We start from the raw sequence: 540,879 nt of genomic DNA on the forward strand, positions 1-540,879 counted from the left end.
GGTTACAAAAATATTTTTCTGTTTTCTTCTATAAGCTCTATAATGTTATCATTTATGCATAGGTCTTTGATTCATTCTGAAATATTTTTGTGTGCGTATGATATGAGGTAGGGAATAATGTTTATATTTTTCATATAGATATCCAGGTGTTCCTGATGATTTTCATTATAGAGCCCATTATGTCAATCTTTGAGAGTTATATATTTCAATTTGATGCATGAATAAATGTGCATACAAATTTTAAAACATCACATAGGAAAGATAATATTAAGTATTTGCTATAATGAATTGTTCAATAAACTTTTATGTGGTTTGTTTACATAACTAAATTTTAAATTTTTGAACATATTTATACTCTAATATTTCTCCACCATTCCCTAAATACTTAGTAAATACTTATTGATCGAATGATTGACTAATTAAGGTGGAGGACCAATGAACATTTATTAGTCTGTTCTTTTCTATTTACCATAGGTCTGTCTGGTCCATTTAAATAGTTTCACATGATTGGTAATTCAATGTAGTGATTCAGTGGAAAAAAAAGAGTCGAGAGGGGGAACTGTTAAATCTGAATTGTGGAAATTGTATAGAATAAATTATGTGATTTCTTTAAAAAATGAGTAAAAAAAAAGCAGCAAGGGGGGAGTGTTATAGATAGATTAAAAGAGTTATTATATACATATCAACATTATCAGCCAAATGCAATGTCTGGCTTTTTTTTTTTTTGAAGGGGTTGAGGTTATTTCTGGTTTAAAATAGGTATTTGATGATATTAAGAAATTAGTAACACTGTAATATGTGATAATGGTATTAGGAAATGTTATAGAAATAATATTTGCTATAAATGATATATTTAAAGGGTAAACTGGTAAAGAGTTATTAAGTGTGAGATTTCGCTTTAAAATATTCATAAATCCAAGTGAGATAGAGATAGATGAGAAAAGATTGGCAAACTTAATAAATGTTAAAACTTAGTGGTGGTATACTAACTGTTCTACTTTTGTATGTGTTTTAAATTAATTTTCCACAATAAAAAGTAAAAAAAAGAAGAAATAAAAATGATGAAACATATATTTTCAAATTTTCTTTCAGATGTAAAACTGAATCATGAAGGAATCATTAACTCTTTTTAATATGTATTATGGCATTTGTGCATAATGAAGTATAATTTTAACTACTTTTTAAGATATTAAAGAATAAATGGATTTTGAAAACTCACACTGACTAACCTATAAGAGCTACTATTTCCACCACATGTAGTTTGACACCTGAATTAGCTTTGCTGAATTAATTTGTCAGGACTCTTCTATCAGGAAGTTAAATACCCTGGATTCAGAAAAGTTCTTTAGTTCTACTCACTGATTTTTTTGGAGTCTAAAATTTTAACACACATCTGAACTAGAAATAGGAGATAAAAGGATTGCAGAAACCATGGTGAGCAAATTTTTTAAAAAATGTATTTTATTGACTTTTTACAGAAAGGAAGGGAGAGGGTTAGTTAGAAACATCGATCAGCTGCCTCCTGCCAACCCCCCACTGGGGATGTGCCTATAGCCAAGGTATAAACCCTTGATCGGAATCGAACCCGGGACCCTTTAGTCCGCAGGCCGACGCTCTATCCACTGAGCCAAACTGGTCAGGGCAGATGGTGAGCAAATTTGTGAGATGTATCACTTATGCTCTTGGGAACAAAGTAGAAAATTATTTTACATCTGATTCTAGTCCTCAGGAACAAAATAAAGTGATTAATAATAAATAAATAAAGGATGGCTTTTTCCTTAAAGAGCCTTAATATTTATACTCAGCTGCTATGTACATTTTTTTATCTTTTCCAAGTGATTTCCAAATCAAAGGAAACAATAAAACAAGCTTGTTTATTTTTTTCTAACTTGCAAATTTCATAAACCATAAATAGTTTTGACTGAAAGAAGTAGGCCATTTATTGCCATAGTGACCTGTGCTGGGCCAGCACAGCCAAGGGTCAGCCCGAGGCTTAACCCTATAGCCGCTCCCTACAGTGACCAATGATAATTGGAAGAAAGATGGTCAACAAGTACTTAAAACTTGCTTTTTTGGTCAAGTTTATGGTCGGTTACCTTGTCATAGTAATAGAGCCCATGATGATTTAACATGAGTCTTGACAATGATGCTTTAACTCTGTTTATTCATGTATCACTCTGATTGCTCAAGGAGCTGATCACTTCATTCCACATTAGCCACCACTGCCAAGTCTACTAGTCAAAACAATTTCACAATTGAACATTAATGGACTCAAGAACATTAGCAGAAGCAAATATAAGTAGGATACCATAGTAACCCAGGCAGTCTGGGGAAATGGCATTCGATTAGCGGGTAAGATAGTGTCACAATATAAGGCTTTACACAAACAGATTGGCTTCTCATATTTTTATTAAATCAATGGGGACAGAGAGATAATATTACTTTACATAAAGGTAGCAACAGGCAAATAAGTCAATATGATTTTAGATTCAGCACTAATAGAAATGTTACTGAGCTCACCCATAAAGACACATAGGAAGCACATCTTGCATTCTCTTTTTTCTCATCTTTTTACTTATATTGGCCAATCACTGCTCTGCAAATAAACATTTATTACAGTGGATTTCAAACTTCCATGTTTGAGACAAACTCTTTAACACTAGAACTTTGGGAGTCACCCTTGAAAGGATTTTTAAAAAGTCAAAATAGCACTACACATAGAAGGAATAATCATATTTTCTAGAGGAATTCCTCTCAGTGCATATTCCTATAAAACTACAACTTCACAGGATTTATGTCATCACCTTCAACAGTGTGTCACTGAATGTAACATAGTGTCAGACTAACATGTCTTAGTACTTCGGAGGCAAATTCCTGCACATGACAGCTACTTCAGCATTTTTCAACATTTGGTTTCACATCTATGAAGAATATGGTAAATAGCAGAGGTGAGAACCACTGATGAGTACAAAATCCTGTAGTAAGTTTCACGCACTCTTTTAATGTATTAGTTTGAGGACAATTACATAAAGGACAATACAAAATAAGGAATAGATTTATACACAAGGATACTAGCAAGTAGATATTTGTATCTATGGCCAATCAAAAGGATTCTGGGATATTTTTAATGTTGAGAGACAAAGGCAAGTCTTAACAATGTTAATACTGTCATTGTAGGCCCAAGACACTGGCAAGAGAAAGCAGGGAGTAAGGAGAAGATTTCAGAGTAAATGAAAAGGAAAAACAGAGTGTAGGAGGAGCCAGTGACTTATAACCAAGAATTAATTTAGGGACGTGCATTGCCATTAGTTGTATAATGTTTCCATTTTGTGATTGAGAAGCTGGTTTAGTGCAATTTGATTCTCCTTGGTTTATAATATTTAATGTATTTATACTAAGCTAAGTTAAATGTAGAGGATTCAAAGTCAAGCCAGCAGAGGCATGATCTGAAGAAATGAAGTTGTGTTCAATTTCATGAAATCAGGAGAAAAAGCTATAGAATAAATCATCAGTTATTTTGAAGAACAGATTGTAATGGAGGAATCATATATATTCACTGCGATCCATTCATGGATGATTACACATGCTTATTGTTTGGCATCGTCTCAGTTCACACCTGTCCCTCCATAATGTCCTGTTTCACTCTCACAAGTGTTCTGGTTTGCGTGATTAAAGAATGTAAACATCCTACTCATAAACTTAAGTTATAGCAACATAGATTTTTATTCAAAATTAGGAAGAACTTTTCATGAGTTAAAATTTTCCAATAATGGAAGTAATTGCCTTAAGAGCCAACAGAAATAGAAGTCCTCAAGCAGATGTTAACAAATTATTACGTATGAGTTTGTTTTTTTTGGGGGGGGGGGGGCTAAACCAATAATGGTTAGAACAGCAGACCTATCAATTTTAATTATAAAATTGTCAATATTTGGCTATTTCAGAGTTACAAAAATGTCAGTTTCATATGGTTCAATCTAATACAACAATGTCCACCATTACTCTAGAGCAGCCGTGGGCAAACTACGGCCCGCGGTCCGGATCCGGCCCGTTTGAAATGAATAAAACTAAAAAAAAAAAAAGACCGTACCCTTTTATGTAATGATGTTTACTTTGAATTTATATTAGTTCACACAAACACTCCATCCATGCTTTTGTTCCGGCCCTCCGGTCCAGTTTAAGAACCCATTGTGGCCCTCGAGTCAAAAAGTTTGCCCACCCCTGCTCTAGAGTCTGTTTTATGTTTAGAGTGCTATAAAAGTTATACTTATATTTGAAAAGTAACCTACAAGTTGTTTTATTTTAAAATCTTCAAAGTTCATTAGGAAGGATAACAATTAAAATACCTTTTTATTTTATACAATATTAACAAAAGATTCATGAGCATAAGTCAGAAGGATAGCACTGAAAGTCTAGAGACAAGTTGGATGTATTTTGATGCCAAACTTTCATGAAATGTCAGAGCTATACACTAGAACTTCCTGTCAGGGATATGATTTCCAGAAAAGAATTTAGAGTACGTTTTTTTAAAAACAAAGTGTTTTAATAAAGTCTGAGAATGCTATAAAAGCCATGTTGAATTAACTGTGATTGATAGCAGTTAAGATTAGTGAAAAGCTTTCAAAAGTAGACTACTATTTATTGATTTGGAAGATTGCATTGTAACCATATTTTCCAAACAATAACATTCTCAGGACCCATGTGGAAAATTACACTGATGCAATGGCAGCTTCCAAGCATACTAACTGACAGACATTCCCAGGATTCAAAGGACAGAATTCTAGACTCAGTCCTAAAGTAAGGTGCTTGAATCACATGGTTATTGAACAAATGCAAAAGCACAGCAAGAAGCCAGGGGAAAAGAGTTGAGGATAGGTTAACATACTCAGGATAGGTATCAGAGGGGTGGAGGGACTAACTCATCTGAATCCTGAATTGCATAACCTTGGTTATGTCCTGTCTCTCTTTCTGCCTCTCTGCCATATCAGCCTTTCTTACTGAAGATGTGGTTATAAGTTGCAATGAATAAGAGGGCTCAGGGAAGGACATTACCTGGAGCCAACACATTCTTATTCTGTTAGAGGCATTTAGGGGCAGGACCTGGCCAATTGCTATCATTTTCACATGACCTTCTAAATAGCCTTGCCTTTACTCTGCACATGTGGGGCAGAACATACATGGGACCAAAATAGAACTGTTATGCATGTCACAAGTGGATGGCTGACTTAGTAATGATGTACCTTTCAACCTGGTGGAGGCATGATTTATATCTCGTGACTTGTTCTTTCCATATGTTTCAGTCTACAAGCAATACTCCTGTTTATTCCATTCTCTTTATGATATATTCATTTATTATATCTATAGGATAGATAGATATCTATATCTTTCAAGTTACTAATTTATTTTCTATCACACTTCTTTTGAATTATACTGTTTCACAAATCCATTTTTACTTCTTCTGAGTTTTATCCTTTCCATTTCTTTGTCTTGTTTTCCATATAGCAAAATTGGATATTCATAAATACTATGGCAAATGTACATTGCAGATCCACGGGAGGAAGGTAGGAGAGAAAAATAAGGCTAAAAGGCTGAGTGTCCCCATTTCAACTTCAATTTGAATAGTTATGATTTGTACTTTTACTATTTTACACACTGAGTGGTCAGATTATTATGACCACCTGACGTTTGTAGGCAAATTAGCTATAATTTCACGCTGAAGTTGCTAGAGGGCCAGACCATTATAAATAGGGAAGCAGGTTGTTTACCATGACAGTAGAAGTGATTTTTTTTTCCTGAAGATATGGGTAAACAATGCGATTTAACAGCCTTTGAAGGTGGGATATGAGAGCTTGAATAACAAGTATCTTCCATGGGTCCTAATAAAAGAATCTGAAAGCCAGTGCTGCAGACGGTTATTTAATTTATTATTTCATACTTAGGTTTGATTAGTAATTCCATAATTGTAAATGAAATTTTAAACATATAATTACAACATTGTTGAGGGTTGAAGGGAACATTGCTACAGAAATTGAAGAAAATATATGAGCCTATTATTTCAAACTCTGTTACATAGGCATCCACTCCTGATGAAAATGCTAGTGGTGAAATTTGCTGAAAATCAAACTTCATGTTTAAAGTGAATGATAGCTAAATAAAAGTATCTTCACAGATGAAAAACCTGTGGTTTAAATAAATTAAGTTGCCCAAGATTATGTCCATTATTTTATTCATTCATTAAACTATCCATTCTTTCATCATTCTAAGAAGAATTACTTAAATGCCAGACAAGGTTCTAAGAGCTAGTGATACAAAGATGAATCGACCTCAGCTCAAACAATTCAGCCTGGTAGGGAAGACAGAGAAGTAAAGCATCTGTTAAAATCCAATATAACTCTTCTGAAGGGGTCACCTTTGGAGACCCAGAAAAGCAGGGTGGAGAGGCACAGTGAAAGAAACTTCATAGAGGAGTTCAAGACTGAGCAAGAATTAATGGAGGTGAGGGAATAATTGGGATGAGGATAGGAGAGACACACTAATTGTAGACAGAAGAAAATAGCATTATTGAGGGCCTAAACGGGAAAACAGATGTGGAATCCACATGGAGAATTACCAGGAAATGAGACCTAGACAAATCTGTTTATGAATGACTTTTATGCTACAAAATGAAGATTAGCTTTTAATCTGAAGTTGAAGAAGAGAGGCCTGAAGAATTTTAAGTAATAGAATGGCATGTTCATGTGATCATGTGTGCAATTTGAAAGATAATTTTGGAAAAGAGGTGTGGCAAGGACGAGACTAGATTGATTAATAGCCATGAGAATAGCCTAATTAGGAAGGAGAGTGGTGTAGGGAGTGGAGGAGATTCTCAAGGTATCTAGCGAGCTGCTGAGATTAGATCACATCTGCAGAATTCTAAATAGCATAGTACAGTTTCTAGGTCTTCAATACCGCCACTGTCACAGACCAAGTACTGGCTAATACCACACACCTCTGTTAATTATGTTTTGGCTTACACTTCAGTTCTGGAACTTGTGTGTTAACTGTTTAACCATTTCACTTGTTACATCAGAAATGTTTTCCCCAAGCTTAGCTTTCTGCTATGAATTTTAAGACACATTTGTGAAATATTATTAGTTTTCTTTATTAATATCACTGTTGCCTCTTACTAAGACATAAAGCAAATTATTAGCAAATATGAAGTGCTATGTCTGTTATATAGACTAGTTATTTTTCAAAGTAATTTTTATCTGTGTTCATTTTTAAACATAAAGGACTGACTATTTTCCCTCAACCTACAAAACTCCTGAAATGTGTATCATAGTTCCCACACATGCTAATCGGAAGATAGGAGGTTTCAAAACTCCTCTCTGTAGTATGTGGTAAACATCTTTTACTGAGGCCATTGCCTTCTTGGTCTCTACAGGCATTCATTTTTGTTCCTCCTGACAAAACCACTCTATGGTGTATGTTATTTTAAATGGTGTTAGCAGTCCAACTCTTTGCCTGCTCGACATTTCATGTTGCAGCTAAATCAGCTTGGAGAATTGGAGTTTCCTTTCTGGGTTCTTCTCTTCCTGTTCTGCATGGCCCACACAGGAGTTTCCCTCTTCCTCAAATACATCAAGCCTGCCTCTTGCTCAGACTCTTCTTTTGTGTTGTTTCCCTGTCCAGAAACATACTTCACACCAATAATTCACATGGCTCAATCTTTTACCTCCCTTAAGTCCACGTTCAACTGTCCCCTTCTCAGTGAGGCTTTCCCTGGACAGTCTACTTAAAGTTGGTGCCCTGGATCAATCTTATTTTTTTCAATAACACTTAAAATTTTCTAACAGATTTTATACTTCATTTATATCTTGTGTTTATTTTTTAACCTCTCTTCCCCATTAGAGAATAATGTCTTTGAGGTAGGGATTTTTTATCTTGATTTCTTTCCTCTGTTCTATATAGGGAAGTGTATGCATGTATCTGTATGGTTATTAAATATTAACAAGCACATACTCTATAGACAAAATTGAACATGAAAGGAAGGTAAACATGTAAGTTGAAAATTTTAAAAAAATCAACATCTGTGGCATCTCGTTCTGGTGTGCTGGGCACTTTTTCAGTTTTAACCCTGAAAATCCTGTGTCTTGGGAACCCTCTAGGCCTTGGGCAAACTGGGACAGTTGGTCAACTTTTATTTCTGTCTCTATGTGAGATGGCCATGCTACTGCTGACACTATTATGTTTTCAATAATTATTAATAAGATTGTGGGTGTTTACCCCACGCAAAGGCCTGAAGGCTTCCACCTTTAACTGATAAGTTTAGAAATGTGCCATTTCTTTGATGTTCTGTCATGATTTGCAGAACATGTGTTTCTGTCACTAATACTTTTCATGTTATTATGAAGGAAGTACAACACTAACTGATTCTAACTGATTCTGACACTAATCTGCTCAAGTCTTTTCACCAACGTGGCCTCAGTTTATTCTTCCATAAAATGAGGAGAGAACAGATGTTAAGCCTCATTCTTTCCACTACTAACATTCTAGGGCTCTTTTCTATGGGATTTCTTCTGACTTGCCATTGAAATTGTTTCTTTAGCTTTGGAGATGGCTTAGCCACTGCTACCCCATCAACTGGATAATTTGTCACCTGGGGAAAAAGCAGAAAACTTCTCCAACCACAGAAGGTTGGAAGAATTTTAGTTCCTTTATCTCCTCTGTGTTAGGGCCTTTCTTATCCTGTCCCAACTGAGATTTCAAAATGAAGAAAAGACTGATATGGCTCTGAAACATTTTGCTTCTAAAGTGGTGTTTCCTGCTGAATTAATTTGTTTTTTTTTTTTAAAGTACCTAATGCCTTTTGAACAATTTAAAATTTAATTTGAATTTAATAATTTACCAGCAATTTTCTCATAATACATACATGTGCATGACTAAAATTATATATATATATATATGAGACTGTGAACTGTGTATGTCTTTGTGTGCCTAGATTAAAGAAAACCTGACAGTTCCTTACGTATTTTCCTTATCTCCCAAATACTTATGTTACCTTTTCATTAGTTTAAACCTAGGAGATAAATAGGTAGTTTTATCTACATACAGCTCTTATATTTGGATCAAAAAGTGTTTTGAGGAAAAAATGTTAGCAAAAGGAAATGTCACCATTTGCAACTAAACACTTTACAGATAAATGATTCTTAGGTATTGGGAAATCTCTTCCTTTGACTTCTGATCCCCACAGCGGCTCAGGAAAGAGAACAGGTGTTCAAATCAGATTGGATTCAGTTTTTTGCTCTACTGCTCACTAATTACTGGGGGAATCAGGTTAGCCCTCTGATCCTCGGGTTAGGCAGATGTCTGCAGTGTCTGCTTCATTCAGCTCAAGCCTTTTCCAAGTTGTTGTAGGACTAAATAAGGTCATGCTTGTAACATACCTAGAAGAATGCCAAGTACATAGACCATTATTATTATGTTGGGAAGATAAAATTTCTCCTCTGCCCTCTGGGTCCTCCTGGCTGGTCTAAGAATTAAATTGACTTGAGACAGTTTAACAGGAGAAAATAAAATTTAATTTCATATGTACAGGGGCTCCATCAGACTGTGAAGCTCCCGGGAAGTCAGGCAATCAAGGTTTATAGGCTATTCTGAGCTAAGGAGAAGCAGGTCATGGGACCATGGGAAACAAATGTTTGGTAAACAAATGTTTGTTGTGTCCGGCAAAGACAATGGGACACAAACAGAACTTTGAACAAGCAGGGCTTGCTAAGTATGCCCCTCACCCAGGCTGTCACCCCTCACTCATATTCTCTGTATTATCTAAATTCTTTTAGGCAGATAAGGGGGAGGTAAAAGCTCTTGTAGAGTCTTTTGGGCTCCAGTTGTTTTCAGCTTAAAATAATCTGCAGGCCGGTAGATGAGTGGATTAAAAAACTGTGGTACATTTATACCAAGGAATACTATGCAGCAGTGCAAAAAGAAGAATCTCTTACCCTTTGAGACAGCATGGAGGGACCTGGAGAACATCATACTAAGTGAAATAAGTCCATCAGAGAAAGACAAGTATCACATGATCTCACTCATATGTGGAATCTAAGTAACAAAATAAACTGATAAACAGAGTGGATCCAGAGACATGAAAGCATGGAACAGAGTGCAGAATCTTGGAGGGAAGGTTGGAAGGGTGGGTGGGTGGGAGGCAATCAACCAAGGAACTTGTATGCATATATGCATGGCCCATGGACACAAACAATGGGGTGATGAGGGCCTGAGGCGAGGGGCAGGGGTGAACTGGAGGGGGTCAATGGGAGGAAAGAGAGACATATGTAATGCTTTAAACAATAAATGATTATTTTTTAAAATAATAATTACCTATAGGCCACATGGCACATTCTGGGGAGACTCATTCTGAACCCCTAGAATTATTAGGCCTGTTTATAGGTAACGAAACCAAAGGTAGAGAAGGTTAACTGATTTGTGCAGCTGACAAAACTGTAACCTGTGGAGCCAGGACTTTCTTGAGCCTTTGGCATTTTGCCTTCATTGGCCCCTTTTGCCAAAGGGGGAAAAACCCAATGGGCTTCATTATGACATATGCCTTACTGTTATATATTCAGTTTTTGTTCATATTTCGAAGGAAATGAAGATTAGAACATTTCCGTGGACCTAAACTTATCATGGGCTCTAGGTACTGTGCCCACCGTGTCTAATGATTAAATCAACCTTACGTTAGAAAAAAACTGCTTCCTATGAGACAAACAATAAAAATTATGGATCCTTCTATCTCTATGTTTGGTCTTGCAATTCAAAAACTGTTCTAGTGAGGTCTTCCAGCTACCCCCACAGTGCCTCTCAAAAGGTACTATAGTTAGCTTCTCAACCAAATTAGATAAAACCGGGACACCTGCCAACTCCTATTGCCTCACTCTCTGTGAGTGATGGATAGGATTGTACAAATTTAAAAGTTCATGATAAAAAAGTTAATATTTTAAACGTAAAATACAATAACTCTTCTACGTCAGATAATAAGATCTAAGATTAATTGCAAACAAATGAGTACTAGAAAATGTTGTGGTAGTTCATCATGTCTTCTCCAGAAGTGGTATCTATGTTGAGTGTTCCCAAACAGTATCACAGTTGGTGCCTGGAATAAACATAATCAGGAGAGAAAGGGAGCCCAGAGTCGTGCATTTTTAAACCTGGAGGCTTCATGTAGTCATTCCTGTGAGAAAGAGGAAGTCTGTAGCAGTTCCTTCATGGTATTTGGGTTCCAATCTGAAGACGCCGTAGAATATAGGAATTCAAAGCTTGAACTATATAAATCACTGGATCATCCTCAAGAAACAAGCTAAATAAACATGACAATCTCAGGATAAGTGACCCTTCTTTGCTGGGTAATTCTTGTGTGGCGTGACCCACTGAGTTTCCTCGGACAGGAAGGTTTATGGATGCGGGGAATAAAAGCTCATGGGAAAATGCCTTCTGTAACCTTTTCCCTGTTACTTTTCTTGACTGCTGGGAGCTTTATTCTCAGCAGCGTAAGTGTGTCTATGACATACAATCCGATACAGATTTTAACTACTCAATTATACGAACATGGACCTCAAACAAATAATCCACTTCATTAAAACAACATCAATAATCTTTCTGATGCATAAAAATGATATTTCAGACTGAGAGAAATGTATTAGTACAGACGTAAGCTTAGGCATCTGAATCCTTAGACCCAGAAACTGATTTCAAATTGAAGGTCATTTACATTAATCATTGACATGTCAGCTCAGAACTTGTAAATTTGTCAGCTCTAAAAGCAGTTCTACGTTATAAAGTTGCTCAGTAAAACCCTCCAAATGTAGGATGGAGGCGTTTATTGCCATTCATTATTATGCTCATTTGGGGTTTGCCTTTTTAAAAATCAATTAAATGAGTTAGTGTGCTCTGAAAGGGTGTACTTAATTCTGCTTCAAATAGATCCTGATTATTATCAGTTTGAAACTAAGGAAACAAATGTTTATTATAATTTAACTTAGATTTATTTAACTTTTAAAAATATTTTTTTATTAATTTCAGAGAGGTGGGGAGATGGAGAGAGAGATAGAAATACCAACGATGAGAGAGAACCATGCCACAACTTGGGCATGTACTCTGACTAGGAATTGAATCTACTGGCCTGGCTGATTTATTAAACTTTTTAAGAGTTTGTTTGGGAAGACTATGACGCCTTTCCTCAAGATCTACTCAGGCGTGTTCAAACAAGTTAATTTGCTTTGGAAACATGCACAGCTACATGTTAGGAACCATAATAAGCACTGAACAGTCCAAACAACAACAGCAGAAACACACCAGAAAGCAAGCAAGCAAGGAAGAATGTAAAGAAAGAGCGAGCAGAAGACAGTGTGGGAATTGTTTAAGAACAAGGGTTATGGAATCAGGTGGCCTGAGTCTGAATACTTTCTCTCCCAATAACAAGAAACAAAGGCATGAGAAAATGACTTAACTTCTCTCTGCCTTAGTGTCCTCATCTTACAAGTAAACATTGGGTGATAATGGTCCAACCTCGTAGGGCTGTTAAGAAGATCAAATTGGTTTATTCATGTTAAGTGCTTAGAATCATGCCTGGCACTTCCTAAACCCTCTATAACTGAATAGCCCTGCTGCCAAGGAACTCAGTGTATCAGGAAAACAGCAAACTCCAAACACAGATACATGGCCACATGGTGCAATAAATACTACGATATAAATCTGAGCAAAGTGCTAGAAGAGGCACAGAGTTGATACCAGATGGAAAAATACTGTGGTGATTAGGAAATGGAGGTGATGAGGGATTAAAAACATCACTGCAGGATAAAATAAAGAGGGAGAGATTTATACCGAGAAACTAAGAAAGACCAAATTTCAAAGAAGAGGTTACCTGGAAGCATATTAAAATTTTAGAAAGCGTGCAGGTAAAAGAGCATGAGCAAAGGATTGGGGATATGAAAATATAACATAGATAAAAAAATGGTGATTGGTTAGGTGTTCTCCAGGCAGGGAGTGGCTCATTCCAGGGATATAAGTCTGGAAAAAATGGTTGGGATCAGGCTGTCAATATCTTCTCATGAACATAATGCTCGCTAGGAAGCCATTAAAGGATTTGCATGCAAAGGTGACATCATTGCATCTGTCCTTGAAAAGATAACTCTGAATAGAGTTATGTGCACCAAAAACATGGGAGAGTCAAGTAATTGCAAGGAAAAGGGAGGTGGCTAAGAACTGGTGAGAGGCAACCAACAAACTTCCCTCCACTAGAAGTAAGAATTCCAACACTGTTCATCACAATCAGAGTGCCCACTGCATACCCCACTTCTGTCTCCTTTGATCCAGAATTCTAGAGCTCAGGCTCGGTGGGGCCGAATGCTGCTGTGGGAGAACTGCTTAGAAATCTAATATATGTCATTTTACGATATTATAATAGTCCATGTATTTCTTTGATGAATGTACTTAATTCAATGGAGCTATCTTTGAAATGCATAGTGGAGCAATTTAAGTTAAAGTGAAGTCTGGAACCTAACATTACTTAGATAAAACAGTGTTAGTTATAAAGATAGTTTCTTCCAGACTCTAAAACTATTTAGTAATTACAATACAAAATGGACACTGTAATAATGCATTCTTACTCTCAGGGGTTATATTTTTGCTTTGACTTAGTAAAGCATTACTCTGAGGCTCTATTGAAGAGAGTAATCTTTGTGGTCTATTTAAGTACATATCATCTCTTCAAATCTCAAGTGGAAGCTCATAGTGTAGAAACATGTTAAAGACTCTGACAGCTTTTCTTTGAAGAAAGTGTCTTGAGTAGTTATTGGGTATTTAATATGAATTTAATATATATATATTATCTTTTTAATTTGAATTATTTCAATTTCAGAAAGTACTAAGAGCTATTTGTACAAGCATTCAAATTTCTCAGAAGTCTTTTCACTTGGGTGTTATTAATGTTAATTATTTCTGCTGCGATTTGATATATATGAAGTGGTGATATTCTCATTCAAATTCATAGTGATCCTAATAGCCAAAAAGGGAGGGGGGTGAGGGTGGGGGAGGACATGAACTTTCTGCAATGCTCAAAAACTTGTTGGCAATATAATTCTTTAGTGTTTTCATATTGTAGGTTGACTTCCTAGTCTAAAGAAAGGCCAGTGAATTTGTGATGATTCATGTAGTGTTGTTCTTTAAGCATTTCCCCTATATATATTAAGATTATTTAAAGCAATGAATGGATTTCAGAGATGATTCCAAGTATTGATGTCATCTAAGTATTTAGACTGCTAGTTCTGTTCTCTCTTGTTTCCAGTCTTTTCTCATTTTTTCCCCTCCCTCTCTCCCTTTCTGTATATCTTTTTAATTTCCCCCTGGCTCTCTCTCTCTCTCTCTCCTTTCTAAGTAGCTCAGAGAGCTATCATTTCATAAGAACCATCTATACTAATAAAAGGGTAATATGCTAATTAGACTGGACATCCTTCTGGACAAAGCCAGGGTGATGGGGGCCAAGGCAGAGGCAGTTAGGGGCCGCCAGCCAGCAGGGGAGGGCAGTTAGGGGTGACCAGGCAGGTGGGCAGAGTGGTTAGGGATGATCAGGCAGGCAGGCAGGTAAGCGGTTAGGAGCCAGTGGTTCTGCATTACGAGAGGGATGTCCGACTGCTGGTTTAGGCCTGATCCCATAGTCAGATATCCCCTGAGGGGTCCCAGAATGGAGAGGGTGCAGGCTGGGCTGAGGGAACCACCCCCCGCCCCTGTGCACAAATTTTGTGTACCAGGCCTCTAGTTTATCATAAAGATGATTGGATCATAAGAAATAGGTGAGAAGTTTCTATTTTAGTATTAATAAACTAATAATTATAAATTAGTATTAACAAAAATCTTCAAGATATTTTTCCTTTTCAAACAGATGCAAGAATGTATTTAGCATAGGATATATATCTCTAAGGGAATATATGCTATCTCTTGTTTTGTTTAGTTTTTGCCATGTAGCCTATTTTGCTACAAAATCATTCCTTTGCTACAATTAAATTCTTCTGTTTCTGGAATTTCAGCAATTTTGTAAAATATTTTTGTATTTTTTTAAGGTTCAATTGTTTCTTAATATCAACACTCTGCAGGGTATTTTAAAAACTTTTGTTCCAATCAAACTGACCTTTAGTTGTTTTCAAATTGTGCAACTCTTACATGTTAGATATTTATCCCACTCAGGCTTTCCTATCCTGGAATATGAACAACTCTTCATAAAGTTGTTGGTAAACTTAGTATTTCTCCAAACTCCTATAACTCAATGCAACTTGAAAATATTGCAAACAAATAATTTTAAGGAGGAGAATCATTTGAAATCAAAATAAAATTTTATTAAATGTTTTCTCAATTTTTTTACTTTAAATATTACATTAAAGGAACTTCACTGAAATCATGAGTTGTCATAGAAACAGCATTGCTCCTAAACACTGCCTTAAATAAAACCTTTTTCAAAAAAAAAATAAACTATAAAATTATTTTTGAGAAATAAATGCCTTAGGCAATTTGAATTTGATAGTAATGATTTTAATATCAGTGAATACATGTAAAATTCAGATGAGGATGATTAATGCTTTTAATAAAAGCCACATAAAACATGTAGACATGAAACCTAGCCATTCAGAAGTGATTGAAATACTTTTCAATGTTTCTAAGTTTTACAATTTTAGTTTAAAAGCTGGATTTATTTTATGAGAACAAGAAAAATCAGAATAAAATTTATTTTTTTAAATGACAATCATTTTGGCCTAAAGTTTTATGACATACAAAATATACTTATATGTATCATCTTCCCTGTACTATGAGTATCAAGACAAATTCAGAAATTGATTCTTTTTAGCTGTTGATATGGATATATTGCTGTCTTAAAAGATTGGAATAACTATTTATTTTAGTGTAACTCAGCTATTGATATATCTTGCAATAGAATATTCACATATATACATTTAATTGGCATTAAATTATGTTTTTTTGTGTGTATGAGAAATACTGGCTCATATTAAATATTCATGTGACTTAAAACACAAGGCCTCTACTTATCCATTTTGTTTTCCAAATTTGATTTGTGTATTTATTTTACCAAGTGCATTGGCAAGTTAGTAAACTGTATTTTTTATGTATACTTCAGAAAAGCAAGAATTAGAACATATATATTCTAATATAGAGCAATCAGTAAGTGAGTCTACATTTATTTGCATTCCATAAGTATATTTGATTTACATAGTATGTATTTCACACCAAATAATTCTGGATTTATAAAATACAATTAGGCTTCTAGCATTGATAAATACTGACAGTTTAAATAATTAACTGATTAATTTTTAGAAAACAGGTGAAATAGAAGCATAACTGAACTCAATGTGCCTTCTATGCCATAAGCCAGCTTTTATTTTTAGCTTTCAGTGTAAAATACATATCACTTTCCCATATGTAATTGTGAGAGTAGTTGTCAAAGCGCATTTTTGCCTCTTCAAGTGTTCATATTTAACTACCATTACTTTATAGTTATCTCATTGCAACTCTTAGGCCCAGACAAATGAAATGTTCTGTTCAAGTATTAAGTTTTGATTAATTTATACCTCACGTATTTGAAATACACTAGGTTAAACTGCCGACTTTTAAGAACGATTTTAAAGTTCTCACTTTAGATTTGGCTAATGGTTTCCTTGACTTAAGATGAAATATATATACTATTTAACTAAATGTAGCAGCTATGTGTTTCTTACAAAATCTTATCTAAAATAAATTCTTTCTGCCATATCTCAAGCCAACTCTTACAGGCAACTTCTCTAGTCCAGCTGGCAATTGGGTAGAATACATATGCAATTAAAAGGAAAGCTAACCATTTTAAGGCGGTGATTATTACTTTAATATTCAACAATAAGTTGAATGTCCTTGTCTTAATGTCTATGAAATAGTTTATTTCCTACTTTCCTCAGTTTATTTCCCTGTTTCCATTTTCCTTGGAAATGAAACATGAAGTTTGACTATCTGGGTATCTCATTTTAATTTTGTTTCAGTATTTTATATTTGAGTCCCTTTGTCTTGGAATAGATTCAACTCTAATTACAGCCTAATTAATTAGCCTACCACTGCTTCATAGATGCAGGCAGAGACATGAAACTCCTGAGTCAGAGCAAAAAGCTTAATCACTCAGGGCCCTGCGTGCAGCACAAGGATAGCCTGTGCATCTGCTACCCTTGCCCTCAAGTCCCATGGAAGCAATACAACGGTGGACTGAGACGGACACTGCCCATGCAGTGACTTTGCATCACAGCTGAGGAACCCTGAGCTTGGGGAACCCACATTTCTATGGCAGATAATAGGCAAGCCTGCCCTTTGTCCCCAACAGAGACATTACCTCATCTCTCAAGGTTGTTTACTTCAAACACCACCTGAGAAATAGCCTGGGTTAAAAACCTCCTAGGTCCTGCAGTCTTGGCATACCCAGTAGGACACATTGGAGTACTAGAGACCTGAAGGGGCCTCTATCACATGACATATGTGCAGATATTGTAAATATTTTGACATGCATACCCTATTTTAGGTAGGTCTGTGTGCACATTTCTTAACTTTTTTTGGTATATGACTAATTGAATGTGTATATGACAAACTCGGTACTTACCAGTCCACTTCCCTAATCCAGATTATTTCATAGAACGTTAGCATCAAGTAAAGTATTAACATCAATTGATTAATGTTCAGATTCATTGCCTTAAAAATAAACTCATAAAGCTCAGTAAAGTTTATATGCAGGGATGACAGGGTCTTGGCTGTGACTTTATATGCAGAGTGAGAGTAGATGGCGGTGACTGATTATACAATGTCAGTGTAAGGCTGATACTTGAAACACCTCAAATGAAATGATTCATTTGTAGCATGCATGCGTGGAAAAGCATGCCAAATTTGCAAAGAAAAAAGACTTATTCTTTGATACCACTCTGTTAGATATTTCCATCTCCTTTTCACTCTCTTCTGTAGTTTTCATACTCCAAACTGGTATCAATTTTCCCATCAGTTGATAATCAGGCCCTCAAAGATAGCTTCTAAATGTGGCCAATCACCCAACTTTCAGTTATTATCTAAGAAATTGGATTTAATCAGTTTGAGACATTTAGAGAAAAACAAATGTCTAGAAACTGCTCCTATTTGTGGCCATTGTTAAAGGGTTAGAATATTTAAGCCCTTATCTCCATTTACAGATACTAGAAAAAGAAGAAAAATTTGATGATCACTTTGAGAAACAGCAGGTTAGATTGTAGAAGCAGTGATTAAGATGGCACAAATTATCTCAAGTGGTGCTGAGAGATGTCAGAGTTTAATGGAATCATTTCTAGAGTCTCCAGAAGACAGGATCTACATGTTTCCAGTGCATTTTCCCCCCCTTCAGATGATCCCAGGAAGAACGTGTTATGTTGTTAACTGCTTTTTATTAATATTGCTGGAAAAAGCAAAAGCAAAATGGCCATCCTTCACTACAAACCAAACTTAAATTTGTCATAATTTATAAGACCAAAAAGAAGCTATTTAAATTACAGGGTGGGAACAACCAGAACAATTTCTTGGATTTAAAAAAGTCAGGTTCGCCCAGCCGGCATGTCTCAGTGATTGAGTGTCAACGTATGAACTAGGAGGACATGGTTTGATCTGGTCAGGCCACATGCCCGGGTTGCAGGCTTGACCCCCAGTAGGGGGCGTGCAGGAGGCAGCAAGTCAATGATTCTCTGTCATCATTGATGTTTCTATCTTTCTCCCTCTCCCTTCCTCTCTGAAATCAATAAAAATATATTTAAAAAATCAGGATCAGATTATTGTAGGGTAGGGAGTAAAGACAGGTGGGTGAGTCAGCTGGTCAGGGTAATACTGGTGGTAGTGGGGGTAGCAGTAATGTTCTTACAGCTGTTTACGGGGGGCCTTTACCCTGGTCTCTGGTCTGGCCTTTTTCTGCCCATGCCCATCTCACAGACTGAGGAGTTAACTGGAAATTTCCTCTTAGAGCCTGTGCATGACTTTCTTCTTGACCACACTGGAAAAACCAGGAATGCCAGGATTCCACGCCCAAGTGAATTAGAATCTGCTTCTAGACCCGACATGAGTTTTCCCCCCAGCTGTATCTTCCTGAGGTAGACTGGCCTGTTGGTGATAGCCTATAATTTACTTCCTCTGCCTTGATACATTTTCCTTCTCATATATTTTACTTCAATTAGTCCTCATGTGATCTCAGAATTTCTCCCTGAGGAAGAGGCTGATTTCACGTCCACATCTTAAAACTTTGCAGCTGTAGTTCATATCTGTAGGTCTAATTTCACCTACCCCAAATCACCAAGCTCTGTGATTGCAAGTGGCCTCAAATGAGAACTCACCACACTTACTTTTGAGTGTTTTTCTTGGCTGACTTTCTGACTTGTAGAACTTCAGTTTACAACCATCACGTATTGTGTGTTTTCTAAGGACATGCTTGACTTCCAAGAGCTCTGGAACTTTCCTGCCCCTTCCTATCTTAGCTGATCTCCTTGAACTTGACTTCGTCCTTACTTTGGCTATTTTTCGTCTCTCTCCTTTTTAAAGAAGTTCCTGTCCTAGTCTCTTTCTGGTCAAGCCATGGTACTTTCTCTTTCCTTTCACTGCCTTAAAATGCTCTCTGGATATTGTCTTTTACAATGTCTTCTCCTTTTTTCACCTCAAAGATGCTTTTGTTTCTGATGTTAGTATTTGAATATAATTCTAAATGTTGTTGTGGGATGTAAAAAGATACAAGGGATCTACCATAAGCATTCTTTTTTATAGGTGTCCCCTTGTGGCCATTTGCCATTTTTGTGTGTGCCTCGTGAGAGTTTCGTGGTTGCGCAACCTGTGTAGTCACACAAGGCTCTGGGGTAAAAAGGACCTCACACTTGATCTAAAGCTCTGCTGTTGACATCGTAACAGTCTTACAAAATGTACCTTCAACTCCCCTTTTGTATGTGAAGCTCCATGGGACAATGGCACATGTGCAGGGGCCTGCGGCCTGGGCTCATTCATGACGATGCCTAGCTCCACCCTCCTTTCATTCCCTGGGGTCCGGGTCCTACCTGGTCTTCCCCTTCCCTCTCCCTGCTCTGCCCTACAACACTGTTGCCTTCTGGAGGGTGGATGGAGACCATCTGTTTTGTCTACTGAGTCGGGGTAAAAAGAAAGAGAGGCCCAAGTTTCGCTGATGGCCTCCAACACTAGCAGAGATCTGGACACAGGCACAGGGGTAGGGAGGATTGGAGTCTGGTACTGGAGAAGTTTTGGAGTGGGATGTGGTAGCAACTGTCTCCACCATGGGTTGGCAGCAGCACAGCCCATTTGAAAAGACCCCTGCGGGGAAGGTCACCTGTTTGCTGCAGGTTGGGGCAATGGACTCACGAAAGGGGAGATGTCTGCCTTAATTTCCCAGAGCCCACCTGTAGCTGGGCCTGGAGTGTCGCTCCAGCAGCTAGTGGGAGGAGGAAGCTGGCCTTCTTCAGACTTGAGTGCGTACCTGACCTCGCTGTGAGGTGGCGTCCTTGCTTACTTGCGAGGCCGTGAACTCAGCTGAGAATCTTGTGCTCCAGAGAGAGTTTCCTGAGCCAGCTCTGTCCCTGGGGCGCCCTCTCTTCCTTTTCCAGCCTTCCTTAGTCAGGATTGTGTTGGTTCTGGCCAGTTCAAGGCACCCTCTAAAATAAGAATTATGCAATTTTGGTGATTCTGCACATAAACTGAATGCTCTTATAATTGCATTTAAAACTGACATTGCATAACGTTGATATAAACAATAAAATTCATGCTAAAATGTTTAACTTTTAAAAATTTTCTTTACTTAGAATCTGATTATATAGCGTATAAAAATGATGTCAAGTCAAGAAAGAAAAAAGTAAAAAAATGTTATACCTATAATTATACTTTTTTCCTGCTTTTTCAAGAAGGAGGCCTGTATTTTTATTTGTATTGTGTTCTGTAACTTATGTAGCAGGCCTTGTATGTAGCCACTTCTGCTTACCCTCAAATAAAGATACAACAGCCAGCACACTGAAGCAGAAACATAAGCATCTGTATAAACCCAGCAATTCAACTCCTAGGGAGATAAGCAATAGGAATGCACACATATATTTATTTGAAAACATGTACAAGAATGTTCATAGAACCACTACCTCTCGTAGCTCTAATCTGAAAGCTATCCAAATGCCAAATAAATTGTGGAAACGGATTACACCTCAAGCAACAATATAAGTGAATCTCACAAAGATGATGCTGAATGTATATAAATTCAAAAACAAGCAAGACTAATCCATGGTATTAGAAGTCATATAATGGTTACTCTTGTTGGTGGGTTAAGTGGTGAGGGAAGGAATAATATTCCATTTCTTGATCTTGATGCTGGTGACCATGATGTGTTCATTTATGAAAATGTATCAAGTTGTAACTTAACATTTGTGCACTTTTCTACATTTATGTTATACTACAATACAAAGTTGAAAATAGACTAGCACGAAAAATCCTTCATTCTTCTGTTCACCGCTACTATCAAGTAAGACCTGATTCTATTAAAGTAAATTTCAGTGCAAAAAATGATATAGCAAAATAAATTCCTTTTTTTTATGCTAGAGTTATAGACTCTGCGGCTAAAGAAGAAGAAGAAATGATTGTTTTGACCCAAATTTTGTAAATATGGAAAGAGTAAGAAGAGGCTAAATATATTGCTATTACAAGAATCCTCCTAGATAGGGACAAATTCTTGGACAGGGTTACAGAGATGTTCTGTTCAGGAATTAGAACCATCCTCGGTAATGTTAAAGCTGTGTGTTTTTGTAGGTAAAATTCCATTGGGCCTGTAAGAAGAATGTACTCCTGTTGATATAGTGCAGTTATGTTTTTTTCCTTCTTTTCTTTTACTTGTCAATATTGACTAATAGGAAATCTGTTGGAACAGTTTTCAAATATTCTCAGTTTCCTCATAGGAGCAGTGTAACCATTGTATAAACTTTGAAAAATTGGTAAAGGCCAGCCAAAAGCAATTTCCTACAACATGTAATAATTATAGAATATTTAACATAACTTTTATTCTCTATATTCCCATAATTTGGCAAATCTACAAAGTATGGAAAACTAGAAAAATTAATGTTCAATGATAGAATATGTAATTAACTTATTATCATCTATCCCAACTATATTAGCAGATTCCTATATGGTTTTTCTGCCAGTAGTTTCCTTGGAATGATTCAGCTTTTTTTCTATCAAGCGATAATTTTCTAACAACCAAATATGAAAATATTACATTACTGAACTTAAATGTCTCAGCTGACTCCCTATTACCCATCGAATAAGGCCCAGTGTACTTAATCGGGTCTATAACGCCCTTCACAATTTGCTCCTCATCTCGTCTGAGCCTGTATCGCTCACCTTGTCTTCTGCCATTTCTCTGACTTTCCTTAGCTTTATTAACCTGGACATAGCGTGGTTTCAAAATTATGCCATGACTTCGCGTATGTCTACTGCCGTACTTTGTTTAGAAGGCCTTTACTTCCTCTTGAATTCTATCCCCATCAAGAGTTAATTATCCTGCCTTGGTGTGTGTGTGTGTGTGTGTGTGTGTGTGTGTGTGTGTGTGTTAATTTTTGAATTAAGCACCTTGTCTAGAATTCTGTGGCTTTGGAAAGTAATGCAGTTTGACACATCTTAGTCTTCGTAATCAGAAGATTGATGGTTTACAGAAATTTCAAGTGCCTTTCAATGTCAGAAACACTGTGAAAAAATTCCACCAGCCTGGTCTCTGACCAAGAACAACAAAAAACATGACAGAAAATCTAAACAAAATTTCCATTCAACTTGTTGTAGTTTAGCTACCCAGGACTCAATGGCCATATGACTTTGCTGACCTGCACTGGCTTGGTTGGAGGTCAGTATGTTTTTTTGGCAAAGAGAAATGGAAAGTGTGTCTTTTTCAGACAGATGCTATGTTTATCCTGTTTACTTGCGATATTTTAAAAAATTAAATTGCTCACCCTCAGAGGCTTCCCTTTTCCTCAGTGAACTCCATTTTGTAATCTGGACGTTGGTGTATTGAAATACTGCTCCTGGCATCCACAGCAAAGAACTTCTGACTAAATAAACTTAGCAGTCAAAGGTCTGGTCTACACTCACTTGGGTTATTTTCAATTCTCCCGAGACTGAGATCACCATAGCAATGACATTTTACTCTACCTAGCTCCTTATTGGAGATGCCTATTAATACACCATTTATCAGAACAGATTATTTTGGTGTTACAATAATACTTTTTACAGAAATTCAAACTGTCCTACCTCCCTTGCATAGCCCTTTCTGCCTTGAACTTTTTTCTCTTTTTACAGACAAAATCATTTAGCACAAGCTAATTTAGTAGGGGAAAATATAGAACAGCCTGAACTCAAAATTGAGAATAAGGTTTAATAACCCTCCCAGGCATGTAGTGGCCCAAAGTTCTGGCACAGATTAGATGTTGAGATCCAGGCTACAACGAGGAGTGTAGCTTGACGTGGAGCTAAGGTGAAGGACTGTGTGCAAGGACTAAGGACTGCCTTTAGAATGAAATAAATGGAATGAAATGGATGGAATAATGTGGAGTCCTAAGAGTCAGTTGGATAGATGTGATTCATGCACCTACGTAAAATGTGCAAGAGAGAGGAATAATGAAACATGTGAGAAGAATGAGGAGGAACTCCCTGAGCACGTGGGAACACAGGAGGAAACGTTTTCTAGGGAATCTGTGGTCCTACTTACTGTTAGGTGGTCTGAGCAAATTCGTACAGGTAATGGATACTCCCCGAAGCCAGAGGGCACAGAATACTGAAGTGGGCTGAACTTGTTCATTGGTCTCAACCGCCTTTCCTCTCGTCTACTGCTTTCCTCTTGATTCTCATCATTTCCCCTCTTTACTAAGAGAATCTGACAATATGCCCAAGTTCCTCAAGAGTCTTATCAACATACACAGAATAGAGAAATGATCCTTTCCTGCCTTTGTATACTTCCCTTTGCCTGTACTGGCTTTTTTGAGGTTATTTATATAAAATCAGTTTATAATTTAACATACACTATTTTTCTTAAAGATTTGGAATAGTAGATTTTAAAGTGGATCCCAAACAAATGACAAACATACTGTTTGGCTTCACATCAGCATAGCGTGGGGTAGGTTGTGTTTAATAGATTTCCAGGAGTGGCAATCAACTCAAACGTATCATTTGTGGCTGGCATTAAAAATTATTTCCCCATAAATGTACTTGTTGCTTTCTTTAAAGATCACCATATACCACCACAACTCTGTGATTTTCTTATAATTTTTCCATCATCTAGCAAAAACATTTTTTAAAATCTCAGCTTTCAGGTAACTTCATTTCTGATCCTTCCTTTCTGTTTTCAGTGTGCTTTGCTTATACCTCTTTGTTAATGGATTTGCATTGTAATTATTCTGTGCATCCCTTTCTTTTCCACCAAATGGTAATCTCTTTAAGAATGAAGAACATGCCCTATTCATTCTTATTGCACAGTGTGTAACATGGCGTCTGTCTTAAAATAGGCAGTTGGTATGTACTGGAGAGAGAGTTTCATTACATTATGAATAAAAAGCAATTTTCCAAGGGCTGAATTCATGCTACAGTTAACAAGGTTTCAATCCATGATTGTACCAGAGGCAAAGGAAATAATAAGTTATTAATGATACCATGAGGGAACATAATTTTAACAAAATGAAATGGATATCTAAGTGCATTAATATTGAAATTGAATATATGAATTATACAGAAGCATAGCCCAAATTGGCTACCAGATTGCAGACTCCAAAGGTTTTAGTATTAATTTCTGAGTTTACAACTTCAAATTAGATTAATTTGCAGTGAGGCAAATTGCTTTCTTTGTAGCGGAGTCTGTGTAAACTCCCTTCCCCTTGGGCTATTAATATGAGACAGGGCCTATTAAAATTAAAAAGTTTCTTATCAGTATTTCAAATGGCTTTTATATTTAGGCCAGAGGGAAAAGCAAAATTCAGCTTCTTGCTATCTTCTTTTCTTTCTCACATGAATGAGGACTTAACCAGTAACAGTCAGCTCTGACTTTACAAAACCTTTATCTCAGATTTTGTTTTCAAAAAAATTTTCTGGAAAATAACAGAGTGTCCAAATCGCTAATTAACTAGCTGCCAAATGAAGGAAAAGTGCTTCTATGGAGCACAAGTTCATTTTTTTTTTAGCAGTTTTGAGTGAAATACTTGATTTTTTTTGTGTGGTCTTTAGAATCCAGACCAACAGGAACTCTAATGCCAGATCTGCCATTGATTCTCCAAGCGATCCTGACATTGTCACTTCAAGTCTGAGTTGATTTTCTAATTTTTAAAATTGGGATTATCATGACTATTTTAAAGATATGTCAAGTGCACATATGCATACATTTCTTTGTGCACAGGTCACTTCCAGAAGGCTATCGGAGGAACAGCTGCAGTCTGTCCCTCCAGGTGGAAGGCCTGGGTGCCTCCTCGCTATCAGGTTTGGAAGATAGACTTACTCTTTATGGTATACCCTTTTACACCGTTAGAATATTGTACCATCACATGTATTACCCTTTTAAAGGTAAATTGCTCAATTAAAAAATAAAACACCATAAAATATGAAATACAGTTTCCAACACAGTTCCTGACACGATATTTAATAAATACTGTTAACTCTACCTTCGATTTTATCTTCTAACTACCCTCTCTTATCTGGTACCCACAGGAAAATATACTCACTCTTATGAAAATTTAGCTTCTATTATATTTTATCTCAATCCATCCTTGTGTTTTACTCAAGAAGTTTTAGGCTTTAATTCTTCACTTGTTTGTGACCATTAAATAAGTTTAAATGCATGATTCATTTGAAAAAGTGCAAAGTTTGTTTGTTTTGTTTTTACTTCTTTGTGGGTAGGGCTAATCTATTTTAGAAAGTTAAATCTTCTAGATTATTAACAGTTAAAATGGAAAATGCTAAAGATATTGATGTTTTTGGAAAATCCAAACTGTGATGACTTAGCTTGTCATCCTGTTGTGTAAGACATACATCTAAAAACCTAATGATAGCACATTCATTCCTCTAAGAAATGTTTATATTGTCTGCTGTGTGTGTCAGACACTGTTCTAGACCCATGAGCAAGGCAGACAAATATTCTTGCAGAGGATGCACTGCAGGAGGCACATAATAAGCAATAAACGTGATGTGTAAGGAAATTATTTAGCACATTGGAAGGTGGAGTATGCCACGGAAATAAGTCAAAGATTGAGGTAAGGAGAAATGAGAGGCTAGAATGGTGGTGACTTTGGTGGTCAGAATGGCCTCACTGAGAAAGACTTGAGCCAAGAGTTGGGGAGGACGAGAGATTAAAACCACACAGATATCTGCGGGAAGAGCATTCCAGGCAGAGGAAACAACCATTTTAGACTCTAACCAGAACTGTGTGTTAGAGTTCTTGAACTGTGTGTTCAAGCAGGAGGTGTGAGCAAGAAAGGTGTGGTAGGAGCGGAGACCTGGGGTAAACCGGTTTAGGATCATGTAGGGTCTTGTAAGCCTGTTAAGGAGGTCAGCTCTTCCCCTGAGTGAGATAAGGATACCTTGAGGGTTTGGGGCAGAGAAGTGACGTGCTCTGACTTCTTTTCTTTAAAAGGATCACTCTGGCTATTCTATTCAGAACAGATTATAGGAAGGCAAGAGAGAAAGCAAGAGATTGTATTTGTCAGCGTAATATAGGCAAGAAATTGTGTCCAGTGTGGTAGCACTGGGTTTGCTGAGATGTGAGTGAAAGACAAGGCCAAGGATAACTTGAAGCTGTGTGGGCTGAGCACCTGGAAAAACGCCATCTCCGTGAACTGAGATGGGGACAACTGAGAGAGAATCAGAGAAGGAGAGGACTATGCCGGCCATTCATTTTGAATATATTAAGCATGAGATGTCTATTAAATACCTGAGTGAATATGGCGATGAGGCAGAGAGGTCCAAGGTGAAGATATAAATGTGTGCTCATCAGTCTAGATGGAGATTTTAAAATTAGTCACTTACTTTTAGTCTAGGAAAAAGATGAGAGATCTACCTCCCTGTATATACAATGGTGTGCGTTTGAGGACCCTTATTTTTACTAAAACCATGTCTCCTTTATAAAGGAGCTAGTTGTAAATTATTGATTTATCTCACTTATGTTTTTGGTTGTTAGCAGAGGTTAGGTTGATATTAAAACATGAACTTGGTTGTGTTGTGGGACTTCTATAGGAAAGTTTGCTGGCCACATTCTGGCCATTGAGGTCACTGAGTGAGCGGAGCGACCACCCAGGCAAGTATCAGAGGCCCAGAACAGCAGCGGGTGAGCTGCAGTGGGTCGCCTGAAGGAAGCAACAAAACAATGCTCGTTCAGAACTGGGCAGGTCATGTGTTTACTGCTGAGGCTTCCAGATGCACTTAGGGATGGAGGAAACACCAGAAGGAGGTTGGAGATAACCACAGCTCCTTATGTGGAGGTCGGAACTAGTAGAATGTTGGCATACGTATGAATATGATTTCATTCATACACTCAGGTGAAGTCTGGAGACAATTAAATTACATATAATTAAGTTATAATAGCTAGGAAGATTGACGTCAGTTTGCCGTCTTTGCTAAGAATACTAAAAGTAAGCATGAGATGCATTTGTGTGTGCCAAACTTCTTGTTTTCGTAAGCTTTGTCCTTTTTGTTTTTGTAAATATTTTATTGCATATTTGAAGGCTTCCTTATATTCATGTTTTTAAAAATATTCATGTTTTTTGTATCATGATTCAAGATGTAGATAACATTTTCTATTAAATTTTAATAATGGCATCAAAAACATTAAGTGACTACTATGCCCTACATGTTGTAATATAATTTGGGGGAAATATAAAATATAGTCTGTATGCTCTGCTCAAAGGTGACATTTAATATTTTAATTTCTAAAAATGTGAAATCATAAATGGTAGTATGCTAATTCTTTCACTCTGATACTCAATTTGATCATGATGATTTTCATAAGTCTATTACAAAAACACTTTGATAGTCTGGAGGTGTAGATCTGTGTAAAATGTCAGCCTCATCAATTAGACTGCAAAGATTTTTTAAGAGCAATAGTTTTTAAAGGTTGGCGCAACTTTAATGATAAATTCTCTAGCTTTTTATCTTAGAACAAGCATGCTGCACTACAATTTCTGTAAGGATAAAGTTATAAAGATATCTTAGTTTGGTCTGCTGCCTATCCTCCCATATAATAAAAGGCTAATATGCAAATTGACTCCTCGGGAGGTCCACCGGGAGACGCTGAGTTCGATCACTCACTATGATGTGTGCTGACCACCAGGGGGTTGTGCAGAATATGGTGGGTGACCAGTGGTGAGGAGGGGTGCTGAGGAAGCGAGGGGAGGAAGAGGCGGGGAGGCTGGGAGGCGGGGAATCTGATTGGCCCTGATTGCTGGCCAGGCCTAGGGACCTTACCTGTGCACCAATTTTGTGCATGGGGCCTCTAGTAGCATTATATTGAACAAAATTCCCAGCAGAAAACTGTTGAAGGTGGTCATGTGACTTACTGGGACCCCAGCCATAGTAGACCTGTGATTTTAACTTTTGTTTTCTTACCCATGTGAACTTCAACTTCCTAGCTACCTTTTTATGTCAGAAAATGCTTCTGACGTAAAAGTCCTATTTTATGAGAATGAGCCCACGTCTCTGAATTCCATCCTGTCCCAGATCTTGATCCTATAATTTTTTTTTACTATCTTATTATGTACATCTTGATTTTAAGAAGGTTTTAAAATTTTCTTTAGGAGCAGTGTTAACCTGAATTACCTCGTCTTTCATTAGAGGAAGCAGAAGTGATGAACAACAGTTAATATATTCACATTTATATCTCTACTCACTGTTATACTAAAGAGAAGCATTTTAAAGCTATAGGGCCTTTTTTCTCTTTGGAAAATTTTATGTTTAGTTACAGCAAAATGTGAGGTCCAAGAGAGTTTCCTGTCCTGCTCTCACTTTTGTTCTCCACACACCTCCACCGGCAGTCTCCAGCCCATTTCTGAATTCCTTATCCTACTGTCTTTCCATTCACTCAACATGTGATCATTCATTCAAAAATAAACTGACTTTAATATGCAGATCATTCTAATGTTCAGTCCTTGAGGCTTAAGATCTACTTTGACAAAATAAAAATGTACTTATGAATCATATTTAAAGATAAAGAAAATATCATGAGTGCTGTTTATGGGCTGCATGATAGATCAGCATCACTTTGAGAGAGCATAGTTGGTTGTAATTATTAGATTGTATTTGATACAAGGTTGAGAATTAAGAGTCACAGGGATTATGATTTAAATAAATTGTTTATATCAGTCAAGATTGCAAGTTGACCAGGGAATATATAGGTATGTATTAACTCTAATATGTAGAAAATATGCAGAAGTTAGAGCTCCCTCTTTAATGTTAAATGCCTCCCAAAATACCAAGACAAAACAACCTTGAGCTGTGACTATACCTGAGTTAACTGTGTCTTGGCAGGGAGTGACATTACAAATAAGTATTATGGGCCTATTTGTTTCTAAAACAATGTGTCACTCTCATAACCTAGTTGTAAAAAAAATATACTTGCATTTATTCTTTATATGTAATGTATATGTGTACACACACAGACATATACGTATGATATATACTCACCTTGTCCTGTGTAAGATTCTAAAGAACAGAGATTGTGTCATTTTTCTAGAGCACTTAATTCCTCCTAAACCTGACACATGGGGCTCTCTAGTTATAGGTACTAAGAAGACTGTTAATTTTTTACTAACGCAAGAATATTTCTTACAAAGTTATGTCATATAATGTGGTTCAATTTCAATAATAATTACTCAGTATAAATCCACTTAGTGTTAAAGTGATCTTTGTATTCCTGAATCTTCCTAATTTGGCTACCCAGTCTGGTCCAGGTGTAGTAAGAGAGAAGAGAAATGTTCTCAGCCAAACCATAAAAGCTTATTTAATAGTTATAAAATGAACATTACACACCAAATTCCCTGTGGCAAACTTGAGCAAATTCTGCTGATGTATAGAAGACAATTAAAAACTGTACCAAATTTGGAGTTTCTTTAAAAAAAGTGTCTCATATAAACATAATGAAAACTATAATAAGATTTTTTTTCCTATTGTTCATTCAGTGAGGCTACCAATTTTTTTTTCAGAGGTAAGTAATTACGCTATGTCTGGATAATGGCTAAGCTAAAAATTGCACCATGGGTTATTTCTGCTAAAAGAAAATATAATCTTTATGGTATTCCAACTGATTTCTAAATTAGAGGTAAAAAAAATTATTACAATTAACCCAGTTGACATGTAAAATTTTATATTCATCATCATGAAATTATTTTCAATACCCAAGTTTTAGTTATTTCCTCCTGTTTTAACATCAGGACTACAGAAAAGCTAGCTATTATCCTTAACATTCTAGCTTTTTTAACGACATGTAGCAACCATACAGTTTTTAGGGCCAACTCTTCCTTAACCACTTTTTCTGATTGAATATCTGAAGTGCTAGATTTTGTTAAAGGGTAGCTTTTTTTTGTATTCTGTTTCTAATTTTGACATTTTCATTTTTGCTGCTCTGTGAAGTAAGTTTTAGAAAGTCTGAGGTATTTTATGAAGTAAGTTTTATGAGACAAGATGCTTTTTGCTTAGATTAATGACCAGAAAAGAGGGAGAGAGTGGGGACCAAAATAGTTAGAAATTTTGTTCTTCAGAATTCACTCAACTTTAATTCTCTCTGCAAGTTTTGACAGCAAGCTACTCTTCAATGATGAGAGCAGACATTAGCCATGTAGAAGTTATGGCGGTTCATTTGTATTGGACACACTTTCTGAAGAATAACATTTAAATGTGGTGTAATTTGCCTGAAAGCAAATGGAAACACAAGTTATATATTTTACAAATGGCCTTAAAAGCATCCATTTGCTTATTTTGAAACTCCTTTCGACAATTCTATAAATCCTGCAGACTGCATATCCTTCATTTTGCTATTTACCTTGGCCTTATCATGATTCAACAATCCCCATAAATTTTTCTTCAATAAAAGTTGCAATTTATAGTAGATCTATGCCCGAAACAGGAGGTTGCTTTACATGGGCCATTTAGAGGTAGGTTTATATCTCCAAATAAAGTAGTGTAATAAATGTATGATTATCACCCCCTTTATCCCACGTTAATTGGGGTCAGGACTTTACAAAATGAAAACTCCTTTTCTTCTTTCACAAAATTTCATTATAAATCCCATTATGAAATCAACATAAAGTAGACCTGCTCAATCAAAATCTCATGGAGTATGAATATTTTTAAAACATTCTGAAGGTAATTATGATTCAATTGTTTGGGGAAGCTCAGCCATAAATGGAAGTAGAATATTTACTTTTTACTGGAAGAAAGATTAGATTTATAATTCCTAGTTGTTAAGATTTAGAAATGCATGAGATTCACAGAACTCTCAGAACTCAGGGCATTTCTATGTGAGCATTCTGACCCAGAATTGGGTTGAATCACTTTTGAAAGCAATTATGTTCTGATGATTATTCAGGATACACATTATTAATGAAAACATCATATTCAGATTAAATAAACTTAGTTCTTATTGAAACTAGATTGTGTTTGAATTTTATAACTCTTTTAAAAGTGCTTTTCAAAGACTAGTTTTTTTATTGCCATACTCTCATTTGTAAAATGAAAATTCATGGATATTTCGTGGGTAAAAGCAACTAGTTTATACTAAATATTTACATAGGTGACTTGAGAATCCAAAAGCCAATATAAATGCGTCTTTTAGAAATAAAAATTACATAGAAAGTTTTCACAATCTATTAAGTAAGTAGAAAAGGCTTTGTTTCTTGTGTCTCTTTTAGTTTTACCAAAGAAGGCCTTCTTCACACACCTTATAAAATTTTCTTTTGTGTAATGATTCAAAGGAAAGGAAATGTGTCTTTGATGTTAGAGCAAGATTACAAACTTTCATAGACATATGGAAAACAATACTGTTCAGCACAGATCCATTAAGCAAACTTTAATTAAAATTTATGTTCTTCAACAAGGCACTAATAATAAGCAAGTAAAAACGAGACTAAGGGTTTCAAACAGCTCATTAAATGCAGTGTAGTTACCACTGAAATATTGGTTACTGCCATTGGTGAAGTCATGAAAGAGAAAACAGATGACTTCGCTGCCTGTCAGCTCAGACTCGTGCTTCCTGGTTACAAATAAAATCATGTGCTTAGCAGAGGAGGGTTGGTGACAGGGACTGTTGTGATGAGTCAAGTGGTTTTGATTGCATAGGTGCTTATGCCAATTAACATACTTAGTGCTGACTTACCAAGAAGGGGAGTCTCATGTCAGTTTAAGTAAATGAACTAACATTTATTGAAGTTATTTTCCATGCTGATTTTATTAACCCTTGTGAGGTAAGTGGTGTTAAACCCATTGTAAAGATGAGGAAACTGAGGCCCCAAGAAGCCGAAGTAACCTCACATCAAATAGTGAGTCATAGAATTAGAGTTTCAAGTGCAAGTATTTCTGGCTCTAGCACCGTCAGTTCTACTTTGACCCCATTAAGACAAAAAGAGCAATGTCACTGGATCCAGAATGTCATCCGTCTTTGAATGATGGTCTCATGTCTGCAGCCTTATTTTTGAAATATGGTATAAGAATACCTCAATCAGTCCGAATGGTGCTGACAGTGTATTGCTGAAAGACAACTAAATGTGGAATCCAGTAAGAAAAATGTAACTAAAAGTCAAATATGATAGAGACATAAAGGACCTATAACTTTAAATAACAGGTAGCTCTTTGAGGACCAAAATTGACAAGGAAGGTTTCAGTTGGTGTGTGATATTCTATCACAGACATTACCAACAATAGTGGGACACCACATTTTCCTTTATTTGAGCAGAAACCTATATTTATCTTTAGCACACTGAGGTGAATCCTCCTACTTTTTGTCCAAAAGGCAGCAGCATGCATTTAGTCCAGTTTAACAAAACTCTACCCTATGATAGTCATTAGAATAGGGGACCTTTGTAAATTAGGAATGAAAGCCCACTGGCCATGTATGGGCATACGAAATCAATAGCTCTTTTTGATTAGCTCTGTTTATTCCCAAGTGCCTGGACATCTGAACTTAAAAACAAAACCATTCCTCAGTATATGTGGAACCACTGCTCAAAGCTAATTTCCAGACTCCAGGGACTAATTTTTAAAGTTGAGGAGATAAAGTTATATGTTATTTACCAAAAGCTCTAGGTAACTAATAATTTTATGACTTGAAAAATGACAATTATTCATTATTCTGTCAGATTTCACACATACTCCACTTAGATAGTATATTTAATGTAACTCACTCTTATGATATGGTAAACTAAATATATTTCAAAAACTTTAAAACTAACTATAAAACCCTAACATGTAGGAGATTTTTTTCTTTCCATTTAATGTACTATTGTTCTTTTTTGTGTTTCTTTCACGTAGACTTTCTGTCTTCCTTCGCTCAAATTTTCCCCCTGCATTTGAGGTTTGCACTGTATAACATGTAATGTAAAGGGAACAGATACAAACCCCAGGCAAAGTAACACCTAACATGTACTTGCTACGTACTCTGTACCAGGTACTTGTCTATGTACCTTATCCACATTCCATTTTAATTCTCACAGACAACTTGTGACATAGGGACTGTTTCCTATCCCCTTTTGAGGGAACTGAAGCACAGAAAAGCAAAGTAGCTTGCCCAGTTCCAAGATTCCGATTTGGAACTGTGATGCTTCTGCTCAGAGGCTTCAAACTGAGAGATCTCAACTAAGGTGCTAAGCCTCTGTGCCTCCATCTGCTCCTCTGTAAGGGAGTGCAGTGGGGATACCAAATAAACAGATAAGCTTCAAGTTGTTGACAGTCCTCTTGGTAGAGATGTTCCGTGAGCAGATAAAAAAATGTGACTCTGGAATTCAAGAAGCAAGGTCAACCGAGATCTAGGAACTAGTTCATCCTGGAGAGGAAGAACATGTTGAATGAGATTACCTAAGGCGGGATTCTATGGGGCAGAGGAAAGGGGCAGAATGATGGGTATGAGTGATGAAAAGGAGGCTGTGGGAGAGAAACTAGAGAGGCTGGAGAAGCACTGAGATATGATGCTAGAGAAGTCAAAAAACAGACCCACAAGGCCAAACATAACTTTATATTGTGAGGACTAAACCTATGTCTTTATGTTTGGTGATGAGGTCATCACTGACCTTTGAGAGACAACTTCCTAGAGCTGCTTCTGTGGAATGAGGTTGCAGCAGACTCTGGGGTGGGAGGACTAGAGGTGGAGGTGGGGTGGAGAGGGACTGTCCTAGCAGTTTGGCACGAAGATTGCAGCCAGAGAGAAAGCAGTGCTGAGAGAAGGGTGGGGAATAGAAGACGTCTAAGTGTGTTTCTACACAATATTTAAGAATCAGAAGAAGAACAGGGAGAAATTGATAAGGGGAGGAATGGTAAAATAAAATATAGAAGAAATAGGCCTATAGCCCTTCTGAAAACATTTGCACTTTATGATTTCTTTTGTGCTGCTACCAAAAAAAGTAGCATGATAATTTGAGATTTATTTAACAACTAATATTTATTAAGTGGTCACTATATGTCAGACACCACTTTAAGTGCTAGGAATACAACAGTAGCAACAACAAAACAGGCAAAATTTCTGCTCTTGTGGCACTTTCATTGTAAAGTCTACCTAAAATGAGCAATAAACATGCAAATGAATGCATAAAGAAAACCAACTTGGATTAAGGAGGCTGGGGTGGTCCCTGGCGGGGTGGTGGTACTGTTGTAGATGGGGGTTAGGAAGTCCTATTTGATAAAGAGACTGAGTGGAGACCAAAGCAATGAAAGGCTGAATTTTATGAATAAACTAGAGGCCCGGTGCACAAAATTTGTGCACTCAGGGTGGGTCCCTAAGCCTGGCCTGTGCCCTCTCGCAGTCCAGGAGCCCTGGGTCGGGGGAGGGATGTCTGACTGCTGTGGAGGCAGGAGAGGCTCCCTCCACTGCTGCTGTGCTTGCCAGCCATGAGCCCGGCTCAGGGCTTCTGGCTGAGCGGTGCTCCTCCTGTGGGAGTGCACTGACCACCAGGGGGCAGCTCTGCGTTGAGTGTCTGTCCCCTGGTGGTCAGTATGCATCATAGTGACTGGTCGTTCCACCATTCGGTCTATTTGCATATTAGCCTTTTATTATATAGGATGATGAGAAAATGTTTAGGCAGATGAAAAGTGAATGAAACAGCTTACAAGTGCAAAAGTTTTGGAAGATTCAAGGAAAAGCTAAGAGGCCACTGTGGCTGGAGTGGAATGAACAAGGCTGGGGTATGGGAGCGTGGCAACTTAAATTGTACAATCATATAAACAGTAGTCTGCTCTTTTTATAGGTAAAGTGAACTCTAGGAATGGATTACATTTGAATTATTTTTATTATGTATAGTTTTTTATGCCTTAGTAATAATTTTTATATCTTGGGATATTAGACCATTTTGAGAACCTGATGAAAGCCATGGATTCTCAGGAAAAAAAGCACATATTTACCCAAAGACAAGAAGTTTCTTATTTCAGAGAGTTCTGGGAACTCTACAATTCCTCCCATAGACCACAGGTTGAAGTTCTTGCTTTGGAGGATGAGATGCTTTCCAACATTGTTCTTCAAGGTTAACTTTGACTCTAAATAATGCAGAGACTCACTGTCCTTGAAGAATTTATCATCTGAATCACTGTCTCTCCAGTCATATTTCATAGTGGTTCCTCAAAGAACCCTCGCATCTCAGCTCCTTGGTCTTATTCCAGTCATTCTCCCTGATCCTTTAACCACCTGCTCCCCTGGTCATACTCTAGACCTAAAAACTGTACTCCTTTGACAATCTGTTTCTAGAATCTCAGTCTGTGACCACTGTGTCCTGTCTTTCCACTTCATTCCCTCTCAACGCCCAAAGTTCTTGATCCAAATAGATCTGACTGTCCAATAACCCTGCTGCCTTTTTACCATGCCCCTGTCTCTGAATTGTTTCCTTATTTCTCTCCCCACACAGCTCACATGCAATGATCGGTCACTGCATTAGTGACCTTCCTTACACTCTCAATGTCCTTGTCCCATTGCTTCCTATACTATTCTGGCAAAACCCTAACAGTGTTAAATTCAACTTACACACCATTCACACCACCAATTGGGCAATGTGGCTGAATAAAAACAGAGATATGCTTAATATTCTGTGTTTAAATTCATGATCAAAATCCTCAAATAATCCTTAATGCCTCCTGGCAATTACATCATTTCCCTACTGCTTCAGGCTCAAACATATTCCTCAGAACTGTTTCACACCTTCTTGGTCTCTCCTCCCATATCACCTAAGACTCATTCTAAGATGGAGCCTTTCTGAGTCTGTTCCCTATTTCACTGAGAAAATGAAAGAAATCAGAAGAGAACTTGCCACATTGCTAGCACATCCACCCACCTAACTGCACTCATGCTGTCATAGTCTACTTTCACTGCTATAAGTATAGATGAGCCTGCCTATCAAAGCCATCACTTCTACTAAATCACATTTCTTCTCACATTCTGAAAGACTTTGGCTATTGCTCCATCTCTCCACTAGATCAGTTTGACCTATTGCATCAATGCATTTGGTATAAAAATATTATTTTATTTTTTCCATTTAGAAAAACCCTCCTTCCACCCACATTTCTCTCCAGTTTTTCCCCATTCCTTTTTTTTTTTTTTATCATTTATGGCAAACTCTTAATGTATTATCTGTATGTCACTATCTACTTCCTCTTCTTCCATATTTCTTAGACCCACTTGAATTAGACTTTGTCCCCATATCTCCACTAAAACAGTTCTTTGCAATCTTCAGTGACCTTATGTTGCTACACTCAATGTCACATTTCAGTCTGCTTAGGGGTACTATCAGCAGCATTTGAGATAACTAAATGCTCCCTATTTCTTGAGATAACTTCTTCACTTGGTTCTACCCCCATTTCATTACCCACTCCATCTCAATGGTCTTTGTTCATCCTCATCTCCTTACCTTTAAAATATGGAGTATTTTTTTTTAAAAAAAACCCTCTTCTCCATTCATACTGACCTCCATACTCTTTCTTGAACATCAGTTCTGTGAATTGCCTTTTCAATCTGCTGATGGTGTTCTTTGATGTATAAAAATTTAAATTTTGATCAAGTTTTTCTATTCTAATGTTGCCTATACTTTTGGTGTCATATCTAAGAAATTATTGACAACTCAATGTCATAAAGCTTTTCCTTATGTTTTCCTCTAAGAATTTTATTTTTTTTAAAAAAATATATTTTATTGATTTTTTACAGAGAGGAAGGAAGAGAGATAGAGAGTTAGAAACATCGATGAGAGAGAGAGACATCGATCAGCTGCCTCCTGCACATCTCCCACTGGGGATGTGCCCGCAACCCAGGTACATGCCCTTGACCAGAATCGAACCTGGGACCTTTCAGTCCACAGGCCGACGCTCTATCCACTGAGCCAAACCGGTTTTGGCATCCTCTAAGAATTTTATAGTTTTAGCTCTTACATTAGGTCTTTGATCCATTTTGAGTTAGGGTTAGTTTTTGTATATACTATAAGGAAAAGGTACACCTATACTTTCTAGTCCCATTGGTGTCATAGGTTGGCAAAACATATATGCATCACTAAATTAATTACTAAATGAAGAGTCTAAATTTGGCAATTACTATTATACTTGAGATTTATATCTTTCTAATTACTCTTCATGATCTTCATTTATTCTACTTTTTGTTCTGTTTGACTTGTCATGTATTCATTCATAACCTGAGATTTTAGCTAGGATATGTTGTTGGTGTGGGAAAAAGAGCAATGAATTCAAAGTCCAAAGCTTGGACTGAATCCCAACAATAACTAGTTATATGACTTTGAGCAAGTCATTAAACCTTTCAGAGCTGCAGTGGTATTAATACCTACCTTAGAGTTTGTTGTGATAACCTCTGTGAAAGCTACTAGCACATAATAAACACTTTAACGTTTGCTGAATTTATTACTCAAGCCTGAACCACTGATGATTTCTGAATGACTACTCTCAGCTGACTTGGTGTTGTGTCTAGTGCAGTCGACCATTCAGTAGGTAGAGGGTAGGAAGGGCAAACCTCCCATGATGGGGAAAAAAAGGACAAGTACCCACATATCATAGAGGATTACAGATGTGGAGTGGCAGGTACCCACAGAGCAGTGGTTTTGTTTCCTTATTATTTTGGAGCAAAATATGCCACTTCAAGAAAAAGCTATGGCAATAACAAAATTTATCTCTAAAATACAGTATTGTTGGTATTAGGTAGGAAGGCTAAAATGCTTGAAAATTGGGAAGAAAATCTTTTAAGATTACATTGGAACCCTCTGATTTCCATCTGTTTTGAATTTTCCACATACATCTAATTATGACAAGTTGTTATATTTTGAAATATCCTATATTTAAGCAATAGAATTATCTTATCCATATCATTTTTTATATTTAGCATAATTATAATTAAAAAATATGCCCCAAATTGTATATATTGAGTTTCTTATATGCATGATCCCAAAATGGGAGTTTTAGTGGATGAATGTGAAGGAGTCAAGATTCTGGTAAGAGAATTATGGTGGGTCAGATACTGTTCCCTGTCCCCTAACCACTGAAACACTGAACTTTTAGTGCTATTCCCTCCTCAATAAAACAAAAATATTTATTGTCCTCTCTCCCTCACAGTAATAGCATGAGGTCAAATAAAATGAAGCATATAAACTTGCAATGAGTATTTTCTCCAAGCAGCAGTCTAGAGAATGGACAGTAAAAATTAATAGCATCGTTCATGTTTATGGCTCTGTCTTCCACTCCTCTCAGTGTCTCAAAACAGGATATCTGCTCTCCTGGCTGTGGTGAGTCTCTGATTAACTCCCTGGCCCACTAAGAAAATATAGACTGTACCTGAAAAAAATTGTTTGCTGCTCAGGTAATTTGTCTAGTGTCACTACAATGCAAGGTCTGGTAGCTGTGCCTAGGGTGATGGGCTACTCACTGGCCTATACCACAGGATGGAGAAGTGTCTGGAAGCTGGTAGCCTCTTACTTCTGAAAAAAATAAGGGGCCTCAGACAAATGCTCTAAGAGCTCCTGTGTTGCCGCATTTGTGATATCCTCCTCCTTGTGGTCCATGGGTGCCTTCTGGTCCTGATAACAGGTAACTGTTGGACCTACCTCTCAGGCATTCTAGGCAAGGACCCTTGAAGCAGTACTCACATTGGAGATGGGATTTTCTAGTGCTCCTCTGACATGCACTTAGGTCTTTTAAAGAATTCCCTGTTCCCTAGTAAAATCAAAAGAAATACTTAGCTGCAACTACTGGACATTGGGACAGGGGTAGAGATGTTGTTGTTGTTTTTAAAAAAACACACATATATTGGCCTGGCTCCAGCCTGTATTTAATGTTTAACTTCCTAATTGTCTGTATCTTTCTTCTAAGATAAATTCTCATTATTTAAGTTATTGCTTCCCTAGTTGTAGAAAACTTTTTATAACTTTTGTGACTTTTCTACCAAAGAGAGAAATAGCTAATGTCTTATTTGGGAGGGAAATGGGGGTTTTTTCCTCCCCCATGAAATTATAAGATATACTAACCAGCATTGACAATAAATGAATATTTTAATTGGTTCCAAGGAAGGGAGACATGGAGTGTGTTTTCCTTTTCTTTCCTTAGACATACATATCTCTTGGAATATTCTTATTTCCCACTGCTTTAACTTGTTTGAAAATCTGAAGGCTTTTACAAAGCTGTTTGTTTTAAATTTGTTTGTTAAAACTCATCAGGTTAAAATAATATTTGCTTGATTTTATAATAAACTAGAGGCCCATTGCACGAAGATTCGCGCAATAGGCCTTCCTTCCCCTGGCTGCCAGCACCGGTTTTCCTCCGGCACCCGGGACCCAGGCCTTTGGTCTGGCCACAGCGGAGAAGCCAAGCCATGAGGCTAGGATTCTCTGTTCTGGCCACAGCAGCGAGGCTTGGCTTCTCCACTCTGGCCGCAGTGGAGAAGCCAAGCCTCTTCAGTCTTCAGTTGTCTTCAGTCTTCACTCCGTGCCTGTGTGTGCAAATTAACCCGCCATCTTTGTTGGGTTAATTTGCATACTCATCCTGATTGGCTGGTGGGTGTAGCGGAGTGATGACCAGTTTACATATTTCTCTTTTATTAGTGTAGATTAGAAAAGACTCTCAACTTCTTTACATTTGGGTCTTACAAAATATAACAATAGCAGTATTACATATAACACTCAGAATATTGAGCACTCTTGGTCATTCAACTAGAATTCATTTTGTAGAAACTAAATGTAGTTTAAAATTTTGCTAACTCATATTGTTATGATATTATTTTTATAGAACATAGTCTTTGCTTTGATTTCTGGGTCTAAAAGTAGTTATTTATTGATTTCTAAGAAGCCATTTAATTTATCTACTTTATTATTTACCTTCTAATATAAAATATGGTAAAATATAGTTTCACGTATTTACTTAACTGGATGTTCTAAACTTTATAAAATACTCTGCATGTCTCAAATGAAAATTTCATCAAGGTGAAAATGAAACTTTTTGGTGAATCACAGTTTTTTACTTGTGTAACTGAGATTCTGCATAATGAAACATGAATTCAGCTTCCAATATTCAGGAAGCTGTGGAAGTCTAGAATGGATTCTGTGATGTACTGTGTGCCCAGCATGATACAATAATGAATTTAATCCTAGTGATGTAGATCTTAATCTCCTTTTATAAAAGAGCACAGAGTTTAGAAAGAAAACCTAAACTGCCCAAGATCACACAGCTTGCAAGTGGTAGGGAGAGATTCAAAGTGCAATGTGACTTGGGAGCTATCATTTCCAATGATTATTGACAGATCAGGAAACTTATCTTCTGAAAATAATATTTCGAGATTATAAAACCAGAGTAAAACTTCAATTACTAGAATCTTTGAATGGTAAAACTGGAAGAGAACTTAAAAAGTTTATCTAGCCTAGTGCCTTATAAATCAGTTCTTATTCTTCAAATTTGTTTCAATAAAAGTTGTGTTTGCTTGTTCTTATTTTTATTGAATTTATTCGTGTTACAAAACTATATAGGTTTCAAATGTACAATTCTATAATATATCATCTGTATATTGTATTGTGTGTTCACCACCCATAGTTTGGTCTCCTTCCGTCACCATCTGCAGCTTAAATATGTAAACCATGCACGTTTGGAGAGCCCTGTTGAAGAGAGTAGGGCAGAGGTAGCCTTGTGCAATTCTCCGTTTGAGGTACTTTCTAAGGGAGTCCCAAAGAATCCTCCCAGAATCAAGTCCTAAGGGAGTAATTTGAAAAACCACTGTAAAGTCCAACATATTCATTTCATAAAGGAAAATACATCTTTTCAGTAATGTAGTTTAAAAGAAATACTATCAAAGTAGTAAAGATGCCCTTCTTTATGCCTTTTCTCTCTCACTGTAGATCCATTCTACACTGACAACATTTTTTTCTTCTGCTTGCACTGAGACCCATTATTAGCAGAGCGCCTGGCACTTAATAGAAACTCAACACTGTGTGTGAATGAATTAAAGAATTAATGCACAAGCTAACTTTCTTTAAAATATTTGGGGTGTGTGTGTGTGTGTGTGTGTGTGTGTGTGTCTACACTAAGATTTGGGAAGGAAAAACAATTTTTATAGCCACATGTTGATTTGTAACTAAAATCTTCAGGCTCACTCCAACATATTGCCTTAGGGAGATTTTGTGAACTATTAAAAATGGGACACCATGTCCCTTCACAAAGAAATCAGCAAGAAGTGGAGAAGTATGCCAGTTGGAACTGCAGGAGAGCTCAGAAGTTCTGGCTGTGATCTTATGAATTGGAGTCCAGTCAGAGGGCATTCATAAACGCTCTTTCTGGAAAATGCCATTACTGCTGCTTTTTATGACCGTGTTGGTTTTATATCTCACTCACCATGCAAAACATCTATCTGCTTTAAATCAATGGTCACACAGAAGTCACCAGCAGTGATTTGCCCTAAATACTTGTTTCTCCTTCTCATTGAAACCACATTTATTTTACTCAGAGCACTTTATGACAACCTCTTGCAAGAGATGGAATGTGTAAATGTTTAATTAATGAGATTGTACAGATTGTATGCTTGCTAGTGATACAGAATAAAATAGTTTGCAGATATGTAATAATTTACATGTGGATTATATTTGGTTTAGGGTAGTACCTTGGAATCCATGTAGACAAAGGAGTCACAAAATCAGAAATAGTATATATGCTGCTATAAACCATCAAATGATATGTATAACATTATGTTTCACAGAAGTCTTTTGCAATAAGTAGCCCATTTTCAAATTATTCAACTGAAGTTAGCTAAGAACATAGAAAAGGAGATTTGACACTAAAGGTAACAGTCACATTTTTAAAAGCTAATTGTATTGAGTCCCAAAAATAGTGAATTCAAAGCAAATTTGTACGTATGGTTAATAATACCTACTTAATGATGTAACAAAGATAACTATAAATTTAAAAAAATGTTTCGTTAATTCCAGAAGATATTGTTCTTTTGTTCTTATTTAGATTCATAATACAGTTTTAAAAGATGATAGTTATTTGAAATATTTATTTGGCCTGAGTAAAGATGTATTTGTCTTTCAAGTTTCCTTTTTCCAATTTCCTCCTGCTCAATGTGACCTGCATGAAGACAGAAATCTTGTGTCCCTGCACCTCACAGAGAATCTGGGATATTACAGTTGTTAACTGCTGCATAAGTACTACAACCTGTGGTTTGCACATCACCTCATCTATTCCGACCACCTGGTCAACCAGCCAAGGATATTCTTGACTCTCAGCATATAATAACAAAGAAAATAGAAGCCTCCCAAACTGATCTTAGGTTGTCAACAATATTGATATCAATTCATGACTTTGAATATTTACTAATTAGGCGATTCCTATATTGTCTTCACTGTGAGCCAGCACAACTTGCATATCTTCCAGCTGGCCCTTATTATACAGACCTGGTAAATGAAAGGCACTGAACATAGAGAATACAGAGCCTGCACTTGTTAAGTCCACCAAGAGAATGCAGACCATAGTATAATATACATACTTATACAGAGGAATAAATTTGAAAGTGGAAAGCTGCTTCTTGATTTGACACAGCCTCAGAATCCAGTAGAGACTGAATAAATATTCAGAATCTTAAGGTCTAACTAACATTGAAGAAAATAACCTCATTGCATGCCAGTGAAACATTGTGCATCATATTTATTCTCTTTGTCATGACAGTTTCCAGAGAAGCTACATCGTTTTGTATTCCTTGGTGGGTTTCCGTGCTTGTCAGCAGGAGCTGAAGTCATTTTGGCAGATTCTAAAGAACAGCTGTACGGAGCTGGATGACTCCGTAAGAAACGAAGGAAGAGGGCTGTCTCGTACTTCTCACTTCTCACGTTATCCCTTTGAGCCTCAGAAAATCTGCCTGGGGAAAATTATCCCTTAGATTGGTTGTCAATAGAATAAATGACGTCTGTATGACAGCACCCTTTTAGTGCATTTTATGCTGATTGCTTTGATACAGAAGTATAAGAGTAAGTAAAGGTACAACTACTAGTAGATATGAAAAGATTTAAATGCAAAATTAAGGGCAGGATCCAAGTGAGTATTTTTAAATTTATAAGCCTAACAAAGAAAATGTTAAACTAGGATTCAAGAGCAAGTCATTGTAGAACCTTTAAAAAAAAACACCTCCTTTCATAACTAACATTTTTATCATCAATGTGATAAAGTGTTTATTTAATATTATCAATAAAAACCTGGTATAATATGTTTAGTTTATGTTAGGTATTGTCAGTTTTTCTTCCCACTCCCTATTGTTCCGTTGAGATTTTGAAATCCCCCCAGCAGATCTCCTTATAGAAACAAAAAAAAGATAATTTTGTACTGGGGTAAGAAACATTTTGCATAATTATTTTTGTGTATGTGCAAACCCCAACTTATTAAAAAAGGAATATCAATACATGATAAACAATAACCTTGTACTTTCAGGATATAAAGGCAAAAGGATAAAACAAGAGAGGGGATGATAAAGTGGAAGAAAATATTCATTCTTAAGGGCAATTCTCTCTTGTTTTTGGTAAGCTTCTTTATTAGATAAAAAAGTTAAGCATGCTCAGAGCAAAACCTGCAAATAATACAAGAGGGCACATAATGAAAGTTCATCTTCCCTCACTTCTCTTGATTCTTCTCTCCAGAGGCAACCATTGTGAGGTTTCTTAGGTGTTCTGTGAATTTTATCTATATCTATATATATATATAAAAAGCCAGTGACTGGAACGCCGGAATGACTGGTAGCTATGATGCCCACTGTGGCCAGCAAACCAGCCCGATTGGGGGTGGGGCCAGCTGGTCAACCTCCCATGGCCCCTCCCGCAGGCATCTGGCCCCTGATTGGCTCCCTCCACCCCATTTGGGGGTGGGCCCACCCAGCCCTCTACCCATAGGCCCTCCTCAGGCCAGCCCCACCCCCAATCAGCCCCCCCCAAAATGGGGGCGGGGCCTGCCAGCCAACCACCCATGCTCCCTCCCCCCAGCCAGCCTGGCCTTAATAGGGCCAGGCCGGCTGGACCCCACCGGTGCACAAATTCGTGCACTGGGCCTCTAGTATGTAAATATAGCATGTGTCTGTGTGGTATATGCCCCCCCCCCCCCCACACACACAAATGATAGAACTTGTCTTATTCTGTATCCTGCTTTTCTTCCTAATCATTTATTTTGGAGGTTGTTCCATATAAGTACATATAGTTTATCTCATTTTTCATTTAACTGATTTTTAGTTAAAAAAATAACACATGCATATGGTAAAAATTCAGAGTACCAAAGGATATAAATAATGAAGAGTCCCTCTTTCACTCATAGCAATACCCCCTCAACAGAAATTATCACTGTTCACAGCTTCATGTGTATCCTCCCCAAAATATTTTATGCACAAATAAAAGCAAGCACATTTAGCATGTGTGTATTCACACACATGAGCACACACACACACAGAAACAAACTGTACAATGTTTGCTCAAAGGAAGTTCTTAACATGTTTATATATATATATGGCAAGAGTGACTAAGAAAATGGGATAACAGATAATTTATGCTGAGAATGCTAAGACACAATTGAAATACATATGGGTTGAATAGAGTGTTCTTAAAGATTATAAAAATGAAGGATCTACAGAAGAGCCCATGGAATTGGGGGTGGCTCCAGAGAAAATTAGGACCACTAGTGTTCTACAAAATTGTAGAGGCCACAGAGACTTACCATGTTGCTATAAAGATTTCACCTCTCCCCCGCACCCTCCCCCCACCCCCCCCACCCCACCCCCCACCCCGCTCCGCTGGAGTCTTTATGTCACTGAAGTGAGCATTTGGCAGCAGCCTCAGTCCTGTGGGCGAAGTCCTTTTCATTTACATTATTATCATGTGAGCCTCAATGTGAGAGCACCAGGGAGGGTGTGAAACCAGCTTGCTGCTCCTGCAGCATTTAATTTTCTGAAAAAGAGCCTTTCTATACCTTATCAATGCCTTTCTTGAAAACTTGTTTCCTGAAAATATTGCTTTTTGTATATAATATTATCAGTCCTTGAAATAGATACTAAAATTGGCAAACGGTTGAGATCATTCTCTACGTGAAGCAATATTAAGACATGTTAGGCCAAGGGACAGCTTGGTGTGGTGTAGTGATTTTCAGTAGGGGACTACTGGCATAGGGGAGTGCGTGTAGGTGGAAAAACACAGTTGGCATTGTAATTTTATATTTGGAAATAAAAATAATTTATTTATGTTAAAAGCACAGGGATTTAAAATCCTTGGCTATTGAGAATATACAGATTATAGTGATTTATATTGAGGGGCCTTATTAGGTCATCTGGGGGTCGGATTTTCATGTTTGTGAAAGGCAGAAAGAGGTTTTAAAAGTTTAAAAACCTGCCCTGGTGGGGTAGCTCAGTTAGTTGGAGCATCATCCCATATACCAAAAAGGTTATGGGTTCAATTCCCAAGTCAGGGCACATTCCTAGGTTTCGGGCTTTATCCTCCATTGGGTGAGTATGGCAGGCAACGATTCTATGTCTCTCTCTCTCTCTCTCTCTCTCTCTCTCTCTCTTCCTTTCTCTAAAACTCAACAGAAACATATCCTTTAAAAGAAGTTTGGAAAACTGGTATAATTAAAAGAAAATGCATATTGTAGCCAGAAATCCTATATTTGACTCTCAGCCCGCATGCTATGGGGCCTGGAGCACCTGCTTTAAACTCTCTTAGTCTTATTTCATCGATCCACAAATTGGAGATAATAATATCTCCACTAGACAATCATATCTGTATATTAAAATAAAAAAAATAAATGTTAGAGTATTTAAGGTGCCTGGCACAGGAGCTTACCAAATGGTAATTCAAGCTCTCTCCCTCTCTCTTTCTCTTTCTCTCACTTTGACTCTTCCCTTTCTAGATCCCCATCTCTATCTCCCCCGCTCCCCTGCACCCCATCCAGCATATAAGCACACTCAAGAATTAATTAAAAACTAAAAAAAAAACCACCTCTATTGTTCTTAGGTTCCCACCTTGTTACTACAATGGTTCTTTTCCTCCATCCTTGGTCCACATTCACTGCCTCCACCTCCCATTATCCAATCAAGCCTCCACAGTTTGGTCTCCTTTGGTCTACTGTAACTGGTCTCATTGACATCCCCCCAGTTATCAAATTCAATCAGTTTTCAGGATTTTCTTTCTGGACCTGATCTTTAGGTCAGGTTATAATTATTCTCTTTCCTTGATGTATTCTCCCTCAGCTTCCTCACTGCTAGTTCTTTCACTCTGTCCTTACAATGTTCATTTTGTTTTGCCTGTCCTTTAAATATTGTCACTTTTCATGGTTGCATCTTTAATGTCTTTTCCTTCTCTTTACAAAGTGTTCCGGAGATATTTATCTACGTCAATAGCTTCAACTATTCTTTATTTATTACTGCACATGTGGTCTCTCATCAACCTGCTTTGGAGTCACTAATGAACACTCAGTAGAAGAGCAGATCTGGGGCTTGACTTTAAACTCCCTGCCTGCATTCTGACAAATTTCAATCATGTGTCACAGCCTCAAATTTCTCTTTTGAGTGCCAGACCAAGTGTCCTACTTCCTTTGGGCATTTTTGCTTGGCTGTCCCATGAACACCACATCTTTGGGCTGCAAATAACTAAACCTATTATTTCTCATGGCCCACCCTGCCATGGCCGCTATCACGGTGAGGCTCACTAATTTCCCCTGTTCCTAAGCCCAAGCATCTTCTCTTTCCCTACCAGTCATCAAAACCCTCCTTTCTACCCTCACTTAGTTCTTGTGTTCTTCACTTTGGGTAACAAAATAACCTCAATTTCCTTGCAGTAGTCCCATCAGTCTCAGATTTGTCCTCCATTATACTGCAATGCTGTAGGAGTGGTATTCCCTCCTCTGAATAAATTTCTAACTTCTTAATGGTGCCTATGGCCCCCTCCCTGCCTTCTAGGATCATCAGCTGCCATACCTCCCTTGTCTCTAATGATTAGCAATTTCCTTCAGGCTTCATGCTCTTGACTGCCTCAACCCTTTGGACTTGTTCTTTTTTATGTTTAGAGTTCATTCTATACCTGACTAACTCCTATTATAGCTTCAGGACTTATTTCAAGGATAAACCCCAACAGTCCCCTCAGGAATCTCTCCACCTCCTCTCTATTGAAAGAGCCACCTGCTCGATTTTGTTTGTTTTTCATAGCAGTCTGTGCTTCCCTTTGTCGTAGCACTGATCATCTTCCATGGTCCCAGAACACCTTCTGTCTGAACTTGTTGTCTGTGAGAATGAGAACTGCACGTTTCCTTTTATCTGGCACACCACGCACTGTACCTAGCACATAGTAGGTATTCAGTATGTTTGTTAACATATTGGCTGGTGAACGAATAGTTCTTTCGGGTGGATGATGGGAGCATAGTGAGTGGAGAGAAAGATACAACTTAAAATGTCTTAGCCCAATAAATCATGGTTTTATCTAATAATACTCTTATTTTTAAATAATGTTTGTGAGACATGTTTAAAGAGCATCTGTTTTCTTAAAAAAAATTAAGCATAAATATTTAAAACTCAACTCTGGAGACATATCACTACAAGTGTAACAAGGCATAAATGCATGAGAGTGTTAACATCTGGTTAGCTGGGAAATATGTTTAAGTGTGGGTATTAACATGCGTGGCTTAACTAAACTTGTCCAAAGTCCAAACCAGAAATTTGTTATTTGGAGGCAAGATAAAACCAAAACACAGGACTTTTAAACCTAAACACAGGCTGGTCAGAGGAAGGACAATGAAAACATGTCTATCTTTAATGTCTTGCACAAGGATATAAGTAATTTTTCACATTTTAAAATAAGTGCTGCAATCCAACAACAATTTGGCAGATTTTACTCACTTAATATTCAGCTAACGTGTGTCAGAAATGAAACATCCATGTTTTTACCTCTGATTTTAAACAATAATACCAAATTCAGATAACTTTGAAATGTTTTAATGTATGTAGAGTGTTCAGTCTATATAATATTTATTGGAAAATAAAAGGACAATATATAATGATAGATTGAAATAAAGTTTAAAAAGAGAATAAAAATTAAAAATAAACACTGCATTTCTGATTCTCTGAATATCCTCTTTTCAATCCCCAACCCAAAATGAAGACTCTGGAAATCTTTTTACAAATATGTTAGCTATTTGTAAAACTGGTATTTTGCAAATCCGTCCTTTATGTGATGAGCTTATTAATAGAATGGAAAGAATTTTAAATTAGAATTCAAAAGACTCAGCCTGTCAGGGCCACTTACCAAATGTGTGCTTTGACAAATCTCTCATCCCTTTTGAATCTTAGTTCACTCCTTTATAAAATAGAAATAATTCCTGTTTGCTTAACAGTTATTTATTTAATCGAATGATAAAAATATATGAATGCTCTTTGTGAAACTTTAAACGTATATAAACTAATACATCGGTATATAATGTAACTTTAGAAAACATTACATTTTTTCAAAGTTTGACCACATACATTACCTCGTTTTTATGAGTGTCATCTGTTATCCTATTCTTCATGAGGATGAATTAGGATCATGTGACATCACATCTTTATTTCTTAATGACCTGTGTGTAATATCACTGACTCTTAGATGCACCTGCCTAGCACAGGTTCTCCAGCTACAGGTAGAACCTCACTCAGTGCTGAGAAACACCACGGGGAGAAGGAAAAAGTTTGGTGAGTACATAGTGGACATGTGACAGTGAGATGTGCAGACATGGAGTGTTGAGGAGTCTGTTTGGATGTGGGAGGCTGGTAAAATTTGTCAGGGAATGTGGGAGGAACTAGAGGAGGACAGTGAGCACCAAGATTAAGGAGTTCATATTGTCTCCAGGGCAATCGCTGGCCAAAGATACCTTTGTAAAATAGGATGCAACTCACCTGCTACTCAAAGGTGTGCTGAGGATGGAACAAGGTGATACACTAAAGCTGTCTTTCAAGGTCTATAAAGCACTTTGTGAGTATGACATATTTTGTATTAATTTGAGGTTACTACATTTTTAAAGCAGGTTTTTTTTTTTCCTGTTCAATGACTTGGCCTGGAAAGTTCAGTTTTTCCACGACTTTTGAACTTTGCCAGTTATTCCCTCCATTCCACCCTCCTCCCCTCCAAAGGAACAGTTGTTTCCTTTGCCTGTCTGTTCCTCTCTGAGGAGAAGATATTAAGAAGTTGTTAACTATCAAGGAAAGAAAACCACAGGACTTCTTAGAACAGTTCTCTTCATTGCAATCCTGCTGTGTTGTGGCAAAGATATAGCATTACCATCTGTGCTAATAAAAATAACAGTAATGTGCACACATAATATTGAAGTGTAGAAGGATAGAGTATTATTTTTTAAAAGATCCTGTTTCATTCCTTCTTTGCACAGATTTCATTTTTGCCTCAGCTATTTCTTTTTCTTAACATTAGCATGTATGATGTCTTGCCTCAATTACTAGGACTCTGATAACTCTGCTTCTCTCCTTAGGGCTGTCTTCCAGCAGATTACTTCTGAAACCAATTTTCTTCATTATATTGGCATTCTCTGTCTTTTTCTTTTTAAATCAAGTTCTCAGTGACTTTGAATTGAATTTTAACTATTTTATTGAGTTACAGGACAATTTTTCCACCATTCCTAAGCTATTCACATCCATCATATGTAGTTATTTCACCTCTCCATATCTTCATGTGAGAATCACTCTTAAAATAGTCCTTTTGATATTTTCTCCAACTATATTTTCATGTATATTTTTTGTCTGATTGCATATATCTGCAAAATAAGTTTTTCTTCTTCAATTTACTCATGCTCATTTTTTCTAATGAGATTTTAACTGAAATGACTTGAATACACTTATCCTTTTTTTATCTTTGATATTTTCTGATCAGAGTCCACCAAACATGGATACAGTAGTAAATGTTTTATAATCTTAGAGGATAATTGTGATTCCATACTGGGAAGCTGTCCCTCTATCTTTCTCCTATCACTTTGGGTACATATTGGTTTTTATACTTTCTATGCCCCGCAATTCATTATGAAAAAATGGACATGTTTAAAATTTTGGTTAGATGTACAAGCAATAAATTATCTTTCATCGTGACTACCTATAATTATGGAGTTATAATAAAGGTATTATATTCAATATTATTCTCTACACAACAAAATCTCAATGTAAACATAAACATAAAATACTCATTTTTCTATATCTGATTTTACAACATTCGAAGAGAAAACATGGTTATATAAAATAAAGAGATAGTTCTTTGGCCCAACCCATGTGGCTTAGTGGTTGAGTGTTCACCCATGCACCAAGAAGTCACAGGTTGATTCTTGGTAGGGGTTAAGGGCTCAATCCCCAGTAGGGGGCATGCAGGAGGCAGCCCATCAATGTTGATGTTTCTCTCTCATCGATGTTTCTATTTTTCTCTCCCTCTCCCCTCCTCTCTCTCTAAAATCAATTAAACATATTTATGAGAAAGAGAGAGAGAGAGAGAGAGAGAGAGTTAGTTCTTCGGTCTTGTCTCTTCTCAGAATGAACAGAAAAGTTAGTCTTTTAAATAAATATAAAAACATATCCAACTTTTTACCTGAAAGGAAAACCTAGATTTCATGAAGTTCTTATAGATTAATTTGCAAACTCTTTTTTTTCCTATGTAAACCACATTGCCACTTGTTTTTCTAAAAAACAGTATTAATGCCTATAAGTTTAGTAAAGACAAAGTAAACAAATTTCATTTCATTTATTTATTTGTTAATCCTCACCCAAGGATATTTTCCCATTGATTACTCTTAGAGGGAGTGGAAGGGAAGGGGAGAGATCGAGAGAGAAATTTCAGTGTGAGACAGACATATTGATTGGTTGCCTTCCACACACACCCTGGTTGAGGCCAGGGATTGAGTTTGCAAACCAGGTAGGTGCCTTTTACTGGAATCAAACCCAAAACCTTCAGTCTGAGGGCTGACACTTTATCCACTGAGCCAAACCAATTAGGGCAATAATATTTCATTGTAAAAAGGAAAAAACAAACATGGTAGATTGTAAGTTGTAGCACTAATCTGAAATTTAATAAATTCTAATAGTTTTATGGAACACACTAGAGGCCTGGTGCACAAAATTCTGCACGGGGATGTGGGGGTCCCCTCAGCCTGGCCTGCACACTCTCACAATCTGGGACCCCTCAGGGGGTGATCCCAGGGATCGGGCCTAAACCGGCAGTCAGACATCCCTCTCGCAATCTGGGACCACTGGCTTCTAACTGCTCACCTGCCTACCTGATTGCCCCTAACCGCTCTGCCTGCCTGCCTGATCACCCCTAACCGCTCTCCTGACTGCCTGATTGACCCTAACTGCTGCCTACCTGCCTGCTCAGTGTGTGTCATAGTGACTGGTCGTTCTGCCATTCAGTCGATTTGCACATTACCCTTTTATTATATAGGATACTATCCTATATAATAAAACCCTAATATATAAATTGATTGAATAGAGGAATGACCAGTTGCTATAATGTGCACTTACCACCAGGGAGCAGATGCTCAACGCAGGAGCTGCCCCCTGGTGGTCAGTGTACTCCCACAAGGGGACCGCCACTCAGCCAGAAGCCAGGCTCATAACCTCTACTGCCTCTGAGGCAGCACTAAAGAGCAGCAAGTGAGCCTAAGCCGGCAGGCGGACATCCCCTGAGGGGTCCCAGACTGTAAGAGGGCTCAGGCCAGGCTGAGGGACCCCCCTCCCCAGTGCACAAATGTTGTGCACCGGGCCTCTAGTACTTTATAACTATAGAAAAATGCATACACTTTGCCTCCAACTGAATAAAAGAAGTTACTTTATAATATAACTCATGCTGTATCTGAAAAACATAAACATACAATTGGATTAAAGTGACAATTTTTTGTTGAACACTTTATGAATGTAGGGAGAAAGGAGGCAGTAACCATGTGTTTTCACTCCATCAGTTAATCACATTTACATTATAAGTATTGTTTAATTAAAGCTATGCTTGATCAAATTTTGCTTTTTAATACAATTGTTCATTTGTTTCTTAGCTATTTCTTTTAATTTCTACATTGTCTATTTTATTTCATCCTTTAAAATATTCTACCTGTATAAAAATGAAAATGGAAGAAAAACTATATTCCTAGGGATTGAGTTAATTTAAAATTTCTTATTATGCAGAAATTTGCTTTTTAAAGTTCTCAATGGCTTTGTGTACATTTTAGGTGCTCTGTTTAAAGATTTATAACAATGTATTTTATTTAGTACTTCAATCTTTAATTTAGTTTTAGCAATTTATAAGTGATGATTTGCATAAACCACATCCATCTTTATTGAAGTCATGCAAGTTCTCTTTATTACTATGTAATTGATTTAGTTTTAGCATTAGGCTCTAAACAACAGCCTTGTCGTGTGGTAATTCTTACTGTGTGCTCTAAGCTGGAAGTGATTTTATTCTGATGTAGGCTATCATTATTAAATTTATGCAGAATAATATTGTCAACAGGGCCTGCCAGCTGAGAAAAAGAATCATTTCCCCAGTGGACATTATTTTTCAAAGTGAATTTTCAATATAACTGTCAGTTCCTTAATGCTAAATGTTAAAACATATTCACATTTATTAGATATAGTCTAAATTATTATAAATACATTGTTTTTACTAGTAGAGGACTGATTCAAAATACTAAATTTTAGCAATAATTTTAGATTATTTATGCTTTTACAGCATTTCAATCTCTTCTTAGAGTTATTGATAATCTCTTGGGCTTGAAGGATGTTCCAAAGTGTTTACTGAATATAGAGGCCCACAATACAAAATTGTAGGAACCTTAGAAATATTTTAGAGCAGGGATCAGCTATGGCAACCTTTGGACTAAATCTGGCCAGCAGTCTCTTTTTGTAAATAAAGTTTTATTGGAACACATCCACTCCTGTATAGTAGCATACTTCTAACCCACATCCTAGGAATCATTATCTCTTATACAACAGAGCTGAAAGTTGAATATAGAAAGCACAAATCATGGCAGACCAATTGGATCTGGAAGATAGTAAAAGGGACCATTTCTAGTTTTACTGTCGGCTCTCAGAGCCATGTATGTATTCTAGCTGTTAGAGGCACAGCATCATAAATAGCTACTGGCATTTAAAGGTAGTACCCCGATCCCACAGCGTAACAGTGTCATCTACAAACTAGTGGTTTACTTGTGCATCATTCTGCAAGCAACACAAGTGCCCAACAGATGAATTGATTAAAAAAAGAACTTGTGGTACATATATACAATGGAATATTACTTGGCCATAAAAAAGAAATGAAATCTTGCCCCGGTCAGTGTTGCTAAGTAGTTAGAGCATCAGTTGGCACATGGGAGGATCTTGGGTTTGATTCCTGGGGGAGGGCACATACCTGGGTTGCAGGTTCAATCCCTGGCCCTGGTTGTGGCACATGTAGGAGGCAACCCATTGATGTGTCTCTCTCACATTGATGAATTTTCTTTCTCTCTCTCTCCCCCTTCCTTCCTCCCTTCCACTCTCTAAAAATCAATGGAAAAAAAATATTCTTGGGTGAGGATTAACAACAGCAACAACAAAAACAACAAAAGAAAGAAATCTTACCATTTGCAACAGCATGGATGGACCTAGAAAGTATTATGCTAAATGAAATAAGTGAATTAGGAGAAAGACAAATACTACATCATTTCATTTATATGTGTAATCTAAAGAACAAAATAAATGAACAAATAAACTTGAGACAGGCTCATGGACACAGAGAAAAGACTGATAGTTGCCAGAAGGGAGGGAGTTTGGGGGAATGAGTGAAAAAGGTGAAGGGATTAAGAAGTACAAATTGGTAGTTACAAAATAGTCACCGGGGCCCTAGTTAGTTTTGCTAGTGGTTATAGCAAAGGCCCGCAGACCGAAGGGTCGCGGGTTTAGTTCATGATCCAGGGCACGTAGGCTCCATCCCCGGCACATGTGCAAAGCAACCAATCAATGTGTCTCTCTCACATGGATGTCTCTCTCTCCCCCTTCTTTCTCCCTCCCACTCTCTCTAAAAATCAATGAAAAAATATCCTCAGGTGAGAATTTAAAAAAAATAAGTCACAGGGATGCGAAGTACAGCATAGGGAATATAATCAATAATATTGTAATAACTATGTATGGCACCAGTTGGTTACCAGAAAAATCAGAGGGAACACTTTGTAAAGTATATGATTGTTTAACCACCATGCTGTACACCTGAAACTAATACATAATAATAATGAGTGTAAACTGCAATTTTTAAAAAAAGCCATTATTTTTCTCAAAAAATAGATTAATCCAACATTCTTTCCAGCCAGCAGATTTGGGTTAATGAAATAGATTGTAAAATGAATGATATCTCACATTCAGGTACCTTCGTCACCTTTCCTATGCTGTTATATGGGTCCTTTCATTCAGGAAGATTCCCCTGATGATAAACCTCCCAGTCTTTAAGCCCTTAGGTAGAATTGCTGGATTAGACACTTAGGCAGAAAAACCAAATCCATACCAAAATAATCTTCAATCCTAGCAATAACAAATTACTGCCCTTTCTATAAAGGAACGTGTCAGATAGTACCAGCTTGCAACCAATGACTGGTTGGTTTTCTTAAGGGATTGTATCATATAAAGTGATCAGTGTTGGTCTTTGATTATGACAAATCAGTCATTCAACAGAGGTAGTAGCTACATCAGCCTCATAGGAGAGAGCCCATGTGTAGCCTACATCCATGCCACAGTTAACTACTGCTCCCATGGGGCATCACACAGTAAGTGTAGTAGCCAAGGAACAGCGGGGAAGGGATGGAGAGCTGGTTGCATTAGACAGGTAAGTTTATCCATTTGGTTGTTGTGGTCTTTACTTTAGAGGACATTTGTACAAGAAGCAAAGGTCTACATACTTTATGCCCACGCCTATAAATACTTTTGCTATTTCTTCTCTGGACACTATTATCTCCGGTCTTCCAATCCTATTCTCTCCAAAGCCCCTAACCCAGCGGTTCTCAACCTGTGGGTCGCGACCCCTTTGGCGGTCGAACTACCCTTTCACAGGGGTCGCCTAAGACCATCCTGCATATCAGATATTTACATTACGATTCATAACAGTAGCAACATTACAGTTATGAAGTAGCAACGAAAATAATTTTATGGTTGGGTCACAACATGAGGAACTGTATTTAAAGGGCCAGAAGGTTGAGAACCACTGTGAGTAACCACACAGTGAAGTCATTTCCCACTGCTCAGTATTTCATATATAGCTTTACTTGCGCTGAGTCTCCCTTCACACAGTTGATGGCCAGGTATACTGCTTAAAGCCCTGTCCATTGGGAGGAGTTCCCTGTATTATTATCTTCAGGGCTATCACTAAGGATGTCGTGTGGCATTTTCAGCTCCCAACCATTTATTGCAACAGCTCATCAGTGAACCAAACTCATATTTTTGTCAAGCTCCATCAGCTGGAGGACTCCCCTGGAAGGCACTGGTGTGAGCGGAGAGAGAGGTGTCACTGCAACATGGAGCTGGAGATTAGCCTGCTCCTCCAATTCACTTATTCCTTTATAATATACTCAGGATATTAGACTTCATCCCAATGTAACATTCCCAAATGTGGTCTGAACTACATGTCCTCAAATCTAAAGAGGCCATTACATACTGTGCTTCTTTCTCAGTGCTGGAGGAACAAAGTCCAACAACCTGTTCTTTACCTTGGAGCATATATTCTGGCATGTTCCAGGCAACTCGACTCCTACAAGCTTCACCAGTACGGAACACCCTTGAGTCACTATAGGAGTTGTCTCCCACCCTCTGTCAGACATATGTCCCATGTGTGTTTCCTTATCACTTGCTGTGGCTCAGGTTTGAGTAGCATCCTGTCACCAATACAGTGGGCTGGTGTGATGGTCTGCAAAATGTCTATATGACCAAAGTATCCTCACACGATACGGTGGCAGAGAGCAGAGACCTAACCGTCCTGGGGCGTGACCATGAACACATGCTGCTATCCAACCACATGAATCTGAGCTGCTTCTGATCCTCGTTTCTCATGGGTATTGAAATGAAAATATTTACCAGTTCAATAGTTGCATACTGTGTGTCAGAGGCTTTTAAATAGGCTCTAGAAGAGACTAACACACTTAGCTCAGCAACTGCACATGGAGCTATTACTTAACCTTTGCAGTTAGTAGATGGACAGAGGGGAGGCAGCAGTTTTATGGACCCGCACTGGATCTTTCCAACCATAATGGTATAATATCATTATGTAGAATGGGAGAATATATATGCTGGAGTACCATATGCTAAGATTTGGATATCAATTCACCTTTCTTTCAGTTGCTAGGCATATCCAGGTTCTTTATTCAGGGACTGAGGAAATAATCACAGGACAGATCAGTGGACACAATGGACCCACCATGAGATAGACATGATCCAGGACGCCATTATTATCTGGCATTTAAAAATGTCAGTTCTTGATAGTACTTGAGGGTCTTTGGTATTCAACACACTTCGAAAGATATAGTTTTCCCACAATACAGAAATTCTTGGGGAAATATGACATATAATATAATAAGATAACAACATAGAGAACTGCTATTAATATATTTACTATACTGTTGTGATGGTTTTAGATCTAAATTGGTGCTGCCCTGGAAACTGGCTGGTTTTAAATTTTCATTATAGTAGCAATTATCAGCCTTCTGCTCATCTGATCTTGATCCTTTTTTGAGTGTGTATCCAACTTTATATTCCACTCCTTATATTTCAGCCCTTACATTCTAGTATCCGCAAGACAAATCTCAGGCATGCTTCCCCAGTTTTTGCGGGAACATAATATCAAGCTCCTACAGCTTTTTGGTGAGTAATCCCTTTCCTCTTATAGAGGCACTGCTGAGACATGAGCTTGGTTTTTTGTCTGGAAGTAGTGAGGTAAAGTGGGGGAAGATCAACTTGTGAGACATCTGCTTTAGGTGAGGAGTTAGCATAGTTTCCGGGGAAGGAACGGCTGCGATTCTTTAACAAGGGAAGTGAGCCACCTCTGTTAGGGTTCAAGGGAATTTGAGAGTTCGTTGTTACCAAGTGCATGTACCCCCATCTTCCCCATCCTGCATCTCATGATCACATTTCTTTCATAATGGGGCCTTATTTTTGCATAAGGGACTTTTCGTTTGGTTCTGTTTTCTAGTCTTTCTCACAATAAGATCCTGGGATTGATTTATCTACTCTCGTTATAGGAGATAAATGCCTATTTAAATTCTGCCATGAGAACTTTCTGTCACTAATATCCTCCCAAGTTGAAAGGGGGCTCAACTGACACTGTCATTTTTTTTCCTTTAAGCATCGCAGTGGTACTTAATAGCCATGCAACTTAATAGTTCCTATAATTGGCATTGCCCCATACCTCTCCAATGCTATGCATAAGTACCCATCTGTATTTTATCCCAGTTCTTTACAAGTGAACTAGTGATTGTGGTGCTGGACCCCACCAAGGGTTATCATCACTGTAGTTACAGCCAGAAATGGGATTTTTCTTTCCATCTGACCGGCGAGTTATCCAATTCCACTGGCTTGTGTATCTGCTTTTTAATATTGCAAAATACTTTGTTTATACTGTCCCCAAAGCAGACCAGCTGATCTCTGGAAGTGTTGGTAAGGATATGGAGAAGTGATACATGGAAGAATGTATTACCAAGCAGTTATCAGTGTGGGAAACTGGAGCTTACTGAGGAATTCTGGGAAATAATACGGAACACATGCCTGTGAGTGATGCCATGTGAGGTGTGAGGAAGATAGGGTATTATTATAGCGACACGTATTTTTGTCACTGACTGGTTGAGGCCGATTCCAGAGTCAGGCATAGCACAGAGTGGGCACTGGCATCCAGGTAAAAAGAGTAGGTGCGTTATTAGAAATGGGGGAGGCATGGGCTTAAGGGGTAAAGCCGGAATAGATAGAGGCAGGGCACTGGTAGCATCCGCTATAAGTGACTGGCCTAACCTCCCAGGGCCTACAAATGGTAGAATAGAAACAAGCGTATGGGTTCTCTGACTCCTATTCTAGTGACCACAAACTAAGTTGATTCTCTCACATTTATCCTCCAAGAATGTTGTCAGGTTTATTTACACTTGTGAGTGGCATGTATATAAATGACTTCCAATCCAATTTAATGACCAAACATCCTCTTTGTTGCCAGCCCAGAGAAGAAAGAAAATAGCTCTTGTCTTTTTTACTTTGAACTCAGGAAATGGAGTTTGCTAAGTGAGCACAATGCTCTTATGTGAGAGGGAGGAGGGAAGAGGAAAGGAGGATAAGTAGCTTCCCCCCCACTAATGGAAGAGAGCAAAACAAACAAGAAAGTGGAAGCTTTGTGCAATGGGAACAGTTTTTGTAATCCCAGGGAGAGCCAAGAGTTAGTTTACAGTTAACCAAGGGTGTGGCAGAATATAAATCCTAATATGCCCACTGGCTAGCAGATTAGATTTTAGAGCTTCCAAAGGTACTTTTGCCAGGTATTCCTTATTGAAGGTGAGTGTCCTCTTCATTACTTGGCCTCATGTCTCTTGGGCAAGTGGTCCTGGCCTTTAGGGAAAGGACAGATAGATATAGGAAGGTTTTCCCAAGAGCAGCCACACGCACTGACATGTCCACATGCTTGAAAAACTAAGGTGCTTTCTCTCTTCGTGCACCTTTGTTGATAAAGCAAGCACATTTGTGTCTTAACGTCACCTACATCTCCTTACATGTATGACAGTGGGGGGTGCGGGGGGAGGACCAAGAGTAAGAGAAAGACAATGAAAAGTTATATGATGGGATTGGGACACAGCAGCCCAGAGAGCCTATATGTTCCAAAAAACCCCAAAGCTCAAGTGAAGGCAGTTTACTTTGAGGTAGTAATTTTTGGCCCCATTCTATGGACTTGGATGCATCTCATATACTTAATTTCAGTTCACCATGGATATGTTTTTAGTTTCTGTATACGAACTGGTATTGAAGTTGAAACATTAAAAGCATTTCCTTGCTTAAAATAAAATCAGAGTTTTATGTCTTGCCTAATTCACCAAACTTAAGTTAATTAATTAGTAAGAGAAGTTTGTTTGACTAGACTATGGTGGGTTTCTTGCTAACACATAGCAACATTGCATGAATGGCACAAATCCCAATTTCTTTTCCTTATAAAAAGTCATTAATTAGCAGAACCCAGGATTCTGCATTTTGTGGTACTTATTGAATAATGTTAAGTCACATTTTTCTCCATACTTACATGTCTATTAGAAATAAGTTTTTAGCAAATTTTAAATGAGGACAAATTTGAACAGTTTTAAGTTCCCTTAAAAGTAGACATTTTGGTCCTCAATGTGGATGACATCAGAAAAATATTGGGAAACTTACTGAAAATTCTGAAACCAAGCCATAGCTGTAGCCCTAGAGGTTATGATCCAGTAGGTCCCAGGGAGGGCCTGGAAATCTGTATTTTGAAACATCTCCAGATGATTTGATGATCTTCCAGGTTTAAGAAACAATGGTGAAGTCACTCCATGTGGCTTAAAAGGTTTGGTCTCCAGTACCAACTAAAATGCTTTATGGCCATGTGATAGTAGATATGTCACTTTTTAAAAAACTTTTGTTACTCAATTTACAAAGTAGGGATATATATACCTATTATTTTGATTGGTATCCTTTGGTTCTAATAAACAGACTTACCCAAGTTATCTGAGGAAACCTGGGTAGTTCTAGGAACTGACTATCTATACCCTTCTCTTTTTCTCATGGGTCTTTCTTTTTTTCTCTCTTTTATGGCATTTCTATTTCCCTCTGCTCCCTCATAATTTTGATTTACCATGATTCCTTATGATCTTGATTGCACCTCATGCCCTTTTAATTATACCTTCCATTATTAACTGCTTGATTCTTGCTATTTCCCAATTCACACTTTTAAAAATATATTTTAATTTTATTGATGAGAGAGAGAGAGAGAGAGAGGGAAAGGGAGAGAAAGGAAGGGGGAAGAGACATTAACTTGTTCCACTTATTTATACATTCATTGGTTATGTCTTATATGTGCCCTGACCGAGGAGCAAACCCACAACCTTGGCGTATCAGGATGACACTCTAACCAACTGAGCTACCTGGCCAGGGCAAATTCACACTTTTAACAGAGAGAATCTAATGGTCCCAGTTTAACTTTTTGTGCCAGGCTACATTGTATAATGCTAGATACCCTATAAACTGCCTGTTCTTGGATCAGAGCTCACCTTTTGCCCAATAAGTTGGTGCCAAAAGGCACAGAGCTATGTGATATTAAATATCACACCCTAAAGTGTATCCTATAAAAGAAACTTAGGACTTACCCTTAAACAAGATGTGTGAGCAACATTCTCAATGTCACACATATTTTGCAAGGATGATCTCATGCTTAAATGAGATTATGTATATGAAATTACCTTGTAAATTATAAAATCATATTCACATGAGCTATTAATCCCATTATTATTAAAAATATAATCATGACATTGAAATATTAGTGTTCTATTCTAATATATAAACCAAAATTAAATGAAAAAGTACTTTATGTTAATTGAAGCACTTTTGAAAAATTCACATTTAATGAACCTAGATGATTACTCTCTGTCTAGTTTACATTTACCTATCATGTTTGTTTATATTGTATTATTCATACCCTCACAGTTTAAGTGCATGTGGAATAAAATAAGAGACGCAAGGATAAAACACTGGGCAACACTAACACTTAAGCAACAGGAAGAGAAAGGAAATAGGAAAAGGCTATAAGGAGGACCAGATTGGAGCAAAAGGAGAAGTCAGTGAGTGTCATAGAAGTCATGGGAACACAGGATTTCAAAGGGAACATGTTGAGGGTCCTTAAGGCAGGCAAGGAAGGCTAGACTCTTTATTCTTTATAAATAGGATAAAGACTCACCTGGCATAGTTTTTTCAGGGTTAAAATTGAATCAAACTTACTAGTAACACTACCCTTGTTTCTCTTGTTTTACCCCTCGTCACTGTTGCTAGACAGAAATCTTAAGCTTTGGAGAAATTAGTAAACATCCAGTTAAACACTTTTGAATTAAATTAATTTTTCCACCAAGGGATTTAGAGATTATTAAACATTTTATTTTGTTTTAAATGTTGAATATGCTGGATACTCACTTCATTAAAAAAAGAAAGCTTATAGCAACAGGATGCACACAAACATACTACATATGTATTGCATACATATCCTATGTACTTTTTTCTACAGTTTTGGCATTAATGTAGTTTAAAAGTAATAACAGAATCAGAAGTAAAGGTTCGAATTTTAGAGTTAAGTGTATTTGCCTTTAGTAGACGTAAGGCAGTGATAAATTTTAGGTGTGGAAATCCAGTAAGGAAACTGAACAAATTGTTCCATTTGAAAAAAATAACTAGACAATGTTCTTATTGTTAAATGTTAAAATGGCTCCTCTTGAAATCTGCTTCTTCTTGAAAAAGAGAGAACTAAACAAAGAATCTTTTGTGATTAGAGAAAAGAGATAAATATTAAAACACAGGGAGTGATGTCTATCTCTAGTTTAAATATTTACACACATGTTTATTTAGCTTATTCTAGTTGTTATGTTATCATTGCTTCTTTGCCTCTGTGTCCTTCTATATGAAGCTGGCTATGTGCCCTTAAGTGATTTGAGGGGTTCTGAAAAATAACTGCCCCAAATATCTTTCCTTTTGTTCTATTATATTCCCTAAATTTTCAATAATTAGAAAATTTGAAAGTTATGTTTCTAAATAAATAAAAATCTTAAGAGAAAGAAGTATTTCAGGCTTTAGTCTCCATTAATATATGCATTAGAATTTACTTTTCTTATATCTAAGCAAATAGAACGAGAGCACTGAGAATAAGGGTAATAGGATAGGTAAATGTTGATGTTGTAATGGGGGTGGGAGAGTAATACAGAAGCAAGAGTAATAAAAGCAGAGAAGGAAGCAGGCACAGTAAGTGTTGGGAATTACATAGGGAAATAATACCATTGGGAATTACGTAAGTCCAAGGAATCTTAAGGAGTAATGGACAACCAGAAAAGTAAGATGAGGAAGTATGGTATGGCAGAAAGACCATGGATCCGGGAGCAGAAGTTGGAGTTCTGTTCTTTACTATCTCTAATGGTAAACTTCTTTGAACTGATCTGATTCATTGGCAAAAAGAAAGATCTTAAGCCAGATTTCTGTACAAAATCCTTCAAAATATGGCTGCTACATGTATTGGAAGTGCCCAGGAGAAGCCTAACTGTGAAGCAAGACAGACTGCTCCTAATGCTTGGTCTTGGGCCTTTTATTGATAGGTAGGGGGCATGCTGTTGCCAGCTGCTGTTTGTTTGAGAGATTTTAGGGAAGCCCGAATGTTCTAAAGAAGAAGAGCTGGTACAATGACTCTAGGAAGGAATTTTTTGGATTGTCAAGGAACAGAAAGAAAATCAATGTGAGTAGACCACAGTGCATGCTGAAGAAATTGGCATGAGACAAGATTAGAAAGGTAAAGCAAAGGCAAGATTATGAAGGAGTGAAGGTAAGCAGTTTGGGTTTTCGTCAATGTACTATTGAAATAGATTGGAGAATTTAAACACAGGAGTCAGATGATCCAATTTATGTTATATAAAATGCCAGGAATTGGGTTGTAGGGGGACCAGTGTTGGAAGTATGGAGGCCGGTAAGGGACCTGGGGCAGTGTATGGCTACCTGCTCACCATACCTATTACCGGTTTCCTTGGCACTTAGTTGAATTGGCTTTCCCAGCCTCCCTTAAAGTCAGATGTAATCATATTTCTGATTTCTCCTCAATGTAAAATGAATAAAAATAATGAGCACCACTTTTACTTCTCACCCACAAATCCTTTTACGGTACATGTAGCAATCTGTGCCCCTTTTCACTCAACTGGCTTGATGTGAGTCCAGTGATGATGGAAGTCATGTGTTGAAAATAGTGGCAACATATAAAGGAAGAAACTTAGCTCCTAAATTATTTACTAACCAGGAACTCACAACTTGGCCTTTTTATGAGTGAGAAGTAAACATTGATTGTGTTAAGATGCTGGGGTTTAGAGTTTTATCTCTTAAAGTAGTTAGAAGAACCTTAACTCAAATAGGAACAATGTAGTAAAATAAGTGAATTAAGGTGTCAGCAATAAGGAGAGAAAGTGATGGATAAGTGGCATAAATAAAATAGAAAAAACAAACCTAACAAAAAGTACTTTCATGACCATTTCCTAAAATCACTCATGTAGTATAAGGCCTAGAGTCCTCAAACTAGAATTTAAAATCCTAGACAATCCTTCTTGTACACAGCACTTCCCTGTGTTATTCCATAGAAGCCATCTCCTTACCTTACTTACTCCCAAATTTCTATGCATGCCTGCAATAGGACAGGTTAGGGCTATCAGGTCACTAGCTGCTTAGAAGCTGGGACCTAATTCAGTTGTTGCAGGGAGAAATACGGGTATGTACTTGATCGTAACTTTTACTTTTACAGAACCACCTCCTTGAGCTTCTAATGCCCAAGTAATCCTAAGTGGCATTAGGTCTCAGATGTCCTTGACATTTTGCACCATCCTTAGAATAAGATGTTAAAATGGGATTTGATCATGTACAGTCTTTTAAGAGACATGATGCATTTCACAAGTGTGGGTGTGTTGCCATGGAGTTGTAGCTAACCACTAATTTAATCAAAATCATTCTCCCTTTCTGAATTTCACTTTATAATCTTTTTGTCAAAAAATACCAACTTACAGTGATGCTCCTTTGTGTCTTTTGTTTTGAGGTCCAAGTTCCTGAGAATGATTTATTTTTTTCTGGATGGAAGTGGTTTTTGTTTCCTTCTAGAAAAACTTCAGATCTCTATCATTCCTTGTTATACTAATGGTCACTAATGATTTCTTTTGACTTAACATTGACAAGTTTTAAAAAGAAAACAGTTTCAGAAATAAAATCAAAAGCCCAAACAGAGCCCTGTATCATTTTTCGAATCTATAAATTGTATTGTATAGCATTTAATTAAGACCACCACTGAGTTAGAAAGTGTTTGCATGTGTAAAACTTGGGTATTCTACATACCAAAACCATGTTCTCATATTGACAAGGTAGACTCTTCAAAAGATAAGAGTTGAAGTGATATGTTGTATTATGCTTGAAAAGATTTGGTAGTTGAAAAAAATACATCAGACTCACTGTGAAAGCATGCCATATAGGTAAACCATTCACTCCTAAGTGTAGGGTTTAGCTGGTTGTACCTAAGTGGACATTCAATAAATGTTCAGTATTATTTACTGAACATGGGAATGTTTATATCAAAAGTTGACAGTTTAAGAATTTGAGAGGAAAAAGCATGGATCTCTGAGTAATATAGACTTTTTTTTAGATATGTCTCTTCTACTATTTGTCAGTATAGATGTAGATAGGCTAGTTAAAACTCAAAACTTCAGTGTCAGCTCCTAAGACAATGGAAACTACGAAAAAAAATGGGACTACATCACAATAAAAAGCTCTGCACAGAAGAAACCATATCAAAACAACAAGAGGACCCACCGCATGGAAGAACATATTTGCCAATGTTATCTCTGATAAGGGTTTAATCTCCAAAATTTACAGGGAACTCATACAACTTAACAAAAGGGAGATAAACAATCCAATCAAAAAATGGGCAAAGAACCTAAATAGATACTTTTCAAAAGAGGACCTACAGAAGGCCAAGAGACATATGAACATGCTCAAAGTCACTAATCATCTGAGAGAAGCAAATCAAAATGACAATGCAGTACCACCTCACACCTATTAGATGGCTATCATCAACAAATTAACAAACGCAAGTGCTGGCGAGAATGTGGAGAAAAAGGAACCCTCTTGCACTTCTGGTGGGAATGCAGACTGGTGCAACCACTGTGGAGAACAGTATGGAGTTTCCTCAAAAAATTAAAAATGGAACTCCCATTTGACCCTGTAATCCCACTTCTAGGAATATATCCCAAGAAACCAGAAACACTACTCAGAAAGGATATATGCACCCCTATTTTCATAGCAGCACAGCCTAAGTGCCCATCAGCAGATGAGTGGATTAAAAAACTGTGGTACATCTATACAATGGAATACTATGCTGCTGTAAAAAAGAAGGAACTCTTACTATTTGCAACATTATGGATGGACCTGGAGAGCATTATGCTAAGTGAAATAAGCCAGTTGAGAAAGATAAATATCACATGATTTCACTCATTTGTAGAATATAATGAACAACATAAACTGATGAGCCAAAATAGAGGCAGAGAAAAAAAATATTTTAGAATATAATAGAAGTAATCCTGTTATTTTCAGATTTTTAATATTCCCTACAACTTTTGTGATATTATGTTAGTATAGTTTTAGTAATATCATTATATTTAAACTATTTTTTCTTGAAATATTAATTTTTATTGCATGTAACATTATTATACTTAAAATAATTTTTCTTGAAATAATAAAATAAAATACAAAAAACCACACACCTCAGTGTCCTCATTTTAAAATTGAGACTATTTTATTAGTCTCTTTTTGAGGAATAAATAAGTTTTATGATCTTTAGATAGATCTTAAATAGTTGATTGAATGAATGGGATTGCCAATGACAATTTAGGACTAAGATTTATTATGCCACAATACATGAATTTGGACTACATATTCATATATTTGGTTAAACATTTATAAATTACAAAAATTTTAATTAAGTTCTAGGTATATTGTAGGGAAATAAAGCCAATTTTTGGACCCATTAGTGTTTACAAATATACATATACACACAGCTAACACATAACTTCAATATTACAATATCAGATATAATATGGGTATATGGGGTCATCAATATTGAGATCCTTAGGTGTGTTGCAGGTAATGGAACCAAGAGCTAAAATTTAGTGAGAATTAATGCTTTTGTGCTCAGCTTCATGTAATCTTGAGTTAAGGTTGTTGCAAGCTGGATATAACAGTAACAAGGACACCGATGAACCTAATTAGTTCATTGGGGTAAATTTCATTCACATAGTTTTTCTTAGGGAAGATGATTGATAGCTGAAGTTAAGGCAGGAGATTGGAGGAAAGGTTACCAACTTGACAAGTATATCAAGGCAACAGATAACAATAGTGAATTGCATACTTAGAATTGGCTAAGAGGATATACTATCTTAAAATAAATCTCACATTCCCCCCTCCCACACATAACACAGATGGCAATTATGTAGAAGTGATGGATAAGCTATTTAGCTTGACTGTGGTGATATTTTCACAATGCATGCAGATATTAAAACATTAAGCAGCATGCCTTAAACACGTAAAATTTTATATGTCAAAGATATCTCACTAAAGTTGTGTTTTCCTTTGACAGTGGTCATCTCCCCTTGGAGCAGAGGAATAGCCTAGCTAAGCATGGGCAATGGAGGAGGATTTACATAGCGGGGAATGATTGGAGGAGAGGGCTCAAGAGCAAGAGGATATGAAGGGCAAGTTAGGGGAAGAGTGGTAGTGAGGTTAAAGTTATAGTTAAAGATCTCTATGAGGTGAATGAGTTGAACCACGGGAGTTAACTGGATGACCCTACTCCCATTTCAAGGTTAAGCTAAGTGGTACTAGCATGCTGTCTGCAATAACAGCGTCATTGTATTGAGTGTGACATTGTTCCAGATGACAGGACACAGCTACTAGGGGAATGATCCAAGTGGTCAATAATAAACAGACAGAACTGTGTTAATAATGTTTTGGTTTCTTTTCTTCAACATTTTAGTCTAAGGTTTATTTCTCTAAAATTTCTTAACTGCAGTTAATATTGAATTCAGACACATTTAGCTGTAGTTTTAGAAGCTGAACTGAGCATTGGCTTGTTCACTGCATTAAAAAATATTTTCTTCTTTTAGTCAATACTTACTTGCTAAATCAGATTGAGTGTACAAGTCTAAGCAGCCATTGAGAGACTTAAAAAAATATTTTCACAACCTCATTTCTTTGAACATACTGATGTTTGTCACATTCCACTGCGTTCCTTAGTTGTTTTTTTCTAGCTGTAAAAGTACATGTGACTACATAGTACATTGAGTATGCATAGTTACTTTCCTTTTCTTAGCAGCAGTAGCAGCAACATCTGCTCAATACCTGGCTCTTTCATGGGGCAGTTACTGGAGTTCTGATCAAGTCTTCTAGTGTATATGGCTAGCATTCAGATAGGTTTCTTAATACTACTTTCCTATTTTTTCCCCTATTTTATTTTATTTTTTTAAATTTTGTTTTATTGCTTAAAATATTACAAAGTGTAGTACATATGTCTCCTTTTTATTCCCCCCCTTGACCTTCCCCCGGCCTCCCCTACCCCCCAGTGTCTTGTGTCCATTGGTTATGCTTATATGCATGCATACAAGTCCTTCGGTTGATCTCTTACCCCCACCTCCAACCCTCTCCGGCCTTCCTACTGTAGTTTGACAGTCTGTTTGATGCTGCTCTGCCTCTGTATCTATTTTTGTTCATCAGTTTATAATGGTCTTTATTATCCATAAAGGAGTGAGATCATGTGGTATTTTTCTTTCATTGTCTGGCTTATTTTACTTAGCATAATGCTCTCAAACTGTGGTACATCTACACAATGGAATACTATACTGCTGTAAAAAAAGAAGGAATTCTTACCATTTGCAACAGCATGGATAGAACTGGAGAGCATTACTTTCCTATTTTATTGGAATCATTTTAAAGTTCATCAGGGTTGTTTTAAGTAGTTTCTTTGAAAAAAACATTTTTATTTTTGGGGGGAGGGGAGGAGTTTATACTTATGCTAAATTATTTGTTATTTATTTATTTTTAAAAAACTTGATTGTTGAAAGTATTACATATGTGCCCTTTCTCCCCCCATTGACTCCTTCTAACCTGCCCCTGGCCCTGACCCCAGGCCTTCACTATCCTATTATCTATTTCCATGGGTTATGCATATTATTCATACAAGTTCTTTGGTTGATCTTTTCCCACCCATCCACTGAAAAAACATTTCTTTAAAAGCAATGTTCTTTTAAATACCACTAAGACAAAACACTCATTATGACATTCTTCAGCATGATTTCTTTTCCTGGGACATTTATTTTAAAACCAAGTTGCAGTGGAAAACCAGCATCTGTGTTATAGAACTTGAGAGCATATCACACCTTCAAATGAAAATGCTAAAGCGATGAAGACAAAAAATTAGTGCTAAAATTAACAAATGAAAATGACTCATGCATTTTAGATACACAGACTCCTTTAGAACATGTCTCTTTGAGCCTTTATAGTTACAGTCATGGGGGCGGATGGGAGTAATGAAATGGAAAAACTATGGACTTGCATACAAATCAAGAGACAGTTCTCAGTTTCTAGATCAAACTCGATTCTGCCTACTATCTAAATGGGCTTTCAGCTATAACTTACTGTGCTTTGTATCCCAGTCATTCTTTCTGCCCCAGAAAAAGACAGATTTTCTTCTATTTGTGATAAATGCTCTACAATTTTTATCAATACCAAATAGCTAATAACCATTTGCACCAACCCTGTAAATTTCCTGCTTCATCATTATTATTTTGTTCAGTTATTTTGATACTTCATCAAAAAGAACTTTTCATTGTGGCTGTACCCTATCTTCTTTTTTGCTGATTTAATTAGGCAGCAAGAAAACAAAATTCTTATTTTTTGAATAAAGATTGTGGGTTGTCACATATATTTATTATTTTCCTACTCAAGGCCCTCCCTAAAATGACAGAGGAGTAAAATTTTATAAACCCACACAATCAAAGAGAGAAAAAAAGAGAGAAGGTGATAAAAAATAGGATATATTTTAATGAATTTTTGAAATATGTAAGCAGGAGGAATAGTGTTAATTATCAGAGCAGAACAGTGGCCAAGCACATGACTTCCCTTAGAGAAGAAATGAAACCTTACTAGTGGGTGAAGGTCACTGCTTTTTCTTCATCAGAACACATATACGTACATTTATATAAAAATATATTTACTATATAAAAATAAGTATATTTTATAAATAAATATATTTAAATTTATTATATATTTCATATATTTAAATGTGTCTAAATATATATGTATAGTATTTCAGAGGCACATAGGATTAGTTCCCTCTTTAGAGTCAATATGCTCTTTTGCTTCCAATGAGGAAACAATTGGTCTTGAAAGCATTTCAGTGTTTGTATCTCTGTTCTTAAAAGGAATTCTTTAACATGCTGGGAATTATGCAATGCCCATTTCTATAATAAAACATTGTGATAAATGGTTTACCTACATTGTGATTTGGGGAGAAGAGAGAAAACAATTATATACTCCTTTGTGCTCAAAAATACTTTTCCATTATATGTTCTTCATCTCCATGAGAGTTTTTTTGTTCTTTTAAATGTACAATGTAAATCTATATCAAAAGCTAATAATATTTGCTACACAATTGTTCCCATATTTTAATGATACCAATTGTTTTGGGAATTATTTATGCTATAAAATGAAGGTGTTAAGGAGTTTTACAATGACAACCTTTGCCTGTGTGAAAGAAAAATGTCTTTAAAAGACTTTACATCTATAAGCTTTGCTTCTTAGATTGAGGTTAGGATTTAATTTCCTAAGAATTGACCTGCGGAGTGGATAGGACAATTTAATCACTTACTGACATCATTTTTTATCATGCTCGGGTCAGAGACAAGCAGAACTTACGGAAAGTGACAGAGCTTCTTGTTCTGGATGTCCCCCTTTGTGTGTTTTGGGGCACTCCTATGTATGGCCATATTTTCATGTTAATATCTGCTATAGATATTCTTTTAGCTTCACCTTTTCTACTTTTTATTACAGCATTCTGACAACCACACCTTCTCACTTTTGTATTTCAATCAGGTCACAAATGGTGATATTGTTAGGAATATAATGATTTTTATCTTTTAAGTCTCACTTATTAGTTTACTAGAGGCCTGGTGCACAAAATCTGTGCACTCAGGGAGGGAAAGGGGGGGTCCCTCAGCCCAGCCTGTGCCCTCTCACAGTCTGGGACCCCTCGGGAGATAACGACCTGCTGGCTTAGGCCTGCTCCCAGGTGGCAGAGGGCAGGCCCAATCCCTAGGTGCAGCCCCTGGTCAGGCTCAGAGCAGGGCCGATTGGGGAGTTGGGGCGCTGCCCCCTGTCATGCACAGAGCAGGGAGGATCGGGAGGTTGTGATGCCACCCTCAGTCACGCTCAGGGTAGGGCCGATTGGGGGGTTGGGGCACCACCCCCTGTCACACTCAAGGCAGGGTCGATAGGGAGGTTGTGGCGCCACCCCCTGTCATGCACAGAGCAGGGCCAATCAGGGGGTTGGGCGCTGCCCCCTGTCATGCACAGAGCAGGGCCCATCAGGGGGTTGGGGAGCTCCCCCCTGTCACTCACAGAGTAGGGCCGATAGGGGAGTTAGGGCACTGCACCCTGTCACACACAGAGCAGGGCGGATCAGGGGGTTGGGGTGCCGCCCTCTATCACCCACAGAGCAGGGCCGATCAGGGGGTTGGGGCGCCGCCACTGTCACACTCAGGGCAGGACCAATGGGAAGGTTATGGCTCTACCCCATCACACACAGAGCAGGGCCCGTGGTTGGGGGGGTTGGGGCACTGCCCTCTATCACCCACAGAGCAGGGCCGATCAGGGGGTTGGGGCGCCGCCACTGTCACACTCAGGGCAAGGCCGATGGGGAGGTTATGGCTCTACCCTGTCACACACAGAGCAGGGCCTGTGGGGGGTGGGGGGCTGGGGCGCCGCACCCTGTCACACACAGAGCAGGGCCAATCGGGGTTGGGACGCCACACCCTGTCACACACAGAGTCGCAGGGCGATCAGGGGGTTTGGGCGCTGCCCCCTGTCACGCTGATCCAGTGCCAGGAGGCCTTGCGGCTCCACTGATCCCAGAGCTGGGAGGCATATTACCCTTTTACTATATAGGATAGAGGCCTGGGGGCAGGCTGGTTTGCCCTGAAGGGTGTCCTGGATCAGGGTGGGGGTCCCCACTGGGATGCCTGGCCAGTCTGGGTGAGGGGCTGAGGGCTGCCTTCAGGGTGGCCATTGACTGAAGCTCCCAACTGCTCCTTTTTTTCTTTTTTCTTTTTTTTAATTCTGGGCCAGCTTTAGCTCTGGCTCTAGCTCTGAGGCCTGGGCTGCTGAAAGCTGATATCTGGTTTGTTTGCGTTCTATAATCGAAACAATGTATAACTCCAGCTCTGAGATCCCGGCTGCTGAGGGCTGGTTTCTGGGGTTTTGTTTAGCTTCTATATTTGTTACAAAGTTTCAAACTGCCAGCTCAGAGGCCGGCAAGGCAGGCGGGGAACGTTGGAGTCCTCCTTCACTGAAGCAAGCAAACCTCATGTTCGCTTCCAGCTGCCTGGCTGCCGGCCGCCATCTTGGCTGACAGTTAATTTGCATATACTCACTGATTAGCCAATGAAAAGGGTAGCGGTCGTACGCTAATTGCCATGTTTCTCTTTTATTAGTGTAGATTATTCATGGTCGATAGCATTAGAGATAACCTGGGCATTTTATATCCTAGAATTTAATAAAGATATGCACAGATCACAAGATATTTTAGTATGAGAATATTCTTAGTTATGTAGGTGGTCTTTTTGCAAGATTGGGTCAAGTAGCCATATCTTACAAAGTAACCTTAGAGTATTTGCAGTATTTGATTATGAAAACTACATCGTTTTATATTGAGTATTTTTTCATTTGAAGAAGTGACAGTTCTATATTTGGATAAAAAAATACTCAATCATTTTCTACAGCTCAGTACTCTTTGTTCAAAGGTAGAAATTATGTCTCCTCTGCAACTGCTTGATTGAATTACAGAGCCACTCATTTATTTTCAAAGATTGTGTTTCTATTTTCATTTCTGTCTTTTTTTTTTTTTTAAGTGTTCTGATCATTAGAAGGGGAGGAAGTCTCTCCAAAAAGCTAAGATCAAAGACTCTTCTGTTCATAATATTCAGGCTGGTTTTAAAAGTGTTATGAATTATCAAAGATTACTGTCATTCTCTTCGAGAAAAGATCATTCAAAGTTGAATGCTGCTTTAGATTGTTTCAAGTCTTTGATAGTATATATTAGAATTTTAAGTATTTTGATAAAACGAAAAATTCGGATATGTAACAGAAGCATCTATTTAGCATATAGCTTTTTTCTATCTCAAATTAATGATTTCACATTTCAGTTTGTAATTTATAATTTGATGAAGGTGGACATGTGTATATACCTATGAAACCATCTCACAATCAAGAAAATTTTCCATTACCCTAAAAAGTTTCCTGAAGCTCCTTGGTAATCCTTCCCTTTCTCCTCCCTGATCCCCTCTTCCCCTCTTCCCAGCAACCAGGGATCTGCTTCCTGTCACTATAAGGATAGTTTACATTTTCTAAAATGTTATGTAATTGGAATCATACAATATGCTCATGTTTCATTTCACTCAATATAATTAAGATTCACTCATGTCATTGTGTGTATCAATGTTTTATTGCTGAGTACAACTCCTTTGGATGGTTATGCCCTAGTTTGTTTTTTCATTTACCTGTAGATGAACATTTGGGTTGTTTCATAAAGCTGCTGTGAACATTAATGTACAAGTCTTTGTAAGGACATATATTTCTTTTTCTCTCCACCAAAGAATAAAATAGCTAAGTTATATATTAGGTAAAAAATTAGCTTTTTAGGGAACTGTTTTCTAAAGGGATTGTACATATTTACATTCCCAATAGCAGTGTATGGTAGTTTCAGTCTCTCCACATCTTTGCCAGTATTTGGTATGATCAGTTATTTTAATTTTCTCCATTCTAATAGGTGTTTGATTGTTTCACATTATTGTTGTAATTTGAATTTTTTCTAATAAGTAATAATTTTGAGCATCTTTTCATGTTTGCCATGAATATATCATTTTGGTGAAGAGTCTGTTCAAATTGTTTGCAAGATTTTTGTATTGGGTTTTTTGTCTTGTTATTATGGAGTTTTGCAAGTTTTTACATGTTTTGGATACAAACCTTTTATCAATATGATTTGCAAATGTTTCCTCCTGGTCTGTGGTTTGTCTTTTTATTTTTTAAGCAATGCTTTCAAAGAAAAGAAGTTCTTAATATTGATTAAGTTCAAGCTATTTTTTTTTTCATAGTTAGTACTTTAGGTGTTGCATCTAAGATAATCTGTGACTGACTCAGATCACAAAGATTTTCTCCTATATTTTCTTGTAGATTTATAATTTGGGGATATATATTTAAATTTGTGATGCATGTATGACTTTAAGCTCCTTTTATACACAGATATTTCTTTTGATCCAGCACTGTCTTATAAATGCTGTCTTTTTTCCACCATATATTATCTTTACAAGTTTTCCTAAAATCAATTGACAATGTATTTGTGGGTCTCTTCCTAGACTCTATATTTTGTTCCATTGACATACTTGCCTGTCTTGGTGGTAATAATGTAGCATACTATGCCATTTATTAATGTAGCTGATTAATGTAGCTCTAAAATAAATCCCAGAACTTTGTCCTTTTTGTTAAATTTGTTTTGACTATAGTAAGTCGATTGCATGTCTATATGAATTTTACAATCAGCATGACAATATGTACAACTGAAAAGCCTGCTGGGATATTTATTGGGGTTGCATTGAATCTAGAGATCAAGTTGGGGAGAAAAGACATGTTAACAATATTGAGTCTTTCAATCTCTGAACATGGTGTAGCTCTTCCTTCATTTAGGCCTACTTTGGTTTGTTTTTGCTGTTCTGTAGTTTACAGTAACACTTGCACATATTTTGTCAGACTTAAGTCTAAGAATTTCACATTTGGGGTACTATTGTAAATGATATTGCTTTTTAAAAAATTTCTATTACATAGAAATGATGTTTTTTTGTATATGGCAAACTTGTTAAAACATTTATTACTTTGAATAACTTTTTTGGTATATTTCATCAGATTTTCTATTTACACAATCATGTTTGTGAACAAAAACTGTTTTGCTACTTACTTTCCAATCTGGTTGGCCTTTACCCTTGCCTTAATGCATTGCTAAAAGATCCAGTACAATGATAAATAGCTGTGTTGAGAGTGAAGCCTTATACCTTATGTTTGGAGAAAAGCATTTAGACATTTAACTTTACTTATGACATTAGCTATATATTTTATGGACTTTATCAGGTGAGGAAGTTCCCCTCTGTTTCTAATATGGTTAGAGTTTCAATAAGCATTTGATGTTGGATTTTGTCAGATGCTTTTTAAGTATTTATTGAGATGATCATATGGCTTTTCTTATTTAGTCTCTTACTATTGATAGATTTGATTTCCTAAAATGTTAAGAATTTTTTATATGTATGTATGATCATTTGAAAATGATTCATGAAGATGTTTTGGCCTTATATTATCTATAAAGAAATGAAATAATAGCCTAAATAAGATTGCTTGGAATTATTATATTCATAAATTGATTAAAAAGTGAATTTATTATTGGAATGATAATTATATAAGTTATTCATTAATCTGCTGTTATAATTATAAGTAATCTTTTTTTAATACAAAGGTTTTTTAGGGCTACTTTGATTTCTTTCAGCAGTTCTGTAGTTTACAATAACACTTGCACATATTTTGTCAGTCTTATGTCTAAGAATTTCACCATTGTAAATGATATTGCTTTTTATTTTAATTTCAGATTGCCCATTTCTATCACATAGAAATGATGTAAATAGAAATATGTACTCACTAAAGGGAATTTGATGCAGACAAAGGAGATAAAAAAGAAAGACATTTTAGTAGCCCCAAAATACATATTTTCTTCCAGTACTTTTGGGTTGACATAGTTAGCTTAGGGGTTGGGGGTGTACGAACCCAGACGTGCTTGCTTCTGTGTGTGCACGTGTGTTTGAGTGGTCAAGATTTTACAGAATTATGATCATGTCTAACTAGATTTTCTAATGAGGTGGTATTGGAGTATTTCTTTTCAGAGTAGTTTCTTATGTCGGATTATAGTCATATACCCCTATTGATATATAACAATTCATAATATTTACTATCTTTAAGCTACTTCAAGTTGTCTCCATGAAAGAGCATGTTCATTGTGCAAGTACTAGGCCTCTTGAAGTCACAGGTTTCATCAGGTGTGATGTGCTGCTCTGATGATGATCTGACGATTTCCCTGGGAGTACCTACAGGCTGCCATGAGTTAGGAAGTGCACTTATGGATAGCTCCCCAGGTTGTCCCTCTCATTTTATATGACAACTAGAGGCTCAGTGCACAAAATTCATGCACTTAGGGGAGGGGGTCCCTCAGCCTGGCATGCACCCTCTCGCAGTCCGGGAGCCCTCGGGGGGTGTCCACTGGCCAGCTTAGGCCCACTTCCTGCGGGGAATGGGCCTAAGCCAGCAGTTGGACATCCTTAGCGCTGCCTCGGAGGCAGGAGAGGCTCCACCACCTCCACTGCACTCGCCAGCAGTGAGCCTGGCTTCTGACCACTATGGGGTAGCTCCTGTGTTGAGCGGGATCAGGCTGAAACTGGCTCTCCGACATGCCCTGAGGGGTCCTGGATTGCTATAGGGCACAGGCCAGGCCAAGGGACCCCACTGGTGCATGATTGGGGCCGGGGAGGGACTCAGGAAGTTGGCCAGCCAGGAAGGGACCCTGGGTGGGCTCCAGGGTGTGTTCAGTCCATCTTGCTCAGTCCCAATCATCTGGACCCCAGCAGTAAGCTAACCTAACGATCAGAGTGTCTACCCACTGGTGGTCAGTGCACATCATAGTGACTGATCAACTGGTTGACTGCCTGCCTCCTGGTGGTCAGTGCACGTCATAGTGACTGGTTGTTCGGTTGTTTGGTTCTGCCGTTCGGTCTATTTGCATATTAGCCTTTTATTATATTGGATTCCTCTTTTCTTGAGTTCTTTATTGTGAGTCATTTCTTATTAATTTGATTTATCAGTTAAGATTGGGTTCAGCTGTAAATAAAAGAAATCTGAACATAATAGTGGCTTAAACAAAATATTTTTTAATTTTTATTTTATGGGGAATAAGTCCAGAGGTAGGTAATTTCATTCAGGTGGTTCACAGCATGGGGTCAAGGCCACTTCCATCTTCCTTCTCTGTCATTCTTGGTGGGAGGCTTTCCTCTGCCAGGTCTCTTTATGGTCCTAGATGGCTGCTGACCATTGGGTCAGTTCCACTGCATTCCAGGCAGTGGAAACAGCAAGGGATAGAAGAGAACCCCTTCCAGCTGAGCTTGCCCTCCTCCAAATAATTGTTCTGAAACTCTTAACTTCCATTCATTCTCCTTGGCCAGAACGCAATCTCATGGCATACCTAGCTTCAGGAGAGCCTGGGAAATGTGGTTTCTAAGTGGAGAAAATGTCAACTCAAATAAAATTCAAGTTCATTTATTCAGAAAGAAAGGGAGGCAACCATCTGAAGTACTTTTTGTCTTTAAAACCACTTCATGCAACCAACTACAACCAAGCTGTACCAAGTAATTTTCACAAGAAAGATACACAAATGATATATTTTTAAGCCATCGCAGAACTATGAAACTCTTTTTTCCAATTTCCCACATAAAAGGTAATTTCCCCAAGTATAATGTGATTGGGTCATAAACATTACAAAGATCTCGGAACACCTTATCATCACATTCAGTGTTTTAGTCAGACTTAATTTTTCCTAAGTAACCTGTTCTGGTTGTTATTTTGTTTTGTTTTATTTTGCTGTCTCTGTATAAATAAGACTTACTTATTGGCATATAACATTGATTTTGAAATGATATGGTCTGCTAATATTTTGTCACATAGAAGTATATGGCTGTTATTTGTAGCTTCCTAAATAAGAAGTTTTCATCTAGATGTGACTTTTTCCCTGTGGAGAAATAAAGTGTTTCTTATGGATGGAGGAATGTCAAATACCCTTGCTAAAATTTTTAACTTGTCTTTATACCTTAGCCTTGATACTAGGAATCATCCAAAGCAGATTTTCAGAAAACCTACTATACTGTCTCTAAGACAATGCCTAAAAGTAGATGCATTTCTCTCTGAAATACTTTGGGTCAGGTGTAGAATTAAATTCTGTCTATTGACTTAGGAAAATCAATAAATTGTCTTTACATTGGTTATCTACAGTATATATAGAGTAAAAAGTATGTTTTCTTTTTCTGCTTGTATAGAGCAGTATCTTCAGAAACACTTGGTTTATAATTAATGCATAAAGTTTCTAAAAGATTTAGAAAGTGATTGAGGTAATTTGTATGATCTTATTCCAAGAGATATCTATTGCTGCACAAAAAGTTATCCCAAAACTTTAGTCACTTAAAATAATAACATTCATTATCATAGTTTCTATGAGTCAGAAATCCAGACATGCTTAGCTGATCCTTATGTCTTAAGAGTTGGGACATATCCTAGGACAAACATAAGGGAAAATATACCGTAGCTCTGTCTCAGGTGAAAAACCATTGCAGTAAAAACACCAAGCATGCACACATATATTGTTTTCTCATCTTGCTTATATTTGCTTGGAAATGTTGCCTTTCTTTTTTGTTTTTGTTGCTATATACCAGGGGTCCTCAAACTACGGCATGCAAATACAAATATTGTATTTGTTCCTATTTTGTTTTTTTACTTCAAAATAAGATATGTGCAGTGTGCATAGGAATTTGTTCATAGTTTTTTTTAAAACTATAGTCCGGCCCTCCAATGGTCTGAGGGACAGTGAACTGGCCCCCCGTTTAAAAAGTTTGAGGACCCCTGCTATATACAGTGAATAATTGCTACAGAAGTGATCAAAGGAGTACCCTTTAAAAATTATCTTACTGCCAGCTCTGAAGAAACAGAACAGCCATAGAATGGTTTCTAAGTTAGGGATACACTTTCATGAAAGTATCTGTATTGTCTTGAATTTTCAGAAAAACTACCCTTGAAATATGATACTTAAACTAGGAACCTAGAGCCCTTATATTATTGAGAGGTGAATAGAATTTCTCATAGTTGTTTAAGTAATAAAGATTGATCTTAGCTATACCCCAAAATATATAATACAATATTTCTATTTGATGACTTAGAAAGATGTGTTAAATGTTTCATTTGATTTGTGTATTTAATATTGAACTATTTCCCATATAGTTATAATTAATCTCTCTTTATTTCTCGCTCTCTTTGGCTACTTTGTGAAACAGACTCAGATGCTTGGTGAAGCAGCTGGAAAAAGGTGATGTGAACATTGTAGACCTAAAGAAGAATATTGAATATGCAGCATCTGTGTTGGAAGCAGTTTATATTGATGAAACAAGGTACGTTTTAACCTCCTCCTCTCTCTTTTATCTTCTCTACCTCTTTTCCCTCTTTCTGGATGTTCCTTTATCTCAAACATGAATTTAGCATATATTAGTCATGAAATTAAAATAAAATCTTATTTAAATTTAAGAGGTTCATCACTGAACTTAACTGTGATGTTTTCTTTTAAAAGTGCACATTTTAATCCAAATGTTTGAATATCAAGAAGTAATCAAATAATAAAGTCATAAAATGAATAAATTAAAGTCTCTTTTCCCCCTTCCCTCACTGTCTTAAGCCCAGATTTTTAAGTGTCAGAAGCAGATATAGGCTTATACTAATTTTCACTGATGTAAGGATTTTCCTATTATTTTAAGACTTCAGAGTTCCTTCTGAGAAAATGGGTGTCACATGCACACACTTTCTCTGTGCAGGACTTACTAAGGGGCAGTCCCAAATGTGTATTTGATCATCACCTAAACCTCATCAACTAGCCTCCTGATTATCAGAGTGGTGCAGAGATTAGGAAATAAGGATTTCTTTGAAGGGAGTTGTAAGCCTAGTGCTGTGGCTCTCAACCAGGCTATTTGCCTTCCAGAGGCCATTTGGCAATGTCTGAAGACCGCGGTTTGGTTGATGGGAGTGTGCTACTGTCATGTGATGGGTAGAAGCTAGGGATGCTGCTAAACATCCTGCAATGCACAGGAAAATCCCCTGGCCCCCGACAAAGGACTATCCAGCCCCAAGTGTTAATTGTATGGTTATGAAAAAACCCGGCCTAACAGGAGAACCATGCAGTTTCTCTTTCTTCTCCAAGTGGGTACTTACCCTGACCTGCTGTCATGAGAGGGGGTCCTGGGGACCCCGGTGCTAAGGGAAGACTCAGTAAAGTCTGACACGACAGTTCTTGAGAGATTTGCCCAGTGTCTTTTGGAGTTCAGAGATTTCTGAGGCTGGCTCCTAACTCTCATCTCAAAAAAGATAAAGGTGACAGGCTTATCAGGACTACATTGAATTCACGGTTAAGAGGGGCCTGTGGAGGGGGAGACATGCACTTCCAGCGTTTAGCCTGGAAAAGGCCCTGAGTCTTTTCAACGTCATGAGGCAGGTGGAGCAGAAGTCTTTTGAAAGGAGTAACCAAAGACACTGACTTCAGATAGTAAAAAAGAGGCTGCATGGGGTGATTGTTGATATAAGAGCCAGGATAGAAATCATAAAAATTCAGCGCAAATATTAGAGAATATATAATATTCAAGGTACTCTCTTGGTTTAGTGAATTGTCTCTGAAGGACCCACAAAGTTTCCCCAGGAGAAAAAATTACCAGCATTTAGCCATTTATCATTTAGATGATGACAAATACGAGTCTTGTAAGACCCTTTAACCTCTACAATTTACTGCCTCCGCCCCCACCACCACCACATTTTGAACAATGAAAAATAGCAGAGTGAGTGGGACAGGAGACGGGACAGGGAGAGTGAAGGCATCTATCAGATCCTTTCCCTTCTGCAAGTGCCCCTGCCTGAGTCAGGCCTGAGCTTGGGAAGCTGAGAAACGTTAAACCAGAAGTGAGATGAGATGGAAGATTTTATATATTAATGTGTACTGGGCTTAAACACACACACACACACACACACACACACACACACACACACACAATGTTGTTTAATAGGTAATAAATTCACATGACTAAAAAAATCAAAGTAGCCCAGCTAGTGAGGCTCAGGGATTGAGCATCGACCTATGAACCAGGAAGGAGGTCATGGTTCAATTCCAGGTCAGGGCACACGCCCAGGTTGTGGGCTGGATCCCTGGTTGGGGGGAGGGGGGCATGCAGCAGGAAGCCAATCAGTGATTCTCTTTCATCATTGATGTTTCTATTTCTCTCTCCTTTTCCCGTCTTCTCTGAAATCAATAAAAATATATTTTTTAAAAATCAAAATAATGTAAAGAAGTGCCTCATGAAAGTCGTGCTTCTACCCTTGACCTAATCTACTCAAATCCCCAAATTATAAATGTCCTATGTATATTATCAATAATTTATTACAAATATTTATTTCATATTTTTATCTTCTTTTATGCAAAGTTACACACTATACACAGTTTTTCACTTTACTATCCCTGCCCTCCAATAAGGGAACTTGGAGATCTTCCTATATCACATGCTGAACTTTTAAAAAATATGTATTTTTATTCATTTCGGAAAGGAAGGGAGAGGGAAAGAGAGATAAAAACATCAGTAAAGAGAGAGAATCATTGACTGGCTGCCTCCTGCATGCCCCCTACAGGGGATCGAACTGGAAACCTGGGCTTGTGCCCTAACAAGAAATCAAACCTTGACCTCCTGGTTCATAGGTGGATGCTCAACTATTGAGCCACACCAGCTGGGTCTGAACTTTTTAATATCAATGAGAATTTTCACTAATAATGGACAGAAAATGGCATGGTGAAGGCATTGCTGCACAGGTAATTTTTTCTTTGTTCTCAGAAAGGAAGTCCTCTGTTAAAGCATGGTTTATAGTCATAAATTAAGAAAAAAATGTCATAGGCACATTTTTAGATTACAAACTCTATGCAGAATTGTGTTCTTAGTTAACTTTCACTGAATATATATAAATGAATATGATTCCTCTAAAGAGAATTCAAAGTGTAAGTTTTAAAAATCTTACGTTGTTCCTATAACTTCCTTGCACCTTCATTTTCCTGTGAACTCTTTATTCTTCACAAGTTTACTGAACTTAGCATGTTTAAGGTTTCTCCAATCTGTCCTTGACATTTTTTACATTTACTTATACAACTAAAGAATTTTACCTTTAAGAATGATTTGGATATTTACATTATTCATCTTATAAAGGCATAATACTGACCATCTGGTATACCTGAGTGTTTCATCTTCCATTTGATAGATTATTACATGCAATATTTATTAATTTTCTAGTTTTATGTGCTTCCCCAGGAAGTTATAATTTCATAGATATTCTATGAACTTAGTTCCCCATTATCCTTAATTCATTTAAACATGTGTTACATTCCAAAGTACAGTTCCTTTTATTTGAAAATTGTTCTTTTGTGGGAAGAAAAATGCTTAACGGCTTCATGGTAAAACTGTGGGTGTTTTCTCCTTACTCAAATGACTTAGAACTTTTCACTATCTTATTTTAATGCTTCTGTGCTTCCATGGCATCTTGATTTCTAAATTGGATTAATAATAATACCCCTCATTTGTGGCACCTTCCAAGGGCTCTGAGTTTCATTATCTCATATTAGTCTCACCACAATCCCATGCATTTGACAGGGTGGTTGTTATTTTCTGCACTTTCCTAATAAGAGAACTAAAGCACTCAGAAGTAATGTGGTTTGCCAAAGGTCACAGAACTAGGCATTGCAAACCTGGACTAGAAACTAAGGGATGACTTATTTATTGCTCTTCCCTTTCTAACTGGCTCCTCTCAGAGTATTGCTATGAAGCTGGATGGTTTTCAATGATCTCTGGAAGAGTTAGATGACATAGTGTAAAACTTTCTGATAGTTGGAATTGTAAACTCTAGAAAAACAATGCCTAACATGTATTACTAATAGCCTATTATTATGTCTTGGTAGGTGCCAAAAGTGCTTTTAAGAATTTTAATGCACTATTTCATTTAATCATCACAGCAGTCCTATGAGATAGAAACTTTATTCGTTACTATTTTACATATGAGGAGAGTCCCAGAAAAGTTATGGTTCTTACCCAAATGACACAGAGTAATTTAAAGAATAGAGTTAGGGTCTTGGCAGCCCAGCTCTAAGGCTTGGGCTATTAAACACAATTCTCATCTGTGTGCTTCAGTAATTCTGCCCAAAAAGCGATTTCAGAGACTTACTGGAAGTTTTGATGAAAGCTCACATGCCATCAGTGGTTGCATCTCTTCCCAACTCTGCCTTCAGGGATGTCACAATAGGAGTATTTACACTATGGACATTGGAAAAAGCTGCAAATCAGGATTTTTTCCCCTGGAAAGCCTATGGTTAAACATTTACCATCATGTCACTGATTAGACCTAAGATCACATCATATGTATCTTCAAGGCTGTAACTTCAAGATTAAAATACCAGCTCAAGAAATTTTGTAGCGAAATACTTGATGTGATTTGATTTCCTATACACTTAGTGGTACACCCAGCAGTAAACAGGCTGTTTTTGTTAAGACGTGTATGCAATTATTAAATTGCAATAGCCTTAGGAGTATTAGTAAAATAGTCCATTTAGGAGGAGGAATGAAGAAGCATTTAGTTGCTTTTAAACTTTTAGTTATGAACCTGCTGACTTCTGAGATGTTTTTAATGGGAAATTCTCTTTCTAGAAAAAGAATGTCTCAATGAGTATTCCAGAGAAGCATTTTTTGTTTGAGATTTGGATTGGGCTGCATTTAAAGGTTGACACCTAATAAAGCGGGAAGAAACACAAATTATGAATTGAATTAAAACCCAGAAGCTCGAGCGCGCGTGCACACACACACACACACACACACACACATTTTCCTTGGTGACTTGTTGACTGTAGGGTTTCAGTTAAGAAAACAAAGCAAAACAAAAATCTCTCTTGAAAGATGATTTCAGTCAGAAAAATAAAAAGAGATTCTGACAATTTGAATTCTGACCTTCTCTGAGGGAGTATAGCACAATTCCCTAATGAATACCACTGTTTGTTGGTTTTTTAACAAGACATTTCAAATGCAAATGCCAATATTTTATGAGCGCTGCTTTCAGATGTGTCCCTAGAGGCTATTGTTTTTCAAAGCTGCTCAGTTGCCTAAAAAAAAATTCTGTTTGGTTGTCCTTATTTGAATTGGGATACTGCCAGGCAAAGGAGCATCCTTGGCCTCATGAATTGCTAATTCCTGAAGGTACGCGGCTGACTGGGAGGTATACTTTCAGGGGTAGATATTATGCTTACTAATCCTGCCTCACAATACAATTTGCAACTTCATTTTCTTAGTGTGAAACCACCCAAGTCCTATGGTTACCGTAGTAAGAGCACAGACTCCAGATTCAGAAAGAGTGGGCTGTTCAAAGCCTGGATCCTTCACTTGATACTCTCTTGCTTTAAGAAAGTTACTTAACTTCTGTATTTCCTAACGTTATTATCTGTAAAATAAGAATAATTATGCTGATCCCACAAGGTTCATCTGAGGATTAAATGTACAATATCTGTACAAGTAAAAGTTAAATTATAACCACTCTTTTTTGCGTGCTAACAAAAAGCAGACACTTCTGGGTACAGAACACATTAAGATATACAATACCTCCTAGTGAAAATATCAATTTATTTATTGAGAGCAGTTTTGATCATGAAAAAATAAAGACAAGGTGAACTCAAGTTACCAGGAAATGAAAGCAAAGTGCAAACTGATGGAAAGATATCTAATGGGATACACATCTTTGATAAAAACATTCTTAATTGACTTCTGTGTCTTACTCAGTGTTAAAGGTCCTTACTTTTGATGAGATTACCTGGGATGAGAATGCGTGGATGCAAATCAATACTTCAAGGGAGTCTGGTGGAAATTGAATGAAGTCCATGGACTTCACTACCACCTTCACATCATGATGGCTAAGTCCCTTCAAATCCTCAAATAGCTCTACAGGGATTGACTAAAACATATTTACTGGTGAATTAAGTATTTATGAAGTTCCTGAAATGAACACCAGGCACAGTGGTCATCAGAATCCGGGGGATAACTGTGCAGATAGATAGTGGAGAGAAATGATTGCCAAGAGCCGGGAAGGTAAACCCAAGCAAGAGGACCAGTGCTGCAAACAAGAAGCAGGGAGGTTCGGAGTTCCAGAAAGAAGCTCAAGCACTGGGCAGACGGCGGGAAGAAACACTAAGTAGTAAAGGGAGTGACATGAATAAGATTGCAAACCAGGCAGGATTAATCGTGCAATTATGGCTTTAATGTTAATGAGTTTTACTTAAAGAAAGATCAGGTCGAGAAGTTATCCTTTGGAAGTTATCTAGGAAAAGAGACTAATAGCCAAACACAGATGGAAAATGTAGATGAAGATGGAGCCAACTAGTGCACAGCCAGGGGCCTTCAAAGAAGCAAAACATGAGTAGCCCTGTAAAATCAGAACGATTAGTTACCATTTATTTTAAACCCAGTTGCTCAGCGTGGGTAAGAGTGCTACAAGAATTAGGACTAAAATAGAGACGATGGGCTGTAAAACACAGGGATCAAAGTAACATGGAGAAGAAGCCCTTTGTGGCTAATCACTACCACCTGCACATCATGACGGCATCGACTCGTGTACTTCTTGGAGCTGGAGCAGGGAGGAAGGAAAAGAGAAAGGAGCTGGACTAATGAACACCTATCATAATTATTTCAATTGTGACTGGAAACCCAACCAAACCAGCTTCAACAAATTCTGACAAAATATCCATGTCTGGTGACTTGAAGCATAGGTGATTTGAGCAAACATGATGTCAAAGGACTAGCCTCCCTGTTTTGCTTGCTGTGGAATGGCCTCTTTCTGATGCTTTGAGTAGTAGCAAGACAAGGCAGTGGCAGTATTTCCAAGCTTTACATCCTCACACCTTCAAATGCAGCACGAATGAGAAAGAGTTGGCTCTAGTTGGTAAGATGCTTATCCCTGACACAATCATGCCCAGGGGAACGGAATATACAATCCAGTAGTCAAGCATCTCATGAAGCAGGTAAGAGGTCAATTTTATTTAAATCACCAGCCTAAGAATTGGGAATGGAAGAAAGTGCTTTTAAAACTAAACCACAGTTTCCTCTCTAGAGTGAAAATTAAATTATGCAAGGGGACCTGAATCAGGGTGTGAGGAGGATGTTGAACTACTTCTATCCTGGCTTTGCTCTTACTAATGATACATCTGTGGGCAAGCATTGTTTGTTTTCCTCCCAGTCATTGGTTTCCTTACATGGAGATAAAGTCTCCAGTTCCTTTCTTTTCTGGAATTCTGAGGTTATATCTACAGTTCCAAAGGCCCTCACAAAGACCTGCTCATGCCTAAATTACCCTGGCAACCAGGAGGGTGACAAGAGAAGACTGGTTAGCTTACTGGGTGAGCTTACTGCTTACTGGGGGAGCATTTATAAATATGGGCACTTGTGTTTTTTTGAGTGTGAGCATTTGGAAATTAATTTCAGGGTATGTGCTAAGACATTGCTGGAGCTCAGTGAAAAATCAAAGAGCAAATTATGACTTTTATGAATTCTATTTTTATGGTGTGTTATAGGGAGGGGTGGCTGTTTGTAGTGCTGTGTTTGTAGGCTCTTCTCACCATGTAGATGGGGTATGAAAAAGTTGCGATACATTTTGGTTGATTTTCATATTTTCTGTGCATCTGTGGTATGTTACTTTCTACAAACTTTCAAAAAACAAGACTCACTAGTGAAAAAGGAAACAAGATATTTTGAGAGATAACTGATCAAAAAGCTCCACATATTATATAATATCTCACTGTTGTGATATATTGGGTCAATAAAATATAAACAAATATTTTCTGGATTAAAAAAAATATAATTTTGGATATATTATTTTCTAACTAGATGCCTGGTGCATGAAAATTCATGCACTGGAGGGGGGGGTCCCTCAGCCCAGCTTGCCCCCTCTCACAGTCTGGAAGCCCTCAAGGACGGGAGGTGACCCGGCAATCAGGGGAAGGCGATGCCCCCATCAGACCTCTGCTGCTGCCATTGCCAGCAGCTCAAGCCTTGGCCAGCCCTGGTTACCTGACCCTTGGGCAGCCATGGGTGGCTGGGCAGCCGCCATCTGAGGCTTGCCTGTGCCTCGGGCCAGCCCTGGGAGGCTGGGGGGCTGAGGGGACTGGGGGACTCCGGAGGCAGGTGTGCAGCAAGGCCAGGCATCTGCCACCCCAGTGGGGCTGAGGCAGTGGTTCTCAACCTTCCTAATGCCACGACCCTTTAATACAGTTTCTCATGTTGTGGTGACCCCCCAACCATAAAATTATTTTCGTTGCTACTTCATAACTGTAATTTTGCTACTGTTATGAGTCATAAGGTAAATATCTGATATGCAGGATGTATTTTCATTGTTACAAATTGAACATAATTAAAGCATAGTGATTAATCACAAAAACAATATGTAATTATATATGTGTTTTCTGATGGTCTTAGGCGACCCCTGTGAAAGGGTCGTTCAACCCCCAAAGGGGTTGCGACCCACAGGTTGGTGACCCACAGGTTGAGAACTGCTGGGCTGAGGGGACTGGGCACCGCCATCTTGTGGCTGTGGGTGTCCCATCTTTAAGGGCAGGGGAGACATTTAGCATATTCCCTCTTTATTGGTTGTTGGCGCCACCATCTTTGAGGGTGGGCAGTCAATTAGCATATTCCCTCTTTATTAGATAGGATAATGATAGCAATAAGAATTAAGACGGACAATTATATCCAAGGCAATTTACACATATAATTCTATGTAAGTCTCAAAAACCCTATGCCATATATATTTACATTATTTTCACTATAAAGTTAAAAATTTGAGGCATAAAGAAAGTAATTTACTTCCTTAAAGATCATATAACTATTAAGTGTCAGAGACAGGTTCAATCTTAAATGGAGCATGCCCAATACCCATTCTTCCTTCTTGCTAATAGAACACCCCTTTTTCCAATTATTTAATCTCCTCTACAAAGCCAAGTGATTCCAGCGAGACCAATCCCAGACCCAGGCTCAATATGGGTGAATCCTAGTTGATTTAAACCAGTAATTAATCTCCATTTTTCTAACCAGTGAGTTTGGACATGGTCATGTGATGTAATTCAGGCCAATGAGACTAATGAGGGTGTTGGCAAATATTTCCTCTCATAGAAAAGGAGTCCTATGCCACTGGGTGTTGGATCTGGGTACAATACTTGAAACTGATACAGCTATAAGTATAGAGTAACACCTCACACTAAATCTGGCAGTATAGAAAGATGTAGGAAACCTGTGTTCTTGATGATATTGTTGACCTGCTGACTTTAAATAATCCCTACTGGCGCCAACCTACCTTTAGCTTTGATGATAAGGAAAATAATAAATTTCTCCGTTATTTAAGTGCCTTTGGGTTAGGGTTGATGTCACTTCATCCATACAGCCACATAGGTCTGCCTCGCTCTAAAGTCCATGTCCTTAATCTCTAAACCTTCCAGGGATCACCATCCTACATAATAAAAGCGTAATATGAAATTGACCGAATGGAGGAACAACTGGTTGGCGGGGGCAGGGCCGGCGAGCAGGTGGCACCAGGCCAGCCAAGGCACGTGCCAGCAGGCAGAGGACAGAGACAGCAATGGGGGAGGCGGTGGAGGGGTGATGGGGGGCAGGGCCGCCGCTCACCATCCCCTGATCAGCAGCCCAGTTGCCTCCCGCACCACTAGGGATGCTATTATTATCGTCTCTGTTCTATTATTACTATGAAGATCTCTGTTTTATTGACAAAGAAACTGAGATTCAGACAGAGGAAGTATTTTTTTCCAAGACCACACAGCTAAAAGGTGATGGAGCCAAGACTCTGACTCCAGAGGCAGTTCTCCTAATCAAAAAGGATGCTCATTGATTAAAAAAAAAAAATAGCAATTAGTGGAATGTCAGGCTTTGTGCCTAATGGAATATTTTCAAAGATATTTTTGAACCAAGAGGACTTCCTGGTAGGAAGTCAAGCGTCATCAGCAAGGCCTAGGGCAGTTTTCTGCTTCGCCCATTCCTTCATTTCCATCTCGGGACTGACTCCAAAAATACAGTCTTGATCCTCAGTTTCCAAGCAACTTGATTCCTTCTCAGAGTCCTCCCCTGCATTTCCGCCAGCCATTGCTGCCTGTCCTGGGGGATGGGGTCCTCTGCCCGGGCTCTGCTTCCTGTGGCGGGTACAGAGGAGGCACAGAGCCCGCCTTAGGCCTTAACTTGGAGAAAGCCACAGCTAACTTTAGCAGTCTCCTCAACTGACCTCATTTTAGCCAAGATTTGCCTCTTGAGAATTGAGCTAAGGTCACCATAACTGAGTTGTCGATCCAAATGTTTCGTCTTTATAGTCACTCAGATATAATGCTCGTCTTCTCACAGTTTTTTTAAAAAAAAGACCAATAAAACCAAAAAAAACATTGAGCAAAGCTACCAGGTAGACAGAAAAAAGAAAGAAAACTGCCAAAATAAATAAATAAATAGGAATAAAAACAAAACACACAGAACAAAGCAAAACAAAAGAAAAAACTGTTGAAAGAAATTTGAAAGCCTGCTATTTTAAGTCTCCTATGGAACAAGACAAGGAATAAATAATAAATAAACAAATGGTGGTGGTCTGGAAAATTAACTCAGATGTATTTAGCACTGAGGAAGTAGGGTACTGAGAGTCAATATGGCATTTCAAATGTATTTTACTATCCTGGCATTTAATTTATTTGTATTTCAAAATACCCTAAAATTCTACCATACAGATGTATTTTTCCATGAGAACATAATGCAACATACCAGCTGTAGGAAATAAATTTAAACTTCCTTCAACTGAAAATTCCCTGGTGGGCCAAACTCATTTAAGACTTTTTTAAATCAAATTTTTAACCCTAAATTTCAAGGTAGAGATGGGATAGGGAATAGTGATTACTGATATGTATAGTGTCTGAACGAGAAGGTAGTCTGGGTACTTAGTAAGAAAAACATGAATTTAAGGTGAAGGATAGCTCCGCAGTTAAAAACTCAGATTCTGAAATTTGATAGACTTGAGGTCAAAAAGTGTCATGGCCACTCCTTGTATGATTATCAGCAAATTACTTAAGGCATCTGTGCCTCAAGTTTATTCATCAGCAAAATAGGGATAGGGATAGTAATTGTGTTCCTTGTGATGATATTATGAGGATTAAATGGGGTAAAGCTTGGTTGTGGGCCTGATTCATAGTAAGTAAGCAACAAAGTCAGCTGGCATTATCATCTATACCTGTGATGGCGAACCTTTTGAGCTCGGCGTGTCAGCATTTTGAAAAACCCTAACTTAACTTTGGTGTTGTGTCACATATAGAAATTTTTTGATATTTGCAACCATAGTAAAACAAAGACTTATGTTTTTGATATTTATTTTATATATTTAAATGCCATTTAACAAAGAAAAATCAACCAAAAAAACGAGTTCGTGTGTCATCTCTGACACGCGTGTCCTAGGTTCGCCATCACTGATCTACATCTATCTTAAGATAGTTCCTAAGTCTAAGTGAAGCTTTATGATTGCCCTTAGAGTGTTGTTTTTTTTGGGGGGTCGGGGTGGGGTGGGTACATAGTCAGCTCAGAGCTGATATGTGTTAATCAAAGAAATAATACTAATAAACTTGCCTACCAGGGAACCACTTACCCCAAAAGAATAACCATATGGCAGAAAGATCAACCTTTCTTAATCCCCCCAGCCATCCAGGAAGGACTCACCTGGAAGATGTTTACTACATAGGAATTCAATACCAACCTTAGCCCAGGGTCAGTAGAAACACTTACCTGACACTGCCCCCATTTTAGGGTGCTCAACAATAACCCTCTTTTTGTGTGCCCCTCCCCAAGGTAATAGGTCTCCAAGGCCAAGAACAATCTGAAGCCCATGACCCTCTCCCTCTTCCAGGCACTTGGACCCTGGAATCCCATGCCCTGCGCAATGTGCCCTCTACCATATTCTGGACACTAACACCCCAGAATTCTCTGCTCAAAGCTCCCCTAGCCTGTCTTTTAAGCCTTTATAGGCTTCCTTCTTAGGTCTTTCCCCCTGAGGGGACACAGGACGCTGTTGCTGTGTATACCCCCCTGACCCCTAAAGAGTGGCCAAAAAGCAGCTGCTTTCGAGGCTGGCCAGGTGGATGACGATTGTACTAGGAGGCTGCAGTGTCCACCTGCTTCTGTATTGAGGGCCTGAGCAGAAGGTTAGGTAAGTGCAGAGGGGCAGCCACAGGTGGGCCTACTCTGTCACTCAGGAGTTGAGAATTCTCAATTGAAACTCAAGTTGTCAGGCTTTCATGAAACTTATTCAAAGGTAGGAGGATTGCCTGGCCGGTGTGGCTCAGGAGTTGAGCATCGACCCATGAATCAAGAGGTCATGTTTGATTCCTGGTCAGGGCACATGTCCGGGTTTTGGGCTTGATCCCCAGTAGGGGCGTGCAGGAGGCAGCTGATCGATGTTTCTTTCTCATAGATGTTTCTATTTCTTTATCCCTCTCCCTTATTCTCTCTCTCAAATCAATAAAAACATATTTAAAAGAATAAAAGGTAGAAGGATAAAACATAAATAATTTATTCACTTGATATATAACTTTAATTATATGGTATTTTGGAGAAATGTGCTCCTGTCCTGGGCCCAGCAAATGTTAGGGGCAGAATTAAATGACTTAGTTGCTTGCTGAAATGTGTTCTTTATAGTAATAGTAAAACAGGAAGAAGAAAATTTCAAACTTGAGAGGTTAGTTTCTCGTACTTGCATTCAGCACTTGAATTTTAATACGTAATAGGTGTGTGTATGGGCACCAATTGCCTGGAAATAGCCATGTGGATACAGGGGTAATCATTTTCCAAGAGTCCACTGTGAAAAGAAATATTTTCACTGTTATAATTGTAAGAGTCAAAATCCCATGACCTCTCCTTCCGTGGCTGCCTCCTTTATTCCCTTCCCCTACAAACTTTCTAGTTCAAAATATAAGCCCTTTGGGAGTTGTGTCATCTGATTTCGAGAGAAAATTTGGAATATAAATATCTCCCAAGAATCAGCTGAGTGCTGATTGGATGCAGGGTCAGTTTTCACAGCTTGCCACTCCCCCCGCCCCCATCAACACACAGTTCATATTTAGGGACCCCTCACTTTATGCTGTATTGACTCCATTGGGACTAAAACAAAAAGTTACATCAAACACCAGTAGAAGCGTTTTTCCAAGGTCAACGGTGATAACATTTTATACATATACTCCTTATTATACTTTTCTATGTAGTGCATTTTAAGAATTCCCAGGGAAAATGCACCAATGATTCTTTTATGTTGTTAATTTCTTAAACACACAGTCTTCAATTTTTTAAGAGCACTGCAGTGTAAAGAATTATGCTCACTCTGCCATCTAACACTATTATATTGGATGAAGGGCAATAAAGGCTTTGGATGTCTTGAAAGCAAAATTCATTGTAGTATTTGATGTCACATTTTATCAAGCTTTGCACAAATTTATTCCAAAAATAAAATAAGGGCAGACTATATAGTCTTACGAGTTTCACATGTAACATAATCTTATTTAAGTATTCAGATATTTTTCACATCTTAGATAAATGTAGATGAAAATTATTAATGATAATTCTCTAACTAAAGCCAGGATTACTATTTTATATCACTCTATAGTTTTTGTTCCTGCCCTATCTGACACGGTCTAATGAAATTTGAAGAGTATCTTGTGCTCAGAGGAAGGAAGACAAAGTGTAGAAGGCAGGTACCAGGGAAAGGGAAAACAAGGAAGAAGAAAGAGGTGGAGGAGAAATGCACCACTAGGTGTACTGGTTTATTTTTTAATTTAAATTTAGGTTTTATCCACTTGTCTTTCAACTTTCTTCCTGCTAAACTGGAATGATTATTTAAATCTGCTACATCTTATTTATGCCTTCGTAAGGAATTTCTTACCATACTCGATATATGAGCATAAAAGAGTTATTATTTAACAGAAATACTGAGGTCCTTGGCTAAAGGCATGGAAACGGTACATGCTATTTTTAAAATTCCTGTACCTTTAATTCAAAAAGCTATAAAAATGTTTAATATATTTTCCATGCCAAATATATGTTCCCCCATAACTTGCTTCAAAAACTGTAAAGGGACTGTTCAAGGGCACATTCAGTGAAAGGCAATGAAGAGATGATTGCCAAATGTGAACTGCTCCCAGCATGCTGCTGCTTATCAATCAAATAGCAGGGCATTCTCAACACTAAAGCTTCTTCTACCATCTCCATCCGCACTCCACTCCCTAAAGCTCATTCCTTGTAATCGTTCAGTGCAAATATTTTCAGACACTTTCTAGCCACTTAGTAGGTATACGTTGGTCCCACAATCTCTGCCACGCACTGTTGTAGCTGCTGATGATGCAGCAATGCACAAAAACAGAACAACTCTCTGTTCTCAAGGTTTTTATAGTCAGTGGATGAAACATAACATGAATAAACAAACTAATACGCATATGACATGACTTCAAATAATGGTAAGTGCTTTGGATAAAAAGGAATAAGGGTGTTTACTATTTGAGTAGGGGGTTCAGGGAAGACTTCTTTACCTGAAAGCAGTGGGGAAATGATCCCCAAAAAATTCCGTAAGAGATTCTAAGCAGAGGGAGCAGCAAGTGCAAAGCCCTGAAGCAGAAGCAAACTTGGCAGGTTTGCATGCAGCAAGGAGGTCAGCGTTGCTTGGGCAAAATGACTAACGGGGAACTGGTTAGGAGATGAAGGAGGAGACAGAGCTTGTTGATGAGCTATGTAGGATTTCGTGGGTCAGGTATTAGCACGGTCTGATTTATACTTTAAAAGAGTTATACTGGCTGCAGAGGAAAGAAGAAACTGAAGGGTGTCAGGACAAGAGCTGAGAGACCAGTGAGGATGCCCCTGCAGGGGGCCAACAAGAGATGAGGATGGCTTGGCCACTCTCTCTCTCATTTATTGCTGGTGGAAATGCAAAATGGTACAGCCACTTTAGGAGAGAGTTTGGAAGTTTCTTAAAAAACTAAACACCATAAGTTCCAACCATTGTGCTCCTTGGTATTTTCTCAAATGAGTTGAAAAAACTGCACACAAATGTTTATAACAGCTTTAATTCATAATTGCCAAAACATGAAAGCAACCGAGATGCCCTTTAATAGTTGAATGTATAAACAAAATATAGTAGTTCCATACAATAGAATATTATCCTATATAATAAAAGGGCTAATATGCAAATCGACTGAATGGCGGAACAACCAGTTGCTATGACACACACTGGCCACCAGGGGGAAGACGCTCAATACAGGAGCTGCCCCCTGGTGGTCAGTGCCACTCCCACAGGGGGAGCGCTGCTCAGCCAGGAGCTGGGCTCACGGCTGGCAAGCACAGTGGCAGTGGTGGAAGCCTCTCCCGCCTCCCCAGCAGTGCTAAGGATGTCAGACTGCCGGTTTAGGCCTGCTCTCCCCTTCCTGCCTGCGAGTGCACAAATTTCGTGCACCTGGCCTCTAGTTTAGCAGTAAAAAGAAATGAGCTATTAAGCCATCAAAAGACAGTATGAAGTTTAGATCCATAACAGTTAAAAAAACATTTTAGTTTCTTGCAAATGATATTTTTATCATTTAAAACCAGAATTAGGATTGATATGCTTTATTAAATAAATATTAATGTAATACAAAGCTGTGCCTTTATTTCCTATCTGATTTATAACCCATGCTGATGTTTACCACATAGTGTTCATGAAGGTTGAAACTTTCTTTCTTCATCTACATAGGTAGGTAGGTAGGTAGATAGATAGATAGATCTTTAGTCTTTATTTTATATAAAACTAGAGGCCCGGTGCACAAAAATTTGTGCACTCGGGGGCGGGCGGGGGGGGGGGGGTCCCCCAGCCCCGCCTGTGCCCTCTCACAGTCTGGGACCCCTCGGGAGATAACGACCTGCTGGCTTAGGCCTGCTCCTGGGTGGCAGAGGACAGGCCCAATCCCTAAGTGCAGCCCCTGGTCAGGCTCAGAGCAGGGCCGATTGGGGAGTTGGGGCGCCGCCCCGTCATGCACAGAGCAGGGCAGATCGGGAGGTTGCAATGCCACCCTCGGTCACGCTCAGGGTAGACTGATTGGGGGGTTGGGGCACCGCCCCCTGTTACACTCAAGGCAGGGCCGATCAGGGGGTTGGGGCGCTGCCCCCTGTCACTCACAGAGCAGGGCCGATCAGGGGGTTGAGGCGCTGCTCCCTGTCACTCACAGAGCAGGGCCGATCAGGGGGTTGGGGCGCTGCCCTCTGTCACTAACAGAGCAGGGTCCATCATGGGGGTTGGGGCGCTGCCCTCTGTCACTAACAGAGCAGGGTCCATCAGGGGGTTGAGGAGCTCCCCCCTGTCACTCACAGAGTAGGGCCGATAGGGGAGCTGGGGCACCACCCCCTGTCACACACAGAGCAGGGCGGATCAAGGGGTTGGGGCACTGCACCCTATCACACTCAGGGCAGGGCCAATGGGGAGGTTATGGCTCTACCCTGTCACACACAGAGCAGGGTCCGTGGGGGGGGGTTGGGGCGCCACCCTCTATCACCCACAGAGCAGGGCCGATCAGGGGGTTGAGGAGCTCCCCCCTGTCACTCTCAGAGTAGGGCCGATAGGGGAGCTGGGGCACCACCCCCTGTCACACACAGAGCAGGGCGGATCAAGGGGTTGGGGCACTGCACCCTATCACACTCAGGGCAGGGCCAATGGGGAGGTTATGGCTCTACCCTGTCACACACAGAGCAGGGTCCGTGGGGGGGGGTTGGGGCGCCACCCTCTATCACCCACAGAGCAGGGCCGATCAGGGGGTTGAGGAGCTCCCCCCTGTCACTCACAGAGTAGGGCCGATAGGGGAGCTGGGGCACCACCCCCTGTCACACACAGAGCAGGGCGGATCAAGGGGTTGGGGCGCTGCACCCTATCACACTCAGGGCAGGGCCGATGGAGAGGTTATGGCTCTACCCTGTCACACACAGAGCAGGGCCCGTGGGGGCAGGGGGTTGGGGTGCCACACCCTGTCACACACAGAGCCACAGGGCAATCGGGGGTTTGGGAAGCTCCCCCCCTATCAGGCACAGAGCAGGGCTGATCAGGGGGTTGGGGCGCCTTCCCTTGTCACAAACAGAGCAGGGCGGATAGGGAGGTTGTGGCCCCGCCCCCTGTCACACACAGAGCCACAGGGCGATCAGGGGGTTTGGGTGCTGCCCCCTGTCACGCTGATCCCGGTGCTGGGAGGCATATTACTCTTTTACTATATAGGATAGAGGCCTGGTGCACGGGTGGGGGCCGGCTGGTTTGCCCTGAAGGGTGTCCTGGATCAGGGTGGGGGTCCCCACTGGGGTGCCTGGCCAGCCTGGCTGAGGGGCTAAGGGCTGTTTTCCCGCTGGCAGTTGACTAAAAGCTCCCAACCGCTCCTTGTTTTCTTTTTTTTTATTCTGGGCCAGCTTTAGCTCTGAGGCCTCGCTGCTGAAAACATGGATACAATGTTGCGGTCCGGGGCTGACTGAAAGCCGGTTTTGTTTAGCTTCGTATTTGCAACATAGTAATAGTTGCTTAGAGTTGCAGTTGAGAGGCCGGCAAGTGAGGCGGGGAACGTTGGAGCCTGCAGTCCCTGGAGGAAGCAAACCTCCCTGCTCACTTCAGTGCATGGCTGCCGGCCGCCATCTTGGCTGACAGTTAATTTGCATAAGGATACGCTGATTAGCCAATGGGAAGGGTAGCGGTCGTATGCCAATTACCATGTTTCTCTTTTATTAGTGTAGATATGTATAATATTATATTAACCTAAAGGCTCTGAAGAGGAGGAGCGAAATTTATTTTAAAGAATTGGCTCGTGTGACTGTGGGGGGCTGGCAAGGTGGAAATCTGCAGGGCAGGCCGACACTGGCTGGACATTCTGGCAGGAGTAATGTTGCAATATTGAGTCAGAAAGCATTCTGGAGCCAGAATTTCTTCCTCTTTGGGGGACCTCCCTCTTATCTCTTAAATCTTAAGGCCTTCATGTGATTGAATAAGGCCCACTCACATTATGGAGGGTCAGCTGCTTTACTCAAAGTCTATAATTTAAATCTTAATCACATCTAAACTATATCTCACAGGAACATTTGACTGCCATTTGACCAAACAACTGGGGCCTATAACCTAGCCATGTTAACATGTAAACTGGCCATCACAGAGCTATTGCTTGCTTTTTCAAGATTTGCCTTTTTAGTTATAAAATAGCATATTCCATGTTTTTCTCTTTGCACACAGTCTTCCTGTATCCCCATATCCACTAATTAACCCCCTTCACTCGTTCCCCCTGAGATTATAGGCTCTTCCCTTCTCAGTGCATGACATCATGCCTCATGACTAAGGATTGCCAGACCCCTGAGCACCACATCCTTATGTGAACTCTCACTTCCATATGCTGATTGTTGCCAAGTTTGCCCGTCTGGCTGGAACAATTTATGAGTTTAGGACACGTAGCCATAAAGTAATCAATGTCAAAGGAGTAATTGACAGCCTTACTATGTGTCTGTCACTCAATAGTGGATAAAACAAGGCAGCAATAGAATTCTTGGAGCACGGTGACATCACAGTATTACAGTACAATGGTCCTCATTCCATATGCTCTGCTCGGTGGTTTCATGTGATCACTGCATAAGAAATAATAGAAATGGCATAAGCCCTGAAATTTTCAAGCCATGCTGTGTACTATCTTGCTTCAAGTGGCTAAGGAATCTAATTTAAAATGGGCAGAAGGAGAAAAGAAAAATGTTCCTTTGAATTACAATGTCAGTGTACTAAGGCTAAGTCAAAATCATCCAAACTTAAGGCCCGAAAGAAAATTGAAAATGACATACAGTAAGTATTAACCAGTATTAACTTCCAACTATGTAAATCTTCTTATTTTCATATGTATACATGCAGTTTTGTAACTCCCACATGTAAATCGGGTATATTTTTCATATGTTATTTCATAAATGCTTTCATGATTAATACCATGAGAAATGAATATTGGCAAATGACGGTCCTCTGAGAGTTTTTAGAAAATGGCAACACATCGAGAAGGTGACATTATCTTTTGAGCTTCTTTTTGGTAGTGGTAGGTGGACTTCCTTCTCTTCTGCTCTTGCCTTGGTCCCTGTCCTCGCAAGATGATGTGTGACTTGTTCTGGATAATTTCGTGCACGCTGTCATTTCTGGCTACCTTCCTTCCACCGACTCATAATCTTTAGTCCTCACTCTGTGCAAAGAGATTTACCAAAGCAAATAGAACCCAAAGGTCAAATCTAACATGTGCCCAAAATAGCTCTAGGTTATTAAATTGGTGCACTGACAAGGAAATAACCGAATCAAGTGGCAGGCAGAGCTGGCCTGTGTTCTTCCTGGAGGCAAAGCCCGGTTGCTCTGCAAAGCTGGTTTTATATTTTGTGGGGAGCCTGTCACACACTCTTGCTGGTTGAGATATTTAGGAAGTTCTGGGTCACTGGAGCTGACCAGCCTTATTGACAGCTGTATGAGTCTAGGACATATGGCCAGAAAGTTATTGCAGCATCAGTCTGGTCAATATGGTGCATCTGGAACTTATATCAGAGAGGGCAATGCTTTCAGTCCTGTTCACCTCCTCCCTCACTCAGGGGGCATTCTCAGCCAGCAGTTCTAAATCCCTCAGAGCTCCACCCTCCACAAGCATTTGCTCACAGCTGGAGTAGTTTCTCTTCCACTTCCACTGGTTCCGTCATCTAAAATGAGTTTTTAAATAATTTGTTTTTACTTTTTCACTTTTTAAATCTGTGATGTTGCTATTGAATTAATATCTTTCAGAGGACTTATTATTTTCCTAAAATTTAAAGATACCTAAAGCAAATGAAATAGCACACGTGAATGACATTCATAAACTCAAAGGCCATTATTGAAATAGTATGTACCATCTGTACTGTATGTATTAAATATAAGGCGACTTTGATGGCTTCTACCCCTCTTTTTTTTCCATTCCAGTTCCTTCCTTTACTAGTAGACACCTGTTTAAAGCCTTTCTTTCCGATCTTATCTTAATTTTACTCACCATTAGAATATTAATATTAGCAGGCTGGTATCTCCAGACTGGTATCATTGCTCTTAAATGATTGGGAATTTGGAAATGCTCCAGTCCATTAGTTTTACCTTCAGAAAATTACCAATTTGAGAAATTCAGAGCTTTCCAAATATTAACCCAATCATTTTTCTTGTTTTAGGTAGTTCATATTAAGGAATGATCGGAAAGGGATTTGCGTATTTAAATCCTATTGCCATGCTTATTTTATTGTTACTTTCTCAAATGTTCCTAAAGTTTTCATCTGTATACATTTTTGTAGGAGACTGCTGGATACTGACGATGAGCTCAGTGACATTCAGTCAGATTCAGTCCCCCTGGAAGTCCGGGACTGGCTGGCTTCTACCTTTACGCGAAAAATGGGGATGATGAAAAAGAAATCCGAGGAAAAGCCCAAGTTTCGGAGCATTGTGCATGCTGTTCAAGCTGGAATTTTTGTGGAAAGGTATGTGAAATTTCTGGTATCGCAAGACAAAATTCAAAAGGCAGAAACTATACCTACACTTTCAAAGTTATGGGAGCCTATATATTACTTACTGAGGAAAACCGCAATCATAAGTATCCCTACAATGAACAGACTTAGGACTTACGATGAACTTACCTATACCAAAATTTTCCTATCCTGGATTATTCTTTTTATTCATTTTAAATTGACATAAAGACTAAAGGCAAAGGCTTTTGAATGAACTTTTGTGAATAACTGTTTAAAAACAATTATAACACATTCATATGCCACACAACTAATTTTACCTGAATAAATTGTAACACCTCATGCAATAAATTCTACACTACACACCAACACCAAGCAGGTCTCTCTCTGCACGAAAGAGAGAAGACTATTCTGTTCCCGTTATAGGAGGAAAGCTCTCCCTGTCCACCTTGGAAGAATTTTGTGTATTTTTTTTAACATTTCTGTCACTGAAGCAAGGAATACGTGATGGCTCCTAGAAGTACTGAATCAAATCACCAGTTTCTCACGTGGAATACATGTTAATATGACCCCATGTTACATTCTGTTAGCCCTTAAAAACACAACGTACTTTTCTGTCTGGGAAACAAGATGTTTCAACACTAAAAGTACGAAAAGACTTGAAATAAACATGTTACGACTAACCATGTTGAAAACTAGTGCTTAGAAATTCTTTAGAATAAAAAACAATTGCATTGTTTTAATTTCTATATAAAAAGTTTATTTTAACCGTTTTGAGACAAATAAAACCGAGGCACAGAGAAATTTGTTTGTCAATGTACTTAAAATTAAATTTAAGGGAAATAATATCATTTTAAATGTTCTGACATCTCTAGCCATTACCTCTAATGAACAGTATAAACTTTAATTTTCTTCTATTAAGGGAAGAATGGGAAATAGACTTGGGCTTCTAAAAATGAAAATGAGAATGCATTGCAAAGAATATTCAACGTGTCACCTGAAACTAATACAAAATAATACTGAATATAAACTGCAATTGAAAAATAATTTTTTAAAAAGGAAGTATTCAATGTGACTTAAAAATATATTGTAACTATGCACGTAAAGTTTCTAGGATCTTGGCTTGTGCCTGTGTTACCCATAATAAAAACCACTCAGTGACTACTCAAATTATTTTGAGTATTTCTTAATCATATCTAATTGGCTTTGATAAAATAATCATCATAATGAGCAATTTGATTAGTCTGGTGAGGTGACCCCCCCCCCCCCCCCGCCACACACACACACACACACACACACACACACACACATGCACACACCCTTCGCACATAAACTGGTCCCAACCCTGCCTCGGTGGGACCAGACTCTGAAACAGGGAGACAGGGCTGGAGAGAAAGAATTTCTATAACAATATTCCTCATTTTAAAACAACTAAGGCAAGTGTGTGATAGTTATTGATTTTTTTTCATAACATCAAATTCAAAATAAATAGTAGTTCAGAAAGTCAGTGAGAGAATCACAGACTGTTTTGATTTACTGAAGCAATGCATATTTTGTCTTTTTTAAGAAAATGTTACAGAACTTGGCAAACTGAAAAGAAATACAAACTGTGAATGTAAATCAAATAAATTTCCATTTCCATTCAGTAGAAGATTAAAAAGAATTCTATAAAATATATTGACATGCTAAATTTTTTGTGCTATTCAAAATATTTTATCGCCTATGGAAATATTAAAGTGTACTTAAGATCACTACATTAGTAAGCAGTCTTGAAGAAAGCAATGTGCTACAAACATTTGGAAATAAAATCTTTTTTATTACCCTTGAATTCCCACTAGTAAATGCATAAAAATAGTGGGATCTGCTTATCTTGAGTTTTCAAAAATAATCATCTTTGATCTTGAAAGTTAGAAAGTCTTCTTGAGCCTTCTCTCAAGCATCTTCCCCAAAATTCAGTGTCTCCACAAGTCCTGGCAATTCACTTACCCACATGTACCCCGAGTCTGCTCACTGTCTCATCTCCACTCCCGCATCTCCAACATGAGCCTTAGTTACCTGCCATCAGAAGTATGGCAATAGCTTCTGAACTGGGCCCCCCTCTTCCTCACTTGCCTTCTCCAAATAAGTCATCCTACTGTGCTGTTTTAGAATATAAATTAGTTCCTGTCCCTCTTAACCTTAATATTACCTGTGGGTTTTCCTTTTCACTTGGTGTTAGAGAATTTTTGTATGATGGCTTTGCAGGATTAGCACCCCCCCGCCCCCCAATTCTTTTTTACCTGCTTGACTGAGTATCTATACCAGTCTGGTTTCAACTCCATGAACATCCCTAAACTCCTTTCTTCCCTGAGGCCCTTAATCCTGATATTTCCTCTTTCAGAAATGATTTCCCCACACTTTTACCGTTTTCGCTGGCCCTTTTTATCCTTCCAGATCACTCTGTGTGCTGTTCATTACCTTCTCTGCCCCAACCCATGGTTTACCTCATAGCACTTCCCGCTGTAATTATATATTGTTTGTGATTCATTTTTCCTCTCCACCACTGACTAAATCTCATGAAAGTAGCAAATATATTTTTCTTATTCGCCACTAAAAAATCTGGGGCCTAGCACAGTGTCTGGCATAAATAGTTGTGTTTTTAAGTTTTGAATTATATTTTGTAACTATAGTCAAAACTTTCAAAAATAATCCACTAGATTTCCAACTGGACTTTTGTCACTTGTAAGAGCCCAGGAAATTCATTATTCTTTTTCAGCAACTTGCAATATATAAACTACTTACTCAAGTGTGAGGCAACTGCATCCATCTTCTCCCACACTCATTCTGATTCCAGGATGAGTTATCTTGATTTCCTATTTCTCATTTTTTATCTCAACATTTTCTTTTCAATTATAGGGTTAGAAAATGATAATGGGGAATTTTCTCTATCAATTTGGAGGGGGGAGTCCTTGCTTCGAGAATGACCATCACATTGTGCCACACACTGGAAATATGCTGCATTTATCTTCAGTTAAGATCAGAAATAAAAATGCTCTTTCTTTTAAAAAAAAAAAATTTGGAGGGGGGGATCCTCATTTTTGTATCCTTTACATTCCATATAATGAGAATATATACTGATATTTATTTCTTAACCTATTGTAAGTCTAAGAAACGTAATAGCACCAGAGTTCCCACTGAGCCCAGGGAGCCCTAAAGAATGTTAAGCATTAGAATCAAGGGTATTTGCTGCAGAATAACAATATTAATAATAATAATGACTTTTTTATTTCGAGTACTTATTATATTATGCTAGGCATTTATAGTATGTACTCTTCACAGAAATCTTATAGTTATTCTCATTTTACAGGTGAGTGACATTAAATAGTTTTCCAAAGGCACACAGCTAGTGAGTGGCTAACAAGCTATTCAAAGCGTGTGTTCTCTTTGCTACATCATGCTGCCTTTTATGCCATTAGGTCAAACTGTTTTGATGTTACTTAATTTGTAAAACTTCTTATTCCTATTGATTTTTATATTGACCTTTTTTTTTTCCTGGTCTATCACCTTTTCATTTCTCCTGTACTTTAACTTTTTTTTTTTTAAATGATGACTAGAAAAATAGATAGAAAAAAATATTTGTTTCTTTAGGAAAAAAAAACCCTCATAAATATTATTGACAATAATTATTTTCTGGCTCTTTTATAGTGTGTAGTTAGTAGTTTCCTTGCCCTGCAAGATTTGAATAATTATCCCTGCTTAATGGAGTAATTAGTGTAAGTATTTTTATTTATAAACTATTCTGAAATCTCCCAACAGAATAGAGTATACAGATAATATTTTTATTATAACTAATCACCTACATTCAAAAATTAGTTAAAGTCATTTACAATAAATGTAACTTGAAAATAAGGTAACATCTCTGTCATGAAATGCAGGTTGCTTTATCAAGAAAGCCTAGGGTAGATAGATATAAATATAAACAATATTTTAATTCTGATATTCAAGAAGTCAAGATTTAAAAGGAAAACATGACAAATGACTTGGCTTTTATGATCTTTTCAAAAAGATAGCTTTTACATAGAAAATGGGTAATATGTGTTAAGGATTTTTAATATAATGTAAGTTAAATAAGAAGATTGATATTTTCCATAGTGGTTTTATAGAAGATGCAGAATATTTTCTTTTTCAAATTACTTTTTCTTATATTGAACCCTAATATAAATTAATGATATAATTATTAAATTATGGTTTTGTCTAATTTGGTTTTTGATGGACATCTTGGTTGCCCAATGAAAGATGGAAAATCCAACAAATTACTGATTAATAAAAATATTTTTATTATTTATACTATTATAAAAATAGAAATAACTTTGTTCTTTCTGGATAATTTTTGTAAATGATGTTAAATGACAATTTGAACAACCTTAAGCAATTTCTGTCAATATTGTTTCCCCCGATATTCTAAACTTAAAAAAAAAAGAAATCTGTGCAAATTTTTATGATACTACACATTCCATTCTATAATTTCCATTTTGTGGAAAAAAATATATGAGCTATTTTAATGACATTCAACCTCCACACTGAAGTTTTTGGTACATAAATGGACATAAAACAAGAATATCCTGCTGTCAGTGATATGGTGACATGCTAGAAAGTGTTATTGTTGCATACCCAAAAGACAGTCTCTTTTAATAAGATGAAGTTAAGGCAAAGATATCTTTACCTGGAAACTAAAATCAATAGGACTTCAGATTGTGGTTGTAAGTAAACAAAATAGTATTAGCATCTGTCACATTGTAGAGCTTAATAAAGGATGACTGTAGTTATTTCATTGTTGTCACAAAGGCAGCCTGTAACTAACAATAAAAGACGAACTAGTTGAAAGTAATCTTTCCCCTTATATTTATATTGAGTAAGTGATACATATGTGTATATACATACTTATTTTTCTTTTTTAGGATGTACAGAAAGTCCTATCACATGGTTGGTTTGGCATATCCAGAAGCTGTCATAGTAACATTAAAGGTGAAATAATTTCAATTATTTTAGTTTTCCAAATAGTTATGTTTTTAAATCTTCTTAAAATTGTCAGAGGAAATGAAAATAGGTCTTTGTTGCAGCTTACGTATTGGTATGTAAAAAATATTTTAACCATTTTACAGAATGTCATGTGTTCCAAATTACGACTCATTTTAGACTTAATTGAGGATTGATTTTCACTAACAAACTATATCAATGCATATGCACGTGTGAGCACACATGTGTGATTTTTTTCCTATGCTTTATTTACATGGATCTTGAATTCAATTTTGACAGCACCAGGACTTGTCAGAATATACAAATTTGGTTTTGTATATGTTATAGAAAAGTTGAATGCATTATAAAAAGATGTTTCGGTCAAAAAATGTATATGGAATAAAATTGTCCAGAATTTTAGGTCTGAAAAAATTTATAAAAAGTAAGAAAATTAAGAAAGAAAACAACAACAACAACAACAAACTATCTTTCTTGTTTCTTTTTTTCCTATGGCTGCCCTAGTCTGAGACCCAATTGCAGTATTAGAATATTTAATGTGTTAGAAATACTAATGTGTCAAAACTCTGAAGAGGAAAGGTTTTGGCTCATTTACTTCTCTCCAGTGTGTGTGTGTGTGTGTGTGTGTGTGTGTTTGTGTGTGTGTGTATGTGTACTGTTCCTAGCCATTATTTCTACAGAAGCATTTTTAAAGCTCATAATTCAACATTCCTTACTTTTTTCTATCACTTAATTTGGGTGGAAGAATTTCAACTTTGTCTTCTCTAAGTCTTACGGTGGTTTTCCTGTACTAACCAAGAATTAAAAGATGTATTAAACTACTTTACTAGCTTAAATTTTTATTGCTTTCTTTTGTCATTTGATTTCCTTTTCTGTAACCCCTTGCATTTGGTTTTCCTTTGCTACATATTAGATTTTAATCTTATTAATTTAAAAAGATAGCTTGTTTTTCTTAGATGCTTTTTTATCTTTATGTTTCTGAATCTGATATAGCAATTATTGTGTAGCTGAAATGTCACATTATAGGATATTAATTACTCAGCTCTTGAGAGATTTTTATTTCCTCAACTATGGGAAAGTAAATTATTTATTTTAAGAACCTTTGCTTAGAAACCAACTCACAAAATATTTAAGTATGAGAGAATGTAAATGTTTTTCTAAAATATACTATAGAAAAAACATAGGAACTATTAAAGAATATTTTTCTTAAATAATTATTATTTCCTGAAATACCTCCTTATTTTCTGTGTTCTCAATCTGACAAGTCAAAGCCAAGCATCTGCATTAGTTTACAAAGGTAATCATCATTGTTGATGAAAATCCCCAAGAAATGGAGAACTAACCTTTTACCCAGTGGGAAACCCCTAATGGGAACTGTAAACAGCAGCCTTGTAACAGTCTGAACTAATTCTTCTGTGTTGGCTTTGGAATTTGATAAAAGATTTGTTGGCCTCCTTTGAGCTTTACTGATGGTAAAATGCCTTCTAATAGAACTTTTAGAGACTTGCAACTGACAAACAGATAAAGCAAGTGTTTAGGGATCAACTTAGGGCCAAATGCAAGGAATTTAACAAAGGTACACAAGCAGTTCAGTAAATATTTCATTGGTGTTTCCAAGTGATTCAAAAGACCATTTGAAGTTATTGTTATGTTTCAAAAGAAGTAAGTTTAAAGGAGACTGTGTGAATGCTTTTTATCAGATGTTTTAGATTAGTTTCAGCGTGTGAGATGCAGCACACAGTTGGCCTCCATAAAATGTGGTAGGTGAGTGAAGCTCTAAACATCGCCTGCTCAAATTCAAAACTGATGCATAGATTTAAGGTTGTCCGTTTACTTACTAATATTAACCCTGCAGTGTATGTAATCAGACCTTCTTGGCTAATAGTTTCTGATAATCATTAGAACTGACTTTGCTGCATTTCTTTAGGTTTCTTAATTTTAGTGATTTATTTAAAGTTTGAGCTTCGGTGCTGGAGCTCAAACTTTACATTGAAAGTTCCCTCAGGATGTATGGGACTGATATCACCTGCTACAAGGCCATTTCAAGTTTTTTTTGCCCTGGAATTACCTTAAGCAAAACCATGCAGCAGCAAGAGGTGCTTTCCTAGAATACCTCTTTCCCTCTTCCTTCCTGAGGGAATTGCCTGAAATGCCAAAATTACCATCCTCCTCCTCAATCAAAAGACCCACTTCCTTTATCTTCCCATCTTTCCCTGGAGGAAAGTATAAATGAATCCGCCAAGGTTAGAGTGAGTAATAAGGTAGCATATACTTGCATTTGAAAAGAAGATATAAAAATATCAAAGATTTAAACCAAATTACTAAATCCTATGGTGGAATTTCAAGCAACGTAGCAGGTAGGTGGGTGGGAAAGAGAAATTTGAGCTGTCTTCCTTTTACCCCTCAATTAACATCACCTACATAAGGCCCACTCTGGGGAAATTAATTTAGGCATAAATTTGGAGCAAGATTTAGGATCAGAGAAGTATTAAAGTGTCCTCAGGCTTATTGCACCTTTTGATTACCTTGGGATTAAGGAGACAATCTTACCCCTACATTAAGCCTTATGGCCTCACTTTTGTGAACCACAGACACTAAGTGGTCTTGTCATATCAGACACTGGTTAAAATATAGTCTAATGTGCTGATTTGAAATCTGGCTGGCTGGATGTATAATGCCTGATCTTTCCTATAATTTTTCATAGAAAGAAACAAAACTGTATGAATTTGCCACCTGAAGTACTTACTCTTTTTTTTCTACAGGAAGTTGACAAATGGTCTTTTGATGTATTTGCCTTAAATGAAGCAAGTGGAGAACATAGCCTGAAGTTTATGATTTATGAACTGTTTACCAGATACGATCTTATCAACCGTTTCAAGGTCAGAAACATGGAATAAAAGGGAAATGCTCAGAATTAGTTACTTGAATAACTGTGAAAATGCAGAACGTTGAATCATTTAACCAGTGCAGTCTACCGTGTTTCTAGTTGACAGGTCACAGAGCTAGGGGGAGGAGTTCATCACCGGAGCTACCATCCTCCCCTACTCACTGACATAACTATATATCCACTTGGATATCATGAATCCATTATAATCTCATTCCAATGACATACCAACATCCTCCAGAATCACTCACAGGCAGCCATGTAGAGATTGAAAGCTATGTTTTAAAGAAATATGATCTTCTGTGATCCTGAGACACAGAAAGAACCTTTATTGTCAACCTTTCCTCAACTAAAACGAAAGGGCTTCTAATTTACTTCATTTAGAGCCATTTAAACAACAGGTTTGATCAGATTTCTGAGCATTCTGCTGTACCTTTCATCATTACCTATGGAATCATGGTATTTTTAGAGCTGGAAGGTACTGGGAGGACATTTATTTTAATGTCTTGTTTTGCCATCGATGGGGTGCTCTTGTGTACCCACCTGCTACTGGTGGAAGTGGAGTTCTTGGGGTGCCATGGGAAAAGGAATTTTCTGAGGCCCCTATGGGAAATTGAGGTATTATGGAAAGCTTTATTGATGATATAAAATTAAAGGGGTTCCCTTCCAAGATCCCATCTTCCTCTGTCTCGCCATGGAAAAAGTCCAATCTTGGCTTCAGTGGAGCTGGGATTAAAGCCACTGCCCAGAGGTTCCACTCCATATGAAAGCACAGTCCAGTTTAGCATCTGGCTAGCTTAGCTTGTGTTCTCAGCTGCAGTCCATTGCGTGTGGGGTCCACATGGCCAATGCAGCTGTTGAAGGCCACATGGCGGGTGAGTGCAGGTCAAGGAGCAAGAGAGTGCAGGGAGCAGGAACAAAGCAAGAGAGAGAGAATTCTTTTTCTGGGGATTATAACTGGGAGTTTAACCAATTAACCCAGATTTCACATGCTTGCAGTAGCTCTGCCCCCTAGCTAATTATCTATTTCTCAGGTTAGACTGACAGGCAAATACCTCTCCTCTGGCAACCCAACTTTACCGCTCATGTCCTATGTCCCCCAGGAGGGGGGAAGGGAGGGGTGTTAATCCCCTTGGAGCAGCAGTTCTCAACTTGTGGGTCGCAACCCCTTTGGGGGTCAAACGACCCTTTCACAGGGGTCGCCTAAGACCATCGGAAAACACATATATAGTTATATATTGTTTTTGTGATTAATCACTATGCTTTAATTATGTTCAATTTGTAACAATGAAATTGGGGGTCACCACAACATGAGGAACTATATTAAAGGGTCACAGCATTAGGAAGGTTGAGAACCACTGCCTTGGAGGGAGAATGCTCTGATTCTGTGGGGTGTGAAGCTGTAGCTTCCCAGTGACCATGTTTATAATATCTGGCCTCCCCTTTGCTCTTTTTCTATCATTAATGTTAATAAACTAGCTAATTATGTTGAGACAGTATTACAGATGGAAAAACTAGACTTCACCAATTCTAATAGGTAAATTCTACCCTTTTAAGAACTAGCTTTCTGACTTGACACTGGAAGATGTAAACATTTAAAGACAGCAGTATGGGTAAGACTGCCATTTCATCTACCTTAGTTAAACACTTGGGGGGTTACAATCCTTCTTAGGATTGAAAGCCAACAGGTTGATGAAGTGGTTTTTCAGAATAGTCCACATTGAACTTTAAGAATCTAACTCCCTAATGTGTCCTCTCCCTAAAATTGTTGTGTTCATGTTGATTTAGAGCTGCTCTTTTGGTAAAATATAATCATAATTATTACTTTCCACAGATTCCTGTTTCTTGCCTAATTGCCTTTGCAGAAGCTTTAGAGGTTGGTTACAGCAAGTACAAAAATCCTTATCACAATCTGATCCACGCAGCTGATGTGACTCAAACTGTGCATTGCATAATGCTTCATACAGGTATCATGGTAAGAACGGCTTTGTAACTGAAGTTTGTTGGTTTAATGAGTAATCCATAACATTCATTTTTCAAAAAGTATTTTAACTTAGTGAAAAAAAGATACCCAGAGGCAAATGAAAATATACTGTGAGTTTTCCAAAATTTGGGCTATTGAACATTTTTGTTTGTAAATTCATTTTCCCATAGTAATCAATAAAAAAAAGTGACCTAAAGAAAGTCTTTGGAATTAAAGTTAGTTACAGTGCTCTTCCCTTATATCATTGTGTCCTTCTAAACTGCCTCGGCAGCCTTTTCTCTTTTACATACATTGCTAATCACAATCAAATCCTAATGAGTATTTGGGAAATTATTCATGTGAATTTTCCCAAAATATCCTTCCTCTTCTTTGCAACTGAATGAATCAATAGATAAGTAAATAAATGACTCAGCAATGCAAATTTTGGGTCAACAAGGAGTAGATGATAGGAACCAGGAGATTGCCTGGAGTTTCTATAATGTCTCAGAGTTTAAGCTGCGTCCCAGGTGAAAAGAGAGAAGCAGCTCTTCTGAAGGTTTCAAATTGAGTGGGTTCAAAGGGGTGTAGGCCATGTGAAATCCCCAAATCTTAGTACCTTCTTGATTCCATGTGCATTAACCAAGGCTGAAGTGGTGTCAAAAAGCACGTAAGGAGAATTTTCCACCAAACCTCAGGACATGATTGTCTACCTCTTTAGAATTCAGAAGTTGTACCATTTCTATTGGCAAGGGTCACTGGCACTCAGATCTATGTAACTAGTACTCTTTGGGGGCCTAGAGAACCTCAATACTCATCTTTCTCCACCAGAGACTGTGTTCCTAACTTGGTGCCATGCAGAGCCCCTAGAACCACACACAGTAGGTTGGCCTGGAGATCTTAAAAACATATAACAGTTACATAATTCTCCAAGTTTATTGTATACAGAAAATTTTCATTATTATTTCATTTTCACCCAAGAAACTATAGGGTGTTGTTTAATACACATATTCATTTGCTATGGTTTATCCAATAGTGTCTCGTGTGATGACTAAAATATTGTCTCTTCTTTTTCATCTTCCTTTGCCTCCAAAATGCTGCAAATCCATCAATGCCTTGGGCTCAGATACCACTCCTGCCCCATGTTCCAATGATCTGTTGCTCCATAACAAATTGCTCCAAATTTAGTGGCTTAAAACAATAACTTTTAGTACATCTCAAGGGTCTGTGGTTAGAAGGGTCCCAACTAGAAGGCTATCACTTGGAGTCTCTCCTGTGATTTCAACCAGCTAGCTAGCAACTATGACTGGACATGTGAGGACATTACTAGGCAAGACATCCATGATGGTTCACTCACATAACTGGCAGTTGATAATGGCTTATGTCTGGGAGCTCAGCTGGGCTCTTAATAAAGCATTTTCTTGAAGTCTCACCAGCAATTCAATAGAAATATGCATTTTATGACAAGACTAGGGGCCCAGTACATGAATTTGTGCACCTTGAAAGGAATTATGGGCCACAAGGCTGCAATAGGCACAGGGGCAGGTCTTGGCCCAGCCTCCATGCCCCCACCCAGCCCCTCCTGCCGTGGCCCCAGGTCCCCTGTCTACTGGCAGCCCCACGCCTGCCACTGCCACTCCCACGCATGATGGCGCCGGCCCCACTCGCACCCTCTGATGGCGTGGAGCGATTGGGGCCAGCACCAGGCACTGGCAGTGGGTGTGAGCGGTGGCTCTGGTGCTGGCTGCAGGTGTGAGTGGGGCTGGCACTGGCAGTGGGTGCAAGCGCCAGGTGGGACCATGGCACTCGGAAGCAAAGAATTTTCAGTAACCACCAGAGGCTCGCCCCGATAACAGCAACTACCTTGGTCTGGCACCCCCGCTCACCTGCTCTACCATCCTGCCACGGCCAATGCCCACCATGTTCTGCACATGCCCCCTGTTGGTCAGCACACATCATAGCAACCAGTTGTTCTGTTGTTCTACTGTTTGGTCTATTTGCATATTAGCTTTTTATTATATAGGATTACAAAGTAATATAACCTGATTTGGAGTTGAGTTCTATTTGGAGGGAGGTAGAAATCTCAAAAGCCTTCATTGATAGTGTAGCATGAGCCTCTTGTGACCTTCTAGGCTGAACTATGTCAACCTCATACTTTGTGTTTTTCTGATTTAAGTTATATATGGGAGCATCACTGAATTAAGGTGTATTGTGCACATTGGGCTAGATCAAACGTAGTCATGGTGGGAGGTGGTCCCTGGTTGAGTTACCATTCATTCCAGGAGTATGATTGACATTTAAAGGGAGGAAAAGTTACCAATAATAAGTAGAAACTCAAACATTCAAAGATATAACTTTAAAATAGTGTAAGTTTTTTCAAAGTAGTCTGTGTAACCTTCTTCATACCTGTTTGTCTTTCTAGCATGTGTGCATGTGCACACACACACAAACATACTCACACACATAGACATACTTTAAAAGCTCTTTTGATTTCAAAGGCTTCATGGTCATGGCTGTTTCCTGCACTCTTTGCTTTCACCTGGTCTGATGTGCATGGCAATTAATGTGATAAGCAAAGTGTCCCTGACAGCTGTCAAAGCTGCTGCACTCGCCGAAATTGCTTTAACATCTTCTTGGTTTGACCTGCTTACTTGTTCCTTTCTAAGGCCTTGCTCTTGACACTGATAGTGAGGTGGCACACGTTTCAAGTATTTGGCATTTCCTTTTTTTCTGAATTCTGTGGCTTTGAAAAAGTAAACTGAAAAATTGAATATTTAAGATTTACTCTTTAATGAAAACTGAACTGATTGAACTTCCTCAGAACAAGATAGAATAGAAAATAATGCCTACTTTGGTATGATAAAATATCTGCTGAATTTTGAAGTATAATGCAAAGATCTATGCTATTTAAGCTGGGGGTATAATCAGAATTTTAAAAATATGATTTTGCTTAAGTCCTTTTTTTGTCACAAATGTAAAGGGAGATAAAAAAGAGTGTCCTATTTCACCTCCAGGACAGAGGTTCTGAAGATGAGACTGAAAAGCTGAGGAAGGTTGTATTAGTGGGGAAATAGGGAGATTCAAATACACAGTGTGACTGTACCCTCAGACTTGCAAAGAAGACTCATTCCAGGTTACAACAAGACATTCCAACTTCTCTGGAAGGCTGAGGAAATCTGGCCCCCCCGGGCACAGCTCCTACGAAGTAGACGTCAGTAAAGATGACACAGTCACTTTTTGAGACAACAGTGACTTACTAACTGTAAATATAACTCCACTCTAGCAAGTTTTGAAAACTTGTTTATGACTTTAATCATCCTTTAACAAAAAAAAGAAAATATATCAGTGGGTTCTTTGCTTATCCCTTACTTTGGTCATTAAAAAAATTAAAAAATAAAAATAATCTGGCGGGAGACTGTCAGTATTGTCCTGGATCTGGAAAGTACATTTGAACTAGAGGGAGTAAGGAGAAATGTTATGTTGGATGGTGAAAGGAAAGGCAAAATAAATTTACAAATTTATTGACTATTTTGTCAAAACTAGGTGACACTACCAGCTTGACTGTTTTTGGAAAGTTATTTTAAAAGGCTTTTCTTTAGATGAAAAAAGTAATGATAGGTGGATGTTAGTTTCCATCCACATAAAAATATCACTTCAGTGTTTTGGTTGATGTGCTGCTGTTTCCGAATGGTCTTATCAGTGTGACATTTAAGGACCACTCCAGGAGCAGCCCAACAGTGTCAGGTGACAAGTGCAGCCTGTCACTTGCCAAGTGTTCAGGGGACCATTGCTTGAAAGGGACTGTGGTTGTCCTTCAGTTTGTTAATGTCATGTGGACACCCTGGGAGTAGGCAGTGCAGAGGAGAGCCCATGCTAGTACACTCTCTGTCTCCAACTCTCTTTTGTCCTTTGGTTGACTTGTAGCCCTGAGCCACAGGGACCTTGGTATGGGTAGCTCAGTCCATTTGCTGAAGAGCAAATGCTTCACTGAGGGCTGCCACGCCACCTCCAAATGTCTCTGAGTATGAAATCATCGGGGCCTTGGCAGGGGAACGCTTGCCTTTGATGGCTCCTGGCATTGTGTTCTCGATAACACTAAGAGTAGAAGAAAAAGACATGACTTGAAATCTATTTCCTTTGGAAACTGTAGTCCATTTACTACACCCAGAAATAGCCTCCCACACACTGAAATTACTCAGTTTTCCTCCAAGCAATCTACAGAAAACTTGCCATTATGTTTCTATTCTACAAACTCTGTGGAAATTCTGATCTCAGAAATGGCTTCCCAGACAGCACTGTTTGGAAGAGTGAAAAGAGTGTAGGCTTTTGAGGCTGTCAGACATGGGCTTGAAACACTAGTCCATGACTTCCTAGCTTGTTTGCTCTCTACTTTGGTTCCCTTGTCACTAAAGTGCAGTTAGTAATACTGAGCACCTTATAGTATGACAATGAGGAGTCAATGATATCATATGTGTAAAGCACCTAACCTAGTTCCTGAAATATAGCTATTAGCACATACAGTAATATTAGTAAAAATCATTAATTTATTATTATTATTATTATTATTATTATTATATAATTGCTTGCTATACTGGGTAAATTATAGCAAATTGTCTCAGTCTATTCAAAGGCATAGAGAAAAAAAAGTGCTCAGCCCTATAATTTATGATAAAAGAGTTGTTAATTATGGTCTTTGGTCACAGCAGGAATTAATAGGTCAATGTGATTTTCTGATGTGAAATTCTCCCATCCCTAGACATACGTACTGTCTCTCTCTCTCTCTCTCTCTCTCTCTCTCTCTCTCTCTCCCTCCCTCTCTCATGGAATAATTCAACTATGAAAATTAACATTATGCATCTTAAATCAAAGCTCTGTTAACTTTTACTCATCAATATATCTGTTTAAATTGTCTAGAAATTCTGCTTTTGAAACTTTAAAAGAATATATTCAGTACTAGAGGCCTGGTACACGAATTTCATGCATGGGGGGGGGGGGTTGGTGTCCCTCAGCCCAGCCTGAACCCTCTCCAATCTGGGACATCCCTCTCACAATCCAGGACTGCTGGCTCCCAACTGCTCACCTGCCTGCCAGCCTGATCACCCCCTAACCACTCCCCTGCCAGCCTGGTTGCTCTTAACTGCCCTCTTCTGCTGGCCTGGGCACTCCTAACTGTCCTCCCCTATAGGCCTGGTCGCCCCCAACTTCCCTCCCATGGTGGCCCAGTCACCCCTAACTGCCCTCCCCTGCAGGCCTAATTGCCCCAAACTTCCCTCCTTTGCAGGCCTGGTTGCCCCCAACTGCCCTCCCCTCCTGGCCATCTGTGGCGGCCATCTATGACCACATGGGAGTGGCCATCTTGTGTGTTGGAGTGATGGCCAATTTGCATATTACCTCTTTATTATATAGGATATTGCCTCCCTTAAGTAAAGAATGCTGTTGTCATTCATAGAAAAAATATTGTAATTTGTGGAAGGAACAGAAACCAGAACTGGACAGATTTTGATTTGAATTCCTGCTTTGCCACTTAAGAACTAGGTGATCTCGGGAAGTTTAGGATTCAGCTTTGTTATCTGCCAAATAGGGATAAATATATTTACTTACTAAATGGTCTATATAGGGTGGTTATAAAAATTAAATGATGCCATCTAATTAAAAATTCAATTAATATTAATAATCCTTTCTCTTCCCTTCTGTCATCATTGTGTATGCAATTAATGGCATTCGTATCTCCCTATAACATAATATGAGGACTTTCTATTTTGGAGCAAAGCCACCTGAGCATTTCGCTAGGCAAAATGCAACCTGCAGTGTGGATGAAGCACAGTCTTGTATTGCTTATTACTCATCAGGAATCAGAAGAACCTAGGTTATGTACTGACCACCATTCTAGTTGGGAAGAGTGATATGATTCAGCCTCATTTTCTCTGGCTTTGTCCTCGTGAATCATTTACAAAATCCATAATTTTAAGCATTCACTTTCTGAGTTAGAATTCTCATTTGATGCCAGTGTAAAGTGAATCGGCAACTAAGAAGCTAAAAATAAGCTCAAAATTCCACTTTTGCTAATACAAAATAGATGTATTTTAATTAAACAGTAAAGCTCGTGTTTCTCTCTTCCCAAATTATCTTATAATGTAAACTTTATTAGTAAGACTAGCGGCCCAGTGCATAAAATTCATGCATGGGTAGGGCCCCTAAACCTGGCCGGTGATCAGGGCTGATCAGCTTCCTGCCTCCCTGCCTCCCCACCTCCTCCTTCCCTCGCTCCCTCAGCACCCCACCACCACCACTGGCCTCCCACCATGTTCCGCACCGCCCCCTGGTGGTCAGCGCACGTCATATAGAGGGATCGAACTTCCGGTCTCCTGGTCAAGGGGACAATTTACATATTAGCCTTTTATTATATAGGATTATAGTGTGGCAATACATAAGAGGATTCAAGGAGGAAATACTATTAATAAGAGGCAGAGATTAATGAGACTAAAAACAAGAAACACGTGTAGAGTAATTTTGACAGCTAGGAAGATAATTTTAAATACTTATGAGATAATCTATGATTAACATCTATTTTCTATTTACCTTTTTACAATTTTAGCTTCATAGTCTATATTATTATAGTAAATATTGGATGTTGCTTTTTAAAAAAATCACAGTTAAATATGTAAATCTTATATATAAGAAATACTTAAGAAAGTGTGTGATTTTTTTCTAGGAAAAATTTCCTTTAATAAAACAGTGGGTTTCTGGTAGTACAAAAACTGGTTTAATTTCAATTCCTATTCATTTCATGGTGCTTAATTCCACATTCTCACTGGGGACATTGGAAGCTCAGTCCCAGTTCAGCCTATAATACAGGCCTTTAATAAGGTCATTTTCTTTCTTTTAATGGCTCACAATTAAATGCACCTATAAACACAGAGCAGTTAGTTAAATCAACTCCTTTTGATTCTGAAAATAATTTCTGCTTCAGTCATCCATGTGTGAAGCAGTTATTCTTGAATTGCAATCACTAAAGATACATTAGCTCACTATTATTTTTCAGATTGAATGACTTAAACAGTGCATTTAAGGTAATAAGCTTAGTAGAATGCCACTTATTCTGTATTTTACTATGTGGCAAGACTTGCAATAGGCACAGTGCATACATTGACTATAAACTTCTTGTAAAAGTCACGGGGGGATGATCACTAATTCTATTGTCATAGGAACTGTGGCTGGAAGGGAAAAGAACTTATTTGTCTAAGGATTAACAAAGATTTAAAACCAGGATTGTCTGATTTCATATCTTCACCAACTACTCCTTACTACTTCCTCAAAATACAACACTGGTCCAATTCAATTCAACGGACAAATATTAAGTTCCCACTACACGCCAAATGCCACGCTAGCTTACGTGAAAGATACAAAGATTAATAAGAGCATGCCTTTGGCAACTATGAGACACAACAGTTGTCAGCTCCTTCATTTGTGGCCTCATGGACCTACAGTGGGTTCCTCTTGCCTTTTATACTAGATTCTAATTCCTCAGCACTAATCATTACAATCTATCAACTCTTTCCTATGCGCTGCACTATTTCCAATCTTACTCCGCCTGACTCTCCAACACAACTGTACTATGAGGACTTCAGTTTTCATATAGACTTCTACAGTGTCATTCAACATTTGCTCTTTTTATTTAGAATCTCTCTGTTCCCAACCTTACATTTAGCTGCCAGTCTTTGTCCATATTAATTCCAAAAATCCACTGCCACAAAATAGACATTCTATCTGCCCTTCTGTTGCACCGTTATATTGTGACCGTTATTCAAGTATTCATGTAGTTTATGTTATATTTTTCTGTTGCTCTGTGCAAGGTCTTTAATTATTTGAAGTGTATGGAATAAGACCACTAAGACCAAGCTTTATGTCATTGTAGATCCTCCATTCCTACCACTGAATCTCAGTGTTGTCCAATGGGACTTTCTGTGATGACGAAAATACTTTGTATCTTCACTGTTCTGTATGGCAACCACCTGCCACATGTGACTATTGAGCAGCTGAAACGTGGCTACTGTGACAACAAAATGGAACTTAATTTTGTTTAATTATATTTATTTTTAATTTAAGTAGTCACACGTGGTTATATTAGAGCAGTAAGAGTGTTATACAAAATGTGAGTGATAAACTATTGAATTATTTAAGTGGATTTATATCAGTATGTACTGAAATTTTGGTAAACCGTCCAATTGATAACAAAAAGGTCAATGTATATGAAGCAGGTGATCTGGAACTTACGTGAAAGCATTAGTTTTTAATTGTTAAGTTTAATTGCATAGTCATAGAATATATGTGCTATGAATCGTAAATTTGGTAAATCCTTAGAAATGCCTCTGTCTTTAAATATAAAAACTAAGTTCAGTTTCTCTAATGGAAAATTTTCTCATAGTAAGGTTTTCTATAAAAGTTGAGGTCAGAGACATTTTATTGATATATGAGCTGTATGTTAAAATTCACTTACCTGTAATTGATTTCATGAGAACCCAAATTGGTAAGGCTATGAATTCAAAATCCAGTCAGGGTTTAACCATTTAAATAATAAAAAATTACTTTCTTTCCAATTAGCAAGGAAAATTAGATTGTATGGATTTTGAACTTATAAGACATGAAATAATCTTTGACCTCATGAAGAATTCATTATTATGCACAATTAATGGAGGTGAAATAGAAAGAAAACTGTATTTAAAATAAAACAATCATGTGATTAATTATACTGCGTGCACTGGAAATCTTTTTTTGTGAAATGACAACATTGTCTCTGCTTTCTAAAACTATTGGAATCTTTCTTAATTTACTAGCACTGGCTGACTGAACTGGAAATTTTAGCAATGGTCTTTGCCGCTGCCATTCATGACTATGAGCATACAGGAACCACAAACAACTTTCATATTCAGACAAGGTAAGCTACAAATAGTATTAAATTTTCTAAGGTAAAACTTGAAATTTATTTTTCTTCATATGACTTTTTTTAAGAGGATTTAAAAATAATGAAGATATTTAATAAGAATAGGTTTAATAAATTTTAGCAAAATGTCTTAAGCTTTAAACACTTCAATCAATTAGATATTATTATTTTTTTTTAAATATATTTTATTGATTTTTTACAGAGAGGAAAGGAGAGAGATAGAGAGTTAGAAACATCGATGGGAGAGAAACATCGACCAGCTGCCTCCTGCACATCTCCCACGGGGGATGTGCCCGCAACCCAGGTACATGCCCTTGACCGGAATCGAACCCGGGACCTTTCAGTCCGCAGGCCGACGCTCTATCCACTGAGCCAAACCGGTTTTGGCCAATTAGATATTATTTATCAAGAATTTTGAGGCATATTCAGCAATTTAAAGAACCTAAAGATGTGTAATATAATTTTTCTCTCCCCAAAATTTACACTTTGAAGTGTTATACGAGCCAGACACTTATTTATTGAGACAAACCTTGCAACTTGTTGTCTAAGGCAGTGGTCGGCAAACTGCGGCTCACGAGCCACATGCGGCTCTTTGGCCCCTTGAGTGTGGCTCTTCCACAAAATACCGACTTCTGCGCATGGGCCACGAAGTTTCAATCGCACTGTACGTGTGCGCCCGCACGTGGTATTTTGTGGAAGAGCCACACTCAAGGGGCCAAAGAGCCGCATGTGGCTCACGAGCCGCGGTTTGCCAACCACTGGTCTAAGGCATCAGTTTGGTGTTATTATGTATTTGAAAGTAATAACACAGCACTTCTGAAAAAAAACAAATCTAAAAATCAAAGAAATCTAACTTCCAGGTGAGCACAAAGTGTTAAATTTTAAATAACTGGAAAATGTGATTTTAAAACAAATGGTGATAATACCAGTTGCTAGATTCAAAATACCAGAGTGGAAGTGTATTAGTCTGTCAGGTCTGCCATTCCAAAAATGCCACAAATTGGGTGGTTTAAGGAACAGAAAGTTTCTCCCAGCTCTGGAGACTAGCTGTCCAAGATCAAAGAACAGCAGGTTTTGTTTCTTCTGAGGCCTCTCTGTGTGGTTTGCAGATGGTCACCATGTCCTCACGTGGTCATTTGTCTGTGTTGGAGCATCCCTGGTGTCTCTTTTATAAGAAGACCAGTGTTACTAGATAAGGGCCTCACTCTTATGACCTCATTTGATCTCAATTATCTCTTTAAAGGCCCTATCTCCAAACTCAGTTATATTCTGGGGGGTTAGAACTTCAACATGCAAATCTGGGGGGAATGCAAGTCAGTCCATAAGAGGAAGGTGCTCTATGTTGTTGTTGTTTGTTGTTGTTGCACAGAGCTCTCCCTTCCTTGGAGGCAGAATTTGGTTGAGGACCCAGCAGGATCCAACTTACTTTATATGCATGTAATCCTGAAATGCCTGTCTTTCGCTAGTCAGATATGCTCAAGGTGGAGATGTAAGTTGACAGACAGATGTGGTTTGGGGACTACTATAAAACTCCCTATTATTGTTGAGGAAAATCTAAACCTATTTTTATTTGTTCATTTTTTTTTAATTAATGGAATTTATTTCATAGAGCAGATTTAGGCTTACAGAAAAATTGAACTGGAAGCACAGAGTTCCCATATGCTCCCTCCCTCAACCCACAGTATCCCCTGTTGTTAACATCTTGCACCGCTGTGCTACATTTGTCACAATGGATGAACCATTGTTGATATATCATTAGTAACTGAAGTGTCCATAGTGTGCATTAGGATTTGTTTTTGTGTGTTATACATTGCATGGATATTACAAATGTTTAATGCCATGTATCCACCATATAGCAACACACACGATAGTTTCACTGCCCTAATTGTCCCCTTGCTTCACATTTTAATTCTATCCCACTCCCCCTCCCCTTTTGCCCATGGTAACTACTGATCTTGTTAATGTCTCTAGAGCAGTGGTTCTCAACCTTCCTAATGCCGCGACCCTTTAATACAGTTCCTCATGTTGTGGTGACCCCCAACCATAAAATTATTTTCGTTGCTACTTCATAACTGTAATTTTGCTACAGTTATGAATCGTAATGTAAAAATCTGATATGCAGGATGTATTTAGGCGACCCCTGTGCAAGGGTCGTTCGACCCCCATAAGGGTCGCGACCCACAGGTTGAGAACCGCTGCTCTAGAGTGTTGCCTTTTCCAAACTGTCATATAGTTGAAGTCATGCAATAGGAAGCCTTTTCAGACTGGCTTCTTTCACGTAGCAATATGCACTTAAGGCTCCTATATGTGTTGTTATGACTAGACAGCTCATTTGTTTTTATTGCTGAATAATATTCCATTGTCTGGATGTATCAGAGTTCATTTACTTATTCGCCTATTGAAGGATATCTAGGTTGCTTCCAAATCTTGGCACTTATGAATAAAGCTGCTATAAACATTCATGTGCAGGTTTTATGTGGTCTGTTCATTTGTTTTATAATAATTTCTAACAACTGATTTTCCAGTTATAGGAAGTTACTGATGTGGAGAACATAGAAACATTTAAAAAATATTAGACATTTTAGAGCTTCAAGGGACCCAAAAGGGGCTGAGATCCACATTATGGATCACCTGGTCGTAGAAGAAAATGCAAAGATCTGAAGAGGTGAAATGACCAATTTATATGCACACAGTCAGCTGATGGCAGTAGCACAATTGAGAAGGACACTCACTCTCAAACCAGGCTATTTACACAACTCTGCTCCCATGGCCAGAGACGGACATAGGATGGTCCCAGAACTTTGTAGCCTGAAAGGGATGGACTTGGAAGTCATGGCCCCTTGATGGAGACAGAAAAAGAGTTGAAATTCAAACAATGAAATATTGGGGAAGGTATTCTGTCTTTCCCCAGACTGACAGAGCATGAAGGGGAAAGGGAGACACGGAGACTGACGCGGAGGGAGTGTTTGCAGAGTATAGGCAATTGTTTGTTTTTATTTGTGTTTAACAGCAAAGGAAAGGCAGTGCATGCAATTATCATTTTCCTTTTCAAAGGCTCTTCTATAGCCACTAAATCTCACAGTGAGTGGGATTTTAATTAAAGACAGCTCATTATGGAGCTGGGTCCTGCATCAGAAAATAGTTTGGGGAGTTGGAGAAGGGAGCAAATGATTTGGTCTCCATGAATACTTCTTGCTTTTTTCTACTTTGAAAAGGAAAGGCAATGGACTGGCCTTCTCCAGTTGCAGTGTTAGATGCTTCTAGCCTTCTCATTTGACCGTTCATTTACAACTGAAGGAAGAGTCCTAATTCCCTTGTACTTTGGACTGCACAGAAGGAGAGTGAGGTCGGAAAAAGAAGGGAGAGAAAGAGGAGGAAGAAAAATCCTTTATTTTCTATTTTTATATTAAAAACTATAAAAGGGGGGAAGTTATAGTATTTTACTGTTTTCTTAAAAATTATCTACTAGGATCAATTATTTAATGGGTTAATTTTATAAGAACTTGAAAATTCTATGAACAAAATGTTTTAGTGACCAAAATGCAACCAAATAACATGCTTTTTAAAATTCTTGCTATCACCTTCACATTTTGTCTAAGGAGAAATAGGTCTTATGTTATTGCATCATGCAAAATTATTGAAAAATAATTTAAAAAACAGTGCAAGGCTAGTTTTAAGTTTAATATAGACATAATTCATGAAATCCTCACAAGTGTAAATAAATGAAAATAATTTATTCCATGGGAAAAGAATGCTGAGCTACATGTTACCATGGATACTGGATGTTGCTTAAAGTCTTGTTCTTTTCTTAGCAAAGACCACCTCAAACATTAAGACTATTCTGTGTTCTCAGCATCCTGCTCTATTTATAAGACAAAATTATACCTACTTTGCTACAATTAAATCTAGTTCAAAAACCCATATTTTCTTGTTGATGAAAGGTAAAAAGAGGGTTTTTAAATGTCTTTCCATAACCCTGGCAAAACTGCCATGAGTAGATTGGAGGCCATACAGATGATATTTGATTGCACATTATAGTTTTTTCCCAATGTTGGCAGCTTTGAGAACAGTGCCAGGTGTTAGTTAGGCTGTGGGGGTCAGACCGGACCTGGCTTTAGCAACCTCACTTCTTTTTTTTTTTTTTTAATTTATTTTTTATTTTTTATTTTTCGCTTAAAGTATTACAAAGGGTATTACATAAGTGTCCTTTTTCCCCCCCCGCCCTTGACAAACCCCTACCCTCCCTTACCCCCCAGTGTCTTATGTCCATTAGTTATGCTTATATGCATGCATACAAGTCCTTCGGTTGATCTCTTACTCCCCTCCCTCCTGCCCCCCAACTCTCTCTGGCCTTCCCACTGCAGTTTGACAATCAGTTTGAGGCAGCTCTGCCTCTGTATCTATTATTGTTCAAAAGTTTGTAATGGTCTTTATTACCCATGAATGAGTGAGATCATGTGGTATTTTTCCTTCATTGACTGGCTTGTTTCACTTAGCATAATGCTCTCCAGTTCCATCCATGATGTTGCAAATGGTAGGAGTTCCTTCTTTTTAACAGCAGCATAGTATTCCATCGTGTAGATGTACCACAGTTTTCTAATCCATTCATCTACTGATGGGCACTTAGGCTGTTTCCAGATCTTAGCTATGGTGAATTGTGCTGCTATGAACATCTGGGTGCATATATCCTTTCTGATTGGTGTTTCTGGTTTCTTGGGATATATTCCTAGAAGTGGGATCACAGGGTCAAATGGGAGTTCCATTTCCAATTTTTTGAGGAACCTCCATACTGCCTTCCATAGTGGCTGCACCAGTCTGCATTCCCACCAGCAGTGCACAAGTGTTCCTTTTTCTCCACATCCTCTCCAGCACTTGTCGTTTGTTGATTTGTTGATGATGGCCATTCTGACAGGTGTGAGATGGTACCTCATTGTTGTTTTGATTTGCATCTCTCGGATGATTAGTGACTTTGAGCATGTTTTCATATGTCTCTTGGCTTTCTGAATGTCCTCTTTTGAAAGGTGTCTATTTAGATCCTTTGCCCATTTTTTGATTGGATTGTTTATCTACTTTTTGTTAAGTTGTATGAGTTCCCTATAAATTTTGGAGATTAAGCCCTTATCAGATATGACGTTGGCAAATATGTTTTCCCACGAGGTGGGTTTTCTTGTTGTTTTGTTGATGGTTTCTTTTGCTGTGCAGAAGCTTTTTATTTTGATGTAGTCCCATTTGTTCAGTTTCTCTTTAGTTTCAACTGCCCTAGGAGCTGTATCAGTGAAGAAATTGTTTTGGCATATGTCTGAGATTTTGTTGCCTTTGTATTCTTCTAGAATTTTTATGGTTTCCTGTCGTACATTTAAGTCCTTTATCCATTTTGAGTTTATTCTTGTGTATGGTGTAAGTTGGTGCTCTAGTTTCATTTTCTTGCATATGTCTGTCCAATTTTCCCAACACCATTTATTGAAGAGACTATCTTGGCTCCATTGTATGTTCATGCCTCCTTTGTCAAAAATTAATTGAGCATATTGGTTCGGGCTAATTTCTGGACTCTCTATTCTATTCCACTGATCTATATGTCTGTTCTTGTGCCAGTACCAGGCAGTTTTGAGAACAGTGGCTTTGTAATACAGCTTGATATCTGGCATTGAGATCCCACCTACTTTGTTCTTTCTCAGGATCGTTGCAGCTATTCGGGGTCTTTTTTTATTCCAGATGAATTTTTGGAGAGTTCGTTCTAGATCTTTGAAGAAGGCCATTGGTATTTTAATGGGAAGTGCGTTGAATGTATAGATTGCTTTGGGTAGTATGGACATTTTAATGATGTTGATTCTACCAATCCAAGAACATGGTATGTTCTTCCATCTGTTTATGTCTTCCTCTATCTCTTTTTTCAACGTCCTGTAGTTTTCTGAGTAGAGGTCTTTAACCTCTTTAGTTAAGTTTATTCCTAGGTATCTTAATTTTTTTGGTGCAATGGTAAATGGGATTGTTTTTCTGATCTCCCTTTCTGAAAGTTCACTATTGGTGTATAGAAATGCCTCAGATTTCTTGGGGTTAATTTTGTATCCTGCTACATTGCCAAATTCATGTATTAAGTCTAGTAGCTTTTTGATGGAGTCTCTAGGGTTTTGTATGTATAATATCATGTCATCTGCAAATAAGGACAGTTTTACTTCCTCTTTTCCCATTTGGATGCCTTTTATTTCTTCTTCTTGCCTAATTGCAATGGCTAATACTTCCAGTACTATGTTGAACAGGAGTGGTGAGAGTGGGCATCCCTGTCTTGTTCCTGTTCTTAGGGGAAATGGTGTTAGTTTTTGTCCATTGAGTATGATGTTGGCTGTGGGCCTGTCATATATGGCTTTTATTATGTTGAGGTATGATCCTTCTATTCCCACCTTTCTGAGAGTTTTTATCAAAAATGGGTGTTGGATTTTGTCGAATGCTTTTTTCTGCATCAATTGATATGACCATGTGGTTTTTTTCTTTCAATTTGTTTATGTGATGTATCACATTTATTGATTTACGGATGTTGTACCATCCTTGCATCTCTGGGATAAATCCTACTTGGTCATGGTGTATGATCCTTCTGATGTACTGCTGGATCCGATTTGCTAAGATTTTGTTGAGGATTTTGGCATCTATGTTCATGAGGGATATTGGCCTGTAATTCTCTTTCATTGTGATGTCTTTACCTGGTTTTGGTATTAGGGTGATGCTGGCTTCATAGAATGAGCTTGGAAGTGTTCCTTCCTCTTGAATTTTTTGTAGTAGTCTGAGGAGGGTAGGTTTTAGTTCTTCCTTGAATGTTTGGTAGAACTCCCCTGTGAAGCCGTCTGGCCCTGGGCTTTTGTTTGCTGGAAGCTTTCTGATGACTGCTTCAATTTCTTCCATAGTTATTGGCCTATTGAGGTTTTTAGATTCTTCCTGATTGAGTTTTGGAATGTTGTATTTTTCTAGGAATTTGTCCATTTCCTCCAGGTTGTCTAGTTTGTTGGAGTAGAGTTGCCCGTAGTATTGTTTAACAATCATTTGTATTTCTGTGGGGTCTGTTGTTATTTCGCCTCTATCATTTCTGATTTGGTTTATTTGGGACCTCTCTCTTTGCTTCTTGGTGAGCCTGGCTAGGGGTTTGTCAATCTTGTTTATCCTTTCAAAGAACCAGCTCTTGGTTTCATTGATTTTCTGTATTGTTTTTTTGGTCTCTATTTCATTGATTTCTGCTCTAATCTTTATTATCTCCTTCCTTCTGCTCACTCTGGGGTTTTCTTGTTGCTCTCTTTCTAATTCTTTGAGTTGTAGAGTTAGATGATTAACTACCATTTTTTCTTGTTTTTTGAGATAGGCCTGTAGAGCTATAAACTTTCCTCTCAGGACTGCTTTCATTGTGTCCCAGAGGTTTTGGATTGTTGTGTTTTCATTGTCATTAGTGTCCAGGATGTTTTTAATTTCTTTTTTGATGTCATCAGTAACCCAATCAATATTTAATAACATGCTATTCAGCTTCCAAGTGTTTGAGTATTTTGGGTTGTTTTTATTGTAGTTTATTTCTAACATTATGCCATCGTGGTCTGCGAAGAAGCTTTTTATGATTTCAATCTTCTTGAATTTGTGGAGACTTTGCTTGTGACCCAATATGTGGTCTATTTTTGAATATGTCCCATGAGCACCTGAGAGAAATGTATATTCCGCAGCTGTGGGGTGAAGTGTTCTGAAGATGTCAATTAAGTCCATCTGATCTAGTGAGTCATTTAGGATTGCTGTTTCTTTGCTGAGTTTTTGTCTAGCAGATTTATCCAGTGATGTCAGTGGTGTATTAAAGTCCCCTACTATGATTGTATTGTTGTCGATCTCTCCCCTGATATCTTCCAGAAGTTTTCTTATGTATGTGGGTGCTCCTGCATTGGGTGCATATATGTTTACCAGGGTTATATCTTCTTGTTGTATTGATCCCTTTAGTATTATGAAGTGGCCTTCCTTATCTCCGGTTATGGCCTTCACTTTGAGATGTATTTTGTCAGATATAAGTATTGCTACCCCAGCTTTCTTTTCCTTTCCATTTGCGTGAAAGATATTTTTCCATCCCTTCACTTTCAGTCTGTGTGAGTCCCTTCTAATGAGGTGGGTCTCTTGTAGACAGCAGATGTATGGGTCATGTTTTTTTTATCCATTCAGCCACTCGATGTCTTTTGGTTGGAGCATTTAGTCCATTTACATTTAAAGTTATTATTGAAAGGTACTTGTTTGTAGTCATTTCTTTTTTTGTGTGTGTGTGTGGCTGTTTTCTTTCTGAGCTTGATATTTCTTCTTTTTACACCAGTCCCTTTAGCATTTCTTGCATGGCTGGCTTGGTGGTGATAAACTCCCTTAGCCCTTTTTTGTCTGTGAAGCTTCTTATTTCCCCTTCAATTTTGAATGATAGCCTTGCTGGATAGAGTATTCTTGGATTCAGTCCTTTGCTTTGCATCACTTTGTAGATTTCCGTCCATTCTTTTCTGGCCTGATGTGTTTCTGTTGAGAAATCATTTGATAATCTAATGGGAGATCCCTTGTATGTTACTTTCCGTCTCTCTCTTGCAGCCTGTAAGATTCTCTCTTTATCCTGAACATTTGCCATGGTAATTATGATGTGTCTTGGTGTGGGTCTTTTCGGGTTCACCTTGTTTGGGACTCTCTGGTGGGCTTGTGTGACTTTTTTCTTCCCCACCTCAGGGAAGTTTTCTGATATTATTTCTTCGAATAGGTTTTCTAATCCATGTTCATCTTTCTGTTGTTCTGGCACCCCTATTATTCGTATGTTGTTTCGTTTCATGTTGTCCCAAAGCTCCCTTAGGCTCTCCTCCTGTCTTTTAATTTTTTTCTCCATTTGCCGTACAGTTTGAGTGTGTTTTGCTTCCTTGTCTTCTAATTCACTAATTCGGTCCTCCGCTTCTCCCAGTCTACTGTTGATACTTTCAATGGAGTTTTTTATTGAAGCTATGTCACTCTTCATTTCTTCTTGGGACTTACTTAAGTTGTTGATTTTTTCATCTGTTTCTTCTAGCTTCTTGCATAAGTAGTTGAGTTTTTCATCTGTTTCTTCTTGCTTCTTGAACATCTGGTGCATGTACTCTAGGAACCTTATTCTGAATTCTTTTTCCGTCATGTTGCATATCTCTGTCTCACTTAGCTGCTTTTCTGGCGAGTCCTCCTTTTCTTTCCTTTGGGGGTTTCTTTGCCTACCCATGTTTGATCTCGCTGACATATGTAGATGTTGAGATGTTCAGTGGCTGCTCCCTGGGTGGCAGGGGCTCCTTGGGTTGTGGTTGCTGCTCAGACGGTTGCGGTAGCAGCTGCTTTCCAGTTGGCAGCAGCTCCTCTGGTGGGTGTTGTTCACAGCTGTGTTGGCTCTTCTGGCTGGTGGGGGGAGGCTTCACGTACAGCTGCTGTTCCACAGACAGAGGGTGTGGTGATCAGGAGGCTGTGGTGATCAGGAGGCTGCGGTGATCAGGGGGCTGCTGTTGCTTGGATCGGTCTGGGAAACGCTCCTCTCTTACCAGCACTGCATGGTCTGGGAAACGCTCCTCTCTTATGGGCACTGCATGGTCTGATCAGTTCCTCAGGATGCCCCCTTTAGTCTCAGTTCTCCGCAATCACAAAATCCAAATCTCAAATCTCCTGGCGCCAGCAAACCCGCGGAACTCCTTACCCCGGTCAGGGTCTGTGTCTGTCCCAAGAGACTCGGCTGTCTGCCATGCGGTCTCCCTCCGGCCCTCTGGGCTCAGGTCTGGCAAACTTTCCTGCCCAGATCCCTGGTTTTTAACCTTTCCAGGGGAGGTCTGCCCTTCCCGGCTGCAAACCGTCTCACCAGCTGAGTAAATTTGCCAATTCGGGGTGGGTGTTATTAGTTTCAGCTGCCTACTCCGTTTGCTCCGGGACAAGACCTGGGACGCGTCTGCCTATATCGCCACCATCTTGCTTCAGCAACCTCACTTCTTGAGTTCTGCCTAGGAAAGAATTCAGAGCTAAGACTCAAACTCTAAGAGAACCTTTATTTAGGAAATCATAGAGGTAGAAGAAGTAATTCACAGAAGAAATGGGCTTAGGAAATAAGTTATAGAGGCAAAAAAAAGGACCGTTGGAGCTTGGGAGTGAGGAAGGTCGTCATGGTAATGCAGGGGGGTAGAGGGGGGAAAGGCATGGGCATGCTGCCAGGAGGGAGAATGCTCTGGGTCCTCTTTCCTAAGGGCTTTAAGGATGAATATTACAGGTGAGGTCCCAAGGCAAGATCTCAAAAGAACATTCAGGAGCTTTCCAGGTGTGTCCTTTAAGGGTCAGGTTCTCCACTGATTGGTTGATGCCAGGATAGGGGTCATTATCCGAGGTAGCTGGTCCTGAAGTTAGTCTTGGTGATGTTGCTTATCTGGTTTTGCTGCTTTTCTGGGCCTGGAACTGAAATACAACTGAGGTCTAGATGTTATCTCTAAAGAGGAAAGGTCAGAGGGTTGAAACCACATGACCAGCAATATGCTAGGGCAGGAAAGGTCACCCAGGGATGAGGTCCCGCCCTACAATTGTCCATGGATAGGCACCCAGTTTCCACCCTGGTGACTTTCTGTACCTGGCCCTCTGCTCATGTCTGTCTAACTGCCTGCCACACCATGACCTCAGCAAACTTCTGGAGACACTTGGACAAGATCTATTGAATTCTCTCTTAAGTAAGGATCACATGTGTGCTTTGTTAGTTCAGTTTTCTTTGTACTGAGCTATGACTATTGGCTAAGTAATTTTTAGGCCACAGCTGAAATTATTAAAAAAAAATGTATTTAGGAAGCATGTACTATTAGCTAACTACATGTTATTCTACTTTTATAAAGCTCTAGAAACAGAAGGGGAAGTAAGTATTCTACTGCCCAATAGGTCACTTCCCCTATCTTGGAGTAATAATAAAGCTTGGTTTATCTCAATTACGTTGCTTGCAACAGGAGCCAGGTTTCTTTAGTTCTTTGTTTTGTTTGTCCTTGCCTACTCGTAAACATTCAGTGATAGGGCGAGTATAAGGTGATAACCTAGGCTCTACTCCCTGAAAAGCCTAAAGCAGTAAGTCTTAAGGAGGCAATTTTAGGGCTGACAGAGTATTGATCTCACAGGAGGGAGGAGACCTGAGAGGAGCCTGGTGTTGGCAAAACATTTCTAAAGGTTTCACCTTGACTTTCCTTTGGCTATTTTTGCTGCCTAACTCCAACTTGCCAACTTAAGGAGTGAGTTCACGTTTTAATAACATTGAACACAGTGGCTCTGCTTCCATCCCACACCTTGAAAATGATTAGCAACCTAAGAGGATAAGGAAGAAGAAGCAAGGGCTCCGTTATAGGGACATGGGAATGCTTGGGACATTTCACACTCTGTGCTGGAATGCTACATTTAACAATGCAACTTGAAGTGGCTTATTTGATGATCAAATGATATGAGATACAGACTGTTGAGAAATAAAAGGTTTCCCTTGATCAATTCATCACTTAGAAATATAATACCCGTTATAAATTGGTGATAAAACATACATTTTAAGTTTGTGTAAAAATGGTTTTGCTAGTTTAATTTAATGCAAGGGAATATAATGTTTAAATTGAATCATAACATTATAAGGAAAAAAAATTAGAATCATAAATAGACCAAATGATTTTCATCATTCCCCTCTGCCCTTTGCCCAAAGTAATTTCAGTTCCAGAGGACAGGGGTGGTAATCAACTCTCTGGAAGGAGTACAAAGAAGTTGATTTATTCACTGAGTGAATGAGAATGTTAGGTAATTTTTTTTTCTCTCTTCAGCATAGCTAGATGATCTCACAGGTATCTGGATTACAAGTAGAAAGGAGAATCTATAAATGCATTTAAACTATGTTGTTTCGTACCAAGATCAAGTGAGTTTTATCCCAAGTTCAATATATGAAAATTAATTAAGGTAATCTATCATATCAATAGGCTAAAAGAGAAAAGTCACATGACCATGGCAATAGATGAGGGAAAGGATTTAACAAAACTCAACACTCACTCGTGATAAGAATGCTCAATAAACTGGGACTAAAGAGGAAGTTCATCCACTTGAAAAAGAACAACTACAAAAAAAACCCTCTAGCTAACGTCATCCTTAATAGTGAGGAACTTGAAGCTTTCCCACTAAGATCAGGAATAAGGCAAATATTTCCCCTATCATTTGGTGCTTTTCAACATTATACTGGGAGTCCCAACTAATTCAATAACACACACACACACACACACACACACGCACACACACACAGAAACAAGAAGTATAGAGATACATGTCATAATATATTTATCTAAACCCATAGAATATACAATATCAAGAGTGAACCCTAATATAAAACTATGAACTCTGGGTGACAATGATGGGCCATTGTAGATTCATCAGTTATAACAAATGCACCACTTTGGTGGGGAATGTTGGTAATGGGTTAGGTTATGCACATGTGGGACAGGGAGTATATGGCAGATCCCTGTATCTTCTGCTTCATTTTGCTGTGGACTTAAAATTGCTAAAAACAAAGTTTATTTTTTAAAAAATTGTCATGTTTTTTTAAAAGGGAACTAAGACTTCCATAAATTTACATATTTAATTGTAGGGTTTTTACTGATGAGATGTCTTGTGACTTGAGTATTTTTATTAGTCACTCATGAAGTCTAAAGAAATCCTCTAGTAGGCATTTTCTTTGTCATTCTTAGGTCAGATGTTGCCATTTTGTATAACGACCGATCCGTCCTTGAAAATCACCATGTGAGTGCAGCTTATCGACTTATGCAAGAAGAGGAAATGAATGTCTTGATAAATTTATCCAAAGATGACTGGAGGTGAGTTTAAGAGGAAACGTAGAGGAAATTTAATTACAGGAAAAAGTTAAGTTGTGTGACTTAAGGTGAAGAAAACAGATGAAAGTGAATCCCTCATTCAGACAATCTTCCCAATGGCCTTCCGGACAAAGCCACAGTGGCGGGGGGGGGGGGGGGGGGGGGGGGCGGTTGGCCAAGGCAGAGGCGGTTAGGGGTGATCGCTGGCAGGGGAGGGAAGTTAGGGGCAATCAGGCCAACAGGGGAAGGCAGTTAGGGGCAATCACGCTGGGAGAGGAGGGCAGTTAGGGTCAATCAGGCCAGCAGGAGAGGGCAGTTAGGGGCAATCAGGCCGGCAGGCAGAGGTGGTTAGGGGTGATCAGGCAGGCAGGCAGGCGAGCAGTTAGGAGCCAGTGGTCCTGGATCAGGCCTAAACTAGCAGTTGGACATCCCCCAAGGGGCCCTGGATTGGAGAGGGTGCAGGCTGGGGTGAGCGACCCCCCCCCCCCCCCGCACCCCCCCCCCCCCACACACACTGTGCACGAATTTCTTGCACCGGGCCTCTGTAACTTTTATAAGAACATTTACATTAAAAAGGTAGCTTCTTTTGTGCTTATATCCATTAAGAAAAATAAATGTGATCAGTGATGTTTAAGAAAATGTTCCTCTTCAGAACAGTAAAGGGCCAAATGAACATTTTCCTTTTGATGACTCCACAGGGATCTTCGGAACCTAGTGATTGAAATGGTTTTGTCTACAGACATGTCTGGTCACTTCCAGCAAATTAAAAATATAAGAAACAGTTTGCAGCAGCCTGAAGGGTAGGTAATTTTCTTTTGTGATGTTACAGTTCCATGGGCTTGTACTTAGAAAGAACTGTAATTGGTTATTTTGTTCTGATAATTTGAATATGTCTTTGGTTTGACAGGACCGACAGAGCCAAGACCATGTCCCTGATTCTCCATGCAGCAGACATCAGCCACCCGGCCAAATGCTGGCAGCTACACCACCGGTGGACCATGGCCCTGATGGAGGAGTTTTTCCGACAGGTACTTCTTTCACACTCTGTGCAAATGTTTTTGGAAATAGTGACTGTGCATATTGATGTGCTCATTTTTTCACATAAAAGGTGACTTATTAACTGGCTACAATACTATTTTGGGACCCTGGGCAAAGTATTAATCTTTCAGATAAATGTATTGAAAATTTCTACATGGTAAAAACAAACAAACAAACAAACAAAAACTTATAGAAAGTCAAGACTTGAATCTCAGATGTCACTCTCAAGGAAGAAAGAAAAAAGGGAAGGAAGGAAGGAAGGAAGGAAGGAAGGAAGGAAGGAAGGAAGGAAGGGAGGGAAAAATTAGAGTTGTTTTTGGCTATTAAGAGGTAAATGATAGAGACAGAAAAAAACTTTCATAGTAAAAAAGGGAGAGGGAGAATATATGACACTTCTGGATACATCTTGGTTAGAATTTAGTCTTGTATGCATAGCTGCAAGGGAGGCTGACAAATACAGTTTTTAGCTGTGTGGATCCAGGCCTACATTTAAAAAACGTCTATTGCTATGTGCAAAAGCAAGCCTGGATGTCGCTTCAAGGAATGTCTAGTGGTCTCTGCTACTAGTATGCATTTTTTCCTGTAGTGTTTCTGTTCTGTTTCCACCCCCACCTGGGATGCTAACCATCTGGATTTGGCATCAGATCCCACAAGTTAAGAGCTCAGTGGTCCACAAGACTGGCTGTACTTCAGATGCCATCCCCGTGTGGGGCCCCAGAGAATATTGTTGAGAAAAAAATGTTAAAGACCCATATAAATTGAGAGATATGTTAATGGATTGAAAGATTAAATATTGCTAAAAAATCAATTCTACTAAAATTGATTAATAAACTTAGCATAATCCTTATAAAAATTATAATAGGTTCCCTTGTTGAAAGAAAAGCTAATGCTAAAATCTACATGGAAATGTAAGAATCTAAAAATAGTTCAAACAATTTTGAAAAAGACTAAGAAAGTTGGAGGACCTACACTTCCTTGTTATAAGATATAATATAAAGCCACAGTAACCAAAGCAGTGTGTTGTTGACATAAGACCAATAGGCAAATAGACCAATACAATAGAATAGTGTTTCCAGAAATAGTCTCATAATTATATGGTCATTTGATTTTCTACAAAAACATCAAAATATTTAATTGGGAAAAGGAAGTTTCTTAAATGGCAATGAAACAACACTTATTAAATATATTGGAGAAAAGGAACCTGTAACTTATCTATACCATTTATAAAATTAATTCAAGAATGACTGACCACAGGCTTAAACCTAAAACTATAAAGTTTCTAGAGAGAACTCAGGAGAATCTTCCTCTAATCTTGAAGGTAGGATATATTTCTTAGATAAGACACATAAAACCCTATATATGAAAGAAAAATATGGTAAAGTGGACAAAAGCACAATTTAAAACTTCTGCTCTTTAAAAAATACGATTAGAAGAGGCAAGCCATAGAATGAGAAAAACATATTTATACTACAAATGCCTGTCCAAGAACTTGTTTCCTGATTGTATAAAGAATACCCACAAATCAATTATAAAAAGAAAATCGGCCCTATTTGATTAGATACCTCATAAAAGAAAATACACAAATGGGTAATAAGTATATATACAAGTATGCTCATTATCATTACTTATCAAAGAATTACACATTAAAACCATGATGAGATACCAGTACATCCCCACTGGAATGGCTAAAATTAAAAGGACTGACAATATTAAGTACTATTTAAGTGGAAAAACTGCAAGTGTCAGGCGTTGCTGGTGGGTATATAAATCGTTACAACCTGTCTGGACCACTACTGGTTAGCATCTACTAAAGACAAACTTAATATCCCCTGTGACCCAGCATGTCCACTCATAGGTGTATAACCCAGATAAATTAATGCTTACATCCATCAAATGTCTTATATAGGACTAGTCATAACATAGTAGTTATGACAGCCCAATACTAGAAACAGCCCAAATGTGCATCAAAGATATAAATGGGTAAATACATTATGGTATAGTCATATAATGGAATATGATACAACAATAAAAATGTACTACATACAAAAAACAATAAATCTCAAAAATGCATATTGTATGATTCCATTTATATAATTTTTAAGAACTGGTAAAATTAAACTGCTTATTGAAATCTGAACAATGGGTGCTTTTATGGAGTAGGATTTACTGGAAGATATTAAAGGAACTTTCTGGGGGTGGTGAAAATGTTTTATATCTTTATTGGGTGTTATTTATACAAGTGTGTTCATAATTTATACAGTTAAGAGTTGAACATTTTTTCCCCTTAGTTTAGAAAACAGTATATCAGGTTAAGGATGCTTCATCAATTACTTAAAGAACACTAAAAACAAAACAAAACAAAATTACCGTGTTAAAAAAAATAGCTCTGCCCTGGCCTATTTTCTCAGTGGTTGTTAGAGCCTCGGCCCTCAGACTGAAGGGTCGTGGGTTTGATTCCAGTCAAGGGCACATACCTCAGTTGCAGGCTTGATCCCCGACCCCCGTCGGGGCATGTGGGAGGCAATCAATCAATATGTCTCTCACATTGATGTTTCATTCTCTCTAACTATCCCCCTCCCTACCACTCTCTCTAAAAATTAATGGGAAAAATATCCTTGAATGAGGATTAAAACCCCCTCATCCCAAAATATTAGCTCTACTAAATCCCAGAGACTCTTGAAAATTACTGATAGGTCTCCCAATAAAACCATGATTTGTATTGTCCATGTCTTTTATTGATTTCAAGCCAGACAAAGAATAACTGACAGAATCATGAGAATAATGAATTCAATGGAATTGAGTGCAGATGTTTTTAAAGTTCATCTTATTTTGAATTTTCTAGAAAGATGACTGATACTACTAATGAAGCTTCCAGCATGCAGTGATTTCTGACATCTGAATTTCAGGGCAGAGGGAAATGTTCTATGAGGCTACTTAGCTACTTTTTCATTCTCAGTGCTTAATAAACAGTGACTCAGATATCTGAATATTAATGTTTAAGATATACCCAACACAAAAGGTCAAGTTTTAGAATAGTTATAACATCATACTTGGTTTTGTAATCTGCATTTTTCAGGCTGTGTTACCTAAAGGAAGAGGGCATCAGGTTTTTGTTTTGTTTTGACAGGACCCTTGGTAGACTAAGATAGATATTTGTGTAACCCCCAAATATCCAGAAATGACAGTGTTTGCTTCAATGGCTTTAATGAATAGCCCTAAGGAGAGTAAAGTGTATATGTTAACGTGGACTATTAGAAAATCAAACTATCTCTGCTAGCATTGCCTCTTTCCTTCAACTACAACAAAATCCTCTCAGATCATAATGAGTTGACTTAGGACTTTAGATTTAACCCTGGAATCTTATAGTTCTCTGTCTCTGGGTTTTTTTAAAGTAAGTGATGTTCAAGTCCCCTTCAGAAACATACATAGCAAAACAGGAGAATGTGGAGTTAAAGGTCAAAATGAGTGAGTTTATACTGCCAACAAACATGTTTCACAAGCAAAACACGTTTATAAGACTTGTGCTAAAATATGACCTTGACTCCAACAGGTAAAATGCTTTCATGCATTCAGTTAACTAAGTGAGCCTCCCAGTTCCTGCATATTCTTAGCCATGCCACGCCATTTAGCCCTTCGGAGGTAGATACAGCAATGAATCTGAAAGTCTTCAGTGTATGCTTTGCTCATGAGCTATTTAACTGGGTCTGTGTATCTATGCAGAGGTCCCAGCCATTGGCAGGACTGCAATGGTTCTCCCATGATTTTTCTCATTCTTGCGCATCCTCATATCACCACCCGTGAAACTACCCCATTGTAGAACCCACAGGGCTGAGAGATCCCTTCTCCCTAGTTAGCCAAGTGACTGGGGCTTTTCATCTCACACAGTCCAAATTGCACTTTTATAAAAAATTTGAAAATATATTCCTTCATTCCTTTGGAATGTACTAAAAATCTAAATACTGTGTCATGTGAGCCACTGTCTGTACTAGAGAATTTGAGGCAAATCAGCCAAGATCTGCCCAGAACCCAGCATGGCCCTCAGCGGCAGTGTAAATGCAATCATTGTGTGTGTCTTGTCAAAGAAAGTGTTTTATGTATATTGGGCAAGCATAAGAAGTCTGATAATGCAAAGTGAGAGATAACTCGATGTGGCTTCAGAACACCTAAGTGTAAGCTCTAGCTTTCTACCTGTCCAGTAGGGAAAATATGAGTCTTCACCTTCTTACCTATAAGATGGTGTTAATTCCACTTTGCCTCCTGCTAGGATGGTTGTGAGGAACAAAATGATAGAATAAATGTGAGAGGTTATAGAGATCATTCAGTTAACTAAATATAATGAGGAATTGGTATTATTTATTATTTTCCCAGTTATTTTAAGTTTTATATTTTTCCAAAGCAAAGTATTAGGAAGCCATTGATATTTTGTTATTTGATAGTTATTTAAAGCCAAACTTTGAAGGATGTGGCTGCAATAAAAAACACACACATTCCCAACCCAGCCATGGTTTAAAAATTAGTTGGTTAATAGAAATACTGTATTTTATTTTTGCTCTGCAAAATATAGCACTAGACTTGAAATTCAAAATTAGACACTGGATATCAATTTAAAAAAATAAAAAAAACTACTCAAGATAAGGAACTGATTTTTAAAATCAACAGCAACAAGAAAATTTATGTGTGCATGTGTGCACACATAAACACACACACATTTAAAAAAATCTCACCTGAAGATATGCTAATTGGTTTTAGAGAGAAGAAGGGAAGGAGAGAAAGAGAGAGAAAAAAAAATCTATGTGAGAGAGAACATGAATTGGTTGCCTTCCGTATGCACCCTGACCCAGGACCGAACCCACAATATGCATGCACACACATTCTTATATGTATATATGTATGTGCATACATATACATATGTATGAATTAATGTTTCAGAAAAGCCTAGAGGAGTTTGGGGATCAATTTCTTATTAATTTGTCTACCAAGTTTATCTTATCTAACAAAAGGGCTTAAATAGACATTAACAATTTTTAACACCATGCATTTTTGGAAGACAGAAGTGTAGACCAAGCTGCTTGCATCATCCTTCAAAATCCCATCATTGTTACTCTGATCCTTGGTGTAAATATTTAGGTATACATTCTAGAATCAAGGCAAATGACAGCAGGGAGAGACCAGAATTGTATCCAGAATTTGCAGTCTTGAGGAACTCTTATTTCTGACTCTTGAGTAAGCAGCTGATGGTAAAGGAGATAAAGCAGGTCCTTATCTCCAGGGCATCTTTGGCAGCTCACCTGCGAGTGAGTCATCAGCATAGCAGTGCCCTCTCCGAGTGTCCATGCAGGTCAGCACAGTGGCCTCTGCCCTCTGACTGTAATGGGTGTACTTGGAAAGTGCTCCATTTATTTCACCTATGTCCAATATTACTGAGAGATCAGAGGTGGAGGTACCAGCCAGGAAAATAACCATTAATAAAAGAAGACATATTCTCTTCTTGAACAGACATATTAGGTTGGCAAGATAACAAGAAGTGAATATAGTTAAAGTTAAGAATATATATAATCACTGCTATTAAAAATTGTGCATACTTCATACTAAATGAACCTGATGACTAAGTGAAGTTTTTCTCTTTTTCAAATAGTTGCTTTGTGACACATGAAAAAAACACACACAGAGATATATGTGTGAAGCCTACCTGGTACTACCCTGTCAGCCAAGGAGAAATGAAGAACTAGAAATGCAAATTATTTAAGAAGGAAGGTCAAAATGATTGTTTTATCCTAAGTAGTATACAGTCCGGCCCCTTTATTTTCTTCAGTGTTGCTAGAAGTAGTATCAAGTGTTATTTAAAAATAAATTATATTTCCCAAAACAATAAAAATATATTGAGTTAGTGAATGCTCAATGGAGGATCTGATATCACAAATTTAGAGACACAACCAAAACATGTTCATAAAGAACTGTAGCTATGCGCCAGGAAATAACTCAAAATTTAAAAAGCAAAGCTTATAGTTTTAAGAGGCATGAAAGTGGAAACATCAATTACACAGGGCATATTAATGTTCTGTAAAATATAACACTCAAAAAAATACAATTATATAAATTTTGCTGAAACCAAATGTTAGCTATAATAATCATTTAACATTCAAACAGTTTTGGTGACTTTTATAGAATTTAGAAAGGCATTTTTAGGAGGAAGGCAGGAAGGTAATTAGGTGGCCTAAATTCCTTAAATAAGTTGTCCAAAGAAGGCTAAACTATTACACCTACTCCTCATTTTAAATCTCAATTAATTCCCCTATTGAAATAGAGGTCCCTCAATTACTACTTTTGGCCTCACAGTGGCCCCAAAATCTGTGGCCAGAGGCTGGCTACATGTTTGTTGTTGCTGTTGCATCTGTGACTAAAACTTGGTTTCGGTACAAAGAGGTTTCTCAAGACTTCATACTTTACTTTTTCCTACCTTTTGCATTTTTTTTAGAACTATAGAAACTGTTTGACTTCAGAGAAAAGAGAAAAAAAATATGCCATTAAGTCACTGGATTTGACATCTTGTTGACAGCCATCAGAGCATTTCATGCTGTTAGGAAAGCATAAAAACAATTATTAGATCTCTGTCATGGCCTTGCAAAGAAGAAATCTCCACAGCCTCCAAGGGAATTGCTAAGACAGGCATAGCCGTCAGGCGTAGCACCTCAGGCTGCCTTGTGCTTCCATGTCAATGGGGCCTCTCCCTCCACCTCCACACCTGCGGGTTCCTCCCAGGAACAGGTGCGGACAGCCAGCGGGATAATTGAGTGGTGCTGGTTAATTAATCTTCATGGCCCTATAATTTTGCTCCAATCATTTGTATGAGTCAGTACCTCAGAACATATGTGTATTCAGTAAGTATTGCTCTTTAAAGGGCCCCCAAAAGACAGCACAGTCAAATGACAGCACAACCTCCCTGGAGAACAAGGTGACATATCCAGTGCCTGTGGCTTTGACCCCGATTTCATCTTGATGGAAAGTAAATGTTCACTATTCAGGGACAGAATAAGGAAAATTATAAAGTTTGTCAAATTTATACTCTGGGGTCCTAACTTTCTCTTTGCATATCTTTTCTTCTCCCTTAGTCTCCAACTTGTCCTATTGGTGCCTGCATAGTCTGGCTGCAGACCCCCTACTAATCTTGTGCTCATAGCCTCTATTTGCCCTAAAGAATAAATAACACTTTGAAATATTTATAAGTAAATTAAATAATCAGTGAATTTTAATATTCAGTGTGCCTTCACACTGGAAATTTTATATTCAAAATCAATTATAGAGTACAAGAAGCAAAGAGAGTATAAAATCTCTCACTTCATCTGTAGAAGGTCGACCCTGTATGTATCTATCAATTGCCATCCAGCATTCTATAAAATTTAGCTCATGGAAGGTAAGTCATCACAATGCCTTTAACAGGCCCAAATTTTCGTTGTTAGGTCAAACAAATAACATATATAGTATATAGTATGAAAATAGATCTGTTAAAATATCAGATAGCTACTCCTTCACCAATAAATCAGTTGTATCACATATATCAAATAAGTGTCCCCAATATCACATTTCCCCTGAGGTTTATTTCTATTTTAACAATAGTAATATCATTATTTATATTTTAACAAGCTATTAATGATATTATTCTTATACCTTATTCTCAACATGTTAACAATCAAATCCATAGTAACCTTCACATCTACCCCTCACACAGGTTGTCTTATGTATATTCTGGCACCAAAGACTCCTTTTCCTTCAGATTGGAAGCTCAAGAGTCAATCTCAATTCATTTCAAGCCATCCTTTCCACTGCTGACAAATTAATCTTTCAAAAGTCCAACCTTGTCATGTCAATTCCTTGGTAGAAAAAAGACAGGGTGGAAAGCCAATGCCTCTCCATTACATTAAATAACTACTAACCCCTTTCCTGTGCTTTAACGCCCTCCAGATATGCACTAAGCATCATAAATACTTTTAATTTTCACAGTTCTATACTTTTGCTGTTCTTATTAGCTAACATTTAATTACTATTTACTAAATATTAGGCCCTGTCCTTAGGCTTCCCATTCATTATCTCAATAACCTCAGGGAAATTCTATTTGGTAAATACTATTATATCTTTATTCCTAAAATGAGTCAACCAAAATTATCAACTTAGGTAACAGATGAGATTTGCAGAGAGAGCTGGCTGAACAGTGACTCCATACTGTGTCTGTGATTCCAAGGCTAATGGTCCTAATAATTCCCTTTCATCTGTCCTGTAAGCTGGGTATAAATATTAATACCACATGTTGTGGATGTTGTTATTCTCTAAGGGAATGAGGGCAGTTGCTGGAAGAGGTCACAGAAATTATAGTACCTGTTTGCTTTAGGTCCTGACATGGTAAAACATTCCTGTGTGTAGCTACTTCTTCGGTGACTATATCTAAATTTTCCTGAACAATTCTGGTTTCAATATAATGAGGCATGGTTTAGAGGAAATACACCAGAAAACATTAAAGCCCATAAAACATATTGACATGATGCTGTAAAGATCATGATGAAAAGTTGTTAGAGGAGCAGAGTGAGTGGAAGCTATGAAGTCCTCAGACACACGTTCCATCGTTACAAGTGAAAGGCCCCCGCCCTTTTGTCTCCTGATTTCAGAACCTGACCCTGTATCTCAACTTGTGGCCGGATGCAAGGCCAGTGTCCCCCTTGAAGGTGTGCAACCAATAGCTTAGGAGGAAATAGATCCTAAAGCTTTCTTTCAAATGGCCAGACAATCAAAGGGAACAGGCACAAGTGAAGTATTCTCTCTGTTTCTTTTGTAAGCACGTCCCCTCAAATGCAAGGGAAGCACTAATATTTGATGAACCTTGTGATAATAAAGTTTTACCCAGGGGAGCCATCTTTATTTTAGGAGATGAAAATCTAATTAGCTCTTCTGATGCTAAACCCAAACTTTTAAATGGAGTTCTTTAAGATAGGCACTAAGTTAATCTACTATAGATAAAGTAAAAAAAAAAAAAACAAAAAAAAAAAACACAACCATTGACATTTAAATTTTCTCTGAGAAAATATTAAAATTATGCCTACTGAATTTAAGAATGTTAAAGATATTCTTTGTTACTTGCTGTGGGGGATTCAAATAAAATTGGGTAATAAGTAGAAAGATATTTAAAAATGCTCATATACTTTTAATTTCAAAAAGCAGTCTAATTAAGAATTCTTGATACTGACGATCTGCTGATATATTTGGCACGGGACACACACAAAAAGAGCAGAAAAATTCCTTAGCTGGGTTGTTAATTAAATGCCAAATAACACACTAAGATGACTATTTTATGGTGACTTCAGAAAATGCCAAAGAGCAAGGTGTCTCTTTATAATCAAGGGGTTGTAATAACACAGCAGGGTCTCCAAATGCTGAAAATACTCATTTCTTTTTTTCCCTTTTCAATGTGTTCCTAAAGCAGACCATCCGAGTAGAATTATACAAACTTAGACTATGCTTTGGCTTTATCAAAATCATAAACACACAGTGCCAATTAAAAACGGAAAGATGTGGCTTTTGGCTTTGTATCTAGACTGCTTGTTATTTCAGCTTCTCCAGACCATGTCTGTACTAATGAGCCTTCCTTTCTGCAGGGAGATAAAGAAGCTGAATTAGGGCTTCCATTTTCCCCACTTTGTGATCGGAAGTCAACGATGGTGGCCCAGTCACAAATAGGTAATGCTGAAGATCGGGGGTCACGGGGAGCTGGGCGTGTGCTTGTCGGTTTTCAGATGGACACACCACGTTGTCCAAAGGGGCAACATCCATGAAGACCTCGTCCCATAGTCATGACAGCTCGTTCCTTAGACCTAAGTATTGGTGCTGAATCATAGGAAATATTAAAACATTCTCACAAAATGAATTCAATGAAGCAGTCTTCGTAAATGTAATTATGTAATTGTTATTCTGTTGGTAATGCTTTTACAGAAAGGAGGAAACTTTAATCTCGGGGAAGAGACAGGTTTTTTTTGTTATTTTTGGCTGATTATTGGTTTCTGTAATTTAATCTTTTGAATATAGGACAAGTCAATGAAAATAGTAATATAGCTGTTCTGTTATCACTGTTTGCATAATATGCTTAATATACTAGCTTATATTCTTTTGAAACAAATTTTATACGAATAGATAAGCCAACAATAAGTTTGAAAAATGATACTGCTCCCAACCATATCCATTCTCTTCATCTGTATTTGTGTTTGAGACTTCAAGTCCTACCCATTATTAAAATGTATCATTGCTATGCTGCATAGTTCAAATATTTGTACTAGTTATTCCCTGAGCCAGCCTTTGTACCACTTCATAACTGCTAGATGGCTGCCTTACCTCTCCAGCTGCTCCTGCGCCACCTCCTACAAAGCCAGAGTCAGCTGTAAGACAGCTTGTTGCTCTGACCTTTCCCCCTTCCCACCCAAGTTCTAACAGCCGTTTTTTCTAGATACCATAACACAGGTGCCTATAATGCAGGGGTGAGGGTGGCAGGCTAAGGACCTCCTCAGGCAACCTGGGAAGAGTGGAAGTTTCTGAGACTTGTTTCTGCAATATAAATTGCTGCTACGTTAGTACAGGTGACCTCTTAGTTGACAGTCTCCATATCCCAGGCATTTAAAACCTTAGCCAATGTTCATTGGGTGGCCAATTAACATTGCTTTGACCCAAAGGCAAGATTAAAGCACAAAACTGTTGAAGGTGTTTTTTTTTTAATTAAAAATGTACCTTCATGTATTCTATGACTAATCCAGTTATTTGACGTTCGAATTACTTTTATCCAAGTATCTGGTGGATGGGCTCCTCTTCAGATATAGATATTGCTTGGGACACTATTACCTCTAAAACCTCCCTCTGATTACTGTCCTATATTCAGATGCTGGCCCCACTCCCAGGTGTGTTTCAGGCAACAAGCACTAGATGTCCAGCACCACCCCAGTCCGGGGACTTTGGGGTGTTGAATGTACACAATGCTTACTAGTAGAATAGGTTTCCTTCTCTCCCACCTAGACACTGGGAGGCAAGTGCCCTGTTCTCTCTCTGTGTCATCATCTGTCTCAATGAGGACTTTAAATGTAAAAGTCTTTATTCATTCTGACACCTCCATGTGGCGACATTAATGTTGTCTCCCAGAGATGATTTGACAGAACTCACCCACACACTGTGAACTAACACTTTACATCCAGAGAATAATAAACAGCAATCTGAAATATTAGCATACTGGCAGAAAGCTCTGACTAATATAGTAAGAGGGGCGAAAGTGGTTGCCTTTCTGTTGTGTGAGAAAATAATTTCATTTCTTTGAAGCTTACTAGTAGATATTATTTCTTGTTGGGGAATAATGAAATTTAACAATCCAGAGAAGACCTTCCAGAAAGGGTAATGATGACTCTCATTGTGAAAGGAAAATGTATTAATTCTGGTTAGATCTGAACTTACTGTTAACAATAGTAGGAGGCTGAATATTAAGTAGGAAAGCCAATAGACTTGAGTTAGCAAGCTTAAGTTGTATCACTTCCTCTGCCTGAGAGAATATTTTACCCAGCTGTTAGACCATCCCTATAGATTGTGTTATTGGATTAAAAGTCATTGCAAAAAAGAAATCATTGCAAGGGTTAAGCAAATCAATATTATAGTTGATACTTGTGATAAGGAGCACCAGAGACTGTTCATGATTACTAATTTTAGAATTCAGTAAACTGTAACATTTGAAATTTCTCTTTTGCAGGTTTTATTGATTTCATAGTAGAGCCAACATTTTCTCTTCTGACGGACACAACAGAGAAAATTATTATTCCTCTCATAGAGGAAGACTCAAAAACAGAAAATTCTTATGGAGCAAGCAGGTTTGATATTTTATTTTTTGTATCATTTTTTTCATATTAGTGATGTTTCATAACCTTTTCATTATGATTATCTTGATTATTTCTTACATAGGCAGGAAAATCCTTACAAGAATTATTGGACATTATTGCCACCTGGTGGCTGTGTATTATATTGCCTATGCCTTTGAAATAACTTGATGTCTGTTACAAAAAAATATCCAAGTATTAAGGAGTATATTAGAATAGTATTCAATATCAAGGAGAATAAAATTATTTGAATTTTTACTGAGGATATATGTATTGCATCCTGGGGATCTAACACATCTAATTGTGTTAGTTTAATCAATCACAGCCCACTTGTATATCTTGAAAGATGCTTTTATCAAAGTTAGCCTTTTAAATGACATGAATGCAATGAATCTATGTAACGTGCTACAGTAAAGTCCGTTATATATACAACTTACATTATTTCAAACTAGATTTTTTTCATCGATAAATCTGTTAAGGCATATTATTTAAAACTTCCAGTTGCAGAAAAATCATACTAAATTCTTACCCATCTGAACACACAACTTTTCCTAATAGCACACCAGCGGGCTGCCTAAAAGTTGCCCCAAGGAGGAAACTGAGGGAATGTTCTACCTGAGAAAGAGTCAGGTTAACCTGAAGACTAACTGGTGGAGGGAGAGCAGGTGCCATTGTGCACTTTGGGCTCCAGGATTGTGATGCCCCTTTGGTGATGTTTATCAGTGGACTCACTACTAAGTCAGCTCACCCCACGTTTCTGCTGCCCTCATCAGCCTCTCCACCTGTAATACTGAGCACCCCCACTGCTGCTCTGGGAATCCCTGACAGAGTCTCTGGCCCTCTCCAGGGTATGAGGAGAGGCGGGAGGCGAGCATCACTAACAGGTGCTCAGCACTGGGCCGAGCACCTGCCATCCTGCTTCTCCAGTTGGTTTTGTCAAGTGTTTCAGGCTTTGCTCCCCCATCCCATATCCCAACCTCCGTATATTCTGGTTTCTTTGCTTGTACGGTTAGCTTACGCACCTTTATGTGTTTACACGCTGCTGATTCCTTTAGACGATCAAATAAGAAAGGCACCGTGAACGATGGATCCTGTTCCCCGGACTACTCTCTTGCATGCGTGGACCTGAAGAGCTTCAAAAACAACCTGGTGGACATCATCCAACAGAACAAGGAGAGATGGAAAGAGTTAGCTGCTCAAGGTACAGTTGTTCATGAAGCCTTACCGCCACCTCTCTCTGTCTTACCTCCTCTGAGATTTTGGATTTTTCCCTCCTGGTTTTATTCTTTTATAAAATATGCAAGCCCATGGTGGTATTTGGAATTTAGCTACCCTTTGATTATTCTTAAGAAAGTTGGTTAATCTATTAAAGAAAAAGAGACTCTGCTCTGTTGATGCCACATGGGCTGCAGAAGTATGTCAGTGAGGTCAGTGAAGTGGATATAAAGAACGGGCCAATAAAAAGCTGACAAAACTTTACGGGGCTCGGTAGCCTCCTGTTCATTTTAGAGGCTTTTATGTTGCCTTAGGAATGTAACACCTAGTGTCAGAGATTTGGTATCTGGTTCATTTTTCTTCTTTCAATTTTACTGTTACTTTTTTGTCTGACAGTTTTACTCGGGAGTTGGAAAAGTCATTTGTAATTTATGAGCTGAGAAACAAATATGGAGCTAGCTCTAGTTATTTCTGACTCAAATAAATTAGTCCGTTTCATTTACAGAGTACGTGAATTAGTATCCATCATTAACTTTAATGCAGGAAATTAGCTTTCAAATTCCAGATCTGGCCCCTGCCTTCTCTCACCGCCCCCCCCCCCCCCCCCCGCAATGGTTCTGTCTGGCCCCTGCCTTCTCTCCCTCCCTTCCCCCCCCCATGGTTCTGTCTGGCCCCTGCCTTCTCTCAAACCCCCCCCCCCCCCATGGTTCTGTCTGGCCCCTGCCTTCTCTCCCTCCCCTTCCCCCCATGGTTCTGTCTGGCCCCTGCCTTCTCTTACACCCCCTCCCATGGTTGTCTGGCCCATGTTCTATACTCCCTGCACAGTGCACTCTGGCAGTTTTTTAAAACACCCAGGGTGTTTGCAATGTTTGCTTCTGCAGCCAGGAAATCTCTTGGATCTCTCTGCAAAACTGAGTCATTCTTGATTGGCAGGTCTGTTTTAACTTGTAACTTGAAAAACACAACATTTAATAACCCATTTAACAATTCTCATATAGAGTTATATACTATTACTATTTTACAGATAAGGAAACAAGAGCAGAAGACAGTTTTTTGTCTTGCTCCAAATCTCACAATTAGTAAGTGCAGGAGCTAGAATTCATTCTTTCCAAATGCAGGGCCCTAAAACCCCAAAGAGACCTCCCCCCTTGACTACTATTCTATTTTTCCCCATTAGAGCCCAGTTTAGTCACTTCACAGTGATAGCACTAATCCATAATCCATACTTTCATATTCCCTTCCTTATTTATCGTCTCTTCCACATGGGAATGTACAGTCCACAAAAGTCCATGATCTACTGTTTTCTCCAGTGTATCTTCAGCGACTAGCACAGCGTTAAGCATAGAATAGGTGCTCAGCAAATATTTGCTTAATTAAATAGTTAATTAATCCTGGATGATGCCATATATTCCTCCACCTCTGCTATTAAAAAGTAAAAGAAATACTGATCTAATGCCTTTATCTGAATCTGTAACTCACAGTTCCCCAGCTATGGAAGTCTGATTAGTTAGAACATTTTAAATGCATAAGCAACAGTAGTACCTTTCCACCAAATAACACAAACACTGTAGAAAACTTTGTCTTTGATATTCCCCAAAAAAGTTAGAAAATACTTTATATTTAACAAAAATTTAAAATTCGCCCTTGAAACTCAAGAATAGGAGAATGGCTGCTTTTTAACAGTGTTTTGCAAAACCAACCTAGTTGCGGAAGACTCTTTCAGAGCATCTTCCACGTCTGTGCAATTTCTCAGTCAGCCAGAGATGTGTGGAGGGCTGTCTCAGCCCTCTTATGGCCTCTAATTGCTAGGATCTTTCTGTGAAACCCTGCTGGTCTACCACTTATCCCAAACTGGGACCACAACCTCACGCTGGAAAACCTGTGAGTTTTCCCCATTTTCTTCAAAGCGAAATCCCTCATTTCCTGTAAGAGAAACCAGGGATTATTGCGCTCTCCTCCCATTCCAAACTGAGTCTACCCCCTTGGGCAGCAAAGCTGGTTGCTGCAGCCATTTCCAAGTGGGGGTTGGCAGAAGGGAGCTCGGGAGTAGTTAGCTCCAGGCCAGAAGGTCATAGCTTCCTGCTGTTCTTACTTGAATATCCAGCAAATTTTCATAAGTAAATGCTTCTCAAATTGTTGTGTTACCTTGGTTGATTTCCAATTGATGGAATAGTTAATATTTTCCAATTTTATACTGTTTTCTCTGGAGAGGAAACACTCGAACTCTCTACATCACTGGAACAGGAAGTCCTCTTTCTCCACATTGGTTTTTGAGAGAATTAAATGAGTTGATGTATGTAATCTGCTTAGAAGTTCTTAGAATAGTAGCACTACATGAGTTGCTGTTCTTACTGTAGTTCAAGCATGTCAAACTCAAAGGCTAACACGGGCCAAATAAACAAGGTTTAAGTTTATGTGGGACACACACACACAAAAGCTTCAATTTTCATAGAAACGTAGGTTTATTTCAATAGAGACATGCTGAATAAAAAGGGCTGAAATAAATGAGTAACAAAATAATGGAACATTTTCATAAAAATTAATATTTTTTCTTGAACAGTAACTTACCAGACATTGAATAACTGCACACATTAATAAGCATAACACAAATAAACCTATTTTTCTTGGTCTCCAAAGCAAAATATTTCCTGTTGCGCACACCAAACAAGTCAGCCCAAGACTAATGATGTGGCCATCGGCTGCTAAAATATTTGCTGCTAGTATTAGTGGAGAGAAATGGTGTGCCTGCACGTAAGGGAAATGAATGCAACACGATTATAGTAATCAGTCATTAGTGAACATTGTAGTTCGTTATTAATAATTATGTATAACAGGATGTTGTAAAAATCAAGTTATGAAATTTTTATTAAAATGTTTCTTACATACTGTTATGTTGGCTGGGCCGCAAAAATATTCGTTGTAGGCCATATGTAGCCCGTGGGCCGTGAGTTTGACATACTTACTGTAGTTATTATTTACTGTCCTTCTGTTAGTATTTTAGGAATTAGGGATATGATAGGAAACAAAAGAGACAATGACTCCTGTCCTCATGAAAGAGGGAGTGGAAGCAAGGAGCAGGAGTGAAATTTTTTAATAAGGAGGCCAGGAAAGACTTCACTGAGAAAGGGATAATTTAAGTAAATACATGAAGAAAGTTAGAAAGAACCCCGGGGAGATCTGGGTAAAGGATGGGAAATGCATTGTCAGACAGAGCAAATAACCAGCAAAACACCTGGGAGGTCAAACTTGCCTGTCCTGAAAAAATAACAGGAGGCCAATGAAGTTGAAGGAATAACAGGAGGCAAATGAAGCTGAACCCATGGGATAACATAGGTGGTGTGGTAAATGGGTAACATGGCACATCACTGGTTTTTGGCCAAAGAGAGATAGGTAGCCAAATTTGTAGAATTTTGCAGAAGAAAAATAAAGTGGTCTGAATTGAAGTTTTAGAAGGATTACTCCGGCTACAGAATGGAAGATATTCTTCTCTTTGGGAGGCAAAATGAAAACAAGGGGGCCAGAAAGGAGGGTGTTTGCTCATAACCCAAGAGAAAGAAGAGGGTTAGATCAGGTGGCAGTGGGGAGGGCAAAGTGTGTCAACTCTGGGTACATAGAGATGGCGGCTTAAGGCAGTATGTGTGAGTAGGAGAGAGAGGAGAAAGAGATTGGAATCTGCCAGGCCTGCGTGGCTCAGGAGCATTCAGCTATGAACCAGGAGGTCGTGGTTTGATTCTCGGTCAGGACACAAGCCTGGGTTGCAGGCTTGATCCTCAGTAGTGGGCATGCAGGAGGCAGCCAATTGATAAATCCCTCTTATCACTGATGTTTCTCTCTCCCCCTCTCCTTCCTCTCTGAAATCAATTAAAAAATATCTATAATAATAAAACTGTAATATGCTAATTAGACTGGACGTCCTTCCAGATGACCTTCCAGTTGAAGCCAGGGCTGCGAGGGAAGCCTGGGCCCCAGGTGCCAGAGGGAAGCTAGTGCCGGCAGCCGGGGGAAGGAAGGCCTACTCTTGCACTAAATTCGTGCATCAGGCCTCTAGTATATATATATATACACACACATTTAAAGAGATTGGATTCTGGATATATTTTGAAAGCAGAACTGATAAGATTTGTTAGCAGATTAGATGTGGAGTATGAAATCAAGAGTCAAAAAGGATGTCAGGACTTTTGGTTTTCTTACACATTAATTGAGTATATGTAAATTTATATATAATTATTTTGCAGAACAGGTTGGCATCTCTGGCAAAACTGAAGATGTACATGCCATATTTCCCAATAATTTCACTTTCATATTTTTACCCTAGATAAACTTTTGCTCATGTGCATCAGAAGATATGAGCAAAATGTTCATAGCAGCATTGTGTATGAGTGTAAAATACCTGAAAAAAAAAAAAGTGAATTGAATTCATAATCTGTGGTATATTCACACTATGGAATAGCATACTACTGCTCGGATAAATGAATTTTAGCTGTGAGCATCACAAACTTAGAAAATCACAAACAATGTTGAGAAAAATATACAAGCTGCTAAAATGTAGAAAGATACTATTTATAGAACATTTTAAAAATTTTACAAGCTAAATAATAGGTTTAAGAATAATAGGTTTTTTATCTTTACATGATAAAAGTAAAGAATGATGGAGGAAACATTCAGAATCTAGGAAGAAGATTGAGAGATTTATTTAGAAATTAGTAATATTTTATTTCTTAGGTTAGGTGCCAAACACACAAATATTTATTTTATGATATGGTTTTACCTACCATATATGCTTTGTATATGTACATACATACAATCCAGTTGTGTGATTTTCTACATACAAATATATGTATATATTTGCTTAAATACACTGAAGATGAAAGTTTATGATAATTGCATGAGATGAGAATAAGCAGGTCATCTGATGCTTAGAGCTTTGGAATATTAATTCAATTTTGAGGCTCTGAACAGAATCCTGAATAGTTGGCCATCATCATATTAGCCTTGCAACTATATTTTGGGATATCTCAAAAATATCCCACAATCCTTGAGCCGTGGAAAGTGTGACTGCTTGGGCTCCAAAGAATATAGCTCCTGGGTCATCAGTTTTAAGAAAACAAAACACTTTTTTAAACAGTGATTTCATTCACCAAGCCTTCTATTAAGGATCTGGGAACATCCATCTAAGAATGTTGTATGGAAACCCATTCTTTTTTGACATGGGGCCTTTTCAAAAACTAAAAAAAAAACAAAACAAAAAAAATGCTTTTCTCCATCCAGAACGTGTTACCTTTTTAGTTAAATCTTATAGAATGAGGAAGGTGCTTTCATAACCTACTCAGTGTCCCTCAGCATCTTAAGTCTTTGCCCAATCCGAACCTTTTCCTGTGTGATTTGAGACCAGACAGGAAGTGTTAGGAAGGGGTGTGTGTGTGTGCCTCTCCTTCTAGTGAGGCAGTTGGAGGGAAATAGTGAGAAAAGTCACTCTTCTATTTCTACCTATGAAATCTCAGGCAAATCATAGCCTCAAAAATTGTGGCTATTGGGAACACAATCTCTGTGGGAATGTAATAGAGATTCCCGTAAATCCTGGCCCTCTCTCCAGTTTCACTGCAGAGTCGTGAAGATCTATGATGCAGCTTTGGGAGCAAGGCACCTAAGGAAGTGAGAAAAAAAGAAAAAGCACGTTTGCCTAAACTGGTGGCAAATGGGTGATAGATGCCTAATTAACAACCAAGGAGATCACATACAGAAAAGAAAAGTATGCATTTAAAGTGCCATGTAAATGTGGCTCGTTTTCATTGGTGGTCCCATCCTCATAGGTCACGAGGAACATTTTCTGAGGCTGTGATGGGTGGGCGGAGTAAGTGCATGCTAATGAACTGTGAAAGAAGCATGTCTATTTAGAGCAGCCCCTGAATGGCAAACACAACTATCTGTTCTTTCTCACAGCAAAAGCATTACTTTTGTAAGCCCCCTGAGAATTTGGTTCACCGTTAGATGCAAGAATTCCAAATTGAATCAGGCCCACCAAATTCACCTTGACAGGAGCAAAAGCTACCCACCAACCCCAGGTCTGCTTTCTGTCCCATCTTTTCAAGGAGAATGTGTTCTTGAGAAGCTCTAGTTATGTCCCAGAATGGAATCTGGGGGCTCAGCCTAGAATGGAATGCAATATGTTTCTCACTGTGCTGGGTACTTTTCTGATTTATTTGATATTGATTCAAATCCCAAAATACTAGGCTCGAAGAAGAGAAGATGTGAGAAAAGGAGGCAACGTGGGAACTGAGATGCCACCGGATTTGCATTGTGCACGAATCACAGCTGTTTAGAACCAGCAGGAAACCTAGAGCTAGCTGAAGGCAAGCTTGACATTTGAGAATATGTATTAAAATTTTCAAACACACAAGTACTTTCTAGTTTCTTTTTGTAACTTATTTCCTACATAATGGCTTAAAGTCATAGAATATGTTCAGTATGATATCATCCATTTGAACTTTTTGAGACCTGGTTTTGGCTTAAGTAGCTCATATGTGCCACCCTAAAAGGAAAAAAAAAATAAGTTACTATTTTTGAGTAGACTTACTTTTATATAAATTTGGGGAATATTGTCATCTTTATGAGATTTTCTTCCTATTCATACATATCTCATCATTCATAGGTCTTTTTTCATGTTGCTCCAAAAATTTATTTTTCCTTAATAATAATAAAAATAGTGATAAAAAATTCTTATTAGTGTTATTAGATGTTAGGTATTGTAGTAAACATATACTGCATGGGGCAAAAGTAGGTTTATGATTGTGAGTACATGGAACACAGTTTATTCTTGTATTATTATTTATTAGTTATTGTATTATTTTTCATATGAAAAACTGTAAACCTACTTTTGCCCCATCCTGAACTATATTATGTAATCACTTAATATTTAAACTTTGGGTATACTTTGTTGGAATTCCCATCAGTATTTTATATTTTTTGTTGCTTTTTTAAATGGCTATTTCTTGCAGGTATGTAGAAATACATTTGCTTTTGAATACTGCTTTTTTGTAAATAATGGCAGTTTCTTTTCTTTCCCAAATGTATACCCTTTATGATTGTTTTCCTTGAGTCCCCATCACTAGCAAGCTTATCCAGAACATTCTGAAATGGTAGTAGTTTTGACATTCAGCTTGTCTCTGAATTTAAAGAGATGTTTAATGTTTCAGCATTAAGAGTGATATTTCTTAATTTCTTTGATCTCTTTATGAGGTTAATTATATTCCCATCAATAAGTAATTTGTTAAGAAAATGTATTACCTTTTCTGTAGCTTTAAAAATAATTCACATGACTTTTTTTTTCAATTGGTTCATGTAGTGAATTATATTAATAGATGTTTTAATGTTGAACCACCTTGTATTCTTTGGGTAAACCCATATGAATTTTGATGTATTAACTTTTAAAAATTATTTTTGCTGACTTTTAAAAAAATCTGTATTTATGAGTGAGATTAACCTGTCATTTCACTTTCTCATATTGACCTTGTCTTGTTCTGGGTTGAGGTTATACTCACTTCATAAAATGAGTTGGAATTTTAAAATTCTGCCACCTCTCAGAATTCCAGAAAAGGGAACATGACAAAGGTCTCTTCTACTTCTGGATCCCCGAGTTATTTCCAAAACCTTTCACACTTTTCACTCAAAATGTGACAGGACTAGCAAAGCCAGGGTCCTGTGTCAGAGGCTATAAGTATCTAGCCATCTTTTATCATCCAACTCTTCTCTCTTCTGTCTTCCTTTGGGTTCTAAAAGTTAGAAAAAATATTGCCACTAGACCAATAAGAAATTAAACCTCTCTCACCACCAACCTGAATTATCCCCTTATCCTAATTGCTTCTCTTGGAGAAAACTTCAGTTCATAGCCAGTGAATCAGAAACCTAGATATCTTCTGGAGGTGTGGGTGGGAAGATAGAGTTTGACTAAGTATTTTCCAAGAAACTTTGTTCCATACACAGACATGGCTTTTGAATCTGGTAATTAAGACTGTATCCTTTTGTTTCCCGGTACTTCCGTGATGACACCTATGTCTACTTGTTCAAATGAGTGTGGGCCACGGTAACAAACAGTGAGAGTAAAACCAGACTAGTTAATAGTTCACAGTATCAGCTCATCAACAAAGCAAACAGCCTTTGTAGTCCTTTCAGAAGAGAAATTAAAATAATACGATTATTCAATTAATATTATTTAAAACAATATTACTAGATTAACATTTATTACTTGTCACCATTTTAAAGGAAGAAGATTATAACTTTCTTTTAATTTGAATAATTTGAAATAATATATGCAACCCTGTGTTCATAGCAGTGTTATTTACAATAGGCAAGATTTGGAAACAGCCCAAGTGCCCATCAGTAGATGAGCAGATAAAAAACACTGTGGGACATTTACACAATGGAATACTACTCAGCCATAAACATGGAGGAAATCTTACCCTGTGTGACAGCATGGATGGACCTGGAGAGTATTATACTAAGCGAAATAAGCCAGTAATAGAAAGACAAGTACTATATGATTTCACTATATGTGGAATCTAATGAACAAAATAAACTAACAAACAAAATAGGAACAGACTCATAGATACAGACAATAGACTGATAGCTGTCAGAGGAGAGAGGGTTGGGGACTGGTTAAGAAGGGTGAAGGGATTAAGCAAAGAAAGAAACTCATGGCCACAGACCACAGTATGGTGATTGCCAGAGGGAAGCCAATGGGAGAGTGGCTCATTATCCTGTGCACCGAAAGGCTGCCAGGTTCATGTCCCCATGAGGGCACACGCCTGAGCTTCAGGCAGGTTGGGGTGCAAGTGGAGGGCAGCCAATGCATTACTTTATTTTTTTCAAGTTCAACATAGTTTATCTGCAGTTCACAAAGATAGGTCAAAATAGAACACTTCTGTGCATTCAAATGAATGCAGCAAGACCCAGAGAGGGAGAGCAGGGAATTTCATCAGCTCACGGTCAAGCACAGATTAGAATCTGACCAGTGCCACCGAGGCAAGCTGTACCAGGAAACAACAGCATGTCCCTTGGTAATGATGTTCCTTACATTTCTGTCTTGGGTCATACAGCTCTTCCCTGAAATGTTTGCCTTCCACTCCTAGGAAAGTCAGTGGACTTTCTATCTTTATCCTGTTCTTTCCTCCTCGGGGGATGCAATTCTTGGATTCTTGGGATCCCCTCCTCCACTCTACTCATTAAAATTCTACCAAGGATTTTCATTAAGATGCCTTATCTAAGAAGCCTATCACTTCTTTATATAAGCCTAGATATCTTATTCATATTACAGTGTGAGTACTTATATTCTGCCTTGCATTCTCAAAATAGTAAAAAAATAAATAAATAAAAAAGGCTTTCAAGAGAAACCTACCAAAAATCAGTGGTAAAATACAAGTGGGAGTGGAGAAGAGGAGATTCAGATGTTTGCCATTCCACATGCCTGATAGAGATTCTGACATCCCCCTTTGGAGGTCCGGACCATCTCTCCACCCAGCCACGGAGTCATATGAAATAATTGGTTGGAGTGTGTTGTACAGTCAAAACTGCAGAGCCTGACAAGAAGTTGAGAACTAGTAATGAGATTATTCCAACACTGTTTACGGAGGCCTACTATGTGCAAAACAAATACCTGCAGGTTTTTTTCAGAGGCTACAAATATCCTATAAACTCTTGCCATATTTACTCGTATTGCAAAGTAAAATTAGAACAAGGAACTAGGTTTAGAGTGTCAGAAAACAGCAAGTACAGATGTTGAGCAAGAAGAGGATTTGGGGGGGAATATCCCTTATACTTAGTTTTCTCATTAGCCATTTATCATTTGTTTGTTTTTTAGATCCTTTGGCTAATAAAGAAAAGTAATTACAACATAGTGGGTAATACCATTTAATTTATACGGACTCACTGTTACAATCAGATTTCCAAAGTGGAGAGTCAATTCTCCTCTATGGAACACTGACTGAGTTCTTACTTGTGCCCTGACCAAAGATGGAACCTACAACCTTGGCATATGGGGATGACACTTTAACCAGCTGAGCTACCCAGCCAGGGCAGAAAATGCTCTCAAGAAAAGAGATTTTAGTTAATCCAGCAAACTTGGTTCATGGCAACTTATTTCTTTCCTTGTGATTTAATGCATTAATAGGGAAGCACATATATTATTATATTCACACCACTAGGATAATTTAAATATGTCATAATAATATTTTAATGTAAGTAGAATCCTTTGTATTCCTTTTTACTTATTTATACATTTTATTTTGAGAAAGCCATAGTTTCACCAAACTAAAAGAGGTGACCATGATTGAAAATATTTGAAACCTTGAACTATGTGGATGTTTCTTAAAGCATTTTACAGAGATAACCCTTGAGCCAAAATGATCTTTAGTGGATTAAATAATGTAAATCATTTATTCTTCTCTGGCAGAATCTTAGGTCAAAATGATATGAATCTCTTTTTTATGAAAGTCTGAGGGTTACTTCCACATAGTATTATCCAAGTTAATTGTAAAGGATTCTACAACTAAAGAATTATTAAGTAAAAGCAATGTGAGTAGGATTTGCTGAGGATCTGGCTGCCAAGCGATCTGGCTGCCATGCTTGGCAAAGTTGTGTATGTGCTCCTGAAAACATCTGGAATTTTACATTTTTTTAAGGAAAGCACTGTGTTTTCAGTGCTGCAAAATTCTTGAGTTGCTCACAGTTTTTACTTGCTGCTGTTCTAATTACATGTATAGAATTACTCTTGGATGTAATCTGTGTATCATTTTGGTATTTTACTTTTTGTAATTACTGCATTGTAAGCGTTTGATAATTTTGTTCCTTGTCCACTCTTCCGTTACTGGTAAGCTCATTATCCACTAGATATAAGAGCATTTGGCAGTACATAGGCCTCAGTGTCCTTTGCCCGTTGTAAAAAGTGTCTGAAATTTTTTTTAGAATCAGAGAATTAATTACTTGTATTCCTTTCTTTTAATTCTGTGTATTCTTCCCACTCTGTTTTGTTCTTTCTAGTTTATTTTGTGTGTGTTTTTTTTTCTAATCTAGTCATAAGGAACAGGATAATAAAGCAGAAGTTTGAGCCAAGACTCTGCTATAATAAATGTCAGAAACAAACTGTTGGGAGGAACAAACATTTCAAAGTAGTTTCAGAAGCTAATTGTAGGATGCTTATAGCCTCACCCAACTCAAACAGTGAAAGGGCCAGGTTGATAGTTGGATAAGGATTTATGAGGCAGGTTTCTTGAATGGGCTCTCTGCTATTGGGAAAGATGTAGACATGCTTCTCTCTTCATCTCAAATCAAGAGAAGAGAGCTTCACCAGAACCACAGGGGAGCTAGAAGGTAAGGAGATTTGAGGAATGGAGTCCAGTTCTTACATGAGAAATGTAAAGAGTTAGATGACCACAGATGAGCCAAAGTAGACTCCAGCCTTTCCTCAAGTACCTAATGGAAACATTTGCCTCACCAGTGTTTCATGTGAACCAAATATGTCCCTCCCATATTCAGAAGGTGATAGTACCTCAGCAGACAGAAGCTGGAAAGGTGCCAACACATTTCCAGAGGCTGTGGACATTGAAAAGGAACCAGCGTTCCAGGTGCCCATACCAAGGGGGTAAAAGTCTCTCGCCATCGTCCTTGGCAAGAAGTCCCTGAAGAGCCCCTGGATGTGCTCACAGAAGAATGAGCTCTAAACGCCCGACAGTGGTACACGTCAGGGAGAAACTTTGCTGCCCCTCTCAGCCCTCTTCTCTTCTTTCTCCTGCTCAGGAGGCAACGTAGCCACCATTTGCAGGAGGGTAAAAGAAACATCAACCATGCCCCACCCCCACACTATTTCCGGGCTCTCCAACAAACCCAAAATTGGAAAGAAATTTTTTCTCTGCTTTAAGATTGATGTGTATTTATGTGATCAGACCTTCTAATGTCTGAGTTCAGATTTTGGCAACTTAACGTGACCACACGATTTTTTATTATCTAAGAATGACCCGAAAAATCTTGATACTACCTGAAATGTTTATCCTGGTACAAAAGATAAGTTGTCCCCATTGAATATATTTTTAAAGTAGGAGACAAAATAAATTTGCTTTGTAATAACACCTCATGAGTTTATATGTTTACTAATTTTATAACTTCAATAGAATATCTGTTGCCATTGAAATAATGCAGTCTTACAATATATGTTGAAGGAATTCTCTCAAAGTTAATTGGTGCAAAGTTTAACTGTTAATATATTTTTCAATCAAATGTCAGACAGAAAGAGCAGTTGCTTACGTACGACTATTTCCTGAAATATCCAGAGAGTTTGAGTAATTGACTCAATAATTAATTTCTGCGACTTTTGTTTGCTTTCTTATAAGCTCTTTTAACTGTATATTTTGCTTCATATTTCTGGTTTTGATAGATTCTTTGCAACCTTTCTTGAAATGTTGGAACAGTTTTCATGCAAATGTTTTTCTTCTTCTTGAAGGTTTATATGGAAGCCAAGTGATTCTACGATTATAAATTCCATTACTTTGTTTTGGCAGATTATTTTATTACTATTCTCTTAGGCTCATTTGTTTTAAATTCATAACAACTAAGCAATGTGTGCTAAAAGACACTGATCGTTAGAGGATGTGTTTAAAAGAATTTGTTTCAATTAAAAATATTCAAGAAAAACATACATAATTTTTACATTTGATCTAATAGATGTTTAAACATGTCTCATCTGTTTCGTTTCTGCATTCCCAGATTAAATTGCAACTTCACAAAGTTGTGTAATGGCCAGAAGACGACTTGTTATACCCTGTAAATCCCACAGGCTGGAAAGAAAATGTTTGCTATCTTTGGAGAAATGTGCCACGAAATCCGTTGTATAATACTCTTCACCATTTTACGAATTGCTTGTTTCCTGACCTTACTCATTTTTTTCACAGGCCTATTTTGATTTTGTTTGCTTGTTTTCTAGGTGAACCTGATCTTCATAAGAACTCAGAAGGTCAAGTAAATGCTGAAGAAAAACGTGCTGATACACATTCATAGGTTTGAAATACAATAACGGCTTCTGTCATTTTAAACACGAGAGGTAAGTATTATTTTTAGATTAGAAATGAATGGTTTGTAGAATATCCCTAGAGACAAAGTTATTTTATTTAAATGGCCTCCTGGATTCTTTTTAGAAAAATTTCTGTCTCCTATCTTCTGAGGCAGTATCTTAAATATTTACCTTTTCAAAGAGTTCTCAATTTGCTTTTCAATATAAATTATACTTACTGAGACATTTTAGCCCTTCAAAAATAATAGGCTATAGTCAATGGGGAGGTTTAATCCTGATTTCTTTTTCTACTTCATGTAGAAAATGTAAATGTTTACAACAAGTGGTAATAACAAAGCAAGTACATATTATGAAGGAAACATCAGTATTTGCTAAAATCCTTGGACATGTGCCTCAATGGTTCTTTTAAAAATTCAGCTTCTAGGGCTTGCCTTCAGTCTACCAAATTGCTAGGTCTGGGAGTGATGCCTTGGAAGTCTGAGTTTTTAATAAACCCACCTACTGATATTTCTGTACACTAAAGTTGAGAACCACTGTGTTGGGACTTCAAAGGAGGTGCAGGTAGTTAGAAGGGAAGGATGTGTATTTATAGTGGAGATGCCTTCGTGTCTCCTTAAATAAGTAAGAACCTAAGCTCAAGTCTTATAATTCATCTTGCTGTTGGGATGATGGTGGGGGCAAGAAATGCTGAGAGTTTTAGATGTTATCATAGCTCCTCAAATGTTGCTTAAGATATGGAAGAGTTAGAATGTGATTAGTTTTTAAGATGATTAATTTCTCAGTATTCTGCACTTGGTTATAAAACTGATTGATAATAATAGTTTCATTAAATAGCAACTTTCAAGTGTAAGGCACTGTGGGGCATATCTTACACATATTATCTCACTCAACAATTCCAGAGTTAGCGATTGTGATTCCTATTTTATGTATGAAGGTTGGGTAGAAATCAAGCCACAAAGTGGCTGTTCAGCAACTAAAACCCATGTTTATATTCACCCATTTTAATACATTGTCCTATATTAGCTACAGCAACATCTCTCCTTTCCCTTCATCCAAACTATAAATGTATTACCTTTAGAGCTCACAGCTCTTTTTAGGAGAGTCCTTGGGTTCTGATGATACAGAAGCCCTCAAAGTATATTTTAGGGAAAACTAATCCAGTGGAATATTTATAGATGTTTAAGTACAAAAGGTTTTGTTGTCAAATAAATGCCATTAGAAAACTGATTAAACAAAATTAAGCAAGATTCTTCCTACCCAATGCCTCCAAGCCAGTGTATACTTTATGGCTTTAAAAAATGTTTAAGATCAGCCTTCTCTATGCACTTATAATATCAAGCTGGATATTTATAAATATTTTCCAAAAGTTACGTATCGGAAACACAGGTTTCAAATATGTTTGTTAAAATGACGAGTATGAAACTGTCTAAGGCAAAAAAAAGAAAATTATGTGTAAGATTCTGGCATCTCATTAGTAAAAGATTTCGATAGGATTCCTTTGGCAGTTAATGAAGTCCCTCTCTCTCTCTCTCTTTTTTTTTGAACTAAAAAAAACCCAAAGCTGGAAAAGTTTGAGACCCAATCAAACTAAACAGCAATATTCAAACCCCAGCAGCCAGCAGACCATGAGACAACTGTTTTTTTTTTTTTCATCAGGACCTAAGTTCATTAGCTTTCTTTTCAGTTTGAGAAAGCCCTGCTTTTAATGCACAATCTTCCAGGAATCAAGTACAGTGGGGCCTTGACTTACGAGTGTCCCAACTAACGAGTTTTTCAAGATATGAGCCGTCTCTCAGCCGATTTTTTGCTTTGAGTTGCGAGCTAAAATACGGGTTACGAGCCAGCTTCAGATACCCCACCGCTAGTTGGAGCAGCGAACGTCACAGTGAACATCACATCAGCCCAGCATCACGTGTCTCACTCATTCACTTTTGATTTGACATACGAGTAATTTGAGTTACGAGCTCTGTCACGGAACAAATTAAACTCGTAAGTCAAGGCCCCACTGTAGGTGAAATTCGCATGCCTTCAAGGAATAGGCAGGTCTCTTAAAAGAGGGAAGAGGGTGAAGTTGGAAAACAGCAGGGGTGATGATTGGCAGCTGTGACCTGGGTGTAGTGCCTGGTCAGCCTTGGAAACAGAGAGGACACGGCACACCCCTCCGGGGGGCTGCACCCACCCACCCTTTAGTTCTGGCAGATTTTCACCAGGTAAGAGTGAGGGCCCAGTGTTTCCAAGTGTTCCTATTGGTTAAGAGATTTTTTTTGGTAAAATCTTCCAATTTTTAATGTTGGCTCAACGTTTTTTAAAACACTGCATAGACCAAACAAATTATGTTTGAGGGTCATATTTGGCCTGCAGGCTCTTCCTAGTTAACCCAAGAAGAGGTGTGTGGGCTGGATGTAGCCTGGGCATTTGCATTATTTGACTTCCACACTGATTTAAAATATCTTTTTTAACATCTTAACACTTGGAGTGGGGGAAACGAGTTAAGTCGGCTCGCGTGAATTGCGCGTACTCCGCGGGAGCCGTCTTAACTCGGTTCATATAGATTTGCGGTGGAGTGCGGGAAACGTGTAAACTCGGGCCGATTGTAACTGCGTATTACCAAATATTTGTTTGTTTGCCGTTCACAAAGATACCTACCTGCGTATGCGAACCGTTTCATACCCATTGGGGTAATAGGTATCATAAAAATCCCTGATTTTGCGCGGGAAACCTAAATAATTGCCCGCGCCATCTTATATTTTGGCAGGAAATTCACCCCACACCGGAGTGTTAAGAGCTTCTGCTCTTTACTTCACTATAGTCCTTGTGACTCTACTTGTTTTACACTTACACGGGCCCACTTACCTCATGTCTATTACTTGCCAGGCCTGTACAGCTATTTAATTGTGTTACTTCTGATACAAAGGATCAAAATTTTTACTGGGATCAAGACATACACACACACACACACACACACACACACACACACACACACGAGAAATAGAAGGATGAATTCCAACTGATATAAAATCAATAGCATATACTGAGAAATTGCTTATTTTTGACAAGGTATATAAAGTCTAGAGGGAAATTGCAACACAGTAATTAATGTCTGTATATGACTAAGACATGATCTTCATATTCACTTGAATTTTATTTCAGGATAATGAGAACAGTACTAAAACTTAACTCCGCAACTTCCTGCAGAACTATATTCTCTTTCACCACACACTTGGATCGGGCCATTTTTTATGGACTCCTGTGTAAGGAATGAATAAGAAGAACATAAATTCTGTGCTAGTAACTCTGGCCAAATAAATGACACTCAAATTTGCTATCGGGGTTTTTCGCCAGTGCTTCTGCCATCATTTTTCCTCCACAATTTGGTGTTCTTCAATCAATCTGGAGAAATTTTTAAGACAAAAGTTGGACAGTTTGAACCAGGTATAGCATAGGTGACCTTGCAATACATGTGCAGAAGAGGTATTTTAAAATTTTACTTTCTTCCATTGTTTTATACAGAGTGCTATAACTACAAATTTTTAAGGTCTCAAGTAAAAGGAAAGCAAAAAACAAACAAACAAACAAACATAAATTGTGGAAACATATTTTTTACAGCTCTGAGGAGCAGGCCATTTAGATCGACCTTGTTATTTTAAATGCACGGGAACAAACTGAGAGGCAGGACTATTCCGAAGCTGTGGTTGAAGTCCTAGAACAACAATGGAGCATCACAACCTTGGCCCTGTGATCTGACGAACATGTCATCATGCCTCGCAAGCTGGGAATCCACCGTGCAACCCGTCCTGGAAAGCAGTGGACCAGCCTGCACCCGTCCCTGGGGCTTCAGAATCCTAACGCAGCCCCGACAGGGGCGCCAGCACCACGGAAGTCACACATTCCCTACAACCCTGGATACCGAGAACCTCCACTGTTGTTGGAGACAGACACAAGAACGGAGAGTGGGATTTTGCCTTCTGGGGTGTTGATCCCATTAGAATGTGTGTGTGTGTGTGTGTGTGTGTGTGTGTGTGTGTGTGTGTGATGTGTATTCAAAAATATCTATGAGAATGGAAGCCCATGCTTTTCTGTACAGATAACATTATTTGATGTGACTTGACGTTTTCCTGCACAGAAACAAGCCACCACCCTTGGAGACTCTGCTTCCTTGTCATGTTTTGCCTGAGCATGTGCAGAGCCTTTTCCTTGCTCCAAACTGAAGAACTACCTGTATTTGTTATTAGCTGACAAGAAAGTCAAGCGCAGTTAGGTGTTGTAACTTTTCACTGTAAACACTTCAACGTCTGTGAGACTAAGTGACTTTGTTTTTGTAAAAGGCAGGAACTGGATGGGAAAAACCAAGAGTAGCCATCAATTACAGTGAGGGAGGGTGTGTGGGTCCTCAAGACTTTTCTGTTGCACCTGCTTCTTTTCTGGGTCCTACCATGCTAAGCAATATTTTAGAAAGGGATACAACCAGAAGCTTTTCAGCCTCAAGAGTGGGGTTTTTATAACTCACAACTTAGATCTCTTTTAATGTGTAAGCCATATTCTATATGCATATTAGGTATGCATCCTTCTAACTTAAGATATATTTGTGTATAGACTGTGTATAAAGCGCTTTTAAATGTTCTGTGAATAAGGTTCCTAGCTGTTGTTTCACCTGAATCTTGTGTAGAAGACAGCTATATAATTGAATTGTATCATAGACATCGTATTGCAGTTGATATTTTAAAAGTAAGCAGTAAAGATTGATCTATAATGATGTATTGGGGGGAAATATAGATATGTACATCATGGTGACATTTTGTCCTTTTAAAAGGGTATTTTATTTTTATTTATGGAGACACTATAACTACTTTCAATGTCTTTTCTTTAGCTACTTACCAGCTTGAAAACATTCTGCATTTAAAATAGAATCCGCCTCTGGGAATTCTACTAACTTTCGTTCCTGTTTGAGCAGGTTGTCTTTCCTAAAGCTATGGGGCCTCCTGGGGGAGAAGCCCATTGAAAACTCCTACTCCATCGTCCTAGGAAACATGCCCGCTTTGTTCCTATTAGTACCTTACAATCTATGGACTTTGTTACTAAAGGACATGGAGGCATATAAGGAATTTATCCTTTTCTGTCTGTGGGCTGTAACCTACTTTTCCAGGTTGCACGACACAGAGGACGGTGGCTGAACTTCCAGAGGGAGTGGGGAAAACCTGCTCCATCTCTTCAGAAGACTTGTCTTTCCTAACCTCCCTCCCCTGGCTCCTTCTCTCCCTTTTTACTTCCTTGTTTCTTCCTTCCTTCTCTCCCTAAGACAGCTACCAGCAACCACTAGTGCTAATGAGGGGGTCACAGCAGGGTTACCAGTGCCTCCCTTCTTGGAACATCAGCGCTGAGTGGCCCTGGAGAAAGAGATGGGTGGGTTAGGCTGCTGCACCATGAGCGTTCTGCTTTGAGCTTTTATCCTCAGCTACCCAACATATCGCTAACATTTTCATATGCCTTTTCATGTAACCAGCACCTCTCATTGCATTGTAACATGACAAGCTACAATTCCTGTGTTTTATTCTGCTGTAATTCTCTTTCATATATATGACTGTTAAATAAATCGTACTTGAGGGAATATATTGTGAAACAGTTGGTGTCTTCTGTAATGCAATTTGATGGGGCACTGAAAAGTCGGAGAAATCAGGAAATACCAGAAGTGCAGCAACTTAAACATTGATTTGAGTCCTGTCCAAAGGTGACATTTGCTCTATTAAAGAATTATTCACTCAACAGTCATTATTGCACCTGTTATTTGCAAGCTCCTGGCCAGGTGCATGGTGCACATAAAAATCTGGAAATCTAAATTTTTCCTCTAGAGCAGCGGTTCTCAACCTGTGGGTCGCGACCCCTTTAGGGGTCGAATGACCCTTTCACAGGGGTCGCCTAAGACCATCGGAAAACACACATATAATTACATATTGTTTTTATGACTAATCAATATGCTTTAATTATGTTCAATTTGTAACAATGAAAATACATCCTGCATATCAGATATTTACATTATGATTCATAACAGTAGCAAAATTACAGTTATGAAGTAGCAACGAAAATAATTTTATGGTTTGGGGGTCACCACAACATGAGGAACTGTATTAAAGGGTCGCGGCATTAGGAAGGTTGAGAACCACTGCTGTAGAGATTTCATACCCACAGAGGGCATGATCTGTACATCCAATAATTAAAACGCCACATATAGAAGTGCCGATAGATGCATCTCCTGATAATAAGGAGGTAGAAATTGCTTCCTTCATCAGGGCTTCCAAGAATGCCGCTGAGAATAGGTGGCACACACATTGACACTTCAGTAATAACTAATCACAAAGGCCCATGTTCATTGCTTATTTTCTGGGTACAGCTTCCATAGACTCTTAACAAACATCATCTCTAATCCGCAATAATCCAGCAGCGTGGGCATCGACGTGAGTCAGGAAACCAAGTCTCAGAGGAAGAGCCTTCTCTGAGGCCATGCAGGTCCCAGGTGGTGGAGGCCACGCTGGGATTGGGTCCCAGGTCTCTCTGGCACCGAAGACCTGTTTTTCTTTCTACTACATCTCTGCAGGGTGGGGCAGAGGCGCAGTGGGAAGGAAGCGCTGTGAAGGGCAGTGTGAGTGAGGTGACACCAGAGAAGAACACAGAAGCAGAGAGTTTCAAGTCCAGGCGTAGACCTCGAGACTTTCCATTAAGTGAAGTAAGAGCAATCGGCACAATGATGTCACCTCTCCGGCTGCGTCTCCAAGGTGCTAAAGCATTCGTGATGAAGATGTAAAATGCATCTTGTCACCAGATACAGGACACTTAACTGAAATTTTACTTCAAATGTCATTCCATGATAAATTTCCACCTAATATCAGGAAGCTTTCAAAGGCCTTACTTTAATTTAGAAATACAATTTAGACATAAAACACCTATGTCCTTTGGAAGCTATATTAAAGGACATATAGCTTCTGTCCTCCATCTAATTGCTTCTCTAAACATTGCAATGCTTAGCCACCATTTAGTGCAAGCCTTAAAACTATAAAGACTGTATATATTTTAGTCAAAAAGCAAACTCCTAATAATGTCCCACGTTACATACATGTCATTTCTTTGGAGGGAATTCTAAATATTTAAAGTACAAATCCCATACATGGAACAACATGTATATTCACATAGTTATTTGGGGCTATTTACCCTTTAGTAACATTAATAAATTTCTAGGTCATTTTCTTAATACTTATGACGGTTGGAGAGTTTCCTTTGCATCTCAAGCTGATACATTTCTATCTCTTATCATTAAAGATTATAATTATTTAGTGTTTATTATAGTTTATTATAGTCTCACTACTGCATTACATTATTTTCTTATTTAAAAATATATTTTTATTTTTTCAGAAAGGAAGAGAGAGAGAGAAACATCAATAATGAGAAAGAATCACTGGTTGGCTGTCTCCTGCATGCCCCCTACTGGGGCTTGAACCCTCAACCTGAGCATGTGCCCTGACCGGGAATTGAACCATGACCTCCTGGTTCATAGATCAACGCTCAACCACCAAGCAACACTGGCCAGATTGCATTACACTATTTTACAGCCTGTAACTACTCTTTGAGGAATTGTTATCCCCATCTATGGAGGAGGAACTGTGACCAAAAACAAACAAACGGTAATCTGTGTAAGATCATGCAGCTAGTAAGTGGAAGAACCGGATTTGAGGTCTGAAGGAGTGTGACTCCCCAAACTATTAGGTAGACTGCCTCTGGCCATGGTGGGAAGATCTGCAAGATCTTCTCCACCCATCATTTCCATTACTTCTCATTCTGCCCTTTATCCCATCCTACCCTTTATTCCATATCCAAGCACGTGTCCCTAAACACTACTCCTCTGATAGGGCAGAATTTCCAGTGACCAATAGCAAAGGCAGGTGTGCTTTGGTGACCAATTACATCACGTCTTATAGCAGATGTCTGTGGGTGGAGGAATTATTTCCCATGCTTAATATGTGACCTTAAATTTTTGCTTTTCAAATAATCACTGGTTTAAGTCTAGACTTTGCTACTTAAAGTGTGGTTCCTACCTGGGAACTTATAAATGAAGACCCTCAAGCCCATCCGGACCCACTAAGCTGTATTTGGCATTTTAAGAAGATAACTTGGATATTTCTATGCACATCATTTCTAGGGAATAATTAAATATGGAGTTAATTCTAAACCCCAGCTATGCATTTAAACATGAGGTTCCCCCCCCCCCCCCCCCCCGACACACACACTAAATAAGAGGCTTCTGTGCTCTCAAAACTGTACTACTCTCTGAAAACTAAAGCAAACCAAATCCCAAGAGATTGCAGAACTGGATGTAGTCTGCGATTTCTTCAATTGTTGTGAACCTTACTATGAAATAGTGTTTGAGTCAACAAAGTTAAATCATATTATTTCTATAAACATTATCGACCAATTTCTTCTTTCTATTCAAAGAACATTGCATTGTTTAGGTCTTTACCATCTCACTTGTCTTCATTATTTGGCTTCTCTGCTTCCAGCTCCTTTCACTTTTTCTTTTCTGCACACTGTTATTAAATGTCCTTAATTCATTCTTTGGACCTATTGTGCTTCTCAAAAACAGTTTCTCCTTGTCGCCACCAGAGGTCAGCAAACTTTTCCTGTGAAGGACCAGAGTAAATATTTTAGACTTTGCAAGCTACTTTCCATTACAGGGTCCCCACTCCTCCTGTTCTTTCTTTCTTTCTTTTTTTCTCTCCTCCTCCTCCTCCTCCTTCTTCACTTTTTTCTTCTTCTCCTCCTCTTCCTTTTCTTCTTTAACAATCCTTTAAAGATGTAAAAGCCACTCTTAGCTTAGGGTAATGCGGTTGCACACATACACAGACCACGTGGCAGATTTGGCCCAGGCCACCCACAGGACCGGGAAGCAGTATCTCCATTACACGTGTCATCCATTCACTGCACACATAGCGGTTTGGGGGGGCTGGCTACAACACTGGTTCTCAACCTTCAGCATGCATCAGCCCCCCTACCTTGAGAGTCTCATTGAGTATGTATGTCTGGGGTAGGGCCTGAGGTGATGCAAACCACTGGCCTGCAGGTAAACCTTAACTCCTTAGTTTAGTGTTCAAGGCCCTTCACAGTCTAACCCAGCCTATGTTGTTAGCCATAGCACTCGCTGCACCGTTCACTGTTCCTGGACCTCCTCCCTGCCTCTGCACCGAGTGGATCTTGCTGCTCTCTTTGCCTTCTTTACCTGTCACTGTTCCCCCTTCCTCCAAGGGTCTGAGCATATGCCGGTTCTCCCAGAAAGCCTCTTCTCATCACTCTGGTCCGAACTTTCAGACCCTCTCCTCTGGATGAACAGAGATCTCTATCCCTCTGTGCTGGGAAGTTATAGCTCTCCATGTCATATGCTTGCTGCCAGACTTTAATTTAAAGAAATATCCTTACACATAGTAGGTGCTCAGTAAATATTTGTTGAATAAATGAATATGCATAAATGAATGAAGGAAGAAAGAAAATGTTTATTCTTGTTTGTCCTAAGTGTTTGATATATGATTGAGTTAATCCCTTTTAGATAACATCCCTGGTAAGTCAAAATGAGACTCACTTTTCAAGCACTCTAGATCCACACAATCTCAAAAGGCCATTTGTGTTTTTTCTCAGAGCAGGCAAATGGGGAGTGCATTAATTCTTAATAGCACACTAAAAGCAAACCTGAATTATACAAGAGAAACATTCAGATCTCCGCCTGTGTCTCCTCTCTACCCTTGGGGGGATGGGTCTGCAGGTGCAGTGATATATTAATTGCAGCTAATCTTACCAACTTTGCTAAGGAGAAAAGCCCACATGTCTAGGTGATTTCCTATAGTGGGAGCCATATGAGCTTGGAGCAAGGATGAACTCCATCATGTATGTCTTTGGTGTCTGGTGGCTGTAGACCTTAACATTTTCTCATCTCTCACTGTGAAGACTTTGATAGAATGGAAAAATGATAATGAAGATTATTTAAAAGATCTAGACCAGCGGTTCTCAACCTGTGGGTTGAGACCCCTTTGGCGGTCGAACAACCCTTTCATAGGGGTCGCTTAAGACCATCCTGCATATCAGATATTTACATTAAGATTCATAACAGTAGCAACATTACAGTTATGAAGTAGCAACGAAAATAATTTTATGGTTGGGTCACAATGTGAGGAACTGTATTTAAAGGGCCAGAAGGTTGAGAACCACTGATCTAGACAGTACCTGACACATTGTTGGTTCTCAATTAGCCTAAACTAATATTATTATTTTGTATTTATCCAGATGCTATTATTTCTTGTTGAATTTTTGTGGAACACCTAAGGCAAGAAATATCTCATCCAAGGACCAAGTTTGGCTCTCATCCAATTTTAGACTTGTTACATATGGTCTCTGTGATCTTAGGCCTCTATGAAATGGAGATAGTAAAAGTACCTATTTTATAGGATTGTTGGAATGATTAAGTGAAATGGTTTGTGTAAGGTGCTGAGGCTATTTACTGACACATAAGAAAAAGCTGAAATGGTACAAGATAAAAATAAGAATCTACCAGGAACTTCATCCTCTTCCTTTAAAATTAATCCAGGCTCATCATTTCAGGACCATAGCATGGCCTTAGCTTCAGTAGCAATATCCTGAAGGTCCCCATGATGGGGAGGCTATTCCATGTGAAGAGAAGGCCATCCATTCTATAGCAAAGATCATAATGTCATTGCTTTCAGCATTTATGTCCTTGCTTGAGGAGTGGAAAGGCAAAGTTACACATATAGATACGGGTAGATCGAGACATGCACTGATATATGGGCATCTATACAGATGGCTCAAGACCGACGCATATTGATATCTATGTTAATATATGTCATGTAGGCACTGGATTGTAGGGGACAATTTTCATGGAAATATTAAAGAGAAAGGTGTCAGCATAAAAATAAAATAAACTTTAGACTTCCTAGAAGGCTTTGTTAATTAAAACACATTATTAGACATGCAAGTACCCCGTGAAGCAACAATAGTAGGTTCACAAAAAAACAAAAAGCTACAGGCACATGCCCCAGCAAACTCCACCAGTTTCACAGAATCTTCAATAGCAAGATAAGGAAGGTTTTCTTTGAAGAAAATGAAAACAAGAAGAGGAGAGGATCCTTCATAATGTGGAAACTGCCCTTGTGAGAAGAACAGACTCATCCACTAAATGTGGTAAGTCCAATGCAATCTAGAAGCCAAGTGGCTCAACATTGAAACCATAATTTCTAAACCCACCAGAGAAAAAATGGGCTGCTGGACACAGCCATGGTGCAGAAGACACATTCTGACGGGATGGCTTGGCAGGGTGGGCAGGGACTTACTAAGAGCGAGTTGTGTGGCCGGGACAGGGAGGAGCAGGAGCTGGTCTGGCCTCTCGGGGAGGCTCTCCTCAGGCTGCCTTTCTCTTCCCACCTCGCCCTGTGCCACAGCTCTTCATCCCTTTGTAGGACGTCCTCACATTCTCCCCTTTGTCTAGTTTATTCTGGGCATCTGCCTCCATTCTCACCTAGCTTTCCCTAATAGAAGATAATTTGGATGTAATAGCTTAGGGAAGTATTCATTTAACCAAGTTTTAATTCTTTGTGCTTAATTAAATAGCAAATGGGTTAAATTTATTCTCTCTCTTTAAAGAAGTTTTCTTTTTTATTTCAGCATCAGTACACTTATGTATATATATGCACACATTTGTATACATCTATCTATTTTCTATACATATGTAGATATACATGTATGCACATATATATTCTATACACACACATATATATTTCTCAATCTGAAAAATAGTTCAACTCCACATTACACAATGAAAGAAAAATTAATAAAGTTAACATATTAATAGAAAAAGCATACAAATTTATTTGTGATTTAAATATAAATTTATTAAATTTTGGCAATTTTCCCGCCAAGTTGCATTAAATTATTTTATATCATTACAGCTTTTTATAGTTTAGAATGACAATGTCTAATTTTTAATGTTATTCTGCCCCTACCAGAAAGTTATTTTTTAAATTTTATTTAGATAGCAACCAGTTCCACTGAACTACTTCCTATGACAATTTCTTTTACTGGCAGCGCAGATGTGTAGCTTAAGCTTGGTATCACAGAGAAGCGCAGGACTGCGTAGTGTAATTCCTATTTTAGTCATCACTGACTTTATGTCAAGCTTGAATTTTTAGCATACTGGGTGTTTTCAAAAGCAAATAAAGACCCAAATGATGTTTAAAATGCTTGACAAGTATAACAAATAAGTAAACACTTCAAAATGGGAATCTATGTCTTATTAGGGCAAAAGAAGAAAGACGAAAGCAACATCTGGGAATACAATTAGGGAAACATCCACATAATTCATGCTGCAGGGGCGATGTAATGGGAAACCTGCCTTGCCTTGACAAATGCGAGTCTCTTTTATAAAATAAAGAAGAGAGGATAAACTCCTGCCATTACTAAAGAGATGTTGAACCAGCCATCTTCAAGCTATTTGGCTTTCTTTTAAGTTCTTACTGTTTCCTTGCTTTGGTTTATAGAAACCTTTGCTACTGCAGGGAAAGAAAGTTTTCCTCCACTCTCCGAGGGTTCCTGGCTGGGTCTGAAAATTAAACTGACAAAGACAGATTAATAGGGGGGGGAAAGCATACAAATTTATTTAATATAAGTTTACATGACATGGGAGGCTTCAAAAGAAAATGAAGGTCAGAAGAGATCGTTAGACTGGCGTATTTTTATGCTAGGAACGATAAAAAAAAATGGCTGAGATAGTTCAGTAGCTGAGCATCGACCTATGAACCAGGAGGTCATGGTTCAGTTCCTGGTCAGGGCACATGCCTGGGTTGCGGGCTCGATCCCCATTAGGGGGCATTGATGTTTCTATCTCTCTCTCTCCCCCTTCCTGTCTCTGAAATCAGTTTTAAAAAAACAACTTGAAAAAGATAAAGAACGGACAGTGTGGGGCAATATGCTAGTTTAAGGAGCACCAGGTCAGCATGGTCACCTGGGGGAACTTAACAAGGCCTGTTGTCTCAGATTCTTCTCCGAATCTCCTTGTCTTCAGAGACAAGGCTGCTGCTCTCCTTCAGGTGCCGGGAGGGCACCTCTCTCATGAGGGCTTTGTGGTCTGTTTCAGGGGGAAAGCAGGGGAGGTCAGAGTGACCTTCCTCCTCCTACCATTTTCTCAAATTCCTCCGGTGTAAAACACTCAGTGTGCCAAGGTGCCATCTTTGGAAGTAGTATGTCTTGATCCCTATCACCGCTTTTGAGAAAAATGGTGTTTTGAAATTCCAATGAAAATCATTCCTCAGTTAGCCTGAGAAGAGCAGCAGTTAGAACATTCTCTGTGGTTCCTTGTTAAGTAGCATATTGTTTTTTTAATGCCATCATATGTATAGTGTATTCCACTGTTATGTATTTAGGTCTGGGGTAATTATGCTTGCTTATATTATTTTCAAGTCTTTAGCAATACAAAGTCTGAGTGAAAATGACCATCTTTCAAATACAAGGGCCAGGGAGCCATGGAGAAGGGGAAAGAAAAAATAGCAATTATGAAATTATTTTCATTTTATAATTTTTTTTAGAAATTAAGAAAATAAAACTACTTAAAAAGATTGATGCCTTATTCTTTAAAGATTGTACTTCAGATTGTCATAAACTTAGCAATTTTATTTTGTACAATATCAAAGGTTATTTTTTTTTTTAAGTTTAGATTTAAACATAGAAACTTTTTTTTTAATCCTCATGAGGATATTTTTAGAGGGAGTTAGAGAGACACCTCCATTGGTTTCCTCCTGCACGTGCCCAGACCAGGGCCGTGGATCAAGCCTGCAACCCAGGTAAGTGCCCTTGACTGGGAATCCAGTCCCTTCAGTGCACAGGCCTGTGCTCTATCCACTGAACCACACCAGCCAGAGGCTATCGAAACTATTTTTAAAGGAGCCAAATACTTTAAAAAGAGTTTCAATTTGCTTCTTTTATTGGTAATAGGTCATTTAATTTGAAGTTCATGCCAAACAATTAAAGTAGAACTCCGGTCCTTCTTCCCACTCCAGCCTTATTTTAGCAAAATAATTCCTGATGCCTTATTTCTGAAACAGAATGTTTAGTTTCAGGTCAATATGTAAGATACTATAAAAAAAAACATAAAAGCCTATGGTTCCTAGGGAGGGTGGTTTTTTGCATCCTAAAAACTCTCACAACTTCTCCAGCAGATCATAAGCTACGGAAAGGGCTTGCTAGATGATTGGTCCATGTAGCACCACTAATGCTCTGGGGACTCTAGTTTTCTGATCTATAAAGTAAGTCCTTCCCGCCAGACATATTCATTGTAATTATTAAAGGCTTGGATTCCAAAATTAGAAAACTAAAAATAAATTAGCAAAATGTACCCAAATTCAAGATCTTCCTTTTAGCCATATAGAAAAAATAAATCCAAAATGAGGAACTTAGCAAAGAGTGTAGAGTGAATGATTAAAAATATATACAAAATAAAGGAATGATTTCTAAAAAATATGTCAATATTTATGTATAAAATATCTACAGTGCTTCAGAAAGCGATCCCGGAGAGAAAAAATAACACTTCAGACGGAGTTGGCGGTGGGGGTGGGGTGGTGTTTGTTTTGTGTTGGGGCTTTTCCAAGCTCCAGTAGGAGCGCAAGTGCTGACGGGCCAGCTTCTGGTGGTTGTCAACCCATTTTGCACCTGGAGGAGAAAAAGAAAATAACTAACTCTCCAGAGCCCAGTGGAAATGTTCCGGAGAGTGTAACGTCATGTCACGTAAATCTCGGTGAAGGGGAAAATCTGGTATGTGGCACTTCATAGCAGCAAAGCGTGTGTGCTAGGACCCAGTACATGATCCAATTAGTGATTGGTGGGAGGACGTTTTTGCTGGAAGGACTTTTCAACCTTTAAAAAACAAACAAAAACTCATCACTTTTAAAGATCATTTTCTAAAGAGAAGCTTTAAAAGACAGAGAATATAACTGGTTACAGTGCTATTGTTACTACACGCACACATACTGAGAGGCGCCAATATAATCAGGTCAGAGAGGTCAAGGAACAAACGGCATCAGAGCGTTACCAGAGTGTTACATTTTACGGCACCAGGGCAATCAGGAAGGTCAGTAGGGGGGGGGGGGGAGATGTAACAATCAACTTTTATGGGAGACAGCTGCAGCAGGGAGGGTACGGGAGATGGCCGCAGCCCGGGAGTAAACTGAAAAACAAGCAACTTGATAAGAAACTAGACAGGCATTAATTCACAACGGCGCCAAGATTCCCAGAAGAGTGACCCCGTTTGCTTCCCCCTTGCTCCCCCCGTTTGCTTCCCCCGTTTGCTAGAGGGGTATATAACCTGTACTTAGACTCTTAGTCAGGGCTGACAGCCGCTGCTCTGCTGCGCTCAGAGTAAGCTGGAAGCCCCAACATGTTGGTAGCTAAATAAACCCTTTGCCTTTTGCATAAGGAGCGTCTCTTGGTTCTTTGTGACAGCGGCTTGCGTCCCGGGCTTTACATACATACGTGTGCGTATTTCTAACTCAAACAATTGTGTTCTGTTGGCTGTCATACAAGCACACAGCACACCCCCTTTCTCTTCGCATCCCACCTCCCCTTACTACTGCGGTTTTCTGTCTGTTCCCATCTTTTCTTTTCTCCTTTGTTTCTTGCCTGCCATTCCTGAAAGAGAATCAGAGGAGAGAAACAGATCTTAAAGTTTAAAGGAGTCTCACAGTGTTATCTGGGGAAACCCTACCCCCGTATTTTTCTCTACATGTTACTGATCAGAAAACTGAGTCCCAGAGTGATGAAAGGGCTTGCCCAATGTCACACAGCTACAAAACAGGAGCTGCCGCCCTCTGCCATATCACCTTGTTTTATTTTCTTCCAGGAACGTTTCACTATCTGAAATGACCTCATTCATTTATTAGTTTATGTATATATTGATAGTCTTCAAACACTAGTAATACATCCATGGATTTAAGGGCCTTAACTGTGTTGTTAATTCCTGAATCCTCACCACTTAAGCAAAGTCCAGCATGCCTTAGGGTTTCATGCATATTTATTGAAGAATGAGCTATAATAGTGGTCTCTTGTTTCTAAAGTAGACTTTTAAAAACTGTACCAAATTATGCCATGAAAAAAATAGTATAGAATAATTAAGGATATCTGAATTGTTCTATCCAGCTTCAGGTCTATCATAAATATTACCAAAATGTATGCATTTTAAGGAGCAAAAATACCTAGTGAGCCCTAGTCGGTTTGGCTAGGTGGAGAGAGCATCAGCCCACAGACTGAAGGGTCCCAGGTTAGATTCCAGTTAAGGGCACGTACCTTGGTTGCAGGTTCCCCAGCCCTGGTTGGGGTGTGTGCAGGCAGCAGCCAATTAATGCGTCTCTCTCACATCGATATTTCTCTCTGTCTCTCCCTCTCCCTTCTACTCTCTCTAAAAATTAATGGAAAAAATATCCTCTGGTGAGGATTAACCAAAAAAAAATATCTAGTGAGAATTAATGTTTTTAACTCCTTGAGATGTCTAAATAGCCTGTGCTTCCTTTAGATGCCCCAGGGAAAAGTCCCTGAATTCTGTTCACCTGGAAAGTAGGTGACTGCTGACTGCTCAACTGATAATCAGGGTCACTTTAGACCAGCGGTTCTCAACCTGTGGGTCACGACCCCTTTGGGGGTCGAACGACCCTTTCACATCGGAAAACACATATATAATTACATATTGTTTTTGTGATTAATCACTATGCTTTAATTATGTTCAATTTGTAACAATGAAAATACATCCTGCATACCAGATATTTACATTATGATTCATAACCATAGCAAAATTACGGTTATGAAGTAGCAATGAAAATGATTTGATGGTTGGGGGTCACCACAACATGAGGAACTGTATTAAAGGGTCGAGGCATTAGGAAGGTTGAGAACCACTGCTTTAGACCTTCCAAAGGGTCCCTTAATTTAGTTGGAAGGTAGCAAGGAACCTGGTTAGAAATATTGACTTTCTCCAACTCCTTTGCATCAAGGGGTGGTCTTGGGACACAGTTCTGGTAAATGGGACATTAGTACGGGCTCAGGAATGTCTTTGCGTCTCTGCTCTGCATCCTTTCCCTTTCTCTGCCCACTAGTCTTTTTGCTTGGAACAGACCAGAAGCCCGGAGCAGCAGCTCTCTTGAAACCATAAAGTAATAAGTTTGAGAAGTTTAAGAAAAATGAAAAATATCTGGATGCCTATTAGCATGTTGAGGCATACGTGGACATTGCATTGTGTGACATAAACAAACCTCTATGCCATCATTTGCTGGGTTCTCTATTTTTTGCTGCCAAATGCTTGCTCTGGATAATAATGGAAAATCATTTGCTGAGCATACTCTAATATTCTGTCACTTTTAGGGTTTTTTCATGCTAGTGTAATATACTCCTGGGGTTCATTGTGCTCACTCCCTCACATTTGCCTCATTGTTACTGACGTCAAAGAAAAGGGGAAGATGATGTCACATTTGTAGAATGAAAAACAAAAATGAAGATGAGTCCAATACCATTGCAATATCCTTTCTCAGTTTCTTCATCAAGTTTCCAGAATTGCATTCTCTCCTTCACCTACTTTTCTCCCTAATCCACCGCCATGTACATCTTCGCTCTATAGACCACGTCTCCGCTATCTGCATAAGCGAAGTATGAAATGCAATGAGGACAGTGGCTGCACCTACGTCTGTCCACAGAATGAAGGCGCCCCATAATATAACTGTGAAGGGAGGCGCTATAGTTGAGTGGTAGCCTCTTTACAAAATGCAATCAGACACGTGCACTCATGTCGATTATTCTATTTAATTTGAAGAGCAATGCCCAGGGAAAAGTAGAAACACCCCCCCCCCCCGCCCCCTTTCTGGGTGAATTATATGGGATATTTGCAAACATCCCATAAGGATGTTCACACCTTAAGTACTTACAATGTCATTTAAAACCACAAGGCCAGCCATCATTTTCTGAAATGCTTCTTCCTCTGATATTTAGTTCTTCAGAATGTTATAGTGTTATGAAATACAGTAATTTACTTTCTTTAACAGAGTTCACATTTCAGCAACATAAGAATGTTTAATAATTAATATGCCTGCTGGAGCTTTGAAGACTGGTTTGTAAAATCAAGGACTTAGAAAAGTAAAGATATTTCTTCCTCCATCCTCCTTCTTCAGAAAAAGCAAGTGTTCAAAATTATATGTAAGCATGAACATTTCCAAGTAGCTAGGTATGCTTTTTCTATTCAGTTTGCATTCGCACTGCTAATAATTGCTGCCTATTGTTATTATTAGAGTGAGTCTATCTATCCAAACTTTACACTGCTTTTAGATATGGGCGAAGAAATAGAATTTTTAAATTAATGCAATATTGTGGTTTATTTGTAAATTCATAAATTCATATTATAATTAAATGAACTCTGAAATACTTACACTTAAGTTATTTGCTATGACAATACCCCAAACCAGGGTTTCCAAAATTTCATTCAATTACATATCACTTTTATGATTTTTAATATTTTTAAATATTTTCCCTTAAATTGATTTAAAATATACTCACATTTTAAGCTTGTCTCATCCTAAGCAACAATAGCTATAAAATTATAAATTTGGGGTTGCTGATTATGTATCTTTTGTAACATATATTATAATAGTATTTATAAAAATAAAGATATTTTGTCCCTGACCAACCTAAAATAATCTGCTTCCATAATGTAGAAAATATTGGCATAATTGAATAAAAAATGGATGGTGAAGCCCTGGCTGGCATGCTCAGTGGTTAGTGTCAGCCTGCATCTTGGGTTTGATTCTTTGTCAAGGGCACGTACGTGGCTTGCAGGTTCAATCCCCGGCCCCGGTTGGGTACAGGAGGCAACCAATTGATGTGTCTCTCTCCCATCATCACATTGATGTTTCTTTCTCTCTTTCCCTCTCCTTTTCCCCCTCCCTTCCATTCTCTCTAAAAATCAATGGAAAAAATATCCTTGGATGAGGATTAACAACGACAAAAATAAGGACGGTGAAAACCTTTTTGAGAAAATAAAGTCGTGTGAGAAGTTGGATTTTATAAAGACACATACCCTGGACAACTCTGGGAAGAAAAGAGGGTCACCAAATTATTTTCTAATAGAAAGACTCTAGCCTAGAATCCTACTCTGCTCAGCCACACTCTATGCTTCAGTTTCTCGGGTTTCGGGGCTAAAAAAAAAAACAAACTGAACTTATCCACCGGACATAACCTTTCTTAGATTCAGTTTACACAATGGAATAGGATCTAAAAGCTGGTGGCCAAGATGACGAGAAAGGTTTGGGAGGAACTGGTGATGTTTAATCACAGAGATGAGGTCCCTTAGGAGATGACAATCAGAGTGTTCTTCAGTATCTAAGTGGCTGTGATATAGAAAAGGAGGTAAAGTGTAGGAGAAAGAGACAGTTTAACACAGAGAAGGAAAATTAGAGCTCTTTGGCTTGTTTGGGGTTTAGTTGGAGTTATTCAAGAACAAGTGAGAAGCCTGGCCAGCATGGCTCAGTGATTGAACATCGACCTATGAACCGGGAGGTCATGGTTCGATTTCTGGTCAGGGCACGTGCCCGGGTTCCAGGCTCAATCCCCAGTGTGGGACACACAGGAGGTAGCCGATCAATGATTCTCGTCATTGATGTTTCTATCTCTCTCTCTCCTTCTCCCTTCCTCTCTGAAATCAATAATATATATATATATATATATTTAAAAAGAATAAGTGAGGAGACTCATCACTTGTCTGTAATGTTGAAGAGGATCATGTATGAGGCTTGGATAGATAGCCTCAGGTCCTTTCTCACTCTAATAATAATAACAACAGCCACCAATTAGTAAATGCTCACTAAGGTGTGCTAAGCATTTTATAGGTCTTACCTCCTTTAATTTTCACAAAATCCCCATAGGGTTAGAAATAATTGCATCCATTTTACAAATAGAGAAACTGAGTAAAACATTTGGCAGAGGTTTAACTTGAACCCAAGTCAGAGTGACTCAGAGTCCCCTCTACTAACCATTATGTTCTAGTATAAATGTGGTCTGGGAAAGATAAAGTTATTGTTTTATTTTGTTTTGGTTAGAAAGTTTCTTTGCCCATTCAGTCAAACTGAAGCCAAGTTATCTTCTTGAAAAAAAAAAAAATTGTTGTAAACTGTAAGTACTGTGTGAAAAGGAAACTGGAAAGCCATTATCTCAGCTGGTTTCCTTCAAATTTCTGAGAAAACCAACACATTTCCCAAGGACAACGTATGCTTTTAGTTGTGATCTCTGTGTTTTGAGAGTAGAGAACAGACTAGAAGAAAGCAACATTTTTAAGGAAAATTTATGCTTTTAATTTTGATCTCTTTGTGTTTTTAAGAATGGAAGACAGAATAGAAGAATCCAGAAGCCATGCTGTTTATTTCCCAAATGATGTTACAAAATCAGCAAATGCTTTGGGTTCTTTTGTTTGTCTGAATCCTCTTAAAAAAACATTTATGAAAGTGTCTGTTAAAGGAAAGGGAAGGGCAGTTTTATTTTTTAGCACCTCAGGGTGCTCAAATAATCTCAAGAGGTCTGGGGATGTTTTTCAAATATAAATAATTCAAAATCACTTAAAGCAAATATGTGACTTGATCAGGTTTTAAGTAAAGTGAAATTTAGAAAATCAAACAGTCACAGCAGGTGATCTAGAAACTCCAGGAAGTTTTGGGTGAAACTGACTTAAAAAAGAAAAAAAAAAAAAAAAGGACAAGGGGAGGGGAAGAGGAGAGGAAGGAAGAGAGGGAGGAAGGAAGGAAGGAAGGAAGGAAGGAAGGAAGGAAGGAAGGAAAGAAGGAAGGGAGGGAGGGAGTGGGGAGGGAGGAAGAGAGGAGGCAAGGAATGGAGGAAGAAGGAAGGAAAGAAGGAAGGAAGGAGAGTACTCATTCAAACTTGAGATACTACTTATCAGTGTATTTTGCATTTATTTTCTTGTAGAAAATATACTAAGGAAAATGATCATTTCTACTATATCATCTTATAAATTCACACATTTTCTCTTAATCTTTATAAGTATCACATTCAAAATTTTTAAAATATAGTTTTACATCTTTGAATCTTGATATTAATATCCCACAATGGAGGTCACATTTGATTTTTTTTTTCTTTCTGTCCTAATTTCTCTCTTTACTGACTTTTGAGAAATCTTTTCATTATTTTTATCCATGAAACATTTGAACCTCACTAATATCATCAATGTGGGAACAAAACTTGCCATTCCTCCATAGCCACTAAATTTTTACATTGAAATGCCATAAATAATTAACATTGTTCAGGAGGCCATAACTTTGAATTATCAAAAGCCATCCTATCTAATAAAAGAGTAATATGCAAATTAACCATCACTCCATCACAAAGATGGCGGTGGCCAAGGAGCTGGAGAGAGCAGGAGGCTTGGGTTGCCCCTGGTGATGGAGGAAGCCAAGCTTCCCGCCTGCCCTGGCCAGCACTGGGCTCCGCTCAAGGATACAAAGTTTCAATAATAGAAGATAAATAAATCCCAGATACCTGCTGAAAAAAAAAAGAAAGAAAAAAGGAGAGGCTGGGAGCTTGGGTGGCTGGGGGGCGTGATCAGCCTGAAAATGGCCATCAGCCCCTCATCCAGGCTGGCCAGGCACCCATCAGGGACCTCCACCCTGATATGGGACACCCTTCAGGGCAAACCAGCCGGCCCCCATTCATGCACCAGGCCTTTATCCTATATAATAAAAGGGTAATATGCAAATTGACCCTAACAGCAGAAAGACTGGGAATGACTGGTCACTATGACACACACTGACCACCAGGGGGCAGACACTCAATGCAGGAGCTTCCCCCTGATGGTCAGTGTGCTCCCACAGGGGAAGCTCTGCTCAGCCACAAGCCAGGTTGATGGCTGCCAGCACAGCAGTGGTGGCGGGAGCCTCTCCTGCCTCCTCAGCAGCGCTAAGGATGTCTGACTGCAGCTTAGGCCTGCTCCCTGCTGGCAAGTGGACATCCCCTGAGGGCTCCCAGGCTGCCAGAGGGATGTCTGACTGCCAGCTTAGGCCCTATCCCCTGGGGAGCAGGCCTAAGCCAGCAGGTGGATATCCCCGAGGGGTCCCAGACTGTGAGAGGGCACAGGCCAGCCTGAGGGACCCCCCCGAGTGCACAAATTTTTGTGCATCAGGCCTCTAGTCTTATGTAATAAAAGCCAAATATGCAAATCGACTGAATGGCAAAACAACAGGTGGAATGACCAGTCACTATGACATGCACTGACCATCAGGGGGCAGACGCTCAACACAGGAGCTGCCCCCAGACCGCTGGCCCCAGGCCAGCTAAGGCAGGTTCCAGCAGCGGCCCCCCAATCACCCAGCCAGTCACCCCACAGATTGTCCCTGATTGCTGGCGAGGCCTCAAGACCCTATCCATGCACAAATTTCGTGCACTGGGCCTCTAGTATTTAATAAATAATACTGTCTTAGAAAACCTTGCTTTATACTACTGCTTTATCTTCTCTGCCAGTTTTATAGGAAAGAAATTATTTTTCCTTTATTTTCATAACCCTCAGCAAAGTGCCTTACTAGAGATAAACTGGTTAAAAAAATAATTGTTGAATTAATCAATGACTTCAGGCATGAACTAATGGAATTTCTTATTTATGATAATAGAAGATTTATAGAATGCTAATAATTAATTAAAATGCAGTAGGGAATATTTTCAAATAATAACAAAAAAAACATTGCAGGGCAGATTTTGCATATTTTATTTTAGATTTAGCATTTTTCTTTTTTAATAACTAAAGACTAATATATGGTGGTATTTTGAATCAAGAAATCTGGCATTTCTTCATCACTTTGAAATAAATATTATGTACAGATCAACTTAAAAGTTAACAAAAATATTACATATTGATATTCATGAAATATTCTTCTATAAGTTAAACCCAGACATACATTCATGTCTAAATGTATTTAATATTTACTTTTTACTCTTAAATTGCTGCTATTTACATTTGACCTTAGAAGGCAAACTATGTCAGTAGGACATCAGCAATTAAGCTCAGCAGTATTAAAGTTAGAACACTCCCGTGTTTGCAAATGTCAATGTCATGAAAGAGAAAAACCCCTGTAAAATAAGTGCTTGTTCTTTACGTGTAAGTGATATGGAACAATCTGTACTTAGTTCTCAAGTTCAATCAAGGAGGGCTTCCGAGGAGGTGTACTACTATGGTATGAGTGTGGAGAGCACAGGTGGAGAATGTTTCTGGAAGTCAAGCAGTAGCGTCCGTGGGTTATTCAGAAAAGTTAATAGTTCGTACTCCCAAGAAGCCCTCTTGCTGCAGACCCGTAATTAATGGTCCCATTGCTTTTCTCTTTCGTTGACACCTTCTTCTTCTTCAGGGAATGCTGATTCACTCTGACCTTTCAGGTGTTTAACCCCTGAAATGATACAAATGAATTTCAGTGAAATTTATCCTGACAGATACACTGCTTTGCTGCTAGAGATAAAGAAAATGAGTGGAAAGTTTTCGCTGGGGTATATGTGTTTTCTCCAAAAATCTCAACAATCTAATCCTATGCAAACCTTTTAATTTACCAAGGAATAAAGACATATCCAACTAAATTTCCATGAGAGGCGGCCAATCTTTTATAATGTAATCTTCTCCATTAAGAATTGCATCACAGCCTGTTAAAAACCTGTTAACCGAAAAATCTGCTCACAGGCTCTTATTGTAATCCTGATATATCATTTTAGTTCAAATATTTCTTTTGGCATCTCTGGACTCTATTACAACGAGAACCACTGAAACCCCTAGGAACAAAGGGGCTGCTGTTTGCCATTTCATTGTAACGTGTAAACAACAAAAGAATCATAATATTGTTATTGGGAATAGGAACATACTTATAATTATGAAACCTCAGTACTCAAAGTTCTTCAGTAACTTCCCCTACCTCCTACAGAGAGAAAAAACATTGGCATACCTTTGCCTGCTGTACAGACTTATGTGATCTGGCCTCTCCCTACTGATTTGGCCTCATTTCTCACCGGCCCTTCCTGCTTTCGCCTTTCACAGTAACTTACTCTTTAACAATACAACCTACTCTTCCCTATTCCCTGATCAGACCAGGTTCCGTCAAGCCTCCATGCTTTCCTTGTTCTAGTCTCTGACAAATGGCTTCTTCCTACTCACCCACCTGGTAATCTCCCGCTCATCCTTCTGGTCGCAGCTTGCCTCCTCTGTGAAGGCTCCCTAATTCCCAAGTGGAATGACCTTTCTCATATGCCCCCACTGCTCTTGGGCCACTTGCTCTTGTACCAATCACCCAATAGAACTGTATTTGTTTATCTATCTTTCTCATAGAACAAACTTCTTGATGTCAGGATTATGTAGTTTCACTGTGGGGTCCTAGACGCAGTGCCTGGCAAATAGTAGGTGCTCATTAATATTTATTGCATAAATGGTTGGTAGAATTCATGAAGAAACGAACAATTTGGTATATGTTTTTGGCCATTCCACACTAATGTATATTCGGATTTTTTTCAAAATTAATTCAAAGTTGGAATATCAATCAGAAGACAACCACGACAGCCAGATCCATCTACAAAATTATCTTTATGCTAGCTGACACTCTGTGCATATGGGAAATTTTAGACATAGTTTTTATTTTAGAAAAGTGGTTTACGAGATTTTTATAAGTACTACTGAAAAACATACCAGTTAGAACTGATAAATGAGAGGACGTTGCCGCTCATGCTTGCTATGAAACAAAAAAACTGGGGGAAACAAGTGTGGTTTTTCATGTGCTGCAGTGAGCAAGCTTCAGAGTGCTGTTTGGCAACGAATGACATCCTTGGGCTTGGTGGATTATCTTGCAAAAATATTTGATCAGTTGTAATAATATTTAAATACTTTGATTTGATCCACAAACACAGATCACTCCCAATTCCTGTTGACTCAAGACGGTAGAGAGACGTTTGTTATTAACAAATGGAATTTTTTTCATATTATTGCAAATTACATGGGTAAAAAAAACACAAAAGTCTAAATGCTAAGGAGAAGGGAAGAACGTTTAAAAAGCATCCAGTTAATTACTGCTAGAGTCTTACATACCTGAGTCACTGACCTCACAACAACCCCATAAGATAAATACCTGGATGGTGAAATTTAGATTCTAAGAAGATAAAATTTGTTCAAGATGATAAGGGTAGTATAGTTATAAGAGAAGGTCTGACACATCATAGTCCTTCAGGGTAGAGCGACTGGCTGGCTGACTGAGTGACTGAGGCATAAAATTCCACTCTCAGAGACTCCAACTTATTTTCACCTTTAGCTTTTTGGACACTGACCTAGATTTTCCTAACATCCTCTAGGACTTATCAGGGATATAGTATCTATTAACCCGGCTTAGATGATCTCAGGATTCCTTCCAAAATATTAAAGCGCAGTCATCATTCAGCTGTCTGCCACTCTCTCTCCTGCACTGAACTTGTCTGGACATCTCTGGGTTTGCAAAGGTCCTATTGCCTCTAAGCTCATCCCTTTCATCTGCAAGGTGACCAGCTACAGAGTAATAAAGCTGTGTTTAAGACAATTTTCTTTAAATTAGGGTTAATAACTTAATGTCAACATTAATTTGTCTATATTAGGGGGGGTTAAACATTTTTTAAAAATCAGTAACCAAAATACCCAACTTATAAAACCACTAATCAACTATTAATTAATTTTCCATACTTGAGTATAGATCTACTTGCTTACCTTGATCCATACTTAATTCATTTTACAATATTAATGGTCACAAAATTATAAAAGTAAGTCTTTTTAAAAGTAAAAAGGCTTACTTATATAACTCACTTGGGCAAACCTTAGAAGGGCCTTTCTTAGGCTAATTTGAGTGTGACACTAACTGTTTCTAGGTAAAAGGTTTTGATGAGGCAAGAGTTGGTGACATCACAGAGATGTTCTGTCGAACATTTCTACAAAACCACACACATTTTGGCTCCCAAAGTAGTTTTCACTAATGTCATCTTTCCATTAGATAATGGATCATTGGTAAATTTGTGTTTTGAATCTTTTTTTCCCATCAGCAATATGTATTTGGTTACAGGTACAACAATGCTGATATTAAAGTGTAAAGTCTGTGAGGGCTAATAAATCTTTCTCCTCACCAGCCTCCTCCCATCTCCAAACACACATACACTTAGTGTTTAAATTTTCTTTAAGCCCTCATTTGACATGTGAGTAATTCTGGAGGTGGAAGGAAATCACTTGGTTTGGGGTGTTGATGAGATTCTCAGCCTCCTCCTCTGCCAAGTGCTGATGCTCAAGTAGGAAAACACCTCACCCGCCCAGGGGCTGACTCAGCATAGGCAAAGGGCCTCCTGGCGCCAGCACAGACTCGGCCAGCCCTGCACCGGGCAGAAGTCAAAGGGCTCCCCAAAAAACACAAGGTAGGTTCTTTCCTCCATAGCAAAATGCACACATGGGAAAGAGGGCCACATATAAGAGTGGGATATGCAGTATGAATACATGAAGGAATGAAAAAAAAATAGAGTTTGAGGAAGGAAAGTAGACTAAGTAAAAGTTAAAGGAAAATAAATAAGCATTGCCTCCAAACAGAACATAATACTCATGCTCTTCTCCATCCTGTAGATCAGGAGGTTAAACGTGAGTTGGATGAGGTTGTGAAGAAGTGGCTGAGTGAAGAATTATGAATAATGAATCCATAGAAGGAGGCTTGTACTTGGCAAACCACAGGTCAATATGATTACCAATAAATTTGGAGGGGGGAAAAGTCAGGTTTATTACATTTGTAGATGGCACAAAACATGGGAGATAAGATGACATAATGAATGACAATACAAAGAGTATTCCAAAAGGTTTTAATTACTGAATAGATGGCTTAAGCAATTATGGTAGAGGTCAACAGGGAGTTTTGTTTTTAGAAAGATAATTTTCAACCTAAAATATAGAGAATGAGGGCCACCTAGGGTGATTATAGCTAGGGGTTTCAGGTGACCACAATTTCACAATGACCCAGTAGAGTCACCTGTTCCTAGGAACAGAGCTCTTGGAGGTGTTGGTGGCATTCCTAACAGCAGAGTCAGCAGTTTAAGAGAGGGAATCACTCTCTAATCATGTGTTAGTCAGAAATTTTCTGGATCATGCCGCCTAACTCCTTTTTTAAAACTATGTTTTCATTGATTTTTTACTAGTAAGAGAGAGAGGAAGGGAGATGGAGAGAGAGATAGAAACATCAATGAGAGAGGAACATCATCAGTTGGCTGCCTCCTGCACATCCCCCACTGCGGTCAAGCCCGAAACCCAGGCATGTACTCTGACCCAGAATCAAACTGTCAACCTCCTGGTTCATGGTCTGACGCTCGACCGCTGTACCACACCAGCTGAGCCATGCTGCTTAATTCTTGACTCTGAATTTTCATTGAAGAAGATAATTGGGATTAAAAGTAATCTTATGGAGTGGGGGGTGGGGATGGAGGGGTAATGGGGTGATAAGGACACATATGTAATACCTTAATCGATTAAAAAAAATTTAAAAAATAAAAGTAATCTTATGAAATCACTTTTCTAGAAGAATTAAATATGAAACTAGAATTTTTAGCAGAGAGAGAATTAAGAGAAGACAAAAGAGGCTGCCACTGAATTCCTAAAAGACTGGAGGAAGAAATACAATTTATTTATGTAGCTCCTGAACAGAAATAGGGTCAATGGCTGAAATTTATGTGGTGACGGCCGATTATAGCCCAATATAAAGAAAAAAATTGGAGAAACCAAGATGGCGGCATAGGTAAACGCCGGAAATTGCTGCCTCCCACAACAACTTCAAAAATACAATGAAAAGACAAAACAGACATCATCCAGAACTACAGGAAGGCTGGCTGAGTGGAAATTCTACAACTAGAAGGAAAGAGAAAAGCACACTGAGACTCAGAGGAGCTGTGGAAGTAAAGTGCAGAGGTACAGAGGCTAGAGCGGGTGCGAAAAGGGGCTGGCACCTGAGGATGTGGCTGTCTTTTTGAATCAGGAGGGAGTCACAAGCTCCCGACTGCTCTGAACTCCAGTTCCAGGAAGTCTCTGGGGACCCAGGACTCATACGGGGAGAAACTGGACTGTCTGGCAGCAGGCAGAACTCGAACTTGAGGGCAGCTTTCCCTCAGAGGTGCTTGCAGCAATTACCTGGACACTGAGACTCGGGGCCCCTTAGGGCAGGGCTGAGAATCAGCCATAGCTGCTTGCTCCGCCCTGTTGATTCCCTGAGACCCCGCCCTTCCCAAACTGTGGCAGAGGCTTTTGCATATGAATGCCCTGGCCCTTTGCAATCTGAAAATTACCTAACAAACTGCAGCTGGGCCAGACAGACCCAGAACTTCCAAGAGAAGGCCCAAGCCCCACAGCAGCTTGCATTGCTTCACAGCTGGGCCTCATCTGGGCACCTCCAAACCCCAAAAAAGGAAGGGGAAACTGCAGATCTCTTCGTAGCTCCTGCTGGGTAACCCCAGGCAAAGGCTAGATTAGCACCTCCTTTGATCCAAGAGCCAGTGTACCCAGTGGTCAGAATGGAACCATCCAGATTACAACTCCTCAGACCCATAAGGGACACACTCAGGGGGCAGACTCAGTGAGCACCAAAGCCCCACTGAAGCAAGTCTTGCCCCAGAAGGGTGTCTTCAGCACAGATGTCCTCCCACTGCAGACACAGCTGATTCTCACAGCCAATTGGCCTGGAGGTCAATTCCTCCCAGTGATACCTACAACAATCAAGGCTTAACTACAATAAGACTACAACAAGACTGTGCACAAAGCCCACAAAGGGGTGCACCAAGAGTGTCCACCTCAGGTAATAGGGGAGGCTGAGCCACTGGGCCCTATAGGACACCTAGCACACAAAGCCACTCTACCAATACAGGGAAGCATAAAAAATGTGGAGACAAAGAAACAGGTCACAAATGACAGAAATGGAGGAAAGCAAATGACTGGATATAGAGTTCAAAACCATGGTTATAAGGTTTTGCAAGAATTTTCTGAAAACCGCCGATAAATTTAGTGAGACCCTGGAAGATATGAAAAAAGACCAACTAGAAATTAAGCATACACTGACTGAAATAAAGAATAATATACAGAGATCCAACAGCAGACAAGAGGATCCCAAGAATCAAGTCAAAGATTTGAAATACGAAGAAACAAAAAATACCAAACCGGAAAAGCAAAAAGAAAAAAGAATCTAAAAATATGAAGATAGTGTAAGGAGCCTCTGGGACAACTTCAAGCGTACCAACATCAGAATTATAGGGGTGCCAGAAGAAGAGAGAGGGCAAGACATTGAAAACCTATTTGAAGAAATAATGACAGAAAATTTCCCCTACCTGGTGAAAGAAATAGACTTACAAGTCCAGGAATCGCAAAGAACCCCAAACAAAAGGAATCCAAAGAGGACCACACCAAGACACATCATAATTAAAATGCCAAGAGCAAAAGACAAAGAGAGAATCTTAAAAGCAGCAAGAGAAAAAAAGTCAGTTACCTATAAGGGAGTACCCATATGACTGTCAGCTGATTTCTCAACAGAAACTATGCAGGCCAGAAGAGAGTGGTAAGAAATATTCAAAGTGATGAATAGCAAGAACCTACAACCAAGATTACTTTATCCAGCAAAGCTATCATTCAGAATTGATGGTCAGATAAAGAGCTTCACAGATAAGGAAAAGCTAAAGGAGTTCATCACCACTAAACCAGTATTATACAAAATGCTGAAAGGTATCCTTTAAGAAGAGGAAGAAGAAAAAGGTACAGATACAAATTATGAACAACAAATACACTTCTATCAACAAGTGAATCTAAAAATCAACTGAATAAAAAATCTGATGAACAGAGTAAACTGGTGAATATAATAGAACCAGGGGCATGGAAAGGGAGTGGACTGACAATTCTTGGGGGGAAAGGGGTGTGAGGGTGCAGGAAGAGACTGGACAAAAATCGTACACCTATGGATGAGGACCGTGGGAGGGGTAAGGGCAGAGGGTGGAGTGGGAACTGGGTGGAGGAGAGCTATGGGGGGAAAAAAGAGGAACAACAGTAATAATCTGAACAATAAAGATTTAATTTAAAAAAAAAGAAAAAAATCCTAAACTCTTTATGTTTGCCTAGCAATAAACATGTGAGTAAGCTCCCCATCACTGTGTGTGTTCAAGTCAAAGCTACATTTTGATCTCTGAGGCAAGTTATAGAAGGAACCCTGCATTGAGTAGCAGGGTAAACTAGCAACTACACTGACCCTGCGATGTTATTAATTCACAAAGGAGATTTTTTTTTTTTTAACTGAAAAATAGCTCTGCTGTGAGTACTCTAAGTTACAAAAAGTAATTATAACAGCAAAAGTTACAAAAAGTAATTATAACATCAAAAGACATAACTGGCCCAAATCTCTATATTTTAAAACTAATTCACATCGGGAGTAGCACATGTAAATGGATTCATTTTTTAAACCACATACTTTAGATCTTAGAAATCATCTGAAAGCCCTCTAATGAATCTGTGGGTGGGTTATAGAAAGCCTCTGACCCCTCTTAGAATTATATTTATAGTTGCATTTGTGCCTTTTTAGGGAAGAAGGTGCACAGTTTTAAAATTGTGACTATGAATCCTAGTCTAATCTCTGCAATTTAAAGATGAAGGAAGAAATTCAGATAGCAAAATGACTTGCTTAACTTCACAGAGCAATCATTGGCTGAGTTGGGACACAAACCAGGGTCTTTAATTCCTATTGGGGGCTGTTCATCTGAGTCGCCAGGACTCAATCTTCCACTGTCATTGATCTTTTTTGAAGTTAAAACCAGAAGGGAAATTTGATTCGCAGGATCATGAGACCCTTCTTATTGTCAAGCTCTTTCAAAGGCCGTTACACGGCTGAGAGATTAGATGTAATGTTTCAGTCTTTGCTGTTGTCATTGTTTTGAATAGAATTCAGGAAATATAAAATTTTACCTTCCGGGAATGTTTCCAGGATCGAACCCAGTTACAAATAACGTTCAGGTTACTAGAAAGAAGCAGCCTTTCTCTCTGCCCTGCTCAGATCTGGGACTAGATTCTGGGTGGCACAGAAATTATATCATGACTTGGTCTGGGCGATGAGACATAGTAGCCATCAAGCAATATGAGTTCATATAAAAAAGCACACCCCTCCCCACTGTGTGTTGAGCATGAGCGAGACACAACTACAGATCGGATCGTAATGTAGGTCAAGGGATGACGGTGTGGGCATCAGTGAAGTTAATTCATTGAAGAGATGTTATGAACCAGTAGGACAAATAATGCATTTGTAAATCCTGATATGGTAAAGAAGGTTTCCAACTCGGAATATAATTTGAAAAGCCATTTATTGAGCAGTGCGCTGGCTGGAGTAAAGGAAAGAGCAAATCTGATTTCCATATGAGAAAACTATGTGCAAAACACATTAGTTTTCTAAAAGCCTGCCATATACAAAAGAGTGATTTCAGTGGCCTTAGGAAAACAGTTTTCTAATGGTTCCTTGTGTTTTGACACCAAATTTTATCAAAATAACCATGCTAGGTAAACGTGAAATATATTTAACCTATAATATGGTATGGCAAACTCCTCAGGAAAGCCCATCATCTCTCAGATTAAAAATGTGCTTTACTTTTCTCAAAATGCTTTCACATATAGTTTATTTAATCTTCTCGTCATTAACTTACAATGAATAGCTATACATTAACTCACCAAGGATCACAGACATCAAAGGACATTGATATCATTCCAAAGCCAAACACATATATTCTGGACTCACCTTAAATCGATCTCTTTCTACTTTATTTGAAGCAAACTACATATACACAGCACAGTTAATCTCTGTTCTAATATGGTGACTGGTCAGTTAAGACAAACTGTAAATAAACACACAGGGAAGCATTTTTCTATAGGTGAATCAACTTGTAATATGCTTCTCTCTTCATAATATATAGAAATAGAAACAGCATGTTTATTTGATGTTTATAAGTATTATATATCATGTATATGTTTATCTATCATATATTTTACTAACGCCAGTGCCCAAGAGCCTTAGTGAAAGATTTAGCAGTAAATACTGAGGAGGTACACTTATATACTATTATTAAAAGTGTGGATTCAAGTAAAATCTTTGGAGAGCAATCTAGTCTCACTTATCAAAATGTAAAGTGCCCATGTCTTTATCAGTAAGTCTGAGGTTGGGGCCAGGCAAGAATTTATATAAATTTATATAAATTTTTCGAGGATCCTGCTACTCGACCTAGAGAGTCACTTTGCTAGACTGAGTGCCTCTTTTGCCCTCCACAGTCAAGTGCCTCTCATACCCCCTTTTTCTTCTTAGCTAATGCGTTCCCCATGAACTCAGAAGTAGAGTTAAATTTTTAAGCCTACACATAATGGAGCTAAACTGTGTTGGGCAATGTCACTTTAGAAAGAGACAGAACGGCTCCCTAGTCTATGAGACTTGACTGCCATTGATTGGACACAATAGTATATCTAAAATAAAGACCGCATCAATCAGCAAAAGTCAGTGGTTAGCCTTGAAAGCACTAAAAATTAAATAATGAAAGGAGGGTTGCATTTATAGCTACAAAAGTAAATGCTGTCTGTTTCTTAAGTGTGTTTACAGGAGGGTGTCCTGTGTTGGTATGCTTGAAGGCTGTCTTTCAGGCAGGGTACTTTCTGATGGAAGCCATGGTACCTACAGGGTACCATAGGCTATTGCCAGTATATGCCCAGCCACATAACCAAGTGATCCAGTTTTGATTCTAAGTTCATGAGAAATCTTCCGGTAACAGCAGAGCCTGCTGGCAAGAATAGACCCTGACTAGACTTACTGGGAAAAGACCACCCCAAGCAGCTGGAACAAGAATTGCAAAGGCTTTAAGTTTGGAGCATGCCTGCCATGGTCAAAGAACAGCAGTGAGCCTGGAGTGTCAGAAATGAGGTGAATGATGGAGAGTAGAAGAAGGTCAGCTTAGCGAGATGAAAGCAGGCAGGGAGGAGGAGCAGCCTGCCCAGGTAGTAGGACCCTATGGGACATTATAAGAGTTTTGGCTGTTATTACAGGGAGCCACTGGCAGGTGGGTTTATTTTTATTTGTATTTTTTTAGTAGAGGAGCAACATGATCTGATCTACATTTACAAAGAATCATTCTGGGTCTGGGATGTAAGGAACTTAGAAGTCACCACTCTGTTATAACAAGTAAAAAAGCTTAACATGCCCTAACCGGTTTGGCTCAGTGGATAGAGCGTCGGCCTGCAGACTGAAGGGTCCCCGGTTCGATTCTGGTCAAGGGCATGTACCTTGGTTGTGGGCACATCCCCAGAAGGGAGTGTGCAGGAGGCGGCTGATCGATGTTTCTCTCTCATTGATGTTTCTAACTCTCTATCCCTCCCCCTTCCTCTCTGTAAAAAATCAATAAAATATCTTTTTAAAAAAAAATAAATAAAAGCTTAACAAACTGGAATAAAAAAGCAAACACAAACAATTCTTAGATCCGTTTGAGAAGTAAGGTCACAGGGCAAATCCCTGCCAAAATATGGAGAGACAGACACGTGAATACAGACAAACACAAGTTACTGGGGCAGAAGCTTAGGTAGGAACCGGTGCCAGGGTAGAAAAACCTAAGGTGCAATTGCTGAATGGCTGGAGGCTCGGTGTGAACAGGCTGAGAGATTAAAAACTCTGGGTGGGGTGAGAAGTGGGGGGCCAGAAGGGGACCTCACACTTTTGTCAATTTTACCTCTGGGAGTTCTATTCGTTTCCTGCAATAAAAGTCAAAGAAAAAGCTCATGCTTCTGACAGGAAAGGGGACAGTGGACATTTTCAGAAAAGGGGAACTCTGTTCTTCTTTACAAGGTCTCTCCCCAGGGAAAATGTTTCACCACAGCCCAACCTCCGGAGGTTCTATCAGAGACTAACCTACCTGGGGGAAGGAGATGCCGATTCCACTCCCCTGTAGTCTTACGTGTCACCTAATGGGGGAGGGAGGCTGAGGAGCACCCGCGAAGGTCATAGTCCAGAGGCACAGGTTCCCACAATTCTTGCATATACTGTTTTGTATTTTAACTCTTTGCTTTTCTGTTTGGGGAGTTTCTATTGTTATATCTTTAAGCTCAAATGTACTTTCCTCATCCACATCCAATCCACTGAAGATCTGAGACTGGATATAACTATCAACTCACAGAACTAGCACTTTCCAGTTAAAAAACTATTCTTTTAAAAAATAATAAGAAAAGTTAAAGTTTTAATTTTAACTTGACTTATTCCTTTAATGATGCTCTTCCTTTCTTTAGGTAGATCCAAGTTTCTGATCTTTACAATGTTTCTTCTATCTAAAGAACTTCTTTCATCATTTCTGTCAGGGCAGGTCTACGAGCAACAAATTTCCTCCATTTGGGCATAGTGCGGATTCTGCTTCTATAAACTGCCCTGGAAAAAAAAATATACCACTACTGGTATTGATTCTGTATATTCACAGATCCAAATCCTTTACAAGTCAATTTTCATAACACAATCCATTTTTAGAATTGGAGGCTGTGTGTTCTGGGGATTCACCAACAGCGCTGCCAGATTATCATTAGAAAGGCCAGAAATAAGAGGTATAAGGTTCTCAGGAACGTTTGTTAATTTCTCAACAGGTAACATTATCTCCCAGGCGTTCCTGATTCCTGATTTGTTCTTTATGAGTATTTCTTGTTTAGTCTTTTTGGGCAATACTCTCTCCTTTCCCCTTGTTGGGGTGAAAGACTATTCTCCCACTCACCTTCTTCCAGGAACCACTCTCTCCACACTCTGATCATGGGAGGACAAGGCCAGGCAGACCTGACCTGTGCTGCGCCAGTCATAATCCTTCCTCCATGATCTTGCTGTCAGAAACCAAGTCATCAGGAGAGAGTTTTTAAATTATAGATAGTACAGAATATTAAAGTTGTTTGCTCTTGATAACCATGTCTCCTCCTTAAGGAGAGAATTGGTCTGCAGGCGACTGTGGTGAGGATCAATTTGACAGGCAAAATGAATGAAATAGAAGAGATGGCAGCCTCATTTGTTTCTCTTTGTTTTCTGAGGCTCACTGCTGCTCTAGTAGTTTAATTTCCCTAATAACATGAAGTAACCAAGTAAACTTTCCATAGATTTCCCTTTGCCTAAGCTAAGTAGGTATAGTTTTTAAAATGTGAAACCCAAAATGTCCTGCATAGTCTTTTCTCTCTCTTATATCTTTCCTGGCATCTCCTTTTGGGATGGGAGACAGAAGGGTATTCATTTTTCTTTTTCTTCTTTTTGTTTTTGTTGTCGTTTGTTGCCATATCTCCAGCTTTGAGTGAAACTTACGCTGAGCTGACCAGACAAAGGTGGGAAATGTTTCATTGTGTCTCGGGAGTATCTTTCAAGTTACTTCTAAACCTTAGATTCATTACTGAAATTAAAATAATAGAGAAAATTTAGGACAGTTTTTTCACAAAATCATTAATTGTCTCCCTACAGGCAAGGCGTCTTTGGAAGGCTAAGTATCATAAACTAGCAGACCAGAGGTCAAAATTACCACCACTCAGTTCATGCTCTCCTTGGTCCCGAGGCAGTAATTTTATTACTACAAAACCCTGAGCATTTATCGTTAGTTCTAGTCGTGTGGATTTTAAAATAACCAGATAAAACTATTTGAGTGATTCTAAAAGAAGTGTTTTACCCAGAAGTGTGCCAACCTAGGTTTATAATTTGTCAGTTTTCTCAGGTTAAATATTTACTTAAACAATTATGGAGATGACATAACCAGATAGTGACACTAACGACTCTAAGAAAATATAGCAAAAGTACTTTTTAAAATCCTCTATTATATTAGCTCATGCTTCAACCTTATCATTATTTCAATTTGGCTTTGAATATACAAGTAAACAGAATCTGTATTCTTTTTTAAAAATATTTTTATTGCTTTCAGAGAGGAAGAGAGAGAGAGAGAGAGAGAGAGAGAGAGAGAGACATCAATGGTGAGAATCATTGATCGGCTGCCTCCTGCACGCCCCCTACTGGGGATCAAGCCCGAAACCCTGGCATATGCCCTTGACCAGAATCGAACCTAGGACCCTGCAGTCCGAAGGCCGACACTCTATCCACTGAGCCAAACTAGCTAGGGCCAGAATCTATATTCTTGATGCCATAATGATTTTTGTTCATATATATTTTTTTCCCACTCAAATGATCATAACAGGCAATTCTAGGTAAAAGTGAAGTTCAGTTTAAGCATAATTTATCCCAACTGCCCCATGGGCATCCAATCCATCTTAGAGTGTAGGATTGTTTTAGAAGCTTGGTCCTCTTTCCTTCCTTTGCATCGTCATTCTACATTATCAATATTTATAGTTATCACTAGCTAACCTGAAATGAGGCTCCCTCTACCACCCATTTTATTTTCCTGATCTTAATTCTATCATCCTGTTTAATAATACCTTATATTTTTATAGCACTTTTCAATTTTTTAAAGAAAAGAATGCATGTCATTCTATCCTTAGCATAACACTGTAAAGTCAGAAAGGCTACTTCTATGATCCACATTCTGCATTTCACAAAAATGAAATGAGTCACCCAAGGAGCCTTGTCAAGTCAATACCAAAAACAGCATCAGGACTCAAAGTTCCTGACTTCTAATCTAGTTCTTCTCCCACTATGGAATTTAATTTCTCATTCCCTTTAGGCCAAGATAGCATTCTTCTAGTCACAGACTATTCCTAATTAAACCTCCTCCTTCCTGCCTTGCAATATAATAGGGTGAACATTTTAACATCTTTTTCCTGAGGAATATACATTTCTTTATCATATCTCCAAAGAAAGGTTCAAGTAATGGCAATTTTAATCCAGATACCAAGAACGACCACCCCAGGTGGAGATGTTTCAGGAAATTAGGACTTTGTACTGTTCCTTACCTCATAATATTTAGATCAGTCCCTATTCTCTGCCTCCAGTAGGAATGATTCTACTTAGAAATAAGGAAGATAGTAATTTCAAATATTCTGAAGTGCTTTCCTCATAAATTATGAAAATGTCCTAGGAATTCCAACGTCTCCAAAATGACTTCCTGCACCAATATCATTGCAGCATTACAAATGACCTTTGTCCTGATTTTTCCCTAGAAATTATGATCACCAACAGAATGTAGAGACACATCTCATCTGTTGATGAGTCAGTTACTAGAATCAAATTTTTCATCTGTTTTTTTTTCCCCAACGAAGTTATTTTAGGGAGCTTATTATGATCTCCAATTATTTTTAGATATTTATTCTTAGGATCATACTCTCTGTACACAAATAACTGTAGATTAGTGTGTGCTGAGACAGTACAGCTTGTACCTTTTTGTTATAGACCAGATACCATCATAAAAAGCCACATCCATTATATTTGACAAAAATCCAAAAATTTGTTTTGTGCTTTTGCAAGAATACTTTATTATTTATTATATAAAAATAGTATGTGACCTTTGTTGGAAACCCAGAAAAGTACAAAGTGGACAATAGATCATCCATGATCCCTCTATTTAGTGAAAAATGCTATTAACATTTTACCATTTCCCCTCACGTTAGAGCAAAATACCATATCTTTCTTACTTTCTCCATTTAATAGCATATCATAAAATTTTCTTCTTAATATAATATGGTGAATCATTAAGACATTTTATAAATAAACATATTTTAATGGTTTTGTAGAATATTCTTGTTTGAATGTACTGTATTTTATTTTTTAGGTTCTTTGAAAATTTAGTTTGTTTTTAATTGAATTTATTGGGGTGACATTGGTTAATAAAATTATATAGGTTTCTGGTGGACAATTCTATACTACATCATCTGCATATTGTATTGTGTTTTCAGCATCCTAAGTCAAGTCTCTTTCCATCTCCATTTATCCCCCCTTTACCTTCTTCTACATCCCCTCACAACCTTTTCCCTCTGGTAATCACTATACTGATGTCTGTGTCTAAAGTTCTTCTGTTTTGCTTTGCTTAATCCCTTCACCTTCTTCACTCAGTTCCCCAAAACCTTCCCCTCTGACAGCTGCCAGTCTGTTCTCTGGATCTATGAGTCAGTTTCTATTTTGTTTGCTAGTTTATTTTGTTCATTAGATTCCACACATAAGTGAAATCATATGGTATTTGTATTTCTTTGACTGGCATAGTTCACTTAGCAAAATACTCTTCAGGTCCATTCATGCTGTCGCAAAAGGTAAGATTTCCTTCTCTTTTTTTATGGCAGAGGAGTATTTCATTGTGTAAATGTACCACAGATTTTTTTTTTAGCCACTCAACTACTGATAGACACTTGGGCTGCTTCTAAATCTTGGCTATCATAAATAATGCTGCAATGAACATAGGTGTGCATACATTCTTTCAAATTAGTATTTCAAATATATTCGCAGAAGTAGAATCGATGGGTCATAAGACAGTTCCATTTTTAACTTTTTGTGGTAACTCCATACTGCTTTCCACAATGGCTGCATAAATCTGCATTCCCACCAACAGTGCATGAAGGTTCCCTTTTCTCCACATCCTCGCCAGCACTTGTTTATTTATTTATTGATGCTAGCCATTCTGACAGGTGTGAAGTGATATCGCATTGTGGTTTGCCCAAGGAGATGTATCAGAAAAAATATTGCTACAAAAAATGTCTGAGATTTTACAGCCTATGTTTTCTTTCTGGGAAGAACACATTTAAATCTTTCATTTATTTTGAGTTTACCCCCGTGTGTCATAAGAAGCTGCATCCATCATACGTGACAAAAATCCAAAATTAATGAGCATGTTTTTCTATGTCCATTACTCAAAAACTCTCCAAATTAAGGAGGGATTGTGTTTCAAAAACATATTTGTAAGGTTTTTGGAACTCAATCTATTTTTCTAGAAGAACACATGTAACAATGTGGGAAGTTTAGTTTTATTTTTCTAGGCTGTTAACATACAAATCCTCCAGAGGAAAAGACCTACATTTGCTGGTTTGATAAACGCACTAATAGTAAATGCTGGGGCTTTGGGGCCTATGCTGAGATTCAGAGTAAATGGTAAGGTTATTAAGCATGTAAACGGAGAGAAATACTTGTGCTTTTGGGAGGGAATGGGATCAGCAGGAGCGGGGGAGCTTCTGAAGGAAGGGAAGCGGAAGAGAGGACATCCGTTGGATCACGTGTGAGGAAGAAGACACCCGGAAGAAGAGTATGTCTCATGACAAAGTTAAGAGAGTTGACGCTGGAATATCTGACACGAAACCCTCTCCTCAGTTTATCTTGTGAAATTCAGTAAATTCTACGTTGCTGCTTACACATGTATGAAATGAATTTTTCTGGAAGAGCAGGAAGAGAAAAGGGATGGGACCTAATTTGTGTTTTATGATAATTATTGAGGGAAGCCTGCGACGCCTATTTAACCCATAAAGATCCAGAAATGCAAAGCCAACAGCTCCATTTTAAGCCAAACCAAGACTGCTTTGTTTCTGTGACCAAATACATTTCAAGTTAGAGTGGGAGGTGCCAGACACAATTTCTTCAAATTCCATCTGAACCATGGAAAGAGTAAAGGGGTGAACCAGGCATTCTTTGTCCCTGTAGCAAACTAACTGTTTAGTCTCATGTCAATTCACTCAAAATTGGTATGGGGGCCGGGGGGGGGGGGGGGGTGTGAAAAGTGCGGACAGGATTCTCAGTTATTTATTCTATATATGAGTGATTCCCTAATTGTTATGTTTGCCTATGATTTACTTTAAAACACATCAGAAAAGAGAATATGATATGTGTGAGTACATGTGTATAGGAGTGAGTGTGTTAATTTTATCTACTTCTTAGGGATGGTTGATTAATATTTCAAGTACACTAATAAGGCTAATACTCAGGGAATAGTTTGTAAGCATTTGAAGGATTCTAATAGAAAAATCTACATCAGAGGAGCACCATTTTTAACTCCAATCAATATCAGAAAGTTTATTAATTAGCATATGGTGTGCTAGAAATAATTTTTATTCAGGAAAATGAGTGGTGTTCAAGATATGTCTATTGGCTAGATACACTGAAAGAATAACCTTGCACTTGCATGTAGAGGGCTTTAAGATCTAATAACAGAAGAGCATATATTTTTCAAAGTGGACCATAGTCTTGTGATTCCAATTTGTTCCGTGTGCAGTCTTTGTCACCTGGTTCTTACTCGGAGTTTCAATTAATTCAGCCACTAGGAAATTGTCTCCTTTCCCTTGGGTAAGCCTTAAATTGAAGGGCCTAGTTGGAGAACTTGAAAGGACAGAGGGCTAAAATGCACTGAGATTTCAGAACATCGTGTCTAATAAATGTTTGCATGTGTGGTAAAATTAAGAGCCTGCCATGGTGATTATCTAAAAGAAAGAAATTGTAGTAAAGGAAACTGAAAATAGACGGTGTCCCCAAAAATATATACACATTTTAACAGCTGATAGCTCAATTTTGAAAATGAAATGTATTTTAATAGACACTGCCTTTATGATTATTCAAAGTGCATGTATATGTTTTTATGGGACACCCTATATAAAGGCATAGAGGCTGTGGGGAGCTTGACATACTTAAGAAAAAGGAAGAGGGCATTGAAGACTGAAAATAGGAGTACATTTAAAGCCAAGTGGAGAGTTGTGAAGGCGGGTCAGAGGACAGGAGCAGACAGGTTCTGTGCAGCCTGATTAGCCATGCTGAGGAGTTTAATCGACAGACAATCCCAAAGATATGGTGGGTTCGGTTCCAGACCACTGCAATAAAGTGTGTATTGCAATAAAAAGAGTCAGAATCTTTTTCCTGGTAGAGGAGCTTGCCTTCAATTTGTAAAAAAAAAAAAATTAACATCTGAGAAGCATAATGAAATGAAGTTCAATAAAATGAGATAGGCATGTGTTTCTAAGGATATCAGAAAACCCAATTGGAACACAAATTATTTGTTAGTCGAATATTATCAATATCACGGATTGCAATGACATCTGACTAAAGAGGCCAGTCAGATAACATAAGTGGGTAAAACAGCCGTACTATAAAAAAACACACACACACAAAAGCTCAAGTTCAATAATAAACCACAATTGACAATAGACCTAAGAGTATGGCTACTATATTGACTGGTGAGGACTTTGGCAAATGAAGATCCTGTGCTTCATCTTGTGAGCCTATGTGCTTGTGGGAGGTGGTGGGGGGTCAGCCTCAAATCAGATCCAGGCAATTGTTGTCCTGCAGAGATGTGAGTCCAGTGTTGCCCCTCTCCTTGCTTTCCAAGACAAGCCATACATCTGAACCTTCGCATTAAATCTATGTTTAAATGATGACAGCTAATAATAAAGAAAAATTATTATATGGGATAAACAAAACAGGGTTCATGGCTTCCACGAATAACCTCTGATCTACATAGTGAATGTTTAACTTTCAGCAGGTATGTAATCTCTCTTCCATCTACCTTTCTTAAAAATTGCAGATTATTATTTCAATTTGTAAAAAATTAAATATTTCAAGCTAATCCATCTTTTGCTCTACATTCCAATATTTTTTCATTCAACTAGCATTTATGGAGTACCCACCATGTTCTAGGTACTTGAAACATATGAATGAATAAAAGGTAAACATCTCTTCCCCTGTGAACTTTACAAAACGCTGGGAGGATACTTGCATTTAAAGGATAAGAGGGAATGGTAGGAAACGGAAAGCTCACAGGAGAGATGAAGGGTGGGGAGGTGGAGAAGACAAGTGATAAATATAATAAATACATGATTATTTAGTATCATAGAAGGTAATCAATGCTATAGAGAAAAAATACAGAGCAGGTAAGGGGGATTTGGAAGGCTGATGATCTTGGGAGGATTTCTACATACATCCCCAATTCCAGTCTCTTTGGGGCTCTGCCTCTGCCCTCTCTCTAGAACTTCATTCTCTCATCTCTCTACTGCCTTCTCCCCTTAGTGTATAACATAAATGCATGCATCTTCTATCCTAAAAACAAGTGAGCGAACAAAAACCTACTTTAACCATGCACATTCTTGCTCTGCCTCATCTTTTAAGAAAGGTGCTATCTACTACGCTGCTGGTCCCACTTTCTTCCCTCCTTTTTACTCAACCACCAACTCCGATATGACTTGCACTCCAATTTCTTTACCAAAACTGTTTGTAGATGACCTTTGATTGACTTAACCCAACTGGCTGTTATTAAGCTTTATTATTTCATCATTTCTCAGCCTTTGCCATTATTAAATAGGACCCAGTTCAAAGGATTCAACTTCTCTTGCCTTCTGAGATATAATTCTACTGGTGGTTTCCCTACTACATTTATTAATTTCCTCTGTCTCCTTTGTTTTCTACTTTTCTGCTTGTACTACCTTCTTAAATGTAAGTATTTCGCAGGGTCATTTATTACTTAAGATTAGAAAAAAGCTCTTCACGATATACAGGTACCATCAACTCAACATATCCAAAACTATACACTCATTTATTCTCTTTTAAGCCTGATTATGGTTAACTGCTTTGAGTATTTGTTTCTGAGAAGGAAAGGTAAAACTTTCATCTGACCTTGGAAACAGACTGCCTACTATTATTTTCAAATTTTTAAGTTTTTATTTTTTCAATAATAGTTTATATTCTCATGTAATTGTGAACACAGTGCGTATATGAATAGTGAATTTGAGTATTAAATATTTAGTTTGCAACTTTACATGTTATGGGAAACTTACTGATTACCATCTAAAAGCATTTGACTTTCAAAACCTGGCATATTGCCTAATTTTATTCGTAGAGAAATTAAGATATATTGTCATGTCAGGAAGGGTACACTTGGGGTGTTTTCATCTTTTCATCCTAGACTATCTTTTCAAATAAGATCCAGTTTAAATATTAAGTACAGCATTTAAAGAAACTGAGTTTATCTAGTAATCAGAGGTTAGAGCAGAAAGAAATTCTTGTCTTGTTTTTATCTGCTATAAATAGCAAATGTCACATAATTTATCACTTGTTTAAGGTTGAAAAAACATCCTTCACCAACGAACTCTCTGCAGCCTTATTTTAAGAAGGTATATTAACTACATAGCTTCATCTCACATACATGCACAAACACAGTTTTATAGTTCAAGAGAATTGCTTTTTAGTAATGTGACATAATATCAGGTGGCAAAATGAATTTTGGCTATGGTTCCAAACTGCTACCCAATCAGAATTAGCATATATCTTTATACAAAATATTTTATTGGGTAGGTTTAAGTTTCCATAGACAAGAATGTCCAAATGAAACATACAGCACATATACTAAAAGAAAATAAATACATTTCTTCTTGCGAGACTAAATATTTATGCTTGAAAGAATTTGCTGTTGGTCAGGTGTTCAAACAAAAACACATTCAAATGTATAATTTATAAATATGTGCATATTGAGAGAATATACTATAAGTGTGTGTACAAATGGCAGTATGATTCATACTAATTTTATATTTATTAATTTAGATTAAATAAATATAAATTGTTTTAAAATATTTTTGCAATTAGAAGATAATTCTGGACACACAAAAAACTCAGGAAATTATTTACCTAGAGTAGAAATTATTCAATCTAAATTTCAGAGATTGATATGTACTATTATTCATTTTAGTAGTAGGAAAGTGTATGATTGCTAAGATAGATGACTACCAAATTTCACAGCAATATAGTGATGGCTATTGTCAAAGGAACATGTTATTCTCTGAATATTTGTGTATGCTTTAAATAATACATGCTTTATGCTGTGTAATGAAAATGAGACTTTGCATACAGAAATTTCTATACTTGCTTACATTTATAAAAAGGCAAAAAAAGCTGAATGTGAGACAAAATACACAATCCATAAAAAATTATGGTACATGAAACATTTATCTCAAATTTGGCAAAATTTAAAATTTCCTGGAAAAAGGCTAGCTTCTCCAACTTGGAAACATGCATATCTAGCACATGTTCATGCTTATGCTTGGAACAATTTAAGATACCAAGAGACTTGTGGTAGTTGGGCCAGTCAAAACCACAAGTAAGAATTAATCTCTTCCTCTTACTACCCTTCCAAGCTACTGCTGAGTGGGAGTGGTCTTTAAGGATTTGGCTTTCTATCTACCTAACACTTCGAACCAGAAGTTACTACCGATAGCCCTTCCCATGGCAGTGTTTAGTTGTTCTTGGGTCGAAATAATCTAAACAGCTGGGATCTGTTTCAGAGTTGTCTGGCTCCAGCTGGACATACTTTGAAAAAAAACAAAAAAAAACTCTTGTTCGGAGCAGGATTTTCACTGTAATCATAGAATTTAGTTTACAAAACTGAGACATAAATGATGTTTCTGCACAGAACTGGTTTGACCTGGTTGTCCAGATAGAAGAAAGCCTAACTGCTTATTCTTTTCTCCAGCATTTAAAATTGTCTCATTTTATTACAAGGGCCCAGAGACCTAAGTCCTATTGGTATTTTGCTAAAATAGTGTAAATTAATTCAAATAAGAAATGTTGCATGCACCAAGGAATAATTGATGCATTTAAATATAGCATGTTTATAGCATGCTTGCTAGTAGCAACTCTATTAGCAAATTTGTTTGTCTTAGTCTTGATTATATTAAACTAAACATGTAGAGCAAAGAAAAGAACACATTACTAAGAAGCAGAGACAAAAATATAATCAATGTAGTTGAAATATCCACACAGGTTTTCAGGGCAAGAGGAATAGAGTGATAAGAAAACTGCCAAACCCTCAGTCAGCCTTGGCCTGATTGCCAGTCACAGCCTAGTCAGGGGAAATCCCATATCTGTGATTAGAGCCTCACTTGATGTTCCCATCACCTTGATGTTACCCATGAACTTTATGACCAAGCAGGCAGATAAATACTACTTATGGGGTTGCTATGTATGACTATCAACAACCCTCCCCCAAATGTTATCAAACTATGGTTTCCAGTTTAGTGGCAGTTTAGAAGTCTCTTGAAACTTAATCGTGGACTAGAAAATTTCTATGGGAAGAATCCCCAAAACATGTGGGAAGTATCTGTTTTTAATAGTATAAATCCTGGTGATCAGAATCTACTAAAGGTAAAGTCCCCAAATAGGAAATGGGGAATTGTTACAAGGTGTGCTTGCATTCTTACTGGTTACCCCAGGGACCCACAGAGAAACAAATGCTTAAGGCAGTTGTCTAAGATATCTATCTGTAAAACTTTAAATCTTCCATGTGATCTCTATCTATAATTAGGGAAATCATATCGATTTTTAAATTTCCAAAATAAAAGTGACGGGGGGCAACCCACAAAAGTTTAAAGCAACTACTGAGAACTACTAGAAAAAAAATTACATCACTTAAAAAAAAGCCAACAAGAGGCCACCCTTCTCCTCCAGGTGTTAGCATTTGGACCAGGTCATTTTAATGGTAACATTTGCAGCCAGGTGCTTGCCACTGCTCCATTTCCTAGTCTATTGTTATGTCTGTGGGGGCTCATTAAATGCTTATGAACTTTGTGTGTAATCTTTTCAACTTTGTAAGCATTTCCAGTTTTGAGCAATAAAGACAAATACGTTATCATAAACTATGAACGTGTGACCAAAAGTTGTATCATGATTGATAAATCCACTTCACATTCTCATTCATTCAGCAAATCTTTTTTTAAAAATATATTTTATTGATTTTTTACAGAGAAGAAGGGAGAGAGATAGAGAGCTAGAAACATCGATGAGAGAGAAACATCGATCAGCTGCCTCCTGTACATCTCCTACTGGAGATGTGCCCGCAACCCAGGTACATGCCCTTGACCGGAATCAAACCCGGGACCCTTCAGTCCGCAGGCCGACGCTCTATCCACTGAGCCAAACTGGTTTTGGCCATTCAGCAAATCTTTATTTAGAACACTAAATGCTATTTGGCATACTAAGTGTTCAATATAGTAATGTCTAAGTTAATTCTATCTAAACTTGCCTCAAAGAGGAAGAGAGAGATTCTTTATATAATTTTTGTATCACTATAGACTGTTCAAATTGTTTGAAGAAGACTGTATTTTTTATCAGACAAGAAAAATAGAAGAAAAATGTACTCCCTAAATACCACCCCATCCACATAAATTATGTTTATCATTTAGTAGATTTTACATAGATAGTTGCTATACTAACTAATGAGTTTATGTTTGTAGAATATTGTTGAGATATAGAGAGAGACATAGGCATAGATATGTTCATTTATATAGTATACATATGTAGAGCTTTATTGTTTTAATTTTTCATTTCCTATCTTGATTTAAAACAGTCTCTCATACTGGTAACCATTGTAATTCTTGTATTCTCCTCCATTTTAACTAAAAAATTGGGATAAAACAACTATCATTGCAAATCCAGCTTCTTTCCTTTAATGTTTGATGATGGTTATTTTCCCCATGTTATATTTATAAAACTTTCATAAGCACAGAATTCTGTAATAAGAGGTTTGAACATTTTTCTGTGCCTTGATAACGTGGTACCAATTTATATTCCAATGACAATGTATGAATGTTTATTTTCTCATATCTCCCAAAGTTTGAATGTTATATTTTTAAAAGGAATTGTAAATGTATAGGTTGTTTTATTTTTATTTCTTCAATTATAAAAGAGATTTAGCTTTTTTGTCTGTTCAGGGTCACTAATGTTTTTCTAAAAAATGTTCACATCTTTAATTCATTTTTTTAAAAGTAATTTTTTAAAAAGTAATTTCCCCCTTGATTTATGAGAGCTCTTAATATAATGATAACATTTTGTCTGCCATTTTTTCCAGTCAGCCAGTTATTTCTCAATGATGTTTTTGTTTTCAAAATATTTTTTCTATTCATTTCTATAGTCTTCTTTCTCACTTTTTTTTTGGGGGGGGGGTGCGTAAATTCTTAACTTTTCATTTGTGTCTTAGACATATTTTGTAAATGTATTTCATATGTATCCACATGATCTTGTAGTTTATTTTATACCATCATTCCTTGTTTTTTTTTATTCTATGATTTTTTGAGTTTATTTTAATGTATTTATCAATGCACTTTCATCAGATCAAAACACTAACATATACTGGAGGGCAAAGTAGACCAAACGTGCATGTTATGTGATCAGCTTTCTTTTCTGTCCCTTTTCTATTTTAAAACAGTTTTTCTTGAGGCGTGTTGCAGTTTAGTTTATTCATGGAAGGAATACCAAATATTTGAACTTCAACAAATATAACCGAAGTTGATTCTGTCAGAGAGCACAGACGGTTGCCTTGGGCAGCAAATTCTGTAGGAATCGTTTTGAGTGTGAGAAGCTAACGGCAATAAGATACAAGACATTTCCCATTTTATCTAAAGTGAATTGAACCAGAATTCAATTATCTCTTAGAAGTATCATGTTTGGCACCCACATTCTTGTTTATATTCCTTTGGGGGCCGGAGGGTAAAGCTATATAAATTACTGATGGACATTTTAGAAAACAATTTTTTTGTAACTACCCATTTCCTACAATGAAGGACAAATATTCAGAATGTTTTACTTTTATTGTATAGAGATACCTGTGTTTATGTTTATGGAGATGAGTGCGCGTAAGAGAAAACTTGCAAAATAAAATGGATAAGGAAAATTGAATTTTTATCTTTAATCTAGTTATTCAACTCTGTCGATTAGAAGACTCAAGCCAAAAACCTGTAAACAATTGGAAATATGAAATTTTAATTTTTCTTTTTCCTAAACTTGAGCAACATGAGAAACTAAGGGAATCTTAAAAGCATAATACATGCTTCAAATCTCTTTGACTCTTGAACCTAAGTAAGGCCTCTTTCAAAATCCACTCTGCCCTGGTCCTGTCCCAAGGCGCTCAGGACTTTTCAGGGTGTAAGGATGTAACCAACCGTGTTCACACCTAAGTGCATTGATTCTGTCCTAACAGGTACCGTGGTCTCCCACTGGGTGTCACCAGATTCCACTCAGTGGAGCAGCTTCCCATCAGGTACATCTTTGCTTCATAAAATGTTATCAACTAAGGTTCTCCTGACACCAAGGCAGAGAATTGTCTGGGGCAAAGTAGGGAAGAATGTCCCTTTTCCTTTCATGTTGCAGTTGACTAGAGTGTCCCCCCCACCCCCAGTAATATTGCATAGAAGAAGGGGGGGGAGATAAAAAATATGAACAATAAAATGGTAATAAATACATATCTTTCAACAATTGAATCTAAAAATCAAAATAAAAGAACAAGGAATCTAATGAACAAAATAAACTGATGAATAAAATAGAACCAGAGGCATGAAAATATGGGACAGACTGATAAATCTCAGAAGGAAGGGGCCACGCACGTGAGTGTGTGTGTGTGTGTGTGTGTGTGTGTGTGTGTGTGTGTGTGTGGTGGGGCGGGGGGTAGGGGTGGAAAGAGATTAACCAAAGAACTTATATGCATTACCTATGGACACAAACAATAGAGTGGTGAAGGTCTGAGGTGGGGTGGGAACCAGTTGGAGGGGCAATGAAGGTAAAAAGAAAAAAACCGGGGACATCCATAACACTCTCAACAATAAAGATTTTATTTTTTTTTTTTAAAGACCTTCAATTGTCCAATAGTGCCTTTACTGAAACAACTCTTTCAATCTCTTAGTTTCTCTTTCATGTACCTTAGTCTCTTGTATTTTTTCTAATGCTAGCAGGGCCAGCATATATTCTCCTAGCCCATATTCTTCTAGGACTCAGGCACAGGCCAATAAGGAGAGCCGGAAACAAGTGTGCTCAGAATCAGTCTCTCAATGACTAAGGTCTTACCAGGCCAAGCAGAATCTCGGGGAGCCAGATTCCTTTGTCCTTCAGAGGAACTGTACAACTGTGTTTTCTAGGCCAAACACATGAAAACGTTCTTTAGAGACAACGCATCGTGGTTTTGTCAGATGTAATGTGGGACATTCTTAAAAACCTAGTGAGACCTTGGCTACACAATATTGTCATCACGGCACTCCCTCTGATCACCTCTCTAAGTGCTATCACTTTAAAAGCAAGCGACTCCCAATATCCCGGGCACGCATTCATCTGTTGCTTTATGAGTGTGTTTCTGTCCTTTGTATGGGTGCAGTGAGAATTCCTAAGCAGCTCATGAGCTTCTTATGAGCAAAAAATGTCAGAGTGGTAGTTAAAGGGCAATATATAACCCTGTGCAAATCTCAATATGTTCATATCTGCTTTGTCAAAGTAATAGCTCTGTGTTTATGTCTTTAAGCTGCTAAAAAGGAGCATTTTTAAAAGGATGTGTGTGTATGTGGTTAGAGCTTTTCTGGTATTTATTTTCCCATTAACTACAAAGTTTCAACACATGAAGCTTCTCTCCTAGGCATTTATGACAATAAGTGGGATATTGGGAACATGCAGAATAAAATATGCAGTTATGGCAAGATGAGCATGGCCGTACACAGGATATGAGGTGTATGTGTAGAGCTGTCTGAGTGGCTTTTCAACCACACACATGAGACCCAGTTAATGCAATTGCTTCCAAGAACAGTTGTTACTGATGGCACAATATTTTTAAAGGAAGCTATCCACGTAGTTTTTAAAAATAAGCTGCATGAAAGCTCACCTCTATTTTATCCCTGCTAATTGTATCTCAGAATTCAGGCTCTCTCATTCACTTTATTGAGTGATCACTTTCATCTGATCCAACATTCTTCAGAATCTCAGCTTGCAATAGGTGCTGAATATATGTGGGTTATTCCAGCATTAGAACTATAAGGATTTCAAGAGTTTCTATCCCAATACTCAAATGTTTTCTGTCCAGATACCTCATGTAACCTCTGCACCATTATGGATTGCACCCACTGATACATAAAATCTGAGACCGGAAAAAACATATAATACTGATATCCACCATTTATGGAGTTAGTAATGTCTCAAGAATTGGGGAACCTAGTGGTTCTCATTGGGAGTGAAAATGTAAGCAACTTTAAATGGCTTGAACTCAAAATACAGTGGGCCATCAGGGAAAGCTATCTAGTGGATATTCACAACTGGGCACCTGAACTATATACAATTTTCGCAGTCACCTTAGCTACAACACCTGTGACAGGCATTGTTCTATGCTTTAATTCCAGTAATTCATTTAATCCTCAAAACTACCCTCTGAGGGGTTGAATTGTGACCCCCTAATATTCATGTACACTTGAAACCTTAGAATGTGACCTTATGTTACAAAGAAATAGGGTCTTTGCAGATGTAATGAATATGAGGCCATAGGTATTCAGTATCTTCTGTTCAATGATTGGTGTCCTCACAGGAATAGGAGAGGACACACAGCGACACAGTGGGCGGGCCATGTGAAGATGGAGGCAGTGTGACACCTGCCAAGGAACCTTGGGGCCACCAGAGCCGGGAAAGGCATGAAGGGCTTTCCCCCAGAGCTTTTGAGGAGAGCATGGCCCTTCAGATAACTTGACTTCAGACTTCTGGCCTTCCAAACAGGGAGAAAATGAATTTCTCATTTTAAGCCATCAAGTTTGTGGTCATTCAGTAAGGGGGTCCTAGGAAGCTGATAAAAGTGTACTTTTATAGCATTGTTTTGTAAGTGAAGAAAGTGAAGCACAGATGCGGTATTCCATGTACTCTCTCAAGGTCAGACAGTCAAGAGAGTTAGAATTCAAACCCAGATGTTCTGGCTTCAGCTGTTTGCACTTAGCCACTATTATACTGTCTCCATTATTTTTTTTATTACCTGATAATAAAGAGTGAGCTAGACTGTGTACATAGAACTAGAGACAGCAAGACATTCCCTGGAGGCAAACTGTCCCTCAAATACATAAACATTAGGCTCAAACCACTTTTCCCTATCTAGCTATTTGATTATAAAACCATTGTTTACTGTGTTATAAAACCCTAATAAACTAAAATTACTGTGATAATCTATAACAACATAATAATCTATAACAACATCTACAACGCACTATCCAAATCCTTCTCATCAGAATATATTGTTTACCTTGTCTCTTTGACAATTTTGCCGGGTCAACTATATATTTGATTTTGTCTCCATATCATATGACTGGATTGTAGATTGTGTAACTATGGTGAAGTCAAATCATAGTAATTTCTTTCAATAAAAACTATATGTTTTATATGATTGAACATGTGCTACACTTTCAGAATTTTGAGAAGGAAGTTGTTTCTCCTTGATACTCTTTAGCTCACTTGGTTGGCGTGAGCAGAAACCCAGATTCCTCAAGAACAGTGTTAACTACAACTAATACCCAACTGCCACAGGCCAGGCCTTACACATACACTGCTTTACTTAACCTTCACAACTCTGAGGGCTTTATGTCCAAATTGTAAATGTGAACAAGGGAAGAACAGAGAAGATAAATAACTTGAAGAAGGTTATGCAGGTGTTTGTCAGAGCTGAAATTCGAGGCCATTTCTCTGACTCCTGTCCTCTTTTTCAGCGACCCTGGCTATACCCAGTGAAGATGGTCACTAATGCCATAAAGATGAGATGCGCAGGATTTTCATTGGTCAGTTTGAAAAAAACATTCTCTTCTTTATATCTTTCATTTGCCACCCCCCCGCCCCCCTTGTAGATGGAGTGCAGGTAAGCTGATGCCCTTATGAATAATGCCCTGCCTTATGGAGCTGGTAGAATCATGAAACTTATTTTGGTTGAAGTTGTTCAGAAAAATTCCCCGCTCATTGTTCTAGCACCTGCTTTTTATTGTAAAAAATAAGACAATACAGGCATACATAACGGTAAAATGGTTGAAGGCAATGAGTAAGGTGGCTCACAACTTAAGAAACATTAAAATAGAAGCCTCTCTGTTGCGTATGTCTTTAGCTTCTCCTCATTGCATATCTAAAATGACACATTTTTCTCCTAAGAGGCCCTAGTTCGTGAACATTTCCACTTACACGCTTTTAACTTTGTGAACCAGCAGAGGGAGCTACATGGCCACAGGCAATCTGCTTGTTTTAAAATGATGTAATAAGCACTGAATGTGCAGCTCTTATTTCTGGTTTCACTGCCAACGAAGAAAATACAACACCCTCATCTCCTCGTGCATAGTGTGTTTATTTAAAGGATCAGAACGCTCCTGGCGGGGGGTCTACTGGCCAATTCCCGGGGGTAGAATGGGACATGTTTACACAGAGCACAGTGGAGTGGCTCCATGGGATCTGCTCTAGTCTACTGCCTAATTATATAATTCAGTGGAAAATATATTTATCTCAGCGATTGGAGCAGATTAAAATGCTTGTCTGGAAAACAAGGGATGCTGATATATGTAAAGAATTAGGATGAGTAAGATTGATACAAAGGACAACATTATCCAATAGGCTAAGAATCTTTGACAAACAAATCTCCCATATTTCTCCATGCTAAGATTTACAGGTTCGTTATTTAAAATCCAATTGAATAACTTAATAGTAGAAAAAAATGTAACATTGAAGAAAATAGCCTAAGCAAGATACTACAAGTATACATAATTGGAAAAGATCAATAGAAAAATATTTTGGAGAAAAATCATACACATACTAATTAATTTATTGTTTAGAGGAGAAATTCTGTGAAGGAGGAATGGTACGGTTAGGAGGTTTGGGAGAATTCTGATCAACTTTGTTAATCATCAGAGCTTAACTATGCAAGGGGAACAGCATAGGTAATCTCAGATCCAATATTTCTTTCCTCCATTCCCCTGACCTAATTTTTACATATATTACTAATTCTGTAACATCAAAGGTAGGTTCAGGTACCTTTTCCTTGTGATTTAAAGAAACATGAACAGATGGTAGGAGAGGACTCCTCCTCTTGATCTGTTCTTCTAGAGCAGGGGTCCTCAAACTTTTTAAACAGGGGGCCAGTTCACTGTCCCTCACACCATTGGAGGGCCGGACTATAGTTTAAAAAAAAACTATGAACAAATTCCTATGCACACTGCACATATCTTATTTTAAAGTAAAAAAAAAAAACGGGAACAAATACAATATTTGTATGTGGCCCGCGGGCAGTAGTTTGAGGACCCCTGTTCTAGAAGTTCAAAATACTTGAACTTTTCAAAGAACTATCTCAAAATATCCAGAATAATACCCACAGTAATAGGATAAAGCTTTTGTGGCAAACATCAAAATAATAAATAGTGGAATTAAAATTAAAACTTAAAAATAAAATAACACTCATTATATATATATATACATATATACATTAAAAGTAAAATACATTTTAAAAATATTTTTTTATTGACTTCAGAGAGGAAGGGAGAGGGAGAGAGAGATGGAAACATCAATGATAAGAGAGAATCATTGATTGGCTGCCTCCTACATGCCCCACACTGGGGATTGAGCCTGCAACCTGGGCATGAGCCCTGACTGGGAATTGAACCATGACCTCCTGGTTCATAAGTCGATGCTCAACCACTGAGCCACGCTGGTTGAGCGTAAAATACATTTTAAATCGCTTTTCAAAACTTTTTTTTTTTGCCATACAAAAATCTATATTGAGACCTATTGTTAACACAACATAAGCATGATTAGCCCGTGGTAATTTTCAATACAGGAAATATATTTACTTTTCACTGACCTACTACTGTAAGTTAAGAGGCAAAACTAATAATATAAAAATCATCAAATACACGCATCAAATCTGAACTAGGATGCTTAGACTTCATAATTTCAATTAAATGTACATAGAATCTTTCATGGGGTCAACAGTCAACAAGATTTTTAAATTAAGTGAAATATTTTGTAAATAACATAGTATGGAAGAATGATTTATTATTCCAATTATTCATTGATTTCAATGTGGTTATCTATGACAATGAATCACTGTGATATTGGCAATTTGGCTCAAGATTCACCACTCCAAAAGAAAAAGAAAGCCCTCTATTGTTTCAGGGTGATCCTTTCAACTTTTCAGATGAAATGCTTTGGGAAGAATGGAAGTTAGTCTTTAACTTTTTGTTTCTGAGAAATATTTTAACTGAAATGTGTCTTGCATTTAGGAGGTGACATGTTGACCTAGGCAAAATTGCTAAGTAGGTCAAGTTTGTTTGCATAGCCTTCCTAATGTCCCGGAATGACTAGAACACCCGATTATGAGCTACTGAGCTCAAGACCTCTGTTGATTTGCTGTCGTTTCTCACCCTCACTGAGTGGCCATTGTAGGTCATAAGAGTGTGCATCAAGGCCTCAGAAAAAAAAAAAGAACTTGAGGCCATGAGCACTTGTATTTTCATGTAATGTACAATACATACCACCCTGAGTAGAAGCTCTTTTTAAAAAGTGGGATTGTACATGTTTTATTCTATATTCTCACTTTCCTGCCTTTTAAAATACATATTATAATAAAAATAGTACTGGACAACATTTTTTCTGAGTAAGTCGGGTCATTGTTTTGATTATCTTTTGTGTAAACAATGTGTAGCACAAATTCGTAGTGTTTCTGCTCCTTCCCTCAGCCAGCCAGCTCTCACATCTCCTGCAGTCATTTTACTTGTTACTTCCACTGCTTATTCCTTTTTGTCATTTGCCTCTGGACTGCCAGGGTCTAGGAGGACCAATAAGCTTTTAAGAATTAAATATTCATTAGTAGACGGAGCTATGGCCTCCGATTCAGAAGAGGCAAGATGACACCATTTCCAGCTCTCTAACCTGTGTCCATTTTAGTCCTGCTGTATCTAAAGCTTCAAGTGTCTTTGGTTGTTACAATGATGGACACGTGAAAACCTTGTCCTAAGACAACTTGTTGGAAGTCAATGAGATAATTTTCAGTTTCATTTTGAGAAAAATATTTTAGCAAGTTGTTCAAGTGTGAAGTGAATACAATTTCTGTTAAAAAAAAAAAAAAAGAAAGAAAAGAAAAGGTAGCTTCAGCATAGTTGTGAGGGATAAGGAAAGCATAGATGGCTTCCCTTGGTAATAACAGCAAAAAGAAAGGGATGTAGAATACAGACTATAAATGTAATGCTTAGCATGTAATTTTTATCTTGGGGGCCTAGTAATTTCTTGAAGTGAATATTTGGACACTCTTAATTCTACGTGGTATTTTGTCTTTTTATGAAAAAAAAAAAAAACACAACACACACACACAAAAAAAATTTGTAAACCTTCCTCAAATTTGACCTAGGGTGTTTTAGAACTTGATAGTTCATTGTGTAAAATAACAACAGCTCAGAGCTTTGCCCAGAGTTTGAGTTTAATAAATATTTGTATATCTATTGACAGCAGTGCTGACACCTTTATTATCCCATAATAAACACGCCACAGAAAGAGGGCAGCCTGTTCTGGAAACAGAAATGTGGGGTATTTTGTCATGAGGACCTACTGAGACAGCACTTAATGAAACTGTTCTTAAAATGTCCTGTAAATCAGACTTTATTTTGAGGTTCAGACAAGAAGATAAGGTTTTAAAAGGGAAAATATTTAGAAAAGTTTTATAGACCAAAACAAGTTTGCAAAGAATGTAATCCTATCTTAAATTTGTCTCACTGAAAACCAATTTCTCAATTTATCTTGACATTTATATATTGTAACACATTTCTAATTGGATTTCCTTTCATTTAATTTGGAAGATAATATGATGAATATTTCAACTTCTCCTAAGTCATAAATATTACTTAGAAAGTCCAAACGTTTTAAAGGAAAAAAAATGAGGTTGGCACTAGCAGTTATTCTTTTACGAATAAGAGCATTGGAAACAGGCAAATGAAATGAGGCAAATACAATCCAAGGTAGAATAATCTTTAAAAACTAACTCTGGGAATCAACTTATTTGTCCCTTTTCCATACCCCATATTTATGAATCATTCAAGAGGACACTGTAGCATATAAAGTCATCTTAAAATTGCCCAAAAGTGCTCTGATAAAATCCTGAATACTAAGCACACGACACACAGGACGGTTGACGAGTCCCCAGTATCTGTTCAGTGTTCTCTCCCTACAGGCTCTCCCACCAGCTTCGCCATGTTCCGGATTCACGTGCCCTTTCACAGTCTGCATCTCTGCATCTGCTCAGCTCTCTTCACTTGCAATTCACCCTTCAGCCTTCTCCGAAAATCTAACTCATCCTTCAACTGGCAGGTGCTTATTTCTTCTGTAATGTCTTCACTATCTGTGACAAGGAGAGCTAGTGATTTCCATCTCTGCATTCAAATATCCTTGTCTATGCTAATCGTATACTTTTTTACACAACTTTCTTTTTCATTTGACTACAATTTTCCTATGGACAAAGACTGCATTTTATCTCATCTTAAACTAAAAGAGTCTAATACATGACCTGGCAGATAGTAAGCATTTTACAAATATTTGTAGAATGAGTGAGTGAGTGATTGATTGATTGATTGAGTGAGTGAGTGAGTGAGTGAGTAAGAAATTATATAGATTTTTTCAATATGGCTAAAACTAAGCCATTAAATCTACATTTTTAAATCAGAAAGATTATTCACTCATTGATTCAGGATTTACTAAGAGACTTCTGCAATACAAATGGAAAATAAGAAAACTCCTCGAAGACAAATGAGACATTGGCCCTGTCTTCTAGGAGTCCAGTCTATCTAGAGGGGATTACAGATACGCACTCAGGAGTGGGGGAAGCAGAGTTTTCCACACCAAAATATGACTTTTAGGATATTGATTATTTTAAGCAAGTTATTTTCAAGACATGAAAGACTCAGGAAAAACCCTTGACCTTCCCCCTAACTGCCTAAGAGAAGTTAGATAGAGGACCTGCTCTAGGAAGGGAGATATCATCAGAGTTAACTACGGTTTAATAGGAACCTAGCAAGGCCCATTGGATCAAGGTCCTCTCTGTGTCCCGTTATTAAGATGGCCCAGGAAACATCTGCCTGTAAACTGCCCTCCTCCTTTTTGAAGTTCCAAACCACAGCCCACCCACCCCCTTCTCCTTAGCTCAAGGTGGCATATACGCCCCAACTGCCAGACTCGTTCTAAGGCTCCCATGTACATATATAATAAATTTAGTTATTTTCTTCTGTTAATCTGTCTCCTGTTAACTTGATTAAGTTAGGCCAGCCAGGTGAATTTAAAAGGGTAGAAGGAAAATTACTTACCTCCCTTACAACACAAATAGGAATGTATAATACATTCTGAATCTCAAAGTGGCACAGCTCAAAGGACTTAGAATTAAGATGGACAAAGAAAGGACATCTCTGTGAATAAAGCTATAGGAAAAATGCGCAGGCTAGAAAACAAGTGTTATTTTCAACCGAACACAGTTCGGCATTGCCACATCAGGACATAGAAAGAGGCTGCGGCAGGAGGTAGGGCGGGACAGGTTTGAGGGGCCTGATTGTGAACAGCCTTGCACATTGTTTCCAGAGCCATATTCTGAAGGAATCGGTGCCTGTGGGGAGTGCTGTCAAACAAAAAGACACAGGGTCAGATTTGTGTGCTCAGCTGTCAGGGTAGTGGGAAGGTGGTTAGAGAGAGAGAGAAGATTAAAGTCAAGCTTGGATTGGGTACAAAATTGTTATTACATATGGACCTATCATGTCAGTTTAATATACAAAAATGATTAGAAACAAAGGTGCTAAGCATTTTGTAGGACCTTTGGTATAAAATATCTTGTAAAACCTTTCCATGAAGTTATAAGGTTAAAGGATCTCTGGATTTTAAAGGGCAAACAGCATAGAAGGGTAAATAGGAAAAAAATGAAACCTATTGCTATTCCAATAGAAAAGCAAAGGAAGGCTCATGTGAAAATGTAGCCTTGTAAAGAACAGCGACGTTTAACATGGGAACTCTGCTTTTCTTGAGCCTCAATGTCCTCTAAAATAAAAATATCCCATTTAACTTTAAATGGTTTTCTGTCAAAAAAAAAAAAAAAAGTACACAAAATACACTGCATATGTTGAAGCACTACACAAGTATAAGGTGTTATAAACATTACTTTTTCTAATCCCTGATTTAAGTAAAGCAAACAGCCAATCTCCAAGAAGGCTGCATACCTATTACTAATTCTCCATCTATAAAGAGGCAAAACAAATCTCATCCCAGAAATCATCAGGGAACACTGTATTAAAGATAGGAAGGCAAGCCCATAAAGACAACATCTGCCTATTTTGCTATTAGCCATTGTTTTTTCTTCCTGGAACTCCATTAGCATTGATGAGAGTGGAGTGTGTACATCTTAGCATGCTAATAGTGTAGCATTGACCTTCCTAAGCACTAATGGATATGATGCACTTACATTTCTGCAGAGCAAGAGATAGATTTTTCTATTTTAAGGAACTATATGCTGATGTAAACATATATTTTACAGTAAACTGACTCACAGAGAAGTTAAAATTGTAATTTGAAGGCCCCTTGAAGAAATGGCTGAGTCTAAGATTGGGACAGGAAATATGCAAATGAGCCTTAGTGCCATAAAGGATATGCTAAAACAAATAAACAAAAAACCGGTAATAATGGATTTATCAAAGGGACATAGGAATCAATAGAAAAAGCTCCCAATGGCCAAAGCTGGAACTATTTGAGCAACGAAATAAAGTAGCATTGAGTTAAAACCCAAAGTGTAAAATAAATATCCATGAGTCTAAACTAATAAAAGTAAATGATTGAATAAATCAATGTGCAGAATTCCAAATAATTTTTGTAGATACATATCCTTGGAGGAGGGGGAGCACAATTCCTCCCCCTTAAGCGAGAGTGACACATGGTGAGTTCCTTCCTAAGAGCACAGCATGGGAAGGGGCAGAAAAGAGTAACCTCATCACAGAGAAACCTGACAGACACCACCTCAGCCAGGCGATCAACATCAGTGGTAATAAGTCATGTGACAGTACGTGCCCTTCATATCCTGCGATGGGAAGGTCACTTTATCGCTAGTCTTTCTCTCCAAAACCCATAACCTCAGTCTGATTATGAAAAAAGCATCAGACAAACGCAAACACAGGAAAATTCTAGAAAATACCTGCCCAGCACTACACACAACTGTCAAGTTCATCAAAAATAAGGAAAGAGGAGAAACTGCACAGTCAAGAGGAGCCTGAGGAGACATGATGCTAAGTGTGACGTGGTGCCCTGGATGGGGTTCTAAAACAGAAAAAGGCAGAAGCTAAACAAACAGGGCCAAGCTATGGACTTTAGTTAATAATGAGATAGCCATCTCAGTCTCTTAATTGTGGCAAATGTGCCATCCTCAGGAGACTCCCAGGAGAAACTGGCTGCAGGGTGTGTGGGAACTCTCTGTACCATCATCGTTATTTTTCTGTAAACCTAAAACTGTTCTAGAGTGTATATCGTTTCTTTTTTAAAAGTATAACATGAGCTGTTTTAAAAGTAATGTGATTAACAGCAAAGACAAAGCTGCGAACCAGAACTTTTAAAATGTCATCAAATGCACAAGGACTTGCAAATCCTTTGCAAAGTGCTGTCCGCCTGGTCCATTAGTGGGGCCTGTTTAGACTTTGCCTGGCAGCAGAGGCCTCTGCGATGACTCACGCAGGACTTGACTGTCTACATTACGGTGTCATCTGAAGTGCCTTGCACGTTACGGTGAGCTGGAGGCTGGAAGATGGAGAGCCGAGCTCCCCCCTTTTCCACGACCTGGTTTATTGTGCTCTGCGGACACATGTGCAAACATGGCTGCCCCCTCTGTGATCTGAGAGTGGCCTCACCCTCCCGTCCCCCAGGGCTAGTGTGTCTCCTCACATCCCTGGTAACTCTGCCGCATCCTTATTCGAGGGTTCATGGCGCGCGCTCCCTGTCTGTTTGAGTGTTGCGTCTCCTAGGCGGGTCTCCCAGGGGGCAGGGGCTCTGCTCTTCGCCTCTGCGGCCACACCCCTCCAATGCAGCACTTGACACACCATGGAGGCTCATATGTGATTTGTGGCAGATTACTATTCGTGCTTACACAACTGGATTTTACCATGTGCATATCTGGGAAAGGCCTAAAGACGCTGTTTAAACCCAATGCAGAAGTTCATCTCTTTCCCTGCTTCTAAGGCAGGAAGCAATTTTCAAAGGTGTGTACTATTTATACAGAGGGCTGAAAATTTAAAAGATTAATTTTGAAATAAGTAAATATATAGAGACACGGGAATGGAACTATATTAACAAAGCGTGGTCTCCTTGTCAAAATGTAAATGGCACTACAGGAAATTAAGTTTCTTGTCCCAAATTTGAAGTTTGCAATTTCATTCATCTTCAGATTCTTTAGACCTTCCAGCCTAAGAATCTATGAAAACGATATTAAAATATAGTGTCCACTCAGACCTGGCATTTTCCTCTTGCTTCACTCTCAGTGCGGATCTCCCGATAAAAGGACATCTTAGTGATTTTCAAGAAGGTGCATTCGCAGATCAGGTCTCCAGACTGACCCTGCCCTCTGCATTCAAAGATAGGAGGAAAGACGAACATAAAATTCAGTGGAAGAAATTGGACAGAAGTGAAAGAAGTAGATCTGGAAATAGAAGCATATTTGGTTTTAAAAAAATAAACAAGACTTGTATATATTTAGAATGTTCCTTGTTATCTAGAAATCTGTTAAAACGTGTCTCTAGTTGCATAAATAAGCCCCACCCTACCCAGTAAATAGACGGAGCCAGCACAAACAAAACAGCATGATTCAGAAAGGCAACTGTGATGAATTCTTGGAGAACACCCACAGGGGGACAGAGGCGTTTAAAAAAGAAATGCAGGGCGGACAAGCTCAAAGATGTCGCCGCCTTCTCTCCCTGCCTTCGATGTTTAATGTGCAGGGAGTGATGAGAGCAGGCTGGTCTATTCCTTTTGAATACTTTTTAAGTCACAATTATAAGAGACTTGAAATCAGAAAATGAAATGGTCACAACTTGATATCATTATCATTAATCTACTTACATTGCTCCATTATAAGCTGAATTTATATGATGTGATTCCCTGCTCACCCCTCTGGCTAGAAGTATTTGTTGTATGATCTTCTTTAGCACCCCCAAATTCATCACTAACCATCAGTGTGTTCTTAAGCTTTTTTTGAAATACAGGATTTATTTATTTAACTATCAACACCTCTGAGCGGGCTATTAGTTCACTGAGAAGTAAGGGACACCATGTCTGAGAGGAAGTGAAAGGTAAAAGATGAAATCCACAAATCCACCTGAGACACGCAAAGAAGAGTGGAGTGCATGTGGCCAGGCTTGGTAATCCACGTGCTTCTTAGGACCAGGCACTCTAACCCTGACTTCTCAGTTCCCACTGAGATGAGAGCAAAGCTCCATCAGGTATTTCATTCTCCTCCAAGTCCTTTCATCCCTCCTTCATCGCTTCCCCAGGCTCCTCCCTCCATTCTGCCGGGCTCAGTGGAAATGGAGGAGGGGTGTGCCGGGCCCAATCGTTCCAAAATTATATCCCACATAGTGCAGGCCTGTTCTAAGCATTCTCTTCTCACATACTGCTTCATTATGTCCCCACGGCAGTGGTAGGTATCATCTCCTTTTCACTGATGAGAGAAGAGAGGCATGTGAAACTCACTGACTTGCTAAAGCAGAACAGTTAATAAGTTGGTGGTGCTGAGGTTCGAACCCTGATCACTTGTCCCCCAAAGTCCATGTCCTTTTATGTCGGGTCCCATGAAATTATTATGATCTACAGCCTTCCTGATTTGAAGACTACCCTTCAGTTAACGTCACAGCTCACGTCCTTGCCCCAGTCAACTTCTTATTGGACCAGTTTGACTTTTTCCCCCTGCATGGGCTACTATTTCTTCTTCCCATTTATTGCTTTATTATGAAAAGATGCTAAATGGAGATTAAAAATATTAAGATCACAACCATCCTTGAAGAAAAAAATGTAGAAATTGCAATGCCACAAGCATTCTAAGAACAACCTCTGGACACTGAAGTAGCTGAACTATTATTCTATGAGAGAAATTATGAAGAATGAGAGGAGGAAAATATTTTTCAGAAGTGCAAGAAAAAAAAGCTGACTTGCTATGCATTAACAGTGGTAATGCAATATGAAGAGGCCCTGCTATACAAAGCCATTTTCAGTCTGCTGCTTTGATTCATGTTCAGATTTTCTTTTAAATCAATAGCACTTGCTCTGCTTGCCTCAATTTGAAGGCAATTGCATTCCAGTAAGACACACATAAACATGGAATGGGGGTGGAAATGAGTCAGTTATTTCCTGTCCCAAGATTAAAACCTACTTTGCTTTTCTGAAAACATGGCTCAAGCCATCCAACAATAATTGAATTGGCTGTTCTGTAAATTACAGGGCTGAGCACCACATAAACACCAGAGAAGTGCACATGGGTAGCCAGTAGTCAGCTATCATTTTTCTGATAATCTTCAGAACTTTCTACTTATATAATTATAAAGCCCTCTAATGGAAAAGTGAGTGATGGAGAAGTGAGTCATTTTCTATGCAAACTTCAACTTCTGTCATTGCTTATGTAACATGCATTAGACATTTATGACTCATCCCTATAGATGAAAAATGTGGTCAGCGAAAGGTATCTGAAATACGGCAACGTATCTACTAAGAGTGTCACAATATCCTCTGGTTTTAAGGGATGGGATTTCTAGATGACTTAATAGAGAAAAGATCTTTCTGACAGATTAGAGACAAGGTGCTTTTCCTAAGGAAATGACTCATTTGCCAACAGTAGTGTTAGTATGTTTTTAAAAACTCATTTAAAAGTCTATTTGTAAACATGGCTGTGTCTCAAGCATATGTAATCTCTGCAGATAGAGGACAAAATAGACACTGCCACTGCTGCCACATAGATCACTCAGAGAGGTCACTTCCGGTCTAGCTGGGGAGACAGACACTAAATAAAAAATTTCACACTGTGATTCCTTGCAATGGAAGAACTCAAGGGAATTGTAACTACTGATAGAGAAGCATAGACTTTAGAGTGGAGGGTTAAGGAACGCTCCTTTCGGGAACTGGCCTTTAAGGACAGGGCTTGAATAATGAGTAGGAGTTAGCCACCTGAGGAATGGTGACAAGGAGTAGACAGGGGTGAATATTCTAGGTGAAGGGAGAAATGTGAAAGTCTTTCCTGAATGAGCAAAGAGCTTGGTGCATTCAGCAGCTGGGAAAATGCCCATATAGCTGTGATCTAGTGTGTGTGTGTGTGTGTGTGTGTGTGTGTGTGTGTTTGGGGGTGGAGGCAGTAAGCTTTGAAAACTTTGCTCTGGAACAGGGATTTTACCTAATGGCAATGGGGAGCTATTGAAAAATTTTAACTGGAAAGTAGCCTAAGCACTTCTGTGTGTTAAAAGCTCATTTTGGCTGTGGCCTGGTGGCTCAGTGGATTGGAGCATCATCCCATGCACCAAAAGGTTATGTGTTTGATTCTGATCAGGGTACATACCTAGGTTGGGGATTTGATCACTGGTCGGGGCATGTCCAGGTAACCAGTGATATTTATCTCCCATATTGATCTCTCTCTCTCTCTCTCTCTTTCTCTCTCTCTCTAATAAATAAAACGTCCTTGGGTGAGGATTTTTTAAAAGTTCACGTTGGCTACAGTGTAGAAAATGAATGGGAGGCAAAAAGAGAAAGACTAGATAGAGAGTAACCAATTACATCCTGGCAAAGAGATGATTGTGACTTGAAATATGGTGGTTGCCCTGGGGATAAAAGAAGAGGAAAGATGAAGAGATACTAATGGGGTGCAATCCACAAAACCTTGGAGAGAGTCACTGGAACCCCCAGACCCAGGAATATACCTAGGAAGGTGAAAACTCCACTTCCTGAGAAGGCGAACAGTGGAGGACAAAACAATTTGTCTTAGAGAAGATCAAAAGTTCAGTTTTGAACATGTTAATTTTGATCTTATGATCTCTTTGATCTCAATGGGATATCTATGTCTGACACAAGAAACACATGTTAAGTAGGTGATTGGATATATGAGTTCCATCAATCTTTAGATTTGTTGCTGCAGTATCACTTTAAACATTTGATTATCTGACTCCACCCCAGGACTAATATATTAGAATCTTCAAGAGAGATAGCCAATTTAATATCCCAAGGTTAAATGTGGTGAAAATATTCAGTTATCACTAAATAGTTGCACTAGTTAAACTTTAAGCTTTCTGACAACCTTGAGTGCCTACAAATTTATGACTAGGAAGATGGCCAGACTGAATATTAAACCTGTTATTACTTTCTAGGAGTGAATGTGCTACACAAACCATGAAACACCTTGGAAAAGGAAAGCTATATCTGGATCCTTCTATTTACATTTCCATGTTTGTATCATATTATGCTGCCACCTTGGCCATTAACTAATTGATCCAGGAACCAGGTCCTAGCCAAAGGCAACCACATGATTGTCCCAGTGGTCTGTAAGATGATCTTTCTTAAGAATCCAGCCCAATGTTGCATCATTTTGGAGGGTAACTAATTTACCAAATCAGATTTTATCCTGACCAGAGGAAAGGGGAGTGGGAGAAAGTATACCAGGAAAAACAAAAGCATATGGATAAGGAGAAACACAGAAGTTAAGGGAGAATCAGGCAGGGAGAGAAGCAAGGAGAAACAGAAGCAGAGTCACAGGTGTGACAATTAGTAGGACAAGGGTCAAGAGACACCTGCTTCTGATCAGATGACAATGTGGCTAGATTCCCCAGTTCATTGCAGCTTATTTATTCAACAAGTATTTATTGAATACCTACTATGTGCCTGGCACTGTTCTAGGTACTAGGCATATTTAAATGAACAAAACCATTGTCATAGACATCTCATTCTAGGTACATCAAATTGAGTGCAATGGGGAAAAAATAAGGCAGTATGTAAATATGTAAGGACATAGATAGTGATGGTAGAAGGGGCAATTTTCAGGAAAGGAAGGCCTCTCTGAGAAGGTAACATTAGCTGAGCCACAATAGATAAAGAGCATTTCAGGACGAAAAAATGAGAAGCACAAATGCTTTTAAATGCAAGTCTGTTGAAATGTTTCACAGCAAAATAGTCCATAATGTTGGACACCAACAAACAAGGAAGAGTGGGAAAGAAGATGAGGTCAAAGAGGCAGGCCACTGCAACTCATTCAGGGACTTGTAAGCCATGGTTGAAGGCTTAACTTTATTCTGAATGTAACAGGAAGCCATTGAGGATTTTGATCAAGGGGATGATGGCATGATCACATTTGTGAGTTAGAGGAATTACTCCGGCTTCTATTGGGAGGTGGTAGAGGAGCAAGAGAGAAGTCAGGGAGACCAGTAAGAACGCTACTCCAGAAGCCCAGGCAAGAAAGAATGGTGCCTTGCACAGAGTAGAAGCATTAGAAAATATAGAAAGCAGTCAGGTAAGGAATGCGTTATGAAATTAGAGCTAACAAGTGTAGACAATGGGTTGGATAAAGGAATGGAGTCAAGGCTTACACAAAGGTTTTGATTCTCAGCAGCCAAATACAATTTATTGAGCAGGGGAAAAACAAAAAAAAAAAAGAGCCAATGACTTTGGTTTTGGACATATTAAATTTGAGAAACTTAATAACATTCAAATGGAGAAATTTGGTAGCTAGTTGGAAATGGGGGTCTGAAGTTGAGGAAATATGTCAGGATTGCAAATATAAATTTGGGAGTCATCAGCATATCAGTCCTGAGAGTGTGCCTGTTAAAATGATTTCCTCTGCTCTACTTCCCTCCTCCCCCCTGCTGTACCTTCATATGAAACTCTAATTATAGGAGGTAGCCTGGCCAGGTCTGTTTCCTGAAACCTGGTGGAGCCACAAGTAACATAGCAACTAAAAAAATAAAAAAATGAATGCAAGAGCTAGAAGACTAGCTTGTGCATGCTTTACTTGAAATTGTGCATAGGTGGGATTAGTAGTATCCCTCTCCTGCTTCCACTTTGGCATCTGTACCCAGTAACTTTTTTATTATTATTGATTTCAGAGAGGAAGGGAGAGGAAGAGAGAGATAGGAACATCAATGATGAGAGAGAATCGTTGATCGGCTGCCTCCCACATGCCCCCAACTGGGGATCGAGCCTGCAACCCGGGCATGTGCCCTTGACTGGAATCAAACCCGGGACCCCTGAGTCCACAGGTCGATGCTCTATCCACTGAGCCAAACTAGCCAGGGCCCCAGTAACTCTTCATAACCTAATAAGAGAGGAGGATAAAGGAGTCTTGCTATTTGTTTTTGTTTTGTTTTACTAAGAAGCTCACTCACTGAGTCCTTCATGAAGCCCCAGTTGGCCTTTTTCAGAACTCTTCATCATATCTGTTGCTTCTTTGCTCTCCCAGAAAATGCTTTTACCCTCGATAATTGCATGTTCCAATGCAATTTGAAGAATTATACACTTCAGGGCAATTGTACTATTGTATTTATCATCTCAATAACATTTCCTTTGCTAATTCATCTTTCTTATTAAAGTTTCTTATTGCTTAATTCTATCTTGGAATATTTATTTCTAGTTCTTAGGGACAGGTAGACTGAATAAAACATGTAGATTTAGCTTTCTCTTTTCTTTTATCAGAAGCAGGAAACTTACCTAGGTATTTACTAGTTATAAATGAGGATCTAGCTAAGTGGTTTGTAATAACACCCTCATAATCTCTTAAAAGAATTACGGTGCTTTCTCAAGCCTTTAACTCATGACCAAAAATGACTAATATTGAATGACCATCCTGGAGTGCTTGATAATAGTAAAATTATAAGTAAAAATGTGCAATATAACTAAATTTCCTAAATGTTTGGATCCCACATTCTTATGACATTTGAGAATTAAATATAATGAAAACCACTAGCCCTTGGGGCCTTGGTTTTAAGATTTCTCTTTAAAAATAACGCTATTACTCTCTGAGGACATGAGAACAGTATTACTTTATTTAGTTAAGCTAACCAAAAATAGAACAGAGGAAATCATTAAATGAGTGAACATATATCTTTCAGTGTGGCCCATTCATGTCAAAACTGATATGTCTTAAAAGTACAACATGACTTACATTAGAGAAAGTATCTCAAAAACGATACATTTATCATCAGAGAGGAATGCCTGATCGTCTCAATAATTACTCCGGCCTAAACTACAATGCTGATGGTTGTGTTATTTACTGCAGTCTCGCGAACAAGCAAACCTAGTGTTTTATAGCAGCACAGGAAGGAAGTTTACTGAAAAGCAGCTCTTAATGTGTCCATTTATATCCCACCTCCCTGAAACGGCCTCAAATCTAGAGAGAATACAGGGTGGAAAATTTCACTCTCAATTTAGACGTCTCTCCAGGCTCCTGGGGAAGATGCTCGCTGGCTTCTGCTGTGGCTGAAACCGAGCTGGAGATGACATGACGACCCCCTGGGCCAGCGGCTCAAGGCCAGACTGCAACATGAGCTACTGGACTGGACACATTCTGCCTTGTGTCAGGAACATTTTGGTGTGAGAAATAAAAGGAGCCTTTCCTGGAATTGCTGTTGGTCAAAATTCTGATACACTCAGATGTTCTTTTAGCAGTTCCAATTTTAGGGAGAAATTCTGGGGAAACGCCAGAATCTGAGTTAGCATTCTTAGTTGTTATTCCAACAGCTGTTATATGTTCAGTTAATAGCTGTCTGATTGGGTTTCTTAGCGCTGCTCCCGACACAAGGCAAGGAGGCAGCACTCTGCATTCAATCTGACCAAAGTTCTACTTTGTTTAAGCCAAGAAAAAAAAAATGGCACTCATCTGCCAATACTGACAAGAGTAATTAGGGATTCTGGGAAAATACCTTCCAGAAAAATATGTGAGGAAGGGTTAAAGAAAGACCTTTGTCATCATTTTGGAAAATCTGAATTTCCAGGCAGATTCTAAGACATCTCTAGTTATCCCTGCTTCAACCACCTATTTTATCGTGATGAAATCAAGTTTTCAGTAGGTAAAGCATCTTACTAAAATTCACATTACTGAGTTGTAGAGCTGAGGCGAGATTTAGGTAATTATCAAGCATATGGTCCTTGAGAGCAGACGGCCTGCGAGCTATGAACTCAACACTCGCACAACCCGAAACAGTACCTGCACAGTACCTTTCATGGTGGGTGCTGTGTACACGCTCTGCTTCCTCTGCTTAGGAGATGCATTCTGTGACTGTGGACAAAGAGAAAAAGTGCAAGTCTTGTATGTGGGTAAAAAGACAATGCCATCAGCCCTGTGTGGGAAATAAACACTGTACTGCATTTCAAAGAGCGTTCTGATTTCCCTCCTCGGGAAATTTAATCAATGAGAACTCTAATCAGTGAGAAATTATAGACATGTTCAATGATATTACAGTCTTAAAAAACATATGAAGCTATGGGGTATATTTTACCATAAAACTCTTCGTCCATTGCAGTCTTAAAATTGCCTTTTATTTTTTCATCTAGTAACATTATTTTATTTCTAAAAGGAAAAGAAAAAGAGACACTAATCCTTTCCATTTGAAAGAAAAACATAAGTGCCAGGACAAAATATACTCCAAAAGCTATGTCCATGGAATTATTATCCTGTTCCTAGGATTGTCAAATGGTTCTGGTGGAATAATAAGGCGTTGGTCAGTAATACCAGTCAATCTATAACCCTCTGGAATTCATAAGCTCAATCTAATATCTACATTTACTTGGAATTATAATGTTAAGATAATTTTTTTCTATGTTTAAAAGATAAATCCTTTTCTAACAAAACTGCTGTATGACGCTCTTACTTAAGCATATTGGGTCAGGATATTTTTCTCTCAGACGACTCTTGAACAATGCAGGGGTTATGGACACCGAAGACCCCACCCAGTGACTTGACTGCCCCAAACTTACCTGTAATTAGCCTTTCAGGTGAGCAGATTAAACCAACCACTTAAGGAAAAAAGTATTTTTGATTCAGGGTGGGGAATCTGGAGTTGGGAAATTGGCTTGAGAATGAGAAAATACTGTTTGCAACCTGCAGTTGGTTGAATCTGTGTATGCAAAACCCGTGGGTTGGAAGTGTCATCTGTATTCATTGAAGAAAATCCACATACAAATGGACCTGCACAGTTCATATCCATGCTGGGTATGTGTATATATATATATAATATTATTTATTATAATAATATATGTGTGGTCTATACTCAAATCAGACTATGTCTGACTCCTTTTTAATAGTGTGTCAATTTGTATCTTGATATGTAAAATGTAGAATTTTTACTGTCTGGAGCAATTATTTTTGCTTTGAAAAGCTCAAGTATAAATAGTTACAAGATACTTTTGGGGAATTATTCTACACTTGTCATGTATATTAGAAAGAACATAATTTACAGTCTTAAAAAAACACACACCTAGAAACTGTTTCACAAAGTTGAAAATAGAAATTGAGACATCTTTCCTGGTACATACTAAAGCTTAATTGTTCTTAAAGTATCATCACAATGTTGGTATTTACCTGATGCAAAAACAATCTCTTAAAAAGCAAAAAATAATTATTGGTTAACAAAATTATATAGGTATCAAATTTAATTTAATGAAATAATTTAATTTATTGAATGAATTACATTTTAAAATTTTAACTTTAAAATTATATTTTGACACTGTAAGATATATTTGAGTAGAAATATAGAACACAGAAATATATTGACAACTAAAATCTACTGAAAATAAACAAAAAAAGATTGAAAAATGTCTTAACATAATAGCTCATTTAGCAAATTAGCAAATTAAGTGGATATTAAATAAATACTAGCATTATTTTTTAAAAGTAAAAAAATTCAAACAAATAATTGCCAAATCCATATCAACCAAAGAAATGGTATAACCAAATTTCTCCAGAATGGAATGTTTTGGTAACAGTCCATTATGCAGAGGTACAGGCAGGGGGATTCTGCAAAGTGGATTGCAAACATGTGAATGATTGATATTTCTGGTGTACCTCTGCTGTATTCAGTTCGATCCTCTTCCAGGATTTCTTATATATTTATTTTCACACACATATTCAAAGATCAAGTAGAAAATTAACTCTTTAGAAAAGTCTGTTTTGTAACAGTAGTAAAACTTATGTAATAAAAACTATATTTATGTGAGAGTTCAGTCTCCAAACATTTTCACATGTATAATTTCATTACATTTTCAGTATTTTGATATTTTGTTCTTTCTACATTTTTCTGATTATGTACTATATGCCTACTTATGCAGCCTTTGGGAAATTGACTTCTAAATCTGCATGCAACTTATTAAATATTTGGCTCATTTCTGGGTGCAAGTTTACTCACTTCCCTGCATTCTATATATTCTACTTCACCAGTTTCCCTAGCCTCTCTTGGCTCCTATTCTCTATTTGAACTCCTCTATGTGTGTTTGGAGACTCTGGCCTCATGATCTGCTCTTGCCTTCATATACCAGAACCTTTAAGAGGTGCCTGTCCCCCTTCTCTTTGCTCCAGAATTCCAACATTGGCTGTCCTCAGCCTGTGATGGTCCTATGCCAGCAGTCACTAAATTGAAATTATCGATACCATATCTTGCCACTAAAAGCAATAGTCTATTTGAGAACTTTTTTCAAGGGTAAGTATTTCTAGATAGAGAATTAAGGTAACCTACAGGCAGAGACTTAATGGCACATTTTACTATGTGTTCATCACAATTATATTGATGTCACATTTTATATCACAAAATCAAATTATAAGAAAACTTACTTCTGCTTGCGTGTTGGTCACCCTCTTGTCATCTATTTCTGCAAGAGAAGTAGGTGTAATTTATTAGAAAGGTGATATTCTTTCTTATAATATCATTAATATTTTCAGTAACCCAGATCAAAATGATTTAATAATTTCCTATCGATAAATATAAAACCCTAATATGCAAATAGACTGAACAGCGGAATAACCGAAAAATCGAACAACCAAACAACAGGTCGCTATGATGTGCGCTGACCACCAGGGGGTGTGTGTGAACATGGCAGGCGTCGGCAGCAGGTGGCAGAGTGGGGAACATGACAGGCATCGGCCATGGCTGGAAGGTACCAGACCAAGGTGGGGCACCGGTTGCTGTCTTCGGGATGAGCCTCTGGTGGTTACTGAAAATTCTTTGCTCCTGGGCACTGAGGTCTCATCTGGTGCTCGCACCTGCTGCCAATGCCAGAGCTGCCACTCCCACCCACTGCCAGCGCCATCAGCAGGTGCAAGCAGCATCTGCCAGCCCCGATTACCCCTGAGGGCTTCTCTACCTCCCCCTGCTCCTGAGGGGCTATCAGTGCAGCAGACTTCGCTCACACCCGCTCACGGCGCTGGCCCCGCTCTCACCCGCTGCTGGAGCTGGCCCCAATTGCTCAGCACCATCAGTGGGTGCGAGCAGGGCCAGCATCGTCAGCGCGTGGGAGCAGTGGTGGTAGGAGCAAGGCTGCCGGCAGGCAGGAGACCGGGAGTCTCAGGATGAGGGGCCGAGAACCGCCCCTGTGCCCACCACAGCCTCACAGCCCACAGTTCCTTTCAAGGTGCACAAATTCATGCACTGGGCCCCTGGTGCTTATATAACATCTGTGGCTTAGTCTACAGGAAAGGGGAACAGAAATGAGTTGTTTCCTTCTAAGATAACCTTTTTCCAAAGTTTTTTAAAAAAGACATTAAAAAAATCCCTCCTGAAATTCCAAATTTCCCACCTTCCAGCAGTCCAGAAAGTGTCCAAGGAAATGACTCTTAGACAACTATTGGTGTCATCAGCCTCAGAGTGCTGAAGCATAAACAACCTGCTCTTCTCGTGGATTTTGTTGCTACTGTCTATGGACTGTTGCCTCTGTCAAATTTCCTCAAGTTTGCCAGTAAGCAGAACAAACCTCCCTTTTCATTCAGCCCAATTACTCTGGCTCTAAGAGAGTCATCACCTTCTTTTCTATATGCCACAGTTACTTTGTCAGAAATATTTCTTATGACAGTGTTAGGGCAACTTCTTCATAGTCTGTGTGAACAAGTGGTTCGGAGGGAAGAGAGGAGAAAGAGGTCCTCACATAGTCCTCTTTCCCCAAGGGAGGGCACTCCAGGCTGAGCTGCTTTCCTGCCTCTCCACCTACTTTGCACGGATTCCACCTGTAGGCTTCTTGACCTGGTTACCCTTTCCTGCCTCTGAGGTTCGTCCTGAAGCTGAGAGACTGATCCAAAACTGAGTGAGGAGTTCCTCAAAGAATATCCGCTTAATGATATAGATCTGTTTATGGACATAAAAACATGTGCTATATAAATGAAAAGGATTTGGAAACTATATTATGGCATTTTAATTTATGAATGATAGAGAAAATACCAATAAAGAGATAACAGAGAAATGCATAGATATAGAAAGGATATATACCAATATGTTAAATGTAGTTATCTCTGGGTATTTGAATAACACATTTTGTCTTATTTTTATCTGCATTGTTTGCTTGTTTTACAGTAAATATGTATCTGAATGTATATGGATACATAGTAAAATTTTTATATATAGTAAAAATTATATATATAGTAAAATTTTTATATAAGTCCATGATACATAAAGTTTTTTATTTCATATAGTAAGAGACCAAAATAGCCAAACAACTAGAATGAATAGTATATATAACTATTGTTTATTCTAATATTATCTTGGTTACTAGCTTTTAAAAATTTATGACTTTTATCTCTCTTGTATAGGTGAAGGCAGACAGGAACTCCTTAGTTGGGGACAGCAATCACAATTGTTTAATGTAACTCTTAGAAGCATTTGGCTCATAATCAGGCAGTTGTGAATTGAACAGTTCTAGCTAGTAATGTGAAATCTTTACTAACACCTTTTAAGTAAATGTCAAATATGATCTACCTAACAATGCATGTATGGTGAGCCATTGAATTATCAAATGCCAATGGAGTTTCTTAATATTTTGTTTATACCTAAGCAATTTTAAAAATCTAACCCAGGACTCATAAACTATTACTTAAGCAACAAAAGGAAGTCCAATCATCCAGCTTTATACTTTCCTACTGTCTATTTATAAGACATAACATACCCTAAAACAGTATCTTTCTAAGGCAAGTGATGGGTTTTACTCATTGCATAATTCAATGAAAAAGGTTTCTATTCTTTGTGAATTTTATTGACATAAATTGGCTATTTTTTCATAAATCAAAGATCAAGAAAATTCAGAACTGTGCTCTTGAAATTAAAGAGTAAAAATTACATGACTTTTAAGTCAAAGCAACTCAGACAAAAGTACAAGCCAAGCCAAGAATGGATCATAAATGTTTTTGAGATCCACTAATGTAAGTAAATTTTCATTTTCTTTAATTAGATTGTTATTAAATTGGAAAGGTTCATCTTTTCTGCCTTCCAGCACTTCATATAAACAAACATACACACACACACACATACACACACACACACACACACACTGCATGCTCATAGGGTACACTGGGAAAACATAGAGACACAACATATAGACACAAACACAATGTTCTCTCTAATTTGTACCAAGGAGGTTGTAACTGAAGGAGGAGACCCCAAAAAATACATATGCACACTTCTCCAGCTCTTTATTCTCTACAAAAACATTAAATAGAATTCATGTTCTCTTCAGGGCCTCAACTTTAACTCCCTGGCTAATACCAGAAATGTTTAGAAAGCTATGAAAAGAAATATAAGAATATATTTCTGTCTTTAAATACTGTTTAGCTTTCTCATTAAATAAAAATAAATAGCATATTGAATAGGGTGGAGCACAATCAGTAAATACCTGAGAGATTTGTTAACTGATGGTTCATAATCTAAAACTACAAATATTCTGAAATATGCCATTGTACCTATTTTAGCTTTCTTAACTATATTTTCCCTTTTTTAAGGGCCATTTGGTCTGAAAGAAGAAATTCCTCGCTTTGAGAGACAATTGTATAAGTCATCTAAGCATAATGTTTCAAAGAATATTGCTGTCATTGAAGATGGAGACAGGGATAAAAATAGCCTAGAAGGTTTGAGTATTGATTAGTTAGAATACTCTTGAGACATTTAAGTTCATGAAAGGCATAGGACATACTCAAGTCAAAGCAACTCAGACAAAAGTACAAAGCAAGCCAAGAATAGATCATAGATTTTTTTTTTTGAGATCCAGTGAAGTAGTACATTTCTATTTTTCTTAATACATTGTTATTAAATTGGAAAGGTTATGTAGATATGCACATAAACTGCAAACACAATTGTCTCTTTTAAATTAAATTTAATTTTTTCCATCACCATTTATCCCCTTTATGCCTTCTCCCACTCTCCGGCCACACTGTTGTCCATGTCCATGAATTCTCTTTTTTTTTATTTTTTGCTCAATCCCCCCTCCGTACCCCCCAACACCTTTCCACCCCCATCAGAGCTATCTGCCTGCTCTGATTTTGAGAAGATTAGGTGTAATAAAAAAGTGCTTATGAAAATAAAGTCTAAAAGAGAAGGAAATAACGAAGACCATGATCAAAGAATAAGGAAAAGTTTCTGAACAGCAACAGAGTGAGAACTACAAAAACTAAGATGTGGGCAAATTATAAAGAGATAGAGGACCAAGGAAAGACTAGAGAATCTTGATTGCAGCTGACCAAGAAATTTGTTTCTCGATGAAAGCACTAGAGAGCACACATAATTCCTAATATGATTCTTCTACTTTTCTGTCTTGACCATCGACAAGTCTCTTTATTTAATGAGCTTTGAGGTTTTTCCTATCTGTGAAATGGGGTTGGGAAAGCATAATAATTCTCTGCCTTCCTCATTTCATCCTAAGCTTGTTTTTAGGAATAAAAAATGTGAACAAATTGGAGCATAACGCCCCACTCCTTAAGTATGGGGTGCACATAGAGAAAGGAGACATAAGTATTATAAACACCTAATAATAGATCATTGAAATATCTGAAGTAAAAACTGATGGGATTAAAAGGAGAGCTCTACAATAATAGTTGGAGATTTTGATACCTCATTCTCAATAATGGGCAGAGCAACCAGAAAGAAGACAAATAAGAAAATAGAGGTTTTTAACAACCTAATTAATGAAATAGGCAAAATAGACAGTAACAGAACATTTACTCTATAATAGCATACATAATTCTTCCCAAGTGCACATGGGATATTTTCCAGAATAGATCACAAATTAAATCTCAATAGATATAAAAAGATATATATCAAAAAAGTATCTTCTCCAACCACAATAAGATTAAGTTAGAAATCAATAACAGCAGTAAAACTAGAAAATTTAGAAATGTGTAGAAATTAAACAACACACTCTTAAACAACCAATGGATCAAAGAAAAAAATCATAAACACAGAATACCAGAGCTCAAGGGATACAGCAAAGGTAGTGTTCAGAGGAAAATTTATAGCATCACTTCCCACATTAAAAAAAATTAAAATCAGAAACTTAACTTTATAATTTAAGGAAGTAGAAAAAAATAACAAACTAAATGCAAATCTGAAGGCCTGAGAACCAGGGAGATTGATAGTATAAGTCCTGGCCCAAGTCCCTTGAGCATTCAGGCTTACACCAGAATTCTGACTATTGCACCGCCGCCCAGTTCTCAGGCCTTCGGATTTGGACTGGAGCTATACAACTGGCAGATGACAGATCATGGGACATCGTAGTCTCTATAATAATGTGAGCCTATCCCTCATAATAAATCTCTTTCCATATGTCTATTTATATCCTATTAGTTCTGTTTCTCTGGAGAACCCTAACTAATATAATCATCAAAAATGAGGAAAGCATGAGAAAGTGTCATAGCCTAAAAGAGACTAAGGAGGCATGACAACTAAATGTAATGGGGTATCCTGAAAAAAGAGCATTGGGTAAAAACTAAGGCTAGCCGAATAAACTATGGATTTCAGTTAATATGTCAATATTGGGTGATTAATTGTAACACTATAGCACTGTAATGACTAAAGCAGAATGTTAATAATAGGGAAACTGTGTGATAAGGGAGATAAGTGGAAACTCAGTGTGCCCTCTGTGGAATTTTTCTCTAAAGCTAAAACTCTCCATCTGTCAATAAATAAAATAAAATAAAGAAAAATCAGGAAGCATGAACAAAAAACATCCTATGAATATGCTTTGCCATTGCTGTTGGGATTCTGTATGTGATTTGAATGACACCAGATAGTCATTATTAAAAAGTAAGTAATGTAACTGAAAGGAAGTTAATGAAAAAAAGTATGATTTAAAAAATGTTATACAGGACTAATTAAAAAGATGAGATAAAAAGGATGGATAAAGGTTATAAAGAGAAATTTTCAACGTTCAATTAAAGTTGTTGAAAGGTTATGTAAGCAAGGGTATGTTAGTGGAAAATGAGGAGTGAAATGATTTCTAAACAAGTCCAGTGATAATGGGAGCTCTTTACTTTTATTTATTTACTGATTAAATGTTGAAAGAGAAGGAACAAAGTGTAAAATAAAATACTAGTCGTACGTGTTTGATTATACCTGCCCTGGGCTTGCTGCTTCTGTGTGTTTGTTCCTCATACCCAAGTGCTGCTTCCCTCAATACTACTATTCCCCGAAGCTCCATCTCCTCTGGCAACTCTCACCCAATTCATGTCTCCCTCTTCTCAGTTAGAAGTCATCTTCTTCCAGCCGATAACCACAGCACTTGCTCTATGCCTGTCACGTAGTATTCATCATTATAAATGCTGTACTGAGGCCATTATTGTTTTATCTCCTCAAATAATCTGTGAAGGAATGAGGATTAGCCTCCATGTTTGATTTTTCCACAGCTCTTAGCACGGTAGCATAGCTGACACATAATAACAGGTTGTCAAATAAATATTTGTTAAAGCTTATGTTTTATAAAACAAGATCTTCCGTTTGCTGCTTCTCTATATTACAAAATACAATAGTAGTGCAATTAGTTAGTCATACAAAATGAATAGTTTTAACATATAAGTATTTGATGTCTAACCTCTTTGCATACACCTGAAACTAATACTAAATAATATTGAATATAAACAGTAATTGAATCAAATATAAATAAATAAATGAAAACAAATAAGTATTTTATTTGCAAATTTGTTAAACAGAGGCCGTGACTTCTATTTCTTTAAATCTGTTTACCAGGTCCAAGGTCATGGTACAGGCACTTCAGGAAATACTGCTCAAGTAACTTAAAAGGTAATCTTGGAGGTAAAACAAGGATATATATCATTTGTTTTATTGATTTCTAGAGATTGGGAAGATATCTGGGTCAAGGACAATATATATCATAAGAGAAATTAAAAATAAGTAAGTGAATGGTAGATAAAGTCAAATTTAATATACTATTTTATCAATATCAGCCTCAGACAATAACTAAAAGATTGAAAATGCAGTATTTATTCAGAATACTGGCTACACAAGAGCCAGTGATCCATATACAGAATGCTTTCATAAGGAGAGATCTAGTTTCTTAGCATACACCAAAAGATACAGACTTCTGATGAATTTAGATAACAGAGAGCCACTTAAATCTTTATTTTAGGCAGTTATATTGGAAATGTGAGGAGGAACGTCATTTTAGAGGAAATTGGTGTACTTCCAATAAAAAGAGCATGCTTTGAAGATTCTCCTGCTCAAAAGCAATAACAATGACAGATTAAATATAAAAAGAGATGACTAACATGATACACCATAGTCAAAGTTTAGTCTAATATTTCTCTGGACCATAAATATAAGAATAGCAAGATGCACTAAGCAGGTAAAAAATCATGGGCCTGGAAAACTTTGGCCCCAGAAGAAGGTAGAGACAGCTGGTTCTTTTCCTGAGGAAAGGGATTTACCTCAGGAGAAGGAAGGGACAGGGGCCAGGCTTGCTGAGCAAAACTAGAAGCAGGGCTCTGTCGCCTACACTGAGAAAGGACATTGTCTCTGTGTCCAGGAAGACAGGAGGAAGCAGACAACTTGGAACAAGCCACCATGGGCTCCGTGACTACATCGGCTCTGATTATAAAATCACCATGGAACAGGAGACCTGAGGTCCAAATTCAGATCTGACTCTAGATTAAAGGACTGGCATATGGAATGGGGACAGACTCAAGAACATTAACAAGGAAAGGTGAGCACAGGTGATGAGGGATGGGATTCTCACTCACAATGCTTGAAAATTAAAATATCAAAACATAAGAAGAAAAGGAACCTTTAAGAATGATTGCTAGGAAAGCAATTGGAAGATGAATTTCCTCCAGATAAAATGAAAACTTCAGAGCAATGTAAAAATGTTTTTAAACGAGTATATTTGGGACCTGGCTGGCATTTTCAGTGGTTAGTGCGTAGGCCCAGGTGCCAAGGGTTGTGGGTTTGATTTCTGGCCAAAGGCACCTCCTGGGTTGCAGGTTCCAACCCTGGCCCCAGTCAGGGCTCTCGTGTGGGAGGCAACCAATCGATATGTCTCTTTTTCACTTTGATGTTTCTCTCTCTTCCCCCCTCCTTCCTCCTTCCCTCCCTTCCACTCTTTAAAAAGCAATGAAAATAATATCCTCGGGTGAGGATTTTTTTTAAAAAAAAGAGTATATTTGGGACCCAAGAAGAGATAAAGAAGAAAGTGTATCCATTTTTTAAAAAATCACAAAATGGTGCCCTGGCTGGGTGGCTCAGTTGGTTGAAGCATCGACCCAAACAACAAAAGGTTGCCAGTTTCATTCTGGTCAGGGCACATGCCTAGTTGCAGGTTTGATCCCTGGTTGGCCCATACAGGAGGCAACCAATCAAATTTTTCTCTCTCCCTTCCTCTCTCTAAAATTAAAAAAAAAGTTCTCATACAAGAATTTTTTAAAAAAATTCTCAGCATATCTTTCAGTTATTATGTTCCACCCCTCTGTGTAATAAGTGGGATTTCCTACACTGGCAGAAAATAGAGATACTCTCCTAAGTCAGTATATGTTTTCATTCAGCTTCTTTTTAATCTTTTCTGGCATTACTTTGCAGAAAAAATTAATTCTGTTCTGTAAAGGAACAGAAACAGAGGAAAGCAATTTATAGTCCTCTTTTTGAAGTGCCCTGGAGATATAAACACAAGAACATTCGCACCATCCATGACATTCTCAGAAGGAATTTGCCATCAGATTTCTGAAAACAGCAGGGAAATCTAAATGATCACATTTCCGCTGATTCTCGGTTTTTATGCCTCACATCTTTGAAGGTAGAAGCGTCTTTTTTTCCAGAGACCCTTGAACCACCACCATGGGCTTTAGGTTTAACAGCTCAAGAACAGTCACTGACCACAAGTTTTCAGAAGTGAGTGAGAATAAATCAAATACAAGTGAGAGAAATTGCTGTGCACAGCTCAGCTCTTCATTTCACATGTAAACTTGTCATTGCCTGTGGTTTTAGCACTCGAGCATAGAATCAGTCAGTTTCAAGTACCAGAGAACTCTATCATGTGTTTCTTACATATAGTAGGGGACTGGAATACTCCGTGTTTCTTTTTAGTAGGGCTATGCACAATATCCTAAGAGCTATTTCCCCTCTTAAGCCCCTCTTTCTAACTTATCAAACTCTCACTTTTCTGAAATGAGGTCTAGCCATCAGCCTTTTTGCTGAAAGCCTGCTCGGCTTTGTTGGAGGCCTGTCATTTGGGGCCATGAGTTAAGCCATCAGGCAGTGGTTTCAGCTGTGTTTTTCTTTGAGCTCTTAGATTTAGTCATAACTGGGGCCCAAACTGAAACCACCAGAGCAATGAATTTATATGCACTGAAAAGGGGACACGGGGAAAAGAAACCAACGGTAGGAATAGTTTCACCCTGTTGTGCCAATACCCACACAGCTGTATTTTTCTTACGATATTATTTATAGTTTTCCACTTTTAACTGAGGAAAGGAAAGACATAACCCCATTAACAAATAGATTTGGATCACTCAGAGCCCCTAGAAATGGATTGTAGTGGCAGCCAATACCAGCCAGGTGCGGAGCATTCTATGGTATGTGGAAATAGTGAAGGAGATGACAGGAAATGCACAAGATAGATCGTGTTGGTTTATTAAGAAAGAACTCTCGACCAGTAATTGTCTTGTAATAGGGATTAAATATCTTCCAACCTATCCTAATATGCTTATATTTCATAATTTCTGCTGCCACTTCCAAACACAATTAAAGAACAGAAAAATCAGATCATTTAAAGCCGCAAAGGTCTGCTTTTCATCAGTATTCTTGGATTTTATAAACTTGGTTTCTCTTATAAAACTTATTTTATCCTACCACAGAACCAATTTTTATGAGGGTCAAAGAACTATTGCATCATCTTATTAGGTATAATTTTCAACCATTGGTAAAGTTTTTCTGCCTATTTGGAGTTTGAATTTCCCACATATTTTCCAAGAAAATATATTGATTCATTTAAAGCGTGGGTTTTCTTTTGGGATAACATCAGTGTAAACAGCTACACTTATTCCAGGAATTCTAATTTTAAAAATTCCATGTCCTTTTCATAGACTTACCTAGAGAACTGATTACAAAGCATACCTCTGACATAAATTTTATAGATTTATTTAAAATAATGATTAAATGTTTCAGGCAATGTGGACAACCATCAAGAAATTATTTAATGAGCACTTACTATACTTTTCCAACAATGTGTTCTATGTCATTTTGACCTAATATACCTAACTCCTTTAATAGTTAGGATTTGAATAATTTCGTTTTTAACCAGTTTAAAACACTACAATTTCATTATTCTACTACATAGGATATTAAAAATGAAATCCCATATCCAGTTGCCTTCTAAGTCGGAGTAAAGGAAATGATTAGGTTAACATGAGAAAATCATTCAGAGGTTAATGATTTGGATGGTGATGCCAGGGAATTTTGAGAACACATATTTTAGAGGTGGTTCTGAGAGGCGCGGGAGTTAGCATTACCTGCCTACCAATATTTGGAATACTTAGTACTGTTCACACTCCATTGACTGCTTTCTCTTTTTCCACACGGGCTGCTAAAATTGACAGTGTCTTATTTAAACTACTTTATAATTTGCACCAGACAGTCAGAGAAAGTGTAATACTTTTTATTCTTAGAAAAGATATCTATACATATAAAGAGGTAATATGCAAATTAGCTGGGACGCCATAATGTGTCATGCCTGGACCATTAGCATATTACCTCTTTATTAGCCCTTATCATCAGGAGGCTGCCTGCGCATGCCTCAGGGTGTTGCTCCGGAGATGGGAGACAAGGCGGAAGCAGGGAGGTGAGAGAAGGCAAATCTAGGGTGGGCAGCGCTGCGGGAATTCGCACGCTGGGCTCCTAGTTGTGATATAAAGGTAAACTTCTAAAATGTTTCTTTACATGTCATATATTTACTTACTAATGATTGTTCAACTTGAAATTACGATCAATGAATATATTTCTAGTTTGAATTAATAGTCAATATAGGGGGACTGCCTTTTCACAAAAACTGAGAAGCAAAGATAAAGTTAAAATTAGGTTTCAGTGTATTCTTATGAAGACAAATACACATGAATATTTGATCATTTTGGAGTGTCTCTAACTTGATCAAACTATTAAACTAAAGAATTTCTTCTTTAAATCATATTCTTATCTCCTAACCATATTACTTGATATGCTCCATTAAAAATAATTTTTTACCAAATCCTTTTGCATCTTGGACTTTGTAGACATACTGTTAAGAATTTCAAAATAATTTTATCTGAGTATCTCTGTTCTGAGTAAACCATTATACAATGACATGAAGTAAACAACTATTTCCTTTTACCAGAATCTAAAACAAGAGGCAAACTTCCCCTTTTTGCTACAGATGGAAGTTATATTAAATATATCTGGATACCTATATATAAGCAACATGGTAAAATTTTCATGATTTAATCAACTGAAGGTATCCCATCATCAATAATAAGTATATTTCTGCTAGCAAAGGAAAGAAATTCACTAATCATAATTTGAAATTGAACAGTCAATAGTAATTAAATTTATGATATATAAGCAAACATTTTAGAAGTTTACCTTATATCCCAATATCTTTTCTAGAAATAAAAACTATTACATTTTCTCTGACTGACTGATGCAAATTGCAAAGCACATTTAATAAGTCACTGTCAATTTTATATCTTTAAAATCCTACTCTACATAAGTTTTTGTAGGCTTAAAAATACGTTAGCTTTTGCCATTAAATGATCTATAAGTATTTACTTCACATTCTAAGTAAAATTTCTTTGAAAAATGATGCTTTATCATTCAGTTTTCAAAAGTGAAGGATTAAATATCTGTGGAATCAGGTTCCCTTTCCATCTCTTGGTACTTTATCTGTCTTGGAAATCATAACCTTCACTCAATTTCCCAATTTTCTTGTCTCAAATGAAATTTACTTGAGGGTTGCACAGTGTGTTCTAAAAGGCAATGATTATTTATAGTAGTTATGTGGAAGAACTATTAAAAGACAAAGTACTGTCATCAGAAATTAGTCCATATGTGTAGCAACAATATATTTGATAGGAAAATAGAAAAAAAATTATACATGTATGTATGTCAGGAGGAAAAATAGAGCTCTATATTTGTATAAGCCTCAAAATTTAATTTTTTTCTTATGAATGGTGGTACAAGAAGAAAATGGGATAAAAACATATTTGAATGCAGTTTATAAGTAAGCACCTATGGTTGCCTGTATTTTGTATATGAGGCTGTCACCATGGGACTAAAATCTAGTCCCATAATAATATCTAGTATCATAATAATAATGTATCAATTGTATAATATGTACTGGGCATGCTGCTAGGAACTTGGATCCAACCCTCCTAGGGAGCTTAAACTCTTTGAAAGAGACAGTCAGTTAAAGAAACAACCACACTACCATGTAATAAATCATGTCTGTAACAGAAGAAGCACAAAGCAAGGTAGAAGTACATGTCAAAGGCACCTAGCTTAGCCTTGGCAGAGTCAGGAAGGAACTTGGGGCAAAGGAAACCTAAGCTGACATGGCCAACAAAGGTAGATGGGCTAAGGGCAGTTGATGGCACAGGATAGTTGAAGAGATTTTCATCAGAAGAAATTGTTTTAGAAATTGAAGCATAATTTAAATATTTGGACTATAATATGCCAGGGGCGAAGTCAGAGAGAAGAAGATAAAGACTTAATAAGGAGCTGGTTAATTTAGGGCTTTGTGACTTTATTAAGAAGTTTGAACTTTATTCTAAAAGTGTTGGGAAACCACTGACATGTTTTAAGCCAGAAGAAACAATCAGATTCCTCTTGTAGAAAGATTGTTCTGACAGTCATGTTGAGAATTGATTGGAGGAGACCATCCCTGGATATAAGTAGTTCACTGAGGAAGATACTGCAGTAATTCAGGTGCTGGGAAATGATAGTTTGAACCAAGTTAGAGTGATGTTTAAGGAAAAGAACGGACAGGACTTGGAGACTGGCTGTGCGACAGGAGTGGCAAAGAAGAAGGGAGTCAAAGATTATGTCAAGTTTCTGGCTCATAATATGAGTACTTATGGAACTGTTGATTTTGAGGTCCTTATTGACAGTCCAAGCAGGAAGAGTTCATAAAGTCACTCTCAGAAGTGAACGCAGAGCTGAAGACTCAGGACTGGGAGTCATCAGCCTCCAGGTGGTCAGTGATGCTGTGGGAAAGGATGAGAATGCTCCGGAAGAGGGGGGCACTAGAGAAGCAGGAGGCCTAGGTGGCAACCCTGAGTAATAGCAGCAGCTAAGCTGAGGAAAAGAGGCCTATAAGTAAACAAAAACTTAGCCAAGAGGAAGATGGGGGAACTTTATTGGTAATCTTATGACTTAAGTCATTCTTCAGGGTGGGTATGAATTTGTCCTGGGTCATCCACTCCACATGTGTGGCTTACACATGGCTTGCTATCTAGAGAGGTTATTTGGATTATACCATATCTGGGTGTATTTATATAGTAAAAATAGATACTGTGTAGGTCTTCCTTCTTATTTTATGTTTTATGCTTTATTTCAACATGTTTGGCATTTTAGCAGATAAATCAGAATTCTTTTGCTGGTTTTCTTGCTTATTTTAATTTTTAAAACAACAGTATGTTGAGGAGGTTTGGTACAATAGCCATATTTCAGACTTTTTTTTAGCAGGTTTGGCAGGATGTTGGGATATCATAAGACTCTTGGAAATCAGGTCTTGTCAAATAAAATGTTGGTGGTTTAAGAAAATAATTCAGGAACAGATGGATCAAATTTACTTCCAGTCACATGAACTTAAATAGGAATGGTTAACCAAATGTATTTTGCCCTCATCTATATAAAATGACTGTAAGTACCGAGTTGAACAAATGCTGATTTCTGTGTTCCTTTGCCCTTCTACTATTTGGCAGTCATCCTTTATTGGTAAATTCTTTCTTTGATTTCTCTAGTGGCCCATTATTTGGAGTAGCACACATAAGTTTAAGGTTAAAAGGAAAGTTAACATAAATATTCTTGCTAAGGTTTTCTCAAGAATTGATCACTGCCCCAGATGCTTCAGATGGACTGCATCTCATCACATCAGCCCACCCCTGGTTTCAGTTATGGCTGCAGTCAAGTTCCAGAAAAGCTCAGCCTCATCTCTAGCAGTTGAACCTATCTTTTCCCCCCTATCTTTGCTTAAAGCGAGTACCTTCAGCTTCCTTAGTGCTTCTCCATGTGACTTGGTTTCCATTGCTCACGTTATCCTATTTGTTTTCACCATGTGAAGCACCCTCTTAAACGCTGGTGTACAGAACTGAGCATAACATTCCCGATCGAGGCACAAGACATTCTAAGGCTGTTGTTGCAGTAATGGACTATGTTGCTCTTGTTCTCTGCATCCCTCCTCCAAGAGGCATGTCTCCTTCATCATCCCTCTTCCTCCCCAGGGCACTCTGGCTCTCAGAGAACCAACTGCTGGTCGAGTTGATGCTCCTGGGGGAGAATGTGTAAGCCCTGGGGGAGTAAACGCAGTGGATACCAGCTCCAGTTTCTTGTTTTTCAGGTAGGCAGCTTTAGAAAGGCTTTCTATGTGATTCTCAAGAGATCCCAACACACTGGCTCTCCATTCCACAGCAATGACCTGGATAGTGTCTCTTCCTTCTCCCCCACCCCCAACCCCACCCCCCAAATCACTCATTCTTGTTTACTGGGATTACATTTCAGATAAAGTACTTTCATCCAAATCCTTTTCCCAGGCCCTGCATTCCAGAGAATCCAAACTAAGTTATTTATATTTAGCATTTTATCTGTGACATGGAATAGTACATACTTGGATTTAAACAAAGATCAAGAAGTATTCACTTATATTTTGCATTGGAATTTCACTACACTTATAGAAAAAAACGATTATATATTTTTATTCTAGTCCAGAAATTTCTTTTCAGTGAAAATAATTACATAGTCCAATTAAACATAAGTAAAATGTTGTGTTAAGTACAGTGTATGCTGACAGGTAAGTGGAAGAGAGAGAAAAGCCACATATAAAAAAATCAAATATTTGACTCCTTTCTCCTCTGTCATTTCCGTCCCATACCCAGTCTCCAAGTCCTGTCCATTCTTTCTCTTAAACATCTCTCAGTTGATGGCCCTCATAAAAGCTAATTTTTAGAACTAAGCACTACATTCCAAGTGAGGGTATATCATAATTCCCTTAATGTTGCAAATCACTACATCAGTTGCCAGACATGATAGGCTCATACAACCTATTATACCTTTAAATCCATGGATTTGATTCACATAAACTCTTTTTCTTTCTTCTTTGTGTATTTGACCTTGAATAGTTAAACACAGGATCTTACATTCTTCTTTAATATATTTAATCTTGAAGGCTTTCACCACATCTAAATACTTTGTCAGGATGTCTTCAACCTTGATTCTGCCATCCAGCTTTGGAGCATTAGCAAGACTTAATTTAGAGTTATTAATGAAAAATATCAAACAAAATGGCTCAGCAAGAGGCAAATCACTAGGATAGTTTACTCCAGGCCCATACATATTGACTGATCTTTAGTTTAAAAGTTATGAATTGTCATAATGCATTATAATCCAATTATTTTCTATCCTATATATATACATATATATATATATTTATGAATACCAGGAATTATGTGCCAAATATCTTATTGATATACATATGATTTCAGCATTCTCTTTTCCCTTGATCAATCAATGTAATAATCTAATAAAATAGTAGAAATAAAGTTGTGAGGACATGATTTATTTTTATGAACCTACTTGTGCTTCTAAGACTCAACATTTTAGATTACTCAGAAGTCTGTAATAGATTTTGCTTCAAGTTCAAATTAACATTTCACAGTTTCTAAACTCCAGTGTTTTCTCAGCCATAAACCTCAGGACTCCCCACAGTCTTCTGGCAGCTCACTTATTTTACTTGTATCTTTAAATGTTGACAGCCATAGCTCTTTGATCATAATTGCTGTTATTTTATTATCTTGTGATATACTTTTTTTTTTTTCTGAGCCTGGGAACCTGCACTTAAAGTGAAAAAAAGCTTTCTTAATGTTATAGTAAACTTATCTTCAAGTCTCTTTTAACAATGCTCACAGTACCTTCTCCCTTGGGGAGAAATTTGCCTTGTACAAAGAGATGAAAGTAATATAAAAGTTAAAGACCTCTGTCTTTGTTTGCTTTTGATTTTAAGTTAGGAATACAGCATCTGAACAAAACAACTGGGATACACTTTATTTCTTGCTCCTAAAGGAACTAAAAGCTATTTCATGTGTATGCTTCAAAGTGTTTTATTTTTAATCCTCAACTTGTTCTGCCGGTTAGCCTCTCTGACATAATTCTTACAAATCCACAAAACTCTTTGAAAAATATGTGTTGCTATAAGCTTCTTCTTTCATCTTTATGTTCTTTCTGAAAAAGAAGCATGTAAAACTTTATTCTTATTAAAGCAGCTAACATAACAGAATCATAGAATGAAAATCCAGGCCTCTAGTGAAGTTACCTTGAAAATGTAACTTATAAATGTAAGTACTTATGAATGTCATTTAATACTACACACACACACACACACACACACACACAGTAGTAGTCTTTTTAAAGCAATGTTTTGATAATATACATTATGAGTCTATGTAAAGTATTTTGCCAAGCAGTGTAAGTTATAATTATTAAATTGTCTTTATTCTCAGTAATTTAGAATTATAAAATGTTGATAGGGGAATGAATATAAACATCTTAAGGATCATCTCCTAGATAAATATGTTCTAACTATTTGATTATTACAACTTTCCAAATACTAAAAATTATTTTTATACTGAGAAGCAGAATTAAGTATTAGTATGCCTGTGTAGTAACTTCATCTTTAAAATATTTGTGAATTTCAAATATGCATATGGAAATGAGCAGTGTATAATAATAATAATCCAATAACTACTACTTAATGAGTATTTATTTTGTGTCAGAACTGTGCTAAACCTTCTAATATATGTTTTCCTACTTAATCCTTTCAACAACTATTGAGTATTTTTCACTGTCCTCAATTTAGGGGCAATGAAAGAGACAAAGAGTGAATGGTGAAATCAGGGGTCTGAGCAAACCTATTGAGTCCTTAAGAGGAGAAATTGTCTAGAGTTACAAAGACTGTAAGAGAGGCTTTTGTGTTACCAAATAATTTTACGCCAATTTGCATTGAATTTGTAGCTCCAGCCATCTAACTCTTTTTCTTGAAAGGACTTGTTTTGGAGATTATTTTCCCTTCCACCGCTTAGCCACAATCCTTGTACATGAACAAGCAAATAAAGATGTGCTGAAAAGCACAGTGAAGTGAGTGAGTACAGCATAGGCCTCCATTGTAAACCATGGTGGGACTAGTCAGAAACAAATGTCACTTCTTTTTTCCCCTAGGGCAGTGGTCGGCAAACTGAGGCTCGGCAAACCGCGGTTCGCAGGCCACATGCAGCTCTTTGGCCCCTTCAGCGTGGCTCTTCCACAAAATAGGGCTCTTCCACAAAATACTGACTTCTGCGCATGGGCCACGAAGTTTCCATCGCACTGTACATGCACGCCCACACATGGTATTTTGTGGAAGAGCCACACTGAAGGGGCCAAAGAGCCGCATGTGGCTCGCGAGCCACGGTGTGCCGACCATGGCCCTAGGGTATTTAGAGTTGGCAGTCAGAATGCCAAGAAATAAGCTCTATGCAGAAAAAAATTATAGTTAATTTCTCATGGCAATTATTTTTATAACTAAGGCACTTACATGACTAGTTAGAAGCTTATTCTTCAAAAATAAGAATAAGTTGAGCAATTATTCAACATGTGCTGGAGAGGATGTGGAGAAAAAGGAAACACTAGTTCACTGCTGGTGGGAATGCAGACTGGTGCAGCCACTATGGGAAACAGTATGGAGTTTCCTTAAAAAATTAAAAATGGAACTTCCCACTTCTTGGAATAGATCCTAAAAAACCCAAAACACCAATCAGAAAGAATATATTTACCCCTTTGTTCATGGCAGCGTTGTTTACAATAGTTAAGATTTGGAAACAACCCAAGTGCCCAGCAGCAGATGAGTGGATAAAAAGCTGCAGTACATTTACACAATGTAATACTACGCAGCTGTAAACATGAGGGATCCCTTACCCTTTGAGACAGCATGGAGGGACCTGGAGACTATTATGCTAAGTGAAAACATGATCTCACTTATTTGTGGAATCTAATGAAGACAATGAATTGACCAGTAAAATAAGACCTGAAGCATGGAGGCTTGGAACAGACTGACACACCTTGATGTGGGAGTGGGGGGATGAGGAGAGATAAACCAAAGAACTTACGCATAGACCATGAACACAGACAATAGGGTTTGAAGACTGGAGGCAGGTAAAAGGGGGGAAAGTGGGAGACATCTGCAATACAGTCAACGATAAAAAAAAGAGAAAAAGTTAAGCAGTTATTAAAGCTGATATCATAGCAGCCATTTCTTCATTCATTCATTCATTCATTCGTGCAATAAACTTTACGAATCAGGTACTCTGCTCCATGCTAGGGATGGGAAGAAGCGACGTGATGTAATGATAAAGAGCCCTCATTCTCAGCCAGACCACTGAGTGATTTAACAAACAGGAACTTGAGCATGCAGTTACTTCTCATTCCTCCTCCAAGTATTTATTGAGCAACAACTAGGTGCCAAGCACTGGGCTAGGTACAAACAATTAAAAATGGAACTGCCATTTGACCCAGCAATCCCACTTCTGGGAATATATCCTAAAAAACCCAAAACACCAATCAGAAAGAATATATGTATTCCTTTGTTCATGGCAGCGTTGAAATCCAGTGCAGTTCTTTTTCTCAAGAAGACACAGACCAAAACATCACAATATAGTGCGATAATTTATATGTTAAAGTACATGAGGGGCCATCGGAGCACATGTAATACAACAAACTTTAATTGCATTCCTAATATGTGTCAAGGACCTTGGTAAGTGTGAACATTTACTGATTCCAGTGGCCTAAAATCTCCTTTTCTTTCCCAACACCAACCTGGTAAATTTTGAGGAATTATGTCTTTTCTCCGTAGATAAATGTGGAATGATTACAATTTGCCTTCTAGTTCTAAGGATCTACTTGAATCCTACCCATTCATTGGCATTTCCATCACGTCTGTGACTTCCTTATAATCTTCCCATTTAACTGTTTTATTTAAATTGCCAGCATTGGTGTTTATTGCTTATAATTAAAGTAGTCTAATAAGTATACCTGCAATCAGACCAGTCCTGCCAAAACGAAGTCCATGTGGAGAAATACTTTCAGTACATGGTGAACACTCAGTTTCATGACACTTTTCCTGCACAAAAAAAGCTACTCTATTTCCCAATCTGGGCCTTTTAACATGTTCTTTCTTCTACTTAAAAAGCTTTGCACTCTGTATCACTCCCATTGTACACTTCAAATATTAACCCCATGAAGAAGGCCTTTTTGATTTCTAGACAAGGTTACACCTATGTCTTGTTATATACTCTGGTGGCACTTCTTAATACTCTATAGCATTTATCATGATTTTTTAGTTAATTATTTTGGTACTGATGTATTTAATATTTGTCACCTGCTCCTAAAGAGCCCACCCTGCAAGGGCAGGGACTTTGCCTCATTCCAACTAGGACAGTTTCCTAAGCTCAGTAGGCACTCAAAAATGTTTCATTGCATGAAAACATCAATGATTAAGTATCTTATGATGTGTACACATTGTCAAAAACACACATATTAAAAAGACACATACTCTAGCTTGGAGTGAAGAAAAGAAAGCTTCTTGATTCCAAATCTGAATCTTGACAGAAGATCAGAAAAGTGAGCCCTTTGGGAATGGAGATCAGTAGGAATAAAAGGCCATGTTGGTAGAATTGTAGGCAGTTCAGAATGGTTTTGAGCAGAGGTGAGAATGAAAAGATCAGCAGAGTCCTTGTCACAAGGAGCCTTTAATGTCATGCAAAAGAACTTGGAACGTTTTTTGCATTTGGTGGGAGGATTTTTAAAAATGTTTAAGTAGGGCATGGATCTGGTCAGATGTGTATTTTAGGAATATCACTCTGTTGGAAAAGAAGAGAAAATTAAAGTTGGCACAATGAGTTACACAAGGTTATTGCAAAATAATGGAGGTGAGAAGGGCCCGAGTTAAGAAACGGTAGAAGCTGGAGATATGGGATGCATTTGAGGAATATTTAGAAGATATAATTGACAGTAATTGGGATTTCGGTGGGTGTGAAAGAATACATGAAAAGAAGAATATTTGGGAAAATAAAAGGAAGTGATATTTTCACTTTTTGTCATACTAAGTTTGCTATGCCTCTGGGACATCCAAAATAAAATGTCCAGACAATTTTTAAACATAAAGATCAGGCAATATTTTTGTCTTAAGACACAAATTTGGAAGTCATCAGTACATGCTTGACAGTTTTCTAGTTTTAAAAAAGTACTCTGATATTTCTTCAAATGTAATGGGAGGAAAAGATGCTGAGATAAAATTTTAGAAGTTGATAAGGTTCAAACAAATTTTTTATTTTTTACCAAAGTGGTAACAGCACTTAAAAGATAACTCTAATATTATAGGAAGGAAACAGTAATAAAAACATTATTTTAACTAATATTTCTAGTTGTTTTTAATTGACTATACAATGAAAAATAAAGAAACTAGTACTTTTATCTTTCATCAGACTTCTTCCTTAAGTTCTGAATTTTTGGGTTCTAATACTTATATTCAAGATTTATAATATTGTTGTTAGTTTCTAAAACATAATGGTTTAGCCTTAATTGTAAGACTATTGTAAGATACTCACAATGTAAAACAGTTTCTTCATCCTGAATATATTTCATTTGAATTTCCCTTTGGGTTAGCTAAATAGCATTTATTTATTTATTTATCTATTTATTTTAGCATACCTCATGGAGACTCTTCTGAATGCTTACATGTTTGAGAATAACCACACTTTGAGGTAATTTGGCTAATGTAACTATATTGGGTTACTCTTTCTTTTAGAACTATGTAGATATGGCCCCTACTGTTTTCTGTAATTTAGTGTTGTGGAAAAGAGCAATTTGAAAAATAATTATTAACTTTTAATAACTTAATATTAATATCATTTTATCTTAGTCACATTACACAAGCTTGAGTTGGCTCATCAGATGCTCTTTTAATCTTCAGTCATGTTTTCCATTATTATAATTTAAAATTCACTACTATAATTTTGGGGTTTTGTTTGTTTATTTCTTTGTTTTCCTTTGGTGGAGGGAAGGGAGACCAATTGTCCTTAATTGGATTCTTTGCCCTCTCTATGTTTGTTCTAGTTGTTTCAATCTCTTTTCCCGCTGTAATTAATCCTAATTATCTTTTATATCAGTTACTAGAGGCCCGGTGTACAAAATTCGTGCATGGGTACAGTCCCTAGGCCTGGACAGCAATTGAAGTGTGAGCGTCTGGCACGTAAAGGCAGGTCCCAGCTGACCTCTGGGCCCTGGGCAGCATCTGGGCACCCATGCCCCTGCGTGTCCCCCTCTGCCTGAGTCACGGTGACCAAGTCTGGACGCTGCAGGCCGGGGTGCAGCATGGGCCTCTGGGCCACCCAGTGGGGCCGCATGGAAGCTGGGCGGGCAGCGTGCTCTCTCCCAGCTGGCCTCATAGACCGGCTCCAGTGCAAACCCACAGGGAACCTGACCGACGGCTGCGGCTCAGCTCACCCAGAAGATGCTGTGCAAGTGCAGGGTGGGCTCCTCATGGGCGCCTGGCACCTGAGCACATGGGCTTCCCAGGTGCATGAGCCCTGGCGTCCCAGGGGAGGGTAGCAGGGGGAGTGAGAGCAAGCTCAGCAGACACCCCGCATTCTCACCACACCTCCATCCCCATCACTCCCAGGTAGCAGGCAAGAGGGCACAGCACATCTCAGACTGTCGCCCCCCTGGTGGTCAGCGCACATCATAGCGAGCGGTCGAACTCCTGGTCTCTCAGTCAAACGACTACCTGAGGGGACAGTTTGCATATTAGGCTTTTATTATATAGGATTCCACTTTTAGTGTGTGTGTCTATTATGTTTTATTTCTGTTTGTAATTTATTCATAAATTCTCTAGTGGTGTCATTTTGGCCTACAGTCTCCCATTTACTTTATTCCCTCTCATCATCTCAAGTTGTAGTTATGGGTCCATAATATTAATGTTGCTAATGTTAATGTATTTTTGTATCAGAGTTACTGATAAGTAAATTTTTTTCTGTCCCTTACATAATATGTTCTTCCATACTGGCTTCTTCATCAGTATTTAGCAAGTTGCATTGTGTGGTGTTTATTTTTTCTCTGTGTTATGTTCACAAAATTGCCATTCTATTTCTTTTTTTATATGATAAACTCTGAATTATTCTTGATACAATTTCAACTTTATAGTTGAATTAATTGCCTTCTTGCCACCTTGCCAAATTACAATTGAGGAATTGGTATTTTTCTGTCCATTTTTGCATAATCTAAGGATTTAATAGGGGAGAGATGGGGAGAGATATCCCATTGGTATTGGTTCTGCCATTTATTCAAATTCTTATTAAATTTCCTACATTAGTGTTGACTCTGCCAGTTAGCAATGTACATTATTCATCAGAGGGATACCCTTATTCTTTGCATTAAGTATGGAAGTCTGGGTATGATGATTTCTAATGGGGTTTCAAACTTCTCCGGAGATCCTAAGAGTTTATAGTGGTAGATAAGAGCTTCTACTAGTTAGGGTATTATTCCCCCACCCACAAGATTTTATTGGATACTCCTAAATAAAGGTCTCTAAAAACTGAAGGTTCTAAATAAAAATTCACAGGATATATTGTACTACTTTTGGGGTTGGGAGTGAGGATGAAGGAGGAGTAAGAAGCTGCTTTGAGTTGAGAAAGAATCATCTATTTCTTTCCTTTGCTACTGCTTTTTAAAATTTATAGTATGTGATTTTATCCTTTTACTACTTTTGGTTCTGCTAGGTTTTTATCTGATCATTTTCTTGCTGGTTTTACTTTTAAAAATATAGTATGAAGAACTGAGGAGGGAGAGTCTATAATACAGCACCATTAAATTGACTTTATACAGATTTATGTTATGCTTTATTTCTAATTCCCCCCTAGAGCATAGCACAGTGGTTCAAAATACCTTTTGAATTTAATTGAAATTGTAAATTGACATGAATGTAAAATTTGTATTAACCAAAAAATAGTTCATCTATTTGTTTCCTACATTATGTGGTGGGAATTTCTTTAACTAATTTATTTGTCTTAATTAAATAATAGCATAAATCAGCTAAACATTGACTATGAATTCTGCTTACCATTTATTTAAAAAACATGCAATTTAGATCAAGACTACGAGAAACATCTACTTACAAGTTATTCATTGTAGAGTCTGTCATCTAATCCTGATTGTAACAGATATTAACGGTTTTTCCAACTGTGGTCTCTCCTCTTGCTATTTCTATCTCATTTACAAATAGTTATTTTTAAAATTATTTTTATCCTCACCTGAGGATATGTTTATTGATTTTAGAGAGAAAGGAAAGGAGAAAGAGAAACATTGATGTGAGAGAAACATCAATTGGCTGCTTCCCATAAATTGCCCTGACCGGGTATTGAACCTGCAATCCTTCGGTCTACAGATGGAACTCCAACCAACTAAACCATCCAGCTTGGGCTACAGATATTTATTGATCCCTTCCAATGTGCTGTGTGAGTAGCTCTGATATCAAAAGTAGTGGTCCAATTGTTTGCAATGACCACTTTCTTTTTTTTTCTGGGGAAGGGTAAATATATTCTTCATATTTTCTAGCTTACCAATACTTTATATTTCAGAGCTTCCCCCTTTATCTGACTTCCTTTTTACCTCGTTAGCTTCCTTTTGTCAAATTGCTTTTCTTAACAGGAGAAATTTTTTAAAAGCAAAGAAGATGACTAACAACTGTTTTCCTATAGTATAGGACCTATACCAGTGATTAAAAGGTAAATAACATTCATTCACAAGACAAACTTAGATGAGTAGGGCCATATTAATGGATTGTTACAGTTAGAAGAAACTTCTAAATATTAAAGATAATTGTTATTTAAATCAGTAAACGCTGAAGGGATGCAAAGTAACTATATGAGGTAGCTGACAGACATGCAGTTGATGACACTAGTTCTGAGTAAGGAAAGGACAGTTGAGCCCTGGAAAACCACCACTCATTAAAGGTAGAGGGAACAAAGAGCCACTAGGCAGCAATACTGAGAAGTCACCTTGGCTGGAGGAATAAGAAGGCATGGAATCACACAAGTCAAAGGTGGAGAGCATTTCAAGAAGGGAATTGTTAGCAGTTTCAAAAGCAGCTGATAGATCAAGAAAGATAAGCACAGAGAGGAGATGTTTGTTTTCATAAAGTGACCTTTGAGAGAGGAGGTTTAGTGAAAGCCAAAATGAAGTGGGTTGAGTGACTGGTGAGAATCTAAAAGCAAGGACAGGCTAACCTTAGAAGAGCTGAGTCATAAATGCCAGAGAGAAATCAAGTAGTATTATAGAGGGGTCGGTGAAGGTCAGGACATGAGCCGGCTTCTTTCTCTTTTTGAGAGAGAGGCTCCAATTCATATTACAAGGCAGAAAAAAGAAAGAGGATAAAGATACTGGAGAGGATGGGGAGCAAAAACTCTTAGGTAATATCTTAATCAATAAAGGGAAAATAAAAAAAAATAAAAAACTCTTAGGGAAAGAGGAGAAAAAGAATCCAAGAATAGAAGGAGAAACTACATGTTGAGAAGAGCAGTGATTTCTGATGAGGCTATCAGGGAAACACATGCAAACTAGTGTTCAGGACAGGAGGGTCCTCAAGGGACTACTGATTCTATGTTAGCTTTCTTCACATAGTTAACTTTACCCAGAGATCCCTTTTAGTGAAGAAGAGCCCTTATATGGTTCTCAGAGAGAAAAAGAGAAAAGCACAGGTTGTATATTCTTCCACATTCTTTATCCCCCAAATCCAGAATTTATGTAATGTCTAATGACATTGTGTTACCTAAATTACTCCTTTCCCTTCCCCTAATTCTATGTAATGATAATATGGAAATTAAAACATAAGCTACTTACCTCAGCTATTTCTATCATGACTCAGTATGAATATTTATAAGTACATTAAAACAACTTATCAAATAAAAAATCAAAATGCTTCTTTCATTTAAATATATATAAGGAATTACAGTCATTTTAATTTTTCCTTCATTTGTCAGTAATCTCATGCAATAATTGAGAACTAATTATGCTTCTAATGAGTTTTCAATATTAAATAGTAAACAAACATCTAACTTGTTTAAAACAATTTCAACAGGCTCATATTTTCAGGGAATTGATTTTTTTAAGCATCTTGATTATTTAACATATCTGATAGTTTAACCTGCTGGTATAGAAATATATCTAAATGCCACTGCCTGTTTTATAGAAAACTTCACCAAATTAGTAAACTTGGCTTCAGTTCAGCGATGCCTGTTTAAGTTTTACTAATTTGATAAGACAATGGCTCTGATCCCAGAGTTTACTTCAACGCTATCTTATGAGACTGCATCACAGTCATAATTCTTTTTTAAAACTCTGTGTTTAAGACTTTGCAGTCAGATAGATCTAAGTTTGAATTCCAGGTCTGCCACTGATTTGTCATATGGTATCTGCCACAGTACTTAACCTCTCTGAACTTAATTCCTCATCCAAAAAATGGGGAAAGGAGCTATTGTAAAACCACCATACTCAGTATTAAATCGCTCCTCAGTATTTTGGATCCCCACTAATAGGCTAATACCAAGAAGAGAGAGAGAGACATTTTTGACCAAAGCATGGTGCCACTAAATTACCCAGAGGACCAGGATGGAGGGTGGCTACAAACTGAAAAATGATGTGCCTGGTGGTTGAAACGATTCAAAGTAGTAGCAGCTGTGCCCAAAAAACAGTAAAAATAATGAGAAATGGTAAAATGTGATACTTCACTCAAGGGATTCAAGAAAATATTTGACTAGGGAAAACACTCAGTAGAGGGCTGGAAGGCCCACATTAGGAGGTAATGGCTACCACACCAGGGTACTTTAGCAATTATTATAAATGAAATTCGTGCAAGGGGCTCATCCCTCGCAGCCCCTCGCAGCCCCTCGCAGCCCCTTGCAGCCTTGGCTGGCTCTCGCAGCCCCGGCTTCCCCTGGAAGGTCGTCCAGACGGTCGTTCTGCTGTCCGGTCTAATTAGCATATTAGCTCTTTATTATATAGGATAAGATTATATCTCTATCTGTAGGTTGGCAAGACCTACGACACTATGATGGTATGCACCTCCACTCTTTAAAAAAAAAACATTTTTAAATAGAGGTATCACTTAGTTTTATTTTTAAAGTTGTGTTTTTGTGTATAAGTATGCTTTCACAGTGTAAATATGGTTATAACTATAACATATATAAAATAATACATCAGTATCATATTTTGTATATACCATATGAATTTGTTTAATGTGTTATTAGGTAGCTACATAACTATTACTCTTACATTTCTAACCAACTTAATTTTTACCAGAAAATTATTTCCCTCTTCCAGGTTGTTTCCCAACTCCCCTATTACTTATTCTTTGAGTCTTGCTTTACTCTCTTAGCTTCCTCGACTCATACCTATTCGGGCAATCAATGATTCAGGTAATAAATTGATTCGTTTTTCTCAATGCCTCACACATTTGTCTTTTACAAGCCGTTACTTTGCCACCCTCCCCTTCCCCCCAGTTTAGATCCTTATCACTCATTCCTAGACTATCCCATTAGTCTTCCTACTGACCTTGCTGCCATTGTTCGTTCAACACCATATGGGGCAAAACTGAGCTTCTTTTGATCCCATCATGCTCTAGCTCAAACAATGTCAATAATTCCCACTTAGCAAGACAAGTTCAGGATTTCTCCCTCTAGTCCCTCCACTCATTGGCTCCCACACACCTAAATTCTCATTGGTTTCCAATGTTAATTAACCTTCTGCTCCATTCCAATTGACCTGAGCAATTAACTTAGCATGTTCTACCTCCATGATTTTCCAGAAGCTATGCCTGGAATGAAACTCTATTGCCTCCATAAAGTCAACTCTAAATCACCAATATACTGAGAGTTGTAATTCCACTGAACTTTTGCAGCATTTACTGTTGACGTCATTCATTAAATAATAAGTCACCTAACTTACTATAACTCCTTTATGCTGTTTCTTGCCTCTAGTAATTGTTCTAGTTCCCTTGACTTGTATCCTGAAACTAGTTTATAAGCTCACAGATCAGATTCTTGCAATATATTTTATCAGCACACCTAGCACAGAAACTGGATTTTCAATATTTTTACTTTGGCTTAATTTGGACCCATCATTACAGCCTATAGCTATACACTATGAAATCATTTTTTTCACATACTGTTCTTTTTTCCCTTTAAATATTTAAGAAGATAGGATCACAAAGATTGAATTTGAGGAAAATCAATACAAATGGTTATTATGGATTAGTCTAAATGGACATAAGATCTCAAAAAAACTTGAACTATACCCATGTTCTTTTAACTGACATTAATTTAGAATAATGACTATTCATCAGTATAAATGGCACATTGTTTTACAGTGCAAAATAAAAGAGCATAATTTTCCTCTCTTTGTTGATTTATCCCAGAAATGTAGAACTTTAGCTTCACACATCTATACTGAGATGACAAAGGGTTTGCAGCATGACAGTTTCAATGAAAACTATATGCTCTGTAGTAAACTACTATTAAATACATGATGCTAAATATAGTGCAAGACATACATTATAACATTTCTCTTATTTGACAAAACACATATTCACAGAAACTTTCATGTTGGAGATAAGAACTTAGTGATTAATGACTCCCTCCCTCAGCAGGTCCCATTAGAACATGTGCATCAAAAGAATGAGGACTTTGTTGTCTTCACCACTGCATCTCCAAGTGCCTAGAACATGTAGTCAGTGCGCAAAGCCTATGAATGTATTGAATAAATGAGCAAGTAAAATTTAAATTCAATCCATTATCTTTAAATGTTAACATTCTAAAATGCAAGTGTCGTGCTAGCCTCTATGAACACAAAACTTTCTCAGAAGTTTACAATCAAGCTGAATTAATTAAAATCTGTTCTAGAATCAGACTATTTCAGCAATAAAAAGACCTTTACCCTATCTCATTCTAACATCACTCATTTTCAATTTGTATGAAAATCTAAAGCCACATGGTCAAAAATAGTGAGCAAAAAGAAATTTATATGAATTTTGTAGTAAGTAGTATAAAAAATTGGGATAAAATGAGAAAAATATCCTGATGATACTAATTTCAGCAAAGTGAAAAGGTAATTGGATGATGCTTAAGATATATAGTTCTGTCAAAGATTCAAGAATAGTTTGTTTCAACTCTGAGAATTTATCTAAAGAACTTCTACATGGCATATTTACCTTACGTTACAAAGCTCTTCAATGTGTTTTTGTACAAAAGTTCTTATTTTTCATCTACAGCTAAAGCAGGACATTCACTAAGAAGCAATAAGTAACTTCTACTTGCGGGATGTACCTTAGCCTCTGGAAACCTTCACCTAGGCCCTCAGTTTCCTCCTCCTGCTCCTCGTTCACTACCACCTCCTCTGCCTCCCCCGCCTCCTCTTTCTTCTTCTGTCAATTGCTTCCCCCCACCCCATTTTTTTTTTAGGTATAATTGATGAATAAAATTTCTTTCCTCCTTTCATTTCATCTCCTGAATATGACTGATTATGTGTGCCTGAGTGCCCGTGAAGCATGCACGCACATGTACACAGACACAGACACACACACACACACACACACACACACAAATGTTTTACCCTTGATCTCAGATTTGCACAAAGGTTTTGCTTTCTCTCCTATCTGATTTTGGTCATACCTTAAATCTATTCTGTTGAACAAACTTCCAGTATCTTTCTCATGCTCACCTAGCATCTAAACCCTAGCCAGACTGATTTGGACTTAGCCTTGTCTCTGAAAGCCCACACTGTCTCATCTTTTCAGGACAATAGATAGGGCACGCCTTCATTTTATGTATCAACAAACAAAATGCCTAGAAAGGTTTTTCAACCTGCTAAGCAATATAACAAATTGGAAACAGACTTAGATTAGAACTCTATTAACTGTATTGACATCAAAATATGTTATTAACTTCAAAATGTATTGACATATCTTGGTTACATACATTTATATATACATATACATATGTATTTATATTTATATACATACTAGGGGCCCAGTGCATGAATTCGTGCATGGGTGGGGTCCATCAGCGTGGCCTGTGGGGATTGGGCTGAAACCAGCAGTCCAATGCCACCTGCCGCTCCTGCCTGCTGCTCCTTCTCATCCCAACCCCACTCTCAGTCAGTCCTGATCTGGAGAGGCTGGCACCACACAGCAGTGCTCGCTAGCTGTGAGCCCTGTGTCTGGCACCTGTCCAGAGGCAGAGTTGGGTGGGATGCAATCAGCTATCCTGGCTGGCAGTGGGATGCTTTTGCAGGCCCGGGACCCAGATCCATCCCACTGACGTTCGTGCCCACATGTCCGTGCCAGTTGTCAGGAGTCAACTGGCAGCCACTTTTATATTGTTTCTTCCTTTCGAAATGTCTAGGGAGGGGAAGCAGCCGTGGTGCTCAAGGCCAACTTCCAGGAGGCTTGCAGCGCTGTTGGGATTGTGCTGGTGGTGCCTAGCCCATTCTCCAGAGATTGGACCTGCAGGACTACTGATGGAGGGAGTGGCTGCCCCTGGGCTGGTGGGCCACCGAGATGAGTTGGTCAGCTGAGAGGCACTTCCGCTGTAGGAGCACACTGACCACCAGGGGGCAGCTCTTGCTTTGAGCGTCTGCCCCCTGGTGGTCAGTGCATGTCATAGCAACTGGTTGTTTGGTCACTTAGGCTTTTATATATATAGATGTAAAATATATACATATATTTTTACATATGTCCTCCCAGAAATGTAGCTTTTAAAAATCAGTTTATGAATCTAGTGCTAAATTCATATTAAGTGAATGAATAAATAAATAAACACCCTAATGGTGTAGTTAATCCATTTAGAAAACCTACCATTAGTGGAAACTTATAAAACTTATTGGCCCACCACATATTTGGCAAAGACTTCAAAGATGGGGTAACTATACACTATCATGTATTTGTGATGGCAAGGAAAGATTTCTTTTGGATCATGGATGAAAGTGAGATTTAAACATTAGTTCTGTAATTGGAAATTTGGCTATGAATCACACAAACTTAATATTTTAGAGCCTAACCTATAAAATGAACAAAAATTAAACAGATGTCTAACCACTATTAAGTATTTAATAGAGGGATAAGTGCATTGACTATGTAATCAGGAACCCAGACTCTTATAGTTTGGTGTATTTTTTTTTTTTTACCAGAAACAAAGGCAAAATTAGATACTTAAGTCTGACTAAATGATGCCTATAGTTTAAAGAAGCCGGAATGTTAACATGTTTTAGCTATAAAGAATAGGAATCAGTTTCTCTTTCAAATATATACACAATTATTTCTTTAAAATGTCAGCTTTTATGTTCAAAATGAAAAGAACTAGCATTTCAATAAGAAACTAACACATAGTACCAATAACTGTATTATTTCATTTAACCCTCATTTAATAATCACATGAGATGAATAGCTCTGTATTATTTTTCAGATGAAGAAACTAGATCTCAAAGAAAATGGTATCACTTTTGTGAGCCCTTAACTGCTAAGTGCTAAAACTAAGGTAGAAACCCACATTCACCTTACCCCCAAAACCCTTATGCTTTGCTCAACTGCTTCAAAGGTAAAGTCATTACAAAAGCACAGTTTCTACGTTTTCTTTGATTGAAACCATTCATTTAATAAAAAGGATTTAAAAGAACATGTTGTAAGATGTTCAAGATGAAAGTGTCCTCTTTAAGTATTGAGTCTGTCCCTTTTTACCAATGTGTTCTCGCCAAAGGCAAAGGCCGTGACTTGGAGGGGCCTGTCCTGTATCATATCAAGCATGTCACAGTGCACTCATAGCTTACATTAAATCGAATTGATTTATAACTACATTCTTTGAGTTTCAAATAACTGCCTAACATATTTTATAGACATTTTTATGAAACATTAATTTATATTTTGAAATATTTTTTAAAGTGCTAAGTCCACTTAAAATTTTCAGGCCCTATGTTTTTTGTTGTTGTTTATTTGTTTTAAATTTTTTTAATTGATTTCAGAGAGGAAGGGAGAGAGTGATAGAAACATCAATGATAGAGAATCATTGATCTGCTGCCTCCTGCGTGCCCCCTACTAGGGATCATGCTCACAACCTGGGCATGTGCCCTGACTGGGAATCCAACTGTTATCTCCTGTTTCCTAGGTCAATGCTCAACTCCTGAACCACACCAGTAGGACCAGGCCCTATGTTTTTCAATAGGTCCAGTAAAACTCATAATTCCCTGGCACTATGTCTTTATTGATCTATGGGTGGGAGTATGGGGGTTAATGGCACTGGGAAAAGAAAGGCAAAGTCCCCTACCTGGGTAACTTAGTAGATATCAGGACCAGAGGCCCAATGGTCTAGTTTCCTATCACATGCCTCAATGTGCATAGAATTCCACAGAACACATTATGTACAAGACAGATTTGGGGGTCTGCGTTCAAGCAGTCTCTCCTATGAAGCTCAGGCTTTGAGTAGGATTTCAGCTGGATATTAAATGACATTTAGATGTGAAAGGATATGTAACTAAAGTATTAGTAATATTAGTAATGGTATTGGTGTTTTATAAAATAAATGAACCATACTATGCAGCCATAGCATGATGGGGCATCATGACCAACCATTTATTCAGTATGTTTGAAGATTTTGTGTGTGTGCATGTATGTATCCATGTACATATCCAACAATAAACATAAATTATAAAATTTCTATATATGCCAAGTTATCTCATCAAATCTCATTTCATAAATCCAGAAAATGATACTCAAAGACATGAGGTGATTAATCCTTTTATATAGCTATACCATAGCAAACTTGAGGCTAACAATACACAAGTTATTGTTTTTAACTACTTTCATACTCCTGCTGCAAGCAATTTCTATAGATAAATCATGATAATCAGGATTCCTTTTAAACAAAAAAATTCCTACCTTACATCCTAATTTTGAAGAACAGTATGATGAGTAATCTGAAAACCATTAACAAGCAGTGAGAAGCCAGGTTAGTCAGTTCAAATCCTGAGGCTGCAATCTTTTTTCAGTCCATGGTTTTAACTTTGCTCAAAACTTTAAACTTCTTACTCTTTTGTAACACCTCAAATATTTCAGTAATGGCTCATGCACAGGGTTGGGCTTTAATTCCTTTGTGTTTCACTAATAATGGCACACAGCTTCACATGCAGGTTTCAACACATCTTCCCTAGAAGAGGAAACTACTTAAAACTCAAGGCCACTGTTAACAAAAGAAAAGATTAGACAGAAAAGATTTCAGGAAATTTTAAAGACAATTTTTAATTAGTTCATGTAATTTTGCTCACAAGGGTAACCACATTCAACAATAACATTTATCCTTCAGTCCTGAGAACCAATGGGTGTCACCAGCGGATGTAGACAAATTGGCTTAAGTATCACTTTTTTAAGAGAGATTTTATCCACTTACTCTCGATGCTCTGCACCTTTTGTGCAGATCTGGTTAACTTGAAATCCACTTTTAGTCTCCCTCACCTAATTCTTATTTTCTGACTAAGAAAATATAAATTTATTTTTAAGTTTTCAGAAGGTTTCAGTAAAGATCAAAGTAAGTGTCTTTGATCTTTTATACCAGTGGTTCTCAACATTCCTAATGCCACGACCCTTTAATATAGTTCCTCATGTTGTGGTGACCCCCAATTTCACTGTTTCAAATTGGACATAATTAAAGCATAGTGATTAATCACAGAAACAATATGTAATTATATATGTGTTTTCCGATGGTCTTAGGCGACCCCTGTGAAAGGGTCGTTTGACCCCCAAAAGGGTCGCAACCCACAGGTTGAGAACCGCTGTTTTATACCAAACCTTGACTTTCAAATATTGTTTTTATCTTGTTTAGTAAAATCTTAGGCAATAAAAAAGATATTAGGTTAATCTTCCTTCAGTACTTTTTAAGTTGCCTGTTTCTTAATTTCAATTAGTGGTCTCTGTGGACACTTCATCCCACAGCTCATAAAATCACCATCAACAAGTGCAATGACTAGATCGGCAGCATTTCCAGTTGAGGAAAGGAAAGAGCACAACTCTAGCTTCAATAATTTCCCAGAGATTAATGTTTTACTCTCACTGCTATGGGCTCTGACACTGTGATCTATAATGCCAAACATTTTTATTCATTATTTTCATCTTCAAAGCAACTCTATAAAGTAGATATTATTAATTATATTTTATATGTGAACAAACTGAAACTCAAAGAGGATGGATGACTTGCTTAAAGTCACAGAACTAGTAAGTGGCAGAGTTGGGATTCAGGCCTAGTTCTGTCTGTTTCCAAAGGTTATACCTTTTGATTATACCATATTGCTAGAACTACGGTTTTCCTAAGATTGAGGTAGGAAGGACTGAGAAAAGAGAATGACAAAGTAGGTAGTATAGTCAGGCACTTATTTGAGACCTGAAAATAATGCTATGAATAACATAAATGATAGAAAATATGGGTGTTTATATAAAGTATAACAAATGCCTTTAGTTATAGATTGAAACAATATGCTGCTTCTGACTTTATAGATCTTAAAAATTTCCAAACTCCGTACTTAGATAACTTGTTCAGCCACACATGCTCACTTCACTAAACATTGAAAATGAGAAGGATATAACACTCATTAAAGAAGAATGAAAATTCTGCTCCAGTTGGATTTTGAATTTAAATGGATGTATTGCATTGAGGTCATACAGTTCAGAATTAACTAGCTATTTCCTGAACCCATACTTATGGAGCATCTGTCAGAGGTAGGATAGATTGTCTGGCAGCATGTTCGTGACTCAGCAAAGTAGATGTGAGTAGATAATCTTAATTGCTTGACTAATTATATATGTGTCTAAATGGAGTTCTTTAATGATTAAGAGCAGTAATGGTTTTTCAGGGAGTTGTACTGAGCCTATCGTAGACAAATTACCAACATTATTAAGGTAATAATACTAGGTAAACATACATTTTCTTTTTATCAGCACGTTGTGCTTACTCTTAAAAGGCTCTAGTAAATTGGATTTTAATACCAGTGGCTCCATTAGAGAGGCATTACTTCCAGGAATGTTTTAAATATTTCATATGACATTAGAATAAGAGAGATTTTATCCACTATATCTACAGTAATGTGCTTCATTCTAAACTCATCACCTTTCCCCACTCCTCTCCAAATGTGTTCTGCCTTCTTAGAAAAGACCCTGGTATCTGTAGCCTTAAGTCAAACTTCTTTTGTATCACCATCTCCCCATCTGCCATCCAATTAACCAAGTCCACTGATTCTCTATAGCCTCAGACTTTTTCACTCATATTTATTCTTTATTTGTGACCACAGGGTCCATTTTAGAATAAAATCTGAGCACACAAGCCCCTCTGCTTGAAACCATTTGGGGGTTCCTAATCATAACTCCTTCAACATTTTTACAATGTTCCCCTATATGGTGCCCACCTAACCTCCACTCTCACCTGATGCTACTTTATGTTGATTCCGACTGGACTGCTTACAGTTTCTCAAATCTGCAAAGCCTTGCCTTACTTCTGAGACTTTGTCCCTGTTTTGCCATTGTCTTGAATATTCTTCCCTGTCTTTTCCTTCAGGTTTCAGCACAACTTCTTCCCTCCGTTAAGCATTTACTAACTGGCTATGTGCTCTTACTACGTTTGTCATTTTATTGGGAATGTTTAGAGCATGTAAATCAGTCTAGATCAGGAAGCATAAGCAATGTTAAAAACTAATAATATGTTATATGTCAATTCTTTGAAATATCACTTTGGGGCTTTTTGTCTTTGTCATGTTTTCCCCTTCATCAAAACATTCAATCAAAATTATTAATAAAAAGTAAAATTCAAGTATTCTATTTTTAAAAAAGGAGTCTTACTCATTATTATATAATAATTACATTATTAATTAAACTATAAATTTAATACCATACACAAATATTTTTAATTATTTTGATTTTTGTTTTGCCTTGTTTTGTTTCCACTTGCATGTGTTCCTTAGAATATAAAATTTTGAACAGGAAGTCATATTCTATTTTTTTCTCAATTTATTTTATGTGAAAGAGTCAAGATTATTTTATATCTAAGAAAGATATTTTCTCATTAGGAGTTTGATGCTAAAGCCTTTCAGGCTTTTCACTGAAGTGAAATGTAGGCCTATACTTCTAAAAACAATGAGATCAATTTCAAATTCAAGCTATTGCACAGAAAAATTTAATATTAAAAGGGGAAATATAACGATAGTAATTAGGTTGTGGTATGTCTGAAAAGTTGCCAAGAAGAATGTCAAACTAAGTTAGAAATAAGAAAATGAACTGATGCCTGCAATAAGCTCATTTTTATGTAATAAGCCCCAGTATGCTCATAATTATAGATTTATATATATATAAAAGCCAAGCGACCAGAATGACTGGAATGACCAGAATGACTGGAATGACCGATCGCTATGACGTGCACTGCGGCCAGCCAACTGGCCCGATCGGGGGTGGGGCAGGCCAGTCAACCTCCCACAGCCCCTCGCCCTGGCTGGCCTGGCCCCAATTGGCTCTGATCGGGGCAGGCTGGCTGGACCCCACCTGTGCACAAATTCGTGCACCAGGCCTCTAGTATTTTAATAAGTACCCAGATAAAAGAAATATATAGAACACAGTTTTATGTGAATCAGAAAATAAAACAGCTGGAATGTTGTATGCAAAGCTATGTGCTTACAATATGTTTACAAATAATGCACTGGGGCCACAGTAAGTTATTTCTGTGGCTGCCTTGTGTAAAAAATGAGGAAAAGGGAGGATAAGGTACAAGGTCCACTCTAAAATTAGTTTCCTTATAGTCATTACCTTCCACCTATGTTGAAATCTTACATGCAAGCCAAAATGGACTTTTGGGTGAAGTGTGTAATTTTAAATGTTTTTTATAAGTCATGAACTGTTTGATTTTCAGTATTGACTACAAGTTGCTAACTATTCCCTGATAGCTTATTGCAAAGAACAATAAAGTTTCAGGGCATTATTGGGTAAAATGTTTACTTCTCAATTCAAAGGAAACGAAAAGTAGACTTAGTCCCTATTTATGTGGGCCCATATATTCATCAACTTAGAAGAAAGGTAAATGACCGTTACAGGACAGATACTGCTATTATATGGCAGTATTGAATTGAACTCTTGATCTCCTATGTTCCTCTAAGAAGGCAGCCAAATTGATTCTACATTCAGTTTTCTACTATCACCATTTTACTGACTTTTTAAAAACAGATTCAGATAATTTAAAGAGAGCAATTGGTCATTGGACAAGCACACTCAGGCTTTGGGACCTACGTCTCAAAATCAGGATTATGCAAAATTGTCTATCCACCGTCATTAGCTGAGTGTGGTGCTAATTCAGAGCATGTCTAGACTGAAACAGTGACACAACCAGCTCCAATCCACTGCTAATAGAATTTATCCTTGCTGAGATGATTCCAAGTTTTTTCATCCTGTTCATGTGCTGTAAAAGCCATTTTAAATTATCTTATAAATATTTACTGTAAGAGCTCCTGTGGTTCAATGGGCTATCATGTGTAGGTAGTTGTGAAATGTGAGGGCAAAGATAAACTTTCTGAAATAATCAGGTAAGTTTTAAGTGGTCTCTATTTTCCTTCCAGAATAAGGGTTCTGCTTAGTCACTCTCTCAGATCTCCAGAGCCCTGTTCTTCAGACCTGCTACCCAGAGAGGGCTTAACTAACACCTGATATACATGGAAGGGTCTGCTGACATGATATTTCTTCTTCCAACTCATATTAAAATTTAATGATTCCATAATCCATTCCTTCAGGGCATTACAAGGTGACAGAAAGTCATTGACAATCAGTTGGAGCAAATGAGTCAATGGACCCAGTGATTTGTTACTTCTACTGGACTCATGCCTTCCAGCTGGAATGGTTGATGAAAGGCTCAGAGAGAAAAGGAGATTTGAGCTGAGTCTAGGAAGATAAGAACAACTGCAATAGAAAGGGAAGATGACTTCTCAATATGTGTACAAATCACTCATATTGGTCAACTAGAATCCAAAGTTTTAAGCTGTTAGCCTTCCAACTTATATTCTAAGTCAAGACAAGAATTGTTTTAATAAGTGTATATATACAGGTAGGAAACCAGACATAAAAATAAATAACAGGGTCTAACTCTAAGAAGGAAATGCTTGAGATTTATTTTTTTGTTTGATTATCTGAATTTTTGCTTATATAATAAAAAATTAAATATTAAAGTCATCTTATTTAATACATTATCAAAGAAAAGAAAAAGGAAAAGATATAGAATTGACACTCCAAGACAATATCACTCACATCCTAATATATAAAACCCTAGGTTCATCACATCCACAGTAACCGGAGGCTCGACCTAACGCCCAGGCTGTGCACGCAGCAGTCTCTGGTGGGTGGGGACTTGTGGCAGCAGAGACGGGGACAGAGGAGGTGGGGCCAGCACTCACACTCACTCACAATCACACACATGCACAGACACACACAACACCCACCAGCTCACAGCCTTTTCTCCCTTTCTTTCCCTCTCTCCCAGCTTGCTCTAGGAGCCTCTCTCAGAACAAGAAAACAAAACAGACAGGGCCTGAAGAGGCCTGGATGAAAGGGAGGGCAGGCAGAAGGTGGAGCGGCCCCCACTGGCCCTGCCTCATTCTAGCTGGGAAAGAGAAAGAGGGAGACAGGGAAGCAGGGAGGCCTGGAGGACTGCTGAGAAAAACAAAGAGGGCCAGAGACTGAGCGAGATCAGGCTGGCAGGGGAGGGCAGTTAGGGGTGATCAGGCAGGCAGAGGCAGTTGGAGGCGAGATCAGGCCAGTAGGGGAGAGCAGTTGGGGGCGAGATTAGGCCAGCAGGGGAGGGCAGTTAGGGTCAATCAGGCAGGCAGGCAGAGGCAGTTAGGGATGATCAGGCAGGCAGGCAGGTGAGTGGTTAGAGGAGCCAGTGGTCCCAGTTTGCGAGAGGGATGTCTGACTGCCGGTTTAGGCCCGGTCCCTGGGATCGGGCCTAAATCGGCAGTTGGAAATCCCCCAAGGGGTCCCCGATTGAAGAGGGTGCAGGCTGGGCTGAGGGGAACCCCCTGACCCGTGCACAAATTTCATGCACTGGGCCACTAGTTGAAATAGAATAGAAAAAAGTACATTCTGGTATCACATCAAATAGAACCTCGTGTGGCTAAGTTACAATGAAAAACTTGCTTATGATTATTTCCATGAGGAAGATAGAAATCAAACAACAAGAGTATGATGTTGCTTATATGTAGAAAGATAAATGTATTAATATAGTGGGAAGCCCATTGACTTTGGATAGACAACCTATGTTTAAATTTCTGACCTACTAACTTACTAACTTCTTTGATCTTGAGCAGCTCACCTGTCACCCTCCTTCTGTAAAATGAAAGTAATATTTATCTCACAGCATTTTGAGGATATATATTATAGGTGAAATAGGTTTGCAAACTATCCTTATATATATAAAAGCCTAAGGGACCGTCCAACCATTCGACTGTCTGAGCAGTAGCTATGACGCACAATGACCAACAGGGAGCAGATGCTCCAACCAGTAGCTCTGACATACACTGACCACCAGGGGGAAGATGCTCAACACAGGAGCTGCCAAGCTGCAGTGACTTGGCAGCTGCGGTTCTCAGTTGATGCACCCAGAACTAGAGAGGAGGGAGCCCGATTCTGGGGTGTGTCACCCGAGAACCCCTCTCTTGTAATCCAAGACCCCTTGGGGGATGTCAGAGAGCCGGTTTCAACCCGATCCCTGCAGGCCAGGCCAAGGAACCCCACTCGTGCACGAATACATGCACCGGGCCTCTAGTAAAACTATAAAAGATAAGTTACTATTAAACTCTTTACATTTGCCTTTGAGCTTATATTATTTTTTAAATTATTTTATTTGTAGCTTAAAGGCATTTTTCTTTTATGTACTAGGTGTATCTCAAAATATGTATTTAATATGTTCCTTGTATGTAACTGTCCATATAAACAGTACAGCTGGTGTTGGGCTTGACTCCAACTATGGCTGTGAACTATAAAACTACAGCATAAAAATATCTTTGACTGTCTCCAAGACCTTAAGCAAAAAGTGCCCTTTATTGGCTTAGTTAAGCAGGAATTCTGGGCTATTCACCAAGTAAAATGACCTGTGGGAGAATTTGAGATGAGCCATTCTAGCTCAGTCATTCATGACATTTTTCTTCACTGAAATGTGATGGTGAGTAGCTCTCTGGCATTATTTCTTGAAAATCCTTTAATCGCTGGGGCAAGTGGGCAGTGCTTAGAATCCAAGAAGGGAGAATGGATAATCCTTTGAAAAGCAAATCCAGTCTGATCTGAAATCCCTGGACATATGGAAAAGTTACTTTCAATAAGAAGATACCTATGGCAAATGAGCAAGTTTCCTGTATTCAGCTTTAGAAGCCTCAGCCAAAACTAGAGGAAATAGAAAAGTCTAATGAGTAAAATGAACTGACAAGCAAAATAGAGACAGACTCATAGATAGAGAGCAGGCTGACAGCCATTGGAAATGTGATTGTGCTGTGGATGTGTGGAGGAATTGAGCAAAAAAGAGAAAGAAAAGAGAAAAAAAATTCATGGACATGGACAACAGTGTGGTGATTGCGGTCGGGGGAGGTGGGGGGGCAGACAGTGTAGGAGGGATAAATGGTGATGGAAGGAGACTTGACTTGAGGTACAGATGATGTGTTGTGGAATTGTACAACTGAAACCTGTATAATTTTGTTAACCAGTGTCACCCCAATACATTCAATAAAAGGGGGGGTGGGAATTAGGGCCCTAGCTGGTTTTGCTCAGTGGATAGAGCATTGACTTTCAGACTGAAGGGTCCTGGGTTTGATTCTGGTAAAGGGCACATGCCCAGGTTGTGGGCTCCATGCCCAGTAGGGGCATGTAGGAGGCAGCCGATCAATGATTTTCTCTCATCATTGATGTTTCTATCTCTCTCCCTCTCCCTTCCTCTCTGAAATCAATAAAAATATATTTCTAAAAAAAAAGAAGAAGAAGAAAAAAAGGAAGAAAGAAATTAGGCCAGGTCAAAAGTCATAAATAAATAACTAAATGAAGCAGTAATGTTAACCATAGTCTAACACAATTATTTTCCTTTGCTCTGTTCATTTTTTTCTTTAATTAAATCTTAGCTATGGTACAATTATCAACAATCTGTGTATTAAATGTTCCACTGACTATGGAGGAAATGACTGAATGACTTAAAGCAAGCAATTATAATGATGCACAGATTGTGATGAAATATATGAGTTTCTCATGAGAAGACCTCATGTGCCTTATCATAGCTAATTGAAAGCTAGGACAGGTAAATTATAGAATACAAATTAAAGGTCATAACAAACCAATTATGAAAGTAAATCTTCCCTAGAGAATCACCCATATACAATTAAGACTGCCAAAGCCTCTCACATAAACCAGAGTGGGGCAAGAATAAATCCACTATCAATAGGATTGCTGGCATACATCACCTTGCTTGATTCCAGCATGATCTGTTATCATGCTCTGTGCTTCATGGAACTAGAAACTAAAGCTCAGAGATTCAGATATGTTATTCTAAGGTTAGGGCTCTTAATTCTACACAAAATTAACTCCCAGTGTTAAAGTCATGGGAAAGCAGTTTGGAAGTTACTATCTGATTTTGGAATAAAGCAATAGTGCCCTAGACTGAGCAGCCAATAAAAATATTGCATCCTCCACATGGACCACAGGGCCCATCACAATGTCATACCTACACAGAGCCAGGGCACTCCATATGTCACCTGCCTGGGCCCTGGGGGCATTTTAATTTAAGCCCTTGGTAAATTCTGTTCCCAAATATGCCTGGAATTGTTGAAACAAAGTAATGACTAAAAAAGAATGGGAGAAAAGGTAGAATATCCCAAAACTTTCAGACTTGCTCCTGAGCAATCTATATATATAAAAGCCTAAGCGACCAACAGACCGAATGACCGAATGACTGGTCGCTATGATGGGCACTGACCACCAGGGGGCAGATACTCAACACGGGAGCTGCCCCCTGGTGGTCAGTGTGCTCCCACAGCCAACCTCCCGTGGCTGGCCAACCTCCCATAGCCCCTACCCCTGGCAAGCTGGCCCTGATCAGCCCTGACTGAGACTGGGCAAGATGGCCCCGATTGCCGGCCAGGCCGAGGGACCCCACCTATGCATGAATTTGTGCACCAGGCCTCTACTTCTAAAATAAAAAAATATGGAAATAACACTTCTCAGTTAATTACATAACTTGGAGAGATTTTTTTTTTTTTGGTAGAGGTCGCCACCTACCACCAATTTACTGTTTTTCTTGAATATGACTATGAACCAGAAAGAATTAGAAAGAGCTGTTAGTAACTTTTTTTATCTTAAATTTGAAACTGATTGTGCCCTTCAACTCCCCGGAACAGCTGACAATGTTGTGGTCCATGTATATTACTATGCAGACACAAAAATGCACATCTATTTATTCAATAAACATAAGGTAGCCTTCTTTCTAAAGAATATATTTTATATTTAGTGAAATATGTTGGTGTTAGAGAAAAACACATGCATTTCAGAGTCACAAGAACCTAGATTTCTCACATAATGGAGCTTAGGAGGCTGAGCCACTTTGCTGGGGTAGCACGGGTAGTGAGCAGCCTACTGAGATCCATATCCAGACCTCCAGACTTGAGTGATTTCAGCACCTCTGCTTCTAGGTACTACCTGCCTGCCTCCCCGATATAATACTTGCCACTTATCAAGCATATAGTCTTTGTATTGTGCTTTACTTCATAATCGAATCCTGCAGCAGACATTTCTGTACTGAATTATGTTTTGTATTTTAGCCACACGTTGTTGATTTTACTAACAATATACATGTGATAAATTATAAATATTTCTCAGGTAGGTTTCTCCATGAGGGTAGTAATGGTGACTTACCTACTTTATCCTCTAGACCAGCGGTTCTCAACCTGTGGGTCGCGAATAATGAAAATACATCCTGCATATCAGATATTTACATTATGATTTATAACAGTAGCAAAATTACAGTTATGAAGTAGCAACGAAAATAATTTTATGGTTGGGGGTCCCACAACATGAGGAACTATATTAAAGGGTCGCAGCACTAGGAAGGTTTAGAACCACTGCTCTAGAGGATTTAACATTGTGCTTTAATCAGAGTAAGTGCCCAAAATGTTAATGGATGGTAATTGGATTTAAGGATCTATTTTGTATCCATTTAAATTTAATAACCCATAGAATCTACTCTGCTAGATATTCACTCTGCCAGTTTGAATAGATATATCTACTCTATTAGTTTGTAATTAGTAATGAAATTTTAGTTCTGACTCCAATCCTTAAAGGCTTTAAGCAAAATCATCAAAATACGTCATACAAATGTTTTATAGACCAGTGAGCATAATAAATAAGTGCTTCTGTGTCTTGGCTAGAATTCGTCTTACCATGGAGAGAAGCTGGGATTTCTATCATTACAATTGCATCCTGTTTCATCCAGAATACATATTATTCTCTGCTACCTAGAACACATGTTTCTGTAGGATTAGAGTAAGAATTTGATAAATATTTATTGAATTGAGTTGAATGTATAAGCCAATGAATAGCTTCAAGTGTTGGGGGTGGCAGGAGTGCATTGGAATAACAAAGCCAGACAATGGATCAGATTAGTCAGGAAAACTTACAATGTAAGTCAGTCTCATGCTACAATTTAAATAAAAGAAATTGATGGAAAACATGGGGACCGATTTACACAAATGAGCCCGTCTAGACTTAATCTTAAGAGCTGGCAAAGAACCAAACGAAGGAATCAAAGAAAAAGCTTAGCCAGAATATAGCACAGAGATTGTGTATGGAAGGAAGTGAGAGCAAGTGGGATCAAATATAAGCCACCAAAATGAGACCTTGATAGATATCTCTAAAGGATTTTTATACTCCATACTCAACCTTCTTTCTTTCCACAGACTATTAGAATATGAATTTCAATTTTGGTCACACACAAGTCTGCCACAAAGATCTCTAACGCTTGCAATAGTATGTTCATAACTTTATAGACACCAATGTCATGCTTATTTTTAAAACTGTAAAGGGCTCGTATTTCATGAAAATTATATTTGTAAACATGCTCAGTTGAACAAATACTACAGTATGAGATACATAACATCTCCTTCATTGTGTATTATTATCCTGATGAATTAGGAAGTATGGTACATCTTTTTTTCTTATCAAAAAAAACCCCATCTCTTGGGGACACTGTTTGACACTGCCTAATGCAGTCAGAATTGGAAAAGAGCTGAGCCACCTTTCAATAAGAAATGCAGGCTTTGGGAGAACTCAGCTTTTCTCGGAGGGGTGAGGGGGGGTGTTGCATGTCTTCAGTATTACTTGATTGCAGGCACTATGCTATGCACCGTCTCATACCTCAATATCCTATTTAAGAAAGGAGGAAACCAAGCCCGTACACACCTAATGACTCACCGCTGGTAAGGGGAAAGCCGGCATTCTAACCTGGTCTTACTCCAAAGCCAGCGCTCTACCTATTACAAATACTACCTCTCTATCATACAAAAGTACCATAGAGTTATTTCCATCTGTTATGTCCAAAACAAGAAAAATGAAGTGAATTGACCCTCCCACAATTCTGTCATATTTCACTAATCTCTTTCTAGTTAAAATCAACATAAAGGTGAAAAGTATAGGATATTACTCAAAATGAGCATAAGTAGTAATCATGCTGAAATAAAGTAGAACTATTTCATAGTTTTATAACTGACCCTTTCATTTTTTCCATTTATTTGAGGAGTAGACTAGTTCATTATATTTAGAGTATAGCAAATTTTGGCATGACTAAGAACTAGAAACTCATCTTTGGCTCACAACTATTCCAACTGATTGGGCTATTTGGCTGAACAGATTAAATAGTTATGGGAAAATATGTCAATCAATTGTATCTCTGAAAGCTACATGCATCACTTGTCTTTATATCATTCCGCATGGTTTGGCATTCACTAACTCATAAAAATAAATGCTGAAGAGAAAAATATAATTTTTCCTGAAATTCCTTAGAAATTGATACCAGTTGATTCTTGAATGGCCTTCAAGCATTGACATTTCTTTGTTTTGACTGTCGTTAATACTAAGAAGGAAAAATAAAAGCTGAACAATCAGCAGGGATTGTGGATCAGGATGAATTACAACCACATTCTCAGAGAAGATGAGAAAACCGAAAATGAAACAGAACTCCCTGGACTGTAGGTCCGTCCAGTAAAGCTTTTATTTGAACACATTTGATTGGAGGTCCCTGAGGGTGACAGGCATCTCCAGGTCTGGGCTTATGATGTCTTACCCATCTTTCATTAAGAGTCCCAGAAAATGCCAAAACCGGTTTGGCTCAGTGGATAGAGCGTCGGCCTGCAGACTGAAAGGTCCCAGGTTCGATTCCGGTCAAGGGCATGTACCTGGGTTGCGGGCACATCCCCAGTAGGAGATGTGCAGGAGGCAGCTGATCGATGTTTCTCTCTCATCGATGTTTCTAACTCTCTATCTCTCTCCCTTCCTCTCTGTAAAAAATCAATAAAATATATTTAAAAAAAAAAAAAGAGTCCCAGAAAAATCTTCAGTGTGATTTCTGAAGCTTGCACTTTAAGGTGCTCACTGCCTTTTGATCACAAATCATTCATTTCGTTACACAGACTCCACAAAAAAAGATTGTGTGCATACGAATGCCCCAACACTGGAAATAAATCTCCACTTTAACTTTGTTGACCCTGCAAAACCTCCCATCAACAGAAATTCCTGGAGTCTCTCTGTTTGAACAACTCAATCTGAGTCCAGCACTATTCTCTAGATACCATCCAATGTCTCTCAGGATTGCAAATACAAAGCCTTCAAAACCTCATTAGTGAACTTAGTGTTAGAGTTCTAAAATGCAGGCTTCATTTAGAAAGTCATATGCTACATCCAGAAGGGATTATGGATTCTTTTTCAGTGTGTAGACCTAAATAGGACAGTCAGTTTGAAAGCCTAGTTCTCCCTACTGACTGGACTCACTATCAAGATTGAAGAGAGACAGTGTGATATTTAATTCATATAACTCATATAAACTAATATGTAAGATCCTGATCCATATAAGAAAATGTTTTTGGTCAGGACAGCCCCAGTGAGGTTGAAACAGATAATAAAGACTAATATAAACTGATGAACAAAAATAGATGCAGAGGCAGAGCAGCATTGAACAGACTGTCAAACTACAGTGGGAAGCCTGGGGAGGGCTGGGGAGGGGGGCATTAAGAGATCAACCAAAGGACTTATATGCATGCATATAAGAATAACCAATGGACACAAAACACTGGGGGGTAGGGGAGGCCAGGGGAAAGTCAAGAGGGGGGAAAAAGGAGACATATGTAATACTCTTTGTAATACTTTAAGAAATAAAAATTATTTTTTTAAAAAAAGAAAATGTTTTTGTTTTTATTCCCCAGTTCTAAGAATATTTGGAGCTAAAAGTACCAAAGGGAAAGTCAATAGCCCCAAAATGTGGCTGTGATAGAAAGTGCAATAAATATCATCCCCAAAACATTTTACATTATATTTCTGGTCTCATTTTTTAGATGTACAGAACGATTTTAAATGATGCCAAAACTCCTGGGTACTTACCCAAATGTTCACTAAGATCCAGGTCTTTTTTGGTTCACTGGTGTTTAACAGGCATCAGGCCCATTAAATTTAATTGTAACCATATTGTCTCTGCTTAACCGTAAGTGGAAAAGAATGGGGGCCACAAAATTTAATAGTCAGAGGCCTGGTCGAGGCTGGCTTTTTACTGGAAGGTTGTGTACAGCTCTGGGTTCCAAAGGCCAACAGACAAGTATAATTTGGATACACTTCATTCAAGCCTTAGAGGGGCCTGGGAATATTCATCCAGAAGAGAAAATGAGAAAGACTATTTGTATATATTTTAAAAGATGAGTAAATAAACTTTCATTGAAGACAATAAATAAAGAGTTACTTTAGAATGAAGTGTGGCATTACTCAAGTTTGGTGCAACAAACTAATTTTCTAACAACTAAAATGATTGGATCCAGAATTGAAAAATTGGGGTAACTGTGGATTCTTCTCTGAGATATATAAAATGGAGTGAGTTTCTGGGACTTGGGTTGATTTATGTATCTTTCACGAAGATGTGTGGTTAGATTAGGTATTTTCTGAAGTTCTTTTCCAATTCTAGATTTCTAATACTGGTGATCAAATAGATAACTTCTCGTAAGTCTACTTAAAGACAAGTAAGTTTAAGTAAATACAGAAATGTGATTAAATAAATTGAAGAAAGTGGCATTGCATTTATTTCGGAATAGAGAAAATGTCATCCCTCTAAATAAAAACACAGGAACCAAACTATTTAACTACAGATTTCCCAAGAGTAAAAGCAAAGAGCACACAGTACAGGAATAGACAATGAGCTCTACTATATAGCCTCAGAGAACTTATCGTAAATAAGCCCTTAACAGAAAATGCACTAAAAATCAGTTTTCTACAAGGTCACTCACATTATTAGCCCCGCCCCCCCCCCCCCCCCCCCCCCGCCACAAAATTTTAAAAGGTGAAAGTTTTCTTTCGCACTTCTCTACCCCCTCATCTCAAGTTTCCAGAATCTTTTTATTGCCTCTGGCTGTTCAGAGTCATTCCTAGGAGCAAGCACATAGTCCCTGCCCTCTCCACCGTAAACACCCTTTGCTATTACATTTTTTTAGGCATGATGTTTTCAATTTAAAAAATTTTTGTACTGTTTTCCATTATTTTGAGTTAAACTGATAAATCTATGCCAGAGGATGATAGATCCTTAACAGGTTACATATCTGTTACTGCGGTGCTTCTCCTGCCGAGAGCCCTAGGCTACTGGTTCGAAAGGGATCGACAGGCATTTTGTTGCCCCTGCAATCCTACCAGTCAGGTGCCCCCTTCACCAGCGCAGATGAACTAGCAAATAATCTGGATTTACACGTTGAAACATCTTTCTGTTCTCTTTCTCCTCTACCAAATATAAACAGAATGTATATGTATTTCTAAATTTAAAATTAAATCTTTCAAATATTATTTTATTATTATTTCTGCAAACTTTTTAAAAATATATTTTTATTGATTTCAGAGAGGACAGGAGAGGGAGAGAGAGATAGAAACATCAATGATGAGAGAGAATCATTGATTGGCTGCTTCCTGCATGCCTCCTACTGGGGATCAAGCTAGCAACCTAGCATGTGCCCTGAGCGGGAATCAAACCGTGACCTCCTGGTTCATAGGTTGATGCTCAAGCACTGAGCTACACTGGCTGGAATGCAAACTCTTGAAAAGGTTAAAAAAAATAAGCTACGTTTAACTCATTTAACAAGGATTGCAATACATGATCTAATCATATAAGTTGAAAAGGTTTGTTAATTATGTCTCTATATGGAAAATTTAATTTTCTTTGCTTCATTAATTGACAATAAAGAAAGGTTTTTCGGGGATTTTTAACAGCACTAATGATATCTGATTCAAAGAACACTCACTTGTTTCCTGGGCAATTTCAATATATTAAAGAAATTTGTTTAGTTTGCCAGGATTGAAAGCTGCAATCAATTTTTATTTGTCAAAGAACATATCGCTATTGAGAGCTAAAAGAAGCAATTGCTTTAAAAAGGTCATTTAACATTTAACAAGGTTTTTGTTGTTGTTGCTGTTATTTGTCTTGTTTTGTTTGATAGAGAGTGTTCAGGTAATATTTGAAACATAAGGAATTGTTGGATAGGGCATAAATATTTGGTCCAAATCAGATTATGAAGATTACAAATGAAATCTAGTTTTTATATCTTAACCTTAAATATCATGTGCAAAGTTTGTATTCCAGAACACATAAGCTAACAACACCTAACACTTGTTGCACTTTGCAATTTTTAAAGTGTGTTTACATTAATTCTTTCAATCATTACAACAACCCTGTGAAGTAGGAAGGATGGACTTTATAATCCCTATTTTATAGATGAGAAAATAAAGCTTGTAGATATGGTCCCTTACCCAAGAACACACGTCTCATAAAAACTAGCATCCAGGGCTGGTTGGGTTTCATATGATGTTCTTTTGTTGCTGTTTGTTTGTTTGTTTGTTTGGTCCTTAGACTTATTTCCTCAATAATCATGGTTCTAGATCATTTTTACTGAGAAAACTATATAAGCATTTGGGTTTTTGCTGCAAGAACCAATCAATAGTTCAAATCTCTGGTTGCCGTACACATTGCTGTACACAGCCAAAGACTGACAGTCCTTTTAAACTATCCTCATTTCCAAAAGCAGGATGAAGACTCAGGGAGATGACATTACTAAAACCACACAGTTCTCCATGAGATGCTATTTGCATCTAAGCCCTCTCCAAAGGTGCGTATAAAAAGAGAAAATGATGGAGTCTATAATGGAACTAGCACACTGCCATCTAGTGATTAGGAGGTCTGATAAGAAACGGCTTCTGGAGAAAATATAAATTTTGTTCACAGGGATATTAAAATATAATTCCTTATCTACTAAGCAAAGTGGTCTAGAGACAACGGACTTATTTAAAGGTTGGACCTGAATGTCTAGTCACATTTACAGAGCCTTCACTGTGTATTGCAAACTGAAATTTGTAGGGCCAGAATCATGCCATAGGAAAGGCATGGGCTCTAGAACCAGAATGATCTGTGTTTGTGTGATCTGTCACTTCCAGTGGAAGGAATTCTGCAAAGATCACCTCACCTCTCTGATGCACACTTTCCTCAACTACAAATGGCAAATATTTGGCATTCAAGAAGCTGTAGTTACTATTTCGGGAGCTCAAATGAGTTCCCTGGCTATATTATGTTCAAACAGTAACAATGCCTGCAGAATTCTGAAAGCTGCTCTTTAGTAGTCAAAGGACATCTAGAAATCAAGATGGGCAATCCTTTTCAAGGTTGGCATAGGAAGGCAAGTTCTAGGACATTATGGAAAAGTCTGCCACTATGAACAAAGACAGTGATGAAAAATTGCTATAAAATTACCTCTGATCTGAGATTTCATTATTATATTTACTTACTTGTATTTATTTGTAAACTATAAGTGCATATCATCTGCACCTCTTATTAACTCAAATATAAGTTAACATTTTTAAGTGAGATAATATATTTCAAAATGATTTTAAAATGCTACAGCACTTTAAAATTGTGGGATCAAATTATGATTCTTTGCTTTCAGCAGAAATAAATTTGCTTAATTTTTTTGTTTTTTAAAAATATGTTTTTATTGATTTTGTTAGAGAGAGGAAGGAAAGAGTTAGAGAGATAGAAACATTGATGAGAGAGAAACATCATCGATCAGCTGCCTCCTGCATGCCCCCTAGAGGGGATGGAGCCCAAAAACCGGGCATGTGCCCTAACTGGGAATCGAACTGGTGACCTCTTGATTCATGGGTCAACACAACCACTGAGCTATACAGGCTAAGCTGCTGATTTGTTTTTTTTATCAGCTAACCACATTCCTATTTTTGGACCCAATGATAAATATTCTATTCAATTTTTACCTTCTTTTCTTATGTATTTTTCTCTAATAAGAAAGGAATCTGAAAAAGTCAGTCTGTTTTGTCCTGATATTCTTAAAACAGATCACTTACTACAATCTATACTTAGACTTGTTTCCACTATTCAAACTCCTTTTGTCCATCCTTATTGTTTATACCTACAAAAATCCAACACCAAGTCCTGCCTGGCTACCAATTAATCCAATGACCTTTGCTGTCTTACGTTACTAGAAAAAGCACTTAAATGTGAGATTAAAATCACCTCCATTTAATAAGTAAATAATGTTTGTGTATTGCAGATCATTGGTCTTTATCAGAAATAATAATCAGCTTTACTTTTTTACAGGAAATGGAAAATAAAACCTCAACAAATGGATGCAGTCCTTCAGAATGGCTCTCAAATGGACAGAGAGGAAAATTGATCTGGTTACTTGTCAATTGCATTATTCAGAGATGACATCATCTGCAAAGCTATATTCAATGCTGGCTCATTGCCCACCCATGACAGCCTTTCATAGATAAAAAACCTGTTCTGTAACGATATAAGCATCTCCAGAGCTGTCATTTGAGCTTTGAAACCTAATTAAATAACTTTCTACCAGCCTCATTAGTAAGCACTAAATCAAATTCTATACAAACACCTGAACACAGGACAAAGAATGCTAACAAAACATTTCATAGCATATCATCATCACCAATGTGTTATTCTAGAAGAAAAGCAGGCTGTTGGCTGAGACAGTTTCTATATTTATTTCTGGTTTTGTTTATGATCCACCGTAGAAATGAACCTGTTAGATTGTTGCTAGTTGAAATGCAGAATTAAAGTCTTTTGGCAATGACATGCTCTTTGATGTTATTCTAACAATTCTATTCTGTTCCATCAGTGAGCGTGAAACACAACATGCTTCTTTACCTGGTGGGTTGTGTTCATTGAGAATCACAAGTGATGCCGGTGTAGGTCTTCTTTTCCTGATCTGTGAACAACAAAGGCCCAGCTGAGGTCAGTGAGAGTCAGACACTGCTCCAGGTTGCCCTGCAGCTTGCAAAGCTGTCCCATCCTCATCTTTCCCAAAATACAAAAGCAAATATCTGGAGGGCACATAGTAGGTGCTCGCTCGCTAAATTTATTTTGAAACATAGAAAGTCAGACAGTAGAACTGTCATATATGAATATCACCTTTGTTTACCAAAAAGCTACTACACTTCCACAAAAAAGAAGTTGTTGTATACAATCAAATGATGCCTCTGAAAATTAATATGCACTGAAGGTAGAGGGATGACTTGCTAATTTCTTAATATTAATGATGCTTTAAAGATCCATTGTCCTTATTTCTAAATGAGAGAAGCTTAGAAAACTCAAATTTCTAGAAGGTTAAATTTAACAGCATGAGATTTTAATTTTAATTAATATTATAAGTTTTTCTTATTTTCTAGTATAGTATTTAGAATAAATCAACAAATAAAAAATAAATATGGATCTTATAAGAGTATGTTATTCATAAAAAACTAATTGTTTTAGTGTGTGGTTTTTTTCTTAATTTAAGTTATAGGAGTATATTATGATTAGAATCTCTAATATGTCCATGATTCTTTGAATATATAGGTAAATTCCTGAAGTACATGTCAGTAGGAGAGTAGAGAAAATTTACCAATGACATCTTGTCCAAGATAGAACCAATGCTTCATTCAACACAGATGCATGTTCAAGGTTGTATTTAACTGGCCCAAGCCTGGGTGAATCTACTTCAACCTTGTGGAAAATTATGAGTCTCAGATTTAATAATTGTTTTTAAAGCTTTGTATATAATATTTGGTAAAAGATTCAGGGATAACTTAGGTTTTAAGAAATTAATGAATTAAGTTGATGGCCCTGTAAATTTCTTTGCTTTTGCCTTCTCGCTGCTATAATTTTACCACAAATGATATTTTAAGTGGTTCTGATTATGAAAGGCAATACTACAGATGTAAACCAATCACATGTGGGAGAGTCAGAGACAGAGACAAAGAGAAAAATACATAAGGACATAGTATAGATGGAAAAGGAATTCAGGATATGTTAAAATACTATCTTTAATATCTGAATAAAATGTTTTTTAAATTATACATATACCTACACATCCTATCTATCATCTGTTACATATATTTATAATTACTGCTCTGGATATATAATAAAAAACATTAAAATAAAATATTAAGTCTATAATCTGAAATTATTCCAAGATTTAATGCTTTTATTGTTAAATGAATCTTTATTTATCTTTTTTATTTCATAAATAATGAAATAAAAGGTTGTTAAATTTTAGAATTTATTTTTAAGTTTCTTTAAATGTTGAACCTGCTATTTTAATAAGCAAAAGCAAAGACATTTTCGGATCCAAATCTGAATTGCTAACATAACCATTTTCCCTAACAGATGCTAATTTTGCAGCCCATGAAATGCTGCAATAGTTCACCCAGTGCAACTCAAATACAAGTGCATATGGAAACCAATTTATTTCTCATTCATGTATCCTGGAAATCCACGAAGTTGGGCAAATTCAAGAGGTAGAGAAACCTTCAATTAATAACAAGAATGTATGTCCATGTTACTTTATATCCAATAACTGGTCCCCACCCAATTCTGCTTACCTGCTCCGCCGCTTCGGGTGCAATCTGACTCTGGAACAAAGGTACAGCAAACTGTATCTTTTTGGGACTGTTGGGCTCCATGGCAATGATGAGAATTAGTCAGACACGTGAAGGACTCAGAAGGACTAACCCCCAGTGGTGTCTGGGATGTGTTTCCTCGGGCACACTCCACCCAGCCACACAGAGCGCTTCCTAATAAATAGCTGTAATTCCAGCGTGAGCAAGTGAAGACGCCGAGGTCTGAGTAACTCCCTCTTTAAAATCCACACCGATGTCTGGTTTGACTGTTCCTCACCAATCTCTAGGATCTTCTCAGCACAAGACCGAAAGGAATAATAAGCTAATTGTATGCCTCTTCACTAACACACATGCCAAACATTCACTCAGCAGCTAATTGAAAATGCAATGCTAGCCTTGAAGGACTCGCTGCTCTGGGATTTGAAAGAAAGGCTCTATCCATTGCACATTACTAACCGGCTGCTCAAAAGTGCAACGTAAGCTCCCTCTGAGTATTGCAGGGATGGGCCATTCATTATTGATGAATATAAAGCAGGAAGTTTTTGGAGTTGGGGGCAGGGTCTGAGTATGGAATCATTTCATTTCTCTTGCAGCAACTTATAATTCAGACACCCTTGTTATTTTACATTCAGCCACCAAATAGATAAATGGCCACAGAGGGTAAGCCACAACCAATCATATCTGCTGTATCTGGTTAGGTGAGATTAATCATAGCAGGCAGAGCATCTGTGGTGTAGTGAGGACAGCATTGCCACCCGCTGAGCAGATCTTGGTTCAGGTTCCATCTCTTCCATTAACAAGCTCTGTAGCCTGAAGCAAACCACAGGCTATGTCTAGGCCCCCATACTCTCATTAGAAAAATGGGGGGTTGGACTCAATGACCTTTAAGGTCCTTTCTGTTTCAACATTCTACAATTGTAGTTCTACAATTTGCATTAGAGTGGAAATTATTGGATAGCTAAATTTAGCCAACAGCTTGGTCACTGCTGCTGCAATGACCTCTATTTCATTTCCTGGTGGAGTTGGCTATATCCTCTGATTTGGAAGAATACAGAAATGACTAGAAAACATTAGTGGAAACATAATGGTATCCAACATTGTGTTTTGTTGTCAATAGTGGGGATATGTGCAAAGATCAAGAAAGAAATTGGGGAAAAATTTCATAAAAGGTGTAACCTCCAAAATGATAGATGGTGGTCCTATTGGCTGGTGGTCAAGGTAGAGAAACACTGCCTGCTCTCCACACCTGTGAATGTTTAAGGGCAGGCAATACCATAGATGGTCTACATGCATTCGACTCCTTTTGTGAAGGAAGCTTGACGATGAAGCAGCTTTCATGGAAGAAAGTACTTAGTTTTCTACTTCCTTATTTGAAATGTATTGTTGCCCGGCCAATGTTGCTCAGTGGTTGAGTGTTGTTCTAGGAATCAAGAGGTCCTGGTTTGATTCCGGGTCAGAGCACATGCCCGGATTTCGGGCTAGATCTCCAGTAGGGGGCATGCAGGAAGCAGATGATGGATGATGTTTCTGTCTCTTTATCCCTTCCCCTTTCTCTCTAAATAATCAATAAAAACATTTTAAAAGAAATATATTGTTTAATTAATACTAGATTTCTTATATGTTTTTGGATTTATATAATACATTTAGACATTGACTATGATTCCAGTTACTAACAAATGAAGTTTTCTTCTTTTTAAAAAAAATTCTGAGCCCATACCAGGAACCCATCTTAATGATTTAAGCATGCAACATTCTGTTGAAAGAACATAGAAAGTAATATGCATTATTCAAGCAGATTTCTACACCCACTAGGGAAAAAAGCAAATGCAGATGTGGATGTGAAAGCACTTTCAGTTGGAGAACAGTGCTGACCAGCAAGAACTTTTGTGATGGGTGCATCCTTATAGTGTCGAAGGAAAACTTATAAATTACATTATGTGTAATAGGTTAGAAAGGCTCTAAAAGAAAATCTGAATTAATATCATTAATGAACTTATTTCTCTGGATATGTTTTCAAATTATATAAAAGGAAAACAAGGAAGTATTTTTAGTGAGAAATTAATTCAAAACTTTATTTAGAGTAATGATTAAGAGCATGATATACTTGGCAGCTTAGATTTCAAACCCTGGCTCTAATACTTATTCAGTTTATCCACATGGGCAGTAATAGAACTTTCTACTTGTGAGGTTTAGATGAATTAATTTTTTTTAAAGAGCTCATTACATGTTCAGCACATGATGCCACTCAGTAAAAGATAGCTATTACTTTTCCTTCATTAGATAGCAGACTAATAGGTGATAAAGTGAAATTTTATGTATGCATTATGATATAAATATTAACTAAATGATTCTCATTAAATAACTACTCTATTTTGAATAGTTTGACCAGAGATAATATAGTATAAAGGGATTACCTAGCCCCTTTAAGCTTCTTCTTCCCCAGGCCAGCTCCTGGGCATATTGTGGGACTCAGCTCAGGTTTATCACCTCTAAGAAGCTTTTATAGGTTTATTCCTACCCACACTGGGCTTAGACCCACCTCTTCTGTATCCCAAAACACCCAGCATACCTCTACTTAGTACAATAACTACGTGACTGTCTTTTTACTGGTTAGCATTTTGAAATGCAATCCATTCACCTAGCAAGTATTTGTTAAGTCTGCTCTGTGCCAGGCCTTTTGCTATGGCATTAGAGGATAGACTGTGGTCACAGGTGAGTGAAGTCATTTTAAAGCTAAATTCTTTTTCTAAGAATCACGTAAAATGCAACTTAAATTTGAAATAATCTAAAAATTGTAATGTGTTTATGTGGAGAGTGTAATTATACTGAATATTAGGTGTATATTTTTCTCCCTGTTAGAGATAATAGTAATAGCTAATCCTTTATATGACATTTACTGTGTACCAGGCACTATTATAAGTGCTTTACCTGAATTGATTTATCTAAAACTCTTAACAACCCTTTGAGATAGATGTCAGTGCCACCCCGTTCCCTAATTTAAAATGAGGAAACTGAGAATCTGAGAGTTTAGTCAATTTGCTCAGGGTCATCCAGGTAATGCATGGCAGGGCCAAGATTCAAACCAGACCTAGAACCTTGGCTTTTAATCATGATGGCCACTATAATATAAGGCCTACAAAGAAGGCACCAGAACCTCTCTCACATTGATATTTCTCTCTCACATCGATGTTCCTCTCTCTCTCCCCTCCTCTCTAAAATCAATTTTAAAAAAAATATCCCTGGGTGAGGATTTAAAACAATAACAACAAACAGAATAGCTTCTCTGATGCTTTAAATCTTATATTTTTTCACATTCTACACTTATAAGAAGACTCCTCAGGCAAAACTCACTAAATAACCTTTAATAAACTCTAAACCCCCACAGCACTTAAGTATAAAAGTGTACTTGTAGTCACCCTCATGCTTAAAAGCTGACATCATTGATTCATATATTTATTTAGTGCCTAACATACCCTTTTAAATTGTTTCTTAATTTTTCATGATTGCATATTTTGTCTTCCCTAACTCAAACAAATGTTGTTTTACTCTAGGATCTTCATATCAATGAATGCTATGTTTATAATATGTGTTGAATTGAAGAATTACTACTGAGTTATATAAACACTCAGGATTTTTTTTTCTCCTAACTATGGACATGGTGTTTTGTTTAATATTTTTCTGGGTCGTCACTCAACTATTTTTTATCTTTGTTTCTTATGGATGTAAGCTCATTAAAAAAGCCAGAAATCAGAGAAAGGTTTTCAGCAAGTTCATATCAGCCATCAGAGAGAGGGAGTCTGCTTTGAAGGACCTTTGGACTCGTGGAACTTTGTTGATGCCATCATTGGGGAAGCAGTTCATTGGGCAGTCTGAGCAGGGGAGAGTCATACGGAGACACAGTCTATCACAGCCTAATATGGACCAGGCACCTTTGAAATTTTAGACCATGTGGACTGTTACAAAGATTTTTAGCTCAGGTCCAGCAAAGACACAGGGGTAATAATAAGAAGATATGAGATTTATTCTTTACCATCCCTCTTTTCATTTGTTTTCATATCTTTCAGTTTTATTCATGGTCATAGTTTAATTTTGGCCTTTCCCTGCCTTTTATTTGGGGGTGATGATTGTTACATGAAATATATAATTGTAATTAATGTGTTTACCTAACGTATATAAGTTTAAAAAATGATTTCATAAATATTATTCATTCATCCAACAAATATTTATTGAACATCTCATTCCATGCCAAAAACTGGGATATAGACATGAACAAAACAAAGTCCCAACTTTCAAAGAACTTACCATTAAGAGAAGGCAGAATCCTAAACAAATAAGCATCACAGAACTAGAAATGCTAGAGTAGAACGTGGTGACAAGAAATAAAAAGGGATCTGGGTAGGAGGGTGATGGCTGTCCCTGAGCCACAGGCACTTTTTGTTTGCCTTCACTGTGTTTTTAAAAATTGAGATGACATTTTAAAGCTCATGAAAACAAAGCCATCCTGTTTCTCTTAATAAAGTGGAAGGTCTGGAAAATCTGGGTTCTCATAGCCACAAGGTCGCCATCAACTCCAGCAACATAGAGCTACTTTCTGTAAACATGACAGAGATTTCCACAGAGAGCAAGAGGTTTCATCAGGGCTAATATAGGGTGGACATGGTATTCATACTAGCTAGTTCCAGTCGATCCCTGAGCTAGAGGAAAAGGCATGACAACATTTTATACCATGCAAAGAAATGCAAGATGTACTGTGAAGGCAATAGGTAGAACTAGAAAAATTTAAGTAAGAGAGTATCATCACTGGATTTGAGTCCTAGAAAGGTCACTGTTGTACTTGTGCGGAGCATAGACTTGAAGGAGTCAAAACCAGAGGCAAGAGCATCTGAGGATATTATAATAATCTACTCAAGAGATGACAAAAGCCTTAACTAAAGTAGCAGCAGTGAAGGTGGAGAGAGGTAGATGGACAGAATATAGTTATTTAATGGAATTGGATGGTGATAAAGAGAGCGGTGAAAGAATGATGGGTCCAAGGTATCTTATTTAGCAGCTTAGCATACGGGGATATCATTCACTGAGAGAGAATGTGAGGATGATAAGATATAAAGCAAAAATCAATGATATTTTATTTAGATTTGGGTTGGTACCAGTGAGCCCTGTGAGTCATAACGCTCCTTACATTTTATCATAATTAAAATTAGTGAAAATCAACTTTTAAAATAAAGATGAAAATTATAACCATTTCTTAGGGTAGATATGAGCAGTTAGAGTCATCATCCATGAAAAGTGCTTACCACATTGCCTGATTGGATGGTATTTTGCAAAAATGGCTACAACATCTCCTATTCCACGTATTCTTCTGCAATGTGCTCTTACTACCCACTCACAATTAGAATGGAGTCTAATTCCTCTCCTCTTCGTGACTGATCTGTAACCAATAGAATACAGAGCAAGTGATGCCACATGACTGCTGAAGCTAAGTCATAAAAGGCCATACTAATTTTACTTAGTTCTCTTACTTCAATTCACTCTCTAGTCCCTCCATCTGGGACTGCTTCCTCTTAGAAACCAGCTATCACCCTAAAAAAGTCAAAGCCACTTGGAAGATACATGCAAGCACTCTGGTCTACAACGTTGACTGAGCCTGGGAGTCATGCTTGCCAAGACACCAGATATATAAGTTAAGAAGCCCCCAGAACATTCTAGTCCTAAGTGGTCAAGTCATCCCAGCTGATTGTGTTTTTGGAGCTTATGACATAAAGATGCAAAAAAACACAACAACAACAACAACAAAAAGCATTCCTGCTCTGCTTTGTCTGCTTACATTCCAGGTGCTTGCTCTTGGGACACTTTCTTTCAGAACCCAAGTGCAGTGAGAAGGTCAAGTGACAAGAAGAGGTCATATGTTGACTCCAGACAACAATTCCAGTGAAGGCGAGCCTTTGAGTCATCACAGCCATCCCATGAGACATGTGAGTGAAGAAGCCTCCAGATGACTTCAGCCCCGGCCATATGAGTCACCTCAAGCTGTTTGTGTATTCCATCTGAGGCCCCAGACATCATGGAGCTATCCTCACTTTGCCATGTCTGAATTCTTGACCTACAGAATTTGGGAACATGCAAATTGATTGTTGTTTATACCACTAAGTTTGGAACAGGCTCACTCGCATTTAGAATGGAGTCTAACTCCTCTCCCCTTCGTGACAAATATAGACAAAACTCAGTAATTGTTGGCTACTCTTAAAATTAGAATTATTTTTGTAACAGCTGGCTATTACATATATATGTGTGTGTTATACTTATTTATTTAGAACTCGGAAGAGAAGTGTACTTTAAAGATATGTGCATAACAATATGAGTCATAGAAGACATGGGGGTAGATGAATGAATCCAAGCAGTATGTGGGATGCAAAGAGAAGGAAGTATATAATTTTGAGGAACCCAAAGATTAAGGAAGGAAAGAGAAGGCAGCATGGAAGCAAACAAAAATTAGTTAGAGTAGACAGACCAGGAAAGAATCATAACATGGAAGTCAAGGTTAAAGAAGGTTTCTTTAGGAACTTATAATCAGTACAAAACCAAACAAATAACAACAACAAAGCTGCAGAAAACATAACTGTGATCATTAAGATGTATCTGTTAAATTTTAGTAGCTAGGATGACAAAAAGGATTAGGAGATGGGTAAGTGGGGAAAAAATCTTGGCAATTAAAAGAAAGTCTGCTTCATACATAGGACTTTACCGTAGAGAGTGTGAAAGAGACTGGATGTCTTATAGATGAACAAGGCTTGAGTATGCCCTGGGCTGCAGGGAGGTAGCCATTCAACACAGAGGATGAAAATACAGAAGATACAGAGAAGAGAGAAGGAGAATTTATAAAAGGAAATGTAAATATAATTTTTTAAGTTGAAGAAAATAAAGTGTAGACAATTTATTTCAGGTTATATGTCTATTTTCTGTGTTGAAATGACTACTTTGGATTCCTGAATAGTAGGGCAGTCTTTTTTATGGATGCCACAGATGTGCTTCTCGTTCTTAAAAATATAAATAAACAAATCAACGAAGAAATAATTCATTTGTGAAAGTGTTCGCATTTTACCAATTTTTGATAATGTGATAAAATGATGTTATAATGACATTTTATTGGGTGTGAATTTGGAATAAATTCTAAAATATCACCCCTCGTTGTTAGTAGGGTTTTCAAATAATTTAGTTTTTTTCACATTGTATTAAGTACAGTTATGTTCATTAAACAGTATGTTTAGTATAATTTCATTACATATTTTTATGGATACACACACATACTCATGCATAAACACATGCTGATAGACACATATACACTTTCTTATATTTTTGTGTGTGATGTGAGAAAACTGTTTAAAAGGACCTGTTCTGAGATGTTACTAAGAATTATCTGTGGATGGTGGGATTACAGGTTATATCTTTGTTCTTTATGTTTTTCTATTTTATAAAATGGGCAAGTGTTAATTTTATAATTAAAATACTAGCTTCCAGAATAACAAAGATATGTTTTTAAATAATACTTTCTTTTTTTGGTTTTTGTTTTTGTTTTGTTTTTTGTTAATCCTCACCCAAGGATATTTTTCCATTGATTTTTAGAGAAAGTGGAAGGGAGGGGGAGAGACAGAAAAACATTGATGTGAGAGAGAGAGACATCAATTGGTTGCCTCCTGCATGCACCCAACCAGGGCAGGGAACCTGCAACCAAGGTACATGCCTTTGACCGGAATCGAACCTGGGACCCTTCAGTGCATGAGCCAACACTCTATCTACTGAGCCAAACCAGCTAGGGCTTAAATAATACTTTCTATAAAAAGGCTCACTTTTGATTCATTAAAATATTATTTTTATACTTTCCCTTAAATAAAAAAAATGAATATAGTCATTTTTCAAAAAAACATGTTTCTTTGTTTGTTTTTAAATTAAGGACAACTTGCATTGGATGAGACCATTATTTCCATAAGACATTGAATTTACCTTACCTATTAAATGCAAAAGAGTCGTCGAGTCCCATGTGGTCTAGTGGCTAGGATTTGGCGCTTTCGCAAAAGAACACTGTTCTTAACACTCTTGTGTTTACCTCTAAGAGCAACATGACAGGATAGACTGCAGGCACACAGAGGGCCTTTCAATATACTTGCTAATACATGCAATATAATGCATAGGAACTACAATTATTGGAATTTCTTGTTTTCTTGTACTTTCCTTGAAAACAGCTATTATTTTCTTATTGACTTAGCTTTGTTGATTCTTTCTCTAGGCTATGAATAGCAAAACATAGTCTTACTTTTACTGGCACATAATTAAAACAGAAAGAGAGAGAGAGAGAGAGAGAGAGAGGGAGAGAGAGAGAGAATTAACAGGGCAGAAGATGAAGCTCTTTAAACTTTAAGAAACTCCAAGCCTTCTACTCAGAAAACATGTTCAAATTGTAAATGGCATTACATAATACAAAAATGTGATCAGGCAACGTATGAAATATATTCTGGTACTGCTCTTCAGTCAGAGAAGACTTGAAGGAACAAGTTCTCTCCAAGTCCTGCCCAGTCTTTATTTTTTAGATGTCTTGCAAAAGAGAAACTTAAATACACAAAACATTCTGAAGAAAACAAATAACTCCCCAGCTAATATAATATCTCTAGTTTTGTTCTTCAATGCCAGATACAGAGCATTCATCCTGTAACCACGCAGAAACCTTATTTTCTCTAATCTGGCCTTTATTTCAATTTATTTCCTTTGACTCAAACTGGCCTCACCCAGCGCCTTGACTCACCCACCTCCCTCTCCCTTGCTTAATCATTAAGCCCTCAGGACAACGAGGTCTGGTCAGCACCCAGTAGTTATAGAAAAAGGTCCTGGGTCTATTGACTATCGAGACAGTTTTCAATCAAACTAAACATAATATCTTGGCCTCAGTTGCATTTTAGCTCTGGAAACCACCACCCCCCACCTGCCCCCAAAAAAGCAGAATGCTCCCACAGAACAAATCTTTGCAAAATTGGATTGCTCCATGGCTGACATCAGGACCAACGCTATGATCAATTACCCCCTACCCTAGCACCAACCAATCAGGTAGAGACCTGACCCTATCTCTATTAGTCCCCATGATTAATGAAATTTTCCCTATTTAATCCATCTCCTAAAAGCCATCGGGGAATCAGCATTAACTACCTGTGATTCTGGGTGTGGAGCCATGTCCATAATAAACCCTTACTTTCTTGGTTGCAAACTCCTGTTCCTATCTTATTGGACTTTGATGCACACAGGCAAATGGACCCCTTCAGTCTGGTAACAACCTCAATTACCTCCAAGATTTTAAATTTATAATTTTTCAAGGCAGGATTTTGTGAGTCACCTAAGATCTGTGCCTTGTAACCTTATATGATTGATGTCAGGCACAATTTTTATAGTAAACAAAATGTTGGTAGATTATTAAACCCTTTCATTCATTTTACATGTATGAGGAAAAGCATTTTATGTACTACTTTTATCTGCTGACTGTTTTAAATGATTGAAGAAGACAGGCAACGGCTGCACTCCTGAAATGGTGAAGTACTTTACTTTAAAATACAAGTGACATTGTAGAGGGTACTCAGGTGTAACTAGTGGGAGAGCAGGTAAATCCCAGCCAGGGGCTGCTGCCAGCCTAATTCTGACCTCCAGAGACCAGTGAAAATTCTGACTCGTGGTCTCAGATTAGGAGCTTCTTCCAAACCCAAACTGACCTTCTGCTTGTGCTTTGGTGAATCTCCCCCTCTACCCCTTCATGCGTGGACAGTGTCAACTAGTTTCTTCATACCCTGGGGCACAGCTAGAAAATGTGAGTTCCCCAGAGGAAGGGCCCATCCTGTGTGTGAGGTTATGACTGAGATGTGTCAGGTTTATCTTAATTCTGGAGGAATCCCTTCTCAGAGTAGACGCCAAATCTTTATGCAAGGGGTATGACCACAGTCTTTTCCAATTACAATTTGTAATAAGAATAGAATCTAAGTTCTGTGATGAGGTAAAAAAAAAAAAAAAAAGTAGTAAGAAATATTCTTAGAGTGTAATATTCTGTATGGGTAAAACACTAATACTTAGGTGATTGCTTAAAGGCATGATACAGGGAAGAAAAACTGGAGATAAATGTCTATATAAGTCACGATTAATTCATCAGAAACAGAAAGTTGGTGTTAATAGTAATTGATCTAACAAGCATCTCAAAATCTTTTTTTAAAAAAACAGGATGTAAATTTAAGTTATGTATAAATGTGGTTAGAACAGGTTCATCCAATATAGGTGTTAATCAGGCTATCTATAATAATAAAAGCGTAATATGCTAATAAGACCAGACGTCCTTCCAAATGACCTTCCGGACAGAGCCAGGGCTTCGAGGGAAGCCAGGGTCCCAGGTGCCAGAGGGAAGCCAGTGCCGGCAGCAGGCAGAAAGAAGGCCTACTGTTGCACAAATTTCGTACATCAGGCCTCTAGTAGTATTATATGAATTTATACTATATTTAGATTATGTTTTTCAAGAAATATATTTGACTAGAACAACTCTGCAGAAAACACCAATTGTCTTTGTACTCTTCATGTCAGAGAAAGATCGGCTTTGCCAAAAATTCCTTTTCTTCTGACATATACCTCAAGAAATAATTAACTTAAGTTGATACTTTAACACTCACCATTTTGCCATTATTATTATTATACTAGAGGCCCGGGGCACGAAATTCAAGCATGGATAGGCTCCTTAGGCCTGCCGGCTATCAGGGACGATCAGGGCCTTCTGGCTACCAGCCAGGGCCTTCCTTCGTTCTGTGCCACCCTCTGGTGGTCAGCACACGTCATAGCGAGTGATCAAACTTCAGGTCTCCTGTTCGAACTCCCAAGGGGACACTTTGCATATTAGCCTTTTATATATATGGATTATTATAAAACTTGATAAATTATTTCTGTCTTATTCTTTCTGCTCACCTGCATTCCAACTATGTGAATGATATTTATACCTTTAGTACTTTGTGTATGTTCCCTTTGTTCTGACTTCTATTTAAAAAAATAAGTTATTTATAAAATGATTGCAACTTTTGGCTTCATGCTGTTGCAATTTAGCAATCTTCTAGTTCTGAGTGAACTCTGAAAGGAATATGATAGCTATTCTCCATTGTTGGCCTATGTTTCCATGCAAAATGTAGGCATAGTCTTAGGTAATGGAACATTAGAAAATAGAATATTGCACTGATTAGGTTGAGTCACTTCCTGTAAAAGCAAAACTCTTAGTAAGAACATGAAACCTGTATTGAATGTCTGAGGGTGTTCGCCATTATTTCTTGCTCCTGTTGGTCTGTGGTGACTCTGGTCTGGTCTCTAAGACAGAGTTGCTTATTGATGACATTAAGTTCACAGCGACCTGTTATGGGTTTTATTAATGCTATTCCATAGTCTGGTTCTTGAGAGTTTGAAATGTTATAAACCTTTTTTATGATCCCATAACCACCTAGTTTTAAAGATACAATTAACATATGACTCATTAGATGGCTAGTATAATATATGCATAATGAATTTGAAAGCAAAGAAATTAGTCTTAATTCAGAAAGAACGAACAATTTCTAGCAGGTTGTAATGTGCTGGGCCTTATTTTCCAGTGCAAATAATGAGTCATGAAGCAAATCAATGACAGGAGTAGATAATTAAGAAAGTATGATAAGGAAGTCTATTAGATCATCATCTGGCCCTTCCTAGAAGAAAGAAATTTTAAAACCTATTTTCTAAACACATCAACCCCTGTACCCAGCAGCCACATCTTATTCCATCATGAATAACCCCAGCCCTTGCACGACGCTGCCACATGCAGACATTTTGCTCAGAGCTTCTCTCTAACCACCTTTGTTACTTGACAAACACCTCTTCCTTTAGAACTGAGTTCAAATGCCCCCTTTTTGGACATGTCTTCCCTGAATTCTATCGATATCACAGGACTTTGTTTATAAAGTGTTATCTGCTCTATTAAAAATTAATTATACTAATAATAAAAGCAATAGATGAACAACATTCATTGTCTACATCTGGCTCCAAGCTTAGCATGTCCCCTTCCCCAGTCTCTATTCACCTGACATGGTGAAATGATCTTTTAATTTTTGGTTTTTGGGTTTTATTTACAGTATGTTTTGGCTTATTTACCCACCATTGTTCCTACTTGCCACTTCTTCATCTTAAATTCATTCTCTGTCTTACTCAACTGTGTTCTTTGGTAATTTTTTTTTTAAATGATTCACCGGCAATCAACTTTCTAAGTCTTTGCATTTTGCATGTCTAAAAATGTAAATCTTTTTTTCACATTCCCACATGAGTAAGTTTGGCTGGGTAAAGAACTTAGGTTAATTACTTTTTTCTTTCAAAATGTTGATAATATTTCTCCATTGCCAGCTTGTATCCAGTGTTACTGATTTTAATTGGGAGGTAATCTTTTTCATAAGCCATCTGATTTTTTTACTTGAGAAACATTTAGGATTTTATCTTTATGTTTGGCATTCTGAAATTATACTAGGGTGTGTCTAAATGTGGATAGGCGTGTGTGTGTGTGTGTGTGTGTTTTGTCATGCCACTTAGAAACTTTTAGGATCCTTTCAATATTTTGAATAACTCACTTTCATGGTTAAGTTTCTTCAATTAATTTGTAGCTTTAAGTTGCCCTTTATATTTGTGGTTGGGCATCTATCAAACAGGACTGTTGAAATGTATTTCAGCAGATCAAAGGAAAACTGTTTTACTGTAAGTGACTTTAGAGTCTGAATACAGAAGACTGCCTTGGATGCTTGGGAGGAGTTTCAGGCTGGAAAAATTTGCAAGGTGTACAAATAGCTTTTATTTAAGGTCAGAGGTCTCCCCAGATGTATAGAGGACAGGGGACTTTTGGGACACCTTTGAAAATACAATTGATATGGGAATATTGGCCTGGAACACATGGTGTTCCCCTGGGCAGGATGGCTTTTCCGGGCTCTTTGTCTGTCAGAGTCGAAGAATGAAACCATGGAAGGAAGATGGTATAGAAAGGTGGAAATTTATTGAAGAACAAGTACAGACTCCCATGTGGGTAGGGGGAAAGAGTTCCTCTGAGTCCCTTTTCCCTAAGGTTCATAAAGTCTGCAGATTGTTGTGCCTTGATATCCCCTCTGATTGGTCACTATCCCCTTCTGATTTGGTCACTATAGCAACTCCAGAGCTCAAAGGTCAAACCTCACATGGGACATGGGAGGCTCTCTTCCCCTCCTTCCTTATTGTTCTCATATTCCCTCTGGGCTTTCTTCCTCCTCTTTATTCTGCAAAGGTGTTCCTTTTGCTACTCCTAGCTCATTGTCTTACGGAAATTTAAATTCTGCTGCTCCCAGCTCCCTTGTCTTATGGAAATGTACCCTTTTGCAACTCTGTAGCCCTGTGTTTTTCCATGGACTCCTTAATTTTTAAAATTTCCTAAACCTGCCTATTTTACCCCCCAAAATTCCTATTTTACCCAAAATACTCCTTTCACAATGTGGAGTCACTGTCAGACATGACAGTTTTGTCAAGTGCTATGTGAAGACTGAGGTAAGAGGTGTAACAAAAGACCTTTAGGAGGGCCCCGGAAGGCCCCAAACCACATGTCTGGACACTTGGATAAGGACTCCATCTGGACACTGATATACCTCCACCCCTTGTGGGTTATAAGAACTCAAAGCTCCCACCACCCAACGCTGGGGCTTGGCTGTACCAGGGTCACTGCCGGACTTCCATCCACCAGGTGGGTGCCATCACTACAGCCTGATGGCTTGAGACCAACGCCTGCCTCCCCACCTGCAGACACCGCCTGGGACTTCGTGCTGGATGCTCACTCTCTTACTTCCACTACATAAGCTCCCTCTCTGTGTGTAACCTGCACGTAACTCTATTGGCTCATTGGGGAGGTCTCCCCTAATAAACCTGGCATAGTGGAAAACCACAAATGTGGGTGAGTGACTCCTTTCCGGATGTTCCCTTGCACACGACACCCATCCCACTGGTTGTTGTACCTTACCCGGTACACTGCCCACTCTGTGCCAGAACTCCAATTTCAGGGAATCCCACTCCCAAATTTATCTTGTGGGTAAATTTGCTCTCTTTGCTTTGGATTTGAAAATTCCAAGTTAGCTTAGGCTCTGCTTCCCTCCTTCTCCAGCCCCAACTTTGATATGAGTGACTCGCTTGTAGGGAGGTACCTCATTTGTATATGAAACACTCCAGGTTTTGTCCCAGGGCGAACACTGCTGCTATCATTGTGTTTGCATAGAGAGTGGAGGGTGGGGATGAGGAGCAGGCCAGTTGTCCTTCTATTCAAATGATGTCTTTAATTAATTGCCCTGACTGCCCCCAAGGGCTCCTGGCTCTCTTTGATTTGTTCAATCTGAGCATACTGTTTCTCCTAGTTTCTTTAGGAAATGCTATGACAATGTGTAGAGCCTTCTCCAGCAACAGCCTTTTATATTGGGGTGCTCTCTCTTCTGATTTCTCTAGCAAAATGATCCTATCTGCTCTTTACCATCAAAGAATTCCACAGAACTTCTGGTCTAATAAGTTCATCTTTTTTACTTAGGGTGTATTATTTATTTATTACCTATTAAAATATTTTCTATCATTTCAACAGAATTTCTGCAATTCCAATAGGCACAGAAGGGGACCATGTCTTGATTCATAATGTTATGAATATATTACATTGTATATTAGAGTAATTATGCTCTGTTTACCTGTCTTTCTGTTAGAAATTGATTTTCAGATGGCAGCAGAAATGTCTTGATAATCCCATTGCCTAGCCCAGTTATCTATAAGTGAAGAAAGTGAAGAGACTACATGACTAAGGGCACAAAACATTTTTTAAAGTGCAAGGACTTAAGGAGGAGAGAATTCTGATTTTTCTGTGAATGAAAAACAGTAGAACCTGGTGAGGGGCAGAGAGAGAGAATGAGAGAGAGAGAGAGAGAGAGAGAGAGAGAGAGAGAGGTGGGATAAGGGGAAGGTGGGTCTCTGAAGCAAATAAAACTCTAGAATGATAGGAAACTTTTTGTGTTACATTGAGTTTGTTCTTGACCCTTTTCTGGGCCCCAGTTCTCCTATTTGGGAAAGAGAATGTGGCTACAAGATGACCTAGATTCTTCTTCTGTTTAACCACTGTGTGATTCTGTGAATTAGATATTGGAAATAATAGGTCTTACCAGATCACTGATATCCTCACAGCACCCTCCAGATAGAAGCCGTATGGTCTGAACACACCCTAAAATGACAAAGCTTTTTTTCTTCTTTTCTATGATTTTTGAGCAATTCTCTCTTCAGACACTCTTATTTATCCTTGGTTTTCTCTCTTTTAGCCATCATTTCCCAATGATTTGTCTTGTGGCTGATCCTACTAATCTCTGATAAAGAATTTATAAGAAAGGTGTTAGCTGATAAGGTCTGAGGGCAGAGGCCTTATAGAGTTATATACAGTCACCATTGCATAACGACTGTATACATGAGGTGGTCCCATAAGATTACAATGGAGCTGAACATTTTTTTTTTTTGCTTAGTGATGACATCATACCTGTCAGAATGGTGTAGCCCTAGTAAGATTGTAATTGTCGTAGTCATAGCTATCATAAAGTCACAGCCATAGTAACATCTGCAGCATGACACATTAATATAGAGTAAGGCTATAAAGAAAAAAATATTTTTAAAGCTGTACAATGTGTATGTGTTTTAAGTTAAGCACTATTATGAGTAAAATGTTTTAAAAATTTAGAAGTTTATAAAGTAAAAAAGTTACAGTAAGCTAAAGTTTATTATTGAAGAAAGAATTTTTAAAGTAAATTGAGTGTAACCTAAGTGTACAGTATTTGTAAAGCCTACAGTAGCATACAGTAATATTCTAGATCTTCACATTCACTCATCGCCTACTGATTTACCCAGAACTACTTCCAGTCCTGTGAGCTCCATTCATGGTAAGTGCCCTAGACAGGTGTACTATTTGTATCTTTTATATTGTACTTTATTGTGCCTTTTTTATACTTAGATAGGTTTATACACACAAATACCACTGTGTTACAATTGCTTACAGTATTCAGTCCAGTAACATGCTGTACAGCTTGGTAACCTGGGAGCAATAAACTCTCCCATAGCCCAGGTGTGTAGTAGGCCATAGCAACTGGGCTTGTGTAAGTACACCTCTATGATGTTCTCACAGGGACAAAAATCACCTAAGATACATTTCTCACAGCATATTCTCATGTTTAAACAGCACATGACAGTACAATTTTTTGAGGCAGCAATTAGTATGAAGCATTATCTTTTATTTTTCAAGACATTCTTTTCAGTTATAAGGAGAAAAATTAACATACAAACCATGTGATTGAATAAATCTGCTATCAAAGGCTGTGAAAACCCTGCCCTATTTCCGGGGGCAATTAACAAAAGTTCTATAAAACTACACAAATACCAACCCCAAGTCTGTTGAACGCCGAGCATTTCTGGGGATGCATTTTATCCAGCAGGCAGCCCCAGACATTAGGGAAAAGTTACAAAAACTAGCCTTGGAATGCCACCTTACACCACCTCAGGGTCACCCAGCTCCTGGACTACAAGGTGCAATGCTATTCTTTTGGACAAGGGGCCTCCTCAAAAATCGTGCCCTCTCGGCCACTGGAAGAGGATCTATCCTTGGACCAGAGGGTCCTCGGGCCAGAACCTACCCACACAATGGCCTGGAACTGAAGGGGCCCTAGAGTTCATACCCCAAACTGTCCCTTTTACGGATTAGGGTCTTGAAAGGTTTCCATTAATTATACAGATACATAATCTTGAAGTCATGATTCCTAAAACTCTTATCAATGATTTGCATTTTAGCCAAATGCAATTAGCCATACAATCATTTAACAAGACCCACAGCTACCAGGAGACCCACCCCTGTCTGGTGATTATTGAGACAAGGAAGGCTATCCAGAAAAGGTCCAAAGCACAAGCCTTGCCTGGGAGGGAATCAGAGTTCCCTCCTGAGAGATACATTCCTCAGGATAGAAGCAGCAATATTGAATTTTGGTTACAGATTTGGGGCGTAAGAAGGGAAGAAATAAGACTTAAACAGAAACAATTTTGAGCAGAAGACAATTTAACTTCATGAATTTTATCTAGGGCTATCCCTCAACTGATTAATATTTATTGATTCTATTTATAAACAATGAAATGGATGCATGCTATGATTCAGTCAATCAGAGGGACTTATAATATTTTTAAGTGGTTGAGAATGGGGAAATTACTACGTGTCCCAGATGAAACCCAGATGGCTTTATAAATTGATATTTCAAGAGCTTGCTTGATAAAAGCACAGTTATCCAATGAGAAAGCACATTAATACTACTTATTCCAATTCAAACATCTCATCGAATTATTTTTTGCTCAAAATCCATTTTAAGGTTTAAAAATATGAACAGCTGGTGGCATGAGCTTTAGAATTAATTACAGAGTGAGTCAATCAACATAAAATTATGTAACACTTCAGGTGGAAATTTATAAGATAATAAATTTTAAATCTATATCTCACTACTTCAATTTACTTGTATCTAAAATAATCTTAAATTGGCTTTGTAAACAGCTTGTGCAAAAAGAAAGGTGTTAAGCATTACATGATTGATTAAATTGGAGTGAATGGTATTCAAAATTACCCAAATAACTGTGACACACAATGAGATTATAAAATAAAAAATGTATATAACATAAAGATGTACATAAATGAAAGGCTGGACTGAAGCACACCAACATTTTGATAATGTTTATCTCTGTGTGCTAAGATTGAGGATCATTTTATTTTCTTCATCAGGAAAAGTGTTGTTTATGGAAAAGATAATGTATAAGATCCTCCCTATAATTCTAAGTTCTCTCAAAGGCTTAGTGGGTGAATGTCACCTATGCATGAGAATATTATGAAAGTACGTGATAAAGGCTTGTGTGAATTAAGTAGAGATTTACTTTGATCTCTTTGAAATACTGTGTACATACTGCCTAGAAAACACTGATATATATAAAAGCCTAAGTGACCGAACGACCAGAACAACCGGTCACTATGATGCGCACTGACCACCAGAGTTCAGACGCTCAACACAGGAGCTGCCCCCTGATGGTCAGTGCGCTCCCACAGCAGGAGAACTTCTCAGCTGACTGACCCATCCCAGCAGCCCAGCAGCCTGGCAGCAAGCACTCACTTCCTCAATAGTCCTGCAGGTCCAATCCCAGGAGAATGGGCCAGGGACCAATGGACCAGCACTGCCGGCACAATCCCGACAATGCCACCGGCCTTCTGGAAGTCAGCCTTGGACACCATGGCCACTTCCCCTCCCTAGACCCTCTGCAAGGAAGAAACAATATAAAAGTGGCCGCCAGGTTGCTCCTGACAACCAGTGCGAATGTCAGCAGGACAGATCCAGATCCAGATCCACCGCCTGCTGGGAGGGCCGATTGTGTCCCACTCCACCCCCGTGGGGACCCCACCTGTGCACAAATTCGTGCACCGGGGCTCTCATTTTAAAATAAGGGACCAAAACAGAACTGTTTTTGCTGGTATTGTTGAGATTAGACAATCGACTTTTTCCTAACATCTATTTCCTTGATGGACAAATGCTGACAGGGAAGGTATATACACATCTAAACACACACACATGATCTTTCCTTGGTAGAAAAGAAATTATATTTGTGCAAGTGTTCCTTAAGTAATTGCTCAATGACTTAAACCAATTTGAAGGTATGATAAAGGGGAAAGAAAAGGGAAACAAATTTAAGAAAAAAGGCACAGCTGATGAGAACAGAATTCTTATAATGGGTTTTTTCAAAACTCAAGTTTCCATCACATAGAAAGGGATTAGCTGTGAATCTGTGGGACAGTTTATCTCATTCTTGGAATTTTCTGTGAGTCACATCTTTCACCTGAGCATCTTAGACTATTTTATAAACAAAAAAAACTCAATAACATCTGCTTATTTTCTTTGTTTTATAAATGGACGAATAAGTCATCAAAGAGCTTGTAAAGTTGATGGAGGTCACCTAGGATGAGACTGACTTCATATCAACACGTCTCATGGCCCTCAATTAGGATTTGGAGAACTCCACAGCTCCTACTCTAGCACATTCTGTAACATGAAACCCATATCTTTAACTTTTTAAAAATAATTTTTAAGCCCTGCTGGTGTGGCTTAGTTGGTTGGGCATCATATGTGCACCAGGAGGTTGCTGGTTCAATTCCCGGTCAAGGGCACAGGCCCAGGTTGTGGGCTTGATCCCCTGTGGTGGGTGTGTGAGAGGCAGCCTATCGATGTTTTGCTACCACATCAATGTTTCTCTCTCCCTTCTTCTCTCTATAAAAAATCAATAAACTATTCTTTAAAAACTTTTTAAGATAAATTTTAAGACTTTTCTAGGAAAAAAATCTATATATGCACTTACAGATAAATATCATCTATCTATAGATGCAGATAGAAGGATAAACATAGAAAGAATTCCTAGCCAGTAATGTGGCTGTAAATTGATCCCAAGCCAAGAAGTTGGAGGCTGGTTTCTGACCATGAACATCTGCCTTTGTTTACATAGCTGAGAACAGAATGGGATGTCTGCAGGCAATAAATTGAAAGGTGGAATGTTCTCAATTTGGGGGATAGCGGGGTGGGGGTGGGGGAAGGTTAACTTCTTTGGGAATTGTGATCTTTCTGGCGTCTCTTAATACTTGTTCAGAGGTCTTTAAACTTTCTTCATTGATGGCTCCCTGAGGTCTCAGTAAATTTTTCCCAGTATCCCCAGGCCAAAAGAAATACCTAATAGTTTTATTTATTAAGTTGCTCAGTCCAAACAATTTAATTAACAGTTGGCATGATTTCCAACAGATGGCACTGTGCTTTCTCTGGGCAGTGTTCAACACGCCCCGTGCTGCTGCGAGTTCCCTGAGAGGGGCGCCGGGGCACCCGAGCTCAGTTTGGGAACCATGGCTCTAAGTCACCTGTGAACAAGGTGGAGTGAGCAGCACCATCAGCCTTGGTAGATGGATTTGAAAACAAGTGAAAGGGTCTCCATTATGGAGCTGTCTTTCTCTCATTATCGGAACTCCGGAAAGTTATCTGGTTCGAATAAAAATTCCTAATTACTACCCTTTATGCCTAATTACTATTGTGCCCCAGGACAGAAGGCCAGCAGCTGGTCTCGCCCACATAGAACATACAGGAAGCCGAATGCTGTCAGATCTAGCTTCCTCCTCTCCGGACAAAAACCTCCAAAATTACAAACCACGGAAGTTCACTCATTCAATTCAACCACTCACTTTTTCATTGTCTAGGAATCATTCTCCAATCCACATAGCCTTCAAGAGAACTATGCAAATACAACCAGTCTCTGTCTCTGAATCACACCAAAAGGCAAACACATTTTTTTCCAAATACCGAAACTTTGTTTGGGACGGCCACACTTAACCCATAAACATAAATGACTTTTTTTTTTCTGGGTCCCGAATGGACACTGAGGAATCAGGCAGTGCTCTGCCTCTGAGAACGAGCTTTGACAAACCTGTGGGCTTGCCAGTGGATGAGAGGTGCTGGAGTGATGAGCTGACCTAGAGGACAGCGCAGTTTTAAATGAATCTGCAGATGAGAAGTTACAGGAGTAGAATGCTTTAAAGTGCAGGCGTGATCGGCTATGGAACTGTTTCTCACCCAGGCAGCTCCTTGAAACATGCATCCGGGAGTAAAGAAACAGAAATTTATTTATTTTTTTTCCCTTTAACCAGTGATTAGTGATTCACCTAAGCCACAGAGTTTCTAATCAGGCTCTGCTAAAAAGGAAATATGCTGTTCTGGGTTAAATACAATTCTTTTATTTTTTTCAAGGACTCTGGAGAGAGAGCCTATTCCGTGCCAGGCACTGTCTAGGTTTAGTGGGAGAGCAAGGACTGCGGTCCGGATGAACAGGGAAAGGAGAGTCCTGCCCTCCCAGAGCGGGACCTGATGGTGAAGAACAAACAAGAGGTCCCGTTTTACACCGCGGAGGAAGCGGAGGAGGTGTCCGGCAACTCACTTTCCTCTCTGACCTCAATTTACTCTTGAGGGGGTTGGACTATGCGATCTCTAAGCCCGAAGGTTCTGATTCTAACACCCTAGGCAGTTCACTTCAAAGTCAGCGAAAGAGTTGCAGCCACATAAATAGACCTCTGGGTATAAACACTATGTTATCCAAAGGGAAAATAAATATGACAGGCCACGTGTTTTTAAATAAACTCGCTGTGGTTTTTAATTCTCAATTCCAACCTTGAGTTTTATGAGTATTGATTTCCTAAGAAAAGAAAGCCCTTCCTTAAGTACCTTTCTATTCATCTTAAATGGAGGCCATTAAAAATTTTCAGGCCCAATGTTTAGTATATAACTTTCCGTTTAGTTGCCCTTCATACCCTCACCAAAAGGAACTTTTTTATGTAACTAAAACTAGAAGTTTAATTTTTGGACACATAGGAAGTTAAAGTACTCAGCATTTATAACTTACTATCCTAAAAAAAAAAAAAAATATCTTGACTGTGACATACTTCAAATGTTGACAAGTAGTACTATTGCCAACACGATGGAATGGGTAAATGGAGGGACGAGACTTGAAACACCTATGATTTCCTTAAGGTCACAAAGCTGTTTTATGTATCTGCCTTATTTTCATCTTATTTCTCAGTAGTCCTGTGGAGTGATTTCCCTGCTCTGCAGACAAGGAAATTGAGTTTTACAAATAGTATGTTCTTACAATAGTAATGGATTTAAAAACAGGTCTACGTATTTCAAAAGCTCTTTCAATTTTCACCTATACCTTGTGGGATCTAGCACATAACCCCTTCTTTCATTCACATAACCCCAAATTGCACATTCTCACATAGGTCAAATCGAAAGGATACCTTTATTTTTCTTTGGAGAATGAAAATGAGGAAGTTGTAGAGGAGGATAAGGGGTAAAAGTGATGTTAAAAATGGCCACACTATTACTCTAAAATGTTTCCAGACTTATCTTACCCTAACCCTGCCTGGATCTTATACTCTACCCAAATTAGACTCAAATTAGACTACCACAGTTCCAGCCTCGGCTTCTTTATCCTTTTCTTTCCTAGAATTCCCTTTCTCTTATCTCTGGTTACCAAAAACCTATTCCTCCTTTTAAAGTCTATTTCATGAGTCATCCCCTTCCATGAGCCTCAGTCAAGAATAATCATATCTCCCTTGCAGAGCCATTAAAATGATTATATGACACCTCAGTCAGTAATAAAATGTAAAAATAAAATAAGTATATTATTTATCAGTATGAAAGATAAAACTTTTATAGGCCCATAGCTTTTATACTCACTCTTAGATAATGTTTTAGCATTAAACAATCCACTCTAGTCTAATAATTGTAAAACTAGAGTCCAGTCCAGTAAAGAATAAAATATCTAAACTATTATTTGATGTCAAGCTTTCCCGATTCCCAGAATGGGGGCTCAGGGCAAGGAGGGGAGAGGGCCAAGGTTGGCTTCTTAGGCACTTTCTCTGCTGACTCCTCAACTCTGTGTAAGCCACAGTTCTGGCCTCTGGGAAGGAAGTCAGCCTAGGAAGCGAGAGACTAGAAGAAAAGGAACAGGTCACATGGCTGATACAATGTAATCTGTCCTCAGTGCCCTCAGACTGAAGCATTGCTGATTCTTCCTCTTTTGGACACTTTTGTCGATTCTCTGGAGATGCTTATTCAGATCACCAATGAAGTTCCCTGCCCTTGGCATTGCCCTCTTCTGGGGAGTTCTGTTCTGCGTATCTAGCAACAACTCACCATCTCTTCGTGTAGAGTAACCCCCTGAGGCTGTGCTTTCGGAAGAGATTTCCGTTTAAGATGACCCAGGTCAGTTCACCTTTGGAAGGTGTCTCATTTTGTCCCCATGAGCCAATCTGAGTGGAAGTGCACACTGCCCCAGTAGAATGTCTTCACGTCTCTTGACTTTAGACCTCGCAGACTTAAGTCAAACACCATTGTCTATTACCCTCAATCTCCAGGACAACAATCTCAAAGTCCCTCATAGTTTTCCCTCATTGGCTTGAGGTGAAGGTAAACATCATCCTATTCCCATGAAGAGGGAGCAGAGAATACCTCATAAAGTTCACACAAAGAAATCTCTCTACTCTCCTTTTTCCTCTTCTACCAGCTGGGGTATGTGATCAAGCTGGCTGAAGGATTCTTTATCCCTTAACAAAGCATGCACAGGTGGTCCAGCACTTTAGTATCTGGGGAACTGGGCAGGGAGGGTGGAGAGAATGTTCTCTGGAATCTGTTCTATTGTTCTTTGTCTTCGGGCTCCATTTTAACAACCTGTTACACAGATTAACGGGCCTAAGGAGTAGCTGAACCAGTAGCTGAATGTGAAGTCATCAGGAACCAAGGAAGCTTTTCTCTGTCTTTCCCTCTCTAGGGTCAAACAACTACCTTTATTGCTTCCCTCTGCTCATAATCTAGGTCCTTCTCCTCTCTTTCCCGAACTGGCTTTCTTTGTTTCTCTAGGCACATTCAACAACAGACACTCCACAGCTTCCAGTTTCATATATTTGCTCCCACAGACCACAAGAGACTAACTTGTTGGAATCCCACTACAAAACTCCTGGAGCAGGAAGACAATTGGCCTAATCTGGGCCAGGTGTCTAACAGACTACCAGAGCCCATTCCTGAGGGCGGGGAAATTCTCAAAGAAAAGAGGCAATAGTCTGGGCAGATACTCTCTAACAGTGTCAGAAACACGTATGTTGCTTGACACAAGGCCTAGTAGTCAATGCACAGTATGTTTTTCATCACTTCCAAGACATTTATTATCTTCTGAGTAGTTAGATATACTGGGCATTGTGGTTATTCTCTAACATTACTCTCCCTTTCCTTAGTCCTGCCCACATTTTAATTCAAATACCTTCACCTCCCTTAAGCATATCACCCTAGCTGTGGGGCAAGTGGCTAAAGCCCAAACTAATGGACATAATCTCTCTCTCTGGTCACAGTTATTTGTCCCAGGATGACTGATGTCAGGCTGATGAGATCAGAGGAGTGGTTTCAGGAGAAAAAACACCCTCCTTCTTCTGAGAACACTCTTGGAAATGATCCTTTCTCCCTCCATAGATGTGCATGGACTAGCACATTGCCCTGGGAGTGGACACAACCATTAAAGTAGACCACAAGTAGAACCAGGCTTAAGAAAAAGATGAACTTACAAGAGATAGAGAAGAGATGAAAGGAAACTGAATCTCTGAAGATGTGATTGAACAGCTGACTCAAACGAAACCTGAAGCCAACTTACCTGTCAACTTCCAGTTATATGAGCCAATAAATCCTTTCTGCCATTTTAACTAGCTTGGATTGGATTCCCAAAAGATCGAATTTGTATATTAATCCCCAATTCTAACATATATTTGCAAAAGATTATGATGTTCCTTGAGGGGAAGTTGTAAATGGACTCTAGGAAAAAAGGGAATTTAAACTCTCCAAGAATATTAGAATAAAAGCAACCTAAGACCTCTTAGGGAGTACAGATGTGTTAAAAACTCAGGGAAAGGTATTGGAAGATGTTTGAATTGAATCATAGTAAACTGGCTGATTTTGTACTAACAGGTGTTATTTCAAGGTGACCCCATGTGATGCCATATGGATTGTTCTCTGACTCTGACCATGGAGGATATTGAAATCTTTCCAGAAATCGAAGGGAACATCAAGAAGTGTATAACACTTGGGGCTACCTGAGAAAATAAGAAAGACTACTTTACATAGAAACCAAATCCTATATAATAAAAGGCTAATATGCAAATTGTCCCCTTGACCTGGAGTTTGACTGGAAGTTCTACCAGGGGGCAGGGCCAGCTGGCCAACTGCCCACAGCCCCTTCCACCAGCTGGCCCCACCCCTGATTGCCCCACCCCTGCATCTCCTCCCCACCCGCCAGCCTGATCAGCCACTATCTGGGCAGGCTGGCTGGACCCCAGCAGTGCACTAATTTGTGCACTGGGCCTCTAGTAAAACAATAATATTGGGGGGAGGGAGGCATAGGTTTCTACTACCTTTAATAAATCCAATCTAAAGAAGCCCTTGAGCACTAGGACCCATAACCAAGAGGAGATGGGGAGACCTCAGTAAATTCCAGACTTAAATTCCAAGCTAAGACTTGAAGAATGTCAGACAGGTGGCAATTCTGAGACCAGTGTAAGGGACAAGCATGTACTGCTCATCAGAACTTCATACCAGAGACCCTGCCAAGGAAGAGAAGTTTCTCTGAGTTCTAGCAGTACCACAGGATAGAGAGAGAACGAAGACAAGAACTTATAACAGAATGCTACTTTTTTTTAAAAAAACAAAACATTGTTTAATGTTACCTTGTTACCTAGTTCTTCTCAATTATATTTTTATGCATGGGTAGACATTCTTGTTTTATACTTGAAATAATATTTTGAAATATATTATTATGCTTTTCTTTTTGGTACTTCCTTATTTTTTGTTTGTTTGTATCACCTTACTCTTCAACTGGAGCTCTTCATTACATCTGGGATGATTAATCTATACTAATAAAAGGGTAATAGGCTAATTAGGGCAGACATCTTCTGAATGACCTTCCGGTCGTCCTTCCAGACAAGGCTGCAGCGGCTGTGAGGGTTGAGGTGCAGCTGCAAAGGGCCAAAGCTCAGGCCAGCAGTGGCAGCAGCAGCGGGGTAACGGGGGCAGCGCTTTCCCCTGATCTACCAGGTTGCCTCCCGCAGAGTGAGTCCAGACTGCAGCTTAGGCCTGGGACCAAGGCAGAGGTGCTTAAGGGTGATCAGGCCAGCAGGGGAGCAAGTTAGGGGCGATCAGGCAGGCAGGCAGAGGGGTTGGGGGCAATCAGGCAGGCAGGCAGGCGAGCGGTTATGAGCCGGCAGTCCCGGATTGTGAGAGGGATCCCAGATTGGAGAGGGTGCAAGCCGGGCTAAGGGATACCCCCCGCACCCGTGCATGAATTTCATGCACTGAGCCTCTAGTCCTATCTAATAAAGAGGGAGTATGCTAATTGAACCTCATGCCATCGCAAAGATGGTGGCACCCACAGCCAATAAGGAGGGAATATGCTAATTGACTGCCACACCCTCAAAGATGGCAGCACCCACAGCCACAAGATGGCTGGCAGGAGAGGGCAGTTGTGGGCAATCAGGCCAGCAGGGAAAGGCAGTTAGGGGCAACCAGGCCAGCAGGAGAGGGCAGTTGGAGGCAACCAGGCCAGCAGGGGAGGGCAGTTGGGGGGGATCAGGCCTGCAGGGGAGGGCAGTTAGGGGTGACCAGGCTGGCAGGGGAGGGTAGTTAAGGGTGACCAGACCGGCAGGGGAGGGCAGTTGGGGGCATCTGGGCCAGCAGGGGAGCAGTTAGGCATCGATCAAGCTGGCAGGGGAGTGGTTAGGGGGTGATCAGGCTGGCAGGCAGAAGCGATTAGGGGCAATGAGGCAGGTAGGCAGGTTAGCGGTTGGGAGCTAGCAGTCCTGGATTGTAAGAGGGATGTCCAACTGCCGGTTTAGGCTCGATCCTACAGGCAGTTGGACATCCCCTGAGGGGTCCCAGATTGGAGAGGGTGCAGGTTGGGCTGTGGGACACTCCCCCCCCTTCCCCAGTGCATGAATTTTGTGCACCAGGTCTCTAGTATTGTTATAATTAAAAAAGAAAAAGTCAGTAATCAGAGTTTGGCTTTGGATTCCAAAATTAGGTTCTTAAGATCAATTTCAGTAAGGACAGACTTGAATTTAGTTTTCAATTTCAAGAGTCAGGCAAGAGATTGAGATAGAGAAGGTTTTTGTCTTTATTTTCACAATTTTTTCTTTAAATGTCAAGAAACAAATTCTGGAAGGCTGCAAATAGAGTTTTTATCAAAAACTTATAAATATGAAGAATACAGGAGATGACAGGGGGACAGTTTTCTAGCCCCCAAAAGGAAACAAAAAAATAACAAAATCTTCCTTAGGTGTGGTGTCTTAGGCTGCTGGGCTGCAATAACAAAATATGACAGACTGCTGGCTAAACAACAGCAATCTAGTTCTCACAGTTCTCAGGCTGGGAAGTCTAAGATCAAGGTGTCATCTGATTGAATTCCTGGTGAGGACCCTCCTCCTGGGTTGCAGATGGTTGCCTTCCCTTTGTGTCCTCACATGGCCAAAAGAGAGAAGAATTAAATTAAACTTTCAGCATTTTACAAGTTTTTTTATATAACATTTTTATTCTTCTTACATTTTATCTGTTAATTTATAATAGAGTGACAAAATGTGTGATTTATATTTTTATAAATTCATTTTTTTATTTATGATTAGTAATCTTTTCATAAATTTTATAAAGTTATTAATATTAAACATTTTATTTCATTGACTATTTTATTTTGACTTCCAAGCACACTTTTAAAATTAAAAATATAATAACATCAATACTGGATTTTAGTTTTACATAAATACCAAAAGATTTGTGTCATAATTTCACTCCCTTATGAGAATCACTTCTCAGGAAGAATCATTCTATATTTCTCATTTTGAAAGAAAATATAATTAACTGTATCACAGTAAAAAGAAAAATAGCAACAAAAGATTGATAACTAAAAAAGAATATAAAGTTTTGTTTTGACCTACTATTCCCATTAATTAGGCTACCTTACAACTGTAAAAATATAAATATTAACTTAAGAAAATTGATAGCAATTCAAATTAATTTTGTCCAATAACATTGCAAATGAATTTCATTCTGTTGGAATCCCACTACAAAACTTCTGTGTAGTTGAAAAGGTTAAAACACAAGGTTTTAAAATTCAATTTAACAATCTTATTCTGGTATTCTTTTTTTTTTCAAATATAATATTTCTGCCTGACCAGTAGATTTTTAAATTAGTATTAGTATTCCTCTGGTTCTCTCATTAATTAACTAAATCAATCTTTGACACTTGTAATTTTATATTTGTAAAAGAATCATGTTTTTAATTTTTTTGAAAATTAAAATTTGATAAGCATTAAATTTGGTGAGCAATCACAGTTTTAGAGAAATTAAAATCTGCATTTTTACAAAATTAAATCACAATAAATTAATTAAAAACTCACCTCATTTGTGTCACAGGATTAGTCAACCAGCATGGGAGTTTCTACGTTCAAGAGATCAGTGTGTTTTCCATGCTATCCCTTAGTCTTATCTCCCAAGAATGTCTAAACACTGGACATAATCTCATTAGCTGACCTCCCCCAAGAGATGTACAAAGATCTTTTACAATTTATGTGTGTCACAGATGTTTATTTTAGGAAAACAAATGGACTTGTAAAAAATGAGAAAATAACAGGTTTAAGAAATCCCCAAATTATTTCCATCATCGTTTTTCTAGAGTCCCCAACTTCCTTTTGACCTAGTGATAAGAAGTCCTATTAGACTATTTACTTTTACATGAACTTTGAAATTCATAAAGTTATCCCTAGACAAAGGGTGTGTGGTCGGTCATCTTTCTACAGGAAGTTCTTCTGTAAAAACCCATTCTATATAATAAAAAGGAAATATGCAAATTAACCTTCATAGCCTCACAAGATGGCTGCCTACAACTGAACAGCAGGCTGTGTGGGGCGACCAGGCCAGCAGAGGGGGGCAGTTGGGGGCAACCAGGCCGGCAGTGGGAGCAGTAAGAGGAGACCAGGCAGGCGGGGAGGGGCCAGTTAGGGGCGGTTAGGCCAGCACACAGAGGCAGTGAGGGGCAATCAGGCCAGCAGCGGGGGGGCAGTTAGGGGCAACCAGGAAGACAGGCAGGTGAGTGATTAGAAGCCAGTGGTCCAGGATTGTGAGAGGGATGTCCCCCAAGGGGTCCTGGATTGGAGAGGGTGCAGGCTGGGCTGAGGGGATCCCCCTCCCATGCACAAATGTCGTGCAGCGGGCCTCTAGTGTTCTATAAAAGTCATCAGAGTTGAACAGTGAGTGTCTGATCTAAGAATACCCAATCCTGCACGATAATCACTTCTCCAGGGACCCTGACATGGAACAGTTACAGTTGCTGTCAGGTGGTAGTGGATTTTCTCCCAACACAGTCCAAAGATGAGAGCCCACGTGGAGCCCTCTCCAGGGAGGAGTCCCGGAGAGCTGCCTCTCCTTTAGTATCAGAGAGTCAGCCTTGCATCACAACCTTGAAGCAAGGAAGTGTATTTTCCTCACTCTTCTTATTGGAGTGAGAAAAATCCTGAGGAAATAGCATAAATTAATATGAAAAAATTATCCTGCCAGAGCAAAATCAGGAATAAAGATCTGACAGACATCAGCTCTCTTAAATTATACAAGTGACAAACAGCTAAGAAGTGAAATTCAACCATCACTCAACATTAGGTCTTTAATGAACAATTTGATCAAATTGGGTTTGTTTCTTTGTAAGGAAGTGACTTCGAATCTGGAAAAAGTGACTAGTTGTTCAAACCATAGGAGGCCATTTGTATGGAACTTGCATAGAGATGCTAACTCACTGGGTTGAATTCCATATATGTCTCTATGAAGCTTGGGAAACAAATAAGGGAAGCTCATTCACAGATTTAGGTTTCCATAAACAAGATGACAGAGAAAAGGATGAGCTGCTGATGTTTTTCCATTTCACCCTGTGAACATGTTACTCTGGAAATTATCACCGGGCTAAGGTCTTTGGGCTCGCCATAATTAGATTGTTTCTCAAGGAATGCAGCTTCACTGGTGCTTACTTAGTTACTGTTGACCCTGCAGATGCAGGCTGCACAGGGAAAACATACTTCACACAGAGCCCGAGACAATACCAAATATGTACCTGCTGCAATGCCAGCTTCCAGTTCCAAAATGCCAAATCCAAAGGGAAGTATTTCAGATACATCTAAACTCTGATTCACCTCCTTAAACTTAACATAGTTGAAGTGAATAGAGGAAACACATGGAATAATTCTCTATGACTATTCAAACAGGATTCTGTCAATATTTACTGCTTCTGCTGGCGTCATTTGGTATGATATTTGCTTCCTACTTTATTTTCCATAGTCCATGAACCCTTTCTAGTAGGGGCAGTTAACACTGTAATTTCCTTGTTCTGGGATGTATAACTAAAGATATTTATGTAATTTTTTAATCACGCCAAATTTAGTAGGTCAATTAGCATCTCCATGATCATCCAGAAGAGTATTGTGTATTTTCAATGCAATATTAAGAGTAGAGTCCTAACAGGTTTGGCTCAGTGGATAGAGCGTCGGCCTGCGGACTCAAGGGTCCCAGGTTCGATTCCGGTCAAGGGCATGTACCTTGGTTGTGGGCACATCCCCAGTGGTGGGTGTGCAGGAGGCAGCTGATCGATGTTTCTCTCTCATTGATGTTTCTAACTCTCTATCCCTCTCCCTTCCTCTATGTAAAAAAATCAATAAAATATATTTTTAAAAAAGAGTAGAACACCCTTAAGAATCTTTGGAGCCCTGTTATTTAGCTGAAATGAGGTGGCCAAGTAGGCAGTACGATTTTTAAAGAATTGCCTAGCTGGTTTGGCTCAGTGGATAGAGCGTCAGCCTGAGAACTGAAAAGTCCCAGGTTCGATTCCAGTCAAGGGCACATACCCAGGTTGTGAGCTCAATCCCCAGTGGGGGACTTGCAGGAGGCAGGCGATCCATGATTCTCTCTCATCATGGATGTTTCTATCTCTCTCTCCCTCTTCCTTCCTCTCTGAAATCAATAAAAATATATTTTTTTAAAAAGATTTTTAATGAATCTTTCCTTTGTCTGAAATGTTTTATGAGCAACAGTCTTAGATCCTTCTAAGGTATTAACAAAGAGTGTAGCCATTCACCCTGGATTTGATCTTTTCCAGAAGCCATTTTCAAATTTAGTAATTGTTTTAGAGAAATAATTTTATTTCAAACCCACAAGTTCTGACCCTTTTATATTCAATGATTTATTCTCTCTCTCTCTCTCTCTCTATCTCTCCTCTCTCTCTCTCTCTCTCTCTCTCTCTCTCTCTCTCTCTTATTCTCCTCACATTTCATTATAGACAATGACATACAAAACAATTTGGAATATTCTGCCTGGAAATACCTTAGCTAGATCATTGAGTTTATCAGGTACATTTCCTCTTTACCACATTAACCACAAAGAGTTTGTCAAAACATCACCAGAGTTTTGACAAACTCTCTGCCTTCACCTAACTAGGGTCCCCTTTCCTTCATTTTCAATAATATTTTCCTTTAAGGTTTGCTGGCAGCCTCCTTAAGGTGTTCCAGGCTTCCACTAACACTCTACTTGAGACCCTTTGGCTTTCAGTCTCCTTCACACCATTATGACCCCATCCCACAGTACACAGTTCCAAAGCCATTGCCACAAGTTCAGGTTTTGTTATGACAACACTCCACTTATAGGTACCAAAATTAGTAGCAATTACCTATTGATACATACATCACCTTAAAATTTAGTGGCTTAAAGCAACAATAATTATTTATTTTGTTCATGAACCTGTAATTTGGGCGGGGCTTAGCAAGGACAACCTGTCTCATGGGATCATCTGGTGTAGCTTGACTGGCAACTGGAGAACCTGCATCAGGATAACTTACTCACATGGTTGGCAGTTTGATGCTGTTCATTGCCTGGGAGTTCAGCCAGGATCAAAGGCTAGAAGTTCCTGTTCTTCTCCACATAGGCCCCTCCTTCCTAAGTACCGTATTTTGGCCTTCCTGACAGCGTGGTAGCTGGGTTCTGAGATTAAGCAACAGGAAAAAAACAAATAGCAGCGCATGGCATTTTTTTATACCCTAACCTTGAGAATCATAGGCAATCACTTCTACCACACTCTATTGTTTGAAGTAGCCAAGAAGTTTCAACCAGTTGAAAGGGGAAGATATATAGACTCTAGCTCTTGATGGGGGAAGTCACAAGGTTTTATAAGAATATGTGGAACTATGGTTGGAAAATAAAATCTGTTAAGCTAAGTAAAACAGGATTGCATAAAGAAATTAATATTTAGGGGAATATTTTTATCACTGATGGAGATGCAAAAAGAGAGTCTCAAAAACAATGGGGAGTCATTGGAAGTCTGAGCAATAGAGGCGAAGGGGTGATAAAACCATATTTGCTTGTAGAACAATCACTCTAACAATATGGGGGAATATGGACTTCAGATAGACTACTATAGGAGGAAGACCTCGTTGGAAAATAGTGCCATAGCTGAGATAAGTAAGAGGGCCTGAACTAAGATATTAGCAGTGAAGATTATTAGATATGAAGGAATTAAACTACCAGGACTTGGTGGAAAGCAGCAAGGTACCTGGCATAAAAAGACAATAAAGATTTGTTAAGCAGAACTGGAAGTTTGGTAGGGCTCTTACTTAGCTATTTCAACACGGGAAATGTAAAACATAATCTAAAATGGCTGTTTCAAATGACATAAGCTTTGCATATAATATTCTCTTGAAAGGAAAGAAATGACATGGCACAATCTATAAATGTATTTTTATGTGCTTAAAATATATAAGTTAAAAAAATCCACCTAAAATATATAAAACTGTTTACATATTTCTTCTCAAGGAGAAGTCAAGTACATATTTTAAAAACTACCCAACCACTAAACCAGAGGCTTATTATGAATACTATGAAGTTTTTTAATAGTCACTCTGAGAGATCAACAACATCATTAATTGGAAGTCTTTTTAATTTTTTTACAGAAATAGCTATGAAGTTTTGTACCAATAACTAAAAAAAATAAAAAATGAAAAATAGGTGGGCTGAAAAGAAGCACCTTCAGTATATGGGATGTTTTTCTAGCATTGAGCCAGAATATGTTGGAGATGTCTAAACGTTCCTTGTTTAAAGAAGAAACCAGGAAGTTGGCAGTGGCCATCACCTCTTGCCTGTAATGAGATATCAAGGTCATGAAATACTGATGTCCACACTTCCTGATCATCAGTCTCTAAGATATACAAGTCGTGGTTAAGTGCTATTTCCTTAGCAACCCTCATGACCCAGAGCTGTAAATCCTTCCCAATTGAGAGAAGATGCTGACCGTCCCATTGTAGTGCCTTAAGATATTGTTGTACAGATTATTTGCGGTTTTTACCAGTTGAGTATTTATTTAACTTTAGATTGTTTTTCAGAATCATATTAACTTGAAAATCATCTGGCTGATGCATATCAATTAGATCTCTAGTATTCTGCATGGAAGAACCCCTCAGAAGTAAATAATTATAATGTACTCTGTATATAGTACATTTTATTTGTAATACTTCAATGTTGATAATAAATTGACTTAATTTATTAGCCAGTTTTTCTCAACTTCTGTTAATCCATACCCCACCAGTTCATATGATTTGAAAAGGCTGTGCTTTCTGTAGTTTATATTTTAAAGGAATATTTCTCCAATTGTAAAATTATGAAACTGAATAAAAAGAACACACTCATCCATTCTGCGTGTACACACACACACACACACACACACACACACACACACACATTCTGATAATTGCCCTTGCCCAACTAAGAATCTCTATGCTTAGAGGGTTTTTCAAAACTCAGCTTAGTTGTTCATTATTTTTAAAAATGAGAATCAAAGAAAAAGACACAGGAGAATAATGCTAAGAGAATATTATTGTCAAGAGCATTGTTATTAAAAAATAATAAGGGGTTACAAGTAGCCAAAAGTAAGGATTCCCGTTTTGTGAAGCTCCAAATCCTTTAAGTAAACAATGCAGAGTAATGCATCTATCTAATTATTGCTAATTATCCTGTTTAACCTTTTATTGTGGTGCCAATTAAATATGTTCTTTAAAATACTAGAAAAGATAAATTTCTGACAAATGTATCTAACATTGAACTTTTCTGAATTAAATAAAGCTAAGTTCTAGGCAGAACAAATCACACAATTTTGATAGTGGTTTATTTAACCTCAAGTTGGAATTATGACTGCATTTTCACTTAGATTTGACTCAGATAATCAATATCTTCTTGATATTTTAAATCATTGTTATATATATTTGCTTTGTCATCTATTATTGTCATTATCACTACCTCTTGCTGATAGCTCATATTTATTGAGCTCTTCCCAAATGCTACGCAGTATGCTAAATGTCCTTATTACACTCTCCCCACTGAACCAGAGTAGGTGCTATTGTTATTTTCAGGAGAGTAAGGCTAAAACAAGTAAGAAAGCAGCAAAGCTAAGCCTGGATCTGAGGCTTATCTGCTTCTAGATTGGACCTCTTAATGTTTACATTCTTCCACTGCCTTCAGTTATATATGCTTTAGCAATATTTCCTTGTAAAAAGACGTGAACATAGATGTCTCTGGTTTTTAGCAAACTCAGTAGAGACTCAAACGTATAGGTTGGGTCACATACAGAACTGACTTGTTCTGTACAATCTAACAGCATTCACAGTAGAATGACATTTAAAGGGACATTTGTTGGGAAAATGTGGTATTTTTATCCAGCTCTATCAGATACTACGATGTACAGATTTGAGGAAGAAAACAATGTGCTCAGAGCAGAAAATTGGGGTTTAAGAAATCTCTCCAGAAGGAAATAATTTCTAGGTTTTGAAGAAATAGAGATAAGAGAAGGAAAAGCAGAACAGAAATGCTGAAATTGAGAACACACTATAAAAGAAATCCATTATCACTCTATAAGTACTTGTGGTTGGGATTTTTCCATTATAGAAATATTTCCTCACCAGAAAATTTCTATTCAGGTTATTACTGATTCCCCCACTGCCTTCTCCTCTTTTCCCTTTATTTTTGTTATTAATTGGAAAGTATTAAGTACTTTAAAGAAAGTTGCTTTGCTGCCAGCTTTGCTATAATTCAGATGATCCATAAACCAAGACATGTTGTAAATGGATGATTATCAGTTTCTCTGATGTCCCACATTGAGTTCCAGCTTGTTGTTTTTATAAAGCCAAGCACTTGGATTGCTGGAGGGTGAGGGGAGAGGGGGAGGATTTACCTATGAGTAGACACAAATCCAAAATCTTTGGGACATTAAGCCTAGTTTAGAAAAATTGTGAGTGATACTTCAACTGTGATTTATGACTCACACATTTTTTGATGATGGATGAAGTTTTCTTCACTGCTGTTGTGCTTCTTTATAAATAATTTATGTCAAAATGTATATCTAGATTTAAAAAAAATTTAATACACCTCACAAGATATGGGTTATTCCATTCATTCCCTTTCCCATTATGGGCATCACAGGCAGAATGAACCAAGCTATGATTCTTCTAGAAAATTAATATCCACTCAAAAAATGGTTTAGGATTACACCTGACACAATTGTGATATTATTTGTGTTCTACTTTTGGCTTCCTATAGAGCAACTGAAAGATAACAACAACAATAATAATAAATTGCACCAAGATAAAAACTCTTGTGAATTGTAAAAAAACAAACAAAAAACTTTACTCAAATGCTAGTAGAATGAGCAAATAGTAAAATAAGGTTATAAAAACATTAACGTTGTCATTAGTGCTTTGTACTCAACAGATGTTCGTTAAATATATGTTGAATAAATATAATTGTAAAGAGAAAATCACTTGGAATCAGCAGTTAAGAACAGTTGTGAAGATATATGAAGAACAATTGGGGGTCCCCTTCAATATAAATGTATGAGATTTGGGAGAGGATATGCCTCAGCAGGTGACGGAACAAGATTTTCAAATGCCTATCATCGCTAATGCAACCCCCTATCTCCTCACAGGCTGGTGCGACCTGGGTAAAATTCCATTTGTATTCGAAGGCTTATATGAGTGAGCTTATTTTATGTATCTCAATAATAGTGGTATAAGTACTTTAAAACCAAACACAAAAACATTCACAACTGAGGTTTACCTGATGGTCCCTTGTGAGTAATCGAGCAATGTCTGCTGAGGCACAAGATTGTGATACATGTTTGTGAACTGACTCATCAGATAGCATCTGCTTTGCAATGCCTCAAGGAATTTGAGAAATAATAAAAAGAATTATATATGATGTTCTGAAACAAAACATGAATTGTCTATGGATGGATCTACTAAACAATTAACTCAAGAACACGAGTAACATATTACAGTGTGTCCAACACAGGTATAACTCTTTTTAACCACCAATCCCTTCCCCAAAGGGATGGTAAGCAACTCCAAATACCAACAACTGAAACCAATTCCACTTCTTACAGCTGACCCCCTTCTGCAGCGTCTCCAAAGCTAGTTCTTTCCTTAATGGGTTTCATTCTCTTTCTTGACTGGTTGACTCTGGAAGCACTCAGACTGTCTTTACTTTTCTCAATGTCCGGTTAACACAGTATAAATACTTATTACCTGCTCCGATGAACAACAAAATAGCTTTGCTCATGCTTATTGCTGCCACAGGCCTCTCTTGACCACTCTGTTTCCCTGAGGACTTAAGTCGTTCCCCTGTGGTTGCCTTCCTATGTGCTATGCTTGCTTTTGTTTTTTACTTTAACTATGGGCTATAATGAAAAGCTTCCTGTAAGATATCTCCTTAGTGGTAAAATGTCCTTTTTCTGCTTAACTTATTTCTCCCTTCGAAGCATCTGGCAGATAGTAAGACCTGCTATTCTAAATCCTTGCTACCAGAAGGAGACAATCTAATTCCTAAGTGTATTGATTATTTCAGAGTTCTAAACAATGTACTTTATTACCTTTTTCTGAAAACATGCTGCTATTCATTCTTTCTCTATCCATCTTCCTAAGGGTGGGTATCCAGTAAAATTTAATAAGTGAGTGAATGGAGTGAGCAAGTAAGCTAATCATTGTTCACAAAAGATTAGTCTCCGTTGGGGCATCCAAATAGACACTCATGAGGAAATGGGCCGATATTTGGTTGATAGGTTTCTGTTTGAGTAGTCAAGAGCATTAGCAAAGGTCATCCAGAATAACCTCGGGGTGAGCTACAATATGCATCATGAAAGGAATGATTTTTAGAACCTAAGTTGTCCATAGCTTGCACATATTGTGCTAAGAGCCTGAATTAAGAAGGCATAGAAGCAAAAGTATCTTTTGATGGTGATTTGGAAATTGGGGGTCACTGTGAATGATGATATACGTTGTCAATAATGGTAGCTTCTCAGACTTGAAGTACATATTGTTCCTCCAAGAATATTCCGTTGAATTTCAGTAACATTTAAATGATGCATTATGTCAGTTAAGACTGTTTATTCAGCTGGCCATCTTCAACTTTTTTTTTTAAGACTATATTTTTAGCCGAACCGGTTTGGCTCAGTGGATAGAGCGTCAGCCTGCGGACTCAAGGGTCCCAGGTTCGATTCCGATCACGGGCATGTGCCTTGGTTGCGGGCCCATCCTCAGTGGGGGGCATGCTGGAGGCAGCTGATCGATCTCTCTCATCGATGTTTCTAACGCTCTGTCCCTCTTCCTTCTTCTCTGTAAAAAATCAATAAAATATAAAAAAAAAACTATATTTTTAGAACAGTGTTAGGTTTATGACACCAGTTTTTTTTAAAGGGAAATAATGCATGTAAAATAATATGACGAAAAATATGTTTGGGGGATTCTTGAAGGTAAGTATTGCCCAGACACCTCACCTGTCCAAATGGAAGTGTTGCTTAGTAGAATAATAGCCCAAACTGAAGAAGCATAGGTTCTTTTTTTTTTTTTTTTTTCCTATTTTCCTTCCTGGAAAGGAAGAATTTATAGCAGCTTTAGGAAGTGGAAAGAGTAAAGAATTAAATCTAAGGATCTAAATTTTGTAGTGTTAAATATATGATTATTGGAATCATGTATGAATATTGAAAGCATTTAATTCACTTATTCTGGCTGCATTCTAAATATATAAAGATGTCTTATCTAATTAATAGCTCCCCTCATACAGTTTTTAAAGTTATATTAGTTACTATAAAGGCAGGCCCTTTACCTGGTTTTCTTTGTTCTCATTATCACAGCTGATGCTTTGGTACTGGAATATCAGCTTGCATACAGTGTCAATGTGCTCAGCATGAATCAGAAATCTAAAGACTTGAACCCCATCGTTTCCACTTCCCATTCTTTAAGACTTGACTCAATCCACATCTCCTTGGTAAAGACTTCTCTGACCATCCAAGGAGTCTTTCGAATTCTATTCTTCTGCATACTTTCCATTTGGCGCTTCCAAACTTACCCATAAATAAAAGTATGCCTTGTTCTTCCACTTAGTTCTTAGACCCTCTCTTATTCATTCCCCCACCCCCAGGGGAGAGTGTGAACACAGTCCCCCACTAACACAAATTATGCAGTCGAGTATCCCAGATTTGGGGAAATCCAATCCCAAGTGCAAGGGATAAGCCTCCACCTAGAAAAACCACCTTCCTGATCATGGCAGCTCCCCTGCCAAATAAGTATGGATCTCTAATTCCTTTGTTCATAGCAGCTAGCAAGTTGACTTGAATATAGTAGCTTTCAACAGTGCAAGTACACAAAGGTTTAAAATGGGGAGAGGAAAGATGAAACTAATAGTGCCGAGTTTCATTTTATTTTATTCGTATACTATTAAGTGATTTGCCCACTAGCTCAGCCTATTATTGTAACTGTTACATCTCTAATTTTGATTAGCAAATTCTGGGCATTTTGTATTATCAGAAATGAACTAAATATGGCTACAACGCTGAGTAGTAAAAATCATTGATATGATTATATGCTTATATAGGGTGTTTGGTTTTTCCTTGTTATTATTAAAATCAACTAGTTAAATTACTGGGTAATTTTACCACAGAATAAGGTAATATTTTAATGTTTTTTGTATAGTTTAACAGTATATTTTACAGAAAAGTTTTATTTTGCCTCAGATGGCAATCATTAGGACCACAGAACTAGACGAGACCAAGAAGCCTCAGTATGTATCTTTCTCCAGGGTGGTCTAGTCTAAATTGCATTTCAACTTCTTCAGGAAAAGAGAATATTAGCCTATTAGGTTATATGCTGTAATTCTTTTGGACTTCATTCATTACTCATCAAATCTAATCCTATTTCTTCATGCTGTAGTTCCAGAAAAGAAACCACTTAAAAACATGTTAGGCAAAATAAATACTTTATTGTTTTAATTTTTTTTTTTAAGAAATCAGCCTTTGTGTGATAATTCAAACATTTATAAACCTTTTAGATAGTTTTTCAAAGAATATTGTTAACATCTCGACCACTTTTGATTAAAATTTCACACAAAGAAATAGACTAGGAGTTGAAAATTATAAATGCCAAGGGAATAATTCTAATAACATTCGGTTGTTACCTTACATATTTATTTATTAACCCATACATAACCAAATAGGAAGCCATCTTCCTCCCCGCCCCCTAAAAAAACAAAAACAAACAGTTTTCAATGGTTAAACTGAACTAAAACCATCTACTGTAAGGAGAACAAATCTAAATTACTTCCATTTTGAAAAAAAAACAAAAACAAAACCAGCTTATTTATTTCTACCCATTCAAGTCATAGGCCCCGTTATTTTTGGAAATTCCCTAATATTTAGTCTAAAGGACAGAAGAATAAACATCTCCTTACAATAAAGAAGTCTGGACAATGCAAAAAGTACATAGTGTTTAATATAAGACACATTTCCAAAAGAAAAATACTACATAAGCTATAATAAAATTACATTTGTCTTAGGTAAAGTAACAATGCTTACAGTGTAAGAACATTAAGTAGTTGGCAGGAAACCTCATATGAGAATTCTATCTTACTGCTATTAGTAACTTCCTCAAGAACTAAGAGCAAACTTTCACAACAGAACAAATTTTCTTCTTGGAAGAGACACTAATTAACAGCAGTAGAGGGAAAATCATTGGTTGTTTCAAGCTCTCAAAACACAAATCAGTTATTGCACAGTAAATACCTCATAGAGGTCAGTGTTTAAGGAAGCTAGTCTAAAGAAATATGTTATTTATACGTTGGTTAAATCTGGAAGTTTTCAAGTTTTAAAATTAATTCTACATAGGGAATCCATTGGAAAATATTGACATACAAATAAATATTAGGCTTTTTGAATGGATACAGTTTAGGAGAGAAATAAAGTCAGCAAAGTGCCTAAGTTTCTATGTATGTTTTTAAAAAAGATATGCATAGAAGAAATAAACATTGTACACTGTATACAGCAGCCCAGCTCAGCAGCAAGTATCTTCTGAAGCACAAAAACACCTCCACCAGTGTATATCATAACTCCAACATTACTCAGCTAATATGATCCATGCCAACCTTGGAAAAGAAAAAGAGAACATCAAAATCTTTCAAATATTATTACTAAAAGATTATTTAAAAGTGAAATGAGAATGTTCTCTAAACACACACACACACACACACACACACACACACACTCTAAATCCTGTTGTGATCTCTACACGTCTTCCTGAGAGCTAATTCTTTTATCCCTGCTTTGGAAAAGGCCCTGTTAGTTATTTTATGAAATAGTTTATAAAACTATTTTTCTTATTTTCTACAGCTGAAATTATTTTGTATATTTTTATATTACATATTTATATTTTTATATTATAAATATTTATATACATATATACATATTTTTCAAATTATATATTTGTTTCTCATATTCTACTGAATGAATATTTTTAGTTCTGGCATTATTCTACCGAATTGTATTACTGACTTTGTCATTTGAGTATTACTATTAATATATATTTTATAAAATGTAACTAGAGTTATGAGACAAAATTAAAGTTCTTCATTTTTATACCTAAAACACATAAAACAATTCTACATATTATGACATGACTAGATATGGAACTATGGAAAATATTTCTCAGAAGGCAAAAATTGAGAAAGATAACTATGAATTTGTGATTAATTCTCAAAATCGTGGTCCATAAATTATACATCTGAAATACCATTGTAGCCAATGCAATTAAAATAAGACTCAGGTTTGAAGGTTCTTATCTCCCCAATTTCAGAATTTGTTTACTATAATGAAATTTCAGTAAAATGACATAATACAGGGTGGGGCGAAAGTAGATTTACAGTTGTGAGTATGGTAAACACAGAGGTAAATCTTGTATTATTTTCTGTATGAACAATTGTAAAGATACTTCTTTTTTTTAAAATATATTTTATTAATTTTTTTACAGAGAAGAAGGGAGAGGGATAGAGAGTTAGAAACATCAATGAGAGAGAAACATTGATCAGCTGCCTCCTGTACACCCCCTATCGGGAATGTGCCCGTAACCAAGGTACATGCCCTTGACCGGAATCGAACCTGGGACCTTTCAGTCTGCAGGCTGACGCTCTATCCACTGAGCCAAACCAGTTAGGGCTGTAAAGTTACTTCTGTCCCACTCTGTGTAACAATCCCGTGGAGGTTAGTATTATAAGATTTTGACTACATTTCAAAAGGGGCTGTATGTGGCTTTTACACTGTAAGATAATATAGTACATACATTCTAAAAATTAAAATTTTGTTAGAGAAGCAGACCTCTGTACTAAGAAAACAAAGCATTAAAAACTACTTTACATTTATCTAAACAGAGAACATCAGTAACTTTACCTATTAATTCCATTTAATGACTATCTTGCTTAGAATTTGATGCTTTACTTGAAGACACTGCTGCCAGAAGTCCACTCACAATTTCCCGTCTGATTTCCCCAACAATAGACTCTTTAATCTAGAACAGAAACAGAGGAAAATAAGAATTTGGCAATGTAACTGTAATCCATTTCTTGTTTTCAAAAAAACATAAATAGCATTTCATTTCTGCAATCGCCAACTATAAAGAAAGCGACAACATTCATGTGAAACTTGATGCAGTACGGAGGAGAGGGCAGTCATGTTCATCTCTCCTCCAAGTCAGACCGGACTTCTAGGTCTGGTCGACCAAAATTCAGACAACTACATTATAAAATATCACATTTCTTAAGTTGAGAACATTACAAATTTTTACTTTATAGATTAAAAACTTCTATTAAATAATTTGCTTCATGACACAAAATAACCTGAAAGAAGTGACTAAATGTTAGATTCACTTTTATGTTTCTGATTAATGTCCACCTTTGTATCGTAGTCAGCAGGATGGTCAAGTGTTCTCATTGTTATGAAAGTCCATTAGTGGCAAAACAATATACAGGTATATGGTCTGAAAGCGGAGTATCTAAAGAAGTTATATGTTGTTCTAAATGTAACACGCATGTTTTAGGTGGAAAGAAATGACCATTTAGCACAGATTACTTTAAAACATGAAAATAAATGACCATAAACTCTAAAAAAATAATTTTTTTCTTTAGTTGTATGGTATGTTTGTCACCTGTCTAAAACTTCAGCTTCAAAAAAGATATACATCTCATTTTATTAGTGGAAAGGGCAAATAAAACTATGGCAATGGCAATTTCATCAAGATTTTCTTCTCCAGATGCCTAAACACTGCAAATGCCTAACCGTGTCTTTTTCTCTCCTATGATATAGCATCACCCCAAATAGCCCTCTGTAAAGACTTTAGATGTGTATTTCCTGAAATAAACTGATAATGCCTTCCTAAATTAGCACTGGAGACACTCTCACCCAGCTTTTAAAAATTCTACATTTCCACAGTTTCCTGTCAGCCTGATCTATTTCCTAAAATGTTTCTAAGTACATCCTGAACTCATTCCAATTGAAGTCTTTCCAAAAATAGCTCTGAATTAATCTGTCATGAAAACTGGTACAGACCGGCCAGTGTGGCTCATGAGTGGTTGGTGGTAAGGGCAAATGCCTGGATTGTGGGCTCAATCCCCAGTAGCGGGTGTGCAGAAGGCAGCTGATCAATGATTCGCCTTCATTGATGGTTCTATCTTTCTCCCTCTCCCTTCCTTTGAAATCAATAAAAATATATATTTTTTAAAAATCTGGTACATGCACAATATATATATTTACACATAAGTATACAAAGAAACAAATGCTCCTTAGCTACCAACCATCTTCACAGGAATATATTCAAATAAATATGAGCTTCTCATTTTGTCTTCTACCAATATTCTAAACTTTAAACATCACCAAAAGTTTTTGAAGTTCATAGCATTTCAGACTCATTTTTTAAACAAATATATCTAAGACACAAATATTATGAAAACCAGAATTTCTTAGCCACAATATGCAAGCACAAACACAATGTGTGTTGAATCAAAACCACTGCACACCTGTATTTACAGGAGACAATGAGCAGCATAATCTCTCCAGTTCCCTTGTTCAATGCAATAATGCAATTTTATTAAATCTTGTCATTCTTCAACATTCAAAAGACAAACTTGTTAAAAAGCATTATTTACAAACCAAAAATGTGTGCCAGCTAACTGGGGAGTATAGACATTACTGGAGTAAAGCCTAAAGTCTCCACCATCAAGGATGTCATTATCTAGATGGGCACAAAATGAATATTATTTCCTAAAATACTACCGGGAAAAGTAATTTATTAATTCATTAATAACATAAGAACAGAACAAATTTTGAAAAATGAGAGACCACTTTGGGCTAGAAGAGGAGAAAATAAAAAACATCTCAGAAAACGGCGGACTTTAATGTAACAGATCATGAAAATGGAAAGGTGATCTCAGATGACAGAATAGAAAATTGTAGCAAGAGCACCCTGGCTAAGAGGGTACAAGCCAACAGGAGCCTGGCTGACAAGCTAGTTCCTGCTGGGAGTGGAAATTAGGAAATTAGAATAGAAAGGGTGAGGTCAAGTGGAAAGTGTTTATTATGAGCTACTTCAGGGGCAGGATTGGGTCTCATTTATCAATGGAGCTGGCATAAAATAAGTGCTCAATAAATGTTTGAATGAGTCAATAACAGAGCGTGAGAGACAGAGGGAGAGAGACAGGGAAAGAGCACAACAGTGAGAGACCATATCACACACAAAAGGAAACAGAAAGTAGGAAAAAAAGGACTACAGACTAGCCCTGAAAAACAATAAAATTCCTTGAACAATTTATTGAAGGAATTAATGTACAGGAAAATTATTTCTAAAACCCTCCATGTTCCAGAGAGTTTGGAAGGGTTAGCAGTGAGAAAACGCTGGGATGAGTGGTCAAGTTGCCTTTATGAGCACAATTTCCAAAAAGTGAGACAGACTGAAGATAGGTTACTGGAGATTAAGAAAGGAATGCTCACTGGCAATATAAACAGACTGACAGGCAGTCTGAAGTGTGCGGCAACACATCCATTTAATATGCATCTTCTCAGTGCGATCTTCATGGCAGCCATTATTTCAAGGGATCACTAACAGAAGTTATAGTAAGAACACAGGCAAGCTGGGCATTTACCAAAATACATGTTTAAAGCATGTCAGATGAACTGTAATGAAGATAGTAAAAGGCATAAATCAAGCCTAGGAACTTCAATAAACCAAGGACAACTCTCTAAACACAAAGCAATCTATGTTTACGCTTTGACGTTTAATTCTGTTGTATTTGCTACTACGGGCACATGTTCACTCATTCTCTTCAGTAATCTTTTTATTTATTTACTTAAAAGAAAAGCAAGTAAACAGTCTCAGGCTACTGACTACATACATCATGGACCACCAGGGAAAATTCCAGGAGAGTGTACTTTCCCCCACTACAACATACACAATCTGACAAAAGCTTAGTTACTGAAGGAGCATATTAAACATTTGTTTGAAAGGACCTTCTATACTGTCCTTCAAAATAAGAATTCCACTGTAATAACACATTATAAGTAATGAAAGCACTTGTTTTAAAAACTTCAGATATGGTGAAATGATGGAAGCAAAGGCCTGACAGACATCATTGTTTTCATGCACCCGAGTGCAGTAAGAAAACTTCCCTGAAAGTTGTCTGCCAAACATGCTTAATCCTCGTCTGCAAAACTGTTCAACACAAGCTTAAGGCTTGTTCCCTGAATAGTGGCTTTGTTAATGGGTAGGGGGGCCAGAATTTACTGGAAGACAGAATCTAATTTAATTTTCTTGGTACCTAAAACAATAAGCTTTAAAAAAAATTAGAATTCAGTACCAAGTGAATTTAGGTGAAAAGTGTATGGATTTGAAATTAAAGTGCTTCAAAATAGTTTTGCTTTTTAAAGTAGTTTATTGATATTTGGAGAGAAAGGGAGGGAGGGAGAAAAAAGAAACATTAGTTTATTGATATTTGGAGAGAAAGGGAGGGAGGGAGAAAAAAGAAACATCGGTGTGTGAGAGCGTAACATCGATTGGCTGCCTCTTGCACAGTCCCTAGTTGGGAATGGTTGCCTCCTGCACACACCCACCAGGCATCAGGCCCAAAACCTGGGCACCTGCCCTGACCGGGAATCCAACTAGCAACCTTTCAGTGCATGGGATGACGCCCAACCAGTTGAGCCACACTGGCCAGGCCAGTTTATTTTCTTAAATACACCAATATTCCTCTTTCACACTGTTTGATCTATACATTTTGTTTAGTAAGTTGCTTTTTGTTTTCTTTTCTTCTTTTGTAGACTATAAGGATAAATGTTAAGCCCAATTTCCTCCAAACATTCCAAATTCTGACTTAGGGAGTGTCTAACAGTTTTAATAACAAATTCTGAATAGTTTTGAAGCATTTGCCTTGCATGTCAGTTTAAATATCTTCAAATTATAAAATCTTCTACATTTCATGGGAGGTTCTTATAGATGTTTAAGTAGTTCTCTAGAACCAAGAGAACACCACCAACTTCCTACATGCTATGTTCTGAGTCAAAGATGAATGCTCTCACCTAGGAATCACTTACTACTAAGAAATTACACAGCACACAGCAGGCCATCAATTAATGACTTTTAAAATGAGGACCCAAATGTGCAATAGGGGAGTATTTGTAACAAATTAGTACTATAAAGGAAAACTTTCAAACCAAAGCAAGCTAAAGGGAACAAAAATATCACATTTCTAAGGTGGAAAAAAAGTACCTTAAAACTTACTTCCTTAGTTAACAAATAATAGTGTGAAGAAAAATAATTACTTAATTTCACTCAAAAATTGATCTTTGACATGAAACATATAAATAAGAATAGATCATTGGTCATACCTAACTGAGAAAGTTGCACGTACAGAGCTTGATAAACGCTAGTTGGCCACAACCAACTTACAAAAATAACTACATCTGTAAGACAAGTAACTTTATAGAATTAAGATCTTTTAAACTTTGTTTCCTCATGTCAGGAAAAGAAATTACATACATCCAGTGTCTCCTGCTATAATGCTTGTTCTGAAAATGTGAGTTTGTCTCACACATGACTGAAATATTAGGAAACAACTTGATCTCCCTTTTTTTGTTTGTTGTTGTTTTTTAAATATATTTTTGTTGATTTCAGAGAGGAAGAGATAGGAAGAAAGAGAGACAGAAACATCAATGATGAAACAGAATTATTGAACAGCTGCCTCCTGCAAGCCCCCTACTGGGGATTGAGCCCACAACCCAGGCATGTGCCCTTGACTGGAATCAAACCTGGGACCCTTTAGTCTGCAGGCTGATGCTCTAACCACTAATCCAAACTAGCTAGGGCTCCCTTTTAAAATATATATACAATTCTTTACTACCTGATCCTAGTGCCCAAAACAGTTTTTTTGCTAATTTTCTTAATTAACTTTCAACCTCTGACTACTCACTTTCCTAATTTTTTGTGGTCCTTTTGGTTACTAGAACTATGGTTAAACACTTCAGCTTTGACCACTGTCATCCTTCAGGATAAACCTTTTCATTCTGTGTTTCTATATTTGAGCAACTCATATAATTTCCATATTTCTCCACCCACTAAACCAAACAGACCAAATTATTTATACTTATTAAAGTCACAACACCCACTTCTCATGTAAATTGACATTATCCTGGAAGAGACCTAAATTATAATCTCTCATTTCACAAATGCAGAAACAGATCTAAAGAGCATGTCACATGTTTATCTATTTCGAACTCTAAAAGCACCTTCTTTGCCAGAGAGAATACAGAATTGCAATTATTTCACACTGCAGTAATGAGATTTACAGAAATGCCATTACAAACATTACAAAAATATTTCAATAGATATAAGCTGGACCAACGGGAAGGTTGATTTAAAAGCTCTATGAAAATTACTGAATACAGTGAATCAAAGGAATATCTTATAAATAATTAATGTTTAAATACAACCTCCTCCAACATATATCACCCAATAAATTAAGCATGGATTTTACTCACCTCCCGTATGACTTGCTGCAATTCATCTTGCTCTACATTTTTATGCATTTCCTCAGCAGCTGGCATCAATGGGATTTTTCCATACCCTTCTTCCACTTCAGATTTAAGTCCTACAGCCTCTAAGGGTTCTTCAGCTGCACCAACTTCCTCAGAACTTTCCACTTCTGGAGGCGAATGCACAGAGCCTGTTCTAGAAGGAGCAGTTGGCGTGAGGGCCACTGATGCTCGGAAAACCTTCTTGCTTGGTACCCGATGGGCCTTGGGTTTGCGCACTGAGTCACCAGAAGGTAGTCCAGTTCTTCTATTAGGATGAAAGGGACTAGAACATGCAGAAGATGACTCTGATGTTGCTTGGGAGAAAACAGATTCTGAGCTTTCTCCAGGAGGAATGTCAAATCTCATTTCCCCAAGTCCCAGGCCCAATTCGGACTTTAGGTATGACTGTTCCCGCATCAGTTCAGTGACCTGGAGATCAGAAAAATTATTAATTCTTCTCTCTTGAAATTAAGATCATTGGTTAAAAAAATTAAAGTCCTAGCTGTATTGCCAAAAGTCACTTAACTTGTAAGGCATGATTCTAACTCATTCATTTAGTAACTACTTAATTTCATTTGCAACAATAGCAAAGAAAATTTAAATTCTTAGTGAGATCAAGCCATAAAATGTGTAACTAGAATAATTAGTGGGATGAAATTTTACTTGTTACCACATGGTTGTGTCCAAATTACTTATAAGGAAGAGTAACTAGTGAAAAACAAAATCGCTTCTTATGCTTTTGCCCCCAAATAAACTAATTTGTTTAATGTATGCTAAAAATCAGACTTTTGCTCGAAAAGTAGTCTTCTTAGAGATCCAATTACCTAAAGGACATGGAATCAGACTGTAAAAGAACATTTACCCTGGAGTATAAATTAAATATTTTTATAATCATTATCTCCTGTAGGCCATAAAGATAAATCAATTATGCAATTAAATGGCTTCCTAGTGGCCTAAGGTAGTGAGGGAGTTTCTGAAGTCCCAAACTCACTTCCAATCAATTTAAATAACTCATCAAATTCTGTGCTTAAAAAGTATCTCATCTACACTAGGGAAGTTGTGTGTTTATGAAATGTTCTATCATTCCCATCCCCTGCGATTTAAAGGAGAGAGGCTTACTGGTTCCATTACATTCAATGGAGAAGGGCATGACAAGTTATCAGCGCTTCTACTGCCACACATTCCCTGAAAAAGTAAAAACAATTTTATATATATATACATTTACATATTTTTTCAAACTGCAACTGTTTTATAATAAAATAAATTAGCTAATTATTACTCTAATGCATTCCTATGTCACCCTCAACTGTCATGGGAACCTATAAAATGTGCTACTGCAATTGAAGGTACATACATCACACTACTGTCACCAACACACATTTCTCAGAATAATAAATCAAAACCTTTTATAGAAAATGATGCCATTGATATAGAATATTTTTATTCTATGCTATTCATTTATATGTGTACACACACATTCCTATTCTATTGATTTTTACCATATGTGCACATATGCATATGAGTGTGTGGTAATCATCCACTTAGTTATAAGAAATCAAATATGTTGTTCCGGTGAAAGAGAAAAGTTCACTATTTCAGCATTTCAAAGCAATATATTCTACAACTGCAAAGGTATCAGCAAAAATAAGACTACAACTTTTGAAATTCAAATTTGATAAAAGGAACATGAGAAGTATAAAGAGTGGTACTTTTATAAATATAAAGCTGCCTCAAACTGATTGTCAAACTGCAGTGGGAAGGCCAGAGAGAGTTGGGGGGCAGGAGGGAGGGGAGTAAGAGATCAACCGAAGGACTTGTATGCATGCATATAAGCATAACTAATGGACATAAGACACTGGGGGGTAAGGGAGGGTAGTGGTTTGTCAAGGGCGGGGGGGGGGGGGGGAAAGGATACTTATGTAATACCCTTTGTAATACTTTAAGAGGAAAATAAAAAAAAAAAAAAAAAAAAAAAAAAAAAAAAAAATAAAGTGTTTCTTTTCATTCTCTTTGATATACGTTTTTTGCCTTTACAAAGACCTCATGTGATTCCTTAAAAAAACATAAAGAATAGAAAAGGATCCAAAATAAAGGAAAAGCTTAAAGAAAGTACTTATTTATTCCAAGGCAAGAAAGGGCAAAAAAACTGAAATATATATTTGTGTTCTTTACAATCGCATGCAGTAACTAAAAGCTAAATGTCAGAAATTAACCCACTATCACTTTCCTTTAAAACCCCTAAACTTTTGTATTGCTGCTTATTTTCTATTATTAAAAATTATGATTAAAATTTTTCAGTGTATTTCTAAATATACTATTTTAAGAAAGTAATCACAATGTGTACATTCAACTAATTTGGGGAAGACTCCTTAAACGTACTCCATGCTTCTAATGCCATTAAAATAAGTGTTTTTAAGTTAAGGCATTTGTCTGAAATTATGTGGAACACTCTAAGCAAATCCTTACTAGAGCCACTGACAATGCCCGGGTACCTACCACCAGTGCCGAGGAGCGGAAGGGAGAAGAAATGTGCCTGGCGCGCAGCTGCTCCTCCAGGCCCAGCAGACGCTCCTCCAGCTGTAGCTCTAGGTCTTCAAGTTCCATTCGGACTGAATTTCGCAAACTCTGGAGCTGATCAACTTCATACCTAATGGTAGGGGGACAGGCACAACGTTTGAATAAAGCAGTCTGGGGATTCAGTCACCATTCTCTCACCAGCTATCAGAAGGCAGTGAAATTCCAAGTTCTAGAAACTAGCGCAACAGCAAATGCCAACAGGTGTGACCACCAGAACAACTGTTCTTTCTCTCTTTAGCCTTTCTCACAAATATCCCAAACACTGAAAACATGACAGCCACTACCTTCCTTAACGCATTGAAAGCAGGGAAGTGTACTTAGGAATTTTATTTACACTGGTTCACAACATAGGTAAAGGGTACACAGCAGTAGAAATAAAACCTAGCTTTAAAGAGAAAAGTTGGCAGTGCTTTTTAGAATAGAAAACATTTTGAGTCACATTAAGACAAGATGAGCTTTTACCTTTCCTCCTCAGTCATATGATGATAAACCATGGTTTGCTGACGCAGCATCGCCAATTCTAAGTCCATCATTTGCGTTCTAAACAAATTCAGGCTCCGCCTCATTACTTGGAGCTCCTGAAAAGTATTCTAAAATACAACGAAACAAAATTATACTTCTAAATCACAGAAGTCATTTTGTACACAGTGATTTCAGTAAGAACTTACTTCATAAAGAGGTAGAACAGATGATTTCTGAGGACTGTATGGAGCAGCAGCAAGGTCAGGTCCTCTCATCATAGGGTACTTCAAAAAAAGTGAAAGGATGGTTACAAATCAATGTCAAAGTGACTATTCCCAATTTATTTGAAGTATTAAAAGTATGAGTGTGAGGCCTTCATGTCTTTCTCTTTGAGGCAAAAATAATAAAAACAAAACTTCATATTGTGAGCAAGAGCCAAATCAATCAGTCCCTCATTCTACCTACTACTCCCATCTGTTCCAGGGATAAGTCAGTCTATTGGGAACGAGGCTGAAGCAAAGGAACACATATAGTTCCTCTATGTCTTACAGGACTTCCCTCTTGCCTTAAGAAAGTAGAAAAACAAAACTCAGAGAAGCAATAGCAAGTGTCATTCTGAAATAACAGAACTATTGATTTGAATGGAGAGAGTAGCAATCCATCATCTCTCATTCTTAGACGTCTGAGCATCTGCTATACGTCACTATTTTAGGCAGCGAAGAAAAAGGATAAAAGGCATTCCCAGCCTTTTAGTGTTTGTTCTCACAGTGTAAGAAAGAAAGAAAAGAGAACTTTAAAAAATTATACTACTGGGGTGGAGGGGAGGGAGTGTTATGTTAGAAACATACAAAAATCCAGATTAGGGGAGTACACAACCTCAACGGTGCTGACACCTGACACAACTATTTAGGGGCCTGCATGCAGTCCACTAACGGTTGGAGCTCACACATAAGGAATAAGTCTGGAGATACAGGCAGAGTCCAGGTCATGAAGAGCATCTGCCTCCTGAGGTGGGAGTGGAAATTAATTGAGTTACTGAAGGGACATCTGAGAGGAGAAGACCACACTGAGGGTAGAAGAAGCTGGCCTAGAAAGAAAGTCGCAGGGAGACAGGGCCCTGGGAATCCCCAGTTTCACGCAATTACAGTTGAAAGGTTAAATGTCTCACTCACAGACAGAACTACATTTTGTACACAGGAAGACAAACACCCACATTCTGGTTAGACTGAAAATCACTGGAGACGGTACATTACTACATAACTTGAAAAGTCACAACTTCAGTTTTTACTTTCAAAGTGGCTTCCTGTCTACAGTCGCCATGGTAGAGATCTACTATGCACATCCTAGGCCACTTGACGCCTTGCTGAACACTCTGATCCTTGCATTACAGGCGCTTTCTTCATTTCCTTAACTGTCTGAATGTAAATGGTTCAGAAAGAGATACAGAAAGGAAATGTGAAATATGAAAGGCCAACCTGAGGACAATTTACTTATTTTCAGGGGGAATTATTTCCAGCCTACTAGCAGTTCTTTACGTGACAAGACACATCAGACCATTTTAATTCAAATTCACAGTTTACCTGATTTTTTTTTCCTTTTCTCGGGTAGTTTCGGTCTTTGAACCCAGTGGAAGCAGACTAACGCTGCGCCAGGAGACCAGCCTCAGGAGTCAGTGGGTGAAGGGGAAAGTTTAGTCAGAGAGTTACGAGCAGAGCCAGAGCACACGGCGACACTCAGGCCAAGGGCACGCACACTTAGAAAGAAGAGGTGGTGAACACTGTCCACTGGCAGAGAGAAGGAGAGAGAGTACTTGAGAGGGAAGATTTCTTAAATAACAGGGACAACCTGACTAAGACAAAAACAATGGAGCAGAGGCTAAAGAAGGAAGGATACTAATGGACAAAATCTCTTTAGAAGGGAGATTATGAGCAGAGAAATTAACCTTGGTCAGTGTTAGAGCTGTTTCTGAGACAGGAGGAAGGAGTATAGGAGGAGAGAAGGTATAATAAGTATAGGCATGGGAAGGTATAATAAATATAGGCACAGAAGACAATGAAGATGAGGAGGCTCATGACTAATGCGTCTTAGCCTCTCGGTGAATTAAGAGGTGCTCAGATCAATAAAATAAGTAAGCTAAGATACACTTTTTCTCATACCTGTGAAAGATTCTGCAGTGAGTTTCTAATATCATGCAATACTCTTCGCAACTGCATTTCGATGGCAGAAGGAGGGTTCACAGAGCCCGATCGGTAAGGGTAGGCAGCGTGTCTATGTGAGTAAGAACACCCGAGAGAGGGCGTGAAGGCACTGCAGGTGGCGCCGGATATGTTGGGGACACTGCGAGTGCTCAGAGTCCTCATGTGCTCACAGAGGGGCCGATCCTGCCACTCGGAGTGAAGGGAGTGAAGGGAGCAGGTGGACTGAGATATAGGTGCTGGAGCATAGAGGGAACAGGTGGGAGTCCTTTGATGATGACACTCCTCCAACTGGCTCGCCTCCCTCGGAGAGGCTTCTGAATCTTTCTTCCCAGAGGACGAAGAGATGAAAATAGTGGATTTGACTACAGACTGACCATCATGCTCAACCGCCTCATTTTCTAATTTCTGTTCCTCTTCAGGTGTGTACTTATAGGTGAAGGAGGGTGGACTGCATCTGGTCTCTTTTCCTGGGGACAATCGAACATTGACAGAGGACACAACCCTGACAGGGCTCAGTAAGGTGGTTGGTAAAGATTGAGACCTTCTAAGAGGGTAGCCAGCTTTGGCAAGTAAGTACCTCTGTTTTAACAGGTCTTTTGATTTTATCAAGCTACGCCCTGCTCTTTGATTAGACAGACCACAGATCTTCATTTGAGCTCTTTGCAAAGCTGTATTAACTCTTTCCACAGAAGAGGGAAGCCCAGTTTTCGTTTCAGAGCCCTTCTCACTGCCTTTAGCTTCAATAGAAGCCAATGATTTAAGGATATGGTGTGTGGTATACTGCACAAATTCACATTCAATGCTTTTATCCACGTCACTTTCAGCACTTCCCTCCCTCAGCAGTTCCTCTGGCTGTGCTGGAGACGAATCCTCCTTCGTTTCAGTAACTTCAGTAACGTGATCCCCCGCACTACAGGTGGACTCCTTATTTCTTGTATTCTCAACTGTCTCGCACTGGGGGGAATCCTGGCTATCTGACCTTTTGTCAGCAACTGCTGCTGCCTTCCCGCTTCCCTTGGGAAGAGGCATGAGAGACTCCTCCTCAGGCTCATTAAAATAAGGCTGGTCGCGTGCTGTTGGCGTGGCAAGGTTTTCACCAAATGAAGTGACTGTTGTCTCGCTGTCACAACTATCAGCACTACTCCCCATGGCTTGCAACGATTCGTGAACCTGTGAGAGGAAAACGGGTGGAAGGATGAAAAATTCAAATAAGTATCATTCCCGAAATGCCAGAGACATGATGCGTCTCTATGTGGGGGTCTCCCACCTCTGCTGCGACCCGGGTGCTGTTCAAAACTGCTTACAGCACCCTAGTCAGCAACCCCTCCAATTTCTCACCAGGATTATTCCAGACCTTTACAACACCCTTAAATTCCTTTTTCAACACCCATCTCATTTTCTTCCAGCACATGACACCGACTCAGAGAAAATGGACAAAAATTGCTTAACTTTCTTCCCCAATACCTACAGACTTCCCCATACCTCTTGCCATCACTCCCTCCTCTCCGTTTTGAAAGGAAACTGTGTCACTTTTTTCAAAACTAAACCCTCCAACCTGTCCTTCTGATCACATCCTCTCCGGGATGAGGGTACTTCACCAAAGTTTCATCCCATATTTTTCTGCATCCAACTCTCTTCTCACAGGGCCCTTCCCTAAAAATTTCCCTAAGCCACTGCCATATGAAAAAGACAAAAAGATCTATCACCCTTAAGCTATCATCGTAATTTGAAAGGACAGTTAACATTCATATCTTCTCTTCCTTATCATCGATTTACCCTCCAATCGCACTTTTGCCTCATTTACTGCATCAGAATTGCTCACTCAACTACTCAATTTCCAAACAACCAAATTCTCATCTTTGCACTCTGGTGGCCATAGCTTTTCTTGGAAAACTTTCTCCTCCATCTCCCAATTTTTCTGCCCACTGAATTATTCTTTCGGAGTTACCATAGACACTTCTCTTATATTTCTACCCCAATGCTGTTTCTAAAGGCTCTTTTGGGGGTTCTCTTTTACTATTAATCTAACTTTATTTAAAATTTGTGTATAGATGTTTTAAACACTTTTCACATAAATTCTGTGTACTGCACACAGACTATATATGTTTCTTGAGAATAAAAATGTGTTTAACTCTTGGGTTATCTAACATACTCTCACATAAAAGTCATATAATAATCAGCAAGCTATGGATCCACACTTAATGTTGGTTACTAAATAAATGCTTATTGGAAAATACTAAAACACAATGATGGTAAAAAATAAGAAAAATAACAGACAAACTAGGATAATGATTAAAATAACCTATTTAATGGTGGTCCAAAAAGAAATATTTTTTTTTTTTGCTGTTGTTAAATATTTGCCAGAGATGAAGAATTAGTGAAACCTAAAAGCTGTAGCCAAACACTTAGATTACATCTGCATCCCAGAAAATGTTTTATTCTTATTGTCATTTGAAAAATAAAGATATCACAGATTGAATCTTGAAATACATAGCTACTTTAAAAATCACCTAAATATGAAGTTAATCATAGTGCCTACTACATAGAAAATTTTACCTGAAGATGATTAAGGGAGACACCGTCTGTTGAGTCTTCAGCAAAACCACTGCTATCAGAATGCTGACTGGCAGTACGTAACAGGTGATCTACCAAAAAAAGTGTAGTTATACAAAACTGTTCTCATTGAAGTCATATTTAGCAATGTTATAACATATATGTGAAATACTAACAGACGTAGGATATGCAAACATTGATTCTGTCTTAGAAAAATATGCATCACTTATTAAAAATTGTGCCTTCAAAGCACAGGAGTTAAGTCAAATTCAAACAAAAACTGAATCAGATCAGAAATTCTCAATGTTCAGTTGCTAATTAAGCTCTAATTATAATGTACTTTGGTAGGTCCAATTAATGTCTTATCCTTGGAGGACAATTGCTTGAATTAAAAAATTGGCTCTAGTGAAAATAAAAGTCCCCAAATAAACCATTTCTATTATGTAAAAATATAAAGGTGAAATATATAGTTGGTAAAATTAGAAATATAAATGTAGTGTACAAAAATGTTTATTACTTTCCTAATTAGAAAATAAAAATACAATTAAGGCCAATAAGTTAAATAACTTGTTTGCAGGTACCTAAATGTCCCTGGTGTTTTAAGTGATGCAAACATTTGTAAGTTATGAAATAAATTTTTTTTGTAACAACTGCATGAAACTCAGTCAAATAGGTTCAACTAGTACATAATATTGTTAATCTTATAAAAACCCTATTTAGTTTTTAGTCCCAAACCTCTAATTCCCAGTTAATATAACCTAAAAAAAAAAAAATTAACTATGTAAAAAGGCCAACTAAGTACAATAAACAGAATCACATGCCCATCCACACTACAAATACCACAGTGGGAGAGACTTTATCTCTATCACATTTACTAAGGGAGACAGAACTTCGAAAACAGGCTAAGTAAAGTGTGCTTGCCAAATCCACATTCATTTCAGATTTGAATCTAGAAATAAAGAACTCTACAATATGTTTGAATCAAATCCAAAATCAATTAAAGTTTGCCTGACTTTGAAAAATTTCCCAGTGTAGCCTCAGTTTCACCTAGAGTATCATGGAATGGAGTAATTTTTCTCTCATTAATAATTTAGAATAATTCTGTAATATCATTTGGAAGTTAATAATACTGCATAATGTAATATAAGAAACTGACTAATATCTTTGAAAATTCTCAATAAACTGGAATAATTGTGAAACTGAACTGGAATAAGCTGTTAATTACCACAGATAGTCATTATGCATTATATTAATTGAGAAGACAATTAACATCTTATATTACAGCAGTTATCACCTAAATTATGTGTCTGTATGTCCTTTTTTTAAAAAAAAACTGCAATGTGAGCATTCTGAGGGCAGGAACCTTATTTATTCTTCTTTGTATCCCAGTATCTAGCAGAAGCTAACAATTAAAAAAAAAATGCTGAATGAATCAATGATAACTATCTTCTTAAAGCAACGACAGAATTAAGCCATCACCTAAAGGATTTAGAAGTGAAATTGCCTATCTGGTTGGGATTTGAGATTAAGATCACTGTAATGTCAAAAACTGCCAGGTTTCGATGAAGTGAAAAAGCTGCCAGTGAGTGCAGGGAAGCCTGATGCCCAGCCACACTCGGGGCCTCTCTGCCGAGATCCTTTTATCTGCAGCGGGGCAGTCTGTGTGGAGCTGACCACTCCGTGGTCAGCCTGAGTCCACACAGGTTAGGAGAGTGCAGACTGCTCAGCCCTCAGAGCAGGTTCGGGCAGAGGGGAGAACAAAGAGGCCTGGGTTCAAGCTCCTGCTTATTTCTGAAAGCGATAAGGTCTCTCCTCTGCAAGACAGAGTAACACTCCTATCTGTTTTACAGGCTCACTTTAGGACAGGGGTCCTCAAACTACGGCCCGCGGGCCCCATGCGGCCCACCGAAAACATTTATCCGGCCCGCCGGGTGTTTTTGCCGCCGCTGCCTGTTGCTTAGCAGCCGACTAGTTTTTTTTAAACTACAGTCCGGCCCTCCAACGGTCTGAGGGACAGTGAACTGGCCCCCTGTTTAAAAAGTTTGAGGACCCCTGGGTTAGGAACTCAATGCAATGCAGGTAAGACTACTCTGTAACCTAGAAATCACAATCTAGGTTCCCGAGTCACACATTTCTGTTTCAGAAAATGCACTGGTCTCCAAAGAAAAAGGTGGAACTTTAAAGAAAGAGACCTCTGTCCTCACTGAAGACATAAGACATTTCTAATTTAAAAACTGGGAAGATAGAACAAACTAAAGTGAGAACAAAACATCTGGACATTGTATTTGACTAGTATCATAAAGAAACAAAACAGAACACCTGCCTACTCTGCTAGACTTAAGAAAATATTGTTTCTCCTCTGTACTAAGGAAGATTTTGCACTGCTCTCAAAATAATTATGGGATGTTAGCTTGTGACATGAGTTGAGTCACTAAGCCTCTCTGGGCTTCAGTACGTAAATCCCAAGACTGGATTCGAGTTTAAGATCATTGTAATCTCAAAAGTCCTATTAGCAAAAGTGTGAAATATTTTTATACAGACATTATATGCATTTTTACTAAAGTTGCAAAATAAATACATTACCAGTGATTCTAATTCTGCAATTATGATTAATCTAAGATACTCACATGTTTGCGTTATCAAAATTTGATAGGCTATCTTCAAAAATGACTAAAACACTATATTGTTCTCTCTCCCTCTTTCATGCACACACAAAACCATTTTACTATATATATATATATATATAGAGAGAGAGAGAGAGAGAGAGCGAGAGAGAGAGAGAGAGAGGGTAATATGTAAATTAGGCTGGGAAGCCGTAATGGTCATGGCCAGCTCAGGAAGAAGGGGCCTGGCGCAGCCCAGAGCCTGAGAGAACAACAGACAGGGCAGCCTGCGCCTGGCCCTAGAGCCGGAGAGAACAACACACAGGAGGGCTGGGTTTGATTCTGATCACGGGCATGTATTTAGGTTGCAGGCTTCTCTCTGGCCGGGGCCCAGGTCAGGGCTCATGCAGGAGGCAACCAACTAACGTGTACCTCTCACATTGATGTTTCTGTCTTTCCCTCTCTCTTCCAGGCTCTCTAAAAATCAATGGGATAATATCCTCATGTGAGGATGAAAAAAAAAGAAAGAAATGTCATATCCTATGAAAGAGAAATCTTGAAAATGCCTAAAGAAAGTTGTCATTTTTTCATGGTGAAAGGACTGGAGTCTGTGTTGATGAAAACACCTTGGCGGCTGCGGCGGCCAGCAGTGGCAGCAGTAGCGGGGTGATGGAGGTGGCGCCTTCCCCTGATCAGTCCAGTTGCCTCCCACAGAGGGAGGCCAGACTACGGCCGTCAGTGGGACATCCCCTGAGGGCTCCCAGACTGTGAGAGGGGGCAGGCTGGGCTGAGGGACCTACCCCCCATGCATGAATTTCGGACACCGGGCCTCTAGTTAATTTATAAAAATGTGACTCATAAAAATGTTAACATTCTTACTTATGCCACCAGAAATAAGAGACCCTATGTCAGTAAGAGGAAGAAACCCGGATGTGAATACAAACCACATTCCATCTTTCCTACCACAGGAAGCTTACTCTTGGAAGATCTTAAAGTAATTATAATGTTTTTATTTAAATATATAAAATTTGCCCACATCCTAGTAATGTGGGCAAACCAGCCAAACTTAAGGGATTTCAATCTTGAACAAATCAGAGACCAAATAGCAAGCAGGTTTTAGGTAGAATCCTCTAAGTTTTACTTATGAAGCCATTCAAGAATAAGAAATATTTCACAGGCATGAGAGTGAAATGACCAACATGAAAAAAAGCTCCAAGGTCAAAGACACCATTACCCCTTTTGACACAATGTACCCCTTATCTACCTATCTAAAACAAAGATTCCTATGAACTCTTCCTAACAGTTCAGAAGTACATGCATTATGGATTTACATGAGGAAGAAAATTAAATAGTAAAATTCATTCTATGTCTAACGAGAACTATAGTAACCCAGTAAGTGGAGCTCTTGTTTCTTAGTACCATATTGCAATAAAAGAAAAATTCTATGCAAATTATCTCTTACAAAGTCATTTCAGAGATCAGAAAACAAACATGTAATTTCCTATTCTAGGAACATACATATGAATCTTTGCTTAAAAAAAGCAGGGTGGTTCGGCATGGGTAAAGTTTTAAAAATAAACAGTCCTACCTTCAGTGGTCATTTTAACTTCTTTACTTCCTCTCTCTTTTTCTCTAAATCGCAAAAGCTTTGTGACTTTAAAGAAGATCAGACACGCTTTTTGTGTTGTAAATGAAAAGTGAAAGAAATGGATTCAAAGGTCCTTTGGTCAATAATTAATAATTCAAGAGAAGAATGACATCTACAGGCACTCACCTTTGATCCATAGTTTGTATTTAATTTAACTAGCTTTAACTATTGCTGAGACATTGATGGGTTTTTTGTGTTTTTTCCTTGCCAGAGGCATATTCATGTATTAGACATAGGAGCCACATTTAAATAATGAAAACCCAGAGGGGATAATACAGATGTATATTTCAATCATAACCACATAAAAACGTAGGCTTGAATCTGCTGCTCTATCACTTCCCACCTAGCCCTATGCAGAACTCAAAAATATGTAAAATGCACAGAATTGCGTAACGAGGTCATTGCAGAATAAGCAAACTAAAATTACTTTATGAGCACACAAGTCTTCAAGAAGAATACAAAAAATCCTATAACCAAACCATAATGAAGCATGCGTATCTGTGTTCTTAATTATTGTTTTACACTATTATCTTCTACAAATACTGGTAGACAAAACCCCTTTTCCAAACCAACAGACAACACTTCGGTCATGTGGACATTGGTCTACTTACCTCTTTTCGACTTATTAAGACCTAACTGGTAAGTGGCTGGAACATGAGGCACTTCTCCCTCCGTACTTTGAACCTAAAGAAGAGTTTTAAGTAATTAAAACTTAAAAGAATCTATGTCAAAGAACACCTCCTAACAATCATTTATTCAACAAATCAACCTAACTAAAAGGGTACCAAAGGTTCACATATTTAAAAAGTGCACGATATCTTATCTCAAAATTACTTTCAAGTTAACAATAGGAGTGTAAGTTTTTAACTAGCAAAGAAAAATGACTACATGTATAAATGACCTCATTTTAAAAAGTTGCTATCCTATGGAAAATAGATCCATAATAAAAAGTTCTCTCAATGTTAAACTTCAAACTGCTCAGTGCCAGGAGAAATGCTAACGGATTCCCTGCAGCAGACCATGGCATGGCTGACACCACTGAGGCAGGTACAGATCCTGCGTCTTTGAAAAACGGCACATTATGCTCCCATTGCAAAATTATATAAAATCCCACAAATTTCAGGCATCAAGTCTGCTCGTGTGTAAGACTTCTTTGTCCAGACATAATTGACCTTTTAAGACATAACTCGGGAGTAGTAAGTGGAAAAGCAGGTTTCATAACAGAACTAAAATGTTGAAAGATGCTTAACCATAAATCTTCCCTGAAAACTCTGTCCAAAGAAGGTATCAAACCCACAAAAGCTGACTCTTACACTGTCTTTTTCCCCTATCTGCACAACTACAGAATTTAGAAATTTTCAGATTCCTTATTTGCCACACCCACTATTCTAACATAAATAACTCTATACTAAGATTGAACACTGGGCCCATTGGTGGGGGGAATACTAATTCCCAACACTTTACACCCTGTATGATTAGTGCTTAAAATAATAAATAACATCCTAACAGTGTGGGCAAACTAGCCAAACACGTGGGATTTCAATCTCGAAAAAATCAGAGAGCAAATAGCAAACAGGTTTTAGGTAGAACCCTGGTAGTTTCAAGCTATGAATCCATTCAAGAAAAAGAAATATTCCATTTGAATCAGAGTGGAATGATCAACATGAAAAAAAAGCCAAAAGGTTAAAGATGCTATTACTAATTTAAAAATTGGTCTGATTTGTTTTATCTTTGTTCTAAACAGTTCCATGAATCCAAGTTTACGACGCTTTTGAAAACTGAAAGCACACTGGCCATTTAAAACCATCACCTATAAATCACGTATAAACCAGTTTCTACTATTCCTTGTTATTGAAACATTATAAAATATTCTTCAAAGCAGCAGACATAAGTTCAACAGGAAAACCATTGTTTTGTGTGCAAGGAAATAAAATGCATTTTCCTTTTATAATCAACAAAGGGTCTATTATTAGTCTTTATTTAAGCCTACCCTACTTCAAAGAGTTTTATATCAAATAGACCAGAAACTATAAAAGAAATGCAAATGTCTCTTTAATTATATTCTAGGAATCTCAATTTATGCACACTAAAATGAGACAAATTATAAGCTCTCAATAAAATTATAAGCTCATTTTTAATATAGAATATTATGTCCCTTAGATTTACAAAATTAGTCACAAAACAATATGACTTTAATGAATATGTATCCTCAGCATACTATTCTTCAAGAAGCTTCTCCTGGCAAAAATTGGTCAATCAATCAATTATCTAACTCCCTCTCTCCCTTCACCACAAACCCTGTAAACTGATTGGAAGAAAAAGGCCCTTACAGGAAAAAAGTTCTGAAGGTCGTATTTTACTAATGAAACTATTAAAGTCAGGATCCTTTTGCCAATTTAGCAAAATCATCAATCTCTTTGTTGAAGGCAGAAACAGACACACTAGTGATAACGGCTGAATTTCATAGCTTATCATGTTTTATTACTAGTCAAAGGTATGCAAAGGAAAGCAGTCACATTCCAGGTGGTCTGCATCACAGAGAACTATGACACACAGAATTTAGATTTATGTGGCATGGTTTTTCCTAGTCAATGGTTTCAATTCCAGGTAGAATTCTGGTCATTTGCTACAGGTTGCCTTTCGTTGAATTAACTACAGCTCAATAATGATAACTGAACTGAGTGACCGATAGTGGGTGTTCATTACACTATTTTCTCTAATCTTTGGGTAAGCTTGAAACTTTTCATGATAAAAATTACAAAAAAAACCCAAAAACCCAAGGCCCCCACTAAACCAAAATGACAAAATAACTTGGTCTCAGTGTTTTGAGATTATAAAACAGTTTTAAAAGTAACCCATACATAAAATGAAGTTACTCATTACTTCATTTTAAAAACGTTTAATAAAACAAAGACCATACCTTTTGAATCAATGTCCTGCTACTGTGGCAGATTTTTTTTTTTTTTAATATCTATCACATATATCTCTTAGGAACGATACTATTGCATTATGTTTTATAGAGCAGCAATATGTGGAATGTTCTATCTCAAATAACCTTTCCTCTAAGGTTTAAAAAGACCTGTATGGCAGTTTTTTAAAAAAGAAAAATGAAACCTGGAGCTTTAGAAATTATAATTCTACCTAATTTTTAATGATATATTTTTAAGAAATCAAAGGAAAACATTATTTTTCCAAACTAGTAGTATGGGCCTGTGCATCCAATGACATGAGTTCTTGTCCAGTGTCTGTGATAATCACCTCAGTTTTCTTAACTGAAAAATAAACACTGAAACTCCTACCTCACAGGTCCTTAGGATGATCAAATGTGATTATAAGTATTTTGAAACAGTAAAGTGGGAAAGATTTAGACTAGATCTCTCTCTCTCTCTTCCACCCTCCAGAAATTTCCTATACTGACACCCCCTTGCCCCTCCCTTCAGTGAGGTGCTGATATCAAAGGGAACATAACTACCCTCAGAAAGATGATGGAGAACCACTGCTATCAAACAATATTAAATGTTATGGAGGGGAAAACACTTCCTCACCTGTAAAGGGAAAATGATTCACAGAACTAACTCATTCTCTACTAACCTATGATTCTATAATTAGTTGCAAATTTTTACCTTAAAAAAAAACTTTCAAGTTTTAAAAACACACATACATATATATATGGTTTACTTTTACTGTTAGGTAAATACTTTAAAAAAAAAAAAAAAGCTAACTTGCTCTTTTAGATAAACCACATAACAAACCAGTGGTTAACTGGGCTATGAGGTAACAGACATTGGATCATTAGGTCATGGTATCAGAGCTCATATTCTATTGCAGACAATATGTGTTTTGAAGATAATATTTGCCTTCAAAACACATACAGTTCAATCTGAAAGGTCACAGGGACAACTTAACTGTGTATCTGACTGATTTGGGATTAACTGAGGCCAATAAACATAATAAAAGGCCAGAATCACTTAACATTGTGCACAGGTTTTGCTACTTCAAGCAAAACAGTGTATAACAAAACCTAACGTACCACAGGCTAGGTGATATGAACAAGTTAGGTTCCCGTGGCCCCTCACCAATCTTATAGCAAAACGATGTTAAATACAACTATGTTAATCGAGGACCCAATGAAATGAGGTACATTAGTTAAATCACCAATCAGTGTAAAGACAGGATTAGAAACACTTAGTAAAACTCTGGTAGCTTAAAAATTATGTATATATACTTCCACTAATATCTGTATTTGAATGTAAATTCATTTATAGAGTGAGAAGACACAGAAGAATCTATTTACAGAAATGTATAGATAAAAGTCCTCCTTTCTCTCACATGTATGACAAAGTTTTACTATTAAAGTCAGGATCCTTTTGCCAACTTACTCAGCAAAATTCTTACACTTACAAGAAGAACAATTGCTTAATGAGTAGAATCATTTTGGTTTTACTGAGAATCATTGATACTAGCAACCTATGGTTGTAGAGAGTTACCATGATGTATTTATTCAAAATAAACCATTTCAAAACCACAGAATTATCCAGGCAAGTCATTAAGAATTACAAAACTCAAGAGTAGATTTTACAACTTTTAAACACACTGAAACATGTTAAATAGACATTTTTTGTAAGGTAGGCTGACTTTTAATTTAAAATAGTCTGGCTTTTTTTCCTTCCTTTTTTTAACATAAGAAACAGTCACTTTCATTCTCCAAGGCTAGTGTCATTCTTGTCCTCTACTTAATTATTGACAATTAAATATTTCCTCTCTTTGCTCCTGATGACTGTCAGATCTTACCTTCTGCCTCAAAGGGATCAGGCAGCTTCACGCACAGAGCTGCGTCTGCAACATTTTCTCCTACCTAGCTCAGAAGCAGCTGGCCTTCAGTTACTGTTTGGAAACTGGCTTACTGAGGAAGAGAGTGCGCGCCTGACTTATATTTATTCCCTGTTTTTACAGGAAGAAATTTCCCAATATGAATCAAACCTCAAGGGAAAGGAATCCAAAAGAAAAATAGTAACACTTTGAATGGGATCTAAAAGTTTGCCTCAATAAGACTGTTCTCTATTTGTCAGTATGATTCAAATCATACTTGGGAGGGGAGGAAATTAAAGAAACACATTATTTCCCTTCTTTATCCATTGTTCTACAAACTCTCTTTAAAGTTCCCAAAGAGATTAAAACATTTCTAGGAGCTTTTTATCCACATTTCATATATATCTGAAGAAGGATTCATCATTTTTTAAATTCCCCATATTTACAATGTAGCTATGACGGACCATATATTCTTTCTTTTTTTAAAGAAACAAAAAATACTCCACTATTCTTTAACACTAATGCCGATAAACTTGTACTTCAAAAAAAAGTTCAATGTCACGTTACTTTCTTTTCATTCAGTGTTTTTTGCCAGCAGAGGGAGCAAACAAAAGCCCAGTCTATCCGTTAAATGTTAACTTGCGGCCAAAGCACATCTAGCTAGCACTTTATAAACATCTTAAAGACCTTTTATGTGTATGGTATCAATAACTTTTTTAAAACTATAGCTTAGAATCCCGGAATTCTAGAAATTAAAAAATAGCATAAGAAAGTGTCATCACATCCGAGTCACTGATCAGTGATTTTCAAGAATCTAACATGATCTGTTTAAATTTTTATACTCTGCTATTGTCTTAAAACAAGAAACATATCTGATTGTCACAGAGAGGGCCCTACTGGAAGGCAAGAAGTTACACTTTAATTATGAGTGCTTGGACAAGTTTTGATCACAAGAAAGTCAAAAAAGAAATTGAGCGATAAAATGAAATAAAAAGGAGTTTTAATTAAAGCAGTCATTTTCCAAATTCATTATAGTAAGAAATATACTAAGAATTAAAGCGTATAAATATGAAAATATATAAAAGATGAAAAGAAGCTTACCAAAAAAATATAAAATATTTCAAAGGGCTGCTGTTTTTTGTTTGTTTTTTTTCTCACTTTTTAGTTGAAATTAAAGTATTAAAAGATACATTCAAAGACCACAAAGAGGTAAATAGCTGTAGCAACAATTCAAATTTTGCAATAAATGAAAACCCTCGCAAGTGAGAGATATACACTCACCTAACAGGGCATTTATGGGCAAAATCAATTATCCTATTTTCCAATTCCCTAATATAATGACATGATTCTAAAACTACTGTGACCTATAACTAAAGCTATTCTGTGATCAATTTCAAAAAGTTGCACATAATTTATAGCCACAACTCTTCAGCAGTACATATGTGCTCCTATGTAAAATGAGACCACCACTGCCTGCCCCCCAGACTGAGAGAGAAAAGTTCTTCAAGGGCCTAGTACAGTGCCTGACACAAGGTAGGGTAGGTGCTTGATAAAGGCGTTTCCTGCCACAAGCTAGATAGCTTCAACTCGTATCAGCTCCCACTATTCAAAAGCAGTGTTTTATGAACCTCATCAAAATTATTATTCTTACCTTGTCCAATTCAAAATTTATATACACTAGCAGGACTATCACTAGGTAAAAGACAGAAGTAATCAAACCCTGCTCTTCTGGACTTGCAGAAATCCCCTTCGGTGGCCTTTCAAACCTTCCTGAGGTTCCCTATCCTCCCCTTCAAGTACCTATCTGTCTGTTCTTTCCAGTCCCATATCAAACCTATCCTCAGTCTTCTTCACACTTAACTTTTCCACTGAGATACATTAAAAGCTTGCCCAAAAGCACACAGCAATTCGGTGGCAGAGACAGAACTCAAACCTGTTTGATTTCATAGTCTGAGTTTTTAACTATTATGCAATATGAACTTGAATATGAATATTCTCTCAGGACTTTCTCAGGGCATCAAAATCTCAACCTGAGAGAAAGTGGGTTCAAGTTGAAGTATTGTATCAGCAGTGGACCACAGAGGATCCAGAGGAGCTGATAAACTGCACCATGACCTTGACTTCACATATTCCTGTGGTTACTTCTTGGTTTGAGAAACACAAAACAAAAAACCTGGAAAGACAAAACTGGGATTTTTTTCTAGTCTAAGCCCATTAGCCACCTTTCATTTTAAAGCCATTTTTGGCACTTTTTTTTTTCTTACTCTTTGAAAAGGTCTTAGTAACGTTTTACCTACCTCTTCCATTTCGAAGGAGTCCTTCTGCTCTGCCTTTATATTTATTATGGATGGGATCTGCAGCGGGGCACATGGCTCTTTTTCAGCTGTGGACACGTGGACATTTTTCAGCTCACTGCCCCCGTCCAGCTCGCTGTGGCCGGCCATGCTGAAATCACTACCTAAATCGGATCCTATAATACCAGATTCCTCACCCAGTTTACCATGACTTTGAGTTTCTTTACTTTGTTCACTTTCACTTTCTTGGTTAAAATTACTGTTTGCTTCATCAGAAAGTCTATCATCAATGTCAGCATTCTCCATAATAGTTGATGTATTAACTGATACTTCTTCTTTAACTGTAGCCAACATGTAAGATGAGTCTTTCTTCTTTACAATTTTTTGAGACTTTGGATCATTTTTACTGCCACTGTCTTCACTCGCAGAAACATTCAGAATCTTTCCTTTTTCAATTGCTGGGGAAGGAGTACTACCTTCTCCTTTCTCTGTTTTATCAACACATAAATTCAGTTTTGATAGTGTTTTCATTAAGCGATTTGCAGTGTTACTTCGGGTTAACGGTGGAGGAGAGTCTGTTGTCTCCCTGTTAGAGGTTACTGAGGCCATACTTCCAATTCTCTGCAGAGGAGTCCCAGACACTTGGGAATACAAAGAAGAAAATGCGTTGGCCACAGTAGTAAGCACTTCAATTTGACGAAAACGACCTAAAAAACAAAAAAGTGTTATTTATTTATCTATTTATTTATGTTTGTCTTTCATATATATATATATGCCTACATATTAAACCATTACTATTGTTCAGAATTCCAATAACTGCACTTAGATCAGAGAGATCATGAAACCAGATTTTTCCTCTTACCGCACACTTAAAACTTTTCGACATCTACTGTGGAGATTTTTCACTCTCAGCACTAGAATTTAGTTTTGAAAATCAGAAGCACAAAGCATAACACCCCATAACACAGAAAGGACTAGGTATTGATCTAAAGCTGTGATTCTGTTTTTAGGTCTTGGACTCCACTAAGACTCTTCAATATGTTCTCCTAATAAAGTGTACATAATTGGGGAGGGAGGGGTGGATTTATAGATCTCTTAAAGCTAATTCAAGGACTACCTAGAGATCCTCTTTTGGAACTTTTGGCCAACAGAGAAAAGTAAACAAAGGTATAATATGAATAAAAATTACTAAATTCGCCATGCTATTTTAGACTTACAGAAAAAGCACCTGAAATTGACTTCACTTAATAGTAACAAGGCCCCGCCCCTACTTCTTTCCTTCCTGAACAAAGCCTTCTGGAGACAGGTGTAAGTCTAAGGTTCTACTCCACAAGGTAGCATGTGTCACTCTGTAAGGCAACACTTAAGTCAAGAATTTGGGGGGGTACTAGGTAAATTAACTTCTATAAATAGAATAAAATTTCCAAATAAGTAAAATAGCTATTGTGTTAACCTCAATAACTAAATCTCCAGTGCTATTCCTAGAAATCAGTAAGGCTTTGAAAATAAGGCCATCTTGCTATAGATGCTCTAATTTTGAAAATAATACACTAATATTTAAAAACCTTACTTGTTAAAGCGTAATTTGGGTTTTCTACTTCCATCCGTTGCATTTGAGCACTCAAAAATACTTTAATATCTATTCCTCTGGCAAACGATGATGAACTGAAAAATCTGGGAGGAATTTTAGATGCAATATCCGGTTCATCTCGTCCAAATCCAAGATTATAAAGAATTTCTTCAGGATCTTCCTCATAAAGTTCCAACAATTCTGAAACACTACAAAACAGGAAAAAAAAAGAAATACCGAGATATAAAATAAGTTTATAGTCCACATTACATTATAAATAAATTCATATTCCTGCTTTCCTATGAAAAAAACTCTTTTCTACAGCTTTAAACCATTATTTATTTCAGTATCTTTCTACACCATGTCTTAAATGTGATAACCCTTAGAAAATGTCCACTCTCTCAAGCTGTCAGCACTGGGAAAAGAGTTAACCCCTAAGAACATACTCAGTTAGAGATTCTCTAAGTGATTCCTCACCTTATTTTTTTTGTCATTTTAAGAGATTCCCAGTAAAGCAGCTAAAACAAAATGAAAAGGGAAAACACACTAGGAAGTTGGTAGAACTCTGGTACCAAGTGACATTCGGTAGAACTTGAGCTTCTCTCCCATCCTTGGCTCTCCTCTAAGAGGCAGCACAGGTAACAACCTGATCTCAGGAAAGAGAAGGAGGAGCTGACTTTCAACTTTTCCCAACCACTTCCATTCAGGAAGTAGGAGGAGTAAGGTGAGTATGGGTTACACAAAGGTAACTTCTTACTCTAATTCACCGGGAACTGAACATTTATTATCCTGTGTCTCTCATCATATATATATATATATATATATATATATATATGTAATCTTTAGTTTAGTAGGAAGAAAAATCTATGCTTAAATATCAAGCTTTAAATTAGAAAGGTTTGTTCTGATTTCTATGTCAGAGTAACTCAAGACCCTAACAGAAGGAAGAATTTTGGAAGCAGAAGTTACCCCACTATGCAGTTCCTCTTTCAAGTTGTTGATAGGATTCAAAATACTTATTAACAAATTCCAACAGCACTATAAACATATTTGTTGCTCTTTATTTACTCTTAATTTTTTAAAAAAGAAGCAGCTGCTCCTGTCAGTCATGCTGAACCACGAAACACTTTGGATTCCTTTCAATTTCATACTATTACACCAAATCCAAGTTTGAAAAAGTGGCAAGAGAAGGTCATCTACAGCACAAAGTAATTGCAGCATAATTTCATAATAAGTTACCTTGAGACTGTCCCACTACTTTTTCCAGATCCAGTGGAATTCATACTTCTCCCTTTTTGATGAAACTGTAGTCTTCTCTCTTTGGCCAAGATATTACTGCTATAAAATAAAATAAAATAAATAGATTATATAAAATCTTATTTTCCTAAATGTCCCTCATTTTTTAAAAAGAAGAAAACAAACACAGTTACATACCTGTTTTCAATTTGAGCATCAGTTTCATGGAGTTGGTTGGCTACAGGTAAAAAGAATAAATGTGAAGTACAATTGTTAGTAGGACAGTAACTACTATGATGCAATTAGCAAATTAGCCACAATATTATTGCTAAATGCCTAATATGCCAGATCAGTAAAAACAGAACCAGTAGCTCAGTAGCTTTTGGAGGTTGTTTTTTTGTGTGTGAGTTAGCAATTTAAAACTACTTCTACTGAATGTTTAAAATAAAGACATATAGATAACCAATTAAACTTCTTTAACAATTTAGAAATTAGTGGTAAGAAGATATACAGCATATGTGGTATATGCGATTTTAATTATTAAATTTAAAAGCTGTTAATAAAGAATATCTTAAAGCAAAAACATGATTCAGCATTATTTATGTAAGTGTGACAACAGTATGCATCAATTTCTACTGTGATTTTTTTAAGGCTGAAAACTCCAGTTACAACCACTTTTTAATGCACACACTTGGGAAATTTCTACTCATTTCAACGTAAGTTTTCTTTTTAAAATTGCTTTTCAAGTCTATCCCAGACTTACAAGTCCTAAACAGATAAATGTCTTTACTGTTAAGTTTAGAGTAAGTTAAATTTACTGCATTTAACTTTTTTAGACAAGCAAAAAGAGTGAAATTAATTTAAAACATCTATTCCAGCATACCCCATTTTATTTTTTCATTTCTGATCTGCAAAGTCATAGTAATTTCTTGTTTCTTTGTACATTAACACATGGTGACTCAATATTTACTGAATGAATGAAAATAAATTTGAAATAATTTTCAGTAAAACAACATAACTCCACTCTTTCCTTTTTTTCCTTTTTTAATTTTTTTTAATCATCACTTGAGGATATTTTTTTAAAATATATCTTTACTGATTACAGAGAGGAAGTGAGAGGGAGAGTTAGAAACATCAATGATGAGAAAGAATCATTGATTAGCTGCCTCCTGCACGTCTCCTACTGGGGATCAAGGCAAAACCCAGGCATGTACCCTGACCAGGAATTGAACGGTGACCTCCTGGTTCATAGGTCGATGCCCAACCACTGAGGCACATCAGCTGGGCTCACCTGAGGATAAATTTTCCATTGCTTTTCAGAGAGAGTAGAAGTGAAGGAGGGGGGAGGGGTGAAGGGAGGGAGAGAGACAGAGAGAGACATCAACTGGTTGCCTCCAACATGCACACCACAGGGGGCAGGGAGCAAACCTGAAACCCAGGTACATGCCCTTGACTGGGAATTGAACCAGAGACCCCTTCAGAGCTATGGCCAATGCTCTAATCACTGAGCAACACCCGCCAGGGCATAACTCCACTCTTTTCTGGGACACTCTTTTAGGGTCTGGTTTCCCATGAAATCATTTAATATGGATGATCAGGCAGAGCAGAGAGGATTTTTAGGGCAGTGAAAATATGCTATATGATATTACAGTGATAACTATATGTAATTATACATTTGTTCAAACCCATAGAATGAACAAGACCAAGAGTGAATCCTAAGGTGAACTATGCACTTTGGGTTATTATGATGCTTCATTGTAGGTTCATCAATTTTAACAAATGTACCCCTGTGGTGGGGGATGTTTATAATGGGGGAAACTATACATAACTTAAACAGAAATACATGGGAAATCTCTATACCTTCCCCTCAATATTTTTGTGAACCTAAAATTGCTCTAAAGACATAAAATCTTAAAAAATAATTCCATATTTTGAAGAAACTACTAAGACAAATACCAAGCATTATTTACAGTAATACTGAAAGGCATTTAAAAACGGGCTGACAACATTTTCAACTGTATTGATTGGAAAGCAATAAGTTTAAGGTCCTACACAGAGTTTATCCCTTGAAAGCATATTGAGTGGTAATAATTTATTCTAGGCTTTTCAATATTTAGTAGAAGGTTCTACATCATACAGATTGATTTAAAACAGCAAGATCAAGGATATTAAATTCAGTGGAGAAAATTCACTATTAATCAAATTATAAATTTTAAAAAATTTAATAAAATTCTTAATTCTTTTATTACAAAAAGCATACTGTATTAGTAAACCAACTATACAGCCACCAATAATCTTTAAAAAAAACAGTAAAATAATAAAAAAATTCTTAATTTTACATTATGGAAAGCTTTATCAACTCACAGGAAAAGGTTATATAATCTGTGAAAATTTAAGCATAGCACAATACACTTAAAACGCTAATGCAGTGTGGAATAGACATCAGCATAATTGTTTCTAATAAAATTTTGGTAAAGGATGAAGCTATTTATCCTTTAATCTCCTAAAAATCTGGGAAAAGAGGAAAGGGAAAGACAGAAGACACTTGAATGCAAAGAGAAAGACATACTGCAGCTGTAAGACTGACATAAGGCTACCTCATACTAAAAATAAGCTTCAATTTAGTTTTCTCACATATTTAAGTTTCCTTCCTTCTGCAGGACAATTCTTCCCCAGTTATATCACCATGTTTGCCTCCAAACAGTTCATTTAATTAAGCATTTAAGTCCAAAGAAGACACATGGACATTTCACAAAGGTTTTCAGAGGCATTCTTGTATGTATCATATATGCTTTGACTAGATTAACATATAAAAGGTCCTATAAAATGTGTCTGCGCCATTTTCAAGACCTTTAAGTTTAGATCTGAGGATCTGAAAGCAATCAACTTGCTCTCCTTTGTTTTGTTATTTTAATAACTATGTGAAAATACAAACAAACGTACCTTCAGCTCCAAGTGACAAATCATCTTCAAAACTTCCTCCATTTCTCACCAGCGCACCTGAAAGAAACATTAGAAGATTCATCCTACTGTTCTGTTCCTCCTGAGCCCCATGTAACATCACTGTCTTAGTAAACCAAACTGACCAAGCAAAAGATATGATACAGTAAAGTGTTTCAGACCCGAATGCCCTCAAAAATTATTCTGATTATACAATTTCAATAAGTATAAACTTTATCATAAAGAAACCATGATTTGCAGGCAGGTAAAGTTCTTAGAAGCCAACTTACAGGCTATTTAATACTTATATGCCTTTTAGAGATTCAAATAGATAATATATCTTACCTAAGGTTTTCATGGAAAACCAGATCTTGGAGCAATCATTCCTTTCACACACCCCTCATATTAAATCAGGAGCTCAAGCTAGATTTTCCCAATACTATAAATGTTTCTTATATGCCTTGCCACTACCTGCACATTCTTGTCGTACTTTGAACTTTAGAATTCTGTCTTGCAAAGGTGGTAAAATTTCAGGTGTGGCCATTTCAGTTAATGTAAGCAAAGAAATGCTGCACTAAGGCTGATCTACCTCACACAATATATGTTTTCCTTATGTTCACATACATCAAGTATAAAGATATACTTGACAATAAAAATATGAGTTTCACGTTATGGAAACGTTTGGTAATTTGCTTAAGCTCACCACCTTTTAAAAGTTTATTGACAAGATATATTTTCACTTACAGGACAAATGAAGCAGGACCCTAGAAAAGAACAGATTTAGAAAGGCAACTTTCTCTTACCTTTCAGCGTACTACTGCTCTGCTCATCCAGTGAGGCTCCCAAAGGGGTACTGAAACCACACAAACATATAAACCTTAGTCTTGAAAAGCTGTCTGGAGAGCTGTCACTGCAAGCCTCATGCTTACTGGGTTCTAGCTAAGCAAGCTTCTAATCACAGTGTAACTCTCCTCCCAAACACACAAGGAATGCAAGTGGATTACATAAGTAATAGGCTACGAACTAAGCATATACCTGTGTCAAGTCAGTTTACCAGGAATGATTTAATCACAGTCTGATCTGCCAGCAATTAAGAGCAAGAATGGCAATTATAAATGATATGAACTGGCACTTTCTTTACAGAAACAGAAAGAGAGAATGACAGTAGGAATTAAGAAAATGTCTGCTTCCCTCAGTCTGCTCCCTAGAAACAGGAAACAGAATTAAAAGAAAGCAAATCATTATCTGGATAAAATTAAAAGTCAGAGACTAGTTAGAAATAAGGCTCAAGAGTTATCTTAAACCTTATCTGTTAAACCTATCACTAGCATTTTAGAGCACTGGGCACCTCCTTTATCCCAACTACTATCTTTATTGATATAAATGGAGAGGCTGGAGATTTATTTTCTGCTTTTAAACTAAAAAGTACATGTAGTCTTCATTTAACTCTGAAAAGAAAATTACTAAAAAGTCGGCTTGAGAATCAAGAACTAGCCATTACTAAAATCCTTTCACATTCCTGTAGGTCACAGATAACTTAGAAATCTCTTTTTCAATGCAAAAAAGTTTTCCACTTCTTTCTCAAAACTATGTTAAAGAAACAGACTGTTTTAGTTTGAAAGTTCTACTTTCATAACAATTTATACCTGTTAAAAATTCCCTCAGATGTAGTATCAACATAAAAATATCAGTTTCAAATAAAGGTTATTGAAATGCCGATTAAACATTAATTTTCTGCAAACAAATATATACCAAAGGCAGCTCTTTGGAAATTAGTGATTTTTTTTAGTAAATTTGTGCTTTTTGTGATTTTTTTTAATAAAAGAATCATAAACTACCATAGATATTAATAAAACCTTCGAGCTAAGTTGTTGCATATGTTTTATTTTTTTAATTTATTTTTATTGATTTCAGAGAGGAAGGGAGAGGGAGAGAGAGATAGAAACATCAATGATGAGAGAGAATCATTGATCGGCTGCCTCCTGCACATCGCCTACTGGGGATTGAGCCCACAACCCAGGCATGTGCCCTTGGCCGGAATCGATCCTGGGCCTCTTCAGTCTGCAGGCTGACGCTCTATCCACAGAGCCAAACCAGCCTCAGCAGTTGCATATGTTTTAATAAAACTCTAATTTATGCCATAAAATAAAAAAGGTCATTCTTTTCAATGGCTCCTTTCTTAGGACAAAACACTATTACTCCTTGTGCAGATGTATCCACTGGTCTGTGCACCGACACAAAGTGGCAAATAAGCAGAACATAACTGGCATTCTCCTTCAAACACAAGTCTCTCACTCTTATAATTGCTCTCTTCCAAATTCTATCAAAAACTCTGTCCTGTCTTAGGTGGTAATCCAAGCAATTTGTTTCCACTTAGCCAAAAATAAAATAAAGTAAAATAAATGGTTATCAAATTAAATATTTACTTTAAGAAAACACAATGTGGTATCTTTTTACTCAGGATATGGAGAGAAATAAGAAAACAATGACTATTTGAGAACTTATTGAGAAAAAAATGCTGTCTTCAGATAATTTGTTTATTATGTACAAAGTAGCTAGAGGCTCAACTCTGGGAAGGAACCTAAATTGTTACAGAAAAAAAAATACAGTTGCATATATCCTAGAAGTCAAATTTGTGATAATAAAGCCAACAGTAAAAGACCTGTTCTACCTCTCCCAGGTACAGGTGAATGCCACTTTTGAACAGAACAGGTGCAACTGCACAGAAGAAAAAGAAGCAAAGGAGTGGCAGACTACAGAATCTGCCTACATTAGTCGAGATTAGCAATAAAAGTTCGCAAATGGTCAGACAGGATGCACCCTGCTGAACACTAACATTTGCTTATTGCATTTCTCTTAAAAGATGCACTTATTTACTACCTACTTGATATAATCAAGGAGATCTACCCCATACTTGATATAATCTCTTATACAAACTTAATTCCTTTACATCATAAAGTAAAGATGTGATTCTTCTCTTGCTCTTAAACATTTTTTTGGTGTCTCTTTAGAGAAAGGTTTCACATACTTTATCATATTTCAGAAGGGTCTATGACACCCCCAGTAAAGGTTAAGGAGATCTGTAATAAAGTGTTCAGGAAGGCTCCAGGCAATTCATCAAAGTAGGACATCAATAGTCTAGTGGCCAATATTTTATCTATAAACTGACATATATAAGAATCACTTCTCCCTCCCCCAAAAACGACTTCCCAAACTCTGGTACTTGAACACAAGATTAAGAAAAGCCCCAAACGTCTGGGGGGGAGGGAGGGGGAATACGTGCAGAAACAAACATCTTAAAAAGCAACATTCTTCACTGGAGATGTTATAAGTAGCAATAAATTGGGGGAAAAAAGAATTAACAAGCACATTTCACTGTCATAAGATTTAATTGCAATATGATTCATCTCCTCCGTACTTTATCAAACATTTTTGTGCCAGTTGCCAAAACATGTAATTAAACAGATTTATGCAGTCTGAATGCCTTCAAAGCTCTATTTCCCTTCCGTGAATTCCAGCGCCATCTGACAAATGCATTTCCAAGAAGTAAATTACAAGAACAAAGTTAGCTAGTTTTCATAGCTCTCCAAACAGAATCAGGGCACGCACAAAAATATTCAAGCCCAGAGAGTGCAGTGCAGCTTCAAAACTCATCTAAAACACATTTGAAAGGGAAATGATTTGAGGCCAGATGTAAAGATGTCAAAACAAAAGCAAAATGAAATATCGTGTGAAAATCCTTTCGAATAAAAACAAGGCAAGCCTAAGAGCATGGCACGATGGTCTGTTTTAGGTTTGCGATCCCTGATGGTAAACCAGCACCCCGCACGGGAGCTCGAGCCCGAACAACCGCGGAGCTAACGCGGTCCCCGAGTCACCGGCGGTCGCAGTGCTTCCATTTCTAAGCGCTTAAAGGAGGAAGCGATCCGCAGGCTCACTTTCCGGTTTAGTTTACAGCGACCACGGGACCCGCAGGGACGGCGTCCCCTCTGCCCGGGTCTCCCTCCGCGAGGCCGGCGGCGCCGGCGGGGACTCACCGGCAGTCCTTGAGCCATATCGCGATCTTCTCGTTGGGCACGTTTCCTGCGGGGCAGAGGGGAGGGACAGCTCGTCACCGACACCAGGCAGGAGGGCTCCCGCTGCGGGGAGAACCCGGGCACTTCCACGCAGGAAAGTCTCCTGGGGTCACCGCGCAGCCCGGGCACCAGTCCTCGGGTCCCTCCGAAGAGAAACGAGACGGCGCCGGGGGGCTCGGGGACGCTGGAGACGCCCGGCCGAGCGCGCGCGTTTAAAGGTCGGGAGCGCCTCCTCTCCCCTCGGCCTCTCCAGCCCGGGAGGATCGTCCACCGCTCACCGCAGTCGCCCGGGGCGCACGAGACCCCCCCCCCCCCCCCCGCCGCCAGCCCGCATCGCCCCGCGCCCCCCGCCGCAGCCCGCGGGGCGCACCGACCTCTCCCCGCGGCCGCCGGCAGCTTCGCGCCCGGGAGGTCCTCCTCGTCGTCCTCGTCCTCGTCCTGCGTCGTCGCTTCTGTGGACAGGTCCTCCGTCTCCGACGCCTGCCAGGACCCGCGGCACTTGGCCCAGGCCTTCCTCCGGCGACTCGCCACTTGCCACTCCAGTTCCTCCTCCGCCTCCGCCGACGCCACCAGGGGCCGGTCCATGGCCGCCCCGGGGGCTCCCGCGCCCCAGCCGGAGCCTGCGCGAGACCAGCCGGCGGCGGAGACCCCCGCCCCTGCTGTCAGCGCCCGGCCGGGCTGGGGGCCCCGGGCAGAGGGCGCAGGAGGAGGAGAAGGAGGAGGAGGAGGAGGAGGAGGGGATGGGAGGGAGGGAGGGAAGGAAGGGGAGGGAGGAGGCGGAGGGCCGGCGCTTCACATGAAGTCGGCGGGCGCGGGAGCGCGAGTGGCCCGAACGTGCGCCGCCGGGAGCCGAGCGCCGGCCAACCCCCGCTCCCAGGTCCCGCCCCCGGCCCCCGCCTCCCGCCTCCCGCCTCCCGCCCCCGCCTCCCGCCTCCCGGCCGCCCCGCCGGCGTCAGCGCGCCCCTCCCTCGCCGGCGTCCCACGCCCCCTTCCGGCCGGGGGCGCTCGGGGCGGGGCGCGGCGGGAGCGCGAGGCTGGCCCCGCCGCCCGCCGAGTGGGCGAGGTGGGTTTGCTCGTTTGTTAGTTAGTGTTTTCTTCCCCGCAACTTTGTCTCCACTCAGAGCAGGAAAAGGCGGCAACCAGGTGTCGCTCAGAGGACTGCTCACCGCGTCAAACAAGCGTCCGCTCGGCCCGCAGCAAGTTCCCCGGGGAGACCCAAGAACTGTGTCCCAGCGACTCTGCAAAAAGATGAAAGGTCCTCGTCTGATCCGCGTGTCCAAGCTGGAAAAGACCACGCTGCGTGCAGGGCCGCATGCGTGCTTAAGAGAGTTGTTGGTGAAGGTTGTGTGAGGGATGCAGGTGGTTGACAAAGAACACTTAAGCTGGAAATTCCACACTGAGGTTGGACATGGAGAGGGAAAGAAAAATAGAGCACGGACTAGCCAGGGAAATGTGCTTGGAAGTTGGTGCAGCAAGATGCTACAGGAAACCAATGATGTCAAGGTTCGGAACTAATTTCCAAATGAGTTTGGGCATACCCTTTTGTTGTTTTTAAAAATCTCGTGAGGAAGACTATAAAATCCCATTCAAAATCAGGCACAAACTTCTTTCTAATGGTTTGCCAGTACAGTCTCTATAAAATCACATCCAAAGTCCATACTAACTTTCCAGTACCATCCTGCTATCATCTGGGCCTTACGTATTCCACGAAATATTCAGGGAACTAGAACAGTGATACTTTTATTTTCTCTTATTCGTTTGAAACTTCACTATTACTCTTTTCTTTGAATTTTAAAGACGTTTCAGCCTTCAAGAGTCCTATGGCAAAAAGCAGCTAGCAGTTTAAAGGCCCTCAAAAATAGGCCAGAGTCTAGCTGCCTGTAGGAAAGGTAAGGAGAGAGAATGAGGGAGGAGACACCCCAGGTTCTGGTCAAAAGACCATAAAGTACACTGCCTTCAGTGTCATTCTAGGGCCCTAGTGGACTCCACCTTACCCGACTTCTCCCAGCTTCAATTCCATCATCTCCACAGACTGTTGCTGACTCTATATCCTTGCTTCTCAGTTTATTCCTGGTCTTTCTGCACAATACCTTCATGATCTTCAAGATCTGGTGGAGCCAGAACTTTTCCTTCACTCTATCTTTCCACCGCTCCCAGTCACATCTCTCCCACAATTTTCTGATATGCAGCTGAATAATGTCCACATCCTTTACGTGGGGACTAAATTGTACAGTAAATAATATGACTGGCCTCTGAGGGTATGTTTGACTTTCCAGCCAAATTGTAAACTGTGAGAGAATAAAGAGCATTTCTCAGTAGACTCCCTATACCTCTTACACTTTTAGTGCAGTGCCAGTCCCACAGGAACAGTGAGTTCTTTTGAAGTAAATTTTCTATACTTTATGTCCTTCAGAATGGACGGTGGCATGGATAAGATACTTGCTTTATGTTGTTTCTCTAAGACCTGTTGTCTTTTACTTAGTTTTATTGTTGTTTAAACATACTTTTAGACAATAAAGAATTCTTGAGAAAAGCAATAATGAACCATAATTTACATTTAAAAACTAAACCACCAGAGTTAATAAAGGAAGAAAAATTGTCAGCGGATAACAACAGTTGTTGAGTTTACAATAGCACAATCCTCTGTCCTTCTGCATGCTGATTTTTAATGCAAAATGTTAAGTACGGAAATAATGAGAAGGAAATCCTTGAAATAGCTGTGGTTATCATTATATTCTCAACTTTGAGATTTTAAAAAATGCCCAAGGTGTTTTATTTATTCAATAATGAATGCCCTATCACACATGAGGAGAGTCTAGCTGTTTGCTTCTTCAAAGTTTTTTTCCAAACGGGTACTGTATTGTAGACCAACTGTACATCCACATTGCAGAAATTCTACATAAAGGATAATATCTGAGCTACTGATGCTTACAAGATGGAGAAACACATTTATATTACACTAGAGGCCCATTGCACAAACTTTGTGCACTGGTAGGGGGTCCCTAGCAGCTGGCTGTGGCCAGCCAGGTACTCCCTCCCTTTCCCAGGCCGGCCCTTCCCCCTGGCCAAACTCTGGGAAAAACTCCAGGTTGGTTGAGGGGACAATTTGCATACTAGGCTTTTATTATATAGGATGTGGATAATTCCATCCAGCATGATGTAATGCAAACAGTAGGGTCTTTGGTGTCAGACTGAAGTTTGAAATCTGTTTCTGTCTCTCTCTAGTTGTATGGCTTAGAGCAAGACAGCTAATATCTCTCTGGTCATCACATTCCTCATCTGTGAAATAGCAATCATGATGACGATCTAAGGTGATGTAAGGATGACATAGAATACGGTAGGTACTCAGTATAGCTATTGGGATTATTATATTGCAGAAGGCAAAAATCGATTTCATATGGGGCAGTTATTCTTATACTAGTAAATGGCATGTGTCTTCATGCTTATGCAGCTGAATTTTTAAAATGCCATAAATTCAGGCTAGGACAGAAAATGTACTCTGGTTAAATTAGGCAGTTATAAATAGAAAAGCTTATATCAAAACTGCAACATTATGCTCAGTTCAATTACTTCAGTTATTTTTTTGTTTTCCCAGATTTTAACACATATTTCAAAATTAGAAAACAGGATTTACTATTAGGTAGACTAAAGCATTTCGGTTATAGTTATGCTATTGTTTCTTCAATATTTACAAGATCAAAAATGTTCTTTTATGCATCTAAATCTTAATAATTCAGAATCTGATCAGAAAGTGATAATGATGCAGCTTACCAAACTTTCAACCTTTATTAAGACAAAGGGGAGCTGGGAGATATAAGGTAAGTAGAGTGCAGATTAAACAAAGAGAGCAGCATTTTATATTTCAACTGGAGGCCCGATGCATGAAATTCTTGCAAAGGACTCGGCCCTCGCAGCCCCGGCCTCGTCTGGAAGGACATCTGGCTGTCCAGTCTAATTAGCATATTACACTTTGATTATTATAGATATGATTACCTGGAGAGAAAAATTTTATATGAAATAAGGTTGGAAAACACTGCATGTTATATCCTCATCGTCCCTTACCGCACGCAACCCAGTCATAATGAATGTTAACGACTTGATAAGTCCTCAAAATTTACTTTAAAAATAAAAAGGATTACCTTTGTTTAACTCACCATTTCTAAAATGTATTTCAACATGAAATCATTTGGGCCTCTCAATATAACTATTAACATTTCCAAGAATAACAGTGGAATCATTTGCCATAGTATAAAAGAGAATGAAAGGAAAATGTTACTCAGCAAGTGAATACTTCAAAAATGTTTAAAGATTTATTTACAAATCATATTATTGAACTCTGAGGAAAAGTGGTTTGTCTAACTTAGATTGTTTTTTTTTTATATATTTCTTTGTCATTAGTAATCATTAGAGCAGCGGTTCTCAACCTGTGGGTCGAGACCCCTTTGTGGGTCAAACAACCTTTTCACAGGGGTCGCCTAAGACCATCAGAAAACACATATGTAATTACATATTGTTTTTGTGATTAATCACTAGGCTCTAATTATGTTCAATTTGTAACAATGAAAATACATCCTGCATATCAGATATTTACATTACGATTCATAACAGTAGCAAAATTACAGTTATGAAGTAGCAACAAAAATAATTTTATAGTTGGGAGTCACCACAACATGAGGAACTGTATTAAAGGGTCGAGGCATTAGGAAGGTTGAGAACCACTGCATTAGAGTATTTCTGGTTTTTGTATATATTTGAAAGTAATAAAATTGTATATTTAAGGTGTATAATTACACCTATTATTCTTTCACCTTAGCAAAAAAAATCAAGGATTATTATACTAGTTCATTGTCCTATTAATGTTTCATAGGGGAGCATTAATATAGTATAACAATACAGTATTTTAATTTCCCATATTTTCCCAAGTATGTATTAAAAGGAGAAGCAGGTGTCAATACAACAGGAACTTTACCTTGAACATTTTTTACATAATCTGGAAAAGTTTTATACTTTCTGATTTTGTGCATGTTGAAAACTTGTAATTTTATCCCTCACTTCATCACTCCCAGATCACAATTTTTCCATTTGCCACATAATGTGAAATTTACACTGTCCGTGGTAAACCTTGTAGAGAGCTTGATTTCTTCTCAGTGGCTCAATTCTCTGGTGTTTCTGAGCAACAGGTAAGAATGGCTCATCTATTCTTCATCAATAATGGCATGAAGCACGATTATATAATAGAATAAGCTTTATTTGGTCTGTTTCATGAATTAATGAAACAACTCAAAAGAGGTTTTGATATCCTCATAACTGGACATAGTTACACATAGGAAAGCCAAAATATTTTTAATTCAGCTGTGAAGTCTTAATGCTCAAGATTAGGTCAGTCCTTTATTATTTTTCTTTTTAGTCCTGTCCTAAAATATTGCTTTTAAAGATCTCTGACATTATGAATCATAAACGCTTTTAAGGTGTATCTATTGCTATCAAGTGCTCAATCTATGCCACTTGAGAGTAAACATTTTTCTGCAGTACACAACTAAACAGGGGGATGTCAATATTGTATTTCTCAGTTTTAAAACTGTCCTGTGATCAATTATTGATACACATTTGTTTCCCAATTTAAGATTATTGCTAGCTCTTATGTATGTGATTACTTACTATATGCAGCCATTAGAACTATTGTAATTTTTATCATTTCACTATGCATATCTTTGGAATTATATATTTACATGTAAATATCTCCTATATTTTATGAGGATCAGAAAAAAAAGAAGTTTGTGACTATATGAACCATGTATCTATCTACTATCAATGTATCTTTAAAAGCTTTAAATGGTGCAGATCTTATAAATGGTTCTTGAAAACATACACACAATGTCCTTTTTAAAAATAATTCTGATGTGTGCCTGAGCTACACCGCCTCTCCCATCACATTTCCCTTCTCTAATCTGCCTTCTGCAGCCCCTTCATGCCCATCTCAGAACAAACACAATCTGCATTCAGAACAGGACCCTTTACAAGTTGAATGGAGTTATTTTGGGTGAGTCATTGAAAACACAGTACAAAACCTTTCCTCACTCGCCAGAAGTGCATTTTTTAAATCAAGCCAAAGCGAACAAGGCTTGGCAAGTTTGAAGGTGGACAGAATGGGGAGAGGGCAGGGTTTCTGCCAGACTCAGATAGGATTCTGCTAAACCTTTTTGGCTGTTTACATGTACCTCCACCAGTTTCTTTTACCATCACTAAACAAAAAGTGCAAGATTGAACAAGTAGGAAGCAGGGACACTCCATTTCAACCAGCACTGTGATGGTGAGCAAAACCAGATCTACTATAGTGCAGCCACAGCTTTAAATCCCTCTTTTTTTCATTCTTTAATTCAGAAGCTATAAGATGTATCCACTCAATAATCTCTTTCTTCTGATTAAATCAAGTTGGCCAATTAGTAATGCTTATAGGCAATTTTTATCTTTATTTTTAAAATATATTTGTATTTATTTCAGAGAGGAAAGGAGAAGGAGAGGTTAAAAGAAATAGGAACAGCAATGATGAGAGAGAATCATTGATCAGCTGCCTCTCCTGGGGATTGAGCCCTCAACCAGGCATGTGTTCTTACTGGGAATTGAACTTAACCATTGAGTAACACCGATCGGGCTACAGGCATTTAGAAAGTTGTTAAAAATTCAGTATGCAGTCCTTTAAAATTACTTTTAAAGTAAGTGAAGTTCATGAGAGTTAATCAAAATATTAAAAGAAACAGAGCTATAGAGACAGAAAATAAGCTACTTCCTAAGAAACTTTAAAAATTGAATTGCTATCATCAAAGTCTATACAGTATCTTGATAAATTTTGGATATTTAACAGCAGGTATCTACAGAACATATTACTCACCCTTTATCCTGCAGCGAACTTTTTTAGCAACAATAGAAGTGATCCCTCTTCTACAACCTGGTATAAATTTGTTGAGGTTCACATCTCATGAGTGAGGAGAAACCTGGAATCAAGGAGGAGACATTCTTAAACATATAATGGTAATTCAGATATATTTTGCTATAAAATCTGATAGTCCTTGAAAGTCACCTTTAACTCAGCCAGTTACTGTGGGCTAATTAACCCATCCTGTAGGGGGCCCTTTAGTTATAAGTGTTCCCGTTCACAAAGGGTCCATCTCCTCGCTGTGGGGACACACTTGGCCTTACTAGGTGTAATTATGCAAGTATTCTTGAACTCCCTTAGAATTATCAGTTTCCACAAGGCAGGGTGACAATTGTTGGTTATACAGAATGAAAATGCAGTGTTTGAAAGTTAATTTGGCTATGGAAGCACTAGGGTCATAATAAACAAACACATATTTCCTGCTGTAGTTAAGAGCATAGCAAAGAACTCTGGTTTCCCACATTTGGGGGACTTTTTCTTTTCTGGTTAAGCAGTTGTTTTTAAAATATAAAATGCAGTAGTTATACAGCCTTCAAAGCTTATCTCACCCATCTAAGAATGATTTTTATCACATTTAGTTGTAATTAAATATAACCTACATATGATCAAAAGTTAAAGTGATTAAATATCTGTTGATGGGAACTCAATGCTAAGAACTTCCCCACAATCTTGTTTCAAAGCAGGCAGAAAAGTGAAGCAAACTTCCATTATAATTTCTTTGGAGAAAGTTTATTATTACTTTCAGGTAGCATGTTTGGCCTAGATTACATTAGTACAAATCAAACAGCTTAAAGTTATGTTTATTAATAGACTGTTATTAAATAAAAGGACTACAGGGTAAAGGTCAGCACACAGGTTGTTTTGTTTATTTTTAAAAAATCCTCTGAGCCCATGTCTTTCCAACTTTTTTCTAAACAAGTCAGCCCAAGTTGGCACCTTCCAACCTTTAAATACTATAGTTATAATAGTGCTGATATTCAATTTGGAGAAATGCTGTTAGAAGAGCAACTATGTCAGTGGACCCAAGGAAATAACAATGTTAAAAATAGATGATTTTGATGGAGTACTTGTTGTGTGCCAGACACTGTATTTAGAGCTGGATTTAGTCTCCTTTCATACAACAACTCTGTAAGGGCTTGTGTAATTCTCACTTTACAGATAGGGAAACTGAGCTTTATGAAGGTGAACACTTGCCCCAAGCCACATACTAGGAAGTTGCAGAGTGGAACCAGGACTTTTGCTCTGCAAAGCCCATGCATGCTCTTACCTAAGATGTGTGACCTGGGAGTATTCCAGGTCCACTGTTGGGCAGAGGGTCAGTGTGACTTACAAGTGGAAGGAGTTCTAGGAAAGTGATGAACTACTACAATGTCCTCATTTTACAAAGGAGGAAAACTGCGCTCAAAAACTTTAAATAGCCTGCATAAGGTCAGCCATCTAGTTAGTGATAGAATTCATTAGGAACAAGAATCCACATCTCAACAGCCCTACAAATATTAATAAAAGCAAAGCTAGAAAAACTGCTTCTATTTTATCAAACATGAAAAACTCTAGAGACTGTAAAAACAGAGTTTATTAGTCAAGCTTCTTCAGTGTCACATGCCAGTTGAGTCCTCTCGGACACCTGGCCACCCTAGGATTGAGTGATGTCCACAGAGTCCTGTCCTCAGCAGCCCTGGTCAGGTCCTATAGACTCATGCCTCTTGCTTCTTTTAAGGATTTATCCATCTCCTCTTTGGTTTGTCCCTTTTCCTGCTACCTTCTATTTTCCCCAGCATTGCTATCTTTTCCAAAGAACCCTGCCTTCTCATGATGTGCCCAAAGTAGGACACCTTCCGTTTTGTCATTTTTGCCTCTAGTGGTTTCAAGCTTAATGTGCTCTAGGACCTACTTGTTCACCTTTCTGTTGGTCCAGGGTAGCCATATAGCTCTTTTCCAACACTGTATTTCAAATGAATCAACTTTTTGCCTATCAGCTTTTTTGCTGTTCAACTTCCGCATGCATCCGTAGTTCTTGGGAATACGAGGGTGTGAATGGTTTTAGCCTTGGTCTCTAATGACACATTTTTGCTCTTGATCTCTTCTAATTCTTCTGTTGTTGCCCTTTCTAATCTCAGCCATCTCTTCATTTGTTGGCAGCAGCCTCCATTTGAATTGACCAAAGTAAGCAAAATCCTTAACAATTTTGATATTTCCATTATCTATGTAAAAATTGTATATTTCTTCTGTAGTCATGATATTTGTCTTGATGTTCAAATGCAATTCTGCTTTGGCAGTTTCTTCTTACGCTTTCATCAGAAGTCATTTCAATTTATTGCTACTTACTGCCAGTATGATGGTATCATCTGCATATCTTGTTATTTATTTTACCAATTTTCACTCCTCCTTCCTCTGAGTGTAGCCCAGTTTTTAATATGATTTGTTCTGCATACAGATTAAACAAATAGATACATAAAACACACCCTTTTATGACACCTTTGCCTATCAGAAACCATTCTGTCCTTCCATATTCTGTCCTACAGTGACTTCCTGTCCACAATACAGGTTACATACCAAGATGATCAAGTGCTGTGGTACACATATTTCTTTTAGAGCAACCCAGAACTATGAGGAGACATTCCTGGTCCAGCCACATTCTTGTACTCAGAGGACGTTCCCAAAGGGAACAGTGTTCATGATTAAAAAGTGAGATTTTTTTTTTTTAACTTTTCAACCTAAAATCTGGTCTTCCAAGCAACCCTCAACTGCTCAATATGGGACCTGGAGTTTTAAGAATTTACCTTAGAATTATTTGAAACTCAATCTTAAAGAGAAACAATATTCATGAAGTTTTTCTTAAGGATAAAAATCCAGCTATTACTGTGACTAATATATATTCTATGTGATTATTTCAATATATTAGGATTTACCTGTGACTGATAGCAGACCTGCAAAGAGCGGGGTGCCTTGATAAGGTCAAATGATTTCCAAAAAGCTAGTTTTTACAAAATCACTCTGTAATTTATGCAATGGCATCCATCTATATTGATTTTCAGTATGAGCAATGCCATGAATTGAAATGCACTGTTTCCAATACAGAATCTCCCCAAAGTTAAGCATATCACCCTGTATTCTCTTTAGGAGGACGTCAGTAGAAATATCTTTTTACAATATGTGTTCCAAGAAGAGTCAAAATTACTGAGACTTTTTTTTTTAAAAAATCTCAAGGGCACTGGGACTTGGATAAATGACAATGTTTCTGTTTTTACATTGGTTGCTAGAAAATTGAGAGCCAAATGTGTGGCTCACTCATGGTAGATGAGTAGGCCATCATGGTATGCATCTTAAACCTTATTCATAGCTCTAGTTTGTCCCCACCCTTGTTTTTTATTCTTTCAATTTTTCTTTTTCTCAAAATAATCTTGTGTAATTTTTTTATATTTCTTCTCTACAACAGGAGAAAGAAAATAACTAAATAAAATATGTTAGAATATTATTCAAAATTATGTTTACTGTACAAATATATATATTTATAGCAGAATATTAGGAGGGAAATAAATAAGTTTTGTTAGAATGGCAATGTTATGCCTAATGTTTTTCTTTGATTTTATAAACTTTTAGAAATTGTATTTATAATTTAAGGAGGAAAAGTGATTTCAACTTTGAAAACCCTAGTTATTTATTCCAGAGGTAGAAGAAGTATGGGAAGTATGTGCATGACCCCATGATTATGTTAGGGCAAGTGGGGGACTGTAATAAAGTGAGGTTGGAATGGTAGATGAGAACCAAATTTTAAAGGCCATAATGTGCAATTCTAAGGGATTGTTTTATTGCCAGTGGGAAAATGTAAGCAGCTTTCAGTTTTTAACTAATGTTCTTTATTGGAAGTTTTTTCCTTTTTATTGGGGTGACATTGGTTAACAAAATAGACAGGTTTCAGGTGCACAATTCTACAACATATCATCTGTACACTGTATTGTGTGTACATCACCCCAAGTCAAGTCTCTGTCCATCACCATTTATACCCTGTTTCACCTCCCTTCATGCCCCCCCTCCACCGCAGCAATCACCACACTTTTGTCCATGACCAAGAGTTAGTTTCTCTCTCTCTCTCTCTCTCTCTCTCTCTCTCTCTCTTCACCCTCCTCACCCATCCCCCCCACTCGCCCCTAACAGCTATCAGCCTGTTCTCTGTCTATAAGTCTGTCACTCTTTTGCTTATTAGTTCCTTTTTTTATTAGATTCCACATATGAGTGAAATCGTATGGTAATTATCTTTTTCTGACTCGCTTAACTAGTAACAATATAGTGGAAAGAGTGGGAAATGTTAAGTCCTCAGGCAAGGGTGGCTTAATAGTATAGAAAAGGAGGTTGAAAAAGACTTCAGTGAGTTAGAGCAGTGGAGATAGGGGCTACAATTAGATTTGACAGATTAGAACTGGGCCTGGAGGAAGAAACAGAACATGCCCAAGATATGTTTTCTACTTAGTAGGTAGAAATTGGTAGGTATTGGTGTTTCAACATGAGAGAAAATGTATGAGAATTGGGTATTTTATGTTAATTTGTTTGAGAGTAAAGAGAACAAGAGGGAAGAAAGAAAATGAGTTTATTATTGGACCTATTAGATAGGAGGTGTTTATATGACACACTGATGGAAATGTAGCTCCAAGCATTCAGAAATACAGTGCAGTGCTGAACTCTGGGTAAAGTTTGGCTTAGATATTGTAGGTGTGTGTGCATGTGGGATACTGGGGATCATTAGTACCAGAGGGCAGCCCTTTTCCTATTTTCCAAGAAAACGATTCTAAACTAAACCTATTGAGGCCGTAGTCATCAATGACCCCTAAAATGCCAAATCCAGCGGATGCTTTTCAACCCTCATTTTATAGGTATTCTTGTTGAGCTTTTGCCAGGATTGACTGTTCTCATTTCTTTCTTGATCTTATATTTTTTGGTTCTCCTACATTTCAGTCTCCTTCACTGGGTTTCATTCTTTTACCAGCTTTATCATTGTGTTCCTGAGTTTCCCTCTCTTATGTTCACACATTCCACACACTCTCTCTGACTGAGACGGCAAAGGCTTCAGATGGAGGAATTTTGGGAGGAACAACAGTTTGTTGAATGTGTGAAGTTTGAAAAGCCTGTTAGACATCCAAGTGGATATGTTGAGTAGGCATTTGGATGTATGAATATAGAGTTCAAGGGGAAAATCTGGACTGGAATATGTATACATTTAGAAGTCATCAACCTGTAGATGGTATCTAAAGATAAAAACAAAACAAAGCAAACAAAAAACTGTTGTGGCCCCTGGGGGCAAGTTGGTAAAGAATGAAGAGATATCCAAGGCCAGTGTCTTGGGATACTTCACATTTTAAAGGCAGATAAATGAGAAGAACCAGCAACAGAGGCGGAGAAAGCCCAGGAGAAAGGCAGGAAGAGAATTAAGAGAAAGTGGTGATCAGAGGCAACTGAAGGAAAAAAAAAAAAAGGTTTCAAAAAAGGAGGAAATGGTCAGTTCTACCAACTTCCTGATTAATTGATTAAAATGAAGACTGAGAATTGACCTCTGTATTTGGCAATACAGGTATTATTGCTGACCTTGGATATAATTGTGGGGAGTAGTGAAAAGTGAAGCCTTGATTACAGTAAGAATCTCTGGGACTGATTCCTTTTAGAAGAGTGAAATAGGAAGTAGCAATGGTATTCAAACTAGAACAATCAATTTGTTAAGTTGCACAAAAAAGCAGGAAAACCATTATATAGCCATTCAAAATAATAAATATTGTTTCTTGGATAAGGCTGGGGGAAAAAAGCCAGTTCTAATGCTTTGACCCCTCTGAACTTATTCCCAATTAATTTTAATATTAGACCTTACAGTGATATGCTATCATTTCTCAGTAAAGCAGCATGAGAGAGGTAAAGGTAGAAACAGTAAATGTAGACATCTGATGAAGGAAAGAATAAAGACAGGAAAATAGCTGAAAAGAAATGTGAAGTTGAAAAAGGACTTGAATTCTTTTTGAGGAGAATTGAATGGAAATAAAACAAGAACAAGTAGACAGAGAAAGGTTAAATGTATACAGAAAAGGTTAGGTATTTGAAGGGATAAGATCTTGAGAAAAAGAGGAAAATTAATATAAGAATGTCATATCCTTGTCTTTGATGGGAAGGAACTACAGATGTATTTCCACCAATGTAGTTAAATTTTCGGGCGGGGGGGGGGGGGCGGTGGTGGAGATAATTTAAAGGAATTCACACCTGATGTCCTATTTGTACTCAGAGAATTAGGCCAGGTCATCTGCTGAAGTGATGGAACGTAAGCTGTTTGGGGAATTAAAAAGAGTTTAGAATAGCTGTTATTAAAAATGGAAACAAAACTACAAGGAAGAAGTAAAATATTTGTTTGGCAGTTATATATTCCTCTAAACCAGCGGTTCTCAACCTGTGGGTCGCGAACAATGAAAATACATCCTGCTTATCAGATATTTACATTATGATTCATAACAGTAGCATAATTACAGTTACGAAGTAGCAACGAAAATAATTTTATGGTTGGGGGGTCACCACAACATGAGGAACTGTAAAAGGGTCACGGCATTAGGAAGGTTGAGAACCAATGCCGGAAACATCTTATAAATATTAGCTCATTTATTCATTATAATATACTCATGGGATATGCTTGATTAGTATCCCCTTTTTGCAGATGAAGAAAATGAGGCATAAAGTGGTCATGCTATTTTCCTATTGGGCACCCAAGCTAGTAAGGGGAGGAACATCACTAGTCTGGCTCCAGACTCCATTCTCTTAACCACTTCACAATGCTGAGGACAATGATATATGACTTATTTCGAAGGCTTACTAGTAGGTATGCAAGTATTGACCTTCAAAAGATACAATTTTAGATTCATTCAGAATAGGAGTTCAGAGGCTGAGTATGATGGACGTTAAGGGATTAATGAGTTAAACCATGGAATGCAGACTAGATGGAAAAGGTCAGGCAAGAGGGAAGGAAGCAGCTTGTAGAAGGGCTCAGAGATTTCAATGTTTGCTATTTGACTAAGGTTTTAGATTCCTTATGAAGTCAAAGAGTTAGTTTGATAGAAGTGAGGAGGAAGGATAGTTGAAAGGATGAGGAATTCATAGTAAGACAGTACAATTGTAAAGTGTAATTAAGAGAGGTGAGGAGTTGCAGGATGACTCGGTAGCACTGGGGTGTGGTGCTGAAGTCTAAAGGCCTGTGTAGCAGCTGAGATCAAGAAATGATGAGTTTAGGGTGTTGGGTGGGGCATCTCTATAAATATTGAAGTCACATATGAATCACTCAAGATGAGACAGGAAGAGGGGTGGAGAGAAAATGGCTCCAGAAACCAGTTGATTGCAATGTGAGTAAGATTAGAGACCAGGAGGCAGTGGAGTCATAGGCCAAACTTTCTTGTAACTATCTGCCTCTGAGTGTGTTAGGGAAGCCAAAAGTGCCCATACCACTACAATGCCTAAACTGGCAGCATTTCTGAAGAGCTTTTCAAAGGGGTTGAATTGTTGAAATGATTGAAGCCTTAAATTACTCAGAGGTCCAACACATTAGCAAAGTAAATATTAACACACATTACTTTCCCTAGCCCACACAAAACCATTATCATTTAAGTACAAATAGGGCCCTAAGGCTATGGATAAGTTTTAAAAGGTAGGGGAGTAGAAGGAGGAAGGGAACAAAGGAAACTGAGGTTTGATTTGGCCATGAGTAATGTGAACTAACATAAAGGAGGAGAAAGGAACCAGCAGCCTCAAACAGAGAGAGCTTCTAATGCAGTGGTTCTCAACCTGTGGGTCGCGACCCCTTTGGCGGTCGAATGACTCTTTCACAGGGGTCGCCTAAGACCATCCTGCATATCAGATATTTACATTATGATTCGTAACAGTAGCAACATTACGGTTATGAAGTAGCAACGAAAATAATTTTATGGTTGGGTCACAGCATGAGGAACTGTATTTAAAGGGCCAGAAGGTTGAGAACCACTGCGTCTAATGCATGCCCTAGGAATAATGCGGAAAAGGGGAAATGTGAGGTATATTTTTCCCTCAGTTCAGAACACTCAATAAAAAATTGTTTTAATTATTTCAGATGCAGTGATATGGATATTCCCAATTCTAACAAAGTTAAGACCCTCAAAGACAAAAAATGTTTTTTGAATGTGCCTGTCGAGTTTTCCCAGCACCATTTATTAAAGAGACCGTCTTCACTCCATTGTGTGCTCTTGCCTCCTTTGCCAAATATTAAGTGACCATAAAGGTGTGGGTTTATTTCTGGGCTCTCTGTTCTGTTCAATTGATCCATTTGCCTATTCTTATACCACGACCAGGCTGTTTTGATTACAATAACCTTGTAATATAGTTTGATATCAGGTATTTGATACTTCTAATTTTATTCTTTCTGAAGATTGCTGAGGCTGTTAGAGGTCTTTTTTGGTTCCATATAAGTTTTTAGAATATTTGTTCTAGATCTGTGAGATATGCCATTGGTATTTTAATAGGGTTTATGTTGAATCTATGTATTGCTTTGAATAGTATGGGATATTTTAATTATGTTAATTCCTCCAGTCCATGAACACAGTGTGTTCTTCCACTTATTTGTGTTTTCCTCAATTTCTTTCTTGAGTATTTTATAATTTTCCAAGTACAGGTCCTTTACCTCCTTGGTTATTCCTAGGTAACTTATTTTTTGTTGTAATATTAAATGGATTGTTTTTTTAATTTCTTTTTTTGATAGTTAATTACTGGTATATAAGAATGCCACTTATTTCTGAGTATTAATTTTGTATCCTACTACTTTGTCAAATTCACTTATCAAATCTAGGAGTTTTTGGTGGAGTCTTTAGGGTTTTCTGTATACAATATCATATCATTTACAAATAATGACAGTTTTACTTCCTCCTTTCCAATTCAGATGCCTTTTATTTCTTCTTCTTGTTTGATTGCTGTGGCTAGGACTTCCTGTACTATATTGATTCTAGACCACCAACTGACACCATACACAAGAATAAATTCAAAATGGATAAAAGACTTAAAACCATAAAAATCCTTGAAGAAAACAGGGGCAAGAAAATTTCAGACATCCCTTGTAGCAATATTTTGCTGATATATCTATATCCTCAGGCAAGGAAAACAAAGGGAAAAACTAAACAAATTGGACTGCATCAAATTGAAAAGCTTCTGCACAGCAAAAGAAACCATCAACAAAATAAAAAGGGAACCCATTGAATAGGAGGACATATTAGCCAATGATACATCTGATAAGGGGTTAATTTCCAAAACATACAAAGAATATACAACTCAAAACCAGAAAGACAAACAACCAATTTAAAAATGAACAAAGGACTTGAATAGACATTTCTCCAAAGAGGACATACAGATTGCCAATAGACAAATGAAAAAATACTCAATATCACTAATCATCAGAGAGGTGAAAATTAAAGCCACAATAAGATATCACCTGACACCTGTCAGAATGGCTATCATCAATAAATCAACAAACAACAAGTGCTGGCCAGGATGTGGAGAAAAGTGAACCCTCCTACACTGTGGTGGGAATGTAGTCTGGTGTAGCCACTGTGGAAGACAGCAGGGAGTTACCGCAAAAATTAAAAATGGAACTGAGTTATGACCCAGTAATTTCCCTTCTGGAAATATATATTAAGAAACCCAAAACACGAATTCAAAAGAATATATGCACCACTATGTTCATTGTAGCATTATTTACAATAGCCAAGATATGGAAATAGCCCAAGTGCCATCAGTAGATGAATGGATAAAGAAGCTGTGGTACATTTATACAATGGATGACTACTGGGCCATTAAAAAAAGTGTGTGTCGGGGGGAAGAGTCTTATCATTTTTGACAGCATGGATAGACCTGGAGAGTATTATGCTAAGTGAAATAAGCCAGTCAGAGAAAAACAAATATCAAATAATCCCACTTATATGTTGACTCTAATAAAATATACTGATGAACAAAATAGAAATAGACGCATAAATATATGGTACAGAGAGCTATTGCGGAGAGGTTTGGTGGACTGGTTGAAAAAGGTGAAGGGATTAAGCAAAACCCTGTATATATGAGGGGTAAGTGGAGGTGGGTAAGGGGGGGAGAATGAGGAAAATAGATGGAAGAAGACTGCTTGGGATGATGGGCATAAGATACAGTGTGCTGATGATATTTTATTGAGTTGTGCACTTGAAATGTATGGTTTTGCTAACCAATGTCACCCCAATAAATTCAATTAAAAAATAATAAAGTTTGCTAGAAAAAAAAATCCTATCTCTGGATCAGAAGGCAGGATAAATTACACACTATTATAGAACTAACTGACAAATATTAGAGGAAATTATGTTTTAGTCAACAAAAATTGAGATTTGCCTTGGTGACTTACATTGTCTACCAAACCACCACTCCTCCACCGTCTTCCTTACCAACAGAATTCCTTTGATGTCACTGGCTATTGGCATCTATACCTAACACTAAGAGACTGGCGGACACCATGTGACCATATGTGGAGTTAGCCTACAAAGAAAAACCTAGATGCTGATAAGTTTCCTAGACTTTGGAAATAGTAATTCAGGAACCCAGTTAAATTTGAAATTTAGATAACGAATAATATTGCACAGGACATACAATATTCAACTAAAATTCAAATGTAATTGGATGGCCTATATAAATCAGACCAGCCTAGATAGATACCCAGGATGACAAAATGGAAAGTTGAATAGATTTTCAGTCATTGATGAAGTAACTGTGCTGCTGAATTCGCCAACTCTGGGCACTCTTTAACTCAAAACATTTTAATATTGAGGACATGTTCCTTACTGTTAAGCCAGTTCTTGTTGCATTTGCTGTTACTTACAGCCAAAATCATGCTAATGAGTACAGTTTTATCACCCCTCTCATTGAGCAAGTCAGTAACTCATATTGCTCATCCCTAAGTATCAACTTATAAATGCTAACTAGTATTTTCAAAAGTCTCTTTGTGAAAGTTCTTCACTATGAAATATACCTATATTTTTGGAACTCATAGTTTTAGATATTTGTGTGCTACATAAAAGTTATTTTTGTGAAATGCATAACATATAACATTTTCCTCTGTATAGTTTAGCTGGATTGGATGATATTTAAGGCCTATTCTAGTTCACAAAATATTAGTTAATATGGGACAAATAACATGTGATTTAAAGATGGGTAAGGCACCTAACAATAAGGCCATACACCAGACATCATCCGGTGTTAAATTAATTTTATAACAAGGGGTTCTATTGACAGTAGTCACTTGATTTAAGAGTTAATAGAGTTATATTCATAGTACCACCATCATGAAAGCAGCAGTTCACAACTTCACATGGTGTTTCTTGAGTTATAAATACAAATTAGAATGAAGTCCTTTATCCATATAAATATATAGTTTTGATTCTTAATATCCTAAAAGTACAAACCTCAGTTAAAATAAAACAAGATAAATGATGGAAATTTTCTAAATAATTTTATTCATAGGCCCTGGAAGCACCAAAAGTTGACATTTTCCATCCATTTCCAATGGCTTATCAGAAGATCAAATCAGTTTGTTTGATCTTCAAGTTCCAATTTCTACCATTGAGCATAACCTCAGTGTTTCAAGAACAGAGTAAGTTTTACATGAACTGACCTCCCCTGGGCAATGGGGAAATAGCTCAAGCTGACAGGTAGGAACCTTTCTGAGTGGTGATATACATTTGTGTGCATAGGTGTGCAAATCTGCAACTGTATGCACATGTCTGTGAATGTGTGTGCACACTTAGCTTGTGAGTGATCCAGAGGTAATTAGATCAAAAACCTCTGCCTTTTCCCCCATGTCTAGCCTCTAGACCAGTGGTTCTCAACCTTCTGGCCCTTTAAATACAGTTCTTCACCTACACCTATGGATGAGGACAATGGGGGGGGGGGGGTAAGGTCATGGGGTGGGGTGGGAACCAGGTGAAGGGGAGCTATGGGGGGAAGAAAGAGAATCAACTGTAATAATCTGAACAATAAAGATTTATTTAAAAAATAAAAATAAAAATAAATAAATAAATAAATAAATACAGTTCTTCATGTTGTGACCCAACCATAAAATTATTTTTGTTGCTACTTCATAACTGTAATGTTGCTACTGTTATGAATCGTAATGTAAATATCTGATATGCAGGATGGTCTTAAGTGACCCCTGTGAAAGGGTCGTTTGACCGCCAAAGGGGTCTCAACCCACAGGTTGAGAACCGCTGCTCTAGACAGAATCAGCTGCACAATATCAGAGCAGGGGAAGTCCTTTTTACTAAAGATTTCCAAGACTGGTAAATGGAGGGGGGCTACCAAGAAAAAGTATATAATGGACATTGTTATCTGGCATATTAATACTCTTCAGAATTATGCTGTGGTCTAAAACTAGCCATCTCATCATTCTTTTACCTTCCTTTTCTTAACACAGTCTTATTTAAGTGTATTTCAGTTCTTTTTCTAAGCTTGTATAGTAAGAAAAACAAAAACACTGCAGTTATATAAGCGTACAATTTTAGAATACTGTCCAGTTATCACTGCTCCATTCAAACATACCTCTTGACAGACTTCCCATGTACAACCCTCAACAAGTATCTCATAGTATTTATCCAACAAAACCAGGAACTTGAGAAAGAAAAAGAAATGAAAAAGGGGGACATTTAACATTTCAATTGGGTGGTCTGAAGATACTGGAGATTAAAGAAATACATTTAGAAGTCAAAAATCTTTTTGTAGGACAGTTTTTGAGATCTATTTTAATTTATGTAATAGAATGTGCTACTTTAAAAAAAAATGGTGGTCTATCTGCTTCTTCCCTAATTAATAACCATGCAATAAATTCTTTCTAAGGACCATTCACTGAATTGACCTTGGAAGGATCTTTCTAGTTGATCCTTTTTTATATTACTTATTGATTTATTTATCCTGGGTAAAATTTTGTGTCCATGTCTTTCATAGAAAAGAAACAGAAATAAAAGCTATAAATGAAAAAAGAACACTTCTTCAGGGTCATTTAATTCAAATCTTCCTAAGAAAAGTTCTTTCCTCAATTTTAATTATCTAGTAATAACCATGATTTCTAATGTATCTAAATATATCTCTACTACCTTGAGAGACTATTTTATTTCACATATCATCTCAAACAGTAAACTTACATTAAGCAAAAAATTTTTAATTAGTATCTAAATTATTTTAAAAGGAACAATAAAAATGAAAAATTATAGTCATTATATAAATCTGACCTGAATTAGATGGAGTAGGAGATGGTGTATTCTTCCTAAGTTTTTATTTATTTATTTATTTATTTATTTATTTATTTATTGCCAACTCAATGGAAACAGCAGTATAAAGTGTCTATGTAGGTCTACTATTACATATGTGATTTTAAATATATGAAAGCAATCTAGCATCTTTTGAAGTATCATCTAAATTTTTCTACCAGTAATTTCATACAATAAAAATGTCTCTTTTATATTCAGAATACACTGCCAGCCAACCAGCACTAAAGGCCTTCTTTTGTTGAATATCAGAAGTATGCCCTTCTGCATACTTTCAATTCAACATCTATTGCCTTTAAAATGCTTCTTCCATGTAACCGCACTTTACCAATTCAAGCTGACATCCCCCTGGCACAACACTCCTCTCCATTTGAATCTTCGTTCTTTCTGATAAATATGCTCTGTTGTTCTCTTCACCAGGAATGCCATGTCCTTCGTCTTCTACTCTTACTCAAGCACCTCTTTTCCAGAAAGCTCTTCCTAAGTCTTTTAGCCCATATGGTGCTCTTACTTTCAGGAAGTCCATTTAGGATTCCATTGTTCTAATTGTTGTTAGCGAGTTTATCCTTATGCCTTTCAGTATGCCCCACCTGTCCCTGCATTCTGAGACACATTGGAAGTTTCTCTACTAAACTGTGTTTATTCATTGTTCATTTCTGTACAATTCAGATTTCTAAAAACCTAAGTAAACAGCCTGAGTTCAAGAAAAAAAATGAACAGGGTTTTAGTTGTATTTATAAAAACAACTATATTCAGAATCCTGTTTCCATTCTTTAGGCATGCAATTTCTAGGCATTTCCATGATAGCTGCTAACAATGACATTGTTCCAGATTGGAGTCCCCATAACATTTCTCCCTCTTTTCCCTCACGGTACACAAGGGAATGCAATGGTTTTCAAATTTGTTTTTTTAGGAACAGAATTCATTTTTTCCCAAACTCATTCTTACCCAGAATTTCAGATATGTAAAAAAAAGATGCAAATGGAGCAACTCCTGTTACAGAGTGCAGTGTGTGAGGCAAAGGTGAGGGTCCAACCTGCTTGGCCCTTCCACAGCCCCAGCAGTAGCTCCTGTGGCTCTTTGGAAGAATTCTAAAGGCGCTTTAAAGAAAGAGCAGAAACTCTGGCCTTGGCTCTGCTTTCTTCCCTCTGGTCAAGGGCTCCAACAAGTTTCTTTCCACAACCTTAAAAATAATGAACTTGATCTCCAGAGACCATTAATATAAACTACAAAGCCTCAATGCAAGCAGGACTTAAATGAAGAAAAGATTTATGCCTAAAGTATTTTGGTGATCTATTATTTTATTGGATCAGTATGCTTAGGCACTTTCTTAGGAAAAATTGGTTAATGTATGATAAAAATTAGTCTTGAGGGTTGATTAAAGATTTGAACAATCTTTTTGGTTTATTTAGATTCTGGTTTGTGAGTACCTATTATTAGTAGTAAATTTCAGTTTTTAAAATTCTACTTGGAGGTAGCATTTCAAAAAACAGAAACTCAGTTTTGTATTCAACATTCATAACTTCTAATCTTCTGTATTCTTTCAAGGAAGCAAGCAGTGTAACACTGTGTTCTACATAGAAACGATCTGGAATAAATATCATTGAGATATTTGCTTTGGCAGGTGTTCATTTAATAAAATGTGTGAAGAAATACGCAAATTCAGTGTCAGAAAAATACCATTGAGGAGTACTGTCATTCCAGTTAGTAAATTATATTGGTGCAATTAGGACATTACATTTTTACTACATTTTAAAACTATTTCTACAGGACACTGATTCATTTGTAAATGGGAAAAAAGTTAGGCAAAACACCAAAACAGTAAGTTCCACTTGATTCTGAGCAACCTGTTAAATAAACTGTTGCTGCTTTTAGCTGTAGAATACTTGAATATAACTGCCAATGTCTGTAATATTTTTTTAGAATTCCTGGTTTTTCCATCAGATAAACTTGACTGTTAATATGATTGCCTTAGCTGTCAATATGGCTTGATCAAAAGAACTTTTGCTACTACAATCTTTTTACCAGAACTTTTTACTTAAAAAACAGATTTATAACATGAAAATCTCAATAAAAACCTCAGTTTATCTATGTGGATGTATGCATGTGCACATATATCCGTATACACATATAATTTTAGAAATATGTATTCTTAAAGTTATTTCCAGTGAATTAAACTTTGCAAATACAGTAATACATGTATACAAGTTACTAAAAATTTAATTTTACCATAGTGTCCTTTTTACTGAAAAGTTATGTAAGATTTTAAATACACTTCAATTAGGAATCATTCAGTCCATGCACATTATTATTCAGTCAATAAATAGTTGCATTGTGCTTTTTATTCAAGGAGATTAACTTGACCCAGATAGAAAGTGAGTACTGAGATTTTGTTTCTGATACCCAGAAACCTGAAAACTAATGAGGACCATAATGAGGAACTGCATTATAAGGTAATTGTCATTTTAATTACAGGCAAGTGTTTTAAAATATCACTTTTTAAAAATGTTAAAAAAAAAAAAAGTGAATGAGGTCTGAAATGTATCACAGGGGAACTTTTTTTGCCTGGAAAAGCAGTGAGGGAGTCCTGCTTACACTTTCCCTCCTCCTACAGAACCCACACAACCAGCTTTAAAAGCACTGTTATTTAAAAAAAAAAAAAAAAGTCTGGCATGGGTGAGAAGAGTGATTTTGACTTGGGAAAGCCTGAGGGAGAGAGAATGGGTAAAGAAGTAAGATAAGAAAGAAAGGGAACTAACATTTATGGAGTACTTAGCAATTGAGCTTTTATTTCTATTATGAGATTATGTTTCTTCTTAAAGGGAACCAGCTAGAAAGCTATCAAAACCACTGAGGTATACGTAGGACTAGAAACTGGACAAATAGAGTAAAATTTTTTTATCTTGACTCTATTCAACTTTGCCCCAGTTGATCAGTCCTTGAAGGAAGAGTGTCTAGCACCAAACTAATGGAGAATTTCAAATACGATTTTCTTTCAAACTGTATTCATGCCTTAAATTTAGTAAATCAGCATTTTTATGGGGTTTCATTAAGCTGTAAGTTACAAGGAAAATGAGTAAATCAAGGTAATGCTCAGAAGATGTAACATATATTTATGGAATAAGTTTTTTGAATAAATGCCACACACAGGCAGTTAAATATACTATTGCTATTGATATGGCCCACAAGAAGTGTAGTACAGCCACGAAAAGACACTTGAAAGTTTATTGCATATTTCTATTTATTTATTTATTTATTTAATCTTCACCTGAGGTTATTTTTTTCATTGATTTTTTTTTAGAGAGAGTGGAAGGGAGAGAGGGGGAGACAGAAACACTGCTGTGGGAGAGACATGTTGATTGGTTGCCTCCTGCATGCCCCCAGCCAGGGCCCAGAGCCTGCAACTGAGGTATGTGCCCTTGACCAGAACTGAACCCAGGACCCTTCAGTCCATGGCCCGCCCATGCTCTATCCACTGAGCCAAACCAGCTAGGGCACATAATTCTTTTTAGAAAGATGTTGAGTTTTGGTGTCTTTAAGGAAAAGATCCCATTACTTTTCAATAGTGCAGATATACCAAAATAAAAACCAAAGCAAAGCATTCTACAATTAAAATGCTGTAATTTAATTTTTTAAAAATAATCTCTAACTTTAATATACATTTGTGTTTCATTTACCTACATTGGTTTTTTATTTTATGCCCCCAATTAAATTACCCTCAAATTGCTAGCAATAATAAAGGGAAGTCTGGCTTTTCCAATTTCTCCACAGTTAAACTTTAGAGCAGGAAAACCAGGGGCAGGCAATAATTTGAAATTATGTATGCCTTCTAGAGAATCTATACTTAGTTTATTTAAATGTTTGGTCAGAATGCATTATCATTGGTACAATTTTATTATATATCATAGGATTATAGCACATCTTGACTGAAGAGGATGTTTTTAAAGAAAAAAACAGATATTTGTGCTCAAGTGTAAAATTCCCTAATAGGAAATGTCTAAAAGTAAGATTAAAATAGCCTTAGTGCATATTTTAAAGCTGTAAAAATTACTTGGTAATTATTTCTGTTAAGAGCTAGCTAAGACAAGCTAAGCTGAAATATTAATAGGAATGGAATTGCATGCCAAACTAAATTAGAACTATATTAGGTTCACTTTAAGAGGAGACTTTTATTTTTTTGCACTTCTCTGAGTGCATGCTAGTCACATCAGAAAGTCAAAATTTTCCTAATTATTTTCCTGTCAACATGCACATTTTTATATTCTGCTTCCTATATTATAAAATAAAATATTAACACTAAATGCTGTGAAATTCTATATTTCACCTCAGTAGTATGCAGATTTTTTATAAAAATGTACATATAATATATCACACATTATTTGACATCATTAAGGAAGAAAAAGTTATTTAAGTGTGGTTATTTAAATATGGTTCTTATGGATATAGTAGGACAGAGTTAGTACATTTTTGTTGTTTCTCTTAAGAGGCCAGTTAGTAAATGTTTTGGGCTTTGTGAGTCCTCTGATCTCTGTCACTACTCAGTTCTGCCATTGCAGCACAAAAGCAGCCATAGGTAAGACGTAAATTAATGAGCAGGGTTGTTTTCCAATATAACTTTGTTTTTAAAAACAGGTGGTCAAGTCAAATTTGGCCTCTAGGCCATAGTTTGCTGACCACTGTTTTAGAACATACAGATTTTTTACATTTTCTTTGTTTAACAAAGATGATTGAAGCACAATTCCTACTCTACCATTATTATATATTTTATATTGTTATATTAATATAATATAGTACATGACATATTGGTATTTGTGAGGATCAAAATAAAAATACATGGAAAATCATTTTAAAAACTAGAAATCAGTAGAACTAATGAAATAATAAAGATTAGAGTGGAAATAAATGACATAAAGACGTAAAAAAAAAACAGTGCAAAAGGTTAATGAAACCAAGAGCTGGTTCTTTGAAAAGATAAACAAGATTGACAAACCTTTAACCAGACTCATCAAGAAAAAAAGAGAAAGGACCCAAATCAATAAAGTAAAAAATGAAAGAAGGGAAGTGAAAGGCAATGCGATAATAAATATGAAATATTCACATGTAAAATGATACCTTTTCTAATATTATAATGGATGAAAATTTTTTCATGTTTCTATTAGTTGGGGATATTTGGAAATATCTATTATTTATGACCCTCTATTCTAATTAATTCTATTATAAATAGGAAATTGTATGGTGCATTTTGAAATTACATTTTTAATACATGGAACCTCCACTATTTTTTTTCTACACTAAAAAATAGGAAGTTAATAATTTTTAAAATGAAATATAAAGCACATATCTAATAATCCCATTAATTTACTATAAAATCAGTGTCACTGTGATATGATTATTGGTGATGGTGAAGTTAGGGAAAAAATATAAGTTAAGGAAATGACAGTAACAGCACTGTTGACAATGGAAGCTAATGACACCTTCACAAGGAAAAATAAAAGACACTAAACCTGAAATTCTCCATGTAAATTGGGAACTATAAGTTCTGACCCAGGCAAGACAAAAGATTCCTTTAAATCATTTTAATGTAAAGATTGTTCAGTTAAGAGCTGTGATTTATCTATAATAAATTATTCATAAGAGATTAAAGAATTCAGATTACAGTGACAAATAGTTCACAGATTCACATGGAAACTTTCCTGCCTCAAAGGCAACAAAAATATTACTTCACAGTTTTAAAGAAATATGTTTTGTAGCTTTCAGTCTCATAAATTATGATATCCACATTGTGTTCTTAGGAATACTATCATACGTTAGGTAGTGACTTGACTTTAAAATTATTTTATGATATAGTACATAATCTAAGGAAACGTTTCTAGTTAAACAGGTGCATATTGCATAATTTGCATTTTTAGGACACTTATAAGGGAGACGAGGTGTTTTAACAGATAAGGGGACTAACAATTCCAGTTTAACATTATCACTCACTTGAAGAATGATCAAACACTAGACAAGTTCGTACTAATCAGATGTTTTTCTGACCTATATAAAATGATTCAACCCTCCCATATCCAGTTAGAGAGAAAAAAATCACTAAATTGCTTAATTATCTTTTATTTTTCTCCAGGTTTGCTGATGTTCTCTCTAGATTCTCAAGTGTGTTGTAGACTTGATCCATACTTCTATGTTATTACTTATATTACATCATGGAGATTTTATGTTTTAAACCTGTAAAATGAGTTATTTAAGGACAGTACTATTTCTTACTCATAACACCCCTAGTACTTAACGCACAGTATCCCTGACACTTAGTCATACTTTATTGGTTAAGCTGAATTAAAGATTATACCACCAGGAGTCCACTGTCATTGATAGTGACATTGTTAAGATGGATGGTTTCCCAACGTGCTTGCATCGTACAAGTAACTTTTCTGCAAAGTATCCAGGGAGGCCTTAGATGGATAAATTGTCTTACAGAGTAAAGAAGGTACTGTGCTGAAATTTCCTCAGGTGCCTCATTAGCTTATGTTTTAATTACTTCTTAATAAATGTTTTTTTAATAAAAACTTGCACTGACAATTGAAATCCCCAGTTATCCTGATGTAATCTATTGTTAGGAGTAGAATTTAAAAAGACCCTTAAATCAGCACTTTTCTGTAAACCCATCTATACTAGTACATAGGGCATTGAGTGTAACCTGTTCTATACATTATCCACTGCCGTGAGAATGGTAAGATTAACACTAAAAATACTTTTCACACAAGAGGTCAGCAAGATGCTTTTCCATTAGAAACAAAGGAATTTGAATATGTAATTCTAATGTAGATAAGTTTCCTTAGGAAAGAATACCTGGAAGAGGGAAGTTCGGGAGATTTCTCTCAATTGTTAATGAGGTTATTTTTCCTTAAAAAAAAAAAATATACAGTACCTATAGAGACAGCTGACCTCCCAGGCCTGGGGCAAACATTATATTTAAAAGGAGTCTGACCTATGCCTCAAAGTAAATGAGCGCCAGCATGTACTTCAGGTGCTGAGTGTTTGGGGCCAGTGAATATACATCATTGTGTACAAGCATTTGAGCTGCCTCTTCCTGACTTGTATTTTCATGGCTGGCAGAGGAGAACTGCTTCAACTTCTTCCCCTTAAAACCAGGCCCTGCCCTGATCTATTGTAAATACTAAGTGTTGTGTGTCCTCTCACCGCCCTGCAGCTTTGCAGGCAGAGCATCCTCTCCACTCCTTTGCCTGCTGTTTCCTCTGCTTGGGACACTCTCCACCCCATCTAAGCCCATGATCTAATTCCTGTCCACTTCAAGACCTGGTTTAGCTGTAAACTTCAATGGAAACCAATCCCAGGCCTTCCAGCCTGGATTAAGTGTCTTTATCCTGGAGTGCCTATACAGAATTGTCCACTTCTTGTTTTTCTCCCTTTTTAAAGTGTTGTTCTTGAAGACAGGGCCAATGTCTTATCCATGTTCATATCTCCCAGAATCCAAAATCAAGGAGGCAGTGTGAAGAAAGAGCAAGGATTTGGAGTTGCTGAGGCTATAGGACTTAGTAGTGGTGTCACTTTAGGCAAGTTCCAATATCTCTGTGTCTTGGTTTTATCATCTACTAGAGGCCAGGTGCACAAAATTTGTGAACTGGGCGGGGGGGGGGGAGGGGGGCGGGGGGAATCCCTCAGCCTGGATAGTGAGAGGGTGCAGGCCAGGCCGAGGAACCCCACTGGTGCATGATCGGGGCTGGGGAGGGACGTGGGAAGTTGGCCAGCCAGAGAGGGACCTCGAGAGGGCTCCAGGGCATGTCTGGCCTGTCTCACTCAGTCCCGATAGGCCAGACCCCAGCAGCAAGCTAACCTACCGGTTGGAGCATCTGCCCCCTGGTGGTCAGTGCATGTCATAACAAGTGGTTGAGCAGCTTTAGCATATCATTAGCATATTACACTTTGATTGGTTGAACAGACAACTGGACGACCAGACACTTAGTATATTAGGCTTTTATTCTGTAGGATAAAATAGATATATTACTGTCTATTTTCTAAGCACTTTACATGCATGATCTCATATATTCCTCAGCATAAGCCTATGAGGTTATTACTCATCCTATCTAATAATAGACAAACATGGTAATTAACTGTACCTCTGACACGCTTCCCATTGGCTAATCAGGGTGATATGCAAATTAACTGCCAACCAAGATGGCGGCCGGCAGCCAGGCAGCTGAAGCGAACAGGAGGCTTGCTTGCTCCAGTGATGGAGGAAGCCAAGATTCCCCGCCTGCCGCTGCCGGGCTCTGAGCTGCACTCTAAGAAACAATCTTGCAATTATAGAAGCTAAACAAACCTAGATACCTGTTTTCAGCCAGCCGGGCCTCAGCCAGCAGGACCGCAGCAGTGTTTCAATTATAGAAGCCAAACAAACCCAGATACCTGCTTTCAGCAGCCGAGGCCTCAGAGCTGGAGCCAAGCCACAGAGCTAAAGCTGGCTCTCAGCTCCAGTGACAGCCATAGAAGGTAAATAAATCCCAGAATAAAAAAAAAAAAGATAAAAAGGAGAGGTTGGGAGCTTCAGTTGCCCGCCAGCCTGAAAACGGCCCTCAGCCCCTCACCCAGACTGGCCAGGCACCCCAGTGGGGACCCCCACCCTGAAGGGGGTGTGACCAGCTGCAAACAGCCATCATTCCCTCATCCAGGCTAGCCAGGCACCCAAGTGGGACCCCCAACCTGATCCGGGACACCCTTCAGGGCAAACCAGCCGGCCCCCACCCGTGCACCAGGCCTCTATCATATATAGTAAAAGGGTAATATGCAAACTGACCCTAACAGCAGAAAGACTGGGAATGACTGGTCTCTATGACACACACTGACCACCAGGGGGCAGGCTCTCAATGCAGGAACTGCCCTCTAGTGGTCAGGGAGCTCTCACATGGGAGGAGCTCTGCTCAGCCAGAAGCCAGGCTGATGGCTGCCAGTACAGCGGTGGTGGTGGGAGCCTCTCCTGCCTCCTCAGCAGTGCTAAGGTTGTCCGACTGCAGCTTAGGCCTGCTCCCCGCTGGCAAGTGGACATCCCCCGAGGGCTGCCGGGCTGCCAGAGGGATGTCTGATTGCCATCTTAGGCCCTATCCCCTGGGGAGCAGGCCTCAGCCAGCAGGTGGTCATCCCCTGAGGGGTCCCAGACTGCAAGAGGGCACAGGCCGGGCTGAGGGACCCCCCCCCCCCAGTGCACAAATTTTTGTGCACCGGGCCTCTAGTATTTTATAAGTAAGGAAACGTAGAAAGATAAGTAGCTTTCCTACAGATAGCCAGTTAATAAGAACATAACCAGGCTTTGAACCTGGGCAGTCTGACTCCAGAGCACTTATAAGTTCTATACTACATTTCACTTGCTTTCCTAACTTCTAGAGTCTGGATGAAATAGTTGGATTGAGTGGACAGTTCCATTCTGTAGCATAAGAATATTGTATTTGAGGATCTTCATTTTCATGTATTTTCAGAAAGTCTCCTGAGGCAGTACTTTTGCTTTCTATTTAGAATAAATTTAAACTAAATCATATAGGTTAAAAGAGGATTGTATTTATCACTATGAACTTCCCTCTTAGAACTGCTGTATCCCATAAACTTTGCTTTGTTTCAATTCCATTTTCATTTGTCTCAAGGTATTTTTTTTTGTTTCTCTTTTGATTTCTTGTTTGACCCACTGGTTGGTCAGTAGATAATTCCTTCTCAAAATGTGTATTTTATTTCAATTGGAGGAGCAATATCAAATAGAATAATTGCAGTTTTTTTTTGCCTTAACCCATAAGTCTTTCTCTTAGACCTTAATACATAAATACATGAAATTCTTGCTTCACTTCCAATCTGACCTTGATACTAAATGCTCTCATTTAAGATATCACCTCCTTAGGCTCCCAAGGCATCCTAGTGTGTCTAGGAGGCCCATAACCCCACTCAGACAGAAAGTTAAACCCCTCTGTTTTCTGCCCTTCTGTTAACTGTATTTTTTTCTAAAAATCTATTTCCAAAGTTGTTGATTCTTATTTCTGTTTGCAGAGAAAGATTATTTCCCAACAGACCTGCAGATAGGAGATTAGACAAACTATGCTAAGATCAAAACTCTCCTTCCATTAAAATGATCAGTTCTAAACAATCCTTTTTCTTTTTCAAAACATAGCAGTTTAACTTTTCTTGAAGAGATCAGATAGTTGGGGGTGAACCTTGAATGAAAAGGGTTTAGACTTCATTCTGTAGTCATTGGAGAGCTACTGATGATCTAAGTAAGGTGCAAAATGCTTTCCAAAGATTCCGCTGGCAGATGTCAGGGGATTTACTAGTAGAAGGGAGTTAGAAAATTGAGACTGAGGCTAGTAGACTGTTGCAATATTTCGGATGCAGGTGTTCTCACTTTGGGAGGGGCAGAGAGAATGCAGAGGGATGCTTCTGAAAATAATGTGAAGCAGGAATCCATGCAATGTTTGACAGAATGTAGGTCTCCAGGGGAATGGAGTAAGGAAGAAGCCATGGGTTCGTCTGTTTTAAGGCTGGGTGAACAAAGAAAGGATGATATAACATAGATGGGGGAGAGCTGATTAGAAAGTGGTTTAGGGAGCTCGACGAGAGAAAAAGAAGAGGATGAGTAATTTCCCTACTTATGTTTCATATAATGGCAGTACAACTGCATCTTATATTTTACATACAAGGGCAAAATTCTTTGAGTTGAAAATTAATATATTCTACGGACTGAAAAGTCTTATTCCTGAATTCTGTTTCTTCTAAGTAATTTCTAAATTATAAAAAACATGAGTCATTAACTTCTAAAAAATAGGCCATCTAATTTAGTCCTATGAAAACCTGAGAGTGCCTGTTAAATCCAGCAAGTACTGAGATATATCACAACACTTCTTTATAGAAATTACATACTTTAAAAAAAAATCCCTCAAATACTCCAATGGTCCTAAAATAGCCCATTCATAGTAAGTGCTCTATCTATTGAATGAATGAATGAATGAATGAATGAGAATATAGCCAGTGGCAGTTAGTTAAAAACTAATAAAAAATAAATATACTAACTTTGGAGCTGTCCAGATATTAGTGAAAAATCGTCAAGAAAACCCTAAAAGAATGAGATCCAATACAGAAGAGCAAATGGTCTAGGAATATATCTTGTATTACAACTAAATTTACAGTATGGAGAGAAGAATGAGATAAATAAGAAATTGCAAAGTATAAAGAGTGGACTATGATGGTAAATCCAAAAAAGACCTAGGAGTGAGAGGGCTAAAAAAAGTTGCTGATTATGTGTGCATTCTAGTGAAAAAGCCAGTAAGTGGGAGAGGGTAGAAATTGTGCTAACATAACAAAACTGGATATATGGGTAAAGAAACTGTTGTACAGTTGGGTTTTTGGCATTTGTCCCATACCCACAATTTACAGCATTGGTTTGGTTCACAAATACAGGTAATTGCAGATCAGCCCTCACCTTCATTCTGCACCCTGACAATATATAAGGTTTGCTTAAATTCTCAGTGCAGCTGACCATGCATTATTGTGCCAATCACAATTCAGGAACCTTTCTTTATTTGCCAGGTATTGTTTGAGTGTGAAAAAATAAAATCAAGTGACGCAAGTAGCTTTTCTGTGGCTGTATTGTTTGCCGAAGCTATGATTGGATAAGTTCCAGTAATACTTGTAGGATAGGCCCAGGCATAAATAAAAAAGCAATGTGTATGTTGAAAGAAAGCTGTAGAAGTATTACAGGATTTTATAGCTTTAATAAAGACCTTAGAGATCAGAGCCTAGACCAGTGATGGCGAACCTATGACACGCGTGTCAGAGGTGACACACGAACTCATTTTTTTGGTTGATTTTTCTTTGTTAAATGGCATTTAAATATATAAGATAAATATGAAAAATATAAGTCTTTGTTTTACTATGGTTGCAAAGATCAAAAAATTTCTATATGTGACACAGCACCAGAGTTAAGTTAGGGTTTTTCAAAATGCTGACACGCCGAGCTCAAAAGGTTCGCCATCACTGGCCTAGACCCTCCTTTACACTGAAAAAAATTTAAGGCCAAAGTAGGTCAGATGACCCACCCAAGCTCACCAAACTAGTTATTGGCAGAGCTAGAACCAGGAGGCAAATGTAATTCTTGTTCCCAGGACCCTCCTTATTTTATAAGCCATATGGCCTTCATGCTAATTCACAGAAATTACAGGTGCCAATGGTTTTAGCTCTGGTGTATTCTAAAGCATTTTATATATATATCAATTTAGTTACAACTTGCAAGTCCCTTTAGTGTCTGAGACATTTTGGAATTAACTTTTTCTACTATTCCACACTGAGTCATGATAAGCAAAATTTTAATCAAATCTTTAATATCAAATGTTTAAAACAAATTAGCTCAGTTGAACAGCTTCCCAGATCTTATCTGCCTGTTGTTTAGTTTCACAGGTTAGAAACTAAAAAACACTTTACCTTTCTCATGAGGACTTTGAAAGGGTTTTAATGATTAATACAGTTTACATTTAAAAACTAATACCTTTTAAAATACACATCATTTTATAGTAAGACACTATAAGGAACATTAGATAAAGTTCTGTCAGGGAATGCTAGTTAACATTTTCTTTCTCTCTCTGCCTCTTTGTCTCTGTACATGACAAGCGAAATAATTCCCCCAATACATTAAAACATGTAACAATTTTTTAACTGATCTCTCTAAACCATGGCATTCACTATGTTATCCTATGTAAAGAGGCTATTGCTCATGGTAGGAACAATATCTGATATGGGTTTGTTTGGTTTTTATCAGTATTTACAGTTTAGATTTCATTTTATTTTTTACAAGACCTTTTATATCAGTTCAAACTAACATTTAACACCACCTTAGCAAAACAGCCCAATGTTGTTCCAATACACCCCCCCAATACACACAGACCCCCACACATCACCTACATACCCGCCCCCCCCTCCACACACACACACATTCTACAGGCCTTTTACAAATATTAGAAGCCTGCATACAAAATAAAAGGGTCACCCAATACTCATATTATTGAGGATTCATCTCTCAGGCCTATCTGAACAGAGAAACCAGCATAAGTATTATAATCCAGTGACAGAGAAGGCATTTTAGAATAAGATCTAATTTATTTTCCACTGATTTTTTTTAAACTCTTGAGGCTTTCTGCTGTTTATTGCTTAAATGGTTTTGAAGTTATGCAAGCGAAGAAAACACACGAAGGTGTCTAAACTAGCCAGGTAGGTTCTAGCAGATACCATACTTGAAGAGTCTCAGGAAGGCCATGGGAGGTAGACACAGGCTGGGAGGGGTAAAAAGTTGTTATACTTTAGGCTGGAGTCCAGGGAAGTCAGGTAAGTCCAAGCATAGCTGGCAAGTGCCATCGTTCTAGATAACCAAGGTTCCCAGAGTCCAGGAAGTCAGAGCAAGTTGGAAAGAAAGGTTCTGGAGAACAGGTGACACTTTGTTCTTCCTGCGGTGTGTGGTCTTGACAGGTCCCTGACTGGTGACTGCTACCAGAAAGAGGTCGGAAGTCCTCCTGGGAAGTCGGCCTCTGGCTGAGGCCAAGGAACCCGGATCATTTAGAGCACAGGGTTTTGCCATGTTAGATCTCAGATTACTGAGGTCCCTATTTCAAACTACACTGTTAGCCTTGAAAGGAAGTTACTGACTGTAGGTACATTTCATACTCTTGATATGCCAATTAAAGCTAAGGAAATTTAAATTTCTGATATAGATAACTATGAGGGAAGAGAAATAATAAAACGACAGTAGTTGGTAGGTAAGTCCATCATTTGACAAGCTGTGTGTTCTTAGGCAGGTTATATAACCTCATGGCTTCTCATTTTCTTCACCTATAACAGAAGATTTCATGCTATACAATATACAAAATACGAATCAAACTAAAATACTAATCCCTGGGCCATGGTCAGTATATGATATAATTACATTATTTTACATATTCTTTTGTTAGCCAACAAAAATTATTAATGGCCTACCATGGTCCATTCCAGATTCTTGGTTATGGACACAGGTCAGTGAGCCAGTGAGATGTCCTTGTCCCCAGGGAGCTTGCTCTCTTACACACTTCCTCTGCTTATGCATTCCAATTACCACTTTCTTCTTCACGGAGTAATACAGTATTAGAGAACATGGTTAGGAGATAAGGAAACCCTCAAATAGTTATAATGATAATGAACCACGGTGTTGATCACTTAAAATATCTCGCCTCATTACAAATTATGGCAACTTGGATCACAATAGATTAAACTCACTACTTCAAGTTATCCAAAACTATTAAATACAGTATTAAACCTGAGTAATTCACATACATGTATCTGTAATATTTGTTCAAACAACTGATTCATTTTACTTAGAATTGCTTTACTGCATCTTGTATACCTTGATGGCATCTCCTTTACTCTCAAGTCTTTGACTTCTTCACCTCCGAAATACAAATACGAGCTGAGACATGACCTCTTAAAAAATTAAAAGCCATATCGACACAGAGAATGTAATCTTTTCTTATTCACATGCTTCATTTTGTTGATTATGACTTTTCAGTATCACTGAACCACAAAAGTAAATTTAGTTGGGCTTCAGTATTTTTTGTTTAAAAGGCTAAAGATTGAGCTTCAACTCTCAATTGCCATGAGGCTAAGGAGATGAGGTTTTAGGAGAATTCCGCCCAAAGCGCATACAGGAAGAGCAAGGGCACTAAAGAGAAGAGGATGTGAAGCCACCGATGAGAAGGGAGGGACTCAGCTGAAGGCGGCATATAGTCAGCCCGCTACTAGGTTTTGCTCAGCAAGAGATAATGCTGCTCAATTTCCCCCAGTACAGAGCAGTGCAACAGGGAATGGGATGAAGTTTATCCTTCAGTACACAGATGAAGGAAACTTGACAGCTTTCCAGGCCTTTCTGAGAAGGGCTTTAATCTCATGATTGCATAACGTATCATTATTTGTTTGAAGTATTTAGATATCCACAGTCAACTAATTATTGTAGTACATCCAAAGACAAATGTGTTGTATTGCTCATCCTTTTAGATCATCCATAAGGTTATACCTCTCCTTTAGATAAGATAATCGATATGTGATTACATGCTAAATTTTCTGTATCTTTAAAAGATATATAGGCAACAGTGCTTGGCATACACACACATATATATGTACACCCACAGCGTATGACTCTTGGGCCAGAGCAAGAGGGGGCTCTGTCACGGACCTTATGCTTAGAGAATCTCTCTGACTATAGACCTACGCCCAAGATAAAGAATCCAGAAACTGAAGGACTGTGCCCACCCAGAGCCTGAGTCATGCCCCCTTTTTTATGCCTCTCGGGTGATCAGGAATCCCTGAAATCCCCATCCAACTGGCCATGAGTCTGCTTTAGCTTCTTCCCTAATTCTGTTCCCAGGCATTTATTATTCTAACAGTATGGCCTGAGGGATGCCCAAACCAGCAGGTGTTTGCAAGGGGTCTGATGCAGATCTGTGAATAGATGTGGCCACAGGCATAGTCTTGAGACCTCTTTACCTTGTGGGATGGAGCTGGGGATGGGAAGAGAAAAGGGCTAGGCTGTGGGATTTGGAGCAGGCTCTACTGATATCCTCACTTTTTAAACATGAAGCTCTGAGATATCAAAGGACTTTCTATTTGAATTTTGCCTGAAGGTGTACTTTTTAAGGTAGGAGGATGGAGGAGGCTTCATTTGAAGATATTTACCATGATTGTTAACTTGGTATATTGTATGTGGGCCTTTATTGATACTTTTTCTGGTCCCACAAATGTTAGGAAAGGGACAATATGTGTGTAGTAAGTAGAGTTAGTTTGCGTAGCATTTCTGGTATATGAATTTCTAAGAGAATGGCAAAAAAAATCTTTAAATTTTATAAGGTGTGCTTCAGACTGATTTCATACTGAGTCCACATTACTTTGGATTGCTTTTCCTAACATGTCTCAGCAAAACATTAGACAACCTGGTTAAACAAAGCCTAATTCCCACACAGCTCCACCTTCCTTACTTGGCAAAGATTTAATCTGGTAACACCCTTTAAAGACCATTATTCTAACCACATTTAAAAGAAATAGCCATTACAATTCAATACAATGTTCTGTTTTGTTTTAAGTTTAATTCTATTTCTGACCACAGGGCAGGTAAAACCAAAGAAAAATATCCCTAGAAGAATAGCATACTTGAAACTTTTCTTCTCACTCATCCTCTCCTATTTATTTTTAACCAAAGCCATACAAACTAAACAAATCAAACTAAAAAACACACACAACAAAATAGAAACATGGTTAAACCCCACGGGGTCATTCTAATATTGATTTCCCTAATACTTCCAAGCCACAATAATAATACACTAGTAAATATTTATTGAGAATCCTCTATAGCCATAGGTTATGCTCCTGGGTGTTGCCAGTTAAGGGATGTATGTACAAGACAGTGTGGAAAACAAGACATAAGAAATGCCAGGCAAGTGAAAAAAGTTTCAATGTAAGGGCAGGGGCAGAAAGGATTATTTTATTTTAGGCAGTGTGTAGGAATTAAATATATTTGGCAAAAGGCAAGAGGGCATTCCATAATTGCATTTTAATTTAGTTCAGAGCCTTCTGGAATATTCCAAGTTTAAGTATTGAAGGTGTTAAAGCATCTTTCCTTCACATATCCAGGACACTTAAGATTTGCCAACTTCCTAAGGTAATCTGACATAAAGATCACAAACATGGGCAGGGAGAAATAGACAAAGGTTGGGCATTGATTTTCAGGGCATTATTTCTGAAAAGTGATGACTTTTTAAGAAAAGTGATGGCTGTAAAATGCATTGAAAATTTTATCTTCTCTTTGGATATTGATATTCAGTGGAAATATAGTATATAGGAAACATCTGATTTTCTAACATTAACTCCAGTGAGTCATTGAATTACCACAGCCATATATGGATAAGTGATGAACTGACCCCATGATACATACACACCTGGTGATTCATAGCTGAGGACACTCAATGTAGGCTATTCATAAGCCATCCAGATTCCTCAACATACAGCATCTTGGAAGTAAGTCAGCCCAGTGGAGTTTACTGCATTCTGTATTGTCAGAATACAAATATGGGTATCATAAATTCCTTAGACCTGACTATCTTTCATTATGTTAACCATTGTGAAGTCCCTGGTGAAAGTTCTGAACCACAAATGTAGTCCACAAATTATGATTTGAGAAATATCACCATAGGCATTCAATTAAATTTGTTGAATTAGATTGAAGTCACAACATCAGAAATAATGCTTCAGCAATAAAGCAAAATGTAATGTAAAAAAATAGTTTTTTGTTTTTATATTAGTTTTAAATTTATCTCATTTTGAAACATTTTCTAAACTGAATCTTTTTAGGTATGGTACTATCTATAATCCATTATGGCAAAATATTTTTAGAAAAGAAACTGTGATAAAATTGGGAGGTGTACAGAAATTAAGCTGTTGGCATTAGAAGTACAGAGGGAGAGGGAAAATTTGAGCTGAGCCAAACATATTCTACCTTAGGTCATTGTACTTGCTATTCCCACTACATAGATAGTTCCCTGCAACTCCAACTAAATGTTGACTTAGTTAAAGAGTTCTCTGACCGTTCTATATAAACTGGCAATCCCTTTCTGCATCAGTCTCTATCCTCATACTCTACTTTAATTTTCTTAGCATGTATCAATACCTCACATATTGTACATTTATTTGTGTACTTTTTTTTGCTTCTCTCTAGAACATGTTCCTTGAGGACACGGTCTATGTTTTCTTCATTACTATATTCCCTACATTATATCTATAGCACATAATAGGTACTCAGTAAATTTTTCTTGAGGAAATAAATGGACGAATTTTTAGCTCTATGTAGGTCAATGTTAATTACTTATAATAGTTGCCACCCATTTTTACCTGAAATATAGTAAATGCTATCTTTGCTTTGGAGAAGAGAAATACAACTGAACATCTGAGATAGTCAACAGAACAAAACTCACAAAATATTCAGAAGCGTGAAGAGATGTAGAGTGTACACAAATGTACAGAACCAAATATGATATCTGAAGCCTTTCAGAGGTGAATTTGCTTACTAAGACAGTGATAGGCAGCTAACATAACAGTTTCATAGTATAGTTGAAAAATCACATGCAATTTCAGCAAATGATGCTGGATATCTACATGAAAAAGAATGAAGTTAGACTCTGATTTCATTCCATATACAAAAATTAATCTAAAATTAATCCTAGAACTAAAAATAAAAGCTAAAGTTATAAAACTCTTAAAAGAAAACATAAAGTAAACCTTTGTGTCCTTGGGTTAGGCAATGCTTTCTTGGCTATGACTCTCAAAGAATAAGCCACAAAAGAAAAAACAGACAAGTTGGACTTTCTCAAATTTAAAACTGTTATTCTTCAAAAGAAACCAACAAAACAGTGAAGAGACAAAGCACAGAATGGGAGAAAATATTTGCAAGTTATGAATCTGACAAACAACTTATATCCAGAACATATAAAGAACTCTTACAACTCAATAATAAAAAGATGACACAATTAAAAATGGGCAAATGATGTAAATAGATATTTCTCCAGAGAAGATATATAAATAGCCAATAAGCACATGAAAAGATAATCAACATCATTAGTCATTAGGAAAAGGAAAATCAAAAGTATAATGAGATACCACTTCACACCCACTAGGATGGCAATAACAAGTGTTGGCAAAGATGTGGAGAAATTGGAACTCTCACACATTATCGGTGGGAGTATGAACTGGTGGAGCCATTTTAGAAACAGTTTGGCAGTTTCTCAATATGTTAAACAGAATTTTCATATGACCCAGCAATTCCACAAAGAGGTATATACCCAAGAGAATTGAAAACATATATTCACACAAAAATGTGTACATTAATGTCCAAAGCAGTGTTATTCATAAAAGACAAAAAGTGGGAACAACCCAAATGTCCATCAACTGATAAATGGATAAAAAATGATGGCGAATCCATATAATGAAATATCACTTGGAAATAAAAAGGAGTGAAGTATTACAATACATGCTACCACATAGATGAATCTTGAAAACAGTACGCTAGGTAAAGGAGGCCAGTAGTAAAAGGTCACATATTGTATGACTTCATTTATATGAAAGGTCCGGAATAGGCAAATCTATAGAGCCAGAAAATAGATGATTTGTTACCTAAAGTTAGGTTGGGGCAGCAGAGTAAGAATGGGGAATGACTACTGATATGTACAGGCTGCTGAGAATGTTTGAAAATTAGATAGTGGTGACAGTTGCACAAGTCCGAGTTTTAATAAAAATTACTCAGTGGTACACTTTAAATGGGTAAATTTTACGACATGTAAATAATATTTGAATAAAGCTATTTTTAAAAATGCACATGGATGATTCAAGTAAGTAACTAACCACAGCTGGACAGGAAATATTAGCGTTGGTGCACTGAATTGTGCTACATAACAAGTTATCCAGAGTAGCACAAAACCCTCTCCTGCCGACTACACAGAGGCAATAGAATTCTTCCCTTCAGGGCCAGTTCTATTCCTAGGCCAAGCAAGAGCCTGGGGTTTTAGAGATTTTCAAAAGCCCATTTGCTCAAATTTCCTCAGCTTGTGGCCTCAGGGTCTGCAATGACTTTCCTAGGACATCCTGTGGAATAAGTCATGAAGGACCTAATTAAAATAGAAACACTGTCTGTGGAAGTGCATAGTACATTAACTTATTAACACCCATAAGAATAAGCTTATGAACTTACTTAGCCAGGCATTTCAGTAAGGCCCTAAAGGGATGAAATGTTAATTAAAACTAAAGGAAAGAGGGAAAGATTTGGTACCTGGCACAGTGCCCAAAGCACTGATTTTAGTAGTAAAATCTGAAAAATAGAAAATGTGAGATGGCTCTAAAGACTAGTTTTTTTATAGGTCATAATTTACCCATCTTGCCTTACCTTTCCTGCCATGTACATCTCTGGCCATATAGGCTAGATGTATATGATTTGACTCTTTTGTTCTTTAAGCTTTAAGGCACGTGGTAAATCTGGGATTATAAATCATAATCCTTGGCAGCACAAAGTCACTGAACTGTTTTTAAGACATGAAGTCTCATGATCTGGTGTTTTAGAAATATCATTGTGGTTACAGCATGGAGAACAGATTTGTGGAACAAGGCTAGATGTAGGGAGATAGTATAAGGACCAACAGCTCATCAAAATGGTATGAAGATTACTCCAAAGTGAAAATATCTGCAGAAAGAGATCTGCTCTGAACTTCCCTTATCTGACTAAAGCAGGACTTTATGAGAGTTAGGGAGGTGACTGGCCTTCAGCACTGGGACATTCCAAAAAACTGTGTCAACAAGCCTCTTCAGAACCTCCCATCCTTTGAGCCCTGACCCCATCCCCTTCATTGAGCTGGTATAGTAACCCAATTCCTCCGCTGTTCAGGGAATTACTTCTTATGGGGTGCCCCTAAATGAATGTGAAAATAGACTTTTCTACTGTTAATCTACTTTCAATTACTTTGAAGGCCCCAGGGCACTCAGACCTAAGTCAGTAGAGGCTAAATTTTCCTCCCAGCAGTAGGTTAGGAGGCTGTTATACTAACCCTGGTGAAAAGGCAGTGCTGGTTTGGATTAGGGTAGCAGCAGAGAGAAGGAAGATGTATCAAGTAAAATCACCCAGGACTTGGAATTTGGATATGGTTAGCAGGGATTAAGGAAACATGGGAATCCCAGATCTCTGTCCAGGGCCCTTCAACACCTCATACTCTATTGGCTGAATGGCCTTCAAAATGTAAAATGTACTACAAAATCATGTGTGTGTGTGTGTGTGCGTGTGTGTGTGTGTAGGTGGTGGGGCAGGCAGATAACTCCAAAGCAAGCAACAGAAGTCCTCATGAAAAAAAATGCCTTGTTTAGCAAAACCATCTTGGTGAGCCATCTTTGATTCTGCATTTGGAACTTGTCTAAAATGAGCTAAAAATTGGACAAAAAAATATTGCTTGCATAATAAGGTAAGAACAGTGTTTTGCTCCAGCCAGAGATGGATGCTTCAATGTTCCAAGACCAGGAAAAGCAGTGGGGCCTAACAGGAGGTAGGGAAGATGGTCCAGCAAGACATCAGGAGCTCAGCCCTGAGCAAAGTGTGCCTAGTGGCAAGTACTACCAGTGAACAGGATGTCCGATGTTCACTTTACCATTACTTTGCCCTGCTGTGCTGTAATATAATGTCCTCGTATTCCAAAATATACACCCAAATATTTAACCCAACTGCTTGGTGTGAATGTGTTTCAGGGAAATAAATAAAAACATGTGTTTCATAGTTGGGTCCATGCAGAATGGACAAGAGAGGGCGGCTATAAGAAGAAGGACGTGGGAGAGATAATTCAACAGCAGTGGGAACTGAGAACAAAGAGTAAAGAGGGAGGACAAGCCTCCTGACATTCACCATGTCTACTGGGAAGTGGGGTGGAAGATGGGAAGTAGCAGCAGGGAAATAAGAAAGTGATTTTTCATGTTCTATGAGACTCAGTGTAGGGGCAAAAGCAGGGCATTTCTGGCCAGCTAGTGTAGGACAAGGCAGTTCTTTCTGAGCAAACTGGATGGCTGGGGCCACCAGGCAGCTGATGCATGAGTAAACACCTAAATGAGAATCTTTTAAACTATCTTTTCAGAAATCTAACTTCTGAATTTCCCCATTCTTTTTCTTCATTTCTATGCAAAAAATGAAAGCACTTCTCTACTTGGGAATGTAGGTTAGCTCAGATACACACTCAGTATTCAGAGTATTAAAATTGCTATTATCTGTGTCATGTCTGAGATGTCCCGATCGGGGGAAGAGCTGAGTGTTGGAACCCAGGACAATAATACTGCCTGGAAAAAAAAATAATACTGTACAATTTTTAATATTATGACTTCTTAATGCTCAGCAAGGTATAGGTTTTTCTTAATTAAGACTCTTGAACTAATGAAAATGTCTAAATTCTAGTATTAAAAAACTATACATTCTTACCTGGAATATTTAATAAGCAGTAAAATATATTGTGAAGAAAAATATATTGGAATGTCTTATCTAATTTTTTAAAGTTTGTTGTCTTATTGTTTGAATTATTCCCCAAAGAGACCTCCTAGAAGCAGAGCAGTTTAAAAGATAAATGATTATACCTGAAAATTATCCTCATGGGCGAACCTTTTAAAAATTATGTCTTTCATTTGTGATTTTCACAGACATTATTGTATTTGCTATGTTATTGGCTCTATGGTTACCACCAGCAATTCTAATGAAAAATTAGATCGTTCCTTTCCTCCTGTTGAGATCAACGTGATCTGTAGTATTCTCTTAAATTTCAAATAAGACTTAATAGAATATACCATAAAAACAAACTGGAAAATGAGTGGCTTTTTTAAGTTTAAAGTTGCAGATGCTTGGTTTAGATTATCCTCTGAATTGGTGTATTCTACCAGGAAAAGGTATAAACCTATTTACATTATGTTGATTTTATACCTTGGATATGATTTTTTTAACTTTGCATAAATCAAGTTTTTATAGATTCTGTGGAAATTTTAAAATTAAATGTACTTTTTCAGTTGTGATAGAAAAATACAAACTTGAGCATTGTAATTAGCTACCAGCTCTTCTTGCAACTCTTATCTGTCCATGCACAATTATTTGCAAAGGTCCGTGGTGTCAGTGAGCTAACCCAAACCTGTCAGCAATGCCCTACTAAGCAGGTGGCAATTGAAACGAAATTGAAAGATTTAACTTGTCACTAAGGCTGATTCTAACATCATCTAATAGACAAGATATGCCCCTTGATCTTTCCCAGGAAACCAAGTCGACAGTGGCAATTTGGTATAAATTTAGTAGCCTTTCCACCTACAACTTTAAAGTAAAACTCACATCTTTAAGATTTTCATTTGCAGATAATTTTTGCAATAGCTTTACAAAATGGGAAGTGGACAAATGTTTTTGTTTTTAGACATAAAAATTCAGGAAATGAAACATAACCAGTCCTTTTATATTAGCTCCTTTTCCCAGTCTGTTAATTTCACGGTCTAACCAAAATTTGATATTTCATTATCTGAGCTCTCCAATGGTTTTCTCATATCAATGTTATCTCTAGAATTTGAGGAAATCTCAAGAATAGCAATAAAATATTCTCCTCCTTTCTCTACCCTCAAAGCCATAGGTAAGGAGTTGGACTCTAAGAGAAAATATTCTTTTTGTTTGTGTATGGAATGGAATAATTAAAAGTAAATCTTTAGCAATATTTTCTCCCTGAGTATTTTGAAATTTTGGGGTGGATTTCAATGAAGAAGTTTTAGAAAGAAATATTGGGCATTTGCAGGAGTGAGCACGTTTATCACAAAAATATGGGAGAAAAAAATGAAAAGTTATATTTTATTAATTAGAAGGAAGACATCAAAACTACTGTTAATTTTAGTTAGCTGTTATTTCCGAAGAAACTAGCACATGATATTATTAAGCATTTTATTCTAAAATAAAACAGGTTCCAAGTCTTGAAACTGGTCAAAAATGGAAAAAATAAGATTGTAGCTTAGGTTCTCTCTCCCTTTCAAATACATAAGCTTTGTGTGCAACTTTACCCAAATAATTAAAATAGCTAATAAAGTTTTAAGTCACCAATTTCAGTCATTTGTAGCATTTGTGGCAGTGGGAGAATTGAGAAAAAATTCCTAACGTGTTTCCCTCCCACTGTCTTTTCTTCATAATAAAGGTCACAATTTTGCTTTATAATAGATTGGATTATAGACAATAGGACTAAAAGTGACTCTTTCAGTCATCTAGACTCAATTTCTTGTTTTATACAGAAGAGGAAATTGAAACCCAGAGAACTTAAATGTCTTTTCCAAGTTCACAAAGCTAAAAATAAAAAAAAAATGGGAGAAGAGCTAGAAAATATAGAGCGGCGATGTTTTCTGTGTTACTTATTTTTTTGTGATTGTTAGTTCAAATATGTTGGTCCTATAAGAGATGAATTCAGGTAAACCAACTGAAAATACTTGTACTTGTTGTTCTCAATATAATAAGGATAAAAGACAAAATCTAGAGCATAGGAAAGAAAAGAGGAACTGACCCACAGAACAAGTGAGACACAACATAACATGCTTTGGCTTTAAAGCCTCTGGGCCAAAATCACACTATGATCTTGGTAACCAGAAAGAATCTTGTTCCTGGAATGCCTGTAGAGACCTGAATTAGTCATAAGCTTCTTAGGAAAGAATTCATCCTTTGTTTGATATTGCTATGATTCTTGATCAGAAAGGCAAGCAACCCTCTTTTATTGTTATGGGCCTAGTCATACTGCAATTGCCTGTATAACAAATCCCTTGGAAACCTTTGACTAAAGAACCACCTATTTTGAATGACTTTCGAATACATTAGAATAAGATGATCTCATGAGGTCTCTCCCTGCTCTATCATTCTTTCCTTCTAGGTGCCAACACAACAAATCTCACATGCTTGTTTCAGAGAATTAGAATAGCCAGCCAGCCATGCTAGAATTTCTAATGGTAGGCTTATTTCACTGAGGAAATAACCATAGAAATTATTCCAAAGTATTGCCAGAATCATTATTCTAAACAGTTTAAGGAAGACTCAAAGGCCAATATCCAGCACAAAACAAGTTCAATGAAGTCATGGCTTTGGTCCAAATATTTGGACCATTTGATACCTAAAGTGATAAGACTGCCTCTGGTTTTCCTCAATCCTCAACCCTCCTCATGTCCACACATGTCAATCTGTTCCTGCCTGTAGCTGGAGGATAAAAATTCCTTTCTAATCTACTTTCACAGGTAGGAGACTGACCAAAAGCTCCATTCAGTTCTTATTTAAAGCTTTTCTTTTAGCTAAAAGATAAGAAAGAAGCAGTCTAATTTTGAAGTCTCTAGGAACAACTTTAGATTGATATTATATTAAAATACAACATTCAAAATAATATCTGGCATCTTCTTGACATTCCAGAGGCATACTTGAAATAAGTGATGCCAAAAGGAGCTAAAAATGGTAAAGGAAATTACAGAACTGTTTGACTATCATCCAAAAGATTCTAACAGAGGAAAATTTCCCTCCTCCCCACAACCATCTTGGGGCTTTGTACTGAAGAATGTTCAAGATTTTAACTAGCTGGCAAAATACATAGCAGGTGGCAAAATATTTTGCACTTGATAGGTGAACCTTTTCTTTTTATACCATTTTATAAACAAAAACAGTAATTGAAAAAACAAAAAAAAATCAGGAATAATTTCTATATAATAGAATTCATTCTGTGTGAAAAACAGCAAGGTTCTGCCACCTTTTATAACAAAGAGCAACTCTTCAATGCTCAAATTTAATTCTCTGGCCTCCCCTGTTTCTCCCTGCCCCAGTGAAATACTGTGAACCACTCGTCGCATTTATTGTTATGAATCAGCATGAAATTTGACAACACTTTTCCTTCCTCATTTCAGATGTGACTCATGGTTTAATCCCCCAAGGACCAAGAAGCTCTACTTCAAAGTAAGGAAACAAAAGAAGCACCTTTCATTGAAGCTGCTTTACCCAGAGAACTCTAATAGTTATTATCCACTGACTTCTTAAGTACACATTGTAAAGCTAAGTGCTTGAAGTGTCCTCTCCTCTGCTTTCCCTGGGGGAAACCAATGGAGAAAAGCTGGAGAGGTAACCTGACTGATAAATCCTAGACTTGAAGTTTATCAGTGGTGCTATTTAACCACCCATTATCTCTAGGATGCTATTGGATCTTAGTGTGGGGAGCATCTTATTTTCAAGATTTTGGATCATCTTCCCTCCAGACCCCTCTGACTTTGCACACAGAAAGTAACAGATCTGAGCTATTTCTTGAAAAGCCTTTTGAATTTAAAACTTGACCCATTTTCTGCTGTGTGATAAACCACTACCCCACCTTCCCAGTCTCTCTCAGAAAGTGCTGTAGGTCTCAGTTCACTGCGGAAATCTTAAATTGTCTAGAAAAGCCTGTGGTCTTTCAAACAGGATTCAAATTAGAAGGGAACAAAAAGAATGTGACACTCAAAGTAAAATTCGACTTACCCTTACTTGAAAAGAGGAAAAAATAAATAAAAAGTTGAAGCCCCTTTATTTTTCTAAATCCTAGAACTATCTAGTCCTAAGAGAAACTGTTTCTTAGTGTAGAAGATGAGGAGAGTTGAAGTTAAACAATGATCCTTTTTCCATTTCTTAAAAAAAAAAAAAGGCCAGCAGAAGCAAATGCTCTGTTGGACAAATTGTTTCAGCAGATGTTCATTATCCCAGGGAGAAAACAGCTCCTACTTTGCAGCTTAACACTTGCACATTTAGAAACTTTAATATTTTTAACTTGAAATGGCCCATGTGGCATGAGTGAGATGTAAATAGTATAATCATTTATATGAACAAATGAACAAATGAGCAAGTGGTTGCATTATATATTAAGTCCACAGAACTCTGGCACTGTTGTTATATCATTAAATGATGACGGAGCAATTGTTGCTCATCTGAGCTTCATGAGCTTTTTTAAAAAAAAAAAAAAAATATATATATATATATATATATATATATATATATATTTTTTTTTATTGCAGAGAGGAAGGGAGAGAGAGAGATAGAACGATCAGTGATGAGAGGGAATCATTGATCAGCTGCCTCCTGCTTACCCCACACTGGGAATCTAGCCTGCAACCCAGGCATGTGCCCTGACCCAGAATCTAACAGTGATCTCATGGTTCATAGGTCCATGCTCAGTTATTGAGCCGCACTGACCAAGCTATGAGCTTCTGTAGATTTTTTTCCAATAATTTACAATGGCATCCTGGACGAATATTAATAATTATAGTAACATTTATAGAGTACTTATGATGTACCAGACAGTCATAATTATCTTATAAGGTATTATAAGTATGCCTAGTTTAAAACATCTAAACTGAAGCTCACGAAGGTTAAGTAACTTACTTACATCACAGACTAAGAAGTGGTGGCATTGGTATTTGAATGTAAAAGGTTGACTCTAGGACATGGGTGGTCAACTGCATGGGGACAAGTAATAAGTATTTTATGCCATAAAGTTTGTGTTAATACTCAACTCTGTCTTTGCAGAAGGAAAGCAGCCTAAGACAATATATAAATGAATGAGCTTGGTTTATTCTTAAAAAAATTCTATTCATGGACACTGAAATTTGAATTTCATATATTTTTCATGTCATGAAGTATTCTTCTTTTATTGTTTTTCAACATTTTAAAGATGTAAAAACAATTCTTACCCTATGGGTTGAACAACACCATGTGGTAGGCTGGATTTGGCCCACAGAATAGTTTGTTGACCTCTGCTCAAGGCTCTTAATGACTAAACTATTTTTCTAGTGGTATCTTTTTATAATTCTTTTAAACAGACAATACATTTACATTTCAGCATTATTAAGTTATGTCAGACTTTTATCATATAAAATTATGTTTGGGAAAATAAGATTTGTTTTTTATAATATATATATTAGGTTGGATCATATGAAATTGGCCAATATTGACCAATTTACTACCTAACTATTGAGGAGTAAATTATAAAATAAGTAAGGAATTCTAAAGAATTCAACAGAGACAGAACTATCCAGCAGAGGAAAAGAATTACTCAGAGGTACAGTTAAACTGGAAATATTCTTTCCTTATTTTTGTTATTTCTTTTCCCTTTCTTCTCTTTCCTTTTCCCTTTTTCTTTGACTTAGCAAATGAAATAGATTTCAGGCACAATTGGTCTCTTCCTCTCACAATTTTCCATCTTTACTTCTAAGTCTTTTTCTCCATAAATGCCAAATACTTTTCATACTAACATCATTTTAATTCATCAAACATTCTATTTTCATTCATTCAAAATTTACCTCAAAGTCAGTCTTCTCTAGAATGCACACTGAGCAAGTTAAGAATAGAGACATCTGCCAAAAAGTGAAGGTTAAAAATAAATGAAGTCCTGGCAAGTTTTGCTAAGTGGTTAGAGAATCAGTCCATGGACCAAAGGGTCACAGGTTCAATATCTGGTCAAGGGCACATAACTCGATTGCAGGTTTGCTCCCCACCCCTGGTGGGGTCACATGCAGGGGGCAACCAGTTGATATGTCTCTCTCACATGTCTCTCTTCTCCTCCTTCTCCTCCTCCTCCTCCTGCTTCCCTTTCATTCTCTCTGAAAATCAATGGAAAAAGATCCTTGGGTGTGGATTAAATAAAAAAAAAAGAAATCAATGAAAAGGTTTTGAGCATTCCATCAAAAATAGAGGGTTTACATGGGAAAAACAACAACAATAACAACAACAAGCTTTTGCAACTATTTATAATACACCAGATTCTGCTGCTTTGTTTTGTTTTGAGCATATAATAGACCAGGATGAAAAATGGTTGAAGGAATGGGATTTTGGATCTTCTGCTTTCCACTAGAATGCAATCACTACAAAAATAGGTTTCTGTCTTAGTCACTGCTAAATTCCCAACATAACACAGTTTCTGGAATATGATAGGTGTTGAATAAATAGCTCTAGAATAAACAAATGATTATTGAAGAGTGAGTTTGGACATGAAATCAGGAGCACAGTAATTAAACATGATAGTATTGTCTTGTCCTAATGAGCCCTTCCTTAGCCACAAGTAAAAGCAATGAGGGAAATACTCTATGAGTCATTTAGACTAACGGTTACTTAGTAATATGACGTGACATGAGCTTAAAGATAATGTGACCATTGTCATTTTGGTACTGATAACAACCAAAGATGGGAAAACTGGAAAATCCAATAAGATCATGATTCCTAGACTTTATATAGGCAGATTTCAGAAAGGTCAATTAAAAATTAGGTGTGATCCTATAGGCCAAAATTATAAACAAAAGGAACGAAGGCACATGAGATTTCAGGATGTTCTAAAACAAAAATTCTAACCCGTAATCATGCATTTGGCCATGATACAGTATATGAGGCCTGTGAAGCTGGGTTTCTCAATGTCGGAATTATTGACATTTGGAATCTGATGCTTCTTTGTGTGGGGCTGTCCTGTGCATTGTAGGGTGGTTAGCAGCATCCCTGTCCTCTACCCACTGGACGCCAGAAGTACCCAACCTTGTGGTTGCAACCAAAAAATAAAAATTTCAGACATTCCAAAACTGAGAACAACTGTCCAAAAAGAAGGAACAGGAGAAAGATTACATTTTCAGGTTTTAGAAATACTTATAGATAAATGAGGGAGAGGGGCATAGTTTACCACCTCAAAGTGTGCCTTTGGGGAGATCTTAATTATCTTAAGCTGGTTACTTTTAAGAAAGGAAAGACTCAGGAAGAACCTTTCATCTCCCCGCTAACTGCCTAAAAGAATTTAGATGCAAGACCTGCTCCAGGAAGGGAGCTAGCATCACAGATAACTGTAGTTTAATATGAACTAAGTGTGACAGACAGGGAAGAACCTAGCAAGGCCCATTTGATCAAGGTCCTCTCTGGGTCCCATTGCTAAAGATGGCCCAGCAAACATGTATTTACCAAACATTTGCTTTTTCATCTCCATGTAAATTGCCTTCCTCCCCTTTGAAGTCCCAAACCACTAACCCCCACTTTTCTCCTTAGCTCAGGATGGCAGATAAGCCTCAACTGCCCCATATTTTTATGGAACCCCCATATGTACATACATAATTAAGTTTGGCTATGTTCTCTAAATCTGTCTCATCTCATTTTATTATTAGACTAGCTAGAATACGTAAGAATGAAAAGAGGGAAAAATTTTCCCTTCCCCACACAAATGTAGAAAAAGGAACTTACCAGAATAATTAAAAAAAAAAAATCATATCATTGCTATTGAGGAGTTAAAAATCCCACATGGACAAAAATGTTAAGGACAAAAGGATATAATGTCCCTTGTGGCTTAAAGAGCAAGATAAAGTTTGGTGCTGACTGTGTATAAATAAACAACAGAATTAAAATTACTAAAATATCTTGTGTATATCTTCTCCATGTAGACAAATGACCTAACATTAGAAAGTCCATTTTAGTTAAGAGGAGAGTAAGAAAGCATTATTATTTTATATATTATTCTGAACTCCTCAAGTTAGGTAAATCTCATATCAAAAGAGTATGGGAAAAATAGCAATCAAAAGTACAAAGTTTTTAGAAATCTTTGATATGATGTTGAAGAGTTGTACCATAAAATAAGTAATACCAATTTTTAAAAAATAGGTGATGTTAAAAAAAATTGCTAAGCTACTTAGTAAAGATCCCTAAAATAATTCTACAACAATGAAAGAAATGGGGTAAGAGATCAACCAAAGGACTTGTATGCATGCATCTGAGCATAACCAATGGACACAGACGGGGGAAGGGGGGGCATGTGCTGGGGGTTGGGGCAGCCGGCAGGAAGTCAACGGGGGGAAAAAGGAGACTTATGTAATACATTAAGCAATAAAGAATTTAAATTAAAAAAATGATGATTGCCTGCAATAGAAGAATTGACTGTCAAAAACCTTCTGAGATATGTCAAATCAATCTTCTATTCTACTAGGTTTCTTGAATTGTAGATGAGAACATTCCTATTAATATAGTGCATCTTTTTTTAAATATATTTTATTGATTTTTTACAGAGAGGAAGGGAGAGAGATAGAGAGTTAGAAACATCGATGAGAGAGAAACATCAATCAGCTGCCTCCTGCACATCTCCCACTGGGGCTATGCCCGCAACCAAGGTACATGCCCTTGACCGGAATCGAACCTGGGACCTTTCAGTCTGCAGGCTGACGCTCTATCCACTGAGCCAGACCGGTTTCGGCAATATAGTGCATCTTTATTTCCACCAAGGAAATACTCTTTGGCTGTGTTCTTGCAGACAAACTCAAAAAGTATGGGCTGTTTGAAATACTTTATTTTCCTACATCACCCTTTAACCATCTCCCCCCACCTTCACACACTCACCATTGTTATAGGTCTCCTCAAAATAAAGTTTCAGAGCCATTAGATTCACTAATCAATAAATGACCTTACAAGTCTAACATTTCATGGTATTTCAGTCACTGAGATCTAAATCAATGCTATTCGGTATCTTCTTAATTAAGGTTGAACAAAAATTTTATAGACTGATTTTCATACTAACCTAAATGGACATCATTATTTTTGCATTATTTTTAATCCACAGAGAAGCAAATCAATATTTCAACAAATACCTAATATTTGTTTAATTAAAAATAGTAATCAGATAAAGTCAAGATTTTGTTCACTATTAAATATTTCCTTTATAGTTAACATGACACAGAAGAAATGGTGTGTGGGTCTGTTCAGAAATCTACCTATAAGATACTGTATCAGTCTGACTTTTGCTCCACTCCACCTATCCCACATATTCACCTGCTACTTTGTTCCAATAATTGCAAAAATGACTAAGCAAAAATTTTACCAGCATAGATATTTTAAGCACCATAGTACCAATAATATCAAAGTATATTTTCAGGGCAAAGAACACTTTTGACAAGGTAAAGAAAGGAATGTAAACCAGAACAGAATTGTTTAATTATACCTTACCTGGAAAGAAATACAAAGTTCCAACAAAAATGGTACTAAGTCACACCAGGTATTCATAACTACAAACCGTGCACTTATTTAAATGGGCTGCTTCAGTGTTACTGCTATGTAAATATTGGATTTGTGATAGCTGATGATACTGTGATTCTTTCAGTTAATTTAAAAATATATAGGAATTAAAGAAAGACTCCAATTTGACAAATTAAAAATAAATAGATGGATTGCAAGTCATATTCAACTATTACTTCATCGACATTATTTCACATAATAGTTTGCTTACCAGAGCATTGGTTCATTGTGGAAAACCCAAATCATTTATCAGGTAAAGGCATGCTATAATTTCTTTCCAGCTTCAACCAGGATTCGTATTACTCAGGATATATTTATACTCATGTTTCTTCAAACTTTGAACAAATGGAAACTTGCCTAATGAGACAACAAATATTTGACCTGACTTGTATCCATTCTGATGCTCTTCCCTGTAAAGGAAATATATTCCTACGAAACCCAGAGCCAAGGAAGAGAAGAGGTAAAATATGACTGAAAGAACGGGCCAGTAACAGCACTCAACTAGGTTCCTCTGCAAATTTGCAAACACTTGTTTTCAACATATAGTCTATAAACTGTGTGATGTTGTAAGTGTAAATTCTTGGGGTTGCAGAGTTCAACCTAAGCCTATGTGAGTAGGAACTACTAAGAGTGGGAGGATGATTTGATTCAACAAACATCTCACAAAGTCCTTTTCAAGCACTTGCCCCACATTATTACCTAGATAGAATGAGCCCTGCGTTGGTGAGCCTAGGCGTAACTAACTGAATCAAGAAATGCTATTTTCCTTCCTGAGGAAGAAGAGTGAGTTTTTGTCTGTATGTATACCTGGTGTGACTTATTACCATTTTTGTGGGAACTGTGTATTTGTTTCCAGGTAAGGCGTAAACTTCACGAACAGAGTACAAGGACCCAGCACTATCCAAATACAAGGACCCTGATTTATCTTCATCTTCAAGGCAAAAATCATAAAGTAGCCAACAGAGATAAACATAGTTTTTTTTAAGAAAAAGAGAGACATGTGATGTAGTTCTACATAAGATAAACAAATTTTCCTTAAGAAGTTAACAAATATAAAGCTCATTTCTCAGTTGGAACTAGTCAGACAAGATTTGAAATTTTTGCTCCAAATAGAAATAACATTTGCTCCCATAGCAATGATTTGCTATTTCAACTCTAAACACACTCACAGCTTCTTGCTTTGCATGTATTTACTACTCTGAAATCAAGAAGAAAAAAACTCTGCAGCCAGTTTCACGGACAGCTTCTTGCTTTGCATGTATTTACTACTCTAAAATCAAGAAGAAAAAACTCTGCAGCCAGTTTCATGGACATCTATTATGATCTTTACATTTTTTTCCCCTCAGAACATACAGCTAGGGGGAAAAATCAACTTAGAATGATTCTAAATTCTCCCAAGAAAAGCATCATTTAGATCTACTCATTCACTCAACATAAAAGCATTTAAGTGATTCAGGAAAAGTTAAGCATGAGGAACAAGGTAGTACTTTCAAATCCAAATCTTACCTGGTAAATGGAAATGGAACAACACAACACCCCTGAAAGTGTTCTTGATTTGCGCTTCTCTCTTCCAGACAGAACTAAATCAGAGCAGCCTATGTTCTTAAGCCCTCAAAGAAAAATCAGGAGGCTTGATCTGTGCACATAATGGCCTGCATAATGTAAGAAAGTGCCGTTTCTTGGCAACAAGAAAACAATCCTTTTCAATTAACTCAGCAATTGGCCCACATTTGTTGTTAAACACAGAGTAAAGAAAATTTTTTAAGAACTCAAATGAACCTGCTAATAGCTCAGTGAGAATGTCAGATCAGTATGTTCATTTTGAAAAGCATTTTTTATTAATTGACTATTCATTCCAATTGCCTAACCCAAGAACTTTTATCCACATGCCTGTCTCACTTCCCCGTAGCATATTATTTACTTAAAGCTCCAATCCTGAATAGTTGCATCCATTGTTGCAGAAACACAGTAAAAATGTGAAAGATAATTATGGCAAGCCTGTGGCATGTAATGTTATCCTGGTCATGGTCATTTTGCATACCATATTTGGCTATCTAAAATACCAGCATGAATGTAGCCCTGGATACTCATTAGGATACATAATTCGAAACACTTATATGCTCTCTTAGCTGTTAAAGCAGACACTAATTTTAGAGAATATGTAAGAAGTGCAGATGGGCTAGGTTCAATTTGTGCTGTTTTGTGGGTTCATATATACTTATGAGAATATGATGAAATCTTTGGACAATGCTTAGGGTCTATGCATTCTCACATATATATTGGAAATTTCATATATCAGTTAGGATTCATATGTGAGACATCTAATAGGAATCTTTGTTCAAAAAGGGAAGTGGTGAGGAAAATATACATGATTTTTGCTGTTAGCCAAGTTTTACCATTGCAAATAGTAAAGTTTTAACTCTCTGGTATGGTTCTATCTCCCAAATGAGAAGACAGCTTAAAATGGATCATTTCCACCTATAGCTGAAGCCAAGGGGGTGAATTTTGCCTTTACCACCCCTCCACTTGCCAAGGTTCACCAAGAGTGTATGTATATTGTGGTATTTGCCTTCAGCAACTCTTTTGTTTTCTCCTTTTATCATCCAGATCTCCCTAAAATGTGTCAGTTTTGTCTTGCTATCATTAATGGGCGATTCTTAGGTAATATTTTTAAAGATACAGCCTTTTGAAGGCATTGTCTTCGTACAAAGCACTCTCTATGGGTGGGAATTTGAAACAGTGTTGTGAACTGTTGAAGGCGATGTATTTGGTTAGACCTCCTGGCACCTTCAAATCACACGCTCAACAGCTGTGTACACTTTTCATGGGTAGAACTGGCTGGGATCATTTCACAAGTGTTTCTTCAGCTCTTGTGCCGACTCTTCCACGTGCCAGCTCTGACTTCAGGCAGATTTGTTAAACATTTTGTGTCTCAGTTCCCTTATCTGTCAAATGAAGTTAATATTTACATCATAAGGGTTCACTCAGATCACATAGGTGAAGCTTCTTAAAACAGTGCCCAGCAGATGGTAAATGCACAAAGCTTAGCTATATTATTAGCATTGTTGTTGACTGTAGTGTTCCTGAATTAAATAACTTTCAGTGTTCTTTTCAGACTTAGGATTTCCAAAATCCAATATAATCCTTATATAACAATGTAAAGTAATGTAAACAAAGCCTCTTGAGGTACATAATAGAAAATGTTCTTTCTTTTTGTATAGATTAATCTTTTTTTAAAAAAATATATTTTATTGATTTTTTACAGAGAGGAAGGGAGAGAGATAGAGAGTTAGAAACATCGATGAGAGAGAAACATCGATCAGCCGCCTCCTGCACATCTCCTACTGGGGATGTGCCCGCAACCCATGTACATGCCCTTAACCGGAATCGAACCTGGGACCTTTCAGTCCGCAGGCCGATGTTCTATCCACTGAGCCAAACCGGTTTCGGCTGTATAGATTAATCTTCATTTACCATCTAGTACATCTAATATTTAGAGCTTTTATATGCCCTTTTATTAACAAAAATGTGCAATTATTTTTTAAAAGTGGGAAATTTATCTTTCTGAAAAAAGCACTCATGTTAAACACATTGACTTAGGCAATTTAACCAAAGGCATAGAGAAACAGAAATTCTGCAAGAATTTCTTTTATTATAAGATATTTTGTTATGTGCAACATAATTATTAAAAGATTCACTGCCCTAACTGGTTTGGCTCAGTGGATAGAGCATCAGCCTGCAGACTCAAGGATCCCAGGTTCAATTCTGGTCAAGGGCATGTACCTTGGTTACGGGCATATCCCCAGTAGGGGGTGTGCAGGAGGCAGCTGATCGATGTTTCTCTCTCATCAATGTTTCTAACTCTCTATCCCTCTCCCTTCCTCTCTGTAAAATATCACTAAAATATATATTTAAAAGATTCACAAGCCTTTCTTCTCATATCCTTAAAATGTATGGACTATTTGCTTCAGCTTTTGGTATCCATTTGGATGTATTTTTAACCAGCAGCTGCAAACCCTAATATTTGAGAGGAAATGCATGCTTTTGAGTATTCGTTGTAAACACAGTCCAGCCAGAATGGGCCATAAAGACTCCATCTGATCCTTTCCAGCTTAAAAGGCAAGTTTAACCTTTGGTCTCAGCCAAATCCATTATGCAGCTCCCTCAATCAAAATACCACACCCTCTCTCTGCTAGGAAAGAATTTTAAATTATTAGTAAGAGGCCAAATGAACCAGTCTTCAGAGGGATTAGATTCAGCTACTCAGGTAGATATTTATTATTATCTGCTTAGTACATGGCAGTGCCTCTCTTGTTCTTTATTTCCGACAGTCTTGTTTGCCTCAGTATCTTAAAATAGCAAATTTTGGTACAAGGAAATTAACCTATGAAATCTGCAAAAAATGAAAGGACAGTATTTGTTTAAAAGCATCAAACTCTGGAGTCTGTAACAGAAATACTCTGGGAAACATCAATCTAGTGTCTCTTCACAGAAGACTGGGCGTAATGTGAGAGCAACGCTGTACAAACTACTGGGAAATGTGGATTCCTCGCCACAAATTCTGCAACAGTCTAAGTCACAGACGCATTTTCCTTCCATAACTCTGAAGGTTTTCAAAGTTCAGTGCTGCCAACTTGAACAGTTGAAAATGTATATGACATTTATAAGTAACTTTAGGGTACCTTTATTTCTAATTCAAATATAACGTTGAAAATGATTCATCTTGGGAAAATTAGAATTTAAATAAAAATAAAATCAGTGCTGTTAAACAAAAATACATAGACATCACAGATAATTCTTTCACAGTTTATAAATTTGGAAGCCAGTTATCAAGTCTCATAAGACACAAGTGGATGAGGAGTGTGAAAAATGGTTCTTACGGATATACTTAATGATGAAATATTTCACAAAATAAAGTATTTTATAAGCATTGAATAAAGATAAACCAATTTAGCAGGTGATAATAGTCAAAATATAGTAGAGCCAAACCAAATATTTCTAAGTTTCTGTATTTGGAGCTAAGAAAAAAATGAGTACAATTTATTGGATACCCATCAGAAGGCTGCTGTTACTATGATCTAGGATTGTAATGTTTAAGCCTCACATTAAGAAAGAACTGACGTAGGGCCCTAACTGGTTTGGCTCAGTGGTTAGAGCATTGGCTTGCGGACTGAAGGGTCCCAGGTTCGATTCTGGTCAAGGGCATGTACCTTGGTTGCGGGGACATCCCCAGTAGGGGGTGTGCAGGAGGCAGCTGATTGATGTTTCTCTCTCATCGATGTTTCTAACTCTCTCTTCCTTCCTCTCTGTAAAAAAATCAATAAAATATATTAAGAAAGAAAGAAAGAACTGACCTAGGAAGTGTTTAAACATGCAGATTCTTGGACCCCAATCCAAGCAATCCTGATGGAGTTGAGTGAGGCCAAGGAATCTGCATTTTAGTAGGTTCCTAGCACTGACACAGGCAAGCTCAGGTCCACTGTTGAGACCTGCTGAGAAACACAGGTATCTGGTCTCTGCTTCCCTGGCAGGAGGGACACATGGATTATTGAAAGAGGGGGGAAGGTAGTCAAAAGGAAGAAATGTGATTGGTGATGAGGAGAAACAGGAAATTACAGTTCAGCTTCCCCGGGTCAGAGAACTGGATGGACAAGAGTGGTGAACAAATCTTGAGAGACAAGCAGATGTAGACATACCTATAATGGCTTCTCATTTTATACTTATAATGCCATTTAATGTAATGGCATAAAAGCCAAAGTTCTTATAATAGACTCCCAGACTGGCCACCTCTTAATTCTCATTTCTCACTACTCTGCCCTTGACTGACTCCACTTTGGCCTGCTAACTGTTACTTAAAACATGGCATCCTCCTCTACTTCCTTCACATCTTTCCTTAAATGTCATCTTCTCAAGAGCCCTTCTCTGACCATCCTATCCGAAATCACAATCCCTGCCCAACCCCACTGACACTCCCTAGTCTCTTCCTGCCTTAATTTTCTCCTTATCATTTATCACCACATTCTATATTTATAAATATTGGTCCTCTTCTGTCTCCTCCCACTGGACTGAAAACTCCATGATGGCAGGGATTTTGGTGTTTTGTTTTCTGGAACATCCCCAGCATTTAGAATGTTACCTGGCACATTGTAACTACTATACAGAATCAAAAAGGGTCCCCATTAGAAAGTATGATAATGTTAACATTCTGAGACAGAAAGAACTTTATTCAGCACTGAAGTAGAGAAAAAATGTATTTAGAAATTTAGTTTTTAATTCTTCTGTGCTCTTCCAGGAAAAAAGAAAAATAAGCTGAAGTATGGGAATCTTTTCAACTGTTACAACGCTTTAAAGAATATTTGTTTTCCATTCTTCCACAAAGGTAAGCATAGGTGGTTATTGTTTAACTCTATCAAAAGCTAATAATTGTGTCACTTTAGCCTTAGGGAAATGAAAAACAGGAAACATTTTATTGAAGTGCCTAGATTCATAAGTAATATTTTAAAAGGTTATTTGAAGGGTGTTAGAATTGCTTTCAAGCAGACTTGTGTTAAGGTAATATACAAATCTATTTCTTTTTTCAGAAAGCACTGAAAAACCCAGAACTTAAACAAAACCATTATATAAATAATCCTTAAGCAATGGAAATTATTATTCTAAATAATAATGCCAAGATTACTGCATTATATCACTGAATGTATTTTTTCCAAATGGCCCAACATATAATGTTAAAAATAGAAATGACCTGCCCGTCTGGCGTGACTCAGTGGTTGAGCATTGACCTATGAACCAGGAGGCCACGGTTCAATTCTGGTCAAGGACACATGCCCGGGATGTGGGCTCAATCCCCAGTTGAGAGTGTGCAGGAGGCAGCCAATCAATGATTCTCTCTCATCATTGATGTTTCTATCTCTCTCTTCCTCTCCCTTCCTCTCTGAAATCAATAAAAAATATTTTTAAAAAGGAAGAAATGACCTTACCAGTTCATTTAAAAAGGAAGGAAAGGCCTTGCACACCTCAAAATCTTTCTTTCACTCCTTCTCCAACTCTTGTTTCTTAGGAAAGTCCATTTTTATTTGTATATTACACTGGACTTTCCTCCCATAATAATGTGAAAATACCTCTGTTATTTGCAGTGACATCATTATGGCCTGCTGGCTTTCCAACTCTTTCACCTAGTGGACAGCTGAATCTTGTTCAAAGGACAGACCTCTGACATTGGGTGGGAACAAGTGCTGGAAGGGGTACGAAAGTATGGTTGAAATGGGGACAGAATGGGGAGCAGGAAGTGGGAAATGTTTCTGACTTTCTGCTTTGTTCTATGTATAGGAGACAAGTGACTGTCTCAAAGTAACATAAATCTCCAAATGTTTCCTCATATTCCATTCCTGTTCCATTCCAACATATTCAACATTCAAAATCCCTTCATCAAATACATTAGTATCAGCAAATAACCATCATCACATCCACACTATGTTTCTAACAAGGTTCTCTATACACCCTTATCCTTAAATATTCTCTCCTCCTCTCCATCAGTCTCTTTACTTTTCTCACCTTCTCTCCTCCTTCCTTTCTTCCCTCCCTCCTCCTTTCACTCTCTCTCTCTCTCACACACACACACACACACACACACACACACACACTACTTATCAAAAATATATGCTCACTCTTATCTGACTTGTTAACTGTGCAGCTATTCTGTGCCAAGCACAGATAAGTGGATTACTTATGTTATCCCATTTAACCCTTAAGCCAACTCTAGATGGTGAATATTTTTATCTCCATGTTACAAAGGAGGAAAATAAGCCACAGGAAAGTTAAGTAAATTTCCTAGTCACACTTAGTGACCAGAGAGGCTATAACAGATCTGACTGACTCCAAAATCTATGCTTTTAACCACCACATATACGGCCTCTCCTCAACCCCTACCATGTCCAACAAATGATTGTACTTGAAAAGTTCCCTGACTTTTGGGTGAAAAATAATCACATAAATTAGAATGCCTGACACATGTACTATTTAAGGCCTTCTGAATGTTTTTTTTTCAATCCAATTAATATTTTTGGCTATTTATAAAATACCATGAAGTATTTTAAGGACAAAAGAAACATTTTCATGCAGTCTTATGTAATGATGTGCCATTTAGACCTAATCCTTTTAGCCCAAAGATGGAAGACTGACACTCTAAACATAACTCATTGTGTTCTTTTGTGCTGCCATAACAAAGTATTTAAAGGATGGAATTCTGGGGGGCAGATGGACTTCTTGGCATCACTATACTTGCATCACAGAAATTGTTTTGTTTCAAAGAATTCAAACAAGATGCCTGACATTTCTCAGAAGATATTTCCACTTGTAAATATGGTAACTTGTTAGGTGGGGATGCTAAGGAACAATAACCAATGTTTTTAAGGTTTTTTTTAATCTTGCTTATGATATGTAAGAAGGGCATTTACTGAATCTAATCCTAACTCAGAGTCTAGGCAGTTGGCCTTGGTATATAATATTCCTATAGCTCCTCCCATCCACATGAAGAATTTCTCTGTATTTTGTGGCACAAGATAATAAAAACACTCTACTCTATACACAAAATAACATGGAACAGAAAAAGATGTTCAGCTGTATATCTGTGTTGCTCCCTGGAATAAACTGGGAGAGCATCCATAGTTCTTCCAGATCACTTGCTTGCCAGATGTTTCTTGAGACTGCTATAAGGTTATCATAACTCTACATGCTTTTGGAGTATGGGAACCTGACTGTTATTCAAAAATTCAAATAAAAATTCTGATAATTATGAATTTCCCTTGGGCCTAGAATATTCAAAAAATGAAAAGGACCAAAAAAAATATATACGAGGTCAGCCCTTTGCTTTTAGACAAATGAGTGCTTACATCACCCCAAGTAGCCAATAGTGTCTCTTCTCTTCTTGAAGATCCCAGGGATAAAGACCTCAATGTTGTCTCATTAGTTGTAGTATCACCCACATAATTCCTTTCCTTTCTTTGCCAAAATCCATGATTTCAACAAACACTTATAGAGCACCCTTTGCGTTTCTGGCATTACCATTAGGGGTGATGATACAAGAGAAAGCAAGACAGCAAGGCCCCTTGTGGGTTTTTAAAAATGGCTGCAAACTTCTTAGACTTTCCTCACATTGAGAGGTGTGTATGCATTCCCTCACTTTGAATCTGCATGGGTTTGTAACTACTTTGACTACTAGAGTACAATTGATGTTATGTGACCTCTGAGGCCAAATCACAAAACGTGATACAGCTTTCACCCTGCTCATGGGAACACTGACTTTGGGGCCCTGAGTTTCCATGTAAGAAATCCAACTATTCAAAGTCACCAAGATGTTGAGGAAGCTATGTCATACATAGGGGCCATCTCTGTATGTTCTGGCTGACAGCTGAGCTGGACTCCCAGTGGACAGCTAGCATCAACTGCCAGCCATGAGAGTAAGCCTTCTTGGACATCCAGCCTAGTCGAGCCTTCAAATGTCTGTAATCCTTCAGGTGGGATCTGTTCACCTGAGCCCTGCCCCAAATTACTGTCATGCAAAATCATGAGCAAAACAGAATGAGTGTTATTTTTTACTGAACGATTTTAGGTGAATTTGCTATGTAGCAGGAGTAATATTTTGTTACCCGGAAATAGGTATTACCACAACCATTGAGCTGCAATGTAGCTATCAGTGAAGGCTTGAAGGAGGGTCAGAGAAATGTTATTGGGGGCTAGAAGATAGAATAAGATGTTGGATAAATAGTGGTGGAAAGTTTGGGAAAATCATCACCTGCAGAAAATAGAAATGTCTCTATGAATGAATTGATCTGGCTAAGGATATTTCTAGGCTAATTTCTTTTAGCTGCATGTCATAAAATGAAGATAAAAAGATACGAGCTAAAGAAGAAATTAGAGAATGTAATCTAGTGTGTAGTTACTAGGTGAGCAGCCTCTACTGACATTCCACTTCCAAGCAGAATGTAGAACAAATAAGAATGGCCCTTGTTTGAAAATAAGATTCGAAAGACTCTCAAAAGCAAGAAGAAGCCTTAGGGCAAAGGTCAAATCCAGGGTGCTGTCAGGAAAAGGTAAATATGAAGGGTAAATATTTAGGGTAATGTTAGGTTAAATATGAATGAAGATAAAGGGAATTTAGAGTAAATATAAAGCAAAGCGTGTGACTGCAAAACCCTTTTAAAGACATTGGAAGATTTAAGGTGATCATTTCAAAAAGCCTTCTATGGATATTCAGGATGTGCCTCGTAGACCCTCTATTTTCAATTGAACAATAGCCTTTATAAGAATCTTAAAGGAATAGATCCACAATAGTGTCATAGAGAATCGAAGGTAGAGATCTACTCTGATTTTCAGTTTGTGCAGAGAGACACACTGTTCAAGATTGAATATTTTAAGCAAAACCATAAGCCAAAACCATCCAAGTCACAGGTGAGGGTTTGTTTGTTTTTCAGGTTTACTTCAAGAGATTCTAAAATATAACATTCTCTTTGGAAGGGGAAGCACATACATGGCCATTGTGATTTTGCTGACCCAAGGCCCCTACCAAGCTCCGTTTGTTGAGACAGAATCCCTCAGATGCAAGACATCTACTGTTGAAGCAGTTATCAGTAAGCATTGGAACCCTCAGTAGAGGCTGCTAACCTAGTAAGTGTACACTAGATTACATTCTCAGATAGTCCGATTTTACTGAACAGACAGCGGATTTTTGAGTTTGAAGAGAGCATGCTGCATAGCAGTAGTGGCAGGTTGCAGAGGCAGAGATGTGAAGGAGATTAAAGTGTATGGGCTTGGCATTAATAGGTACACATGACCTCAGTCCTGTCAGAACTTCATCTTTGTGATGAAATACTTGACAGCATCGTAAAGCTCACCTGATAATGATGGAGAGTTGCTGAGACTCGCACATCCATGCCCCCACCATGCACCAACAGGAAGCAGAAAAGTTCCCTGGAAAATGTGTTAATACTAGAGAGTCTTTTGCAATGAGCCAAATAACAAGGTGCTATTGAACAGTTTGGAAAATCAGATTCAGTTAAAGCATGTTATTACAAGAGTAAAATACAGTAGGGCATTATTCAAGATTTTTAATTCACAGGAGATCTAAATTGTCCTTCTTAGCAAAGCTTTAGTTAAGAAGAGAAAGAGAGAGGTAACAGATGTCTTTATGGAGCCCAACTAAATGACAGAGTTGAACTGGAGGCCTTATTTGAGACTTGGAGAGATATAGTTGATCATGCTGGTTTATCAGCTTTCCTAGTAAATCAACTTTTCTGCAAATAAGGTCACAAGGAGTGGTCTCCAACCTCCATTTCTGATCTGAAACCCAGCAAAAGTGGGAGCTCTGGTGAGAGACTGTGTCCATTAATTTGACTTTAGTGTATGATGTCTGATCTCAGAGCAGCTGGAACCAATCAAGTACAAACCACCTTTAGAACCCACTCATTTATGTGGTGTATATTCAATGCATTGGGTTGCCAGGTGAAAGGGAAGTACTTCCCACTCCTCTCCTTTTAAAATTTAGTTATAGGAAGATGAGTATTTTCTAGAAAACAACACTTGTTATGGGAGACTTTCCTTAGCCATCCAAAAATTAAGATCAGAAAACAAGGAGGAACCAAGGAGACAAGTCATCCTTGCAAGCAAACTTGCCCAACAGATATTCTAGCTCCTTGGAGGAGGCAGAGATCATGCATGTCGGGTTGAAAAGAAGTTGATGCTCCTTCCTTGTACAGACGTACCTCGTTTGATTGAACTTCATTTTATTGCATTTTATCAAGGTTGCATTTTTTGCAAATTCAAGGCAAGACTCTCCACCAGTAAAAAAAAGATTGTGACTCGCTTAATTGCTATTCTCACTTTATTGTAGTAGTCTGGAACCAAACCTACAATACCTCGGAGATATGCCTATATGTAGAAGTCATTATCTCAGAAATAAGCCTTGATTCTGAAGGTGAAAGAAATAGAGGACAGTGGTGAGAATATTTTCTCAGGGTCGTATTCTCTAATGCTGTGATCTTCAAGCTAGGAACAACAGCGTACTCCCGGGAAGCCATAGTCCACGGAGATGTCTGCTGATGCAGGGAGACCCTGCCTGATGAGGCTGGGGCAGGGGCTGTGTTGACATGGGTGACTAGCACTGTGTGCGTGTGAGAAACTTTTCCAGTGTCCAGGCAACAGGAGGCAGAAATAAATACCTCAGGTGCCAATTCAAATCCTCAAAGAGCAAATGGAGTTTGGGGGCTTAGAAGAGGAGTTCAAGGCTTGTGTGCTAAAAGTGAATTCCATCTTATCTTTTCACCCATACCTCAGGAACAGGATTTTTATAGAAGGTGAGCAAGAGACTGCATTTTTCCCTCTCAGGGATGCTGTATTTGATGCTGTCATATACTCTCCGGATCCCCTTTTAGAATTAAAATAGTCATTCTGCTCGTTGACCACCATTTTGGATGCTGATGGATCACATCTGTGTCCTTTGAAAAATGATCTTGGTTCAAGGTTTGTTTGCCTTGCCTCCATTCAAGACATCGCTAAAGGGCCACTCCACCTGCAGAGATCCTCATGGGTTGACTGTGGCTGTTCTTGTAATTACATCACAGATCAGCTTTGCTTCTCATGTGTCCCAAACAAGCAGCAATTTCCTTAACCAACTAACTTAAATATGAGACTAACTTGATATTAAAATGCTTTGCTAGCCACTATGAAAATCAAAATTATGACATTGTCTCTGACTTGGAGGACATTTTAAATTATAGAAATGATAAATGACTCCAAAATATAATACTGTGTGGCCTAAGTATAAGGTGCTAAGGCATTCATTCATCAAATCTTAAGCATCTGTATGTGCTTTGTACAGCAGTGTAAGATGTGTGTCCTGGCAGTAAGGATTTCAGTGTGTTCAGGGGAGGAAAGACCTGTTCTTGACAGGAGTTTTCTCATGGAGACTCAATTTGTTTGTTTAAGTGCTCACTTCCAAAAATAATTTATTTGAGTTGGTTTATAAGAAGTAATTAAGTATTTCATTGAGGGCTGGAATATGATGGGGTGGGAGGAAAATTGCAGATTGAAATAATAACGTGGAGGCAGTAAGTAGAACATTTTCTTACAACAGTTTCTGATAGGATCTTTTAAAGTTGTAGCCAGAGGAGAATATTTCACAGGCAAATGGAGTCCAGCGTGGAGAGAGGTCTGAAGACCAAGGTAAGGATTTCTGATTTTGAACAGTAGGAAGCATAATACATTTTATAGTTTATCTTCTATATTTATTTAAAACCTTATTGTCGAGCTCACAATCCCTTTATCTCACATCCTGCCATTGTTTATCGGTGGTAATATCACAATCACTATTGTAACAATCTCATTTCATGGCTTTCTCCTTCATTCCACTTCACTTGAATCCATTCTTGACTATGTTTGTCATCTTTCTTTAAGAAATAATTAGCTGTTGTTGGTTTAAAACAGTTTGGGGTGGTTTGTTACACAACAGTGGATAACAGATATATTATTTGGACTCACACAATGGCCTCACTCAGGGGTGGCCTTGAAAGACAGCAGTGAGGGGCAGTCTCTCCCATTGGCAGAGGTTTGGATAGGATGCATGATCATCTACTTTGTGTCAAAAGAGAAGTACATTGATATAAGCGTATATGTGAACTCTTTAGCAGTGATAAATGGTTGGGCTTATTGGTCAGGGGCTTGGAAGGAGACAAGTTAGAATGAGACAAAAGATGTCTGAGGAGGAGACATGTAAATTGACACATAAACATAGGCATGAAGTGTGAATAGCTTTGATTTACATCATAATGCCCACTAGAAAGAATCTGCTATTGAAAGGGCACTAAATAACCACATAGAATAACTTAACCAATTGACAATAGACAGTCTTTGTCAAAAGTCACCCCAATGTTGCACAAAGGATTTGTTCGGGAGAAGGATTCAGGAACAGAGGTGTGCATGGGCCCGACAATATGACCCATCTCTCACCAAGGTAGACCTAGTACTGATGCTGCCAGTCATCTAATCTGCCAGCAGCAGGACTAATGCTGACCCTCTACTATGGCACCATCTCTTGAGTGGACCAATTAGACAAAGTTGATTACATTGTGTCCATTCCATCTTGGGAGACAGAAATTTATTTGGAGTGGCATTCTCTATGTGATTGGCTTTCCTACTCATTAGGCAGCACTATCATCCAAGAGCAGACACAATGTTTGATCTACCAACACATGATCCTACATAAATTGCATTGAATCAAGCAGTGTGGTTTTATTGCAAACAAGGTGTGACAGAAACCTGATCACAAGACTCACTGTTCCTAACACATAACCTACTACCCTGATTCTGCCAGCCTGATAGCATGATGGAATGGCTTTTTGAAGACACACCTAAGGTGGCAACTTGGATATTATATTCTGCAAGAATATGGTGCACATCTTTATCCTCCAGGGTGAAGAGCACACCCTAAGTCATCAGCTATTATATGGTGCTGTGTTCCCCAAGGGAGAATACATGGATCTGGTGTATCACAAACACCCACAACAGTGCCAGGCATATGTTTGTTTAATTCTGTAGTAAACCCTTTCCAAGATTTTTTATTGCAATTCTCATATTTCTTTCCAATATATATAAAGAGCCAGGGTCCATAACATCCAAAATGACCAAAGGCTCGACCGAACACCGGAAGTCAGTCCTGCAGTCAGTGCTGGGTCGCCATGGCTGCCGCCCTATGGGCTCCTCATCAACCCAGCACTGACTGCTGAGGGGGCTGCAATCAGGCCTCGAGAAAAAAGCAGGGTCTGATCACAGCCCCAGTGGCAGTCAGTGCTGGTTGGTGTGGCGGAAGTCAGTCCTGCAGTCAGTGAACATAGGGTCAATTAATATTAAGTGAACATAGGGTTCACTTTGAGAGGAGTTGAAAATATACAGTGTAGAGCAATTACTTATATTATTTCACATAAAACTCTTTTCAACTAAGATATTTTCCTTTATTTAAAATGTATCTTTAAAGATGGTGGCATAGGTAAACACCGGAGACTGCTGCTGCAAACAACCACTTCAAAAATACAACTAAAAGACGGAACGGACATCACCCAGGACCACAGGAAGGCTGGCTGAGGAGAGACTCTTCATCTAGAAGGAAAGACAACAGCATACCAAGGCTCAGAGGAGGCGCAGTGTGGAAAATTTAAAGGTGCGGAGGTGCGCACGCAAAGCGGGCTGGTGGCTGAGGGCGCGGTTGTCGTTTTCAATCAGGAGGGAGTCTCAGACTCTGAGCTCCAGATCCGGGCGAGTCTCTAGGGACTCAGACTCAAACGGGAGAAGTGGGATTGTCTAGCACTTGGAACTTAAGGGCAGCTTTCTCTCCGAGGTTTGCAGCGGTTGCCGGGGTTCTGAGAAGCAGAGCCTCTGGGAACGGGACTGAGAGCAGCCATAACTGCTCCCTCCACCCGCCCTGTTGATCCCGCCCCACCCAAGCCCTGCAGCAGAGCCATTTGCCGATCATCTCAGGCAAAGGCTAGATTAGCACCTCCCCAGAGGACAGAAGTTTTCCCGGGCAGACACAGCTGATTCTCACAGCCAGTCGGCCTGGTGGTCACATCCCTCTAGTATTAACTACAACAATCAAGGCTTAACTAGAACAAGACTGCGCACAAAGACCACAAGGGGGTGCACCAAGAAAGCATAAAAAATGCGGAGACAAAAACTCATGACAGAAATGGAGGATATGGAGCTAAAAAACGCAATTTTGAGGCTTGCAATAAACTTGATGAGAGCCTCACGAAAATTAATGAGACCCTCGATGCTATGATAAAGAACCAACTAGAAATTAAGCATACACGGACTGAAATAAAGAATATTATACCCAATAGCAGACCAGAGGATCGCAAGAATCAAGTCAAAGATTTGAAATGCGAAGAAGCAAAAAACACCCAACCGGAAAAGCAAAATGAAAAAAGAATCCAAAAATACGAAGATAGTGTAAGGAGCCTCTGGGACAGCTTCAAGTGCACTAATATCAGAATTATAGGGGTGCCAGAAGATGAGAGACAGCAAGATATTGAAAACCTATTTGAAGAAATAATGGCAGAAAACTTCCCCCACCTGGTGAAAGAAATGGACTTACAGGTCCAAGAAGCGCAGAGAACCCCAAACAAAAGGAATCCAAAGAGGACCACACCAAGACACATCATAATTAAAATGCCAAGAGCAAAAGACAAAGAGAGAATCTTAAAAGCAGCAAGAGAAAGAGACTCAATTACCTACAAGGGAATACCCATACGACTGTCAGCTGATTTCTCAACAGAAACTTTGCAGGCCAGAAGGGAATGGCAAGAAATATTCAAAGTGATGAATACCAAGAACCTACAACCAAGATTACTTTATCCAGCAAAGCTATCATTCAGAATTGAAGGTCAGATAAAGAGCTTCACAGATAAGGAAAAGCTAAAGGAGTTCATCACCACTAAATCAGTATTATACGAAATGCTGAAAGGTATCCTTTAAGAAGAGGAAGAAGAAAAAGGTAAAGATACAAATTGTGAACAATAAACATGCATCTATCAACAAGTGAATCTAAGAATCAAGTGAATAAATAATCTGATGTACAGAATGAACTGGTGATTACAATGAATCAGGGACATAGAAAGGGAATGGACTGACTATTCTTGGGGGGGGAAGGGGAGTGGGAGATGCGGGAAGAGACTGGACAAAAATCGTGCACCTATGGATGAGGACAGTGGGTGGGGAGTGAGGGCGGAGGGTGGGGCGGGAACTGGGAGGAGGGGAGTTATGGGGGGGGGGAAGAGGAACAAATGTAATCTGAACAATAAAGATTTAATAATAAAAAAAATAAAAATAAAAAAAAATAAAATGTATCTTTATTGTTGAAAGTATTACAGATGTCCCTTTGTTTTAGTTTTTTTCCACCCCCCATTGATCTCCTCCACCCTGCACTCGCCCCTTCCAGGCCTTCGCCAGACTATTGTCTGTGTCCATGGGCTATTCCTATCTAATACATAAAAATCTAGAAAGATGTAGAGAAAATAAAATAAAAGATATGCCAGGTAAATATTGAACAGAAGAGCTGAAATTGCTGCATGAATACTGGATAGAGGCTTGAAGCCAAAACACAACTCATGAGATAAAGTTAGTCATTGTAACATAAAAAATGTTATGCCGTGACCGGTTTGGCTCAGTGGATAGAGCATCAGCCTGCAGACTGAAAGGTCCCAGGTTCAATTCCAGTCAAGGGCATGTACCTTGGTTGTGGGCACATCCCCAGTAGTGGGTGTGCAGGAGGCAGCTGATCGATGTTTCTCTCTCATTGATGTTTCTAACTCTCTATCCCTCTCCCTTCCTCTCTGTAAAAAATCAATAAAATATATATTTTTAAAAAAGATTCCTTTCACTAAAGAGATAAGATAATTCCCAATACTTATACACATAATAGAACAGTGTGGGGGTTCAGAATGAGTCTCACCAAGATGTGTCTCAGAGGTATGCAGATTTTTGAGCTAAGGGCAATTTTAGCTTCAGGCTCAAGTGAAAATTTTGCCCCTCCTTTTAACTACCTAAAAAAAATTGAATTAGAGGCCTTGCCCATAATAAGACATTATCCTATATAAAAAAGGCTAATATGCAAATTGACCGAACAGCAGAACGACTGGTCGCTATGACATGCACTGACCACCAGAGGGCAGATGCTCAAAGCAGGAGCTGTCCCCTGGTGGTCAGTGTGCTCCCACAGGAGGAACGCTGCTCAGCCAAAAGATGGGCTCATGGCTGGCTAGCGCAACAGCGGTGGTGGGAGCCTCTCCCGCCTCCGTGGCAGTGCTAAAGATGTCCGACTGATGGCTTAGGCCCGCTTCCCATAGGGAGCGGGCCTAAGCCATCAGTTGGACATCCCCTAAGGGCTCCCGGACTGCGAGAGGGTGCAGTCTGGGCTGAGGGGTCCCCCCTTCCGAGTGCACAAATTTTATGCACCAGGCCTCTAGTTTTAATATAATTTCATAGATTTTTTTTTGGCTTCTTAAGTCTGGTATTTATGTAATTAAATATGGAATTCATAATATGTACGGAGGTTGGCAGCATGTATGTCTATGTCCTGGAAATTTTATATCAATGTACACATGCATAGTTAATCTCAGGAAGGGATCTATATTCTGAAATGAGTTTGTGTCTCAAAAAATGTTTATTGACTGTATTCATTGATTGTGTTCATAAGACAAATTAAAGGTTAAGGTGTGCCTGGTAAGTGACTCCCTGTCTCTTATTCAGATCCCCTGCAGAGCCCTTTCCTAGCTGTGCAATTTTGAACATGTGATTTAACATCCTGAGCCTCTGTTTCCTGTATAAATTCGGGATATTAATACTGACCTCATTGGTTCTTTGTGAGCACAAAAAGAAATGATACATGTCCAAGGCAAAACAGAATATGAAACTTAGTATTCAAATCACAGTTATTACAGTTGTTAATATTTGCAAAATCCTGCTTTTAAATCGGTTATTTAAAACTCAGTGGTTGCCATTTGCAATGTCATCCACACTGAATGAACTCTAAGACTATTTAAGAGAGCATGCAGAATATATTTAAAGTATATTCTACACCTCAATTGACTATATAAAATTGTCCTAATAGAAGAGAATTGAATTCCCATGGGTGGGTGGAGTGGAATATCTCTATTCATTCACTTACTCATTCACTGAACTTATAATTTTCATCACTTTCTTTTTGAAAGGTACTGTAGTGCTGATTTCCTTCAGGAAAATATATAGTCAGAGTCGTGAAATCCTCTCACACAGAAGCTCTAAGTAGACCAGACACTCCCTGCCACCTTCCAGGTGGTTGCCTGTGGGCATCCTCACCTCCTACCATTGGAAATACTTCATGACTTTAGCAAGGCCTATATCCAGAGATACTTCTCAGACTCAAGCTGGTTTCTTCCATTTGTTTCCTACCAACAATATTTTTACTACTACTAACTTTCTTCCTATCACTGTCTTGAACCACATAAGATAATTTTTTTAAAATATATTTTATTGATTTTTTACAGAGAGGAAGGGAGAGAGATAGAGAGCCAGAAACATCGATGAGAGAGAAACATCGATCAGCCGCCTCCTGCACATCTCCCACTGGGGATGTGCCCGCAACCCAGGCACATGCCCTTGACCGGAATCGAACCTGGGACCCTTCAGTCCGCAGGCCAACGCTCTATCCACTGAGTCAAACCAGTTTTGGCATACACATAAGATAATTTATATTCAATTTCTCCCCAAAGTTAAATGTCTCCAAAGAAAGTGCCATATATATATATATATATATATATATATATATATATATATACCTACACATACATATTTTATTTTATTTTTTTACTGGTAGCAAGGGGGTGAGAGGCAAGGGCCAATAATAACTAGAGAAATGTCCAAAATACTATCCCCTCCAAAAGCCCTTAAAAATAAATTATCCTGGTAGTATAACGGAATCTAGCTCCTGAAGTTCATGGTTTTTTTCTTGATTTTAACTACAGCTGCATTTTTGTTCTTGAAACTCCTCCACAGAGTAAATGACAGATCCCATTTCCTAAGGTTTGCCCACAAATTAATTTAGTTTTTAAACCTACCAAAAATGATTGACAATGAAACAAGATTAAGTTTTGATTTCTTTAAAAAGGCCAAACGGGCAGCTTTTCATTGGCATCACCTTTCAGGCAATAATAAACTAACATGCTATTTAAGTCTGTCTCAAAAATGGAATGCCATATACAAGTACCCATTTTTCACTGTGAGAAAGGATTTTGCTTATTCTGACAGTCTAGAACCAGTTAAAATCATATTAGAATGCCAATCAGCATTTCATGATTTCTCAATCAGCCTGTGTTTTCTGTCTAAAGCATAGTAAACTTTCAGATTTCATTCAGAGTCACTTCACTGGCTCTGTGAAGAAGTTAAACAAAGCTTTATTTAACCTTTCAATTAGGATTCTGAGAACACTTTGGGCATGAGAATTTAAGCTGTCAAATTTTCCTTCTGGGATGCTTTTCTTTCACAAATTAGTGTTTCTCAAAAGCATCCCATAAAAATAATGACACTGATATTCTAGATAACTAAAGCAGCTGTGTTTCTTTCAACAGTTCTCCTTGAGCTAGGAGATACAATTTTACAACCATAATTACATAACAGGCTGTCTTTCAAAAGCATTTTTAAAAACTAGCATTCTGTGCCTGCAGTTGATGAAAATAAGCTCCACTGTTAGAAACATATACTTGTGAATAATTGTTTTTAATTCTCAGAAACATGCTTGATGGCCAGATAAAAATGATGAATTCTAGGCACTTATTAAAATGTTTTGTCTTTCAAAGCACATGGTTGGAAATGGAAGCTATGCCCCCTCTGAAACACTTACCTCATTTCTTTTATTATCTGCTGCCACAGCTGTCAAGTATGAAAAGAACTTTATCTCCATATAACTGCTGGAAATCAACAGATGATATTCTGTATGCAAAGCTCTATGTTGTATCTTATACAGACAGAAAATATGAGCCATAGTTTCTGTCCTCAAGTAGTTAATCTCCATATATAAAAGCCTAAGTGACCATTATGAGCGCCTGACCGGTCGCTATGACATGCACTGACCATCAGGGAGCAGATGCTCAACACAGGAGCTGCCCCTGGTGGTCAGTGCGCTCCCACAGTCAACCTCCTGCGGCTGGCCAACCTCCTGTGGTCCCTCACCCTGGACTGGGCAAGACAGCCCCAATCAGCCCTGATCACAGGCCAGGCTGAGGGACCCTACCCATGCATGAATTCATGCACTGAGCCTCTAGTAAGTAAATAAAGGAGAAGAGACATTGATGTAAATAACCATGTTGTAAGGAAGAAAGTTCCCCTTAAAGATCCATTTTATTTTAAGGTAGAAAACTGAACTATAATGTGATGTAATGTTTAAGAGACTCACCTAAGAGGAAGCTTTGGTCTTTTTCAATATCATTTCACCTTACTTGGTCCCTTTCCCATTTCCTGTACTCTTTCCCTGTCCCTCTCACAAATAAATACAGGCACCAAGCCTGAAGATTTGCTTTCCCTTTTCATGCTAAGCATCACATAAATTCTACAGCTCAGATGCACATCTTCTTTCTTATTCCTCTCAAAGTGTTGTAGATATTTGGTCACATTTAATCTTGACAACAGGACATCAGTAGAGATTGATTGATTTATCTCAGAGAGTCAGTGGAGACACACATAGGCTGTTATTCCAATATTTCCACTATCCCATTAGTTATGAAATGGCATTAGGATCTGGTTTTCCATAAGCTCTGACCAAAGAAATTTTTAATTAGGCTTTAGTGATAGTTTATAACAATAATTAGCAATTCCTAGATATCCTAGAACAGCTGATCTCACAGAAATGGCCCCTCCACCCTAGCAGGGAAGGCAAAATCAAAGGGAACAAAGAGCTTAGGGATACACAAGCTCAGGACACAGTCCCTGCTTTATCTCCTCAGAGTTCCTGCTGCCCCAGGTGAGTGAGTAATGATTGGAGGCTCTCAGGACCCTCTTCCTGGCCATGAGCTGGGGACACAGAGCTGCTATTGGAGAAGCCAATGGTTTGTAGAAATTGGACCCAAATCTCTAGATTTTAGTTCTATTTTTCTTATATTGCTTTTTTTAGTCCCACAGAATATACGACTTTCCTCAAGTAATTAACTGACAAATATACTTTTGCTTCCAACTCTGAGTCCCACCCCATTTCAGATCTCACCTTTCTTTTCTCTTTTCCATGCTCAGGCCTGGAAAATTATTTATGTAATTAAACATGGAACCACTCTTCTTTAACCTACCCCATTATTCACTACTCCGGATACATGCTCACTGTGAGCCTTTAGGAAACAGGCTAGGGTGGCAGGGGGTGGGGGGTGAGGTGGAGGTAGGTGCTGTCACAGAAAGAACATTAAATGCTACAGTACAAGCTGATCTTTCGGGCTTTGTTGACTTTTGACACCCTATGTTCACTTCTGACTGTGAAAGGCAATCATTTCATCAACTCAAAACAATACAGCAAAGCTGTAGCCATGTTCCAGGGACTGTCTAGCAATTCGTCTCTCCAATGTCTTAGAGAAAATACCTACTGAATCTCATCCCACACTTCATTCTGATACCCTTATCCCCCCATATGTTTCTGTTCTTTGTAATTATATACATTTCAATACAGAAATCTCTATTTCAGAAAATAAAATGGTAAAAATAAATTTCAAACAAGCTTGGATCTTCCTGAAAAAATGTAAGTACTCACAAAACAGCCATTAATATATGTCATGGATTCATACAACATTTTCTTCAAAGTATCCTAAAGAACAATAGCGAACAAAATCCTAAATTCTCAAGTAAGCATTAGACTGAGACACATATTCAAAGCAAGAGCTGGTGAAAGGGTATTTGTTTTCATAAAATTCCAAGTCCCAGTTAATTATATTAATAGCAAAGCTTTTCATATTAAAGCATTTCTTACTCAACATCAGTTTTCACTAATAAAACCCAGATAACAAATACAAGCAGTAACGTCATGCCCGATTTACCTCCAAAGTGAAAATTGTAGATGACTCCCGATGAGCCAACAAGTATTTCCAAGTCAAGTCTGTTCTTGCTGTAGATTGCACTACACCAGATGATCCTTCATTGCACTGAATCCAGAGGGTATCCAAAATTCTACGTTAAACAGCAAAATAAGAAGTCAAAATTGAGGGAAGCGGGCTCTGGTCCTTGTCATTTTCACTCCATAATCTGAGACTATTTTTTAAAATTAAGTAACAGAAAATTCCTCTACATAACAATGTTGCCACTGACTTCTCTGAGAGAGAAATAGACTGATGTGTTGGGGAGGGGTTGAAACTCCCTCAATCTCCTCATTCCTTCTAACCAATTGAGTTACTTCACATTGAAAACTCTGGTCCTATTATAACATAAATGCAGTTATCTATGAAAGATTTCCAAGAACAGAGTTGGCCTTTACTCCTTAAAGCCGAATCTCTTCAGGATTCAAAAAATCCAAACTCAAAACTTCCCACATCCCTAAATGCCACTCTTTGCTATCTGTTAGTTATAGCTTGCTAAACTTTCTGCCAAGGTTCCCTCAGGCAGTTTGAGAAGAAATAAGAACTTTGAGAAGAGAATAATGAGGAACAAAGAAAAAGTCACTGAAAACACAGGTGTTTCAGCATAGGCAACTCATTTTCAGTTATCTTTCAAAGAATGTGCTGATGCTATTCTCATTACCAGTGTTTCCTTAGGTTGTAGTATTTTATTATAGGGCAATAACATAATTTATGGGGTTCTATTAACTCAGTCCCCAATGCCATGCCCAAATTGGCATTTAATATATAATTTTATTTTTTTCTATTTATTTATTTTCAATTACTGTTGACATTCAATATTATATTAGTTTAGGGTATACATCCTAGTGGTTAGATATTTATGTAATGATTCCCCCAATAAGTCTATTACCCACTTAGTACCATACATCTATATATACAAAAGCCCAGTGGCCAGAATGGTGGAAGGACCAGAATGACCAGAATGACCGGTGGCTGTGACATGCACTGCGGCAGCCAACCAGCCTGATCTGGGCCCTGATTGGCCTGGCCCCTGATCGGCCCCCAATGCCCCGATTGGGGGTAGAGCCAGCCAACTGCCCACAGCCCCTTACTCCCACTGGCCCGACCCGATGGGCCCCCATTTGGGCTGGCCAACTGGACCCCACCCGTGCACGAATTGTGCACCAGGCCTCTAGTAGTTATTATAAAACTGGAGGCCCAATGCACAAAATTCATGCAAGAGTAGGCCTTCTTTTCCCCGGCTTCCAGCACCAGCTTTCCTCTGGCACCCGGGACCCTGGCTTCCCTCGCAGAGGGAGGCCCCAGCCACCCTCCACAGCCCACCAGTGGCCTGGGCCTCCCTCTACAGGGCCCCCAACCAACCGCATCACACCCGCCTTGGCTGGCCTGGTGCCAGTGGGGGTTGTAGCGTGGTCTCAGATGGCCATCAAGATGGTTGTCTGGATGGTCATTCTGCTGTTCGGCCGTTTGGTCTATTTGCATAGTACACTTTTATTTTATAGGATTATTGACTATATTCACTATGCTGTATTTTATATTCCCATGACTCTTTAGTAACTGCCATTTTGCTTTTAGATAATACCTGCTATAACCCAAAGGAGCTAAACACATTATAAACTAGGAGGGTAATAAGCAAATTTCATTTAATTTACTTTTACAGATAATTTGAATTACAGTTTTATAGGTGTCATGGCCACACATGGAATCCAGGTCTCTTTTCTAAGGTGTCCCAAGTTCAAAGTCACATTGTGCTGAACATTTTTGCCTACTCTTTTGGGAACTGCTGCCATGCAACCCTTCTGTCAGTGGAGTGTGCCGCAGATACATTGCTATTTTCTTCTTTAACCACTCTCCTGACTTTTCACTCTTTACTTCTTCATTGTTATCTCTAGAGATGCTGCTAGAAATCTTGAAGTATTAGTGTGCTTCTTTGAACTCTTAACAGTTTTGACTATACAGCATCTATATATATAAAAGCCTAAGTGACTGTTACCACCAAACAACTGGAACAACCAGTTGCTATGATGCGTACTGACCACCAGAGGGCAGATGCTCAATACAGGAGCTGTCCCCTGGTGGTCAGTGTGCTCCCACAGCCAACCACAGATCAGCCCACTGCCCACCCGCTGTGGTGGCAGCATGGCGGTGAGGGAAGGCGGAGGCGGAGAGGCGGGGAACCGCGCAGTGGTGGGGCGCCAATGATGGCGGCCTTGGCATCTGGTGTCCATTCCTTCTGCGCCTGGCCCAGCAACTGTCGCCTCCTCTCCCGACCCTGCTGGGGCCTTTGGGCCCCAATCGGCCCGCCCTGATCAGCCCTGATTGCCAGCCATGCCTAGGGATCCAACCCATGCACAAATTTCATGCACCGGGCTTCTAGAAATATAATAATTGTATATAGTATTCTACCTAGGTCATGTGGGTTTAATCTCCCCAACTATATGGGAAGTGCTTTAAAAGCAGAGTCTAGCCCTGACTGGTGTGGTTGGAGTGTCATCTCTTATACCAAAATGTGACAGGGGTGGTGGGTTTGATTATCAGTCGGGCACATACCTAGGTGCACATACTTAGGTACACACCCACTTTGGTGTGTATGATAGATGTCTCTCTCTCTCTCTCTTCCTTCTTCCCTTTCTAAAAACAATGGAAGGAAGGAAGGAAGGAAGGAAGGAAGGAAGGAAGGAAGGAAGGAAGGAAGGAAGGAAGGAAAAGAAGGGGTTTACATCTTATTATTTTTACCATCTTCTTAGTGCTTTCCCCATGATGGACACATAGGAAGACAAAAAACACCTTCCAAGTTCCTATCTCCTGCAGAAGAGCTGACACCCTCGTGTGCTCTGCTACTGTAGAGATCTCAGCCCTGACATGTCCTTTCCTTACTTGTGTTTTCTTGCTACACAGTGAAATGTCCTGTCCTCATAGCTCAAGTTGATAAGTAGTTCTAGCAATAATCTTCCATGATTATGGTGTTTCACCAATGGTGAACTAACGACAGGCCCTGCCTTTCTAAACTGATGATGAACCAGGATCATGGCGAATTAATGTTCAAAAGATCTGGAAACATGCAGGGTTTTGAAAACCCTGAAATTACATAAAAATTACCTAAAATTATATAAATTAGGTGGCCAAGGACTACAGCTGGACATCAGGCTAGATTTAGTCCCCACATCTGCTCATTCAGCATGTTGCCTGCTTTAGTTACTTCTTTTTGCTTCAGGGAAGCTGTTATGGTGTTGATCAAGAATGAAAGAGTATGAGTGCGGGGAAGGGGGGGTGGGGGGTGGAAGTTGGGGGCTAATGAGAGGGATGAGGACACATTTGTAATACCTTAACCAATAAAGAAATTTTTTAAAAAAAGAATGAAAGTGATCATGATGATTTTCAAAAGCATAAAGTGCACTGTAGGAAAGAAAAAAAAAGGTGAAATGTTATTTTCTTTTTTCATGGAGCTACTATGTTTGACAGATTTAAAGACAGAAAACAGAGCTCTGGAAATAGGATAGAAGACACAAAAAGTCCCCAGTGTTTTTAAAGAGCTTATGAACTAAGAAAATCAGAAAGAGAAGTAACTAAAAATGAGTTAACAAAACTGGAGAAAATTTTGAGTTTTCTAGAAACGGTGTAATTTAAACAGTCACACAACGCATTAATCTTAATCTTCTCACAATTGAAAACATGATGTTCAAGTGTGTGAGCAATGAAGCAAGTGAAGGAAATAAAGAAATTTGTAAAAGTGTATCATCTTCATGTAATACTTGTATTCACAATATTATTTTCAAGGGTCTCTGGAAGAAAATTGATTAATTTATAAAAATGTTTTCTGTCCTAACTGGTTTGGCTCAGTGGATAGAGCGTTGGCCTGCAGACTGAAGGGTCCCAGGTTCAATTCCAGTCAAGGGCATGTACCTTTGTACCTTGGTTGCAGGCACATCCCCAGTGGGGAGTGTGCAGGAGGCAGCTGAATTGACGTTTCTCTCTCATCAATGTTTCTAACTCTCTATCCCTCTCCCTTTCTCTCTGTAAAAAATCGATAAAATATATTTTTTAAAAAGAGTAAAAAAAATGTTTTCTAAGGTTAAATTATATCCTCATATTCCTTCAAAAATTTCACATTTTATCCAAGAGAGCATACAGTTAGAACCAGGCTATCCACGAGTAGCTTATTGAAGGGGTAGCGCTGATTTGTGACTTGCAATTGTATTAGTCTATAATGACCACTATTGAAGTGTTTTATTATTTGGTGAAAAGTCTAGTTTCTTAAAGTTAGCATTTCATCTCACCATATTTATTTACTTAGTAAATTTAACCAAGATTGATGGCAGTATAACTAGGATTCAATGGAGCAGGGTGACTAGTATTCAGACTTTAGTTCACTTTGATCTCACTAGCTGTGTAACTTAGGTAAGCTGCTTGATTTCTCTATGCACCATTTACTCATCAGTAAACAAAGTTACTAATAATTTCTACCCTGTAGGATTGTTGTGAGGACTCAGTGAAAGAAAACACGCAAAATACTAAGTATGGGTCAGCTATAAAGCAATTATTTGATTAATATTAGTTGTTTTCACTCCTGTGCTAATACAGATACCAAATCTTAAACCAGGACATGTACAAAATGTGTTAGGGAAATATTTCAAAATCCAGTAGTTAGTACCATAGAGCTATTGTTTTCAGAAATTCTATCTGTGATACATACATTTTAGAAATTTTCTTTAAGCCTTTAGCAAAAAGTAGTAGTGGATTTGGGGGGTGGGGGCGGATAAAATTAGTCATACTAAACTATTGACTGTCATTAGGAAATTTTCAAATTTACAAATTTTTCTCATAAAATATTTCTGAGCAAATTAATTTTTTCTATGTATCAGAGCTTGCCATGGTTTTGGCCTCTCTTTTCTTAACACTTTAACACTTTATTGTCGCTCTCGTAATATTAACATGTTCATCAAATAAGTTGTTATAAAATTTGTAATTCTTCCTCTTAAATTGCATTATTTTCAACATTAATTGTAAGTTAAGTATGCACAAAATACAATATTGGGATGCGGGAAGTGGTAGAATGAAGAGGTAAAGAGAACATGAGGCTGCATTTTTACAGATCTGGATTCTAGTCCTGGCTTTGCCACTAATAAAGCATGTGCATTTTACAGGTATAATTATTTAACAATATTAACAACCAACATTTACTCAGTATTTATGTGCCAGACACTCTTCTAAGTTATTTATGCTTATTTGCTTTACTGAGTTTTTATAGAAATCTGTTAAGAACTAGTAAGGATCTGAGATTCTACTGTACTTGGAAGCAAATGTATTAGCCTGACATAACTTCATGGACATTGGCAGAAGACATAAGACTCCTAGGTCAGAGACAAAGACCTTTATTACTTATACTAATGTTCATAGCCAGAGTGTCAGCATTTGTACCAGTTCTCTGAGAGCCAGGTGATACCTGGCTCTACACTAATAGCTATTTAGTGTATACCAGGTGATACCTCTACACTCATTGGGCCATGTTACACAGTAGGAATCCTGAGATTAGGGGACCTAAATCTTTTATAATTGGCAGTAAGCACACCTCACTTTTGCTCCAGAGGGAGACATTATCTTTTTGTTGTTGTTGTTGGACAGTAAGCAAACCTTCACTTTGCTCTGGAGGCAAACACTATCTCTATCTTTCAAGCCTGTGGTCTATACAAACATTTTTGAAAAAGCAGTCCAGAACAAAGATGTTCGGTGTCTCTGTTCAAAACATAGGCAGGAACACAAGAAACCTATGGAGAATTGTCTACCAACACTCATGAATAGCTATTAGAATGAGCTGACTTCATAGATGCAGAAACTAAGGAAATGAGAAATTCCTAAGTGGCTAAATAATTTGCGCAAGGCTTGTGTGGAACTGCATTCAAACCCAGTCAATTCCAAGAGCCTAGTGTCTCAACCAATGTAATCAAGTGATATTCCCTTGAATGTCATTATTTAAATATATAGCAGCATGCAAATGAAGTTATAAGTGCTATCATTCCTGCATCTCACTTCCCTCATCTATAAAGTGGGCAAGGGGCCAGGGGAAAGAGGGCTTGGGTTAGAGGCTCTTTGAGATCCTTTCACATTTAATAATGCCATAATTCTAATGAAAAGAGAGCATGTGTAAGTGGATGCAATGCAGATTGGAAACACAGAGAGGAAAATAAGAGCATCTATTTCATTCTCAGTATACATTTTAAAATTTTTATTAAGACCTTTGTACTCCTTAATTAAGTTTTATGAGATTCTTGAGAGAAATGAGTATTGGATTACTACTTAGGGTATTTCTGGCCTTTCTAATAATAGTCATGACTAGAGTAAGCAGATACTTTATTTTCCCACTACCCCTATCATGAAACTTCCTTTTTGTATAATATGAGTGAGAATATTATCTAAGAATAAGATGAGGGCAGTCTTCAAGCTGCTCACGCCTGGCATGTTACCAGAGAAGCATGTGCTGGATAGAGCATTACCAAAGAAGGCAAGGAAAAGGGACGAAACTGTAATAACATTAGTGAGATAGTCGGGCCCCGCGTCCTCTTCACTTCCAGAGAAGATCAAGAGATTTTTTTTTTTAGTTGGAATCTGGCTTTAAAACTATATTTAGATATTGACTGACACTGTAACCCAGAACATAATATTAGACTCTATATCTTATCATCTCAAGTTAGATTGTGGTCACATGCCATCAATTTCACAAACCCTTTAAAAATCTTTTTTTTTTTTTTTTTTTTTTTTTGGCCAGAGAAGTGCAAGAGCAGCCATCTTCCTCCTTTATACATTGATGTCCATTAAAAATCTATTCTTGACCCTTCTCTCCTGTCATTCTATCAACTTTTTTCAGAGTTTCACATCTACTTCCAGGGCTTTTAAGACCATTAAATGCTAATGAGTCCAAAATCTTTATCTGTGGTTCTCTTGAGCTATGCAATCAATTTTCAGTTTAACATCTCTACTTGAATATGTCAAGAATTTTTCAAATTCAACCTGTCCAAAGGGAACTCAGTATCACGACTTGCAAACCCACTTTTTTTCTCCTTAAATGTTTTGTATATCATTTAAGGGCCTACCCATCCACTCAGGCTCCTATGCCAAAAACCTAGGCACATTTTACTTCACTTCCCTTATCCAATTAATCACCAAGTCTTGTTAATACAACCTTTCTAAATGTCCCCATGTCCACTGACATCTTTGCCGAAATTGCTAATCATTTTGGCCTTGACCATTGTATCATTTTGTAAGTGGTCTTTGGAGCATTTTATCTCTATAAAATGCATACCTGATCACGTTAACCTTCTGCATAAAGCCTCTTAACAGCTTTCCAGCTACCTACTGGATCAAGTCTGAATTCCTAATATGACTTATAGAACCGCCATAATTTAGCCACTGCTCTCCTCTCCAGCCTCATATTGACCAGGTCTCTTTATTTGAGCCATGCTAGTCTATTTTTAGACCCTCTGATCAAGCTCTCTCTTATCATCCCTCATAGACTATCCCTCTTTCCTTGGACATAATTTCCATTATAAAATAGCCATTCCTACTCACCCTACTCTGCTTAACAAATCACATACCAGAGAGAACTTCCCTGACCCCTAGACCACTATAGGTTTCCATCGTGCCTTGAGCTTCCTCTGTCATTAATACTGGTTTCGTTTTATAGTAATTATTCATAGCAATACTATCTGCCTCACTGGACTTTAGGCCTGGGATGGCTAAGCCTGGGATGGCAGTGAGCAAGCTTGAATTCGTAGCATCTGGCTTTGATCATGGCACTGGTAGGGACATAATAAAATATTATTAATGAATGAATAAAGAATTTGCCAAGCAAGAAGTTTGCCAGGTGCCATCTTTTTGACATGAAGGTCTGGAGTTACCTCCTTTTAGATCCCTTTTCTAATATGTAGATGGTAGAGCCTAGATAATTTTTTGGCCCAGGGCTCAAAGTGCCTTTGGTTTCTGAGAAAGTCAAGATTTAACAGCAAAAGTTAAAACAGTTCAGAATCAGTCCTCAAAATAAGAAAGAGGCAATGTCAGATTTTTTGTGTGTGTAGTTTATACATTATATATCTTTCCTATTTAAAAAATGCAATTTTATAAAGTGTAAAATTATTTAAAATTGTCACATTTTTCTTTTTGATCCTCAATTTAAAAAGAGTTCTTTCCTCAGGAGCATAGCAGGACTCTTTGTTCCATTAGGACCTTAAGGCAGGGTGTATAACCACATTCCTGCCTCCAAATTCAGTTGGTGTCTTGAATGCCATTAAGAATATCACCAAAGTATATTTTGTATTAAACAGCAACAGGAAGGAGGAAATGCTTCCTAGATCATGACAAGTTTAAATTATAGGACTGCAAACAAAAATTTATGAAAGGTCTTCTCCCTACTCTTAACCCACCAACTCTAAGGACACTTATGTGATGCAGGAGGTGGGAGCTATTCTTGTGGGTTCGAAGCATTGTGTTGGCTGCTTAGGCAAGAATTAAAACTAGGTTTTTCTTCAGTTCAGGGGGAAAAGTCGGGAGAATAGGGGAAGAAGAAAACTGGGTCATACACTTTCCTTTTTCTACTTAACTACTTACCACAAACTATGTTGTGTTCATGATCCAGTGATAAATAATTGTGAAGTGTCTGAGAGGAACCTTGGCCAACAACAATAAAAAATTTGAGTGATTGCAAAATTATGATACCAAGAGATAAGGAGTTCAGACTCCTTCCTTTTGCCCCATCAACAAAACAACATGACTATAATTAGAGTGAATACACCTTCAGATTTACTGAGGACAATCCTTGTTTAGTCTGCTGTCCTGGGCTAATTATTAATCATGATGCTGTTACTCTAAAAAAATGTCTTTGGAATATAAATTGTTATATGGTTATCCTAAACATAATAGGCATTTAGCATAACACAAACTCATTTGGATGTTTTAAAATTCTTTTTCTAAATTAAATGTATTGGAGTGATGTTGGTTAATAAGATTATACAAGTGTCAAGTGAACAATTCGATAATACATCATCTGTATGTTGCATTGTGTGTTTACCACCCAAAGTCAAATCTACTTTTGTCACCATATATTTTACCTCCTTTACCCCTTACTGTCTCCCCCTATTTGCCTTCCCTCTGGTAACCACCATACTGTAGTCTGTCTATGATTTTTTGTCTGTCTTGTTTGTTGTTGCTTTCAGTTTTATATCCAAGAGCAGTCAGGAAAGATAAAGGAATAAAAGGCATCCAGATTGGGAGTGGAGAAGTAAAGTTGTCCCTTTTTGCAGACAATATGATTCTTTATATAGAAAGCTCTAAAGACTGCACGCACAAAAACTATTAGAAACAATAAAACAAATATAATAAAGTTGTAGGATATAAAATCAATGTACAAAAATACATTGCATTCTTACATATTAACAATGATAGTTCAGAAAAAGAAATGAAAAAAACAATTCTTTCTGCAATTGCAACAAAAAATAAAATAACTAGGATTAATCTTAATAAAGATGTGAAGGACCTATACACTGAAAGATATGACGTTATTTTTTTCTTTTTTTTTTTGAGATCCTACTATGTACCAACTGTGAAGGCTCTCTTTTTCATTTGCGATCTAATTTATTTTCACAACATATCCACTAGGTAGATGATATCACTCTTCAAAAGACAGAAAACTATAATAAACAAATATTAAGGCGTTACCAAAGTACATGACAGCCACAGTTAAAACCCCTTTTGGGCAACTGGGAAACCATTCTCTTTTAATTACATTATGTGCAGGGTCAAAATTGAGCCTTAAAAACACTCTCCCTCCATTTACTATAAATAAGACAAACGCATAAACTGAAGCAGCAAGCAACCCAGAAAGTCTAAATTTGAGACAGAGTCAGGTTTACTCCTAGATGATGACTAAATCGGCCACAGACACTGTAATAGATCATAAATTCTAACCCAGCCCCAATGTCCTGAATGTGTTCTAGACCACTGTCTACACGTCCGGGGGCTCCCTTGAATAAGAAAAGACTCCTCCAGGACAACTTGCACTCTATGCGTCTCACTCACTTTGAAGCACTGGGAACAACGGAACTCCTCCCTTGCCTGCTGCCCACTGCTACCAGTCTTTCCCACACCCCAGATATGAAGAGAGATAATAAGGCCCTCAAATAGAAGTTTCCCGATTGTGAGTCATGGCTTACTCAGCCTTTGTTATAGAGAACCTGGCAGCCTTTGACACACACTGTTGATTTTGGCACTCTTAACTCCCCGTGCTCTTATCAAGAAACAAGTTACATGACTAATTTGCTTGAGAAATCACCTCTGTAATGAGTATAATAAGAACATCCTATGTTAAAGGGCTGGTGTTTAATATATGGTGTTTAATGTTTGTATATATGAATATGTACTCTTTCCTTGAACAATGCTTCACAGCTAATAGTTCCTCAATAAATATCTGTTATAGTGAATAAGATAAAATACCAAAAAATCTAACAGTATTATAGGGTACTTAATATGAGTCAGACATCATTACATTAAGAGCTTTATGGAGATTATCTTCTCTCTCTCTCTCTCTCTCTCTCTCTCTCTCTCTGTCTTTTTTAAAATATATTTTTATTGATTTCAGAGAGAAAGGGAGAGGGAGAGAGAGATAGAAACATCAATGATGAAAGAGAATCATTGATTGGTGCACATCCCCTACTGGGAACAGAGCCCGAAACCCGGGCATGTGCCCTTGACTGGAATCGAACCTGGGACCCTTCAGTCCACAGGCCGACGCTCTATCCACTGAGCCAAACCAGCTAGGGCCTCTCTCTCTGTCTTTCCATATGTACATATACACATCATATACTATATACTAGTATACTGTGTATTTATGCACCTGAAATAAATGAGCAGTATGTATTATACAAGGGCATGTTATCAAGAAAATTACAGTTATTGTAGTTATTTAAATTATGTTAGACAACATGTATTATTATATAATAAATGTGGTATCCTTATCTGCAAAACATAGATAATAATATTACCTAATTATTGGGGTTTCCAAGTAGACAGAATTAGATAATGCCGGTGAAGTACAGTCCCTGGCATATCTCAGGTACTCTATAAATTAGTAACATTCGCTTCATAACTCCCATGAGACTTTGCATATAGACAGGTACCTATTTTATTTAGGAGAAAAATCTTGTTCAATATTATATGTTAAAGGCACTGTTTTAAAATATATACACTTGTTCTATCATTGTAAATATTGTTACATTGTTATTAATATGTAAACTTAAAAATATTAGCTTTAAGGTTGACTTGGGAAGATAAAATATTATAGCCTACAATTTTCCAAAGATAGATTCTGAAAATTTCTCCTGAAAGGAGACTTTTTATAAAATGTACTTTGATCCAAAACAATGGAAAGGAAGATAAAATAGCAAAGTTCTCCTTATCTAAAAACTACAATTCCTGCACTTCAAGGTTAGTCCTTGATTAATTTTCTAGGCATGCCATGCTCCTTGACTGCTCAGGAACAAGGCCCAAGCCAACCAGCAAACAGTGCTGCCCTGCCCATTGGAGTTTTTTTCCAAGAAAGAAGAGGTGATCTAATTTAGGTCATGACCCAAAGAAACATTCTAAAGGTTTTGGTAAAGAAACTTCCTTGTTCTTGCAGAAATTGCTGAAGGAGCTGAGTTCTTTTTCGTTGCCTATTTCTGTGCATAGTTTCAAGGCTTAAAATGGCTGCAGTCATCTTGCCAGTGTTTGAGGGTTAGGCAGACACACAGAGGAGCTAACAGCTAGAAAGATGCAGAGAAATAGAGCTGCCTTAAGAAGCCCCTCAGATGACTCTGATGCAGACTAAAGTTTGAGAAACCACTGGATTAAGCCAGTTTGAGTCATATTTTCTGCTACTTGCGGTCAACATATATTAAATGTAACATATAGACTTGTAAGTGTATGCCAATCATTATGCTTAATAAAAAAGAGATTGCTTGAAAGTATACTCAAGTTGGCTAATGATAAATTAAAATGAAAAATTAAAGAAGGGAAATCCTGGTATATATGATAGGACTGGAAGATTGCCCTGTTTAAGCAAATAGTAAAACTCAAAGGCTTTCCACCCAAACTGCTGGCTCTATATTCCCGTTTCACTACTTACTAACTGCGTGGCCATGGGAAAACTATTTTAGTTTCGTCCTCTGCAACATGTAAATACCTTGTGCTGTTTTGAGCGTTAAATGAATTAATAAAATGGAGAGCAATTAACTTTTCCTGACATACACCAAGCACTCAATAAATGTCAGCAATTATTATTATTCTTGCCATCAGCAGGCCAACTAGTCACCACATCAGAGAAGTCCTGAGGAACTAACCACACCTCACTGCACTGACCACATTAATATTCTTTCAATAATGTGGAGTTGTTGGTGCCAAATTACACTCATGATGGCATTTGGATTCAAAGTCAGTAGTTTTATTACAAAATTTGTCTCACTATGGGGATGGCATTATAATTGTTCATTAAAAATTCCTCTGAAAAAATAGCTCTCAGAATCTAATTAAATGTTATTTTTAATGTACTTAACAAATGTCTACTAAAGGCCAAATTATAAGGCATGAATATTGATATTTTGTTATGTAAAATGCACACACACACACACACACACACACACACACACCCCTCTAGTAAAAATAGAAAAGACTGGATGTTAATAGACGTGTTGCAGTTTTTGTCTTTGAGTAAGGGAACTATGGTTTGTATTTTCCTTTCTATTTATTCTGTATTTTAAAAGTATATATTTATGTTGCCATTTAATAAAAGTACACTTCTAGAAAGCACATATAAAAATTACTTTTCTTTGAGAGAATATCTCAATGGTCAATCAATCCTATATTGTACAGCATTCAGTTCCCAAATTGTAGGGGTTTTTTTTGCTCCTATAGTCAGATTGGGTCAGAGTTCACTGCCTGGGCCAAGTCATGTCCCTGAACTTCAGGGCAGAAAACCAGTGGTGGATGCTTCAGGGCAGAGCACAAGCACACAGACACGCCGTTAGTGGGCCAATGCCAATGAGCCAGCCCATTCTGCCCAAGAGTCCTGTGGGCTTTAGTCTGGGAACGCACAGAAGGAAGCTGACCAAGTGTTCGAGGTTACATATCTCAGGAAGATTCTTGAGCCAGAAACCAGCCTACGGTCTCACTCACACTTTCATTCGCCGACAGCTACATTCTCCCGGCTAGACTTAGCGATGCTAAGAATTATGCACTTGTGAACCATGGTAGCCATAACCTATGACTCCAGAAAACAGCAATGCACAGCCAACAAGTAGAAGGTACACACATTCTAATCATGTTTAATGTACTTTGTTGATTTGTAACCATTCGTTTTCCTCCCATACTTTGTACATTCTAAACTGAGTAAGGGAGGCAGCGCATGGCAGCTTGACTCTGTACTCAGACAGCCCTGGGATTGAATCCAACTCTATACCAAAGAACTGTATGACCTAACAGACTCCTAACCTGTCATTCCTATGTCCTTAAGCTGCTATGAGGGCTAAAATAATGCATGTACAATGCTTAACTTGATACCTTATACAGAGGAAACACTCAGTAAAGGCTAATACCTAATAATATTGTTGTTGTTCTAGATAGTTTGTTCTCTTATCTGTGTTTTCTGCTATTACCACAGAATGGTGTAGAAGCAGCAAATGCCAGGGAGATAAAAGCCTTCAAATATATATGTGCTTTTTTAAATCTCTGTAATGAAGAGAGAAGTAAAAATAAAAACATACGTAATGTTTTTCAGACAGTGACGCTTTAGTCGTTTCAGAAATGCTAGGCCCCTAGAGAACAACTGGCTGCAAGGATACGAGTATAACTGTATAATTGCCAAATGCAAGGGTCCCGAGCTTGGCAGCTCACTTGTAGTAACGCTGAAATTCCCAAGACCTACGAGCTTCTTGCTTTCCCTCTGATGCCCACTGAGGTTCAGGTTGACTTGGAGCTCCGTTGATCTCAACTCAACGTGAACACTTTGGGCCAAAGCCTTGGCAAAATCCAGGCCCTCCTCTCTCCATCCCTGATGTCTGTATTTAAAGCAGGTAGATGCCAGGCTCCCCTGGGACTTCCAATGGAGCAAGTCACTTGAGGACCCTTCAAACTTTGGACAGCCCAGGTCAGACCAGACCTCATGTGCCCTCTCCAGGTCCTACTGATCTTCACCGCCTTCTCCCTTTGCCTAACCCACAGCCTCCCAACTGGGCAAAAACCAGGAAAGGGAAGCCCGGGCCACATCAGCAGACTGGATCTTATTTTACAAGGCATCGATGGACAGTACTTTAGTATATGTTATTGCAAGAAAACCTTGGGCACTAGATTGTTTCTTATGGAAAGGGAGCAGAGACTTGCAAACAACATATGACTTTCCACAGTGCAGTTGTATTTCTTCTCTCCTGGGCTCATTTGGAGGATAAATAAGGAAGACCTTGAAGCCAGTTTTGGAAAGACATCAAATCATAAAACTGAAATGATCTAAACAAATGATGCATCTATTTAAAAAAAACCCTTATGGAATTCAAAAGGACAATACTTTAGAGGTTAACAAGGTTACTTTGCTAATTAGGGTCCTCTCTCTTCTGCCAGAATTCCATGTTATAAAACCTCAACTCTGCCAAATATCTAAGGCTTAGAGTTATCACTGCATCTGTTACGTGATCTGCAGAATATCAAGGTTCTCAGACTCTTTGTGTCAATGAGGGAAAATATAGAATTCTGGATTTGTTTATAAAAAAGGTTTATAAAAAAGCATTATTCACTTCCTTTTCAGGTCCTATTTTCTTAAAAAAGTAACAGTTCAACCTGTTTGCCCAGCCCTACTTTTCTTTTATTGTGTGCTACATTCTATTGTTAATTAACAATAAGAATGTTCACTAGGGAAACCTTTGATGGATTCGTTTTTCAGAATAAAAATAGCTTGGTACTCTTAAAATGTGTACAGAAGCATAGATTTGGAGTCTATTAGATGTGGTAGCAGCTCTTGAACTTCTAAGTCAATGCAGGATTAATTCTGAAATGTTCTGTCTTACACTAAACAACTAAAATAATTTCTACTCAAGGTTTAAGAAATGCAGATATTTCAGCAAAGATCAAATCATCAAAGAATAATAACATAACTCAATTCCAAATACATTTATTAATTATAAAATTACCATATATCTAGTCTCTTCCATTGACTACTCACCCAGGATTTCAACAGGTTAGAGAAAAAAATCAGGATGGAGAATTGTTCAGGAAGCAATTTTGAAGTAGACTAAAGGAAATCGTAGGTACACTGAAGTAAAGAGATGTGCATTTTGTTAAACAAATGTGTTATTCTAAAAGAACAAGGTACCTATGAAAATATTTATAATTTATGCCATCCAAGTACATGTCTTTGTTATGATTTCAACGTGCCCTAGGCCAGAAGACCACTTTTTAAAAATATATATATTTTATTGATTTTTTACAGAGAGGAAGAAAGAGGGATAGAGAGTTAGAAACATCAATGAGAGAGAAACATCGGTCAGCTGCCTCCTGCACACTCCCTACTGGGGATGTGCCCGCAACCAAGGTACATGCCCTTGACCGGAATCGAGCCTGGGACCCTTGAGTCCGCAGGCTGACTCTCTATCCACTGAGCCAAACCGGTTAGGGCAGAAGACCACTTTAATTATTTCACAAATCAAAAAGGGAAGGCTCCCAGCACAGAGATCCATCAAGGATAGGTCTTTCAATGGTGTTGTGAGTTGAATTGTGCACCCTCCCCAAATTATTAAGTTGGAATTCTAACCCCTAGTACCTCAGAAGGTGATTTCATTTGGAAATAGGGCTGCCACAGATATAATTAGTTAGATGATGTCATACTAGAGTAAGGTAAGCTCCTAATTTAATGTGACTGGTGCCATTATAAAAAGGAGGACGTTTGAAACAGAGACAGGCACAAAGGGACACGCCATGGGAAGATTGGAGTTGCATTACCATAGCTAAGGAACTTCCAGAGGGAGAAAAGAGGCCTGGAACAGATCCTTCCCTGGGGCCTTCCGAGGGAGTAAAGCCCTAATGACGCCTTGATTTCCAACTCTGGCCTCCAGAACTGTGAGATAATACATTTCTTTTGTTTGAAGCCATCTTGTTTTTGATGCTTTGTTACAGCAATCCTGGAAAAGTAATGCAGATTTTTTTTTCTACTCTTCTAAACTTTATTTTAAAATATATTTCTTTATTGATTTCAGAGAGGAAGGGAGAGGGAGAGAGAGATAGAAACACCAATGATGAGAGAGAATCATTGATTGGCTGCCTCCTGCATGCCCCCTACTGGGGATCGAGCCCACAACCCGGGCATGTGCCCTTGGCCAGAATCAAACCGGGACCCTTCAGTCCGTAAGCTGATGCTCTATTCACTGAGCCAAACCTGGTAGGGCTACTCTTCTAAACTTTGCTGCCCCTCTCAAATGACACAAAAAATGCCAAATCAAATGTAGAAAGAATTATGAAGCAGAGGCGTGACCCTACACACTTCCCATTCACCCCAAGTCTCTTTCCTCCTGACCCTCTCACATGCCCAGACCACATGCCATCAGGGAGGCGATTTCCACAAGAGCAGCTACATCCACCTTCCTCAGGCCACACTCTCTGCAGAGGAAAAGCACAGCCGGCCTTCCATGCGGGCCCCACTGACTATCTGGCTGTGTTAAACCAGCCTTTTGTCAAAACTTTCTTTCTTGTCTGATTTAGTTGGGAAGTTTCATGTGTAATTTATTTATTAAAATACTTTTATTGATTCCAGAGAAGAAGGGAGCGGGAGAGAGGAGTAGAAACATCAATGATGAGAGAGAATCATTCATCAGTTGCCTCCCACACACCCCAAAGTGGGGATCAAGCCCACAACCTAGGCATGTGTCCTGACTGGGAATCAACCATGACCCTCCTGGTTCATAGGTCAACGCTCAAACATTGAGCCATGCTGTCTGGGCTACATATGTCATTTTAGATGGAAATGGGCCCCTTGTAGCAACTGCCTCCATCTTTAACCAACAGGGCTGAAATTCAACAAAAATAAGATCTTTTCCTTTCTGTTGGCCTGTGAAATAAACTGTCCCCCGTAACACACACACACACAACCTCATTGTTCTTTTGCTCTGAGACACACTGCAAATTCATTAATGGACCAAGGCCTTACCAGTAATTCTCATACTCTTGTAAGAGCTTATAAAGGGAGTGTTTGGCGCCAAGCCCTCAAAGCAGGATTCAGGTCTGGGAGGAAATGATTCATCTTCCTCTCAGGTGATAAAGTCTCTGATTGGATGCAGCAATCTGATGACCATGGCACACTAGAAGTCAGCCTCAGTTCTGAGCACACAGTCTGAGTGGCTTTTTGGAGATGCCTACAAACCCAAGGCCATGAGCAAGCCTGTGACTTGGTCAGAATGAAACATAAGGATACCTCTGACCACACAGAGTTTACTCGCCAGGATATCTGGCAATATATACTATGGCTGAGTGATAACTGCATTAAATAGTAGACAAAATAGCATATAGAAATCAAATCCGTAGATAATCCAGAAAGGACATTTTGGATAACACTTTTGCTATTCTGTACTTTTTTTAAAGAAATGTATTTTTAATTTCAAAAAGGAAGGGAGAGGGAGAGAGAGAGAAACATCAATGATGAGAGAGAATCATTGATCGGCCTCCTCCTGCACACCCCACAATAGGGATAGAGCCTGTAACTCGGGCATGTGCCCTGACCAGGCATCGAACTGTGACCTCCTGGTTCATAGGTAGACACCCAACCACAAAGCCATACCAGCTGGGCCCCATTATTGTTTTAATTCTTAATTCCCTCATAACAAATGACATTGTGGATCATTCCATATACTTCTATGCCATCTGCATATTTTAAACACATTTTTAAATACTTAGATAATATACTGACTGTTAGAACTGGATTGCAATATTATATCACTTTTCTATTTAAATACTAAATATTCCTCCAAGAAAACATCCTAAAGTTTGCCTCTCTGGATTACATAGATAATATCTCCCATAATTCCTACATTATTGATGGAAGTCTGTTTTAAATGATTATGCATATTTAGTAAGTTTTTATGGGCAGTGTACATAATAATCTTAAATATTTGTACTGTTAGAAACTTCTTCCTTCCACATCCAATAAGGAAAATAGTACGTAATAGTATAAATTACCTAACACTTAAGCAGAAGACTCACACATGCCCAGTTAATAACATTGTCCTGCTTTGTGTCCATAGACAAGTCTCTTTATTTTGTGAAATCTCAGTTTCCTCCTCTGCAGGAGGAGATGATTGTAGATCCTTGAGAGCTTCTTCTAACACTCTGGTTTTATTCTTTACTCCCTCTAGAAACTCAAACACTGACCTGAGGCTCATCATCACAGTATTCTTTTCTTTGGCTACCTTTCCTCCTCCTATTACCACACTGAACTCCCTTTGTCTAGTTGTTAGAACCCTTTCCAGACCACTCCTTCAGTACAACATGTAATTCTCCTGGCTTTAATTATCTGGAGATCACTTTCCTTGTTAATTTGCTGTGTTTTAATTTTTTATATCAAATCTAATTAGGAAGAACTTGCTTTGTCTGAGAGTAATTAAATTTTATCAGGGCAAATTAAGTATAAGCGGATGGCTTTATAGTTTATCTAAAAATCATCCTGGACTGCTTACTAAAATCTAAATTAAATTCCTTTCCATCCCTTCACCAGGAGGACTCCATGAAAAAAAAATTTGGGATTCTTGATCAATTTCAGCTTTTAAACGACTCTCTTTTTAAGGGAGTAGTTTAGAGGCCAAGAAATTGACCCTGAAAAAGAACAAATCACCAAAGGGTCTAACTCAGGATATATTTTATAATCTCTCTTTTCCTTGCTGCTAAATGTATCCTGTTGCCTTGGACGAAAGGAATACACCTACCTTATACAGTGAGCGGTTTTCTCTCCAGGGGGTATTTCACTCATTCAAGTTCACCATGGGTCAGGCTAAGAACAGTCCTCGTATAATTCATATTTCTTCCCATAGACATTCTTAACTGCTTCAGGATGTATGACTAATTAGAAAAAACACACACAGCAGGCACAGTATGAGCACATAAAAACCACCTGCACAGGTTGCCATTGTGTTTAAGTCACATAGATTGCCCTATGAGTCATTAACTTTCATAACAAGTCCTCAAAATCCATGTATTAGTAGAGAATGTATACGAGTGCTTTCAAAAATCCAGGTATGTCAAGTGACAACAGGAAAGCAGCATTTTCTCCTCACAGGGAGCAGTTTACAAACCTAGGGATTATGTCGTTATTACCAGAAAAGTAAAACTGTCTCTAATGGGTGAATATATTGTTTTCCAGTCTCACACAGATCTTGAAGCACAGGTCTCGGTTCAGGGGCCTGAAGGTGTTCGTTGTTCCTCCCAACACATTGTCATTTAGTTGATGAATCTGAAGTTGCCCCTATTCTGGCTGACCAGACATATTCATGGCCTTGTCGATATTTGAAATTCAATAAATGTTTAGTATTGAATTAGAAAAGAGAAAAGTGAGCTTTGAATAAAGGGTTAGGAAGTCTCATCTTAAGTAAAATGCACAACTGAAACCATAAACATGTCCCAACAAACAGGGCAGCTTTATGTGAGGTGGCACGCTTATCTGATCTGCCCACTCCGGGTGGGCCCTAGAACTTGAACTAGGGTAGATCCAGATACTATCAGGTGTAGTAATAGCTGGAAGGGTTTTAGGTTGGAAATTTATGAAGATGACTTATTTAAAACGAAGGAATAACTATGTATATAGATTACTACGGAGTTAAACATGCGATCCATTGCAAAAGCTTTTCAATAGCATCACAAGTTCCTGTATGATCTAAGGAATTGATTCTTTAACAAAAAAATAAAATAGCCTTATATGCTTTTTGGATCTAAGTTTCTAAATTGTTCTAGATAGTCTTCAACCTGTGCAGGTTCCACAGAAACTCTTGTGTGTGTCCAAGTTGTTCTTTTCCTGGAAAAATAATAATAAAAGCTAACTTTTGTTAATGACTTAGCACATTTACAGAACTGTTCTAAACTCCTATGTGTATTAACTCACGTTTCTTCTATCAAGGCCTCTATGGCTGTTTTCCAGAACATTTTCTATCTCAGACTTCAACTGCTCAGTCTTAGACTTGAAACGCTGTCTTATCAGGAAGGAGTCGGCTTTCCTTCAGTGTCTCCACTGGAGTGGGCGGGGAGTTAGTGATTGGGAAAGGCTGCTCTGCCTTCATTACCTTGAAATCTGTGTATCTCTCTCTGTGTCCTGCATGCTGACTGCAGGAGTAAAATTCTAGAATGTAACTTCTAGACTAGGACCAAGTTGGAATCGCTTTGCCCATTACACTTGAACATGGATAATATTACCCTCCCTATGAATGATCAATAATAGAGCTACATGCAAAAAATCATGATTACCATTGCAAAATATTACAATAATAATCTGTTGTCAATTGTTCATGAATTATTCCATGCCCATTATTTGCACAGGGTCTATATGTACTTTGTAATACCTAATATAGCTGTACTGATCCACTTTTCACTTACTTCCCATCTCTCAGATATATTCTACAGAGGTGTGATTCTAAATAACAAAGAGTTCCTCCCTGTCTCTTACTATAAACCACATTGTTGATGTATAGTTTATTCCCTTTTGAAGGATTCTACACTTGGCATTAGGAGTCTCAATTTATGATCTCTGTGTCCTCTTTAGCACCTAATTCAGAAATAATATAATTACTAGTATTTTAAAATGACTAACAGTTGAGTCTTCTCTACTAAGTGCTCTATATTCATTATCCTCCTTAATCCTCACAACACTCTTGTGAAAAAGGTACCATTCTTGACCCCATTTGACATATGATCAAAGTCTTTTTTGATGATATTAAATAATTCAACAATTAAGAGTTAGAAAGCAGGTCTTCTGATTCTGGAATCTGGTCTTCACCATTATAGCTGTGTCTTACACATAGTGTTCATGCTAACAAAACAAACCAATTCATTTGTTGGGTGAAGGCAGACCCTACCATTTTTTCTCTCTGGTCATGTTAAATGAGTAAGGAGGAAAATGTGGTGAAACAAAAGAAATCCTTTATCTTCAGCAGCAGAGCACCCCAAAGTTTTCCAGGGCGGGTATAGACCTGGAAATGTTGCTTTGAGCCAAGGGAATGTAGTTGGAGTTTCAATGCCTGTCATCCTGCCTTATACCTAGAAGACACTCAATAAAACATTGAATTGAATCTAAATATGTTCACCAGGACAGCTAGCCTCAGAATGAAGGGAAAGGTAACAGAATAACCTAACCATTGGATTATTATGCCAAGGTCTGCAATCTGCTTTTGAAGTCCATACATAGAGCCTGTGAGGTAGCTAATGGTAATGCCACCGAGCTGCTGTTATTCATGGGGTTTAGACATGCTACCATGTTACTCTGGCACAACATCCTTTTTTTCTTTCAGTCTTCACAATCATCCATGATGGAGGTAGGACAGATACTATTATTCGCCTTAAGAATAAACACTATGTTTGGTAGTAAACACATTTAATAATGTATGGCAGAGAAATGGTGCTGGACAGAGACTTGATTTGGGATGGAGAACACAGGATACTGTGTATAGAAGGTGTGTTGTGGAATTGTGCATCTGAAACCTATATAATTTTGTTAACTAGTGTCACGCAGTAAATTCAATAAAAATGAAAAAATGAGTGGCAGAGATTTGAGTCTAATAATTTTGAAAATTGAAAACTTGCCAAGGAGCAAGTTTGGGAAAATTAACTTTGGTGAGCCTTTTATTATTATTTTTAAATATGTTTTTATTGCTTTCAGAGAGGAAGGGACGGGGGAGAGAGAGAGAGAAACATCAATGATGAGAGAGAATCATTGGTTGGCTGTCTTCTGCAGGCCCCACACTGGGGATCAAGCCCACAACCCAGGCATGTGCCCTTGACCAGAATCAAACCTGGGACCCTTTAGTCTGCAGGCCAATGCTCTACCCACTGAGCAAAACCGGCCAGGGCTGGTGAGCCTTTTAAATCTCACAGATATACATACAGATGCAGCCTCATATTTTCAGAAAAGCCCTGGATAATAAAAATTTAATCCAAATTTTTTGAACTGATATCTTGAGTTTTATTCAATTCTATAATTGGGAATAGTAGGTCTTTGCCCCTAGAGGGTAGAGAATTGACTCCCCCCACCCCACCCCCTTGCCCACCCGCCACCTAGTCTTAAAATGAAGAATAACTTGTTCCTGGAAGGTCTGCATTCTTTTTTGTCTTGATAGTTGTTCTCAGGATTCTGGGATCAGAAGCCAGGCTATGACAGGAGGGACTTGCAAGTGTCACCCTTCCTCTACCTGCCTCTCCTCCAACTGCAGTTGAGGCTGTGATGGGGAGTTGGCCTGGGGCTTGTATTCTGCTGCCTGGACTCATCAGTTAGTAACCCAAACATGCGCCAGCTAAGACTGAGCAATTAGGATTTTGAGAAATAGGGGAGCAAGTGTGATCTCTTACAAGCTATTGTGATCAAATTTCACACAAGTGGGTGCTGATGGGTAGGTAGGCTCTTATCTTAAGGAAAGATAGTATTACTGCCAATTATTCTAGTTTAAATAAAACAAGTCTGGCTTCATTTAAAACAAGAATAAGAGGAACAACATTAAATAGTTGGGCCTAGAGTAGAGTTTGGAGGTGCTTAGAACTCACTGATGGGGCAGAGCTGGGCTCTACAATTCCAGAAGTGGGAGCCCATCAGGAACTCTGCAGTCCACCTGAGTTTGTGGGTCCTAAAAGTAGCCACCACTGATAACAGCTGTTGGTTACTCTGCATTAGACTTTGGTTATCTCCTGGTCTTCAGTGAAGTCTTACTAAAGTCACAAACTGGTATCACTTGTGCTAAGGAGAATTAGCAAGGACAGAGAGCCCTTTCTGGAGCTGAAGAGGAGGTATCAGTGGTGATCACCTCACTCAAGACAGGCCTACCCCTGTGTCTGCAGGCCTGGGCAGGAGTACAAAGGAGATGTGCCCAGAGCCAAATATTTAAACATTCTGAATTAAGCTACCTAATTGCCTAGAACAGGTCCCATCTTCTTCCTTTGCCAAGTCTACCTTCATAATGACCTGGTAGGCCAGTTCAAATTCAGAATTTTCTCCCCCCTCCTCTGCCCACTGCCCACCCTCCACCCCCCTCTCTTCCCAAGCTGGCTCTGTCCCATATGAGGAGGGGTCTTATTCACTCATGAGTGGATATCCCTGGCCACACTTTTAGTCTACATACACACTCTCACGGCAAACATCCACCCTAAGTTGGTCCTTTAGCCTGTAGGGTATGTACACTTGAGTGTTCTAGCTTTAGGATGAAGGCCCCAGGAAGGCAGCCTGAAATCCCTCTGGGCAGGAGATTCTGAAGTCCTGGAGACCCAGGTCTAGAGCAGTGGTTCTCAACCTTCCTAATGCTGCGACCCTTTAATACAGTTCCTCATGTTGTGGTGACCCCCAACCATAAAATTATTTTCATTGCTACTTCATAACTGTAATTTTGCTGCTGTTATGAATAGTAATGTAAATATCTGATATGCAGGATGTATTTTCATTGTTACAAATTGAACATAATTAAAGCATAGTGATTAATCACAAAAACAATATGTAATTATATATGTGTTTTCTGATGGTCTTAGGCCACCCCTGTGAAAGGGTCGTTCGACCCCCAAAGGGGTCTCGACCCACAGGTTGAGAACCGCTGGTCTAGAGTGACAAGTAGGCCCAGTGGATGCCCCACCCCAGGAGGTGGGGCATGGCTGGAGGAAAGTCAGAGCAGACCCTCTTGCCCAGTTCCAAGAGTAGGAATCCAGTAGAGACCAGTCTTCTCAAATGGCTACCTCATAAATGTAACCCCAGCAGAATCAACAGTGGAGTAGAAGAGAGAGAGAAAGAGAGAGAGAGAGAGAGAGAGAGAGAGAGAGAGAGATCAGAGCAGAATAAACTAAAAAGACTGCCAGAGATCAAAGACCCCTAAGGAGCTCTCAGAAATGGCTGGGGTGACACCGAAAGGGGCTCATTTCAAGCAAATCAACCGTTGGAAGGTTCAACTGTAAAATTATAATTTAAAAATCTGAGGATGCATATTTTGGGTTGGAGGTTACATTGTATAATTCTTTGCATTCCCCAGAGAGGAGAAAATAGTCCACAAGAGGCTAAGAGACTTGTCCACAATCACATTTCTCTTGCACAGCAGAGCAAGCATTCCGATTATGAATCCAGTGCTCTCTGTTTCAAATATATGCTGAAGAAGCAACCAGAAGAGCTAAAGAACATTTGGGGCAGGTCTATTATCAAAACCTCTGCACTGCATCTCATTCATACCTGGACCCAAGGAAGAATGCTTGCTCCATTGATTTTCCTCAATAGGCCTTCCCACCTCACTGATTTTTGCTGCTGATGAATTGGCTTTCTGGTGTTGGAGGTGTTTTATTTCCTTTGGATTCCCGTTACCCAGTTTACTATCCAGGTGTATTATTTTACTGCTGCCACAGTGGATTTCTACTTTGAGTCAACAACATTCACCCACTTCCCCAGTATGGGATTATTGACCTTACCCAGAAACTGCTTGCCTCATTCTCACGACTTGGGAATTTTTCTGGCCATTTTTAATACCCCTTTTCTCACATTGTGTGATTAGTATTAAAAACCCTGGGTTTCAGCTGATACTTATAAAAAGGAGCCAAGAATGGGTGCTACCTACAAAGCACCTAAATTGTACTGGGGGCCTTTATTCCCGTAGCAATCCTCTGTGACAAAACAACGAAAATAATGACTCGCCTCTCTTGGGTGCCCACTGTGCCTGGCTAGGCTCTGCCCATCTATTTGGGGATTTGCTATCATAGCCCCGTCAAGGAGGAGGGATTGCTCCCATGGCAGAAGTGAGGAAACTGGTAGAGAGCGTTACATGCACTGCTTAAGGCTGGTAATGGTGAAGCGAGGGTTTCAGCCCCAGTCTGAGTCACTACATGTTCTTTTTATTATGTTCTGTTCCTCCCATATTTTGTAATATAGTAACTTAGTGTGCATGCTTCTTTTCCAGGAGAAATAAATCATTATTTATAGTTGTATTCTCTGACCCGTAAAATGTGATCGTCCTGGGAATGTTAGAGCTAGAGGGAACATTAGAAGGAGCAGCTAGTCTGACACTCTCATTTTATGGTTAGGAAACAGAAGGTCAGACACGTTAGGTGATTTGCAGAAGGTTTTGCAGTGAGTTGTATATAAACCTAAACCCTTATTTTCCAAATTCTTATTTCCAAATTCTTTTGTTTGTTTGCTTGCTTCCAGCAACATTGTTAGGGGCCTATAAGAACCTAATTTACCAACGCTGGAAATGTACATGTATAATGTTCTCTGTGGCATCATTTTTTAAAATCTCTCCTTTTTAACAATGAAACCCAATATTCTCTAAAGGACTGTAAAAACTTCGAATTACCAGTTCGTAACTAAAAATTCAGGAACTGAAGAAAAATCTCTGTACAGATGGAGTGTCACTTTTCAAAAGGTTAATAAAAAGCAATACTGCTATTATCAAAAGACTGATGAAATCTAGAATATTTTTAGATGAACAGTACTTGGGCTTTAAAAGTAAACCTTTATTGTATTACTATTACATTTATAGCCATATAATTGCCCTATGAATTCATTGCTGAAATGAATTATGGTACCTGCTGTGATTTATAAAGCAGGGCATAAAGTGTGGCAAAATTTCCTTAGCTTCACTAATGTAATGCCCATTCCCTAACTCCAGTAGTGATAAGCTCGAATAAAATGGCATATAAACCATGGGTCAGAAGGCCAACACATACAGCAACAAAACAAATGTAGTTCAGCCTTGATTGCCAACTATGCTGCTATTTCTACCACATCATTATCAGGAAATAATTACTGTGTCAAAGAAAATGGGCAGGGGATGCTCTATCCTTGCCAGTCCTGAGGGTGAATATACCATAAGGAATGTAATGAGGGACTAAAAGGATTAAGTTCAGAAGAAAAGCAGCTCATGAAAAGAAGGATATGCACAGGACCACACACATTTTCAAAGTAGTATCACTTATTATTCAGTGTTGCTCAGGCACGATATTGGAATTCTTACATGTCGGGAGCCAGAAAAAGGTTAAATCAATAGCTAGCTGCTATACTCAGCTTATTCTGTGCCTGGTAACAGGAGCCGTAGAACTGATGTTAAGTAGTTTCGCTACCTACCCATCTACTGCCCCACTTCTTTACATTCCTCTCTATCCGCTTGCTGTATGCAGTGTATAACTGTATGAGCAGCCACTCAGTCCAGCATTGACTCAATTAGTGTAACAGCAGTTTTGTTATTATAAGACTGCTTACATTTTTTAAAGTTTGGCTAAATCAACTAGGAAGTCCCCAAAGCAATGTTTCCATGTTTTTATGCCACTTTTTTTTCATTTTGGAAATAATTGTAATTTTTCTCTCTCAGGAGCATAACAAATGTTATATTTCTACGGATATGTCTATCATTTTCTGGAGATATTAATAACCAAAAGCAATGGCAAGTCTTTTATTTTATAAGAGCAGGATAGTATCTTGACTTGCCAAATACGGTTGTGTGGTCTGAAGCTTTAGAGAAATTACAATCCTAAAATACCACTTATTTGGATTAATTGCAGGAAGAGACGATCTCAGTGTAAAGTAGTGTAGAGTCCTAAACTAGAAACACATCAAGGCGTGGCACTTTAGCTTTCTGGGAGAAGGCATACCTAGCAGCATGAGCCACCCACCATGAACTCTGAACCTGCCCACTCTCAGATCCCCACCCATCTTCACCTTCCTGCTGTCACAGGCGGGGAGACTTCCCTTCTCCTAGGGCAGCCATGGGCAAACTATGGCCCGCGGGCCGGATCCAGCCAGTTTGAAATGAATAAAACTAAAAAAAAAAAAGACCGTACCCTTTTATGTAATGATGTTTACTTTGAATTTATATTAGTTCACACAAACACTCCATCCATGCTTTTGTTCCGGCCCTCCGGTCCAGTTTAAGAACCCATTGTGGCCCTCGAGTCAAAAAGTTTGCCCACCCCCGTCCTAGGGCCACTCCTTCCATGTGCCCAGAGAATCGTGGAACTTCTGTGGAACTTTGCACTGTTTATTACCTCTTCTCTCCCCACCTATCCTCAAACTCATTCCCTTCAAACAATTCTTCCCCTCAACTTTCAACAGGAGTTTCAACACACCCAAGCCCTTTCCCTCTTAAAATGCACACACACAGAGCACTCTCTTATCCTTTTTTTTGCAGAGCCAAGCTTTGTGAGCTTTGCTTCCTCATTTTTCTCGTTTCCCATTCATTCCCTTCCTTTCAGTAAAGATATTAAAGCATTTTAAATATGTGTGCACTTCAAGCTGTTCCGGTCTGAATCCCACTCTGCCTAAAAACTACTCTCGCTGAAGTCATCAGTGACCTTCGTGTTGCTACTGCCAGTGGCCATGTTCAACCTGTATCTTATTTGACACCTCAGCATTCAACATTGGCTGATGTGCTACCCTGCTCCCAGCTTTACTCTGTCTTCTCTACCATTCCCTCCTAATCTCTTCCTCGTCTAACCCAGGTTTAAATAATGCAACTCTGCAGGAAAGTGTTTGAAAGTGTGCTTCTTTGCTCTTTCATAACACTGATTTCCCAGGCAGTTTCAACCACTCCTCTGAGTCATGTACCACTTGTGCACAGACAACTCCCAGCACATGTACCCAGCCCAAACCAAGATTCCGAAATCCAGGTGGACATATCCAATTGACTGTTCAACATCTCCACTTAGATATGGCATACGCCACTGAAACTCCCTATGTCTAAGTTTGAGCCACATTTTTCCACCCAAATCTCCTTCCTGCCAGTGTTCCTTATTGAAAAGCACATCACGTGCGCCCTATTACTCCTACCAAAAACCAGGGGACGAGGTTGAACCAAAACACAGACTATAGCAAACCATCCCTTCAACGTTTATTTGGTGGGTGTGTTAGATTCCTGCAGCCACCATAACAATTTACAACAAACTGGAGGCTTAAAAATAACAGAAATGTATTCTCTCATAGTTCGGGAAGCTAGAGGTCTGAAGTCAAGCTGTCAGCAGGGCCATGCTTCCTTTGAAAGCTCCAGGGAGCAAAGTGTCCTTGTCTCCTCCAGCTTCTGGTGGCCCCAGGCATTCCCGGACTCAGGCTGCATAGGAATCTCTGCCTCTGCCTCTGCCTCCACAGGGTCCTCCCTCTATCTCTACTCTTCTGACAAGGACACCAGTCATTGGACTTAGGGGGCCCACTCTAAACCCAGGATGATTTCATCTTGAGATCCTTAACTAATTACATCTGCAAAGACCCTGCTTCCACATAAAGTCACATTCTCAAGTTCTGGGTGGACATGAATCTCTGGGGACACAAACTCAACTTACTGCAAGGGGAGTGGAGGGAAACACTTTTCATAACTAAAATAAATAAATAAAAATAAAAACATTCACTTCCACTGGTCAAAGCAAGAAACTATTCTGGAGGAAATGACAAAACTCTTTTGACTTTTCTGCAGTTTTTGTTCTCCCCAGCTGTTTAATTTGTTCTTTCTTTGTTCCAAACTTAACACTGTATTGTTTGGTACACGAAGAGATTTTTAAATTTTGATAATTTAAAAAAAAACAACAACCTAGTTTATTCCCAGTAAATAGCACTAGGTCTAATTGGCTTTAAGATTTTAACTAATTTTTAGCTGACTGATGTAAAAACATGTTCAGAGAAAGACCTGCACTGGTGGGAGAGTATTTTTGTTCTTCAGTTTCCACTCAAGGGCACTGTGCACTTCAGCACTGTATACAGGGGCCTGCATTTATAGTCCACCGAGTTACCTGGTGGAGTTGTAATACCTTTGAAAGATCGGCATTTTGACAGCTGTCCTACTCTGGACCCCACAAAACTCTGTAGCTTCCTCTCTCACCATGCTTGATCCTTGACAATGTCAAATTCTCTCTAACCTACCTCAGGGCCTTTACACATACTATTCCCTTTACCTGGTATATTACTTAAGAGTTTAAAAGCACAGGTTTTGAAGTCAAGAAGACCTGCATTTGGGATCCTACTCTATTGTTTATGACCTTTTGCCAGTTACTGAACTTCTCTATGCCTCATTTTCTGTATCAGCAAAATGTGAATGAAAGTAATATTCCCAAGATTGATGTAAAGATCAAATAACAAAATGGATTTAAATTTTTTTCTAAGTCACACGGCACTGTATAAATCCTAGTTATAATCATTACAATTATTCTAATACCACTATCCAGTTGGAGGCCTTGAATCTCACTATAAAGTTTAACTTAAGAGCAATGTTAAATGAACAGATCTGTCTCAATATGTAAGTGCTGGTGGAAAACTTTATTTTATTTCTCTTAAACTGACTGTGTTCTATCTGTATTCCTATCATAATAATATGTCAAACATGTGTCAGTCAGCCTCTATTTGAGTTAAGGTCCAAATAGAAGTTTTATTGCATAAATGGAAAATAAGGTGATTTTCTATACAGTTTTTTGTGCAACAGGGTGACCAGTTCATCTTAGTTCACCCAGAACCTTTCTGGTTTTAGCACTTAAAATTCCATATTCTGAAGACCTGCTCAGTTACTTAATGACACAAAATCACCTTTCCTACAGTTTGTCCCAGAACAGGGCAGAGGCAAGTCCACTGCTCCAGTGGCCACCGTGAGAACGGGAGAGGCCTACCGTGGAGGTTCCTATGGGAGAGGTGACCCCCCTACCAGTGTCACATCCAGTCATGAGTTTTCATGTCCAGTCTGGCCAGAGCCCAAGGGATTTTAGGTCTGCTGCTCAGCCTTCTCAGTTCTCACCCACAGCCATCTATCTGCTAGGCAGTTTCTACCACCTCATGGACCCAGAACCACCATCTTTCCAACTCCTCCCTCTGCCCAGTGTCTTCCCTCTCCTGGGTAGCATCTCCCCTTTGAATAAAATAATGTTTCTCCCAGGATATCTTCCCTTTTTAGGGGAGCTACCTCAGTGATTGGCTGCTAATTTCCTGTCTCCATCTTATTACCACTTATTGTTAATTCATCTCCTAAACAAAAGAGAACAAAAGCCTTCAGTTTCATGTCTGGCTGGTGTACCTTTTGGTAGGGTGCACATTATATCATAAGCAAATTATTGACAGGAAAACGGGAAGCATGGCTACAAGAAAACATCAAGATCAACCGCGGGTATTTATAACCGAAGGACTATGCTGTAGACGTGGTATTTTTACAGGTGAAGACATAGGATTCTTCTGCTCCTTCTGGTCATAAACACCCTTAGCTGGGGTCCAGGTACGGATTGCTTTACACTGAAATGTCCTAGCGGGATTGAGTAGTGTCCTAGCAGGGCTCTGGAGTCTCTGACTTAAACAGTACTGTGCTGTTGTCTAGTTTCTCACATCTTGTCAGAAGTCAGCAGCAATTAATCTGATGCTATCTGTGGCTGCTGGTTGCTTGTTTGCCATCATCCACAGCTTGAACCATCCCTCTGTTTATTTTGGTTCTTTTTAAAGGCCCTCTTTGTAGTCTTAAGCACTGTAAGTAGATGGAGTGGAACCAGGAGTTAATGTGTAAAGTTTTTCATCTTTGGAGGGTTTCATTTCAAACTAACTCCGGGTCACATGTGCACTGAGTTCGGTTTTTGTTTGGATAGAATGCTTCAGCTTGGAAAGAAAGAACAGGAAGTGGTACATTCCAGCCCCCAGGCAGCAGCTTCTGCTTATCAAGCCTTTCTCGACAAGAAGGTCAGAGACATTGAGTAAGGGCAGCTCTGGGAAGTAATTTACAAATTATGCTCAGAGCAACAACAAAAAAAGGTTTATTATTAAACTAGAAATGCTATGAGCACACTAGCAGGAACAAGGTTGTAAAATGAGTTCACCTCCAATCCAAGTATCATAAGACTGTGCCAATGAAAGAGAGAGGCACTGTAGGTGGGAGGGAAACCAAGACCATAGTTGGATCCATGCTCCCTGCAAATCAACTCCGTGGGCATGGACACGGCAGAGGAGAAATGACAACTGCTGCCCAGGTTGTGAAGGTTGGCGGCCAGAAGACGGGAGCGAAGAGCAGCTTTTAAGGACACAGTGAAACACATTCGAGTTTCAAGCATGAAGAGACCGTGGAAGGCAAGAGAAGCTATCAAAGAGCTGGTGCTTTCTGAATAAGGAACTAGACAAAGACACCGAAAAGCGTGGTTACAGCTATCACAGATGGATCCTGGCAATACATACTTTCAGGCTAGGAAAAAATGAGTGACCACCTTCTAGTCTTTCCTGAAGTCTGGGATTAAACATTTCTTGGCATTAAGAAACTGTTTCCTGTTTCTTTCATTTCACCACTGAGGATGTCCCAGTGGCATTCCTCCAGGGGTAAGGAGACCTTATAAGGGCCCAGCTGAACCATGGGTTGCCATTCTCATAAGCTTGACCCTTTTCCTGAATTGAGAAGAGGCAGTACTGACATTGGAGAAGAGACACAAATACCATCTAGTATCATGATGATGAGTGTCTGGTTAACTTGGCAAGGCCCAGTTGTTAGTTATGCCGGATTATAGCCAGACTGCCAACATCTTCAAAGAGAAAAGATGGTACGTTCTTATCGTCAGCATACTTCATCATCCTAAAATGCCACAAAGAATCTGCATGTACCTGAATCATACGTTCTAACCAGGCCATAAATCATTCACGGGGTAAAAATGGAAACTGTCAAGTTCATTACAAAGCACAACTGCTTGGGAAATTAATGAACATTTATTGATGTCCTTAAAAAAAAGAAAGAACGAAAAACAAGAAGGGATAGTCTGTAAAATGAGACTATTTGTAGATTCAAAATTTCCCAGGTCACCCTTTACTTGTTATGCTCAAAAGATGGGAAGCTGTTTTTAAAGACACACAATCTCTGTCTAGTCTCCCAGCACATTGCTTTGTTATTAGGAATGCCATTTGTGCTTGAGCTAGGAGAAAATCCAATGTCAAATGAAAGGGGTTTCTCCTTTTCATGAATTAGCCTTTCTTTTTGCCATGCCATCAAAAAGTGAGGACACTGCTAATTTCCCAAATCTCTTGCAGGCTGGCAGCAAATGATTCAAGCAGATCACTGGATGCCTTTATCTCCCAGTGACTCATGCTGATGAGAGCCAGCTTTATGGGTTTGAAACCCAGCTAAGTTCTCACTGCCTCCTTTGTCTTTTATATAGCACAGCTAGTAGCTTAAAGTGAATTAAAAATTGTTTTTGAACCATACAACTTGTTATTAGTTATTTTCCATACAATTTTTATCAGCCTTCTTGGTTGTATCTAAGTATTAGGCTGACATTTTCTTTGCAATCTGAAATATAATCTTGACATAATTCTGGAAAATGATAACTCTATGGTATGTCCCCAAAGTAGAGAATATCTGTTTCATTTTTAAAAGGGGAAAGGTATTAACTTATTTCTCATCTTCTCTAACTGAACTTTTAAAAGATTGTGATATGCAAGGAAGTGCAGTTAATAATCTAGAATTGTAGAAGATAATATTATCTACCTAGAATGAATCTGAGAAAATGGCAAAGAAGGGATTCAGCCAGGTGGTTTTGTTAAAATAAACTCCAAAACATTTTCTCAAACAAGGTAAGATCATCTCTATCTTTATTAGAAAAGAAAAAAAAATAATTTCATATTAAGACTATGTGTCTCCTTTTATTAGGAAGATTCAAAGATTTGGCATTGTCAGGTTGGAGTTACTAATTAGTAATATTTTTCTCCTAACTCAAGACTTGCTTCCTCTGAGTGAGTTTCTGAAGAGGCAACAATCCTGCTGACTGAAACTACACAGAACTTTCAAATGGTCTTACAGATCAGTTTATCTTAAGTAATTTTCCTAATGTGTTTGATAATATCATGTTTCAAGAGTAAGCAAGCCATGTGAAGTTAGTACTCTTTCAATCCTTTCATTTGTTAGATCAAAATCAAATTCAACAGAAAAGCCATAAAGATAAGCTATCAACTTGTTAAGCTGTCATCACACACAGAAACTGGCTAACCCAAACAGGTTATGTGACCCATGAAAGCAAGAGATATTTCTCATCCCTTTGGTGAATAAAAATACTTCCTGCTGTCACTTATAGCTTAAACCAAATAACAAATATTAACATTTAATTATTGCTGACACTTGTCAAGGTCTTGCATTTGAGACTGCCATAGTAATAAATGTACCCTTCACTCAAGAAAAAAAAAATTTTAGGGAAAGGAGAGAGAGAAACATTGGTGTGAGAGAGACCCAGTGATCGATTGCCTCGTGCCCTATAACCCAGGCTCAAACCGTCGGTGCACAAGCAATGCTCCAACCAACTGAGCTACACCGGCTAGGGCCTCTTCACTCAAAAATTTGAAATGACATATTCAACACTTTCAATGTATAGTTTGTTAAAACTAAAAACATTCAAAATGGCTGTAAGAGTTAAATGAAACAAGCTATGTTTCAGCAAAAAGAGTGAGGGGTTTGAGAATACTTAAACTGAGACAAAACTGACTTAGGTTTCATCTAAATTCACCTATTTACCAATTGTATAACCTCAAGCAAGTTAGTTATGCCCTCTGAGCCTTGGTATCCACATATTAAAAACGGGATAATGGACCTCATTTCAGAATGTTATTTTGCAAGAGAACATATAGGAAGCATTTACTACATTATTGATGCATAGTAGGCATTCAAGTTGCTAGTAGAACTCTTTTTGTAGAACCCCGATAGTATTTAGGAGAACTTGCTTCATTATACTGGTTGATGTTCTCAAACTGAGTATCTTTCTAAAATAGAAATAAACTGCCTCTGGGAATACAATGATTCTGACAGGAGGTCTAATGGAACGTCATCAGGATTGGCATCACACCATTCAAAGATCCCCAGGAACCAGAGATGGTGCTTGTGAGACCCAGGGTTGTTTTGTGTGCTACGGTACCTCTCAGGGCTGGGGAACAAGGAATTCACTTAAACCACTCTGCTTTTCTTATGCTCCAGCTTCTTTGCATAAATTAGCTTTTAGTGACCAAAGTCAACCATGTAATATTGGGGCAGCATAAAATTAAACAGATGCACTAACGAGAAAAAAAAGTAACGTGAGATGACAACATTTAGTCACTGAGGTTCTGCAAAACAGGATGTTCTTTCCACACCACCTCTTCCTCTCATTCACTAAAGATGACGAGTTACAGTACTTTGGTGCTTGGCAATTATCATCCCAGAAGGAACTTGGCATGTCTATGAACTAGAGGTGTGTGTTGAACTTGCTTTCCATTTTTTAAAGAGATTCCCAGGGGGCTAGCAGAGAATATATAACTTTCTATAAAGTATAACTTAAATTCCTTGAAGGGGAACAGTAAGAGTGAAAACTTACAAGAACTATAATGATAAAATTTCTTTTATTTTTTTAAATTTCTTTATAAAAGTTGTAATTGCTAAGGTATCTTAAGTAGATAGCACTTGGGAAGAAATCATAAAGAACTAAAAGATCTAACAATGATAAATCAGGCGGTAGTGGTACCTAGGAATCTGAGTTAAAGCACACTTCAATATCCAATCAGCATAACCTTCATACAGTCAACTACCATTTGCCAAGTGGTTATTATGCACAAGGTACTATGGAAGCCACATGGAATACACTAATATGAAAAAGTCTGACTTTAGAATCTATAATGGTGGAGATAGACACATTAAAAATTAATAATTTTGTAATGTATTAAAGCACAGTAACATTTGTGGGCATAGTGTTGTAGGATTATGAATTAAGGGTGCATAGTTTGCTTTGGAGGTATCAGAGAAGGATTCCTGGCAGATATAACACCATTTCTAAGCCTTAAAGGATAAGTAGAATCTAGCCATTGGTAATGAATAGAAAAAAGGCTATTACAAGAATAAGAGACCATGCGAAAAAAGTCTTGGTGATAAGAAACAGCATGTGCAGAGAACAATAAATAAATCAATACCGAATCTTGGAGTGTGCCAGAGAGTAGTGAGAAAGAACAGTGGGATGCAGTTTGTGGAGGACCTGATAGAATAAGGATAGTATAGGGGATAAAGAGTTGAAGAGATTTAAGCAAGGGAGCAATATGGGTTAAATTTGCATTTTTAGTGGTCCTTCAGATAGTATTATAGAGGAGAGATTTGAGAGGGAAAGAGAAACAGAGGGAGAAAGAACCACCAAAACCGTTGCATTAATCTAAGTAAGAGATGATAAAGATTCGATCTAAGGTCATGGTAGTAGGAATGGAAAAAATGGATTCATTAAATACATTTTGGAGGCAAATTAAACCAGTGTGGACAAGTGATAAGGATGTAAAATGAACTGCTGGATTTCTAACTTGGGTAACTGAAAGTTTGGTGAAGACACTGAAAGAAAGAATACTCTAAGACAGCAGTTCTCAACCTGTGGGTCGTGACCCCTTTGGCGGTCGAACGACCCTTTCACAGGGGTCGCCTAAGACCATCCTGCATATCAGCTATTTACATTACGATTCATAACAGTAGCAACATTACAGTTATGAAGTAGCAACGAAAATAATTTTATGGTTGGGTCACAACATGAGGAATTGTATTTAAAGGGCCAGAAGGTTGAGAACCACTGCAAGAGGAGCCAATGAAAGAGGAAAGATAAAAATTCACCATCAATTCCATTGGAGAGGCCAGTGAACTCTATCAGTGACAGTGACAAACAGGAAACTGGATAAGGACATCTAAAACTTGAGGGAGAGTTGGAACTGGATATATATGTGGGAGTCATTAGCAAATAGGTATTTGTTCGATCAAAATGGGGCATTTTACTCAGGTGAAGCATATAGAATGAGAAGAGTATCTGACAGAGAACATAGAGAAGGACCCACAGCACCAAATGTAGCAGAGGCTGGGCAAGATACGGGCTGACAGCATCTACTAGATTTAGCAATTAGTAAGGCATTGGTGACTGAGGAGAGGTCAGATGCAGAGGGCTGAGGAGTCAATGAGAGGGAAGCAAGTGGAGAAACTTCCTTGGAAACGAGGAAAATTGTGGTACCAGGAAAATTGGCGGTGGGGTGGGTATTTCCATACTAGTTGTAAAAAAAAAAATGGAATTCACTCAAGCATGTTCATAGATTGAGAGGAACATGGAAAGATCCATTTTCTCTGATAAATCAGATCCAGGATATTATGGATGAATAAAATCTGAAAGCACTTTAAAATTTTATTTAAAACCATAATTCCTCCCCCCTCCACACCCCCACTCCCACCTCCACCCTCCGCACCAAATCTTTCATCTATATGCCTAGCGACCTTCAGTTTGGACTGATTGTGCTTTTCCTGACATTTTCAGCCAACATTTCTGCTGGCACCACTAATAAGCCATGAATGCAAGCAACATAATGAAGAAGGAAATAGAAGGGGGGAAGCAAGGCCCTGAAAAATTCAGACTGGAAAATCACCTTCTGAAGGGGTCCGGGTTGGCTGGTCACACACTGAGTAATGCCAAGTTGGCTGTGCTCCTTTGAAACGTATCCAAGCTCCATCTCAAATGCTAAACACTGCAGAACCCTAAAAAAAAAAAGTCATGTGCTATAAAGTATGGGCTTGGTCCACTTTCAGGGCTGTTATTTTCCAGAGAGAAACCATGGTGTCTGTAAGTGGTGGCATGAAAGCAATTACTTCATTATCTTACTTCCCAGCAGTAGATGACATCTAACAATTACTGTTTGGCTGCATACCTTGTAGTGTCATCCCTCCTCTGTGAACACCCAGGGTGGTGAAATCCAGGGCGTGCTGACAACACTCCTGGGTGTGTTGTACTGACTTTGGCTGGCCCAGGAGCTCTGCCCAGTTTCAGGTGGCAGACTCCTCCTGATCATTACTGCGATGGTAATACCAGGGCAAGATCAACACAGAAAGTAAAACTTATTTTCCCTGCTTATCTATAGTTATTTCACACGCTTGGCATAATTCTTTAACAATAAACCCTAAGGACCTCTTGCATTTGGGACACAGCCTTGGAAGTCGAAAAACTTTATTAGGTATATGTTGATAACCTGCCTTAAATTCACTTGGGGAAAAGGCAGAGTATTTATAAACTTTAAAAAGAACCAATAGTGCTCTGGTGTGGACACAGAACTGAATCCACGACGAAGTCAATGACAAATGAAAATACAGTGAACAAACTGAAGAGGAGACATATCATCAGGCTGCAAATGTTGCTTTCCAGGTGGTTTCCAGGAGTGGGTGGCAGTCTCTTGTTTTTGAAAGATAATTCTGGAGATTAAGGATCCCAGCCAGAGTGGTGAAGATGCATTTAGACAGTGAAGATGCATTTAGACAGTGAGGACATACTGAATGCATACCTGTGAGCATCAACACATCAACAGGGGACCTGTTTGTGGTCCTTACCTGTCTAAACTTTGATTCAATTATATTGAATTTCACCAGGCATCCCAGTCTTACTAATGCTTCCCCACAAACGCCCACTCAACTACTCTTCAGGCACCCTAATATAGCCTGAAGTTAGCCAGGACTTGTATGTATTATGATTTGCATATAAAACATCAAGTTCTCTTTACTCAAAACCCTCAAGGCTATTGAGAAAAGGTGACTGAGCTGAGAAACATTTGAGTTGCTTCCTAGATTCTGGTAACATGGCTAAGTTGAGATGAAGTTACAGCTCTCTTGGGGTTCCGGGCTACTAGTTTCATAGCTGACAATGGTAGCTGAGGGGCAGAATAGCTCAGTGAAATATTGGACATTTGCAAAAGGTTCCAAAAGTTCACTCCTGGGAATTTAATGATTTCTGCTTCCAAGTTCTGGGAGGATGCTGCTGTTTCTTATGCTTAATGTTGGAGCTACTTTGTTGCCATAGGAATTAAAACACTGAGTTTCACATCAAGTCACATTCATTTTGGTTCATAGCCCTGGAAAAACTGATCAATAAATAATAACTAAGAAGAGATAATTACATTAAAAAAATTGTAGTTGCTTATTGACAAAATAAGAAACAGGAGCATTGGGTTCCTCAGATCTCATTTATTCCTTTTCTAGAAAGCTATAAGCTAACAAAAGATATAGATCTAGAATTATAACACTTAAGCTTAAATTTTTAAAATCATCTAGAACCATTTAAAGAACTATCTTTTTCAGGACCAAGATAGTTTTTGGAAATTGAGAACATTTTCTCGGTTTGCAGGGCCTAATTATACATTGGTACATAGTAAGTGCTAAATTAAAACATTTTTAAATTTCAAATTGAAATAGAAACATTTTTGCCTAAGTCAGAGAGAACTAGAAAACAAAGGACCATTGTCCTTAAAACATTTTCTTTGGGAAGATAAGAGAAGAGTGGAACATTTTCTTGACTGTCCTTTTTTGAGGTGGAAGAAAGAATAAATCTTGACTGACTACCTGAGGAAAAAAAGAAAACATATTAAAAAATATATAGGTTGAGATTTCTAACCTTTATTAAGGGCCTATATTGTGTACCAGAACCCTCAGCTTACACACTACAGAATTAATAGGCCATGTGGCATGTGTGACAGACTTGCCAAATCATTCTAACCATGATGTGCTCCAACTATAATGAACACCCTGTCCCTGCTCTTCTTCAAGCTACTAGCTCCTTTTTCCTCATGATTTTAGTGACACCTCTCTTCCCACCCCCAGTCCTCAAATCTAAGTCATGATTATCATTTCCCTGATTTAAAAAAAAAAAAAAAAAGACTGAACTAGTACAGGAGACAATATATAATTAGCTATGTAGGGTTTTGTTTTCTAAGCACCCAGAGCAAATTAAATAACATATTAACAGAAAAAAAAATCTGGTCTTTGTTCACACTATTGTTTTTAAAAATGTGAAATTTCACTATGGTGCCAAACCATACAATGACTAAATAAGAAGCCAATAAAACATGACAGATCCCATGGGGTTGGGTAACACCGAGAGCCTGAGGCCTTGCTAGGCATGTGCCTAAAGGCCTCTGGCCATCAGTTTCCTATGCCTGTTATTCAAGACCAGCGCATTCACAACATTGAAGTGTTTTTTTAAAAGAACTTTTTTATTATTTGAGCAATACTACTATATTCTGCCACATTTAAAAGTGATAGCAGCTACAAAAATAAAAACTAAGAACTTAGTGACTCCCCTCAACACTCCAATTACTTATTATTTTTACAAAGCAATCCTAATATATAAAAAGCCAGGGGCCATCATGACCAAACAACCAGACAGATGACTGAACAGCGGGCTTTGTGGGGCGACCAGGCCAGCGGGAGGGGGGGGGGCGCAGTTGGGGGAAACCAGGCCAGCAGAGGGGGCAGTTAGGGACGATCAGGCAGGCAGGCAGGTGAACAGTTAGGAGCCAGCAGTCCCAAATTGTGAGAGGGATGTCCAACTGCCGGTTTAGGATCGGGCGTAAACCGGCAGTTGAACATCCCCCGAGGGGTCCCGGATTGGAGAGGGTGCAGACTGGGCTGAGGGGATCCCCCCGCTCCGTGCACAAATGTTGTGCACTGGGCCTCTAGTTTTTAATATAAGAAAGCTTGTTGACGGCTTGAAGAAATAGGATGCCTGCAACAGTCTTGTAATTGTCCATCTAAACTAAGAGGCTTTTAGATTTGAGCACAGAAACTTCACTGTGTCTAAGAAAACCTAGTGGTTTCAAATAGGAGGATATCTTTATGCTGCTGCCTAGAAACTATTGATAGAGCGGAAGCTTTAGAGTATGGATAATGACGTTGCTTTTTGCTCCTCATAGAACTTGAGACAAGTTATTTAACTCTATTAGTCCTTAATTCTGGCATCCCCTAAATAGAGTTATTTATATCTTCTCCCTCTGCGAAACAGCTTAGAGATCAATTAGATAAGCAGTTGAAAAGGTGTCATGGTGTATCTTTTACAGACATAAAGCCTAAAGCCCATTTCTAAGAGGCTTTACTGTTTCCTTCTCCTGGGTGGGCCTGGCTTCGTTGAAAACATCAGAAGAGAGGAATTAGTTGAATAATGAAGGCAACATAAAAACATTTCCATTCCTGCCCTTCCCATTAACTTGTGACTCATTCTTCAAGTGTGGTATTATAGTCACTTCCTCTGGAAGTTTCATGTCACATGCAGATAGCTCCTGTAGGTAGCACACCTCAGATCTTGGACAGTATGAGTGTATAAATAGTATAATTATAGCATTCTGTACGTCACCCCCAAAGATGGTACAAAGTTATTCACACAAGGTCTGAAGGTATTATTAGCTATTAGAAGAATAAAATTAACTCTGATTTAAAACATTATTTTCTGGTAAATCCAAGCCTTTTTAATAGGTGGGGAGGGACAAAAAGGGACAAGGGGTTGAACTTGAGAAGAAAGCTAACGAAGTTATCTCCCTGTGAAACCATTGGGAAGGGAAAGCATTTTCTTAGTTCATGATGCTCAAATACATAGATGTGGCTAGATTCAAGTTTTAACTCCCTCTCGCCTTCCTTGTTAATGCTATGTGGCCTTCACTCTTTTTCTTGCCTCCATTTCCTCATCTCTAAAATGGAATAAAAATAATAGTACCAAACCTCAGAATTATAAGTAATAAGAGGATGAAGCACTTGGCACATTAACTGTTCCGTTTACGCTTGTGGCGCTGTGTTTAATGAGCACATAGTACCTGCTCGGTAGCTATTGTAGATAAGACAGCACCCACCTGTTCTTTAGAAGTACTAGTGTGTTTTCTAACGGCCGCAGCAACGTCGGTTTATTCTCACCCTGGTTGTGAAGTGCTAGCGTGTTGAGATCAGTGAGGAGGAAACAGACAAAAGGCAAAATAGACTTAAAATGACAAGAGCTAAGTCCTCATGAAAGGTCCAGATTAATTTTGGGCCTCGAGGATTCTCAGCCTTTAGTAGCCATGTCAATGAACTCGTCGCTCCCTAACCCCCATGCTACACTGTAGGTTATGCTTAGCTAGAGAGCAAGACAAACACTAGCCCTTAAACTCTCAAAGAGCTGTTCTCCCAAAACCATACTTGTGGGAGTGCACAGATCTGGAAACGTAAGGGTATGAAATCACCTTCGCTATGGCACTGAATGCTGCTAGTGACTAAGTTAAGGGAAGCCTTGACTTTCTGTGCGTTTTGCTTCTGCTTTATGCTTTCCACGTGGCAATATTAGTATAACTCTTTAAAAAACACGCATCCTGTTAGTTACTGTTCATTTATTTCCAATTGGTGTTTGCTAGGAAAAAATCCCACCCAGGCATCCGCTTGTGGACTATTCCGAGGAACCATTTGCTGCCATGTCTGAACGCCTCATCTGAGCTCTTCCCCGGCCTCAAAATACCGGCTCCACAGGACCCGCCGTGTCATGACATGTGAGGCACGCGGGGAAGGGTTGTCTGTGGTCTCAGGAAGGACCCGCGCCACTCTGTCCCCCACAGGCTTGCAGCTTCCTCCCGCCCCACCCCGACCGCCTGTCTTGCCTGCGCCCCAGGTTGGTGCCCCTGCAAGCGAGCCTTTTCGCAGCAGCTTGGTGTCAAGCAAACAACCAGGAGGGATGAAGGTTTCAAAGTGCCGAGCCCAGTCTGTCCTCTCCTCCCACGCGGAGGCTGGGAAACCAACCGGTGCCTTGACATTCCCAGGAGACGTGACGCACGTGTCTCGCTGTTGCCAGGGATCGCCGCCTCCTGTCAGACCCAGCTTTGTGCTGGGGTTTCAGGCAGAGTCCTATGGCCTCGGGCATTTTTTCTGCACGTCCTGAGCACACTGTGACCATAAAGCCGGGTTGGTGAGTCCCTGGGAAACAGCAGAGGTCACCAATGAAAGGAGCTTGCCAGTCAGTGACTCTCATCTTTAATAGCTTTCAAGGGGCTTGGCCCCATCGTTTGTCTGTGTCCCGCTGGCTGGAGGGGATAATGCTGCTATTCTTTTCATCACAATGTCAAGGCCCTGCTTGCTGCTCTCCCCTTTTGATCAGCCACACTTGGGACACACTGAACTTTCTCCTCTGCCCTCAAAGTCCCAAGTTGCCAAACGAATGTCTGTAAAATAGAACAGGGCATGCAATTGTAGCCACTAAAGGCAGAGAGATAGACGGTCATGTGTCTATTTCTATGCACATTTCAGGGTTCTCCCCACCCTACAGATTCCTAAGGAAGAGCTACCCATCATCTGTTTAAGCTCTTCATTACTTTCATGAAGGAATGACATTCTCCCTTGCCCTTATATCTGCTGTCACCTTCCAGGTTAAACCACTCTGTCTCCAAAGCCCAGTTTCTGAGATGAAGGAAATTGTTTTTAATTTGGTACTTTGAGTCACAAGCAATAATAAAGAGTAGTTGAGAAAAGTTGAAAGCATCTTATTTTAAATGTCAGACTTTAAAAGTTTCCTTTATCGTATGTTTCCTCTCCCAACCTTGCCCTATGTTGGCTTATAAATACCAGGTTGAATGCTGGCTTTGCCTGAAAAAGTCCGTAATCCACTTCATGATCCCCTGAAAGGCCACACCGAAACCCTAACCCCTGTGGGGCCCCAACATTGTCCTTCACCATCCAGTCCAAGTAGAGTAGAACCATCTTTGAGAGCACAGCCACATTGAAAACAGGGAAAGGAGGTACAGTTGCCTCACCTACATTATGCAAAAAAGTTCTTGCTGTAGCTCTTTTTCTTTCTGTTCTTGATCGTTTGCATAATTGCAGGGCTCTTCTGATTCACTCTGCCATCCAAGACTTGGCTGCTAGCCCTGCAAACTGCTTTCACATAAAACTGGAAGTCAAAAAGTAAAGTATGTTGCTCCAATTAGCCTAAAATCCAACCTAATTCACTGTTGGGCCAAAAGAGAACTTTCTAAAGACAAGTAAAAGCATGTGCCTATCACTTCAGTAGCCGATCCCTAAAGGAAAGTTGGGTTGACTGTCCTCTTTCCAGCTGAGCTAGAAATGACATTTTAACATCCTCATTCAAGGTCAATGGCTGTATTGTCCTCTTGTGGTAGTTGCAAAATCGACTGGGGTGGGGGCTGGTGATGAAAGATGAGGGGAACGAAGCTTCATTACTGTTACCCAATCAGCCCCTGCCCACCAGCTGGAGGTCAGGGGAGTACAGAGACGCAAAGCTCAGCTCCGCCGGGGAAAAAGAAGAGGTGTGTTTGTTGGCGGAGGAACACGCACTGTGTTGTATGTTGGTGATTGCTCCATTTGTTTACGTGGTGACTCATCCATGCGGCCACTCTTTGTTCTTTAGACAAGACAGACCGTCCAGCAGACCAAATCTTTGTTTCTTATGAGCTCATCTGCTTCTGCCTTCTGCAAGCCACACCTGTAATTATAATTAGGGCCCAATGCTTGGGATGCTGCAATCCTTTCTGGTGAAACCAATTGTGAGTTCACAAACGAGATGCTCAGCGAAGAGAGAATACCTCAATTGATAGAATCAGTGTCATTAGCCCCTTTCTCTGGTTATTCTGGCTGCACTTAGCCTTCTATTAAGATTCCGGTGATTAACATTTTTCAGTAATATGGGGCATTTTTACATTCTCAAGGGAAATGTGACGTTAAACTAACTGGGACACTGTGAACAAGCCTAAGAAGGCGAGGCTTTCGGAAGCAAACAGCTGATGAAGAAACGGGTGAAGTTGCACCTCAGTGACATTGATGAAGAAAAGAGACCCTTGTAGCATCACTGAAGTGAACTCCTAAGAGACGGCATTTGTACATCATCACATGTTGACTATTTATTTTGACCACATCTTTCTTATAAGATGGGCATATGTTTCAACACTAACAGGCTCAGTGTGCTGCTAAAATATTCTGCATTACGAATAGTCCACCCTCAAGTCGGAGAGCAGCCGGATGGTTTTACAAACTCACTGTTCTTTGGATGAAAAAATGTAACACAGAACTTTTTTGTTTCAATGAGATGGAGACTTGGGGACATGCAGGCCTTGTTCTAAAGTAACAGAGTTCCTTTTTTTTCTGAAGAGCCATTGTTTCTCTTTGATATAGTGTTCTTTCCTGATACTTGATAAGGAAAGGAATTTGTGATTACTGGGTATATATGCAGTTTGCCGTTCTAACCTCTTTTTTTTTTTTTTTCCCCAGCGTCAAAATAGGAGGAATGGGATTTTTTATCCATATAAAGCAGATAAGACTTATTTTTTTCCCTCTACAAGGTTTAATGTTTAAACTCTGCACCCGAATATTACAGGCTTCAATTGCTCTATTGTATTTCCATCAGACAAAGAATTTAGTCAACTGCAGTGGCATTTTAGCTTTTTAATCCTGTTGCAAATTACTGGATGTACCATGAGATTTTTCTCTTGTGTATCAAATAAAGTTTAACTTGGGAAAATAAACGAAGCAAAATCTAGGGCAAGGATAATTAATTTAACTTATCAGTAAGCCCATATTCATCTTAGGAATTTAGATAGAATGAGTATGCTTGAAAATATATATATACTCATGAAAGCTGCTTTTTTAATCAGGAAGAATCCCAGAATGTTATAATTAGCTGTCAACATCGCCTCACACAGTGGTCCCCCAAGTGTGGCGCCTGGATGAGCCGCATCAGCATCCCTAGGGAGCCTGCTTGCCTCCAGGGTTGCTCCCCATGAATAATTCTCCACACTGTCCCCAGAATGCCCCTGAAAAATACTGACCTAATTATGCCACCCTCTTCCTTAAAACTCTGACCCAGCTCCCCATGGCCCTTGAGTCAGGATATGAATGATTTTCAAAGTTCCCCACCCACTGCAGCTCCATCCCTCCCTGCATCCCCTATGCCCTCCCCCCGCCCCCCCCCCCCCACACACACACCACCACCACCACCACCACCATCAGGCACCTGCCAGCCCACATGCAGGCACAGGTGCACACACAGAACCTGCACAACCACACAGCTCCAGCCATCTGAGCTCCTGACAGGTACACTCCTGTCTCCATCTCACCCTGAGGCTTTGTTCATTGTTCCTTCCTCCTGAAGTTCCCTTTCCCCTTCCTCCCCTCCCACTTTTCCCACCTCTCTTATCTGCATAACTTGTTCTCATCCTTCCAGGACTCATGTTGGTTCTCACTCATGTCTAGGAAGCTCTGCCTGAACACTCCCACCCAAGCCTAGGCTGGTTGCCTTTCCTAGGAATGTTCTGTGCTCTTCCATCACTGCACTCACCACCCAGACGTACAGAACTGCAAGTACTTTTTTATCTTTTTGCCCCTGACTAAACTATAAGCTTCTAGATGGGAATGAATATCTCTTACAGTCTTGACATCCCAATAGCTTGCATAGGGCTTGGTTCATAATAAGCATTTAATAAATATGCATTGGATGCATGAATGAGTTCCTTGCTACTACAGATGAACAGAGTTTGGTCCAGAGAGAAAAGGTGTCCTGACAAATCTACTTTGTAGGATGAACACCCTAACCTAAGCCCCTCTTGTTCAATCCAGTGTTCTTGCTATGAAATAATACTATTAGTTAGACCCAAGGAAAAATTCACCCCCACTGTTCCGTGTGTTGGCTGTTCAACTCTAGACAGAGAAGGAGGATTAAGAGGCCTTTGGGTTTATTTTATAACAATTTTAATGACTTGATTATGATTTTGTGATGAGATATCCTGAGAAAGGTGATGACCCCATACCAAGATAGAGTAACATATCACTTAGTACCACTTCCCAAGTCCCCTAGCATACATAGGCCGTCTATTGGCTGCATGGCACAGGGTTCCTCAGATCTTAGCTAGATACCAGTGCTCTACTGGTTTGAAAGTTCTAATGAGGTGGCTAAACCAGGAAAGTCACCTCACACAGTGGGTGAGAATGTGGGCTCTGAGCTCAGACTGGTGGCTCAATCTTGTCCCACCCTATGCTAACTACTGTGACACATAAGCTTTAGTTCTTTCATCAGCAAAATACGGGAGAAGGTGCTTCTTGGCTCATGGCACTGCTGTGGAGACCAAAGAAAGGTGATCAATCAAAAGCATTTATCACTCTGACATATAGAAAGTGCCTGACAAAACATGTGCAAAATTAAAACTAATATGATATTGAGAAGGTTAGCCACCAGTTTCAGCAGAGGCCAGACATACAGAAAAGTTAAAATGCAAGTTAATGTCTACTTTAGGCTAAGATTCCACTAAAGGGCATTGTTTTTCACATGTGTTATTTTGAAGATTTTAATCTAGCAACAGAGATACTATGATAAAGTTCAGATCCCAAAAGTTTAACATTAATATAGTGGCATTTTATTTTTATCCAGCTTTATTGAGGTATAATTGACCAAAAAAAAATTGTAAAATATTTAAAGTGTACACTGTGAGAGGCTTCCACCCATCTAGTTAATTAACACATCCATCACCCTATATATTTATCTTTTTGTGTGTTTGTGAGAACATTTAAGCCCTACTCTCTTAGCAAATTTCAATCATACAATACAGTCTTAACGGTAGTCACCATGTTCTATATTAGATCCTGAGATCATTTTCATTTTATAGCTGAAAGTTTGTAACCTTTTATCAACTTCTCCCTATGCCTCCCCTCCTTCCCTCACCCCCTCAGTCCCTGGTAACCACTCTCCTACTCTCTATTTCTATGAGTTTGTCTTTTCAAAGATTCTACATATTAGTGATCCCATGCCGTATTTGTCTTTCTCTATCTGGTTTATTTCATGTAGTATAATGCCCTCAAAGGGCACTTTAATGTAAGTTGTTTGTTAAGGGAAACACATTTGGGCATTTAAAAAAATTATGTTTTCTGTTTTGCAAAGATCAGACACTCTATTTCCATCATGGATTTAGAACAACCATGGGATTTTTTTTTTTCCATGTACAAGTGCTATGCACAAGTTCAAGTGTGAGAGAATATGCCTTACTTTTCCAATTAAGATCTGAACTCTTCTTATTGCATCGTGGTCAGTTTATAATTTCACTCTGCACCCATTATAACGATCCACGCAGTGAGCCTTTCTTGAATTCAGTGGGAGTACTATGCCCATCTGGGCTTCCTGAAGCAGAGTGAGAAAAGGGACAGTCCCACAATGAGAAATGACGTTTTCATTGTCCTTAGATGATGACATTAAGGATATTATAAGAAGGAGGGATTCAATGAAATAGGCCTGTAAGTATGAGTCTCAGTTGGCCCTTTTATACAAAGGCCCTTGTTAGACATGACACTGCTTTTTTTATTCTCCAGTGATTTCTAGAAGATAGTATATATGCTGCTTGAGAAGGGTCAGAAATCCCCCTGATTTCATTAAGATGTTAATGTTGGTGTCAGTAGAAGCATGATCACTGCATAATTAAAAAGACCCTAACCCCCTTTCTAACAATGAAAAGATGGCCAACTTGATTACAAAATTGTCAAACATTTGTTGACGGTTTCTTCATTCTTGATGCTCTACGAGGGCTTAGACAGAAATTAGTCAAATACATACTCTTTATCAAGTTTACACTTTAAAACACAAAAATCTGACTCTAGCTCTTACTGGCTGGGAGAAGTTGTTTAACTTCTCTAAGCCTTAGCTTTCTGATCTGTAGAATGGAGGTCTAGAAAGCTATACATCTTACTCAGGCTCTGAGATGAAATAAGATCATCTCTGTGAAGAGGGAAGCATAGTACCTGGGTCATAGGGCTCAGTATTAGCTATTATAATCCAAACCCAGTGCACCAGATCTATCATTGGAGGGTATTTTGTGGGAGAATCTGATGGTTCCTATTATTCCATATTATAGCCCTCAAATAGTTAAAAATGTGGGGACACACAAACACGCCCCTCAACTGTCCTTATTACAACTCCACCGGAGCTCAGAGCAAGAAGCTGTCAGGATGAGGGCTGTAGTTCTCTTCATCCAGGAAGTTCCATGACACATTTAGAGACAAATGTGTCTGAACTCAGCTGAGATGGGGCAGCAATGAAACTCTGTGAAATGTACTCAGCTCTTGAGAAGAATATATTTATTTTGAAAATATCTATCTGTCCTTTTTCTTTTCTTTCACTTTCCTGTTTGGGGCTTCCTGAAGCTTTTGGGGGTTTTTTTCTACCATACAACCAATCCTGCTAACCACTCTCTCCAGATCTGAGTTCTTACTCCTCTCCCGCCAGCTCTCCAAGTTCTTCCTTCCTTTCTCCTCATGTTGTACCTTCCATTCCACTGTCAGCAGCCCCCTTCTAAGTAGCAGTACTTACAAAGTTTTCGAAGAAAGCTGAGGCCCTAGCTGGTTTTGCTCAGTGGATAGAGCATCGACCTGTGAACTGAAAGGTCCCAGGTTCGATTCTGGTCAAGGGCATATGCCCGGGTTGTGGGCTTGATCCCCAGTGGGGGACTTGCAGGAGGCAGCCAATCCATGATTCTCTCTCTCATCATGGATGTTTCTCTCTCTCTCTCCCTCTTTCTTCCTCTCTGAAATCAATAAAAATATAAAAATATTTTTAAAAAAGAAAGAAAGCTAAGTATTTCATGTTTTGCATCCATTGGACTAATTCGGCCTATTAAACTGTCATCGGTGTGGTGCTCTGGGTTGACAACAGCTAGAGAGAAGCCCAAGAGGGGTTGACTCAGCTCTCCATGGAATAGGGGGCTTTTAGGGGGACTGTTTAGAATAAAATTATGAACTTAAAGGTGAGATTATCAAAATCTCTGAAATAATGAGGGATAATAACAGATTAAAGTAGACTTGTTCATTCGGTCCTGGAATTTTAGAATTAATGAGTCTTCTTGGTGCCTGAAGGGGATAGGCTTAAGAAAACTAAAAGGTATAATGTAAACTTGCGCAACCAATTCCCTTGCAGGGTTTCACAGACTGGAAGTAAAAATCATTTAAGAAGGGATTGGATATGCTATGACTGGTAGGTCGTATTAAATTGGCCTTTTTGGACCAACTTTCATGCTATTCTCAAGGTCAGATTATAAATTACCTTCTCTTCAGAGCCATATTATTAGCTCTGGGAACACAGGGAGGTTGGAATTTCTCATTTCATGCATCTCTCTTGAAATATAAGATGTTGTGAACCCAGGGTTATCGAGTGTAAACGTGATGTCAGATCAACTAATGAAAGGCTAGAGCATAAATGCTGAGGTGTGTAATCTCAGTTATTGTCATCATTACTCTGTGGGAGTCATTCAACCAGTCTCATCACGCCACATGCTGCCTGCTTCACTTTCCATCTCTGAGAGTCATGACTGATGGTTGCTGGGCCACATTCTCTCAAGAGAAGTCTTTATTCTATAATGCAGGGACGACTGCAAAATGACAGTGTGCACCAGTGTCAGGAGTCCAAGGCGTGACCTCAGTTGACAGTCAAGCTGACAGCAGTTTCATAGTCGATGTATCCACAGGATAATACATTTTCACATGTGAACTATGGTGAATTTTGTCTCTTATGTGCACATGCATTCGAGCACCCCAGGCCAGAAGAGGATCTCACAGTGCCTTGTATTCTTGAATCATCACTTTAAAAATAAGCACTTCTTATTCATAGGCTTAGAGACAAACACTAGCCAGGCCACTGTGGCTCCATGGTTGAGTGTCGACCTATGAACTCAGTGATGGCGACCCTTTTGAGCTCGGCGTGTCAGCATTTTGAAAAACCCTAACTTAACTCTGGTGCCGTGTCACATATAGAAATTTTTTGATATTTGCAACCATAGTAAAACAAAGACTTATATTTTTGATATTTATTTTATATATTTAAATGCCATTTAACAAAGAAAAATCAACCAAAAAAATGAGTTCGCGTGTCACCTCTGACAAGCGTGTCATAGGTTCACCATCACTGAACTAACTAGGAGATCATGGTTCTATTTGTGGTCAGAGCACAAGGGCACATGCCCGGGTTGTGGGCTCAATTCCAAGTAGGAGATGTGCTGGAGGCAGCCAATCAATGGTTCTCTCTCATCATTGATGTTTCTATCTCTTTCTCCCTCTCCCTACCTCTCAATAAAAATATATCTTTAAAGAAAATGAAAGAAAAACACTAGTCAGTATTTAGGGAGTTAGAGGAGTCCTGATCTTTTGCTTCCACTGTCTTCCCCAGGCCAGTTACACCAGACTTTTCTGTGCCCAGATGCACAGGTTACTAAGCTTGGCTGCTATTTTAAATAGCATATATGTTTATTAGATCTCAGAAATTTCTGTTTATTGATTGTAACTTCCCCCCTTTGGAAGTATCCAATCTGACATGTATTCTTTTAACCACACATGTCTTATGTGAGCTTCTGGCTTTTCCCCCAGAATGAACTAACTATAGTTGTTTTGGATTTTTGTGTTTTTTGTCAGGGGAGCTTGATTTGAAAGTACAGAACAAACAGACCATCAAAAACATTTAAAGCTCCTTTACAAGCCATGGATGAACTAGACATGGTAATGAACTTTAAGCTTTTATTACATTTATTTGGTGGCTCTTCTCCAAAGAGCTAGGTTACCATTGTGACTGTTTACTTGAAAGAAGCAAAATTATGAGTTAAATGGATACCTCTATATTTTAGGAGTCGTAGAGGTAGATGTAATTTCTTTTTTTGTTATGTGTATTTCATTGAGACTACTGTAAAATCCCTTGTTATAAAGATTCAAACAAAATTGCAAAGTGTAACAAGAGAGAACAAGATTGATTGCTTGTGCCCAGAAAAAAAGGATGGTCCCTCCCTCTCAGGAAAAAGCAGCCCCTTCAAATGAAACATGAGCCATGCCATAGTCAGCAGATTAGCACAGACTCTAGCAAGGAGGCCAAGCAAGATAACGGGCTCAGAATGGCAACACCCCATTTCTGCCTCCACACATTTTCCTGCCTCGGAAGCCTATACAAAAGTCTAAGTCCACCCCCAGGATATGTGAAGGCTTTGGAGAGTTCCAGCAACCCACATTATAGGCTCATAAATTAAACATTTTAATTCAGGGTCATGGCACAGAGCACACTTTTGTGTCTGGCTTGTAAATTTGATCCGTACTTTTGAGTAAAAGTTGAGAGATAGGGAAAGACAGTTGCCTTAAAGATAGCTGTAATTTTGATAAATGTTTGATCAGAGCCTCAATTCTAAATTAAATTTCTTGTTTTTCAAATGCCTGGGCAGTGGAGCCAACAAAAGGCCTCCTCAGAAAAATGATGAGGTTCATGTTTCCACTAAAATGCTCATACGGTTTCACCTTAAAGTTCGCGGGACATGGAAACCATTTTCAGCAACAATACAAAGAAGTCAGACTGAACACCTTGTCTGGGGTCCCACAACCCAATGTAGGAATCTCTTTTCAGATTCTTTCCCCCAATTATTATAGCGTGATTTCAGTTGCCTTCACCGCCTTCCCCACACTGTGTCCTCACCTGCTTGCTGGCCCAGGGGTTCCATTCTGTGGGTGCCACATTTCTTCCTGCTTCAAGATTGTTTTGCTGTTAGTGCTACCCTAAGGAGAAGTGGAACATGCTTCTACACCAGTGATGGCGAACCTATGACATTGGTTGATTTTTCTGTGTTAAATGGCATTTAAATATATAAAATACATATCAAAAATATAAATCTTTGTTTTACTATGGTTGCAAATATCAAGAAATTTCTATATGTGACACGGCACCAGAGTTAAGTTAGGGTTTTTCAAAATGCTGACACGCCAAGCTCAAAAGGTTCACCATCACTGTTCTACACAGTGGAAGAACTAAATCTTACTGTGGTTTATTCTTCCCTGGTTTCTTCCCTAGTTTCCAAGATGACACCAGTGATTCCAATAAATTTCACACAAAATTTAAACCAAGCCAAACCAAACCCCAAACCAGTACATTTCTGTGGGGTTATCCTATATAATAAAAGGCTAATATGCAAATTGTCCGTTCGACTGGGAGTTCAACTGGGAATTCGACCTAGGGGCGGAGCCAGCCTGCCAACCACCTTCGGCCCTTCCCCCTGGCCTCCCCCATTGCCCCCCCCCCCCCGAATCAGGGGCAGGGTCAGCCTGCCAACTGCCCGAGGCCCCTCCCTCCAGCCGGCCCAGCCCAATCGGCCCTAATTGGGGCAGGCCAGCTGTACCCCACCCGTGCACAAATTCGTGCACTGAGCCTCTAGTTCAGGGGTGGGCAAACTTTTTGACTTGAGGGCCACAATGGGTTCTTAAACTGGACCGGAGGGCCGGAACAAAAGCATGGATGGAGTGTTTGTGTGAACTAATATAAATTCAAAGTAAACATCATTACATAAAAGGGTACAGTCTTTTTTTTTTAGTTTTATTCATTTCAAACTGGCTGGATCCGGCCCGCGGGCCGTAGTTTGCCCACGGCTGCTCTAGTTACTAGTAAGTTTGATGTGACAGGACTATACCTGATGCCTTCTTCTTTCCACCAACATGCTTTAGTGGACATTCCTTGTGGGAATCTTTTTAGACTATATTTTAACCCAAATAAATGTCGCAAAGGCTGAAACTCCAAGCCCTCTTCAGCAGTGATGAAGGGGAGATATTTCAGAGTAGGTGGCTCTTCATATGTAAACATTTAGGTAATTCCTTATCCCCCCATAATTAGAACCATTGTCTGGTATTTTACGAAACCATGGGGGGAAATCTCTGAGCACAGATTTGCTAAAGATACAAAATGCCTGATTTGTCAAGGTTGAGACTAAAGTGTACCTCTGAAGTTCTTTGGCATTATGGTCTCTGGTCAGTGCTTGAAGATAGCCTTATCTGGAGGTTTTATGTCCATCCTACCCTTGAAGAGCTGTACACGAAACAAACACATTCCCATTTATCCAACGCAGCTACCAACACTTTCAGGTCTGTTCCATTCCTATAATTTCCACAGGGCTATTTGAAACTCAGTGGGCTGCCAAGATTGAAAACAATTAGTTCTGAGATAATTTTATCTGATGTAACACATGATTAAAGAGAACGCATTCCGTCATTTATCTTTGTTTTTGTATCTGTTCTTTCTCAACCCAACCCCCACGGAGAAATGATTTTGAGTGTTTAATAGCAGTACTGAACTTAAGAATATAATATTTGAGGTTCTCTTTACAGCCCGTGAAGCATGGCCTTTGAGAGTTCATAAACCCTCTGAACTAAATGGGTCTTGACCCTGTATGGTTTTTCACAATGCTTTCCATTGGTAACCTAAGATGTCAACCACCAAAGGGAATGTAGTGGTGATGTCACTGCTGATACAGTTCCACTAAATCACACCCTCTAGTGAGGCAGGGGAAATCAAAGTGGCAACCATCTAGCAGAGGAAAGCATTGCAGTCGTGATAAGGAAGCCAGAGAAGGCATTTAGATGCTAACTACCGATGAAGAAGAAACAGAGAACAAGATGCAGATTACACTAGTACCTTGCAGAGACAAATGTGGCTTCATCTTTGGGAGAGGGGAACACTGCTTTTATATAAGACAGAAATGCTAAGGAAGGACGCTTCAAATTCTACCAGGTGACTTGGCAGGGGAAAAAAAGCTTTTATATCATATTCATTCTACAATCACAAATTTAAACTTGGGACAGTCTCCTCTTCATCAGCAATAAGGTGTAAGGAGTACACACAGTCCATGGAAGTGTCCCTAATTCAGAAACAGGCCTTCCATCCTACACATCTGCCTAAAATAGGTTTCAGAGTCTCAGACAGGTAGGGAGATTTACAGAAACACATATTTCTGAGGACAGGAATTTCTTCTTATTTTGACCTTTAAATTCCTGAGCATAGGGTGGAGTGGTCTGTAGTAATTTAACCGGAAACTGGCAGCAAATACTAACAGCTATAAGAAGCAACAACTTCAGAGATGCCAGCACAGAAACCATACAACTCCCAAGAACACCAAGAACTTTAGGGACCCAGGATTTAGCAACTCTTAACTTGGCAATGGGCAGTCATCACGGTGATACCCTGGGTGTGTAACATGTCCAAAGACTTTTGAAATTCATGTATCCAACAGATATAACTGTCCTATTAAAAAGAACACACAGGCCTTGCCCTCAAGTTGTTAACTTATGGTCGGGAGACATACAAGTAGACAGGCATTTACATCATGAACTGAAAAATGACTAGAGCAGTGGTTCTCAACCTTCTGGCCCTTTAAATACGGTTCCTCATGTTGTGGTGACCCCCAACCATAAAATTATTTTCATTACTACTTCATAACTGTAATGTTGCTGCTGTTATGAATCATAATGTAAATATCTGATATGCAGGATGGTCTTAGGCGACCCCTGTGAAAGAGACGTTCGACCGCCAAAGGGGTTGCGACCCACAGGTTGAGAACCACTGGACTAGAGCAAGGGACCTAAGGGCACAGAGAACAGACACCTCCCTTGGGAATGTCTTCCTGAAGGAGAGGCTGCGTAACCCCATGGCTGGGCATTGAGTTCGAGTTAGTGAAGGAGGAAGAGGGCAGGGGTGTATTCCAGGCAGAGGCAGCGCCGTCCGTACAAAAACATAGAAGCATAGACCTGGTGACTTTGACAGAAATGAAAGTCGTTCAGAATAGTAGGTGTGTGGGGGGCTCCTCGATAGTGGCAAGGCAGATAAGGGTAGAGGAGTCTTTTTTTTCTCATCTGCTTTTGTTCCTGTATTTATTTTCTTGGCCTTGAAAGAACTAATTGTCTTGAAAATCTGACTTTTGTTTGTTTTTTCTTTATGTTTGGGATGCATATTTACCTCATTTAACATAAAAAAATCTCACCAAAATTATAGAACTGATTGTGACTTTTCATAAAGATCTTACCATTTCTCTCTAATTCACCTACTTCTCAATAATTCATCACCTAAAACAATAGCAATAATAACAATAAATGGCAGAGCTTTAATCATGGCTACTCTATAAACAGGTATGATTCAGGTTGAGTTAGAAAGTTTCCTTGTTCAGAAATATGCTTACTAACTTCCAATTACTTGTATAGAACCTGAAATTGTCATTAAGGAGTCATGCTTTTTATTCTTCTAAAAAGGAGTAAAACTGTGTGCCAGGCAAATCCTAAATTTGCCTATCATTGAAAGAGCTCAGCCCCTACAAATCAAATTTCTTTTCGTCTCTCATCCTGTAGATTATTCCCTTAATATCAAAAACAGACAAAGTGGTAGGACAGTTAGTTACCCACAAAAATTAAAAAACACTTCCCTTTGTTACACATACCTAAAAATCAATTCCAAATGAATTAGGGACTTAGAAGTGAAAGTGAAAACTTTAGAACTTAAAAAAAAAAAAAGGTAGAATTCTTTTTAAATTTCAAACAAGGAAATATTTCTTAAATAAGACCGAAAAAGTACAATTTATAAAGGAGCTGATTGATAATTTTGACTGTATTAGTATTAAAAGCATCTATTCATACTATATATTATTTAAAAAGGCAACATTTATAAACATATAGAGGTCTAAAATCTACACTATTTAAATAAAACCTCCAACCAATAGGAAAAGGAGAAGAATGCAATAGGAAAGTGGGCAAAATAACAAATAAGTAACTTTGTTAGAAATCAAAGACATGCAAATGAAAACCACAAGGAAATGCCATATTTTACTTTTCCATTTGCCAAAAATTTTTAAACTTGGAAAACATCAAGTCTTGGCAAGTTTGGAGCAACAGAGCTCTCATCCATTGCTTGTGGGTGAGTAATTTGTACAACTACTTTGGAAGAAATCCCTTCTGGCCCAGCACTTTCATTTTTAGGTATATGACTTAGAAAAGCTGTTACACATGTGCATCTGGAGACATGCACAAGAATGCTACACAGAAGTTTTGCCCACAGCAACAAAATGCTGAAAACAACTCACCTATATGTAAATCGTAAACTAGAGAAATGACTTTCACTGGAGTCACAGTGGAAGCTATACCCTTCCTGTGTCCCCGTAGATGGACCTAGAAACAGAATGCGGAGGGAAGGAAGCAAATGACAGAAGAGAGCATGTGAGTCCAATGATATAATGTTCAAATGCAGGCACACGTAAGTAGTAATTTCTCTAGAGAGGTAGCAAAGTGATCAAGAAATGCAATGAATTTAAAAGGAAAATGAATGAGTTTACATAGCTGTGTAATTGTTACCCCCAGCTGAGGGAAGTAGTGTGGCCATAAAGATAATGGCTGGTCTTTTTTGTTTGGTTGTTTAGGGCTTTTCTCTATGAAATACCAAAACAAAACAGACAAACATGGCTGAATGTCTGAGATCCCTGAGAGTTTTGTGAGGTACCTTCCACTGTGCGGCCTGCTCCACAGTCTCCACAGTGAAGCGTTCCCTCTCCTTCCCACTGGAGGGTCTCAGTTAACGCATGGCCCTGGTGTGTGCAAAGTCTGACATGAGTCTGCCCCCCCTGCAAGTTGTCATTGTGTGATAGTTGCTCTTAAAGGAAATTGATGTGATCATGTCTGGCTCGCAGGAAATTAAGCAGATAAGTGGTCAGATCATCACACGCGAGCCTTAGTGGACCAGCCGCTGATACCTTTCTCTGGGTCACCGTCCTCCATTGTGCTCCTCAAACTTCAAATTTGTGTCTTAGTACCATTTTCATATCATCATCATGTATTATTTTAATTATTTTCCAATCTTTACATTGTTTTAAAATATGAAAATAATTATTATAAAACACCTTAGCAAGGAAAGAAAAGTTGTATAAAACTTCAAATGTGGTGATGCTAAAGAACTAGAGCAAGGCATTTTCAAACAATAGCAGCAACAAACAAAGCACTTAAAAATTTTTTTATTAGGAATAATAAATCTGGAACCACGGGACAAATTTATAGCCGTTCATTCTTGTAGAAGGATGTGTTGTTTTCCCCTTTCTGTATTTGAAAAGGGAAAAAGGTCAGTGCATGAAAGCATTAGAGTCATCACTGAAGCTCCATAAAATCCAGGGAGCACAATTTTCACATCTTTAAGTCACATAAAATTTCACTGAATTTTTTACTGAGATGAACATTAATGCAAACATCAATCACTATTCAATTCTATTATGTTATCCCTCAGATATAGGCAAATCTAGCTTAGCATATACTTATTATGTGTAGGCTGGGAATTAAAATTCCTACTTTGGACATGCAAAGAAAATGTTTCAAAGGTCTTTGGGAAGGAGTATTGTATAATGGGGTGAACTCCAAAAAACTTATTTCGACTTCTCTTTGCCACTGTCTAGATGTGAGATCTTGAATAGGTAATTTTACTTTTTTTTTTTTTTAAATATATTTTATTGATTTTTTACAGAGAGGAAGGGAAAGGGATAGAGAGTTAGAAACATGGATGTGAGAGAAACATCCATCAGCTGCCTCCTGCACAACCCCTACTGGGGATGTGCCCGCAACCCAGGTACATGCCCTTGACCAGAATCGAACCTGGGACCTTTCAGTCCGCAGGCCGGCGCTCTATCTACTGAGCCAAACCGGTTACAGCGGTAATTTTGCTTTTTCTGGGATGCAGTTTCCTCATCTAAATTTTCTCTTATGTTGCTTCCATTTTAAAATTTCATATTTTGTCTTTACTTTTTACTAAAAGACATGTTATTTAAGCATGGAACACAAGTATTTGTGGGGGGTAAGGGGTGGTTGCAGTACTATGAATCATTACAGGGTTCACCTGGCAATACTAACACCCAGCATCTTATATGGAGTAGGTATTCCACAATTATTTTAAGTAAATGAGTGAATGAATCACATAAGCTTGTGAAGCTAACCAAAGCTTGTAATTTGTCTAAAAATTTGTGATTTTTCTCTCATTAAAATGTTATAGTAAATTCTGTGTATGAATTTTAAATCATCTGACTTTCCTAGGGGAATTTTTTTTAACTCCTTACCTATACAAACTTCTGGCACACTCACAGACTAGCATTCTAAAGAACTGGAGTTTTGAAATAGTTGAAAGAAACTGATTACAGAGCAAGTATTTACTTTTCTCATTAGCATTTTATTGGCCAATTGACATGCCTTCTACCCACTCACTAAACAATCTTGGGTATGTTCATTCTCCATCTCTGGTTCTTTGAAAAATGGGAATAACAATGTTGACCTGTTTTGAGGAAGAAACAGCTAATTGAGCCATAAAGATAAAAATTCTTCACTAAACCTGTGGAAGGCTAATTTCTAATAACAATCTGTGAAAGATATTTGCATGGTTGCTTCTTTTGGGGATGACTGGAAATGAAACAGTGCCCATTAAGAAATAATGTTTTTTTCCCTTCCTTGGTTGCCCAAGTTTGTTTGTTTTTTTTTGGGTTGTTGTTTTTTGTGAGTTTTCCCCTTCTACCTTTCTTAAGGAGTTCGAATATTATCCTTGTCCCCACAAGGATATCTGCTGGGTATGTTCCCTTCAAGGTCAAGATGTTTTTTCATGATTCATCAAAGTAAATAATGAAGAGGTGAGTAAATTTAAAGCCCACAGGCAGGTTCTTTGTGGAAAAAAAATCTAGTACTGAATCTTTTTTCTTTTTTTTTTTTTTTTTGTATTTGATAAGGAATATTTCTGGACAATTTTGCTAAATTTTAGACTAGAAACTTTTTAAAGGCATGATTGCAAAGTTATGAAAATATATCAAAAATACCTCATCATTATAAATATCGTATCTAGTTTTAATAAACACGAGTCACAAAACTAGAATGTTTCCCCTTCCCTAGAGGCTTCACTGACCATAGTAATTAATCTTAACATCTGTTAAGGTCACTTGCCTTGTGAAATAATAAATGATCAAATAGCAGGGCCATAAAAGAGTGACGATTGCATGTACATGGTTCACCATATGGCCCAGTTCAGTACTAATACAGGGAAAGCCACGTGCTTAGCAAACAATATGCATATTATGGCCTGTGTTAACAAGAGTGCGTTTCTAGCAAGCAAGGGAAATATAGTCATATAATGATAAATTCTGGCCTCCCAAAGATGAAGCTAATATCATTAGCTATTTATTGCAATGGAACTTAAATCTTTTCAAATTAAACTCATGATGGATTTTAATCACTCCGTTAATGTTGGTAAATGATTATGCCTCAAAGCCATTACGATAATGATCATTATTAGCAAGACTCTGTTTTTACAATGTTTTTAATGTTTAAAATTAATCTAGAAGTCAAGAGCCATTAAATCATTTTTCCTGCAGCAGAATTTAAAAGCTGCACATACTTCACGTAACTGCATTTTAAAAACAAAAGCTGAAAAGGCAATGGGAAAAATGCACAAGGAAATCAAGCTATTAACTACAGCGCCACCAAGTGATTAACTTAAAAATTCCATGTAGAAGCAAAAAGGCAATTACACCAAGGAAAATAGGTATATACAGAAAAGACCACAGTAGGAACTTTAGATAGATGCTGTTTATTGACCTATAATGGGTCTCAAAACTCTAAGAAGTCAACTTCTACCTCTAGAGTTTCAAGGTTCAGAATGCTGGGAAATCTCAGGAATCAGTAGTGGGTTGCCAGAGAGCCTACAATTTGCAGAATTTGAATCACAGATGGGGATTAGCCCTTTAAACAGCAGCTACATTTTTAAATGTAAAAAAAATGTTTGCATGAGCGATATGAAAGATTTGATTATTACACATGACATGGCATCATCTTCTAACACAAAGAATAAAATGTGAACAAAAAATATTCTACTACAAAACTTTTATATCATATTTCTTATAACCTGAGAAGTCTATAATTCTCTCTAAGTGCTAGGTTTCACGTCTATAAAATGTTGAAATCAGAGTAGATGATTTCTAAGTTACTTACCAGACCAGAAATCTTATGGCAAGTATCACTTTAAGGCATGTGGTTCAACAAATGTTATGCAAAAACGTGTACGTAAATGCTTATGCAGGATGAGATTGTACTGTAATAGTCTAATTGATAACACATCTAAATGGAAGAAAATGAGATAAATCCAAAAGAAAATAATTTAGAAATAATTCTTACCAGCAATATTTAAAACATTTATTTGTTCACCCATTTACCTAGCGTAGCTTGCTTTCCAACAATATGTCAGCAGGAATAACACATAACCATAGAAACAATTCTTCAAGATGGGAAGGTATCACTGATAGGAAGAACTCAAAACTAACTACACAAGGCTAAAGGAGATGTGGATTGAAAAAGATTGAAAAATTAGATTAGTTCCAAGGAATATGTGAAATCAATCTATAGACTAACATATCTGACTCCACCCTATGAGCTGTTGTTCCTGGAATTGCTGTTTTTAATTCTGAAGCCAAGAATCATAAACTGAAAACCAAACAACCAACAAACAGAAATGACTAAGGGGATGACGAGTTTGAATGACTAATGGGAGAAACTCAAGGGGAACTAAATATAAACTATCCTACTATATAGATTAACAGAACCAGTTCTAAAAATAGCACAGTGATGAGGGCCTGGGTATTGTTTTCCCGTGCACACAGAGATAACCATGGGAGTGAGCAGTTAGGAGGAATTAGGCAAAGGAAACTTTAGACAGTATCAGAAAAAAAGCTTCCTGTCGGAGCAAATCGTTAGCTTACGACTATCACTCAGGGGAAATGTTAGATGTTCCACTTGGTGATCTGTTGGGAGCCCCCTGGCTGGAGCTCTGGGGTAGGTATTGTCAGTATCCCAGGAAGATTGTAGGCTGGTGATGCCTCTAGACCAGGGGTGGGCAAACTTTTTGACTCGAGGGCCACAATGGGTTCTTAAACTGGACTGGAGGGCCGGAACAAAAGCATGGATGGAGTGTTTGTGTGAACTAATATAAATTCAAAGTAAACATCATTACATAAAAGGGTACGGTCTTTTTTTTTTTTTTTTTAGTTTTATTCATTTCAAACGGGCCGGATCCGGACCGCGGGCCGTAGTTTGCCCACGGCTGCTCTAGACTCTCATTCACACTCTGCAAATGCTAAGGGTTGGAATAGAAAATCATGGAGTGGGAGGGGCCCTGGAAAAGCAAGTGTTCCATTGTGTGTCATATGGAAATGATTTATGAAGTTTTTCAAAATTATGAACTACCCAGTTAAACCATTTTTTTTCCTTTCCCTTGTTTCTCTCCCATTGGTTTGAATTAAGGGAGTAAACAGGCCCAACACTCCCTTTCCTTGAGAAGGCAACTAACTGGATTCCAGTGCTTAATGTCACTAACTAGACATAGTATAGGAAATGTTATTCAAAAGAAGAGTAAGTCAACACTTGCCATACATAACAATTCAATTTCCTGGTTCTTTCTCTTGTCCTAAAATAAGGAAATCATGCAGAAAAAGTCACCTGGCCAATATAAGTGAGTTCAAGAGTGTTCAGTCCATGGTGTGGGTCAGTGGTTGAGTGTCAACCTATGAACCGGAGGTCATGGTTAGATTCCCAGTTAGGGCACATGCCCGGGTTGTAGGCTTGATCGCCAGTAGGGGGCGTGCAGGAGGCAGCCGATCAATTATCTCTCTCATCACTGATGTTTCTATCTCTCTCTCCCTCTCCCTTCCTCTCTGAAATCAATAAAAAAAAATTTAATAGAAGAGTGTCTGATTTCCCTGACTTGTCTACATCCTCACTTCCCAGTGCAATGACTACTAGGGAATCTGAAGGTCTCCTGATTTTGTTGGGCAGGTGCAAACTCTGAATCAGCCCACACTTGTCTCGAATCTGACCATGCAGGTGAGACACAGATATTGTCTTCTCTGCCTTTTTAAAAGGGCAGGGAAACAAACAAAAAACTCTATTGTCTCGGCACCTGCCCTTAGGGTTCTGTGACTAGGGTTCTGCTTGGCTTCCATTCCCAGCTTGGGGGTTAAAGTCCAGTTGTGTTATTCTCATAACTTCTGCCCTGTGGTTTGGACCTTGACTCTTTTAATTACTTATGACTTTTACCATCTGCCATGTTCCGAGAATGACAACTGGCTGCACTGGTTTTGCTTTCCTGGTATTTTTCCCCCTGTACTAGACCTAAGCTATGACCCTGGTGTTGATTCACAGAATTTGTTCCTAATCTTTGCTTTGATCTATGGGGTAATTTTAAAAACTTTGTTTCAGGCTTAATCTGCTCAGCTCTCCTTCTATTTTCAGACCTGTGCCTAAGTATTCGTCATGTAAAAACAAATCCGTTTTTCTTTTGTCAAACTATGTGTAAAGAAATCAACAGTGATATCTCTGCTGAAGTAATAGAATATAGTTTAAATTATTAGTTAAGCCTAAAGCTATTAGTTATTTTTAACCACTTTGACAGGTGAAGGGATATTTTTATTTTACTATTTATTCTTTTTCTTTCCCCCAAAGATTGAGGTGGTGGGATTTTGTTTGTTTGCTTGTTTGTTTTAATATGAGTGGTTAGCAAGAAATGCAGGATAGAATAATAATATAACTGATATATCCCTTTGGATTACTAGAGCATTACCTACCATAGATTACTATGGGTACTCTATAATTTTCTTGCGTAAGTAAATTATTGTTATTTCTTTTAAGTACAGCTGGCATTCACATTTTTCTTGCCTCCATAATTTAGAAATTTTGATCAACAGACAGGTAAATAGATGGTCTTTTTTGATGAGTTATAATTAAAGTACCAAACAGTTGCTTATGTCAGGAAATAGATTGCCTTAAAATACACCTGCACGTACGCTTCAAGTGGACTCACGTGATTTGGTAGCAGGAAGCACTTATAATAGAAAATTGCAATTCTAAACTATGATGGAGTACAAATGCCGAAAGCTCCAACACTTGGTAAAACTATACCACAACTTACAGAGATTCTCTGGTTTACAGAAATATCAATTCATACCCCCTTATTCTCAACTACCTCCAGAGAGCAAGTTGACAAAGACAGCATCGGTTAATATGACTGCCTGATTTCTCTTTGGTAATCAGCTTTAATTGTCAGAGCATATGCCTGGGGCATGGAAGATATAATGACTTTTCCACCCATACATGCTCCCCCAGCCCCATAAATGTATGATGTGGGCTTCCAGGCCACATGGGTTTTGGAATTCTACCTAATCCAGCAATTTTGTGTTTCTGTGGTACACCCGGAGCAATATCATTTTGACAAGGCTTTTCAAGATCAGAACTCAACTTAATCATTTGGAATCACATGAAAACAAAAAGAAAACTTCCCATCTCTAAATCATCATGCTATGCTTCTTTTTTGTTAAACAATAAGCAATATAAAAAATTGTAAATATCAAATCCTAAACCTTAATCTCAGAATCTTAGACATCTTAGGAATTAGGATTTAATAATATCGAGTCTTGTTAATAATATCAGGTTAAGGTACATGTAATTACCACTTTTATAAATTAACAAGGTCAAATATTGGCAGCTTCAGAAGATTTAAGTACATAAAATCAGAGCATAATAAGAAACTTCACTGAACTAGACATTTCTATTAGACACATATTTATATTATAGTAAAGCTTCACAAAACCCTGTGTGTTAGGTAGTATTTTATTCCCATTTATAAAGGAGAGGATGATGTAATTTGACAAAGTTGACATTGCTATTAGGTTTTGGTTTAAGCCTATGTTCTTTTTATTGTGCTGTGCAGCTTTCTTAGATCATTTCAGAAGTGATCTCTACACTTCTCCCTACATAGTCCATGAATTCTCTCTAAAAAAGTCCTTAAATATATATTTTTTTTATTGATTTCAGAAAGGAAGAGATAGAAACATCAATGATGAGAGAGACTCATCTATTGGCTGCCTCCTGCACGCCACCCGGGGATCCAGCCCACAATCCTGGTGCAACCCGTGCATGTGCCCTGACTGGGAATGAACCATGACCTCCTGATTCATAGGTCGATGCCCAACCAATGAGCCACACCAGCCAGGCAACATAGGCCATTTTTTATAAAGAGCTTGGAGCTTTAAGAACCATCGTGTGTGTGTGTGTGTGTGTGTGTGTGTGTGTGTGTGTGTGTGGCGCTGACCAGTGTGGCTCAGTTAGTTGAAGTGTCCTCCCATACACCAAGAGGTGGCAATTTGTTTCCCAGTTAGGGCACATACCCAGGTTACACGTTCGATCCCCAGGTGATCCATGTTTCTCTCTCTCTCTCTCTCCTTCTCTTCTTCCCTCTCTCTAAAATAAAATTTTAAAAAGAACCATTTAGTAGCCCAACATTGCTCTCTTTCTCCTTTGCCATAGGAAAGTCAGTATTCCAGATAGAGGCTTCTCCTTCAGCTTGGATGTGTAGTAACGAGGACCCATGGCAGACATATAACATGAGAGACATAACCCTTTGTTGTTATAAGCAGATTTTACACTTGATTGTTCCTAAAGCCCACCTCAGCCCACCGAAGCTAACTGATCCCCCTCCCCCCGCAGCATAACATCTAAGGGTACTGTTCAATTCCAGTCCACAAACTTGCGTGCACAAGAAAGAGCACATTCTTTATTTTCCGTATATTACCTGGACTTCTTTCTTTGAGACTTAAGCTTTTGGAACCCTAATTTAGGAAGCCTTAGGGCTGTTTGTGCTTTTCAATCTTATATGCACCCCCTCTCTGCTAACCACCAACGGAGCCTGCTGCTGGAGTGAACATGGATGGGGGGACTAAAAAATATAAGGGGGAAACAAACAAATCTCAAATTATTATTTAGCTGTACTATTAAAATATGGAGTGATATAAAGCAAGAAAAGAATGTAGGCTGTATTGGAATAGGTCAGTGTGATATTTTATCATGAGCAATTTTCTTTCCTCGCTTTACTACTGTAGACATACTGAAAAGAAATATAAAAAGAGTATTCTTACATTTTTCTCTACTTTTATTTTTAAAAACTAAAATATGCTTGTAATTTCCACTATTCTGCAATGTTATACAAAATGAAACTAGAATGAACCATGTGGGTGAAAAGATAGAGTTTCATTTGTTGTCAAATATCTTCTCTACAAAATATCTGGGAATTTAGAACATCTGTATGACTAACAAACTTTCAGTTTTTCATCTGGATGTTTGACAAATATGGAGAAAATATTGCCTTTCTAAATGTGATTCTTGTTTTTATGCAGTGCTGTTCTACTAGCATATTTGTTAATATTCCTATCATCCTACTATTTTATCAAATACTGGAGACAAACAATAAATTATTTAATGCATGGTGCATGGCCACATACAAACTCTGACCTTTGAAAAGGGAAACTTTTAGTGAATTCTTTTTCGACAGCAATCAATCTATTTCAAGACAGATTAGCAATAGAATATATCAAAGCACTCAGTCCACGTTCATTGGCCTCTATTGTGTATACCCTTTATGTGAGATGAGAGAATTCTACTCTTTGGCCAGATGCTGATATGGTCCTCTAACATCTGCATGGATGTCTGCTTGGCACTTAGGGTAAGGGGGGAAATTTTCTTGTCCTCTCGAGGTTATGAAACATGGAGACAAGCATCATAATCATCCTTTGCAAAAACTCCAAGGGGCTTCCTTACATGTTTTTCCCTTGTCAACATCTGTCAAGAACCATATGTCAAATACTACTTCATCTTTTCTCAGGTAATAAAGGAACAGAGAACTCCCAAATGAACAGTCTTTATCTTTCTAATAATATGCCCCAGGCCTTTGCTTTTGGATGTAACCCTCATAAATTTTTGTCATTTTCTACTTACAGGGACCTTGGCAAAGAAAGAGGCCTGAATGGAAGAAAAGAGTATTAGTTTTATTACAACAAACCTGTGTGGGAGTCCATTTCAGGATAGCCAATGCAAAGAAAGGCAGAGTAAATTTACCTGAGTTATTTCATTTTCCCTAGATCTATCCGTGTCTTCTACTAATAAGATCACCTAACAGCTGATTTCTATTGCCTCATTCTTTATGCTTGTACAATTGTATCTTTCTATATTTTTCATCTTATGCATTGGCTTATATAGGTGTGTGTGTTTGTGCACTTTACCTAGCAAAAACCCTTTGTAAAGTAATGAACAAATACATGGTGATGCCCTTCTATGTGCCTAGGGTGAGACCTGTAGCCCCCTATGCTTCAAAATAGATATTGTGAGAACCAAGATACCTTTTATGTATGTTCTAGGCAATTTTATTTTCTCCTAAGAGACAGCCAACAATAAAATGGGCAGAGGTCTTATTTTAGCGGACTCCTTTCATAAGATTGTTAATCTATGGGACAATGTTAAATCATCACTTGCCTGAAATTCCAAATGTTCCATTCGTATGACTTTCCAAACTGAATCAGCAGAAAGGCTCCATATTTCAGTTTGGACAAGTGGGTAAGCGTCTGAAATTGAGTGCAGGAGCAGAAAACTTATACACAGGTGTTAGTGCATTGCTGCAATTTCTCTGGTAAGAAAATGGTTGCAAAAAGTTAGTTATCAAATTTCGCAGGAGGGGAGCCAAAGAAGCCTCGAGGATATGTGTTCTGTTGTGAGTGTTCCAGGTTGCTTTTTCTCCCTCTTAAATAACATAGGTTGTGGTTTTTCTACAGTCCCTCAATTGACTTTTCTGAGACCCATTATATGCAAAGCATAGTCCTAGGACCTAGGTGCTAAAAGCCAAAAGAAAATTAAGAAGATCAAATCTTGGCTTCAGGAGTTTAGCTGGGATGACAATGCCAGACACTTGCATCGAGAGTGCTGTGTTGTGTATTAAAGATGGGCACAAATTCATTTTTGCTTCTCCCACCAAGGGGTGAAGTTGGTTTCCTCACTCCTTCAGACTGGATTGGCTTCATAGCTCCTTTGACCAATAGAATTTGGCAGAAGTAGCTCTGAGCTGGTTTCAGGCTAGGCCTTAAAAGTTCTGGGAGCTTCTGCTTCCTTCCCTGAGCACCAGGGCCCTAAGCACATGAAAGAGGCCTGCTTGGACCTTCTGACCAACCCAGCCACCAGCTGGGGGCAGCTTCCTGAATGACTCCATTAATTACCAAGTAGAACAGAACTATCTAGTCAACCTACAGAATAGTGAGAAATAAGTTATTCTTGTATTATTATGTTAAGTCCCTGGGGATCATTTGTTACACAAGTTAACTGATATAGCTTACCAGTACAAATAAACATACGCAACCAAATCAGCAGAGAGCCATATTGGAGTACCAAATGGGTTCATACAAGGAATTCTGAATTGAGACATGATCAGAAGTCATAGGAGGCAGTAGAGTCTGACAGCTTTGGTAGTAAAACCTATGTTTGAATCTCTATGCCACAACTTACTGTCTTTATGATCTTAGGCAAATCAGGACCTCCCTTGTGATTCCATTTCTTAATCTATGTAATATAAATAATGGTTTCTACTTCACAGCAATGTAGTAAAGAGCATACATTTAGCCTCCTGTCCCCTTCCTCTACAGTGGTAAGTATTGGAAGATTCTTCTTCCTTGGTTTTGCCCTAGGTGCCAGGAGAGAGCAAGCCCACCCAAGCACCTTGCAAACAATAGATAAACTCTGTGAGTGCTCTCAGCACCACGCCCATATCTTTGGCTCTTCCAACTTCAGTGTGCTCCAGCCATCCTCCAACTCCCAATATTTCCATTTCTTTGCCCAAAGCCTTTTTCTGAACCTGCTGGGAGACACCCTGCCTGTACCACTGGCAGGACAGAAGCGCTGAGAAATTAACACCGAGTAAAAGAGATCTTCAACCAATAATTGGTGAAAGTTGGTGTAAAAATACACTAGCCCCTCCCCCACACTCCTTCGGTGGGAAACCTCTGAGCCTGTGTTTTGAAGCTTTTCCCAGAGTGGCCCAAGGTGGTATCCTATGTTGGTATCTTTCCCCTCCTATATCCTGTTTCCTTGCGCCTCTAAATAAACCATTTTCTCTCAAATCCTTATCTCAAGGTCTGCTTTTGAGGAAATCCAGACTAAGACAATATTCAAATGGAGGTGAGAGGGATAATTAGAAAGAAGGGCGGACTTACAATGCTAAAGATAACCAATATTTATATACCATTAGATTGTGAACTCCTTGAGACCAAGGAGTGTATCTTAATTTCCTATCCCCAATGTCTGGCACATACAAGGCACTCACTAGTATGATAGCTTACCGTGTTTTACATATGTGGTTTCTTTGATAAGCTAACAATCCTACTCAGTAGCTATTACTGCCATTTTTCAGCCAGGTATATTAAAGATCAATAGTTTCAATGAATCGCCCAAAGTCACACAGTAAGTGACAGTGCTCAGCCTGGTCCAGGGCCCTCAGACTCCAGGCCCTATGCACATCTCTTTAGCTGGTGATGCTCACGTGCTGGCCATGGCATTGACTTGGCTGCTGTCCTCATAGCAGCCCTCAGCAATGCCCACGCACTCTCTGTGCACCAACCTCTACCTGACTGAAGAGGGGGAAGTATGTTATTTATTTCTGCTCCTGGTCCATGTGATAAGTGTGTGTGTTGTTAACCTCATATAGTGGTTTCTATTTTCAGGGACCATGGCCCTTTATCTCTAGGCTTGATTTTCAGAACAAAATGTGGAGAAGAAAACAGTGAGTTCCTGGTTCCCCACCGTCCAATCTCTGCAAGTCACCATCTCTCCCAGACTCGCCCTGGGAAACAGAAGGACATACATTATCATATTCAGGGCTTCCCCACCCAAGCTGTGCCAAGACTCTGGAACTATCAAAAAGTGGGAGGAACTGCTGTACCTCAGGGATCACTCCAGGTTCTGCCCCTGCTCTCAATTTTTGAACCTTCTGTTGTCTGAAAGTTTGCTCAGACTTTGAGCTTGGTCCTTGATTAGGGTTATTTTTGGGGTCTGGGAATGTTTTCCATTTATGGGATAGGATGAGGTTTTGATCACGCTGGTTGGTTCTGGAGAGAGAATGCCTGGACTAGAATTTATTTCATAAGCTTTACTAGGCAGTGAGTATGAGCCTTGGGCTAATTATTTTAAATTCTCTAAGCTTCCGTTCCTGATGAGTGGAACACAGATGATAATGAAAGTACTCACCCATTTTTTTTTTAAAAAAAAGTACCCGGAGGTTATGAGGATTAGATGAGATAATCCATGGAAAGCACGAGGTACATTGTAAACAAGTGATTGCTATTAGATAGTAACATTGGCCACCCAGCTGCATGGCTCCTCCTTTCCCTCACCCTCATAAGCCCAATTTGGACCCCAGAAAACCCAACCAATCATTGAGGGGCTTTAACTAGAAATGGGGTTTATATCAGTGTGCTACCTCTTTCAGGATTGACAGGAACACTGGGATGTACAATTCCTCAACCGGAAGACATGCGTTTTTAATGAGAACCATCTAGGAAGAAAGCCCATTTTTGAGCAGGGTGTCACAAGATGTAGGAACCATTTGCCTCCATGTTCTGTTTATCTCCCAGTTAGTCTCGAGACTGTGCTAAATGCCTGGTGTAGGTTAAACAGTATGTCCTGTACATGGAGGTGGCAGACACATTCTGACCCGCATGTATGCCCATGCTTTTATAGCTAAACCCTGCAGAAAGGCAGGGGGGAGCTTCTTCAAATAGAATAAGTAAAGGCTGAGAGGCTTTTTAAAATAAAGTCATCCTGTGAGCTACATGATTTCTCTTTATGTGCTTAGCTGGGGGTGTAATACTGATTTTTTTTCTTTACAAACTTTTGTTTTTAAAGTGGAGATTGTATAAATCTATGATATCATGTTTCCTGAGCCAAAAACTTGGGTCCAAAGTCTGACATCAGTTTCCCCCAATTTTTGTATTCATGTAAGCTGTCACTATTACAAATGCATAAGAATTAGATTCCACTTGGCTACATATTCAATGAAGCACTTAGTGAAAAATCATAAACGTGTGAAGTTGGACAAGCCCTGGGGGATCCGGGCACCACAGTAGAAAACCTCCTGTGATGCTGCCTCCATCTCCCTTCCTAGGCTTTCCCACAGCAGAGCTCCTTGCCCAGCTCACAGGCACTTTCAAACTGGCATGATTTCAAAGGAAACTTGGCCACCATCTTTCCTATATCCTGTGATAAACTATAGTCTCAGGAAAACAGGGATTTGGCCACACAACTGGAGTTGGAAGAAACATTTTTTCAGCTTCTTCTTACCAAACGAGATGGAGTCACACCCACTCCACAGAAAAGCGTGCCCGCAGGAGCTTGTCTTTCAGTCTGGTTGGTTTATAAACTTTTAACACGCTGTCCTGAAGGTGGCGCCACGTGCTTAGCTATGCTACAACCTGTATCATTGTCATTGCTTCTGACACCATCAAGTCCCTTAAGAGGAACACAGATTTGCAGAAAGATCTGTAGGAAATAATATTCCTGCACTAAAATATAAAAATGAATCTAAGTCACTCAAGGAATGATGTTATTACTAGTATATAATCTCTACATTTTCAGCTAAGAACAGAAATTACAGGAAAAAATACAGCAAATGTTATTTGAGTTAGATCAGTGGCATGTTCTGAAAGCCCAAGTCCCTCTCTGAGCTAGTTCCTTCTCCTTTGTTCCCTGTTTGCCGTCACTGGCCCCACTATCTAGCAGGTTACCAGGGCCAGAAACTTGAATGACACCTTTGATCCTTCTCTCTACTTTGAACTTCCCCAGCAGCAGCCCCACATCAATCAATCTCCCAGTCCTATCCATTCTAGTGCATAAATATCTTCCAAGTGTGCCCATGTCCCTCATTCCCCTGCTACCAATGAAGTCCAAACCCTCCTCCCTGCACGACTACAAGAACATGTCACCTGTTTCCCCTTTACCACAGCTTCCTCCTCCCAATCTGCTCAGCTGGAGTGATCTCTCAAAAGACAGACCCAATGAGGTAATCCGCCTGTTTACAATCTTCCATGGCTCCCTGGTACTCTCAAGTACAGTCTGAACTCTGACATAGCCTACAATGCTTTTTCTAATCTAGCTGCCCCTCAAACTCCTTGTACACTTCTCCAGCTTCATCTGGCCACACTGGCTCACTTGTTCCTTTCCCTTAGTCATAATAGATTCCTTTTCAATTCTGGTATGTTCACCTCAGGGCTATTTATTCTTACTGCTCTTGCTTTTGCCCCCAACTACAGCTGCAACTCACCCCTCCCCAAACCCCGAACCGTCACCACCTCCACCCACCTAAACATGCTCTTCCGGTAGGTGTCAGCATGAACGCCATTTCCTTATGAAAGAGACCCCTATGGTATGTTAGGACCTCAACTCTGATTCCACAACACCCTGCAGTTTCCTACTTTTAATAGTCATCTCATTTTATCATAATTATTCATGGATTTCCCCCCTGCTAGATTATAAACTCTATGACAGCAGGAACAGTGTCTGTCTGTCCTTACAGCACATTCTCACAATGACCTATAAGGCCTTTCACCATCTGCCTCCCTCACCTTATCTTCCAGCCCTTATGGCCTGCAGTTCTCTCCCATCCTCTGCTTCCACCTCCTTGCTTGTTCCTCTAACTTGCTTCCTTTACTGGGCCTCTTTGCTGCTCCTCTAACTCTCCAGGCACGATCCTGCCCCAGGGCCTTGGCACTGATTATTCCCTCTGCTTAGAACGCACTTCCTCTAGTTTTCTGTGTGGGTCTCATCCTCACCTGCTTCAGATTTTTATTCAGTGGAGTCTTCTCTGACCATCCAATCTATCACACAGAGCCCTAACGTTCCTGTCTCTCTCCCTGCTTTATTTTTGTCCTTGGCTCTCATCACTGTCTGATGTACTTTCATAGTCTATTATCAGTCTCCTTCCATTGGAATGTAAGCCCCCTGCAGGCAGGGCCTTTGTCTCTGCGGTTCATCCCTCTATTCCCGGCACCTGCAGCTCTGCCCAGCAAAGGAGTCAGTGGAACTGTTCATCCCAGTGGAACTAAATTGAGGCTTTCATAAATTTTGTCTTTCCATCGTTTCAGTACTAAATTATTCTGGTTTGTGTTTGGGGGTGGGGGGAGAATTTTATCTTCGCCTGGAAAGTCTTCCCCCTACCTGATTGCAGTAGCTTCCGGTTTCCAGGAATAGTATGTCTTTGTGGGGAGGTGGATGGAGAAATCAGAACTTGAAATAAATATTCTCATTAAAATACAAAAGCAGAAAGCTATCGAATTCCTTTAAATTTCCGTTGTTTACAAAAAAAAATAAATTTTCTGATAGCTAAGAGAACATTGGTGTGAGGCCAGAGCTTCCAATCTTTAAAGAAACATCTCCACCCAGACAGATCCTAGGCTCACGGTTCCTTGTCATTCTGTTAATTGATGAGATACTCAGAGAAGTCTGACTCTCTCCTGTCACTAGGGCACGTTCTATAATGGAACCCACGGATATGCTGGCTGGACAACCAGCTTGATCATTTGGATAGAAATGTGAGGTTGCTAAAGGCAAGCCAGCTGTGCGGTCAGATGAAGTCCAGTTAGGAGTTTCCTGAGCAGGAAATGGCAGAGAAGAATCAGGTTAAGTGACTGAAATAGGGGTATATGGTCATTTTGTAGAATGCCAACACCGTGTAATGATCAACAACTCGGGGGGGGGGGCGGGGAGGGGCGGGGAGACAACATCTAGTCCCACACTATGCAGGGCTGATTCATGGCTAACGATTTATCACGGATGTTTGAGTCAATGTCCATTTTCAGAGTCATAAGATGAGCCATCAGATGCTCACCACCCTCTAATTTCAAGGGACTATTATATTGCAATTAAGCACAGTTTCTATATGGACGTGTGAAATTCTGTTACAGAGAAAACTAAGAATACAAAATATAAGTGGAAGTAAATATCTTTTACCAAAATTTGAATTTTTGACAGAAGATAAAGATCCTAGTTAATTAAAGCCAAAGAAAAGGAGACAATCTAAGGCCATATTTGATTGGGGGTATAAATATAAGATTTGAAAAAGCAGCTCATGCCATTTCAAAATAACACGACTTAGCCACAAAAAGGAAATCGTGGGTTCAGTGATAAAAGGAGGCGGAAGAGGCTACTATTTAGTTAGGCATTCTAACAGTGGTTAGGGTTTGGGTGACAATTAGGCTGTAAATGGTGAAGATAAAGATTGAGAAAAAAAGGAACAAGAAAACAGCAATCATCAATTGAGTATTTCTGGAATGAAATTCAACTGAAAAAAAAGTGAATACCTGCATGGTAATTTCATTAAAATAGACCAACAGAAATGAAGGGAAAAGAGAGAGAGATGGAACTAGAAAAGATGATTTCCGGAAGAATATCCCATAATTGGGAGAGCTCGGGGTAAAAGAGCAGAGGCATAGTCAGGGTTCAAAAGAAAGGGTGAAAAAGCAGCCAAAGAATGAGTGAGATCACATAAACTAAGCTACATGATTAACTTCATTCCAAAGGATGGATCTTTGAAATTGCTTAAAGGGACTATATTTTCAGAGTTTCTTCAAATTAACAGAAAGGTAAAGATCAGGCAGAATGGAATAGACCTTCTGGAAAAGAAATGGTTCTTGAAATTCCAGAGGACATTCCACCCAACACGTCCCTAAATTATAAAAGGAGGACTGTAATTAATGATAGAGCCCCCGCGCCCAAAGGCATATATGAGTCCCAAACTTGGTTCAAAGTCAAACTGATGGGAAGGAAGTGGAAAATCCTGGGAAAATATGGCCCGCCTAGTCCCATGTTGGAAAAACTCATCCATGTATTGATACATTTTTTAAAAAATCCATGGCAGATTTTGAAGCTGGAATGTCAATTTGTCAGTCTCATCAAATGAGCAGGTAAAAATTTGAACATTAGGTTTTTTAAAGGAGGCTTCTGTCAGCATCATTTTGGGGATAAGGGGAGGAACTGATAGGCTATCGGGCAATTATTTTCAAAACAACCTCTTTATTCCCTGGAGGACATTTTTTGGAGAGGCCCAAATAGGGCAGGCAGTGCTCCATCCTCACACTTCCTGACTCTGCTGAATCCAGCCTTGCTGGTCTGCTGTTTTTATCGATGTGTGTGTTTGTTTTTTTTAGCAGGAAACTGGGAGGTATGGCTTGATAATTCTTTCAATTATGACAATTTTTGCTTGAAAGGGATGCATATTCTAGTGCTTTGACTTAAGTGACAACTTTCTAGAAGCTGTTTATCACAGTTACTTACCTTACACATGATTTTGCTCTGTTTTCCTCGCCATTTGGGGAAAGTTATTCATGGAGAATGAACTAGGAATTTCTGTGCTTCCTCTCTTAAATAAAAATAAATAAAGGAGGAGAAGGAAGCTGTGTGCAGTCAGGGCTCACGCACATTACTACAAAGAACTGAGATTTTTCCATGAAAAGGACGTCTTTCCCTGGGTGTTGACGCTGCCAGAGCAGGACCAGCACTTGTACCCTTACAACAGCACTGCAAACATCACCAGGCCAGATGGGCTATTGCAAGAAATATGTGAAATGTTCCAGTACAGCCAGCTACACTTCTTTGTGTCTCATAACCAGATCTAACATATTATATTCTCTCTGGAAGAAAATATTCCTGGATCAACCAGCTCTCAGGTCCTGTGTCGTATTCAGGGCCATTTCCATTCACAGAAAGCCCCTGAATAATCAACAGGAAAGCTTGACCCTGGCTGGAGACATCGTATGAAGTGCTGGGTCACCCAGACCTGATGAATTCTAAATCACTAGACAGATGAGCCGTCCCGTGACATAATTCCTCTTCTGGATTCCTACATGTGAAAGTTCAAAAACACTGAGGAATAAATATTACTGCATATAGACTTGCTTGTTTTAAAAAATAAAATGTATTTATCCTATGAGGGAAGGTGGGGGTAAGGGGGTAAGAGATCAACCAAAGGACTTGTATGCATGCATATGAGCATGACCAATGGACCCAGACAGTAGGGGGGTGAGGGCATGTTCTAGGAGGTGGGGGTGGCCGGGGAGAGGTCAATGGGGGGAAAGGGAGACTTATGTAATACTTTAAACAATAAAGAATTTTAAAAAATAAAAATAAAATGTATAAGCAACCTGAGAAAAGTAAGACTCCTTTCACTTCTGATTCCAGGTGTGGCTCTCCTTTGGCTCCCTTTTTATTCACATCACAATGTACTAGTCCTTCCAAGGATTTAAGGGCATTTTCTGGCATGGGAAGGTCTTCTAAACGTTCTGGATCATCAGTGCATTGGCATTAAACCTACAGTAAGTCACCCACTGGCAAATTATCACCAAAAAAAAGGAATACATTTATATTACTTTTCAAAGTCTCAAGAGAATTTTTATAAAACATCTTCCTTTCATTGGAACAGATGGAGCAAAATATTTTAGCAGTGGACAGTTTTGGTTGCTTTCTTTCATTTTCTCTCAAGAAAATTCCTAAGGGAAAAAATGCATGTTTCGTCTACTTAGAATTGAGTTAGTAGGAAAAGCAGAGGTTGCTCTTCAAATGCCACTGAAGTTGCACTTCAATAGCATAGCATCCCTTCTGTTCAGGGCAGGTAAGCTCTTTTAATAACCCCTTCTTGCTGGCACCCAAGGCTGCTGGAATGCTCTAAGTCATTGCAGATGCTTTGTTTAGCTCAAAAAATTCACTTAAGTTCTGTCTCTTCTCCTGTTTCAACGTTTCTTACTCCTTTCTGGCTGCTCCCATGGCCTTGATTTTGGCTTTGATTCTGCTCATATTAGATGCTGTTGACGCCCTGCTGGAGCCCCCAGGACCTTGCCATGGTAGTACATGCTGCCCAGACTGTTAGCTGCTAGCACCTGCATCTCATTGCAGAGTCTGCTCTGCCCATGTGCCTGGGAACAACCCTTACCAAGGACTGACAGAAATTGGTGTGTACAGCTTTAAATACCTGATACTTTTATTTGTCAATTATACCTCACTAAAGCGTAGGGGGAGAAAGAAGCAATTGGTGTACCTCAGCTCCTCACACTCAAGTGGGATATCCGAGGCCTGTTCCACCATGGGTCCATCATTTCTCCAACAATATTAAGCTCCGTTACCCACAGTAGCAATTACCTAACACATCTTTTTATTAACTTCCTCCATTTTCCAATGCCATTTACCCATTCCCCTAGCTTATGTCTTCTGGAATAACCTCCCAGGCCTGCTTTTAGGGAATCTTAATCAAGATACTGCCACTGGATTTCCAAATTGGGCAGCCAGATACCATCCCAGCTCCAGAACCCTATATCCATATATATGGGATGAGAATTAGATGTCATATTTGTGCTTGGAAGGTATGTTTTCCTACGCAATATACTTTTATTGTATCTTTATCTTCTTAGATGCATTGATCTGTTATATTAATATGCTAATGATTTGTAAATCTTTGCCTACAGGCCAGAACTCTCTCAATTTTGAACACGTATATGGAATGGCCTACTTGTCACTAGGATGTACCCACACCCATCACATTTAGCATAAACAATCTTTAGCCCAACAATTTCTTTTTAACCCTGTTCCGCCCCCAGGCTTTCCTGCACCATTTAGCTAATTGATAAACTCAGAAACCAGAGAAAAGCCTTGACAACTCTCATTTCATCCAATATCAGAGAGGCTTGTGTGCAGCTACAACTACAGTAAGTCCTCTTGTAATGTTATTGATAGGTTCTCAGATGTTAAGTGAAATTATAAACAACAAAACCAGTTTTACTACAGGCTAATTGATGTGAAGAAGTTAACTTCCTGTGGCATCTCATCAACGTTATAATGAAACTATGTTGAATGAAATAGCATTATTCAAGAACCTACTACAATAGACAACTCAATTTCTACATCCTTCATTAACGGCAGCTTCATGATACTGCTTTATTTTTCTCACATAACAAACAGGTTCAAGGTAGGTGGCTGTGGTGTTGATTCAGAAGCTTAAAGACACCCAGCAATATTTCTGCAATTCACTTGGTCTCCCCCAATGGAATTGAGACGGAGCTGCATCATCTTCTCTTCCCAGGAAAACAGAAATAGAAAGCTGCAGGAAACAAAGCTTCCCCAGCAGACTTCTCCTTATGGCTCATTGGTCAGGACAGACCAGATGACTATCCCAGCTACAAGGGAGACTGGGAAAGGAGGGTTGCTATGATTGGATCACCCCATTAAGATCCATTGACCTGAGATGGGCACACTGGCACCTCAACAACAAAAAAGGAAGAAAATGAGGCTACCACAGTGATGCAGTCAAAAGACAAAGATGGGAGCCAAAATGGGGTAAGAGAAATATGGACAGAAAGAAATGGGTTGATTTCAGGGATACTGGGGGCACAATTAACAAGAATTTATTGGTAATTGACTTTAGTGGATTATAAGAGAGAGTCAAGAGTCAAGCTGTGGCCCTGGAAAACTGGGCTGGACGGGGATGGCATTCATTGAGATGGAGAACAAAGAGGAGACAGATTTGGCTGGGGCTGAGAGTGAGGGGACATAGGGGGTTCACCTTCAGTCACATTGGTTTTCAGATGCTTGCAGTGAATCCAAGGGAAATCGTCTAACAAGGAATTGGGAATATAGGTCACTATTTCTGGAGACAGAGCTCAGAGCCACTCACATACAGAGAATAATTAAAACTGTAGGAGTGGGATGATTACCAAGGAGAATGACACGAACATTTATGGTTTGTCTGCCAGCACATTTCCCTTGGTTTTGAGTATCTTGCACTTCCTCACTGACAGTCTGTGAAATTTGGGTGGGGGTTCCTCTCTGGCCCCAAGTATAGAACATGAGATCCAGTTGTAAGTAGAAGACCCCTACACACACCTGGCCACAGTGATTGGGGTAGAGGAGTGGCAGCCTGAGGCAGTAAAATAAATGGGAATCTAGGGACTTGTACAGGAGCTACTGATAACAAAAAGGCTTATTCTGCTTGATTCCATTAGACTGGAACCTGGAAAAATATAAAATTAGAGCTACTGGGACCATCCTGCTACCATGAGAGTGACAGTCACTGGAGGCCATCATCACATAGAGCACGAGAAGGTAACCACCACATAGATTTGAGATGAAAAAAAAAAGAGGGGGAGGATTATTTTTATGTTATTTCAGTCCTGAATCTAGTCATGCTAGAAATAAGACCTAACCTTGGACTTTTCAATTATGTGAGCTAAAAAAACAACAACAAAAAACCTTTTTTCTTAAGCTAGTTTGACTTGAGTTTTCTGTACCTGCATCATAAGGCAGTCAGACAGTCCTCATTTTGCATGTAATCCAGGACCATGGCTATGACCTTGCCAGCTGAAACCATACAACGATCTTAATAATTAATTGGTCTGTGACCTTTCAAATGTTTTGTCAAAACATCCAAACCTCTCTTATTGTTCGGAAATGAAAACGTGACAAAACTAATATTTATTTGGTACACAGAAATTTAAAACATCAGAAACACTGAGAATTAAAGTGTTTTCATTAAAATTTCTCTGCAATTAACTTTCAAAAGGCATTTGATTCCTTTTGGCCTTCTCACCACAACTTCAGATGTAGAGAGAGCACCTTTATTGTGCCTTTGTGACATCATACTTCCTTCAGGTTTGGACCAGCTTCCAACATTTTATCTTCAGTACTTTCCATGCTGTGAAGCATCTGCAATTTCCTTTTACTTGAAGTTTCTTGCCAGCACCACTTCCTCTTCCACATCATCCTTTCTGTCACCACCACTGTCCTCTACATTGATGCACTTCCCTTCATGAACTTCCCATGGCTGCGTGTCTAGAGTCTCTTGAATAGCAAATGTCAACCTTCCTACAGTGGGCTATTTCTTTTAGCTCTACATCCCATTGGAATTCTGAAAAGTCTTGCTAATTTCTAAAACAATGAAATCAACTTTACTGGCAGGGAAAGGTTCTTCCTGATAATTACCTTTTTCTTTCAATGCAGCACCTAACTTCAGTGTTGGCCTAAATGCTAGTTACACTGATTGGATTTTTTCATGATTGTCTTCAAAATAGAAGTAAACGATCCATTTCCACCATCAGCAGCTTTCTGTTCTGAGTACAACTTAAACTAAGCAGTGTTGCAGCCACTTTGCCTTGTTTTTGATTCATTGGACTTTTTAAATGTCATTCATTCAATGACTTCATGCATCCCAGGTCTTGTCCTAGCTATGTCCAGCTGTCTCCACCTTCAAATCAAGTCTCCTAACCACATCCAAGTTCATTCCCAGCATCATCACCTTTAATTTTATTTTTTTGCTGCACTTTCATTTTTTCTGTTATTAACTTCTATAAAATGTCACATGAGTTTATTACTGAGAGGCAAGGATTGTCTGTGCATGAACTGAATAACCGATGTGCAATGGCCAATCACCAGCAGATTTTGGAAGAAGTGATCTGTTGTTGATGTGGGGATTTGTGCAGCGAGCTGTGAAGTTTATACTTTAACTAATTATAGTTAATACTAGAGGCCCAGTGCATGGATCCGTGCACCGGTGGGGTCCCTCAGCCTGGCCTGCGGACATCCCCCAAGGGGTCCCGGGTTGTGAGAGGGTGCAGGCCAGGCTGAGGGACTCCACTGGTGCAGTATTGAGACCAGGGAGTGATTGCGGGAGGGTTCCAGAGTGTGTCCGGCCTGTCTTGCCCAGTCTCGATCGGCCAGACCCCAGCAGCAAGCTAACCTACTGGTCAGAGCGTCTGCCCACTGATGGTCAGTGTGCGTCATAGCAACTGGTCTAACGGTTGAATGAACGGGCAGACACTTATTAGGCTTTTATTATATAAGATACTGTGTAACTGAAATGTGAACTATTTGGGGGGAACTGGTATTATTAAAGTAAACCGTAGTAAATGAAGTTTGTGCATATTAGAATTGTTTAAAGCAATGGCTGACTTACTACCTGATCTAGAGATTATATGAGAAGAAAACAGAAGACACCTTGAAGAAAACCTTCAGGAAAACCAAGATTTAAGGGAAGGCCAAATAAAAGAATCCTGCACATAATTCATAAAGAATGGCCTTAGCGGGGAAAAAAGGAGCTCTTACCATTCCCAACAGCAGGGATGGATCTAGAAAGCATTATGCTAAGCGAAATAAGCCAGTCAGAGAAAGATAAGTATCATATGATCTCACTCATATATGGAATCTAATGAACAACATAAACTGATGAATAAAAATAGACCCAGAGACAAAGAAACATTGAACAAACCTCAGAGGGAAGGCAGAGGGTGAGGGTGAGGGGTCAACCAATGAATTCATATGTGCATATGCATAATCCATAGACACAGACAATAGGGTGGTGAAGGCTTGGGGGGTGAGAGTGGTGGGAGGGGAGAGGTCAATTGGGGAAAAAAAGGGACTTATGTTTTACTTCCAGCAATAAAGATTAAAAATAATAATCTATAATAATAAAAGCATAATATGCTAATTAGACCAGACAGCCAAATGACCTTTCGGACATCCTTCTGGATGACCTTCTGGGTGAAGCCGGGGCTGCAAGGGCCGAGGCAAGTCACAGTGGCTGCGAGGGCCAAGTCCCTTGCATGAACTTCATGCATCAGGCCTCTAGTAAATAAATAAAATAAAATAATAAAAAGATATGAGGAAAAAAAAAAAAAAAGAATGGCCAGAGAGGGAGGAGGAAAACCAGGTGCATATTGTATCATACAAGGCAAGCAATGAGATATTGCAATTGTGTCTTCTACTTCTTTAAATTGAAATACAGTTCTCATCCTATAAAATTCACCAGTTTAAAGTATATAATCCAGGTTTTTTTTTCATATAGTCACAAGATTGCATAACCATTACCATTATTTAATTCCAGACTATTTTCACCACCCCCAAAAGAAGTAGTCACTTACCATTCTCCCTTCTTCCCAATCCCTGAAACTAGTAATCTACTTTCCATCTTTATGGCTATGAAGTAGTCTAAATATTTTATATAAATGGAAATATACAACATGAGCCCTTTCATCCTATATAATAAAAGGCTAATATGCAAATTGACTGAACGGCAGAATGACCGGTTGCTATGACGCATACTGACCACCAAGGGGCAGACACTCAATGCAGGAGTTTCCCCCTGGTGGTCAGTGTGCTCCCACAGGGTGAGCACTGCTCAGCAAAAGCCCAGAAGCTGGGCTCACGGCTGGTGAGCGCAACAGCAGCGGGAGCCTCTCCTGCCTCTGCGGCAGCACTAAAGATGTCCGACTGATGGCTTAGGCCCGCTCAGAGTGGATTGATTTCAGAGAGGAAGGGGGAGGAAGAGAGAGATAGAAACATCAATGATGAGAGAGAATCATTGACCCGCTGCCTCCTACACATCCCCCACTGGGGATGGAGCCTGCAACCCAGGCATATGCCCTGACTGGGAATCAAAACTTGACTTCCTAGTTCATAGGTCAATGCTCAACCACTGAGCCACACTGCCTGGGCAGGACTTATTACTTTTAATGGCTGAATAATATTTTATTGTGTGGATACACCACATTTATTTCTCCATTCATCAGGTGATAGAAATTTGAGTTGTTTCTACTTTTTGGCCATTATGAATAATGTTACAATAAACATTGGTGTGAAAGTTTTTGTATAAACACATGTTTTCAGTTTTCTTGGGGATGTACCTAGGAGTAGAGTGGTTAGGTCATACGGTAACTCCAACTTTTTGAGAAACTGTCAGACTGTTTCTATAGTGGCTGTACCATTTCATATTCTCATGAGCAAAGTGTGAGGGTTCTTTCACTTTAAAAAAAAAATATTTTATTGATTTTACAGAGAGGATGGGAGAGGTATAGAGAGTCAGAAACATCGATGAGAGAGAAACATTGATTAGGTACCTCCTGCACATCTCCTACGGGGGATGTGCCCACAACCCAGGTACATGCCCTCGACCGGAATCGAACCTGGGACCTTTCAGTCCGCAGGCCGACGCTCTATCCACTGAGCCAAACCGGTTTTGGCGGCTCTTTCACTTCTTAATTTAAAATCCTGTACATGAATATTACTTTCATTTTATTCTACTTGTCTAGTTTCTCATTTTATTTCACCAAGCACATTTTCTCCTTGCATCTTTGACTTCCATATTTCACATTTGCTAGTTACCTTCTAGCTTTGCAAATAATATATCTTATTGATATGGCAAATAGTTTATGGCTCCCTTATCCCATACTGTATACAATGTGTTTAAATTGTGCAGAGCATAAGGTCTTGTCTAAACTGTTTGTAACCACCAAAAGCATTTCCAAAGTTGGTTAACTAGGGATAAGAACCATGGCTTTATTTACCTTCCCTTCATTTTTAATTGAATTTAATACAATTCAAAACGTTTTTTGTTGTTGTTAATCCTCACCCAAAGATATTTTTTCCATTGATTTTTAGAGAGAGTGGAAGGGAGAGGGAAAGACAGAGAGAGAGAGAAACATCAATGTGAGAGAGACACATCATTTGGTTCCTCCCACATGCACCCCAACCAGGGCTGGAAATCTAGCCTGCAACTGAGCACGTGCCCTTGACCAGAACTGAACCCAGGACCCTTCAGTTTGTGGGTCAATGCTCTATCCACTGAGCCAAACCAGCTAGGGCTACAATTCAATAATTTTCATGAAAATTTGCATAATAATCATAGTGGTAGGTGGTATAAAATAAATTGTCTTTTACTTTGAGAGAAATATCCTGGTGCGCCCCACTCCAAAGGAACCCCAGACTCTTCACTGAAGTGGCAAGCTCCTAAATTTTCCTTGAATTTACTTCCCATCTTCTGGAATGCATGAACCTCTTCAATGCAGCTCAGGTGTCTGTCACTGATGCAGCAACTCCGGGTGGCACTTCATTCCAGGTGACCACAGGTGATAAGTTAATCAACTAATTTATTGCTGGGTCTCATGGATTACTGTCATCTTCTTTAATAGCTTTAACCCGATTATATACTTTTTAAATCAACTAATCACATATTCCCATCTTGTTAATGTTCCGTTGCCCATAAACTGCTCTGGTACCAATTACTAAACAGGAAAGGGTTTTTAATTACAGGCAGTGTAATCAACTTTATGTAGAATCCATACAAATGAATTTCATGATGGATATAGCTAATTCACAGAAAGATTAAGAAGCCTGAAAAAAAAGACTCTATCGTGACATTCCAGGCGCAATATCTAAAACTATATCACAGAAGTAGGCTATTAAGAAAACTGCTGTCTTTCTAGAGTCGGGGGGCTAGTAAATTAGAAAGCCATCTCCACATCTGCTGACTTCCATATTTTTGCACCAGAATTTGTTGCAGCCAAGTAAACCCCCTGTCCTCTGACTCCCCAGGTATCTTGGTTCTGAATCAAAGCCTAATGCATCTGATTAGCAAAACATATACCACATCTAGGAAGTACAGGAAACATTTTAAATTTATTCCTTTGTGGTAGCTCTCCAGCCTGTAGAAAAGCAGGCACGAGCATTGTTAGGTTGGGTGCTGAGTGAACTGACCCATTATATCTGCTATAAGTAGAAAGTACAGCATGTATTTTGTATGACTGTGGGGTGACCGGCTAAAAGGTTATAGGAATAGAGAGGATCATAATACTGAAAGAAAAGTGAGCCCAAGACATGGTGGGCCACCAGGTTTTCTGAAAACCATCTGATAAGGAGTTAATTTCCAAAATATATAAAGAAGCCATACAACTTAACAAAAGGAAGACAAGCAATCCAATTAAAAAGTGGGCAAAGACCTAAATAGACACTTCTCCAAAGGTGACATACAGATGCCCAAGAGGTATATGAAAAAATGCTCAAGATCACTAATCATCAGAGAGATGCAAATTAAAACACAAATGAGGTATCACCTCACCCCTGTCAGAATGGCTACCATCAACAAATCAACAAATGACAAGTGCTGGTGAAGATGTGGAGAAAAGGGAACCCTAGCACACTAATGCTGAGAATGGAGACTGGGTGTTGCCACTATGGAGAACAGTATGGAGTTTCCTCAAAAATTTAAATATGGAACTGCCATTTGACCCAGTGATCCCACTTGTAGAAATATATCCTAAGAAACCCGAAGCACCAATCGGAAAGAATGTATGCACCCCTATGTTCATAGCAGCACAATTTACAGTAGCTAAGATCTGGAAACAGCCCAAGTGCCCATCAGTGGATGAGTGGATAAAAAAAAAACTGTGGTACATTTATACCATGGAATACTCTGCAGCTGTGAAAAAGAAGGATCTCCTACCCTTTGAGTCATCATGGAGGGACCTGGAGAAAGACAACTATCACATGATCTCACTCATATGTGGAATCTAATGAACAAAATAAACTGATGAACAAAATAGATCCAGAGACAGAAGCATAGAACAGACTGATGAATCTCAGAGGAAAGGCAGGGGTGGGGGAGGGTGCATGGGGAAAGATTAATGAAAGAGCTTATATGTATAACCCATGGACACGGACAATAGTGTAGAGAAGGCCCGGGGGCAGGAGTGGGGGTGGTGTGGTGGAGAGGGTCAATGGGGAGAAAAGGGAATATCTGTAATATTTTCAACAATAAGGACAAACTTAAAAAATACTTGCTATTCTTCATTGTTAATTTATCTGGATAAAAAGTAAAAGAACTCTATCCTTTTCTAGATGTATAACTTTAAACAAGCTATTTAACTTCTCTGTTTCCTCATCTATAGTATGTAAATAATAATTAAAATAATGTCCTAGTCGGTTTGGCTCAGAGGATAGAGCAGCAGCCTGTGGACTAAAGGATCCTGGGTTCAATTCCGGTCAAGGGCACATAACTTGGTTGCTGGCTCTTTCCAGGCCCCGGGCCCGGGTTGGGGAGCATGCAGGAGGCAACCAGTGTTTCTCTCTGTCTTTCCCTCTCTCCCTAAAAATCAATGGGAAAATATCCTTAGGTGAGGATTAACAAAAAAAGGAAGAAAGAAAGAAAGAAAGGAAGGAAGGAAGGAAGGAAGGAAGGAAGGAAGGAAGGAAGGAAGGAAGGAAGGAAGGATACTTATTTATAGAGCTATTTTGAGAATTAAATGACATAACTTTTCTAAATTATTTAGCACAATCCTTAACAAATAAATAAATACTAGTTTAATGTTTACTATGAGACATACAGTATAAAATTCTTGAAATACACCTGTCACTCAACACACACTACTGACCCTAACAGGAACAAAGGTACCTTGCATCTCTGACAGGAAGTGATGCTACTTACCTTCCTCAGTTGTGGGAAGAAAAAATTCCTCCTTGCCTAGTAACAACTCAGCCAATAAAAAGTCACTATACTTCAAAATTTCAGTTTCCTCCAATGGACTCTTCTTTACAACAGCCCCTCTCTCAAGTCCATAAAATAGTTTCTCTCCTTTGTTTCACTGCATTTGCACCTGGTATGTCTTTATACAACATGTCTGTAATTGCAATTCTTTGTTTTTCCCGGAAAACAGAAAAACAAACAAGAAAACAAAACAAAACAAAAAAACACCTTTTTGCTGGGGGGAAAAATTCTTGAAATACTTGTTAGTTTAGGATATTGATGGGAAGTCTCTCTTGAACAGATATTTTTTTTACTAATCAAGACATCCAAATCTCTAAGCAGTCTTGGGGAAAAAATGAAGTTTTTCATAGTAGTGTATCATTCAGGTATTGGTGCTTGGCAAACAACCCCAAAACTTAGTGGATTAAAGCAACAAATATTTATTATTTCTCATGTATCTGCGGGTCGGCTGATGCTTCCGAAGATCTGGGCTGTATTTGTCAGGATCCTCAGATAGCCCTCTCTGTTTTCATGGTCCCTGGTTCACACTCCTCCCAGCAGCTCAAAACTCTTCAATGGGAAGGAGGCTCTGGGTCCTGTCTTTCTTTTTGCTACCTCTCCTCTCACTATTATCCCTCCTAGTCCTGGGTGCAGTGCTACACTGGACATTTTTCAGGTTCTTAAACTTCCCAAGCTCCTCTTGTCACAGGGCCTTTACATATTCCCTTCCACAGCCCGAGGACTCTCCCTCAGGCCAGCCACCTTCAGTGGTAACACCCTTCTCATTGCTTTAGAACTCCACCAACTCTGGAGCCCTCCCACATCAGACTTTGGCAGGTTCCTCTGTCCTCAGCTTTTGTGGACTGGCGGGTTTTGTTTTCCTTCCCTGCACTCTCTCAAGTCAGATGGATGAGCACTCACTTGGGAGTGAATCTTATTAAAGTCCATCTCTTTCACTAGATTGAAAGCTTTGAGAAGCAGAGACTAATGTCTGTTTCTATTTACTCCTGTACGCCTGGCACAAAGTGGCACTCAATATAGATTTGCTGAATACGTTTATTACTCAGCAGTTTCTGAAGGGGAGAAAATGAGGAGAAAAGCTCTGCAAACATGAACAACAGACATATGGAAAGAAACTCAGTGTCACTAATCTTCAGAGAAATGCAAATTAAAACCACCATGAGATATCACCTCACACCTGTCAGAATGGCTACCATCAATAAATCAACAAACAAGTGTTGAGGAGGATGTGGAGAAAAGGGGCCCCTCGTGCATTATTGGCCAGCAATGCAGACTGGTGCAGCCACTGTGGAAAGCAGTACGGAGTTTCCTCAAAAAATTAAAAATGGAATTGCCTTATGACCCAGAGATTCCACTTCTGGGAATATATCCAAAGAAACCCAAAACACTCATTCGAAAGACTATGTTCATTGCCACATTATTTATAATAACTACAGCAACTTTAGAGCCATGGCTCAGGCCTGGCCACTTCCCAGTGTTGTGAATGACAGAAAACACAGGATGTTTTTTGTGTTGGTTTTTTTTTTCCCATCAGAGGATCCACCTTGTCCATATCAAGCCATATGAAGGGGGAAACAGGAGTGAATTCAAAAGAGAAAATACACACATATTTGACTTAAGAGAGGGCTGCTTTAAATTATATCTCCTCTTCTGACATCATCTTAGTTCTTTGAAAAAAGTTTTCCACATCTATTGTAAATAGATAAAGTATGCATAACCTTTTTATTTCACCATCACAGCATCTGAAATGTTTGGTACATGATGGCTAAAGAGAGCCTCTGTAGAGGCTGCGTCTCCTCACCCCCAGCCACATCCGCCACAGCCTGAGGACCAGTCTTGAAGGGAGGCAGAGAGACTACAGCTGTAGCAGAGCATGTGCCCCAGCCTCTATCCAGAATATACCTCCCTTAGCCTTAGTTCATCTCTGAATGTCAATATTAAGTATTCTTCCTTTTTCCTGTACCCTGTGATTTTGCAAGCACTCCAGTAGGGGCACAGATTAAGCATCTTTATCTTCACCACTCTTATCATTCCTTCTCTCTCTTTCTCTCCTCTTAAAACTCATGAACTTCTTGCTTCAATAGTAGACATGGGTCACAAAGGGCAAAAGATTATGGAAAGCACCTGAGGGGACTTGGAAAGGTGTCACTAGTGACGAGAAAAGGGTCTGGTTGGGGGACAGAAGACACCTTGGTCTAACTTATAATCTTGGAATATTGGTTGTAATCTGACTCATCAAATTAAAGGTTTCAAGGAAAGGGAAAGGAGTTGTGTTGAAGCTCATGTAGTTACCAATGGAGAGAGGAGAATGTGTTCTATGTCAGGCAACTGTGGTGCCTGACCTCATAGTTTCTCACCATACACTAGGATGGAAGGGGTGGACAATTCCCTTCAAGATGGCGCTCAGCATTTACACTCCTCCCCCTGATGATTTTCTGGTCCCTCTTTTTCTTTCAAAAACCAGCCTGCCTGCCTAAGGAAAGGATAAGTCAATGAGCAGATGTGATGAATGAGTCTCAGACTATCAGACCATGTCATAAAGGAGCAAAGATCTCACAGGAAGAAAATAGATTGAGGTATTTCATCCATAAACTGGGAAGTTGTTTTAAAACATCTCGTCCGTTACAAGTAGATCCTCTGTTATAACATCATTGCGTAAAAAATACCCAGAGCTTAAGCACATTTGTGTTATTTAGCTATGTCTGTATGTGTTTATTTGTTTATTACTGTAGTCTAACCTAATCAGACTGTCCTGGTTGGGCCCCCACAGTGGCTTGTCACCGAGTGAAAGTAATTTCCCATGGCAGGTGCTCTCAGCAGGTGGCTGCTCACAGTACCTGCATGGGAAAGGTAGATTTAGTCAGAAATTTTATTTTAATATGAAATTCGTATTGCAGCCTGAGCCACTACTGGGTGATGTGCCAAGATTCATGTCTGCAGCATGATTTATTATGTGAAAATACCACAGAACTAATCAGTGGAGTTACTAATTAATACAAATCTGCATTTTTTGCATAAGCAATTAGTGCAAGGAGAAAGCAGTGAAAGAGGAAGTTTGACTCCTTTAATCTCAGCGCCTATTCAAGCGGAAAGACCCACCAGGGCCAAACTCCAAGATCTACATTTGGAATTTTCCCCCTTTGATTAAAGACACAAAAGGTCAAATTATCAATATTTAATTCATGTGAAAATGTATTTGTTAAAGAGGAACAAAAACATGTTATTTAATGAAGGTGAAACTATCTGAATTCTTTTTTTATTTTAATAATTTTTATTTCTTAAAGTATTACAAAGAGTATTACATATGTCTCCTTTTTCCCCCCCCTTGACATTCCCCCGGCCCCTACCCACCACGCCCCCCTCCCCGCCCCCAGAAACTATCTGAATTCTTGAATAAAAAATTATACTTTTCATTACAACAAAGTCTAAATAAAGTTTAATAAGGATCCTGATTGCTAATAATGATGAAGTTTGAAAATTAGATCAATCGTGGGGGAGGGTGTATGGTGTACGTTTCTAAGATGTTTAAATTACCAAAGGTGCCTGTTCTTCTCAGAGTCACAACTCTATTAGACTTTTTCCAATATATTTTGTATGTCATGTGTATTAAGCTGTAATTTTAAATCTAGTATGATTTAAATTAATTGTGTGGCTCACTAAATCTGAGTAGATGATGCCATTTAACTTTAGCGGGTTTATTTCCCCCATTGATTTAATAGAAATTGTTTATAATATGAAATAACTAGAGAGTTGATTTAATGACGCTGATAGAAAAAATATTTATTATCAATTAAACGTGTGTTCCATAAAACAAAAGCAATATCACAAACATGTTTAAATATTTTATTATTTCTGTGCACAGCAACAAGAGTTCATTATGCTTTTTGTGTGGTAAATACATGCAAATATTAGAAGAGTGACACACTCTCTCTCTGAAAGTTATTATCCTTTCTTTGTTTCAGACTCCCTAGCTCAAAATTATAGCTTAAGCCCTTCCCCCACCCCTGAACCTGGGTATCTACCTTTCCAGGAACCTTATTCTGAAAAGAAGGTGGCTAACTAATTGCAGATTTACGGAGCTCTCTGATTAAAAGTTCGATTTGGTGCTCAGTCTTTTTGAGAAAGAAGGCAAACAGGAAAAGGCGAAAGCTGCTGGAAGGGGAGAGGTTTTGCTGAAACTCCCTACTGCGGATAACTCCCTACCGCTAGAGAAGGGGGAATTGTCCAAGGTGCTGATTCCTCGAAAAGCCATTTCCCCTACAAGCTGCCTAGGGCTCTAAACCTGGCCTCCCTGGCATCTCGGGCCAGTAGGAACTCTACGGATCTCCTCCCCCAACTCACTGCAGCAGCATTGTTCGAGGGATGCCCAGGTGCTCTGGGTGTGCGTCTCTGCTCTCCATACCCGCAGCCACACCCAGCTACCCTGGATGTTTCTAAGGCAAAGGCTGGCACACACAGGACGCTGATCAGTTACCCGGCCCTGTGGTCCCCTGGGGACCGCAAACTGTTCCTCAATCCGGGAGAAAATAGGTGCGCTGTTTACTGGCAGACTCCTCACTTGAGAGCAGGAGCTCCCACGAACGCACACTCTCACTCATGCACACTCACACACACTCACATAATTCACACACTCATTGACACAGATCCTTTATACATTTCGTACACATTAACAATCACACATTCATATACACGCAATCTCACGTTTCCACATCACTCTTAGATTCACACACGCTTGGACACTTAAGCACACACACAGCCCATCTGATGATGAGGCCTCGGGCAATCATGTGAGTGCTCTGAGCTGCGTTTTACACCGTGGACCTGCGTGTTGGATGGTTTCAGGAAAGCCCCTCCACTCCTGACCCGGATCCGAGATGAAGTCCCTCAGAAGCCTGGAGGCGCCATGAGGGGCGCCACCCGGGTCCCAGCGGGACCACGAGGACATAAATAATAAATGAAAGAGCCCAGGCAGACGGAGTTGGGGAAGCTCGGCACTAAATCACTCCCCAAATCACAGCCGCGTCATGCTCCATCCAATAGCTCTAAGCCATTTGTGGGGTTGAGGGTTGGAATCAATTTTTTTCTGTTCTCGCAGGTGCAATATGAATCAATTATATTAATTAAGATTATGCCGCAAGCCCAGGAGATTTGGAGAGGACGGGTTTTTCGCTGGGGGCGACGGCGAGGCATTTTAATAGCTTCTCTTTTGCTCCGGGCTCTCCCCAGCCAACTGCCTGGAGAAGCCAGGCGTCTCCAGCTCTGTCCAGGGCTCCCAGTGGCCTCCCTGGAGGCGGAGGCGCAAACTCGGCGCAGGGCCGAGACCTGGACGCCACCAGCAACACCCTCCTCAGGCCTCCCGAAGGCCTGGGAGCTGCGGGGCCTACGAGGGACCTTGGGCTCTGGGCCCCAGGCCCCAGGCCCCAGCGCCCTGGTGTCTCCCGCCTCTGAGCCGCCTCTCGCTCCTGTGACAGGCCCGGGCCAGGACAACCGCCCCCCCCCCCCCCCCCCCCCCCTCAGGCAGCCCAGGCCACACTTGATTGTTTCACTGAAGGCAAACTTCCCTTTGCAAAAGCAAGCATCTGTTTCCCAGAGAAACAGGTCACCGCCGGGGACGCCGGCCAAGCCCCGCTCTTTATCTTGGCCTTGTGAGTGCGTCGCACACGCTCCCCCACCAGCCACACGCCCGCCCCCCCCCCCCCCCCCCCACTCCGGCTGCCGCTCTAACGGCGGGACCGCCCGGCCCGCGCCGCGCGCTGGGAGCGGGTACGGGGCGGCGGATTCGGGGCGTTGCTCGAGGGCACTGAGTCATGAAAGCCGCTTTGTTGGCCGCGCGTGCAGTGCGCGTGCCGCTCAGCCGCCTGCGGCGCCCCGTGGGGACCGGAGCTGGAGAGGGGAGGCCGCTAATGGGCGGCGGGGGCGGAGGACAGGGAGAGAATTGGGGAATCAGGAGGGGGAAGTGTGCAACCGTCGGAACAAAGTTCAAAGAAAGAGAAGAAAAGAAGGTGTCAGGACAGGGCTCGGAGGTGGGCCCGGTCCTGAGCTGTCCCTCCCCGCGCTCCACTACCTCCGGCCCCGGTTTTTCGCCCCCCCCCCGCAACAGAAAGCACCTCCATTTAGGCCTAATCTGGACTCCTGGACGCCTCCCTTTGGGGACTGACCAGCCCGCTGCAGCCCCCCAGGGGTCCGGCGGGCACTCCGTGCACCGGCTGCAGACGCGGGTGGGTTGGGGGGGTTGACAGTCCCCGCACGGAGGCAGGTCCGCACCGGAGCGTCCCGGGCTGGGAGACCGGCCCTCGCCAGGTTTCTGGGCATCCAGGAGTGGCCTTTTCTTTGTACCAATCCCCTGGCCTAGGCGATCGACGGCCAGTGGGGTAGGGATGAGTTTATCAGCAGAGGGAGGGAACGACTCTAATAATTCCCGCACTTGGCGCGTTAGGCTCTCGGCTGGTGAAACCGGTTCACTTCCCAGCCCCAGCACAGCGGCCCCACCGTGAGCTCCCTGCGCTCCATAGGGTGTAGCGAACTGGGGGAGTAGTTTCTTCTCGGAGGGAGGGGGCAGGAGGGGTAGCTCCCTTGGCCACCCTTGGGCCTGGGGCAGCTGGAGCCTGCTTTCACCCCGCCCCCAACTTCTCCCCAGAGGACGGAGAAATGGGAGCCAGGACGTGAGCCCCACAAGGTTTGTGCCAGCCTGGGAAGCTGCCACCTCCACTTTCCAGACACCAGCCATCTCCTTGGGACCCTCTGCCCCTGCCGTCCACACCCCCCTCCTGTTCCCAGATGCACCCAGCCCAGCCCTCAACCCCACACTGTTTGCAGACTCAAGGGGCATTTAGAGCAGTTGCCTTTAAATAAGCAACTCAAGTTCCCTGGTTCATTGCAAGGGGCTACTGGGCCTGGGAGGGGAGAAGGGGTTAGTTAACCAAGGAATAGAGGCGAAGCGGACAGAGAAAGAGTGGACAGGGAAGGGATCGGGCCAACTTAAAAAAAAAAAGTATCATTGTCTAACATGCCTTGCTGGAAACAAGTAAACAATGAAAGATTTGTCATTTAAATACAAATATGGGTCCTTCCAAATTAGTTGGGAAGCTGTGTGGTCTTCGCATGACCCTAAAGGTGGAGGTCAAATCAAGCCAGAGTCTCTGAGGTCTGGAGGAGTCCTGGCCTTTAGCTCTTTCCAGACTTGTGCTAGTGGCCTTTCTCTAAAGAGGAGCCAGATAGACCCATTTGGCACAGGCCCTTTGCACCCTCCCTCTGAGAAGTCTCCTCTGAACCCAATACCTATTTTCAGAGTGGGGATTAAGGGGACGAAGCAGCCTGTGGCAGGAACCAGGGATGTATGGGTGAGGGCAACCATCCAATGGCCTTGGTTAAAAAGCAGACTCCACGAGTCAGAGAAATCGCCCAGCTCTCCAGCAAGAGAGCTCCCAGGCCAACGGGGCCAAGTGGCCCGGCCTAGTGAGGGGTCTCCAGGGACGAGGGTGCCTGAAGGTCAGCTCACCGGGTGGGGTAGCATGACAGGTACAAAATTACTCTCCCGGAGGCGAGGGGCTGGGAGTGGGCGATCCAGTGAAGGGGGTTAGAGGACCATCTCAAAGCTGCTTTGACAGATGAAGCCGTTCTATGTGGCGTGTACGTTTGCTTAAGGGGCTGGAAGAGATTCGCAGAAGCCACCTTTGGGCGCCAACGAGCAAAGCGTCTGCCAAGAGATGGGCACCTCCGAGAGGACAGGGAGCCTTGGTGCCCAGGAGGGCAGTGCCTGTGCGAGTAACGGAAAGGAGACCGGACGCGTCCCTGTGCGCCCCAGACCCCGCGTTTCCGCCTCTTTCACCCAGGCCTTACTTCTCGCCCGGACGCTGGCTTCTCCCTCCGATCTAAACGTAGTCAGTTAGCTTTCCCGCTTCCTCTCCTCAAATCCCCCCTCATCCCACCCGCCTCCCCAGCGGCGGCTCCCCCTTCTGCCGCCTGAAAGGGTTAATGTCTCCTGCGGGTAAAAACTGGTCCGCGGAGTTTCTAACTGGCGACAGATGGGCCACTTTCTTTGGGCCACAAAGGGGCCGGAATGAAGCTCTCCGCGGCATACAAATGCGCAGGTCACGTGGTTCCCGGCTCTTGGCCGGACTGGAAGGACCATATGGCGCGTGCTGGGGAGGATGGAGAAGGGGCGGAGGTAGGGTTGCGGGAGACTGGAGCAGGAGGAGGAGGAGGGTCGGAGAGGAGCGAGGCTGGAGGGGCGGGGGAGAGGGGGAGGCGGAGAGAAGCGTACAGCCTGGACGCATGCGCGGGCTCGGGGCGCCGGGACCTGCGGGCGCTCCGCTCCCGGCCCCGCCCGCGCTCAGCATCACCACCTCGGCTATAAAACCTGAGCGCCCGCGCGGCCGGGACACGAGGAATTCGTCCCGCGCAGAAGGCACGACGTCCGGAGGCCCCAGGGTTATGAGACCATCACTGCTCAGGACCTACTAACAACTGCAGGTAATTACAATCACATTTTTGCTTGGAAATAAAAGCGGTAACTGAAGACCTAATGTCCCTAGAAATTCTGTATCTGTGCGTTTGTGAGCGTGTGTGTGTGTGTGTGTGTGTGTGTGTGTGTAAACAGGCATTCCTCCCCATGATTGCTGGCACGTATACACGTATTTTGACTCCCGTCACTCAAATACCTACTGCGAGCTTTCTGATTTTAAAATTTATTTTTAAAAAATTGGGGGCGGGGAGGCAGGGGAGGTGAAGAATAGAAGCACCTTTGGATTTTTAATAAGGCAGATAACTCTCTGGTCGTTTGCTAATGGTGATTTCAAAGTCCTGAAAGCAATGCACTACTTTACTTTCTTACTTATTCCAGTAAGAAAAAAAGCCCTTGTTACCAGGATTTATGTTGTGTGCATGTATGTGATGCACATTGGAAGTGCCAAGTTATTTTTTTTTTTCAGCGCATGAATGGGACATGGATACCTTGGGTATACACACCCTGGAAAGCAAATCGAGTTGGGAGAAAGTTTAGCTGAGAGGACGGGAAATGTGGAGAAGGGAGCGGGACTCCCTCCTACTACCTGTTACTGCTCCAGAGGCGGCCAAGTCCCCAGCAGCCACTGCAGAAACCAGAAATTCAGTTGTCTCACTAAATGCTTTTTATTTCTCTTATTAAACGCGCTAACTTCGCCACTGCCAACTGCTGACCATTATAATGACTCCATCTTTTAGAGGGAGGTTTGAGGAGAACTTCGAAAAGGCCCAATAAAGAGCGGGCAGCCTTTTCAATGGGCTGTTTATTAGGCAGGAGCCTTCCGCACCTGATCCCCGCGCTGGGAGAGCGCTCTCCCCGCGCCCCCAGCCCTCGCCCCAAACAGGCGCTTTTGTACAAGGCGGATTTTCAGCGGAGGCCAGGAAAGAAAGGCCAGTGTGGCATGGAAGATCCCTGCCCACTTCCCCCCCCCCCCCAAACGTTTTGTTGATGGTGAGATTATTTGGTTGAAAGTACTTTGCGTCCACCATGCATTTGCTCTTCAATCTCCCGTTAGTATAATCTTCTTAAAAATCACCGCCAGCGTCGGTAAATTACGTAATGGCTCTTCAACTTTAATCGCTGAGTACTGAGAAGCCAGGACAGAGACGGGAACAGAATTGAGATGTTCAAGCTCATTATTTTTGTGGCGTTGTGACTTTGAACTCATGCAGACAAGCGTAAAGTCACGGAAAGGTACACTCGTTTCCACACATATTCTCCTGCTGGGTAATCCCCATAAAAAGACTTAAGTTGGTCACTAGGAAACATACACACAGGAGTGTACATATACACGTAGTTACTGTCTCCCCCCCCCCCCCCCCCCCCCGCTCTGCCTTGTCTCCTACGTACCAGCGGGGCACACACATGCCGTTATAAAACACTGCATTTAACTTTTCCTTAGGGACACTCAGTTTGTAAGGAGTTGCACTTCCCATGCATTTTTACAGGATGAGGAAGTGGGAGCTGAAGGCATATGAAGTTTTTTGAATGTAGCGTTTTTCTCCTTTTTTTCTTTCTGTTTTTCTCTCTCCCTTATTGAATGTAGGAAACCGAAGCATGACCAAATCATACAGCGAGAGCGGGCTGATGGGCGAACCTCAGCCCCAGGGTCCTCCGAGCTGGACAGACGAGTGTCTTAGTTCTCAGGACGAGGAGCACGAAACAGACAAGAAGGAGGACGACCTAGAAACTATGAACGCGGAAGAGGACTCACTGAGGAACGGGGGAGAGGAGGAGGAGGAAGACGAGGACCTGGAAGAGGAGGAAGAAGAGGAAGAGGAGGACGATGATCAAAAGCCCAAGAGACGCGGCCCCAAAAAGAAGAAAATGACCAAGGCGCGCCTGGAGCGCTTTAAGCTGAGGCGCATGAAGGCCAATGCCCGGGAGCGGAACCGCATGCACGGCCTGAACGCGGCGCTGGACAACCTGCGCAAGGTGGTGCCCTGCTACTCCAAGACCCAGAAGCTCTCCAAAATCGAGACGCTGCGCTTGGCCAAGAACTACATCTGGGCTCTGTCGGAGATCCTGCGTTCCGGCAAAAGCCCGGATCTGGTCTCCTTCGTACAGACGCTCTGCAAGGGCTTATCCCAGCCCACCACCAACCTGGTTGCGGGCTGCCTGCAGCTCAATCCTCGGACTTTTCTGCCGGAGCAGAACCAGGAAATGCCCCCGCACCTGCCCACCGCCAGCGCTTCCTTCCCTGTGCACCCCTACTCCTACCAGTCGCCGGGGTTGCCCAGCCCGCCCTACGGCACCATGGACAGCTCCCACGTCTTCCACGTCAAGCCGCCGCCGCCGCACGCCTACAGCGCCGCGCTGGAGCCCTTCTTTGAAAGCCCCCTGACTGATTGCACCAGCCCTTCCTTTGATGGACCCCTCAGCCCGCCGCTCAGCATCAATGGCAACTTCTCTTTCAAACACGAACCGTCCGCCGAGTTTGAGAAAAATTATGCCTTTACCATGCACTATCCTGCAGCGACCCTGGCAGGGGCCCAAAGCCACGGATCCATCTTCTCGGGCGCCGCTGCCCCTCGCTGTGAGATCCCTATAGACAATATCATGTCCTTCGATAGCCATTCCCATCATGAGCGAGTCATGAGTGCCCAGCTCAATGCCATCTTTCACGATTAGAGGCACGTCAGTTTCACCACGCCCGGAAGCGAACCCACTGTGCTTACAGTGACTGTCGTGTTTACAAAAGGCAGCCCTTTGGGTACTACTGCTGCAAAGTGCAAATACTCCAAGCTTCAAGTGATATATGTATTTATTGTCGTTACTGCCTTTGGAAGAAACAGGGGATCAAAGTTCCTGTTGACCTGATGTATTATTTTCTATAGCTCTTCTATTAAAAAAAAAAAAAAGTAGTAAAGTAAAAAAAAAAAATGCACCACAAATTTGGTGTAGCTGTATTCAGATCATATTAATTATCTGATCGGGATAACAAAATCACAAGCAATAATTAGGATCTATGCAATTTTTAAACTAGTAATGGGCCAATTAAAATATATATAAATATATATTTTTCAACCAGCATTTTACTACTTGTTACCTTTCCCATGCTGAATTATTTTGTTGTGATTTTGTACAGAATTTTTAATGACTTTTTATAATGTGGATTTCCTATTTTAAAACCATGCAGCTTCATCAATTTTTATACATATCAGAAAAGTAGAATTATATCTAATTTATACAAAATAATTTAACTAATTTAAACCAGCAGAAAAGTGCTTAGAAAGTTATTGTGTTGCCTTAGCACTTCTTTCCTCTCTAATTGTGAAAAAAATTGCACAATTTGAGCAATTCATTTCACTTTAAAGTCTGTCCCTCTCTTTAAAATGAAAACCAGATCCACAACACTCAAGAGGATGAAAAAAAAGATGTATTTCCTATAAACATATCAAATCATTGCTTGCACAAGCTTTTATATACATATTATAAACAAATGCCAACATACCCTTCTTTAAATCAAAAGCTGCTTGACTATCACATACAATTTGCACTGTTTCTTTTTAGTCTTTTACTCCTTTGCATCCCACAATTTTACAGAGAATCTGAAGCTATTGATGTTTCTAGAAAATATAATGCATGATTTTATACATAGTCACACAAATGGTGGTTTGTCATATACTCATGTAATGAATCTGAGCCTAAATCAAATCAGGTTGTTAATGTTGGGATTTATAACTATTGTAGTCAGTTAGTACATAGCTTAAATAAATTCAAACCATTTAATTCATAATTAGACAATAGCTATTGCATGTAAAATGCAGTCCGGACTAAGTGCTGTTTGAAACGTGATACTGGTACCACTGCAATCGATCTGTACTGTAATCTTGTTTGTAATCCTGTATATTATGGTGTAATGCACAATTTAGAATACACTCATTCAATTGCAATAAAATAGTATTAAAAATCTGAGCCATTGCTGCAGTTCTTCTTAAAGTGATTTTTTTGTATAAATAATTCCTAAGTGGAATAGTTGCTTTATTTGCTGAGTTAAGAAAATACTAAGCAGCATTTGTGGAATAAACAAAAAAGAAAAGTTTACTTTAGCATACTTTCTAGTCTGTTTATCTTGCTTAGGAAGTCATCAGATCTTTGTAGATAAGGAAAGGACCTACGTGATATTTCACTACTTGGAATATGAAGCTGTTGGGGGAGGGGAGAGAGGGAGGGTCCTGGAGAGACAAACAGTTGTTTTTGCTTTTCTTTGCTTTGAGCATCTTCACATTTAGCTTTTGGGTTTTCATTCTTTTAGATTATTATGTTACGTGTTTTCAATTTTTTTAAAGGGGCATTTAGTTAATTATTAACAAGCAAGATACAAACAAGTACCTAGTTTAGTTTGCCAACATATTAAAAAATATGTTTAAAAACTTTATCATTTGCTTAGTGCTTTGTTATCTGTATATTTTCCTGAGCTGAAATGTTCTCTAATACAAACCAGTACTATCCCCAAAAGAAAGTTATATACCTTTAGAAAATGCCTGGAAGAAATTATTTAATTAATTTAAAGAACCCAAGAAGTGGCATTTTGTAGTTGTTCTATAAACACTTTGTGATGATTTCAATAATTTTTCCAAGAAAAAAAGGTAATGAATTACTTTTCCTGAAGAACATACTCTTTGTACTATAATATATTGTTGGAAGGGGCGATTGGAGCACTATTGTGCTCTTTCATAAACAAAATTCACTGGGAAAACTTACAGAAGATTCTGTCCATTGTAAAGTCCACTTAAAAAAAAGTTTGGCATTTTTGTTCCTCTGGATGTATTGAGTGACAGGAAAGATTCCTAGGGAATAACATTTTGGCACCTGTGCTCTGGCTCTACCCTGGTGCTCTGATTACTGTCATTAGTAACTCCATTGTTCCTCCTCTGATTCGGATGCCACACTGGATGACTACCACCCTTCCCAAGCTTGTTCCTTTAATCTCCTTCTCATTGGTGATTTAGGGGTTCCAGAAAGCTGACCTCATTTAGCAAGCTGCTCCAGAAAAATGTGAGTAATCTAATGGACAGGAACAATTAGCCCTACTAATAACATCGCCAATGGGGCTCCATCAAGCTGTGACAGTAGCAGCAAGGAGTATTTCAACATTAAGGAAGCATTTGAGTGCACTTTATAATATATTATTTTAGCTTGTTTTCCATCAGCCTTCATCACATGACAGAAATGCTCTTAAGTTAGTCCTAACCTTATCCAAAATGCAATATCTCATTCCAAGTGAATCAGAGTTGTTTTGGAATCAAGCTGTTGCTTCCCATATCCAAGATTGCTCTCTCTGCTCTTACTTTAAGAGACATAATAATGATATGATATCTGAACTGTGCCGTCCTCCCAGCCTAGGAGACCATGAAGTGAACATTCAGATCTGATGTGATCTATTCAGCAGCTCGATTTCACCTGTAATTAAAATTAGACATCTTCATGCCAACTAAAAACTGTTGCTATAGTGAACAAAAGAAATAAGAGAATGACATTATAAGAATTAAAAGAGTTTAAAACAGCAAGTAGAGAAATCTATACTGTGGGTTTTTTAATAAGGTAAATATGAAGACTGCAAGTTAGGTTTGATCTGCTCCCCACCCCACCGCCTTTTTGGTTATTTAACTTTTTTCTAAAACATAAGGATTCTTTCAGTCAGTCAAGGAGTAACTCACATGCCACCATCTTTTATTCAAAGGCAGGCACAGATGTTCCTTCTGCAGGGAAGGTTTTAATTTATGAAAATGATATTGTTTATGCATGAATGGACTGAATGCACTCTGCATAACACACAGCACTTCCATCTGATCAGAGAAATACCACAGAACCAGTGCCAATGTCAGAAACATATTCTGCAAATTTACTCACTTAAATGTTTAATGAATATTTGGAAGACATTTCAAACCACAAGAAACCTTTTCAATGATCTTTTTTTAATTTTCTTTTTGGGTTTCTAGCCATACTTAAAAGAGACTCCTGTAATTTTTATAGTAGCTTAATACCTATATTTAGCTCATAAGAAAAGAGAATGTTTTGCTAAGTGAAAAGCAACTAAAAGGAAGAAACACTGGCAAGTTTAGTTTCATTGGGAAAAATATTCCTATCAAATAAGATGCTTAGCTCTACTTATTTAATGTGAAATGTAAAAATGTTCTGAAGTTATTTCCAGAAAAAGAGCTGCAATTTTAAATCAGTGAATAGTTTTAAAATTGGAGAGGGAATTTGGCTAAATATTTTAACTGGTGCATATTTCTTCTCAAAAAGAACACTGCATAACTTAGATAACATTTACATCACCAATTGTATTTATACAGTATTATCTGTCTACTTTTAATCTTAAAAAGAAAATTAAAGGCAAATTAAGTGAAGAATTATACTATTTTAAGAATGTTCTACTAATTTTAGCTTTATAATGTGTTATAGTAAAATAACATTTGAAACAAATTTGTGTTCTAATTTATTCATCTAAAAATACTCCTGTTTCCACATTTGAAAGTCTATAATTCTTACAAAATCAATGCATTTCTGAATGTAACTAGCAACTACTAAAATGATATATGGATCATTAGCTAACAGTTTGAACCAAGCTGTTCCAGTTCTAGAATTAAACGAGATTTAAAGTGAAAATATCTATTAGACAATTAATAAAACTGGGTTTCAAAACATAGACTGATTTTGTCCTAATGGGAATCATGAAATAGCAAAGCTATTTCTTAAACTACACTAAAGTCTCCTGCCCTCTCTTTTCCTCTCCCTCCACCAGCACTTACTTCCTGGAAACAATCTAAATAAAATTTTTAATTCCAGGGTCTGATAAAGAATAAAAGAGCCAGTGCAACATCTTGTGGAACACCAGGGCTGAGAACTCCTGTTACCATCGCACAGAGGCGTTCTGGCGTCAGATGCACAGTGATTTGTTTGGTGGCAGAATCATTGGCTCCTGGCCAGGCATTATGTTTCAGAGGACACTATTGTCAAGAACCATTCAACTAGAAAGCTGCACTGTATGCACTCAAAGTTAAGATCATCTGCCTTCCTATGTCAAAAAGAATTCTGTGCTGGCAATTGACTCATGGACTCTCTTCACACACACTAACACTTGGTTCAATGGCTCTGATGGAATTAGCTGTGTAACCTAACTAGTGGCATCAGCAAGACAAGACCACAGCCTCTGGGGACTTCTGTTTAAATTGCTAATTTTGAAATATCTTAAAATGCACAGTATTATGTTAATGCTGGACTAGATCTTCAGATACATTAAATGTGGATTTGGTCATCTGAACATGATCATGCTGTTTGCCCAGCTAATCCAGAGGTAGATGGATAGTGACAATAACTATCTTTACAGATCATTAGATATGGAGCAATCCAAAGGGATGGATCTGATTGTGAAATGACATCTAGAAATTAGAGAATAAGTTAAATCTCATATATGAGGTGATTCGGTAACTTACTTTGCTGTTAATAAGATTAAAATCTAACCCTGCTCTAGGCTTTGATGTCTTGAGGACAGCCAGCCAGAAAGATGCTCAGTAGGCTTCACATACTTACTAGGTCAGTGTTAAGTGTTTTCCATTCACTCACACATTTCATCATCAAAGCAGCCCTGTTCCTTATTTTACTGATGCAGAAACTGCAGGAAGCTGGAAACTTGCATTACAGGTTTCCTTTCTTCATTCAGGTACTAGTTCAAATGCCACTTCCTCCAAGAAGCTTTTCCTGATCCTTTATCTAAAGCAGCAACCACCCACCTGGCTGGCACGGCTCAGTAGTTCTACCCTGTCCCGGGAGGTCATGGTTAAATTCCCTGTTAGGGCTAGATCCCCAGTGTGGGGACTGCAGGAGGCAGCCATTCAATGATTAACTCTTATCATTAATGTTTCTATCTCTCCCTCTCCCTTCCTCTCTGAAATCAATAAACATATATTTAAAATAAATAAAAAATAAAGTAGCAACTACCTTCAACCCCACTAAATTCATTATTATAGCAGAGCATTTATTTATCTGATGTTATCTTGCTTATTTATTTGTTTAGTTTATTTTTAAATGATCTCTCTCCATAGTAGAATGTGGGCTTCACCAGAACAGGAACCTTGTCTCTTTTGTTTGTTGCTGTTTCTCTGGTGCTTAGAAGACCTAGGAGATCCTCAATAAATATTAACATCCTAAGGGAATCAAACCACACTGATGCAAAAGCTTGTTGCCTTAACCACTATGTTACAAATCAAGTTAGTTGAGAATGGAGAGGACCATAAATGATTCTTAACCCAGTGAAAGTTATAAGCATTAGTTCTATTAAAAAAAAAAAAAAAAGAACAAGTAAAACATTGCCTATTGCACAGCATGACGCCAAACTCCCCTCCCCCCACTTCTTTTGAGGATCAGGAATGAGTAATCAGTAATTCTTTTTAAAAATATATATTTTTATTGATTTCAGAGAGAAGGGAGAAGGAGAGATAGAAACATCAGTGATGAGAGAGAATCATTGATTGGCTACCTCCTGCAAGCCCCACACTGGAGATCAAGTCTACAACCCAAGCACATGCCCTGACCGGGAATTCAACTGTGACCTCTTGGTTCATAGGTTGATGCTCAACTACTGATCCATGCTGGCCAGGCAGTAATCTTTTGTTTTTATTGATATCAATAGGTTAAATATAATTTGCAACTGGAATAAAAGAGAACTAATATACTTTTAGCTCTTCCCAAAATGTATATATTTTTTGTTTACATTCATTAAGAACTTGAGTACACGTTACTTTTTTTTTTCTGTTCAGCATTCTTCTAGCAATTGTTCTTGTCCTATTATTATTGTTATATAAAATTGTCCCAAACTTTCTTATCAGCATTGAAGAGCTTAGATTTCAGCAGATCAGAATCTAACCCATAAGCACTAAGTTCTCCAGCAAGGAATTTGGGAATTTGAATAGCATTCAACAAGTTTAAAAGCAAAAGTAGGCTACCTATAGGCAGGTGAGTACAGAGGTGGAAATCCACAGTGTAAAAGAGTACTTCATAGTCTTCTTCCAAAGTATTAGTTAGACTAGAAAAGTGGTAAGTTTGTAGGAAATATTATATTCTTTGTGACTACAACACAATTAAAGAACATGGAGTTATTTTTAACAACATCGGGTATTCACTTTTAGCACTACCCAGAAATTATTATGAGATCTACTTAGGGAACAGAACATAGAAGGATCAATATTCTTGGAAGAGGATGTAGTATAAAATCACTGAAAACTGAAGAATAACCAATGTTCCTTATAATAATCATTATTTATACACAGTACGTGTTATTGGTTGAGATAAATGCAGCTGAATTACTTAACCTACAATTTTTACTTTAAAATGTTCAGTGTATAAACTTAGCACATCAATAATATTTCTTTAGTGTTCTCTCTCCCTGATGTCAGTTAGGAGATCATCCCCACTTCCAGTGACGTCAATGAAGGGGGATTACAATGCTTAAGAGAACTGTTAATTCCTTATCACTGGTATCATCAACAATTGTAGGGTGGCAGGGAATTACAAATGTATTATCTGTGGTTGGTTACAGGTACATGACCAACTAATGTTCACATCAAGAGTAGAGAGGGTAACATAGTATTCTAAAAAGGAGACTTGGGGTAATGTACCTTGTCATTGTTAATAGATAACTGAGTAATCTTTATTCCAACCAATGGTTAAATACACAACAAACAATACATAAACAACAGTAACATGCATATAAATTATAACTAGAATCTAAGTAGGAATATTTATTAACATACTTCTTTACCAAAAGAATTTCTTAGTTAATAGAGACAAGGCTACTGATTTATATATTTTTAAATCCCAACATGAGATTTTTGGATACAGACAATATATTTTAATGTTTCCTCAATACTACTGGCATATTAAAAATGTTAAGAGGTATTTTGCTTCCAAGGTTTCATTTTGCCTTATTAACTAATAATGCATTTATCTAACTTAAAATGTCAAAGAAAAATATGCTATATTGAGTTGCTCCTGAAAATTCACAGTCAGCCAGAACCTCAGAATGGGATCTTATTTGGAAATAGTGTTCAAATCATACATCTTAAGGTGTACATTAAGATGAGGTCACACTGGACTAAAAAGATCCTTATCAGAAGACTGATGTCCTTAAAAGGAGAGGACAGGACATACACACAGACACACAGCACACTGGGAGAATGGAGATGTAGGCAGAGATTGGAGTGATATGTATGTATGCCAAGAGACTGCAAGAGTTGGCAACAACCACCAGAAGCTAGGAAAGAGACATGGAACAGATTTTCCCTTTGAATCCCCAAGAAGGAACCAACTCTACAGACACCTTGATATCAGACTTCTGGTCTCCAGAACTGTGACAATACGTTTCTGTTATTTTAAACCACCCAGTGTGTGGTACTTTGTCATGGCAGTGCTGGGACACTAACACATATGTTAAAGTCTACAATTGATTGATATGTTAAATATACATAAATATAGGAGAGTTCATTTAAATTCTCCTGAAAATATTACCATGAAGTTTTAGTGACATAATATATAACTACCAGTGTATTTTAGTTAGTGCCAGCTTTGATTTTCTTTTTTTAATCCTGACCCTAGAATATGTTTATTGATGAGAGAGAGAGAGAGAGAGAGAGAGAGAGAGAGACTGATGATGAGTTGCCTCCCATAGGCACCCTGACTCAGAACAGAACTCACAACATAGGTATGTGCCCCAACTGGGAACCAAACTGCAACCATTTTAGTGTTGGGATGATGTTCCAACCAACCAAGCCAACTGGCCAGGGTCTACTTTTGATATTTGAACAAGCTTATAAATAATAGTTTTTTATTAATCACTTGAATTATGTAAAAGTTTTATTGGTTTTTATTCATGCAAATTAACTAAACTGACATCTAGACTCAGGGACATGTGAATGCATCCACCCAATAAACCAGCAATTTTCAACTTTTTTCATCTCAAGACACACTTAAACTAATTGCTAAAATTCTGCTATATATATATATATATATGCCAATCTGAGAAAAAAATAGGTATAATTTTGATTCATTCACACTAGATGGCTATTGTTGTGTTGTCTGTTTTCACTTCTTAAATTGGACAATCTAAGGGATAAGAGGCCTGTCCTCCTGGCTAAATAGTCAGGTATTGCACGTTTAAAAAATTCTGTGGCACTCAGGTTGAAATAGTCATAATAAACTAAGGGTGATTTTGTCTAAAAGCCTTACCCTATATTTTATAAAGAGCATAATATAAAAACTACTATTTATTCTTCAGGTGAAAAATGCCATATTTATTCTATTTGTGGGGAAGCATATATACTAATAAATAGACCTCTGAAAAAAACAGGTATTGCTTGTTTCACAAACACTCATTTAACACACAATTTTATAATGTATAAAATTACATAATTTTATTTTTTAATGATTTTGGCCCAAATGAATTTAAGTGCAATGAATTCTAAAAGCTCTCTCTATTTCAGGTTATGTAGGGCCTTGAACCAGTAGTCTCCTTTGTGAGCTTAAAACACAAAGGCTAAGACTGCAATCTTACTTATCTATGGCTCTACATCTGATGACTTAACTGGTTTGATTGCTCAGAAATACCAGTTAGTGGTTATTTCTTCTGAAGGTATTCAATTAATCAGGAGTTTTAGTTCAACTAGATCTGGGCATTATTGTGTTGATGTGTGTGTAGACATTCTGGGGAGAGGATATCGTGCTTAGAGCTCCTGCAGCCACCTGGGAGCCACAGTGGTGTCATTGTTGATACTTGGACCCAGTGGAGTAGAAAGCCCCTGAGTTTTTAATGACCATCCCCGGAACAGCCTGACTCTGGGCCTCTGTTTATGTGAAAAGTCAAATCTTATTTCAAAACTACGTTTAGCTTGATGTTCTGTTGTTCGTAAATTATTGACAAATAAACAAGCCTTGTGGTACAAAGGAAGAATGAAGAGAAAAGAATACTCATTGATTGTAAGAGTTGTTTTTATTGTCTAAAATCCATGGAATCATCTGGTGTGCTTGTTTAAAATACATGTTTCTAGGAAAAGTTCAGCTATGGATTCAAAATCTGAGAGCATCAGAGAGGGGTACAGACTCTGACTTTTCCTTTAGAACAAACTGAACATACTTAAGCACATCCAAGTTTGAAAGGAGCAGGAGGCTGTGTCAGAAAGAGTGCTTATTTGAGTTGAAGCATTCAAGAAGTCTACGAGGTCCAGAGGATATAATTATAGGAGCTGGCAATGGAGGGTACCGCAGATAGTTGGGATGAAGCTGTCATGGAAATTTGAGACCCGGGCACTATAAAGGACACCAAAGTCCTCCAAATGGTAACAGAAAATGATGTAAAAGTGAAAAACAGTGAACCTAGTACCAAACTCTTTGATGTCTATGGGCAAGAGGCCTGAAAGCAATGGGCTATTTTCAATAGTGAGAGGGGACATTGCCTTCTCTGTGTAATGCCTTTTCCACAGCTGTAATAGTGTGAGCTATAGGAAATGAGGGTAGATTTCTGATTTAAATTTTCTATTTGTGTATCTGGTTATACCTGATTTAAGATTTTACATCATGGCATTGGTAGTAGTTACTATGAGAGTCTCAAACTCTCTATTGGGTGGAAATACATTTCAAATAGTTTGTTCCAAGTTTATAAACATCAATACCTACCTGAAAGGGGAACTTAAAAACTTGAGGGGAAGGGAAGAAGGGCCTATTCTCCTTTTCTGTGTTATTCATTGTTATTGCTTTTTGGGGAGCTAGAGATCATTGTCATCACATACTCAGGGGAGAAGTGTCCTGGAACACAGAGTTTCTAGAGTTTTAAACAGAGCTTAGATTTGAGTGTGAAAAACTGGCACATGTAGAAAATGTGATATTCTGACTTGGTGGGACTTTAAAATTTCTTCTATCTTCTCTGTATTTCTTTTAAGGACATATGGCTCTCCACCTTTTAAGTAGAGGAGCCAGAGTAGCAAGAACACTGACAAAATCTCCACTCACCATGTGAGGAAAGCCATCCCCTTGACACACTGATGATGTGCCCATTTAGCGTCAGAAATGACTGAGAGATGGGTGTAATCAAAGATCACTTCACCCAAAATGTAGATTGACATGAAGAAATTCAATGTCATGAATTTTTTCTCACCCATGAGATATAACATGAACAATATCAGAAATACAGAAACTCAATTTAAAAAGTTGTTCATTCATGCATTCAACAAACCCATTTATTGAGCATCTGTTTTGCTAAAATCACTGTTTAGGCACCATAGGTAGAGCCATAAACAAGCAGACTAGGTCACTGTTATTATTGAGGTACCCATCTAATGGGAGAAGAGAGACAGACAAGAAATAAGTAAACAAATCAACTACAAACTTTTAGATAGTGCGGAGTGTAATGAAGAAAGTAACATTGAGTAGAGGTCAACTCTTGATTGGCCAGGAAAGATCTTCTGGGAAAGTGACATCAAGTTGATCTGGGCCCCATGCAAAGCCATACCTTGATGACAATGGTTTTAGGCAGAGTAAACAACAACAACAGAGGCCCTCACGACAAATGAACTTGGTTTATTTGAGGAATGACAAGGCCAGTGTGGTTAGACCTAAATATAATAAGAATAGGAGAAAAAGGATAGGAGATGGGGTTTGAGCAGGTGGCAGAGTCAGATCACATGGGCTCTCATAGGTCAGGGTGGGAGTTTGGATTTCATCCTACCTGTACTGAGCAGTCCTTAATGAAAAATATTCTGTAAAGTAAGCTGAAGTTTGAAAAATAATTATGTTGATGGTAACCTGATACCATAGGCACTCAATCAGTTGTCACATAAACTCCAAACGTTGAAGCCAGTAGAGACTTTGAGAGATCAAAGGGAGTGACATAGAATTACCCACTGGCCAAGGTCAGGCATCAGACTTCCTTGTCCCCTGCCCTTGAAGCAGGAGGTCTGAATGCCTGTGTTGGCTGTGATTTTACCAGCCTCCATCTGAGAGGAGGTGAGAGGAGATGATCTCAAATTCAGGAGGCTATACCATCAGAGCTCCATACCTGGGATTTGCCCAGGTACTTACTGGCCTCCGGAAAAGAATGTTAATAGCAGAGTTTTTTTTTCCAAGGTCTGCTCAGATGTAGATTTCTAAAACAAACAAACAAACAAAAAAACAGGGATGGAGACTGTGTTTCTAAACCTAGCCAAATGACTTCCAAAGGGAAAGCAGCTATGTTGCTTTTAAGAAAGCACAGGTTATTGTTTAATGCTCTGGAAACAAACAGCCAAGCTTCAGCTGAAGCAGGGAAAGCGATGTTCAGGAAGCTTCTGGGACATTTTAAGAGAGCAATTTTCAGGCATTAACGTATTAGATATATGAGTCACTTATGGGGCAGGTGATCCTCAGGAACTGATGCCTCTGTGGATAGATCCTGAGGACAGAGCCTCGAGGCCCTGCAACCTTTAGAGCCTGGAAGGGGACAGCTCATCAAAGACAGAGAATGGAGCAACACCATTACTCTCGTCCTCGAGAAATGCAAAGCCTGTGTTTCTGACCTTCTGTCTCACTGAATTTTTTTAAAAGGTCCTAAGAAGTAGCCACCCTGTTGGCCCGTTGGCCAGGGCTCTCAGTGAGCTTCTAGAGGGCCAGGGAGCTCTAATTGTGCTGACTGCCTGACAGCTGTGACTACAAGACGCTGACTCCAGAGCTGCGACTCCTTCTGAGAGGCACCAGCCTGCCCCACGGATGCCTCCTCCCTGGGCCACCTGAAGCCAGTGTGGGGTTAGCAGCAGCTGCGCTTCTGCTCCAAGAAACAGCTCGCTGTAATCAGATCAATCCGAGGCTCTTCCCGCTTTGCCTGGAAGCCTGGTGTTTGTTTTCAGAGCATTGAACAGCGAGAGTCCTAGCTTAACTGGCACACAGGTGTTTTCTGTCTGAGAGGGATTTGGCCGGACCACCAGACAGTCTACCTCCCTGGTTTTTTGAAATCCAAGTTTGAGCAGAGAACCTTGAGTCACTCCTGCTACCATAACTTTTCAGTAGGACCAGAGATGAGGATGTCCTTGGTTAGGCACCGGCACACCGGAATTAGATTTACAATTCTATTGATTTAATTTCCTCTTTAACTCCCTGACCCCTAACTTTTTTTCAATAGTTACTCTGACCTTATGAAACACCTGCTGATTCCCCCCACTCTGCCCCCTCTTCAATTATTACACTGCTTAGAGCAGCTTTCCTCAGCCCCGAGCATTGGAATCACCTGGGGAGCTTTTAAAACTCCTGAACTCTGGGTCCCATCCCCAGAGATTCTAATTCAATCGTCTTTGAGTGCGGCCTGGGCACCTGGGTTTTAAAAATCTTCCCAGGAAACTCCTGTGCAGCCATCACTGCGGACCGCGGGGGGCCCCCAGGCTCCCGGCGCGTTCCAAATCAACTATCAGCTAAGGCCAGGCATCGCAGCTACCAGGAGAACGTGAAGGGAGAGGCCCAGGCTCTCTCCATTGCAGGTAACACTACATGGCAGCAGAGGCCTCCGGGAGCGCAAGTCCTGCTGCTAGTCGTCTCTCTCCAGGGAGGGAGTGCCAGAGGCGGGCAAGGACAGGACAGAGGTATCTTGGGGCAGGGAGGCACCTTCCTTTAACACTAAACCTGCCGGTTGAGAATGGGCCTATGCAAACCAAGGACTTATCTCTGACGTCCTCTCAGGGCTTTTGGGAATCGAGCCCGTGCTCATTCTACACCAGCTGCATAAAGATCAGCTAATTATTGAGGGCGTGCGCGCGTGGTTACAAAGGGCGACCTCTGCTCCCCCGGAGAGGCCTCTGCAGAGGAAGGGGAGGCCCGGGTCGGGGGTGGGGGGTA

General features: G+C 38.5%; 4 protein-coding genes, 2 long non-coding RNA genes and 1 pseudogene across 11 annotated transcripts; 3 read left to right on the forward strand and 4 right to left on the reverse strand.

Annotated features, from left to right (window-relative positions):
- Nucleotides 1-5,540: 5,540 nt before the first annotated feature.
- PDE1A (phosphodiesterase 1A) lies at nucleotides 5,541-163,859 on the forward strand. The gene is made up of 15 exons (XM_070422633.1): nucleotides 5,541-5,558; nucleotides 78,955-79,068; nucleotides 99,100-99,282; nucleotides 104,205-104,271; nucleotides 107,043-107,159; nucleotides 108,999-109,139; nucleotides 117,959-118,059; nucleotides 130,785-130,910; nucleotides 131,606-131,707; nucleotides 131,815-131,935; nucleotides 141,587-141,668; nucleotides 143,707-143,824; nucleotides 144,886-145,031; nucleotides 158,013-158,129; nucleotides 161,250-163,859. The coding sequence occupies exons 3-14, from the start codon at nucleotides 99,197-99,199 to the stop codon at nucleotides 158,084-158,086; spliced, it is 1,281 nt and encodes a 426-aa protein (XP_070278734.1). The 5' UTR covers nucleotides 5,541-5,558; nucleotides 78,955-79,068; nucleotides 99,100-99,196; the 3' UTR covers nucleotides 158,087-158,129; nucleotides 161,250-163,859.
- Nucleotides 163,860-180,985: 17,126 nt separating this feature from the next.
- On the reverse strand, nucleotides 180,986-281,195 carry PPP1R1C (protein phosphatase 1 regulatory inhibitor subunit 1C). Of its 2 annotated transcripts, none has more exons than XM_070423399.1 (5): nucleotides 280,889-281,195; nucleotides 279,174-279,234; nucleotides 228,714-228,751; nucleotides 226,106-226,166; nucleotides 180,986-181,600 (listed from the first exon to the last, which is right to left on the reverse strand). In XM_070423399.1, the coding sequence occupies exons 1-5, from the start codon at nucleotides 280,967-280,969 to the stop codon at nucleotides 181,512-181,514; spliced, it is 330 nt and encodes a 109-aa protein (XP_070279500.1). In that variant the 5' UTR covers nucleotides 280,970-281,195; the 3' UTR covers nucleotides 180,986-181,511. The 2 variants fall into 2 exon arrangements, with proteins under 2 accessions (XP_070279500.1, XP_070279501.1); XM_070423400.1 differs by having other exon boundaries at nucleotides 181,506-181,600; nucleotides 226,095-226,166.
- A 37,924-nt stretch (nucleotides 281,196-319,119) lies between these two features.
- Nucleotides 319,120-319,271, reverse strand: LOC139015937 (U1 spliceosomal RNA; annotated as a pseudogene).
- Nucleotides 319,272-319,939: 668 nt separating this feature from the next.
- On the reverse strand, nucleotides 319,940-410,534 carry ITPRID2 (ITPR interacting domain containing 2). Of its 5 annotated transcripts, none has more exons than XM_070422637.1 (20): nucleotides 363,937-364,023; nucleotides 358,214-358,285; nucleotides 357,422-357,667; nucleotides 357,009-357,054; nucleotides 353,775-353,824; nucleotides 352,975-353,031; nucleotides 350,230-350,269; nucleotides 350,035-350,133; nucleotides 348,796-349,004; nucleotides 347,229-347,932; nucleotides 340,734-340,806; nucleotides 335,875-335,963; nucleotides 333,277-334,488; nucleotides 331,327-331,404; nucleotides 331,121-331,248; nucleotides 330,578-330,728; nucleotides 329,213-329,266; nucleotides 328,046-328,510; nucleotides 322,415-322,532; nucleotides 319,940-321,117 (listed from the first exon to the last, which is right to left on the reverse strand). In XM_070422637.1, the coding sequence occupies exons 3-19, from the start codon at nucleotides 357,630-357,632 to the stop codon at nucleotides 322,428-322,430; spliced, it is 3,771 nt and encodes a 1,256-aa protein (XP_070278738.1). In that variant the 5' UTR covers nucleotides 357,633-357,667; nucleotides 358,214-358,285; nucleotides 363,937-364,023; the 3' UTR covers nucleotides 319,940-321,117; nucleotides 322,415-322,427. The 5 variants fall into 5 exon arrangements, with proteins under 5 accessions (XP_070278738.1, XP_070278737.1, XP_070278735.1 ...); XM_070422636.1 differs by having other exon boundaries at nucleotides 329,201-329,266; nucleotides 350,035-350,130; nucleotides 363,937-364,022; XM_070422634.1 differs by having other exon boundaries at nucleotides 329,201-329,266; nucleotides 363,937-364,021.
- Nucleotides 360,310-415,302, forward strand: LOC139015185 (uncharacterized). The gene is made up of 3 exons (XR_011472416.1): nucleotides 360,310-360,384; nucleotides 402,798-402,846; nucleotides 415,232-415,302. It is a non-coding gene; the product is annotated as an uncharacterized lncRNA (long non-coding RNA).
- Nucleotides 415,303-431,577: 16,275 nt separating this feature from the next.
- On the reverse strand, nucleotides 431,578-451,783 carry LOC139015624 (uncharacterized). Its single transcript, XR_011472467.1, has 3 exons — nucleotides 451,708-451,783; nucleotides 450,539-450,671; nucleotides 431,578-431,658 (listed from the first exon to the last, which is right to left on the reverse strand). It is a non-coding gene; the product is annotated as an uncharacterized lncRNA (long non-coding RNA).
- A 73,115-nt stretch (nucleotides 451,784-524,898) lies between these two features.
- NEUROD1 (neuronal differentiation 1) lies at nucleotides 524,899-528,942 on the forward strand. The gene is made up of 2 exons (XM_070423401.1): nucleotides 524,899-524,996; nucleotides 526,574-528,942. Exon 2 carries the CDS (start codon nucleotides 526,585-526,587, stop codon nucleotides 527,656-527,658), a length of 1,074 nt encoding a protein of 357 aa, XP_070279502.1. The 5' UTR covers nucleotides 524,899-524,996; nucleotides 526,574-526,584; the 3' UTR covers nucleotides 527,659-528,942.
- The last annotated feature ends 11,937 nt before the right edge of the window (nucleotides 528,943-540,879 follow it).

The sequence above is a fragment of the Myotis yumanensis genome, unplaced genomic scaffold (genome assembly GCF_028538775.1).
Source record: "Myotis yumanensis isolate MYYU_CA2020_CCGP unplaced genomic scaffold, mMyoYum1.0.hap1 SCAF_8, whole genome shotgun sequence".
Taxonomy (NCBI): domain Eukaryota; kingdom Metazoa; phylum Chordata; class Mammalia; order Chiroptera; family Vespertilionidae; genus Myotis; species Myotis yumanensis.

What these genes read in the sequence shown, in the direction of transcription:
- ITPRID2 (XM_070422634.1), bottom strand. Translation starts at nt 357,632, where the DNA reads ATGGACCGGCCCCTGGTGGCGTCGGCGGAGGCGGAGGAGGAACTGGAG. An exon ending in GATGCTCAAATTGAAAACAG is followed by an intron (nt 350,134 to 350,229) that starts GTATGTAACTGT and finishes TTTATTTTATAG; the next exon opens with CAGTAATATCTTGGCCAAAG. An exon ending in CATTGAATGTAATGGAACCA is followed by an intron (nt 328,511 to 329,200) that starts GTAAGCCTCTCT and finishes TCTGATCTCCAG; the next exon opens with GTCACTGAACTGATGCGGGA.
- PPP1R1C (XM_070423399.1), bottom strand. Translation starts at nt 280,969, where the DNA reads ATGGAGCCCAACAGTCCCAAAAAGATACAGTTTGCTGTACCTTTGTTC. An exon ending in CAATGAACACAACCCACCAG is followed by an intron (nt 228,752 to 279,173) that starts GTAAAGAAGCAT and finishes CTTCTCTTGCAG; the next exon opens with AAATAGATGACAAGAGGGTG. An exon ending in CACAGCACCCACCATGAAAG is followed by an intron (nt 181,601 to 226,105) that starts GTACTGTGCAGG and finishes GTATCATTTCAG; the next exon opens with GGGTTAAACACCTGAAAGGT.
- PDE1A (XM_070422633.1), top strand. Translation starts at nt 99,197, where the DNA reads ATGGGGATGATGAAAAAGAAATCCGAGGAAAAGCCCAAGTTTCGGAGC. An exon ending in ATCTTATCAACCGTTTCAAG is followed by an intron (nt 107,160 to 108,998) that starts GTCAGAAACATG and finishes TACTTTCCACAG; the next exon opens with ATTCCTGTTTCTTGCCTAAT. An exon ending in GGTGGCCCAGTCACAAATAG is followed by an intron (nt 141,669 to 143,706) that starts GTAATGCTGAAG and finishes TCTCTTTTGCAG; the next exon opens with GTTTTATTGATTTCATAGTA.
- NEUROD1 (XM_070423401.1), top strand. Translation starts at nt 526,585, where the DNA reads ATGACCAAATCATACAGCGAGAGCGGGCTGATGGGCGAACCTCAGCCC.